Source organism: Pinus tabuliformis, chromosome J (genome assembly GCF_031772625.1).
Source record: "Pinus tabuliformis cultivar Carrire ecotype Pingquan chromosome J, CPIR1, whole genome shotgun sequence".
In the NCBI taxonomy this organism is placed as follows: Eukaryota; Viridiplantae; Streptophyta; class Pinopsida; order Pinales; family Pinaceae; genus Pinus; species Pinus tabuliformis.
Genome location: NC_142295.1, coordinates 437347502 through 437924217, shown reverse-complemented (window position 1 = coordinate 437924217; position 576716 = coordinate 437347502). Strand labels below are relative to the sequence as shown.

Below are 576716 nucleotides of genomic sequence, written 5' to 3'. Positions count from 1 at the left end.
TAATGGGTTGAAGGAGTTCATATATGTGGATGTCCCAAAACCTACTGTTGCTGCTCAAGTCGGGGATTGGCAAAAGACGACAACAAAGTGTCGAAGGATTCTATTGGAGGGCGTGAGGGATCACATTGTGTCCAGCCTCCATGGAAAAGATTCTGCATATTTGATGTGGAAAACGTTGACGGAATTATTCCAAAGCAAGAGCGACCAGAGGAAGTTGGCGCTCAAGGATAAACTCAGAAACATTAGGTGTGAGAATGGAGACAGTATGCCCCAGTATCTCACGAAGTTCACCCAATGTCGGGATGAGCTGGGAAGTGTGGGGGTAATTGTTGAGGATGAGGATATGGTGAGTCTAGCACTCCTTGGCCTTCCTAAGAGTTGGCATAGCTACCAGGACTCAGTGAATGGAAGGGAGAAATTGCCAGGATGGGAGAGACTTTGGTCGGATCTTGTGCAAGAGGAGATTAGACGGCGCACCAGAGACAGTTCTTCATCTATGCATGATGAGGAGAACTGTGCCTTAGCGAGTAAGGCGAAGAAGGGGAAGGGGAAGGTTTCTCTTTCCGAATCCATTTCTTCCAATGATGGGAAGAAGGTTGACAAGTCGAAGGTGCGATGCTTTCATTGTCATGAGTTGGGTCATTATGCTACTAATTGCCCAAAGAAGAAGTCCAATAAGGGATCCGGGGAAGGATCTGAAGGTGAGGCACTTGCTTCACAGGTTGAGTTGGATTTCACACTCTTCGCATGCATGGTTTCATCCATGGTGGGAAGTGGTTGGTTTCTTGACAGTGGAGCTTCTTTCCACATGATCGGTGACAAAATTTTGTTCAGTACTTTGGAGGAGAAAGATCTCCAGATACTCATAGGGATGGGTAATGATGAGAAGTATAGTGTCTCAGGTGTAGGCACGATTATTTTTCAGAGGGAGCATGGAGCTTTCCTTACCTTGACCAGTGTCAAGTATGTACCAGGACTGAAGAGAAACTTGGTGTTGATCACGGTGCTGGAAGATAGAGGCTATGATGTAGTCTTCAGTAAGGGAAAGGTTTTCCTTAGACACATCATCACTAGACAGGTGAAGCAGATTGTTTCACGGGTCAAGAACCTGTATGCTCTTGAGGTTCAAGATGCATGCAAAGCCTTGAGAAGTGAGGCAACTGATGGAGACTTGATGGTTGAGAGGGAGCGTATATTACCTCTCAACATGCAGAGCCAGAAGAAGTCTCAGACGATTGTGGAGGAGCCACGATTGGTGCAGCAGCTTCAGGAGGTTGTGGAGCAGCCACAATAAGGGAAGCTGAGAGGAGATCGAGTAGAGACATCTACTCATGCAGAGACCTCCAGTAGGGGGAAACTTCGAGCCAGGTGGGTTGAGGGATCGCATGCAGCCATACCTCCAGGTAGGAGGTGGGTGATGTGGATTGATTGTCCCAAGGAGGAGGGGCAAGATCCTTGAGGTACCCAACCTCTTGGATGAGACCTTGCTACGGGAGCCCCAATGTGGAGTAGCAGGAACTGATTGATTGGGTAGAGACAGATGCGGATGGAGCGGCAGAGAGAGCGACAGTGTAGGGAATCCCAGGACACATCATAGCATGCAGGCTGCAGCAATGTGAGAGGCACAAGTGTTTTGCATAGTGCTAGGTGGCACAGAGAAGTGTGCAATGGTGCGAGATGCATGGAGATGTTGCAGTAGCGCAGATGTAAGAGAGGGAGCACTTGTCAGTAGCAGGTAGAGCTTCAACATCAGAGTATGTTCCTAGCCCAACAGAGTGGTCAGTTGGGAGTGTTTTTGTTCCAAGTGTTGTTGGAGCAAAGTGGACCGGGCAGATGTGTTGCATGCAGAACATTCCAGAGTTACAGGATCGGGTTTGAGAGGAAGCCTTTCTTGTTGAGAGGGAGTGTTGAAAAGTGTGCAACAAGAAATGCTTGTTGAGAATGCAACAAGATGATGGAGCTTAGTGGAAAGGAGTCGCCTTCACTAAGTGGTCCCGCAAGCAAGTTTTGGCGCAAAGTCTATTTTTAGACTATGTCTATTTTTAGACATATGGATCATGGTCTATGAGTTGCAGTTTGTTGTTTATGGATGATTGGTCATGTTGGGAAAAATATATGGACTTCTATTTTTGGATCACAGCAGGAGTGATCAGAGTCTATTTTTAGACTACTAGTCAAAAAATAGAAAAGTCAAATATTATTGTCTCATAATAATATTTAGACTATAAACCTTATCTTATCCTCTTGGAGCACTTCAGTTTGAGCTACAGATGTGGCACATGTAGCTGTCAAAAGGAAATACGCTTTCTTTGTGGGTCAGTTGAGATATTGCATGCAGGACATCAGTTAGAACTCATGTGGTTGAGTTCTGTGGAGTTGGATGTGGAGTTGATGGAGTTGTGTTCAGTTTGACTTAGTTGAACTAGTTGTATTTAGTCTAACTGGCCAATAGACTAAGTGATGAGTTGTGTGAATTAGTTATTAATTAATTCACTAATTATTAACTCATAATGCAACTGAAGGATACATCAGTTAACTCAGTGCATGTACAGTTCAGTGGAGACAGGTGTTAGAGGTTGAGATTGCTATCAGTTGTGACTATAGTTGTGCATGAGATCTTGCACAATCAAAGGATTGAGTATGCCCATGAGGATTGCACAACATATGCACAATATTATAGCCTATGCTCACGTGATTTCCAATGTAAGTGATTTTCACAAGGTAAATGGGAGTTTGGATTAGCCATTCATCATTCATTCTCTTGCAGGATTGTGCAGTGGAGGCAGGAAAAGCAGCGGGGGAGATTTGGAGATCAGATCTGAGTTGTATTGTGTGTAACGGGTGGAGATAATGTTGGATACTTGTGAGGAGTATTGTACTATGTAATGTTACATGTTCTCAATAATTAATATACAGATAGTGTGGGGTTTTCATTTGTATGCTTTCCCCGGGTTACATAATGTGTTAATGTTTGCATGCGATTGATGTTTCATTGTTTTTTATGCTGCTAAATTGATGATCAACATAGAGGAGGTTATGTATTATGCATGTATTCCGCAATAGTGTATAATCGGGATAATCTCTGTTGAATATATGTTTATTATTCAAAATTTCTACATAATTGGTGTGCTGAGGGTAGTGAGGGCAGCTGCTGCCTCTCTTTCTAGAGTCTCATGGGACACTTCTATCTTTTCTGCCACTTTTTCTGTCTCTGTTTGCTCTGGTTCCTCTTGCTCTATTTCTTCTGCTTTCTCCTCCTCTATCTTGGTTTCTTCCTTCTTCCCTTCCTGTTCTTCTAACTCACCAGTTGCTTCACCTTTTCTCCCTTGTTGCTCTTCCTCTTCACTGCCAGTAGGAATGATATCATAGGTCAGGGTGTTTATGTCATCTTCAGCTGTCATGTTTTTGAAGATTTCCCATGCTATAGGGAGTGTAAATGTATGGAGGGCTTCTTCCACTAAAATTTTGATTAACCCATGGTGAGATAGCTGCTCTAGATTTCATGCTTTTACTTTAGTATTGGAGTCAATGAGGGACTGCAGGAGGAAGTAGGGGATGCTGAGCTTCTGAGGGGCTGGAGTGTCCATGCCATACCTTAATTCATGAAGGATTCTAAAGTGGTACCCATAGACAATGTTGTACCTCCCCTCATAGGAAATATACTTGATTATTTGGTAGCTAACCTCATCCCAATGATATGGTATGCTATCCCTTCTTATGCCATTTTTATCTTCTCTGGGGGTTTCATTATTTTGGAAGAAGTTTTTCTTAGCAGCTTGGCCAATTGGTTTCTCATCCTTGCTCCAAGGCAACCCAAGAGGAAGGGTAGTGACCCTACTGATAAATTCAGGGGTTATCTCCATGGAAAGACCTCTAAAGGTGACAGTGGCATGTGTTCTGGTGTGAGGGACCAAAGAGTGGGCAAATTCTTGAGCAATTTCCTCATCAAACCCTCGAAATTTCTCAAAAAAGTTCATCCAATTTGCTCTTGTGAATATGTCCACTACTTGGGGATGTGCATGGAGCCTAGAGGAGTTGGTGGGCTCCTTCCTCATAAAACCTCCTGTCATTTTGTTTATGCTTCTTTGGGAAACCAAATGAGGAGAAGGAGACAACAATTTTTGAAGAAAAACAGAGAAACAGAGAGACTGTGTTTTTTTCAAGAAATAAGCAGAAATTCTTTTATGTATTTCCTCCACCTAAAGGCTTTATTTCCTCCTCAAAATTTAACCATTGCTTGCATATTTTGATATCTAATGGGGTTGTGAATAGAACCCACCTTCTCAGCCCAATAATTGTGCTAAAACCTGTGTTTTCTCCCTTTAAAACAATTCACTGGCACTCCTGTAGAAGACTGTTGCCCCTCCTGTAGAATTCCTGTAGGTTCTCCTGTAGAACCTGTAAGTGCTCCTGTAGACAACACCGAGAGCAAGAATATGGGAGAGATCAATGGAGAACGATGGTTATGAGGCCGTGGGGGCACGAGGAGATTTCAGGAGTGGAGTTTTGAGGAGAGAATGAAGGAAAAGGTGGTGAGAGTGCTCGGGGAGTACTTATTTATTTTTATGGATATTTCCGGTGATGGAAGGTGAGCTATCCAAGTGTACGTTGGCCATATTCGGACCGTTGGTACGCACCTGCCTTGTCATCATGGCCCTTTCCTCGTAATCATCCCTCATGATTGCATCGGAGTTCACACTTCTTCCACTACTTGTCCTTGACATCTTTCTTGAGTTGACTGTGCGCACATGTGGGTGACATCTTCGGATGAGTGGAGTCAACTAGTTGAAGCTGGCCAAGTTAACTGGCCACCTTTCCCTCATTCAACCTCAACCATCTCATTGCTGTTGCATGCATTATAATTATACCAATGCAAATAGAGGAGCGGGTTAGTTACTTACCTGAGATCCGAATGTATTTGCTGTGAAGGCTGTGGCTCTTTCTCTTTGTTGCATGCCTTTGTTTCTTTTGATGCATGCTATCTGCTTGCTGATGTGTGGCTGTGCTTTGTATAGGTTCCTCTCTGGTTGGATTTGATCTGCAGGTGTCTTCTTCAACCTTCATATTTGCAACCTTTTGCTGCTGATGTTGGGTTTTAATGGGATCAGCTGCTACAGGAATTCCTACAAGAGCTCCTGTAGCTGCTTCTCCCTTTGCAACTTCAGCTTCTTTCTGTGCTTGGAATTGTGAAGATGATGCTAGAGATGTAGATGGATATGGAGACGTAATAGGTAGGCTTCAGGTGAGGTGGATGGTGTTGTTTCCTTTCTTATTTTGTTTTTTTCTTTTTCCTAAAAAAACTATTTTTCCTGTGTTTTTCTTGGGCGAGAAGAAGAATGATGCTTGGGATGTGATGCAGGTTTGGAGATGATAGCAAGGGGGTTTGAAGACTGTAGGAGGATCTATAGATCTATTATGGAGCTTCCCTGTCCCTTAAACTACCTTTTATATCCATTTCTGGCTCTCTATAATTCCTACAGGAGCCTCCTATAGAAAACTCAAAGCCTCCTGTAGAAAACACAGTTTTTGAAAAAGAAGCACAGTGACGTGAAAAGAATGCCAAGAATGATGGAGAAAGGTGTGGGAAGGTAGGATAGGTGCTGGTATTGGTTTCAGGGTTCCCTTGGCACCTTCTGCTGCTTCCTGTAGTCCTTCTGCAAACCTGCAATGCAACTGGAAATTCATTTTTCTTTTCCTCTTTTTTTTTTTGAAAACAACTAGGGTGCCTTAGGGAGGTTTTCACCCTAATTGTCTACCCTGGGCGCCTCCAAGGGAGGTTTTCACCCAGGGATCTTATTTTTCTCTTTTCTTTTTTGACATCACTGGGTCTCCCCGGAAGAGGTTTTCAACCTAATGATGGGAATCAAGCGCCTCATGGAGGTTTTCACCTGGGTCCTTATTTTTTATTTTTTCTTTTTCTTCAGTGAGTGGATGAAGTGGAGGGCAAGACATGCTCCACTACCATCACTGTTTTATTCAAATTTTCAATGAACTCTCGCTTGGAAAGGGATTTCTTGTAGACTTTCAACCGATGTCCATTGACAAGCATGGGGATGGCTTCGTCATCAATGGTTCTGATCAAAACTGAACCATTGTCATTGCATTTATCCACAGTGTAGGGTCCTAGCCATCTTGTCCTTAGCTTGCCCTTGAAATCTTTGCATCTTAAATCATAGAGTAGTTCTCAATCTCCCTCTTGAAATTGCTTCTCCTTGATGTTTTTTTCATGCCATATCTTTCTCTGAAGTTGAACTACCTCTGTATGGAGAAGGGCCTGCATTCTGTGTTCATCCAATCCATTGAGTTGGAGTAATCTTTTTTTTTTTGTGCATGGCTGAGGTCTAGGTCCAGCTCAACTACCATCCTAAAGGTATTGAATTCAAATTCTATTGACAGCAAAGCCTTCCTTCCATAGGCCAGCTCATAGGGTGTGAACCCTGTAGTGGTCTTCCATGTTGTATTGTAGGCCCAAGTGGCCTCGACTAATCTGTCCGCCCAATCTTTTCTGATGTTGTTCACTACCTTTGTCAGGATCCCTTCCAATTCTCTATTAGTGACCTCCACCTGCCCATTGGCTTGTGGATGGTAAGGGGTTGAAGTCCTATGCTTGATTCTATGATGTGTGAGTAGGTCTTCAATCAGATTGGAAGTAAACTGACTACCTTGATTTGTAACCAATTCTCTTGCATACCCAAAATTGTAGAATATGTTCTCTCTCAAAAATTCAGCTACTTTTTCCTCTGTCGTTGCTTTGATTGATTTTGTCTTTGCCCACTTTGTCAGGTAATCGGTGCACACAATGATGTATTGTTTCTGCTTTGAAGGAGGGTTGATAGGACCCACAAAGTCCATGCCCCACTTCTCGAATGGCTCAAAGGTCACTTGAGGTTGCATGGGAATCTCATCCTTTGGAGTAGGTTTCCCCATCCTCTGGCACCGATCACACTGGCTGGTATATCTCCTCACATCCTGATGAAGAGTGGGCCAATAGTAGCCTGCTTGCAGTATCTTGAAGGCGGTTCTTTTTGCTGCAAAATGACCTCCACAAGGCCCATCATGACAGGTCAGGAGGATGTCAAAGACTTCCTCCTCCTTGACACATCTTCTCAAGATCTGATCTGGGCCAAGTTTGAAGAGATTTCCTCCAATCCAGGTGAAAGGGGTGCTTTTACTCACTATCTTGTTCTTCTCTTTTGAGGACAGATGTGGTGGAAATTGTGCTGAAACCAAGTAGTTTTCTATATTAACAAACCATGGAGAGAGTACTGAGATAGCAAACAGGTGTTCATCTAGCATTTGGTCATCCACCATTCCTTCTTCACCTGTAGGCAAATTTACTCTAGACAAAAAGTCAGCAACAACATTTTCTTTCCTAGGCTTATGAATAATTGTCAAATCAAACAACTGCAGTAAAAGCAACCATCTAATAATGCGAGCATTCACATCTGGTTTGTTCATTAAATATATAATTGCAGCATGATTAATGTGCACAAAGGTTTGATAGCCTGTGATATAATGTCTGAATTTGTTTAAAAAATGCACGAAAGCTAGGAGCTCCTTCTCGATCACCGTATAGTTTAACTATGCCTTTGACAAGTTTTTTCTTATAAAGTATATTGCATAAGGTAACTTTTCATCAATTTGTCCCAAGGCTGCTCCTATTACTTTGTTCGAGGCATCTATGTGAATGTGGAAAGATAGGGCCCATTTTGGGCCTCTCGGAATTGGTGCAGTCATGAGCTTGCTTTTCAAGGTATCTAGGGCTTCTTAATAGTTTTCCAACCATATAAACTCGACATCTTTACCTAAAAGGTCAAATAAAGGAGAGGCTAGCTTGCTGAAATATTTAATGAATCTCCGGTAATACCTCGCTAAGCCTAGGAAACCTTTGACATCTCTCACCTTTTGAGGAGGTGGGACCCTTTGGATGACGACAATTTTTTTGGGGTCCACCTGCAGTCCTTGTTGAGATATTGCATGACCTAGCGTGGTCCCTTAAGTCATAAAAAATTCACATTTTTCCGGACTGAGGGATAGGTTCATCTCAATACATTTGTCTAGAACATTTCCTAGATTAGATAAGGCTTCCTGAAAGTTAGAGCCATAAGAAGTAAAGTCATCCTTGTATATCTCTACTGCATCATGAACTAATTCAGAGAATATACTCAATACCGCTCTTTGGAAAGTGGCGGGAGCATTACACAAACCAAAAGGAAGGACCTGGTATGCAAAGGTACCCCAAGGGCAAGTGAAAGTGGTCTTATCTTGGTCTTCTGGGCTGATCTGAATCTGATTGTACTCGCTAAACCCATCTAGGAAAGAGAAAAACTTATTCCCTGCCAGACCGTCTAACACTTGATCTACGAAAGGTAAAGGAAAATGGTCATTTTTAGTGGCTTTGTTCAATTCCCAATAGTCAACACAGATTCTCCACTTACCATTTTTCTTTGGTACTAGCACCAAAGGAGAGACCCATTCACTGTCAGAGATGGGATAGATGAATCCTACATCAAGCAATTTCTGTAGTTCTTCCTTAACAATATCTTTAAGTGTTGGATTCATCCTCCTTTGAGGCTGCCTGACTAGCTTGCAATCCTCCTTGATGTATATATGATGAGTACATATTGAAGGGTGCACTCCCTTCATCTCCTTATAACTTTAGGTGAAGGCATCTAGGTGTTTTCTCAGCAAGCTACACAGTTCCTTCTCCTTGGAAGTGGATAGGGATGGATTGATCTTCAAGGTTCTTTCTGGGCTGAACTCTATATTCTTAACATGAATAGAGGTGGAGTCAGTGGCACAGAGATCAGTTGAGGGGTTGGTTTGGGTTTATCTTACTATGTCCTCTAATGGTGATACACTGGGAGGTGGATTCTGAATCAACTTTTCAATCATATCATCCTCATCTTATTGTTTTCCCCCAATGGCGATTCCTAATGCACAAAGCAGTGCAGAATAGACTTCATCCTCATCTTCCTCCACCAAATAGAGAGGTAAATCATGTTCTAGCAAGGTTTGGGCAGGAGGATATAGGATTAACTTCTTGGACATATGTCCATTCTTCATGTTCCTAGCTCGACAGCTAATGTAGGCATCGACAATAGCCAACCAGGGTCTTCCCAGAATGAGAGGATACCCAGTGAACTTTGCCTTTGGCTGGAGAACTAAGAAATCAACAAGGTACTCCCAAGATCCAATGGAGACCATCACATCTTCCACAATCCCCTCAGGGGTCATGGTGGAGCGATCTGCAAGCTGTAGCACAATTTTGGTCTTCTTCAAGGAGCCCTAGAGGTTAAGTTTGAGCATTGTGTCCTTTTTCATCACATTAATGGCAGCTCCCAGATCAATCAAGGTGTGTGGGATCATGGTGCCATTGATGTGGACATCAACCATTGGGCTTCCAGGGTCCAGATATTTTGGACAAGTTACCTGCCCTAATATCAGGTCAGATAGTTGTCCTATGACTTTGATGGTTGGGGCATCTCTCTTGCACCTTCCTGGATGCCTAAAGCACTTCTCTTTGATCAACCTTTTGTAGATAGGAACATCTTTTATGGCTTGGAGAAGTGGTATCTTCACACATAAATGTTTCAATTCCCCCAAGAGTTCAGTTTCTTCTGGGGTAGGCTGGACTGGTGCGGATAGTCTCTCAGGAAAGGGTGGAATTGATTTAAGTCCACTTTCCTCTTTATCTTCCTCAACCTCTCTGGGTGGACGCTGGCTATCTGGGAGAACTTTCCCAGATAGTAAGTTAATTTCCTGAATCTCCACAGCATAAGTCGGGCATGATGTTTCCCCATTATATACTTTCTGAGCCTGTCTGTTGTTCGAGTTCGGATTTGGTTGGGCAGGCATCTGGGGTTGCTTTGGTGGAGCAGGAGGTAATGGTTGTGGTTGGATAGGTGGTGGAGGCAAAAGAGTGGGAGGAGAGTTGTATTGGGGCCTCTACCCCTGATGAGATGCATTCCACTGAGGCTGTTGCAGAGTATAGGATTGAAATGAATGGGTGGCTGGTTGGGCATGATATGGAGATGTGAAGGACCAAGGAGGAGGTGTGGACCAAGAAGGATGAGTAGGGGGCCCCCAAGAAGGTATGGAAGTGACTTGGTTGGGGTTGTAGTATGCCTGAGATGTCCCTTGCATCCCTTGCTAATATGGTATAGGTCCATGCGACCTCCTTTGGTTTATGTAATAAATTTGTTCAGTGACTCCCTCAACCCCCTAATATATAGATTTAAGTCTGGGTAAGGAAGGACACTTGTCTGTAGAATGATTTTCTTCACAGACTAAACAAACTTCTATAGAGTTCAATGGGCATTCATTCCGAGGATGCCTCCTAGTGCATCTAGGGAAAAAATGGCCAAAGCCCTCTTTGCTTCCTCTTGTTTCCTTTTGATATGTAAGGTATCCATTTGCATGGCAAGAGTCTGCAGCATCTCACTCTTGAAGTCTTCCAGCATGTTTCCAATTTATCCTTTAATGGATGAGCTAGAGGAAGAGGTACTGGCTATGGGTTGACTCCCCCTACCTTTCTTTCTAGCTGCTCTAGAATGGTTTCTAAAAATGGTCTTTATGTCCTCATAGGATAGTTGGTAGATGTCTCCCCCGACTAGTAGATGGAAGGTGTCTAAAAGGTCTTCACAAATTCCCCTGAGCAGGACCAGCGTCAGAGACTCAGGGTCAAGTGTACACCCAACCCTTTTGTAACTGAGTTGGAACCTCTCTTCATAGTCCTCCAAGGACTCGTCACTTCCTATGGTCGTTCGAAAGATTTCTTCTTTAGTATATTTTGACCTACAATAGTTTCAATACTTATTGTTAAAGGCTTGCTGCATCTGAGCCCAAGTTGTGAAGCTATTGCTAGGTAATCCCATGAACCAGCGTAAGGCTGCATCCTTGAGAGTAGAAGGTAACAGTTTCATCTTTTTCTCATCTTCCGCATATTCATAGGTTCGACAGATAACGACAAAATCAAACAAAAAGGCATCAGGATATTCTGTAGTTAGACCATGGAAATGAGGTAGGGAAGAAGGGCTTATATTCTTCATTTTGGTGTCCCCATTGGTCTCTCGAATGGGAAAGGTACCCTCTATTCTTTCTCCATTCCCCCTAGCATTTCTATGTTCAGCCATTGACTTCAAAGGAATGTTTTCCTCTTCTTCTTCCCTTATAGGTTCTTCAAATATGTCAGGTTGTTCGCCTAAGGGTTCTTCTTGATCGTAGCCACCTAAGAAGAGAGAAGGTTGGTTGTGTGAAGTAGTGGGGGTGTTGGGCAAACATTTTCCTAAATTATCTCTATTCCTACGAGGCATGCAAGGAAATCTTTTTGGTTGGTTCTTGTTTATTTTTTCCCCACATTGATAGTACCTGCAAAATTGAAATTGATTGAACAAAACAAATTGCAATTAATTGGAATGAACTTGCTGAAATGAAATTTGCAGAATTGAAAAGGAAAGAAAGGAAATGTAGAACTTAAAAGGAAAGGAAATGACTATTCTACTCTTGCTGAAATGAAATTTGCAGAATTGAAAAGGAAAGCAAGGAAATGCAGAAATGAAGGAAAAGAAAGGACTAGTCTACTTTTGTTGAAATAAACTATTAGCAGAATGTTGCAAGAAGAAAATATAAGAAAGCAATAATCACAGAAAACTCTGATGCTTCCCCAACAACGACGCCAAAAAGCATAGTGAGCACCAGTATTGTAGCAATAATGCTGCAACCCCTAGGCTGCCTTCTTTACTCTTATCAACCTGATAGTTCGTAATAAACTTGGAAACGACGATGTTGTATGCACAAGTGCTAGTTCTTATTGCAGGTTGTCACTTGGTCAGCCGGCGCAAGATCACTAGGAGCTCAAGCCAACTTCTATGGATTCTAGAAGAAGCTTTAAATGTGATGAAAGAAAAGAAAGATAGATGTTATTCTAATTGCAGAAAGGAGAAAGACTGAAATGTAAAGCAAACCAAGTAAATCCTACTTAACCAACTAATCCTACTTTTGCAGAAAGCATTATGAAAACCATGAAAAGCATGTTATCTATCTATTCAAAAGAGTAAACAACATCTAACTAAGCTATTTCTGGAAGTAAATGAGAAAAAACATCATTTTAGATTTTTATATATTTTTATGTGAATTTGACATGTATGTGATTTATTGTTTGTGAATGTGGCAGTGAATAGGTGGTGTTGAAAGGAGGCTTTGGGGTTTGAAAGGATGTAGGATGGTGTGGTTGGATCCTAGGAGGTCTTAGGTGGCCTTCTGGAGGCTTTTCCCACACTCAGCCTTCGAAAGAACGCCTACAGGAAAATCTATAGGAGGACACAGGAAATCTACAGGAGGAAAAACAACGTTCTACAAGAGGCCTACAGGAGGAGGCCGAGAGCAGTTTTGGCTATTTTGAAAGTGTGAGAGTGGGTGGAAAATGTGGATGAAGATTGGAATGAAGTGTTAGGGCACCTAGGGTCTAACAAGAATCATTATGAGAGAGAAAGATGATTGAATTTTCTCAAGGAGAGAGGAAGGAATTATATGGAAAATGCAGGAAACTAAGATAGAATTGAGGGGAGACTTGGTTGACCTATAGGGCATGGATCAGATGGAAGATGGGATTGCTGATAAGCTGATCTAATGTGGGAAGATATCTACTACATAGACAACTGACAGTCAACCAATGAGATGAAGCAAGTGATGAAATAAGTGCATCTAGAAAAATAGAGTTTTGCATCAAACTAATCTAAATTGTGATCTATAAAAGGAAATGCTGATAACTGCTGCAAGAAAGGAAAGAATGGAAGAAGACTATGGTAAATAACGAAGTGAACATGATGGAGAAATTCTGAAGCAAAGAAAACTAAACTATTAACCAACTAGAAAGCTGTAAACACTAGAAGTCCTATGAATGAGGAAAATCTGTGTTTTTGGGGTAGCAAGAGGGTCTTTGCCTCAAATCATGGTCCCAAAGGGAGGAAGAGAGGCCAAGGCACTGTTGCTAGCCTTTTGAATCTTTTCTTTACCACTGCTTAACCTGCTATAGAAAGCACAAATGGAAGCAAACTACTGAATCATCAAAAGCAACCTATTCTTAACCATGAAAGAAATACATCTAACAACAATCTAATCTACAACTGAAATAAAACATACAAATACAAGTAAAGAGGAGCTTGGCTGCTTGGATTGGGCCCTAACCCAAGAGCTTCAGCCCTTTGAGGTAACTCAGTGCTAACTCAAAAAGGATTCCATCTTTATTTCCAAAATAATAACAAGATTACATGAAACTGTCAAAATAATAAGCTCAAAGTTGAGCAGAGTTTACATAAGCAAAATTACAACAAAAATCCAACAAAAATCTGACCCTAGTGATGCCCTAGGCCTCTATACTTATACAAATGAAGCTAGCAACATCTTCCTTAAAATCAGAGAGGCTTGGCTCCCAAAACTCGAGATAGTCATCAGTCATCCTCCACTTGCTCGGCTGCCTGCTAATACATGACTTGGCTGCTTGTGCTCTGAGCTGAATGAAGGAGAATTTGAAGTGAGGAGTAATAAATGAGGGGAACTCCCCCTATAAGTCCTCTCCTTTGTCCACTTTGAGTTATTGCTGGCATTTGTGCACTGGATCCTTTACTTTGACCACAAAATTCATCAATAATCTGCGTTAAACACATATTAGACCACATGGCATCATAACTAACTCAACTCACTCTATAAGCATAAATATAATTAGAAAATAATACAATAAGCTAAAAGAACGGTTGATTTGACTAGGTTTGGAGGAAAAATGAATCCATATAATTACCCATTTATGAGGCTCATCACTTACCATATTTCCACAATCAATCTTTGTTTCAAAAAATAAGCCACACATATCATCAACATAATGTTCATCCACACTATGGTGGGATATATGAGCATGCATGTGCTCATTGTCAATTTCATTGACAATTTCAACTTCACCAAATCCATCAGTTGTGCTGGATTCACCAATTCACATATAACTTTGTATTCATCATCCACATGTGTCTCATCACAGTGGGATTCACAATCATCTGCATCATCCATATTACAGTGGATTCCTTGAGCATTAATATGCTCTTGCTTTGTTTCACACACAGAGGCTTCAACTTCTCTCTTTGCAATCTTTGTTGCATCTTCTTCATCCATATGCATGCTTGCATAATGGGTTTCAATTTTATGGTCTTGACAACCATCATCCACTTTTGAGTGGGATTCTCCAAGCTCTGTTGTCCTCTCAGAGTCTTTCTCATCTTCTCTAATATCTGCAGTTCACATCTTCGCTTGGGAAATAACATGTTGTTTCATGTCACTCCCCCTTGTACTAAACTATGTTTCCAGGAACTTCCATGCTTCCTTAGAAGCTGTAGCTTTTGCTACCTTACACAAACACTTCTCATTCAATGCCTGTTTTATAAAATTCAATGCTAAAGCATCACATACTTCATCATATGGGTTATTAGACTCGTGCTTAATTAATTCTTTAGCTCTAAGAACATGGAAAACTTCTCGATTGGCAGACACACTACAAAATCATAATGGAAATAGCTGGTGGTCTTCAATATCCCCACGAGGAATCAGAGCCTCGAATTATTCACAGATGTTAGAAAGGAAAAAGAGACAAAACATAAATTCACCTAAAACACACGAGCTTTGGCTCTCCTATTGATCGCACAAAACTTGATACTTACAATGAACCCGATGAAGGGTATTTAACCTTTTCCAACTAGCGACTTGCCTAAAATATCTTGACATGCACACACACTTAACTCAGTTAATTCATACTCTAAATATGGACTCCACTTAACTCTTTATCCATCGCTCAACTTGACTCAATGCTCAACACTCAATACTTAGTTAACTGACTCTCTAATTTTAGTCAACTCCACAAGCAGGAGTAATTATAATTTCTAACACTCCCCCTTAATTACGACCGTATGACTCAACATGACTTAACTATCACACAAACATGTATGTTGGTCTATGTCTCAGCTAGTCTTACAATGACCCAAGAATTTTAAAATTTTGCATTTTCTTTTTCTTTGCTTCTAGATTCTATATTCACGAAATTGTTTCATTCTCTGTTGAACATTTTTGCTGTAGGTTTTATTCACTTGTTGCTACTGCAATTTTATTTGATTTGTCTTGAACTTGTTCTGAAAAACAATTGGATCATGTGTTCTAGAACTTCCTCTTCAAATATTCGTTCAACTATGGACTACTGCCATAACATTGCGTCTTCAAAATGTCTTATTTTCTTTGCTTCTTGTGCTTTATATTCCTGAGTTTCTTTGTGCCATATTTCTTGATAGAAAAATCTTATCTCTTCTTGACTCCATTGCTGAAAAATGGTTTTAATGCATTCATCTTTGTCTTCAGAAACATCCATTTCATTCTTTTCACTTCCATCATTAGGTAATGATTCTTTTTTCCTGTAATTTGCACACTCAAGATCATCATTCACCATTTCATTAAATTCTATTATTCCAGTTGTTGTTTTAAGCCTCACATCAATTTGTTCTATTGGTTTCTGAATCCATTCTTCAATGAGCTTCAAATATGCATCAAATTTATTAATAACCTTGCTTTCAAATTCTTTTCCCATGCTATTTTGAACACCTACATATTGAAAAAGAATGTTAAAAACATCTTTAATATGACTGTCTCCAGTGAGAGCTTCCTGTTCTACCTCTTCCTTCTTTGCCTTCTTTTCATTTTCACTTAAACTATCTTCCACTATTATGTGGTCAGTGGATATTCTCATAAAAAAATCTTCAATCACTTTGTCTTGTTCTTGATCATCAACTGCTACTCAATCACATACTGCTTCATGAGCAGTTCCAAATGCTTCATATCTTGTTGCTACAGTGGCAAATTCAACCTTCAATGTTTCATCAAACATTGCGCTTACCATACTGCCACAATCAATCTTTGTTTCAAAAAATAAGCCACACATATCATCAACATAATGTTCATCCACACTATGGTGGGATATCTGAGCATGCATGTGCTCATTGTCAATTTCATTGACAATTTCAATTTCACCAAATCCATTAGTTGCTGCTGGATTCACCAATTCACATATAACTTTGCAGTCATCATCCACACGTGTCTCATCACAGTGGGATTCACAATCATCTGCATCATCCATGTTAAAGTGGATTCCTTGAGCATTAATATGTTTTTGCTCTGTTTCACACACAGAGGCTTTGACTTCTCTCTTTGCAATCTTTGTTGCATCTTCTTCATCCATATGCATGCTTGCATAATGGGTTTCAATTTTATGGTCTTGACAACCATTATCCACTTTTGAGTGGGATTTTGTAAGCTATGTTGTCCTCTCAGAGTCTTTCTCATCTTTTCTCATATTTGCAGTTGACTTCTTTGCTTGTGAAATAACCTGTTGTTGCATGTCACTCCCCCTTGCACTAAACTCTATTTCCAGGAACTTTGATGCTTCCTTGAAAGTTGTAACTTTTTGCTACCTTGCACAAACACTTCTCATCCAATGCCTGTTTTATAAAATTCAATGCTAAGGCATCACATACTTCTTGATATGTGTTATTAGACTCGTACTCAATTAACTCTTTAGCTCTAAGAACATGGGAAACTTCCACAGTAAGAGAAACATGCCGGCCAGGTCAAGTTGTAAGATGTATTCACGTTGCCCTCCTATGCACCCAAGCTGATGCAGGCATCCGCCCCACTATCTCTAGTGTTATACTGATGATCTCCAACTGTTATGAGACACTGCCAAATCCCGAAAAGCCCGCATTTTTGAAAACTAGTGAAAGTAACCTTGAAGGATCAAGAGAGCCACATGCATCCTCAGTGTCGACTGCCTCTCGAGATGGTCCTTTGGTTCCTTCTATAGATAATGTCACCATTACTGAATTGGAAGCTAGCTAAATTATCTTCTTGGTTGCTTATTTATGTGCAGGACTTAATTTAGTGGTCACCAATGCCTATCAACTTACTTTTCTATGATGGTTTAGCGGTCACCAATGCCTCTCCCATTAGAGAGGATAGAGTAACTGCGAATTTACGTCTGAACGGATGTGGATCTTGTTTTTCTTTAATGATTTTGTTTCAGTCAAACATTTATCAGGGCAAGATTTTAGTGGCGATCAATGGAACTACTGTCTGTGGGCCTTGTTTGAGCACAGGTCAAGATGTATGAGGTTGAATTCATAAACAAAGAAAATAGGAGTAAATTTGACAGCGACATAAAATCTTGGCAAAAAATTTGAGATCTCTCAGAAACATGCCATGGAATGTCAGGTTACATATATACGAAAACAGCCACAGAATATCGAATTAATTAGATTGAAATTTAATTTTAATGTTTCATTATTAAAATTTCTAAAGATGCAATTCATTAAAAGAGGCCAAACAATAAATATTCTATATTTGAAATCTTTCTATCAATAATGGAACGGGTCTAAATTTGAAAGCCCTTTATTAATAATAGGCCTGTAAGCAGAAGGAGATATAATAACTGGTAAGTACTTGTCAATGTTGCTTTAATGCATGGGGCAAAAGAAATATTTTAATGTAAAGAAAGGTATTTTGGTTTAATTTGTTTGTGGACACTTCAACCCAATATTTTTTTTTGCATCTAACGCAATTAGATAACGTTGGACAACTAGAAGTCATTAGACACCGTAACATAGTTGAACAAAACAAAATAATGCTGAGAATTAATAAAAATTGCTCCCAACTAATAAATCTTAGGATAATATTAAACATTTAATGTTTGCTGAGTAACGCTACTAAGTTCTAGCATGAGTCCATATATATATATATGAATAATAAAATATTGAATAATTTGAAATAATATATTATTTTAAAAACTTTGGTTAAATGATGAGTATAAAAAATAGTCAACTAATTAATATTCTGTGAAAGTAATATCAATGGTTATAGAACTTTTTATTTTGGAATGTGGTGCATTCAAAACATCGAAGAAAGTTATGGGAATATATGTTAGCATCTGTTTCTTTGCATTGTCTTTTTAGTGAAAGGATTGTTGGAAAGTTGGGTCAGCTCATCATCAATTTGAACAAGAAAAAGACTGGGAACTAATAGTCCCATAGACTATTATAATATAATTAATTTATAAATAATTCTTTCCTCATATTTAAAATAGAAATAATAATATAATTAATGTATAAATAATGTCATACTCAAACGATTATGCTTTTTTTGTCATGAAAGTTATGGAAATTCCGACCATATTTTGACAAAATCCTAAAGGATTTTTGTAAATCCAAATAAAAGTTGTCAAACTTCATAATTTTAGGTGCTCTAGAAGTTTTTGATGGTGCTGAATCCATTTCCACCATCAAAAACATGATTCAAATACTGCCTCTACAAGATTTTTTGAAACTTTTTTGCCCGATTCCGGGCACTTTTGGTCGTCCACTCAATTCCTCTGCCTCTATACACGACTCCATAAATAATTATGTTCTTTATACTTAAAATAAAGATGGTTTTTTATTTTGATATTTTAAGGAAAGAAAAATAGTCTATCTATTATATGAATTTGTAGGATTTTATAGTCTATTTTCTCTTATAATTTTAAGAAAATTTTATAACATTTTATTGAAATCACAAATTTAAATTGTGAATTCTTCCATAATTCAAATGCTTAAAATTGTTTCAAAATAATAAATCTCATATATTTAATAAAAACCTATAAAAATCAATTTTAAATAACAAAAATCAAAATTTCTGCCGACATTATTTTTACCTTTAAAAAACTAAAAAAATAAAATACAGCACCGAGCAATATTCACGGTTACACTTTTGTGATCCCCCAGCAAGAAAGATATATCGGGTTACTTTTAACTTTGATATCCCTAGGAAGGACGCAGCAATATTCACGCTTACTCTTGACTTGTGGATCCCAAAAGAAAGGAGTACAAATCAAATAAAGAGATAAACCTCACAGAATCAAATTATCTTTTTTTGACCAAAAATTTCGAAGGTATGTATGGCATTCTTTTATCATTTTAAAATTTGGAATACAGAGTTTGCCGCTTAAATGATGAATGTATGGATTAATTATTCAAATTAGTCATTTTTATCTTTTAATTGAATTTTGAATATGTTATGTTTTGCATAAATTTATAGAGAAATTAAATTTATTCCTGTGTAGATTTTATTTATGTAAATATTTTTTAGAGTCTAAAATATAATATATTTTTATTATTTAAATTGTATTTTTGAATGTTAAATAAAATATATATAAGATTAAATAAAAAAATTAATAATAATAATAATAATATTACTATTTTAAAAGATATATGAAGTTGATATAGATATAAATTAGTTAACATAGATATTTTTGAAAATGATAAGATTTAAACATTTAATAGACATTTTTTTGTTACTTCTAATTACTTTACAACATATCCATTTTTTTTAATTACAGCAAAACTAATTTTTTTTATTTAGAACATAATTTTTATTTTAAAAGGGCATAGACGTACAACTCCTCACACTGGCTATAAAACCAACATAGATCCATTTTAAGTGCAGATCTAACATGAACTAAGATGGATCAAATTTCTTCACATACAAACTTCTTTAAAGTGCAAAATTTCATTATTTAAATAGTATTTTTAAATATTAAATAGAGTATATATAGGACCAAATAAACGTTTTAACCATAAAATCTAGCTTTTTCATGATATATACAACAAAAAATTAAAATGATATATAATTGACATTAAAATATTTTACATAACATAACATGTACATCCAAATTAAAATATAATTTTATTAATAATGTATTTTAAGTATATGTTAATATTAATTAGTATTAAAATATTTTATTTTAACAATTATATATATATATATATATATATATATATATATATAAAGTTGATAGCAATATAAATTAGTTAACTTAGATCTTCAAATAGTTTATTTAAATATCTTGTTGAAATATTTTTGAAAAATATAAGATTTAAACATCTTACAAACACAATTTTTTATTACATTATTATAGCTAACATTATTTTTCTATTTAAAACATAATTTTTATTTTTATTTAAAAAAAGCGGATGGACAAACTTACACATCTCTCACAATTATAAAATTTTACAATTTATTTTTAAAATTTCAAACAAAAATATACAATTTGTACTTAAATAAATGATGATGATGTGGGTTAATTATTCCTGAAATTAATTTTTTTTATAAAATAATTCATATAATTTTAAACTAGGAAATTTTCAATTTTATTCACTTAAAACTATAATAATAATAATAATAATAATAAAATTTAAATATATGTAATTTATTTTAATAATAAAATTAAAATATATGTAATTTATTTTATTACAATATAATTATATATTAATTTTTACAATTTTCATTAATGGTAAAAAAAAAGTTATTGTAATTTAATTATTAATGCTTAATCTAATTGTTAATGGTTATATAAACATGTGTAGTGATTTTAGAAATGGTTGGTTTGCTACATCATTGATATGTTATTTTGTTCTCTTGTATACTAACATGAGATTTGATGGCTTAGCCAATTATTTATCATGCTTATTACAAGCATACTAAGGTGATGTGTAAATATGCTTATCTATGATAAGAAGATACAAAATTCCAACAAGAAAATTGAAGAATGATTAAAAAAATGGTATAGTATGGCACATAAATATCCCCTTATGATCAAGAAGAGGACTTAGTGTGAAAGAAATTTGAGGAAAACTCTCGTGAGTGGGTGGATACTCTTAAGAGCTTGAGAGCAAAATTGAGAAGTTTCAAGGAAGACAATGAAAAGATTGTCAAAGCACAAGAAAGACAAGCATAGGTGAATGTAGTGATTTTGTAGAGCTTATCATACCTACAAAGGCAAAAGAAACATGAGCTTAGTGCCAACTATCTAGGAAAGCACATATCCAAGAAAAGCCCATTAGGGATCCATAAATAGGGATTGAAGACCAATAGGGAAGAAGGAAATAAATCAAGGAAAAGACATAGGCAAGCAAGTGAAGACACAGTGAGAGGAGAAATCCCACTCAACACTTCAAAATGAGAGTCAAGTAGCCCTGACGGGTCATCAGATACTACAACCAAAATCCACCATCAATAAAGGAGAAGGGAAAATAGCTCAATGTCAGAAGATTTTAAGAAAGAAAAGCCCCCTACCTTCAAAAGACGAGTAAAGAAGGCTAAAGAGGAAAATGTTTGGTTGATGGGAATGAAGAAATACTTTAAGAGTGCATGACTACTCTAAGAAAATGAAGGCTAGAATAACCATTTTCAGCTTAAAGAGAAAAACTAATATATGGTGGGAAGAGTTCAAAAAAGTTAAGAACATCGGGGAGAAGGCATTGTCATGGAGTAAGTTTGAGAAACATTTTTGGGAGAAGTACTTGTCTATAAGGTATAATAATAACAAAGTTAAATGATTCCGCCATTATAATCTAGGGCAACTTACTACTGATGAGTACACTAACAAATTTTTGGAGCTGTTGAGAAATGTGCTATATATAAGAGATGATAAGGAGAAGATCCAAATGTACCTCAATGGGTTGCCACAAGCTTATCAAGAAAATATTAAGTTTGATGAGCTAAGAACATTAAAGGACATTGTCTAAAAGACGAAATATTTCTATGAGCTGTCCATTCACAAAGATGAGTTTTTGAAAAGACTAGAAAAAGAGAGATAATACTAGCTTCAAGGGAAAAGGGACGAAATACTCAGGATATAAGAAAGGAGGTAGGAATGTGTCAAGAATGATTTTTAGTAAAAATCCACTACTGCCAACAAAAATGAGCCCACTAAAACAACAAGGGAAGAGACTAAGGGGTTCAGGAAAGAGCCTATGCAATGTTGGACATGTGGAGAGAACCATCTATAGAGATATTGTCCTCAATGGCGCATTGTTGTACAATGTCCAAGAGGCAACAACAATGAAATATGTTAACCAAAATATACCATGATTTTACACTGCATTGGACAATAGGTAGGCAAATCATCATGCTTCGGTACTCGAGATGGTAGGTATAGTTGTTAACCACTTGTTTTAGTTTTAATTGATCTGGGTTCTAATTTCAGTTATATTAGCCTGAAGGTTGCAGAAAAATGCGCTTTGCAAAATAAAACCTATGAGAAATCGTGGCTAGTTCATCTTCCTACAGGAATCAAAAGACTAGTGACAAACATGGTGGAATATTGCCCCGTGACAATAAGTGACCTGTCTACTTTAGTTGCTCTCATCCTTTTGCTGTTGGGATCATATAAACTTATAATTGACATGGATTGGTTAACAACACATTAAACCAAAATTGACTACTATAGCAAGCCGTTGGAGTGCCTCAATGACAAAGGTAAGGAAGTGACATTGTAGGGGATAAAGAATCTTGTCATGATTAAGAAAATATTAGTGATGCAAGTGAAAATATGCATCAGAAAAGGGTGAGCCCTATATGCGGTTCAAGTGACCACTGAATATGAGGCCAAAGTAGAAACTCACCATGTTTTGAAGCAATTTAACGATTTATTTTCAAAAGAAATACCATGATTTCCACTAAGGGGGGACATTGAATTTTCCATTACATTGATTCCTAGAGGATTTCGAACCTCGAAATCCCCATGTCATATAGGTACATCCGAGCTAGTGGAATTGAATATGCAGTTGAAAGAAATTCTAGATAAGGGGTATATTAGACCTAGTAGTGTGTTAACTTGAGGAGCCCCATTGTTATTTGTAAAGAAGAAGGATGGCATGTTGCAGCTGTGAATTGATTAGCAGTAGCTTAATAAAGCTACAGTGAAGAACAAGTACCTTCTTCCCATAATTGATGACTTGTTTGATTAACCGGGAGGGGATGTTGTACTTTCCAAAATAGATTTAAGATATGGTTGTCAATAGGTTTGAATTAAGGACACATACATCCATAGAACAACCTTCATGATGAGATATGGACAATACCAATTTGTGGTGGTACCATTTGGACTCACAAACGCGCCAACCACATTTATGTGGCTGATGAACAATGTCCTTAGACTGTATTTGGACAAATTTTTATTGGATTTAGTGGATGGCATCCCGTTTTACTCAAAAACCAAAGAATAGCATGAATAGCATTTGAAATTAGTGTTGTAATTGCTAAGGGAGCATAAGTTGTATGGAAAACTCAGCAAATGTGAATTATTCCAAACATAACTTCAATACTTCGAATACATCATTTCAAAAGGAGTGGTTGTGGACCCCAAAAAAGTCAAATGGAGTGGCCCACTCCCTAAAATTTCATAGAGGCTAGATCCTTCATGGGATTGGATAGGTATTACTAACAGTTCATTCAAAAATTTTCTAGGATTGGGTATCCAATCACAACATTAGAAAGGAAAGGAGTCAAATTTCAATGAACATCTGAGTGTCTAGCCAACTTTTTGAATCTTAATAAATACTAACATGTGCACCTATTTCGAGAATAATAGATCTAGACAAGGACTTTCTGGTTTGTACAAACTCTTGTAAGGAAGGACTAGGTGGATTCTTGATGTAAGAGGGACATGTGATATATTATGAGTCGATGAAATTAAATGAACATGAGAAGAACTATGTCACTCGTGACTTAGAGCATGTAGCAATAATGCACACATTAAAAATGTGGAGGCACTATTTGCTTGGGAGAAATATTGTGTTGATGTCAAATCATGGAGGGTTGAGATACTTGTTTTTTCAACCCAAGTTAAATGCTAAACAGGTTAGATGATTGGTTTTGATCAATGAGTTCAACTTTGAGATAAAACACATTAAAGGTAAGGAAAATAAGATAGCATGTACTTAGTAGAAGTTTTCAAGTGGCTCCCTCGGTGGTCATGAGCACTTGTGAAGTTGATGTCAAAGAAAGGATCAAAGAGGCATTTCTACATGACGAGCATTACCTGCATGTGAAGGAATGTTTATGGAAGGATCTAGAGGGATCAATGAGAAATACCTATAAGCTAACGGATGAGGGTATGTTATTTTTCAAAGAAAAATGATATCTTCCTTGTGTGGATGACTTAAGGAAGCTTATCATGAATGAGTTTTATAAAATACCTTACTCACATTATCCTAGTTAACTAAAAATGATAAAAACCATAAAGATAAAATATTATTGAATATGAAAGAAGTTTCTAAATACATTTCCAAGGGCTTGGAATGCCAACAAGTCAAAGTAGAATGAATGCAACCAATAGAATTTCTAAAACTAATCCCAATTCATGAGTTGAAGTGGGAAGTCATATCCATTGACTTCATTATGGGATTACTAAAAACAACCAAACAACATGATGACATTATGGTGGTAGCAGAAAAGAGTAAATAATCCCACTTCATATCTATCAAGTCCGACCATAAGGCCATTGACATAACTAAGATATTCATGAAGGAAATATTCATATTGCATGGCATACCTAAGAAAATCATCTTAGGTTGGGATGCCAAGTTCACTTCCAATTTTTGGAAGGTATTTTTTGATGGTTTTAGAACCCATGTAGTTTTTAGTATGACATATCATCCTTAGAAAGATGGCCAAATGGATAAAGTGAATGGAATTCTAGAGGAGATTACGAGAATGTATGTCATGCATCAACCAAAGAAGTGGGAAGAATTCCTACCCTTAGTGGAGTTTACATACAACAATGGGTATCAAGAGTCAATGAAGATGAGTCATTTTGAAGCATTATAAGGTAAAAAATGTAACACTCTTATTAGTTGAGATGACCCAGTGACCGTAGTGGTTCTTAGACCCGATATGTTGTAATAAATGGAGAAAGAAGTAATCAAGGTCAAGCAGAAATTGAAAGAATCCCATGATAGGAAAAATATTTATGAAAACCAGTAGATAATGCATAAATAATTCCAAGTGGGATAACATGTATATCTCTGCATCAAACTAAGGAAGAGCTCACCAAAAGTAGGTTCTTGTCATAAGTTGACACCCAAATTTTGTGTATCATTTCATATTTTGGAAAACATGAGACGAGTACCACTATGATATGACCCTACCTCCAAGTTCTAGTTATGGAAGTGGGACTGTCAAACATACAACTTTACAGATATCCCTCAAGGACTACAAACCACTCAGGAGTCTGCAAGCAACCTGAGGTGAAAAATCCTTGAGTTGGATCTCTTTTCACCAAAGAAACTCCCCAACCATGAGCATAGCATAGCATCAATGAAATTATGAGGTCCCAATCGCATGCATAGGCTTGTCTCCATGTAGTTACGGCCGAAATTTCCCATTTTAGTGCTAGCGGTTCTGAGATCTGAGCCACCTTTTTAGGTTAGTCTCCAGACCACTACCTAGAAATGCCCATAACTTTCTAAAATCATAAATAACATGATAACAAGGCATACCATACAAAACTTGAACAATATCTTGACTAAGACATGACTAATACACAACAAAAATTTTGTGAAGCATATGGAAAACGTGAAAGCTACAGGTCATGAATGCATGCCTAATCATAAACTTGTGAAATTCATTTGAGATTCACCAAGAAGGCTCTATGACCTCTCTAGCTAGCTGCAATAACACTTGTTAGCCCATGCATTCATCAACCATTTGGTAACTTTCCAAAACATGTCAAGATCCATATATAAAATACACCATATAAGCATATATATAACCTACAGATAACCATAGTAGAAACCATGAAAAATTAATGATAATTCCTGTAACACCCTCCACCCACATTTAGCCAAGTTAATCGGTCCGTTGGGATAAACATGTGAAGAGAGGCTATTATGATGTGTTTCAACTCCCCATATACAATTAATGAAGTGGAACTGACAAAACCAAATCAATCTAACCTTCCACACATGCTACAAAACCTTTAGGAGCCAACCAACCCTTCTAGGTGACCAACACCTGAGACAACTTGAAATTTCACTAATTTGGACCCTCAGCCACTCCCATGACAAGCCATGCATGAGACTGAGGCCTTCCAGTCACTCCCATAGCAAGGAATGCCAACAATTGTGTAAATTTTCATCTAGTTATGAGCCAACGACCCCAAATTTTGTGCAACCTTTTCAGGGCTAGAACTTAGGCCACTGCCTAGATCTTGATGAAACTTCTAGAAATGATAAATGACATTGAAACAAATGTGCTAATGCAAACACTTGATTAATGAATTGATTGGACTCCTACTATCCATGACATGCATTTCGTCAAACATGTCACAAATATGTAGTCTATAGGTCATAACAACATATTTGACAATAGGGGTATCATACTTATCTGATATTCATAAAGAAGCATTGTTGCCATATTACAATAATTGCTTTATCATCTATTAGGCAATATATTCATTTGCAAACCAAAACATGATGAGAGCCATACATCAAGTATGTCATAAACATACTCATAACCATCATATAACCAATAGAAATAAAAAGGATATAACAACCATAAAATCCATATATAAGCCAATACATTTACACATGAAATACCAAGGAAAAGGAGATCTTATTAATGAATGAAAAAGACAACCAAGTTTGGGACTTCCATGAACCACCTAACTATAGATTGGATGAACCAAATCTTTATTTCATCCAATCACCCCCATGCCATATTCCAAGGATGAATGTAGGACTCAAAACCAAACCAAACCAGGTTTCCTCAATATTTACCACGATCCCCATCATATCACTAGGCCCTAAACAAGCATGGATACCACGGGATCTCTCCACCTACACCATGAGGAATTTTCATTTCTCCTAGTATCTAGGCTTTACCTTATATCCCACCATACAACGCTCAAGGATTCCTAGGCCTAATCAAGTCTCCACCCTCTAGGCTTTACCATATATCTCACCATTCACTGGTCGAGGATTCTTAGGCCTGATCGAGGACACACACATCTAGGATTTACCATATATCTCGCCATTCACCGATCGAGGATTCCTAGGCCCACTGAGGCACACAAAATCTGACTTTACCCCTATCTAGGGATTCCTAGGCCTTGTGTTCTTTCTTTCAGAGACCACCTCACTCAGTTTCAATACCATCTGACAATCCAACTCAACCAAATACAAGAGAATCCATCACACCATGGCTATCAGGAAATGGCAAGGAAAGACTAAAGAACATTGCCACACCTCATAAAATCCATGCCAGTGACAAAAAAAGAACCAAATGCACACATGCATGTACCATGCATGCCAAAACTAGCAAGGAAATCACACATGCAAATCGATACCTACAAGTAATCTCGATGTAGTTGCTTGATAATGATATTGCTTGCTTGATCTTTGTTTTCCTTGATCCAATTCTAGAGTGATCTAAGAAAGCTCTAAGTGTCCAAGAGTGTAAGAGAGAGAGAATAGATTGAGATCCAAAATTGAACTGGCAAAAAGCTATAAACTGGTCCTCATGAACCTTTTTATTAATGAGGTCTCTAATTTCTTCAATTTTCCATTATTTTCCTTCAAATTCCTCCTCACATCTAACCTATGACCTTTCACCTTCATTTTCTCCTAATTTTCCACTATTTTCATAAATAAATTTCAAATAATGCCTCTTTTCCTTTCCAAATCCTTTTCCATTACCTTTGCCAATTTCCCTTAGCCATAATAAGCCGAAGTGACACCCACTAGGATGTTTTTCCCACAATTCAGCTTGGAATACATGTCCCATGACCTTGATTATTATTTTTCCTTTATTAACTTTATTACATGGAAATTTCACTAGGGTTGTTACAAAACCCTCCCCCTTGGAGAAACACAGTCCTCAGCGTTCAATGACATCTATAAACTAGCAAACCACTGAAAAAAAAATACTTCCCATGGATATTTATAACAAAACATACTGAAAACAAAACATACTTCCCATGGATATTTATAACACAACTTGTTGTAGTATGTGCAATGGCCACTGCTGAAACATGACAAATAACAAACCGCTGAAAACAAAACATACTTCCCATGGATATTTATAACACAACTTGTTGTAGTATGTGCAATGGACACTGCTGAAACATGACAAATATATTGTTTATCGGAGCTTTATAACACATCTCGTTACAGTATTTACAATAACATCCACATATACTGATGCACATTTGCTTCAACCAACAAATAACCATACTATCTATGGAGCTTTATAAATCCAGCTCGATACAATATTTACAATGATATACACATATATACATATGCACATTTTCTCTAACCAGCAAATAAAGGGATCCAATGCTTGCATCTGCAACAAGGGAATCCAAAGGCTCACACCTCCACCCTCAAAGTAATACTAGGATTCACCTCCTTCCCAGGAATTCCATAATCCCCTGTCAAAATCAAATCTGCGTCCAATGTCCACCGCTACAATCTCATGCCACTTGTCCTCTTAGTGAGAAATCACTAGATCATTGTTCTAGGGCACACTCCCAATAAATCTAAGAAGGATAATCAATTATCACCCAAGTACTATGGTCCTTACAAGGTGTTGCAAAATATTGGTACTATGGCATACAAATTGGAGTTTCCTTCATCTTCCCAAGTACACATAGTTTTCCATGTTTCATGATTAAAGAATGTTATCAGTGATAAGCTTCTAGTTCAAACAGTGTTTCCAGAACTTGATGAAGAAGGAAAAATTATATTTGAGCCTGAATCAATCACGAAAACAATAACCCAACAACTATGAAATTGATAAATTTTAGAGCATCTCATTGAGTGGAAGAGCTTACCCGTTGAAGATTGCACATGGGAGGATGAGAATTTTATACGGAAACATCCAGAACTACTCAAGCATTGAAGACAACAAATTTTTGAAGGAGAGGGGCATGTTAGGTCCCTATAATACTAGTGTATTCCCCTTATTGTTATTGTTACTGTAGCCCCCTTATTGTTATTTTTATGCCCTTGTACCCCCCATATTGTTATTGTGGTGCCCCATATTGTTATTGTTGTGCCCTTACATTATTATTGCTATGTAGGCTCTGATTATATTGTGACCCCCTAGACTCCTATATATACAAAGGAGGTCTTGTCATTTGTATCATCCATAATTTTTCATCTATGTATTGTAAATGGGGTTTCCCCTCAAAGAGGATACTTTTTACGTCATTGATCTATCTTTTTGTGAGTTGGTTTCATAACACTAATCCACTAAGATAACTGTCGATCTGAGTGCACTATGCTCGGGGCACTTTTTTGATACCGTACAATTCTCTCTTGAGTCTGCACACATATGAATCTCAATCATATGTCTCAAATCCTTCTTGCTTCTCTATGTAAATTTCCTCCTTAATAACCTGGTTGAGAAATGTGGTCTTCACATTCATTTGGTGGATTTCCCATCCCATATGCATAGCCAATGCTAGAATGGATCTGATTGAGAAATATCTTGCAAATGGTATAAAAATTTCCTCATAGTCCGCTCACTCTGCCTAAGAGAATCCTTTGGACACAAATTTAGCCTTGTACTTCTTGATGCTCTCATCAGCTGCATGCTTCACTTTGTAGATACATCTGGAACCAACCACTGATTTCCCTTATAGACTCAACACCACCTGCCATACATTATTCTTCATGATGTATTTGTATTCTCCGACCATGGAATTGACCCAAATAGGTTGAGAAATTTCTTCCTCAAATGAAGAATTCTTTGTCTCCATGAGCTTTGTCATGAGATCTATGTAATGAGTGTACCTATCAGGTGACCTCCTCTGCCTGTGTTGTGATGTAGGGGCTTCCACATTCTCCCTAGAATCTCGCAACAATCTATCGTCTTCTATGGTTCTCTTTCTCCCCTCTGTGGAAGATTCTGGTCGAGTGGGTGCCTCCACTCCACCTCATGTCTTCTCCACTGAATGTCGCTGCTCCACAACCTCCTGAAGCTCATCCCGAGGCTCCTCCTTTTGAGCTAGAATCTCCCGATCTGGTGGGATACTCAACTCTCATTTGAGAGAGCATATCATAGCCTTCTCTTCATCTAACTTGACATATCTCCTCACAACTATCATCATCAATGAAGGAAAATACACCCAGTAATTGTGTGGAGTTTTAGTGTATCCTAAAAAAATCCCAACTCTACTATAGGCTCAAGTTTCTTCCTTGAGTCCTTGGAGACATGAAAATAAACTGAAGCTCCAAAAATTCTGCAATAAGACACATTAGGCTTTCTTTGAGATAAATCTTGCTCTGGTTTGATCATACCAAGTATTCTATGAGGACTCAAGTTCTGCAAGTAGACTACGATGTTGCATTCTTCCACCCATAGATGTAATGGAAACCCATAATCATGAAACATGGACCTTTCTACTCCCACTATTCTCTTGTTATTCCTCTCAGCTACTCCATTCTGCTATCCATTATGGGATGCTTTCAGTTCTCTTCAAATAACTTCTTTGTCATACAAATCCTTGAAGGCATGTGAAACAAATTAACCTCCATTATCGCTCCTGAGATCCTTCACCTTCTTCCTAGTTTCCTTCTCAACCAATGCTTTGAATTCAACAAATTTTGGGAAATAATAATCCTTCTTCCACATGAAGAAGACCCAACATTTTCTAGGGAAATCTTCAATAAAAATAACATAGCACTTATGGTTTGTTGTGGAGGTTATAGAAAAGGGTCCATAGACATCAGACTAGAATCACTCTAGGATTGCATCTTATTTTCTATCTGGACAATGGGAAGTGTATTTGACATATTTCCCCAATGTGCAGCCATTGCATAGAACCTGTTGGTCAAGGGAGCCTTTAGGGAGACCAATGGTAATTTTCTACATGATTTTTAAGACACCGTGGTGTGGATGACCCAATCTCTTGTGCCATAGTTATCCAAAATATTGAATTTGCACCTTTTAAGTCTTACTTCTCAATGCAGTGAAATATCCCACCTCAAGTTTGTGTAGGTTCTTCACTCAAACCCTGATTTGCTTCACTTGACTAGTAGTTATGTGTCTCAGAAAGGCTTTCCCTTTATTGAAAATAACGTCATAGCCTCTATCCTCCAACACTACTACAAAGATCATGTTCTTCTTTAGCCCAAGTACAAACATAACATCTTTGAGACAAAGAGGAGAAACTTTCTCCCTCTTAAAGGTGACATTACCAATTCCTAAAACATTGTACCTCCGATCATCCCCCATTTTGATATGCATCTATAGATCCTTCTCCTCCAGGCTACTAAAAAGCTCCTTGCACCCTATCTTATGGAATGATGCACCAAAATCTAGGTACCACACACTCCCCATAATAGTGCTGGCCATCCATGCTATTAGGGTGAAGTCTAATTTGAATTGTGAAGCTAGTGCTTCACCTCTTTCTACTCTTGAAGGCTTATTTTTAGACTTATTGTGCGGACATTTTGTTGCATAGTGCTTGTATTCGTGGCAGTGGAAGCATTTTATCTTGCTTAATTCTTTCTTCTTGCCATTATATTTACTGGATCCAGGTTTTCTTTGGGTCTTCTTTCCTTTTCCCTTCTTCCCCTTTCCAACCAAGGAAATATTCTCTTCATCCTTAGCTTTGGATGATGTTCCATCTCTGTTATTTCTCCTGACTCTTCTTGAACCAAATTAGACCACAAACTTTCCCAATTCAGTAATTTTTCCCTTCCATTCACAGGGACCTAGTAGTTATGCTAGGATTTTGGAAGGCCTAGAAGAGCTAGACTCACTAGGTCATCTTTTGCAACATTCACCCCAACCCTTCCAAACTCATCACGAAACCTATGTGAACCTGGAGACATATTGTGGAAAAGTATCATTCTTCTACATTCTTATGTTTCAAAGTTTGTCTTTCAGGGCCAATTTTATATGGTCACTACTATTTTCGAATAGCTCAGTTACTGTCTTCCACATAGCAAATGGTGTCTCTTTTCCATGGATATTTGAGACCACATGGTCTCTCACTCCTTATAGAAGAAGTATACTAGCCTTTGCAACATTATTCTTCCATTGGACTAATTATTGTGCATCAAACTGTTGGGGTTTTTCAATGTCAGTTTTAACATATTCTAACACACTATTAACATGAAGAAATGCTTCCATTTCATCCTTGTAGGATATGAAATTCAAGCTACCCTTCAGGGCATACTCCAATCTTATTCCATTGAAAAACATTCTCCCGATCTTGAAGAAAAATTGTTGCACTAAAGCTACAAATTCGAAATTCTTGATAGAGAAGTTAGAAATACTAGGTCTAATGTTATTTCAGGGTTTTGATACCATGTAGAAATTTGAGATAAATTGCAACTTCTCATTATTTCAAACCGAAAAACAAGAGACACAATTCTACTCTACTGATCTACGAAATGGAAACCACAATTTAGAACAACATGCATAGACATGCAACAAACAAAACCACAAATACATAGTGATTTCTAGGGGAACACAACTAGAAAAAACCCCTCAAGCCTCTTTGCATTAGTTAGTTGAATAGATAAACTATTACAATTTCTTTCTCCAACTCTGAGCAAAACTCGTAAAAGAATAACTCTTCCCTCTGCTGAATGAGAAAATCTGGCTAACATTTAGCCAATTATTTTCTCATCTAAACTCCTATTTCCTTGTGAAATTCCTGAGGAAATTAGCTCCTAAAAGATAGGAATTTCTTCCTAATTTCTTGCGCAATTCCCAAGGATTGATCTTCTAATTGCATGCAACAAATTTATACTCAAACTATTATACAACTCATATTACATTGCCTCATCGTATCCACTTTAGCTAAGGAAATCGAATTTCATGCATGCATTAGCTATTTTGGGTTGATTGATCAGTTAACTGACAAATATATGAGTTAGACCATTGTCCCACTACACAACTGACCTTCAATTGACTCTACCAATAGTTAGAGGTTAGTTAACGGAATACAACTGAAAATAATTGAAATAGATTGCTAAAATCTAGCAATCACACATGGATAACTAAACTCCAAATCCTCTAACTGAGCTAACTAAGTGACAAGAGCCATGTCACACTATTTAACTGCCTCCAAGTTGTCATGCTAGTGTGGAAATTCAATTTACTCAAGTTGACTAAGGCTAAAGTCAAATTGAGCCTTTCTTGCTAAATTTTTTAACAAATATGATGGGTCAATACCATGGGTTTTTAATAACATGGGTCAATACCATGGGCCATTTTTATTTTTTATTTATTTTTATAATGCTATTTTTATTTTATTGTGAATTAGTTAAAATGTTTACATTACATTAATATTTTTATTTAATTTATTAAATTAAATTAAATTAAATTTTTATTTTAATATAATTTGACTTAGTGAAAATGTTAAACATTATAGTACAACATCTCTACCATACTAGGCTAGAGAGTGTCTCTCAAAGCAATTATTATTATTATTAATTATAAAAGAAATAAAATAATATTTGAGTTAAATATACATACATTTAAAAAAACATGTACAAAGATTCTTAACCATTGAAATTTGCTCCACTTTTTTTTGGTAACCTTGAGAAATCAACAACTGGGTTAGTCTCGCATTTTCTTGTCATGAGGTCGATTCTAGTAGCTCTCATTATACCTCTAAGGGCCTATGACCTATTCTCCTCTTCGTAGATCAAGTCACAACTAGGGGATTGAACCTCATATTTCTTCGTTTGCACAATCTCACAATTTCACATCACTTCAAGTCACAATTGGGGTATTGAACCTCAGATTTTTTGGTTTGCACAATTTCACATCACTTTGATCATGAATTGAGTTGCCCCCCTCAAACGAAATTCACTCCATTTTATCATGGAGGTTCTTATTTTATTTTTTTGGGCCAACCCCAATGTTAGATGAAAGATTGATCTACCTACAAGTGGGATGATATCAACAAGATTATTCATTCCGCTTTGTCGTGGAGATTCTTAATATTTTTTTGGGGGGCTAGCCCCAACGTTAGATGAAATATTGATCTCAGTGGGATTATGTCACCAAGATTGTGACATGGGGTCAACTATAGAAGCTCTCATTATACCTCTAGGGACCTATGACCTATCCTCCTCTTCATAGATCAAGTCACAACTAAGGGATTGAACCTCAAATTTCTTGGCTCGCACAATTTCACATCACTTCGAGTCACCACTGGGGGATTGAACCTTAGATTTGTTGGTTTGAACAATTTCACATCACTTCGATCACGAATTGAGCTGTCCACCCAAACAAAATTCACTCCACTTTATCATGGAGATTCTTAATCTTCTTTTTTTGGGCCAACCCCAATGTTAGATGGAAGATTGATCTTCCCACCAGTGGGATGATGTCACCAGGATTATTTGCTCCACTTTATCATGGATATCCCTAATCATTTTTTTGGGGGGGCTAGCTCCAATGTTAGATGGAAGATAGATCTTAGTGGGTTGATATCACTAGGATTGTGTGAAGCTAGGTCAAGCTTGCACACCCCTTGGAATAGTTTAATTTCCCAAAACATGACTCCTATTCTCAACCCCTCCCCATGATATTTGAACTCGTGATCTGGTGGCTACTAAAGACGACACAAACTAATTGTTGTACACCTCATGGGTTCATGGAGATTCTTAATATATAAATAGGATTTGTTACAATAGCATGGCTTACTCATACTACATGCCCAAAAAAACATAACTCATGTTCATATCATATTTTTTTAATTAATCAATTTAAGTAAAGGGGAAAAAGGGCATAACTACTTTTGAAATAAATCTCAACTTTGATTTTTCATATATATTCGAACAATGTATTATAGAATAAAATATATTTACTTATTCATTTTCATAGTATATTATTTAAAATGTATAAGATAATAAAAATATAGTTTAATTTTTTTTTTAATGTTTTAGTTTTTAATCAAAATTAAATACTAATATTTTTGTTAAACTATAAGTTGTTTTTTTTTTTTTTTTTTTTTTTTTTTTTTTTTTAATTTTATTTTTTTATTATTATTATTATTTAAAATACATTTTTAAATATATAAATTCAACATTTTGAAATACCTTAAAAACATTTACACTTTCAACCATGAAAACATACCCAACTTTTAAGCGTTCTATTTACTACTAGCCAACATCTACAAAAAAATTACAATTCCAATTCCCCTACAACAACTTGTATAAAATGGTTTCTATTACAACAATTTGTAAACTTGGTTGATACAGGTCATTTAGATGTTGTGATGTGTGCAAGAAATTTGTCAGATGAAAGTTGCCTTGAACAATTTAAAACCATTGTTGCTCCAAGTCTTTATAGGGAATCAGTTAGGCGATAGAAAAAGGTTGGTTACGTATACTGCTATAACATTATCGCATTCCACGTTCCAGATATTATTCTCATAATTCCATTGTCCAAGCATTGTTTTCAAAATATTGCAAAAAAATCCTATAATGAATATGAAGGTGCATCCTACCTTGGAGCTCAAATTTTTGCATGAGTTTTCTGCTCAAATTATCCTCAAAATATTGCAAAATATAAGGGGTTTCCCTCCCCTAATCCTATATCTTATCTTAAAGGGAACATGTGGAAGCATATACGTACATCTACATATATAATTTATTATTTAAACCAAGATACAACAATATTTATTTCAACAATAATTGCTAGGGCCAGCTATAGTGGGTCTAAACTAGAGGGTGTATTAATGGAGGCCTTATTATGGCTTTCATAATTAATTAATTTTTTTGTAATATTTTCTTGGATGGTTGATGCTAATAGCACCAAGCTCCCATTAAACATTGGACTTCAAATTAATTTAATATAGTAAGTAAGAGTTCAATTCTTCTACGTGGAAGCCAATTTAAGTTTTGGTGAAAGACATGCATTTCATCGGTCATGTGAGACTCCATAACGGGCAATGCCCATTCACATGACGTTTTGTCTCCTGACATGAGGAAAAAAAAGTTGGAAAGGGGTAGGCAGAATCAACATTTTTGTGTGGAAATAAGCAGAGTTAGAAAGGTGAAAATGAACAGAGAAAAGATTTGTAAAAATTACATGAATATGGAGACATTTTCCAGAATATGAGACCACAAGTAAGGTTAATACATTTCCTATATATTTTATATTACTTCCAGAATCAATATCTTTGTGTGGAAGTAGGCAGAGCTAGAAAGGTGAAAATGATCAGAGAAAGAGGTAGAGCGAGAAAGGTGAAAGTGAACGGAGAAAGAAGGAAAGCCAGAAAGGTGAAAGTGAACAAAGAAATAATTAGAGAAAGTGAAAGCTAATAGGAGAAAAATTGGTGAGTATCAAGTGAATGGAAACTATATCAGGTGGAACCCGTTTGAGTGGATCACAACCTCATGTGATTGGAGTCAATCAACCTTATCCTAGTGGTATTCCCAACCTTGTTGGTCCATCCAGGTCAGGTAATATCCATTATCAATAGCCTTACATGGCCCAAATATCACTCCAACAAGCTTATGTCCCATATGGTTAGCAAGCATTGAAAAATCCACCCTATATTCGACAAGCAGGACCTCATGTGCAACCTAGTCAATCTGTTATTCCTGGTGCATATGGTCAAATCCCATTTAGAACTTACCAATACCCATAGGGTATCCCTCAAGGAACTATCCAACAACCGTTACAACAGCAAGGGCAACCTTTGCAGTAGTAGGGGAAACCTTTGCAGCAGTATCAACAGCCTTTGCAAAAACAAACGCAATTTTTTCAACAACCTACTCAACCCTTATATCCACAAGGCCAACCTTTTCAATAGTAAGGTCAACCTTTGTAGCAGTGAGGTCAACCCCTGCAGCAACAAGCTCAACTTGTATATCAACAAGGTCAAATCTTGCAGACACAAGGTCAACCCCTTCAGCAGTAGGGCCAATCACTTGACATCTAGGGTCAACATGTGCAACAACCTTACAATCCATATGCCGTGTATAATTCTTATCAACAGCCTACGACCGGTTAATATCAACCCTACCCTGGACAAAATCCACCTTATAGTCAAGGTACCCCTTAGTGGGGGCAGAATCAAATCCCTTATGGTCAAAATCCTTCGCTTTGGGGGCAGAATCCTTACCAACAAGGTTGGAACCCATAGGTTGGGCCTCCTCAAAGGCCTTACAAGCCCTTTAATTTGTAATTTCCATTTTTAGCTACAATGGAACTTCCTGATGTCTCAAGGCTTACTAATGTTCTCATTTTTAATTTGCCTTACTGGCATCCAGTTCCTACAAAAATTTCGAGAAATTGCAATAAGTTCGAAGGAAAATCTAAAGAGGACCCTCAAGCCCATGTGATGACATATCACTTATGGTGTTTTTCTAATTCTTATGTTGATGATTATATTCATCTCTGCCTCTTTCAGCGAACCTTGACAAGTGTTGCTACAAAATGGTATATCGAGTTGCCTAAAAGTACCTATGTCGACTTTAACTCTTTGATTATGGCCTTCCTCACCCACTTCCAATTATCTGTTCATTATGAAATTGGTACTCATTTGCTCACATATCTAAAGAAAGATATTGTGACCCATATTTCTGATCATATCCATGAATGGAGACGTCAGCGTCGCCTCATCAAATTTGAAATTCTTGATGAGTTGTTAACTGAATGGTTCACCAAATCATTTGTAAACAAAATTTCTGCAGATATAGAAATGGGTGGATGTGTTATTGAGGACCAAGCTATTGCACGTGCTCAATATATAGACTTAGTCTATTCCCAATCTGGCATGCTATATGAAATGTTGCCTGATGCTCCAAGATCATCTTCGGATTCAACATCTTCAAAGTCTCCTGATGCACCACCTATTGATCGTATAATTGGATTAGTGTCTCAGACTTCCACCAGAGCTTCTGCGAAGCAGAAATCTGTTTCATATACTAGTTCTACTCATCCTTTGAAAAGTCCATCCAATCTTGTAAAAACCACGAGGTCCATTCCGTCCAGTCTACAGTAGCAGATAAAGCCTCGAAAGGTAAGAAAAAGGGTAAAGGTAAAGCCAAATCCGATACCCATAAACAGGATCCTCCCAAATCATCTACTAATGATGCCTCCAAATAAAAGCCAAAATATCCTTTCCTCATTTTTGAGGAGGAGCATTATCCCAAGGATTGTCCCCGACGTGTTGAAATTAGTCGTTTATTGAAAGGGACTCCGACTATTTTGAAAGAACCATTTCCATCTCAACAGATTCAGTTGGTAGACCAACCACAATCCTCTACCTCCTCTGGTTCTCAAGTTTTCATGATGCAGGGTTCATTGCCCATCTCTATCACTATTTGATTGAAATATTATCAAACCCCTCCAAAGTAGATGGTGGAGAAGGAAGCCACTGATGTACCTTATACTTCTACTCCACCCAGTTCTGGTCCACTCCATATTGAGCGACCTAATAATGAATCTGTTCTTCGACCACCTCCCAAAGGTGTGCTTTGGAAATCATCCTATAATCTGAATGCTAGAGCTGCACAACATTACAATTGATCTGAAAATGGGGCTCTTAGGCTCCTTGTCTAACTTACAAAGACCTCTCCCACTTCCAAAGCTTAAATGTTCCCAAGTCACAGATGATTAGCCAATGCGGGATTAACTATGTGCTTGAAGTAAGGTGTATGCTTATGTTTATTTTAAATTGTTAATGTGTTGTAGGTTCACGAAGCATATCACAGTAAATAAGGCAACAAATTTAATACAACATTAAGCAACAATAATGCTTGTAAACAGGTGTACACTTATGGTTGTTTAAAATTGTTTATGTGCTATAATTCGCTTTGCTTAGACTGATATAAAACATATGACAATGAAAAAATGCAAAAAACAAGCATCACACATAAGACAATAATTTAATTAGGAGTTCACCCAAAATTCTTGGGCTATGTCTTTGTGAGCTCTAGTCAACTCGACTAGGCTCTCTGGGACTATGGCAGCAATCTTTTTACAATCTCTTTGGCTCAACTCCAAGGTTTAACACAGAAACAATGGGTTTAGAATGCCCTTCTATCCCCAACTCTGAAGCTCTCGGTTGTCTTGCTCTGGCTTGGTTCTTAGGCTCTCGCGCTGGCTCTTAACTTCTCGACTCTTTGGCTCTGGATTCTTGGCTCTCTCGGCCTCTGCACATTCACCATTTTAGCAGCAACTCCAACAACAACCCCCTAAACTCTGACATTCAAGGCTTTTAAGCTAGTCGAAGATTGTCTGTTCATTTTCCCTCTCGAGCTCTCTGGCTTCCAGCCTCTGTCCTTTCATCTTCCTTCTAGAGCATTTGAAAATCATTGCTAACGTCCCAGGGTATGGTGGCCACCTGTTCGTAATGGAATGAACCATCAGCGCTTGAAATATCCAGAAACAGTCGTTCCCTATTTACACAGAGAAACACTGCAAAACACAGGAAAATCCACCAAAACACTATTCATTGGACTTCAAATATTCATAAATCCGCCCTATACTTCCATCGAGTTTGCCTTTATGTCGCCTATCGCATCTCCACCGTTGATCTGAGGGGTCTTGATCCAACGGTTGAGATTCACTTTGGGCGGCTCTTTCATACGAAGGTTAACCACTCGATGAGGGTGGTTTCCTCTCTTCTTAGCTGGGACACGTGGCAGCCAGCGTACGGGATCGGGTGGAGCCTTGCCCAAACCACTTTCCGCCTTTGGCCTGCCTAAAATTATGCTTGTATCGTGATTTTCACTTTTATATTTGAGATACATTAAACATTGGAAAATCTTGTAAAAAGGGCTTTAGACGGACTTGAAAAATTGTTCATTTTCATTCACAAACCCCTTCAGGTCCAGTTTTCGTCGCATCGACGCTTCCCTTCGTCTTTCGTTTAATAAATGAAAATCACTATTTACATTGAAAAGGTCCTTTTATCGGACTTGAAATATTATATAATCAGTGATCCAAGTGGATATTGGTGGCCACCTACCAAGTCCACTTGGAACCCCACCCTTGTTTCTCTCAGCTTTTCAGTTTCCTTAATTGTAGCAAAATTTACTATTTTTAGCAGTTTTGCGGGTCCTGAACTTCTGGAGCCGTTTTGAGGCCCTAAATGATGTTTTTTGGGAAAAATTGGAGCAACATGGGTCTATGGACTATTGTTGCTCTTCCCAAAGTTGTATTTCTCGGATATATCTTTCTAATGAGATATTGTGCACGTCAAACGGAGATCATATGCCAGAGTTATGACCTCGGGAAGTTGATGTACCAATTTACCCAAACGGGGCCCACAGTTTGGCATTTCATCTTCTAGGGTTAGGTTTTTGGATGTTTAGGGTTTTCCATTGCTTCTCAACAATAAATAGGCCTTCGAGCCTCATTGTAACATATTTCAGAGGCATGTAGCGCCACATCTCTTCTCAGAGATAAGCTACCATTGCCCTAGCTGGTTTATTTCCATTTCTGTTTGTAAGCATATTTCAGTATTTCACATTAATGAAATGAAGTATTCTTTTTCCCACATCTCTGTATTTATGGTTATCTCTGTAATTTGTCGCGTTCCTGTTTAAATCCAAATTAGTGGTATCAGAGTGGTATGCTTTCTTTCTCTGTTTTTCTTTGCATGTCCCCAACGAGGTCGAGATATAAGGAGTTAGGGCTTGAACTGGTTGAACCTTTGCAAGACCAGCCTCGCAAATCCCGACGACCTCCCATGGTGGATGAAAATAAAGACGAGGGGGAAGGAGATCCTATCAAAATCTTGCTCGAAGAAGCCCTCGAGTGACAAACGAACGCGATGATGGACAACTTTGCCCAAATCCTTCAGCAACTACCTAAAGGCGATGCATCGGCTTCCAGTAGCTACTCTGGAAATGCCACGTCCTTTAAGGTACAAGTTAATTTGGAAATCCCCATCTTTGAGGGTCAAATAGATGCAGATGTTGTAGATAAATGGTTAAATATGCTAGAGGGTTATTTTTCTGTTAATGATTTTTCCAGTCGAGAAAAGATTATTTTCGATCTTCTCAAAGCAGCCCCCCATGTCAAGGACTGGTGGGAAACCTACTTCAAGCTGAAGGATGAAAGTACAAGCTCACTATTTTCAGTTGCACCCACTTGGTATTCATTCCAGGATGCCATAAAGGAGTAGTACTACCCTTTTGAAAGCAATGAGGATCAATACATAAAGTGGACCATGTTGTGGCAGGGAAGGGACCAAGACGTGATGGAGTTTACCAATATTTTCCATACCCTTCGCACAAAGTTGGGTATCAAAGATTCAGAGTAGCATTTGGTACTCAAATACCATGGTTGCCTGCACAAGTACATCCAGGAAGAAATAGAATTCTTGAACATCCCCTCGCTCAGCATGACATATCGATATGTCGTCAAGGTCGAGAAAAAATTTAAACAGAAGAAGCAAGGCTCTAGATCTGTGAATTCGAAGCAAGGGAAAGGTGCCCCCAAACCGCAGAACAAAGGACAAAGCCAAGGCGGGATGGCTCGAGACAACCCGCCAAAGTTGCAAGCAAGGAACAGTGTTGTGAAGCCGAAAAAGGACACGAGAAAGTGGCTTGAGTTCCATAAGAGCTCCACTCACAACACAAGTGAGTGTCGGGACAAGCAATCACTAGTGGCCGAGCGAAAGGATTCAGAAAAAGATACAAGTTCCGACTTAGAGTTAGAACCTGACAAGGGGAATGACAAAGGGAAGAAGATTATTGATGCAGAGCCCAATGCCACCGTTGCCACCACAAAGAGACAGAAGGAGGAACCCGAAGATCCAGAGGAGGAGGAGCGTCTCTTCCACTCCCAGATGTGGGTAAAGGACTTCCTGCTACAGTTCATTGTCGACAGTGGGAGCCAAAAGAACCTCATTTCGGTAGAGGTCGTGAAGTGGTTGGGCTTACCGACCACATCACATCCACACCGTACACCATCGGGTGGCTTCATCAAGGACAAGATCTTTGCGTGAGCCAGCAGTGTCGCCTTCCATACAACATCAAGCCCTTCATGGATGAGGTATTGTGTGACATTGCTCCCCTTCAACTTTGTGATGTATTATTAGGACAACCATACTTGTGGAAGCAACATGCTATGTATGAATCAAGGCCCCGTTCTGTTATTGTTACATTGGGAAATAAGTTGTATAGGATAGTGGAGGTAGCACTGCCTACCACCATCTCTTTGGTTACTACAAAACAATGCAGTAAGCTCATTTCCAAAACCAGGAAATTTTTTTTCCTGATGATATGCCCTTAAGGAAAGAAGAATATGGTGGCCACGACCTCTAGACAAGGCCCCTCCGCACGAAAACTACATATGGACAAGGTCATGGAGGAGTACAAGGACATCTTCACCTCCCCTGCAGGGGTTCCTCTGCACTGTTAGGTCAACCACTCCATCGATCTGACCCCAGGTGCACCGCTACCCAATGGACCAATCTATCGGCGCTCCATTCTAGAGAATGATGAAATCAAGAGGCAGATTCAGGAGCTACTGTAGAAAGGTCACATCCGTCCAAGTTCATCGCCCTATGGGAGCCCAATCGTGTTGGTACAGAAGAAGGATGCGACTTGGAGACTTTGTATTGACTATTTGGCGCTGAACAAGATCACTGTCCATAATAGGTACCCGATTTCGGGGATTGATGACCTCATGGACCAACTGAAGGGGGAAAAATATTTCAGCAAGATCGATTTGAAGTCAGGATATCACCAGGTACCAATTGAACCCTCCGATGTGTGGAAGACTGCCTTCAAAGCCAAGGAGGGCCCTTTCGAATGGTTGGTTATGCCTTTCGGATTGACGAATGCTCCTGCAACCTTCATAAGGCTAATGGATGACATCTTGCAGCCATTCGCCAACTCACTTGTAGTGGTATAATTGGATGACATCCTGATCTTTAGCCAAATTTGGGAAGAGCAACTCCACCACATCCGATAAGTTCTCCAAACAATGCGACAACACAAGCTATGTGCTAATTTGGAGAAATGCACTTTTGGCATGACCCAGCTTCAGTATCTGGGATACATTATTGATGAACAGGGGGTGCATATGGATCTAGCCAAGATCCAAGTCATTCGGGATTGGCCATCTCCAACCACTCTGATAGAGCTCCGCAGCGTTCTCGGTCTTGCCAACTTCTACCGCAGGTTCGTGTTGGGATTTTCTCATATCACTTGGCCCTTGAGTCAAGTCACCAAGGGAGGAGCGAAAGAAAAATTATTTTGGTTTGAATCTCAACAGAAAGCATTCATAGAGTTGAAAGATCGCCTCTGCAGAGTGCCATTGCTCGCGTTACCAAATTTACAACAACCATTTGAGGACGCAACAGATTCCTCTGACTATGCTATTGGGGCAGTCCTTACTCAACACGGGCATCTAGCGGCATATCACAGTGAGACACTTTAAGACATAGTCCAAAAGTATCCCACTTATGACAAAGAGATGTATTCCATTGTGCAGGCCTGCCGACAATGGAAGCATTACATTTTGGGGAAGGAAACGGTCATCCACATAGACCACTGACCCTTGCAGTTCATACAGACCCAAGGGAAATTGCAGAATGATCGCCATCAGAAGTGGTCCACATACCTGCAATAGTTCCATTTGAATATCAAGTATAAGAAGGGCAGCACCAATAATGTTGCATATTGCCTCAGTCGACCACCGATCATGGTGTTAACCACCGTACACAACTCTTGTGGGCACGAGACTTCTGATTGGCCACTTCTATACAAAAGCGACCCAAAATTTGGCCACACATACCAGACACTCTTGGAGGGTCAGCATGTTCTAGATTTTCACCTCCAAGATGCCCTATTATGCCACCTGGGTCACCTTTGTGTTCCTTCAAGCGAGCATGCCAAGATGATTTGGGAAGCACACTACAGTCAGTTTGTTGTACATTTTAGGGTTGAGAAAATGGTGGGAGTGCTGCAAAAGTATTTCTATTGGCCGAATCTTCGATAGGATGTCAGGAAGTACATCAGATCATGCACTGCCTGCGTCATTGCCAAACCGATGATCAAGAGGCAAGGCCTCTATACCCCGCTGCCTACCCCTAGTTGACCTTGGGAATCCATCTCCATGGATTACATGTCAGGCCTTCCTTCAACTAAGTATGGAAATGACTGTATTTTTGTGGTCGTCGATAGGTTCTCGAAGATGGCCATTATGGCAACCTGCAAGAATAATATCACAACAGAAGTCACTGCTAAACTCTTCTTTGAACGAGTGTGGGTGCACTTTGGGATCCCACAATATATCATCTCAGATCAGGACAGTTGGTTCCTCAGTACTTTTTGGTCCAGTCTCTGGTCGATGCTGGACACCAAACTCACTAAGTCCACAACCTTCCATCCTCAAACTAATGGCCAGACAGAGGTTGTCAACAGGATGATTGTACACATTCTGCGCATGTACAACTCAAAGCATCCACGCACATGGGACGAGAGACTTCCCTATGTTTAGCACAGCTACAACCAAGCTATTCACAGCTCGACTGGCCACAACCCTTTTCAGGTAGACTTGGGATTCCAGCCACTATGTCCCATTGATGTGGCCATGCCATTTGTAGATACTCACACAGATTCATCTCATGTCCAGTCTGAAACAGATAAGGCAACCAGCTTCATTGAGCACATCCAACATATTCGCCAGCAGGTCCATGAAATTTTGGAGAAATCAAATGCCAAGTACAAGCAGCGGCATGATCAACATCGGGTGCCACACAAGTTTCAAGTGGGCGACAAAGTCTGGCTACATTTGCAAAAGGAACGCCTTACCTGAGCCTATCGGAAACTGAGACCAATCCGATATGTTCCTTACACCATTACCAAGGCTATGGGAGAAAATGCATTTGAGCTCAGCATTACCCCGTTCCTTGGTCTACGCCCAGTGTTCAATGTGGACTGCCTTCGGTCATACTTTCCACCATTACTAGACATATCCGACATTGCAGAACAGCTCACACCCACATAATTAAATCCAGATTGCGTGGAACAAGCTGCAACTGATCAGATCATGGATACACATATCAAGAACACTCGCCAACAGAATATCCAACTGTATCGAGTTGTCAAAGCAGGCCAACTCCTTCACTAGGGCAAGTGGCTCACCAGGGACCAAGTTCAGCAGAAGTTTCCTCATCTCATGGAGGAACTCAATGCAATGGGGATCATTGCTTCCTAAGGGGGGAGGAATGATCTAGGTGGCTATTGGTGGCCACCTACTAAGTCCACTTGGACCCCCACCCTTGTTTCTCTCAGCTTTTCAGTTTCCTTAATTGTAGCACAATTTACTATTTTTAGCAGTTTTTCGGGTCTTGAACTTCCAGAGCCATTTTGAGGCCCTAAACGACGTTTTTTGGGAAGACTGGGAGCAACATGAGTCCATGCACTGATGTTTCTCTTCCCAAATTTGTATTTCTCAGATAGATCTTTCTAATGAGATATTGTGCGCATCAAACGGAGATCATATGCCAAAGTTACAACCCCCGGGAAGTTGATGTACCAATTTACCCAAACGTGGCCCACAGTTTGGCGTTTCATCTTCTAGGGTTAGGTTTTTGGATGTTTAGGGTTTTCCATTATTTCTCAACAATAAATAGGCATTCAAGCCTCATTGTAATACAGTTCAGAGGCATGTAGTAGCAACAAGCTCAACTTGTATATCAACAAGGTCAAATCTTGCAGACACAAGGTCAACCCCTTCAGCAGTAGGGCCAATCACTTGACATCTAGGGTCAACATGTGCAACAACCTTACAATCCATATGTCATGTATAATGCTTATCAATAGCCTACGACCAGTCAATATCAACCCTACCTAGGACAAAATCCACCTTATAGTCAAGGTACCCCTTAGTGGCGGCAGAATCAAATCCCTTATGGTCAAAATCCTCCGCTTTGGGGGCAGAATCCTTACCAACAAAGTTGGAAGCCACAGGTTGGGCCTCCTCAAAGGCCTTACAAGCCCTTTAATCCATAATTTCCATTTTTAGCTACAATGGAACTTCCTGATGTCTCGAGGCTTACTAATGTTCTCATTTTTAATTTGCCTTACTGGCCTCCAGTTCCTACAAAAATTTCGAGAAATTGCAATAAGTTCGAAGGAAAATCTAAAGAGGACCCTCAAGCCCATGTGATGACATATCACTTATGGTGTTTTTCTAATTCTTATGTTGATGATTATATTTATCTCTGCCTCTTTCAGTGAACCTTGACAAGTGTTGCTACAAAATTGTATATCGAGTTGCCTAAAAGTACCTATGCCGACTTTAACTCTTTGGTTATGGCCTTCCTCACCCACTTCCAGTTGTCAGCTCGTTATGAAACTGGTACTCATTTGCTCACATATCTAAAGAAAGATATTGTGACCCATATTTCCGATCATATCCATGAATGGAGACATCGGCGTCACCTCATCAAATTTGAAATTCCTGATGAGTCGTTAACTGAATGGTTCACCAAATCATGCATAAACAAAATTTCTGCAGATATAGAAATGGGTGGATGTGTTAAAGAGGACCAAGGTATTGCACGTGCTCAGTATATAGACTTAGTCTATTCCCAATCTGGCATGCTATATGAAATGTTGCTTGATGCTCCAAGATCATCTTCGGATTCAACATCTTCAAAGTCTCCCGATGCACCACCTATTGATCGTATAATTGGATCAGTGTCTCAGACTTCCACCAGAGCTTCTGCGAAACAGAAATCTGTTTCATATACTAATTCTAGTCATCCTTTGAAAAATCCGTCTAATCTTGTAAAACCCACGAGGTCCATTCCATCCAATCTACAACAGTAGATAAAGCCTCGAAAGGTAAGAAAAAGTGTAAAGGCAAAGCCAAATCAGATACCCTTAAACAGGATCCTCCCAAATCATCTACTAATGATGCCTCCAAATGGAAGCCAAAATATCCTTGCCTCATTTGTGAGGAGGAGCATTATCCCAAGGATTGTTCCCGACGTGTTGGAATTAGTCGTTTATTGAAAGGGACTCCAACTATTTTGAAAGAACCATTTCCATCTCAACAGACTTAGTTGGCAGACCAACCACAATCCTCTACAGCCTCTGGCTCTCAAGTTTTCATGATGCAGTGTTCATTGCCCATCTCTATCACTACTTGATTGAAATATTATCAAACCCCTCTAAAGTAGATGGTGGAGAAGGAGGCTACTGATGTACTTTATACTTCTACTCCACCCAGTTCTGGTCCACTCCATATTGAGCGACCTAATAATGAATCTTTTCTTTGACCACCTCCTAAAGGTGTGCTTCGGAAATCATCCTATAATCTTAATTCTAGAGCTGCAAAACATTACAATTGATCTGAAAATGGGGCTCTTAGGCTCCTTGTCTAACTTACAAGGACCTCTCCCACTTCCAAAGCTTAAATGTTCCCAAGTCACAGATGATTAGCCAATGCTGGATTAACTATGTGCTTGAAGTAAGGTGTATGCTTATGTTTATTTTAAATTGTTAATGTGTTGTAGGTTCACGAAGCATATCACAGTAAATAAGGCAACAAATTTAATACAACAATAAGCAGCAATAATGCTTGTAAACAGGTGTACGCTTATGGTTGTTTAAAATTGTTTATGTGCTATAATTCACTTTGCTTAGACTGATATAAAACATATGACATTGAAACAATGCAACAAACGAGCATCACACATAAGACAAAAATTTAATTAGGAGTTCACCCAAAATTCTTGGGCTATGTCTCTGTGAGCTCTAGTCAACTGGACTAGGCTCTCTGGGATTATGGTAGCAATATTTCTACAAGCTCTTTGGCTCAACTTACGGTTTAACACAGAAACAATGGGTTTAGAATGCCCTTCTATCCCTAGCTCTGAAGCTCTCGGCCTTCTTGCTCTGGCTTGGCTCTTAGGCTCTCGCGCTAGCTCTTAGCTTCTCGGCTCTTTGGCTCTGGCTTCTTGGCTCTTTCAACCTCTGCACATTCGCTGTTTTAGCAGCAACTCCAACAAAAACCCCTAAACTCTAACATTCAAGGCTTTTAAGCCAATCGATGATTATCTGTTCATTTTCCCTCTCGAGCACTCTGGCTTCCGGCCTCTATCCTTTCATCTTCCTTCTAGAGCGTTTAACAATCATTGCTAACGTCCCAGGGTATGGTGGCCACCTGTCCGTAACGGAATGAACCATTGATCCAGGTGGATGTTGGTGGCCACCCACCAACCCATTTGGATCCCCACAACTATCTCTTTCAGTCTTTTCAGTTTCCTTAATTGTAGCACAATTTACTATTTTTAGCAGTTTTTCGGGTCCTGAACTTCCGGAGCCGTTTTGAGGCCCTAAATGACGTTTTTTGGGAAATCTGGGGGCAACATGGGTCCATCAACCGATGTTGCCCTTCCCAAAGTGGTAGTGCTCGGATAGATCTTTCTAACGAGCTATCATACGCGTCAAACGGAGATCGTATGCCAAAGTTACGACCCCGGGAAATTGATGTACCAATTTACCCAAACGGGGCCCACAATTTGGCGTTTCATCTTCTAGGGTTAGGTTTCGGGATGTGAAGGGTTTTCCATTGTTTCTCAACAATAAATAGGCCTTCGAGCCTCATTGTAATACAGTTTGGAATAGTTCAGAGGCATGTAGCCGCACATCTCTTCCCAGAGATAGCTACCATCGCCCTAGCTGGTTTATTTCCATTTCTGGTTGTATTCAGTATTTTCCATTAATGAAATGAACCATTATTTCCGCTGCATCTATGTGTTTATGGTTATTGCATCTCTGTATTTATGGTTATCTCTGTAATCTATTGCGTTCCTGTTTAAATCCGGATCAGTGGTATCAGAGCGGTCTGCTTTTTCTCTGTTTTTCTTTGCATGTCCCCAACGAGGTCGGGATATAAGGAGTTAGGGCTTGAACTGATCAAACCTTTGCAAGACCAGCCTCGCAAATCCCGACGGCCTCCCATGGCGGATGAGAAGAAAGACGAGGGGGCAGGAGATCCTATCAAAATCTTGCTCGAAGAAGCGCTCGAGCGGCAAAGGAACGCGATGATGGATAGCTTTGCGCAGATCCTTCAGCGGCTACCCAGAGGCGACGCATCGGCTTCCAACAGCGACTCTGGAAACGCCACACCGTTTAAGGTACAAGTTAATTTTGAAATCCCCATATTCGAGGGTCAAATAGACGCAGACGCCGTAGATAAATGGTTAAATCTGCTAGATGGGTATTTTTCTGTTCATGAATTTTCAAGTCGGGAAAAGATTGTTTTCGCTCTTCTCAAAGCAGCCCCCCACGTCAAGGACTGGTGGGAAACCTACTGCGAGCAGAAGGATGAAAGTACAGGCTCACTATTTTCAACCGCACCCACTTGGAATGACTTCCGGGATGCCATCAAGGAGCAATACTACCCTGTCGGAAGCTATGAGGACAAATACATCAAATGGACCACACTGCGGCAGGGACGAGACCAAGATGTATCAGAGTTCACAAACATTTTTCATACCCTTCGCACACAGTTGGGTATCAAAGATTCTGAGCTGCATCTGGTACTCAAATACCGTGGCTGCCTACACAGATACATCCAGGAAGAGATGGTGTTCTTGAACATCCCCTCGCTCGGCACAGCATACCGATACGCTGTCAAAATCGAGCAAAAGTTCAAACAGAAGAAGCGAGACTTTGGATCTGCAAATCCGAAGCCCAAAGGACAAAGCCAAGGTGGGGTGACCCAAGATAACCCGTCGAAGCCACAAGAAAAGAACAACACCACAAAGCTGAAGAAGGACACAGGGAAGTGGTGTGAGTTCCACAAGAGTCCCACTCATAACACAAGTGAGTGTCGGACCAAGCAGTTGCTGGTGGGCGAGTTGAAGGCTTCCGAATCAGATGCATGTTCCGATCCTGAGCCAGAACCCGACAAGGGGAATGGAAAAGGGAAGCAGATCATTGATGCGGATCCCAGCGCCACTGTTGCCACTGCCAAGATCAAGAAAAATGAGCCCGAAGATCCAGAGGAGGGGGAGCGTCTTTTCCACTCACAGATGTGGGTGAAGGGTTCACCGCTGCGATTCATTGTCGACAGTGGTAGCCAAAAGAACCTGGTTTCAGCAGAGGTCGTGAAGCGGTTGGGCCTACCGACTACACCACACCCGCAACCGTACAGTATCGGGTGGCTTCACGAAGGACGAGATCTGAAAGTTCGCCAGCAGTGCCGCCTTCCCTACATCATCAAGCCCTTCACAGACGAGGTATTGTGTGATGTTACACCTCTGGATGTTTGTGATGTACTATTAGGCCAGCCATACTTATGGAGGCGACATGCTGTGTATGAGTCAAGGCCTCGTGCTGTCATTATTTCTTTGAATAATTCATTATACAGGATACCAGAGGTAGCCCCACCTACTGCCACATCCTTGATCACTACCAAGAAAGGCAGCAAGCTCATATCACAGACCAGGAAATTCATCTGTCTGGTCCACTCCAAAAGTAAGGGGAAGATTGTTGCTACATCCATGACCCCTGCAAAGGGTTCCTCTACGCAGCAGCAGCAGCAAAGGAATACGGTCATGACAGAACACATGAACAACTTCTCACGCACAGGGGTACCACACAAGTTTCAGGTGGGCAACAAAGTTTGGTTGCATCGACAGAAAGAACGCCTTACTAGAACCCATCAGAAGCTCAGATCGCTCCGACATGGTCCTTATAGCAATACCAAGGCTATGGGGAACAATGCTTTGGAGCACATCATTCCTCCATTCCTTCGCCTGCACCAAATGTTCAATGTGGACCATCGTCGACCATGCTTCCCACCATTACTGGACACATCAGAGGTTGCAAGACAAGTTCAGCAGATGGAGGAACTCAACGCAATGGGGACCATTGCTTCCTAAGGGGGGAGGAATGATCCAGGTGGATGTTGGTGGCCACCCACCAACCCATTTGGATCCCCACAACTATCTCTTTCAGTCTTTTCAGTTTCCTTAATTGTAGCACAATTTACTATTTTTAGCAGTTTTTCGGGTCCTGAACTTCCGGAGCCGTTTTGAGGCCCTAAACGACGTTTTTTGGGAAATCTGGGGGCAACATGGGTCCATCGACCAATGTTGCCCTTCCCAAAGTGGTAGTGCTCGGATAGATCTTTCTAACGAGCTATCATACGCGTCAAACGGAGATTGTATGCCAAAGTTACGACCCCGGGAAATTGATGTACCAATTTACCCAAACGGGGCCCACAATTTGGCGTTTCATCTTCTAGGGTTAGGTTTCGGGATGTGAAGGGTTTTCCATTGTTTCTCAACAATAAATAGGCCTTCGAGCCTCATTGTAATACAGTTCGGAACAGTTCAGAGGCATGTAGCCGCACATCTCTTCCCAGAGATAGCTACCATCGCCCTAGCTGGTTTATTTCCATTTCTGGTTGTATTCAGTATTTTCCATTAATGAAATGAACCATTATTTCCGCTGCATCTATGTGTTTATGGTTATTGCATCTCTGTATTTATGGTTATCTCTGTAATCTATTGCGTTCCTGTTTAAATCCGGATCAACCATCGGCGCTTGAAATCTCCAGAAACATCCGTTCCCTGTTTACACAGGGAAACACTACAAAACACAAGAAAATCCACCAAAACATTGTTCATTGGACTTCAAATATTCATAAATCTGCCCTATATTTCCATCGGGTCCGCCTTTATGTTGCCTATCGCATCTCCACCATTGATCTGAGGGGTCTTGATCCAACGGCTGAGATTCATTTCGGGTGGCTCTTTTGTACAGAGGTTAACCACCTGATGAGGGTGGTTTCCTCTCTTCTTAGCTGGGACACGTGGCAGCCAGCGTACGGGATCAGGTGGAGCCCTACCCAAACCACTTTCCACCTTTGGCCTGCCTGAAATTCCACTTGTATCGTGATATTCCCTTTTATATTTGAAATAAATTAAACATTGGAAAACCTTGTAAAAAGGGCTTTAGACGGACTTGAAATATTGCACATTTTCATTCACAAACCCCTTTGGGTCCGGTTTTCATCGCATCGCCGCTTCCTTTCATGTTTCGTTTAATAAACGAAAATTGCGATTTACATTGAAAAAGTCCTTTTACCGGAATTGAAATATTATATAATTAGTGATCCAGGTGGATATTGGTGGCCACCTGCCAAGTCCACTTGGACCCCCACCCTTGTTTCTCTCAGCTTTTCAGTTTCCTTAATTGTAGCACAATTTACTATTTTTAGTAGTTTTTCGGGTCCTAAACTTCCGGAGCGGTTTTGAGGACCTAAACGGTGTGTTTTGGGAAAACTTGGAGCAACATGGGTCTATGGACCAATGTTGCTCTTCCCAAAGTTGTAGTTCTTGGATATATCTTTCTAATGAGATATTGTGCGCGTCAAATAGAGATCATATGCCAAAGTTACGACCTCGGGAAGTTGATGTACCAATTTACCCAAACGGGGCCCATAGTTTGGCATTTCATCTTCTAGGGTTAGGTTTTTGGATGTTTAGGGTTTTCCATTGCTTCTCAACAATAAATAGGCCTTCGAGCCTCATTGTAACATAGTTCAGAGGCATGTAGCCGCCACATCTCTTCTCAGAGATAAGCTACCATCGCCCTAGCTGGTTTATTTCCATTTTTGTTTGTAAGCATATTTCAGTATTTCACATTAATGAAATGAAGTATTCTTTTTGCCACATCTCTATGTTTATGGTTATCTCTGTAATTTGTTGCATTCCTATTTAAATCCAGATCAGTGGTATCAGAGCGGTCTGCTTTCTTTCTTTGTTTTTCTTTGCATGTCTCCAATGAGGTCGGGATATAAGGAGTTATGGCTTGAACTGGTTGAACCTTTGCAAGACCAGCCTCGCAAATCCCGACGGCCTCCTATGGCAGATGAAAAGAAAGATGAGGGGGCAGGAGATCCTATCACAATCTTGCTCAAAGAAGCCCTCGAGCGACAAAGGAACGCGATGATGGACAAATTTGCCCACTTGGTATTCATTCCAAGATGCCATCAAGGAGAAGTACTACCCTGTCGAAAGCAATGAGGATCAATACATAAAGTGGACCATGCTGCGGAAGGGAAGGGACCAAGACGTGATGGAGTTTACCAATATTTTCCATACCCTTCGCACAAACTTGGGTATCAAAGATTCAGAGTAGCATTTGGTACTCAAATACCGTGGTTGCCTGCACAAGTACATCCATGAAGAAATAGAATTCCTGAACATCCCCCCGCTTAGCACGACATACCGATATGTCGTTAAGGTCGAGCAAAATTTTAAACAGAAGAAGCGAGACTCTGGATCTGTGAATTCGAAGCAAGGGAAAGGTGCCCCCAAACCGCAGAACAAAGGACAAAGCCAAGGCGGGATGGCCTGAGACAACCCGCCAAAGCTGCAAGCAAAGAACAGTGTTGTGAAGCCGAAAAAGGACACGAGAAAGTGGCGTGAATTCCATAAGAGCTCCACTCACAACACAAGTGAGTGTCGGACCAAGCAGTCACTGGTGGCTGAGCTAAAGGTTTCAGAAAAAGATACAAGTTCCGACTTAGAGTCAGAACCCGACAAGGGGAATGACAAAGGGGAGAAGATTATTGATGTAGAGCCCAATGCCACCGTCGCCACCACGAAGAGACAAAAGGAGGAACCCGAAGATCGAGAGTAGGAGGAGCGTCTCTTCCACTCCCAGATGTGGGTAAAGGACTTCCTGCTATAGTTCATTGTCGAGAGCGGGAGCCAAAAGAACCTCATTTCGGTAGAGGTCATGAAGCAGTTGGGCTTACCGACCACATCACATCCATAATCGTACACCATCGGGTGGCTTCATCAAGGACGAGATCTTTGCGTGAGCCAGCAGTGTCGCCTTCCATACATTATCAAGCCCTTCATGGATGAGGTATTGTGTGACATTGCTCCCCTTGAAGTTTGTGATGTATTATTAGGACAACCATACTTGTGGAAGCGACATGCTGTGTATGAATCAAGGCCCCGTGTTGTTATTGTTACATTGGGAAATAAATTGTATAGGATAGTGGAGGTAGCACCGCCTACCGCCATCTCTTTGGTTACTACAAAACAATGCCGTAAGCTCATTTCCAAAACTAGGAAATTTGTTTTCCTGATGATATGCCCTCAAGGAAAGAAGAAGATGGTGGCCACGACCTCTAGATAGGGGCCCTCCGCAGGAAAACTACAGATGGACAAGGTCATGGAGGAGTACGAGGACATCTTCACCTCCCCTGTAGGGGTTCCTCTACACTGTCAAGTCAACCACTCCATCGATCTGACCCTAGGTGCGCCGCTACCCAATGGACTAATCTATCAGCGCTCCATTCTGGAGAACGGTGAAATCAAGAGGCAAATTCAAGAGCTAGGGTTGAAAGGTCACATCTGTCCAAGTTCATCACCTTGTGGGAGCCCAATCGTGTTGGTACAGAAGAAGGATGGGACTTAGAGACTCTGTATTGACTATCGGGCGCTAAACAAGATCACTGTCCATAATAGGTACCCAATTTTGGGGATTGATGACCTCCTAAACCAACTGAAGGGGGAAAAATATCTTAGCAAGATCGATTTGAAGTAAGGATATCACCAGGTACCAATTGAACCCTCCGATGTGTGGAAGAATGCCTTCAAAGCCAAGGAGGGCCTTTTCGAATGGTTGGTTATGCCTTTCGGATTGACGAATGCTCCTGCAACTTTCATGAGGCTAATGGATGACATCTTGTGGCCATTCACCAACTAATTTTTAGTGGTATAATTGGATGACATCCTGAACTTCAGCCAAAGTTGGGAAGAGCACCTCTACCACATTCGATAGGTTCTCCAAACACTGCAACAACACAAGCTATCTGCTAATTCGGAGAAATGAACTTTTGGCATGCCCCAAGTTCAGTATTTGGGATACATTATTGATGAACAGGGGGTGCATGTGGATCCAGCCAAGATCCAAGTCATTCGGGATTGGCCATCTCCAACCACTCTGATAGAACTCCGCAGCTTTCTAGGTCTTGCCAACTTCTACCGCAGGTTCGTGTTGGGATTTTCTCATATCACTTGGCCTTTCAGTCAAGTCACTAAGGGAGGAGCGAAAGAAAAATTCTTTTGTTCTGAATCTCAATAGACAGCATTCACAGAATTGAAAGATCGCGTCTGCACGACGCCATTGCTCGCGTTACCAAATTTACAACAACCATTTGAGGTTGAGATAGATTCCTATGACTATGATATTGGGGCAGTCCTTACTCAACACGGGCATCCAGTGGCATATCACAATGAGACACTTTAAGACACAGTCCAGAAGTATCCCACTTATGACAAAGAGATGTATTCCATTATGCAGGCCTGCCGACAATGGAAGCATTACATTTTGGGGAAGGAAACGGTCATCCACACAGACCATCGACCCCTGCAGTTCATACAGACCCAAGGAAAATCGTAGAATGATCGCCATCAGAAGTGGTCCACATACCTGCAACAGTTCCATTTGAATATCAAGTATAAGAAGGGAAGCACTAATAATGTTGCAGATTGCCTCAGTCGACCACTGATCATGGCGTTAACCACCGTGATCAACTCTTGTGGGCACGAGATTTCTGATTGGCCACTTCTATACAAAAGCGACCCAAAATTCGGCCACACATACCAGACACTCTTGGAGGGTCAGCATGTTCTAGATTTTCACCTCCAGGATGCCCTGTTATGCCACCTGGGTCACCTTTGTGTTCCTTCAAGCGAGCGTGCCAAGATGATTTGGGAAGCACACTACAGTCGGGCTATTGGACATTTTGGGGTCGAGAAAATGGTGGCAGTGTTGCAAAAGTATTTTTATTGGCTTAATCTTCGACAGGATGTTGGGAAGTACATCAGATCATGCACTTCCTACGCCATTGCCAAACCGACGATCAAGACGCAAGGCCTCTATACCCTGCTGCCAACCCCTAGTTGACCTTGGGAATCCATCTCCATGGATTACATGTCAGGCCTTCCTTCAACTAAGCATGGAAATGACTGTGTTTTTGTGGTCATTGACAGGTTCTCGAAGATGGCCATTATGGCAGCCTACAAGAAGAATATCACAGCAGAAGCCATTGATAAACTCTTCTTTGAACAAGTGTGGGTGCACTTTGGGATCTCACAATCTATTATCTCAGATCGGGACAGTCAGTTCCTCAGTACATTTTGGTCCAGTCTTTGGTCGATGCTGGACACCAAACTCACTAAGTCCACAGCCTTCCATCCTCAAATTGATGGCCAGACAGAGGTTGTCAACAGGATGATTGTACACATTTTGCGCATGTACAACTCAAAGCATCCATGCACATGGGACAAGAGCCTCCCCTATGTTCAGCACAACTACAACCGAGCTATTCACAGCTCGACTGGCCACAACCCTTTTCAGGTGGGCTTAGAATTCCAGCCAATATGTCCCATTGATGTGGCCATGCCATTTGCAGCTACTCACACAGATTCATCTCATGTCGAGTCCGAAACAAATAAGGCAACTAGCTTCATTGAGCACATCCAACATATTCACTAGCAGGTCCATGACATTCTGGAGAAATCAAATGCCAAGTACAAGCATCGACATGATCAACATTGGGTGCCACACAAGTTTAAGGTGGGCAACAAAGTTTGGCTGCATTTGCAAAAAGAATGCCTTACCGGAGCTTATCGGAAACTGAGACCACTCTGATATGGTCCTTACACCATTACCAAGGCTATGGGAGACAATGCATTTGAGCTTAGCATTACCCCGTTCCTTGGCCTGCACCTAGTGTTCAATGTAGACCACCTTCGACCATACTTTCCACCATTACTAGACACATCTGATATTGTAGAACAGGTCACACCCACATAACTAAATCTAGATTGCATGGAACAAGCTGCAACTAATCAGATCATGGACACATAGATCAAGCACACTCACCAACAGAATATCCAACTGTATCGAGTTGTCAAAGCAGGCTAGTTCCTTCACTAGGGCAAGTGGTTCACCAGGGACCAAGTTCAGCAAAAGTTTCCTCATCTCATGGAGGAACTCAACGCAATGGGGATCATTGCTTCCTAAGGGGGAGGAATGATCCAGGTGGATATTGGTGGCCACCTGCCAAGTCCACTTGGACCCCCACCCTTGTTTCTCTCAGCTTTTCAGTTTCCTTAATTGTAGCACAATTTACTATTTTTAGCAGTTTTTCGGGTCCTGAACTTCCGGAGCCATTTTGAGGCCCTAAACGATGTTTTTTGGGAAAACTGGGAGCAACATGGGTCTATGGATTGATGTTGCTCTTCCCAAAGTTGTATTTCTCGGATAGATCTTTCTAACGAGATATTGTGTGCATCAAACAGAGATCATATGCCAAAGTTACGACCCTGGGAAGTTGATGTACCAATTTACCCAAACGGGGTCCACAGTTTGGCATTTCATCTTCTAGGGTTAGGTTTTTGGATGTTTAGGGTTTCCCATTGTTTCTCAACAATAAATAGGCCTTCGAGCCTCATTGTAACACAGTTCAGAGGCATATACTGCCACATATCTTCTCAGAGATAAGCTACCATCGCCGTAGCTGGTTTATTTCCATTTCTGTTTGTAAGCATATTTCAGTATTTCACATTAATGAAATGAAGTATTATTTCCGCCACATCTATGTGTTTATGGTTATCTCTGTAATTTGTTGTGTTCTTGTTTAAATCTGGATCAATCGGGTTCTAAATCCTTATCGGGTCCGATTTTTTTTTATCAGCGTTGGAGGTCGTTGATCGCTGATATCAGCGATTGCAATGTCGCTCGTCCTCGGGTTCTATGCATATGGCATCGCCGATGCCAATTCGCAGATCTGATCATCGGCAATCGACGATTGACAGATCTGGGTCTCAATATCGCATCTCTGTCAGTCTTCGATCTGATCGATTGGATCCACGAATTAGAGTTTCTTCTGCTTCCGCTTAAGTCCATCCCTTTGCCTTTTTCCAATGTGATTTCCCTTTTTAAGGGTTTTTTTTGCCATTTTTAGGGTTTTTGCCTCTTTTTTCAAAGAGACTAGGCATCTTCTACATGTGATAACTTTTGCATCCTAAGTCCATTTTAGCCCATTCAAGTTGCAATAGATTTAGGAGAAAAAGATCTCTGCAATGGGGCTATTTCCAGGAACTTCCTTGGACTTTCATTTTTCCTCTGTGAGGACCACTTAGACTTAGGAGTCTATCCAAAATCCATTTTGGATCACACCTTCCCACCAAAAGAACTTTTGGTCTCCAAAAGATTGATATACTGATCTGAACAGTACCTGAGAGTAACAATACCCTCTTCTTTCAGCCTCCACACACTTGCCTTGCATAGTGCCTCTGAACCCAAGTCTCTGACCACTTCCCTTCTTGGATGGGCTGGTCTCCCTGGGAAGGAATGTCTTCCTCCTTGCCTTCCTGTAGAACTTCTGCCAAAATGGTCATAGAAAGTGGTTTGAACTTCTTTGCCTTGATCATTGATCCAAGGTGGCTCAAACAAATGTGAAGTTCATATGCTCCACAAAACTTTCATTTGTACCTATTTGAAAAGCTGTCAGCAACAACTGCTAACGATCAACAGAAACATATACAACCACTGGATGGCCTAAACTCCTATTTCAACAAAAGAAACAGATTACATAGCTTGTGAACACCTCCATGTATTTACATCTGCATACAAATGATGGACTAGATAACAAGCCCACAAAACATGCCTTTAAACAAATGACTCTTCATGTCAAGCATGTAGAAAAATACCATTAGGACTCTCTTTCCAAAAGATGAAACACTTCATCATTATCTCCATTTGGAGACCAAGTTAACTTTTCCCAAGTCCACATTGCATCACATGCATGTCGAAGCAATCAATCCTACAAGTTAATCACATATACATGTTCAAATACAAGGAAAACATCAATATCCATATGCCCATGCACATCATGCTCATGCATGCATTTCATCCTTCAACTTTCACTTAAGTACACTATACTTTCAAAGCTGAAATGAAATATAATGTTGCAGCAACAAAGTGAGTCTCCTACTCAACTTTTCCATTCACCTTCTTGGTAAGAACCTGCAACTTGCATCTCATCAACAATAAATGCAAATAGATGCATCAATAGACATGCAACCTTAATTGGAAAAGAACTCTAACCATTTCTTACCAATCCATTTCAAAGGTCCTCCCTTTGTCTGCACATCAGCATCAACATGTGAATCATCCTGAGACACATCAGTCATGTAATCTCCCTTTCCATTTCTGCCATCTTCTCCTTCCACTTTCTTCAGATTTTGTGGAAGCATTGCTAGATTCAGAGTCCAACACCTTTCAGCAAGATGCCCTTGCTTATGGCAGTAAGTGCAACACATGTGCATCCTCTTGACATCATGCTTTGCCTTGTACAATGGACCTTTGGCTGCTTGCTTCTTTTCCTTCAAAATTTTCCTGTATGTAGCCATTCTCTTCCAGCATCTAGAAACATGATGGTTATCCAAACCACAAAAGGCACATGCAATTCTTTCCCATGCTTATGTGGAAATTTACCATGCTTTTCAAAATCAAAAGGAATATGTTTAGAACCAGATTTATACCTGCCTCTTTCACCTTTATTTCTTTCATGAGGAGGTGAAGCAAATGAAGAAGTAGCTCCATTTGGAACACCAACAATCTCTTCAAGGTTATTAGAGTTTCCACAACTCTTTGGTTCAAGTTTGTTCTTTTGAACACCTACATCCTACAAATGATGTTTCAAGCCATTGCATTCTTCCTGAACACAATCCTCACACTCTGCATTGCAACCCCTTCTTGGAGTTGTTCCAATGGCCTTCATGGTAGCTTTGGAACTCTCTCCATAAGACTGTCCATAGCCAAGGCCCAAATAATTAGGCCTTTCTTCAACCATTATTGGTTCAACAATACCTTGTGCATGCTTTCCCAAGCCCTTTCCTTCATATCCAATCTTGGACATTAGCTTGGAACCTATGCCTCTAGTATGTTTTTCAAGAGAACCAATATAAGCATTCTTAGAAGAATTTGAAGACAAACTGGAATGGCTTACCTCTTCTTCAAGATGATACTTGACCAAGGCTTCTTGGGCAACAAAGAGTTGCGACTCCAACTCATGCATCCTCTTTAGGTTCATATTTGCAATATGAATTTGCCTCTCCATTTCCTGCAATTTGTTAGAAAGCATCTGCTTCTCTTCCTTCATGGAGTTCAACTGCTCTCTAAGTATGTTGCTCTTTTTTCCATCCTCATACATTTCTCTCACCTTGTCCATCATGATGAACAAGTCCTGCTTCAAGTCTCCATCAAAGAGTCTTGTGATGAAGAAGGAAGAATTCGAGGATACACTTGAGGAAGTTTTCATTATGCCAATGAACAAAAAACTTCAAACAAGATTAATAAAGAGCTTATTTCAACAACCTTTTGCAACAAACCTCTTGTGCTTTAAGGATTATCTTGAGGTCCTTTGGGATAGAAGAATGCCTTCAGCCCTTCTTCCTATTTGTCCTTCCTAGACTGAACTATCAATAGCTTTCCCTTCACCTCTGCAAACTCAAAAAATAGTCAGTCTACAAAACAAGCATACAATCAACCTCTTACTGTTCAAACACCTTTCAGGCAAGCAATATTTTCTCTGTTAATCAAGCATTCTAATATAACCTTCTTTGAAGGTGAGGCCAATCAATCTTAGGCTCTGATACCACCTAATCTGAAAATGGGGCTTTTAGGCTCCTTATCTAACTTACAAGGACCTCTCCCACTTCCAAAGCTTAAATGTTCCCAAGTCACAGATGGTTAACCAATGTGGGATTAACTATGTGATTGAAGTAAGGTGTATGATTATGTTTATTTTAAACTGTTAATGTGTTGTAGGTTCATGAAGCATATCACATTAAATAAGGCAGCAAATTTAATACAACAATAAGCAACAATAATGCTTGTAAACAGGTGTACGCTTATGGTTGTTTAAAACTATTTATGTGCTATCATTCGCTTTGCTTAGATTTATATAAAACATATGACAATGAAACAATGCAGCAAACGAGCATCACACATAAGACAACAATTTGATTAGGAGTTCACCCAAAATTCTTGGGCTACGTCTCCGTGAGCTCTAGTCAATTCGACTAGGCTCTCTGGGATTATGGCAACAATATTTTTACAAGCTCTCTGGGTCAACTCCATGGTTTAACACATAAACAATGGGTTTAGAATGCCCTTCTGTACCCAGCTTTGAAGCTCTCGACCTTCTTACTCTGGCTTGGCTCTTAGGCTCTCATGCTGGCTCTTAGGTTCTCAGCTCTTTGGCTCTGGCTTCTTGGCTCTCTTGGCCTCTGCACATTTGCTATTTTAGTAGCAACTCCAACAACAACCCCCTAAACTCTAGAATTCAAGGATTTTAAGCTAATCAGTGATTGTCTGTTCATTTTCCCTCTCAGGCTCTCTGGCTTCCGGTCGTTGTCCTTTCATCTTCCTTCTATAGCATTTAACAATCATTGCTAACATCCCAGGGTATGGTGGCCACCTGTCTGTAACGGAATGAACCATCGGCGCTTGAAATATCGAGAAACAATCGTTCCTCATTTACACAGAGAAACACTGCAAAACACGGGAAAAGCCACCAAAAATTTGTTTATCAGACTTAAAATATTCATAAATCCGCCCTATACCTCCATCGCATCTGCCTTTATGTCACCTATCGCATCTCCACCGTTGATCTGAGGGGTCTTGATCCAACGTCTGAGATTCACTTCGGGTGGCTCTTTCGTATGGAGGTTAACCACCTGATGAGGGTGGTTTCCTCTCTCCTTAGTCGGGACACATGGCAGCCAGCATACGAGATTGGGAGGAGCCTTTCCCAAACCACTTTCTGCCTTTGGCATGCTCGAAATTCCGCTTGTATCGTGATTTTCCCTTTTATATTTGAAATCTATTAAACATTGGAAGATCCTGTAAAAAGGGCTTTAGACAGACTTGAAATATTGTACATTTTCATTCACAAACCCCTTCGGGTCTGATTTTCATCACATCGAGGCTTCCATTCATGTTTTGTTTAATAAATGAAAATCAAAATTTACATTGAAAAAGTCCTTTTACCAAACTTGAACTATTATATAATCAGGTTCTGAATTCTTATTGTGTCCAAATTTTTTTTATCAACATCGGAGGTCGTCAATCACTGATATCAGCGATCGCAATGTCTCCCAGCCCGGGGTTCTCTGCATATGGCATCATCGATGCTGATTCACCAATCAGATCATCGGCAATCGATGATCGCATGATCGGCAATCGACAGATCCGGGTCTCGATATTGCATCTTTGTTAGTCTTCAATCTGATCGATCAGATCGTCGGATCAGAGTTTCTTCTGCTTCCGGTTAAGTTCGTCCCTTTGCCTTTTTCCGATGTGATTTCCCTTACTAAGGGTTTTTTTTTTTACATTTTTAGTGTTTTTGCCTCTTTTTTCAAAGAGACTGGGCATGTTCTGCATCCCAAGTCCATTTTAGCCCATTCAAGTTGTAGTAGATTCAGGAGAAAAAGATCTCTACAATGGGGCTATTTCCAGGAACTTCCTTGGACTTTCATTTTTCCTCTGTGAGGACTACTTAGACTTAGGAGTCTATCCAAAATCCATTTTGGATCAACATTATAGTCAAAGATATATCTCAAGCGCCTTCAATGATGTCTTCTTTGGAAGTCCTCCAGACATGTCCAATGTAGAGAAAATCATTGTTATCTGCTATAGGAGCCATTGATGTTTCTAATTCTAGTTTGATTACTTTCGATATTGAAAACCATGTTCCTCTTCTTCCTCATTAGATTGCTTTTCTGATTCAAGTTATTATAAAAGTAAAGATGATCCATCAGATTGTCAATGATAAAGGTGCTTCCACCTGCATCATGTCTGTTTCATGTTGGAAATCCATTGGCTCTCCACCCCTTAACCAGTCCCCAAACACCTTGGAGGCCTTTGATGGCAGAGGCTCCTGTCCGTATGGTATTCTCACAAATTTTCCTATCACTTTGGAAGGAAATATTGTTGAGCTAGAAGTGGAAGTTGTAGACACAAATATTAATTACAACCTTCTTCTCGGGTGAAGTTGGACCCATGCCATGTTTTGTGTGGTTTCCTCTTTGTTCCAGGTGCTCTATTTTCCTCATGAAGGAAAAATAGTCACCGTCGACCAATTGTCTTTTTTCTCTTCTGGTGCTTCGAACAACAACGTTCCATATGTGGGAAATACTGACATTCCATATGAGAGCATGGGGGAAGGTATTTTTAAAGATTCTTCTTTAATGGGAACTTTTTTCCTCCCACCTCCAAATGTCTCCTCGATCAATATGATCTCTGTCTCTATAGATCCTTGGATTATTCCTTCTCCGGATCAGATTGATTTGTTTGGTGATTCCATGCCACTAAGTCCATTGGAACAGGCTTACCATGAAATTGTTTCAGCATCAATGGTTGCTTCAGAAAGTCATGTTGTTTTTAGTATGAACTTGGATACTTATGCGCAATCTCCTTGGCTTGGTTCTTGGGATTCCCCAGATCCTTTGAACGAGACATTCCCCACCGACGAGAGTATTTTTGAGGTTATGTCTCTTGACGAAACCCCTTGGAATGACATTCATCATCGTTATTTGTTTCTTCCAAGCTTAAGTGATATTCCATCGTGTCTTGAATCTTTCGTTTCTCATAACCCAACGCATCCACTTAAAACACCTGTTTTGGTGCCCGAAGTATTGTCTGAAGGTAATAAGGGAAATATTACTTCAACCATGCCTCTCGACATTTCCATTAAACCTAGGATTATTGAGAACGTTCATATTTGGGTTTCATGTTCTCATGATGAGATCATGGTTTACATCGATATTTTCAAATAATTTCATGATGTCTTTGCTTGGTCATATGAGGAAATGCTTAGTATTGATCCAGCTATTGTGGTGCATGAAATACCCATGTATCCTGATGCAAATCCTGTTCGTCAACAACTTCATCCCATGCATCCTAGGAAGGTTGTTTCTATTAAGGTAGAGGTTGAAATTTTTTTAAAAGTTGATTTAATCTATCTGATCCGATTGGCAGATTGGGTTTCTAACATTGTACATGTTACTAAAAGGAAGGGCATGATCCGAGTTTGTGTTGATTACCGTGACATCAATCACACATACCCGCAAGATAAGTATCCCACTCCGTTTATTGATCAAATCATTAATTAGTGTGCTGGGAGTGAAATTTTCTCTTTTATGGATGGTTTTTCTGGTTACAACCAGATTAACATCTCATTCGCTGATTAACACAAGACGACCTTTATCTGTCCATGGGGCACTTTTTCCTATAATAATCTACCTTTTGGCTTGAAAAATGTTGGTGCTACTTTTCAGCGAGCAATGTCATATGCTTTTCATGATATTCGACACATTGTTCAACCTTATCTAGATGACTTACCAGCTCATTTTGCTAAATGTTGTAACCATCCGGACCACCTTCGGGCCATATTTTTGTGCCATCGACACTATAATATTCGTCTTAATCTACATAAGTGTGTTTTCTCTGTGGAATTTAGTTGGATATTAGGTTTTATTGGGTCCCACAAAGGCATCTGAATAGATCCTCTAAAATTTTAGGCTATTGTAAACGTACCCCCTCCTACTTCATTGCATCAATTGCAAAGTTTGCATGGAAAGGCTAATTTTGTTTGTTTCTTTGTCCCTAACTACATTGAGCTCGTTAATGGATTTACTCGCTTGCTCAAAAAGGGGATCCCATTCAGTTGGGGTGAAATTTCCCAATAGTCCTTCGATTCCCTAAAGAACACATTCATCAGTGCTCCTTTATTACATCCCCCTGACTATCGTCGCGACTATTTCCTCTACTTGGCCATAACTGACAATACCATCGTTATGTTCTTAATGCAGGATGATGACAATGGTAATGAACACATGGTTTATTATTTAATCCAAAATCTCATTGACACTGAGACTCGAATGCTCATGTTGAGGAACTTGCCTTGGCAACAGTCCATGTCGTTCAAATATTTAGTCACTATATTCTTCTCCAGAAGACCACAATGATTTTTGACTGCAACCCCATGACTTACATTTTGACTCATCAATTACTTGGGGGAAAATAATCTAAATGGATCGTTATCCTATAAGATTTTGATTTGGAGTTTACTATCGCCAAATCAAAGAAATCACTTGTTTTTTCCAAATTGATTTGTGCCCTTCCTTCAATAAGCACTTCCACTGATTTTACTAAGAAGATTCCTGATGAAATTTTGTTTCTTATCAGCACTCTCGACCCATGGTATGGGGATATCATCATTTATCTTCAAACCCAAACCTTTTTATCCGAGTGGTCTCAATCTAACCGACGCTACATTTGGCATCAGTCTCAACCTTATCGAATTCTTGGTGATACATTATACCAAGTCAGTGTTGACATTTTTCTCTGTAACTGTCTGAAAATTGAAGAGGTTGAACGAGTCTTGAATGAATTCAACTTTGGGGCATGTGGTGGTCACATGTTAGGCTACGCAACTTCTTAGTAAATCCTCCGCGCCAGTTATTTTTGGCCTTCCATTTTCAAGGATTATATTCTGATCGTTCAGAAGTGCCATGAATGTCAGGATTTTAACCGCAAGCAGCGCGCCCCGCTAAAACCCTTACACCCTGTCATTACCATTGGCCCATTTGTTAAATGGGTCATATAATTCATGCCATGTAACCCTCGCTCGACCAAGGAGCATGGTTATGTCATCGTCCTCGTCAACTACTTCACTAAATGGGTGGAGGCAATGCCCATATATAATGTTGACGGTATCACTGCTACTCAGTTCCTCTTCAACCATGTCATAGCCTGTTTCAGCGTCCCTCAAGCCATTTTCAATGACCATGGATCAACTTTTCATCAGTACATGATGGTAGAGCTGACTTCTCAGTTGGGTATTCACCATGATAGCTCAACTCCTTACTATCCACAGGCCAATGGCCAAGTTGAAGCAATTAACAAAGTTTTGATTACTATGCTTCAACGAACCATTGGGAAGCACAAAAAGGATTGGCACCTTATGTTATTCTCGGCTCTTTGGGCTTACCAGACTTCGACTAAGACAACCACTAGATTTACTCTGTTCTAGTTGGTTTATGGTTTAGAGGCAACACTCCTGATTGAGTGTGAAATCCCTTCATTGAAATTATCTATCAAACTACTTCCTAATACCTCGCCTGAAGAGGAGCAGTTACTTTACCTTGAGAGGCTAGATGAGACCCATCATATTGCTGCGATGGTGATCAAAGCCCAAAAGAAACGTGTTAAAGCTCATTTTGATCAAACCATTTCTCCATGCACTTTTGTTGAAGGCGACTTGGTCCTCCTATATGATTAGGCCAACGATAAGTTGGGAGTTGGAAAGTTTGAACCTATGTGGCATGGGCCATATATTGTAAAATGTGTCTTACAAAAGGGCGCCTATGAGCTAGTTGATTACGAAGGAAATGCATTGTCACAACCCCGCAACGGGTTGTATCTGAACTAAGTTTCTCCTTCCTAAGACTCGTAAAACTTATTAGGATGGATTCATTCGAAGAATGAAATTATATTACAAGCATATGCTATCCCCTTCAATCTTGTGATTAAAAATTATTTGGGTACTTGCTAGAAATAATGGGGAAAAATGAAAGTGAAACATCCTTTGTATAGGAAGCATGTCGCTCTTGAACATGACACTCTTCTACTTCTCATGTCAGTTTTGGGATATTCTCACTCAGTCACTTGTCCTCCTGGGTTTGGGTGATCCATTTTTCCTCTCATTTGATTATTCCACTCCATCATCATGACCCTTAGTCCTATGTTGAGTCAAATTTTGCCACACTCCAGAGTCATGTCGCTGATGTTCAAGATAAGTCCTATATGCAGTTCATTACCTATACATTATCTGACCCTTTGCTACAATCATGGATCCTATTCATTTCATTCCATTGTATTCCTCATTTTGTGTCGATGATGGGGGAATCATCATGGCCCTCCTTCGATGAGTCACTTCCTGTCGACTTCAGCGCATTATCCAGGAAGACGACTTAGAGGCTCCCTTTCAGTACCTTGGAGCTTGCATGCCTTAATGGAAATTTCTTCACATTTGACAACAGGTTTTCATCATTGGCCTTCAATCGGATGATTCCATGAGTGTTCGACTTTAGCTTCTTTTTCACATTCACGGATTATACAGTCGTACCTAAGTGAGATCCATTGTCATTATTGGTAGTTTCTCTCATGCCTATTAACAATCCACATCATTGGCGGGTAATCAGGTGGTTTTCTAGCATGTTCAACTTCGACATATTCATTCACATGTTAGAATTCGTACTTTGATCGGGTTGGGATAGAGCGCAAGACCCTTAGTCTTGTCTAATATGACTTAGGCTTCGTAGAGTTATGTATTATTCATGATTGTACACATGTTTCTGCTATACGGATGGTTGTGACCATACCATGGAACTTGACATTTATGATGATACTTCTATCTTGGATGGATGCGTCCATACCTTGGATCTTACATTTACAAATGATCCTTTTTCATTTGGATGATTGCACCCGTACTATGGATCCTGTCACATAGTCCTTATTGTATGGATGTCTGTGTCCATACTGTGGATTCATGTTTTGATATCATATATGTATATGTATATGCATCCTTGATTTGCAGGTCTCCTGACAATTTTTGTTCTCGCCCTTGCAAAATAATGTAAAGCATCTCAGCCATCACTCCATGTTCTGCCTTCATGCTTTAGGGGGCATCTGTTACACATTATTTTGTCACACTTCCTGCACTTCCCTGTGACATACCTTGAAGTGTCTGCAACATGACCATCATGCAGTGTACTCATCCAGATATGCAACTCAAATCCTCCCTTAAAAAATGATTGAAAAATGCCTTGAGCCTGAACCGAGTTTCTCCTTCCTAAGACTCATAAAACTTATTAGGATGGATTCATTCAAATAATGAACTTATATTAGAAGCATATGTTATCCCCTTTAAGCTTGTGATTAAAAATTATTTGGGTACTTGCTAGAAATAATGGGAAAAAATGAAAGTGAAACATCCTTTGTATAGGAAGCATGTTGCTCTTGAACATGACACTCTTCTGCTTCTCATGTCAGTTTTGCGATATTCTCACTCAGTCACTTGTCCTCCTGGGTTTGGGTGATCCATTTTTCCTCTCATCTGATTATTCCACTCCGTCATCATGACTCTTAGTCCTATGTTGAGTCAAATGTTGTCACACTCCAAAGTCGTGTCGCCGATGTTCAAGATAAGTCCTATCTGCAGTTCATTACCTATACATTATCTGACCCTTTGCTATAGTCATGGATCTTATTCATTTCATTCCACTTTATTCCTCGTTTTGTTTCGATGATGGGGGAATCATCATGGTCCTCCTTCGATGAGTCACTTCCTGTCAACTTCAGCGCATTATCCAGGAAGATGACTTAGAGGCTCCCTTTCAGTACCTTGGAGCTTGCATGCCTTAATGGAAATTTCTTCGCATTTGATGACAGGTTTTCATCATTGGCCTTCGGTCGGATGATTCCACGAGTGTTCGACTTCAACTTCTTTTTCACATTCACGAATTATATAGTCGTACCTAAGTGAGATCCATTGTCATTATTGGTAGTTCTCTCATGCTTATTAACAGTCCACATCATTGGCCGGTAATCAGGTGGTTCTATAGCATGTTCAACTTCGACACATTCATTCACATGTTAGAATTCATACTTTGATCCAGTTGGGATAGAGCACAAGACCGTTAGTCTTGTCTGATATGACTTAGGCTTCGTAGAGTTATGTATTATTCATGATTGTACACATGTTTCTGCTATACGGATGGTTGTGACCATACCATGGAACTTGACATTTATGATGATACTTCTATCTTGGATGGATGCGTCCATACCTTGGATCTTACATTTACAAATGATCCTTTTTCATTTGGATGACTGCACCCATACTATGGATCCTGTAACATAGTCCTTATTGTATGGATGTCTGTGTCCATACTGTTGATTCATGTTTTGATATCATATATGTATATGTATATGTATCCTTGATTTGCAGGTCTCCTGACAATTTTTGTTCTCGTCCTTGCAAAATACTGTAAAGCATCTCAACCATCACTCCATGTTCTGCCTTCATGCTTTAGGGGGCATCTGTTACACATTATTTTGTCACACCTCCTACACTTCCCTGTGACATACCTTGAAGTGCCTGCAACATGACCATCATGCAGTGTACTCATCCAGATATGCAACTCAGATCCTCCCTTAAACAATGATTGAAAAATGCCTTGAGCTTCCCCTGAAGGAAATGGCTCTAAAACCCTAATTTTGGCATCATCGCCCCCTTTACACTGGAAATCGTGATGGTCGCTAGTTGCACCACACTAGCCCCACGATGCCATCACGCTTTTGGCTTGGATACCAATGATGATCCCTAAAAGACAATTTTCCCAAAGAGGACAAGAAGCTTCGTGATCTAAAGGCTTCCAGAACGACGAGTTGGAGGTTGTTCAGAGTGGATGAGGTCGAGTTCTCTCAACTAGGCCTTTTGGTATTATCCCTATGAGCTACCTCCTTTAGATAAGGGCCTTATCCTATATTTGGAGAGATCCAAACTCCCTTTATCCACCTATATATTCATCCTCTCCCATTCTCAAATGGTTGGTCTTTGGCTATTTGCACCCTTTTGTTGAGATTATGCCTACATACTACTCATTTGGCATTGAGAAGGAGTGCTTGGAGAGCTTGAGCTTGGAATTGGACATTCACTCAAGGAGAGCTTATTGACATGAAGGCTTGGGTGTATGCTTCCTCCTTTATTCTATTAATATATACAACTGTTGGTTCATTTTCTACAAATGTGTATGTTAATGCATCATTTATCTTAATGCTCCTTGATCGGTTAAGTAGGTTACTTTTGATTATGCTATTTGTACTTGCATGCTTTGTTGTGTCTTGATCTCTTGTGTAGGAATTAAAACACTGTGAGCAGTAGGACTGAGCCCGTGGTGTAAGCGATTCGAGGACTTCAACAAAGGAGGATATTATAGCATCAGAACGAGGTAGGCCATCTTCCTCTTCTTCTATTTCGATTGTAACTTAGGAAAGTGTGTAATAGATTGTCGCATAGGTTTTTAGTTCCACTCATTGGGCTAGAGGGATTGTCTCTTTCAGCAGAGAGGATTGCCTAGACAACAAGGAGCAAAAATTTCTTTGTAATCAAAACCTTATTTTTGTGAGAAGCCTCTTGCTACAAACCTTTCTTCGTATTATCAATTCTCCCACCTGCAACATGCTTTATTTTACATATCCATTTTGAAGTGACTATTGATTTGTTACTTGTACTAGGAATGATTTCCCATACATCATTTTTCATGTTTGACCATTATTCTTCCTGCACCTCATTTCTCCACCCTTGATGTTTAGCTTCATCTTCATAGGAGGAAAGTTCAACTTCAATAAGCTTCAACATATATGTTGCATATCTAGAAACCCTTTTTTGTATTTTAATTTCTCTAAAGGTCCCCATTTCTTTGTGTCCTTTTGCTTCTTGTAGAGCAGTTCTCAACTAAGCAATCTATTATGAAACTAGCTTACAAAAAGATACAAAAGATAGATGAACGCCTTAGAAATAAGCCTCTTCAAGGGGGAAACCTCCTTTACATTACACAAATGAACAATTCTTAGATGATACAAATGAAAATACCTCCTTTCTATATATAGGAGTCTAAGGGGTCATAATATAATCAGAGCCGACATAACAATAATAATGTAAGGGCACGATAATAACAATAGTGGGCTTCTATGGGGCACAATAATAAAAATATGGGGACTACATGGGCACAACAATATAATAAGGGGGTTGTACTAATAACAATAAGGGGTTACACTAGTAGTATAGGGACCTAACATGCCCCTCTCCTTCAAAAAGTGTTGTCCTCAACGCTTGAGTAGTTCTTGATGCTTCTGTATAAATTCTTGTCCTCCCATGTGGAATCTTCAGTGGGTAAGTTATTCCACTTGATGAGATACTTTGAAACTGATCTATATCGTAGCTTTCAATTTCTCGGTTCTGTGACTACTTTAGGTTCCAATATGATTTTTCCTTCCTTGTCAAGTTCTCGCAATACTATTTGAACTGGGATCTTATGCAACTTCTGAATGAGTTCCCACTCCTTTGGGCATATGGATATCTGTAAGGCTTGATGTTTGGAGGAACACTTCCTAGAATCAAATGAATAGCATGATCATGATCATGAATAGGTGGGAGGCCTTTGGGAGTCTCAAATACCTTGGAATGATTGTCCAAAACGTTTTGGAGATCTGGAGAAATACATGATTTCGATGTGGGATCCTCTAGTGAACATAATTGTGCAATTATGCCTCGTTGTTATTTATTTAGAAGCTTTGTCATGCTTTTAGAGTTGATTATCTTTCCATGTTTCCCTTCGGTACCCCTCAATTCAACTTCCTTTCCTTCCCAAAAAAATTTCAGGAAAAGTTCTTGAAAATTAAAAGCTATCATACCCAAAGATTGTAGCCATTGGACTCCTAATAAAACATCAACATCACCCATTGGAATGGAAAGCATTGGGATATTCAATACATATTCTCCCATGGATAGCTTGATATTATGGCACTTTCTAGAGCAATTTATGGTTCCTCCACTTGCAACCATCACTTGACACTCTGGTGCTAGATATAGGAAGCAATTCAATTCCTTGGATATCTTACAATGAATAAAATTATGGGTACTGCCTGAATCAATCAACACTATTACCTTTTTCTTCTTGATATGTCCTTCTATCTTGATAGTTTGAGGAGTGGTAATTTCTTCCAATGCATTACAAGATATGGTCAGATTCATTTCTTGATGCTCGATGTGATCTTTCAATTTTTGAACATTTTTCTTCTTGATATGTACTATATTGATAGTTTGAGGAGTGGTAATTGCAACCAATGCATTACAAGATATGGTCGGATTCATTTCTTCTTTCTTGATGTGATCTTTCACTTCTTGAACCTTTTTCTTCTTGATATGTCCTTCTATCTTAAGAGTTTGAGGAGTGGTAATTTTTTCCAATGCTTTACAAGACATGGTCAGATTCATTTCTTCTTTGTCTGGGGTGGGTTCCTGGTGTATATCCTTTTCTTTTGATGTTTCTTGATCCTTTTCTTTCTCCTCTTCATAATCTATGTAAAATAATTTATTCTCAGCACACTTATGACCTTTAGTGTATTTTCTATCACAATTGTAACAAAGCCCTTTTTCTCTTGTTTCTTCCAATTGTTGTGGTGTAAACCTTGTAGGTTGTGGAAGGCTAGGAGAAAAAACACTTCCAAAATTATATTCATGAGTGGTGGGATTCCTTGTTTCCATAATTGCACTTTCAATTTTTCTTGCCAACCTGAATTCCTTCTCCAATGAATCAGGTTCCCAAAGACGAACCTTGTGTTGAATGTTATCCTTTAAAGTCCCTATGAAGACATCAACCATTTTCTTCTCTAGAATATCATTTACCCTTATATTCAATTTTTGGAAGCCCTCAATGTGCTCTGCCATAGAACCCTTTTGTTTGAGATTTATCAATTGGCTAAATAAGGTATTTCTCTTTGTATCCTCATAATGTGCTATCATTTCCTCCATGAAAATTGACCACGTGACAAGTGGTTTACGAGAGAAAAGCCTTTTATACCATAAAAATCGATTCAGTTCTAAATAATTAGACGCAATACATACTTTCGTAATAGTGGTACACCATGTAGATCATAATATTTCTCCATCTGTAGTATCCAATTTACCAGATCCTTTCCATCAAACTTCCTCATCTTGCTTTTTTTATTTTATTTTAGGAACTCGATATTGAAATGAGTGTAACTTTGTATTTTCGAAACTTTAAGTTCTAAAATTGTGGTTTGTAGTAGCCCTCTAAGTCCTCTTTCTAACTCCACAAGTTTGAGCGCAATTGGATTCCTGAAGAAAGATCTATTCCCAATCTCCCGTGATGACCTAATTATAGACTAGTTCAGTAAAGTGAACTTGTATGACATGCCACGTGTCACTGTTTTCACTTTAGGTTCTGAAAATTATACCCAAACAAAATGAAGTCTATTGTATTTCTGTAACTTCTTACATAATTTCAATATGATGCTCAGAGATAACGTTATGACTATTTTCCCAAGGTCACCTATTTAGTATGTAATTCAGGAGTCTAAAAAAACCCTAAATTCCTCAGATCATATATTTGAAAATATAGTGAGAAAAGATTTGAAGTTCGGACCCAAGGTTCAAACCGCTTTCTTCTCAAATGGTTTTTTTTTTTTTTTACCTTCTGAAACTTTGTAGTGAACAAGTTATAGCGAAACTTCCACGATGACCTGTTTTAGATGAAATTCTAGATCTTACAAAAACCCTAACTTCCTCAGACCATATCTCCGAACATATAGCATATAGGATCTGAAATTCAGACCCGAGGTTCAACGACATTTCTTCAAAAATGAGTTTTTTTTTTAGCTTCTGAAATGCTGCAGAAAAAAAGTTATAGCGAAAATTCCACGATGACCTGTTTGGAGCAGCGAAACCCTAGAATCCAAAGCTCTGATACCAAATGTTATGAAACTAGCTCACAAAAAGATACAAAAGATAGATGAACGCCTTACAAATAAGCCTCTTCAAGGGGGAAACCTCCTTTACATTACACAAATGAACAATTCTTAGATGATACAAATGACAAGACCTCCTTTCTATATATAGGAGCCTAAGGGGTCATGATATAATTAGAGCCGACATAACAATAATAATGTAAGGGCACAATAATAACAATAGTGGGCTTCTATGGGGCACAATAATAACAATATGCGAACTACATGGGCACAAAAATATAATAAGGGGGTTGTACTAATAACAATAAGGGGTTGCACTAGTAGTATAGGACCTAACACAATCCTCTTTTGATTTTCAGGAACAGTTACTTGTTGTACAGGCTCACTAGAAATTCAACATCTTCTTGAGCTGATTTTAGATCTTGACCATCATTGTCCCTTGAGATATCCTTAAAGATAAGTATCTATTTTTCATCAGAATTGACTGGAACATTATTGATTTCTTGTAATATATACTTTCATCAAATATGACATGCATGTTTACTTCAATCTGATGATCTTCGTTAAAATCAATTGTGTATGCCTTTGATGAAGCACTGTACCCAACAAATATGCCCTTTATATTAGTAAGATCCAAATTCTTCCTTTTTTCCTTTAGTATATTTATATAAACCAGACATCTAAATATTTGGAGATGATCCACATTTGGCATATTTCCGGTAAATGCTTCTTCTGGATTCATGTTGTTGAGAATCTTGTGAGGACTTTGGTTCTACGAGTAGATAGTTGTTACACATGCTTATCCCCACAGGAATTGAGGGAGATCTTGATCATGAAGCATGAATCTGACACATTCTTCAATTTCTTTGTTTTTCCTTTCAGCCACACCATTCTGTTCAGGATTATAAGGAACAATTAGATCCCTCTTAATCCCTACTTCTCTGCAAACCACTATAAGTTCCTTGGGGTTACATTCTCCACCATTTTTAGACCTTAGAGTCTTGACATTTATTTTTGTCAGATTGTCCACTTGATAAATTTTTGAAACTTCTCAAATACCTCATCTTTGTTCTTGAGGAGGCATAACCAAGTTTTCCTTGAGAAATCATCTATGAAGGTCACATTATATTGATGCCCACTAAGGGATTTTAATTTCATAGGACCACATACATCCAAGCGTATGAGATCTAAAAATTCCTTAGATCTGGTATCACTTTTTACAAATGGATTCTTTACGTTCTTCCCTAGAGCACAACCCTTATAGGTCCCTTCATGTTCTTCCTTCAATTCAGGGATGCCACTGACCATTTGACTTAGACATGGAAAAATATTGTAATGAAGGTGTCCATACTATTAGTTTTTTGTATCATCATAGGTGTTCTAGTCTCGAAACTTTGTGGAGACAAGAGTTCTCCATAACCCAAAAATCATTTCTGGAAATTCCACCTAGAAGTGTCTCAATTAGATTATTAGCCTATTTTTAAATATTTCCTAAGTCTAAACTTAAGAAAAGGGGTTAATTAATCAATATTAATTGAGAAAGTTGTGAATCACCTAGAAACTCACATGGAACGATCCAAATATGATCTCAACCATCGATTATGTTTTAATCTTGTTTGTTGTAGTTCCAAGTGGAGATTATAAAATGAGGTTGATGGGTAGATGGAGAACACACTTGAGATCAATTTCCTTGGGTAGTTTGAATTTCTAGAGAGTTGCATCTAGAAGAGTTTTAGCTAGAGAAGGGAAGAAGACAAAGAGGGGCAGAGAAAGTGAGTCCAGAGGAAGTCTTCCAGCTCTAGAGAGTTAGAAAGAGGAAGTCGATATTTTCTCCAGGAGGTTGCATAGAGACCGTGCAGAGCCTCAAGAAGGAAATTCAATCCAGCTGAAGATGAAAGCGTTTTTTAGTTATAGAGTCCAGGAAAGTTTTCCAGAGGCCTGAAGAACCATTTTACCAGTCAACAATAGGCAAGAGAACTAGATTGGCAGTTGATTAAGGAAAACCATTTGAGGGAATGTGCTAAGGTTATGCAAGGCTAGTGGAGGGTTGGTTGGACGACTAGTCTTTCAGAGGGATTCAAGTGTCAAGATTTCTCAAAGTGAGGGAAAATTCCCTTAGATAATTTTTTCCAATATTCCTCTTAGATAGATTCACTAGCTTGGAGATATTTATTGTACTTAGAATTTTCTCACTGCTTCTTAATAATAAAAACCCTCAGTTGTTGCACCAATTTTCCCAAGTTGGGTTTTTTCGGGGACTTTTGTCCAAAAATAACGTGTAAAATTTATGTGTGTGTGTGTGCTAGTATTTTCTAAATTTCCAATTTATCTTCCATGGTATTTTTATTTGTGAAGATTGCAGTGTCGTTAATTCATTGTTTTCGTAGAATAAAATGAATAATTAATTTATCAGTTAGAAGAATTAATTCCAGTTGTTGCAATAATAATTTCAATGGTGAAATTTTCACATGGTATTAGAGTGATTTTGATCGAAAGGGGAAGCTTAGAAGAGAAGGAAGAAATTCGTTGTTTAGAGGGAGTAGCAAGATAAATTTTTAGGGGTAGCATAGAGCCTAAGCCAGGAAATATGAATTGCTGGGTAGTTTGATTTTTCAGTGCAGGTTGGTAGAACAACTTGGCTTGCTAGAAAGAGTGATTCCAACAGGAAGAGGAAATAATATTCCAATATTTTTGCTAAGCATATTTCATTTTTAGGTGCAGGAGGGTTTTGTAGTAATTTACAGCAGTAGAATCAGTGTCGATTGGAAGAGGAAGGGCACAAACAAAGGGAAATTTATCTCATAGGGTTTCTAGCTTAGAAATCTAATTTTTCCAATTGTAGTTGGCAATTACTGTAGGTATTTTTTCTCATTCTAGAAGGGAGTGTGAATAATAGGATTGGAAGCCAAACAGGGGGAAAGAGGGAGTTTGTGGTTCAGATTCGAGATGGCCACAACTAGGCTTAGAGATCAAGATAGGTTGGAGGGAGCCTCCAACTTTGTCATATGGAAGGCTAGGATTTCCTTCCTCGTGGATGAATATGGCTTGAAATCCTATGTAGATAATGTAGTGGAAGTTCCCCAGGATGAAAATCAATTGAAGGACTACAGGTAAGAGATGGTGAAGGCAAATAGAATGATCCTGGATGGAGTCTGAGACCATTGAGCCTCACATATATTTGGAAAGAATATCACAAAGGAGATGTGGGATGATCTCGATCAGCTATATTATAATTCTCTTTAGAAATGAAAGATATTCTTATAGGAGAAGCTATGAAGCATGAGGATGCATAAGGGTGAAGGCATAGATCCCTACCTCACCAATGTTCAGGAATTCTATGATCACCTTGCAACTATTGGAGAGGTACCTCAACCATTATATCTTGTACATTTGGAATTGAATAGTGTCTCAGAGGAGTGGAAATTGTTTTTCCAAAGTATCTTGGGTCAAGACACATTTCTTATACGGGATAAGATGTGTTCATACCTATAGAAAGAGGATATGATATGAGCTCTATTAAAGAGCACCATCAACGGAAGCAACAGTAAGTGCTCCAAGGGTGAGAAGGAGGAGGAGAATGTGGCCCTTGCATAAAAGGGTCCTAGTCATGGACAAGGGGAGAAGAAGGACATATTTAAAGTCAAGTGCTTCAGGTGTGGCGAGTTTGACCACTATAGTACTCAGTCTCTTCTCAAGAAGAAAGAAAAGCAGGAGAAGCAAGACTAGGAGACAACATGCACAGAGATAGATAAATTATCCTCTATACTAGAGAAATATTTTGTCATGTTTGAATCTATACCTCCAGGAATAAGGTGGGACGAGATGGAGTTATAGTCCTACAGAAGCACCGAGGATGTTAGAAAGTAAAAAAGGTAGAAATTTTTTCTCATGTTGATAATTACTTATGATTATTATTATAATTTTTCTTATGTTCTTCTTTTATCTTAGTTCATCAATAAATTACCAAAACCAAAACATGAATATCAAGGACACTAGATGTAGGCACACAACCAGGGAAAATCCCTTATATAGGGGAAAATGTAGTTAAGACATCTTCCTTCAGTAATTCAAAATGAGATAGACCAAGACCCTACACCAAAATACCTTACTTGAAATCCTATGTAGATAATGTAGTGGAAGTTCCCCAAGATGAAAATCAGTTGGAGGAATACAAGAAAGAGAAGGTGAAGGAAAATCGAATGATCTTAGATGGAGTCCAAGATCATATAGTCTCACATATATCTGGAAAGAATATCGCTAAGGATATGTGGGATGCTCTCGATTATCTATATTATAATTCTCTTTAGAAACGAAAAATGTTCTTGTAGGATAAGTTGTGAAGCATGAGGATGCATAAAGGTGAAGACATAGATCCCTTCCTCACCAAGATTTAGGAAGTCTATAATCACCTTGAAACCATTGGAGAGGCACCTCAACCAATATATCTTGTATGTTTGGAATTGAATAGTGTCTCAGAGGAGTGGAAAGTATTTTTCCAAAGTATCTTGGGTCAAGCCACATTGCCTAAATGAGATAAGATGTGTTCATACCTATAGCAAGAGGATATGATATGAGCTCTATTAAAGAGCACAATCAACGAAAGCAAAAATAAGTGCTCAAAGGGTGAGAAGGAATAGGAGAATGTGGCCCTTGCATCAAAGGGTCCCAGTCATGGACAAGGGGAGAAGAAGAAGAAGGACATATTTAAAGTCAAGTGCTTCAGATGTGGCGAGTTTGGCCACTACAGTACTCAGTGTCTTCTCAAGAAGAAGGACAAGCAGGAGAAGCAGGACCAGAAGACAACATCCATAGAGATAGACAAATTATCCTCTAGACTGGAGGAATATTTTTGTCATGTTTGAAGCTATACCTCTAGTAATAAGGTGGGACGAGATGGAGTTATAATCCTAGAGAAGTGTTGAGGATTTTAGAAAATCAGAAAGGCAGAAATTTTTTCTCATGTTGATAATTACTTGCGATTATTATTATAATTTTTCTTATTTTCTTCTTTTATCTTAGTTCATCAATAAATGACCAAAACCAAAACATGAATATCAAGGACACTAGATGTAGGCACACAACCAGGGAAAATCCCCTATATAGGGGAAAACCCAGTCAAGACATATTCCTTTAGTAATTCAAAATGAGATAGACCAAGACCCTAGACCAAAATACCTTGGCTTGAAATCCTATGTAGATAATGTAGTGGAAGTTCCCCAGGATGAAAATCAGTTGAAGGAATACAGGAAAGAGATGGTGAAGGCAAAGCGGATGATCCTGGATGGAGTTCGGGACCATATAGTCTCACATATATCTAGAAAGAATATCACTAAGGAGATGTGGGATGCTCTTGATCAACTATACTATAATTATCTTTAGAAACGAAAGATGTTCTTGTAGGAGAATGTTATGAAACCAGCTCAAGAAAAGATAGAAAATATAGATCAACGCCTTAGAATTCAGCCTCTTCGAGGGGGCAACCTCCTTTACATTACATAAATGAAAAATTCTTTGATGATACAAATGAAAAGACCTCCTTTCTATATATAGGAGTCTAAGGGGTCATAACATAATCAGAGCCGACATAACAATAATAATGTAAGGGTACAATAATAACAATAGTGGGCTTCTATGGGGCACAATAGTAACGATATGGGCACTACATGGGTACATCAATATAATAAGTGGGTTATACTAATAACAATAAGGGGCTACACTAGTAGTATAGGGGCCTAACATGCCCCTCTCCTTCAAAAAGCGTTGTCCTCAACGCTTGAGTAGTTCTTGATGCTTCTGTATAAAATTCTTGTCCTCCCATGTGGAATATTCAGCGGGTAAGTTCTTCCACTTGATGAGATACTCTGAAATTGATCGATTTCGTAGCTGTCGAGTTCTTGTTTCTGTGACTGCTCCAGGTTCCAATATGATTTTTCCTTCCTCTTTAATTTCTGGAAATATTGTTTGAATTGGGATCTTTTACAACTTTTGAATAAGTGGCCATACTTCTTCGTCCTTCTTCCATTCATCCCTTGCTTCGTTTATCCAATCTGGTTGGATAATATAAATAGCACAAAACAATGCTTCCACATCCTCATCCTTGAAGAGTCTTCCCATTCGGTAAGGTCGCCATTTTTTAAGTGCCTGTTGTTTCGTTTGATTTTGCACCGAAGTGGCATTATCCTTTAAAATTTGGAGAACTTGTTGTTGATGCTCGATGTGATCTTTCACTGTTTGAACCTTTTTCTTCTTGATATGTCCTTCTATCTCTAGAGTTTGAGGAGTGGTAATTTCTTCCAATCCTTTACAAGATATGGTCGGATTTATTTCTTGATGCTGGATGTGATCTTTCACTTCTTGAACATTTTTCTTCTATATAAGTCCTTCTATCTTGATAGTTTGAGGAGTGGTAATTTCAAACAATGAATTACAAGATATGGTTGGATTCATTTCTTCTTTCTCGATGTGATCTTTCACTTCTTGCACCTTTTTCTTCTTGATATGTCCTTCTATCTTGAGAGTTTGAGGAGTGGTAATTCTTTCCAATGCTTTACAAGATATGGTTTGATTCATTTCTTCTTTCTCTGGGGTGGGGTCCTGGCGTATATCTTCTTCTTTTGTTGTTTCTTGATCCTTTTCTTCCTCCTCTTCATATTCTATGTAAAATAATTTCTTCTCAGCACACTTATGACCTTTAGTGCATTTGCTATCACAATTGTAACAAAGCCCTTTTTCTCTTTTTTCTTCCAATTGTTGTGGTGTAACCCTTGTAGGTTGTGGAAGGCTAGGAAAAACAACACTTCCATCTTTATAGTTGTGAGGGTTACTCTTCCTGGTTTCCATAATTTTACTTTCCACTATGTCACAAAGCCCTTTTACTCTTTCCAATTGTTGTGGTGTTGCTCTAAAGAAGGTGTTGCTCTTTGTATCCTCATAATGTGCTATCATTTCCTCCATGAAAATTGACCACGTTACAAGTTGTTTACGAGAACAAAGCCCTTTGTACCATAAAAATTGATTTGGTTCTAAATATGAAGATGCAATACATACCTTTTGTAACAGTTTTACACCATGTATATCAAAATATTGCTCCATCTGAAGTATCCAATTTACCGGATCCTTGCCATCAAACTTCCTCATCTTGCTTTTTCTCGATTTTAGGAGCTCTACCTTGAAACGAATGTAACTCTGTACTTTCAGATCTTTAAGTTCTAAAATTGTGACCTGTAGTAGCCCTCTGTGTCCTCTTTCCAATGCCACCAGTCTGATCCAAATTGGATTCTCCAAGAAAGAGTTATGCACAATCTCCCAAGATGACCTGGTTATAGACTAGTTCAGTAGAGCGAACTTGTACGACATGCCACGAGTCACTGTTTCAACCTTTGGATCTGAAAAGTGCAAACAAGAAACTACAGTCCGTCCTCTTTCTGTACCTTCTTACAAAATTTCAATCCGATCTCCAGAGAGAAAGTTATGATGATTTTCCCCAGGTCACCTGTTTTGAATGTAATTCAGGAGTCTAAAAAAAGACCAACTTCCTCAGATCATATCTCCGAAAATATCGCGCGAAAAGATCTGAAATTTGGACCCAAGGTTTAGCACGATTTCTTCTCAAATGGGTTGTTTTTGCGACTTCTGAAACGTCACAGAAAAAAAGTTATAGATAAAATGCCACGATGACCTGTTTGGAGCAGCGAAACCCTAGAATCCAAAGCTCTGATACCAAATGTTATGAAACCAGCTCAAGAAAAGATAGAAAATATAGATCAACGCCTTAGAATTCAGCCTCTTCGAGGGGGCAACCTCCTTTACATTACATAAATGAACAATTCTTTGATGATACAAATGAAAAGACCTCCTTTCTATATATAGGAGTCTAAGGGGTCATAACATAATCAGAGCCGACATAACAATAATAATGTAAGGGCACAATAATAACAATAGTGGGCTTCTATGGGGCACAATAGTAACAATATGGGAACTACATGGGTACATCAATATAATAAGTGGGTTATACTAATAACAATAAGGGGTTACACTAGTAGTATAGGGGCCTAACAGAGAAGTTGTGAAGCATGAGGATGCATAAGGGTTAAGGCATAAATCCCTTCCTCACCAAGATTCAAGAAGTCTGTGATCACCTTGCAACCGTTGGGGAGGCACCTCAACCATTATATCTTGTACGTTTGGAATTGAATAGTGTCTCAGAGGAGTGGAAAGTATTTTCGCAAAGTATATTGGGTCAAGACACATTGCCTAGATGCGATAAGATGTGTTTATACCTATGTCAAGAAGATATTATATGTGCTCTATTAAATAGCACCATCAATGGAAGCAACAGTAAGTGCTCGAAGGGTGAGAAGGAGGAGGAGAATGTGGCCGTTTCATCAAAGGGTCTTAGTCATGGACAAGGGGAGAAGAAGAAGAAGAAGGACATATTTAAAGTCATGTTCTTCAAGTGTGGTGAGTTTGGCCACTACAGTACTCCATGTCTTCTCAAGAAGAAGGACAAGCAGGAGAAGCAGGACTAGGAGACAACATCCACGAAGATAGACAAATTATCCTCTAGACCGAAGGAATATTTTTTCATGTTTGAAGCTATACCTCCAGGAATAAGGTGGGATGATATGGAGTTATAGTCCTAGAGAATCGCTGAGGATGTTAGAAAATTAGAAAGGTAGAAATGTTTTTCTCATGTTGATAATTACTTGTGATTATTATTATAATTTTTCTTATGTTCTTCTTTTATCTTAGTTCATAAATAAATTACCAAAACCAAAACATGAATATCAAGGACACTAGATGTAGGCACACAACCAAGGAAAATTCCCTATATAGGGGAAAACCCAGTCAAGACATCTTCCTTCAATAACTCAAAATGAGATAAACCAAGACTCTAAACCAAAATACCTTCCTCCTCCACCAAGTCAACTCTTCCTTCTGATAGATGATCTCTTCCAAAGTTACCGAATGCCAGCTTCTCAAATGTAGCTTCAACCCATAATTTCAACCCCCAACTTCAGAACTTTGACCTAGCTTTAGGACTACAGTTTTGATATAGCAACCTCAGTAGCTCCAACTTAGCAGCTTCACAACTTTGATGCAACTTCACAACTTTGACCTTGATGTAGCTTCACAACTTCGATGCAACTTCATAGTTTTGATGCACTTTCCTAGCTTCGATGTATCTTCAGAATTTCGTTGCACATCAAAGAGAGAGAGAGACCCAAAAAAATTGATTCCAGATTCCTTCTTGAACTTCATACTTTTTCTTCTCCCATCTATTGCAATTCAAACTTTTGTGAGACGAGTGACAAATGAGGTCGAGTTTCTCTAATATATAGGTGTCTTTTGAGGTCGAATTCCCCTGTTGAGGATGACTTGTTCTTCCTTGAGGCCGACTTGGTGGAGGATGCTTAGAAGACCTAAAATACAATAAAATAAATTTTTTCTTTGACAATTAAATGCCAAGAAGGGTTCCTTACACTACGACATGGACAAGGACACTTGACATAAAGCCTAGAAGCATACAATGGAGGCTATGACCTAAAAAAAATTGACCCAAGCATGAAACCCATGCTTTAATAAGTCAATTTATTTTTCTTTCTTTTGATAAATATAATACATCATGGCTCAAATAAAATTATCAAGACTGACACTAGTTACATTCTTCAACACTCCCTCTTAACTAGGGAGGCATTCATAATTTCCTATATCTATAGATGTACATGGAAGATCTCCAAAATGAACTACGAAGAGTTCTAGCACACTTAGTTATGTGAACTAGATTCCTGGCCATGGTAATCTATATGGGTGAGACTAATATGGAATAAAGCTTTTAGCCATTCTAGATAGCATCAGGCTTAATAACTAAACATCAACCCAGGGATCTAGGTGCATATCCTAGGTCAGAACTCCAATACTAACGCCACCCTCCCTCTTTAGGATCTAGAAATATAACACACATAAGCCAACCATATGTCCTCCTAAACATCTACCATTATATGCTTCATCTCTCCCTAATAAACTAGATATTTCCATTTTTCCAAGCATGATTCCCAGGTTTTCATCCTTCTTCATGGAGAGATTTACCTGTACAAACACAAACCCCAATAAAAAATAAGCTTTCAAATATACAAACAAGTAAACACAAACCTTCAAGGTCCTCATTCATTCGGATGTTTCTTATATTATCATCAAGTTAACCATATAAAAATTGTTGGAATCTTTCTTCTACTTTCAATTATATTGCAGATCTATTCATTCTCTGATTCCTTTTATAAGGTATCCATCATAATATATGCTCCCTCTTAATTTGAGAGATGTACTCTTTTCTTTGAACCATGCTCCCTCTTAACTTAGGGAGATTAACTACTTTCTTCTTCCAGAACATCATAGAACCTTCTATGGCTTTCATTCTTTCTTTCGGTATCAAGGTCATATTCCTTCATCATGCTTATATGAACTTATTTATCATCTTGAAGATTGCGTACCTACAAATCCTTCAATAGAAAGTACAACCAAATACAAATATACATAAGTACAAAGCTAACCAAAAATCAAGTCATTATAATGGAAGTGTTAAAACATTTAAACTTTAGACATCTAATACTTAAATCTAGTTAGGTTCATAATTAGAAAGAGAAACTTACTTCAATATTCTGCTAAGAATATTACCACAAACCCTGATCATATCATTAATACTTAAAGAAACTTAACAAAGATAACAAACTTTTACTCTTGCAAACCCTAGATTCCACCTTTGTGACAAAAAGCCTTTAGATATTAGCAATAAATAACTATCCTATCCTGCATATAAGGTTTCACCAATGTTAGACACTACTAGGGTTTGTTTGCAAACCCTAGATTTTATCATCAAAACTAAATCATATTTGAAAACAATATTATCATGTCCTAGAATATCAATTACTAGGGCTTTGTTACAAACCCTAGAATTCACAATCTATGATCATCAATAATTAGGTCAGAATACTTGCAAATATATATCTAGGAATGCACACCAATTTCAATACATCATAGTCAGACATATAACAATTTTGATTAGGTTAGGGTTTCTATCAGACATGCGAACAAATACATAGGGATTCATTGATAGCACCTTGTTATAGATAGTATACATGATTAGTTCATAAACCATAATTTGCCAAACCCTAAAGATCTAGAGTTTCAATACATGACTTAGATATTAACATCAAGCCCTAAAGGACTAGGGTTTCTATAACAGTTCCAAAACATCAAAAGAATAGGAATTCTAGATTTCATCAGCAACCCTAAGTAGGGTTTCAATATTAGTATCGACATACCCTTAGTTAGGGTTTTAAAGTGAACCTTTTTAGGGTTCCACAAGAATTATAATATAATGGGGGTGGATTCAATCTAATGATTAATTACCCTAACAATAATCTTTGTGATTCAAAACCATAGACATAACAATGTCAATATTATAAAGAAAATTTAAAATAGAATGAACATACCTTTTATGAGGAGAACTTTATAATAAACTTTATAGTCCAAGGCATACCTTTGAGTTGTTCCTTCACAAACCTTGTAGAACATAAAATCTTGATGGCCTTGAATAGGACTTATTTCATGCTTCAAGTTTATCCTTTCAATTCTCCTCCATAACCCTTGAGAAATCAGTAAGCTTTCCTATCCAAGGAAAATATAAAGAGAAAGGTTATTAGTATACAATACAAACAAATATTGATGTAAGGAGGAAACCAAACATGAAAATATGAAACTAAGATTAGAATACTTATCATTTGGTATCCCTCTTAACCCAATCCTTTTGAGGGATGCCTACAACCTTGTAACAATGAAAAATGTTCTAACAAGCTATGTTAGACCCATAAATTCTAGAAATCAAAACATAAAGGAAAATGATTCAAAACAAAAATAAAAGACTGAGAGGGCTATGTGAGAGAGAGAGGAATTAGTAGTATAAGTCCTTGACTTTTGATTCTTCATTCTTGTTCTTCTTAGGTGGATCTTCATCAACAACATTTGCATGTTCCCTCCCCCTCTTCTTATTTCTTGGATTTTCTAGACAATGGATTTTGTAATGACCCATCTTGTGATAGTTGTAACATTCAATCTTGGATAGGTCCACTTTCTTGTTTGGTCCTTTGAACTTCTTGAAGGTTCCCTTCTTCTTGTGATGAGAAGAATATGCATTCGAGGTGTTTTATTCTTCCTCCTTCTTTTAGTTTACTAACGATATTTTGGCTCCTTCTTAACTACATGCATTCCACATTTATTCAAATGTTGGAGTATCCTTCCAACGGTTAAGCACTGATGCAAAAGGCACTCCTTCTAGGGTAACTTCGTCTATTTCTTGGAGTTCATATTTGATTCTGGATATCCTTATAAAATATGATGAAACAGTATCATCATTTGTCATCTTAACAGTTATTGATTGTGAATAACTTGGAGAGAGCCTCATACATTTCTTGAGTTGAATTTATGTTGGATATGTATGGAAATAGGTTATCCTTAACTCCATCCACTATTAGGTTCATAGACACGATTTTGATTTCTCTAAAATTTTCTTTCTTTGTATCACTTGATTCATCAGTAGGCTTCTTGACTTTTCCTTTAACAAGATCCAAAACTTTCTTCTTTTTAAGACTGAGGTCTATCCTCTTTTTCCAAACCCTATGGTTGGAGACTCCTTCTAGTTTGATTTCTCCCCTCATTGAGTTTTTCATGGTTCTCGTAGATAGTAGGCTTGTTTTTTTTATTTGATCCTTTTCTTAAATGACCTTTCTTTGATCTCCTTTTCCTTAATAGATCTTTGACCTTCCTTTTTACTTCTTCTTCACCTTACCTCGAATACCATGTTAGAAAATCAGAAAAGCAGAAAGATTTTCTCTTGTTGACAATTACTTGTGATTATTATTATAATCTTTCTCATTTTATTCTTTTATCTTAGCTCATCAAGAAATTACCAAAACCAAAACATGAAGATCAAGGACACCAGATGTAGAATCACAACCAGGGAAAAGACCCTATATAGGGGAAAACCCAGTCAATAAATCTTCCTTTAGTAATTCAAAATGAGATAGACCAAGACCCTAGACCAAAATACCTTCCTCCTCCACCAAGTCAGCTCTTCCTTTTTATAGATGATCTCTTCCAAAGTTACCAAGTGCCAACTTCTCAAATGCATCTTCAACCCGGAATTTCAGCCCCCAACTCCAAACATAACCCAAATTTAGGAGTGTGGTTTCAATCTAGCAACTTTAGTAGCTCTACTCTAGCAGCTTCACACCTTCAACCTTGATGCAGCTTCACAACTTCGACCTTGATGTAGCCTCACAGATTTGATGAAACTTCATAATTTTGTTGCACATGAGAGAGAGAAAGAGACCCAAAAAAATTGATTCCAACTTCCTTCTTGAACTTCTCAATTTTTTTTCTCCTAGCTATTGCAATTCGAACTTGTTTGAGATTAGTGAAAAATGAGGTCGAGTTGCTCCAATATATAGGCTTCTTGTGAGGTTGAATTCCCCTGTTGAGGCTGACTTGTCCTTCCTTGAGGCCAACTTGGTGGAGGAGGCCTAGAAGACCTAAAATACAATAAAATAAATTTCTTCTTTGACAAATAAATCCCAAGAAGGGTTCTTTACAATATGACATGGACAAGGACACTTGACATAAACCCTAGAAGCCTATAATGGAGGTTATGACCTAAAAACAATTGACCCAATCATGAAACCCATGCTTTAATAATTCAATTTATTTATTAATAAAATTTATTTTTCTTTCTTCTGATAAATATAATACATCATGACTCAAATACAATTATGAAGGCCGACACTAGTTATATTCTTCAACAGAGGATGGGAAAGTTCCATTGAGGTTTCATCCTCATGGATAATTACCTTGTTGTAGGGGCCCATAGGATTCAGTAGTAGGATGAATCAGTGTCAGTTGATGTAGTCAGATTCTAGAGTGGCAGTTGCAGAATAGTTGTATTTAGGTGCTGAGGAGTGCATAACGGTGTGACAACAAAGCAAGAGGCTCAATAGAAGAGTCAGTAACAGTGTAGATTCCCCAGTGGATAGTGCAAATTCTAGTAGTAGTCAAATGCTCAGGTGATAGATGCAACACAAAGACAATTGATTCATTATTTGAGATGCTTCTTTGTTGCAGTTGCAGCAACAATAGATGAGAGGGAGTTGTAGTGCAGATGCAGAGTTGGTAGCAGTATAGCAGTAACAACAACAACAAAAATGCAACATTATATTTGTGCAGTAGTTGGTGGGTAGTGGCAGGTAGTAATAGTGGCCATACATCAGTAGTGTGTGGGGGGCTGATGCAGAGACGAGGTGTTGTAGTAGTTGTGCAATACTAAAACACCTTCCTCACTAAGAGGGAGTGCTAAGTTTTAGTAGCATCGGAGGTGTTCTAGTCTCAAAACTTTGTGGAGAGGCTAAAATAAAGGATTTCTCCATAACCCAGAAATTGTTACTGGAAATTCCACCTAGAAGTGTGTCAATTATATTATTAGCATATTTTTAAATATTTCCTAAGTCTAAACTTAGGAAAAGGAGTTAATTAATCAACATTAATTGAGAAAGGTGTGAATCATCTAGAAAATCACACAGATCGATCCAGATATGATCTCAGTGATCGATTATGTTTTAATCTTGGTCATTGGAGTCCCAACTCGAGATTATAAGAGGAGTTCGATGGTAGATGGAGAACACACACTTGAGATCGATTTCCTTGAGTAGTTCAACTTTACAGAGAGAAACTACTGAAAGAGTTTGAGCTAGAGAATGGAAGAAAATACAGAGAGGTACAGAGACAGAGAATTCAGAGGAGGTATTCTAGTTCTGGAGAGTCAGAAAGAGGACGTTGACATTTTCTCCAGGAGGTTGCACAGAGATAACACAAATCCTTAAGAAGGAAATTTGATCCAACTGAAGAGGAAGGCTTTTTTAGTTTCATAGGCTGAGAATGTTTTCGAGGGGACTAAAGAATTATTTTCCTTGTTACAGTAGGCATGACAGATATATTAGCAGTTGATTTAGGAAGAGAGTTTGAGGGATTGCGCTAGGGTGATGTAGGGTCTGCGCAGAGCTAGTTTGACAACTAGATTTTCAGAGGCAGTCAAGTGTCGAGATTGCTCAGAGTGAGGGTAAATTCCCTCAGATAATTTATGCTAGTCTTCCTCTTGGATATATTAGCCAGTTTGGTGATATTTATTGTACTTATAATTTTCTCAATGTTTTTTAATAATAAAAACTCTCGGTTGTTGCATCGGTTTTCCCAAGTTGGGTTTTTACAAGGACTTTTGTCCAAAAATAAATGTCAAATTTATGTGTGTGTGCAAGTATTTTCTTAGTTTCCACTTCATATTCCGCAGTATTTTTATTTTTGAAGATTTCAGTGCGATTAATTCATTGTTGCCACAAAAATAAACTAAATATTTAATTTATTAGTTAGAAGAATTAATTCTAGTTGTTGTAATAAGAATGTAAGTGGTGAAATTTTCACACATACCTTCTCACTACATTCTATGCCATAATTCAGAATGGTCCACATCTAAGTGAACTGGGGCTTGAGATAGAGGTGTAAAACATATATATAATTTCCCTTCATGGATCCCAATTACCCTAGTATGATAAATACTAGTGTCCATACCCCAAACCAAAACCTTTCCATCAACAAAAGCAATTATATCTCCCTTATCTTCTAGACAAGAAATAGAAAGTAAGTTTTTCTTTAAACCTGGAACATATAGAATATTGTTGAGTTGAATACTTACACCAGAATCAAGCTCCAATGAACTAGATACAATTCCTTTCATTGGATAGATCTTCTTGTCTCCAAGTTTGATCGAATGAGATGAGGTTACTTTTGACAAAGTTTGGAGTTTAATGCATTATCCTTTCATATGTCTGGAAGCACCACTACTAATAACCCATACATTCTTGTCCTTAAAAGTGCCAGATAAAGCAGAGAACAAACTTCCATCAATTACTTATTTTTATATCTTGGAGATGATCTTCGATATGAAACCCTTGATGAATATAACAAGATTCCCAAGATACTTGAAACCCTTCATAGTTCCAACTAGGATGTGATCTACAATCTCCTTCTTGCGTCTTAGTTCTGATACCATGTTGGAAAATTAAGAGACTTGTAGATTATAGAAGATTTTTCTTAACTTGATAATCACATGTGATATTAGTTGGCCTTTTATTACATTATCATCTCTTGTTCATCAATTAATTACCAAAACAATGAAGATCACAATGAAGCAAAGCACATAAGATATAGGCCAACTTGCCAAGCCAGGGAAAAACCCCTCCAAGGGAAAAACCCAAAAATAAAGCTTCTCCTCTTACAGAATATTCCTACAATGAGACTTTCAAAACCCAAATACCAAATCCAAAAATCCTCCCAAGAGCCAAGTCATCCCAGCAACAAGATCTATTTCCAGTGAACTAGTTCTTCCAAGATCTATGAGAGTCACCTGACCTACAATTTAGAATTTCATCCATGCAACTTTGTACTGCAACTTTACAGTGCAGTTTTGTCCTACAATTTCAACCCTTGCAACTTGCACAAAAACTCTGGGATACCTCACACATGTGGAAAAAAAAAAGATAATTTCCCAAGAGACCTTACTTCTTTGACTTCTTTCTCTTTCTCCTTGTCTTCTCTCTCCGTTCTCCTTCATTATTGCAAATTGAACGTGCTTGAGACTGTATTGTAAATGAGTCGAAGTCTCTCTTAATTATAGCCTTCTTGAGGGGTCAAATAGCCCTCCCTTAGGATGAATTCACCTTGACTGGGCCGACTTGGTCTTGTAGGAACAAATGGATTTTCTTAACTTAAAATAAATTATTTCCTCAGTTACAAAGAGTCCAAATGTGACTATAATATATGAAATAAATTCTTCTTTGTCCTTAAAAGACCTAAAAAGACCTAGAAGCACGAAGAACATGATTTTAACCTAAAATTGAGCAAACCCATGTTCTAATAAAATAAAATTTATTTTCTTTCTTTCTCTTTCTCTATACAAAATATACAATGTCGTGTTTACAAAAGGTCATTATGAAGACTGAACTTAGTTACAATTTCCAACATGACTAACTATTTATTACTTCTTGCGTACATGCTTAAATCTAACTTTTCATTTTGGCTCTAAGTTTTTTTTTTTCCCATAGTTTTTGGCTTGGATTTCCTTACCAACATTTAAATGCTTCTAATGCATTTAACAAGACAATACTTGTTCTTTAGTCAAACCAGCGCAAGTATCATTTTGAATCTTTCCTTCAAACTCTTTGTAGGTTTTTCTTTCGCATAATTATTTTACCAAAAACTAAACCTTAACCATTCATTGTAGTGTCGTAAGGGTTTTTTTGGGATATTTTGCTATCTGGTGTTTGGATTTTCTCCTATGGTGAATTTTTTGGCAAAATTCTAGTACTAGGAAAATGTTTTTTTTTCCTGTACAAGTAGATTTTTTGTTCATTCCTCATATTCTTCCTTTCAATTTATTTTATTTACTTTCCTTCCATTAATATTATGGCTATGTTTTCATAAATGAAAACCCTAACCCTACATAGGTTGTAGTAAAAATTAAGAGAAAATTCACTCTAAACTGTCACCATGGCCATTAGCAGTTATGTTGAGCTTGGTTGTAAGAAATTTTGTTTGGTAATTTTCTTATATAGAGTTTGGTTAAACATCACTTAGGGTTTTAAACCTGTAGGAATATTTTATATACTCATAGCAGTTCATTCATCTTTCTTCAGTTCAAGCATAGGGTTTTGATAGGGTTTAAAGCCTAAGGGATTTTGGTTGATTGTTCAAAGGGTTTCCATATTTTCTAAAGTTATATAAAAGTGAATATCACTCATATTTATTTGTCTTACAAAGTTATGACAAAGAATTCTATTTATAAACATCTTTTTCAGGTGAATGTTCTTCAAGTCTCTCTCTTTGATTTTCTCTGTATTTTAGTTTACTATTCCTTTAATAAATATTAATGTATATTTTGTGTATGTTCGCATGTAATCACATCCTCAGGAAAATATTGAAAGTTTTTCCTACAAGATTATTCTTTGGAGCCTTTATTTTTCTCATGGAAAATTTGATTGCTTCTTTCTAGGTCGGATGATCCTGAAACCCACGGTTACTTCACTACTTGTTTGTGACTTTTTCGTCGAGGATTGAAAACTAGAGTTCCAATATTTTTATAATTTAATTAATAGTTTCTTCTTAGGAGATACTTCTAAGATGAAAGTTTATATCACATAGGCTTCTATGCCTAGTATGTAACTATTTAATAAAGGTTTACTATGACCCAAGAACACTAATATAGTATAGTTGTTTTGATGAATACCAAGGTCGGATTCGACCATTTACTGTGACTTTTGCAGTCTATATTTTTCATTATCAAACTTATTATATATAACCCTTATTTAATCGTATTCAGTATAATTTTACCCTATTAATTTTATACCTCAACAATTTTTATTTATTTATTTATTTATTTTTTATGTTTATCACTAGAACTTCAGGTTTTTTCAACCTCAATATAATTATGTTTTTTCTCTATTTCTTCTTTTAGAAAAATAGTATCTATGCATGTTGTCTTTTACTTTCAGATTATATATATAAGAAGTATTAATAAAGAAACTTCTATCCGCCCTTCTCATAGCTTACACTCTATTTACATATTTTGTTCCTTAGATTCTAAAACCTACTTTTTTTTGTGTTTCAAGTATATTTATATATCTTAGGAAAAAAATATAAACAATTGAAATTTCTTATTTCAATTCATCATCTACTTTATACTTCCACTATAATAAATGCATGGATTATCCGAAGTAAAATCAATTTTCACAATAAAATCTTTCATTTCTCTTTTTCCTTTCCTAGCATACCTTTTCAAATTTATTTACTTGCATAGCAAAAAAAAATGACAAGTTTATCTTCTAAAAATTTAGAGAGTTTGAGATATTAATTGAAATTATTACTCTAAAAATTAAGATCGGAGCTAACCTGCACCACCCAACATTTACTCCTTTCTCCAAAAGGGCCCCTTTGACCACTCAGGCCTACAAGTTATTTTTCCTGTACTTTTTTTGTCACATTTTTTCCTCTCACCTAGTTATTCCACTACATGAAATCTCAGCCAAAAAAAGACAAAGACCATACCCCACTACCAAAATAGTTGGTAGTTGGTAAATACCTCCACCTCATCCACCGAGTGGCGGGTAGATACTAGCTCATTTATGAGCTCCACTTCCCCACTCTCAAAGATAGTGTCCTGCCTTTAAGGGAAGTTATTGATCAATCATTTCCATTATCATTAATAAGCTAATAATTTAGAATAGATTCATATGACTTAATAAATAAGGGTAATCAATTTCCAACATTAACTCACAATCTTGTCTCTTTCAGCAAAGTGTAGCTTCGACATTAATTTCCATATTATTTTATTTTTATCAACATAATAGCATATATATACATTAAATACTTATGAGTGATACAATGCTAGTCAACTAATTTTCCAACAAGTCCCTCAAAGTTAGATAAAAAAACACAATTAACATATACATATTTACAATATAAAACTCCAAGTCAAGGGATATCACACTTGGCTTAATGATCTATAGTAAGCAAATGTACTAGTTATATATATATATATATATATATATATATTTGCAATAGAATATGTATATTAAACAATTGAATAATGAATTAATAACGACATTTCTCTGCTAATATTATACCTTCATAGGCATTGACAAACCATGAGAGTGAACAGGTGTGACATATGATTCTTCATGGAAGGTTGATTAATTACTAATTATTAGCTATTAATTATTGATTATTGATTATTATTATTGCATTTATTATGTTTTTAACCCTATGAATTGCTTAAAAATTGCTTTGTCTTGAAAGCAAGAGTAATGACAGGTATTGTTGGTAAATGTTTTGTATTTCCCATGATTTATCTTCTTCTGGAAATATTTTCCATTCGATGTGATATTCTTTAATGGTTTTGGAACATAAGACCTCTTCTTTAGCGGCAAGAATACCTTCTGGCTCTACAATAATTCTTCCGTTGTCATTGAATTCATGGACTTCAATTTGAACAAGTTGGGAATGTGTAGAGGTTGAAGTAATCCTAAAGTCATATCATTTTCATTTTTATCTTTGACATATGTCACATTCAAAAAAAGAAGTTTGAATATCCTTTTTCATCTCCTTCCAATAAAACAATTTCCATGCATTATATTAAATTTTGAAAAATCTTGCATGTCATGCTAATGGGGAACTATATGATTCCTTTAAGGCCTTCACTTTGAAGTCCGAAGATACAATTAGATAAATATTTTCCTTATACCAAAAAAAACCATTTCTCCATTCAAATTTTGGGTTTTTCTTCAAAATTTTAATTATTGAATATGATTCAAAATATTTGATATATTCAACTCAGATTTCATCTACCAATCAAGAATCACCAATTTTGTTGCATATGATATTACATTATCATATTTTCATGATAGTTTGTTAGGAACTATATTTCCCTTCCCCTTTTAGTGTAATATTTCCATATGAAAGTTGCAAAGTTTTTCTCTCTATTTTTATTGTTAAGTAGACAATGTTCTTTTTTGTAATAGGTCTTGAAGATTGCTATGATCCATATGTATCAATAACTTACTTCCTAAGAGATATTGTCACCACTTAGCTAATTCATTTATAATGGCAAGCATCTATTTATCATATGTAGATTTTCAAGATTTATGTTTGTTGAGCTTTTAACTCTCAAAAGCTATCATATGGTTGTTTTGCAATAACATCTTGCCTATTCCAAAACCTGAATAATCACACTCAATCATAAAGGGTTTTATAAAATTTGAAGTTTCTAACACAAGTGTGTATAACATAACCTTTTTCAATGTCTTAAAACACCCTCTCATCTTGTTATTCCATTGAAAATATTTTTTTGTTTAATAGGTTTGATATTGGTGTTGTCAAATGAACATAGTTCATGATGAACTTTGATAATAACCTATTTATCCTAGCAATCATCTTAGTTTTGATATTTTATTTTGTTTCGACCATTCCATGATTGTTTTGATTTTAATGAAATTCATCTGGACTCCTTCCTTGGATATGACATGGCCAAGTTATTCTCCTTCTTCCTTACTAATAGTACATTTAAATATTTTTGCATAAACTAATTTTTTTTCTAGGAGAAAAAATACCTACTCCAAACCTGATTTTTTTCACTTGTCACCTTAGGTTCAAGATTTGAAATTGTTTTATTCTTGTTATTGTAGCAAGGGATATCTTGGGCATGACCTCTTCAAGATCTACATTTTGAATAGTGTTTTCTTCTTTACATTCTTTACCTAAGTTACTAGTAGATGTGTCTAATTCCTCTCCACTTGTAGCTATATATATTTTGTTTATTGTTACATATGTGCCCTGACAACCATTCATCTCCAAAATATCTACATTTCTTTATTCATTTCTTATCTAGGTCTTGATGTCCAATTTCATATTTCATTAAAGAGGGTGGTGCATACTTGTTAGAATTGGTGATAAAGTATTTATTCGATCTTTTATTTGAAATTTGTTTGATATTATTAGACCTGTGAATAATGATATGTTGAACTTGGTTTTTTTTCAATTAAATTTCCCTCATTTTTAACATCTTCAACAACTTTAGGGTTCCATAGTTTTATTTCACTAAAGATGTAATCCTTAAACCCATAGATATACATATTTCACAAGTGCTCATCTATGAATTCATTGTCTTGTTACCAAAACTTCCCAATCACATGTATAACCAATTACATTTATTTTTTGTTGAAGATGCATGAATTTTTTATACAATTCATCGTCTTCTTCATCATAGAACTGTTTAAATAAGATAATTGTAAAAACTTGCAAATGAAAGGAACAAGTGTCACATTTTCTCAACCACCATAGAAACCAATCTTAAGCTTCCCCTTAGGTTGTTGGAGGCTATTATTATTTTTTCTCATTCATTGAATGAGGGATTTGATTCAAAGATTCCCTCCATTTTGTTGACCTAGATGACAACTCCTTTGTGTTCCTTATTGTCATATTTCGGTAAATATTCTTTAAACTTTTAATAATATCTATCTTGAAATATGTAGTTATGCATACTACCTTAAAAATAATTGTAGTGCTTCATGAAGTCACTAATCACTTACTTTTCATAGATTTGGTTTTTTTATTCAAAAATTCCTTGCATTTTATTCACCTAGATGACAACTTGTTTACATTCTTTGTTGCCATATTTAGTTAACTCCTTTAAAATTAAGATAATCTCTATCTTGAAATCTTGAGTTATGGGTACTACCTTAAATACTAATTGTAGTTATTTTTGAAGTCTTTGATCACTTTTTACTCCCTTTTTTTCCCTAGACTTCATGGCGATCTTTAGTAGGCTAAAGTTCTACAAATAATGCATCTACCCATTGGTAAATTGGTCAATTCTTTCACTTTGATCATTAATTATATTTGTTTTTTCATCCTTATCATCACCCTTGTTTTTTCCATTAATTATCGAATAATTCCTTTAATTTATCAATTTTACTTCCTCATTCTATCAACATATCAATTTTGTTATCATTTTCCAATAATTTATTGATTTTATCATTAACTCTTTTTTTCCAAAAATCAAATACTTAAACCATTGACTTCATCTCTATATCAAACTACACCTATAAATAATTCCTTATTATTTTCCTTACTTGATTCCATTCTTATTTTAGAATATTTTATGTCATCAAAGTAGTTTTTCTTCCCTTTAAAATATAAAATGGTACTTTTTATATATGCTATTGTGAAAAAGGAATTTGAAATACAAACTTATGTACAGATAGAACTTTGTGTGTGAATGTATATTAAATAATTAAAATAATAAAATAATAATGGAGTCTAATATTTACATGGATGACTAAGTACATGTACAGTGAGTCATATACTAAGCAATTGGTATTCATACGAACAATGAGGAATGATTTGCAGCGATGGTGCAAATATATGCATGTATAGATGATAGTATGAACACAAGGCGTGAATTGTAGTGACAACATGAATGTACATATGTACTAGGAGTGCCAATTCTTGGTTATATGAGTGTTTCTACTAATTGGCAATGATAGAAAGATATGAATTTATAATTGAATGGGACATGAGCATGAAATTGGATTATTACAAGTTGTACCATGGATGGTACAATAGATAACAATGAAAACCTATGAATTGGCTCTGATACCAATGTAGTAAGCATATTTATTGTTTATTTTTTATTTTGAGAGATATTCACAATAAAATATGTATATTGAATAATAAATTGATGATTACATTGCTTTTATGAGTATATATTTATATAAGCATGGATGGCCCATGAGAGTGAATAGGTTTTGTTAAAATATGTAATTAATTTAGATTGTCATAATTTTATGTAAAAGGTAAAAGGAAAAAAATATGCTCAAAAGATTTTTTTTATTATTAAATAAGCATGTTCTTCATGCTTCTAGGTTTTATTGAATCAAAAAGTCAATTTCTTATTTGGACCACTTGAAAAGAAAAAGGAAAAATAATTTTTAATATGTAATATTGGGTCAAAATCCCCACTATATGCCTACATGATAAGTAGACCCTGCCCCAATGACATGTTTGTTAGATAGTATAAATAGAAGCTGATATGAGCTTATTTGGGCACACACTTGGATGTGTTTTTGGCCTAAAATTTAGTAGAAGAGAGATGAAGTGAAAGGATGAAGTTTGAAATGGAAGAAGAGTTTCTTCTTGAGATGAAATATGTGAAAGTTATACCTTGATTTTTCTCTTGTTGTTGATATCTTGATCATGAATTTGTTGAGTAGAATAGAAGGTTTGACTTGGTATCTAGAGGTGGAAGTTCTTGTGTGATCATGGGCCTTGGATGTCTCACTTTGATCTAATTTATAAGAAAATATTTTGACTAGGTTTTGTCTTAGGAGAAGGGTTTTTTCCTAGCTAAAAGCTTATATTTTATGTTCTTTTGTTTATGTGATCTTCATGTTTATACTATAGTAATTATTTGATGAAACAAAATGAATAAATATTAATAAAAAGCCAACTACTTCAAAAACCGTGACTATGAAAAAGAAATATAATGTAAAATTAATAAGATTTCTCAATAGTATGAGAGCTAAGAGGTAAGGTTTGAAAGAGGCTGAAGATCACTCTATGTTGGATTAAATTGGACAAAATTTTGGGCATCGAAATTAGTGACACCATTGGCATCATGACTCAATTTATCACGTGGCTCATACAATGGTTCATATTACATTGTTGTGGAACTATGTATGCGGTACTTTGTATGGCTAGTTATAAATATTTGTATGGATCTCAACCTACTCACATCACTCTTTGTATAGTGGCATGAGATCGCTTTATATACCTTTGTGCATCATATTACTTCAACAATGATTTCATTATCTCGCCATGATCTTCAGTGGCTTAGATTTTTTTATCTCTATGGCACGTAGCAGTCATCTATGATTCACTACCATAGTTGTTCAGTGAAACATCGTTCATATATTCACAATGACATCATTACATTAAATTAAACGATGGCTCGTTCAATTAGTATCACATTTTTGTGGGTCACTGAATATTATAAGCTCTCATTGAAGGGTTCTCTATGGATCACATGTTTTTCAGGAAGTCCGTAATTCCTGTGTTTCGCATTCCAGAGATCTGCAAAACAAAGACTCACATTTTCCAGTGATTCAATTTATATATTTTGAATGGTTCATTTAATATTCATAGGCACGCTTTACAGTAATTGATGGCACAGGTCTTGTAGCTTGTGATGTGCAATTCCTATTATGGAACACACAAATTCTGTGTTATGTCTCACGTCATATAGCTTGTGATGGTTTTTTGGGCACACATTAATATGGATCGGTTCTGCTCTTGATGAATTTCTTGTGATAGATCGCAACTTGACTCAAAGCGTTGTGGCTCAGATCATTATGGCTCAATCTGTTTACGGTGGTTCACATACTTCCTTCTGGCTCGCTACTATGACTACAATCCTCTACACATCACTATGATATTATAGTGGCATCGAAATTGGTATTATTGTGGCATAACAATTATAATTATTGTGGCGTTGTTTGTGGTCGATCTTGATGTTTCATATATGGCTTGTTCAAAGATCAAACGTGCTCGTAACTCCATCCAGTAACAGATCATTGACTTATAAAAAGACTCACATCGTTTCAGTAGTTTAGGCTTACAGACTCAACTACACTACAAACGCATCATACACGATGATGAGAGATATATATTGTGAGAAGCACAAGTATGAGAATCTGCAATGTTATCTTCATTTAAAATACTTAAACAGAGGACATATCAATGAAGTCAACCTACCAATAAAGTTTGACAAAGCAATAAGAATTTCTATGATTCGCAACTATAACTTCTGAAGTTCACCCTATTCAATAAAGACGGATCTATATTAAAAAAAAAAAAAAAATTCTCTACAAGAAAGGTCGACTGACTTGCATACCTTGTTTTGTGGTTAAAATACTACAATAGCTCATGTCTCGACGTATGGCCCGCTCATATTTTTGGATTTGAAGAAATAATGGAGATATACATAACTATAATGGTAGTGATTATTAATGCATAACAATGACTCTGTTGACAACAGCATTACTGGCAGTAGAACAATGATCTATATAACAATAAAAAGTAACCATGATGATATGATTGTAATCGATGTGATAGTAACTTGAAGATTGTGACAACACCCTCATTGCAGAAAAAGGAAATTAAGGAGAAAAATTATGGCAAAGTAGCAAAGAATATCTGCACTAAGAAGTTGTCCCTTCAAACGATGTTGATACATGTACAGGCCAAAATGCTTTATATCTCCTTGTTGCAGCTCCGAGTAATCACAAAAGACATAGGTACGTAGTCCTTGTTGATGAGGTATGTATGTATAGATTATAAAGGGTTTGCATAATAAGGTTTAAAGATATTATATTTTGAATTTTTTTAGGGTACATAAATCAGTGATAGGACTTAGATTGGAAAACCCTAGAATAGTGAAAACCCTAATCTTTATTGTTTGTTCCCTCTTATGAAACTCTAGCTCTTGGGTAATGATGTCTAGGATTTGAAGAAAGAATCTAGGGTATGTAGTAAAAACTCTAGCAAGGGTTGAATTGAGAAAAACACAAGGCTTGAAATCAAAACCTAGGGCTAGATGTTCTTGCTAAAAGTAAAAACCTTAATAAGGGTTAGGTCATGAAATATTTAGGGTTTGTAACCAAAACCATAGAAACACTTTTAAAAAATCATGGAAACCCTAAATTGACAAAATTGATAGCATGCTCTTGCATTTATATATTTTGCTTGGTAGTACTTGTCGTTAAGGAATTACAAGTTATCAAAACTGTGAAAGCAAGATGAGAAAGATGAAATAACATAATAAAGCAAATCTTGTGCTTGATGATGACTTCATAATAAGCATGATGGAAAGAGGGAGCTATAGAAACCCTGAAGATATTGAAGTTTATGGCTAATAAGCATATTGATGATTGAAAGTTGAAGCCAAACTTTGTTTCCATATGAACGAAAATCCAAGGAATGATGATTTCAAAGGGAGCCTTGAATCTTGAAAGGGTCGTGGATTTTGAGGGAATAGTTTAACTCCCAAGTTTTTAAGGTATCTCTTTAAGTTTTAAGGTCCCCAGTGTTGGAGGATGGCTCCATGATGTTTAGGAAGGTAAAATTTCTTTGATGACACGATGATGCAAAAGGAAGATCTTATGTAGCTACTACTACTATGATCTCCGCTAGAAGAACAAAGTTGCTGATGTTGGACACATCTCCCTAGTTGAGAGGGAGCTTGGATATATTCCCTTTGTGTGTGGAGGAATGTGTATATCCTCCTTTGTTGAAAGAGAGTGATGATGGACATGATTATCTACTTCATGTGTCATGCGCTATGCCGGGACTAACAGTTGTAGGTCTAGTGAAGGTGTGAGGAGAGAATGGGGACCGAAGGATTAGGTAAGCATACAAGACTGACAGTCCTTAAGGATAAATTTTCCTGGAAGTTTGATGTTGGTTATGACAAATCTATACTAATATGTATACCATAAGGTTGAGGCGCCGACCAAATCATGATGATGAATTGTTGTATCTTAGTCTAATTAGCTCATATGATGGTACTTAGGGTTGGTATCTTGACAAGTAGACTAGACGATACCTAGATCCCTGTTAGGGTTGGTGTCTTAGCAGGTAGCCTAATGACACCTAGATAAAGTAGCCTAGATGATACTTGGATTCCTATTGAGTTGGTGTCTTGGAAGGTAGCCTAGATGACACATGGATCCCTATTGAGTTGGTGTCTTGGAAGGTAGCCTAGATGACACATGGATCCCTGTTGGGTTAATGTCTTGGTAAGCAGCCTAAATGATACTTAGATCCCTATTGGGTTAGTACATTAGCGAGTAGACTATATGGTACCAAGATCCATGTTGGGTTGGTACCTTGGCAGGTAGACTAGATGGTACCTAGATCCCTTGATGACTTGATACCTTGGCAGTTAGCCTAGATGGTATTGAGATCTCTAACATTGTATATGTTAATTGTGATACTCTTCTTAGTAAATTTCAACTTGAGGTCATCCTTGTACCATTTTTACATTATGAATACCTCCCTAGTTAAGAGGGAGTGTTGAAAGATGTAACTAATTTTGGTTTTCATAATTGTACCTCTATGTATTATATGTAAAAAAACCAAAAAGAAGAAAAAGAAAGAGAAAAAGAAAATTTATTTTAATGCATGGGTTTCATGCTCAAAATATTTTTTATTATTATTAAATAATCATGTTGTTGAAAATGTAGCAAGAAAATCTAGTTTTGACTTTGTGTTGGTCAAACTAGATTAAAAATTGGATTTTTATTTCAGCAGAATACTTGGAGGTAGTTAACTGAGGTGACTTGTCACTCAATTAACTTAGTAAATTTTAGTTGGAGACACTTGAGTTCAGTTCTACATGATTGATTGTTAATTTGTAGCAATCTATTTCAGTTAATTTGAGTTATTGCTAGTTTAACTAGTTCTAACTATCAAAAAAACAAGTGGAGGTCAAGTTGTGGATCTGTAACTTCATCCACACTCAGTGGTTAACCAGTTAACTGATCAATCAGCCAAAAATAACAGTTGCATGCAGAGAATTTAAGTTACCTAGTTGAGATGGAGATTCCAAGGTAGTGTACTATCGGTTGTAGCATATTCCCATGAGTACAGGTGGTGCATGCAATCAGAGATTGACCTAGGGCTATTGCACAATCCATTGGTGTGAAATTCCTAAAAAGTAGGGGCAATTTCCCAAGGGAACAACACAAGGAAATAGGAGCTTGGGAAGGCTTGAAATTGGCTAAGTGTTGGCCAAGGCTCAGTTAGACATGCAAAGGGATAAAATATACACTTGCAGGGTGTGCTTAGGTTTGATAAAGCATTTCATTTATTCTCTATTCTCTAATTAATGCAATATAGAAAATAAGGGGTTTTGAGAAATTGATATCCCCTAGAAAAATCTCTATGCATGTGTGATGTTTCCTTTTTATTATCAACGATTCTTGTTTTAGATGGTGAATTAACTTCCACATATTAGTAGAGTAGCTTCAAGTCTTGTGATTTAGTAAATTTCATGATTAGTATTGAATCTACATATTAATTTATACATGGTATCATAGCTGGAATCGCTGCAGAGAAGAAATTTCAAAGTTTTCATTGCAGGAGATTCGAATTTGAATATTAGTGTTGCAGGTTTTATTCAGGACTAAGAAGATGGCTTTCAATGGACTCAGGCTCGAAAATGACTTGGAAGGAAACTCAAACTTTGTTGCATGGAAGGACCAGATGGAGGTAATATTGGATGATAATGGGCTGCTAGAATACATCAAAACAAATGTAGTAAAACCCCAAGCATCTAATGCCCAAAATCTTTCTTAGTGGAAGAAGGATGTGGACAAATCGAGTAGAATCATATTGGAGGGAGTTCAAGATCATATTGTCTTGAATATCCATGGAAAAGAGACTTCGTTCGCTATGTGGAAAGCACTAACCGAATTTTTAGAGAACAATAGTGACCACAAGCTTCGAAGTATCAAAATGCAAAATAACGACACAATTCTACAGTACCTGAGCAGGGTTATACAATTTCATGATGAACTTGGCAGGGTCAGCATTAATGTATCTAAAGAATACATGGTAGCTCTAGCCCTTTTGGGCCTTCCCAAGAGCTGGCATAGCTATCAATATTTCATAAATGGTAGAGAGAAACTATCGAGTTGGGAGTGGTTATGGCATGATCTAGTGCAGGAAGAAATAACATGGAACACCAAAGAAAAGACCTCATCCAAGGGCAAGGATGAGGATAATTGTGCCTTGGAAAGAAAGGAAAAGAAAGGGAAGGGAAAGAAATCTCAATCCAAATCAGATTCGAGTCAAGGGGGCAAGAAGAAAAACTTATCTAGAGTAAAGTGCTTTCACTATCATGAATTCAGACACTATGCAACGAAGTGTCCACACAAGAAGGAAAGGAAGAAGATTGCAAAAGGAGTAGTGGATGAAGCTTTGGGTTCATAGTTTGAACTTGATTTTACCATCATTGCATGCAAGGAAATCATAGTGATGGGTAGTGTGTGGTATCTCGACAGTGGTGCATCATTCCACATGACGGCGAAAAAATAATTTTTCAGTGACTTGGAGGAGAAGGATCAGCAGATGCACATCAAGATGGGAGATGATGGAAGGTATAGCACGATCAGTATTGGTACAGCTACTTTTCAAAGGGAGTCTGGAAACCCTTTCAGGCTCAAGGATGTGATGTGTGTACCAAGTCTAAAGAAGAATCTCGTTTCTGTAGCTATGTTGGAAAACCATGGCTATGATGTGATATTCAACAAAGGGAAGGCCTTCCTAAGACACATCACCACGGGACAAGTAAAGAAGAATGAAATTTGAGTGAATAACCTTTGCAATTATATGTGGAATACTATGCAACATTGAGCACAAAATAAAAGGGTGTACATTGGGGAAGTACACAAAATCCACCTTCAATGATCAGGACAATAGGGCGCATGCAATCCTTGAAAGGATCCACTTTGATGTCTGTGGAACTTTCTCAACAACCTCCATTGCCAAGCATAGGTATTATGTTATATTTGTAGATGATTTCTCACAGAAGTGTTGGATCTACTTCATGCAGAAGAAAGACTAGACATTCTCTAAATTTTTTGACTTTAAAGCACTTATTGAGAAAGAAAATGGAAAGAAAGTGAAGGCTCTCAGGAGTGATAATGGTGGTGAGTACGTGTCGAATGTGTTTAAAAGTTTTTGTTCAAAGGAAAGCATTCGATGGGAGTTGAAAACACCCCATAACCCACAACATCATGGGGTGGCTAAGAGGAAGAGCAAAATTTTTGTGGGAGAAACAAGGGTGACGTTGCATGACCAAAGCCTACCTTAGCACTTATGGCTTGAAGCATGCAACACAATGGTCTATATGCAGAATAAGAGTCCTCACAGGATTCTTGGCATGGATACACCAAAGGAAGCTTTCTCAGGGAAGAAACCAATTGTGTCACACTTTAGGATATTTGGATTATCATTTTACTGTCATGTTTCTAAGGAAGAAAGGAAAAATATAGAGTCAACAACAGAGTTGGGCATATTTTTGGGGTACACAGACACACCTCACCACTATCATGTGTACTTGCAACCTCTCAAGATGACAATGGCTAGAAGAGATGTGAAATTTGATGAGGATAAGGCAATGAGGTGTTCTCTTGAGAGGGAGCTTTAGTTGTAGCTTGATCAAGAGCTTTTGGCTCCAAAGGAAGAACCTTAGGAAGTTGTGGAGCAGCCGCAAGCAAAGGAGAAGAGAGTGGAGACATCAAGAGAAGGAAGGAAGTGAACCAAGGAAGTTGACATATTATTGTAGGATGCTAAAGAGAATGTGGGAGCACCCACATCATAGCGCAGGCAAAGGAGGTAATTGGATCGATACATTGGCTACATGGCTCTAATGAGTGAGCTTGTAGAGACTGAACCATCCTTGCTCAAGGAAGTTGTAGAGAAAATAGTATGGGTTGATGTTATGGTATAGGAATATGATTCCATTGTCAGAAACAATGTTTGGGAAGTTGTCCCAAGACCAACATACAAATAAGTGGTTGGTTCAAGATGGATTTACAAGGTAAAGCATGTAGCATATGGAAGCATAGAGAAACACAAGGCTAGATTTGTGGCCAAGGGGTTCTCTCAGGTTGATGGAATTGACTATGAGGAGACATTTTCTCCAATAGCAAGGTGCTCATCCATAAGATCAATTCTAGAATTGTCAGCGCAGATGGGGTGGAAGATCCACCAAATGGATGTGAAGACAAAATTCCTCAATGGATTTATTGAGGAGGAAGTGTATATTGATCAACCAAGGGGTTTGAAAGCTTTGACAAAGAGTCGCATGTGTGCAGACTCAAGCAAGCATTGTATGGACTCAATAAAACACCCTGTGCTTGGTATACCAAGATTAATAGCTATCTCACGAGTTTGGGCTTCACCAAAAGTGAAGCAGATGCAAACCTTTATCACGTTGTGGTAGAAGGTAAATTATTGATTATCAGGTTATATGTTGATGACTTGATCCTTACTAGTGAGGAGGAGCTGATCAAATCTTGCAAGGAGGGCCTTGCAAGAGAATTTGGGATGAAGGACATGGGCCTCATGCACTACTTCCTTGGTTTGGAAGTATGGCAAGGAGATGGGGAACTCTTTGTCTCTCAGGGCAAGTATTCCAATGAGATACTTCATAGGTTTTGCATGGATAGGTGCAAACCCATGGAGACTCCTCTTGAGGGAAAATGGAGGAAAGAGGATGCTACTTCAGATGAAGTAGTGGAGGCTACCATTTACAAAAATCTTGTGGGTTCACTTATGTATTTTGTGAACAGACGACCAGACATGTGTTATGTAGTTAACCAACTTAGTTAAGCAATGGTTAATCCAACCAAATTGTATTGGAAGGCAGAAAAGCATGTGTTGAGATACCTCAGAGGCACTACTCAGTTTGGTCTTTGGTATAAACGGACAGAGGGAGTGAAGTTGCAAGACTCACAAATGTAGATTGGGCGAGAATTCCATTAGACAAGAAGAGCATATCACTAGGAATTTTCAGTGTTGGGTCAACAACGGTTTCTTGGTATAGTAGGAAGCAGAGATTTGTGGCACTCAACTCAACAGAAGCAGAGTACATGGCTACAAGTCAAGTAGCATGTGAGGTTATCTAGATGAGAAATATTCTTGTTGGGTTATTTGGTCAGAAGATGGATCCTACTGTGATTTACTGTGATAATCAAAGTTGTATCAAACTCTCTAAGAATCTATTATTTCATGATCGATCCAAGCATATTGACATCTGGTATCACCATCTACGAGATTGTGTGCAGAGGCAGATTATGTTGTTGTAGTACATTCTAATAAAGGAACAAGATGCAGATATTTTGACAAAGGCCTTGTCAAGAGGAAAATTCGAGTTCCATAGAAGTAGGATTGGGGTATCTGATAATCCCTTTCTTGCTGAGAGGGAGTGTTGAAAATGCAACAAAAAAATCTAGTTTTGACTTTGCCTTGGTCAAACTAGATTAAAATTCGAATTTCTATTTCAGCAGAATACTTGGAGGTAGTTAACTGAGGTGACATGGCTCTTGTCACTCAGTTAACTTAGTAAATTCGAGTTGGAGACACTTTAGTTCAATTCTACATCATTAATTGATAACTTGTAGCAAATTGTTTCAGTTAATTTCAGTTATTGTTAGTTTAACTAGTTCTAATTATCATAGGAACTAGTGGAGGTCAAGTTGTGGATGTGTAACTTCAATGACACTCAATGATCAACCAGTTAACTGATCAATCAACTCAAAATATTTTTTAGATGTAGAGAATTCGAGTTACCCAGTTGAGAGGGAGATTCCAAGGCAGTGTACTATCATTTGTAGCATATTCCCATGTGTAAATGTGGTGCATGCAGTGAAAGATTGACCTAAGGCTATTGTGCAATTCCTTGGTGTGAAATTCCTAAAAAATAGGGTCAATTTCCTAAGGTAACAACGCAAGGAAATAGGATCTTGGGAAGGCTTGAAATTGGCTAAGTGTTGGGCCAAGTTCAGTCAGTCAGGCAGAGGGATAGACTATAAAATTGTAGGGTGTGCTCAAGTTGAGAAAGCATTGTATTTCTTGTTTATTCTATGATTAATGCAATATAGATAGTAGGGGTTTTGAGAAGTTGCTTTCCCCTCGATAAATTTCTATGCATGTGTGATGTTTCCTTTTGCATGTCAATGATTCTTGTTTTACATAGTGAATTAACTTCCATGGGTCAATCGAGTAGCTTCAAGTCTTTTGATATGAGCAATATTGAATATACACATTAATTTCTACACATGTTCTTCATGCTTATAGGTTTTATTGAGTCAAAGTCATATTTACACCTCTTGAAAAGAAAAAGGACAAAGAATTTTTAATATGTAATTTTGGGTCAAATATCCCTCTAGATGCCAAGTTGGCCTACATGACAAGTCGAACTTGCTCCAGTGGACATGTTTGTTCACACCCCTCTGAACAGTATAAATAGAAGATGATATGAGCTCGTTTGGACACACACTTGGATGTGTTTTTGGTCTGAAATTTCGTAGAAGAGAGATGAAATGGAGGGACGAAGTTTGAAATGGAAGAAGAATTTCTTCTTGAGATGGAATATGTGAAAATTTTGCCTTGATACTTCTCTTACTGTTCATATCTTGATGATGAATTTGTTGAGAAGAATGGAAAGTTTGACTTGGCATCTAGAGGTGGAAGTTCTTATGTCATCATGGGTCTTGGATGTCTCACTTTGATATGATTTATAAGAAGAGATTTTGATTGGGTTTTCCCTTAAGAGAGTGGTTTTTCCCTAGCTGAGAGCCTATATTATGTGTCATTTTATTTCTATGATCTTCATGTTTATGCTATAGTAATTGTTTGATGAAATAAAGCATAATAAATATTAATAAGAAGTAAATTAATTCACAAACAGTTACTATGAAAGAGAAATCTAATGTAAAATTGATAAGCCTCCTAATTTCTCAACAGATCTGACCTAGGATTCTTCATTGAATGTTGATTAATTATTTATTACTAATTATCAATTATTATTATTATTATTATTGATTATATTTGTTATATTTGTAACGTGATTAAAAATATTATTTACAAATGAGGTGGAAGTTATAGATCTATACACAAATCAAGTAGGACATCCTCCAAAAAGTGATTATGGACCCACACAAGTATAAGGCACTTCTCAATAAGATTATTAAGTCCGCATATCAAACTTGGCTAGATTAAACTTAATCATAACATGGTAGTTGTTTGGTCAATTTAGTGTCCTAAATTTCTCTACATAAAATATCAATCCGGGTATCGTAAACTGATGAAGTGTAGTTGTTATGAAACCAGCTCAAGAAAAGATAGAAAAGAAAGATCAATGCCTTAGAATTCAGCCTCTTCTAGGGGGGCAACCTCCTTTACATTACATAAATGAACAATTCTTGGATGATACAAATGACAAAACCTCCTTTCTATATATAGGAGTCTAAGGAGTCACAATATAATCCAGCCAACCTAACAATAATAATATAAAGCCACAAAAATAACAATAGAGGGATTCTATGGGGCACAAAAATAACAATATGGGGGTAATAGGGGCACAACAATATAAATAAGGGGTATAACTACAATAGTAATGGGGTAATCACTAGTATTATAGGGACCCAACATGCCCCTCTCCTTCAAAAAAGTGTTGTCCTCAACGCTTGAGTAGTTCTGGATACTTCTGCATAAAATTCTCATCCTCCCATGTGGAATCTTCAGCGGATAAGTTCTTCCACTTGATAAGATACTCTGAAATTGATCGATTTCGTAGCTGTCGAGTTCTTGTTTCTGTGACTGCTTCCGGTTCCAATATAATTTTTCCTTCCTCGTCAAGTTCTGGCAATATTGTTTGAACTGGGAGCTTGTCGCCTATAACCTTCTTTAAACATGAAACATGGAAAACTGGGTGCAATCGAGAAGCTGCAGGAAGCTCCAATTTGTATGCCATAGTACCAATCTTTTCCAACACCTTGTACGGACCATAATACTTTGGTGATAATTTATTATCCTTCTTAGCTTGCTTTAGGGACATTTGCTTATATGGTTGTAGCCGTAGGAATACCCAATCACCTACATCAAAACTTCTTTCACTGCGATGTTGATCTGCCTGTTGTTTCATTCTATTTTGTGCCAACACGAGGTTATCCTTTAAGAGTTGGAGGACTTGTTGTTGATGTTCGATGTGATGTTCCACTGCCTGAACCTTAGAATTTTCTCTTAAATATGATGTGATGGATGGTGGTTGATACCCATAAAGTGCCATAAATGGGGTCATTTTTGTTGCTGTATGGAAGGAAGTGTTATACCACCATTCAGCCAGAGGCAACCATTTGACCCATTGTGTCTGTTTATCAGATACAAAGCAACGAAGATATCCTTCCAAACATTTGTTTACTATCTCAGTTTGCCCATCAGATTGAGGATGATAAGATGAGCTATGAGCTAACTGAGTACCAAGACAAGAAAATAATTCTGTCCAAAAATTTCCAGTGAAAATGGGATCTCTGTCACTTACAATAATCTTTGGGTTTCCATGTAGCTTTTGAACTGTTTCCATAAATGCAGTAGAAACTGTACTGGCTTTAAATGGATGTGATAATGCACAAAAGTGTGCATACTTGGTAAGTCTGTCAACTACCACCATGATGACACTCTTTCCCTCAGACTTGGGTAAACCTGTGATAAAATCCATTGAAACCTCCTCCCAACTTTGGCTTGGAATGGATAAAGGTTGTAATAGACCTGGTGTCTTAATTGTTTCAACTTTATTTTGTTGGCAAACCAAACATTCCGCCACAAACTTTTGAATATCTGATTTAAGGCCATCCCAAAAAAATTCCTTCTTAACCCTGTGGTAAGTTTTTAAAAATCCTGAGTGCCCTCCTAAGGGAGAAGTGTGCAATTCCATAAGAATCTTTTGTTTTAGCTGGGAATTCTTACAGAGGTATAAGCGATCTTTGTACCATAACGAATCATTTTTCCAGCTAAATGTATCAGAAGTACTGGAATCTTGTTGTATCTTTCGAATAAGTGCCCACACTTCTTCGTCATTCTTCCATTCCTCCTTTGCTTCGTTTATCCAATCTGGTTGGATAATAGAAATGGCACACAACAATGCTTCCACATCCTCATCCTTTCTTGAGAGTGCATCTGCCACCACATTTTGCTTCCCTTTTTTGTAGATGATTTCAAAGTCATAACCCAACATCTTTGTGACCCACTTTTGTTGCTCTTCAGAGGATAATCTTTGTTCTAAAAAGTATTTAAGGCTATCATGATCCATTTTTACCTTGAAGTGTCTTCCCATTAGGTAGGGTCGCCATTTCTTAAGTGCATGGAGTATTGCCAACATTTCCTTCTCATAAATAGCTTTTCTTAAAAACTTTCCCTTGATTGGACGACTTTCAAAAGCAATGGGTCTTTCATCTTGCATTAGAACAGCACCAATTCCATTTCCTGAAGCATCACATTCCACAATAAAGGTTTTTGTGAAGTCCGGTGTAGCTAAGACCGGTGCTTGGCACATTGCCTCTTTAAGATGTTTAAAGGCCTTTGTTGCTTCCGGAGTCCATGAAAATGAATCTTTCTTCAATAATGTTGTTAGAGGTGCTGCTATTCTCCCATAATTCTTAACGAACTTGCGATAATACCCTGTCAACCCAAGAAATCCTCGCAGATGCTTTATGGATGTGGGGATTTTCCATTCCTTAATGGCTTTAATTTTGCTAGGGTCTACCTTAACTCCTTCATGAGATACAATATGACCCAAATATTCCACCTCCTGGACTCCAAAGAAACATTTGGATCTTTTTGCATATAATTGTTTCTCCTCCAATAGTTGTAGCACCTTGTCAACATGTTCAACATGATCCTTCCAAGACTTGCTGTAGATTAGTATATCATCAAAAAATACTAACACAAATTTTCTAAGGAATGGTTTGAAAATTGAATTCATCAAACCTTGAAATGTTGAAGGTGCATTGGTAAGGCCAAAAGGCATGACCAAAAATTCATAATGACCCTCATGAGTTCTAAATGCCGTTTTCGGAATGTCTTCAATCTTCATTCTGATTTGATGATATCCCGAACGAAGATCCAACTTGGTGAAGTAAATTGATCCATGCAATTCATCCAGTAATTCATCAATGACAGGAATGGGGAACTTATCTTTAATAGTGAGCTTGTTGAGCTCCCTATAATCTATACACATGCGCCATGATCCATCCTTCTTGTGCACCAATACTACTGGAGCTGAGAAAGAACTTTGACTCGGTTGAATTATACCAGCCTCTAGCATTTCTGCAACCATACGTTCAATTTCACTTTTTTGGACATATGGATATCTGTACGGCCTGATGTTTGGAGGAACACTTCCTGGAATCAGATGAATAGCATGATCATGATCACGCATAGGTGGGAGACCTTTGGGAGTCTCAAATACCTTGGAATGATTGTCCAGGACTTTTTGGAGATCTGGAGAAATAGATGATTCCAATGTGGAAACATCTAGCGAACATAATTGTGCAATTACACCTCTTTGATCCTTTTTTAGAAGCTTTGTCATGCCATTAGAGCTGATTATCTTTCCTGGTTTCCCTGCAATACCCCTTAATTCAACTTCCTTTCCTTCCACAGAAAATTTCATGAAAAGTTCTTGAAAATTAAAAGCTATTGTACCCAAGGATTGTAGCCATTGGACTCCTAGTACAACATCAGCACCTCCCATTGGAATGGAAAGCATTGGCTAGTCAATACATATTCTCCCATGGATAGCTTGATATTATGGCACTTTCCAAAACAATTTATTGTTCCTCCATTTGCAATCATCACTTGACACTCTGGTGCTGGATATAGGAAGCAATTCAATTCTTTTGCTACCCTACAATGAATAAAATTGTGGGTGCTTCCTGAATCAATCAACACTATTACCTTTTTCTTCTTGATTTGTCCTTCTATCTTGATGGTTTGAGGAGTGGTAATTCCCGCCAATGCATTACAAGATATGGTCGGATTTATTTGTTCTTCATCTAGGCTTTGTTCCTGGAATATATCCTCTTCTTTTGACCTTTCTTGCTCCTTTTCTTCTTCCTCTTCACAATCTATGTAGAATAATTTCTTCTCAGCACACTTATGACCTTTTGTGTATTTTCTATCACAATTGTAACAAAGCCCTTTTGCTCTTTTTTCTTCCAATTGTTGTGGTGTCAACCTTGTAGGTTGTGGAAGACTATGGGCAACAACACTTCCGTCTTTATAGTTGTGAATGGTATGCTTCCTAGTTGCCATAATTTGCTTTCCATTTTTCTTGCTAACCTGAATGCCTTCTCTAATGAATCAGGTTCCCAAAGGCGCACATCATGTTGGATATTATCCTTTAAAGACCCTATGAACACATCAATCTTATGCTCCTCTGGAATATCTTTTACCCTTATGTTCAATTTTTGGAACTCATCAATGTGCTCCATTATTGAACCTTTTGTTTGAGACTTATCAATTGGCTAAAAAAAGTGTTGCTTTTTGTATCCTCATAATGTGCTATCAATTCTTCCGTAAAAATTGCCCAAGTGATAAATTGTTTACGAGAACAAAGCCATTGATACCATACAAACTGACTTGGTTCCAAATATAAAGTTGCCATACGTACCTTTTGTGTGTTTTGCACATTATTGAGATCGAAGAATTGCTCCATCTGTAATATCCATGTGGCGGGATCCTTGCCATCAAACTTCCTCATATCGATTTTTTGAATATGGTGGGTCTTCGATCCAACATTAGAGTCTATGGAATCATGATTAACATTTCTTTTGTTCACATCATGAGTTTCCTTTACAACCTTTTCACCATTAGTAATTATTTCTTGTAGAAAATTTGTCAAATCTGTCTTCAAATCTGCCATGTCTGTCTTCAAATCTGTCCTCAAATCTGTCTTCAGATCATCCATCTTAGCTTCCATGACCTTTATCTTAGATTCCACGCCATTTATCTTAGCATCTGTTAGCTTTTGTGAGCGTGACATTTGTTGCACTTGTTCTTGTAATTTTGATATATCATGTAGCATTTCTTCCTCTTCTTCGTGAGTCATGCTAGAGCTTTCAGGTTCCTTACTAGGTGTTTGCATTTTCTTTCCTCGAGGCATTATTTACCGATAATAATGCTTTACTATGCCCTTTCAATTCCTTCAAACCAAGCTTATGCAAAAATTAAAAAAAAAACTACACACCTTTTTTTACTTTGTAGAAGCCTGATATTGAATCTGATGTATCTCTGTAATTTCGAATCATCCAGTTCTAAAATTGTGACCTGTAGTAGCCTTGTATGTCCTCTTTCCAATGACACTAGTCTGATCCAAATTGGATTCTCCAAGAAAGAGTTATGCACAATCTTCCGCAGTGACCTGATTATAGACTATTTCAGTAGAGCGAACTTGTATGAAGTGCCACGTGTCACTGCTTCAACCTTTGACTCTGAAAAATATATAAAAGAAAACTAAAGTCCGTCCTCTTTCTTCACCTTCTTACAAAATTTCAATCCGATGCTCAGAAAGAAAGTTATGACGATTTTCCCCAAGTCACCTGTTTTGAGTGTAATTCAGGAGTCTGCAAAAATACCAACTTCCTCAGATCATATCTCCGAAAATATCGCGCGAAAAGCTCTGAAATTCGGACCCAAGGTTCAGCGCGATTTCGTCTCAAATGGGTTTTTTTTGCGACTTCTGAAACGTCACAGAAAAAAAAGTTATAGCGAAAATTCCACGATGACCTGTTTGGAGCAGCGAAACCCTAGAATCCAAAGCTATGATACCAAATGTTATGAAACCAGCTCAAGAAAAGATAGAAAAGAAAGATCAACGCCTTAGAATTCAGCCTCTTCGAGGGGGAAACCTCCTTTACATTACATAAATGAACAATTCTTAGATGATACAAATGACAAAACCTCCTTTCTATATATAGGAGTCTAAGGAGTCACAATATAATCCAGCCGACCTAACAATAATAATATAAAGCCACAAAAATAACAATAGAGGGATTCTATGGGGCACAAAAATAACAATATGGGGGTAATAGGGGCACAACAATATAAATAAGGGGTGTAACTACAATACTAATGGGGTAATCACTAGTATTATAGGGACCCAACAGTAGTGCACTATATGTGCTAGATGGCCCTTCCTACTTTAGTGTTTTTGAATTTTAAGTTGTTTTGGGGTTTTGATCTTTTAATTCCTAACCAAATCTTGAATCTACTGCTGCTAAGAGAATGAAATGAGAGCTAAAAGTTCTTTAAGCCAGATTTGGAAGTAAAGTTTTAACAAAGAAAATGAAAACAAAGTTTCTCTTCTTGCTATTATGATTGTTTCCAAAACATGGACTGAAAGGACTTAAGATTATTATCTAATCAAAAACCAAAGCTTAAATGAGATATTTAAAATTGAAAATGAGATTGCAACGATTTATGAAACACTGGAAATGAGATTACAACTAATGTCTAGTCTATTGCAGAATTGAAACTTAATGAACAACTGAAAATGAAATTGCAACTAAATGAAAAACTATGATTGAAAATGAAATTGCAATTAATCTATCATAAAAACTAAATGAAGTGTTTTGACACTCTGCTACACAATTTTGGGAGAACTACCTCCTTGTGATATCATTTGGAGGGATTCAATACTTCATTGTTCTAAAACTGAAAATGAAATTGCAAAAAACTTAAATGAAAGACTAAGACTGAAAGTGAAGTTGCAAATAATCTACTATAACATCTAAATGAAGTGTTTTATCACTCTGCTATACAATTTTGGGATAACTACCTTCTTGTGATAACAATTGGAGGGATCCAATACTTCATTATTCTAAGAAAAAGTAACCATAAAAATGCAGAGAAAGACTCATTCATAAATGAAATATTTCACCACATAGTTTTAAGATGTACCATCAACTGAAAGGGCTTTCGGAAATATTCACTTACAACATGAGTTATTAAACTAACAACAAAATGGCATTGATCAGTTGAATTCAAAATCTAAAGACTAATAAACTGTAAATGAAGGAAACTAGACTAATGATCAGCAAATCTAAATTACTCTATGCTACTAACATCAACTTCAAGCTGCTGATAAGAAACTAGAAAGCAGTAAAACAAAAGAGCTATTATGTGCTAATAAGAAGATGAAACAAGCTGCATTATAAACAGAGTTGGAAAATGGTTATGAACATCATGAAAAAAACACATTGAATTTATAGTTAATCATGAAATATAAACAAAAATAAAAAATAACCTTGATCAACGCAAGGGCCCTCTGCAAAGGTCTCAGATTATCAGCACTTAATCAACACTCCAACAACGCTTCAGGTATCCATTGAAATAGAGTCTTTATATTAAAACAGAGAACGAGTTCTTCAAACTACAGAGCAGAAATCTTAACTTAATACATAAGCAAAAATTGAACTTGTTCTGCGTTCTTCACACAGGTATTTATAGGAAATTATACAATTGTTTTAAAGAGAGAAATAAGCTACAACAAAACACGTAGACAGGAAAGTATGCGGAATTCTTGTCCTTGGTTGCTTGGAAACATAAATCTTATGGTAATGGCTATTGGATTCTATTTGTGCAGGTGGCAGATGAAGTTCGTGGCCTCAGGAAACTGCTTCGGATCCCTATCTCTAAGAAACGTGTGCAAAATAGAGTCCTGTTTGCCATAGGTTTCTATGTTTGACTTTCCTTTGACCGGAGTCTTCCTCATCGATCTAGGCCAGATGAATAGGATACGATCCATGCCCTGCTGTTTTCCAAGCTACCCATGTAGTCCTTTTCCTCTCTTGACATGTGGAACCTACAAAAGCGTGGAAGTAGCTACGGAACAGCCGATTAGCTGCAGAATGTGGCTATGTTCCGTAGCTAAAAGAAAAAAACTTATTCAAATAGAAAACATAAAAGTATAACCTGTAAATCACTGAAATATACTCCTTGAGGCAATGTGTAATGGTTTTTGATGATAAAGATGCATTTTTCATGGAAAAACAGAGAAGGAAGGATGAGAAAAGTAGCTAAGGGAAAGGCATTTTTGGAACTCAACATACCCCCACTGCTAGACTATTGCATGTCCCCATGCAATAAAAATTGTAAACTCCATCCTCCTACTGCATTTGTTTTGAGACTTCAGCCAAGACATCCAACCTCTTTTTGCTTTTCTTCACACCAACTATCATCCTAGGCTTCCTCATGAGAAATCTGTACTTGAGGTTAATGAGTGCCCTATTTAGCTTCTTATTCTTCCTTTTTAGTTTTTTGTTCTTCTTGTGCCATAAGCCCAAGTGAAGCATAGTGTTATCATGGATAATCTTATCCAACTTGTTCTGTTCTTTTAAGGCTTCATTTTCTCTTTGGATATGCCTATTTAGAACTTCTAGCTCATAGATTTCTTGTTTAAGTGAGCTAGTCAAAGTTTCTTGTGATGTGGCAGGCTGTTCAAGATTAGATGAAGTCCCTAGGTCCACTGATGTACTTTTCTTCTCCAATGACTCTATGTAGTTATAAATCTATTTTTGGACCGGATCGATTCCTGGAGAGGCTCTCCTTGGGCTGCTTTTAAAGTTTTGTTGAGGAGAGCTCTGGGGGCTTTGCTCATATGAAATATTTTCATGGGACTGTGTTGGAGTTTCTTCCCCCAAATCTATGAACTAGGTCTCTTTTGATTTTGCTTTCTTCACTTTACCCCCGAGTCTAGAACTTCTCCTCAAACTTTGACAGCCTATGATTTCTTCCTCTATAACTTGTTTCCTTTTTCCCTTTTCTTTCTTGAGCTGATCCTTGATTTTAACTAATCTCTAGGAAAGCAGTTGTTCATCCTCCTTAGATGATGAATGTTCAGGAATATTTTTGTGGGATTCCTCAACCTTTTCTTTCAAATTTCTTTTTTTCTTTGCCTACTTTCTGATCTTTGTTAATGTTTCAGAGATGGGCTCTTCTTCTTTGTTTTTCTATGATGAAGTTTCAGGAGTGTTTTGAATGGTGAGACTAGTCTTCCTTCTCCTACTTCTTTTTGCACGACTTCCCGTAGGCAATTGTGGGGCATCTTGGAAGAAGTTTCTAACCAAAACGTTATCCCATGTGTCCCCTACACTCTTTAAGTGATATTCAACGAAAAATTGTACTAGTCCATGGTGATAAAGAGTGGTTTCTATTGCTTCAATTTTCTTCTGAACATTAGTGGCCATTCTTATCAAGCTATTCAACAGGAAAAATGGGAGATTGAGGGTTTCATCTTCAAGAAAATTCATTAATAGTCTTATGTGATATACATACATGGAACCAAATCTTCCCTCGCATGTAATAAACTTTTTCAAAATTAATAACATGCTGCTCCATTTGCTCTTAAGTGCAAAGATTGGAATTCCTTTCCTAAAAACTGAAGTGTCCAAACCTGGATTTTTGAGAATGATCTTCCAGGTTTCATCATGAAATTATTTGTTCTTGAACCACCTCTCTCATATCCTTGGTAGCTCGGTTACTTCAGCAAGAAAATATTCGGTCACTGCAAATTTTATGTCGCCTATTTCCACATCCACTCCATCAAATGATCTGGCAAAAGTTTTGGTGATTTCTTTATGGTGCCCATTGAACTTTTCAATGAAACTCAACCAACCAGCCTTTTGCAACATTCCTTTCAAATGAGGATAACCTTCCATGTACTTCACTCTTATGGGTTCAGTTCTGACTATGAGCCCCGTCACCTCTGTTCTTCTGTTATTATTTAACATTCCCTTCACCGTTTGAGAAATGAGTGACTGCGTAAAGGGAACTGTGTATATGGCAGTGAAATAACTGGTGAAAAAAATGACTATGGATATGGGGACGGAATGTCAGAATAGATGGAAGTAAAAATGACTATGAGTATGGGAATATAGGGTATACAAAAATAGAATAGATGCTTGCATAAAATGTGTGGAAACAGAGTCTGCCCAAAGTATATGAAAACGAAGTGGTTGTACACGTGAACTGTGTGAAAAAAAGAGTGACTGTTATACATAGAGGATATGAAAACAAAGTGACTGTGTGTACAAGGTAACAAAGTGCTTGTATGCACGGAATATATGAGAAATGGAGTGATTGTATGCACAAAAAGGCTGCAGGAGTATAAGAGAAAAACTTGGTGAAATAAATGAGAAATCAAGGTTTTGAAGAGTCGTATTCAAATAGGTTATGTCATGAATCTAATCGTTTAACAGGTGTGCTAGAGAAGTCCGATTAAGTATGAGTCATTGAGTTTAAAATGGAGGTTGAATCATGAGGCCGTTAGCATTAAAGACGGAAGGTGTGGCGGAATCATCATGGCAGTCAAATATCATAATGACAAATCAAGGAGTCATGTGATTATACGAGTTATACCAACTTATGTTTTGTATTTCTTTTTGAAATAAGTTTTTGTTCTTACCTTAGAACCATACCTTTCCACTTTCTAATCTCTTGTTGTTTGCTTCCCCGGGTGATTAGATGCAATTGGCCTTCAAAAATTGTTCTCTCCTTAATTACCTGCATATGAAATTTTATTATGAACTAGCCTATTTATGCTTGGACTAATGATCAAATTGTTGCTGCAGAATCAGATTGGCTGTAGAACAGGATTAGCTACAGAATGGGAACAACTGCAAAACTTGGAAACAACTGCAGAATGTAAAACAGAGAACAAATTATGGCTTATGGATGAATGGAATGGAAATGGTTGCATGAGTGAAAATTTGATAAGATGATAAATGAAAAATGGAGATGGAAGAAATGCTGAAGAGGATAAGTTTATTGGTGGAATATGATAATGAAGTGAAGTGAAACTTTTTGCAAAAGTAAACAGAGTGAAAATGAAATAAAACAATGAATTTTACAGAATGCAAAGTGAGTCATCATTTTTTTTTTCCAGAAAAGGAAATAGAAAATATAGGGTGTAAGAAGCTTCTGATTTTCACCCTGTGTTTTCTGTATAAGCATGCCAATCAGTGATTGGTTTTCAACCTTATACAAGGTTTTTTTTTTTTTTAGATAGAAAATACAAAGACTAAGTTGGTGGAGAAGAAGAATTCTTCTTCACCAAATTCATATCAGAATTGTTCTAAAAGATATTGATGAAATCCTCCCTTGTGATTGGTTTTTGATAAATTTTCAATCTATGACCATTCACAAGGAGAGGAGTTTGACTTTCATCTATTGTTCTGATCCTTACTGCTCCATTACTGAAAACTTTTTCAATCTCATATGGCCCAAGCCAATGAGTTTGAAACTTCCCTTGAAAATCTTTAAACTTTGAATCAAATAACAGTGCCCAATCTCCCTCTTGAAACTTCTTGTCCTTGATGTATTTGTCATGCCACTTAGCCCTCTGTTGCTGAACTAGACCAGTTCTTTGAACAGCCTCTTGTCTGATTTCATCAAGTTCATTCAATTGCTCTAGTCTATGCTTTTGAGCTTCTGATAAATCCATCCCCAACCAGACTGCCATCTTGAAAGTTTTGACTTGGAACTCTATGGGGAACAGGACTTGTTTCCCATAAACAAGTTCATAGGGTGTATGTCCAGTTGTGTTCCTCCATGTAGTTCTATAGGCCCATAAGGCTTTAGGAAGCCTTTCTGCCCAATCTCTTCTATGTAGATGCACAACCTTGGTGAGGATTCTTTCAATCACTTTATTTGCAAACTGCACTTGACCATTTTCTTGTGGATGACAGGGGGTGGATTTCCTATGCTTGATTTTGTACTCCTCCATAAGCTTCTCTATCATGTTGGATGTGAATTGAAGTCCCTAATCTATCACAATTTCTCTTGGAACACCAAAGCGAGTAAAAATTTCCTCAAAAAGAAAACTAACTATAGAATTTTCGTTAGCAAAAAGTAATGCTTTGGCTTCTACCCATTTGGTGACATAATCAGTACATACCAATATATATTTTTTTCTGCTTGGATGGCGAATTAATAGGTCCAATAAATTCTAAAGCCCATTTTTCAAAGGGTTTGATAAGTACTTGAGGTTACAATGGCATTTCATTTGAGGGAGCAGGTTTCCCTACCCTTTGGCAATTGTCGCACCTTCTGATATATTCTTTAGCATCTTTGAAGATGGATGGCCAAAAATATCCTAAAGAAAGGATTTTATAGGTTGTCCTCTTGTCAGCAAAATGTCCACCACACGGATAATCATAACATGCTTTGAGAATATCAAGCATCTCATCTTCCCTGACACACCTTCTAATCATAAGATCTGGCCCTGTTTTATACAATTTGTTAGTGATCCATGAATATTTTGCACTATCTTGAATAATCTTTCTTTTCTCTCTAGGAAATAAATGTGAAGGTAACTTCCCTGTAACCAAGTAGTTAGCAACATCTGCAAACCAAGGAGTTCGAGTAGTTATTGCAAAGAGATATTCATCAGGGAACTTATCTTCAACTAGGGAGTCTTATTTGATATTCTGGATCTTGGACAAGAAATCGGCAACTATGTTTTGTTTTCCAGGTCTATCTAGCACATTAATGTTGAATTCTTTCAAAAGTAAAAGCCATCTTGTAACTCTGCCATTAGTAATAGTTTTATTCATCAAATATCTAATTGCAGAGTGATCTGTATGAACAAAAGTTTCATAGCCTGTTATATAGTGTCTAAAATTTTTAGTTGCATGAACAACAACTAAAAATTCTTTTTCAGTCACAATATAATTCAACTTAGTGGGAGTCAAATTTTTACTTGTATAGTAAATGGCATAAGGAATCAAACCTTTTTGTCCCAATACAGCTCCCAGAGCTGTATCTAAAGCATCTGTAGAAATATGGAAAGGAAGTTTCCAATTTTGTCCTCTTAAGATAGGTGCTTCAAATATTTTTTCTTTCAAGGTTTCAAATGCTAATTGGAAATTAGGATTCCACTTGAATTCACAATCTTTTGTAAGAAATTTGAAGAGTGGAGATGCTATTTTAGTGAAGTTTTCTATAAATCTTCTATAGTAACCTTTAAACCCTAGAAAACTTCTAACATCCCTTTGGCAATTTGGAATTGATAACTTAGAGATGACTTCAACTTTAGATTTGTCAACTTTAATCCCATCTCCTGAAATATGATGTCCTAAAACAATACCTTCTGTAAACATCATAAAGCATTTCTCATGGCTTAGTGAAAGGTTTGTTTCTTTACATCTTTTAAGGACTTCTTCCAGATTTTTCAAAGCTTCTTCAAATATGTTACCATAGACTGTAAAATCATCCATATATACCTCTACACAATCATGTATTAGATCAGAAAAAATTCCTAGTACTACTCTTTGGAATGTTGCAGGTGCATTACATAACCCAAAAGGAAGCACTCAGTAGGAAAAAGTTCCCCATGGACAAGTAAATTTGGTTTTATCCTGATCCTCAGGTGCTACCTGAATTTGATTATAACCACTAAAACCATCCAAAAATGAGAAATACTTTTTACCTGCTAATGTATCTAACACTTGATCTATGAAGGGCAAAGGAAAGTGATCTTTCAAGGTTGCTTTATTCAATTCTCGATAGTCAATGCACACCCTCCATTTACCGTTCTTTTTAGGCACAACTACCAAAGTAGAAACCCATTGGCTATCTGAAATTGGGTAAATGAAGTTTACATTGAATAATTTTTGGAGCTCTTCTTTCACAATTTTTCTAAGATTTGGATTCATTCTTCTTTGAGGTTGTCTGATTGGTCTACTATTTTCCTCAATATAGATATGATGGATACAAGTCTTAGGATCAATACCTTTCATGTCGGTGTACTCCCATGCAAATGCAGTAGAATGTTTTTGTAATATTTTGGTTAGCTTTTCTTGTTGTAGTTTCTCCAAGTTTTTGTTTATGTTCAATGTCTTACCTAGAAAAATTTCAATTGTAGAGCTACCAAACTCTTCCATAGAATAGAGAGACATCTGCCTAGATGACAAGTATTCAACATTAGATTTTTCTTGGAATTGTGCATGATCATATTTTGAAGATGTTTCAAAATTTTCTAATGTGTTCAAAATTTGACTATCTTCACTAATTTCTGACATAGTAAAGAGAGGTTGAATATCATCTTCTTCATCGATCCATTCCTTGTCATCTATTTCTGTGATTTATTTTGCTGGAGGATACAAAGTAAATTTCTTTGTTGAATTACCATCAGAAATATACATGTCACCAGATCTACAACTAATAAAAGCATCAGTTGTGGCTAACCAAGGTCTTCCTAATATGAGTGGGTTTCCTCCAAGATTATTCTTGGGAGTTAAAATCATGAAATCAACAGGATATTCCCATGAATCTAAGGAAACTGAAATGTCTTCTAGCACACCATCTGGTTTGATTACTGATCTATTTGTAAGTTGCAGCAAAGTAGGTGTGTGAAGAAGATTTGGAAGTTTAAGCTGCTCCATAGTTTGTCTACTCATAATGTTTATCGCTACCCCGAAGTCAATCAATGTGTTTGGAATTTCAATCCCATTTATATTTGTCTTGACAATTGGACTTCCTGGATCCACATATTTCTGTATGGCAATCTTTCCCATCATGATATCTGCTATCTTTCCTACCAGGTGAATTTTTTTTGTTTCTCTTGGTTTTCTTCCTGGTCTTTTGATGCTAAACTCCTTTATTGTTTTGGCTAGAATAGGAATTTCTCTAATGGCTTGTAATAAAGGAATTTTGATACAAACATTCTTCAATTCATCTAGAAAATCATAATTGGACAACAAGATCTGTTTTTCTACACTTCTATGAATTTGTAATCTCTTAGGAAAAGGAGGTGTAGAAGTAGATGTTGGTTGCTCAATGATAGGAGTTTTGTTTGTTGATTCTTTTTGTTTTTCTTTTTCAATGTTTTGGTTTGGGAGGGATGTTCCCTCAAAACTTTTATTGACTTTTAGAGAGTATTCCTCAGAGTTATCTTGTTCTTGAATGAGTATAGAAGGTTTTTCCTTTTCTAATATCCTACTGGATCTAAGTTGAACATCATTAAGATCTAGAGGAGTAATCATGTAAGTTGGAAATTTTTGTCCTTCTACCATGTAAGCATTCTGAGGGTTTTTATTATTGGGGTTTGGCAATGTTTGGGCAGGTAGCTGATTTGGTTTTTTTTGAAATGGAAGTAAGAGTTGAGGATTTTGATTTTGTTGTGGAAATGGTAATGAAAGTTGAGGGTTTTGATTTGGAAGTTGTGGTTGCTGATTTTTCTGTTGATTTTGTGGGGGAGGATAACTCCGATAAGATGGAGGATATTGATAATATTGAGTAAATCTCCCATAAGGATTTTGTACCCCTTGTGCCCACGGTTGAGATTGATACTGAGATTGAGGTTGAGGCCAAGGTTGTTGCCAAGAATTCCAGTTTGGTGGGGGCTAAAAATACATTGGATTGTTAAATCCTTGATTTTGTGGCCCTTGCCAAGGTCTTCTTGCAATAAAACAAAGGGGTTCTGCAGGATTTGGGATTGTTTCTTCTTGAAAGACAACCTTAAGACCTAGGATTGAAGGATAACCCTTGGTCTCATGACTTTTTGAACAAATCATACAAGTTTCTACAATTTTTGCATCTAAAGGACATTCCCTTAGAGCATGTTTCTTTCTGCATTTTGGATAAAAGATGGCTAAAGCATCAGCCTCTGTTTTCTGCTTGTTTTGAATTTTAAGGGTGTTTAGTTGCTCACTAAGGCTCCCTAAAATGTCAGTTTTAAACTCATCAAGCATATTGCCAATTTCTACCCTACTTACAGATCCGGTTGCAGATTTGTTTGCTACAACAAGAGAAGGGTCTTTTGGTCCTTTCTCGGTTTTAGATTTCTCTCTTGAGAGATGAACACATAGTTCTACTATGTCACTCAATGGAAGTTGAGAGATATCTCCCTTCCCCATCATGTTAAGGATATCTATCCATTCATCTCTAATGGCCTTTAACAAAAGAGCTTTCAAAGTTTCTTCATCTAGATTATTCATTTTTGCTTTTTTCAAATTATAGTTGAATCTCTCAAGCAAATCCTCTAAGTTTTCATCTTCCTTTTGTATCATTTTGAATACCTCATCTTTATGATTGGTAGGCATACAATAATCCAAATATTTATCCAAAAATGCCGGTTTCATGTCATTCCAAGTTCTAATGGATTGAGTGACTAACCCCATAAACCATTTCAAAGAAGCCCCTTTTAGTGTTGAGGGAAACAATTTGAGTTTTTGAGAGTCTTTTAGACAGTCATAGGTTCTGCATAAGACTTCAAACTCAAACAAAAATGTTTCAGGATCCTCACTTCTTAACCCATAAAAGTTTGGGAGGACAGATAGTGAAATGTTTTTCATTGTGGTATGTGTTTCCTCATCCACTATAGGGAATCCAAATGAGTTATCTACTTCCCTATTTCCACTACCTCCTCCATTATTACCTCTACCTCCTCCATTGTTTCCTCTACCCCCTCTTCCAAACAGTGAGAATTCTCCATCTTGCTCTTCTTTTGCCATTATAGTTTCCTCAAAGTCAGTATAGGGCTCAACCTGCAAGGTTATTCCCTCTTCCTCTGGTTCTTCTATCAATGGACTATGAGAGGGAGTTCCTACTTTTTATTCCTCACTGGGTATTCCTAATTCTTCAACTACAATAGGCTCCCCTATAGAGGTGAAAAAGGTCTTCTCTCCTAGGACTGTTTTGGTGGATGATGTAGGAGAATCTTCTGATTGAGTTTCTGCTCCTTGAATTCCAAGAATCCTATGGCTGGGAGTATGAGTCTGGGATGGAGGTGTGTCTTTTCTAATTCTTGGTGGAGTAGGTGGAGTTGTGGGAATTGAACTTCTGCCCCTAGCTATAAATCTACCCCTAGAATCTCTTTCTCTATGCATGTCATTGTTTTGTTTTGTTTTGGTTTTTTTTTTTTTTTATGAATGTAAGAGATAAGGCTACCTAGTTACACTTCCCCGGCAACGGCGCCAAAATGTTTGGTCAATTTAGTGTCCTAAATTTCTCTACATAAATTATCAATCCAGGTATCGTAAACTGATGAAGTGTAGTGCACTATATGTGCTGGTTGGCCCTTCCTACTTCAGTGTTTTTGAATTTTTAAGTTGTTTTGGGGTTTTTATCTTTTAATTCCTAACCAAATCTTGAATCTACTGCTACTAAGAGAATGAAATGAGAGCTAAAAGTGCTTTAAGCCAGATTTGGAAGTAAAGTTTTAACTAAGAAAATGAAAACAAAGTTTCTCTTCTTGCTATTATGATTGTTTCCAAAACATGGACTGAAAGGACTTAAGATTATTATCTAATCAAAAACCAAAGCTTAAATGAGATATTTAAAACTGAAAATGAGATTGCAGCGATTTATGAAATACTGGAAATGAGATTACAACTAATGTCTAGTCTATTGCAGAATTGAAACTTAATGAACAACTGAAAATGGAATTTCAACTAAATAAAAAAAACTATGACTGAAAATGAAATTGCAATTAATCTATCATAAAAACTAAATGAAGTGTTTTGACACTCTGCTACACAATTTTGGGAGAACTACCTCCTTGTGATAGCATTTGGAGGGATTCAATACTTCATTGTTCTAAAACTGAAAATGAAATTGCAACAAACTTAAATGAAAGACTAAGACTAAAAGTGAAATTGCAACTAATCTACTATAACAACTAAATGAAGTGTTTTATCACTCTGCTATACAATTTTGGGAGAACTACCTCCTTGTGATAGCATTTGGAGGGATCCAATACTTCATTATTCTAAGAAAAAGTAAACATAAAAATGCAGAGAAAGACTCATTCATAAATGAAATATTTCACCACTTAGTTTTAAGATGTACCATCAACTGAAAGGGCTTTCGGAAATATTCACTTACAACATGAGTTATTAAACTAACAACAAAATGGCATTGATCAGTTGAATTCAAAATCTAAAGACTAATGAACAGTAAATGAAGGAAACTAGACTAATGATCAGCAAATCTAAATTACTCTATGCTACTGATATCAACTTCAAGCTGCTGATAAGAAACTAGAAAGTAGTGAAACAAAAGAGCTATTCTGTGCTAATAAGAAGATGACACAAGCTGCATTATAAACAGAGTTAGAAAATGGTTATGAACATCATGAAAAGAACACAGTGAATTTATAGTTAATCATGAAAGACAAAACAGAAATAAAATATAACCTTGACCAACGCAGGGGCCCTCTGCAAAGGTCTCGGATTATCAACACTTAATCAACACTCCAACAACGCTTCAGGTATCCATTGAAACAGAGTCTTTATATTAAAACAGAGAACGAGTTCTTCAAACTACAGAGCGGAAATCTTAACTTAATACATAAGCAAAAACTGAACTTATTCCGCATTCTTCACACGGGTATTTACAGGAAATTATATAATTATTTTAAAGAGAGAAATAAGCTACAGCAAAACACATAGACAGGCAAGTATGCAAAAGTCTTGTCCTTGGTTGCTTGGAAACATAAATATTATGATAATGGCTGTTAGATTTTGTTTGTGCAGGTGGCAGATGAAGTCCATGGCCTCAGGAAACTGCTTCGAATCCCTATCCCTAAGAAACGTGTGCAAAACAAAGTCTTGTTTGCCATAGGTTTCTATGTTTGACTTTCCTTTGACCAGAGTCTTCCTCATTGATCTAGGCCAGATGAATAGGATACGATCCATGCCATGCTGTTTTCCAAGCTACCCATGTAGTCCTTTTCGTCTCTTGACACGTGGAACCTACAAAAGCATGGAAGTAGCTGCGGAACAGCCGATTAGCTGCAGAGTGTGGCTGCGTTCCATAACTAAAAGACAAAAACTTATTCAAATAGCAAACATAAAAGTATAACCTGTAAATCACTGAAATATACTCCTTGAGACAATGTGTAATGGTTTTTGATGATAAAGATGCATTTTTCATGAAAAAACAGAGAAGGAAGGATGAGAAAAGTAGCTAAGGGAAAGGCATTTTTGGAACTCAACAGTAGTACAATAAGTTATGGCCTTAGAAATGATTAATTCCTAATCAAATACAGTAATGAAACAAAACATGGTTACCAACCAAACGATAATTGTACCGAGTTCTTACATTTGTAGAAGTTGTCAAAAATCATTCGATTTTGAAAATTGTTGATTCAGAATACACCTTTTTTTGACAGTTTTTTTGTACTTTAAATTTTCTTATGTATTAAATATGCACATTTTTTTTAAATGTTAGTAATTTTCATGTCAATTTTGAAAAGTGTTGATGCAACATCAACCCCTTTTTTTAGGGCTTAGTTTTGACACTTTAAAATTTCTAATAATAATAATATTATTATTATCCATTTTTAAAGTCACGACCAAGACAAGCACCAAATTGGTGTATGAGACCCCCTTTTGTTTGTGGGACAAGGGGCGCATCTCCGCGCAACGATTTGACCGTTAAGTCTACGAAGGCATACATACTCTACCCCCTCTGGTTTTGAACCTGTGACCTCTTAGGAGGAAACACATGCTCTTAACCATTAGGCCCACTCAAGTTGTATATTGTATGGATAATTTTTATTTTAAATGTTGTTAATTTTCACTCGATTTTGAAAAGCATTGATGCAACATCAACTTTTTTCTTTCGGGGACATATTTTTGACACTTTAAACTTTTGTATGTCTCAAGTATGCCCTTTTTTTAATGATTGTTATTTAACCATTTTTCAAGTTGTTTTCTTCTTCTTCTTCTTTCTTCCTTAGGTGCTTGTTTTTGAAGGGTTTTTCAAGTTTGTGTTTTTTATTTTTGCTTTCAATGTTTTCTTTCTAATGAAATTATTTATTCTTTTGCAAAGTTTAAAAAAAAAAATAACTTTGAAGTTATAATTTTTTATATATATTTTAATGTCATTAATTAACTTCAATACATGTAAAATAATTGTCACTAAAAATATAATAATTTTAAACATTTGACCAAAAAATATACATTTTGCATTTTCATATATATATGTATAATGGACCTTTACACTAAAAATGACATGTCAAATAAATGCTTTTTATTCAAAAAATTATACTAAAAAAGTTGAAAAAATAACGATTCATAATAGAATTTTAAGTAAAAAAAAATGTTAAAAAATAAATAAATAAAAACTGAAAAAAAATAAATAAAAGTAACAAATTAAAAATTAATTATTTAAAATTAATAAATAAGTAAACATTTAAAAAAATACTTGAAGAAAAAAATATCAAAAACAAATTAAAACATTATAAATGAATAAAATCAAAATTTATTAAAAAAATAGAATAAGATAATTAAAACACAAACACACACACATATATAAGGTAGGTACTAAGCAACAAAACTGCACATTACACCAGCATTGTTGCTTAGTATTTTCCTCTTATGCAAAAAGTAGAGAACTCTTATGGGACGAATGTGATCATATAACTTAGTCATATTAAGTGCATGATTTAAGAACCACAACCTTGGTGGAGGGGGACCCAAATTGCTAATAATCTATTGGTACATGATAACATACTTTTATGAAAAAAGGGTCTAAAACAATTAAATAATTCAACTATCAAAAAAATATTATGATTAATCAATTATATTAATGGAAAAAGGTGAAAAAAGTTGTTATTAGAAAGAATACAACAATTAATAGAAAGCAAACAAAAAATGATTATAAGTTAATAAATATTTATTGTTAAAAATAAGTATGATAATGAACAGAGAGAAAATATTAATTATGGAAAAATCCATATATTTGAAAAAAATGGATAATTAATTTATCAAGACACTTCACGATTGGAGGTTTTTTTTTTTTTTTTTTTTTTTTTAATTTTTTAGAACTATTTTTAATTCTGAAATTTTTATTTTAAACCACATAAAATGAGTCATCAACCAATAAAAAAATTAGAAATTCAAAAAATAATTTTTAATTAAATTCTAAAAAAGTAAGTTTAATATTTAATTTTACCATAACTTTAATAAACTTTGGAAATAATTTTTAGAAATTTGCAAATTAATTCAGAGCCAAATAATTTTAACCCAAACTAATTATAATATACTATGTTCTGTAGGTAAAAAAAAAACTTAACATACCCGGATGCGGGTGTTAATACGATGCATTTATGAGGGATCTCGCATTGCAGGCAGCTGGCCCTGCACCTGGCTTGCGGACGAAGATCGTAGATCTCAATGACATGCGAATTTATTAGGATGCAGGACGGAATGATGGTCGCACAGACCGTCTTTAATGTGCGCCTAGCTCGAGAGTTCACGCTCAAGGTTTTATTCATGGACTGGTGTTTGGTTCACGCCATTGCTCTTGGTTCTTTTCACCTCCACCCGTTTTTCTTCCCGCACCCCTGTCTCGCTCAGGTAGTCTGGAAGCACGCCTGGGTTTTCTGTATCGCCTGGTTCCTCTGTGCTCAGTCCCTCCCCCGTCAGCTCTGCCATTTTCCCTTTCTTGGTTGTTCAGACAATTCGAGGATGCCTCGCCGTCGAGGGGTCTCTCGCCGAGGAGGCAATATTGGAAATAGAGGCAGAGCCTCTCATTCTGCTCCTCAGAACGTAGTCCCCATTGCTTCGGCCTCCCCGTCCTCTCAGCCCTCTGGCCATGCTGGGCCTCTCCCGCACAATTCCTTTCAAACAACCCGCTTCACCTTCCATAGCAGGCTCAACAGGCCAGTATTGTCTGCTAGTATCACTGTTATTCTTGCTGAGGAAGAGGACAATCCCAGCAGCTCAGCACACACCACCACCTCTCAATCTCAGGATGATAGTGTCCTTCAGGGGGAGATGGCTGGGGTTGTGTTTAATGAAGATAACATGCAGGAAGATAGCACTGTTCCTGAGGCGCCTCCGCATCCGGCAGATTCGACTCAGCGCGAGGTCCTTGCTTGTGGACCGGTTCATCATGCAGGCAGCATCCTCAACCTGGTAACTCCTCCAGAAGGTGGTATCGAAGGGAATGAAGACAATGGATTCGTCACTTGGATTGCCTCGTCCAGCCAGGTGGACAAGGATGCGCCCGACTCTCCGCAACATGCCGAATGATGCTGGTTCATTGCCGACGGGTGGCACTCTTGCCTTTGCTCTGTTTGATTTTATGCTATGTGTCTATGTTTTGGGTCTCTGGTTATGGGTCTGGTCTCATTTCTCGTTTGGTATCGGAGCGAGCCAACCTGTTCTTGATCTGCAGCAACAATTCTTGGTTTGGCGAGTTTTAGTTTTGCCTATTTTTGTCCATGGCGGGTATGACAAAATGCTTCTAAGTAAAGCCACTGCAGGCGATAGTAAAACTGTGTTAAACTCAGAACAGAATTATTTTTTTGTGTGTCTGTGTCTACCAAATCATGTTATGAAGTCTTTTAATCCTGAAAGGACAGATAGCAGCATATGTATGTCTCAGAATCTCTGGCTGAGGGCTGGCCTCTGCCCCCTCTGAGGTTTCGACCTCCATGTACATATTTTTCTCTTTTTTTATAGAATTAGTATTTACACACAAAAAAAAAAAACAAAAAAACCTTAACATAATAAACATAAAAAAATACATGCCATAAAAAATTTTAAAAATATATATTAAAAGAAATAAAAATAAAATAAAAAACATAATCTATATATATAGATATATATATATATATATATATATATATATATATATAATAAAAAATAATTAAAAATATTAAAAATAAATAAATTAAATTAAATATTGCCACCTAACCACCAAGGGGCCATGGGACAAGATTGCAAGAGCAGTTGCTAGGCGGGGATCGCAGGGCCTTGGCACTGAGCAAGGATGGCAGGTCGATTCCATGTAGTTATTGTCGCCCTGGCCTATGGCCCCTTGGTCATTGGGCAAGGGTGACAAGCCGATACTTGGAATCAACCTACCACCCCTGCCAAGCAACCAAAGGGTTGTGGGCTAGGGCAATATTTATTTTTTATTTTGATTTTTTTTCATATTTTAAATTGTATGTTTTTTGTTTTTTTAATTATTTTAATTTATGTCAGGGTTTTTTTAAAATGTACATGTATATTTTTTTTTTATGTTTTAATAGTTTTATATGTATAGTTTTTTTTTTTTTTTTTTAATACAATTTTATTTTGTTTATTTTTTTTGTGTTTGAATTTTAATCATTTTATGGTTTATTTTTTCTTTTATTTTTTATTTTGTATGTTTACCATTTTTTTAGTTTTTTTTTTGGTCATTTTTAATTTTAGATTTATCTTTTTTGAATGCTTTAGTTTAATTTATTATTATTATTATTATTATTGAATTTTTATTTTTTATCTTTTTATTTTTGTTTTGTTTTGCTTTAAAATTTTATTGATTTATTTTCCCCGATGGGGGTGGCTAAACCAAGGACATTGGAGGTTGTGTTGCGCCTCCTCCCAAACTTCCCATGTGCATCACAAGCAAAAGGAATACATGGAAAGGAATGACACAACTATGCCATGTGAACCCAACTGCCAATGCTCGTGTGCATTTAAGTGGAGGTAGACCAAAAATGGGTATTCTATGGAACTTGATGGGAATTGTAATGATACTCTTGTTAGGGTAGTTTGGGGCGTGTGACTCGGAGCGATGTTAAGCTAATGAGTATTGGAGGGGGGATAAGGAAACTCGTTTCTCTTTGGATTATGAAGGAGGTGACCTTTGGTTACAGATGGGAGACATTAGCCCTTTATTCTTATATACCTCCTGGTTTTCTCTGTGGCGGCCTCATGATCAGGTGAGTTTCTAAAGAACAACCCGTTGACGACCCTCCTATGATAACTTGACTAAATTTCGATCTCTTGCAGGTTTTATTGTTGAGTCCATTCTTGGATGTGTTAGAGGAGCTGAGTGGAATTCCAGAGGGGAATTGGGAAAGTATTTACCCCAATTGGATCTCGTTATTTCAGGTTTATGGTATTGGGTGCCTCCTTGGTTTAAGGGAGCAAAATTTTGCAGTCTTTAGTGGGCTATTACCCTCAAGCTCCTCAGTTAGGTGTGGTTTTCACTGTGGGGATCCAACTAGGGCAGGGTGAACAATATAAAGTGGGAAGGGTGTCCAGAGGAACAGGTCATCAAGCTTGGGGGAGAGGAGGGGGAGGTTTGGACAAGTGTCGATTTGGTGACCCTAGCAAGTGTCACGGTGGTTTTGGTGAAGTACTGTGTCGGAGGGATATTGTGTTGAGGTCAAGAAGCTGGAGGGGTACTGTGTTGTGGAGTGTGCATGGCATCGAGACAAAGTTACCGCTTGGGTGGAGGGTGAAGTGGCTCGGCTGTAGAGCCCAATCCTTGGCGCTAATATCCAAATCAGGTGGAGGGGGGTCGAGCTCATAGACACTTGGGAGCCTGCATGGACCCCAACATGGATGACGGTCACTATAGAGAAAGAGGAGCAAACCCTCTTGTGCCACCAAAGGCCAACCACGTTAGTTTGTGAAGATGCAGTTGGAAGCTTATGAGAAAATTCGTCAAAAGGAGCATGAGGCATTTATGGCAACCCTAATTCAACTCCAATATTTCCAATGTCGACTTTGTTAGCGAGTGGTGGTGGTATAGTGCAGGCATATGTGCATTATGGACAAGTTGTAGAAGTTGGAGGCTTGGTTGGCTCATCTGGAGCAACATGCTAGTTGCTCGTTTCACCCTTCTCCTCCATCTGGGATGGGTCCAGACAACCCAACTTCTATCAACTCTGATGATTGAGTATGTGTTTTGGTGTTTTGTTCATTTTGTCAGTCTTTTGGCATTATCTTTCCTTTACGGTTATGGTCAGTTAGCCTGTGTATTTTTTGGACTGTTTATTTTGGGCTAATGGAAATGATCAATAAACTCGGTCTAGGTGAGGCCAACAAAATTTTAAGAAATAGCCCTGTAAATATTTACTTCTACAGTTAATATATATATTGTTATAAGGGTTGTGTCGATGTTCGACTGGTAACCCAACCTCAATATGTGTCAATTTAATAGTTGATTTTCCATTTTTCTTTACAATGAATCAAGTTCGTCTCCACAATGTGTTAATTTAATGGTTTATTTTTATGTTTCAATTGAAATTGGTCAAGCGCACCTCCACTATGTGTCAATTTGATGGTTGAGTTTTAAATTTTCGTTACAATGTGCCTAGTTGTTTAATGCTAAGATTTTAAAAGAACTATATTTTTATCATATGATATAATGACTTTTTTATTTAAGTATTTATTTTTAAGCTTTAATTTGATATTTGGTCTCGAAATATGTTGAAAATCTAAGTTTGTTATAGTCGTGATATTTTTTTTTAATTCCATTGCTGAAAAATGTTGAACTTTTAAGGTTTCTTGGAGTCTTGATATTTATCTTTAAAGCCATGGTTGGAAAATGCCAAAATTTTAACATTTTTCAGAGTCATGATATTTATTTTTAACACCATGGTTAAAAATTATTGGAATTTTTAGGTTTTTTGGAGTCATGATATTTTATTCTCAATGTATTGTTGAAAACTATTGGAATTTTAGTCATTTTTGGAGTCATCGTATTTTATTTTTAATACCATTGCTAAAAAATGTTGGAATTTTAGCAAACAAAAAAAGTGTGTTGATGTCAGCATCAACACCTTTTGATTTCAGGGTGTTTTTTTCATGTTTATTGCACAAAGATTTTAGTTTTTAATGTTGTTGTTAGGAAAAAATGAAATTTTAACACCCCGCTAAAAAAAGGTGTTGATGCAGCAAGTTGCATGAACACTTTTCGTTTCAGGGAGTTTTTTCATGTTTTTTGAGCAAAAGAAAATGGTTTTTATAGCCATTTTTTAAAAAATTTGAAATTTTACCCCAAAATATCATTTTCCAACATATACACTTCTCATTTTTGGGCTGTTTTTTCATTTTTTTTGGGTGTTTTTTTTGCTAGATTTCTTGTTTTAAGGTCACGGTTCTCATTTGGTCGATGACTTTGTTACAATATGAGATGGTTGTGGCCACATATGAATATCACACTATTCTTAACACCACCCTTTAAATTTAACAAGTGGTCAAGGCGACAAAGAGAAATGGTGAACACTAATGTAAGTGGGTTTATATATACCTAACTCAATAGAGGGCCTATCATGGCTAAAATACAACTAAGAGTGGGTTTATGGATGCCTAACACAAATACAATTTTGAATTTGTCTTTGGGTACTAACTAAATAGGTTAGTCAATGACAAGGCATAATAATGAGTCAGTTTATGGAAAGCTAAAAATTGGGTTTTCCCTATTCATAACACCCCCTCCCCCCTAAAAGTTGAACAAGGGACCTTGGAGAGAAGTCATTCCACCACAACTCCCCCTACTAATGTTGAATATGGACCACATAGCAAAGATGTAACCCCTCCTAAGTGTTGTATCTCAAACATGAACATTGTTTCACAAATAGGAAAAGATGGCCTTTAAGACATGGCTTGAAAAGGGATCCATTAAAGCATGATAATCAATAATTAAAGGTGTAAAGGGTGGCACAACCTGTATTTTATTATGAATTTTTCAAGTGTAGTACATCCAAAAGGATCACCATCATAATGTGGAAGGAATAGATCCACTGAAATAGTTAAGAATCGTCAATAGAATCATCTATTCAAAATAGTGGGGCAATGTTATGAACACAACTACGAATAAATAATAATAAATTATTATTAAAAAATGTAGTCAATTATGAAAGGGCATGTCTTAGAAGGACATGACCGTTCAAGAAGGGGCACTTGCCTAGGTACATAAATGAGTCCTCATTTATAACCAATAATATCACTTGTGCATTCAACATTGTTATATATAAATATTATTTGTCCTGTAACAATAGATATTTACATATTCATATATTTTGAATATCCCATTGAGTATAAACTTTGTCGTTACATTGATATCAAAACCATGTTTTCTAATCACCAGACCTTTGGTCAGGTTTTAACCACACTTAAAAAAAAATGGAGTTTCTGTGATACCGACGTTTGTGACGAAGCAAAAAAAATGAAGCCTTAGGAAATAAAAAAAAGAATAAGTAGCACATTAATATAGAATACATTGCCCCTTATGGGCTCCTCCTTCCATTTTCCAATGTTTGAATGTTAAATACACTAGCTTGAGATTTAATTATTTGATGTTAAAATAGAATTAGAGATTGACCCCGAGCCTAATAATATTTTTAGTCTCATAAACTATTTTTAGTTTTATGGATGTTAAAATATCATTTCATTATATATAAAAAAAAAATAACAAAAAAATTAGATCAATCATACAGAGTGGCCATACATCTACAATAGCTACCGCTACACACCTTACTAATAGCTGAACGCTTCCACCACCACCACCACCACCACCACCACCACCACCACCACCACCACCACCACCACCACCACCACCACCACCACCACCACCACCACCACCACCACCACCACCACCACCACCACCACCACCACCACCACCACCACCATATAATCGTAGTCAGTACAACTACAATGCCCATGTCATTGGGCCTCCCACCACACGCAACCATAGCCACCACCGCTACGACATTGTCATTGGGCCTCCCACCACACGCAACCATAGCCACCACCGCTGTTGGGTTTCACACCGCATGCCACACGAGCCACCACCTGCTAGTCACACACAATCCCAATGCAACCACCTCTATATGCTTTCTTTTGCTCCCTCTCACCGCCCAATAGCAGTTGCTACTACTCCCACACCTTGGGGCATCCACTATGATTCCTTACAAATCCATAAAATGTCATACAGCCTCCATAAAACATTACCACCATTTGAATAAAACATTACCACCATGTCAATATTGAAAATCGTGACTTTTGTATTACGTCCATGCATAGTAAGTAAATTTGTTGGCTTATGTTAAATTATACAAAGTATATATTTTTTTTAAAGTAGCTTAAAATAAAATTCAATAAAAGGTTAAAATTCCATATATATATTAAAAGTTTAATTTCCCAAGGGTTAAAGTGAAAAGGTATTTTAGAGATAGAAGAAGATATTATTAGAAAAAAAGCATAAGTTAAAAGCAATAAATTCAAGATATACAAATTTTATTATATACATACATAAAAAACGTTGGAGTACAAAGTTCTGAAATAATAATAATATAAGTATTAAGATTAGATGAAATATTATGAATTCTAATGAACACGAAATAAAGTCAACCATGATGAGAAAGAGATGAAGTTTATAATTGAGAAGAAAATAATATTTTTATTAACTTCAAATTGTTATGCTTCAATGTTATTTAGAATTAGGGGACTCTTGCAAGAAATTATATTACTATTTCTATTGCTCTCACAAAAAATAATATTATATAAGCCCTAAATTCATAACTAATTGGTGATCACCAAGTCAAATATAATTGAAAAATTACACCATTGGGACACAAAACAATATGACATAACTGATCTATTTGGGATAAACAAGGTGATATTATTATCGGTTCACCATGGGTGGAATCGGTCCTTCATCTTAAAAATGAAGAAGTTTTTGACATTTTCCTATAAGACAAAATAGCACTACATGATATTACTTTAACACTAGACTTGGTAACACCAGAAGACATAAAAGATCTCAAAAGCAATTTTTCAAGAAAGTAAAAAAATAATGTAAATATGAAAAAGGAAGTTTGACAAAACTATCGTAGACAAAAATGAAGAAATTTTTCACCTCAAGGACCATAGTAAAAAAATAATTACACAAATTAAGAAGCTTAAAGAAGGACAAGAAGTCATTGGAAAACAAAGTACAAAAAATTATCGAAATGGAAGTATCAAAATCTTCAGAAGTGTAAATTAAAGCTGAAGAAAAGGGAATAGACACATATCTCATTAACCTCACAGCTCAGTTAAGTCCACATTCAATTGAAGTAATGAAGTACTCTAATGTTGTAGTTCAATCAATGGGAATTTCAAGTGAAGACCTAGAAATCAAACTAGCAACACTAATATGCAATGAAGATCATATGCTAAAAATAAGTCAGAAAAATGCTACCAGTATGTTAAAAGGAAAACAGGTCACAAGAACTCCTTATCAATGTCCTAATAACAACAGTCGGTATAGTAATCAATCAGTGCATTAGCCTCAATTAGAAGGAAAACAATTAACATATTTTCTAAATAATATTGATATAAGTATCATCAAGCATCATGACAATATTTCATCTTGGAAGGCCTATAAGCACAACATTCCACAATGATTGATTTAGGGTGGTTAAATCATTTCACAGTAAGAAAATTATGGACCACACTCAACATTTCATATCGTTGTGTATCATCTAAGATGACAATTTTGAGAATTGAGAAGATGACAAGACATTACAAGGTAGAAAAAGATATCAAGCATTTACATCCATAAGCTTTGAAAACAAAACTCTTCTAAAGGGGAAGAAAATGCTATTAACATAACTATGTGAAAATAATAATAATAATGATTAATTAGTGTAGTTAGTTAACGTTCTTAATATATATAGTCCTATGATAGATATTTACATATTTAAGATATCCTAAAGATTCTATTGTGTACAAACTTTTTTAATTACCAACAAATCATGCAAGCCTATGACTAGAGATTGCACTTAAGAGGGTGAAAAATACTTAGCACCCTCATGAGAATAAGTGGTCATAGGCCAAAAAAAAAAAGCACTATGAACAAATTCCAATAATGTATAAGTGGACCTCACATCATAATATAATAAAGCATCCACTCGAAAACCACCAACTCTTGGATCATAAAGAATCTCTCCAAATGTGGAAAGTTCAATAATGAGATCATCGCATCCTACAACAAAGCTTGATACATGAAATGCAGTACCATATGTGCATTGTAAGAATTATTATAACCCATAAGTCCAACAATAAAATAAAAGTCTCTATAGAAGGCACATATATAACACAAGGTACATTAAATTGTAATAGAGGAAGATCCAATATAATATGCTAAGAATCATCTATGGAAGAATTTAAAAAAAAGGAAACAATCCTAGTGAACTATGAATAGACTTCATCAAATATAACATATTTACCAAAAGGATCATAGACACAACAAATATGGTCCCATGTACTCCATTGAAAAAACCTAAATGCAACATTGATAAAGTCATTATTTGCACAATAGATCTAACCAATATGCAATGTGCACAACTAGTTGTACACTTTAAATTGCATTTAGAATATCATTTAGAAGTTCATTGTCACAAAATAGTTAGTCATACAAGCTCATTAATCCATTAGAGTCAAGTCAAACAAGACTTTTAAAAAACTCTCCATATGATAGTGATTACATATAATGTTCCTCTGTATCGATTTTTCCCAAAAGTTAGTATCCTTATTTGAAAAGGGCAAGGAGCCACAATGAGTTCAACATGTTCAACAAAGGAGAAGTCTTCGTAAAGTTTTCAAAGAACCCCCTATTTACACCCAAGAAAGAAAGAGTATTGGTGTTTCCAAGAAATCTCCAATGTATTGATTCTATAATGAAACACTATAGCCAAAAACACATAGCCCAATGTAAGATATTGCTACAAAAATGAACAAGAAATTGTGTTAATACTACTTAGGCATACTTTAACTTGTACTAATTGGCTGAGAAAGAACAAGACTGTAGGTTCAAGGAACTACTATGAAAAATTGGATGAGAACTAGACACTAGATTAATCGAACTACTTGGCTAGATAAGATAAGAGATAGACTAATTGGTTGGACTATAACTACTAGTTTGATTATACATAATTGATTAGATTTACACCATTTGTTATTGGACAAATGGTAGATGATATGAGAGAAGGCAGAAGGGAATGTCATATTGTTTCGTTCAATGGCTTGGTTTTGTTCAACCAATAAATAAAATATTGAAGAGAGGGGAAAACCTTAAAAACCATTAAATTATATTTGAAAATTGTGCTTCTATGGCTGTTTTGACAATGCCACCATAAAAGGTCTCCACAAAAAACTGTTGAAAGTACTAAAATAAATCAATGAGTAATACTAGTGATAAAATATATTGTAATGTAAAAGAAAAGCATAAACAACCCTAATAAAGCACCTTTCCAACCAATAAAACACAATGAACCAACCTCGATAGTCCTTCGATTAGGGTTTCTTTTGCATACCAAGTTTGATCACAAAAATAATAATTTCATCAAAATGAGTAGGTAAGGTTCACATTTTCTAGGATACCATGTTGACATCACAAATAGAAAGCAAGAGATCAAATGAAATAAAATAGAAAACTTAATGTGTAATAAAAGTGAAAAACAACACTAAAAAAACACATTGTAGTTGTCCATTAATATACTAGGAGAAAAGTCAATTGCATGAGTAAGAGAAAAACCAACCAAAGAACAAGAGTGTGTCAAGACTAAATATGGGTACCTATAAATGTAAACACTATAAATTTCCTTAGCTTAATGATAGGAAAGATGATTTACAAATCAGGGTTTCCTCCCAAAAGGTGGTATGAACCTAGTGGAATGCACTCTCAAAGACAATTATTAAGTTGACATACTAAAGTTGACTAGGTTGACCCTAGCCATAATTAATGCCTAACAAATGCATTAATGACACAGTATGAGATCGTCATGGTCACAAAAGGATTAAATTATTCTCAACATCTAATAACATCATTAGAATTAAATAACGCATCTTATACAATGTTGATGAGAGGAATCCTCAAAAAGAACAATAGATGAAGACTTGCATTATAAATATAAGCACCTCTTGTCTTTGAAAAATAAGAACAAAGGGCAACAAAATGTAGCATGGATTTCTCAATAATAGACACCTTTGCCCCAGCGATGTAACATAATGAACAATTATTTGTCACTACAATACTATGCAACACAAATTTTCTTATCTATCGTTTCACCATATCATAGTCACTAGATGTTATTTTTTTAGAATGAAAGTTCACCTTTAATAGTTTTTGTGGATTCAAATCCTAATGTTGTCAGATATACAACATTATTGATGATTTCACAAACAACAACATACATTGAAACCAAAGAATCTTCAGAAGTCCACATAAACCAAGGGTGTTGTAGATTCAAATTCTAATGAGATATTAATATTCCCAATGTCTTGCCAACCATTGCCACAATTTTAAATTCATATGACAAAACTTTTCGTAGTATATAGCTATTGATTTTTCGCTTTAGAAGGTCTTCTACATAGGTTGGTGTCTTGCATACAAGAGAGGTCCTCTTTACGTGGTTGTTTGAAAGGAAGAACTAATATGGTCTCCTTCTTAAGTTTTAACATAGGAAAAGTACATTGATTAATAATTTGATTAGTGTAGACATGGATTAATGTTCTTCTAATAATAAATAATAATTATTTAATAAAGAAAATTAGGATTTAATCATACCCCTCAATCACTTTGGCTATTAGGGATTCGGCCTATGGAGAACTATAAAAGCAACCTAAGGGAGAGGATGAAGACAAGAAATAAGCGAAAAAGAAATTCAAGAGGTTTTTTAAATTATTTGCAAGTGTAATATTGCATATCTTTGTAAAAAATATTTAGAAGGAGATTTTATGAATTATTTGCAAGTGTAATATTGCATTTTTTGTGAGAGATTCATAGGGAATAAACGAGAAGGAAAAAGATAGTTGGAGAATTTTATGTAGCTGAAGAAATAAGTAGGGACCAACATTTGTGAGACAACCAACGATGTTTTTTGTAACAAGTAGGCCATACGTGTAAGCTGAGAGGGCTTTCTGAGCAGGTTGAGCTAGCACGTGTGACACAACTACTGGTTAAAACCACACATTTGATCGTAGGAGAGGCCAAGCATTTGTGTGGGCCATACATGTGACGTGGAAGGGTTTTCCTAACTGCACGTGTGGATGCGCAAGGGCTTAGGAGGCCGAGTGGGTTATTGATTTTGATGGAATAATTTATCTCAGGTTTTTCTATAATTTCCTTGTAAATTATGAGGGAAATTTTCCCTAGTTTGGGAGCCCATGATTTCTTTGAGAAATTAAATGATTAGAAGTTGGAGGGTTAACCATTTTGTTATGTTGTTTGATTTTTCCTAAGTAACTTTCCATTTAAAATTTTGCTGCAAATTGCTAAGTTAAAGGTGCTAAAGTATTTTATATTTGTAGTTTTCAAAACTTAATTTACTACATAGAGAAAATTCATGAGGATAAAATAAATGCATGAGACAGTAAATCTGCAATTGGCACTTAACATTAACATGGTATCAAAGCAAGGGCAAGCTCTATGAGGGAAATATTAGTGGACAAGGGTTTCGAATAACAACATGTTTATTATAGCATTTGTTTTATTTGTGGTTGAAATCAATCTAGTAAAAATGGCATCATCAAGTGAGATTTAAAGACAAGTTGGAAGAGGCCACAAAATTCAGTACATGGAAGGAGATGGTCAAATTAATTTTGATGGGAAACAGCCTATGGAAATTTTTTGATAAAGAAGTCCAAGTTCCTTTGGATCCTACACGAACAATTGATCACAATTTGAAGGATGTGAAGGATAAAGGGATCATATTTGTTGTACCAAGCAATGGGGTACCTTTGTAACAAGTATCATTGTTAGAGATAAGTTTCCTCATTAGGCTAGGTTGTGAGATGGCTTCACCCAAAAGGAGATTTTTTATAGAGGCGGAAATGAAGAGAATCTTGCTCTTGTTAGGAAAGAAAAGAAGGGAAAGAATAAAGCCAAGCAAAACCAGGGTGGAGGAGCATCTTCACAAGGAAACAAAAAGAAGGACACGGTCAAAGTTAAGTGCTTTGCATGTCATAAGTATGGTCATTATGCAGGACAATGCCTAAACAAGAAGGAAAGGGGAAGACATCAACAACTATATCAACACAGATGGATGAGCTAAACAAGAAGTTCGAGAAGGAATTTGCATTGGTATCTTGTAGTTTAGACACCATGACACATGGTGTATGGATTGTGGATAGTGTAGTGTCTCGTCACATGACAACATCTTGTGAACTTTTAACCATTATGGCCAAAGAGCATCATGATCTTCATGTGGATATTGGGGATAATGTCGAGTATGCAGCGAAGGGTGTTGGCAGCACATAATTCCAGCTAGACTTGGGGAGTCCTATGGAAGTGAAGGAAGTTCTATATGTCCCTAGGTTGGAGAACTTATTCTCTATTTCTACTATGGGGGAAGAGGGACTTGAGGTCATTTTCACAGGAGGAGAGGTACTTATCAGGCTAAAAGAAGTTGATCCTAGTGTAAGGCAAGTTATAAGAAGTAGAGAGAGTAACTTATATATGTTGAGAGGACAACTAGTGAAATCCCTTGTGCATAGAATGATAGCCTAAACAAATTATGGTACAGAAGGATGGGGCATATATATTATATGGTTATACCATTGTTACAGGAGATGGTCATTGGTCTTCCAAAGTTCAGTGTAGAGTAGGATGGTGTTGAAAAAGATGTGCACTAGGAAAGCATGCCAAGGAAAAATTTCCTAAGAGTGAGACCAAGTCCAAGGGAGTTTTCGATTTGGTTCATTTCAATGTTTGTGGTCATATGCCAGTAGATTTTGTATATGGGTTTAGTTATTTTGTGACATTTATAGATGACTATTCTAGGAAAACATGGATTTACTTCTTGGAAGCCAAGGATGAGGTCTTTAGTCAGTTCCAAGAGTTTAAAGCTCTTATGGAGAACTAGACTGTGAAGAAGATCAAGGTCCTCAGATCAGACAATGGGGGCAAGTACACCTCTAATGAGTACAAGAGCTTTTGAAAGGAAGAAGAAATGGACAAAGAACTAGTAGTGCCATGCAATCTACAAAAAAATGGAGTGGAAGACAAGAAGAATAAGACTATAGTCAAAGCATCCAAGACCATGATTCATTATTAGGATCTGACTATGTTCTTATACGTGTGTTTGTTGAAATTCAAATATAAGAGAGAATTTTTTAACATGATAATTACTTGTGACTGAGATATATATATATATATATATATATATATATATATATATATATATATATGAAATTCATTTAGTTATGTCCTCAAGCTATTACACATTAATAATTTAGCCATATAAATAGAGATCAGTGCCCCAGAGGCAAGAGACACCAGAAGTTAGGCCAAAGGCTAGGGAAAAACGCACAGGGGAAAACCCACCAATCCTTTCCTTATAGAATCTTTGTCATCAAGAGAAATCCAAGTCAAACTATCTAGTGATCCAAATGCCAAGTCATCCGTTCAAACGCTGCCACAACTCTGTCAATAAGTCTAGTCACAAGATTCCATGTTTTTGTACTTAGGTGTCATGCCCCACAAAGAAAGAGTTCCTCAAAAAATCCCATTCCTAAGAAGTATATAGTCTTAGAGAATTCGGATTCCTTAGAAGTATATTGTCTTAGATAGTTCACACTCCACAGAGAGATATATTGCTTCCAATAATTTTCATTCCTCATAAAAACATTACAGAGATTCAGACTTCTCCTTCGTCCTTCTATTCTTACATGAGTGAGGGTATACAAACCACATCTTATCCTTTTGTACTTCGACCTTCATCCTTCTTGAATTCTTTGTAGATTGAAAAGATGGATAACTTGTTGGAAGTAGGATAAGTGTTCATGAGGGAGAGAAAATGTCTTTGTTATATAGTCATCAAAGAGGCCAAATAAGAGCCAAAAGGGGGCTAAGCTGACTTATTATTTGGAGGGTCAACTTGGAAAATTGGAGGGAAAAATGAAACTTGCAAAAATTTAATTTTACTTATTTTTACAAGGGTCACGAAGAACAAGCCTTTTTACATTTTTCTTTTGACCAAAACAAAGAATGAAAAACATGTTAGGAAATAATAATACTTTTCTTCTTCTTTTTTACATAAAATACATGTACAGTGACAATTATGAAGACCAAACCAAGTTACAATTTCAACACTTCCTCTTAACTAGGGAGGTATTCATAATGAATCATTGAGGCATTCTCAAGTTGAAGACTTCTATAAGCCTAAGGATCTAGATTGATAGGCATCATTATAAACATCATCATGACCAACATTGTCAAGCTACCAAGGCCTTGACAAGTAAACTTTATCTCTCCACTATATTAGAGCACAATGTTGGGAGGAATTTAATAGGACACTACAAATGCCTCTCCGAGGCACATATTCCACTTAGGTTCACCAAAGTATGTCCTCCATAAGACCATTTCCTAATCTATTGTCACAATACTTGACACAAGGAAGTGTCGGTTCTTTGAACCACTCTGATACCATATCAGTGTACTTGACTTACAGCTATTAGCCCTAGTCATGGTACATGTCTAAAGAATTTTGGTCCATGATGCTTATCCAATCTACCATTCCCTCTATCAGTGTTCATGTACTAGACTTACGACTTTTAATCCTAGCCATAGTACATGACACATGGAGAACAAAGGTGTCCATCCTCATTCCCTCTCAAACTAGGAGGAGATATCCACAAGCCCAAGTTTGTCTAAAAAATACTCATCCTTTCCCTTAGGAAGGGACTTCATAAATACATTGGTTGCCCATTCGTCAGTGGAGATATGTTGTAGCTTCATGGATCCATTCTGCATCAATTCACAAATCATAATGTGCTCCGACCTTCCTGGTTTTCTAACAATCTTTATATAACTTATATCAATACAAGGTATCATACTCGAATCCAACATGCCATCAAATAGTCCATCAAAACAAAGCCAAACTTGCTACATAGTTGTCATATGTTCATTTTTCTATATGTCTAATGCAACACAATTTTTTCTTCCTACTCACTCAAGGAACCATAGCCAATCTTAAGCATAAACTATTAGCACCTTCTCCTCATCAATCAACATTACCATCGCAATTAATATATTAGATAACCAAACAGTTACAAGTATAATGATGGATCAACAATATCATAACTTCCTCAACTTTTGTTAATAGATGTTGCCATAGGTCTACAATCCATCATCTCAAACTTCTGGAGGATCTTCATCACAAGCTTCTTTTTTTCCGCCAAACTTCAAATAGTAGTGTATTAAACCAAGATCCTTTTGTTTCCAACTACCTCAATATTTATTCCTTTGACTCATGAGTACTTTTCAAAATCCTGGAGTCTAACTGAGACAAATGTCTTATCATAAACCTCTTCCTCTTATTGGTAGAGCCTTCTCAAAGCTTTCTTTCATGCTCCCATCTTGGTGCATGCTAGATTTTTCTAATGTATACTTCAAATTGCTCATCTTCTATTGATTCAGGAAAATCTTCGTGCTTTGCTATGTTCTTTCAATTCTTGTCAAATCTTACTTAACTCTTATCATTGAACTACAAATTTCATTAAGAGACTAATAATGGAAGAACAGATATAACTATGCAAAGTGCATACACAAAAGACTATCCAAAGATAGCAAAAGTAGTAATTAAATAAAGGAGATGTAGAGTACTTATCTTTTTGAGAAAAGAAGAAGCCCCTTCTTAATCTTGTACTTTTTGTAATTATCACCACCCTTGTCTTCACATCAACATGATGTCATTTATGTCATTCTCAAGAGCTAGGGATTTTTCTCTCAGTGGAAACTATTATTCCTAGGGTTTTGTCCCAAGGGTTTTCTTAGTTCATACTTTTGCTAGGGTCTACAAACCCTAGATGCTTTAAGATCCAAAATCTTCAAAACTTGCCATATTCCAAATTTGCAAGTTCTACAAGCATACCAATGTGTTAGTTACAACCTTAGAATTGTCATTGGCATTCCTTTTATTCATGAGATGGAGCTCATTCATTTTTCAATCATTGAATGTCTAGCCTACAAAACTTAATCTTCATGTACAAGAAAAGAAGTATCTATTATATCGATTATGTCTTTGTCCACAAAAGAGAGAGGACACAATCTAGTAGACTCCTTTTGATGGAATTAGAAGTCATTGGTTCCAAGATATTTTTGAAATAACTTTATACTCCAGATTTTTGCTATCCTAGATAAAGAAAAAAAATTATACGTACCTCTTATATTACAAAGTGTGAGGGGTAATATTCTAACCTTACTTTTCCTCCTTATCTTCCCTCGAATATGGTGTCAAATCACAATTTCTTCCAGCTCCTCTAAAGAGATGTAGATTAGCTCATTGCAATGTACAATTTCGTACTATATTAATAGAGACTCAGTTTGGATCCTTTTTAGAGAAGAAGATGAATGCTATAGCTTTAGACCATCCTTCAAATTTTAGATAACAATCACAGGCCTTGAACTTATGCTCAGAACCTTCGGATGTTTCCTCAATCTTAGATACCACAAACTTCTGATTTAGTTTCATTGAGATGACTAATTCAACGTTAAACTTTGGACCTTTTTCCATAGGAATGATTGACTCAGACTTGTATCCATAGGAATAGTAGATTTTGGTCTTGTCATTCTTCCACTGCAATATATTATCTTGGACTTGTTTCAAACTTTTCATTGTTGTAAACCACTCAAATTAGTCTAATTAATCTGGCTTCACATTGAGGATATAATTCAAACTAGAAAGAGATCATGCTTAGGACTTTGGACTAGAATTCACATTGTGCTAATATCTTGAACAAGAAAACTCGGTTCTTTTCTTGCACATGAATCTCGGTCCCTTTGTATCATCATGTAGCTTCATTCTTTGGATAGGAGTCTCGGATTGTCTCGAATCTAGGGATTTATCATATGAATATCATTTAGGTCTCTGATAACTTTTATCACAGAGACTACTCACATGATGTATTAGTATTATGCCTTACAAAGGAGTTCAAACCATGGGAATACACACTAACATTATCATAGAGATATATATTTTGTATGCCACAGAGAGGCCCAAACTTGATCTCTAGATTTGTCACAGAGATACTCCAGACAACAAAGATGCCATGGAAATAGATCACCACCATAGGAGAAACTTTGCATAAGAGATATAAAGATCTGATTCAGAAAAATTACAGACTTCGAATGGAAATCACATAACTCATGTCTTAGGATTCAGACAACAAGCTTGGATCAATTTTAGATATAACTCAGACTTCTGGGTTTAAAACTTTGGTATCTTGAAGAGAGCACATATACTATCAATATTTTGTCTATTAAGGAGGTATCACATAAGGTCTCAACCCTTTTGATCTTCTCTTATCTTTGTAACTTTTATTCCTGCAATAACCTTTGATCTGATTATCTTAACACTTGAATTTTCCACGGAATTTGTGGCACATGGTGTTAATTTGGCTGCTCAGGGACAAATTCCCTCCTCTCGGCAACCTTCCTCATCAAGAAAGACCCCTTCTAGCCCTTGGAAGAATTTAATTTGGTCAACGAAAAACATTATTTTTAATGATGGAACCACATGTGCACAAAAGTACAAGTTGGCCTAGGCAAACTAATTCAACCTCCTAAGACTCATATAAGTAGACCTCATGTCACTTGGAGGACATCATCACACACATGTTTCTTCTAATGGATTGGTTTGTATAACTCTAAAATTGCAAGTCTCTCTTCACATGTACGAAGGAGAGAGAGGTTTTTTCTATTTTTGGGACTTTGACCAACATTCACTTCTTCATCTTGGAGCTTAGATTGACTTCATTTGACTTAGGAAAATATATGTTTTAGAAGGTCGAATTGATTGGTCAAGAGACCAAAGTTTTCTGGGCTTTTTGACCAACGTTGACTACAGACTTTGATTGAAGTTGATCGTAGAAATTTTGAGGTTTGACCACAAGTTTTATCTCTCCTTTGACCGAGCTATTGTTGATTGTTTTTTATTGGACTTTGACCAGCATAGAAGGCCGCATCCTTTGACTGTTGATCGAGCTTATATGGATGTGGTTTGATTATTGAACATTGACTAGTTAGGGCATCTTTGACTGTTGTTGACTGATGTTGACTTTGACCAAAATTGTAGACTTTGAATTTCCATCAGATTTGAATCCCGAGCTCATCTCTCATCAGATATTAGTTAGTTGAATTGGATAGTCAAAGTTGTCATTTGGAACATTGTATATCTCTACTGAACATTTGATGACAATTTAATAGAAGAACAATTTTGAAAGGCTTTTCCCCCTTGTGGGGTTTTACCCTGGTCTTTGACCAAATCTTGTGTCTCTTGTTATTTCTTTTGGTTGTGCTCTATTGCACATTGGATTTATCGTTCTATCTACAATTTCTTATTGTTAATGGAAGATTGAATTATATTGGATAAATTGATTGCTAATTGAAGAAGAATTGGAATAAGTGATTGTGTTAAGCATAGAATAGTGGAAAATTAACATGGTATCAGAGTTGAGGTGAAGACGAGCCCAGGAGACAAGAGACAAGAAATCACCTTTAGAAAGAGTTGAAGGAAGCTTATTGGTCTTGTCAAGATTTCTAACTCATACTACAAGGACGCGGAGAAGCTAAATGACTCATCCAATTTTGGTGCTTAGAAGATCAAGTTGGAAGTGACAATGGGTGCAAATGATGTTTTGGAATATGTGGAAGGAAAAGTACCTAAGCCTCCTGAAAAATCTCATGTTGTTTCCAAGGCCAAGTATAAGAAATGTGAGATCAAAGCTAACAAAATAATTATTGATTCTTTGAAAGATAAGAAATGTGAGATCAATGCCCACGGGGCTTTGGATTGACGGTGAATGGGTGCACTGTTAAGGCACTCCTTGCGATAGGTCACTGGTTCAAATTCCCCGTGGGTGCTTACCTACCAAAAAAAAAAATGTGAGGTCAAAGCCAACAAAATAATTATTGATTCTTTGAAAGATAAGAAATGTGAGATCAAAGCCAACAAAATAATTATTGATTCTTTGAAATATAATTTTCTTACTTACATTGGAAAGTTGAAAAGTCCAAAGATATCTATGATAAGTTGGTTGGGATGTACAAGGTCAAAAATTTGAACCATATTCTCTTCTTGAAAAATCAAATCAAGGACATCAAGATGAATAAGAGAGAGATTGTGCAATCAAACTTCATGAGACTATCCCAACTCAGGGATCAATTGTTGACTCTTGGAGAATCTATGTATGATAGAGAATTAGTTCTTGTTGCACTTCAAGGTCTTCCTCCAATATGGGATACATTCATTACAACTATTAGCAACAATGAAAAATTCCTGATATTTAATGATTTGGTTGGCAAATGTACTCAAGAAGAAACTAGGATCATGTCTAGAGGGAGGAATCAAAAGCATGAGGAAGGAGAACCTCTACATTTGTTTCTCGAGACAAGAAGCAAAAAGGAAGAGGAGTTCCATATAATTCAAGAAAGTTTGCTCTGACATCCAATGACTCTAATAGAAGATCATGAAGGGACAGGGATATGTAAAAAGTTGAATGTATAATTGTCACAAATATGATCACTATTCTCAAGAATGTTCGGAAAAGAGAAGAGCTCCAAGGTTCAACTACAACAAAAATTGTGGCTTCAACAACAACAGGTTCAATGATAGAAGAGGAAGAAGAGATGCTCCTAATGATCATGAAGAAGGGCACCGTCCTCAAAATATATCAAGGAATTCAAGGTATGGAAATAAGGCACTGCTACTCAATCTGAATATATTCTTATTTCTACTCTTTCTAGTTCCTCTCCTCTTGATTTGTTTGATAGTTGGTTGGTAGAAAGTGGGGCCTCTAGACATTTCTTTGGGTATTTTGAGTTCCGCTCAAACCTCGTTGAGAGGGAGACTAATTTGAATATCATTCTTGGGGAAAATTCTACTTATTCTATCAAGGGTTTTGGTTTTTTTTACAGTTCACTTGGATTATGGGGAAACTGTAATTCTTCATGATCTTATGTATGTTCTGGGGTTAAAGAAGAACCTTATATCTATATCTTCTTTGGAAGACAAAGGGATGAGACTTGCTTTCATAAGAGGAAAGGTCCTCACCTAACCTATGGAATATTGCATGAGATATGCATTCACTTTGGGATATAGAATTGAAGGACTCTATAGAGTCAATGGAAGACCGATGCAAGTAATGGTTCATGATAGCAATCATCAAAGTGAGATACGGAACCAAAGGTTTGCCCATCTACACTATGAAGCCCTACCTAAAGGAGGATGGTTTATGGGATGCCCGAGGTTCAAATTAATCATGATGGAGTACGTTTGGGATGTTCTAGTGGAAAGAAGTTGAGGGGACCATTCCCTTCTAGCAAAAGCAAGACCAACCATATTATATAACTCATACATTCTGATCTATGTGGATCCATGCCAATAAAATCTCTTGGTGGCTATTTATATTACATAATATTTTTGGATGACTTCTCCCAAAAGACATGGATATTCTACTTGAAGCACAATGATGAAGCATTTGATATCTTCAAAGATTTCAAGGCATTGATAGAGAATCAAACAAGGAAAAGAATCAAGGTCTTCAGGTCTGATAATGGTCGAGATTACACTTCTAATGAGTTCATTGACTTTTATAAGAAGGTTGGAATCAAGTAGGAGACCATTGTACCTTATAATCCCAAGTAGAATGGTGTGGTTGAAAAAAATAATAGGATCATCATGGAAGCTGCTTGAGCCATGTTGCATGATCAAAAACTATAGAAGTTCCTTTGGGTAGAAGCCACTAATACAACAATCTATGTTCAAAACAGGATTCCTCATCAAGCCCTGGGTGACAAGGCTCCCGAAGAAGTGTTCATAGGTGTGAAGCCTAATATTGTACATCTGAGAATCATTGGCTTCCTTGTGTACTTTCATATACCAAAGGACAAGAGGAACAAGCTAGAAGCCATTGGAAAGAAAGATAAGTTTGTTTTGTATTGCAATAATTATAAATATTTTATAATATATGTGCCTGGTCAAAGGAATATCAAGTTTAGCAAGGATGTGACTTTTGATGAAGATGTTTCCCTTGGAAAAGAAAGGGATATTCCTCCTCCTCTTGTTGAAAAGAAGGATAATGACATGGATCTACTTGAAGATCCTTTGTGCTTGAACCTGAGAAAGATGTTTTTGATGATCCCATGGAACCTATGGACCCCTTGAATCCTCCTCCATGTGATCCTCCTTCCAAGAAGAGACCACTTTGGCTTCATGATACACTACAAGATGTTGAAAGACATGTTGTTGTTAGAGGAAACTTCAAGGAAAGTAAGAAGCCATGTCGATACAAGGGATATGTTGTGGCTATGAGCTCCATCATACAGGCTAAACCACACACCTTTGAAGAAGCACTGAAAGAGAAGGTTTGGAAAGATTATATGGTTGACAAATATGAATCTATTATGAAGAATGGTGTGTGGGAAGTTGTTTTGAAACCCAAAGGGAATTCTGTTGTGACTTCTAAATGGTTGTACAAGATCAAGCATGGAGCTGATGGAAGTATTTAGAAATATAAGGTGAGGTTCGTGGCTAGAGGTTTCTTCTAGAAAGAGGGAGATGACTATGATGATATATTTGCGTTTGTTTCCCACTATACTACTATTCAATATATTGTTGCCTTTGCTGCTAGTGAAGGTTGGACTTTTCAGTAGATGGATGTGAAGATTATGTTTCTTCATGGCATACTACAAGAAGTATATGTTGAGCAACCACAGGGTTTTGAAGTACATGATAGAAGACTCGCATTTGAGGGTAAAGAAGGCACTTTATGGATTGAAGCAAGCCTCCAAAGCCTAGTATGTCTGTATTGATAGCTATCTGGTGAAGCTTGGATTCATAGGAAGCAATGTTGACCTGAATCTATACTTCAGGGTGGTCCAAGGTATGCCCCTTATGTTGGTTTTATATGTTGATGACTTATTCTTGACAGTTAGTGAGCCTTTGATGCTTGAATGCAAGAGGGGGATGGCCTTAGAGTTCAAAATGAAAGACTTTAGATTGATGCATTATTTCTTGGGCTTATATGTGTGACAAAGACAAGGTGATATTTTCCTTTTTTCAAGGAAAATATGTGGTGAAATTGTTGGAAAGATTTGGAATGGTAGAATCCAAGTCCATGGCCACTCCAATGGAGATGAACTTCAAGAAGCTATGTGGATATGGTGCAAGACCTGACTTGGAAAATCTTTCTGAGTATCAACAGTTGATTGGGGCATTGATGTTCTTGTGAGCACTCATCTGGACATATGTTTTGTAGTTAACACTTTGAGTCAATTCATGACTGCGCCTCTTCATGCACACTGGGTTGTTGCCAAGCATGTGCTGAGATATTTGCATGGGAGCATTCATCTTGGTTTGAGATATATTGTCGCAGATGTGAGACTTCATGGGTACACTAATGCTAACTGGGTCGGAAATGTCACTGATAGGAAGAGCACATCAGGGTGTTGCTTTAGTTTGGGTTTTGCCATTATATCTTGGCCGATGAGTAGGAAGCATAAATTTTTTGCCCTTAGTATTGTCAAGGCTGAGTATATTGCTGCTAGCATGGTGAGCTACGAGGTTGTATGGTTAAGGAAGCTCTTTGGAGAGTTGTTGAAGCAAGTTCTGATACGACAATGATATATTGGGACAACAAGAGTGGGATCTAATTGGCATAAAATCTCATGTTTCATGATAAGTCAAAGCATATTGAGATCAAGTATCACTATATTTGAGACATGGTATAGAGAGGAGTCATAAGACTCCATCACATTTCAACTAATGAATAGATAGAAAACATTTTTACTAAGGCTTTGCTAAAAGGGAAGTTCTTAGGCTTCAGAGAATAGCTTGGACTGATGAATGTCATTAGGGGAGCTTTGAGGTATAAAATGGGTCTCCTAGGGAAATTATAAAAAAAATAGTGGAAATAATAAAATAATATTAGATTACATCATCAAATTTTAGAGGGAAAAACGAAAAAAAAAAATAATTTTTCAACTTGTATTTTCAACTTATCGCTCTATGGGTTTGCTCAAATTTGAAGAGGAAACACTCATTGGATGTAGAATTTGATTCCACATCCAAGGAGTACCCATGTTGCATACTTTTGATGGACCCTGCTACACGAAAGATGAGAAATAAATGAAAAATGTTATGGCAATCACATTGTTTCATGTATTTCTCATTTTTCGTGTAGCAGGGTCCATCGAAAGTATGAAACATGGGTACTCCTTAGATGAGGAATTAAATTTTGCATCCAACGAATACTCCCGCTCGAAATTTGAGTAAAGCCTTAGGGAGATAAGTTGAAAATACGCGTTGAAAAAGTAGTTTTATTATTTAATTATTTTTTAATCTTTTTACTTTTTTACTCCAAAAATGGTGAATCGTCCCCCATGGTTGACATCATCATCTTGAATCCTATTGGTTCTTATAAATTTCCCCTAATGGACCCTCCCGAGAAATGGTCCTGGCTAATCAAGGACATTGAGCTATGATCTTCCTCCTTGTTTGAGCTCACAAGGAGAGGAATTGAGTCGAAGAACCCTAGGGTTGAGGGTCTCTAAACAATAGGATGGTTGTGATCCTTATCCCTTGTGGTAAGTAATATCTCACTTATTGTCACCATAGGGTGTGTGTGATCCTTGTCATTTATGACAAGTTGGGTATCTCCCCTATCTTGTTTGGACTAGATAGAGTACACCCTAGTATGCATCCTACCCACAAGTTGGGCTTATTGGTATTGCCACCCATCTGGCCAATGGGTGAGGATACTTGAGATGGTTGTGATCCTTGCCTCTCATGGCAAGTGGTATCTCGCTCAAGTGATGGGATGCAGGTGTTCTACCACTTGACTCTTGAGGGTCAAAGTGGGAAGATTGATAGATAATGGGATGGATGTTATCCTTACCTCTCACTGTAAGTTGTATCTCGCCCATTGTCATTGGACGATAGGATGGATGTGATCCTTACCTCTCATGACAAGTTGTATCTTGCTTATTGTCGTTAAACAATAGGATGGTTGTGATCCTTTCCTGGTAAGTTGTATCTCACCTATTGTCATTAGATATAGGGTGGTAGCTTGAGCTCCCCTATGATGATTCTTCTTCTTTAGATTTAAAAATGTTCAACTGATGAGCAGAGATGAGAAAAGATAAGATATGACTTGGTTCAATGATGATGATGGCGGTATTTTTGAGATGAGATTCATGATGCAGTAGGAAAATTCTCGCTAGCTAAGAGGGAGTGTTAATTTGGCAGCATAGGGACAAATTCCCTCCATTGGCCAGCCTTCCTCATCAAAAAAGACTCATTATATCCCTCGGAAGAATTTAATTTGGTCAACGAAAAATATTAATTTTAATGATGGAACCATGTGTGCACAAAAGTACAAGTCGACCTGGGTAAGTTAATTCGACCTCCTAAGACTCATATAAGCAGACCTCATGTCACATCACTTGGAGGACATCATCACACACATCTTTCTTCTCTTGGATTGGTTTGTATAGCTCTGAAATTGTAGGTCTATCTTCACACAAGCGAAGGAGAGGGAGAATTTTTCTATTGGCCAAATTCATCTTTTGATTTGGGACTTTGACCAGTGTTGACTTCTTGATCTTTGAGCTTGGTTTGACTTTGTTTGAGTTGTGAAAATCTTTGTTTTGGAAGGCCAAATTGATTGATCAAGAGGTTGAATTTTCTAGGAAGTTTGACTAAGGTTGACTGCAAACTTTTGCTGAAGTTGACCACAAGTTTCATCTCTCCTTTGATCAAGCTTTTGTTGATTGTTTTTTACTGGACTTTGACCAACAAAGAAGGTCGCATCCTTAATTGTTGATTGATTGTTGAACGTTGATTGGTTAGGGCATCTTTGACTACTATTGACTTTGACCAAAAAATGCAAACTTTGACTTTGGATCTGATGTGACTTTTGGGCTCATCTCTCATTGGATATTGGTTGGTTGAATTGGGTAGTCAAAGCTATTGAGATTTGACTCATTTGGAACATTGTAACTCTTTGCTAAACATTTGGTGACAATCTAATATAAGAAGAAGTTTGAAATAGTTTTCCCCCTTGTGGTGTTTTTCCCTTGCCTTTAAACAAATATTGTGTCTCTTGTTATTTCTCTTGGTTATCTTCTATTGTGCATTGGATTTAATTTTCTATCTACAATTGGTTATTGTCACTGGAAGATTGAATTACACTGGATAAATTGATTGCTAATTGAAAAAGAATTGGAATAAGCCATTGTGATAAGCACTGAATAATGGAAAATTAACACAGGGATACACTTCAGCTTTCATATCTCTTCTACTATAGACTTCGAACTTGAGAGGCAGATAAGGTCTTTTTTTGTCCATGAGTTTTTCCTTGCTATTTTTCTCTAGAGTCATTCTTCAATCGTCCTAGCTTTGATACCATGTTGAAATTCAAATGCAAAAGGGAATTTCATAACATATAATTAACTTGTGAGATATATATATATATATATATATATATATATATATATATATATATATATACTCTCTTAGTATTAACTTTATTTAGTTATTGTTGATGAAAGCTTCTGGAGACTTGTGTGAATTCATTGAAGAGCCCAATGTTCGTGTTCACCCATCTTCTCCTCCCATATTATATATTGTATCCCTATTTCATTCAATTTTAAAGTATTTATCTTTTATCTTTTAATTAACTATCTATGCCTATAATAAACTTAATAAATCTTATTCTTATCCCCATTTTTGAAATTTGAACCAACTAAAATAATATCTTTAATCTCTATTTATTTATTTTTAAATCCTTTTTAATTTTTTTATTCTTTCTTAATTTTTATTCTTTATTTCTAATTCCTCCAATCATAATTCAAATTAAAAAATTTAATAGAATTTAATTTTAATTTCTCTCCCTTTGGTAATCAAAATAATCACTTATTTAACGTTCATCTCTAATGGCTAATTCCCTTAATATCTATATATACTTTGGTCATGCACTCTTCCCATCATCAGTTGCTTCCTGACGCTGAAGATGGGTGAAGTGTTCACCCAAAACATTGGGCTCTTCAATGAATTCACACAGGTCTCTAGAAGCTCTCGTCAACAATATGTTAATGAACGTGGAAACATTCATGCCATTATTTTATTTAGTTATGTCATCAAGCAATTACACATTAACAATTTAGCCATACAAATAGAGATCGCAGTGCACAAGAGATAGGAGATGCCAGAAGCTAGGCCAAGGGAAAACCCACAAGGGGAAAATCCATCAATCCTTTTCTTATAAAATCTTTGTCTGATCCAAATGCCAAGTCAACCCTCCAAACTCTGTCACAACTCTATCAATAAGTCTAGCCACAAGATGTCATGTTTTTGTACTTGGATGTCACGTCCACAGAGAGAATTCCTCAGAAAATTCGCATTCCTCAAAAGTATATAGTCTCAGATAGTTCGCATTCCTTAGAAGTATATTGTACCAAACAATTTGCATTCCACATAGATATATTGCTTCAGATAATTCGCATTCCTTAGAAAACCATTACAGAGATTCAGACTTCTCCTTCAGCCTTCTATTCTTACTTGAGCAAGTGTACACAAACCACATCTTAACCTTCTATACTTCGACCTTCATTCTTGTATTCTTCTTGCGGAGATGAATAACTTGTTGGATGTGAGATCAAGTGTTCATGAGGGAGAATGAATGTCTCTATTATATAGTAATCAAATATGTCGAATGGGAGCCAAAAAGGGGTTGAGATGACTTGTTCTTTGGAGGGTCGACTTGGCAAATTGGAGGGACATGACACTTACAAAAATTCAATTTTATTTCTTTTTAAAAGGTTCACGAAGAAAGTGTCCTTTTACATTTTGCTTTTGACCAAGAAAAAGCACAAAAAACATGCTAGGAAATAATAATAATTTCCTTCTTTTGCTTTTACATAAAATAAAAGTACAATGACAATTATGAAGACCAAAACTAGTTACAATTTCAACAATATTAACCCCAATAACACTTCTTGCAACAAAAGGGTTAAGGTCTAATGACACTTAGTCACACTGGCCTATTTCCAAATGCTTCATGGCATAACCACTTATTAGAGGAACTTATATATTCAATTTCATTACGTTCCAATAAAACTTCAACTTTGGGAAATTCTACTTTTTTCATATTCAAACCATCAAGGGCCCAGAGATCAAATTTGACTACTTGACCTTGGTGAAAAGGTCAGTCCAATGGAACTATTTTCACTCAGATCTAGAATGACACTTTTTCCTTTGTTTTTGTGTTTTTTGTAATATGGCCCAATATGTCATTTGGCCATAACTAGTGCTTTGTGTTTTTTTCTTTTTCGAGGAAGGCTATCATTTTAGGGATGTATATAATTAGTGAATTTATATATTTGGCAAGTGTAGGTGTTGGTCGTGATTCCTAGCTAGCAATTGAGTGGTGGTCTAAGCTTCCTTTGCGTGGAAAGTAAGGAATTGAGTAGCATTTTTATCATTGGCTTCTGCCTTGAGTCAACATTTTGCATGGATCAAAATTATATCTTTGGTAAATTTTCAAGAATTATGATTTCAAAGTCATAAAATTGTGAAACAATTAAATAATTAAATTTTTATTTAATTATTTAATCACATGGAAAATGAGTCAAATAGTTTTAATGAGAGAATGGAAGCTTTTACTAAATGTCTTCATGGGTAAATCTAGAGAAAAATCGAGCTTTTTCCAATTCAATGAGATGTGAAAAGCAATCTTGTTGATGTTTCCACTCAATAAGTGAAGCAAGGAAAACAAATTGTGTTGATGTTTCTACTGAAGAAGTGGAGCAAAGAAAAAAATATTTTACGTTTTTGCCAAAATAATTGAAAGTGGAAAAGGAAAAAAGGATTGCATTACTTGCAAAGCTTTTGGCCTTTCCAATTTTTCCTTGCTTTGAGCCATTGGATCAACTAGTTTGAGGGAGGAAATGTTTCTTCCATATATGCATATTGGAGCACCAGTATAAGGGCTGGACATTTTTTCTTAAATGCTTTGGTAGCAGCGGAAATCTCACCTTTCTATGTTCTAGTTCTCAAACCACTACCTCCACCACAAGTGAAGGAACTCATGGTGGAGTGTCACTCAGTACTCATTATGGTGCAACCAACTTCTTGGGTAATTTGTGATTTCATTCAATTATGTTTGATTCTAACTCTTTGAATGTATTAGAGGTCATTGAATGAATATTTTGTAGTGTGATGGTATATTGAAGTGCACTTGTTTTGAATTATTTCACTAAAAATGCATATTTGTTTCTCACGTCACTTTCAATTCCGTTGCCACTATTACTCTCAAAAATCTAATTTTAACCATTATAAATTTCATTCTTGGTGGTATATTGAAGTGCACTTGTTTTGAATTATTTCACTCAAAATGCATATTTGTTTCTCACATCACTTTCAATTTCGTTGCCACTATTACTCTCAAAAATCTAATTTCAACCATTATAAATTTCATTCTCAAGAACTACTTCACTTTTGGTTGCTTATTGGCAAGTCAAAAGTGAAGTGTTCTTGTGTGCTAATCAAATCGAAGTTCTCCACCAGAATATTAAGTGGACACCCCAAGACTGGAAAACACCAACTCAAACAAGGAGACTTTCAACTATGACAAGGTTGAATCACTAAAATTTTCATGCAAGTTTGTTAATACATATTTGTGTGATAACAAGGCGAAGGCATGTAACATGGTTGTATATTTGCATAATAGGAGCCTCCAAAACACAATGGAGGAAAAGACTCCCGAGGAGGAGGGTTTTACAGAAGTGAGATCGAAGGTGAGCCATCTTTGTATCTTTAGTACTGTAGTGTATGTCCATATTCCTCTAAAGAAGAGGACTTAGTTGAAGCCCTCATCTAAGAAGGCCATTTTTGTTGGATACATTGAAACCTCAAAGGCCTACAAGGTCTACATTCTTGGGCAAAGGAAAATAGTGATCAGACGAGATGTTAGATTTCAGGAGGGTGGGACCTTTAGGAGGTCAAATGGGTCAGATCCAACAATGGCAGAGGTTTGGGAGCAAGAGGCTTCGAATGTTGAACATGTACCAACAACACCAACAATAAGGACACAACCTTCTGATCAAGAGGAGGAGCGAGATGTTCCTTCAAGCTCTACCAAGAGGAGGCCAAGATAGGTTGAGCAAACCATAAGGAATGTTGAGTATGTGGAGGCTCCTAGCAAGACATTCAAGGAAAGTAAACCACCTGCCATATTTTCCAGTTATATGGCCTTGATGAGCAACATCAGTGAGTTTGAACCTTCTACCTTTGAGGAGGCAGCAAACTAACATGTTTAGAGGGAATGCCATGATGGAAGAGTATAGTTCGATCATGAAAAACGATGTTTGGGAGATAATATCAATGCCTTAGGGGTAGTTAGTAGTCCCTTCTTGATGGATCTACAAGATCAAACATGAAATCAATGGTTGCGTCAAGAAGTACAAGATGAGCTTCATAGCAATAGGTTTCTCCTAGTAGGGAGTAAATTACAAGGAGACTTTTCCACCCATCGCAAGATATTCATCTATCAAGATGGTCATATCTATTACTTCAGAAATGGGGTGGAGGATACATCAGATGAATGTGAAGACTACCATCCTCAATGATGTAATTGAGGAGAGGCCTATATTAAGCAACCTCGAGAATTTGAGATGCATGGGAAGGAGTCTCGTGTATACAGATTGAATAAATCCTTGTACAGACTTAAGCAAACACCTCATGCATAATACTCTTGAATTGATGGGTAACTACTTGGGTTGGGCTTCACCAAGAGTGAGGCAAACTCCAACTTGTATTGTGTACCTATTGACGGTGAGCCACTCATCTTGGTACTCTATGTTGATGATCTCTTTCTGACGGGATTGGAGAGGGTCATAGGGATGTGTAAGGAAAATCAAGCTTCAGAGTTTGAGATGAAGGATAGTGAATTGATGTACTAGTTTTTGGGATTGGAGGTGTGGCAGCAGCTAGGAGAGATTTTCCTTAGGCAAGAAAAGTATGCAGTTGAGATCTTGAAGAGATTCGAGATGGAGGATTGCAAGCATATGTCTACACCTATGATCACTAACTTGAGGAATATTGATGCTTCTGGGAGTGAGTTGGTGGATCCCACTTTGTACAATGAGGATTGCAAGGATATGTCTACACCTATGATCACTAACTTGAAGAATATTGATGCTTCTGGGAGTGAGTTGGTGGATCCCACTTTGTACAATCAATTGATCACGTCATTGATATATCTGGTCAATACTAGACCAGCTATATGTTTCTTTGTAAACACACTTAACCAATTTATGGTGGAGCTAAAGAGGGTTCATTGGGTGGTAACAAAGCATGTGCTCATGTATCATTGTGGTACAGTGGAGTTTGGATTGAGGTATGTCAAAGATGGTGGAGTGCAGTTGTAGGGCTACATAGATTCGAATTGGGTTAGGAACTATGCCACAAGGTTCACCGAACTCTAACCTTGAGGTTCAAATTTTGGCGAACCTTACAATTTTTTTGAGGTTGAGCGAACCTCATCAAACCTCATAGCCATTGACCAAGTCCATAGATCAAAACTCATAACTTCATGTCACAACTCAAGCTTGTAATTTATCTTTGCAGTTTCTTTCCATGTCTGTGATAACATTTTTGATGTTTACTAATGTTGATTTCTTACTAGTTTATCCTATAATTCATTATATATATATATATATATATATATATATATATATATATATATATATATATATATATATATATATATATATATATATATATATAATGGTAAGCCTCATACAAAAATTCGAACTCAAACCGAACGTAATCGTTGTTGAATACAAACTCGAACCTGAACCATGTGACATTGATTAGGAATGCAGTGGAAAAGAAGAGTACTTTTGGATGCTGTTTTAGCTTGGCATCAGTAGTGATGTCTTGGTTTCACATAAAGCAACATTTAATGGCACTTAGCTCAGCCAAGGCCGAAAACATGGAAGCAAGTTTGGCAAGTTGTGAGGACATATGGCTTCGCAAGATGCTCATAGGATTGTTTGGTCTTGAGATGGGGCCTACAATGATCCACTACGATAACCAAAGTTGTATCAATCTTTTGGAAAACCCAATGTTTCATGACGGTCCAAGCATATAGAGATCAGATGCCACTTCATCATAGACAAGGTCCAAAGAGGTGTTTTGAGATTGCAATACATATCCACAGAAGAGAAAGTGATAGATATTCTCACAAAGTCCACATGGACAAACTAGGAGCAGTGGAGAATCCCTTCCTTGCTACAAGGGAATGTTGATTTTTGTAACTTCAAAAGGTCTTTTGCATAGGTTGGTGTCTTGCACGCAAAAGATGATGTCTTATTTAGGTGGTTATTTGAGAGGAGCAAATAATATGGTCTCATTCCTAAGTTTTAACTTGGTAAAAGTACTTTGATTAATGTAGACTTTGGGCTAATGCTTATCTAAGGATAAATAACTAATAATTTAAGTGACCTAGACCTTGATTAATTATTTGATTAATATAGACTTTGGGCTAATGTTTCTCTAAGGATAAATAACTAATAATTTAAGTGACTTAGACCTAATCTCCATCGTTGGTCAAAGAAACTTGGGATTTAATCATAGCCCTCAATCACTTTGGAGATTAGGAATTTAGCCTATGTAGAACTATAAAATCAACCTAAGGGAGAGGATGAAGACACAAGTTTGAGAGATTCAGAAAGAGATTTTTTGAATAATTTGCAAGAGTAATATTGCAGATTTTGTAAGAGATTAACAAAGGCTGAAGAAGAGAAAAACCATTAGGAATTTTTTTGTAATTGAAGAAATTAGCAGAGAAAAGACAGTAGGAGTTTTTTTTTTATTGAAGAAATTAGCAGAGACTAGCACATGTGTGACAACCTGTGATTCTTTTTGCAGCAAGGAAGCCACAAGTGTGAGCCAAGAGGCTTTTCTAAGAAGGTCGATCTCGCACGTGTCATGGCTATTGGAGAAAGCTACACACATGATCACAAGAGAGGTCAAGCAGTTGTACGAGCTGAGCCGCATGTGTGATGTGGCAGGGTTTTCCACATTGCATGTGTGCTTATGGAGGTCCAGTGGATTGCTGATTTTGCTAGAAGAATTTATCTCAAGTTTTGTTGTAATTTCCTTGTAAAGTTTGAGGATCAATTTCTCTAGTTAGAAAGTCCGTGAAGTTAAAGAGATAATATCTATTGTTGTTTGTCTGATTTTTTTCTGAGTAATTTTCTATTTTAAATTTCATTTCAAATTGCTGAGTTAAAGGTGCGAAAATATTTTCTGTTCGCAGTTTTCAGAAATTAATTTACCACAAATAAATTCAATGCATAAAGAAAATTTCTGAGGGTAAAATAGCTGCATAAAATAGTAAATCTGTAATTGCCACTTAAAAATTCTACAGAAAACAAATAGGTAGAAATGGGATTTCAAGCAATAATATATTTTGCCTCAATTAAAAATAATTGACTGGATTGAGTAACCAGCCACATCATGGAATCATGTTATTCTTTCTATACAAATTCAATTGGATAAGACAAGGAATTGTCTTACGTGATACCAATAGAGCATATTGGAACACGTAGATAAAGAAGCAGACATGACAACCTGCTTGGTTTTCAAATGAATGGCAGCTTGTGATAAATAAAATGTAATCACAAGCATTGCTTGTAATTTACAATGAAAGTGACCAGAATGAAAATTGAATGTTAATCACAAATAACGTGAAAATAGATCTCCAGGAGAAGATTTTAGTCTGCAACTTTGTCCAAGGTGAACATCTCCAAATACATACCTAAAAGAACGTTTGAAATAAATGAGATGGTGAGTTAGAGACCAAAAGAAGAAACATTTCCCTGCAAACTTATTTACCATGAAATACCATACAAATAGAGGCATAAAACATAAACTCACGCCAGCTTATCCAACCTGTATTCACAGTGATCTGGTATAGCACATCGTGCTTTTGGATAATCCCAGTAGCAGTCCTCATCCCTCAGTGGCGCTCGTTTAGCTGCCAATCTAGGAATATAACAATGTGAGAAAAAATTGTTGAATATCAATGCCAGAACACAATTAGAATAAATGAATTGGATTGCATAAAGCAACAGGAATACCATGAAGGATCTGAAATGACCTTTTGTTACAAATTTTGCTTTTGCATTAGGATGAGTACTATGCCACATCTCCAACCAAAGTTCTCTCAACAGCACTGGTGATTGAACAATGTTCCTGTGGTTCACTATCACAAAAGAAAAGTCCAGAAATTTCACCCCAGTGGAAACGATCTCCACTAATGAAGAGAGAAACCAACATAGACCTAATCACAGCATTGGTAAACACACAAATGTACAATTTTGAAAACATTACCTTTATCAAGCTCCCACACTGCTGTTCTCTTCCCTGGAATGCTTGCACCATCTTCAAAGAATGTGATGTATTTGATACGATTATCTCTTGTTATGTTTGAAGTAATCTCTCTACCAGGCTGATGCTCTACATTTAATTGTTCTTGTACATCAGATCCATCATGTGCTGCCTGCACACATTCCAGCAATGCAGAAGAAACCTGCTCAAAAACTAATTATAGGATGTTTCTCTGCATTAATTCTAGAACATGTATTTGGATTTTAATATATTGTACAGATAAATATTTTTGCAGTGAAACAAAATCGCAGGGTGTAAAAAGAGCCCTCAGTAGCAAGAAACATGACCTGTCTCATCTATAAAGAACAAGACGTAAGAAGAAGCAAATATAGGTAGCTCAGCCCATCTCAATAGAAATAGGATGCACAGTTGCATCATGCATTTGTTCTTTAAAATTAAGTCATCCAAGCTTAAATTTCCTTCCACACCACTGGGAGCAATGATAGACATGTTATAAATTTTATCGACCACTAATAAGTTAATAAGCTATGATATAATTGTATTGAACACTAATAGCCCATGGTAATTTTTGACAGGTTTTTATCAATGTTGAGCTTTAAGGCAGTGAAAATTGGTCATCTAGATGTCAAACTATATAAAAATGCTAGAATTGTACAAGAATATTTTTTCAAATCTTTGGAAAAAAAGGGAGAATGGATCAATATCATGTAAGGACCAAAAGTCGTATATGTAGCCAGTAGCGGAAATCCTTAAAATACTTCAAAGACGTAAATGTCCATTGTAAGACATGTCACTGTATAATGAATATCGTATATTGAATTGATGTAAGATATGAGATGATTACAAATGAGAATGAGGGTATGCTTATATACCATAGGCAAGTGCCCTTTCATGAATGGTCATGTCTCTAAGACATGCCTCTTCATTACTAACTAACTAACCATTAGTTAATTAATTATCATTTATTATTATTATGTTTATATTTACTTTTATTATTTTTATATGAATTATATTCATAACAATGCCTCTCTTCAAGAAGCTTTGTCCTCAACGCTTACTGAGAATATCTTCTCGTCTCTGAACTTTCATCTTCATTGATACAAGATGATATGATGCTTTGAGTGATAGACAAAATTGTCGTACTAAGAACGGATCGGACCATCCTAGATTAATCTTTTGTGGAATATTCTGATCTCTGGAAATTTGTGTTGATTGGATTCTGCAAACTTCAGTATTCTTGGGAACATAAATTTGTCGTTTATGTTCTGAGTGATACTAGTACGCAGATTGACTGGAAAGTTTGCTCTTGTGATTCAGATGTCAATAAGGAGTTCTTCTAGTTGGACTTTCCTTTATCATGTTAGTGGTAGTGCCCTGATTTCCTTCAGGGGTTGTTGTTGTTGAGTTGGCATCATCAATTAGAATGTTAGTTGTTTGAACTGCAATTTCTAAATATGTTTTAACTTCTTTTAGTTTCTCATCCTCTTGAGTTGTGATATTAACTAGATCGATATTTATTCCTTTATCTTCAACTTGGACTGACGACTTCGACACTTCTTTCATGATAAGTTCTTCTAACTTGTTTTCCAATGATTTCCTATCATCCTTAAGTTTCTTAATTTGAGTGAGTAGACTTCGATTATGGTTTCTGAGACGTAAAAGTTCCTCATTTTCTAAGTCAATTTTATTTTGGTATTCAAGCTTCTCATCTTTTAAACACTTGATTTGTTCTAATAACCTTTGGTTAAGGTTCTTTAAGCATAAACTTTCTTCTTCTTTTCCTGATAGACTTTCATTGAGTTTCTTTTCAAAAATTTCCTTTTCTTGTTCTAACTAGTGTTTCTTAGCTTTACATTTTCTTGTGTAAGTAGCTTCTGATTATGCTCCTTCAAACATGAATTTTCCTTATTTTTGTTGGATATGACTTCTTCAAGCTCTTTCTGCTTCTTTGATACTGTTTCTGGATTCTCTTGAAACATTAGTTTTGAAATATCCTTAAGGTCTTTTGCTGAAGGCATTATCAGTTTTGATTTCCTTGTCATGTCTTGGAACGTGACCATCTTCTTCTTGTAAAGGAACATCAAGAATTTGTTTTCTATGTTTAGAACAAATGTACCTAATTCCTTGAACCAAGGTCGACCGAGAATTATGTCAAACTCTTTGTCAAGCATAGTTACGACTCATAATTGAGATATGTACTCATAATGATCAATTGTTACTTGTAAATCATTAATTTCATATTATTTTCCACCAAAAAGATTTGTTCTTTCTCCTATGCTTGACTTTGGAATTAATAATTGATTTTCCAAATTAACATTGACATAATTTTCCTCGACACTTGTGCTGATAGCGATATAAATCTCCTTCCCTTGGGTATTCCCTTTAATATAAGTGATCTACAATCTGCAATTGAAAGACCGTTATAGGAAAACCTTCCTTTCTTTATTTCTGAATTAGACTCCATTTTTGAAGAAAAATGGACTTCTTTTGTGTTCGTCTATGAGCTTAGGATTTAATGATAATCCCCTTCTCTTCTTCTTCCCTTTTTTTATTTAATTTATTTTTCAAATAAAAACCCTTGTTTTTTTTTAATTGAATTAACTATTTTTTTATTATATATATAATATTTAAATATATAAAATTTATATAATTACATATTATAATTAATTTATATAACTATAATATATATTTATATAAATATATATATTAATTTATAACCTTTTATAATGAAATGGTGGCCAATTTAACTCAGCGGGCACAACGGTTCTTCGTGGCAGTTTGACTGGGCAAGGTGACGAGGTTAAGGTGGACAATTAGAATTGGTGGCAGTGGATTCGAAGGTCAACGAAAGACAACAAGATAGACTCAGAGGCAGCTTGTCAAGAGACTACAAAATGGTTAGGGAACATGCGTAGGGACTACAGGGTGGAATAGCGGGTGTTGAGGCACCAGCAGCACGTGAGTCGGACAGGGTTCAATAGAACGGAAGACAGAGTACCCGGAGTGAAACAATTGAATGCAACGAGGAGCCGAGATAGTAGCGTAGGACTTTGGTTCGTTGTGGCGGTTGAACAGAAAATGCAGTGGCAGTCGACAGTGATGTACGACGGCTCCAGTGATAGTAGTGTAGACTGTTATTTGACGGTGTTTTGTCGGATGGAGGCTATGTCTCTAAGACATGTCTTCTTCATTACTAACTAACTAACCATAAGTTAATTAATTATTATTATTTATTATTATATTATATTTAATTTTTTTTTTATATGAATTATATTCATAACATAACATGGAATAGACGCCCCCACAACACACGCACACACACAGGGGTGGGGTTGGGGGATGTTAGTATGGTAATGTTATTATGTGTTAGTGGTCATTATTTGTCCCACAAATTGTTAAGTTGTAGCTAGAGGTTTTAGTTTGTAGTTTTTGTTTGTGGTTCTATTGGCCCACACATAGTTTACATGATTAGATGATGGTTTTGATATACTTCCAACTTATATAAATAATGTGTCCATGCCCTAGCATTTCATTATGCTCCTAAATTGTGCATAACATGTGTGTGTGTTTCACTCCCAAAAGATATGTTTGATATCATCATTATCCTATCCACATATTAAGTACCAAGGCACTTCTCTACTAACCCACCTTTCTGCAACTTCTTGAAAATAGAAGACCTTTTGAGCAAACCTATGGGAAAGGATCAAGACACATTACATTGTTAATGTTGTGAGAGCAATTTTCTCAAAGAGTGAGAGACTATGGAACTGAAGAGAAGGGAGAAAGATTGCAACAAACAAGTTTTGAGAGAAAATTTCGGGGAGGTTGAGTTTAGTGTGAAAATTCCAAAACCAGAATCTTATTGCAGCAACTGGAAATTATCCTTCTAATTGTTAATTAATTTTAACAATTTATTTTCTACGACAAATATTGAATAAATCCCATTGCAACCTTCACAAATAAAATACTACTGAAATAATAGCACTGGAAACTGAGAAAATACTAGCACACACACAATAAAAATGACACTATTATTTTTGGACAATTATCCCCAGAAAAAATGAACTTGGGAAAACCAGTGTAGCAGTGAGGATTTTTATTATTAAGCAGCAGTGAGAATTTGTGTACAATAATCTGGATGCTGAAATCTGGCAATCCTAGAGAGAAAAATACTGACAAAATTCTAGTGAGGAATTTTCCTCACACCACAGGCAAATTCGGGCTCTGACTGCAGCTCCAAGCGAGCCGTCCAAACTGCCTCTACGCTGGCCTGCGTTACCCTAGGGCAGTATCTGCCATACTTAGCCTGAATCAACTGCTCCTGTAGTCGTCATGTCTGCCACTGGCTGAGAAACTGTCTCTCCTGCCTTCTAGAACCCTTTCCTGGCCTCTAGAACTGAAACTCGCTTCTCTCCAGCTAAATCGAACTACCCTCTAGAGGCTTCTGTGCAGCCCTTGCATCAGCCTCACTGTGGTACTTCTGCCTCTCTGCAAAGGCACTCGTTGATCTGGAAATCTTCCTCTAGCCTCACTGTCCCTACCCCTCACTCATTGCTTCGATCTCTGGCTCTCCGGCAACTGTTGTTGCTCTCTGGAAATCAATCTGCCAAGAAAATCGAACTTCTAGTGTTTCTTCTCCAAGTGCCCATTGACTTCCTCTTATAATCCATTGTTGGAGCACCAACGACCAAGATTAAATCTTAATCAATGGCTAGTATCATTTTGGAGTCTATCCATGTGAGTTTCTAGATAATTCACATCTTAACATAATTAATTCTGATTAATTAACCATATTCCCTAAGTTTAGACTTAGGAAATATTTAAAAGCTGGTTAATAATCTAATTAAGTCATCTCTAGGTGGAATTTCCAAAAACGATTTTTACAATTTCTGGGTTTTGGAGATCTCTTGTATTCTAGCCTCTCCACCAAATTTTGTGGCTAGAACACATCCGATGCTACAAAAACTAACACTCCCTCTTAGCGAGGACTATGTTCTCTCTAGTGCTGCATATCCTGCTACAACACCCTGTCTTTGTATCACCTCTGTCATGCTGCTGATGTCTAACTGCTGCTGCCCACCAACTACTGCGCAACTCTGATGTTGCATCTGTGCAACTGCTAACACTACCATACTGCTGCCAACTCTGCATCTGCACTACAACTCCCTCTCATCGATTGTTGTTGCAATTGCAACAACTACAACAGAGAAGCATCCAAAATACTGAATCATCTATGTTCAGTATGATGCATTTGTCTCCCTAGTCTCTGACTACTACTAACATCTACACTGTCACTGAAGAATTTGCGTTGCTACTAACTCTACACTGAGCCACTTGCTCTGTTGTCAACACTGCTCTACGCTCCTCAGCATCTGACTGCTACTAGTCTACAACTGTCACTTTGGTACACACTGTATCAACTACCACTAATCCATCCTTCTACTAAATATTGTGGGCCCCCGTAGCAAGGTAATGATCCATGAGGTGGACTCCTCAAGGACCCTGCCCAAACTCTGTAGCTCTCTGGGGCTACAACTCCAAGTCACCCCACCTCACTCTTGGAGGTATGGCTGCCAACATCGCGAAGTCTTCCTCCAACCTGGAGGACAACCTATCTATCTCAGCGTGTGTTGTTGCCTGGTCCTGCTTCTCCTGCTTGTCCTTTCTGAGAGGGCATTGGGTACTGTAGCAAGGTTACTTGGGAGCGGGAGCGAAAACAAGGAGCGGGAGCGGAAGCGACATTTTCAGAAGCTCCCGGTTTGGGAGCGAATCGAGGAGTGAATTTTTATATAATATATATATTTTTATATTTTGATGCATATATGTCAACAAAAGCATGTAGAATGATGAATTAGATATAAAAAGCATAAAAACATAGATTGAACCATATAACATCAATCATCTAGAAGTTATAATCTTCATCAACCATGTCCACAAGTTAGTAACATACAACATATTGAGTCTCATGATTCATCAATTTTAAAGTTTCAAGCTTTCAAAATTCAATATATAACATTTATCATCATCGATCACCAAAGTTGTACTTGTAATCTAAGTGTAACCATTACAACAAAGAATATCTAACATGAAATGAAATGTTATAAAATGAAATGAAATGAAACAACTTTCAACTTTCACGAAGCATCATATTCATAATTCATTACCAATGAGTTATAATTGCCATATATTGTTTACAAAAAATATCATAATAAATATGAAAGAGTCAACAGTTATAAAAACTACTAGAAACTAGAAAAGACAACTAAATCTATTATCTATTGCTAATGCTTGGGCCTCTTGCCGCTGTGAAAAATGTCTAATTTTTTAGTCTTGTTGGAAAATCAAGATCTTTGTCATTAATATCACCCTCATCAACATAAGATTGAAGAAACATAGCATGTCAAGTCAAGATTTTGTTCGAGTGATGGTTACATTTTTAGTAGGGTCATGATAGAGGAGTTCGAAAACCAATGTCACTAACATCAAGGTACACAGAGTGATTGGTGCTCTTCATTAAATATGAGTTCCATACCCTAATACATGACAAAATCCAATGGAAACATTGCAATCTCCCCAATCTTGAAATTCTGAAAAACTAATAAGTTTGTTGGATTTTGAATGAGATTTAAAATTCTAATTTCTCCATATGATTTCCAATGAGGTCGGAACCACTCTCAAACATCCTGAGTCATTTCATGGTAATGTTAAAAATTTAAGCAAAAGGATGAAAATGAAGATTAAGGAGAATGTCTTACTAGGGCCATAGGCTTGATAATTACCATGAATCACGTATCATTACCATGAATCGTGTATCAATAATAGGGCCATAGGCTTGATAATTAGGCTACCCCACTAAAAAATTATTTATTTCTTTGAAAAAAAATTGCATTTGGAATGTTACTACAAAACAAAATTGCAAAAAAGGCTAGGGAGCGAAAATTTCACTCCCGATTCGCTCCCGAGAGCGCGCTCCCCGGTCGCTTCTGAGTCGCTCCCAAAGGGAGCGCGATTTGGGAGTGGGTTCGCAGGGGGGGAGAGTCGCTCCCCACAACCCTGTACTGTAGTGGCCAAACTCGCCACACCTGAAGCACTTGACCTTAGATAGGTCCTTCTTCTTCTTCTTCTCTCCCTGCCTCTAACTAGAACCCTTTGATACGAGAGCCACATTCTCCTCCTCCTTCACCACCTTCGATCCGCTGCTACTGCTGCCACTGATGGAGCTCTTTAGCAAACCTCGCCTCAACTCCTACTGCTACAAGTCTAACTACATCCTGTCCTATTATGGTAGCTTGTCGCTGCCCAATATACTTTGGACAAAAACTTACCACTCAAAGACATTGTTCAGTGCCAATCTCACTAGCTCTGTTGGTTGAGGCGCTGCCCCAACAGCTACAAGCTGGTCTCGAACCTCCTAAATCTTGGTGAGGAAGGGATCTATGCCTTCCCCTTTCTGCATCCTAATGCATCTCAGCTTTTCTTCTAGGAACATCTTCCGCTGCTCGGAAGTGCCCTAATATAGCGTGGAGAGAGCATCCCACATCTCTTTGGCAGTATCCTTGCCAGCTATGTGTGAGACTATATGGTCCTGGACTCCATCTAGGATCAATCGCTTTGCCTTCACCATTTCCTTCCTGTATTCTTTTAGTTGATCTGCATCTTGGGGAACTACCACAACATTGTCTATGTAGAGCTTCAGGCCATATTCATCCAATAGGAAGGACATCCTAGCCTTCCAAATGACATAGTTGGAGGAACCCCCAACCTATCCTGATCTCTAAGTCCTGTTGTGGCCATCTCAAAAACTGTCGAAAACTCCCTCTTTCCCTGTGCTTGGATACTACTCGCACTCCCTTATGGAATGCATCAATCTACTAGCTGCTACTGCCAATCTGCCTGGAAAAATCGAACTTCTGAGACTTGAAGTTCCCTGAAATTTGTTTCCCTCTATTGTGTGTGCTTTTCTCTTCCACCTGACATTGATTCTGCTACTGCAAAACCCTCTGTGTCCAACCAACGAATCTGCTCAGCAAAAATATGAGCTGCAGTTGCTCCCTCTGATTGTTGGAATCACAATCCTGGGCAACTCGACTTTTCTGCAACCCTGCAACTGAAAATTGAATTTCCGCCTCGGCAATTTAGCCTTGCCTGTCTGAGCACTACGTAGCCTCTGAAAATTTCGGCCTGCCTGTCTGAGCACTGCAGAGCCTTTGAAAATTTCGACTTACTTCTCCTTCTAAGTAGCAAAATTTTCTCCTTCACTTTTGAGCTTCCCAGCTGATCACTCACGCTCTGATACCATGTGAAAATTCCAAAACTGGAATCCTATTGCAGCAACTAGAAATTATTCTTCTAATTGTTAATTAATTTTAACAATTTATTTGCTACGGAAAATACTGAATAAATCACACTGCAACCTTCACAAATAAAATACTGCAGAAATAATAGCGCTGGAAACTGAGAAAATACTAGCACACAGAATAAAAATGACACCGTTATTTTTGGACAATTATCCATTGAAAAAAGCAACTTGGGAAAATCGATGCAACAGTGAGGGTTTTTATTATTATGCAACCGTGAGAAAATATGAGTACAATAATCTCGATGCCAAAATATGGCAATCCTACAACGAAAAATACTGGCAAAATTTTAGTGAGGAATTTTCCTCACCCCACAGGCAAATCCGGGCTCTGACTACAGTTCCAAGTGAGTCGTCCAAACTGCCTTTGCGCTTGCCTGCGTTAGCGCAGTATCTGCCACACTCAGCCTGAATCAACTACTCATGCAGTCGTCATGTCTGCCATTGGCTGAGAAACTATCTCTCCTGCCTTCAGGAACCCTTTCCCGGCCTCTGGAACTGAAACTCGACTTCTCTCCAGCCAAATCGAACTACCCTCTAGAGGCTTCTGCGCAGCCCTTGCGTCAGCCTTGCTATGGTACTTTTGCCTCTCTGCAAATGCACTCGTTGGATCTAGAAATCTTCCTCCAGCCTCACTGTCCCTGCCCCTCACTCACTGCTTCGATCTCTGGCTCTCTGGCCACTGTTGTTGCTCTCTGGAAATCGATTTGCTAAGGAAATCAAACCCCTGGTGTTTCTTCTCCAAGTGTCCATCGACTTCCTCTTATAATCCACTGTTTGAGCACAAATGACCAAGATTAAATCTTAATCAATGGCTATGGTCATCTTGGAGTCGATCTGTGTGAGTTTCTAGATGATTTGCACCTTGACTTAATTAATTATGATTAACTAACCATATTCCCTAAGTTTAGACTTGGGAAATATTTAAAAACTGGTTAATAAACTAATTAAGTCATCTCTGGGTGGAATTTCTAGAAACAATTTATGAGTTTTGGAGATCTCATGTATTCTAGCCTCTCCACCAAATTATGTGACTAGAACACATTTGATGCTACAGAAACTAACATTTAGGAGAGAGAGAGATCAAATTGCTAAAGAGGAGGATCGAGTTTTGGAGGAGGGCCAAAATTTCCAGGGTTGATTTTCTTCAAGTGCATAGGGGTTGTACAAAGGAAGAGAGACGCGCTGAGTTAGCTGGCAAAGGATCACGATTTTCTAGGGCTGAAATTTTTAGGAGGACCAACTTCCAGGAGGGTTAGATTCCTTGAGGCCAATTTGCTAGAGGGACAAATTTCCAGGTTCCAAGCAGCAATAACTTTTCTATGTATTCTCTGTGGGTATAGGCCCTAAATTTCCTGAGTAATATAAAGTGAAGGAAGATCATTTTGGGGACAAAATTTTCTACTGTTGTGTGATTGGTTGCCCTATTTTATTTCCAATGCAAATTAAATTTCTGAAAATGAAAATACTAGCGAATTTATTTTCCAATAGTTTCTAGATTTTATTGAGTAAACAATTTATGGGTATAAAATAATTGTTGAGGTATAAAGAAATTAGTTTTGGCATTGGAGATTTAACAAGATATCAAAGCACTAGAAACTGTGTGGGGGAGATCATACTGTACAAGGGTTTTACAGTACCAAACTATTTTACGAGCAAAAGTTTTTATCTTGCAACAAGGGTTTTATGACTGAAATTGATTTGGTGTGATGGCATCATCAAGTCTGATATATGAAGACATGTTGGAGGGGGCTACAAACATTAGTCCATGTGAGGAGAGGATCACCATTGTTTTGATGGCAAATAGCTTATGGGAACTTGTTAAAAAATATATTCAAGTTCCTTCAAAACCTACACAAGTAGCCGAACACAATTTGAATAATGTGAAGGTTAGAGGGATCATATTGGATGATGTGAAGGATCACATAATCCCTCAACATGAGAGAAGCATAATGCTCACCAAATGTGGTAAGCATTGATGAACCTATACTAAAAAATCAACCAAAACATGAAGATGGTGCTGAGAGAGAAACTAGGAAACATAAGAATGAACAAATTTGAAACTATAGCCTCATACTTCACAAGAATCCAATAGGTTCATGATGAACTGTTAGCTGTTGGGAAGACTGTGGATGAGAGTGAACATGGAGCTGAAATTTTCATTCTCTTGCAGCCATCTTCTTGATCTTGGATTTGGATATATCTCTTGTTGTCTTGTAAGTAATCTTATGGAATATTTTTGCACGAAAAATGTCTAATGTGTGGAAATTTGGTAACTAGCTCTTTCTTTTGTGCCTTAATTATTAAATATCATTGTAAAGGATTGTTAGATTTCAAATTTGTGCATGTTACTCATTGATAACAAGTAGATGAATGTTCCTCGTGGAGTAGAAATTGTTTTCTTTCCACGAAAGTCCATAAATCTTGGGTAGGTAAATGTTAGAGAGTGCTTGCTAGTGCATCATTTTCTAGCCTCCTTGAAGACAATTTCGGCCAAATTTCGAATCACATAGACTCCATAGCCCAAGGACAAGACACTGATCTGAAAAATTTTGGTGATCACCCTCCCTTCTTTCTCTTTTTCTCCTTTCTAAATTTCAACTCTAACTCTAGATGGCTAACTAGGGCTTGATGTGAGTTGCATTGGAAGGGTGATTTTGGAAAAACACTTGGATAGGCTATTGTGTTGTTGTTTCCTCTAGTGATCCTCCAAATTTGATCTTGTTCCCATGGTCAGATTGGGAGAAAAGTCAAGCCCTAGTCATATCTCTGAAAATCACCTTGAACGTCTTGGTTAGTGGTCTCCTTGAGGGTTTTGCGCATAATATTCGGTGGAATAAATAAATCTAAACCCTTTCTCTAGCTACCTTGACCTAGTGAGCTCCTTGGAGGGCCTCTTCTCGTGATTATCCATAAACCCTAGGTCTTGTGTGGACCCAACCTAGGTCTCTCAATTTTAGTAACATGTTTCCCAAAGAAATTGCTTATTTCAAAGATCTTATTTAAGAGAATTTTTTGGAAATCTTGACTCTAGGTATACCTAACCTTATTGTAATGCCATAAATCCCTAGATCTTGATCCTTGCCTTTAGGTCTTTCTCGGAGAGCCATTTGAGCATCATTGAAGTAAGAGAGCCTTATATTGAGCCTCTCCTTTGAATGAGCCTTGGAAATCACTATAGACCTCACCAATGATCCATCATCCTAAGTGATTTGCTCCATGTTGGTACTCCTCTCGTCAGTGAAAATCCGAGAAGAGAATGGGACATAAGTTGTGGTGATAGTGGGCCTTTGTCCCAAATTATTGTTGTGCCCTCTAGATTTAGCCTATATACTAGGCCTACTAGTTTGTGCAACAGTAAGCCCTAAGTGGTTGTACCAAGCAATTGGCTATCTTAGTAATAAGTATCCTTGCTAGAGACACTAAGGTTATGGGGTGACTTGACCCAAAAGGAGATATGGGAGAGTTCAATATTTGGGGGATAGCATTGTTGATCAGTGGTTGTCATTGATGTCAAACCAAGCAGCACCAAGGGCTACCCCGATCTTGCATGGGCATTTTCACTAGACAACTTATTGTATTATGAGTCAAGGATCTTCTAGATGGATTCTACTCGTCGAGATGTTTCCGTTGATATATGACACGCCATTAATTCTTCATGGTTTCAGAGATATTCGTGTTTGAAGTTAGTAACCCCAGTTAGTGGGCTAAAACCCTATTGGGTTGTGGCATGGCACTCATAATTGGTTGTGGTCATTGAATAATCAATAATTAATAATGTTTTTTTTGCTCCTAAAATCCCTCCAACATTCACTTGTTGAGGACCCTCTCAACTCCAGACATTCATATAAATGGTGACCCTCATATCCTCCTCTAGTAGGGATTTTGTGGCTTCAAACACGTCATCGTGGCATTTTCGCTATCAACTTTTTTTCTGCAAAGCTTCAGAAGCTGAAATTTAAACCCCTTAGAGCCGAAATCTTGATGAACCTTGTGACTGAATTTCAGATCTTGGTTCGCTATATTTTCAGAGATATGATCTGAAAAAGTTAGGGTTTTTTGCAGACTCTCGAATTCCATGTCAAACAGGTGACGTTGGGAAAATCATCATAACTTTCTCTCTGACAATTGGATTCAAATTTTGTAAATAGTGGCAGAAAGAGGATGGACTGTAGTTTGTTGGGTATCATTTTCAGGGCTGAAGGTCGCAACAATGGCACGTGGCACTTCATACAAGTTCGCTCTACTGAACCAGTCTATAATCAAGTCATCGTGGGAGATTGGGCATAACTCTTTCTTGAGGAAAACAATCTTGATCAGACCTATGGGGTTGGAAAGAGGACTCAGAGGGCTACCACAGGACGAAATTTCAGACCCTGGGGATCCGAAATTACACAAATATAACAAATTCAATATCGAGCTCCTAGAAGGCAAGAAAAAGCATGCATTCAAGGATAACTGCAGTAAGGACCACACATCAACAGTCAAGGGTAAGTCTCCTACAGCAAGGTATGTATGATTAGTGCTTACATTTGAATTTTGAGTATCATCTCTAACATATGTTTTTGCAGGACAGCATAAGGATATACAGGGTCTCGGTTATATCTCTATGTCTCTATATGTCACAATTAGTTTTGATACCACATTTCGGATGTCCTATTCTTGATACTACACATTTGATGCTACACCAAGTCTACTAAATCTATATGATGTGTAAGTTCATGTTACTTGTCCTGTCATAGTTGATAGAATGGTCTCTGTTGTTGTACTTAGAACTTGGTCCATCACAAGACTAGGGTCTGTCATCAGTTTTTATTGTATATATCTTTAGGTCAGTTTTGGATATAGTCTTGCATAGAGTCCAATCCTATATCAAGAGTGCGAGCCTTTGTCTACTGCTACAACAAGTCAACAACAAAAGTGACAAGCACACTTCAGGTACGCATTGTACTTTTAATTTGTATTTATTCATTATTATGCACTTACATGTGTTTTGTAGGCAGACGTAAGTTGAAGGGCATTTTGTTTTGTTTTGGGATTTGGTTTCACCGAGCCTGCAACATACCTTTTCTTACTACACCAACAATTTGAGAGAACTTATGGGTATAGGTGCATCAGACTTAGATCTGTTTTGAATTTAAAACATCGAATACACAACCATGATGCCCTGTAACAAAATTTAAATAAAATGCTCAGAAGTGCCTTGCGGAGTGACCTTAAATTGGGCAAGTTCATTCATGCTGGACTTAAACTTTAGATTATAGATTTTGTTGCAGATTTACGGTGATCCTCCTGTCGCTGTGACAATCCTCTCGTTCTCAGATTATACTTTTATGCTACTAACTAAAATCGAAGAGCAAGGTGGTGAGCCTTAATTGATGATCCATTTTCCTAGATCTCCTTTTTGCATAGGAGACTCAACTTCTTTTTACTTTATGATAAAGGTTTGAAAGCTTCTATTTGTATGGTGAAGATTTTGAAGAGAAGTTTGAAAGATCAAAAGAGAGATAGAAATGACGACATACTGCCCATGGCCATGACTTGTTCACAACTTTGATTGTGATCAAGTCTCATCATCAGAACTTCCATACCGTACTATCATCACTAATTTGCCAAAATATCATAATTGCCTCGGACTGCAAGGATGCCATTCCAATACTTCTTCTAATGCTAATTGTATGGATGTATATACGATGATGCCATTATTGATCTACTCGATTAAGAAGATACACAAATTTGAAAGTAATTGCCATGTCTTATGTGGTTTAGTCATACCAAAACGTTGATTTTCCGTATACATATACTGCTTGCGACATTCCTTCATATCTCTGTGCCAATGTGTTGAGAACTCAAATTATATATGCAATGAGCCAAAAGATGTGATGGGTGCAAAACCATACATCTGTAATGTAAGCTATAGGGTTGTGCCAATTGAGTGAAGTCATATACAAAGAGATCGAGTCAACTGTAAAAGGTTATATACAAAAAAAAGACCGTGTTGTATGAGTTTGAGTGATACCAGTTACAGAGGGACTGAGCCAACTGTGTGATGCCATATAAAATATGGATACCATGCCGAAGCAGAGATACGAGGAGGAAGTGAGATCCTTGGCATATAAAAATCACACTATATGCCTGATCATCTGGTCCCCAAAAACAGGTACTTTAATTCTTAAACCAGGGCATCATAATGGTTCGGCCCTGTCTCCAAAGGCACAAAAGGTTTCGATCTTTAAAGCAAAATATCCTAGCACAAAAGTGTAATACTCGATCTCAATAAGCACAGAATTGCTGATGAGAAATATTTTATAGGGATCACGTCCAGAATTTAATTTAAGGCCTCAAGGAGCTTAGTGCTGTGAATGCTTCTGATTTTTATTTTTATTTACTTTTTATTTTTTATTGAAGAGATGAAGCCTTGAATGGAGACTTGTCAACAGTTTCTTAGTGATTGCATTCTTCTCTTGCTTGGGATAGTCCTCACCTGAGCTCTGATACCATGTTAATTTTAGGTTAACATGTTCTTTGCTTTGGACTGTTACTCCAAAGTTCAATATTAGCCCATTTACCAGTCCATTTATTTTCATTAGCAATCACATGAATCATTATCACATTGATAGTAACTGAAGAATGAACATAAATGATAGATGCAAAAGACAAGCCAAGACCAAAGAACAAAAGGATATGGCTCAAGCTACGGAAAAACCCCAAGATGGGGAAAACCCTTTATCAATTCTTCTTATCATTAATATCAAATGTTTGGCAGCGAAAGAGAGAGTACAATAATTCAAGGTTGAAATAACTTGCCAATTGAAGATCAAATATCACGACCCTTAAACAAGGGAAGGGCTTAATCAAAGTTGTGATACTGGCACCCTTTGCATGCTCCAAGGTATCTTCATCTCTACAATTCGGGTCACTGGTTAGAACTTAGGGCACAAACATGGTCTGCTACAACACCCTTATTCATACTCATCACACCTTGTATTGAATGCGGCTTCCCATTAGACAGTTCTCCCAACTACTTGTTGACCTTTAACCTTCTTCTAGTCTTCAAATATGAACCACACAGCGTTCTAATCAGACATTCCAGACAGTGACATCCCAGTTGTAGCTTCTCGACCTTCAGAATAGGATATTCAAGGCCTGCGACCTGCCTAAAGGTGACTCAAACTATTGTGGCCAACTTCTAGGAGAGATTCACCATGAGGATCATGCCCAAAACATCATTAGATCAGTCCTTATGCAGAGCGGTAGCCTCTGCTCCAAACTCAGACCTGTAAGGAACAAGAAAAACACTCAAAAACCCAAACATTTCCCACGCCTTATCTTCCTTCTTCTGCGGCTGCCTCAGAGATGAAGGAATGAAGCACTTCGATGATCTTATGAGGTTGGAGGACACCTCTATTTATATAAGATGGAGAGGGGTTCACCTTAACTAATTAACCCCAAGCTGACCTTGTTAATTTACACATGTGAGGGCTTGCTTTCAAAAATATACTTTTCCTTATCCAAATTTAGTGGTCTTTAGGTCAATTTTGGTACTCTTGAAAAGAGGAATTTAATGCAATAATTATCTTCATCAAATGAGTTTTCCAAAGTGGAATTTGGCCCTAGTTGCCAATTTTTAACACTCCCTCTCAACTAGGGAGAATTCCACCTGCCAATCTATCCATCATCATGCCATCCTGTCATCATATGACATATACCATCTTTGCATCTCGCCTCAACTCTGTTGAACATGGATACAGAGAATGAAGAAGAATTGATTGAGAGTGAGTCACAAGACATTGCCATTCTTCGCTGACAAAAGTCAGTCCACATAACCAGGGCTTGAACCCTAATCAAACTTGATCCCAAGGGATCAAGTTGTTGAACATCATGCATCCTAGACATAGGGAGTACAGTGGTACACGATGCGTCCATCGGTAGTGCTATGGTCCATATCCACTTTCCCAACTCATTGGCTAGATGAGAGGTATTTCCCATGTGTCCCGAACAACATGGATAGCATGATGTTGGGGCAATAGCAGGGAAAGAATAAATAACATCCTGCTCACAACCACATGCAGGGAAAGGATGAACCACATCCTATAGCCACATATCACAACCATCATAGGGAAAGGATAAACCACATCCTACGCGCATGCAAATCACCGAGAGTAGGGAAAGGATGAACCACGTCCTACAAGCATGCGAACCAACAATCATAGGAAGGATCCTACACGTGGGGAAAGAATGAACCACACCCCACCGACATGTCAACCACAGATCGTAGGGAATGAGCATCCTACACGTGGGTAAAGGATGAACCACATCCCAATGACGTGTCCATATGTGACAACAAGCAAATGCCTATATGCATCTCTCACTGGGGTACCCACAGGAGAAGGTGAACCACTCATCCTACTCATATGCCATATGAGAAGGTGAATCACTCATCCTATGCATATGTCATCAATAGCAGGGGAAGGTGAACCACTCACCCTACACATATTATCAATCGTAGGGGAAGGTGAACCAGTCACCCTACACATATGTCATCCATCACAAGGGAAGGTGAACCACTCACCTTGTACACCGCACACTAATAGGGGCAGGTGAACCACTCACCTTGTACACCGCACACCAATAGGGGAAGGTGAACCACTCACCCTATGGTTGCTCATAGCTCAAGAAGTACCTCAAGCCCCCCAGGAGCTCCCAGAGCTCAATGTTCAACCGGGACCCTCTTATTAGGGTCTATCCATGACTTCCAGCCTCTTTTTTGAAGAAAGATGTTACCAAGAGGCTATGTACGGATGACAGTAATATTGCTCATCTAATCAATAATAATAAAGCTTGATAGCTCTCCAATGTACTATATCAAAATGGCTCATGGATGAGTTTTCTGTCTTCATAAGTCAAACTTGCTGCTAAGAACTTTCAGCCTCAACAGTGCTTCCAGAGTAACCAAATCAAGAGATATCATACTGTCAACTGGGCTAGCATCAAAATATCCATGGAGTCTTAGATTCCAGCAGTGTACCTTAGATAATAAACTCAGACATATTTCAATAAGCACTTATCCACTATAAGAGATTCATTCATAAATTGATTCATAGCGAGGCATATGAACAACACGGATCCCATAAGATATACATATGTAGACCAGAAACTTCTCCATCTCATCTTTAAGTGAAGAATACAAGGTTGGGTCTTCTATCTTGACTTTAAAAGTCAAGTCCTTCTTATATTAATAAACGAGAGGGTCACATCATCAGTAACGGCATCTTTATAATCCAATCAACATGGCTTGTCCATAATTCACTCTAAATATAGAGACAGTGACCTTGTCAAAACATAATCATTTAGCCACCTGTAACCTGTCCTTTTTCTACTATAGACCCTTGGGCCCTTGTGCCGAGGTCATCAATCATGATTATGCAGCTTCCATGCAGCTTCGCAAATAATCAAAGGCATCATCAGAGTCATCATAATTAGTGGACAGGACTTGCCTTTATCAGGAAAGAAGAATCATCAAGTTACTCTGTCAAAGATTCTATAGCTCCCTCTGAAGTCTTACTTTAGTTGGTCATTTAGCCTTCATCAATCTTCTCCTCATCCTGCTGAAACTATATCAGCAAACTTGCCCTAACAGTCTTTCTCACATGCTCTGACCGTTCAACACTGATTCTGAACAATCAATGAAATCAACTTAGCAGAATCATACCTTGATATCACAAGTACTTCTAACTGAACGAAGACATCAAGAGACTTGCTCTGAATTTTCCCTTGGACTTATTTGCTCTCTCCCTTTTTAACTGTTTGCTTCAAGTCTGATTATGCCAAGGTGTTTGGCCCTTGTTAGCATTGTTCCAAACATCTCCTGCCATATTCTAGACGGACCAAAGAGAACTTAAACAATGCATATCATAGATCGAATCAAGTTATGTTAAGTTTCTTCTCAGCAACAGATTTTAAACTTCAGAACATGTTATCATAGGGTAGATTCATAAGAATATGTATAACTGCCGATGTACTAGATTCCTTCAAAAATTCAGTGTTGTAGCAGAAGAATGTGGCACGAAAACAATGTACTTAAAAAAAAAAAACTGACTTCTGCCCTTAAGGTGCTGATACTGTCATTGGTAAAGACCCTTGCAACTATCCTTATACCAGACTTGAATAAAATCATCCTTCCACCAGACTACTGCAACAATGGAGCAACCCTGAAAATGATGGGACTGTTGCTAGATAAAGCCCAGACTTGATGAAGATCTTCTTACTGTTGTACAAAACTTCTGCAGGGATATGATATTACAGTTTCAATACTGTAACCCTTCAAAACCTTAACTGCTGAAAGCCAGCTTCAACTGAAACCTTCACTGTAGAAGATTTGTTTGATTTTGTTGAAATGCTAATAGTATTGACTGTGGATGCCAACTGTAGTACTGACTGCCAGATCAATCTTGGTGACTGCCCATGTATCTGCTACACCTCTGGTTCGACCAAACCCTTCCTTGTTTATGGTATTAACGATAAGCGAGGGAAACAACACTACATTAACCTTTACTGAGTAAATTTTGCCAATGAAACAATGCTTTAGAGAACGATGATCGGTGGATGCTACTAGGTTTATCATTGAGATCGAAGACACTGCAAAAGTCAACTGAAGTCAGAGGACCTTTGGCATTCATGATTTCAAGATCATCATAGAACTACCTCAGGTCTGTTCCTTTACTCCATAAGATTTACACCTCTTCATAGGCACCTTATGGGTATCCATCTGACCTTTTCAGTACTGGCTAGTGCCAGTGAGTATCGCTGCAAGGATCACTGTGTTCTTTAACTCCTTAAGGAAGTATTTTTTTTGTAGCACCTGAGCCTGCAACATACCTATTCTTACTACACCAACGATTTGTGAGAACTTATGGCTATAGGTGCACCAGACTTAGATCTGTTTTGAATTTAAAACATCGAATACACAACCATGATGCCCTGTAACAAAATTTAAATAAAATGCTCAGAAGTGCCTTGCTGAGTGACCTTAAATTGGGCAAGTTCATTCATGCTGGACTTAAACTATAGATTATAGATTTTGTTGCAGATTTACAGTGATCCTCCTTTCGCTGTGACAATCCTCTCATTGTCAGATTATGCTTTTATGCTACTAACTAAAACCGAAGAGCAAGGTGATGAGCCTTAACTGATGATCCATCATCCTAGGTCTCCTTTTTGCATATGAGACTCGGCTTCTTTTTATTTTATGATAAAGGTTTGAAAGCTTCTATTTGTATGGTGAAGATTTGAAGAGAAGTTTGAAAGATCAAAAGAGAGACAGAAATGACGACATACTGCCCATGGCCATGACTTGTTCACAACTTTGATTGTGAACAAGTCTCATCATCAGAACTTCCATACTGTACTATCTTCACTAATTTTCCAAAATATCATAACTGCCTCGGACTGCAAGGATGCCATTCCAATACTCCTTCTAATGCTAACTGTATGAATGTGTATATAATGATGCCATTATTGATCTCGATTGAGACAATACACAAATTTGAAAGTAATTGCCATGTCTTATGTGGTTTAGTCATACCAAAACATTGATTTGCCATATACATATACTGTTTGCGACATTCCTTCATATCTCTGTGCCAATGTGCTGAGAACTCAAATTATATATGCAATGAGCCAAAAATGTGATGGTTGCAAAACTATACATCTATAATGTAAGCTATAGTGCTGTGCCAACTGAGCGAAGTTATATACAAAGAGATCGAGTCAACTGTATGAGGTTATATACAAAAAAAAGACTGTGCTGTATGAGTTTGAGTGATACCAGTTACAGAGGGACCAAGCCAACTGTGTGATGCCATATAAAATATGGATACCATGCCGAAGCAGAGATACAAGGAGGAAGAGAGATCCCTGGCATATAAAAATCACACTATATCCCTGATGATCTCGTCCTAAAATACAGGTACTTTAATTCTTAAACCAAGGCATCATAATGGTTTGGCCCTGTCTCCATAGGCACAAAAGGTTTTGATCTTTAAAGCAAAATATCCTAGCACAGAAGTGTAATACTCGATCTCAATAAGCACAGAAGTGCTGATGCGAAATCTTTGATAGGGATCACGCCCAGAATTTAATTTAAGACCTCAAGGAGCTCAGTCCTGTGAATGCTTCTGATTTTTATTTTTATTTTATTTTTTATTTTTTATTGAAGAGATGAAGCCTTGAATGGAGACTTGTCAAAAGTTTCTTAGTGATTGCATTCTTCTCTTGCTTGGGCTTGTCCTCACCTGAGCTCTGATACCATGTTAATTTAAGGTTAACATGTTCTTTGCTTAGGACAGTTACTCCAGAGTTCAATATTAGCCCATTTACCAGTCCATTTATTTTCATTAGCAATCACATGAATCATTATCACATTGATAGTAACTGAAGAAAGAACATAAATGATAGATGCAGAAGACAAGCCAAGACCAGAGAACACAAGGATATGGCTCAAGCCAGGGAAAACCCCCAAGATGGGGACAAGGCTTTATCAAGGCTTCTTATCATTAATACCAAATGTTCAGCAGAGAAAGAGAGAGTACAATAATTCAAAGTTGAAATGACTTGCCAATTGAAGATCAAATATCACGGCCCTTAGACAAGGGAAGGGCTTAATCAAAGCTGTGATTCTGGCACCCTTTGCATGCTCAAAGGTATCTTCATCTCTGCAATTCAGGTTACTGGTTAGGGCACAAACATGGTCTGCTACAGCACCCTTATTCATACTCATTACACCTTTTATTGAATATGGCTTCCCATTACAGTCCTTCCAACTACTTCCTGACGTTTAACCTTCTTCTAGTCTTCAAATATGAACCACACAACCTTCTAATCAGACATTCCAGACAGCAGCATCCCAGTTGTAGCTTCTTGACCTTCAGAACAGGGTATTCAAGGCCTGCGGCCTGACTGAAGGTGACTCAAACTATTGCGGCCAGCTTCTAGGAGAGATTCACCATGAGGATCATGCCCAAAACATCATTAGCAAAGCAGCAGCCTCTGCTCCAAACTCGGACCTGTAAGGAACAGGAAAAACACTCCAAAACCCAAAAATTGCCCACGCCTTATCTTCCTTCTTCTCTGGCAGCCTCAGAGATGAAGGAATCAAGCACTTCGATAATCTAATGAGGTTGGAGGAAACCTCTATTTACATATGTGTTGAAATTTCTACGTATTACCGTTAGAAATTTTATCTGTATTCTCTGGTTTATTTCGCCTACTTGTTTAATTACTAACAAATTGTTTAACCATATAAACAATGAAATAAACACAATACAGTCTCAACCATCTACAGATCAACAGCTGAAAGAAATAGACAAACACACAAGTGACACCATTATTTTTGGACAATCGTCCCCAGAAAAACCCAACTTGGGAAAACCGGTGCAACAATTTTGAGGGTTATATTATTATGCAGTCTTTCTGAGTACAACTGGGTGCCAAACTGGCTCACCCGACAAAGAAAATAATCTGGCAGTAATACCTCTCTATTCGGAAGCAGATATTCGGAAAATTTGCCCCACGAAACCCTCTCCAGCACAATCTGAAGCTCAGCATCAGCCCTCCTAGCCTCTGCGTCAGCCTTCTGAGGCTCTGTGCAGCCTCTCTGACCCTCTGCGTCACTCCTGCAGCCTCTACGTGGATGATGCAGGCCCTTCTGGCCTCTGCGCAGTCCCTGCTAGCCTCTGCGTGGCTCCCTCTGGCTCTGCGTCTGCCTCATACTCACTGCCCCTCGCTGCAACTTTGATCACTGATTCGATTTCTCTTAGCAAACCTTGCTCTAGAAAATCGAACGACTAATCACTCTAGTGTATTCTCCAACTGACCGTCAAGCCTCCTCTTATACTTTTTCTGTTGAGACTTCAACGACCGAGATTACATCTCTAATCAATGGCTAGGATTAGATTTGGCTTGATCCATATCATTTAGAACCTTCTAACCCAGTTTTATATTAATACCCATCAATATTTTACTTTTCCTAAGTTTAGACTTAGGAACCCTGTTAAAAATATTAATTATTTTAGTATCTCCCTAACCGGGTAGAATCTGCCCAAACCATTTCTGGATCTTGGAGATCTCATGTGCTTTAACCTCTCCACCAATTTTCATGGCTAGAGCACATTCGATGCTACCCCAAATCAACACTTCGTCTTAGCAAGGACTGTGCTCTAGTAATACTCCACACTGAGCATCACGCTGATTATACGACACTGGTACCTGTGTTGATGCTAGGCCTCCCCACCCAACATCCTCTGCACTGCTACATCCTGTACTGTTGCCCATGGCTCTATCACAGCCACTCCTACACCCGTAAGGCAGCTCCCTCTGCATCCGTGCTGCTCCTGGTCCTTTCTCCCAACACTGCATCTGCACTACAGTTCTCTCTCATCATGTTGCATCGTGCTACTGCTATTGCTATTGCACTACAACTCAGTTACTGAGTAGTAAGTAACTGATCCACCCAACCACTGAAATCCTTGCTAGGCTAGAAACCCTCCCGATGTTGAAGCTCTCTCTGCGGCTATATTGTGCTCCCTCTGCTGCCTATGTGTTGTTGCAACAATTTTGTGCCTCTCGCACCGCTGCAAACCTCTATGTGCCATCTTGCACTGCTACAACCCTCTCTGTGCTGCCTGGGACTACTGCACTTCTAGCACTCTCTGCCGCTTCATCTGCAGTCGTTTCTATCGACATCCGCCATCCTGCTACTCTTACTTTGGGGCTCCCGTAGCTAGGTATAATCCAAGAGTTTGGGTACCTCAAGGATCCTACCCCTCATCGCCTGTAGTCTTCCTGACTACAGCTCGATGTCTCCCCACCTCTTCTCTAGAGGTACATGAGCACTCATGGCACAATCGTCATCCTCCTCTACCTTCTTTTCCGCCTTTCGCTGACGCTGCCTTGGAGTCAGACGCCTCTCCCTTATTCTTCTTCCTCGAACACTGGTTCGCATAATGTCCCAGTTCCCCACAATTGAAGCACTTAATCTTATAGAGGTCCTTTTTCTTCCTCTTCTCCTGCTTCCCCGCAAATGCCAGAGCTGCATCCTCTTCCTCCTCTGTCTTGACCTGGGCACCTTTGCTACTACTTCCCGACTTGGTCAGCCGTCTAATCTCTTCTTGGCAAAGAGTCATCCACAATTCTTCCCAATCTGGAAGATTCGCTCTGCCCAGAATACTCTGGACGAATGTCTCCCACTCCTCGGAGACTGCATTTAGAGTGGTCCTCACCATCAACTCTTGATCCGGCATGGCCCCTATGGAAGTCAATTGGTCCCGGATCTCCTTCAACCTACCGAGGAAGTGATTTATCTGCTCCCCCTTCTGCATCTGGTATGACCGCAACTGATTCTCCAGTAACATCTTCCTCTGCACAGAAGTGTGCTGATACAATGTCTTCAAGGTGTCCCACATTTCCTTTGTCGTCTCCTTCTCGGCAATATGTTGGACCACATGATCCTTGACCCCATCAAGGATTATACATTTTGCCTTGGCCATTGCATCCTCATACCTCTCATTTTCAGCTGGGTCAACTAGGATAGCCACGCTTCTCAAGGCAAAGACCTTGATGCGATGTCTATCTAGAATGAATAGGATCCTGGCCTTCCAGATGACAAAGTTGGACGCCCCATCCAACCTGTCCTGATCCCTCAGTCCATTCATGCCCATCTCTCTGCGCTTCCCTTCGACTCCTCTGAGTCTCTACTTCCCTCCTGAAAGTTCTCCCTTCAACTCCTTCTGAGTTGCTACTTCCCTCCTGGAAGTTCTTGATTGCCCTCCTAAAAATCCTCCTGTCAACGGATGAATCGCACCTCTCTGATCTCCTACGCTTCTACAACACTGATTTGGATTCCTTGGCTGGAAATCCGCCTAGGTAGCGCGTCCCTCTACCTTGGTTTTGCCCCGTTAGGTACTGTTCTGTCTCGGGAGCAACAGTACCCCACCAGCGTCACTCCCTGCAATCTGCCCACAGCTTCCTATGCCCCAACAACTTAAGGGCTGAGCCTCTAGGCTCTGCGCAATCCCGACATTGGCTGAATTGCTCCACTAACCAACTGCATCAACCCTCTAGGTCTCTGCATGGCTCTTCGTGAGCCTCTTCTGCCCTCCTCAGCCTCTGCGCTAGCCTCTCTCTGGCTCGAATTGATGACGCAGGCCCTCTACATCAACCCTTCTCTATTGCTTTCTGCTAGGAATAGCTTCTGTCACTTGGGACAGTTGTTTCTTCTGCAAATGCTCTGATTCAGTTGGTGCCTTCAGCTCTCCTGTGATCTGCAATGCTCTGATACCATGTTGAAATTTCTAAGTATTACTCGTTAGAAATTTTATCTGTATTCTCTGGTTTATTTCGCCTACTTGTTTAATTACTAACAAGTTGTTTAACCATATAAACACTGAAATAAACACAATACAGTCTCAACCATCTACAAATCAACAGCTGAAAGAAAAAGACAAACACACAAGTGACACCGTTATTTTTGGACAATCGTCCCCAGAAAAACCCAACTTGGGAAAACCTGTGCAACAATTTTGAGGGTTATATTATTATGTAGTCTTTCTAAGTACAACTGGGTGCCAAACTGGCTCACCCGACAGAGAAAATAATTTGGCAGTAATACCTCTCTATTTGGAAGCAGATATTCGAAGTATATGCCCCATGAAACCCTCTCCAGCACAATCTAAAGCTCAGCATCAACCCTCCTGGCCTCTGCGTCAGCCTTCTGAGGCCCTGTGCAGCCTCTTTGACCCTCTGCGTCACTCCTATAGCCTCTGCGTGGATGACGCAAGCCCTTCTGGCCTCTACACAGTCCCTACTAGCCTCTGTGTGGCTTCCTCTGGCTCTACGTCTGCCTCTGGCTCTACGTCTGCCTCTGGCTCTACGTCTGCCTCTCTGCCTCTGCGCTGGTCTTCCGACACTATCTATCTTTGCCTCTCTGCGTCGTACTCACTACCCCTCGCTGCAACTCTGATCACTGATTCGATTTCTCTTAGCAAATCTTGCTCTAGAAAATCGAATGATTAATCACTCTCGTGTATTCTCCCACTGACCCTCAAGCCTCCTTTTATACTTTTTCTGTTGAGTCTTCAACGGCCGTGATTACATCTCTAATCACCGGCTAAGATTAGATTTGACTTGACCCGTGTCATTTAGAACCTTCTAACCCAGTTTTACATTAATACCCATTAATATTTTATTTTTCCTAAGTTTAGACTTAGGAACTCCATTAAAAATATTAATTATTTTAATATCTCCTTAATCAGGTAGAATCTGCCCAAACCATTTATGGATCTTGGAGATCTCATGTGCTTTAGCCTCTCCACCAATTTTCATGGCTAGAGCACATTCGATGCTACCCCAAATCAACAATAAGATGGAGAGTGGTTCACCTTAACTAATTAACCCCAAGCCAACCTTGTTAAATTACACATGTGAGGGCTTTTCTCAAAAATATACTTTTCCTTATCCAAATTTAATGGTCTTTAGGTCGATTTTGGTCCTCTTGAAAAGAGGAATTTAATGCAATAATTATCTTCATCAAATGAGTATTCCAAAGCGGAATTTGGCCCTAGTTGCCAATTTTTAACACTTCCTAGCACTTTGACTTGCCCAATAGCACTTTTACTTGTCCAGTAGCACTTCGACTTGCCCAACAACACTTTCACTTGTCCAGCAACACTTTGACATGCCCGGCAACACTTCAACTTGCCCAAGCAGCACTTTGACTTGCCTAGCAACTGTTGAAACCCTAACACAAGAGAGAGAGAGAGGCCCAAAACTTTGATCTTGCTCTTCTTGTCCTTTTTCATCGTTTTCCAACTTCTATGACGAGGAGATCGAACTTACTTGAGTGAGTGTGCTTTTGAGGTCAAGTTCCTTCTTATTTATAGGCTTTTGAGGGGTACGAAATGCTTTTTTTAGTTCGACTTGTCAATTTGTGAAGGCTGACTTGATGACAAGGTCTTAGAGGGTCTTTTGACTCTATTTTGACTAAAATAATTTTTTCTTTTCAATATGTAACATGCCCAAAAGGGTCTTTCATACATGACAATGACTCATTTGACTTGTAGACTCAATGACAAGCCCTAGAAGTGCTCAATGGGGTGCTTGACCTAAAAGTAAATTTTCGTTGAACATGAAACCCATGCCTCAGAAATAACAATAATAAATTTATTTTCTCATTACATCAAATACATAAAACCATGATTACATATGTCATTATGAAGACTGAACTTAGTTACATATTTCAACACTCCCTCTTAACTAGGGAGGTATTAAAAATCCATACCATGAACTTGGACATTCTAAATCTGAAGAATCCTCATAAGAAGAGTCAGATTGGTAAGCCATCTATTTAGCATCATACCAACTAGCGTTGTCACATAGCAAGGCCTTGACTAACAGCTCTATCTCTCCACAAGATCAGAGTACAATGTGGGCGAGACCAATGACTAACAAACACCATCATCATTGTCTCTCAAGGCACATACAACACCCGAGTATTCACAGGGTATGTCCTCACAGGACTATTCTTATCTTGGATTCCTAGTCCTCAAAGAATATTGGTCCTCTTCGACTACTCTCATCTTGGATGCCCTACCACATCCTCAAGGAGTATCGGATGTCAGATGCTGACCCAATCCTCCATTCTTTCTTCACAATATGAAGACAAGAATGATATGTTTATCTCTCCCTCTCAAGTAGGGAAGGTATACCCATTCCTATAAAAGTAATGTTCCCAAGCTCCCTCTTAACTTAGGGACTTGCTTCCAGCGGCTTTCTTCTCTTTGGTGGAGATCATGGGACTATCAATTGCTTGGGGGCTCCTTCTTTCGATGTCATGAATTTCATTTTCTTCACCATTATGGAGCCGTTATCTTTTCTTTGTAGGGCATCGGTCATTTATCACTTTCCTTCACGAACCATGTCAGTCATGTCATCCTTTTCTTCATCGAAAAGTGATCTTCTAGTCCACATCTGGCTTTTCTTCATATAGCTCCCTCTTCCAAGTCATGTTTCCTATAGGATTTTTCATCCAACCACATGAGTGCTAGTTGTAGGTCACATCTACAACTTTCTTTTTGGTAGCCCCATATCAACCCATCCAGATGTCGTTCAAAAATAAAAAATGAACATCAAATCAAAGTTACCTTTTGTGATGGCCTTTCATCATGACATCTGCTTGCTTGCAACATCAACATCCTACACATTCATAAACACATCTCCAAGACTTCAAATGTCAAGGGTCTCCTTTCTTTACAGACCTTATCATGGTCTTCTTCTCTATGGAGATGTCATGATCAATTCTTCTAGTCATTGGATGTTGACTTCCTTTTTCTTATGTGACTATAGTTGCATCTTTCACGATCTCTTCTTTCTTTTCTTCACATATTGCTTCCTAGGAACTTCCATCCATAGTTCCTTCATCTTTATCAACTACCTCATATTCCATATGAGGACATATTATGTTGATTTCATCTTGTCAATATGTGAACCATGCCTTCATGCATCTTTCTAAAGGAAGAGATCCCTTTTCTTTGACCATACTCATGAGGTAGAGTATTTACCCATGTTATCTGCAACTATATGATGACATGACTTAATCTATCAAATATATACATACCTCTTTTCTCCTTTTGGTCATCTAGACTTCCTTCGGTAGCTTCCTTTCCTTGATTGAGAGTACTTCAATCATCTTGACCTGCTGCACTCCTTTGTCACCATACCATCATCCTTCTAAACAATATATCCCACACAAGGTGGAATGATTAGCGAGACACTTGCTTCTTCCAAGTAGAGGTGGACCTTCTAATGAAGATTCCAACAGAGGATCTACATTATCCTCATTTGGCAAATGCTCCTTTCTCATGATGATGATGTATGATGAATTTATTCTATCATGCTAGATGGCTTTCTTTCAACCATATGTACTATATTTTCTTTTAATGAGATTACCAAGAGCTACTTCCTTTATATGATGATTGCTACATCCATGTAGTCTTCTACGTTAGCTATTCTTTCAAGCTTCTCTAATGATGTCATGAGCTCTTGCTTCAACGGTATGCTTCTAATATGATGCCATCTTCTACTAAGATGCATCTCATCATAATGCTTCTCATCTTGACTGCCATGGTGGAGGTCTTTTCAGCTCCTACTTCTCCTTGCTATGCATTGGAAAAACCCTAATAGTGAAGATCTATCCGTTTGGATTTCTTTTCATCAGGTTCTTCCACTTCTTCAGTGATATGAGCTTCATTTCTTTCTTTACTCTTATTGTCTTTCTTGAATTTCAGACAATATCTTTTGTACTGCCCATATTCCTGACAGCCATAGCATTGGATCTTTGACATATTCTTCTTCTGAGAACCAAACTTCCCTTTTCTTTTAGCCATGGCAACAAATGCTTGAACTTGTTCACTTGGTCCTACATCACTTTTTGTTTTTAACCTGGTTTCTTCAATTTTACATAATGGCCAGAGTTCATTGAATGGGGTGGCTTCCTTCTTTCCATAGATGCTTGATATGAAGTTGCCTCATTCATCAGGTAGTGCATTGAGCACCACAATGGTCATTTCTTTATCGGACATTATTTCCCCCAACTCTTGCAGTTGGTCTTGTATTTCTGACACCCTCATAAAGTATGAGGCTATTCCTTCTTCCTTGATATCTTCATTTTGGAAAGCTCGGTTCTCAATAATATCACTTCTCCTATAGTGCTTATGGAGAACAATTCTACCAGTTTGTCATAGATGTCTTTTGACTTTTCCAATTTCACTACATATGGGGTGAGAGAATCCTTGATTGATTCTATAAGGATTCTTTGAGCCCTTATTTCTCCCTTCATGTATTTTTCTCGAGCTTGAGCTTCTTCTTTTGGCGGTTCGACAATTAAACCCTTAACATGATCAATGACTTCATTTTCTATGAGGATCTAATATGTCATCTTTTTCCATGTAAGATAGTTTGTTGACCCAACAAATTTGTTGCTTTCCTTGCAAAATGAAGTCATTTTGATAGCAGATTCAGACATAAATATAGAGATACTTACTTGTGAAGGTACTCCTTGATGACAATATCTTCAACTTGATGCCTTCTTGATTTTGATGATGATGTTGATAATAGAAGATGTCTTCCTTCAAAAGTGATCCTTGGCTCAAGGAGAGGGAGATCACCTTGATTCTTTGATGATGACGACAATGCTTCCTCTTGTTTCTTCATATGATAGTGTAGAATGTGATGACCTTCCCAAGGTACTTCAAATGTAGGGTCTTTCTTTGGATGTTGGGTCCTTGAGGTCTTCTTCCCTTTGAGTTGAAGATTGTAAACATTCCAAGAATGCTTCAATTGAATAACCCTTATCTAAATGAGGTAGGGTTTTGAGGTGTTCATTGATGCCCTTAATTACTTTCTTCAAGATGATAAGAGGGCTAATCCTTGATGATTGATGCTCTTGATGTTTGCCAGATGAACTTCTAGTGCTTCGACCCTCGTGTATCCTTCCTTGAGCTGCCTTTCCTTGAGGTAGTCACCTTAGCTCTGGTAACATGTTGAGAAATCTAGGGGCAGCTAAATTAGGTGATTTCTCTTACTTTGATAATTGCTTGTGATGTACTTTTAGTTAACTTGATTAGCTTCTTATTTCACTTGATTATTATTGGTATTTTTTTCATCAAACAACTACCAAACCATAAAGAACAATAAGAAAAGAAGACACAAGGAGAGGAACACCCACAAGAATTCTTCTCTTCTTATAGAACTTCAATTGACGAATTCCAACACCTATGACACTTGACCAAGACCCCTCCAAGGCCAAGTCAAACCTTTCCTCTTTGATGAGAGTTCCTTCCAGCAACTTCTGCAATTTCGATCCCCAACAACTTCTTTTCCAACTTCAACCTCCTAGTAGATTCTTTTGCATCTTCAACCCAGCAGTCCCTTTTGGAACTTCGACCCAGTAGTTTCTTCTGAAACTTCGACCCAATAGTTTCTTCTAGAACTTCGACCTAGCAGTTTCTTCTGGAACTTCGACCCAACAGTTTCTTCCTAGCACTTCGACTTTCCCAACAACACTTTTACTTGTTCAACAACACTTCGACTTGCCCAGCAACACTTTTACTTGTCCAGCAACACTTCGACTTGCCCAGCATCACTTCGACTTGCCCAACATCATTTCGACTTGCCTAGCAACTGTAGAAACCCTAACACAAGAGAGAGAGGGAGAGGCCCAAAACTTCGATCTTGCTCTTCTTCTTTTTTGTACTTTTCCAGCTTCTATCTTGAGGAGATCGAACTATCTTGAGTGAGTGCGCTAATGAGGTCGAGTTCCTTCTTATTCATAGGTTTTTGAGGGGTACAAATTGCTTCTTTTACGCTGACTTGTCCACTTGTGTAGGCCGACTTGATGACAACATCTTGGAGGGTCTTTTGACTCTATATTGACTCACATAAATTTTTCTTTTCAATATGTAACATGCCCAAAAGGATCTTTCATACATGACAATGACTCATTTGACTTGTAGAATCAATGACAAGCCCTAGAAGCACTCAATGGGTGCTTGACCTAAAAATAAATTTCCCTTGAGCATGAAACCCATGCCTCACAAATAACAATATTAATTTATTTTTCTCATTACATCAAATACATAAAATCATGATTACATGTCATTATGAAGACCGAACCTAGTTACATATTTCAACAACTAGGATACAAGGTTAGCCATCAAATTGGCCAGAGGAGACAAGAATATAGACCAAGCGCACTGTAACAAACAAGATTTGTATACGCAGCAATAATCTTTAGAATACTTCGAAGACAAAGACATCCATTGTAGGACAAGTAATTTTACATTGATTAATATATAAAACAATTGATGAGATGATTACAAATGAGGGTGAGGCTTGCTTATATACCTATGCAGATACCTCTTCACCCACGGTCATGTCCTTAGGGATATACCTCTTCATTAACTAATTACTAGTTAATTATTTATTATTTATTATTATTATTGTTTACATTATTTGTATATATATATATATATATATATATATATATATATATATATATATATATATATATATATATATATATATATATATATATATTTTATTCATAACATTGTCTTCCTCTTCAAAAAGCTTTGTCCTCAAAGCTTATTGCTGACAAGGCGTATCATCTGTTTCTTTGTCTTTTGTATCTTTCGACATTCTTTGAATTGTCATCTTTGTTGATACATGATGATAGGATCCTTTAAGTGATAAACAAAATTGTCGCACTGAGAAGGGATCTGACCATCCTAAATCAATCTTCTATGGAATCTTTCAATTAGTAGAAACTTGAGATGGATTTTTATCACAAGACTGAATTATGGTGACATTGATGTTCTTGGGAACATAACTTAATTGTTTGTGGTTGAGATATTTGCTTTTGTAATTTGGATGGTGATAAGGAGTTCTTGTGATTTGATTTGCCCGTAATCTATTTGTGGTAATTTCTTGGTTTGTTGAAGGTATCTGATTTCTTTTAGGTATAGAGGTCGCTTAATTAATTGCAAAATCTTCACTTGAAATTTCCATTGCTTGAAATGCAACTTCTAAGTACGTCTTCACTTGAACTGGTTTATCCTCTTCTTGAGTTGTGATATTGACTGGATCGGTATTTGTTCCTTTATCTTCAACTTGGACTGTCACGACTGGAGACTTCGATACGTCTTCTTGAGTAAGTTTTTATAACTCGTTTTTTAGCGACTTCTTATCACTTTTAAGCTTCTTTATTTGCGTAAGAAGGTTTTGATTATGATTCCTTAGACATGAAAGTTCTTCGTTTTTTGAATTGTTGACTTTATCCTTAGTATCCTTCTCCTCATCTTTTAAACTTTTAAATTCTAATAGAACCCCTTTTTTCTTAAACTTTATAATTTTCTTTCGTCATTTTAACCTTCACCTATCTTTTTCCTAATTTTAATTTTTTATTTTTGTAATGATACTTTAACTTTCACTTCTTTTTTTCAGTTGACCTTTTTTTAAATTTCACCAACTTTTCAATTGAATTTGAAAACTATTCCCCACAATTAATTAGTATACAAATTCTAATATTTCCTTGGTATTTGTTATGAAAAGGTTCACCACTAGGGAATGACTTCAATGGTTGGTTACTCCTCCATTGCCCTTGAATTAATTTAATTGTATGAATTATAATATTTATTATTATCTGTTATGAAGGGCCATAGCAATAGCTCAAAGGTGTAATAAAGCACTAGCATATAATCTCTATGAAACGGAGCTACGGAATCATTGACTTAGTAGTGTGTTAACTTTTTAATTAATTAGAGAAGGCAAAATTTTAATAGTCAATGTAATATGGAATTTTAATGAATCCCTACATCATACGGATGCGACTTCACATGGTATCCAAGGATGAATATACAGAGTTGTCAGTGTAAATGGAAGTTGGGTGAAATGCGACAGTGGCAGCACAAGAGTGGTCGACCGAGTGGTAGCAAATGCAGTAGTGGAAATTGGGAATGGCAGCGATGGCAATTAGACAGCGAGTGGGATTTGACAGAGGCGTGGAAGGCGTTGACCGGTAGCGAGTACAACTATAGGTGAAGGAGTGAGTCGAATGGAGTGGTTTTGTGGTAGTGAAAAGGGTTGGCGGCAACGATAGAGCATGTAGCAGCGATCAGGATGACCTTTGCAAAACAAGGAACAACCTAGCGGTGGCCCTAGCTATGACGATGGGGTCAAGCAACTAAGCGAGTTGATGGCAGCAGTAGCAAAAGCGATTGACAAGTTTTACGTAGCAGTTTGACGTTTGTGGTGTCGAGGTTGCGACTCTTGCACTCTTTGTAGCAGGGCTATCGGCCCTTCAAAAAAAAATTATATAAACTTTTGTTTTTTGATTTTTATTTTTTTTAAATATAAATTTTATAATTTTTTTATATCTTTTTTTTCTATATTTATTTTTATATATAATTTTTCATATTCTTTCATAGATCCAATTGATTGTCGGAGCATATTCATTATCGTATAAGATGAGGCCAAACTCTTTGGTTGACCATTCATGAAATTTGCATGAGCCAAGTTCGTGGGTATGAATTAGCCAAAAGATCATTTGGCTGAAATTATTTATTCAAAGAGGTCGAGATTAGGAAATGGAGAGTTGAGTCTGTCCAGATTACAGAGGGCCAAAAATTACCATTGCTATGGACAAATTTATCCATTGATTGTTCTTACTAATGATCTAATGATATTTATTGTTTTACAGGGAGATTGGAAAGTCGAGAGGCCACAATTACACTACGGGATCATATAGTGGCAAAGGTTGCAGGGACAACCCTGTGTCTTGTGTGAGAGCCGAGATCCCTTCATCTATGGTATAGGAGTCAGGCTATGCAATTGGGAACTTTTCATAAGCCATATTATAAGGACAAAGGGCCACATTTTGTTGTGCAATTTTACAATCGCCATTAAGGAAGTACAAGAGCGCAGCTGTAGTTGTGAGAACCGAGAATAACCGCATCAGTACGTGGATTGGCGAAGGGCCATTGTGCTAAAGGTTGTAGATTCCAAGTTGATCATCATTATATACTATTAGCCGTGAAGAGTCAGAGCTGGTGGGTTGAGCAGTGAATTGTGAGGTCCAGACATCCGTGCGATAGTACCGTGAGATCAAGAGGAGGGTCGAGCGACAACATCTCTATTGAATTAAGCCTGTATGTAGAAAAGGGTAAGATGACCGCTAACACTAAGGCCGTGAGGCAAATTCATTAGAATTGGGCCAATCTTGTTTGCAGTAGGGCATGACACACAATTCTAGTTCCTGTTAAAGGCCACAGATCTGATAATAGGATGATTGCAAGAGGGTTGAGACGCCAAGGTCATGGACACAGTGATCGAACACACGTAGCTCACAAGGACCAGGCCATCAACTGGAGCTGTGAGCGTGGAAATTAGGTAAGCGGGGCTAGCAATCAACAATGGGCACGTGGACAAGCAAGCGCAGATTATAAACCTGCCACAGATCCGATCACAAGGATGTTGTAGGAAATTTGTCATACAACGCTCTAGGGTTGTAAGGGTTGAGAGGTTCTGGTCATCAACACCATAATCATTGGTTGAAGAACGCAGATTTTGCAATGACAACAGTGAATCGTTAGTCTGCAGGAGAGGGCATATAGGTCGAGGGAATGCTATTATTCTAATTGAAGGGCACTGATAGTGAACAAAATCAGACTAGTTATTCAACCGCCGAACATGGAAGTGTAAGGGACCATTGTCGTGAAGCATGTAGTGGAATTGCCATTTTGAACCACTAGCAGAAGTGGGTACAGGACCAGAGGAAGGGAAGCTCGATCCATTTAGCACCAGCAGAAGCAGGTGCAAAATGTTGACAACTTGAACATTTATTTAAGCAGGGTTGTCTTTGTTCTTAGACGAATTTGGTGTTTTCAAGCTATTGTTTACTAAAAATGCTTAAGGGAGGGCTTTGTAGTTATTTGCTTATTTAATATTCTTCGAAGCGTTTAAGGGAGGTATAAGAATATATTAATCAGGGTTTTTGTTTGTATATATAGTAGTAAAAATAAAAAAAAATAAAAAAAGAGAGAGGGGGTGAGTTTGGTTTGGGATGTATAAGGATATAAGATTTTATTGTAAAGGAAAAAGAATAATAATAATAATAATAATATAGTTGGAACCCCAAATCACTTGAGGGTCAAGGGCCAAGAAGTTTAACATTGGATTTAGAGAATTAGACTCCTAGCCAGTAGTGTCTACATTGTTTCGTAGTTTTGAAAAAAAAATATAATAATAATAATAATAAAAGAGAGTACAGGTGTTGAGAAATCTAAAGGGCAATGATTAGAGTGATTTCTCTTTCATTGATAACTACTTATGATGTCTTTTTACTTATCTTACTTGTTAGATTCACTTATTATTATTATGTTTGTGTGACATCTAACAACTACCAAAACCAAGAAGAACAAGAACATAGAATATAAGCTGCAAGACAGGGCCAAAACCTCTCCACTTGAGAGAAAAACCCGCAAATCTCTTCTCTTCTTTATAGATTCCTTAATTGATGAATTCCAAGACCTTTAGACCAAGACCAAATCCAACCTTTCTGGATGATGTGCTTTCCTTGTCCAAGTCAAACCCAATCAAATCTCTTCCAGTAGCACAAATTCGACCTCTAGTTGCAGAATTTCAACATCCACTGCAGACCTGAAATTTTCGGCCTTCCTGCAGTTGTTGTTGCCACACATGTGAGCTTCTTTTAGCCTCCCAAGACTTCCTTAGACTTTTGCTTGGCTTTCTCTGACTTCTGGAGCTTGAGGATGGCTTCTTGTGACCTTCACTTAACCTTCTTGCCTTCTCTTCTTCAAGATCGAACTTGTAGAGGAAAACCCTAGATTTGTTGCAGAAACCCTAGCCTTCCTTCACACGTGTGAGAGAGAAATAACCCAAAACCAAGTCTTCTTCGTCCTCTCCCTTATTCACTTCCTTCTTCCTCTTCTTCCTTCGGTTGAATGTGTGAGAGATAAATGTGCTCCAAGGAGGTCGAGTTTCCTCCTTTAAATAGGCTTCTCAAAGGTGGACGTGGCTCCTCAAATTAGGTCGACTTGCCTGCTGCTAGGCCAACTTGATCTTGTAGGGTATTTTGACACTTATAAGGACAAAAATAATTTTCTTTACAAGCTACAATATGCCCAAAGGGGTCTTCAACTTGTGACAATGACTTTTTTGACTTCTTGACCTAGGACAAACCCTAGAAGCACTCAATGGGTGCTTAACCTATAAAATAAAAGACCTTGAGCATGAAACCCATGCTCCAAAAATAATAATAATAATTTTATTTTATTTTACAATTTACAAGAATCAAAAGTACATTTCATATTTATGAAGACTGAACCTAGTTACACATTTTTCAATAACAAGTACAACTGTTAGTTTCATTTGTAAATAAAGTAGTGGTTTATTGGAAGGTTGTTGCCAAGCTTGCTGTAAAAATAAAAATAAAAATAAATAAAAAATGTGATGGGAAGTTTTATTTGTGATCCTTTCGAATTGTTGATTAGTGTAATTCATCTAAGGGATTGTCATGTCCCTTCCCAAATAAATTTGTAACAGGTTTTGGTCTCTCCACAATTTTGCATAAAATTTTGATAAGTAAAAGAACCCAAGCATTTTTGACTTAGGGACTTAGGAGAAAGGAAGGTTGGATTAAATTGCTAGTGGAAGGTGGGGGCCACCCACGTGGGAAAACGCACTTGGGCACTTGGGCAATTCGAATTGCCTTGGAGGGGAAATCGTATGGCTTGTGGAGGGGCCCACATGGGGGAAAAGGAGGCCCATGAAGTTATAAGGAGGAAGAGCTCCTCAATTGAGACATTCATTCATACTTGCACATCGAACTCACTTGTGGTTGCTCTAGCTACTTAGCCCAAGTGTTTGCTCGAGTTGCACTTGGGCAGATTTGGAGAGCTTTCCCACACATTTCAGACAGGCCGAGTTTACCAGCTTGAGGAGGAGGGCATGCTCCTTGGAGGTGGATTTTCAGAGGTCTGAACTAGGCCAAACCCTTCTTGGGTTTTGGTGGGTTTTTGTTGATGATCTGGGAGATGAAGTTTCATAATTTTCTGAGCAAGGGAAGCAGGGGTTTCAGCACATCTTTTCCAGCAGGCAACGCAGTTTATAGGTAGCGTGGATCACTTCTGGAGCAGTAGTTGGGCAGCCCTCAGATCATCATTTGCTCACCTAGGTTTTGTCACGCTTGTCCTTGGAGACAAGCCCAAGTGCACCATTCCATTCACTATTGTATTTGCTCCATGAGGATTTAATAAAATGGCTCAGAAGTTCTCTATTTCCAATGTTTTCATGGGTGTTTATTGATTGCATCTCATTTTTGGATATTGGTTTGTTTGTTTGCTTTGTTTATCACTGAATTTCCTAGTTAGGAACATTACAGTGGTATCAGAGCCCAGATCTTGGCTCAGTCATGGGGAGTGTTGTCGCACAGAGTGTCTAGGCACCGCGACAATGCTCAGACCGAGGGCCGTCACCCTGATCCCCGATCTCTCCGTTTAAGCCGTCTCCCTAGGCTAAGGGAGGTAGACCCTATGGGATAAAAGAAGACCAATTGGTAATCAGCGGGCTTGGGAGACACAGCAAGGGAAACAAGCACTTGATTAAAGCTTAGAGATAATTTGATTAGATTTTAAATACTTCAAACCAGTGCCTTCGCTAGATCAAGTAATTGGTTTGTTGCTTCTTGGAAAATAGAAATATGAACAAATCCTTTGACAATTGCTTGAAAATATTTATTGAAATGTCTAGCATATGATGAGCATTAAAACAATCAAGCAATAATTAATTTCACCAGATGTAAGATATTCAAAATATGCACAGAGCTCTAGCAATTAAATTTCAAAGGATCAAAATTCATTATTCAACCATGAAATTCAAATGCTAACCAGTTCATAAAATGATTCACCACTTTCAGATAGCTAATCTTCAGATAAAATTTAAGCGCATTTAACTATATAAAAATGACAAATATTAATCCCACATTAAAAAATTTTAGCCTTAGCGGAAAAGATACACCAAAATTGTAAATGTGACAAATCCTTGAGTGAATATGCCAAGACTAAATGTGACAAAATATTTCAATTTTTTTTTTAATATATATATATATATATATATATTTTATGAGATTTTTGATTTATTTTAAAATCAAAAAATAAAACAAAACTAAACCTAAATATACCTAATTCTAAGACCAAAAAGAAACCTAAGCTAAATGAAACTAAAAGTAAATAATAAATAAAAATCTTAACACCTAATAGCATCAAACATACAACAATAAAAATCGAAATTTTTTATTATTTTTATTTTATGTATTAACACACACTTCATAAAAATATATATGCTAACCAAAAAAACTATGAAATCTAACTACGCTGACTCTAACCCTAATCTAATCGAAATATATACAAAACAAACGAAGTGTATTGTTGTTGTTTTACTGCTGGTTTATGGCAACGGAAGGAAAGCATAAGGAGGGTTTGTTTGCAGGACGGATTCTTGAGGAGCTTGGAGGGATAGCAGAGGTGGAAACTCGGATGAGATGGGCAGCACGATGTATGGCAGCGTCACTGTAATAGTGTGAGAAAGGAGCAAGGCTGCGGACAGAACTGCACAGAGGTGGTTTGAAGACGCAGGAATGGCCGCATGGGATTGCTACAGATATGGAAATGCGCAGGTCCAAGAGGAGGCAGCGTGTAGATGGGTGAGGGACGCAGAGAGAAATGACAGACAAAAATGCATATAAAGGAGGGGCAAAGAAAGAATATAAGCAATGAGGAGATAGTGCGGGTTGAAGACTACGTGCTCTATATGGCAACAATACGTGGGCAGGCAGCGATGAGGATGGCAGAAAAACCCTAGACATTGCAGATCGAATGAGGGATTTAAGTGCAACAAGCAGGGGTTTCACTTCATAAAAAGATATTGATTTTGTTCTATGATGCCCAAATCCACTTGCAATGCAGATTCATTAAGAAAACCCTCGATTTTAATTGATTCTTCGAAATAGCGCAGAGAGCAAAGACTTGGGCGCTGAAGCTGAGGATGACTGCGTGAAGGAAAATAGTGAGATGTATGGCAGCAGCAAAACACTGCAGGCCCTAAAAAAAATTAGAAATTTTATAATGAAAATGAAAACCCCAGGCAGTAGCAGGCAGATGACAAAATTCTCCAGAAAGTTTAATAAAAGTTTTAAATCCTGTGAACCCTTACAAAAAATTTCAAAATTTTCAAACCCTTGAACAACAGAAACGTACACCTGCAAAAAACTGGTTCTGAAGCAAGTATTCCTGCTAGCGCTGATCTTGAGGCCAGATCTTACCCTCCAGGGCCTAGATCTAGTTTCAAGATTGAATCTCACCTTCAGATCTGCAACCTGCAATGACAAAAACAAACACCCAAAAACAAAATATGCAAAAAACAAAATTAAAAACCCTAAAACCAGCTAAATAATTACAATATTCACAGTTTAAAGGCTCTAAGCAGCCAGATCTGTCATTATGCCACACATATATTTTTTTAAATTTTAAAATTAAGATGAGGTGCTTCAGAAAACCCTTCATGCATCCGCAACAGAAATTCTAATGATAAGCCCGAGATCAAAACCAGCTGGGCTCTTCAGAAAATGCAATCCGGGAGTTGGTTGGTTCAGCCGAGAACTTCCCCGAATGCCTGGTAAACTCAAAATCAAGGATATCCTGCACAGCTTAATTCAACCATTAACAAAGAGGGAGAAAACGATACTAAAATCCAAATCTAATGGAGATACCTGCCATCATATTCAGAAATTTAACTACCATTCAAACCCTAGCGACTAAACAAGATACCTGTGTTTAAAATCACTCTTCATAAAGCTATCATCAATGGCTGAAATTAAAATCATGCATAGAAATAAAACATCTTACAGCATTTCCGGAAGAGTAACACCAGCGAGATTTCAACCCCAAAGTCTTTCTTTATTGCACATGAAAAATGACAACAAGAGAGCTTTCTTTAGCACAAAACTCCCAGGTCCAATGATCTCAAATGACCCCTGACCCCTATTTAAAGATAAATTTCCCAATGGCTAGTTTGAGTGATCCATGTCAAGGTGATCTCGACCGTTGATAAGGATCAAAATCTCTTTTAATCTCATCCATCGAAATTTTAAATGTTGAGAAAATTTCACATTTTTTAAATTAAATGCATTTTAATATATTAAAAAATTAAAATTTTGCATTTATTTCCTCAAAACTTTGACTTATTATTATTTTATTTTGTATTATTTCTATTGGACCCTCGAACTTAGCCTTTGGAAAAAATTACCTAGGACTTAGGACTTATAAGGGGTTTAATTATTTTTCTAACCCCCAAGACATTTTACATCATGATTTTTACATTTTTACATCTCAGGGGGGAAAACCCATTTGACAAAGACCCTCATAGACTACCCAGTTCTGCGACACAAACATAATCTAGCAGATCCAGCAATTTGTAATAACCTAACCAAATAGTTAGGATTATTCCCAAATCACTTTTACATAGACTCGATTTAGCACACTAGGACTCCCCTAAGATTCTAATGACAAAATCCATTCCGGCTTTGGGGTTAGGCTGAAGGAAAACTCTGCCGATCATGGATCGGTGAGACAAAAAACCTTCTGGAATGTAGATCATCACTAGAAAATTAGGTTTACCTAGGCAATTACATACATGATATAGATCTGCTAAGATTATTTACAATTTACACATGCAGACTGGGTTTACAACATAATATGATCGGGCTGATGATGATAGTCGAATGGCACAGACACGTTGATCAGGTGCTATCCCTTTTGCGAAAAAAAGGGGGTGTACTGCTATGGGTAGTTGACACGTAGTGGTCAACATCTAGCTCTACTTGGGGACACGTTGTTGCACTGTAGGAATGTGAGAATCCAGAATCTGCATCCACGCAACACACAACAAAACATAAGTAGCGTCCATCCAAAAAATCATCATATAACATTAAGCACAGGAAAGATATAAGCTCTTCATTTATTAACTATCTAGTAACATGAAAAAGTAAATCTAATCCTAAAACAGAAATGAAATGCTGAAAAGACAAGGAGTAGGGTTAAGAAAACAGAAAATGCCCCATGGCATCAGATGCGTTCAATATAGTGTATACTAAGCATTTGCCTGCTTTCAAGCAAATCTGTCGGTTGCTTCTCAGATGTGCCATGTCCAATCTTGCATACGGTAGGACTTTTTCCTATCCAAAAATCAAGTTGCTCGCGGCCATCTGATGCATCAAATCTTTTTCTCATTCTCTTTCTCTTGCACTTTTTCTTCATGGCAAGCTGTATCACTGATGATGTGGAACATTCTGCTTCGAAACTCTCAGATGAAGTATGTAAGATATGCATGACATGTCTTTCTTCATTCTGTATCTGCTCTGTCAAGGATGATGGATCAGTCTCACAGGTGTCATGAGTTATAACTTGATCTTCTATGACTGGTGGATTAACCGTGTGAGCATCAACCTGATTATTAATTTCCATTTTATCCAGGTCACCTTCAATTAGCCACTTTTCAATGGAACAAAGGACCTCATAATAAGATGGAGCTTGTTGCAGCAGATAATGAGGCTTCTGATCTATTGACATCTCCTTGTTTCTTTCATCCTCTGACTGATGCTGAAATTTCTGTACCTGTATCGTTATGGCATCCATCTGGCTAGAGTGTTCAACCTTCATAGTATTGATTTCCCTGGCATGGTCTTCCTCCATGGTCAATAACTTATTCTGAAGACATATCTGACTAGCTTCCATATCTTTTATTACTTTGTCGTCCTTTGCCTTTATGGTCATCAAGCAATGTTGCATAGAGTTTATCTCTTTCTTATGATTTGCTTGCATGGTAGCCAACTGATTATTATAATCGAATCTCATGATGGTCATTTCATCATCCATAGTTGACAACTTGTTCTGAATAGCACTTATTTCTTCCTGATAACTTGCTTCCATGGCAGTCACTTGATTTGAATGATTGAGTTCCATGATCGTCATATTTTCCTCTAAGCCTGATAACTTGCTTTGCATAAAATTAATTTCCCTGTCATGATTAGCTTTCATGGTCTCAATTTCCTTAGCATGCTGACTTTGCATGTCGGTTACGTGATCAGAGTGTTTAATTTTCATGATTTCCATCTCCTTATCACGTTTTTCTAGGTGGGTGCATAAAGTTCTCATATCATTGGCGTAATCAGTTACAATTTTTTCTTGATTGATCTCCATATTTTTTACTAGCCGCATTAGTTCTTCTATAATTTGCTTCTGATTTTCCCTTTCATTGTCGACACTGATTTTACAATTTGTCCCTGCTTTTCCACTATCATGGATTTGATCTGCAACGGTACAGGTGGATGGCACATTCTGATATGAAGAATTGTCTTGAAATCTTTCATTGACAGCTGGACCCTTCATAAGATTACTTTCATTCTATTGCACAATTTTAGGGGCACAAGGCAAGCTGTCTTGATAACCATATCTATCTTTAAAAGCATTGACAATGTCTTGTAAAGAAGTGAAAGAGTCTTCAGGACAATTATTAAACCAATTCAAAGCATCACCCTCTAAAGAAAAGACAAATAGACGCATTTTGACATCTTCATGATTATACTGAGGAGGTCTACAATATATGAACATTATACGAGAAAACCTGCCTAGATGCTTTCTAACAGCAACTGAATCACCACCTAAGAACAAAGACAATTTAGAAATGGCCACTTCCGGAATATCATGGAGAACATCAGTAAAATGACACGGGGTAAACGAATAATCCATGATGAATAATGAGGGACCAAATGGATGATAGAGAGAGATCTCTGCTCAAGAAAATCAAGAGATGAAAGAAGTGGAGTCGCCACTTGAACATGAATCTAACTCTAGGATCCAAAAAGCAACAAACAATCAGATATGAGGGAGGGCTTCTTGTCTGAGAATAAATGAATGAAAAGAAATGGAGTCGCCACCCAAACAAGAAACGAACCGAGATGTCCAGGTGCTAAAGGTACAGATGAAACGATTAATGAGATGACGAAAGATAGGGCGATGAAAAGATCAAATGACGCCAAGAAATGTTGGTCGTTTGACAGGCTAATGAATGGTGGAAAAGATGAGATGTGCCAAAAAATGTTGACTTTGCCGGCTCGAATGAGAGATGAGAAAGATGAAAGATGAATGATGAATGTCGAATAAACCAAGGACAGAAAAAACTCTATCCCCGGCAACGGCGCCAAAAAATGTTGTCGTTGCCGGTTCAAATGAAAAGATGAGAAATGAGAAGAAAGATGAGGAAATCTCGTTGAAACGCCGAGAATAAAATGTCCCTGGCAGCGGCGCCAAAAAATGTTGTCGCACAGAGTGTCTTGGCACCAAGACAACGCTCAGACCAGGGGTTGTCACCCTGATCCCCAATCTCTCCGTTTAAGCCGTCTCCCTAGGCTAAGGGGGGTAGACCCTATGGGATAAAAGAAGACCAACTGGTAATCAGCTAGCTTGGGAGACACAACGAGGGAAACAAGCACTTGATTAAAGCTTAGAGATAATTTGATTAGATTTTAAATACTTAAGACCAGTGCCTTCGCTAGATCAAGTAATTGGTTTGCTACTGCTTGGAAAATAGAAATATGAACAAATCCTTTGACAATTGCTTGAAAATATTTACTGAAATGTCTAGCATATGATGAGCATTAAAACAATCAAGCAATAATTAATTTCACCAGATGTAAGATATTCAAAAGATGCACAGAGCTCTAGCAATTAAATTTCAAAGGATCAAAATTCATTATTCAACCATGAAATTCAAATGCTAACTAGTTCATAAAATGATTCACCACTTTCAGATAGCTAATCTTCAGATAAAATTTAAGCGCATTTAACTATATAAAAATGACAAATATTAGTCCCACATTAAAAAAATTTAGCCTTAGTAGAAAAGATACACCAAAATTGTAAATGTGAAAAATCCTTGAGTGAATATGCCAAGACTAAATGTGACAAAATATTTCAATATGCCAAGACTAAATGTGACAAAATATTTCAATTTATTTTTATTTTTTATTTTTTATGAGATTTTTTATCTATTTTAAAATCAAAAAATAAAACAAAACTAAATCTTAATATACCTAATTCTAAGACCAAAAAGAAACCTAAGCTAAATGAAACTAACAGAAAATAATAAATAAAAATCTTAACACCTAATAGCATCAAACATACAACAATAAAAATCGAAATTTTTTATTATTTTTATTTTATGTATTAACACACACTTCATAAAAATATATACGCTAAGTTCTAACCAAAAAAAAAAACTATGAAATCTAACTACGCTAACTCTAACCCTAATCTAATCGAAATATATACAAAACAAAGTGTATTGTTGTTGTTTTACTGCAGGTTTATGGCGGCAGAAGGAAGGCGTGAGGAGGGTTTGTTTGTAGGACGGATTCTTGAGGAGCTTGGAGGGATAGCAGAGGTGGAAGCTCGGATGAGATGGGCAGCATGATGTATGGCAGCGTGACTGTAACAGCATGAGAAAGGAGCAAGGTTGCGGACAGAGCTGGACAGAGGTGGTTTGAAGACGCAAGAATGGCCGCAAGGGATTCCTGCAGATATGGAACTGCGCAGGTCCAAGAGGACACAGCGTGTAGATGGGTGAGGGACGCAGAGAGAAATGACAGGGAAAAATGCATAGAAAGGAGGGGCAAAGAAAGAATATAAGCAATGAGGAGATAGTGCGGGTTGAAGACTACGTGCTCTATATGGCAACAATACGTGGGCAGGCAGCGATGAGGATGGCAGAAAAACCCTAGACATTGCAGATCGAATGAGGGATTTAAGTGCAACAAGCAGGGGTTTCACTTCATAAAAAGATATTGATTTTGTTCTATGATGCCCAAATCCACTTGCAATGCAGATTCATTAAGAAAACCCTCGATTTTAATTGATTCTTCGAAATAGCGCAGAGAGCAAAGACTTGGGCGCTGAAGCTGAGGATGACTGCGTGAAGGAAAATAGTGAGATGTATGGCAGCAGCAAAACACTGCAGGCCCTAAAAAAAATTCGAAATTTTATAATGAAAATGAAAACCCCAGGCAGTAGCAGGCAGATGACAAAATTCTCCAGAAAACTTAATAAAAATTTTAAATCCTGTGAACCCTTATAAAAATTTTCCAAATTTTCAAACCCTTGAACAACAGAAACGTACACCTGCAAAAAATTGGTTCTGAAGCAAGTATTCCTGCTAGCGCTGATCTTGAGGCCAGATCTTACCCTCCAGGGCCTAGATCTAGTTTCAAGATTGAATCTCACCTTCAAATCTGCAACCTGCAATGACAAAAACAAACACCCAAAAACAAAATATGAAAAAAAACAAAATTAAAAACCCTAAAACCAGCTAAATAATTACAATATTCACAGTTTAAAGGCTCTAAGCAGCCAAATCTGTCATTATGCCACACATATTTTTTAAAACTTTAAAATTAAGATAGGTGCTTCAGAAAACCCTTCATGCATCCACAACAGAAATTTTAATGATAATCCCAGGGATCAAAACCAGCTGAGCTCTTCAGAAAATGCAATCCGGGAGTTGGCTGGTTCAGCCGAGAACTTCTCCGAACGCCCAGTAAACTCAAAATCAAGGATATCTTGCACAGCTTAATTCAACCATTAACAAAGAGGAAGAAAACGATACTAAAATCCAAATCTAATGGAGATACCTGCCATCATATTCAGAAATTTAACTACCATTCAAACCCTAACGACTAAACAAAATACCTGTGTTTAAAATCACTCTTCATAAAGCTATCATCAATGGCTGAAATTAAAATCATGCACAGAAATAAAACATCTTACAGCATTTCCAGAAGAATAACACTAGCAAGATTTCAACTCCAAAGTCTTTCTTTATTGCACATGAAAAATGACTACAAGAGAGCTTTCTTTAGCACAAGACTCCCAGATCCAATGATCTCAAATGACCACTGACCCCTATTTAAAGATAAATTTCCCAACGGCTAGTTCGAGTGATCCATGTCAAAGTGATCTCGACCGTCGATGAGGATCAAAATCTCTTTTAATCTCATCCGTCGAAATTTTAAATGTTGAGGAAATTTCACATTTTTTAAATTAAATGCATTTTAATATATTAAAAAATTAAAATTTTGCATTTATTTCCTCAAAGCTTTGACTTATTATTCTTTTATTCTTTTATTATTTTATTATTTTTATTGGACCCTCGAACTTAGCCTTTGGAAAAAATTACCTAGGACCTAGGACTTATGAGGGGTTTAATTATTTTTCTAACCCCCAAGACATTTTACATCATGATTTTTACATTTTTACATCTTAGGGGGAAAACCCATTTGACAAAGACCCTCATAGACTACCTAGTTCTGCGACACAAACATAATCTAGCAGATCCAGCGATTTGTAATATCCTAACCAAATAGTTAGGATTATTCCCAAATCACTTTTACATAGACTCGATTTAGCACACTAGGAATCCCCTAAGATTCTAATGACAAAATCCATTCCGGCTTTGGGGTTAGGCTGAAGGAAAACTCTATTGATCATGGATTAGTGAGACAAAAAGCCTTCCGGAATGTAGATCATCTCTAGAAAATTAGGTTTACCTAGGCAATTACATACATGATACAGATCTGCTAAGATTATTTACAATTTACACATGCAGACTAGGTTTACAACATAATATGATCGGACTGATGATGATAGTCGAATGGCACGGACACGTTGATCAGGTGCTATCCCTTTTGCGAAAAAAAGGGGGTGTACTGCTATGGGTAGTTAACACCTAGTGGTCAATAGGGAGTTTCTCCTATGAGAGAAGGGGCCCAGCAGAATATTACATACAGGAGGCAGAAGTACCGCAGTAGAGAAAGAGAGTTGGAGATCACTCCAGACACGGAGGATAGGGGAAAGGCAACAGTAGTAGAGGAAGACATGGGAGAGCCCAAGAGCAAGGAGGAGATGGCTTTTGATAGCCTCTTGAAGGCTCTGAATGATCTAGCAAAGGGTCAGAAGGAAATGTTAGAGGAGATCAAGATGCAGAACCAGGAGAGAAGCACTCCCAGGGGATTTCTATTTGGGGAGACTTCGGGGGCCTCTCAACAATTCAACCATCCTTCACCTGCAGCACAACCCCCATCAGCGAGTGGCCCAACTCGTGCTACACTGCCCTCTTTCGTGCCTTTGGCGTAGAATGAACCAACAAGGGCCGAAAATCCTTCACAGATGGGGGAGCACCTTAGAGAATGGCAGTCTATGGGAGCAGACTTCAGGGAAGCACTCTCTTTCAAAGATTTCTGCAAGCTCATGCAAAACGAGAAAAGAAAGGGCTATGGAGGACAGGGCACGCAGAGCTATGAGTTGCAAACGACAATAGGGAGGATGTATTTCCCCACATATGATGGCACTACCAAGTGCACTGCTTGGGCCTAGGCTAAGAAGATGGACACTTATTTCTAGCTCAATTGGATGATGGAGCTGGAAGCCATCAAGATGGCCATGCTTGAAGGGAAGCCCACGACTGGTGGTTTCATGGCTTGGCTACCTTGGGGCATACGAACGTGACTTCATATTAGGATTTCAACAGGACGGTGTTGGAGCACTTTGACCAGAGGGATCCGAAGACTCACTTTAGGGAGCTAACCCAACTCCGACAAACAGGCAACCTAGAATAGTACATATCAAAGTTCTTGAGAGTCTCAGTGATGGTGTCGGACCTATCAGATGCTCGAAGGGTATACACCTTCATAGAGGGCTTACTCAAGCCCCTGCGTGGACTGGTGAAGTCATGCAGACCTTCCACGCTGCAGGAAGCAGTTACATGTGCCAGAGATTTACAGGGGGCCATCCCCAAGACATGAGCACCCTTTCCTGCACGTACCCCCTACCCCCAGAAGGGGAGTGATACTAGACCCCCACCTCAGAGAACAGCCCAAGGACAGGGGCAGCTGGATGATGAGACACAGAAGGACCTCAGGAGGAAGTTGTGCTTTACTTGTTGGGAGCCCCAGGCACTAGGCCATCAGTGCACAGCTGGCAAATCCCACTACATCGAGGTCTTCTCAGATACTGACCAAGAGGACAAGGTGGAGTAGGAGTGTGGTGTGGGCGACAGTGAGAATCCGGCAAAGAGGGGACCACCACCACCACCTCCACAGGGGGGGCATCCTTTGCCCCATCCGAGGGAGTCCTTGCTTCTTTATGCAAGGTCCCCAAATTTCTGACATTGAGGATCAAAGGCACGATACAAGGACAGCGGGTGTCAGTCTTAGTTGACAGTGGGGCTACCCACAACTTCATAGATGCCCAGTTGGTTCAGAGGAGGGGCCTCACCACGACCGAGTTTGAGGGCTTCTCAGTCTTGGTGCCGGGTGACCGGACCATGCAGTGCACTCAGTATGTGCCCGCTTTGACGGTGACCATGGGGAACTACTCTATGACAGACCATTTCTTTGTGGTTGATGTGCCAGACACCAACGTGGTGATGGGTGTCTAGTGGTTGTACTCCCTTGGGCGAGTTACCATTGATTGGAAGAAGCTGGAGATGGAGTTCACCGGCCCAGATGGCAAAATGGTGGTCCTTAGAGGCATGCATTCGTACCCACCACGAACAGTCTCAGCATGGGCAGTAGAGTTGAAGGTTTCAGAGGTTGGGGGGCAAGCCCAGCCACCACCTCAAAACATACAGACCTTGCTAGACAGGTACCCAGTGGTATTTGGAGATATTCCGCCAGGGCATCCACCAAACAGGGGATTCGAGCACACCAACGAGCTGGAGCCTGGTGTGTAGGTAGTGATTACCACCCCTTATAGGCATACTAAGGCCTATAAGGACGAGATTGAGCGAGTCATGAAAGAATTGTTGGCATTGGGCCACATCAGGCCAAGTTCCAGTCCCTTTGCTTCTTCAGTGGTGCTAGTGAAGAAGAAGGATGGAACCTTGCGCATGTGCATTGACTACCGGGCCCTCAACAGGAAGACATTGAAGAACCGATACCCCATTCCTCACATCGATGAGTTGATGGATGAGCTTAGAGGAGCCAAGTACTTCTCTAAGATAGATCTACATTCGAGGTACCATCAGATCAGAGTGAGGGATCAGGATATCCCCAAGACAGCCTTTCGATGCCATTATGGGCACTTCGAGTTCCTGGTCATGCCCTTTGGGTTGACCAATGCCCCGACTACCTTTCAGTCATGTATGAACCATGTGTTCCGGAGGCAGTTGAGGAGGTTTGTATTGGTGTTTTTTGATGACATATTGATATACAACAGAACTTGGGAGGAGCATCTCCAGCACTTGGAGGAGGTGTTGCATATTTTGGAGGAACAGCAGTTCTATGCCAAGCTGTCCAAGTGTGAGTTTGGCCTGACCAAGATGCTCTACTTGGGGCATATCATTGGTGCAGATGGGGTGAAGGTCCATGAGGAGAAGATACGAGTTATCCATGATTGGCCGGTACCCAGAGATGTGACAGCGTTGAGGGGCTTCTTAAGCATCTGCACGTATTACCCGAAGTTTGTCAAGGGGTTTTCGCAGTTAGCAACTACCCTCAGGGATTTGACTAAGAGAGGGGCTTTCACATGGACAGATGAGGCACAATCAGCTTTTGAGCGCCTCAAGGAGGTGATGAGAAGTTGTCCAGTATTGGCACTTCCGGACTTCTCCCAGCCCTTCACCATGGAGTGTGATGCATCCAGGGAGGGAGTTGGGGTAGTATTATCTCAGGATGGGCACCCCATTGCTTTCGAGAGTCGGAAGCTTTTACTCCATAAGAGGTCATATTCTATATATGACAAGGAGATGTTGGCCAGCATGCATGCCTTGGCCAAATTTCAGTAGTATTTGGTGGGTAAGAAATTCCGGATGAAGACTAAACACAACAGTTTTTGTCACTTCATGGGGTAGCAGGGCCTCAACGATGCACCCCATTGCTTTAGAGAGTCGGAAGCTTTTACCCCATGAGAGGTCATATTCTATATATGACAAGGAGATGTTGGCCAACATGCATGCCTTGGCCAAATTTCAGCAGTATTTGGTGGGTAACAAATTGTGGATGAAGACTAATCACAACAGTCTTCGTCGCTTCATGGGGTAGCAGGGCCTCAACAACAAACAACATAGATGGTTCAAACTTCAGCAAGGTGCAGGCCTATGATTTTGACATAGAGTATGTGCAGGGGAAAAACAATGTGGTGGTTGATGCCCTATCCAGGACAGCTGTAGGCCTATCACTCATGAGCATTTGCCATGATTGTAAGGCCCAGTTTTTGGTTGAATATTCTAAGGACAGGAGAGCATGCCAGATTCAGGAGGGTACCCACACAAATGAGCACTACAGGTGATGGACGAGGTCATCTACTACAAGGGGCGCATATTTTTGGTTCCCAACTCGCAGTTGAGGGAGAGAGTGCTCCAGCCAGCACATGACTCGCCATTGTAAGGGTGTTGTCGCGCATATTGGCACGACAACGCTCGGACCGGGGGCTGTCACTCTGATCCCCGATCCCTCCGTTTAAGCCTGTTTCCCGCGGCTAAGGGGGGTAGTCCCTGTGAGATGATGAGGCCAACTGTCGACCAGTTGGTTGGGAAACACGAGATACGATATAAAAAAGGGCTCGATGGATTTGGTTAATTTAGCAGACCAGTGCCTTAAGAGATTGTTATCAAAATGATTACTTGTTGAATGATATAAAAAGATGGACCATGAACAACAATCATCTATCATCAGCTAAAAAACACAATGCTCTTAGAATGACAAAAACGATATCCAGCAGCTAAAAACTTCGAAAAAGATAAATGCTTGAAACCACCACGAAAATCATAAACCATCAACCAGATATCAATTTCGCATCTCGGCTTGAAAACTTAGCATCTCAGCATAAAACACATAACGCGAAAGCTCGTGAGACTTGCAAAAATAATTTTCCACAAAATTTTTATTTTATTTTTTTATTTTTATTTTTTAAATTTTTAAACCTTTTTTAATTTTTTTATTTTTTCAATTTTTTAAAAAAATCTAAAACTAAATTCATTAAAAAAAATAAAACTAAAAATATATTTTTTGAATTTTTTATTTTTTTTATGTTTTAAAAATCCTAAAATGTAAAACTAAACTCCAACTATATAAAAAAAAAAAAAAATATATATATATATATATATATATCTAAAAAAGAACTAACTTATGCCAATCGTATTTTTTATTTTTTATAGAAATTATTAAATCTAAACTAATAAAACTAAACTAAAATGAAACGCTAACCAAAATGAAACTATATAAAAATATACACATCCTAAAACTAAAATTAATCTAAATCGAAATTCTAAAACTAAATCTTAAACAAAACAAAGCCTCAACGCATTTCATTTACTTTTTGATTTTTTATAAAAAAACTCACATAAACCAAACCTACGCTAACCTACAAAATTATATAAAAAATAAAATAAAAAAATCAAAGAACCAAAAAATCAAAAAACGCTGAAGCTTATGACGTCTCAGCCACGGGAGGAAGAAGCTTAACCCTGGATTACGATACAGCCAGCCTTTGCATATTAAATCGAGAACAACCATGAAGTCGTGAAACAAATAAAAGGCGGGATATTACCTGTTCTGCGTAAGGGAAAGGCCTGATGCCCACGCGAATGATAGAGGGTTACCCGACGGCGTGTGCATGGAAAGGGACGCAGAAGAAATTGAGACGCATATACAGGAATATCGATCACATACACAATAGATTGAAACGATACCAAGACTGAACCCTCAGCAACAAAAAGCCAAGACTGAACAATCAGCTGGGCTCTGCACAAAAAGCCAGTGGGAGTCAGCTGGTTCAGCCTAGAACTTCCCCAAACGCCCACAATTTCCTTCAGAAAGGTTTTCCTGCACACCTCAAGCAACCATCAGCACAGAGAGAAAGAGTGCTGCTAGATCTCAGAAAATAATGGAGATACCTGCCATTATTTCAGAAACCCTAGCAGCCCTCAAACCCTAGCAGGTGAACAAGATACTTGTGCTCACACTACTCTTAAAAAAAAAAAAACAAGCTATGATTAACGGCTAAAAACTGAAATATGCAGAAAATTAAAGATCTCACAGCAATTCCAGAGAGTAACACCAGCCAGTTTGAACCCCAAAGTCTTTTTATTAAACAGAAAATCAGATTACAAGAGAGCTTTTCAGTACAGACTCACAGATCAGATGAATTGAAATGACCCCCTAAGACCCTATATAAAGGAAATGATCCTAACGGCTAGTTCGAGTGATCCATGTAGAAATGATCTCGACCGTTGATGAGGATCAACACATCTCTTGATCTCATCCGTCGATTTATTAACTTAAAATATTATTATTTTATTAGTTAGGGTTTTTGCTTGATTTTTTAATTTTTTATTATTTTTCATTATTTTATTATTTTTATTCATTTTTTAATTTTTTAATTCATTTTAAAATGGATCACTGAACTAAACCTTCGGAAACATCACCTAGGACCTAGGACTTAGGACTCATGAGGGGATTTAAAACATTTCTCGACCCTCAGGACACATTACATCATGACTTTTACAAAATTACATCTTAAGGGACAAACCCATTTAATACAGACCCTCACAAAACACCCAGCTCTGCGACACAACGATAATCTAGCAGATCAACACACTAGGGTTCTCCTAAAGTTCTAATGACAAAATCAATCCCGGCTTTGGGGTCAGGTTTGAAGGAAAACTCTGCCAATCCGTGGATCGGTGAGACAAAAAACCTTCCGGGACGTAGATTATCATCAGAAAGTTAGGTCCACCTAGGCAAATTACATACATGACTTCATGTCTGCTAAGATTATTTACAGTTAATACATGCAGACTGAGTTTACAATCAAAAAGATCAAACTGCTGATCATGGCAGGATGGCACGGACATGCTGCTCAGGAGCTACCCCTCTCTACCAACAGAAAGGAGGTGTACTGCATGGGCAGTTGACCAGTAGTGGTCAACATCTGGCTCTACTTGGGGACACGTTGCTGCACTGGTAGGAATGTGAGAATCCAGAATCTGCATCCATACAACACACAAATGAAAATAAGTAGCGTCCATTCCAAAGTCATCATATACATTAAGTACAGGAAAGATAAAAGCTCTTCATTTATTGACTATCTAATAACATGAAAAGTAAATCTAATCCCAAAAACAGAAATGAAATGCTGAAAAGACAAGGAGTAGGGACAGAAATACAATACAAAAGATGCCCCACGGCATCAGATGTGTTCAATATAGTGCATACTGAGCATTTGCCTGCTTTCAGGCAAATCTGTCGGCTGCTTGTCGGATGTGCCATGTCCAATTTTGCATATGGTAGGACTCTTTCCTATCCGAAAATCAAGCTGCTCGCGGCCGTCTGATGCGTCAAATCTTCTTCTCATTTTCTTCCTCTTGCGCTTTTTCTTTCTGGCAGGATGAATTACTGATGAGGTGGAACTTTCTGTCTCGAAACTATCAGATGAAGTACGCGTGATATGTCTCTCTTTAGCCCGCATCTGATCTTTATCATTCTTAAGTCCATCCTCAATCAACCATCTTTCAACTGAACTAATAACCTCCTCATAATAAGATGGATCTTGTTGCAACAAATGAGAAGGCTCCTGATCTATTGATGTTATCTGTTTTCTTTCATTTTCCAATTGCTGAAATTTTTGAACCTGTATTCTAATGGCATCCATTTGTCTAGAGTGTTCAATCTTTATAGCGCTAATTTGTCTGGCATGATGTTCCTCCATGTCTTTTATTACTTTAACATTTTCTTCCTTTATGTTCATCAAGCAATGCTGCATGGAATTCATTTCTTTTTCATGATTCGCTTGCATGTTTCCAATTTCCGTTTCATGTTTAGTTTTCATGGCCTCAATTTCCTTAGCATGCTGATTTTGCGTGTCCTCAATCTCCTTATTACGTTTTTCCAGATGGGTGCGTAAAGTTTTAACATCATTGATAAGATTAGTTTGGTTGCTTTCCAGATTTTTCACCAGCATCTTTAAATCTTGTATTATTTGCTTTTGCTCCTCCTTTTCATTGTCATTTATCCCTGATTTTTCACTATCCTGAACTTGATCTGCACTAGTTCCGGTTGATGACATATTCTGATCTTGAACTCTTTCTTCAACAGCTTGACCTTTAATATGATTACTTTCTTCTTTTTGCACAATTTTAGAGGTAGAAGGCAAGCTGTTTGGACTACCATATCTATCTTTAAAAGCATCGAGAATGTCTTGTAAAGAAGTGAAAAAATCATTAGGAAAATTATTAAACCAATTCAAGGCATCACCCTCTAAAGAATGGACAAACAGACGCATCTTGAAATCTTCATGATTATATTGAGGAAATCTACAATATAAGATCTTTACACAAGTAAACATGTTTAAATGATGTTTAACAGCGACCGGATCATCACCCGAGAACTTAAATAATTTAGAAATGGCCTCTTTCGGAAGATCATGGAGATTATTAGTAAAATGACATGGCTTACATGAATAATCCATGATGAACAGTAAGGGATCAGATGGATGATAGAACTGGCTCTTTGCTCAAGAAAATCAAGAGATGAAAACAGTGGAGAGAAAGAGTGCTGCTAGATCTCAGAAAATAATGGAGATACCTGCCATTATTTCAGAAACCCTAGCAGCCCTCAAACCCTAGCAGGTGAACAAGATACCTGTGCTCACACTACTCTTAAAAAAAAAAAAACAAGCTATGATTAACGGCTAAAAACTGAAATATGCAGAAAATTAAAGATCTCACAGCAATTCCAGAGAGTAACACCAGCCAGTTTGAACCCCAAAGTCTTTTTATTAACCAGAAAATCAGATTACAAGAGAGCTTTTCAGTACAGACTCACAGATCAGATGAATTGAAATGACCCCCTAAGACCCTATATAAAGGAAATGATCCTAACGGCTAGTTCGAGTGATCCATGTAGAAATGATCTCGACCGTTGATGAGGATCAAGACATCTCTTGATCTCATCCGTCGATTTATTAACTTAAAATATTATTATTTTATTAGTTAGGGTTTTTGCTTGATTTTTTAATTTTTTATTATTTTTCATTATTTTATTATTTTTATTCATTTTTTAATTTTTTAATTCATTTTAAAATGGATCACTGAACTAAACCTTCGGAAACATCACCTAGGACCTAGGACTTAGGACTCATGAGGGGATTTAAAACATTTCTCGACCCTCAGGACACATTACATCATGACTTTTACAAAATTACATCTTAAGGGACAAACCCATTTAATACAGACCCTCACAAAACACCCAGCTCTGTGACACAATGATAATCTAGCAGATCAACACACTAGGATTCTCCTAAAGTTCTAATGACAAAATCAATCCCGGCTTTGGGGTCAGGTTTGAAGGAAAACTCTGTCGATCCGTGGATCGGTGAGACAAAAAACCTTTCGGGACGTAGATTATCATCAGAAAGTTAGGTCCACCTAAGCAAATTACATACATGACTTCATGTCTGCTAAGATTATTTACAGTTAATACATGCAGACTGGGTTTACAATCAAAAAGATCAAACTGCTGATGATGGCAGGATGGCACGGACATGCTGCTCAGGAGCTACCCCTCTCTGCCAACAGAAAGGAGGTGTACTGCATGGGTAGTTGACCAGTAGTGGTCAACACAGGGCATCAGGGGCTCCAGAAAACATACATGGCAGTCAAGGAGCGTTTCACATGGAAGGGCCTCAAGGGGGACGTGTTGAGGCACGTACAGGAATGTGAGGCATGTCAGAGGAACAAAGGGGAGTTGATTCATCCCGCTGGGTTACTACAGTCGCTTCCCATCCCCAAGGGGAAATGGGAGAGTATTTCCATGGACTTCATCACCGGGCTCCCCATAGTATAGGGCAAGGATTGCATCTATGTAGTAGTTGATCGGTTGACCAAGTATGCCCACTTTTTCGCCATCCCGACCCGGTATTCGACTTCACAGGTTGCAGAGTTGTTCTTCAGGGAGGTCTTCCGGTTGCACTGGCTTCCTAAGAACATATTGAGTGATCGAGATAGCAGATTCATGGGAGGATTCTGGCAGGAGCTCTTCAGGTTGGTAGGTACTGACTCACCCCTAGCACGAGCTACCAACCCTAGACAGATTACTAGACCGATCGAGTTAATCAGTGGCTGGAGGGGTACCTAAGGAACTACGTGACTGGGAAGTAGAGGGCTTGGATTCGATAGCTGCACTTGGGCGATTATTACTAAGACACAACCCATCACATGTCCATCAATAGGACTTCGTTCCGTGCCTTGTATGGTTATGATGCATTATCTTTTGCTGACATTGTTTTTAGAGACAGTCAAGCCCCAAAGGCCAAAAAATGGATCCTAGAGAGCCAAGACATCCTCAAGGTTCTCAAGGACAACTTAGTGACAACACAAAATTAGTAGAAGATGTACGCAGATAAGCACCGAACAGAGAGGCACTTTGAGGAGGGGGATTTGGTGTACCTCCGATTACAGCCGTACAGACAGTCCACCTTGAAGCAGAAGGGGGCCGTACAGGGTGGTCAGACGAGTTGAGGAGGTGGCCTACGAGCTGGAGCTACCTCCGGGGAGCAAGATTCACAACATATTCCATGTCTCATGCCTCAAAAAGGTGTTGGGACAACAGGTGACAACAATAGTTGAGTTACCCCCACTGGATGATGAGGGCCATTTGGTTTTGGAGCCTGAGGCCATTTTGGAGACACGAGAGAGGAAGCTAAGGAGAAGGACTATTAGGGAGTTTTTGGTACGTTGGAAGAACCTACCGAATGAGGATGCCACATGGGAAGGTGAGCACATTCTGGAGCACCCAACGTTGAAGTTGCTTGAGGGCAAGCAACATTTGGGAGGGGAAGACTATCATGTCCCTTCCCTAATAAATTTGTAATAGGTTTTGGTCTCTCGACAATTTTGCATAAAATTTTGATAAGTAAAAGAATCGAAGCATTTTTGACTTAGGGACTTGGGAGAAAGGAAGGTTGGATTAAATTGCTAGTGGAAGGTGCGAACCACCCATGTGGGAAAACGCACTTGGGCACATGGGCAATTCGAATTGCCTTGGAGGGGAAATTGTATGGCTTGTGGAGGGGCCACCTGGGGGAAAAGGAGGCCCACTAAGTTATAAGGAGGGAGAGCTCCTCAATGGAGGCATTCATTCATACTTGCAAATCGAACTCACTTGTGTTTGCTCTAATTGCTTAGCCAAGTCAACTGGTTGTTTAGCCATGAGTCTCTCAGGCGGGAGATTCAACCTTACCTTCGGGGGACTACGAGTGCCACCCTAGGAAGGCATTTTCAAATTACCTTGAGGAGCATTGGGGAAGATTTGTGGCCATTCCACTCAGCCCACAGACCAGCAGAGCGTATTTCTGGATCACGCAGAGAGGGAAACACGCAGTTGTGATTGGGGGTTCATCTGGGCAACACTTGCCGGAGAAACTTGGAGAGTTGGAGTACATCAGTAGACCAGCCTTTGGGAGGAGTTTTGGAGCAAGAGGTTGCTACATTTGAGCAGTTTGAATTACAGCCTTGGAGGACTGCACAGAGGGCCAGACTGGGCTCACGTGGGAGTTGAGGGAGAGAGCTACAACGTTGGGATCAGTTGGGAGAAGGGTGGAAATCCATAGGGGACAACATCTCAGTGATTGGGGCAGATTTGGAGAGCTTTCCCAACACATTTCAGACAGGCCGAGTTTGCCAGCTTGAGGAGGAGGACGTGCTCCTTGGGGGTCGATTTTCAGGGGTCTGAACTAGGCCAAACCCTTCCTGGGTTTTGTTGGGTTTTGGTTGAGGATCCGGGAGCTGAAGTTTCATAATTTTCTGAGCAAGGGAAGCAGGGGTTTCAGCACATCCTTTCCAACAGGCAGCACAGTTTCTTGGTAGCGTGGATCACTTCTGGAGTAGCAATTGGGCAGCCCTCAAATCATCATTTGCTCACATGGGTTTTGTCACGCTTGTCCTTGGAGACAAGCCTAGGTGCACCATTCCATTCACTGTTGTATTTGCTCCATGAGGATTTAATAAAATGGCTCAGAAGTTCTCTATTTCCAGTGTTTTCATGGGTGTTTATTGATTGCATCTCATTTCTGGATATTGGTTTGTCTGTTTGCTTTGTTTATCACTGAATTTCCTAGTTAGGAACATTACAAGGATATCACAAAATTCTTTGTTTGAAGATGGGACATTCCCTAGAAAACGCCCATAAAATTTTGGACAAAATTCTAGACAAAATAGAAGAAACCTAGGGGCCTTTTTGCAGCAATACTACTTTAGACCAAAACAACAAAGGAGTCTATGCAATTCTACAGCAAAAGTGCCCATGGGAAGTGAAGGAAGGACAGGGAAGAGGGGTTAAGCTCTTCACACTTGGATCTGAGCTACAACGAACGAAGTCAGTCATATACCTTCATAAGTTGGAGGAATTAGACACATGTCTATCCAGGGTGGGGTAGCCAGAATGGAAGAAACTCAGTTGGGCTCTCAAGCTATGTTGCAGGAAACGTGGGGTAGGAGGGCGTTTCCGTACGGAAACGGGTACAAAACGCTGAAACGCGTTTGGTACGGCCCTGAAACGCGTTTCAGGTCGTATTGCCACATTTCATGAAACTGAAACGTGGCCAGTACGGCCTGAAACGCGTTTCAGGGCCGTACGACCCACGTTTCAGCATTTACTTGTGTTTTTTTTAATTTTTAATTTTTTTAATTGTTTTGTAATCTATTGTTACGTTAGCCTAGTGACTTCTAGTTGCTTCCAGATGCCTGTCTAAAGTTATAAAAGTGAACTTTTGCCCTAGTGTTGATATGCAGTTCATGGTAATGTTAAATTCTTAAAGTAAAAGTGATATTCTCCTTTATTTTTCATTTTCATCCTTTTACTTAAATTTTTAACATTACCATGAAATGACTCAGGATGTTTGAGAGTGGTTTCGCCCTCATTGGATTTCATATGGAGAAAGTAGAATTTTAGATCTCACTCAAAATCCAGCAGACTTATCTATTTTTCAGGATTTCAGGATTGGATTGGGGTGATTGCAATGTTTCCATTGGATTTTATCATGTACTAGGGTATGGAACTTGTATTTAATCGAGAGAACAAAGCCCTCTATGCAGGGGAGACTCCCAATAATCAAGAGAATGTAGGGTACTAAGGTATGAAACTTGTATTTAATCAAGAACACTAAGGTCATTCGACTATGTAGGAGGAGACTCCCAATCAAGCACGAGACAAAAAATTAGAAATTTCTCGTGGCTGATTTTGGATATTTCTATTTTCATTATGTGATTATTCATGAGTAAATGTGATGTAAATTTAGATACTTATAGTTTATGCATTGACAATTGACAATTTTATCATAATGTAATAAATTAAAATGTATCATATATGCTTTATGATTGCACATATTTCTTAAATGTCCTAATATATATATATATATATATATATATATATATATATATATATAGATATATTCGCGTTTCCCCGTTTCCAAAATTTGGGGAGGTCGCGTTTCGTATCGCTTCACGTTTCGGAAACTCGTACCCGTTTCCCCGTTTCGTGCAACTTTGCTCTCAAGCCATCCATGCTTGCATTAATACAACCCAAACTCTGGGAGCATCCTTGTGAAGAGGTCAGGCTCACAGTTGCTTCTTGTCTCAGCAAGATCATAGATTTAACATCACCACTACTGCCTTACAATAATGATATCATGAGAGAGATATTGCATCTGATAGTAGAAGCCCTTCAGGGGTTGAACAACATCATGCTTCCTACCTTTCAAAAGTGGCACATTCATGTTGAATTTGGAATGACGACTTAATCTTTCAAGTGTTCCAAAACTTCTACACCAACATTACACCAACTCATCCGGACCATGTCAAAACAAGCATGCAAAAGATTTTGTCCTTGTTCCTATAAGGAGATGCTGACATGTGCAAGATACTAAGATCCAAACTATTAACCATTTGGAGAAAGGAACTAATTGTTTCACCAGCCACCTATGATCTAGTTAAAAAATTGGTCATGCAAAACATAAAATTACTCAGAAGGGTGATGGCTAAGAAGGAGCTGAAGAGGATTGATGAAGGAAGCAAGAACAAAGGAAATAAAACCTGCAGCAAGAATGAACTAAGAAGGAGAGGACTATGCTTTATCTGCAAGGGGCCTTGGGCACTTAACCATTCATGTCCAGGTGATAGAAAGGAGTCAACAAGGACAAAACAAGAGGAGATTCCTTCAGATCATGGGGAGTCTTCTATAGTTGGGTCTATTGATTTTCAGGATGGTGAGCAGCAGCGTGATATTATTTAGGGAGACATGCAATATGACAAGCATTCGGAAGTGCATGAGGAAATTCTACCCAATGGTGTTGATGAGGTAGACGCCTATATAGCTGAATCCATAGGTCTCTAGGAGGATATCCATAAAGAATATGAATAGTCAAGTATGGATAGCATTCCACCAATGCCTCTATGTTCGACAACTAGAGAGGATGAACAAAAGATTGTCTACACAGATGGAGGAGGCCAAGGAGATTTGAGTCAGGAACCAGCAGTAGTGAACCAGCATGATGAGCATGATCATGAGGGGAAGCATGACAGACATGGTGTGCAAGATGAACCATTCCCAGAGAGACGGTCAAAGGCTCAAGCTGAAGTTGTGATAGTTGGGCATTTGGTGCAGACAAGTACAAAAACATTCAACAAGACACCCACATCGCCAGTAGAGGACTTTTGGGGAAAGGTCACACATTTCAAGACAGATCTTATGATGTTGAAGCAGAGAGCCTGGATAGCTCGAGAGTCGAGACACTGTCTTACAAGAGAACAGAAAAATTAAGGAGCTCATAGAGGTATGTGCCGAGTCAGTGGCTACGCTGTCTAGTGTAGACGAACATCTCAAGTCCCTCACAAGGCAACAAGAGCAGTACAATTGGTAGTTTCAGAGCAGCCCTCTACAGGAATACATAAATAAGGCTTGCAGCACCACCAACCCACCTTTATACATTAGGGAGAGCAGGGCAGCGTTCTCCAAATGGATCATGATGGGTGACCAGGTGGAGCAGCCTAAGTTGAGCATAAGGCAACATCAACATAGTAGACTTTTCTATGTGAAGGCATTCATGCATCAGATCATTCCCACGGGATGGATTGGCGAGAGATTATGAACTAGAACCCTATTGATGGGATGATTATGTTGGAAAATCAAAGTAATTATATTAGGGTTTGATTATCCTTTCTTGATAATTACTTGTGAGTGTGTTGGCTTCTTTCACTTCTTTATTATCTTATCTTTCATCAAGCAATTACCATATTAAGTGTGTATGAAGATCACAAAACAAGAGACACAAGATATAGGCACATGCCAAGGAAAAACCCCCCTCGAGGGGAAAACCCAGTCAAGATAATTCTTCGTTTCAATAGTATTCTTTGAGACTCTTCACCCTAGACCAAGACCAGACTTTCCCTCCACACCAAGTCAGCCTCCGAGATCTTCGACCCCTTGCAGCAACTTCGATCCGGCAACAGTGAAACTTAGGAGACTTCGATCTCCCAATCCAGAACACGAAACAGAGAGAGAGAGAGAGAGGCACCAAAATTTTGATTTTTCCTTTCTCCTTAGACTTTCCCAAACTCGCATTCACTTCGGCTTCTCGGCAACAGACATCGCACTCCTTTCCCGGCTACAAGAGAACTTCACACTTTTTCCAGCTACAATAGATTTCGAACTTGTGTGTGAGAAGGAGCAAATGAGTTCGATGAGCTTTCTTTTATAGGCTTTGTTGTCACTTACTGCAAAATGTGTTCCCAGTTGTCCAAAAAGTAAATGAGCAGAGAAGTTTGCAGTCATTTTCCAAGCAGCAGAAGGAATCAAAGTTTGAAAATTCTGTCACTGTAGCAACTGATTTACTTTTCCTACTTATTTCATCATAAGTTATTCATGAAATTACTTCAACAAACATTAAAATAAATATTGTTTTAGATATCACATTGTAATATAGAAACAAACATATGCACACATTGACACAATTATTTTGGACTAATGTCCCTAGAAAAACCCAATGTGGGAAAACCGGTGCAGCAAGGGAGGATTTTATTATTCAGCGATTTTCTAGTACAACAGGATGCCAAACTGGCTTACCCACAGATAGAAAAATTTCCAGCAGTTCTTCTGAATCCAACGTAGGCTCTACTGACCTCTGCGTCAGCCTGAAACCCTCTGCATCAGCCTACTAAGGCTGCGTGTAGCCTCTCTGGCCTTCTGTGTCACTCCTACAGCCTCTGCGTGGATGACGCAGGCCCTTCTAGTTCTGCGCAGTCTCTGCTGTCTCTGCATGGCTTCCTCTGGCTCTACGTCTGCCTCTTCTGCCTCTGCGCTGATCTCCCATCTACTCGCTGCCTCCTGACTGCTCTCCAGACCACTAGTTCAATTTCTCAGCAAACCTCGCTCCAGAAATTGAACTGATTGGTCTCCCTCAGTGTGTTCTCCAAGTGCCCCTCAAGCCTCCTCTTATACTTTTCCCGTTGACATCTCAACGGTCGAGATTAAGTCCCTAATCAACGGCTAAGATTAGATCTGGCTTGATCCATGTCTTTTGGACCATTCTAACACAGATTCATATTAATACACATTAATATTTTATTTTCCCTAAGTCTAGACTTAGGGACTCCATAAAAAGTATTAATTATTTTAATATCTCCTGATCTGTTTAGAATTTGCCCAAACCAATTCTGGGTATTGGAGATCTTATGTGCCCCAACCTCTCCACCAAATTTCGTGGCTAGAGCACATTTGATGCTGCTCCAAATCAACACTCCCTCTTAGCGAGGACTGTGCTCTAGCAATACTCCTCATTGAGTATTACTCTGATCATCTGGCATCGGTACCTGCGTCGATGCTAGGCCTTCCTGCCCAACATCCTCTACACTGTTGCCTCCTATACTGCTACCCATGACTCTGCTACTGCCACTGCTGCATCTGTACGACAGCTCCCTCTGCATCCGTGTTGCTGCTGGTCCTTTCTCCCAACACTGCATTCACACTACAACTCCCTTTGCATCTGTGCTGTTGTTGGTCCTTTCTCCCAACACTGCATCTGTGTTGTTGTTGGTCCTTTCTCCCAACACTGCATCTGCACTGCAACTCCCTCTTCATTCGTGTTGCTAACACACTACTTTTGAAAGGGATTGTTTACCATCCCCATCTTTTCCCTGAAGTAGTCAAATTTTGACTTTCCAAGGGCCTTGGTGAGGATATCTGCCACTTGTTCCCCTGTAGGAGTGTAGCTCAACTGTACAACTCCTCGTTGGACACAATCTCTGACAAAGTGACACTGGATATCAATATGCTTTGACCTATCATGGAATACTAGATTCTCAGAGAGTTTGATATACCTCTGATTATCACACATGATCCTGGTCGCCTCCATATTTCTTCTGAATAGGTTTACCAGCAGTTTTCTAAGCCATATGGCCTCACACGACGCTGTGCTTGCTGCCATATATTCTGCCTCAGACGAGCTCAAAGCCACAGACTTCTGTTTCCTACTGCACCAGGAGGTCATTCCTGATCCAATGTTGAAACAGTACCCAGAGGTACTTTTCCGATCCACTGAACTTCCTGCCCAATCTGCATCAGTATATCCATTCAACTTGATATCTTTCCCCTTGTTGTACAAGAGCCCATAATCAAATGTTCCCTATAAATACCTGAGAATGTACTTGGCTACTGCCCAGTGAGCCCTCTTTGGTTCCACCATGAACTGACTGAGGGTGTTGACAACGTAGCAAACATCTGGCCTGGTATTGACTAGATACATCAAGGACCCTATGAGATGTCGGTATAGGGTGGGATCGACATCCTTATCTTCTGATGCATCAATCTTCTTCCAGTTGGTGATCATTGGCGTAGCCATAGGTCTGCAGTCTCCCATCCCAAACCTTTTCAGAATTTCTATAGCATACCTTCCTTGCCCAAGGAAGATTTCTCCTTTCTGCTGCCAAACTTCCAACACTAGGAAATAGTGCATTCGTCCCAAATCCTTCATATTGAACATTGTGGCTAGATTCTTCTTCCAGTCTTCAATGAGTCTGGATGATCCTGTAAGGAAGAGATCATCCACATATATTACTAAGATAAGTGGCTCGCTCTCTACGACCAGATAGTAGAGATTCAGATCCGCGTCACTCTTGACAAACCCCATCTTCTGCAAATAGCCATCTATTCGACATACCACACTCTTGGTGCCTGCTTCAGCCCATACAACACTTTCTTCAGTCTGCATACATGAGACTTCTTCTCATGAGTTTCAAAGCCCTCTAGTTGTTCAATGTATACTTCTTCTATTACCCTGTTCAGAAATGTCGTCTTGACATCCATCTGATGGATCTCCCATCCCATTTGGGCTGCAAGAGATATCATGGTCCTAATAGATGTATACCTGGCTACCGGGGCGAAGGTTTCCTCATAGTCAATCCCTTCCTTTTGAGCATACCCCTTAGCCACAAACCTGGCCTTGTATTTTTCAACACTGCCGTCCGCAGCATATTTGATCTTGTAGATCCATCTTGAACCTACCACAGATCTGTCTTGAGGCCTTGACACCACCTCCCAGACATCGTTTACCATTATGGAGTTATACTCCTCCACCATCGCATCTAGCCAGACCTGATGCTGAGCTGCCTCCTTGAAGCTGGCAGGCTCTCCATCCTGAGCTACTAATGCCTGATACCTATCTGGCTGTTTTCGCTCCCTTTTACTGTTCCTTGGCTCTCTGATGAAGTTCTCTACATCACGCAGAATCTGACGAAGTTCCCTACTGGTTCTTCCTCTGCCAACAAGTGCTTCTGTTTGCTCCTCTTCCTCATCCTGAGAATCTTCCTGATCTGAGGAAGAATTCTTCACTTCCATTGGTTGAAGAGGCATGACCAACGGATCCTCTTTCGACTGCTCCTTGGAAGGCATTTCGCGAGATCTTCTGAAAGCTCTGTCCTCCATGAACTTTACATCTCGTCGTACTACTACCTTCCTACTCCCTGGAAGATAGATCTTGTATGCCTTAGCGTTCTCGCTATATCCTGCTAGATACCCCTTTTCTACAGTCTGATCCAACTTCTTCCTCTTTTCTTCGGGTATGCGACAATATGCCAAACTCCCAAATATCCTGAAATCACTGACTTCAAGTGTCTTCCCAGTGAAGACTTTCTCTGGAGTAATCTTGCCCAATGCCCAATGAGGAGTCCTGTTCTGAACGTAGACAGCTGTGTTGCATGCTTCCGCCCACAGGAATTTTGGCATATCCTGATCATACAGCATGGCCCTAGCTGCGTCTACAATATTCTTGTTTTTCCTTTTTGCCACCCCATTCTGCTCCGGATTGTAGGGAATTGTCCACTCTCTTCTAATGCCCTCCTTAGCGCAATAATCGGTGAAGTCCTTATCGACATACTCTCCACCATTATCTGAGCGCAAGACTTTTATTTTCTTACCTGTCAAATTCTCCACTAGAGCCTTGAACTCTTTGAATCGACAGAAAACCTCATCCTTGGTTTTCAGTAAATAGATCCAAGTTTCCTCGAGTGGTCATCAAGGAAGGTAAGGAAATACTTGGCACCGCTGAGAGCTTTGACGGACATAGGTCCACAGATATCTGAGTGTATCAATCCTAGTACACTCTTGGCCCTGTGGTTGCTCCTAGGAAATGCCGCCTTGGCATACTTTCCTACAGCACATCCCCTGCATACATCATCTCGTTCCGTACTCAGATCCGGAACTCCTGTTACAGTGCTCCTGAGAATTCTCAGAGCTCCATGGTGCAAGTGACCCATCCTTCTGGGCCATAGTTCGTTCAGGTCTTTGTCCCCATGACTACCTATTAGTGCCATTGGAGATTCTAGTTGTAGTCTATACAACTGATTACATTTGATCCCGATCTGCAATTTCTTTTTCCAGCTCGGGTGTTGACATATACCTTTTCCTTGATGAAGTAGACATCATAGCCTTTGCCTTATAGTTGTGATACAGAAAGTAAGTTCATCCCCAATCCTGGTACATGCAGTACATTTGTGGCACGGAACCGCTCTCCTGATTTTGTCTAAAAAACTATGGTACCCTTTCCTACTGGAATACACTTTGCTTTGTTCCCCATAGTGATTTGAAAGTTCATCTTCTCTTCTCGATATACTGAGAAACACTCCCTGATTCCCATCATGTGCCATGAGGCTCCATTGTCTATATACCATACTTCTGATGATGCAGCACTAGTCATGCACGCCACTTCTTCTTCCAACCTGGAAGCCAACATAGAGAAATCGAAATCTCTCTCCCTTGTGCAATCTTCTGAAAATCTGCGAGAGTCCCCTGAGGTGGATGCATCTGCATCGTGCTCTCGACTCATAACTGACTTTCCCTTTCTGTCTCTGATTACTTGCTCTGATACCATGTGAAAATTCTATCACTCCAGCAACTGATTTACTTTTCCTACTTACTTCATCATAAGTTATTCATGAAATTACTTCAACAAACATTAAAATAAATACTGCTACAAATATCACACTGTAATACAGAAACAAACATATGCACACATTGACACAGTTATTTTGGAGAATGTCCCCAGAAAAACCCAATGTGGGAAAACAAGTGCAGCAAGGGAGGATTTTAGTATTCAGCAATTTTCCAGTACAATAGGGTGCCAAACTGGCTTACCCACAGATAGACAAATTTCCAGCAGTTCTTCTGAATCCAGCGTAGGCCCTACTAACCTCTGCGTCAGCCTACTAAGGCTCTGCGTAGCCTCTCTGGCCTTCTGCGTCACTCCTGCAGCCTCTGCGTGGATGACGCAGGCCCTTCTGGTTCTGCACAGTATCTGTTGTCTCTGCGTGGCTTCCTCTGGCTCTACGTCTGCCTTTTCTGCCTCTGCGCTGACCTCCCGTCTCTCTGTTCCGTACTCGCTACCTCCTGACTGCTCTCCAGACCACTAGTTCAATTTCTCAGCAAACCCCGCTCCAAAAATCGAACTGACTGGTCTCCCTCAGTGTGTTCTCCAAGTGCCCCTCAAGCCTCCTCTTATACGTTTCCCTATTGACATCTCAACAGCTGAGATTAAGTCCCTAATCAACGGCTAAGATTAGATCTGGCTTGATCCATGTCTTTTGGACCATTCTAACATAGATTCATATTAATACACATTAATATTTTATTTTCCCTAACTTTAGACTTAGGGACTCCATTAAAAATATTAATTATTTTAATATCTCTTGATCTGTTTAGAATCTGCCCAAACCCTTTCTGGGTATTGGAGATCTTATATGCCCCAACCTCTCCACCAAATTTCGTGGCTAGAGCACATCCGATGCTACCCCAAATCAACACAAAGCCTAAATCGGACCCTCTCCATTGGAAAGTGCTTTCAACAAGCTTTCCAACGATATGTGAAGTCCAAAAATGGACTCCTGGATCAAAATATATGGTCTGTTGAAGATCAAGGACTGAAGCCTTAGGAAGGAATATCGGAGGTCCAAAGATATCGGCGATCGCAACATCAGAGCATTAGCCATATCGGTGATCGCAACATCAGAGCATCAGCCATATCGGCGATCGCAAAATCGAAGCATCAGGCATATCGTCACATCACATATCAAAGGTCCTGAATATCGAAGCATAGGCACATCAGAAGGTTGACAAATCAGAGAATCGGAACTTCTTAAGGTGACAACCTTTAAAAAAGTTGCGCTATGCATAGTATGTTGATAGTGTTAAAAACCGTCGGGAACGTCGACAAAGTATTAACAAAGGATTTCATTCAAAACCAAAGGTGGGTGGGCCCTTTTCTCTCTCCTCTAGCAGGACACGTGGTGGCATATGATTGATCCCGATAAGTTACAGTGGCATCTAACGTCAGTATGACGTGGTGGTACGAAAGGACGTGGCAAGCAGTTTTGGTGTTTTGAGGGGGCTTAAGGGGACAAATCTGAGTGACACGTGTCACCACTCATGAGGTGCCACGTGGAGCAATGATGTCATATCGGAGGTCGGCATATCGAAGGTTGAGGATGTCGACACTTTGTAACACTTGATACTTGAAAATTTTTCGATAAAGGGGCTCTAATATTGGCCTGGCACCACAGTCGCAAAGACTCAAAGAACCAAGGGCGTTGAACAATTAACGAAGGAAAAATAGCCCCCGACAGGAACAAAAACGCTCTAGCAACTCAAGGCTAAGCGGTAGGTCACGGCCCTCAGTCCTATGATAAGAAATGAAGGAAGGGCTAAGCGGAAGGAGCTCGTCATATTGGAGGTCGGCAAATCGAAAGATTAGAATACTGCACCACTGTGAAAATTGCGATATGGAATTTCTCTGATAAGCACAGTACAAAGAGTTAAAGGCGTATGGGTCGGCAACTGCAAGATTGAATGCGGGAATAGAGGAGTTGGTCTCAGGAGTAATGGTGACTGTCAAAGATCGTTGGGTCAAGGCAGCAAGGACCACGATCCGCAAGAAAGAGTGTTGGGTCTGCCTTGAGGTGATACAAGCCATCTCTGTGCTCCGACGCACGTCTTCAGTGAGTAAATGGAGGTATGGGACTCAGGAAGCAGTGTGCAAGTCACCTGAGAATTAATTTCTCAGCATGGAGCTCCACATAGTCAGGCAATGAAACACTGTCAAGTTAATCTCTGTTTCTGCATTGTGGCAAGCAACCGACAGTTGATCTCTCCTAGCTCTAGAGAGTGGGGAATTCAAGCATTCAAGGCAAAAGCGACAGGTGAACCAACTGAACAACTAAAGAGGAACATCATGGCAAAGATGTGGCCTGATCAGAGGCCATCACAGGAATGGCAGGGAGATATTTTCCTCAACCATCATTCAATTTTCTTTATGTCTATTATTCTGTAATTTTTTCATTTTCAAGAACGGAATCAAATCCGATTATAATCATTTTGGGCAGTAGAACCTTCACACGTCGAGACAGCTAGTCGATTAGACAGTTGGAGCTCGGTTGAGATATTTTGTAACTGTTGTTCAAAGCTCCCCCTCTCCTTATAAATAGAGGGAAGAAACACTTAAACGAGGTTCCCAATTTCTGCATTCTAGAGGCCCGAATTCTTCTTTTGCAAGTTCTGAGCTTTGTTTGCAGAGAGAGTGGTTCCACTTTGGTTCAATTTGCTTGTTCATAAGGTGCTCGGGCATATACAATTGTTAAATGTAATGGACTAGTGATTTGGACTCCATCTTCAAAGATTAATGAAGTAGTTTGGTTGATTCCAATCGGAGCAATGTGCAGTATGTTTTCCCCTTTGTATATCATTTCATGTATGTCTTTCCTCTTCTGAAATTGTGTTATGAAGCTGTCGGTTTCACTCTCTCATGGTTGTATGTATGTTGCTAAGTAGTGAGAAGTACCTGTGTAAACACAGATTTACTTGTGTTATTTGATAGCTTGCAGTACCTGTGTAATCACGAATTTACTTGTGTTATTTGATAGCCTACAGTACCTGTATGTAAGCACAGATTTACTTATGCTAATTGGTGACAAATGTATTCATGAGGCATAGAGCTTGAGACCTTAATTCGCGCTCCACTTTTTCTGCATTTTCACCTCCTCACTCTTCCATATTTCTGCTGGAGATTGTTGCTTAGGATTTTGTGTTATGTCCAGCCCTCTGCATCGATTTCCCTCCTTTCCTTCCTCTTGTTCATCTATACTACAATAACAATGTTAAACTGTGTATTGTTGTGTGTCGGCCACCAGAACCAATACATTTCTCTTTGAGATTAGACATATCTACTAGTGTTTATTTCGATCTATGTGTTTGCTTGAGTTTACCTTGGCGAAGGGCTATTAAACCAATTACGTGACATATGGAGCGCGCTGAACAGCAGAAAGCCCTAAGATAATCTTCAAAAGCACTCCTTTCAGATGCCCTAGGCACTGGTCTCTTATCAACCCAGAGGTTGTCTCTAGGAAGTTTCTATATCTTCAAAAGCACTTGTGTGACAAGGGATAGAAAAAGCTACAACATCTTTTTGGCGTTGTTTCCAAGGAACGAATCAAAATATTTTTCCCTGGGTACGAAAATTTTTACATTCCCTCTGTTGGGTGAGCAAGGGAAGTGTGGGTTGAAGATCTCTCACCTTGGCGACTCCACTATTTGAATCTTATTGTAAACATCTTTCTTTAGCCCGCAACAGTATATATCAATTCCAAGCCCAACTAGAAGGTTCATGGAAGAGATTAAAAGAGTTGAGCATCAAATATCAGTTTGGGGGCAGTGGTGCATGCCTGTTTTAGTTGTTGACTTCCAAGAGAACAATGGCATAAGGTCTAGTACTCAGATGCTGGGCTGGTATCATTGGAAGGTTGACCTCACTTGGGTGAATTGAGCCCTATGCCTAAGTAGGAGTTGTATATAAATAAGCTCACTATGTGAGTGTTTAATTTCTAGTTTTTAGAGTTTGTAGTTTTGCATTTCAGTTTTATGGGGAAAGGACTCCCAACAAATAAAGTTCCGTGGCAGTTTTTTGGTTTTATAGGTTCGATATATTTTTGACTCCATGCCCAATGGTGAAGGCTACTAGTTTGCAATTTCTCAGCACCTTGCCAGCAAGGCATTGCCGCCAAAGGGAGCCAAATGTTCTCACTTACTACAAAATGTGTTTCAAGTTGTCTAAAGGGTAATGAGCAGAGAAGTTTTCAGTCATTTTCCAAGCAGCAGAAGGACTCAAAGTGTTAAAATTGGCAACTAGGGCCAAACTCCATGTGGGTCATCTTATTAATGGCAACTGATATTTTTCTTGGATCCCTCTCATCGAGAGGTGTAGGATTGATCTAAAGATCATTCGATTCCGATAAGTATTCATGGAGATATGAATTTATTTGTGTTATGGGACAATTCGTCAAGGTCGGCCAACAACCAAATAAACCCCTCATGTGCTCCGCATTTTTGTATAAATAAAAGTGCCTTGAATCATTTGAGAACACAACTCTTATGATCTCCCTCTCTCCATTTGTTTTGGGTTTGTCTTCTCTTAAGGAAGACGCAGTGGAGAGGGTCATCTAAAAGAGCCCTAAACGCAGTCATCTAGGAGAGCCCTAGCCGCAGTCTTGGAGGAGATCTGGCCACATATTTAAAAAGCCCTAGCTGCAGTCCATAGTAGTACTAATGCGCAGTAAGGATGCCCTAATCCGCAGCAAAGGGAAGGCTCTAATCCACAGCAAAGGGAGCCCTAATCCGCAACAAAGGGAAGGCTCTAATCCACAACAAAGGGAGCCCTGATCCGCAGCAAAGGGAAGACTCTAATCCGCAGCAAAGGGAGCTTTAACCGCAGCAAGGGGAAGGCCCTTATCCGTAGCTAATGGGATCCCTAAACCATTGTTAAGAGGAAGCCCTAAACTGCTGTCAAGAGGAGCCCTGAGTCAAGGCCTTAGCCGCATCATAAGAAGGACTTCATCCGCAGCAGAAGGGACCTTATCATAGCATGAAGCAACGTGGGCATGGACAGCAGCAAGACAGGGAAGCCACAGTCACAAGGAGGAGAGATTCAGGGCTGTATATGTATGCGTTTGAGTGCAGGTAAGTGTTGTCAGCTTGCCCGAGTTCATGAGGAAAGAAACGTTGTTGTTTGGGTATCATTTGGGAAGGTGGAGTGCTACAACTAGCTGTTGTGCTACGCTGCAAGCCAGAGCACACAGCTGAGGTTGTGTCAAGGACTGTCAAGGGTGGACAACACCTTCAAAGGGCAGCATGGCATGAGGGAAAGCTCTTCAAGATAAACTGCAGTCCTAAAAGGACTTATCTCCTGACTGTGTGGTAGCCCTAACCTGAACACAATCATAACAGCAATGGGCAGCAATACATATGATCAGTATTGCTAGACATAGGTGCTGCAATGGGACAGCATGGCAATGATGAGGTATTATAGCATGCATGGTAAAACATGATGCAACATGGGACAGCTGCAAGCATGAAGAATCATGGACAGCAGCAGCATGGTAAAGCATGGACAGCTGCAAGTAGAGTGTTGTATGGGACAGCAGTATAGTACTTGATGCAGCTAGGACACAAAGCAGCAATGGTGCAGCAAGCACATGGGCATAGCATGGTGCAGCCGTGGCACTAGGTAAACACTGGGACAGCAGCAGCATGAGGTCCAGTATTGTGATGATGGGTGCAGCATGGTGCAGCACGGTGAGGTGCAGCATATGGACGAGATGCAGCACATGATAGGTGAATGAGTCACCTTGGAGAATCAGTTGAAGCAGCATGTCTTCAACTGATCTCATGTAGAGATAATATATTAGTCGAAGTATTGACTTCTGTTGTAAATGTACTATCTCTCTCTCTCTGCTGAACTATTGAAGAACATATAAGAAGAATTTATCAAGGGTTTCCCCACATTGGGGTTTGTCCCTGGCTAGCGCCACATCTTGTGTCCTCTTGTCTTGGCTTGTCTTCTGCGATTTATGTTTATGTTCTATCTGCAGTTTACTTTAATGCTGATGTGATTGCTAAAGATATTGAGCTAACTATGAAAATTGAAATAAATTGCTCTAAGCATAGAACATACCTAAACTTAACATGGTATCAGAGGTGAGGTGAAGACAATGCCCAAGCAAGAGTGAAAGAGCAATCACTGAAGACAATTAGGAAAGGACAAATGATCAATGGGTTCCTCATCCCTCTTCAAATTCACCGAGGGTGAAATCGAAGCAGAGAATATTATCAGAATGGCGCAGCGGAATATGGCCTACCTAAAGATCACTTCATTGGGAAGGCCGGATCTCAGGGTGGAAGGAAAGGCAACTAACTAGTTCAGCCATTATGCGAAGGAGTGTCTGAATGGCAAGGACACATCACTTGATGATGATAGCAATCATTCCAGGGACATCTTCAATGATCAGAGGAATGACAGTGCAGGTCATCAAGGTAACGACTAACTCTTCAAGAATGAAAGGAACCCCAGGTATGAAGAATCAAATGTTGTTTCTGATAAGATAAAGAAGTGTTATCTTGTATTGGCCCTCTCCTTCAAATTCTTTGGGAATCTGGCTTATTGATTGTAGTGGTTCAAGGCACTCCATCGGATAGAAGGGTGCTCTCTCTAATTTGGTAGAGATGGAAACAATCATGGCATTATACTTGGAGCCGATACCACCTATCCCAGAAAGGGTGTAGGGAATGTTACCTCTCAATTGAATGAGGGTAACTCGATTCACTTACAAAATCTCTTTTATGTACCCGATTGCAAGAAGAACCTAGTGTCCATTTCGGCAATGGAAGTCAAAGGTTTCAGGGTGGCATTCATCGATGGAAAGGTCCGTGTTTAAAAAATAAAACTTTCTAAGATGATTTTGAGTTCAGGGTTGGAAATTTGTATCAAGTTGCAAGATGGTCCATTGGGGTCAGTTGACACATCTGATCTATAGCACTGGAGGTCTACTTATGGGGACCTACTCGATATGAGTCAGATGATGACTCAGATGCCTGAATTCAAAGAAGAGCATGAAGGTACATGTCTGAGATGTACCAAAGGAAAATCTTACAAGGGGACCATTCCCCTCATGTAGCAGGTCCACAGGTTTGGAACCTGAGGAGTTTGAGATTCATGATCAGGAATCTCATGTATACAGGTGGAAGAAAGCCCTCTATGGCTTGAAGTATAACACCCCGGGCCCGGGCATAGTATGAGAGGATTGATAGTTGTCTGATGAAGCTGAGATTCACCAGGAGTGAAACCAATCCAAACCATTGCTCAAAGTTTGTGGATGATAGACCTCTCATACCGGCACCTTCTAAGGACGACCTATTTCTGACAGGTACAGACCCTCTCACTTGCATAAGTAAGAGGGAGTTGGATTCCAGATATGGAATGGTAAACTGCAAGCCCGTGAATACCTCGAGGATCTTAACTTTCAGAATTTATATGGTGGTGATGCCGGACCAAATTTGGGAAATGCCTCTGAGTTTCATAAACTCATCTGCATTGATGTTCTTGGTGAACTTTCGTCCGTATATATGTTTTGCAGTTAGCATGGTGAGCTCATATTTGGTTGAGCCTCACCAGATTGGTGCCCAGAATCTTCTGAGATATCTTCAGGGCACAATCTCTCATGGATTGAGATACATTACCAGAAATATGAAGCTGCATGATTATTCGAATGTTGATTGGGCAAGAAGTGTGGAGGATCGCTAGAGCACTTCTCAGTGTTGGTTCTCTCTAGATTCTGCTTCGATATCATGGATGAGCAGGAAGCAAAAGTCAGCTGCTATAAGCACCGTCGAGACCGAATACATAGCTACGAGTATGATCTCGTGCAAAGCTGCCTGGTTGTGGCAGCTCATCAGTGAGCCGTTTGTACACATGATGAATACCATTGTGATTCTTTGTGACAACTAGGGGGGGATTCAATTATTGAGGAATCCCGTATTCGATGATTGCTCCAGCAGATAGACATCAGATACTACCTTATCTAGGATATGGTAAGTCGATGAGCAAGGAGGCTCCATCGCATTGAGACTGATGTACAGGTCGCAGACACTTTGTCAAAGCCTCGGGGAAAGGTCAAATCTGTGATTTTCCCGAACGACTTGGAGTCGTTGAGAGACCTTCGTATAAGGGTCCTACATGTTGCATGCACTGAGCTCTAGGAGCTCTGGGGGGCTTGCGGTACTTACTGGAGAGACATATGACCACAAGGCGGCTCACCCTCCCCTGGTGGTGCGCTATGTATAGGGTGATAGGTTCAGCCTTTCCCTATGATACCTCATGGCGACTATGGAACAGGATCATTAGTTCTCCTGTGGGCCGGGATGATTAGTTCTTTCGTGGCAACTATGGAACAGGATGATTAGTTCTCCTGTGGGCCAGGATGATTAGTTCTCCCGTGGCCACTGTGAGCCAGGATGATTAGTTCTCCTGTGGTGACTGTGAGCCAAGATTATTAGTTCTCCAGTGGGCCAGGATGATTAGTTCTCCTGTGGAGACCAATGGACAAGATGATTCGTTCTCCTGTGGACAAGATGATTAGTTCTCCTGTCGAGGCATCCTACCCATGCAGTTTGGGACTCATGGGTAGTACCTCTCATCTGATCAATGAGCAGGGAAATGGGGTTAGGGACCATAGTAGTACTCATAGTTTTAAAAACCGTTCACAAAAACCGGTAACCGGTCAAACCGGCCAGTTAGCTAGCCTGCCGGTCGGAACCGGCCTAAAAACCCGGTCTGAACCACCATGTGCCCGTTTTTTTGACCTAACCGGTAAAAACCGGCCGGTTTAGGACGGAACCGGCCGGTTTGTAGCAAACCGGCCGGTTCCGTCCTAAACCGGCCGGTTTATGGCAAGCCCACCATAACTTGCAAAAAGCGGTTTTCTGATTGTGGTTTAGGGGTTTTGGGGGGGAACTAAGGGTGTTTTCCCTCCAAAAACACCCTCTCCAAGCTTATAAGAGGCCCCTCTCACTCTCATTTGTCTCACACAACTGATTTGGAGTGTTTGTGAGTTTGTTTGTGAGCTTGGAGAGTGTTGAGTTTTTGCTGAAGTAGTCATCTTGGAGTTGGAGTTGGAGCTATTTTGGAGATATGTAGCTGTCAGTGGAGTTGCTATCTTCAAGAGGAGGCTAAGGGAGCTAGTTTGCATTTCCAGGTAAGGATTTGCACTTGATAATTCCTCATTTGAGTCTGTTGTCCATTAATTTTTTTTTTATGTGTTATAAACTTCTCACTTCTATGATCTACCATCCAGGGAGTCATCATGCCTCCAAAAGCCAAAGACACTGCATGGGCTCATTGTGATATGATTGATGGCAAAATGATCTGCAAATATTGCCAAAAATCCATTCAAGGAGGGGGTATTAACAGGTTCAAGCAACACTTGGCTGGGATAGGAGGCCATGTAAAGCCATGTGGAGCACCAAATGAAATAATAGGGCATATTAGGGCACAATACCTTCAGAAGTTTGAGACTCAAGTCACTGAACCAATAGAGAAGTTTGTGACTGCAAAGTTTGGGAGTCGAGACTCAACCGAGTTTGATCATGATGACTGAGACTCACGAGAAGTTTCAACTTCAAGTGATAATGTTGATCACTATTATAGTATTACTATTATCATATATGTAGAGTCTACACTGAAGTCTTGTAGTAGGCCACTGGCCCCATAGTTTGTACTTGTAGGCTTTGTTTTTGCACTCTAGAGGCCATTTAGAGCCTCATTGCTTATGTATTTTGTCGACGATATGTATTGCACTCGATGCCATTTTGATATATTCACCTTTACGTGGTATATAAATGAGCAATCTTTGCATATTTTGTCTCTATTGGCTTGGAATCATGGTTTTAAATCTTAAAAATAGTTTTTTTCATTAAAAAATAATTATTTAATGTATTTTTCTAAAACCGGTTCGTTTAGACCAAACCAGTCCCGGTTAGACCGGTTCCGGTCGGTAAACCGGTTCATTAGGTGGACCGGTCCGATCACCGGTTCCGGTTTTAAAAACTATGGTAGTACTATCGATGGACACATCATTGTATCTACCGTACTCCCTATGCTAGGATGACCTCCATTGATTTGGGATCAATGAAACCGATCTAGGATCAGTATGAGTGGTTTGAGACACTCTCTTGTGATATTGATCTGGGATCAATAAAACTGACTTCGGGTCAATAAGAGTGATACGACACACTCTCTTCAGATGAAACTAACTTCAGGTTAGTAGAGAATGGTATGAGACATTCTCGATCAATTCTTCTTCTTCACAGTTCAGCAAAGCAGAACTAAGCAAAGCAGAGCAAAGCTTAGCAGAGCAGAGCTCAGCAGAGCAGAGCTCAGCAGAGCAGAGCAGAGCAGTGCAGGGCACTGATGGCAGAGATAGTACAGTCAGACATATAGATTAGCGGATGGAGTTCTCCCTAGTTGAAAGGGAGTGTTAAAATTGGAAACTAGGGCCAAACTCCATGTGGGTCATCTTATTAATGGCAGCTTATCTTTTTCTTGCATCCCTCTCATCGAGAGGTGTAGGAATGATCTAAATATCATCCAATTCCGATAAGTATTCATGGAGATATGAATTTATTTGTGTTATGGGACAATTCATCAAGGTCGGCCAGCAACCAAATAAACCCCTCATGTGCTCCATGTTTTTGTATAAATAAAACTTAAAAGTGCCTTGAATCATTTGAGAACACAACTCTTATGATCTCCCTCTCTCCACTTGTTTTGGGTTTGTCTTCTCTTAAGGAAGATGCGGTGGAGAGGGTCATCTAAAAGAGCCCTAGACGCAGTCATCTAGGAGAGCCCTAGCTGCAGTCTTGGAGGAGATCTGGCCGCAAATCTAAGAATCCCTAACTGCAGTCAATAGGAGTTCAAATGCGCAGTAAGGGAGCCCTAATCCGCAGCAAAGGGAAGGCTCTAATCCACAGCAAAGGGATCCCTAATCCGCAACAAAGGGAAGGCTCTAATCCAAAACAAAGGGAGCCCTAATCCACAGCAAAGGTAAGGCTCTAATCCGCAGCAAAGGGAAGGCCCTTATCCGTAGCTAATGGGAGCCCTAAACTGCTGTCAAGAGGAGCCCTGAGTCAAGGCCTTAGCCGCAGCATAAGGACTTCATCTGCAAAAGAAGGGACCTTGTCATAGCATGAAGTAATGTGGGCATGGACACCAGCAAGACAGGGAAGCCGGAGTCACAAGGAGGAGTTATTCAGGGCTGTATATGTATGTGTTTAAGTGCAGGTAAGTGTTGTCACCTTGCCCGAGTTCATGAGGAAAGAAACGTTGTTGTTTGGGTATCATTTGGGAAGGTGGAGTGCTATAGCTAGCTGTTGTGCTAGGCTGCAAGCCAGAGTACACAGTTGAGGTTGTGTCAAGGACTATCAAGGGTGGACAACACCTTCAAAGGGCAGTGTGGCATGAGGGAAAGATCTTCAAGATAAATTGCAGTCCTAAAAGGACTTACTGACTGTGTGGCAGCCCTAACCTGAACACAGTCATAACAGCAATGGGCAGCAATACATATGATCAGTATTGCTAGACATAGGTGCTGCAATGGGACAGCATGGCAATGATGAGGTATTATAGCATGCATGGTAAAACATGATGCAACATGGGACAGCTGCAAGCATGAAGAATCATGGACAGCAACAGCGTGGTAAAGCATGGACAGCTACAAGTAGAGTGTTGTATGGGACAGCAGTATAGTACTTGATGCAGCTAGGACACAAAGCAGCAATGGTGCAGCAAGCACATGGGCATAGCATGGTGCAGCCGTGGCACTAGGTAAACACTGGGACAGCAGCAACATGAGGTCCAGTATTGTGATGATGGGTGCAGCACGGTGAGGTGCAGCATATGGACGAGATGCAGCACATGATAGGTGAATGAGTCACTGTAATATCCCGTTTCAGAGATATTCCCCAAACCCCAGCAAAACTCCCACCAAATCCGTACAAATGATATAATAACCGGGAAGCTCAGAATGATAAAGATAATAGTGGTGCAACATATAATAATATAAACATGAAATATAAGCAGATACTCAAGAAATGGAGCGAGAAATGCTAAGCCATTTTATTATACCGAGTAATAGAATGAGTACAGGAGGTGATCAGAAAGATGGCACCTCGACTTGCACAAGGCAAGTGAAGAAATACACTCAGAATAGCAAAGGAATGGCCTCTCTCTGAACTGCGTCCAAGCTGCTGGAGAACTGTCGTGCTGCTGCTGCTACTGGAAATCAAATGAGGATTTGGGCCTGTTCCCCTCCTCGGAAAAAGCTGAAACTCTGGAATCGGACTCTACTCAAGAAACCCAGAAAAACCCAGGAAGCTTTTCTAAAATGGCCAACCCCCGAAAATCACCCCCTTGGGGTTCTACGCTGTCCCTCGAGGCTCTGCGCTGCCACTGAAATAATCCCACCAAAATACTGCCTGAAACTCAGCCGAAATCCTCCAATATGCAAGGGCTGATCCCCTACTCAATCTCCCAGCACAAATCCCTTTGCAAAACCTCAATCCAGAACTTCTGCCAGAAAGAACTGCGTCGTCCCTCTCAAGACTGCACAGTCATCCAAGATGCTCAATCCTCTTACCAAAACGCTGATGAAACTACTGCAAAAATACTGATGGAAATACCTTGCCCGAGCAGGCACTCGAAGTTCCCCGGGGCTAAGGGTGAGATCTCCGAATGGAGACCCTCAATGCACTAAACAGTGTTGTAGACTAGCTAAACAACCAGCATGCTCTAAGTCGAAGTGACTATCTCAAATGCACATAATCGAATGACAAAATGAGGGGGCTCCTCTCTCCTTTATAGCATTGGCCTCTCCTAATCCCAAGGCTCACCTCCTCCAACATAATCCCCTCTTGCCACGTGTTCCTTTTCCATCTATGCAGTCCCTCCAAGTGTATGCGTGGGCCCCATCTCTGCGTGGTCCTTTGGCCCCCTTGGCTCCCCTTTAAGTCACAACGTTGTGCTACTAGGAAGTGACTTTTTATTCTAAAGTGAGTTATGTCCCCTTTTCCTCACCTTTTTATTTGTAAATAACTATAGAAGGCAAAATTGAGCGAAATTGAATATTCCAATTAGCCATGGCTAATTAGGAATATTACAGTCTCCCCCGGCAAAATGTTGCTTGTCCTCAAGCAACTGAAGTGATGGATGCTGCAAAATTTTCTCGCTCTCCCAAGTGGCATCCTCATCCGGTAAATTCTTCCACCTCACCAAGAATTCCCGCACTGTTCTGCTCCGTAGCTGCCTCTCCCCAGTATCAATAATAGCCTTTGGCTGCAACACCAAATGCCCCTCATCATCTATGGGTGGTAGCTCATCTATCACTGTCACCTGCTGCCCCAGTGCCTTCTTCAGGCATGATACATGAAAAATGTTATGAATCATGTTGCCTTGGGGCAGCTCCAACTCATATGCAACCTGTCCAATCCTGCGTATCACCCTGTATGGTCCATAAAAGCGGGGCTTGAGCTTCTCAGCCCCTTTCTGCTTCAGTGACGACTGTCGATATGGCTGTAATCGTAGGTAGACCAAGTCCCCTATCTCAAACTGTCTCTCCACCCGACCCCTGTCAGCATATAGCTTTTGCTGGTTTGCATTGTAGCCATATTGTCCATGAGAGCTCGGAGAATATCCTAACTCACTTGGATCCAAATCTTGGCTCTCAGAGCCTTGCTATCACCAAACATCACGTCAACAAAAGACAAAGGATGATATCCATACAAAGCATAGAAGGGTGACATACCAATGGACATGTGATGTGTAGTGTTGTAGCAGTACTCCCCCAGATGCAGCCATCTTACCATGCTCGTTGCTGCCCACTGACATAGTTACGCAAGTAGCCCTCACTTGTTAACTATCTCTATCTGCCCGTCCGTCTGTGGGTGATAACTGGTACTCGGTGTCAACTCCGTCCCCACCAACCGGAAAAGCTCCTGCCAAAATCCGCCCGTGAAACCGTTGTCCCTGTCATTGACGATGGTCTTAGTAAGACCATGTAGCCTGAAGACCTCTCTGAAGAACAGCTCGGCCACCTGTGCTGCTATGTAGTGTGCGGATATGGCAAAGAAATGTGCATACTTTGTCAGTCGATCAACGACGATAAAGATACAATCCTTGCCCTGTACCATGGGCAACCCTGTGATGAAGTCCATCGAAATACACTCCCATTTCCCCTCCGGAATGGGAAGAGGCTGCAATAAACCTGCGGGATGGCTCATCTCCCCCTTGTTCCTCTGGCAAACATTGCATTCCGGATATGCTGGAGTACGTCCTCCTTGAGGCCCTTCCATGAGAACCTCTCTCTAATGGCCCTGTAGGTTTTGGTAAACCCCTGATGGCCAGCCAATGGTGAATCATGTGAAGCCCGAAGTATCTTCTTCTTGAGCTGAGATCCCTCAGTCAAGAAGATCCTGTCCCTGTAGTAGATGATCTCATCGACCACCCTGTACCTGTCATCCACCACCTGCCCATCCAGAACCTCACATGCAAACCTGTCCTTGGAGTACTCTACTAAAAGTCGAGCCCTCCAGTCTGTGTCCAAGCTCATAAGAGACAACGTGGCTGGTCTACGTGAAAGGGCATCTGCTACCATGTTGTTCTTACCCTTGACATACTCAATGTCAAAGTCATATGCTTGGATCTTACTGATCCACTTCTGCTGCCTCTCCTATAGCTGCTTCTACTCCAAAAAGAACCTGAGGCTGTTGTGATCAGTCCTCACCCTGAACCTGTTACCCACTAAATATTGTCGAAACTTGGCCAATGCATGCATGATGGCCAGCATCTCCTTGTCGTATATAGGATACAACCTCTCGTGCGGAAGGAGCTTTCGGCTCTCATAGGCTATAGGGTGACCTCCTTGCATCAATACTGTGCCGATCCCCTCTCCCGATGCATCACACTCCAAAACAAATGGATGCGAAAAATTTGGTAATACAAGCACTGGGCAGCTGCTCATCACCTCCTTGAGCCTATCAAAGGCTCGCTGCACTGTATCTGACCAACTGAATGCCCCCTTCCTCGTCAAATCTATCAGGGGTGCAGCAAGCTGTGAGAAACCCTTGACGAACTTCCGGTAGTAAGTACAAATACCAATGAATCCCCGAAGTTCCGTCACGTTCCTCGGCTCCGGCCAATCTCTGATGGCCCTAATCTTCTCCTCGTGGACTCTCACTCCGTCCACCCCTATGATGTGTCCCAAGTACAACATCTCCGTCAATCCAAACTCACACTTGGAGAGCTTGGCATAGAACTGCTGCTCCTCCAAGATGCGCAACACTGTCTCAATGTGCTGGAGATGCTCCTCCCAAGTCCTGCTGTAAATGAGTATATCATCAAAGAATACCAACACAAACTTCCTCAAGTGACTGCGGAAGATGTGATTCATGCAAGACTGGAATGTAGCTGGGGCGTTGGTTAGCCCAAAGGACATCACCAAAAACTCAGAGTGCCCATAGTGACACCTGAAGGCGGCCTTGGGAATGTCCTGCTCCCTCACGCAAATCTGATGGTACCCAGATCTCAAATCAATCTTTGAGAAGAACTGTGCTCCTCTCAACTCATCCATCAACTCATCGATCCTGGGTATGGGGTACCTGTTCTTCAGGGTCTTCTTGTTCAGGGCCCTGTAGTCAATGCACATCCTCAATGTGCCATCCTTCTTCTTCACCAACACCACGGAAGAAGCAAAAGGACTCGTGCTCGGCCGAATGTGCCCAAGAGCCAGCAACTCCTGAATGGCCCACTCAATCTCATCCCGATAGGCCTTGGGATGCCTATAGGGGTAGTAATCACTGCTTGTATGCCCTGCTCAAGCTCAATAGTGTGCTCAAACCCCCGGTCCGGTGGCTATCCTGGCGGAATCTCCCCAAATACTGTGGCATACTGGTCAAGGATGGACTGTATCTCTGGGTGCACTGTCTGCCCTGTAGTCTCTGTCTTTGATGCACGCAGCTCTACTGCCCACACTATGTCTCCCTTCCGGAAGACTGCCTCCATCCGATGAGCCGAAACAGTCTGAGGCGGATAGGTGTGCTATCCCCGTATCTTCTCATGCTTCCCCGTCTTCTCATCATCCCACTCCATCTCTAGGGTCTTCCAATCTGTCGTGACCTTCCCTAGAGTGATAAGCCACTGAACACCCAATATCATGTTGGTGTCCGGAATATCAACCACGAAAAAGTGGTCAGTCAGTGTGTAGGTGCCCATCGTCACTGATAACTTTGGAACATAGCAAGCACACACCATGGTCTGATCTCCTGGGACCAAAACTGAAAATCCATCGAAGCTCTCTGTCTGTATACCTCTCCACTCAACCATCTGTGCATCGATGAAGTTGTGGGTTGCCCCACTGTCAACCAAAACTGATACCCGCTGGCCACGTACTGTCCCCCGTACGCGCAGCGTCAAATACTTGGGAACTCCTCGCAATGCTGCAAGGGCCCCTCCGGTAGGTGCAAAAGCTGCACCACCTGCTGCTGGTGGTGGAGGTGGCAAACGATCCTGCGCGGCATGACTACCTCCTGCCTCCACATCATCCTCCTCATCCTCTTCCCCGCTGCTCTCGGAGAAGACCTCAATAAAATGTGCTTTGCCAGCAACACATCTATGTCTCGGTGCCCACGGCTCCTGACAGGTAAAGCACAATCGCTTCTTCTTCAACTCCCTCCTGGCATCATTGTCAATCTGCGCTCGTCCTGGATTCCCCTTTGGAGGCGAAATCCTCACATCCTTCCCCTTAGACTAGAAAGTCTGTCTCTGGGGGTAAGGTGTCCGGGTCCTGGGTAAGACATCCTGTAAATCCCGGGTCCTGCTGATAGCATCCTGGAGTGTGGCTGGTCTAGTGGATCGGACTAAACCCTGAAGTGGCTCTGCTAACCCCTCAACGTACATGTAGATCCTCCGTGTCGTGGATAGATCTGGCACCATCACTGAAACCCTCAAGAAATCTGCAATGTAGGTCTCTGGGCTCCCGGTCTGTTTGAGCCTCGTCAGCTCAACAAAGTGCTGCTCTGGATCCCTCCGGTCGAACCTCTCTATCAATCTCCTAGTGAACTCGGCATATGTCGTCACTGTGGAGTGTCCGAGTGTAACCATCCCATGGAACCACCAATCCTGGGCCTCACCATCCAAATGTAATGTCGCCACCTTGATGGCCTCTGTCTCCGACATCTGGTTAAGCTGGAAGTAAATGTCTAGCTTCTCCACCCAAGACTTTGCCGAACTATTTGATGAACCATCAAACGTAGGCAAGTGGAATCTACTAGCTGCACGGTGGGTGTCACCATCATGATAATGCCGGTATCCTCTGTGATGGTCGCGGGGTCTACTATCCCGTTGGAGCTGAACAAAGTCTCTAAATGAGAGAGCCTCCCTGAACTCCTGCCCATAGGCCTGGTACTCTGCAAAATAATCGCCCATATGACCGGGCCTCGTGCTGGGCTCCGGCCCCCGTGTCTGCTCCTAAGAAAGTGGGCATGGTAGAGTGTGTAGGGGCATGTGAGGCCACCTGCTGTGTAGTATCACGTTGCTCTGGCAAATGGTGGGATGCACCCGATCCCTCACCAACCTGGAAAACCCGTGGGCTCTCACGTTGTCTAGCTTCTATTGCTGTGAATCTCTGCCCCATCACCTCAATCTGCCTCGACAAATCCTGCACTGATTTGAGGAGCATATCCGCAAATCTCTTCCCGTCCACGTTTGCCATCTACTCTGCGTCCACCACAGGCTCCTTCTATTCTGCGTCCACCACAGGCTCCTCTTGTTCTGCGTCCACCACCGGAACACAGTCTCCCTCTCCGTAGGTGTTCTTCAACCTACGCCCAGTGTCTCTGTATCTCCTACCTCTATAACAGATGTAGGGTTTTTCCCCCGATGTCATAGATTGCTAGCTCCACAGGCTGAGCCAAATCTATGCTTTGATACCACTGTAATATCCCGTTTTAGAGATATTCCCCAAACCCCAGCAAAACTCCCACCAAATCCGTACAAATGATATAATAACCGGGAAGCTCAAAATGATAAAGATAACAGTGGTGCAACATATAATAATATAAACATGAAATATAAGCAAATACTCAAGAAATGCAGCGAGAAATGCTAAGCCATTTTATTATACTGAGTAATAGAATGAGTACAGGAGGTGATCAGAAAGATGGCACCTCGACTTGCACAAGGCAAGTGAAGAAATACACTCAGAATAGCAAAGGAATGGCCTCTCTCTGAACTGTGTCTGAGCTGCTGGAGAACTGTCGTGCTGCTGTTGCTGCTGGAAATCAAATGAGGATTTGGAGCTGTTCCCCTCCTCGAAAAAAGCTGAAACTTTGGAATCGGACTCTACTCAAGAAACCCAGAAAAACCCAGGAAGCTTTTCTGAAATGGCCAACCCCTGAAAATCACCCCCTTGGGGTTCTACGTTGTCCCTCAAGGCTCTGCGCTGCCACTGAAATAATCCCACCAAAATACTGCCTGAAACTCAGCCAAAATCCTCCAATATGCAAGGGCTGATCCCCTGCTCAATCTCCCAGCACAAATCCCTCTGCAAAACCTCAATCCAGAACTTCTGCTAGAAAGAACTGCGTCATCCCTCTCAAGACTGCGCAGTCATCCAAGATGCTCAATCCTCCTACGAAAACGCTAATGAAACTACTACAAAAATACTGATGGAAATACCTTGCCCGAGCAGGCACTCGAAGTCCCCCGGGGCTAAGGGTGAGATCTCCGAACAGAGACACTCAATGCACTAAATAGTGCTGCAGACTAGCTAAACAGCCAGCATGCTCTAAGTCGAAGTGACTATCTCAAATGCACATAATCGAATAACAAAATGAGGGGGCTCCTCTCTCCTTTATAGCATTGGCCTCTCCTAATCCCAAGGCTCACCTCCTCCAACGTAATCCCCTCTTGCCACGTGTTCCTTTTCCATCTGCGCAGTCCCTCCAAGTGTCTGCGTGGGCCCCATCTCTGCGTGGTCCTTTGGCCCCCTTGGTTCCCCTTTAAGTCACAACTTTGTGCTACTAGAAAGTGACTTTTTATTCTAAAGTGAGTTATGTCCCCTTTTCCTCACCTTTTTATTTGTAAATAACTATAGAAGGAAAAATTGAGCAAAATCGAATATTCCAATTAGCCATGGCTAATTAGGAATATTACAGTCGCCTTGGAGAATCAGTTGAAGCAGCATGTCTTCAACTGATCTCATGTAGAGATAATATATTAGTCGAAGTATTGACTTATGTTGTAAATGTACTATCTCTCTCTCTCTCTCTGCTGAACTATTGAAGAACATATAAGAAGAATTGATCAAGGGTTTCCCCACATTGGGGTTTGTCCCTGGCTAGCGCCACATCTTGTGTCCTCTTGTCTTGACTTGTCTTCTGCGATTTATGTTTATGTTCTATCTGCAGTTTACTTTAATGCTGATGTGATTGCTAAAGATATTGAGCTAACTGTGAAAATTGAAATAAATTGCTCTAAGCATAGAACATACCTAAACTTAACACGAAGCCTAAATCGGACCCTCTCCATTGGAAAGTGCTCTAAACAAGCTTTCCAACGATATGTGTAAGTCCAAAAATAGACTCCTGGATCAAAAGATATGGTTTGCTGAGGTTCAAGGATTGAAGCCTTAGGAAGGAATATCAGAGGTCCGATATATTGGAGGTCCAGAGATATCGGTGATCGCAACATCAGAGCATCAGCCATATCGGCAATCGCAACATGAGAGCATCAGTCATATCAGCAATCGCAACATCAGAGCATCAGGCATATCGGTGCATCGCGTATCGGAGGTCCTAAATATCGGAGCATTCGCACATCGGAAGGCTGACGAATCGAAGAATCAGAACTTCTTAAGGTGACAACCTTTAAAAAGTTGTGATATGCATAATGTGTCGATAGTGTTAAAAACCACCGGGAACACTGACAAAGTATTAATAAAGGATTTCATCGCAAAACCAAAGGTGGGTGGGCCCTTTTCTCTCTCCTCTAGAGGGACACATGTGGCATATGATTGGTCACGATAAGCTATAGTGGCATTTGACATCAGTATGACGTGGCGGTACGGAAGGACACGTGGCAGGCAGTTTTGGCGTTTTGAGGGGGCCTACGGGAACAAATATAGGTGACACGTGTCACCACTCATGAGGTACCACGTGGAGCGATGACGTCATATCGAAGGTCGGTGTATCGAAGGTTGAGGATGTCGACACTTTGTAACACTTGATACTTGAAAAAGTTCCAATAAGGGGGCTCCGATATTGGGTTGGCACCACAGTCGCAAAGACTCAAAGAACCAAGGGCGTTGAACACTTAATGAAGGAAAAATAGTCCCCGGCAGGAACAAAAACACTCTAGCAACTCAAGGCTAAGCGGCAAGTCACGACCCTCGGTCCTATGGTGAGAAATGCAAAACAAGCTAAGCGGAAGGAGCTCGTCATATCGGAGGTCGGAAAATCTAAAGATTAGAATACTGCACCACTTTGAAAATTGCGATATGGAATTTCTCCGATAAGCACGGTACAGAGAGTTAAAAGCGTATGGGTCAACTGCTACAAGATTGAATGTGGGAACAAAGGAGTTGGTCTCAAGAGTAATGGTGATTGTCAAAGATCACTGGGTCAAGGCAGCAAGGACCACGATCCGCAGGAAAGAGTGTTGGGTCTGCCTTGAGGTGATACAAGCCATCTTTGTGCTCCAACGCACGTCTTCAGTGAGTAAATGGAGGTATGGGACTCAGGAAGCAGTGTGCAGGTCACCTGAGAATTAATTTCTTAGCATGGAGCTCCACGCAGTCAGGTAATGAAAGACTGCCAAGTCAATCTCTGTTTCTGCACTGTGGCAAGCAACCGACAGTTGATCGCTCCTAGCTCCAGAGAGTGAGGAATTCAAGCAATCAAGATGAAAGCGACAAGTGAACCACCCAAACAGCTAAAGAGGAACATCATGGCAAAGATGTGGCCTGATCGGAGGCCATCACAGGAATGGCAGGAGATATTTTCCTCAACCATCATTCAATTTTCTTTGTCTATTATTCTGTAATTTTTGCATTTTCAAGAATGGAATCAAATCCGATTTTAATCATTTTGGGAAGCAGAACCTTCACACGTCGAGACAGCTAGTCGATTAGACAGCTGGAGCTCAGCTAAGATATTTTGTAACTGTTGTTCAAAGCTCCCCCTCTTCTTATAAATAGAGGGAAGAAACACTTAAAACGAGGTCCCCAATTTCTGCATTCTAGAATCTAGAGGCCCGAATTCTGCTTTTGCAAGTTCTGAGCTCTATTTGCTGAGAGAGTGGTTCCACTTTGGTTCAATTTGCTTGTTCATAAGGTGCTCGTGCATATACAATTGTTAAATGTAATGCACTGGTGATTTGGACTCCATCTTCAAATTAATGAAGCAGTTTGGTTGATTCCAATCGGAGCAATGCGTAGTATATTTTCCCTTTTGTATATCATTTCATGTATGTCTTTCCTCTTCTGAAATTGTGTTATGAAGCTGTCGGTTTCACTCTCTCGTGGTTGTATGTATGTTGCTAAGTAGTGAAAAGTACCTATGTAAACACAGATTTACTCCTGTGTAAACAAATATTTACTTGTGTTATTTGATAGCCCGCAGTACCTGTGTAATCACGGATTTACTTGTGTTATTTGATAGCCTACAATACCTGTATGTAAGCACAAATTGACTTATGCTAATTGGTGACAAATGTATTCATGAGGCATAGAGCTTGAGACCTTAATTCGTGCTCCACTTTTTTTGCATTTTCACCTCCTCACTCTTGCATATTTCTATTGGTGATTGTTTCTTAGGATTTTGTGTTATGTCCATCCCTCTGCATCGATTTCTCTCCTTTCCTTCCTCCTGTTCATCTATACTGTATTGTTGTGTGTCGGCCACCAAAACCAACGCATTTATCTTTGAGATTAGCCATATCTACCTATTTATTTCGATCTGTGTTTGCTTGAGTTTACCTCCGCAAAGGGCTATTGAACCAATTCTGTGACATATGGAGTGCAGCATAAAGCCTTTAGATAATCTTCAAAAGAACTCCTCTCGGATGCCCTAGGCACTGGTCTCCTATCAACCCAGAGGCGATCTCTAGGAGGCTTTTATATCTTTCAAAGCACTTGTGTGACAAGAGATAGAAAGAGCTACAACAGGCTTCATCCGGGCTCGAATAGAGTCCTTAGACCGACTTGATCTTCTTCTAGGCCGACATGGTGTGGAGGTTACATAATTCATATTTGACTCAATACTTAACCTTTTTACATGATTCAAAAGCCCAAGAAAGGTCTCTTTAAATGTACAATGACTTTATAGACTCAGAATAAATCCTAAAAGTCCTCAATGGGGACTTTGACCTAAAACATGGTGACCCAAGCATGAAACCCATGCTTTAATAAGTGACAATAATAATAATAATAAAATTATTTTCTTTATTCTTTTGACAAGTACATTACATGATGACTCATGTACATTATTGAAGACCAAATATAGTTACATTTTCCAACACTCCCTCTTAAGAAGCGATGTATTCATAATGTACATATATAATGGAAGATCTCAAACTATATGAACCATGAAGAACTTTAGGCACCGCAATGCCATGGACTAGATTCCTGACCAAGGAAATCTATCCAAACAATCACTCAACAATTTAGGCACTGCAATGCCATGGACTAGATTCCTGACCAAGGCAATCTATCCAGGTGCAACTAAGATGGACTCAATATTTTAGCCCCTTTAGGTACCATTAGGCTTACTTGTTAACCACCAACCCAAAACATGCAGGTGTGTATTCAAAACAGAGCTCTATGATCAACACCATCTTTCCAACTTCTAGACATCAACACAATGTGCCGACGAAATGTCCTCCCAGACAATGCTTCACTCACAAAGCCTCAACACCCCTCGATCCAACAAATCAAGGAACATAAATCTCTCTCAATCAAACTGATCGATTACTAGCATGCTATCAATACCTTCAAGAGATTCACCTGTACAAACACAACCCCAATCAATAATATTTTCACATGTACATATTGAAATACAAACCTCTGTGGTTTTCCAGACAACAGATGTTGCTTCTCAACTTTCCATAGTAGGACTATCAACCAAATCTTTGACAGAAGATTCCTCATTCATACATTATTCATCCTACTTCATATGCAACAACATATTCTTCAGTCGGATCCTGCTTTCCATCTTTCCGCAGCACCTCAAAATGAATTCTCTAATTTCCTTCTCCTGCCCTTCACTAAAACTTACAGTTGTTAGTCCCAGCCTAGTGCATGACACATGAAGCAGAGAATCATATTTGTCACTCGCTCTTAAACAGAGAGGATCTAATCATTCCTATACAAGGAATATTCTCAATCATCGTCTTATCCTAGGGAGATTCCTTCCATTCAAGCTCCCTCTTAACCTAGGGAGATTTCATCTAGACTCCTTCTTAACTTAGGCAGTTTTGCTTCTTCTTTTCGTCATCAGAGAATCTTTCATGGCTTCCAACGATTTCATCAGAGTTACTATCATCCTCATCATGCTTATCAACGAGAATCTTCACCAAATTGAAAATTGTGTACATGCACAACTTAGATAGCAAGTACAACCAAATCTATAGAAGCATGAAGTTCGTCATATTAAAAACACGGAAGCATTTCAACTATACAAATATCAGATACCCAGAGTTAATTACAAACAAGAGGCATATACTCTTCAACATCTTGCTAAGGACTTAGTCATGAACCCTAGACTACTTCATAACAACTTTCATTCCATATGTTGAAGGAAATGTAACTAGGTTCGGTCTTCATAAATGTACTTTTGACATTTGTCAGTAAGTTTCTTGCTCATTGAAGTAGGTCTAGCACATGTCAAAGTGCTATAGGTGAGTCAAAGAGTCAAAAGAATTATGTTGAAGACCTTAAGGGTATGTTACATTATGTATATTTATGTATAAAAGTCAAAGAAGACACCTCCAAGCAAAGTCAAGTATCCTCCAAGCAAAGACATCATCAAAAGAAGCAATGGCACCATTAAAAGCACCTATTGCAGCAAAGAAAATCAAGTCGGCCTCAAAGCAGCAAGTCGGCCTAAAGGAGGGACAAACCTCTATATATAGAGGTTGTCCACTCCCTCAAAAGACAATGCATTCCTCTCTGAAATCTGCAAAGGTACAAGGCAAGAAAAGGGTAACAAGAGGACAAGAAAAGGGTCTCCAAGGCAGCGAAGAAAGGAAGAAGAAAACCGAAGTGTTAAAGGGCTAGTTACAGCCACACGTGCGAGGAAAGGAGAGTTGTCTCTGCGGTTATGACAGTTGTAACTTACAGTTTACCATATCTCATTGTTTAGGGTTCAAACTAGGCCTACAAGGCCTCTCTCTCAAGCGTGGAAGAAGGGTATGCAAGCGAAGGGAGTAAGAGAAGTCTAACATAGTTCTTGTGAGGAGATTCCCTCACACGTGCGAAGAATTAGGGCTGCATTGCTGCTGCTCTAAGTCTACAATCTTTGTGAAAGAGAAGAAGGCTCGGTTGGGAGGCAACAAGGTCATCTTCTCAAGTTAGGAAGGCTCCATCTCAAGCGAAGGAAGAAAAGGTCAAGGTTCATCCTAGAGCATACAATCTAAGGTCTCTATAGTTGTCGGAAGAAGTGCTGAAGGGAGGAAGACAAAGTGCTGGAAGGAGAAGGACGAAGTGTTGCAAGAGGAAGTAATCTTGAAAGGACTTGACTTGTGCTTGGAGGATCTTCTTATCAAGGGTCTAGGGTTTGGCATTGATCAATAAAAGCTTCAATAAGAGAAATTCACGAAAGGGTTTTCCTCTCAAGAGAAGAGAGGTTTTGGCCCTGGCAGAGAGCCAACATCTTGTGTTCTTGTTCTTATGTTTTGGTAGCATTTTGATGAAGTATTCGATATTAACTAGATAGGTATTCGTTCCCTTATCTTCAACTTGGACTATTATTACTGGGGATTTCGATACTTCTTCTTGAGCAAGTTGTTCTAACTTGTCTTTTAGCGACTTTTTGTCATTTTTAAGCTTCTTTATTTGCGTAAGAAGGTTTTGATTATGATTCCTTAGACGTGAAAGTTCTTCGTTTTCTGAATTGTTGACTTTAGCCTTAATATCCTTCTCTTCATCTTTTAAACTTTTGATTTGTTCTAATAAATTTTTATTAAGGTTCTTTAAACATAAATTTTCCTCTTCTTGTTCGGATAGGTGCTTCTTGAGTTCCTTCTTTGTGACCTTAGTCTTCTTGACTTGTGCAATTAATTTTTCAACGTGGTCCTTGAGGCGAGAAATTTCTTTGTCCTTTTCCATTACTTCTTTGTAATGCATATCCGCAAGATCTTCATATTCCTGTTGTAACACTTTCTTGTTTTGCCAAAGTTTGGTTATTTTGTCTTTCTCTTGATCTTCCAACTGCACTTTCTTGGTACACTGGATTACATCGTTTTGTAGGAGTGATGATGGGCGTTCCACTTGCAATTTGGATTCCATTTTCTTTGTTTCCTTATTAAAATTTGCATGTTGTCGCTTAAATATTGCCATTAATTGTTCTATATCTCTTGCGATTGATTGTTTTTGTGCATCACTTAGAGATTCAACTAAGGTAAAAGTTTTGTAACATTTTTTGCAAACCACATTTTGATTTCGGAATGAATCCTGATAATTAGAATATTCCTCTGAACAAAACGGCCATTTTGAAAAAAAACCACTGCTTCTTGTGGATGTCATATTTTTGCTTTTTCTTCACTTTTGTCTTTTAGTAAGTATTTGGCCACATGAATTTTTAGTCACCCTAATAATAACTCTTAAAAACTTTAATAAAAAATCTGTAATAATTCCTTCTCCTTTAAAAAGCTTCAATTTACTTTTCACCTTTTATTTTTTATAATACTTGCCCTTTTACTTTTTATTTACTCTCCCTTTTTTTTTGGTTAATACTTTAATTGGTTCTTAAGACCTTTTAATAATAATATTCTTTTTAGCTTTAAGGCCTTGCTTAAATATATATCACCTTTCAAATTGAATGATTAACCCTTTGGATTTAACCATTAGATAACAACCTATAACTTTAAACTTTAATTTAGCTTCACTTTAACATAAGCTCTTAAACTGATTATTTTTTTCTGCTTATGTAACCTCAATTTGGTAACAATTGAAAGGGTGTGTTTTTATATTAGGTGATCAAAGGGACGCACAATTATGAACGCAATGCTCCTTAAACTCCTTAATTATTCTCTTGCCAAAATTATACGCATATTAACTATTAGTCACGACCCTTGTGTTTGACGGCGTACCTCGTATGGATGAGACAGGTGGCAGCATACAAATGTGTAATATGAATCAACAGAATTTAGTATGGAAACCACAGATTGGCAACAATTGGTTGAACAAACTGATTTTTTTTAAATTTTCGGAGTGTTGGCAGATGGTTCAGAGGTGGCAGACAACAAGAAGGCAATCGTAGCTAGAACAGACTGCAGCAATGGTTGGATTGTGTCCTTGTTCGACAAACGGTTTTCTGTCAGGCTGCACTACGGTAGGAAAGTGTCGTCAGTTGGTGGGGGTGCAGCTGTGTACAGCGCTGTGGATGTGGCGGTGGCTGGTTGTGGTGGCTGGCAACCAGAATAAATGGCGGTTGGCTGAGGTTGGTCAGCTTGCCTTTTGAGCGGTGGCTATTATATGCAGAGGTCGTGGCAGCAGGTAGGTTAAATTTTAATTTATTATTTTTAATATATTTTATTTTTAACGTTTTTTCTTTTCTTTTATATATATATATATATTATTTATAATAACTTTTTTTTAATGGCCAAGGGCCTCTGATGAATCAATGATAGAGAAACTCCAAGCTTGTGTAGCGAAGTGTTTCAATTGTGACGACAACAACGTTGATGCAAAGTTGATGGCCAAAGACCTGGATCAGACGTGGCTACGATACCAAATGTAACGAACAAAGTTCATATACGCAGCAGACTACTTCAGAAGATCTAAAATATATAAACATCCATAATAAGACAATAATACATTATAGAAGAATATTTGAATACAAGTGAGATCATTGAGTTACAAATGAGGGTCTGCTTTATATACCTAGGCAGGTACCATTTCTGAATCGTCATGTACTTTAGGGACATGCCTCTTGATTAACTAATTACTATTTAATTAACTATTCCTTATTATTATTATATTTATATTTTATTCATAACACTAAACCCACTGCTTTGGGTCCAAAACCCCACTATTGGGTAAATCACCCAAAAAATTACTTTCTGGTGGGTTTTTCCTCTATGAAATATCTTCCGAGCTACCCAAAATTCCAACACAGCTATCAAAGGTTGAAGAGAGGCCTCATAAGCCTCTATTTTGATCCTCCAGCCTCTCCAGCCCTCAACATAAAATCTGAAAATGCTTAGGCACTTCTAGGGTGGCTGCTTTGGGCTTAACAGAGTGACATCCCAACTTTTATGCAGACTTTACAATCTGATTTTACATGACAAGAAGTTATTTTGACCCATAAATCTCTAATCAGTGGTCCAAACAGAAATATAATCACATATTTGGTTAGAGTAAATTTTGTAGACCAAAATCAACTCGTTACACTCCATATTTTCTGTGCTTTGGTACTTTTAAAGCACCTATTTAGTTTTCTTCTGTAATGTGACATTAAAAACCAGGTAAACAGTTCCGGAAAATTAACACCTCCACTCCAAGTGACCCCATCTAAGGCACCGATCTTATTTGGGATTGTTTGAGGTTATATTTGGAACTCCTGCCTTCTCCATTTAGGAGGTTGTTGAGTCCAAATAGTGGGGGTTTGGGCCGAGGTGCTAGAGGGACCGTGCCCTGTGTATGTCCATCCAGTAGGTTGCCAGGACCTTAGCAACCCTGCTAATCAAATCAGTAACAAGCTACAACTCATTACTCAAGGTATTAGACAAATTCTTTATTCTTGGTGTAAAGCAACATATAGACCATATACATGGAATTGTGAGGTTCTCTCTTCTCAACCACAATAATTTATTGAAACTTCTTCTATGTTAAAAAACAGCACAGTGTAGTTAGACATAATTCTGCAATAGTCGCCTTCATGTAACCTAAACTATCCTGGTTATGACACTCACACAATTAGGACACCTTTGTTCAACCAGAAACCTTCACAACTCCACACCAAAATCCGATGTCCATTCTCAAAAGTGTACTCCCCTCAAAGCTAGCTCTCTTAACAACTAGATTAAAAGTATCTTATATTAAGGTTACCAATTGTTAGGCACTAATGCAACTGGGATCACAATTTTTTTGTTGCACATGCTGGCAAACGAAAATGATGGGAATGAGTGGTCTTAGAACGTTTTGCATATCATAGATTTGGAAAACCATGGTCTAGCAACTAAAGAGTCAAACACATGAGGATAACTGCACATTAAGTACATACCATCGACATAATGATCACCATTTTTAATGCCTCCCTTACCAAGTTACATGTTTAAACCACCCAAAAACTAAACATGTAGCAGAAGAACCAAATTTATGTAGTAATACGATAGTATCAGAAATAGAGAAGTATTTTGTAGAGATGAATGGCCACGAGGGCAATATGAGTAAAATGCAAGGCACCTGTGGTGTCCTGGTTATATTCACTTGAGGGCCCAGCCATGTCTTGCACCATGATAATGAATGATATGGAACCTGCATCAATCATAAAATCTGTAGGACATGAGGTAAAAATCATGTAGTTCTGGTAAGCAGTGTGAGAAGTGAAGAATCTATTGAGATTTATAATTACAAGAAAAAACTTGATTTCTCAGCTATCCCTTGCAATTATTACCCGGTATAATTATTTTCCTATATTTATAGTTAAATTCAACAATTCATTCAAAAGCACTTAATCATACAGAGGTGTCTCCACTTGCTTCTCCAGGATTTCCATTCACATGATTTCCTGATCTGTCAAATAACAACATATCAGGAAACAAAGAGGGAAAGAAAACCTCCATAGACATGAAAAGAAAAGTGCTGATAAAATCCATTTCTTCTTGAGACAAATGAAACATATGCAATAATTAGAAACAAAAGTTAAACTGAGCAAAATAAAGGATCCAGTCGTTTCTAATAGCATGAAATTATAACGTATTAGTCTAAGTTGCAGGAAATGCCCTACAGCCCCACCCCCATCCATTCTTCAAAACAATTTTGGGTTAACCTTTTGGGTTTGAATATGCACATGGAATGTGCCCAAAATATCCTCAAGTTTCGAGCCATATTTAACAATTTAGGAACATGGCCCAAAACAATTCAGGACATTTTGGGCATGTTTCGCACATGTACCTATGTGGGAATATTTTAGTTTGTTTCAAGCCTAAATAAGTTGTCATTTCCCTTCCCAAAAGCATTTGTAACAGGCCTGTCTCTACATAATTTTGCACAATTTTGCCAAGGAAAAGGACCCAAGCAGTTTCGACTTAGGGACTTAGGAGAAAATACGGGCAGATTAGTTTGCTAGTGGAAGGTGGGGACCACCCACATGGGAATGCATACTAGGCAATTCGAATTGCTTGGAGGGAATTAGCATAGCTGTTGGGGGGCCCCACATGAGGCAAAGGAAGGCCCACGAAGTCATAAGGAGGAGGAGCCTCTCACTTGGTGATTCATTCATCTTGCATATCAAATTTTACTTGATTGTTTTCTCGAGCTACTTAGCCGCGTCAACTAGTTGTTCAGCCACGAATCTCTCAAGCGGGAGATTCAACCTTACCTTCGAGGGACTATGAGTACCACCCTAGGAAGGCAGTTCCATAGCATCTTGAGGAGTTCCGGAAAGTATCTACAACACATCCACTTAGCTATCACCAGAAAGTGCGTATTTATGGGCCAACAATAGAGAATACGCAGTAGAGGAAAGAGCTACCTTGGGCCAACCATCAGCTAGAGAAACCAAGGAGTTCGAAGGTCATCATTGGGTCAGCATTTAGGAGGACTTTTGGAGCAGGAGAGGACAGAAAACAGACAGTTCGAATTCCAGCCTTGGAGGACAGCGCAGAGAGAAGGCAACATGTGGGTCTTGAGGGGAAGAGCTACAACCCGGAATCACAATTGGGAAGGAAGGAGATTCATAGGAGGGTTCATCTCAGTGATTTGGGGCAGTTTCCAGGAGGTTTTACAGCTTCATTCCAGCAGGTCGAGTTTTGCAGTTGCAGCTGAGGTTGGGCTCCTTGGGGGTCGAATTTCAGAAGTCTGAACCAAACCAAACCCTTCCTGGGTTTTGGTGGGTTTTGGCCAAGGAGCAAGGAGCTGAAATCTTATAATTTTCTAAGCACAGGAAGTAGTGATTCCAGCCCTTTGATTCTAGCAGACAATGCAGTTTCTGGGCAGCGCAGATCAGTTTTGGTGCAGCAGTTGGGCAGCCTTCAGATCAGCATTTGCTCACCTGGGTTTTGTCATGCTTGTCCTTAGAGACAAGCTCGGGAACATTACAGTGGTATCAGAGCCTAGGTCTTGGCTCAACTGTGGGGATTTTCTCCTATAAGAGAAGGGGACTAGCAGAACATTACATACAGGAGGCAGAGGTACCGGAGCAGAGAAAGAGAGTTGGAAATCACTCCAGACATGGAGGACAGGGGGAAGGCAGTGGTAGTAGAGGAAGATATGGTAGAGCCCAAGAGCAGGGAGGATATGGCTTTTGACAGCCTTTTGAAGGCTTTGAATGATTTAGCAAAGGGCAAAAAGAGATGCTAGAGGAGATAAAAAAGCAGAACTGAGGATTTTTATTTTGATAAACTTCTCGAGCCTCTCAGCAATTCAATCACCCTTCACCAGCAGCACAACCCCCATCAGCCAGTGGACCAACTCGAGCCACACTGCCCTCTTTCGTGCCTATGGCACAGATCGAACCGGTAGGGACTAAAGACCCCTCACAGATGGGAGAACACTTTAGAGAATGGAAGATGCTACTTTGGGTTGCAGCGCAGGAATCCACTCAAAGAAAAATGAGCAGAGAATGGTACCATAACCGAAGTTCTTTGTCTTCCCCTATTTGACTGATGTGAGTTGCTTCTTCATATTGACCAGGAGTGTTGTACACCAATCATACACTACTAGTTTCAAGCATTCCACTGCTAGAAACATAGTTGGTCGTGAGGCCTGGTGTAAAGAAGTTGAGCCTGATATCCTAGCAATAGTGAAAAGTATGATCTTGATAGGCAGGCTCGTGATTTCTTTGATCAGGACTTGTGACCCAACTTTGTTAGTGTTTGGTGCACAATACACAACAATATAATCATCAATGTTAAGGCCCCCGCTGGCCTTGCCTTTCAAATTGACTGCTTCTCCCCTTCGAGAGAGACCTGTAATGAAGTAGATGTATTCCACTTCAATTTGCAAAGGCATTGAGTCTATGAAGAATTGCTCCTACTCTGGGTCCCAATAATTGATCAACATTTCCAATAATCGAGTTTGAGCTCTCATATTGGGCATCATGAAGAATTTGAGCAAACCACAATTTTTCAATCCATCCAATGATTCTTGATCTTCCAAGACTTCATTATCCACATCATTGTGTTCTCTCTCTCTCCAAACGATCGACATCCTGGAAAAATTGAGTGATTTCACCGATTAGAAATTGAATTACGAACTTAGTTCTGCATGTACGCGACTTCTGTAAGATACAGTTGCGTATATACGTGAATTTCCCTTTGATAACTCGCATATAGGGCTTTCTATATGCGGCTCGGTAATTCGAGACCCGCTTATACATAGAACGGTTTTAAAATTTAAAATTTTCACTCAAAAAATTGATTCGACCTATGAAAATTTTTACTTAAATGGAAGAGATTAGGGTTATGAATTACCTAGAGTTCACGATTTCCGGATTCATTGGTGGAATTGGTTGGATTTGCTTGCTCAAATTTGCTCCAAAAGCTCTCTCCTCAACACTTGGATGGTAAGAATGAAATTGGGTGAGTTCAAAACTTCATTTTATAATTAAAACTTAAACCCACTTTCCTAAAGTTCATTTTTAACTTTATTATTTTAATTTTATGAACTTTTGACCTTTGCTTGAAATGTTGGGAAGGGCCTTTTTCAGGGTGATGAAAATTCTCTTATCACTTAGTGATGTTTTCCTATTGTTTCGATTCCACAATCGTTGACCTATCGTGGCAAGTATCATACTCTAAACTGGCATATAGGTTAAGACATATCACTTTTCCGTTGCATTTTGCATCTTGACCTCATACTGCGATATTTAGCCACAAGGTCGACCCCACTATGTTGCGATTTTTTAACCTCTCTCACTCGTTGTTTCGTAAAATCATAACATAGTGGTAGAGCCTTTCCTTCCATGGGCTTCCTAGTTAGAACCTCGCTAGCATATGTTGCCCATGCTGCAAATATTGTGTAGGCTCGGGAGTCCTCTTTAGTCCCGCCATGAATTTGTGTTGAAGCCTCATTCTTCTTCTTCTCCACTTTTATTCTGGCTTTATACCCTAGAGGCTCCCATGTGTTGAGTTGTACTATTGCATTGCATATTGACCACTTGCACCCCTTTTGGCCTTAAGCCGGCTTCATTGGACTCATGTATAAGCCACTTTTGACCATGACTTTTCTACAAGATCAAACCATGCATTCATTAGCCTTTGCGACTTGACACCTTTTCCGTGGAGGGAACATCCCCCGAGTGTCGATGACCAGTATCCGCCACCTTGCATTGAGCATAGGAATGTTCCAGACCCAGGAACTAGTGCACTTGCCCTTGACACTCATTCTCTCCACTGTACTATAGGCATTCTTTTATTTTTTTTTAGGCTTTATAATATGAAAAAGACAAAAAATATAATATTCCAAAAAAGAGTGGGAACGGAAAAAATTCTTCATCATTTGATGGCAGCAAGTGTCAGTCGTGTCACCTTTGAACAAAGCACTTAAAATGAGCCTTTCCTCCATCGGGATGGGATTGAGTTTGACTTTAAGAAAGCCAAAACGTTGTTCTTGAGTCAGTCCTCCACTGATTGCTTAACTCTTCCAATCATATGGAGAGTTTGTTGATGCCTCCTGCATCGCAAACTTATACAAAGTTATTTTCTACTACCGTAAAGTCACATCAAGTCGTGATTTTGTTAAAGGGAAGTTACCCTATTGTCGGCCTTTCTGCGATATCTCTTGACTCATTTCTATCGGCCATGCCCTGTCTGTCAAGTTACTCTCAGTATCACATTAGCGACTTGGTCCTTTACTCGTGCTAGTTAAGAAGGTCCTCATTGACTTCTTGCTGGCAAGTCTGCTCTTATCGGCTCTGATAAATTGCTCTGAGAGTAGAACTTGAGTTGCACCCTCGCCCTATTTACATCAATGATAGGTGACCTTGTGCTCAACATCGATTAGTATTATGGGTCTTTGACTGAGTGGTTTCCCTTATGTTCGACGTCAGCTTACATTATCACACATTGGGTATTCATGTTGAACCTTGCTTTCCATTTGACCCTATTAGTGGATTCCTCGTTTTTGTGTCAGCTTTCATTATTGGTTAATTCAGAGGCTTTCTTTCATGCACTAGCCACATTTTGTGCACGTTGAAAATGTACTTCGAAATGGTTACTTCATCTTTATTCGTTCGAGTTCTTCCAAATTATTGGCCTGCGGATTGCACTTGCGCTGGTTGATGTGGGATGCCTTAATGCCTTCCTTCCAAGAGATCTCGTCCCATCGACTCCAACTCATTGCTCTAGGAACAAGGTCTAGAATCCTTTTTCAATACCTTAGGGTTTGTAGTCATCAGTGGCAAACTCCTTCGCTATCGACAGTGAGAATACATCAATGTCTCCTGATTGGTAGATTCTTTCAAGTGTTCGACTTAAACACATCTATTCACACTTGTTAAATTGTATTGGGGTACCTTGACACTCATTATCATTATTGGTGAGTTGTATCGCGTTTGTTAACAGTATACATCAATGACCGGTAATCAAACGATTTCTCACATGGTTGACTTCAATTCATTTATTCCCATGGTGTAGAAATGTACCATTTGCGGTCGATGAAGACCTCGAGTTGTGTCAACATCTTGGTTCACTTGATAGCTCCTTCCATTTTCTGCCAGTGACACCTCTCAGCTCTATATGTTGTAGACTTTTTCAGCAGCATCTTATATGTTGGCACCCAAGTTTATGCAATACCACTATTCCACCTATATGACTTGGTACTTTTATGAGGATCAATTATGCAACATCATTGATCAGACATTCTTCTATGTGATATTGAGACATAGCTCTGTTGTGTTCTTTCGCGGCTATGATTTGATGATCCACTATGTATTCTTTAGCTCATTTTGTACACTTATGTATACATTTTGGATCCGCATTATACTTGATCAACGGACATGCTTTACTACTTTTGAGCATGGGTATGCCCGCCTCAGACATGATTTTTCTTTCTGACTCCTTCCACAGGTATTTGATGGGCTGGAATCTAGTGATCTCCTCCTGGGTTTCGAATGACTCCTCTCTCTATACTTAATATATTTCGGCCATCATGTTCCTCTTTGACTTTATATATTAGGGGGCATATGTTATAGCATCATTTAGCACTCCTGTAGACTTGATGCTCTTTTATGGCCCTAGGCAATCCCTTTACCCATGCAGACTTGACTTTATACTAAAAAATTGTATTTCAAATTCCATACACGACTCTGCCCACACAAAAACGCGTACATACATGGGTCCCATAACACTATACTTGCATATACATTTTTAAATATGAAAAAATAAAATAAAATGTTATTTTTCAGGCGAGGTTTACGGGTTTTACCAAGAGCCCACCTACAGGAGCCCATGGCCTAATTGAAATAACCAATTTGAGGTGGTATATATACACCCCTTGGGTAGGCCTAATTCATATGAGAAGAGAGATATCAACATTATACTTGATTTTCCCTAGATCAAGTCTACTTTTCCCATGCCTCCTGCACTCCCAGTCTCTAGGAAACCTTGGTTTCCTTTGCAGAGATGCTCAGCCTCCTTATCTAGCATCTTCTTGCACCTATTAGAGAGGTTGTCTTCGTGGCTCGGGCTGGACGGATCCGGAGGAAGGCTTCGTCGGTGCCTTTGGCCTGGATCAGGTTGTATTTATCCTGTACTTATTGTTGTTAATCAATAAAGAAGCTCATGTCTTGTTCCCAATATATGTTGTCATCTTATGAATGATAGTCTGAATTGTTATATATGATGATCTAACATATTCTTATGCATGCACGTTGAATTATATATTATGTATATGCTTTTATGATTGATTTGCAGGTCTGCACATCTTGGAGGAAGTAGAGGGTTTGGACCCTACGGGAACATCTTCAAACGTAGGACCCTTAGGTATGTCTCTAAGTCCAACTTTGATAATTCGAATGTTTGGCATGCTTGATTGAGTGTTCTTTGTTGATTGTTTTATCTTGCTCTGTTGAGGTTTTCAACCCTTGCCTTAGGGAACTTTTCCCGCCAACACATGCGGTATGACATAGGTGCACCCCAACGCATGGTAGACTAACACATGCACTAGTGACCACCCTACATAAGCAGACTCCTCCAAAACCATGAGTCCTCAAGTAAGCCCATCCAAGGCCCTCCAATCCTATATAGGAGCCAGTCATGGCCAACCAAACACAAGGTCGACACCTAATACAAGACCTCACATAGTTGTTACAAGGCCTTTGACTTGTGCCCTTGGGATTACTATGGTGTTAAATGCACTACAAAAATGTATGTGTGCCCCTGCTGATATTAAGGGTAACAAAACCCATCTAGAAAATAATAAATCTTATATCGATCAACTTCTAGGATTTAATCAGTCAAGGGATAGGGAGGGATTCTTCTTCGTTATGAGATTTTTACTTACCCTTCTAAAATCTCAAGAAATCTGCAATCTGCAATCAGTTTTAGGATTTATCACAGTAGGTGATGCTTGCTCACTTCTGTTGACTTGCAAAATTAACCCATCAGTTAATTATTTCTTGAATTTTTTAATGAACCTTGAATTATACCTAGGATAGATCTTCTATGGTCTCCTCCTGACAGGTTGTGCTCTAGGATTAAGTCAATTCTGGGAGTCACAAATTGTTTTTATTATCTGCACACCAAAACAATTTTCAGCAATCAAGAGCATCCTCTCACCATTTAAGGATGGAATAAATGAATATAATTTGATACAGATAGGTCTTTTTTGGAGGCAACGCAAACAACCTTATGAACACAATGTTAGCCTCTCAATGTAGTGGAATGCCTTTATTGCATGATCACACTCCATCTGAAATTCTCTAGTTCAGATTATAGGTATTATGTTTAGAGGACAAATGTAATCTATAATCGACTTGGTTGACTCGAAGGGTAAAATTTGAATCACAGGAATGCAGTTTTTCATCCACTGAGTAACTGGATGCTAAAATAACTATCAGACCAAATACCAGTGGACCTCAAGGATGATGTTTCTTGTATCTAGAGTTTGTGGCAAGTAGACATGTCAAATATTGTTACACATAAGTTGTAAGAATTTACTACAGCTTCTATCATAGCCAATAAAATACAGCAATCCATCTCTCTTCAAGTCTTGTATAGCTGGATGAGCATCCTCACTCTCACTTTCTCTGGTTCAAGTTACAGGCATGGGCAATACGACATATCCTTCAAGGAAATCTAGTATTAAAGAGTGTACAGCAAAAACAAGTTTCTATCATAACTGGAGAAAAGTCAGATGTGTCTGCCTACAATTCACCAATAAAATACATGTCCCGGAGCTGTTCATGTATGCACTTCTTATATAAAAGACAAAAGGGAAAAAGACTAAATAATGTTATTAATTTATTGAAATATACACCTGACAAAGATATGGATTAGTACAAATTTAACATCTATTTTTTCCATAAACATAATCGGTATTTGATTCTCATTGAACACTGATAAGAGATCCCTGACCTGGATTGCAAAGTGCCTCCCTCAATCTCATAGATAATATCTGTAATGATCCAATTATCCGGATATGGTTTCCCACTGGGTGCAAAGTGATAGCTTACCTGGCAATTGTTACATGAAAAATAGTCATTGCGTTGTTAAGTATATAATGCTTATTTTCAACAAAATAAGATGACCAGAATAAAATGATCCATTTAGCATTATCTATAATGTAGCACATCATAAGAATCTGCAGAATTGCAGAAAACAAAAACAATATATAAAGGACCAAAATTTCAGTCCAAAGACATTGTAATGTCCTCAATCACTTAGGAGACATAACGAAGGGGATCTGCTAGCCTACTAAGGTTCACATAGGCTAGAGAAGGAAAAATTAATCAAGGGAACATGATTCACTTAAGAGAAAATATTTAAAAAGCTAAAGTGGTGAAAAAGGGACAAGGGTCCTAGGCTAATGAAAAGTCACTCTAAACATATAAAGTGAGAAAACTCAATAAAATGACTTTATTAAAATAAAAAGGTAAAATGATGGCAAAAGTGACGAATTAGTTATAAAATAGGGAAAATGAGGGGTCTCTCCTCATTCTAGCATTTTTCCATTTGAGAAAAAGATATTTGGAGAAGAGACTAGGGTTTTTGGAAACCCTCATCCTAGTTCCTAGTTCGGTGTTGAAACCATACACCCTAGATAGTTTAGGGAGTGAGATCACTCAGATTTCGCCATTGTGCTTCATGGGCATAGTATTCAAAACCAGACCGGTCCACCTAATAAAACGGATTTCAAACCGAAACTGGTCAAATCGGGACTGGTTAGATCTCAATGAATTGGTTTAAAAAAAACACATGAAATAATTAATTTTTAATGAAAAAGATTGTTTTTAAGATTTAAAACCATGATTCCAAACCAATACACACAAAATATGCAAAGTTTGTTCATATATATACCATGTAAAGGTGAATATATCAAAATGGCACCAAGTGCATTATGCAATACATATCAACAACAAAATATATAATCAATGAGGCTCTAAATGGCCTCTATAGTCGAAAAACAAAGCCTACAAGCTATGGGGCCAATGGCCTACTACAAGTCTACATATATGATATTAGTGATCAACATTATCGCTTGAAACTTCTCATCATGATCAAACTCAGTTGGTTGAGTCTCGACCCCCAAACTTTGCAACGGCTTGAGTCACAATCTTCTTTGCTGGTTCAGTGACTTGAGTCTCAAACTTCTAAAGGTATTCTGCCCTAATATGCCCTATTAGTTCATTTGGTGATCTACATGGCTTTACATGGCCTCCTATCCCAGCCAAGTGTTGCTTGAACCTGTTAAGACCCCCTCCAATAGATTTTTGGCAATATTTGTAAATCATTTTGCCATCAATCATATCACAATGAGCCCATGCAGTATCCTTGGCTTTTGGAGGCATGGTGGCCACTACTTAGCTCAAAATATTTTTTTTTCCACTACTCCAGCAAAAACTCAACAATCTCCAAGCTCACAATGAAGGTCACAAAACTCCAAATGAGATGTGTGAGGCAAATGAGAGAGGAGACCTCCTTTTATTGGCTTGGAGGGGTTGTTTTTGGAGGGAAATAACCCTTAGTTTCCCTCAAAAGCACCTCAAAAGCCAAAAAAAGTTGTGTTTGGTGGGTCTGAGGTTGGCTTGGCAATGAATCGGTCAATTTATGCCCAGTTTGTCTAAAAAACTAGCGAGGAGAGCAGTTCAACCCAGATTTTCTACCCGTCTGCTGACTTTGGTTAATGAATTGACCGGTTTTGAATACTATGTTCATGGGAGAGGAAGATTTGAGGAAGATAAAGGAGGTAACAGTGTTATCAATTGATTTTATCTTCTAATATTGGGCTTTCTATATATTTATTGTAGGTTGAGTTTATTGGAGGTGGAGAGCCAAATTAAAGTCACATTCTTGAGGACCAAACACTGCCATAAATCCAAGGTCGAGATTCTTGTGGAAGAAAGCCAAGTTTAGGATTGTTGTAAGGGCCGAGTTCTGCTATTCTAAAGGGGTCCGATCTGTACCTTTGAAGGGTCGAATCTGACAGCCATTAAAGAAGCCGAGTATCTCTGCAAAATGGGGCAAGTGACTGTGTAGAAGAGGGCCAAATTTAATCTTTATTGTTGGTCATATTACCTTAACTGAGAGCCCGAGTTCTGCCCCATATAAGGTCGAGTTGTCTTCTGTACAAGATGGTCAAAGTCTTTGTCTTAACAGTGGGCCGAGTTCAGTAATTAAAGGCGGAGATAAACAATACTCCCTATTGGATGAGTTGTTAGGCATACATTGTGGGTGGGGACCAAGTTCATTCCTCATTGTCTGTATCACTTATTTGGAGTTGAGGTGTTGTGCTATGCATGGGTCACCTATTTAGTCAAAGAGGGAAGACTTGAGGGCCAAAATACCCATTGTTGTTACTACAAAGGGGAGTCATCAATACTCAAGATATCTCTTGATGAAATAGTCCTAGTTCCATTGTCATTTCTCATATTGTAATTTTTTTTGTTAGAAGATTAAATGACAATGTATTTCCAAAATTATTATTATCTTGTTCTGAGATATCTTCAATGGGATTAAAGTGTATACATTATTGTTTCCATTCATTTTCAGTAGTTTATTCATTTCTAAGTTGAATTTTATTACTACACCACTACTTGGAAGAGTTTTGGGTCACTTGTTATAATCGTGTGTCTTTATTTGAAATTAAATTCAAGAAACATCATCTACAACAATCAAGTTGCCAAATGTTTGACAAAATGTCCCAATGACAAGACCCTTGTAAAACTCAGAAAACTCAGTGAAATCCTAAGAATTTACAAGGGGGGATCTTACAGTGGTATCAAAGCATGGTCTTGGACAATTATGAGGTTTGACAGGCAGACTTTGGCAGAGGTTTTATGAGTCACGAAGAATAGCGCTTTAGTGGTATCACTTATAGAAGGAGTTATCAAGTTAGAGAGCCCACTCCTTTGTGGGAAGAAGAAGAAGAAACACCTAACAAGGGGAAAGGAGAAGAAGTACCCTCTAAAAAAGAGAAGACAGTCATGGGGGATAAGGAAAATCAAGAGTTTAATAGCTTGTTTAGTGTCCAAAATGACTTGGCTAGGGGCCAAAAGGAGATGGTGGAGTTGATGAAAAACTTAGGTAGCAAGGGGGGTTCCACCGAAACTCCAATGGGGGAGCAACATAATAAGGATCCCAATAATGGTAAAGGATCTAATAGTGGAGAAGCCAGCCATGCACGCACAACCGTACATAGCCACCCCACATATATAGCAGGTCATCTAGACCCACCATGCCACAATTTCTCAATGAGACAGCAACTGAACAAGTGGAGTAGAATGACTAGGAAATTCCCTTTGGGGATTATTTGGTGGAGTATAGGAGGTTGGGGCGAGACTTCCAAGTTGCCATGAGCTCCACAAATTTCTGCAACCTTCAAAGGAAAAATAAGCCTAAAGGATTGCAGAAGGAAATGCGGCAGAGCAATGAGCTCCAAAAGACACTAGGGAAAGTGTCTATTTCGTGTTTTGATGGGTCATCAAAATGATCAACTAGATCATGGGTCCAAAAGTTGGACACCTACTTTCATTTACATTAGATGACTGAGGTTGATGCCATTAAGTTGGCTACATTACATCTGGATGGGGAAGCCCATGAGTGGTGGTATCATGGGTTAGTGACCATGGGCCATGCCAGCATCACCTCATATCTCGAGTTTACTCAGAGACTCATAGAGCACTTTGACAAGAAGGATCCAGAGATTCATTTTAGGGACCTAGCTCAGCTCAAGCATACAGGCACTTCAAAGGCATACATCTCAAATTTTCAGAGATAGGCAATTATGGTTACAGACATATATGAGACACGGTTGGTGATGCTATTTGTGGAGGCGTTATTTGAGCCTCTACGTGGTTGGGTTAAAGGTTATCAACCTGCCACTCTACGTGATGCAGTTAATAGAGCTTGAGATATGCAAGATGCAATTCCCAAGAGTAGATTTCCTCCCAAGTCATCCTTCCCTCAAAAGGCTAAAGAGACTAAACCCTTTCAAATGGAGTACACCAAGAAGTCAAAGTTGGATGAGGAAACCCAAAAGGAGCTAAGAAAGAAGAAAGTTTGCTTTAGCTAAAAGGAACCTTGGGCACCAAGATACAGATGTGTAGGAAAGGGCAAGCCAGGAAAAGCACACTACATTGAGGTCTATCCAGATAGTGATAGTCATGAGGAGGATGGGGAGTCAGGGCAAGGGCAGGCACATGAGCAAGGACATCTGACTATAGGAAAGGAGTCATCTCAGGTCAAGACTAAAGGCCTAGTTATTTGCTTCTATGTCAGGACTCCACAGTCCCTAGGTATCAAGTATTGAGAATCAGCAAGGTCATGTTGGGGCAGAAGGTAACTGTGTTGATTGAAGGTGGAGCATCCCACAATTTTATCGATGTGACCTTGGTGGATCAGAGGGAGATTCTAATGGAGAAGTTTGATGGATTCACGATGGTCATATTGGGCGGGCATCAAATGGAGTGCACCAAATGGGTTCCCAAAATTCAGCCTGCAATAGATATATAAAAAGCTCAATAATAGAAGATAAAATCAACTGATAACACTGTTACCTCCTTCATCTTCCTCAAATCTTCCTCTCTCATGAAAGACAATGGCGAAATTTGAGTGATCTCACTCCCCAAACTAGCTAGAGTGTATGTTTTCAACACCAAAACTAGCAACCAAGATGAGGGTTTCCAAAAACCTTACTCTCTTCTCCAAGAGCTCTCCAAATTTCTTTTTCTCAAATGGTAAAATGTTAGAATAAGAAGAGACTCCTAATTTTCCCTCTTTTATAACTCATTCAACAAGGGGGTCATCAATACTCAAGATATCATATTGTAATTTATGTTGTTCGAAGATTAAATGACAATCTATTTCCAAAATTATTATTATCTTGTTCTAAGATATCTTCAGTGGGATTAAAGTGCATACATTATTGTTTCCATTCATTTTCAGTAGTTTATGCACTTCTGAGTTGAATTTATTTAATAAACCACTGCTTGGAAGAGTTTTGGGTCACTTGTTATCATTGTGTGTCTTTATTTGAAATTAAATTCAAGAAACATCATCTACAACAATCCAATTGCCAAATGTTTGACAAAATGCCCCAGTGACAAGACAATTGTAAAACTCAGACAACCCAGTGGAATCCTTAGAATTGCCAAGGGGGGAATCTTACAGACACCATCTACTTTGCTATTATTATTATTCTTTAAATGTCATTAAAAAGAGTATTAAATCAATGACATAACAACTAGAAGCAACAAATGAAATTATAACTAGATGATGAGACTTACTGCAATAAACGTGTGAACTTCTACTTTACCTATTATGTACTTTGATTTAATCTTTTGTCCTTTTCGTGACTTGATCGAATGGTCCACTCACCTACTTTATTGCATTTAATTGAAGACTTGGTCAACTTTGTTCACACTCTCACAGTGTCGTATGTTGATTTTGGGGTAGCATCGGATGTGCTCTAGCTCTGAAATTTTGTGGAGGTGCTAGAACACATGAGATCTCCAAGACCCATAAATCGTTTGGTGAAATTCCACCTGGATTGTATTTTATTAAAATAATTAATATTTTTAATGGGGTTCTTAAGTCTATACTTAGGAAAATTAAAATATTAATGGGTATTAATGAAAATATGGGTGAGAAGCTTCTAAGAGACGAGGATCAAGTCTAATTTAATCTTAGCCATTGATTAGAGATTAGATCACGGCTGTTGATTTCTCAACAGGAAAAGTATAAGGGAAGGATTAGGGTCAGTTGGAGAAGACACAAAGAAATTGAGGAAATCGACTTTCTAAGGTGAGAAGTTCTCAGGAGGGAAATCGAATGGGGAGATCTTGCAGCTGAGGGGCAGCGACAGTTCGGGAATACTGACAAAGAGGTGGAGAGAAGCTTGTGGAGGCAACGCGGTAGCCAGGAAGAGTTGACGTTGGGCAAGTCTGGGCCCACGCAGCCTTGACACAGAGCCAGAAGGGTCAACGCAGAGGGAGAAAGTTGCCTTCCACGCAGAGACCCGGAACTGCTGGGAACTCTCGGAACAGCCGAGAAAGCTAGCGCAGTGGGAAGAATAACTGACGCAGAGCCTCAGAGAGCTCCACGCAGGGCCACGCAGTTACTACAAAGGGGCAGTGCAGTGGTAGCCGTGGCCAACCAGTTTTGCATCGGATGTGCTCTAGCCATGCAAATTGGTGGAGAGGCTAAAGCACATGAGTTCTCCAAGACCCAAAAATGGTTTGGGCAGATTCTGCCCGATTAAAGAAATATTAAAATAATTAATATTTTTAATGGAGTTCCTAAGTTTAAACTTAGGAAAAGTAAAATATTAATGGATATTAACATAAAACTCAGTTAGAAGGTTCTAAAGGACATGGATCAAGCCAAATCTAATCTTAGTCATTGATTAGAGATGTAATCTCGGCCGTTGAAAGACCAATAGGAAAAGTATAAGAGGAGGCTTGAGGGTCAGTTGGAGAGTACACCAGAGTTATCAGTGATTCGATTTTTTAAAGCGGGGTTTGCAAAGAGAAATCGAATCAGTGATCAGTTTGCAGCGAGGGGTAGTGAGTACGAGACAAAGAGGCAGAGATAATGACAAGAGACCAGTGCAGAAGCAGAGAGGCAGACATAGAAGCCAGAGGGAGCCACGCAAAGGCTAGTAGAGACAGCGTAGAGGCCAGGAGGGCTTGCGTCATCCACACAGAGGTTGCAGGAGTGACGCAGAGAGCAAGAGAGGTTGCGCAGAGCCTCGAGAGCTGACGCAGGGGGTTTTCAAGCTGACGCAGTGCTTCAGTTGTGCTGGAGAGGATTTCGTGGGGCAGACTTTCCGAATATCTGCTTCTGAATAGAGAGGTATTACTGCCATATTATTTTCTCTATCAGGTTTTCCCAAGTTGGGTTTTTCCGGGGACGAGTTGTCCAAAAATAACAATGTCACTTGTGTGTTTGCTATTTCTTTCAGTTGTTGATCTGTAGATGGTTGAGACTGTATTGTGTTTATTTAGATATTTATATGTTTAAATAACTTGTTCGTAATTAACAAGTAGGAGAAATAGACTGAGAATATAGATAAAATTTGCAGCAGAAACAGTTGTCCCAAGTGACAAAAGTTGTTCCTAGCGGAAAGCGGCGGAGAAGGGTTGACACAGAGGGACTGTCTCATCAGTTCGGGCCAGAGAGAGGCCAGCACAGAGGCTGAGGAGGGCAGAAAAGGCTCACAAAGAGCCACGCATAGACCAGGAGGGTGGCGCAGTTGGCTAGTGGAGCATTCCATCCAGTGTCGGGATTGCGCAGAGCCTAGAGGCTCAGTCCTTCGATTGTTGGGGCTTAGGAAGCTGTGGGGAGTTTGCGGAGAGTGAAGCTGGTGGGGTGTTGTTGTTGCCGAGACAGAACAATACCTAACGGGGCAAAACCAAGGTAGAGGGAGTCGCTACCTAGGCGGATTTCTAGCCAAGAAATCCATATCAGTGTTGCAGGTGCATAGGAGATCAAAGAGCTGTGACTCTACGGTTGGTAAGCGGATTTCCAGGAGGGAAATTGAGACTCAGAGGGAGTCTAGCAGAGAACTTCCAGACGGGAAGTAGAGACTTAGAGGGAGTCGAAGAGAGAACTTCCAGAGGGAAGTAGAGACTCGGAGGAGTCAAAAGGAAGAGCAAAGAGATGGCCATGAATGGATTGAGGGATCAGGACAGGCTGGACGGGGCATCCAACTTTGTGGTCTGGAAGGCCAGGATCCTGTCCATTCTAGATAGACATCACATCAAGGCCTTCGCCTTGAGAAATGTGGCTATCCTAGTTGACCCAGCTGACAATGAAAAGTACGAGGAGGCAATGGCCAAGGCGAAATGCATCATCCTTGATGGGGTCAAGGATCATGTGGTCCAACATATTGCTGAGAAGGAGACGGCAAAGGAAATGTGGGACACCTTGAAGACGTTGTACCAGCATACTTCCGTGCAGAGGAAGATGTTACTTGAGAATCAACTGCAGTCATACCAGATGCAGAAGGGGGAGCAGATAGATCACTTCCTTGGTAGATTGAAGGAGATCCGGGACCAACTGACTTCCATAGGGGCCACGCCAGATCAGGAGTTGATGGTGAGGATCGCCCTAAACACAGTCTCCGAGGAGTGGGAGACATTTGTCCAGAGCATTCTCGGCAAGGCAAATCTTCCAAATTGGGAAGAATTGTGGGCAGCTCTCTGCCAAGAAGAGATCAGACGACTAACCAAGACGGGAAGTAGCAGCAAAGGAGTTCGGATCAAGAAAGAGGAGGAAGAGGATGCAGCTCTGGCATCTGCGAGGAAGCAGGAGAAGAGGAAGAAAAAGGACCTCTCCAAGATAAAGTGCTTCAACTGTGGGGAACTGGGGCATTATGCAAACCAGTGTCTGAGGAAAAAGACTAAGGGAGAGGCGTTTGACTCTAAGGCAGCGCCAGTGAAGGCGAAAAAGGATGTAGAGGAGGATGACAATTGTGCCATGAGTGCTCATGTACCTCTAGAGAAGAGGTGGGGAGACATCGAGCTGTAGTCAGGAAGACTACAGGCGATGAGGGGCAGGATCCTTGAGGTACCCAAACTCTTGGATCATACTTGGCTACGGGAGCCCCAAAGTGAGAGTAGCATGATGACGGATTTCAGTAGGAATGGATGCGGATGAAATGACAGAGAGTGCTACAGTGCAGTAGTCCCGGGCAGCACAGAGCTAGCAGGCTGCAGCAGTGCGAGAGGCACAGAGGAGGTTGCAACAGTGCAGGATGGCACAGAGAGGTTTGCAGCGATGCGAGAGGCAGGGAGTTGTTGCAGCAGCGCAGAGGCAATAGAGGGAGCACGTGATAGCGACAGAGAGAGCTTCAGCATCGAGAGTGTTTCTAGCCTAACAGGGATGTCAGTAGTTGGGTGGATCAGTTACTTACTTCTCAGTAACTGAGTTGCAGTGCAGTAGTAGTTAGCAGTAGCACGATGCAGCATGATGATAGGGGGTTGCAGTGCAGATGCAGTGTTGGGAGAAAGGACCAGCAACAGCACGGATGCAGAGGGAGATTTCATACGGATGTAGCAGTGGCAGTGGCAGGGCCATGTGCAGCAGTACAAGATGCAGCAGAGCAAAGGATGTTGGGCTGGGAGGCCTAGCATCAGCACAGGAACCGGTGTCATATAATCAGAGTGATTCTTAGTGTGGAGTAGTTTGGGGTAGCATCGGATGTGCTCTAGCCATGAAAATTGGTGGAGAGGCTAAAGCACATGAGATCTCCAAGACCCAGAAATGGTTTGGGCAGATTCTACCCGGTTAAGGAGATATTAAAATAATTAATACTTTTAATGGAGTTCCTAAGTCTAAACTTAGTAAAAATAAAATATTAATGGGTATTAATATAAAACTGGGTTAGAAGGTTCTAAAAGAGATGGATCAAGCCAAATCTAATCTTAACCGTTGATTAGAGATGTAATCTCGGCCATTGAAGGACCAACAAGAAAAGTATAAGAGGAGGCTTGAGGGTCAGTTAGAGAGTACACCAGAGTGATCAGTCATTCGATTTTCTAGAGCGGGGTTTGCTAAGAGAAATCGAATCAGTGATCAATTTGCAGCGAGGGGCAAGGAGTACGAGACAGAAAAGCGGAGATAGTGTCGAGAGACCAGTGCAGAGGCAGACGCAAAAGCCAGAGGTAGCCACGTAGAGGCTAGCAGAGACAGCGCAGAGGCCAGGAGGGCCTGGTTCATCCACGCAGACGCTGCAGGGGTGACACAAAGAGCCAAAGAGGTTGCACAAAGCCTCAAAGAGCTGACGCAGGGGTTTTCAGGCTGACAGAGAGGCCAGGAGGGCTGACACAGTGCTTCAGTTGTGCTAGAGAGGGTTTGGTGGGGCAGACTTTCCAAATATTTGCTTCCGAATAGAGAGGTATTACTGTCAGATTATTTTCTTTGTCGGGTGAGCCAGTTTGCCTCCCAGTTGTACTCAAGGAAATACTGCATAATAAAATAACCCTTAGAATAGCTATATCGGTTTTCCCAAGTTGGGTTTTTCCGGGGATGAGTTGTCGAAACATAACATTGTCACTTGTGTGTTTGTTATTTCTTTCAGCTGTTGATCTGTAGATGGTTGAGACTGTATTGTGTTTATTTCGATATTTATATGTTTAAATAACTTGTTCGTAATTAACAAGTAGGAGAAATAAACTGGAGAATACAGATAAAATTTCTAACCGGTAATACTTAGAAATTTCAACAGGGGCCAGCCAGTTTTGCTGCCGATCAGTCGGATTCTGCCAGGTGAAGTGAGGTAAAACTCACTCAGGTTCTTCGCCATTGTATTTCTCTGTCACTGGTTTGTCGGGAGGGCAACCAACATTTGTATTCAGAACTTTTGCTTAATAATAGAAAACCCTCAGAGCTGTTGCACCGGTTTTCCCGCATTGAGTTTTTCTGGGGATGTTTAGTCCAAAAATATGTGTCCCTTGTGTGTTTGTCTCATTTATTTTTCAGTACTTGATATGTATATTGGTGTAGGTTGTAATGTGTTTACATTAATATTTTCCGAGTATTTCTTAAAATAACTTGTTAAATGAAGAACACAAGTAGGTAATGCAAATCAGTTTACTGCAGTAGGGTTTCTAACTTGTTCGATTCAGAAATTTTCCCATGGTATCAGAGAAATGCAAATCAAGGAGGATTGAAGCCATCAACGAAAGGACAGAGGAAAATCTGTGCATGAAGACAGTTGTCCCGAGAGACAGCACAGTTTCAGGCCAAGAGAGCAGAGGAGGGGTGACGCAGTCACCAAGGGAGGCTCACGCAGAGCCTGCGTCAACCTGATTGGGTGACGTTGTTGCTACAGAGGGCAGCGCAGTGGTTGTTGGGCCAACGCGGAGACTGTTGAGTCTCGTTTTTCCGGTTGTCGTGGCTAGAGGTGCAATGCAAATTTCATCTAGAGTTGTTGGTGGGGTGTTGATTCTGTTGGTGCAGAACAGTACCTAGTGGGGCAGAAGCAAAGTAGAGGGAATCAGTTCCTCAAAAGATTTCTTACCAAGAAATCTAGATCCAGTGTTGAGCAGCAGCAAAGAGAGATCAGAGACAGGTGGTTCGACAATGGTTGGCAGAAGGATTTCCGTGAAGGAAATCAAATTTCAGAGGGAGCTTGTTCCTTAGAGGATTTCTAGCGCCAAAGAAATCCAAATCCGAGTTTTGCTGGGGCAGCAGAGAAAGAGGGAGAAGAGAACCTGTTCGACACTCATTTGAGCAGAGATGGCAGTTAATGGACTGAGGGATCAGGACAGGTTGGATGGAGCATCCAACTTTGTCATCTGGAAGGCCAGGATCTTGGCAGTTTTGGACAAAAATCGCATCAAGGATTATGCCTTGAAGACAGTTGCTGTTCCAATTGATGTTGATCCTCTCAAGAAGTACAAGGAGGCTCAGGCAAAAGCAAAGTGCATGATCTTGGACGGGGTCAAGGATCATGTGATCCCACATATTGTTGAGAAGGACACAGCAAGGGAAATGTGGGAGGCCTTGACCACCTTGTCAGATGTTGCTTGAGAGTCAGCTGAGACAGTATCAGATGCATAAGGGAGAAGAAATCGATCCCTTCCTTCTCAGGTTGCAAGGGATCCGAGACCAGCTAACTTCCGTAGGGTCTACACCAGATCCTGAATTCATGGTCAGGACTGCCCTGAATGCAGTCACTGAAGACTGGGAAACCTTTGTCCAGAGCATCTTGGGCAGGGCTTCTCTCCCCAGTTGGGAGGAGATGTGGGCAACTCTTCGACAGGAAGAGATCAAACGGTTGACCAAGGCAGGAAGCAGCAGCAAAGGGATCAAAGCCAAGAAGGAGGAAGAGGAGGATGCAGCTCTCGCATCAGTGGGACAGCAAGGGCAGCAGAAGAGGAAAAAGAAAGATATATCCAAAGTCAGATGCTTCAGATGTGGAGAACTGGGTCATTTCGCCACTCAGTGCCCTCAAAAGAAGGGCAAGGAAGAAAAGTCTGACTCAAAGATTGCTCCAACGCAAGCTGACAAGAGGGCGATGATGATGATTGCGCCATGTGTGGTCATGCACCTCTAGAGAAGAGGTGGGGTGATATTGAACTATAGTCAGGAGGACTATAGTGAGGGGCAGGATCCTTGAGGTGCCCAAACTCTTAGATCACATACGACTACGAGAGCCCTTAATGGCAATCGCAGAATGACAATAGTCAATTGGTGCGAGGGATGATGGAACAACAGTGGCAGAGCTAGTGTGTCAAAGTCTAAAGTAGCACAGTGGAGTGTTGCAACAAAAGCGGGAGGCATAGAGCAGATACAACAATAGCGCAGTAGCATCAGAGGGTCAGCATAAATTAGCAGCAGAGGTAGCTTCAGCGTCAAGGGGCATCCAGACTGACCAGCATGTCAGCTTTTGGGTGGCTTTTTAGTTGGTTACTTCTCAACAATTGAGTTGTAGTGCAGCATTTAGCAGTGGCAGTGCTATGGGCAGCATGATGCAGCATATTGAGAGGGAGCTGCATTACAAATGCAGCAGTGACAGTGGCAATATCATGGGCAGCAGTACAGATTGCAGCAGTGCAATGGATGAGGGGCAGCAGTCTGAGCATCAGCAGCGCAGAGGACCGATGTCGTGGTGTGATACTTCTACTGAGAAGTATTGCTAGATCACGTTCCTTACTAAGAGGGAGTGTTGATTTTGGGGTAGCATTGGATGTGCTCTAGCTCCGAAATTTTGTGGAGGGACTAGAACACATGAGATCTCCAAGACCCAGAAATGATTTGGTGAAATTCCACCCGGATTGTATTTTACAATGTTGAGAACGTCGGCATCGAGATAAAATCGACAAGGGTCCAAAAAACCAAAAAATTGTAAAAATCAAAAAAATATCGTTAAAATTTGGCAAACATCAGCAAAATCAAGATACCATCAAAATATCAGCAAAAATCAGCAAACGTCATCTAGGCCAAAAAATCGTGATTTTGAGATAAAATCGGGATGTTATCGAGATGTTTGCAAAATTCGTATTTTATTAAATAAATAATATTTTTAATGGGGTTCCTAAGTCTAAACTTAGGAAAATTAAAATATTAATGGGTATTAATGAAAATATGGGTGAGAAGCTTCTAAGAGACGAGGATCAAGTCTAATTTAATCTTAGCCATTGATTAGAGATTAGATCACGACCGTTGATTTATCAATAGGAAAAGTATAAAGAAAGGCTTGGGATCAGTTGGAGAAGACACACAGAGAGTTTGAAGAAATCGATTTTCTGAGGTGAGAAGTTCTCAGGAGGGAAATCGATTGGGGAGATCTTGCAGCTGAGGAGCAGTGATAGTTCGAGAACACTGACAGAGAGGCGAAGAGAAGCTTGTGGAGGCAGCACAGTAGCCAAGAAGAGTTGACGTTGGGCCAGTCTGGGCCCACGTAGCCTTGATGCAGAGCCAGAAGGGCCAATGCAGAGGGAGAAAGTTGCCTTCCACGCAGAGAGCCGAAATTGCCGGGAACTGTCAGGACTGCCGGGAAAGCTGACGCAAAGCCTCAGAGAGCTCCACGCAAGCCCACGCAGTTACTACGAAGAGGCAGCACAGTTGTAGCAGGGGCCAACCAGTTTTACTGTCGGATCAACCGGATTCTGTCGGGTGAAGTGAGGTAAAAACTTACTCAGGTTCTCCGCCATTGTATTTCTCTGTCACTGGTTTGTCGGGAGGGAAACCAACATTTGTATTCAGAACTTATGCTTAATAATAGAAAACCCTCAGAGTTGTTGCACCGGTTTTCCCGCATTGGGTTTTTCCAAGGACGTTTAGTCCAAAAATAAGTGTGTCCTTTGTGTGTTTGTCTCATTTATTTTTCAGTTTCTGATCTGTATATTAGTGTAGGCTGCAGTGTATTTACATTAATATTTTCCGAATATTTTTGAAAATAACTTGTTAAATGAAGAACACAAGTAGGTAATGCAAATCAATTTACTGCACTAGGATTTCTAACTTGTTCGATTCAGAAATTTTCACATTGTACTCATATTTTGTAATATAAATGAGTGTACAAATGTGTACATTTATGGCATTCTTCTCACATACTTGCATACTAACCCTCTTGTGTTTTTCTTTTGTGTATCTTTCCTTTTATTTGCTAAAAACAAGATCAACATCATTTGAAGTAATTATCAGTATTCAGAAATATTGTGTTTGTATCTACTGCACTCGAAAAATCAACATGGTATTAGAGCTTTGGTGAAGGGACCTTGAGATCACTCTTGAAGAAACCCTTCATTGAGAGTACTATTGTTGAGTTCTTGTTGAACTATATCCATGGATTCTTCTATGAAATCTGAGAACAAGTTAGAAGGGGCTTCAAATTTCAGAGCTTGGAAACTAGGATTGACCTTATTCTTGCAAAGAATGAGGTTTTCGATATTGTAACAGACAAGGTTGTAGAACCAACAGATAATGCAGGAAAGGAAAAGTTCAAGGAAGATGACATCACTTCCATGAGTCTTATTGTGGATTCCATTAGAGATTATCTGATTCCATATATTGCAAAGCTTGATACTTCCAAGAAGATGTATGATGCCCTAACCAAGCTATTTATAGTCAACAACATTGCGCAAGTCATGAGTTTGAAGAATGAGCTTCATGATGTAAGAATGACAAACAATGATATTGTGGCTTCATATTTCGTAAGAGTTTCACGGATAAGAAACCCAATTCAAGCAATTGAAGAAACCGTCTCAGAGAAGGAACTTGTGACTACAACACTTAACGAACTACCTAGATCATGGGATGCATTTGCGGCTAGTATAAGTAGCTAAAAGAAAGTTCCCTCTTTTGAAGAACTATGGAGTTTTTGTGCTCAAGAAGAATCAAGGCTTATATCAGGGGATAGGAAGAAGACTCTGAAGCATTCACAGCACGCTTCAAAAGGAATAATGGAGGAGAGAATTTTGGTTTCCAAAATAGAAAACCAAAAGGAAGGCCTACTCCACAAGGAAAGAAAGATATGTCTAAAATTCAATGTCATTATTGTTGCAGATTTGGTCACTATATGAACCAATGTCTTGAAGGAGAGAATGATAGAAAGAGGAAAGGGAAGCAACATCCTTCAATAGCAAACATTGATGATGAACATCCAAATAAATCCTAAGGTGACAAAGATTTCTTTTACTTTTCTACTTTAATAGTTTTTGTTGTCGCTCAAATTTTATAGGCACTGCGACAACGACTCAGAGCAGGGGTTGTCACTCTGATCACTACCCTCTCTATTCTACTTGTGTTAAATTTTGTTAACATGTTCTTTGCTTAAGACAATTACTTCAATGTTCCATATTATCCCATTTACAATTCCAATTTATTTCCATTAGCAATCACATAAACCATTATCACATTGACAGTAACTAAAGAAAGAACATAGACGATAAATGCAGAAGACAAGCCAAGACAAGAGAACACAGGAATTGGCTCAAGCCAGGGAAAAACCCCAAGATGGGGAAAACCCTTGATCAATTCTTCTTATTATTATTATCAAATGTTCAGCAGAGAAAGAGAGAGAGAGTACAATCAAAGTCAAAATTGACTTGCCAATATGAAGATCAATACCACTGTCCAAATGCCAAAGAAACTGCCCAATCAAGTCTACAATTCTGCCTTCAAACAAACTTTGCCCTAATCAGTGATCAACGATAGTCAAAGCATCAACAAAACGATTTCTCTTGAGCTCAGTTTCCTTTGAGAACAGTCTGAATCCTAGTTAGGTTTTATTCCACACTGCTACAACTCTTCTACTCACCTCCAAATCTCCTTTCAAGGAAACGGCTTCTCTTCACTAAGTTCTGTCCACATCTATCAGCTATTTTGAGCTAATGCCAACCCCAAATAAGTCTTGCGGTCCACCTGATCCAAGGAGACTTGGTCTGCGGCCTAACTGTGATACCAACCAGCCTCTCGGCTTCTGTTTCAAGGAATATTAGCATTGAGGCCTACCTGTACCAATCTGTCAGGAATGTGGCTTACAGTTGAGGAGAAGACCCACACAAAAGTATGCCCAAAACACCATCAAATAGCCCTTAACAAATGCAGCTTCCTCTCTGCTCAAACTTGGACCTGATCTAAGACAAAAACAAACCAAAACGCAGTCCCAAACACACTCGTCCTCCTATTGAACTCGGCTGCCTCAGATGAGATTCATTCACCTTTTCAGAGATGATACAAATAAGGTTGGAGGACACTTCCTTTTATAGGAGATGGAGAGGGGTTCCACTAGATTATTTTACCCCAAGCCGACCTTGACAATTTACAAACGTGAGGGCTTTAATTCAAAAACAAATTTCTCCTTGTCCAACTTTAGTGATCTTTATGTCGATTTTGGTCCTCTCGAAAATAGGAATTTAATGCAATAATCATCTCCATCAAATGAGATGTCCAAAGTGGAATTTTGGCCCTAGTTGCCAATTTCAACAAGTTGTCTCCCAATAGCAGGCTATGGGGGGTAGTCCCTGTGGAATATGAGAATGCAAGACTCGTTGACAACCAACACGTTCGGGACACACGATTGAATGGCCTAGCCACTTGGTTGATTTTAGCAAGTTTTAAAGATTAGATTAGATTATTATTATCTGAGACTAGTTCCTTATTGAGTCAAGCACTTGCTTTATATCAATTAAGGACCAAAATGACCGGATGAGCAATCACTGCTTAATGAACACTATCCTATATGCTATGCAAATCCTATGACCTAGGTGTAATGCAAGAATCTTGATTGATTTTAATTATATGTCGAGCTAAGTGTATCCCTTGATCCTTAGTTGTTTTGAGGCTAGTCTCAAAAGTAGGTGGTAGAGAAAAGTCAAGGTGAAGCAAGCAAAGGCTTGGTTAACGATACCTCTCCTTGAAATCTAACGTACCCAATGCCTCTGACACTGCTGAGACTGTGGCTCTGACAACTGCAAGGTCACTGTTTTAACCACTAGAGAGGGTCTATCCTTCTCAAGCTACAAGATGAAGAGTGGCCCTATCTTTCTATCAACCAAGCTTATGCTTGGAGGTAAGTTAATTAATGCACAACAAGGCCTAGAATGTGATGCAAGATAGTTGAGTGCTCTTGAGTTAAGATTGTTTATTGACTTTAAGTACTTAGCTATGATTTATCTTATGACAAAGAGTACTTGATAATGAATAAGAGACAATCTTAAACACAAGAAGGAGTGCTCGCTTTTACTAGTGCCCACAAGATGCAAAGATAACCAAGAGATAGTTGCTCAATTATTAGATAACCACAAGATATATGCTCTTAAAGGAAAAATCACCTATATGCCAAAGATCTACAATAGATATCAACCATAAAACAATAATGACAATAATAGCAAGAAAGAGAGATCAGAGCACTTGTTACCAAGAACAATTAACCAACGTTCTTATTAACATTTGTATGAAATGACACAAGTTTGAAAAAAATGTCAACAAGAACTTGCTCAAAATTTAGCAATCATCCAATTATTACAATGTCAATTAGATGCAAAACAATTAGATCTCCAATGTGACAATACTAACCATCCAAGATGATATTAGATCTTTGACATTAATGTGTCAAGTGAGTGAGCTTATTAAGTGTAGAATTATAACTTTGAAGCTTATGAAACTCACAAAAGACAACAATGAGTTAGTATTCTTATGAAATGACTTGAAGAATTTCTAGATTACTTCAATAACTCAATGTAAACAATATAGACCATGAAAACAACCTTTTCCATAGTGAGCTATGTTTATCAATAGGGCATTAACAAATGAAAACCTTTATGTTACTTATGTTCCAAAGGTATTCAATGAGCAATAAATTAAACTTTTAGGACAGCAGTAAACAAATTATGACAGCAGTGAGCTAACCAATGTCAAATGTGTCAAAACAGTCCCAAAATATCTCTCATTTGATTAGATAAAAGCACTTTAAATGAGGATGCAAATCATGAGAAAATGTGCCTATGAATGCATGCTTATGTCATTGTTATATTTCAGACCTTACGATGTTTCTCAAATCAGTATAACAGTCATCCTAAACTCATGAAACAAGATGAGTAATTTTTACCCAATTTATTCAATGATTAGTTAATGAACTTAGGCAACTTGTTAATGATTTTTAGGGCACTTGAATGAAGCTTCTACCACTGTTATGCAAACAATTAGATGACTGTATGTGAAATAGTGAGGAAGTAAAATGTTTATGGATCAAACCAATAGGCCTCTTAGCGTAGAAGATGACTAGAAAAATTTCTCAACAATTTTCCAATGAAATGTCCTCCTGCAATCACAACTTGTTAACTCAAAAAATCACCTGAAGACTGCTGCAACCATAATATGTTAGAGGCAACCATAATATGTTAGAGGCAAAAATCAAACAGTGACTGAATGAGGCAAGGAGGGCAGATGAGGGCTAGGAGAGGGGATGCTAAGCCTAGAAAGGCTAGCGGCTAAGGGAGAAAGGCCAAAAAGGCCTGTCGTCAAGGGTTGGAGGGCTGCCAAGGAGGGCCGAGAGGGAAGGGAGCCACGACAAGGGTGAAAGAGGTTGCGGCAGAGGAGGAGGAGGTTGGCCGAGGAGGACAAGAGGGCAGCGGAGGAGGGGTAAGTCCCTAAAGGCCTGCGACAGTGGTTTAGACTCTAGAGGGAGGTTGAGGGCCTTAAGGGCATCCCCAAGCCCACGGCAAGGGAAAGGAAGGCAAGCTGAGGCCTGCGGCTAGGCCAAGGAAGAGGGTCAAGGCCCTAAAATGGCATATGAGGCCTGCGGCTAGCCCTAAAAGGGCTAGCGGCTCAATTCCAAAGGGAAAAAGGGCAGCAGCTAGGGCTAGGAGGTAAAACGTTGGGCCTAGAAGGCCCTAAAAATTCTTCAAACCCCTGCAAAATTTGAATTTCACTTCAGATCTTCAGAATTACCCAAATCACTGCAAAATTGTTGAATGTTGATTCTGCAAATTAAATGGAGACTAGATCTTACCCTCAAGGGCTTAGATCTAGTTCAAAACCCCAGCAAAAATCTTTTTGAAGCTCACCTACACAAATGAAAATAAAAATTCCCCAAAACCCCAATATATACAAAATTCAAAATAAACCCCAAACCCCAATTGTTGCAAAACAAGGGCTAGAAAAATTTATTTTACAAAATATTTACACTTACCTACAAATATACAATGCTTGTAAAATAAAATATTTTTTAAGCAAATAATTTTTTAAAAAATGACATTGGCTCAATGTAATTTCAAAAGTTATAGTATTAAGTTTTAACCAAAGCCTTTAGAGAAGTAAGAAAATCATGTAAAATTCCCAGAGCCCAAACAAGGTCGGCTCTTCTCCAAAGTCTGTGAACTTGGAGCCCAAGGGTCAGTGTACCTGCAAATCTCTATATATTTCTTCAAGTAAACTTGTTAGACGTATAGTGAATCAGATCACCTAAGATAGACCCAAAATCTACCAATAGAATGCTCATATCACTGACAAAGGAAATAACAAGCTCATGTAAACATCTAGCACAATATAGGAAAGCACATAACCAGCACGTACCATAGATCAATGGACAAAAAACACCATGAATTGAACCCCAAAGTCTTTTTATTATGATATTCAAACGTTCCCAGCAGATCAATGGATCAATACCAACGTTACAGGTTTACATCAGCCCAGAACCAGTGTCATCATTGTGATTTCAGAAACAAAAATGGCTTTTGTTTATAGATAAATCCTCCAAGTGGAAAATAACGGCTAGTTGGCTTGATCCCCGTCAAAATAATCTCGACCATTTATAACTATTTGACCATCTTTTAATCTTTACCGTCAAAAATATTTACTTTTGAGGAAATTTCGAATTTCTCATAAAACCTATTTTTTATTAATCCAAAAATTAATTTTTTGGAGTAATTTCCTCAAAATTTTGACTTTGTCTTAACCACCAAGGTCCAAGGGTCTAATTTTTCTCAAAAAATCCATTTTGTCTTGGTGGGGGACCTCCAAAAATTAACTTCTTTGTTGACCCACGAAATTTTTGGCCATTTTCCACGAGAATTTAATTTCTCTAAAATTAATCGTGACTCTAAATTAATTAATTTTCTGGTTTAGGATTTTATTTTATTTTTGCCCGAAAAATTAATTAATTGACAGTAGAAGGGATTAATTATTTTTTCCACCCTTAAATATTTTAGCCATGGTGTCTAAGTATGAGGGACCATGGGCTAATATATTTTTTACATCAAATAGTTTAAATTATTCCCAAATCACTTTTACAAAGACTCGATATAACACTAGGACTCACCTAAGACCTTGTCAATGAATTCCACCTCATCTTTGGGGTTTAAAGTGGAGGAAAAACTTTGTCGATTATCCGTGTTTAGAAACACACATAATGCAGTGAGGTTAAAAAACCTCCTAGGATGAAATTCATCGCCAAAATCATAGGCCTACCTAGGTTGTTACATAATTAAACGGTCACACTAACATCATTTACATTACAACTTGCGGATTTTAGGTTTACAATGATACAATAATTTGTTGGCTGATGATTTTGTACTTTCAAAAATTTTGTACAACTGCTTCCTTGGACTTGTGACAAAATTGATGCAATAGGTTCTATTCCAGAGGATGATTATATGTCGTTGTTAGATAGTGGTGCTTCAAGACATGTGACAGGAGATCATAGCAATCTCACTACCATGATGGAGAGAAGATTTTCTCAATGGGTAGAGCTTGGAGACAACCACAGGTATGCAGTCAAAGGAATTGGGAAGGCACCCATTGAGTTGGAATCTAGTGACAATGTTCATCTCAGCGATGTGCTTTATGTCGCAAGTTTGAGAAAGAATTTAGTCTTTATTTCATGTTTGGAAGATAAGGGAGATAGAGTAGCTTTTGTTGATGGCAAAGTACTTGTATGGCCCAAGGGCTCTAGTATAGATGACGCTAGAGTTATTGGAATGCATGAAGAAAGATTGTATGGAATTTTGGGTCAACTAGCTTAAGCTTTGGTACATGATGAAATTAATCCATGTGAACTATGGCATAGGAGACATGGTCATCTTCATTATAGAGCATTGCCTGATTTAAATCAAATAGTTTCAAGAGTGCTTGAATTGCAGATTGAACATGAAGGTGCATGTAAAGGATGTGCACTTGGAAAGAATATTAAGAAGTCATTCCCAAGCAATAATAGTAGATCCAAAGAAATCTTGGATCTAATTCATTCTAATGTATGTGGTACCATGTCAGAAAGATCACTTGGGGGTTCATTATACTATGTGACGTTTATCGATGACTTCTCTTGTAAGACATGAATCTATCTCATGAAGACCAAAGATGAAGTCTTCACCAAGTTTCAAGAATTCAAGGCTGAAGTAGAGAACTTGATAGGAAAGAAGATCAATATTTTGAGATCTCCCAATGGAAGAGAATACAATTCAAAAAAACTTGTTGCCTTCTGTAAAGAAGCTGGGCTTAAGAGGGAGTTGATTGTCCCCTATAATCTATAGCAAAATGGAGTGGCAGAAAGAAGGAATAGGCCCATTGAAGAACCTGTCAAGGCTATGATGCATGATCAACAATTGCCTATGTTCTTATGGGGAGAACCATCCTTAACAACTGTATATATTCAAAATAGAAGACCTCATCGAATTCGAGAAGATATGACTCCTAAAGAAGCGTTCACTGGATAGAAGCCAAAGGTTCGCCATTTGAGGATCTTTGGCTGCCCTGTTTACATCCATGTTCCTAAGGACAAGAGCAAGAGGCTAGAACTTCAGGAAAGAAAGGAATATTTGTTGGTTAAAGTGAATCATCAAAGTCGTATAGAATCTACATTCGAAAGCAACGATGGATAGAAGTCAGTGTTTTACAAACCGGCCGTTTCGAAACCGAAACGGCTGAGTCGAACCGAGTCGATTGCTGGAGGAGTGACCCGGCCAAGTAACCGGTCCGGTTGACCGAGTCACACATGACTCGGCCGAGTCATTGAATGACTCGGCCGAGTCATGTGTGACTCGGTCAACCCGGCCGGATCCGATTTGACTCGGCCGAGTCACAAGGGGACGGCTGGGCAGGTCAGCGAAGTCCATTCTCAAGCTAATAAGGACTGTTCTTGCAGACTTGCACAACTGTATGAGGCTTAAAACTCTGAATCATTTAGCTCTGTGATTGGCTTAGTCAATGAGATCCGTTTCGCATTTATTACCTACTTATTGCACTGAAGTATTGATCCTTTATATACATCATCATCTACAAAGTTCAAACTTCAAACGTGGTCTTCTATTCACAATTGAATTTCCAAGGTGACTTGACAAGCAGATTGAGTAGGACTACATCATCAATCATTACTTCAGCAGTGCCAGTGCCTCCAATAGTAGCAGTTAGAAATTAATGGTAGGCACCTTCTGACAGTGTAAGGTTCAGTGGCTTATATTGCAGCAGTGAGAGGTTCATGTTTCATTGGTTTGCAGTAAGGGTATTCACATTGCAGTTGTGAGTCTTGATGATTCTAAGTGAAAAGACAGAGGCACTGTATGTAGTAGCATTCCTCTTATTGACTGAAGTTGAAGATTTGTAGAAGAATATGTCTTTGTCTATAGTAAGGTTATCATCATCGGAATTGGTCTCATGATCAGGAGTTCATTTACATATTCTGGCTTACTTCATCAACAATCCTTCATTCTAAGATAGGGGGCAGTAAAGGTTTATGTTTCATCATTGTTGTAGCACTCTGGAAGGTGCTTCATTGCTATATCTGAGCAGCTATAAGACGCATGCCAGTAAGCCTCCTTGGGCAGAGGTTGAGATATTTTCAAGGTCATAGAGCTGACCTAAGACATCTAGCTCTGAGCCTCACTGCTCGCAGCATATTTGTTGATACATCCTTTCGGCACCAGTGCAGCAGTGTAAGATTGAAAGCAGCTTGGCATAGTTGATTTAGCAACTGCGCCATGAGCTCCCTATTGCATATTCATTCGTGAGCATTGCAGTGTTTGTGTCGAGGGCAACAGTGGTTGTTGTATAGTGACAATGTCAAGATTGACAGTCAAGGTTTAATGTACAAATTGAACAAAAGCAAAGAGCCTACTTTGATCATATGTTGTCTTCCATCTATATTATAATGCTGTGTGTTTGGAAACATGAATGAAAATCTTTAAAATTATGTTTAAAATATTTAAAATTATGTTTTTTAATAAAATAAATAAATATTTAATGTATTTTTTACAACGACCGAGTCATTGAAATCGAGCCGGCCGAGTCATTACCATTTCGGAGTCGGAGTCGGAGTCGATCCTCGGCCGAGTCGGAGTCGGAGTCGGAGTTTTAAAACATTGATAGAAGTCAGTCAGGATGTTACCTTTGATGAAAAGTTTGCATATTTGAAGTCTAAGGAAGTTTCCATAGACTCTGATGAAGAAAGACATGAAGCTTCTGTAATGTTCCTAACTAGGAAATTTAGTGATAAACAAAGCAAACAGACAAACCAACATCCAAAAATAAGATGCAAATGCTAAACACCCATGAAAACACTAGACATATAGAACTTCTGAGCCATTTTATTAAATCATCATGGGCAAATACAACAGTGAATGGAAGGGTGCACCTGGGCTTGTCTCCAAGGACAAGCGTGACAAAACCCAGGTGAGCAAATGATGATCTGAGGGTTGCCCAACTGTTGGTCCAACAGTGATCCACGCTGCCCAGAAATTACGTTGTCTGTTGGAAAGGATGTGTTCAAACCCCTACTTCCCTTGCTCAGAAAATTGTGAAACTTCAGCTCTCGGATCCTCAACCAAAACCCACCAAAACCCGAGAAGGGTTTGGCGTAGTTCAAACCCCTGAAAATTGACTGCCAAGGAGCCTGTCCTCCTCCTCAAGCTGACAAACTCGGCCTGTCTAAAATGTGCTAGGAAAGCTCTCCAAATCTGCCCCAAATCATTGAGATACAATCCCTTGTGAATTTCCACCCTTCTCCAATCTAATCTCGGTGTTGTGGTTCTCTCCCTCAATACCCACGTGAGCCTACTCTGGCCCTCTGCACAGTCCTCCAAGGTTGAATTTCAAACTGCCCAAACGTTGCACCCACCTGCTCCAAAACTCCTCCCAAAGGCTGGTCTCCTAACGTACTCCAACTGTCCAAGTTTCTCGGCAAGTGCTGCCCAGATGAACCCCTGATCACAACTGCATGCTCCCCTCTCTGTGTGGTCCACGAATACACTCTACTGGTCTGTGGGTTGAGTGTAATGGCTACAAATCTCCCCTGGTGCTCCTCAAGGTAATCTGAAAATGCCTTCCTAAGGTGGCACTTGTAGTCCCCCAAAGGTAAGGTTGAATCTCCCGCTTGAGAGACTCGTGGCTAAACAGCCAATTGACTCGGCTAAGCAGCTCGAGCAAACATACAAGTGAGTTCGATGTGCAAGTATGAATGAATGCTCAATTGAGGAGCTCTTCCTCCTTATAACTTCGTGGGCCTCCTTTCCCCCCATGTGGGCCCCTCCACAAGCCATACAATTTCCCCTCCAAGGCAATTCAAATTTGCCCATGTGCCCAATGTGTTTTCCCACATGGGTGGCCCCCACCTTCCACTAGTAATTTAATCCAGCCTTCATTTCTCCTAAGTCCCTAAGTCAAAATTGCTTGGGTCCTTTACTTATCAAAATTTTATACAAAATTGTGGAGAGATCAAAACCTGTTACAAATTCATTTGGGAAGGGACATGACAGTCCTCCCCTCCCAAATGTTGCTTGCCCTCAAGCAACTTCAACGTTGGGTGCTCCAGAATGTGCTCACCCTCCCATGTGGCATCCTCATCTGGGAGGTTCTTCCAATGCACCAAAAATTCCCTAATGGTCCTGCTCCTCAGATTCCTCTCCTGTCTCTCCAAAATGGCCTCAAGCTCCAAAACCAAATGGCCCTCATCATCTAGTGGGGGTAACTCAACTGTTGCTATCACCTGTTGTCCCAACACCTTTTTGAGGCATGAGACATGGAATATGTTGTGAATCCTGCTCCTCGGAGGCAGCTCCAGCTCGTAGGCCACCTCCCCAACTCGTCTGACTACCCTGTACGGCCCATAAAAACGTGGTTGTAGCTTCTCAGCCCCCTTCTGCTTCAAGGTGGACTGTCTATATGGCTGTAACTGGAGGTACACCAAATCCCCCTCCTCAAAATGCCTCTTAGTTCAATGCCTATCTGCGTACATCTTCTATTGATTTTGTGTTGTCACTAAGTTATCCTTGAGAGCCTTGAGGATGTCTTGGCTCTCTAGGATCCAGTCTTTGGCCTTTGGGGCCCGACTGTCTCCAAAAACAACGTCAACAAAAGACAATGCATCATAACCATACAAGGCACGGAAAGGAGTCATACCGATGGACATGTGATGGGTGGTGTTGTAGCAATACTCGCCCAAGTGCAGCCATCGAATCCAAGCCCTCTCCTGCCCAATCACATAGTTCCTTGGGTAGCCCTCTAGCCACTGGTTAACTCGCTCCGTCTAGCCAACTGTCTGGGGTTGTAGCTCGTGCTAGGGGTGAGCTCAATACCAACCAAACTGAAGAGCTCCTGCCAGAATCCTCACATGAACCTGTTGTCTCGGTCACTCACTATGTTCTTAGGAAGCTCGTGTAACTGGAAGACCTCCCTAAAGAACAACTCTACAACCTGTGAAGCGGAATATTGGGTCGGGATGGCGAAAAAGTGGGCAGACTTGGTCAACCAATCAACTACTACATAGATGCAATCCTTGCCCTGTACTGTGGGGAGCCTAGTGATGAAATCCATGGAGATACTCTCTCATTTCCCCTCGGGGATGGGAAGCGGTTGTAATAACCCGACGGGATGAATCAACTCCCCTTTGTTCCTCTGACATGCCTCACATTCCTGTACGTGCCTCAACACGTCCCCCTTGAGGCCCTTCCATGTGAAACGCTCCCTGACTGCCATGTATGTTTTCCTGAACCCCTGATGCCCTGACAATGGCGAGTCATGTGTTGCCTGGAGCACTCTCTCCCTCAATTGCGAGTTGGGAACCAGAAATATGTGCCCCTTGTAGTAGATGACCTCGTCCATCACCCAGTAGTGCTCATCTGCGTGGGTCCCCTCCAGAATATCGCATGCCCTCCAATCATGGCAAATGCTCATGAGTGAGAGGCCTGCGGGTCTCCTGGATAAGGCATCAGCCACCACATTATGTTTTTGTCGCACATACTCTACGTCAAAATCATAGGCCTGCAACTTGCTGACCCATCTCTGTTGTCTGTCGTTGAGGCCCTGTTGCCCCATGAAGTGACGAAGATTGTTGTGATCAATCTTCACCCGGAACCTGTTACCCACTAAATACTGTTGAAATTTGGCCAAGGCATGCATGATGGCCAGCATCTCCTTGTCATATATAGAATATGACCTCTCATGGCATAAAAGCTTCCGACTCTTGAAAGCAATGGTGTGCCCATCCTGCGATGGTACTACCCCAACTCCCTCCCCAGATGCATCACACTCCACGGTGAAGGACTGGGAGAAGTTTGGAAGTGCCAAGATTGGACAACTACTCATCACCTCCTTGAGGTGGTCAAAAGCTGATTGTGCTCCATCTGTCCATGCAAAAGCCCATTTCTTAGTCAAATTTGTGAGGGGAGCTGCTAACTGCGAAAACCCCTTGACGAACTTCCGGTAATACGTGCAGATGCCCAAGAAGCCCCTGAGCGTTGTCACATCTCTGGTTACCGACCAATCACTGATAGCTCGTATCTTCTCCTCGTGGACCTTCACTCCATCTATGCCAATGATATGCCCCAAGTAGAGCATCTCAGTCATGCCAAACTCACACTTGGACAGCTTGGCATAGAACTGTTGTTCTTCCAAAATACGCAGTACCTCCTCCAAGTGTTGGAGATGCTCCTCCCATGTTCTGCTATATATCAATATGTCATTGAAGAAAACCAATACAAACCTCCTCAACTGCCTTCGGAACACATGGTTCATACATGACTGAAAGGTAGTCGGGGTGTTGGTCAACCTAAAGGGCATGACCAAGAATTCTAAGTGCCCATAATGGCATCAAAAAATTGTCTTAGGGATATCCTGATCCCTCATTCTGATCTGATGGTACCCCGAACGTAGATCTATATTAGAGAAGTTCTTGGCTCCTCTAAGCTCATCCATCAACTCATCGATGTGTGGTATGGGGTATCAATTCTTCAAGGTCTTCCTGTTGAGAGCCTGGTAGTCAATGCACATGCGCAAGGTTCCATCCTTCTTCTTCACTAGCACCACTGAAGAAGCAAAGGGACTGGAACTTGGCCTGATGTGGCCCAATGCCAACAGCTCCTTGATGGCGCTCTCAATCTCGTCCTTATAGGCCTTAGGATGCCTATAAGGGGTGGTAATCACTGCCTGCACACCAGGCTCCAGCTTGATGGTGTGCTCGAATCCCCTGTCTAGTGGCTGCCCTGGCGGGATATCTCCAAATACCACTAAGTACCTATCTAGCAAGGCTTGTATGTCTGGAGGTGGTGGCTGGGCTTGCCCTCCAACCTCTGAAACCCTCAGCTCTACTGCCCATGCTATGTCTCCATGTCGCAGATCTGCCTCCATCCTATGCGCTGAGATTGTTTGTGGTGGGTACGAATGCATGCCTCTAAGGACCACCGATTTGCCATCTGGGTCGGTGAACTCCATCTCCAATTTCTTCCAATCAGTGGTAACTCGCCCAAGGGAGTACAGCCACTGGACACCCATCGCCACATTGGTGTCTAGCACATCGAGCACAAAGAAATGGTCTCACATAGAGTAGTTGTGAAATATTTTGAATCTAACACATCAGAAACCCCTACTGCAATTACGGGTTTACTATCTCCTACTTGTTTCTTCACATTAACAAGTTATTTAATTGCATAAACATCGAAGTAAACACAAATGCAGCCTTCACAGATATACAAATCATGCACTGAAGTAAACTGAGACAATCACACAAGGGGCACCATTATTTTTGGACAATCATCCCCGAAAAAACCCAATTTGGGAAAAACGGTGCAGCATATAGAGGGTTTGTATTATTAAGCAGAATCGTGAATACAACTAGGGTGCCAGAAATGGCTCACCCAACAGAGAATGTCCTCAGCAATAGCACCTCTATCTGGAGACAGCTATTCCGGCAAATCAGCAACCGGATGATCAACCCCACAGTGACTCTGACTATTCCTTGTGCTGGACAACGAAAGTTGCTCCAAGCACTGCTCTGGAACTACGTCACCCTCTCCGACTTAGGATTTGTTGATCAGCTCCCAGTCTACCCCACAAAAACTCCCAGCGTTGCCTCTGAGGCCCTCTACGTCCTTTGCGTCAACCTCTACGGCTTTTGCATCCTTTGTGCTGGCTCCTTCAGCCTCTGTGTCAGCCCTTCTAGGGCCTGCATTGTCTCTACAACACTTCACTACCTCTCTGCTATGTATTCTTCAACCTAGCCTTGGGTGGAAATCCCTTGTTGAACTACCTCTCACTGCAACTAATCACTAACTCGATTTGCTCAGCAAACCCAGCCCCAGAAAATTGAATTCTTGATCTCTCCTAGTGTATCTCCAACTAACCCTCAAGCCTCCTCTTATACTTTTCTTGTTGACAATTCAACGGCCGAGATTAAGTCCCTAATCAACGGCTAAGATTAGAACTGGCTTGATCCTCGTCACTTAGAACTTTCTCACCCATATTTTATTAATACACATCAATATTTTTATTTTCCTAAGTTTAGACTTAGGAACTCATTAAAAATATTAATTATTTTAATATCTCTTCATCCGGGTGGAATTTCTCCAAACGATTTCTAGATCTTGGAGATTTCATGTGCCTTAGCCTCTCCACCAAATTTCATGGCTAGAGCACATCCGATGCTACCTAAAATAAACAGTAGTTTCCCATGGCCACTGTCAAAGCAAGCACATACCGAGTGCACTGCATGGTACGGTCACCCGGCACCAAGACTGAAAAGCCCTCAAACTCGGTCATGGTGAGGCCCCTCCTCTGAACCAACTGGGCATCTATGAAGTTGTGGGTAACCCCACTGTAAACTAAGATTGACACCCGCTGCCCCTGTATCGTGCCTCTGATCCTCAATGTTAGAAATTTGGGGACCCCACATAACGAAGCAAGGACTCCCCCGAATGGGGCAAAGGATGTGCCCCCCCTGGCCCCCGCGATGGAGGTGGTGGTGGTGGTCCCCTCTTTGCTGGACTCTCACCGTCTCCCATACCACACTCCTACTCCACCTTGTCCTCCTGGTCACTTTCTCAGAAGACCTCAATGTAGTGTGCTTTTCCAACTGTGCATCGATTGCTTGGTGCCCAAGGCTCCCGACAGGTAAAGCACAGCTCCTTCTCCTGAGGTCCTTTCATGTCTCATCACGTAGTTGCCCCCGTCCCTGGGTGGTTCTCTGAGGTGGGGGTCTAGTATCATTCCCCTTCTAGGGGTAGGGGGTACGTGCAGGAAAGGGTGCTTGTGTCTTGGGGATGGCCCCCTATAAATCTCTGGCACACATAACTGCTTCCTGCAGCGTGGAGGGTCTGCGTGACTTCACCAGTCCATGCAGGGGCTCGAGTAAGCCCTCTATGAAGGTGTATACCCTCCGAGCATCTGATAGGTCCGACACCATCATTGAGACTCTCAAGAACTCCGATATGTATTGTTTTGGGTTGCCTGTTTGTCGGAGTTGGGTTAGCTCCCTGAAGTGAGCCTCCGGATCCCTCTGGTCAAAGTGCTCCACCACCCTCCTGGTGAAATCCTCATATGAAGTCACATTGGCATGCCCCAAGGTAGCCAAGCCATGAAACCACCAGTCGTGGGCTTCCCCCTCCATGTGCAGTGTGGCCATCTTGATGGCTTCCAGCTCTGTCATCCAGTTAAGCTGGAAATAAGTGTCCATCTTCTCAACCCAGGCCCGAGCAGTGCACTTGGCAGTGCCATTGTACGTGGGGAAGTACATCCTCCCTATCGTCCTCTACAACTCATAGCTCTACGCACCCTGTCCTCCATAACCCTTGCTCTTCTCATTCTGCTTGAGCTTGCAGAAATCTCTGAAAGAGAGTGCTTCCCTGAAGTCTGCTCCCATGGACTGCCATTCTTTGAAGTGTTCTCCCATCTGTGAAGGGTCTTCGACCCCTGCTAGTTCAGCCTTTGTAAAAGGCACGAAAAAGGGCAGTGTAGCTCGAGCTGGCCCACTCACTGATGGAGGTTGTGTTGTGGGTGAAGGATGATGGAATTGTTGAGAGGCCCCGAAGTATCCCCAAATAGGAATCCCATAGGAGTGGTTCTCTCCCGGTTCTGAATTTTGATCTCCTCTAACATTTCCTTCTGCCCCTTTGCTAGATCATTCAGAGCCTTCAAGAGGCTATCAAAGGCCATCTCCTCCCTACTCTTGGGCTCTCCCATGTCTTTCTCTACTACTGCTACCTTTCCCCTATCCTCAGTGTCTGGAGTGATCTCCAGCTCTCTTTCTCTGCTTCGGTACCTCTGCCTCCTGTATGTAATATTTTGTTGGTTCCCTTCTCTCATAGGAGAAACTCCCCAAGGCTGAGCCAAGATCTGGGCTCTGATACCACTATAATTTTCCTAACTAGGAAATTCAGTGATAAACAAAGAAAACAGACAAACCAACATGCAGAAATGAGATGCAAAGGCTAAACACCCATGAAAACGCTTGGCATAGAGAACTTCTGAGCCATTTTATTAAATCATCATGGGGCAAATACAACAGTGAATGGAATGGTGCATCTGGGCTTGTCTCCAAGGACAAGCGTGACAAAACCCAAGTGAGCAAATGATGATCTGAGGGCTGCCCAACTGCTGCTCCAAAAGTGATCCACGCTGCCCAAAAATTGCATTGTCTGTTGGAAAGGATGTGTTGGAACCCCTACTTCCCTTGCTCAGAAAATTGTGAAACTTCAGCTCCTGGATCCTCAACCAAAACCCACCAAAACCCAGGAAGGGTTTGGCCTAGTTCAGACCCCTGAAAATCGACCCCCAAGGAGCCCATCCTCCTCCTCAAGCTGGCAAACTCGGCCTGTCTGAAATGTGCTGGGAAAGCTCTCCAAATCTGCCCCAAATCACTGAGATGCTATCCCTTATGAATTTCCACCCTTCTCCAATCTAGTCCCAGTGTTGTGGCTCTCTCCCTCAATACCCACGTGAGCCCAGTCTGGCCCTCTGCGCAGTCCTCCAAGGCTGAATTTTGAACTGCCCAAATGTTGCACCCACCTGCTCCAAAACTCCTCCCAAAGGCTGGTCTCCTGATGTACTCCAACTCTCCAAGTTTCTTCGGCAAGTGCTGCCCAGATGAACCCCTGATCACAACTGCGTGTTCCCCTCTCTGCGTGGTCCAGAAATACGCTCTACTGGTCTGTGGGCTGAGTGTAATGGCTACAAATCTTCCTCAGTGCTCCTCAAGGTAATTTGAAAATGCCTTCCTAGGGTGGCACTCGTAGTCCCCCGAAGGTAAGGTTGAATCTCTTGCCTGAGAGACTCGTGGCTAAACAGCCAGTTGACTCAGCTAAGCAGCTCGAGCAAACATACAAGTGAGTTCGATGTGCAAGTATGAATGAATGCTCAATTGAGGAGTTCTTCCTCCTTATAACTTCGTGGGCCTCCTTTTCCCCCCATGTGCCCCAACACAAGCCATACGATTTCCCCTCCAAGGCAATTCGAATTGCCCAAGTGCCTAATGTGTTTTCCCATGTGGGTGGCCCCCACCTTCCACTAGTAATTTAATCCAGCCTTCATTCCTCCTAAGTCCCTAAGTCAAAATTGCTTGGGTCCTTTACTTATCAAAATTTTATACAAAATGTGGAGAGACCAAAACCTATTACAAATTCATTTGGGAAGGGGCATGACAGCTTCCAAGGAAGAAGGTTCAAGTTCTACAGAGTATCCTAAAGAGCTAGAAGGGCCTTGTGAATCTATTGAACCAATTATTGTTCCTGAGATCAGGAAGAGACCAACATCTTCTACCTTGGAAGAAGCAGAAGGACATACAGCGCCACATGGCACATCCACAGAAAGTAAGAACCCTAAGAGGGTCTCCAGTTATGCAACTCTTATGACTAATCTTATTGATGCAGAACCTTCTTGTGAAGCTATTGAACCAATTATTGTTCCTGAGATCATGAAGAGACCAACATCTTCTACCTTGGAAGAAGTAGAAGGACATACAGCTCCACATGGCACATTCAAAGAAAATAAGAAACCTAAGAGGTTCTCCAGTTATGCAACTCTTATGACTAATCTTATTGATGTAGAACCTTCCACTTACGAAGAAGCAGCTAGCTAGAAAGTGTGGAAGGAGGCTATGAATGAAGAATACCAATCCATCATGAAGAATGATGTCTAGGAGATTGTGCCAAGACCTGAAGGGCAGTCAGTGGTGACTTCCAAGTGGATATACAAGATCAAGCATGCTACAGATGGGAGCATTAACAAATACAAGGCGTTATTCGTGGCTAGAGGGTTCTCCCAAAAAGAGGGAGAAGATCATGATGAGACCTTTGCTCCAGTTGTCAAGTACATCTCTATTAGATCTATTATTTCTCTTGTTGCTTCGTTGGGTTGGAGTTTACATCAGAGAGATGTAGAGATTGTTTTCCTCAATGGTATAACTAAGGAAGAGGTGTACATAGAGTTGCCTCAAGGTTTTAATGTGCATGGGAAGGAAACTCAAGTTTGCAAGTTGAAGAAGACCTTGTATGGACTCAAGCAAGCTCCAAGAGCTTGGTATGCTTGAATTGATGGCTACCTAATGAGACTTGGATTTTCCAAAAGTGATGTTGATCCAAACCTCTATTTCAAGGTTGTGAAGAATGCACCTATGATTTTATTACTATATGTTGATGACGTATTCTTGAAAGGTGTTGAGTCTCTCATTATTCAGTGTAAGAGGCAGTTGGCCTCTGAGTTTGATATGAAGGATCTTAGCATGATGCATTACTATTTGGGACTGGAAGTATGGGAAAAGCCTGGTGAAATCTTCCTTGTTCAACGAAAGTATGTTATTGAGATCTTTCAAAAGTTTGGCATGATGGACTATAAATCCATACCAACTCCCATAGTGACTAATTTGAAGAAGTTGAGAGGCTCTAAGTCCAGTTTGGTAGATCCATCCATGTACCAGCAGTTTATTGGTTCGTTGATGTATTTGGTTAACACCAGGCTGGACATTTTTTTTGAAGTGAACATGTTGAGCCAGCTCTAGGTGGAACTGAGACATGAGCATTAGATTGCAGCAAAGCACATATTCAGATATCTACATGCTAGTATGAACTATGGTTTGAGATATGTGTCACATAGAGATGTGCAACTACAGGGATATACAGATTTTGATTGGGCAGGTAGTGCAGATGATAGGAAGAGTACCTCAGGGGTATGCTTCAGTTTGGGGCTCAGTTGTGATATTCTGGATGAGCAGGAAGCAAAAATTTCTCACACTCAGCACTACAAAAGCAGAGTATATTACAACTAGTGAAGCTTATACTGAAGCAATGTGGCTTCGAAAGTTGTTTGCAGGATTGTTCAAGTAGGAGCTAGAACCGACAGTGATATATTGTGACAATCAAAGTCGTGTGAAGCTTTCAAAGAATCTTGTGTTCAATGACAGGTCTAAGCACATCAAGATCAAGTACCACTACATCCATGACATGGTGCAGAAGAGAGCAGTAAGCCTCGAGTACACATCCATTGAAGAGCAAAGAGTTGATATTTTGACAAAGCCTCTATCCAGAGAGAAGTTCGTATACTTCAGGGACAAGCTAGAGCTTGTGGAGATTGCCCCTCTCTAATATGATAGCATCATGGACAATTATTCTCCTCGTGTCAAAGACGTTGGCCAATTGAGGAAAATAGTCCTAGAAGCCCAAGATCACTCAGTTGAGTGTGTGGCTTTCAACATCAACCTGAGTCTCTCAAGATTCGTTGAGGGGGTCATTTAGCATCAAGCCTAGTTTCTCAATTGAGTGTGGCCTTTGGAGTTTTCACCACGAGTCAAATTGATCAGGATGGTGAACCAAGACTAGTTCGGGTCAAGAGTACTGACCAGTTGGGTCAGTGGTACCAACCAGAGTTATGATGACTAGTTGATGCTAAATGTTGTGCCAGGTGTCAAGAGTACCGACGAGTTGGGTCAGTGGTATTGACCATTTGTGGCTACTAGTTGATGTTGACAATGCCAATGTTAAATTTTATGGTATGTTCTATGCTTGCAACAATTACTTCAATGTCTTATTAGCTCAATAACAACTTTACTTCAGGTTCCAATAGCAATCACATTATAACTTCTGTATCATTCACTTTAGATCATCATTGACAATAATTATAGATAGAACATCAACAAAAAGTACAAGAAGATATGAGATGATAAGTGAATTGTGTAAAATGAAAAGTTTCAAGTGAATTTTATACTCAAGATACCCAAGAGACATGTCGTAAATTGGATCACATAGCTTTGTAAATAAAATTCTAGTAAGTTTGCACATTTACATTTTTACCCATTTTTGTTTAGGTGTTGAAGAACCCATAAATAATGGTGGGCAGTAACTCCTGGTAAGTATAATTATTTACATCTTTTTCTTTATCCCATCTTTTATGGTGGATAGTAACTTATGGTAAATATTTTATTTACGTGAGCATGAGCTATATATATATATTATTCATAAAAGGCTTCTAGGAAGGGCAATTAGCCCCTAGTTGCACTCTTTAACACTCCCTCTCAACTAAGGGGGAATTCCACCTGTCAACATTCATCCATTCCTATTCCATCGTGTCCATCATGTGCCATTTTTGCAACTTGTCTTGTCTTAGATGAAGATTGATATCATAGTCCAATAATAAAGGATTGAAAGAGGGTGGGTCACAAGACCCTGCCACTCTTGCCAAAATGACAGAGACAAGTCCTCATGTGCAGGGATAAAACCCCTATCGGGCTTGATCCTTGGTGATCAAGTTGTTAAACATCATGCATCCTAGTCATAGGGAATACAGTAGTACCTAACGCGTTTGTCGATTAGTACTAATTAACCCTAACCACTTTTCCCAACTCATTGGCCAAATAAGAGGTACTTCCCACGAGTCCCAAACTATAAGGGTAGGATGTATGTTGGGGTTTCCACAAGGGAAGGTGAAGTTGTGGACCACTCACCCCGTTTTCATATAGTGTACTCCATAGGGGAAGGTGAACCAATCACACTATGCTCACATGTTTGGGTATATACTCCACAGGGGAAGGTGAACCACTCACCCTATGCTCACATAGCTCCAAGAAATACCCCAAGCCCCCAGGAGCTCCCAGAGCTCAATGTCCAACTCAATCGGGAGCCTCATCGGAGGGTCTTTCCACGACTCCAAGTCTCTCTTTGAAAGCTAGGAACTTGGCCTTTCCTAAAGGCTTTGTGAGGATGTCGGCAACTTGTTCATCCGTCCTGATGTGTTGGAGCCTTATTGCTCCCCGTTGTACCATATGTTTGGATAAAATGGTGCCTAATATCAATATGCTTGGATTGGTCATGGAACACGAGATTCACTTAAAGGCAAATCCCACTTTGATTATCACAAGAAATAATGTTGGTATCTGGCACGTGCTCAAATAGCTCACTAAAGAGCTTCCTCAACCAAATGGCTTCAGAACAAGCCATACTAGTTGCAATATATTCAGCCTCAGCGGTGCTTAGTGCAACAGAGTTTTGTTTTTGGCTCATCCATGAGATGGAAGCAGATCCCAAAGAGAAAAAACATCCAAATGTGCTTTTTCTACCCACCACACTGTCAGCCCAATCGGCATCAGTATATCCATGTAATCTCAGATCCCCGGCAGTGTACCTTAGACCATGGTTGATGGTACCATGAAGATATCTTAGAAGATTCTTTGCAGCAACCCAGTGTATATGATGAGGCTCGACCATAAATTGACTCAATATATTAACAGCAAAGCATATGTTCGGTCATGTGTTCACCAAGAACATCAACGCTCCCACAAGTTGTCTATATTCGGTAAGATTTTCCAAAACCAAACTAGCAAAAATTCCACATAGCTTCTTGAAATTTAGTTTCATCGCTTAGTCACATACTCGCAGTCCACCATGCGACATCTATCTAATAGCTTCACAATCTATTTTCCTTGAGAAAGGAAAATCTCACCTAGCTTATGCCAAACCTCCAAGACTAGGAAGTAATGCATCAGTCCTAGGTCCTTCATCTCGAATTCAGAAGTCAACTCCCTCTTACATTGATAAATGAGAGGGTTTGTACTAGTCAAAAATAGATCATCAACATATAAGACCAAAATAAGTGCCATGTCCTTTTCAACCTTGAAGTATAAGTTCAGATCAGCATAGCTCCTGGTAAATCCCAACTTCATGAGATAGTTATCAATCCTCTCATACCAAGCCCTAAGGGCTTGCTTTAACCCATAGAGGGCTTTCTTCAACCTGCATACATGAGTTGTTTTATCCTACTCTTCAAACCCCTGAATTTGTTCCAAGTAGACTTCTCTAAGTGAGCCATGTTAAGAATGTGGTCTTGACATCCATTTAATGTAGGCTCCATCCTTGATTTGCAGCAAGAGCAACTATGGATCGTATAGTGATGTATCAGTCAACTGGAGCAAAAATCACATCATAGTCGATTCCTTCCTTTTGTGAGAAGCCACCAGCGATGAACCTTGCTTTGTATTTCTTAGTACTTCCATCAACTCCATGTTTAATCTTATAGATCCATTTCGAAATGACTACGGACTTGTCCTTGGGTCTTCCAAGACATTGTTCTTCACAATTGACTCATATTCCTTAGCCCTTCACAGCTTCTTGGAAAGTGCAAGGTTCGATTTGAATAATATTACTCATGGTAGCCAAGTATACTTGATACTTGGTAGGCTTCCTACTTTCTTGAAATGTTCCTCTTGGGGCAGCATGATTTTCTGCATCTTGAAGTGTATCGCAAAGCCATGGTCGTCTTTTCTTTGAGATAGAGAGATAGAGGGATCACAAGGAGGTGGATCAAGTGGATCCATCAGGCCATCAACATCGAACATAGGTTCACCCATCATAGGTTCTTCTTAACTTTTAGCAGTGTCATCATCCTTCCTTGTGATGGGGAGATCCCTTGCTTTTCCGAGGGCAGAGTCTTCATCAAAGGTAACATCTCTACTTACTATTACATTTCTCTGATTGAGTACATAAATTCGATATGCCTTTCAATCTTCAATATATCCAACAAATACGCCTTTCTTCCCAGAGGCTTTCAACTTGTTCCTTTTCTCCTTTGGTACATTAAAATATACAGGACAATCAAAGTTTCTAAATACATCAAGTTTCTTACCAGTTAAGATTTCTTCAGGTGTCTTGAAATCCAAGCTTTGATGAGGACTCCTATTTTGAACATACACAACAGTGTTTGCAACTTTGCCCCATAAAAACATCGGTAGGCCTTGATCATGAATCATGGCACTGGTGGCTTCCATAATTGTACTATTATTTCTCTCAGCAACTCCATTTTGTTGTGGATTGTATGGAATGCTGAGCTCCCTCTTAATACCTGCCTCTTGGCAGAATTCATTAAATTCATTAGATTCACATTCGATTCCATTATCAATTCTCAACGTTTTGATCTTCTAGTCTGTATGATTCTCCACTAATGCTTTGAAAGAGCGAAACCATCTAAATACTTCATCCTTCTTCTTCAAGAAATAAATCCAAGTTTTGCGGGAAAAGTCATCCACAAATATCACATAGTATAAGTATCCTCACAATGAAGTCACAGGGAAAGGACAAGCCATGTTAGAATGGATCAACTAAAGAATATCAGTTGTCTTGCTCTATCTAGAAGGGAATGGTCTTATTGACCACACTTTGTCAACAGTCTGACAAGCGACGTACAAACAAGTGGATAAAAATTTTCGAAGATCAAACTCATCAGTCATCATAAATTTTATCATTGTAAACCCAATCTCTGCAAAGATTATTGTAAATGATGCTAATATGACCACTAAGCTATGTAACAACACCTATGTAAGCCTATGATTTTTGTCAAAGGGTTTCATCCTAGGGAATTTTTTTAACCTCCCCGAATTATGTGTGTTTGTAAACACGCATAATCGGCAGAGTTTTTCTCCCAGATAATACCCCAAATCTAGGGTGGAATTTGTTGACAAGGTCTTAGGTGAGTCCTAGTGTTTATCAAGTCTATGTAAAAGTGTGTTTAGGAATAGTTTTAGTGCATGGTTACTCACAGTTAGACACCATGGCTAAATTATTTTATTATAGACACACGTGGTTTCATACTAGATCATATTGTGTTGCAGAATTGGAAAGTGTCTTGAGGGCCTGTATTTAAAGGTGTTTTCCCCTTCTAATTGTTGATATTGTGAGAATTTGATGTAAAAAAAATATTTTAGTGCATGGTTACTCATAGTTAGACACCATGGATAAAATATTTGAGGGTGGAAAAATAATTAATCCCATGTAGAGTCAATCAATTAATTTTTTTCGCAAAATTAAATGAAAATCCTAAGCCAGAAAATTAATTAATTTTGAGTCAAAAAATAATTATAGAGAAATTAAATACTCTCCAAGTGGAAAATAATAAAAAATTCGTTGGTCAAAAAATATTAAATTTTTGGATGTCCACCATGGGAAAAGTGGATTTTTTAAGAAAATTTGACCCTTGGACCTTGTTGGTTAACCCAAAGTCAATTTTTTTAGGAAATTAATCCAAAATATTAATTTTTGGATTAATAAAAAATTATTTTCAAGAGATTCGAATTATTCCTAAAAAATAAAAAACCGGCGATGAAGATTAAAAGAAGATCAAGTTATTTTCAACTGATGAGATTATTTTCACGAGGATCAAGCCAACTAGCCATTATTTTCCACTTGGAGGGTTTTCTCTTAAGAAAGCTATCAGGATCCTATTTTCCATCTGACCTTTGGTTGAAGTAATTATCTGATGTACTAAGCTTTGCTCTACTAGAATTATTTTTCGCATAATAGAAAGACTTTGGGGTTTCAGTTCATGGTGTTCTTCTATCTATTGATTTGTGGTATGTGCTAGTATTTTATTTTTCATGCTCTATATTGTGCAAAAATTGATGATTGTTATTTCATTTGTTGGTGATAAGAACATTCTATTGTAGACTATCTGTAAGGGCTAGGATGATGATATAAGTCCTCCCTCTGCAACGACGGCCATCCTCTAGAACATGGAACATCTGCCAAGTGTATGGTGCAAGTGTGGAGCCGACTAGGCATGGTGAACCAAGTGCATCATCCTCATCCCAAAAAGTGGAACACGAGCAATCAATGAATGGTTTTGGGGATCCATGAAGTACGCTCTACTATGGTGGAGGCCCATGGCGCTCAACGCTCACCCTACAAGTGCCAATGTGGTCCTCTATAGGGCTAGGACCCTGTATAGGGAAACCAAATCCCAAATGGAGACCCGCCTGCAATTCTGCAAAAGATCCAATGTTTCCCCTTGCCCTCCAATACAACAAATCATTAGAGTAATCAAGCAAAAGAGCTTACAAGTCATGGGATCAATGGGGCACTTTATGGTTGGGGCACTTTACGGTGGCATGCCCTTCCATAGTGGCCTTTGGTATGTGCAAGTGTCTCCAACCTCAATAGGGGGGTAACCAAGGACCCTATTAGGTGGTTTCAACCTCTAAAGGGGGTGACATGTCCCTGGTACATCACTCAAATCGCGCGTGGTAGATGATATAATAATGGAATGGAGTGGGGATCAGGGGAAACATCTAGACGACATGTCATGATACAAGGGTAGTTGTAATAGGGGAAACCAACACGTGGGTATATGAGTGAAGGAGGGAGAAAATCGTGGTAATGAGTTAACGCAGCCTTTGTTTTTCCACCCTTCTTCATATGCCTTTTGCCTTTGACTGATTTTTCTTCATAACTGCTCGGGGCTCCAGGGGATGAGAGCATGATGTGTAATATGTAGCAGTGGATACCCCCTTAAGGTGGGGCAGTTCATTGCCCACCAGGGGTTGGGACAATCATGGGTTCCTTAATGATGGAGGGGGCTCATTTAGGGCCCATAGGAACCAGGGTGATGGCCATGGGTAAGGGGTAGAGCTCATGTCTAGCTTTTGCACACGTGCTAAATTTGTATGTCCCGGCCATCTTTTGCATTTTGTGGTATATTTCCTATTGAGAGTGGCCAAATTATGCTTTTTTTCTTTTTTCGCTACATCAATCTTTGGGGCATCGTTTTAGGCCCAAACCAAGGTGTGGACAAGGGGAAGGGGAGGCTAACCCTATGTGGACCCAGTGGAGACATGTGGACCCGAATGGGAAAATAAATAAACGGGGCTAAAATGAGTGGAAGGGGAGTGACGTAGGTGGTATCAGGAAGCGGGACCACGCAACCAAAATTGAGACTTCCTATGTAGTGTCAACCTTGAAGCTAATGGCTAGTAAGGGAGATCCCACGAGACTAAGATACAAGACGGAACCAAGAAGTAGAGACAAGAATACAGACCTAACCCACTCTTTCTGCTGAACACCCCCACCAATCCATGCCCAAAAGTGCCCATGAAAAGTAAACAAAATTACTCAACCAAACAAATGAAAAGTCATACCTTTGGGGTCAGGAGGCCCACCTTCAAACATACGATCATGACAAGTGGTCGAGGGTCCACACGGTTGGCTCAGGTGGCAGAGACAATGGCATATTGAACTATCTGGTGGTTGCAAGGCGTTGCTGGTTGTTGGCTAAGGACCATCCAGGAGGAAAAATTTCCCCTATATACACTACCCACAGTGGTGGGTAACAGGCCTGACTAGGCGTTGAAACCCTCATCGTTGCCCTTCCTTGGACCTAGCCTACCCCTCTTTGCCTCACACTATCATCACTTGATTTTTTTGCAATGGTATTTGGCACTATCACATTTTTTTGTTGAAAAGTGTAACTAGGTTCGGTCTTCATAATGACATGTAATTATGATTTTATGTAATGAGATGTAAAGAAGAAAAATCAAATTATTGTATTGCTTGCTTCATGGGTTTCATGAGCAAGAGATTTTATTTTTGAGTCAAGACTCCCATTCAGAGTCTTTAGGAATTATTTGTCATCTAGTCATAAAATATTAGTCATTGTCATGTAATGAAGTCATGTTACACTTTATAAGAGGTCAAACTTGTTTATGTAAAGTATCCTCCAAGACCTTGTCACTTAGCCTCTTCAAGTCGGCCTACAATGATGGAAGAACTTGCTAGAAGTTGGCCTAACCACTAGTGATCACGTCGGCCTAAAAGACATGTGTTGAGGTGTATATATAGCCACACTCAGCCTCACTTAGAGGTAAGCAACTCGACAAGCATTCGGTCAAGCAGAAGTACAAAGAAGAGGTCAAATAAAAGTGTGAAGAGGAGGCTCCAAGCAGAAGTGCAAAGAAGAGATAACAAAGAAAGGATTCTTCTGGGCATAGCAAAGGAGAGATTCTTCTGGGTTAGCGAAGGAGAGTTTCTTCTGGGGACAGCGAAGAAGAGTTTCTTTTGGGGATAGTGAAGGAAGGGTTCTTCTAGGGTACTTGTTCTGGGTGACCGAGCTAGAGACTAGAGACTGAGATTCTCTAGGGGAAGCTGAGAAGAAGCAGTGTGAAGGATAGAGACCGAGTTTCTCTAGAGAAAGCCAAGGAGAGAAGTTCAAGATCAAGAAGAAAGTCGAGGAAGGGAAGAGGCAGAGCATCAAGGTTAGTGACAAGGTTCTTGGGAGGATACTAGAGTCAAGGGTCTTTGTCATGGTCTTGGTACTCATCAATTGAAGATCTAGAAGAAGAATTTTGATCGGGTTTTTCTCTCAAGAGGTGAGAGGTTTTCACCCTAGCTGACAAGCCTACATACTGTACCACGAGTCTTTTATTGTGAATATTGGTAATTGTCTTGATGAAAAGAACACAATAATAGCATAACGAAGAAAAGACTATAAGCCGAGAAGTAAAAGTATATCACAAGCAATTATCAAGTAGAGAAACCTTTTAACTATTCATACCCTATATTTCTCAACATGGAATCAGAGCTAAGGTGTTGAAGTCAAGAAGGGGCATTCAAGCATGTAGACACACGAGAATCGAACTTCAAAGAAGGATCAAAGCAAGTCAAAGAACACCAAGCAAGATCTTCATCATACCAAAACCCTAGATCAAAGAAATATACTCTAACAAGAGTCCTGAAATTATCTTCAAGAAGGAAGCAGGAAGAAAGGCTGAAACTCGAGAAGCGCTTCTAAGATCATCACTCATACATCATCAAAGGAGTGGAAGCTCTTCAAAACTAAGGAAGGCTAGATCGAAAGGCAATCTTCTCTTTATTGAAGAAAGGATCTCATTTGGAAGAAGATCATCCTAAAGAAGGTAGTCTTCCCTCGTCGAAGTAAGAACCTTCTTAAAAGGATCATCTGAAGCAACAAGTTCGTCATCATTATCAAGTTGAAGATTCTATCTTCACAAGTAAGTACCTTTTTCTTATAATCTAATATAGTAAAAATGACTTCATGTTTCAAGGAGAACCATAAGCTGGTTGGGATATCAAACTTCCTTGTATGGAAAAGAAGGATAGACATAGTCCTCGAAGTAAATGAAGTCATTGATCATGTCCATGGAAAGGTCTCCAAACCATCCGAAGAACCAGCATTATTTGAATACATGGAAATGGATCTAAAGGCTCAAAAGATTCTTAAGGAATCTATCAAAAATCCTCTCATTTCCTATGTAGCCGAGCTAGAGACATCTAAAGAGATATATGATGAGTTGGTAGAACTTTTCTCTGAAAGCACGATAGAAAAGACCATATCACTTAGATCTGATCTATATAAATTGAAGGTGTCAAAGGATGAAGGGATATTGTAATGCCCATATTTCGAAATACAGCAAACATGTAAATACTCATAAACTGGAGAACAACAATGCATAAAAATGGAATCTGTACATACCTGAACTGCTAGCTGATTGTTGATTCTGCTATTGAACTGGCGATCCCGCTGCTGGTGATGCCGTGGCTGTTTTGACCCAATTTTCGAGAGGCCAATACCACCCAACCAGACTGAGCAAACCTAGCTGCTCAATCCAGAAAGCTCTCCACAGAGGCTCTCTGTCCCTCCGTGCCCAGAACCCCAGACCACTTAAAGCTCTTCAATTGATAATCCCTTCTCCCGGCTTCCTGCTGATGAATTTATGCTTCTCGTTCTCTGCTGCCCCTCTCTGGTTTTTCCCCCCTTCTCTCGGTTCAGGCCTCTGCTATTTATTTACCGGCCTGGCGGTGGCCGCCCTCCCACTTGCAGCCACCGCCTTCCACGCATTGATGGCTCTCAGATATTTTCTTACTGTCCTCTGCGCTCTGTAATAAGTATTCAGTTGGTTGGACGCGTCTTTATTAATGGACTGTGGTATATATATAGATTCTTTAGGACAGCTTATATTTACGTTTATAAATTCCCTTTATGTTTTATAACATTTCCTGTATACGTTATAAAGTTCACTGATATCTTTTATAATTTACATTATAAATGTTATAAAGTTTAAATGACATATTTTATAACGTTTACATTATATATGCTATAAAGTTTAACTGACATATTTTATAACATTTAAATTATATATGTTATAAAGTTAAGTGATATATTTTATAACATTTCTTTATATATGTTATAAAGTTTAATGATATGTTTTATAAATTCATATTATAAGGTCTAATTATATACTTTATAAAATTTTATATATATATATATATATATATATATATATATATATATATTTATAAAGTTAAAAGTTTAAAATTTTATTAATGGGTTGTTACATACATTCCCCTTCTGAAAACTTCGTCCCGAAGTTAGAGCTTTAGGTTCAAGGTTTTAATGGACATGACCTTTTCTATCCAGGTCCCCAAGCTATTCAAACTCGTCCTATCCTCCTTAATCTCTTCTGCTCCCATCCTATCCGTCCTCTACTAGAGTATGCCATGGCGTCAATTTTACTGACCTAACCATTCATAACACGAAGGTAACAGCGTCGGCTATACCGACCTGATTCCCAGTAGGCATCCGGCAGTCATCATCACACGTCTAGGGGAGCGTGACTCGCACAGTCCTCCCATGACTCCAGGGTTCGGAGGATAAACGGTGGGTAACACCTCCACCCCTCCCAGTAAAAATTTGGCTGATACCTTATCATAGAATCACTTTGAGCTTTAACTGATCTGAGGTTCTATCATCACGTGGCCATCTCGAAAATTGGATCAATTATCTGCAATCATAGTTTATCTGCCAGTTTATCTGCAATCTTACACTTACCCATGTATTTGTAAAATGTGCATCAGCATATTCGAAATAACTTATGTATTATTTACATATGATACTACAACATAACATAATTTTGTCATTTTCTATGCATGTATTCTGACTTTTCTTTAGGATGTATTCACTTCCTGTCTTCCATTTCAGTTGCTCATCTGAACTGCTTAAATAAAACAGATTTATATTGTTTCAATTTCTACCAGAAGTAAAATCATTTAACGGCCTTAACTTTACTTCAACATTTATAATTTAGTAAAATAATCACATATATTGTTTTGGTATCCATGTACCAGCAGGAATTAAACACATATTATTTTGGTATCCATGTACCAGCAGGAATTTAAACATATATTATGCCACAAAGTTTCATGTTTATCACTAATCATTCAAATGTTTTTGGGTCTCTGACAGTGGGGAAGTAAATATATACTAAACATAGTGTAAAGTTCTTCAAAATGGACATAAACTAGGGTATCTCTGACATATGTCTTCTGTATTCTCCCAAGTTGTTGATCCAGGACTATACTTGTCCCATTGGACCTTAACTTGGTCCACCAGGCGGTTCCTCAGCTGTCGAACTCTACGTTCCAGTATACGTAATGGTTCGACCGTTATGACTCCCTCGTCCGATACCTGCAATTCTTTCCACTGGATGTTATGAGATAGATCAGCTACATAATGTCTTAATACAGAAACATGAAATACATTATGAATTCTATGCAGGTGAGGTGGCAGGGCAAGACGATAGGCAACAGGTCCAACTCTTTCCACGACTTTAAACGGTCCTATAAATCGGGGTGACAACTTTGTCCCTTTTCCGAATCGAATAGTACTTTTATTTGGTTTGATGCAGACGAAGACCTAGTCCCCTACCTCATAATTCCTATCAGATCGGTGAGCATCAGCATAACTCTTTTGTCTATCCTGTGCTTCCTTTAATCGTTGTCTAATCTGGCTAACCTGCGATTCCATTTCATGGATTAATTCTGGTCCTATTATCACTCGATCTTCTAACCTGTCCCAACTTAACGGTGTTCTGCACGGTCTGCCATATAAAGCTTCAAATGGAGGCATCCCAATCGAACTGTGGTAACTGTTGTTGTATGCGAACTCGACTAAGGATAAATACTTTTCCCAGTGTGATTGTTGATCCATTACATACATTCGCAACATGTCTTCAAGTACTTGATTTACTCTTTCAGTTTTCCCGTCAGTCTCAGGATGGTAAGCAGTGCTTAAATTTAGCTGAGTACCTAAGGCTGTCTGCATGCACGTCCAGAATCTGGAAGTGAATCGCGAATCTCTATCGGATATAATCTTCTTAGGTACTCCATGAAATCTGATAATTTCATTTATGAATACTCGAGCCACGTCAGCAACATCATAAGTATCTCTTACCGGAATAAAATGGGCGCTTTTTGTTAATTTATCCACCACTACCAGAATGGCATTGTGTCTTTGAGAAGTAAGAGGTAGTCCAGTGATGAAATCCATAGAAATGGTCTCCCATTTAGACATAGGAATGTCGTGGGGTTGTAAGAGACCCGCTGGGTGACAATGATCTGCCTTTACTTGCTGACATTCCAAACATTTTGCAACAAATTGAGTGATATCACGCTTCATGCCTGCCCAAAAGAAGAGTTTCTTGGTATCCGCATACATTTTCCCTACTCCAGGATGAGCACAATATACTGCTTTGTGAGCTTCCCTAAGGATGGTATCTCGAAGATCTTTATCATCAGGGATGTACATCCTTCCATGGAATCGCAGGATCCCATCGTTTTCTAATTCATAACCTGCAAATTTTGAGTCTTTTGCCTTAATTCCTTCAAGACTCGCCTTCACTTTTAAATACCAGCTGTCTTTTATAAGACGATCCAGTACTCGCTGTCTTAAGTCCACTTTAATGGGTATGAGAGAAAATATCCGGGGTCTCCTGCTTAAGGCATCGGCTACCACATTTTCCTTTCCCTTAATATATGATATTCCGAAGTCATATTCACTTAGGAATTCACTCCATCGCCTTTGCCTGGCATTTAAATCTCTTTGGGTGAACAAATATTGTAGACTTTGATGGTCGCTTTTAAGTGTAAAATTTCGTCCCACCAGATAGTGTCTCCAGATCTTTAAAGCTAGCATTACAGCGGCCAATTCTAAATCGTGAGTAGCATAGAGTTCTTCATGAGGTTTTAGTTTTCTGGAAGCATAAGCTATCACTCCCTTATCCTGCATCAACACTGCACCCAGTCCTTGCTTGGATGCATCAGTACATACCGTAAAGTCTTTGCCCATATCAGGGACCCTTAGGATTGGTGCACTGGTGAGTAGTCTTTTGAGTTCAGAGAATGCTTTATTACATTCCTCGGTCCACTCATACTTAACACCTTTACGCTGAAGGGTTGTGATTGGCTTTGCGATTTTGGAGAATCCCTCCACAAATCTCCGGTAATAACCTGCTAAACCCATAAAGCTTCGTATCTCATGTGCATTTTTCGGTATTGGCCATTCCATGATCGCCTTTACCTTCTCAGGATCTACTGAAATCCCTTCACCTGATATGATGTGACCCAAATGATGAATCTTTTCCTGAAAAAAGGAACACTTGGATAGTTTTCCATATAACTGACGTTCTCTAAGGCAGGACAATACTAGACGCAAATGTTCTTCATGTTCTTCTTCATTCTTGGAATAGATGAGAATATCATCTAAAAAGACTTGCACAAATTTATCAAGATACTGACGGAAAACACTGTTCATAAGATTCATGAATACGGCTGGCGCATTTGTTAATCCAAATGGCACCACAGTAAATTCATAGTGCCCAAAACGTGTCCGGAATGCTGTCTTAGAGATATCGTTTTCAGAAATCCTTAGCAGATGATACCCTGATCGAAGATCAATTTTTGAAAAGATAGAAGCCCCTTTCATTTGATCGAAAAGATCATCGATCCGCGGCATAGGGTATTGATTCTTTACTGTAGCTCGATTCAAGTCTCGATAGTCTATGCATAATCTTAAGGACCCATCTTTCTTCTTCACAAAAATTACAGGAGCGCCCCAAGGTGAGGTACTGGGCCAGATAAGCCCTATATCGAGTAGTTCCTTCAACTGGATTTGCAATTCCTGAAGTTCTGGAGCTGTCATTCTATAAGGCGTTTTTGAGATCGGTTGGGTACCTGGCTTTAATTCAATAGTGAGATCCAATTCTCTTACCGGGGGTAATCCAGGCAGTTCCTTTGGGAATACATCCGGGAACTCGGCTAACACCGGATATTGTTCTAAGGATGGCCCCTTTTCCTGGCTTACTTCGTGAATTGCATAAGCCTGACAACCCTTTCTTAAACAACGCTTCACCTGCATTGCCGAAATGTAGCGTAAGGAAACTTCCCTCTTGATTCCTTGAATTTGGATTACTTCTCCTTCATCATTTACGCCTAAAATCCTTTTTCCATAACAATCCACCCAAGCTTGGTGAGCTTCCAGCGAATCCATACCGATGATAAGGTCATACGTCCCTAAGGCTGTGACATAGACTTTTAGTTTAGTCGCACAGACCCCTAGGTCAATTTTGCATTGATCCACACTCAAGCCCACGGTTTGGAGTTCTCCTGAGGCCATTTCCACTTGGTGGAAATCATTTTGTCTACGAGCTGCCAACCCACATTTGATTAATGCATATGATGAAATGAAACTATCTGTGGCACCAGTATCAAATAAGATTTTGAGTTTTACGCCATTGATAATACCTGAAGATTCCACTACAGTGGATTGATGGGCTGCTTGGTCGTGGTTGACTACTGCATGAATTCTATGATTACCTCGATTGGCTGATATCGGCTCCTTCCCAGTCCTTTGCAATATATTTGATGAAGCTTCTGGGCAGTTACGCTGGAAATGCGGTCCCCCGCATCCCCAGCAATTGAGCTGCGCTGATCCTCCTGAGTCAAGGTGTGAATTTCTAGAGAACGAGCCGCGTCCTCCCATGTTGATTCCTCTCGCACTCCTTCCTCTGCCGGTAGTCCCTCGCGATGCCCAAGGTCTGGTGTTGGACGATTCCGCGGCTATAGTGTTTACTGCCATGGGAGCTCTTGTCCCCACACTTGGGGTAAACCTGCTACCGTAAGGTGGCCTCGAGCTACCTCCTCTGAAAACGTTCCGGGGAGCCTTCCCTGGAAACCCTGATTGAAAAGGCCCTGCTGGCCCCATATCCTTTTTGATCCCAAGGTGCTCTTCTGCATAACGGCTACATTTGACTGCCTCGGCTACAGATGATGGTTTCCACATACTTACCAAGGCTCTGATGCGAGGGTTTAACCCAAATATGAAGCGTTCAGCTTGTCGTTCATCAGAGTCTAAGTAGGGAATGTATTTTACCAGCTCCATAAACCTTATTTCGTACTCTTCCACCGTTTTACTTCCCTGAATCAGTGTATGAAATGCTCTGGCTTGCTGTTGTTGAAAGTATGGAGGTAAATACTTAGCGCGGAATTTTTCCTCAAATAGTTCCCAAGGAACATTATCCGATGTAAGGTGCAGCTGCTTTTCCAGATTTCCCTGCCAAATCAAGGCACTTTCCTTTAGTTGAAACACGGCAATTTTTGTTTTTGCTGAAGGTGAATATTCTCTTAACTTGAAGCACCGGTTCATTCCTTCCAACCATGCCTCAGCGCGTTCACCAGCTCGACCTCCCGAAAATTCTGGGAGTCTAATTTTCTGAAGCTCTCTAGAGATGTCTTCTCTCGATCTTCTGGGCTCCAAATTATTTGGTTCCGCTGAACTGGTGGCTACATGCTGAAATTCCTCTTTGTTTTTAGCCTTAGTTGATTCCTTTAATGTCTCCAATAAGGCTTCCAAAGAGTTCATTATCACAGTCAACTCTGGCGCTGGAGCGTTTGATGTTGACGGTTGCCTTGGTGGTGACGAAGGTGATGGGGTTGATGATGGCGACGGTGGCGGCATTAATGGTGATGATGCCGCCTGGTCACGTCGTCGTCGCTCATACGTCCTTACCATAGTAATGGTCCCTGAACACGAAATAAAATTTATATACAATATATAAAATGAGGCGGATAACCGAATTTTAACACACAATTTTCTTTGCAACATCACATTTATAAACGGGTATAGTTTTGCTATTTTTACCCGCTAGGCGGATCTTACTGGTACCGAGGTCAAGGAGGGTGGTCTCGCGACCTCCTTGTCCTAATGCAGGGTATTCTATCCTAGTATGAATAATGCAGAAGTATGGTTATAGACTCCTAACAATTGGGACTATTTCTCTGTCTGGGATGTGATTTGCTTCAGTGGAGGAATCACATGAATAATACTGTAATGAATTCATTTAAAGATTTTTCAATTTCAAACACCCAGATTCCTCAACTTGGATATGGTGACAAGGCAAGGAGCATTAACAAGCGTGCTCGTTGGCCTGTAAGCAAGGTCTTTATGATGTGTCACTGTGCTGAACAAAGTGCTAGCTATTTCACACGGGAGTTCAAGCACGAAAGATTTGTAAAAATAAGAGGACAAGCAAAACTGATTTAGAAATGAGAGGGAAATTAAGAACTGGGATCAATTTAATTAATAGTACCAATCTGGAAAATTGTCCTAGTCAGTACCGGACGGAGATTTTCTGCCTTAAGGGAGAATATTTCCAGAAAATGAATAACGGTACCTATGCTAATGAAATTTAGATGTCTGATCTTGTTTCATGATGAAATATTTCTGGTTTCAACAATAATTTCTGTTATCACAAGATTTTTGTTTAGTTTTAGAATTGACAGTTTTAACTAACAATTCATTTTTACTTTATAGGATTGATGTTTTGACAGGCAATTGTGTCCCCCATGATACTACGAGGTAAAAATAAAATCACAGGTGCTATGAAGAGCTAGTAGATTATGCTGACTCCATAATTTATAGAACTATTGATGGGGGGTTGATGGAATTTCATTGTTATAATGCAAATTTTGAACAGGAAGAAAAGTTATAACGATGGAAGGAAAGGCCCGTGAAAGCAGAAAAGGTCTAGATGTAGAATATAATAGAAATGTTGGATCTTTTCCATCAGTGCACTTTCCCATTCATTATTAAATTCTATTTAAAGTTTCATTCACTTCCCTTATCAAGGTGCCATTTTAGCACTAAAATGACCAACCGTCAAACTGTTTTTAAATTTTTAGAATAAACTATGCAAAAGAGACATTATATCTTGCATGATATAGAATTTCCTGCTAGGAGGAACAGATGGATTTCTCATCTATTTCTAACACCTTGGTGCATCGTTTCCTGTACAAAAGAAGAATGCAGACAAATGTAATAACCTGCATACATTCATGACAGTTTGAGAGGATGAAAAGCCTGAATTGTATCATGGTTAACAGATTGTAAAAAGCAAACTTGCGCATAAGCACATGAACTGCTAATCAAGGGAACCCTTGAACAAACAACTGACATCAACCAAGAATTCATTTGAATTTATTAAATTTGAAAAGGAAATTCAGTGGTCCTGGCATGTTCAATTTCTAAAAGAAACTAAAGTACAAGAAGCCATAAACAGGGTGATATCCAAACTTCTGTTAGCGCCAAGGGTCCAGCTCCTCAGTCCCTTAGCCAATAATAGTACCACTAAAAACATTTTCACTGCTTGCATAGCCAAAAAAATTCACAGCTTACGCTTGACTAGATTAAGTTGGTCATTACATGCTGTCACTTATATACCAATCTCATATTTTGTAATGCTTTATTATTTTTATATTTTTATTATATATATATTTTTTTTGGCTGGCATACGCGGGGCCGTAATGCGCAACTGCACTGAGCACTATTGTCAAATGTTTGTGAGCTATTTACGAAATGTACAATTTCAAGACTCCTGAATTCTCTTTCCTCCTTTTGTAAAGTGACCACTTCTGTTATATTTTACGAATGAATTTATGAACATTTTCAAATATTTTTACTCATGTAGAATTTCTTAGGAAAATAAATGCGAGGAAGAAATTATATAAACAAGCATTCAAAATTCATGGCAAAGAGTTCTTTAAGCGTTATTTAAGGGATGACTGTCATCGTGGAAGCCGAGCCCTCCTGGCTAAAATCCGGATCCACCGTGACAATGTTCCGAAGGACAGCTAACTACGGCATCGATGATTTCAATAACGAAAACTTTGATAAAAATGAATCCAAAAGCGAGCCTTTCGGAACAGATGCCGTATTGGAACCGTAAGAATCGTTCCCGCAATTCTCTGTGCAGAAATAACAGACTAAACAGTGAAACACCGATTTTGCCTTAAAGGTTTGGTTTCTGGTACGATTATCTGCTTCAGGGCATGATCTAACATCTGGTAAAAAAAAAAAAACGAAATACGACAGCTACTCGGACGGTGACCTAAGATGTGACGGAACGAACCGGCAGCAGAAATACGGAATTTCTGAGTCAGCCGAGGTCTCCTGAAGCCCGCAGAATGAACCTGAGGTAGAAAAATGGAATTTCTGAGGCAGACAAGGCCTCCTGGAACAGAACAGTACCATTTTCCAAAGCAGTCTGATGGTTCTGAGCATATCTCCCTCAAAAAAAATTTTTTTTTTTTTTATTTAATTTGGGTGGGTTTATAGAGATTGTGGTAGACCGAACCTCCTGAGATAGTCGCAGGCCCTGAGACAAATTTAGAAGGAGATTCCTGAGGCGACTAGAAGGCGGAATCAGCAGATCCTGGACAGAATTAAATTACAGCGTACAGGAGCGTAGGCCTGGGAGGTCCCGAAGGTTTGAACACGGGCTCTGATACCATGTGTAATGCCCATATTTCGAAATACAGCAAACATGTAAATACTCATAAATTGGAGAACAACAATGCATAAAAATGGAATTTGTACATACCTGAACTGCTAGCTGATTGTTGATTCTGCTATTGAACTGGCGATCCCGCTACTGGTGATGCCGTGGCTGTTTTGACCCAATTTTCGAGAGGCCAATACCACCCAACCAAACTGAGCAAACCTAGTTGCTCAATCCAGAAAGCTCTCCACAGAGGCTCTCTGTCCCTCCGTGCCCAGAACCCCAGACCACTTAAAGCTCTTCAATTGATAATCCCTTCTCCCGGCTTCCTGCTGATGAATTTATGCTTCTCGTTCTCTGCTGCCCCTCTCTGGTTTTTCCCCCTTCTCTCGGTTCAGGCCTCTGCTATTTATTTACCGGCCTGGCGGTGGCCGCCCTCCCACTTGCAGCCACCGCCTTCCACGCATTGATGGCTCTCAGATATTTTCTTACTGTCCTCTGCGCTCTGTAATAAGTATTCAGTTGGTTGGACGCGTCTTTATTAATGGACTGTGGTATATATATAGATTCTTTAGGACAGCTTATATTTACGTTTATAAATTCCCTTTATGTTTTATAACATTTCCTGTATATGTTATAAAGTTCACTGATATCTTTTATAATTTACATTATAAATGTTATAAAGTTTAAATGACATATTTTATAACGTTTACATTATATATGCTATAAAGTTTAACTGACATATTTTATAACATTTAAATTATATATGTTATAAAGTTAAGTGATATATTTTATAACATTTCTTTATATATGTTATAAAGTTTAATGATATGTTTTATAAATTCATATTATAAGGTCTAATTATATACTTTATAAAATTTAATATATATATATATATATATATATATATAAAGTTAAAAGTTTAAAATTTTATTAATGGGTTGTTACAGATATCTTCATGCCTTTCAAAAGCATCTCAAATAAAAGGTCAATTGCGAGATCTAGGAGAGACGGTATCTAATAAAGAAACGATCTTCGTTATTCTAAATGCGTTGACTGATGAACAAGGTAACCTCATATCTACTAAAGAAGAGGAAGTTATCCCATTCATCAAATTATGGTCTCTATGCAAGGCAGAAGAAGACAGGTTGAAGAAAGAAAGTGACAAAAGATCAGATAAAAGGGATCAATTAGTGACAAAAAGAAAAGGGAAATTTGGAAAGTTTGGTCCTCAAAAGAAAAGGAAGAACATGGATAAGGTAAGATGCTATGGATGCCAGGAACTTGGGCACTATAGAAGATATTGTCCTAAACGTAATAAGGACAAAAGGGATAGGGAAGAAGCCCATATTACTGAGGAAGTGAAAGAACCTAAGACAAAGAAGCTTAAGAAGGAAGAAGTAAAAGATCTCTACTATGACTGAGATGATCTTCTTCACTAGAAGGTACTTTCCACTTGTAATTTATAGATAGGAAGCAATGTAAATAAGATAGGATGCATCAGATTATAGCATCATGGTAGAAGCATTAGAAGTAAGAGCTCTTGACATGAGAAGCAGAAAGAATTTCTAGAATAAATACTATTGATTACAAAGAATAAGGGCTCTTGGAAACCTCATAGAAATCTCAATTGATACTTCTAGATCGACTAGGATCATCATATAATAGTCAATAAGGAAACATATGATGGGTGAGGATATGAAAGATACTCAAGTTTCTCTAATGGAATCCTTATTAGAGGATTCATCGATCTAGAAAGGAAGCAAATGTTTCATCAAGAATTCCAACTCATGGGATTCAAGGGATGATGGTATGATGGCATAACAGTGAAGCAGGATAAAACTCGTTCGTTCAAAGGAAGCTGCTACAGGAAGTTTGGATGACCCAAAGGAAAGATGAGGTATGTATGCCTACATAGATTATTATGAAAGTCATGTCATATGGTTGCAGATAATATGGATCACTAGTTCCATCTTGGGAAACATGATCAAAGAAAAAGGGGATCTCCTCCTCCGAAAGATTGCAGAAAAGCATAAGTCACACTAGATGAAATCAACATAATATGTTCTCATATGAATCATGAGGAAGCTGACTACAATTGAGAAACTTTGATTGGAAGCTCCTGGGAATGAAGTGTGTGAAAAGAAAGGAAGAGATCGTAAAATATGCAACAAAGGTAGAAGGCATTCAACATCTGAGACCAAGAAGAGTTGACTGGAATATCTCCCAGAAAGATATGAAGACTCTGATGAGAGTCGGAAAAAGATGGAGACCCTTGACAATGGATATCTTTGGGAGATGTGTCAACATGCATGCAGGATGCTGATACCTACAGGAAGATGTCATGATAAGAGACCATCACAAAGGTAATTTTGATTTAAGTGTTCATTTTGTATTTTTGAACTAATATCTGGATGGGCTTATGTAGGACTGCCAAAGGGAAGATTTGTGGATGACTTCCAAGAAGACCATATAGAAGGATGTAAGATCCTTCCAAAAATATGGCATGAAGAAAGCAGCATGACATGAAGCAAAGCCAGATGGAAAAACTGATGAATCACTTTCTGATGAAAGGAATGAGGACATGACTAACTCATGAACGAAAGTGATGGATGGTCTGTGCCCTATGAAGAAGTCCCAAAAAAATGAAGACTCCATAACGAAGAATAAATTCATGGATCTCTTCAAGCAGCTGGTTGTTCCATGATCTCCACATGAGGAGTTGTTGTAGGTCCCTAGTTAAGAGGGAGCCTAAAAATAAGTTTCTTTCTTCGAAGAAACTTGAAAATTCCTAAGCCAAGAGGAAGCTTAGGTACATTCCTTTTGTAGGAATGAGTACATTCTTTTATTGGAATGTGTCCTCCCTATTTGAGAGGGAGAGATAGACACATCATTATGGTCTTCACCTGGGAAGACAGAATGGTGGATTAGGTAATTATTTCGCATTCGATACTCTTTGAGAATGAGATAGGGCATCCAATAGAAGAGTAGTCGTCGAAGACCGATATTCTTTGAGGGTTGGGGAGTCCAAGATAAGAATAGTCTTCATGGAACACACCCTGAGTACCCGGATAGGGGATGTTCCAAGAGAGACAATGATGAGAGTGTCTATAAATCATTGGTCTCGCCAGCATTGAGCTCAGATCTTGTGGAGAGATCGAGTTGTTAGTCAAGGCTTTTCTATGTAACAATGTTGGTTGATATGATGCTATACAAATGAGTTACCAATCTGAATTCTTCTTAGGAGAAATTCTTCAGATTGAGAATGACCAAGTACCATTATGAATACCTCCCTCATTAAGAGGGAGTGTTGAAAAGTGTAACTAGTTTCAGTCTTCATAATGACATGTAATTATGATTTTATGTAATGAGATGTAAAGAAGAAAAATAAATTTATTGTATTGCTTGCTTCATGGGTTTCATGGCCAAGAGATTTTAGTTTTGAGTCAAGACTCCCATTGAGAGTCTTTACGAATTATTTGTCTTTTTTTTTTCTTTTTCTTTTTTTTTCTTTTTTTGTGGAAAAACCTGTGAACAGTTTATGAAACCAACGTTTCGAACTAGCTTAGTGAGTCCATAATCAGGGCAATGTGATTTGTTTTTGGAGAAGAGAGAGAGTGAAATTATGGAGCTATTAATAGTTATCTGAAAAAATATTTTATGTCTTTTTTAATATCGACCTAACTAATCATAATTATTAATTCATTTATTTATTTATTTATTTATTTATTTTTATTTATTTATTATTATTATTATTATTATTTTAAGTGACTGGTTTAATTAATGATTGATTATATTTAAATGTATTTATTTGATTTATATTTATTTATTTTATTTTATTTATTTATTTTTTATTTTATTATTAGTATTATTATTTTTTTTGAATTGATTATGAATATATTTAAATTTATTTATTTATTTATTTATTTATTATTATTATTTTATTTTTTTTCAATTTTAAGATTCTATGTTATATATATAAGTTCCTTGCTATATATTAAATGCTTTTGAAGTAATAGTTTGAATTTATTTTCTTTTTTCTTTTTTCTTTTTTTTTCTTTTTTTTTACGTTGACTTATTAAATTATATTTAAAAGGGAGTTAGATAGATTTATTTATTTATTATTCTATTAATTTGTATTTACTGCTTTTTTATTTTATTTAATAAGGGTTTCCAGGTGCTACTTAATTTTAGTCCGTCATCTCTATTCATGTTGTTGGAGGATTTCTCAATTTCAATTGCCTCTTTCACCCTTCTTTTTAAATAATGGTCTTCCTTGTGAATTAATTTTGCTTGTTCCATACAGATATAGTGTGAGGAAGAACATGCGTGCTCTGCCAGACCTGATTTTTCTGACCTGTTTCTTGTAATATCATTAATGTGTTCTTTTAATCTTATGCCAAAGGATCTCCCTGTTTCACCTATATATACTTTTCCGCATGAGCAGGGAATCGAGTATACTCCTTTGTGATTTTTTGGGTCTATTAAGTCCTTAGCAGAATCAAGCATGTTTTTTATGGTGTTAGGGGGCGTAAAGGCAACCATGATGTTATGCTTGGCGAGAATCCTGGCAATTTTGTCTGTGGTTCCTTTTATATAGGGTAAGGAGATTCTAGGGTTTTCAAGAGTTTTTCTTTTTTGGTTATTGGTTATGGATTCTTTAATTATTTTTTGGATAATGTGTTTCTGATAGCCATTGTTTATAAAGACCTTGTGGAGATGGTTAAGTTCTTCCTCTAGATGTTCAGGGTCAGAGATTCTGGAAGCTCTGGTAGCTAGGGTTTTGATGACACCAACTTTTTGTTTCGGATGGTGGTGGGAATTTGAATGAAGATATTTGTCAGTGTGAGTCTGTTTCCTGAAGACCTGGTGGCTTAGTTTGCCATTTTTCTTGGTAAGGAGGACATCTAGGAAGGGGAGTTGGTTGTCTTTTTCAATTTCAATAGTGAATTTTATGTGTTTAGAGAGGCTGTTTATGTGTGATAAGAATTCATTAAGCTTATCAAAAGAATTATTTGTCATCTAGTCATAAAATATTAGAGTCATTGTCATGTAATGAAGTCATGTTACACTTTGTAAAAGGTCAGACTTGTCTATGTAAAGTATCCTCCAAGACCTTGTCACTTATCCTCTTCCAGTCGACCTACAACAATAGAAGAACTTGCTAGAAGAAGTCGGACTAACCACTAGTTATCATGTCGACCTAAAAGACATGTGTTGAGATGTATATATAGCCACTCTCGGCCTCACTTAGAGGTAAGAAAATCAACAAGCATTCGGTCAAGCAGAAGTACGAAGAAGAGGTAAAGTAAAAGTGCGATGAAGAGGCTCCAAGTAGAAGTGCGAAGAAGAGGCTCCAAGCAGAAGTGTGCAGAAGGGATAACAAAGGAAGGATTCTTCTGGACATAGAGAAGGAGAGTTTCTTCTGGGTCAGCGAAGGAGAGTTTCTTCTGGGTCAACGAATGAGAGATTCTTCTAGGTTAGCGAAGGAGAGTTCCTTCTGGGGACAACGAAGGAGAAGTTTCTTCTGGAGATAACGAAGGAAGGGTTCTTCTAGGGTACTTGTTCTGGGTGACCGAGCTAGAGACTAGAGATCGAGATTCTCTAGGGGAAGATGAGAAGAAGCAGTGTGAAGGATAGAGACCGAGTTTCTCTAGAGGAAGCCAAGGAGAGCAGTTCAAGATCAAGAAGAAAGTCGAGGAAGGAAAGAGGCAGAGCATCAAGGTTAGTGACAAGGTTCTTGGGAGGATATTAGAGTCAAGGGTCTTTGTCATGGTCTTGGTACTCATCAATTGAAGATCTAGAAGAAGAATTTTGATCGGGTTTTCCTCTCAAAAGGTGAGAGGTTTTGGCTCTGGCTGACAAGCCTACACACTGTGTCACTTGTCTTTAATTGTGCATATTGGTAATTGTCTTGATGAAAAGAACACAATAATAACATAACGAAGAAAAGACTATAAGTTGAGAAGTAAAAGTATATCACAAGCAATTATCAAGTAGAGAAATCATTTAACTATTCATACCCTAGATTTCTCAACATGTTTTGCAGGTGTTTCAAAGGGTTTTGGAGCTAACATTTGTGGTTGCAAGTGGATGGACTCATTGGAAGACTTCTAGAAGACAACTAGCCATCAACAAGGCCATTCGGCCTAGTGGTTTCCCTCCTCAACCCTCTTTTCCCATCATTATTTCATTGCAGACTCAAGATATATTCTTGCAGTGGCATAAAATACATAACAGTGGCATAAAAAATTAGTTGACAGTCATCTCATACCATTGGAAAAACATTTGCATTATTGGGCTTACACATTGCTTGGTATCTCACTAATTTTGGAGGATTGTTGTGATAATTGGTTTCTAGACTTCTTTGCTACCTCATATCACTCTTGCATGGATCCATTGCACCCTTGCATTCATAAGTAGTTCACTATTAGCAATCTCATTCACCATATGTGTGTGCTCTCAATAAGAAGATACGTGCTCTAAAAGATAACTCATACACTTGGATTAAATTGGCATTCTTTACATAAGATAGGCTTGCTGCTCATCGGAAGCTTGCTCTTGCTCTTTTAAAGTTATTATCAACTAAAGACTAATATTTGAGTATTTCTAATTGCAAGCATTTCTACATACCATTGGTTATCAAGTTAATGAATGTTTTGTAGCTTGCTCTCCTCCTTTCATTGACATTGAAAATCATTAGTACATTGTGTTGTCTAGAGGATTGTTAGCATTTTTATGACATTGGTTTTAAAAGGAATACTTGTGATTTTCATTGCTATCATTTCCTAAAGAAATTGGCTATTGGATAAGTGGTTACATTGCTATTGTCATAATTAGTATTTCTTGTGAGTTCATTTTTGGAAGTGCACTAACATATTGTTTTCCACAAGTGGACTTCACATCTAAAAATCATAATCTTGCAATATTGTAACTCACTCTTAAAGCACTCGATATATCTCTTCATATTGTGATAAGAGTAATCTTGAAGTCATCCAAGTAATCTCAAGAATTGCTAATTATTGATATCTTGTTGAAGGATTGGCATTATCTAGTTGGCACATTAATATTGTTAAGAAAACATTAGACTTGGCATTTATTGTTATTTGACCAGTTAACTGTCCATTGTGAGGTTTCTAATCTTGAATTGCTTTACAAAACATTTTTTGGCGCCATCTAATTGGTTCATTGAGCACTTCTTTTGGTGAGGATTATCCTTATCATTGTTAAGTACTTTCCTTTATTGTTCTAAATCGAATATTATTTGGATAATTTGCCTCAAAGTACTTAAAACATTTTAATGGTCTCACCTAAAGATAATCACTCATTTTACACTTGCATTCTAGTAGTAGTGCATTAATCAATTTACCTCCAAGCATAAGCTTTGGTTGAAAGAGGATAGGACCACCTTTCTCACCCAGTTCGAAGTTTAGACCCTCACTTGTGGTTAACATGGTGACCTTGCAGTCATTAGGGCCACAGTCCCTGCATTGCCGAAGGCATTCGGGTGGTTAGAACTCCAGGGGAGGTATCATTAATAAAGTCATAGCTTTCTTCCCCTAGGTTTCTCTCCACAACCTACACTTGAGACTAACCTCAAAACAATTGAGAGAGGGGATTCACTTAGAATAGGCATTTAATCTAAAATTAACCAAGAGTTTGCATTTCACTTAGTTCTAGGTGTCGCATCTCATATAGGATATTCTTCATCCTAGCAGCAATTGTTCATTTGGTAACTTGGAAATTAATATCTTGTGTGCAAGTAATTTGACTCCTAAGGCACTGGTCTCTGATTGATAATTTCAATAAATCTAATCATGTTGTGCTAATATAATTAAACTTGCCAATCATCTCCAAACAAGTTGCTAGGCCATTTAGTTGTGTCTCCCGAAATAGTTGTTTCATCCATACAGAGTACCCCCCTTATCCTATTGTAGGGAGAGAGCTTATAAAGAAGAGGGTCGGAATCAGAGTGACAGCCCCTGCCCTGAGCGATGTCACATTCACATGTACAATTTGAGCGACAACATTTTTTGGCGCCATTATCGGGGACCAATTTTTTTGTCCTCGGCTTTCATGACATCTTTTATCTTATCTTCATCCGCTCATTAATCTCGTCAAACGCCACATTTAATGGCGCTTTGACATCTTGTCAATCTTATCATCACCCTGTCCACCATCTTTGTTTCTATCTGCACCTTTGGCACCTGGACATCTGGTTTAGTTTCCTGTTTGGGTGGCAACTCCACTTATTCATCCATTTACAAGAGATTATACTAGAAGAAATCTTGGTAGCCTAGTTAACCCCTCTCTTGATCCCGAAAAGGCTCTTAGAGCTTGGCTAAACAAATTATATTCTAGTAATCATTTAATCTTTCTCGGACAGGAAGCCCTCCTCAATATCCACTTGCTTTTCCTAACTTGGGAATAGAGTTTTTTTATTCCTGGTTCTCGACTAACTTTCCGGTTTTTGCCTTTTGGATTTTAGAGTTAGATTCATGTTCAAGTGGCGACTCCACTCCTTTCATTTTTTGCAAGAATTTCTACTATAAGCTCCCTTCTTGTAGACTTCTTGTTTTTCTTGAACAAGGATCTCTCTTTGACGTACATTAACCTTTGAGCAGGTCATCATGAATGACTTCTTCGTCCATTGTTGTTTTATTAACATTCAAGGCTTTCCTCATGATATTTTGGAAATTTCCATTAATAATTTGCCTTCTTTCACGGGTAATAATGCAATCACTGCTAGAGATCATCTCATAAAGTTTACTTATTGTATGGAAAGATTCTATGACCATATACGTTATAAGCATGAAGACATCAAGATGCGACTCTTTTTCCTTTCTTTGGAAGGTGATGCTATGAATTGTTTTTGTGGTTTTCTTGACAATTGCTTTGATTCTCTACAAGCCATCGTCAATGCTTTCAAAAATAGATATGGAGATCTAAGGGATTCACCTTGTGCCAATTACAATGTAAATAAAGATGAAAGTGATCAGGGAAAAGACCTAATTATCGTAGAGACGTTTCAAGAGAATATGTCGCATCAATCTTTGCCATATTGCAGAACTTGAGTTTTCATGATGAATGCACTTGTCTTGTTGCAAGAAGAATCCTCGGTAGTGGAAAGGCAGGGACAAATGATCAAAAGGAGAATGATAAGCAATTTATCAATGAATTGACTCAAATGATTAGAGACATGCAATTTAGTCAAGCATAGTTCATGAAAACCATGGAACTTAATCAAGAAAGATTAATGGCAGATCATGCCAAGGAAATGAGATCCATGCATACCAAATTATTAGCCATAAAAGAAAAACATGTTGAGGAATTGGAAACCATGGAAGCAACTCATGAGAAAGAGATGAGTTCCATTCAAGGAAATCATAGCAAAGTACTAAAGGGCTTGGAAGTCGATCAGATCTCTCTTCAGAACAAGTTGTTGGCTATAGAACAAAACCAAACATGATTAATAAAGACCATGGAATTAGATCATGCTAAGGAAATGAGTGTCGTGGAGATTAGGTTACAAAACATAATATGGACCATGGAGGCTAATCACATATAGCAAATGAAAATTATGGAATCCTTCAGAGTAAAATACAAAAGATGGAAAGATCACAAGATCAGGAACTCCATCTCAAACCAGAGGATCCAGGGGGCAAGTATAAAGAGCTTTCGAAAAATTACAATCCTCCTGGTTCTTTTAAGTAATTCCCAGCTCATTGTGAGGAGGCCACCTATCCCATTAAAAAGAGGTTAACCAAGAATGGCATAATTGGAAAAGAGATTGAGAAAGATCAAGCTGCTGAGATCAATCACAATACTTGTGGGACTTATGTGTCACCTTTGAAAAAATATATTCAGAATAAAATTGGGCATGCCTCAGATACTTCAAATTTTTCATCCGAGCATCAAGGCAGAAAATCTACATTGCCCGCATTATTAGAATCTCAGCCCACCGGGAAGAAAAGTAAAAAAAAGAAAAGAAGAAAGAAATATGATGCATCTAATGGTTGGGAGCAGCATGAGAATTCGGATAATTCAAAGTCCTAGCATCTTCAGAATCCAGCATGGCACATTAGAAAGGCAACCCATGGACATACCTGAAAGTCGGCAGATGCTCAGTATGCACTTCGTTGAAGACATCTGATGCCATAGGGAATCTTTGTATAGTATCTCTAACCCTGCTCCATTAGATTTAAGTTTCATTTCTATCATTAGTTAGTTTTCTTTTCATGTATTTATATTTTAAGTCTTTATGTTTCATTGTTAGAATCAGTGTTGAAAATATCGGTATCGGCAAAATATCGGCGAGGGTCCAAAAAACATCTTATCGGCAATATCGGCAAAAATATCAGCAAAAAAACATCTTATCGGCAATATCGGCAAAAATATCAGCAAAATATCGGCAAATATCGCAAGCATAAAAAACAATTTTTTCAAATTTTTAAACATAGCCAATATTTTCAAAATATCACGATATTTTGCCGATATTTGACGATATTTTGAAAAAATCGCGATATTTTCTCGGCGATATATCGTTTTTCCGAATATCGTCAATATATCGCTGATATTATCAACATTGGTTAGAATAGGATTTCTAATCCAACAGATGATCTATATTTGATGATGTATACATGATGATTTTGATTTTGAGTGGCTATCTACCTTATGTATCTTTGTTTTCTTGGATACAAGATTCTAGATTCTCACATTACTTCAGTGAAGTAATGTGTCCCCAAGTAGAGCCAGATGTTGACCGCACTTTGTCAACAATCCGAGAAGCAAAGTACAAGGAAGTGGATAAAAATTTTCGAAGATCAAACTCATCAGTCAACATAAATTTTATCATTGTAAACCCAATCTCTGCAAAGATTATTGTAAATGATGTTAGTATACTATATGACCAGTAACTTATGTAACAACACCAAGGGAAGCTTATGATTCTTGTCAAAGGGTTTCATCCTAGGGAGTTTTTTAACCTCCCTGAATTATGTGTGCTTGTAAACACACATAATCAGCAGAGTTTTTATCCCAGACAATACCCCAAAGCTAGGGTGGAACTCGTTGACAAGGTCTTAGGTGAGTCCTAGTGTTTATCGAGTCTATGAAAAGTTTGTTTAGGAATAATTTTAGTGCATGGTTATTCATAGTTCGACACCATGGCTAAATTATTTTATTATAGACACTTGGTTTCATACTAGATCATATTGTGTTGCAGAATTGGGAAGTGTCTTGAGAGTCTGTATTTAAAGGTGTTTTCCCCTTTTATGGGTTGATATTGTAATAATTTGATGTAAAAAATATTTCAGAGCATGGTTACTCATAGTTAGACACCATGGATAAAATATTTGAGGGTGGAAAAATAATTAATCCCCTATAGAGTCAATTAATTAATTTTTTTGGCAAAATTAAATAAAAATCCTAAGCCAAAAATTAATTAATTTTGAGTCAAAAAATAATTATAGAGAAATTAAATTCTCTCCAAGTGGAAAATAATCAAAAATTCGTCGGTCAAAAAAGAATAAATTTGTGGAGGTCCTCCACCAAGGGAAAAATGGATTTTTTTAAGAAAATTCGACCCTTGGACCTTGTTGGTTAAATCAAAGTCAAATTTTTGAGAAAATTAATCCAAAATATTAATTTTTGGATTAATAAAAATATGTTTTCAAGAGAAATTCGAATTTTTCCTCTAAAATAAAAAATCAACAGTGAAGATTAAAAGAAGATCAAGTTATTTTCAACGGATGAGATTATTTTGACGAGGATCAAGCTAACTAGTCATTATTTTCCACTTGGAGGGGTTTTCTCTATATAAGGAAGCTATCAAACTCCTATTTTCCATCTGATCTTTGGATGAAGTAATTTTCTGATGTACTGAGCTTTGCTCTACTAGAATTATTTTTCGCATAATAGAAAGACTTTGGGGTTTCAGTTCATGGTGTTCTTTTATCTGTTAATCTGTGGTATGTGCGAGTGTTCTATTTTTCATGCTCTATATTGTGTCAAAATTGATGATTGTTATTTCATTTTTCGGTAATAAGAACATTCTATTGGTATAGTTATTCTTTCCTTAGGTGATCTGATTCACCATATGATCTCACAATTATTTTCAAGATTAAATATAGATCTACAGGTACACTAGCCCTTGGACTCTAAGCTCACAAACTGTGGGGAAGGATCAACCTTGTTTGAGTTCTTGGCTTTCATTTTGACGATTGATTTTGCAAGAGGGTTTTGGCCAGTGATTTTTTCGAAATTATTTATCCATAGTATCCATTCTAAAATCTCAAAAAAAAAAATTCTAACTTCGCACTAAAAGCATTTAATTGGCTAATAAGGGAAAATATTTTAATCGCATAAATATTGTGAATATTTGTAAATAAATCTAACCCTTATTTTCTGAAGTTTTATAAATAATTGGGGTTTTGGGATTTTTCCTATTTTTTGTATATATTGGGGTTTTGGGAAATTTTCTCTTCATTTATGCAGGTGAATTCTAAAGCTCTCAAAGGAAATTTGAATTGGTTGAAGAGGCTAGCCTAAGGCTATGGCTTCAAGGGTTTCTCACCTCCAAGAGGAGTCGTCCAGCCTATTTGTCAAAATGGTTCACAAGGGAAGGGTTGATCCAAGCCCTAGAGGCATTGATCTAGCCTTCTAAGACCCTAGAGCCTCAATGCATAGCCAGGAAGGAGGGTCGTAGGCCCTACAAGGTAATTTTTAAGGGTTTGTGGCAAATATTTCGTGTTTTCTAACTCCTTGTGTTTTTTGCAGATGTCCAAATCTTTTTTGAGGCCTCTAAGGCCTAGCCAAGGGCTATTCTTCCCTTGCTGCAGCCCTATCCTCCTCGTCTTTGTGAGCTGCATCCCTCAAACCCTTGACGGCAGCCCTAAATTGGCCTTCTCCTAGAAGTCACAGACCTATTGGCCTCCTCACTTGCCATCACAGGCCTTGCCGTGGCCTTTTCTCCCCTAACGTGAGCCCTAAAGTGCCTCCCTTCCTTGAGGCAGCCTCTAGGAGGCTTTATCCCTGATTTTTGTGGCCATACTAGGCCTTCAAACCCTCACCGTTGCCCTTTCTTAGCCCTAGCCTACCCCTCTTTGCCTCACACTGTCATCACTTGGTTTTTTTGCAGTGGTATTTGGCACTAACACTTTGTTTTGCAAGTGTTTCAAAGGGTTTTGGAGCTAACATTTGTGGTTGCAGGTGGATAGACTCATTGGAAGACTTCTAGAAGTCAACTAGCCATCAACAAAGCCATTAGGCCTACTGGTTTGCCTCCTCAACCCTCTTTTCTCATCACTGTTCCATTTCAGCCTCAGAATATATTTTTGCAGTGGCATAAAAAATAAAAGTGGCAGTAGTTGGCAGTCATCTCATCCTATTGGAAAAACATTTGCATTATTGGGCTTACACATTGCTTGGTATCTCACTGATTTTGGAGGACTGTTGTGATCATTGGTTTCTAGACTTCTTTGCTGCCTCATATCCCTCTTGCATGCATCCATTGCACTCTTGCATTCATAAGTAGTTCACTGTTAGAAATCTCATTAACAATATATGTATGCTCTCAATAATAACATAAGTGCTCTAAAAGATAACTGATGCACTTGGATTAAATTGGCATTCTTTACATACGATAGGCTTGCTGCTCTCAGAAGTTTGCTCTTGCACTTTTAAAGTCATTAACATCAACTAAAGACTAATATTTGAGTATTTCTAATTGCAAACATTTCTACATGCCATTGGTTATCAAGTTAATGAATGTTTAGTAGCTTGCACTCTTCCTTTCATTGACATTGAAAAGCATTAGTACATTGTGCTGTCTAGAGGATTGTTAGCATTTTTATGACATTGGTTTTAAAAGGAATACTTGGCTTGTCATTGCTACCATTTCCTAAAGAAATTGGCTATGGGATAAGTGGTTACATTGCTATGGTCATAATTACTATTTCTTGTGAGTTTATTTTTGGAAGTGCGTGCAGTAACATATTTTTTTTGCAAGTGAGCTTCACATCTAAAAATCATAATCTTGCAATATTGTAACTCACTCTTAAAGCACTTGATTTATCGCTTCATATTGTGATAAGAGTAATCTTGAAGTCATCTAAGTAATTTCAAGAATTTCTAATTGTGTTGATATCTTGTTGAAGGATTAGCATTATCTAGATGGCACATTAATATTGTTAAAAAAGCATTAGACTTGGCATTTATTGTTATTTGATCAAGTAATTGTTCATTGTGAGGTTTCTAATCTTGATTGCTTTACACAACATTTTTTGGCACCATCTAATTGGTTCATTAAGCACTGCTTTGGGTGAGGATTGTCCTTGTCATTGTTAAGTACTTTCCTTTATTGTTCTAAATTGAATATTATTTGGATATTTTGCCTCAAAATACTTAAAACATTTTTACGGTCTCACCTAAAATTAATCACTCATTTTGCACTTGCATTCTAGGAGTAGTAGTGCATTAATTAATTTACCTCCAAGCATAAGCTTGGTTGAAAGAAGACAGGACCACCTTTCTCACCCAGCTTGTGAAATTTAGACCCTCACTTGTGGTTATCACAGTGACCTTGTAGCCGTCAGCGCCACAGTCCCTACAGCGCCAGAGGCATTCGGGTGGTTAGAACTCCATGGCAGTTATCGTTAATAAAGCTATAGCTTTCTTCCCCTAGGTTTCTCTCCACAACCTACACTTGAGACTAACTTCAAAACAGTTGAGAGAGAGGATTCACTTAGAATAGGCATTTAATCTGAAATTAACCAAGAGTTTGCATTTCACTTAGTTCTAGGTGTCGCATCTCATATAGGATAGTCTTCATCCTAGCAGCAATTGTTCATTTGGTAACTTGGAAATTAATCTCTATTGTGCAAGTAATTTGACTCCTAAGGCATTGGTCTCTACTTGATAATTTCAATAAACCTAATCACATTGTGCTAATATAATTAAACTTGCCAATCATCTCCAAACAATTTGCTAGGCCATTCAGTTTTCTCCCGAAATCATTGTTTCATCCGTAGGGACTACCCCCTTATCCTGTTGTAGGGAGACAGCTTAAATGAAGAGGATTGGGACCAGACTGACAGCCCCTGCCCTGAGCTTTGTCACATTCACGAGTACAATTTGAGCGCCAATAGGTCCCTTTGTATGTTTTCCTGCCGCACAACCTTGACAAACCCTTCATGATTCATATGAAATTCAGGCATCCCTGTGACCATCTTCCTTACACTCAGTAAGGCTTTGTAATGTAAATGAGCAAATCTTCAATGCCATAGCTCACATTGAATAGAGGTGTCATTTGCCAAAGCTCCCAAAGGACTTCCAACAACTTGATAAAGACCATCAACCCTAAACCCAAGAGTAAAAACATCTCTAAAGTTCTTATTCCATGCACATACCTTTCCATCAATGAAAGCTACCTTGAAGCCTTTGTCCTCCATTGTAGAAATAGATACCAAATTCTTCTTCAAATCGGGCACATACAAAACATCTTGAAGATGTATGGTTTGACCATAGTTCAAGTGAAGAGTAACAATTCCTATTCCTTTCACAAGGTAGGTGGCATTATCTCCAAGAATAATATTTAGATTAGTCTTCCTCTCAACTAAATTTGAGAGAACCTCCTTATATCCAGTGAAATGCCTTGAGGCTCCACTATCAATTAACCATTGATCCAAGGTGTTCGGAGGAGAGGCAGTAGATAAAGCAAAAATGAGATAATACTCATCTTGTTTTTCAACAACATTATTTTCATCATACCTGGCATTTCTTGTCCTCTTGGGAGGTCGATTATTTCCTTCTCAAGCAGCAAGAGCATTTCATTTTCCTTTGTTGTTAGACATGTTGTTTCTTTGATTGTTGTTGTTGTCCCTTGTAGGATTCTTCTTGTGAGGGAATTCTCTAGCATAGTGGCCAAACTTGTTACAATTGAAGCAACTTCCTTTGCCTTGTCCTTTGAATCCCTTCGTAGATTCTTGACCTTGCCTTCTTCAATTAGATGGACCGGCATCATTCCTCCTTTTAGCATGAGCAGAGAAAACAATTGGTTCACTTCCATTGACAAACTTATCTCTCATCCTTATTTCCTCTTGAGTGCATCTGGCCAATAGTACATCAAAACCAGATATCCTGTCATTGTGGAGAATGGTGGTGACAAATGTTTCCCATGGCCTTGTAAGACCTCCAAGTGCAATAAGGGTGAGTTCCCTGTTAGCAGTAACTTTTCCAATAGATAGCAAATCATTCTTTACTTGAGTTATTCTCATGAAATGTGCTTGTATAGACTCCCCTTTGTACATTTGATATCCTTCAATTTGTTTTTGAGAAAGACAATTTGATTTGCATTGTGCACTTTGAACATCCCTATCAACTTATCATACATTTCCTTGGAAGTTCCCATATCAGAAATATAAGAGATTAAATGCTTTTGAATGGAGTCAACTAAGATTTTCTTAACTTTGACCTCTCCTTTTCTATACTTCGTTCTAGCAGCGGCAGGTGCATTTGAAGGAGGCTCCACCACTTTCCCTTGCACATAATCCAACACTTCATGTTCCTCCAAGGTCAAATCAAGAGTCATCTTCTAGGCATGATAATATGATTTGTCATTGAGCTTATCCTCTGTCTTGAAATAAGAGTGAGTAGCCATGGAGACTTGTTCCAACAGACCTTGTTCAACAACAGCAATTATTCAACAATAATTGCTTCTCTTGTTCATTGGGCTTGTCTTCACCTGGGCTCTGATACCATGTTAAATTTTATGGTATCTTCTATCCTTGCAGCAATTACTTCAATGTTTTATTAGCCCAATAACAACTTTACTTCGAATTCCAATAGAAATCAAATTAGAACTTCAGTAGCATTCACTTTAGACCATCATTGGCAGTAATTGTAGATAGATCATCAACAATAAGTACAAGAAGATATGAGATGATAAGTGAATTGTCTAAAATGAAAGTTTCAAATGAATTTCATATTCAAGATACCCAAGAGACATGTCTCTTTGTAAATTGGATCACGTATCTTTGTAATTTAAATTCTAGTAAGTTTTCACATTTACATTTTTACCCATATTTGTTGAAATGTTGAAGAACCCATAAATAATGGTGGGCAGTAACACCCAGTAAGTATATTTATTTACATTCTTTTCGTTATCCCATCTTTTACGCAAATACTTGCTTAAATTATGGTGGGTAGTAACTTATGGTAAATAAGTTATCAAGTCAGCCTCCCTCCATGTCAAGTCATCCCAAGCAAAGTCAAACTCATCAACCTAGCCAGTTCACTATATAAAGGTCGTTTGACCTCCTCCTCAAGGCATCAATTCGAACTCTCTCAAGCATCTTCTAGGCAAGCAAGCGAAGGACAAGAAGGACAAATTCAACTCCTCTCTCTCTTTCTAGCTCACACGTCTCTCCCCCTCTCTCTCTCTCTCTCTCGTTCGCATATTTTTTGGGCAATTGCAGTTGTTAGGGGCCAAAACTTTTTGGGCAAGCTATAGGGTCGAAATTCTAGGTTTCTAGGCATTTACTAGGAGGCCGAAATTCAGCCTAGGGAAGAACAAAAGGACGAGTTGTTGGATCAAGTTGGAGGTTTGATTTGGAGGGAGAAAACTAGGTTTGACCATAGATTTGTTGAAGGTTAATTTGACCTAGTTGTTGACTAGAAATCTTGGTGTGTCTCTTGTTGAAGAGAAGAATTTCTCTATAGAAAAGGTTGCTGGGTTTTTCACCTAAGAGGGTCTTCCTAGCATAAATCTTATGCTCTCATTGTGCATTGTGATCTCTATTGTTCTACTATTTTTATATGGTTAAATTTCTAAAATATAATTGCTTAATGATATACTGGAAAAATTAAAAGAAGATCAGCATCAATAGAAGTAATTATCAGTATTCAGAAATATTTTGCTTATCTATTGCACTTGAAAAATCAACAGTAAGCCGGTGCATTTTTTGTTGAAGCCAACACCCTTAATTTTCTAAACTTGATTTATTGTAAAAATGACTCAAATTACTAATGTATTAGAGTTACTAAACACTCTAATACTCTCTATTGTTCATAACACAGTAAAAATCAGCAAGGACACTCTCTGACATTCGAATACCACTGTTGGAAACTTTCATTAAGAACGCTATAGATATAAGTACAACATGGAGACCATTCGATTCAACTTCCAAAGTTTCTTGGAATTATACTAAGTGTTCACAATAACCCTAACAGATTAGGTGTCCAACAAGAACCAAAGGGTAACTTAGCCTATGCTTCTACTGTCACCTAAGTAGCTAAGCCTTTCTCTCTTAAGACTAAGGGTTTCCTATTCTAGGGGGCCTTCCCTATTAACTAAGCCTAATCAATGTATTAGAGATGAAAGTGAGGCTTTAGTTAATTCAATTTTACCAAATGCAAATCACTTAAGTGAAATGAACAGGTTTAAATGTGATTTGCTTAAGTGATTCAACTCTACATTGCACAATAAAATCAAGATACATTAAAGCAATCATGTCCATAATATAGTGAAATAATTGAGTATCAATTTGCATCTATGGTAATCTACGGCTGGGATCTAATGTCTAATTAGAGTTAAAACAAATCTGAAATCTGATTGTAAAGAAAGTTCATGACATGAAAACATTTCACACTATTAAGGGTTAATATTGAGTATATTGATGACATACATCTCAAGGTGAAATTCACACTTTGTGCAACTTTTCTTAAACTGAATTTCAGCACTTTATGAAGAATTAACCCACTACATTAACCACATTTCTATTTTGGGACATGTTTTTCTTTAAAGTGGTTAATCAAAGTCAAACACAGTGTTGATAAAGTTGGCATTAGCAAAAAATCAGCAAGGGTCCTGAAAACGTGTTTCGGAAAAATCATCGAAAAAATCAGAAAAAATTTGGAAAACAACGGCAAACATTGAAAATGCAAAATATATTCATTTTTTTCAGATTTTTAAACATATATAAAAACAATAACATCAAATAAACACATTGGCACATAAATATGAAGAAAGCGCTAATATATACTATGTAGTGGATGTCAAATAAAAATGACACATCAAAGGCAATATTAAATACTGCCGATCCCTGATAATTGTCCAATAAAGAACTCAAATGTGGAAAACCAATACAAAATAATATCACATATATAAATGTATATTATCATGAGTTATATGTGCAAAGGCAAAAGAAACAAAACTAGCAACTAGCTATCTGAGATCAGTGCCCTCTCCCCCTTTACAGGAAAAGATGATGGGCTGTGCCCCAAACAGTAGAAGGCCTTGGCCCTGCACCAAGCCATCAATGTCACAAAAGCCATCAAAAAATCCACTAGAATGCTAATCCACCAATGAAAAGCATGTACCATGATTGAACCAGCATAAGAGCTACCATATATGATAATCTGTTGAAATATTAATAGCTATGGTCGGCATTTTTCATCAAACTATGGAGGAAATTTATTTATTTATCATCACAAGTCGGCTCATATTATGCTCTACAAGTCGGCTCATTATATGGACATCAAGTCGGCCCTACTAGGGATAATTAGCCCTTATACGACCACTATAAATATGCCATCATCATTCATCATTTCGGTTATAAAAAAAAAGCACAATTCAGTCTCTCCCCTCTCCATCTAGTGCAAGCAATGCATCTAGTGAAATCAATGCATCTAACACCGGATCCAAGGAGAGCGAAGATGAATTCAAGGATACTTTGACTGCGGTTTGGTTTGTTTTTCAAAGGGCTTGTGCTACAGTGACAAGTGATCATCGTTTACCTCTGTTTTGACTTATTTAATGGGCCGAAAATCACAGTGACAAGCTAACTCTTTGGTGACACTTTTCTAAGGGTGACCGAGGCCTTCTTTTGGTTATCTTCTTCACAGTTTGTTGGCTATCTCTGTGGAAAACTTCGGGCTCTTTATTACAGTGACTTCAGGCCCAGTCTCGCCACTTGAGCAGTACGAGCTATTGGACAGAAGTGGCATCTCTCTCAACTTTGATCAAGACTTTGATAGATACTTTGTTACTTTGGATTTGTTGATGTACTATAGATGGACATAATCTCTCTCTCATAAAGAAAGAATTTTGGGTTTTCCCCGGAGTGGGTTTTTCCCTGGCTGTGAGCCTAATCTTGGTGTCTCTTGTCTCTTGATTTTATCAACTGTTCATTGTCTACTGTGATTTTTATCTACTGCTCTTATTGAAGAAATCACTGGTTGAAGTTTTTCATGTGTATCTACTTATTGATGAAAGAATAAAGAAATAATTATCAATAGAAGTAGCTATCAGTTTGTGAAAAACTATTATAGTCTTTGCTCTACTAGAAATTTCAACATAATCAACCCAAAGATGAGTTAGATGAATAACCAACATGCTCAATCAAAATCAATCAACTGATAGCACAATACTCCAGAGTCCATGCTAAGCATGCGTAACACTAGTCCATCAATGTCACCCTGCAAGCCTATGACATGTTGTGATGAAAATCACAAGTGTAAGGCTCCATACAATCTGAAGGGTAACAATTCCTATTGTACATGCCTAGAAATATGCAAAGCGACCTAACAAACCACTATTATAAAATCCATGGTTGGCTCTAAAAAATTAGACTAATAACCATAAACTTGGTCAAAAAGGCTTATCCACAAAATATATAAAAAATATTTGACACTAAGGAATAGTTGGGTAGATGGCCCTAATTAGGTGGGGCTATAAATTCTAAAAATATTATCTTATTCAAAGGCTAAATCATCCTTAATCTACAGCTAGCCCATCTAACACGAAATTGGGACTTAATTCTTCATTAAAGAGTATGATAATGTCATTTCTTCTAGTTTGGGAAGAATGCACATTTAGACCATAACTGTGCCTCCTCTAATTTGATTCCCCAAAAGTAATTGTAGTGCTGGCTGCTGAAGTATTTCAGGGACCATGTACCTTTGGAGCATTTTCATCCATCCACATGTTTAACCACATACTGCTTGCGTTGCCATATAATATGAAAAACAAAATAAGAACTACCAATTATCCCCCTACTGCATTATGTATCTCCAAAAGACATCCGTTCTAACAATTCTCTTTTCACTCTACGTTTTACAACTGACTTTGCATTGTTGCTTGTTTTCTTGAACACTTTTTCAGTGTCATCTTTGCCTTGTGATTGTCAGCTATGGGATGTTGCAAGTTGTTCTGGCAGATTCTTGGTAAAAGGCTCTTAATCTTTGTAGGACCACAACTATCTCTTGAATCCAAAACAGCATTTTATCTTGTGTCCTTTCTACGCCTTAACCTAGGCAATCTAGATTTTTACCACATGCTAGTGTTGATGTGAATTCCTATGACTGATAGAAAAGCCTGTTTTGAACATATGATAAACGTGTTGTATTCCTTGTCTGCAAATGCCAAGTAAAATGGACTTCAGGCCGTAATAGTGATTGAAAAAATTTCTAAAACGGATGTCTTCAGTGTCAAACTTATTGCAGAAGCCTTCTTATTGGTTTCTTCAGTGACAGGTATTAATTTTCATTCAATATCCCACCAAATTGGGTTGTTTTTGGAGGCAGGGGGTGGGGTTGGGAAGGTGTTGGGAGAGATCCGGGAATGGGGAAAAGTGTTCAGAAAATGCACAGAGACAACACCTGGAATATAGAAAATGCCACAGGAAATATCATGGTCCCCTGTCCAAAATCCTAAAAAAATAAAAAATTAATAATAATAATAAAAAATTAAAAATTAAAAATTAAAAAATAAATAAATAAATAAAATATATATATATGAAAAACAATGATCCCAACGTGTGTGTCTTTTTCATCTTATGGATTCAATTTGGACATAAATCACCTTTACAATGTGAATTTCGATGCTCTAGATTCTTCTGTAGAGAAAGTTATGACCAATGGTGATAATATCGCCGATATATTGGCGATATTTGAAAATATCGCGATATTTTCGGCAAAATGATATATCGTCGAGTTAATATTGCGATATTTTCAAAATATCGGCAAAATATCGCGATATTTTCAAAATATCGCCTTACTTTGAAAATATTGGCTATGTTTTAAAATATGAAAAAATTGGTTTTTTATGTTTGCTGATATTTTGCCGATATTTTCACCGATATTGCCGATAAGATGTTTTCAGGACCCTGCCAATACCGATATTTTCAACACTGGTTATGACTCTACTTGGAGTACATACATGGCCACCTATATATGTTAAATATTAGGTCAATAATAAATATCACCATCCTCTTTTCCCTTCCTTTCTTTTCCACTTTTTTCCTTTTTCATGGAGAGAAGGGCACCCCATTGGGAAGAAAGGTTGGAAACAAATTAAATGAAAAAGAGTGCCATCCGAAGTGATGATATAGTGAACAGTCTAGGGTGTTTTTATATGACAATCACATCCCTTCCACAAATTGTCCTAAACTCTTTATTGGTTACTAATACAATATTTTAATGACTGTATTTATTGTTATACTAAGTATACACTTATTAGGAACAAAACAAGGTCAGAATTCAAAGGTTCATAATGATCTCCAAGATACATTGCATCTTTTGAATGCCTACAATGCATGTTCAAGGGATACATGCAGCAAATAATTGAAATATATATTAAGATTATAACTATCACGAGATTCAAGAATGGAACCTCTGTTTTAAGATCAATCCCGTAAATGCAAAATATATTTTTTATTGGAGGCCTATCCCAAGCAGTTAGTGGATTCAACACAGGATCATTGTGATAAAACCTGCAAAGCAATTGTCAAAAATATGCATTAAAATCAGCACGTATCCAAAACTATTCAACCATTGAACTAAACAAATAAATTATTTATTTATAAAGTGAGCACGAACCACCTCTTGAATTTCTAGAAAAGACCTTGAGCTTAATTCAACAGAAAACCACTAATAAAGTTCTCTTAACTACAACACCTGCTAATGTCATTAATCAAAACCAAAATGCTTATGATGTCAATCCTAAGTGCCTATTTCACCAAAATAAATTAAATAGCCAATCCATGACAAAACCTAAGGTTTTGGAAGTTTCTCATGCACCTATTAACCATCTTGCCTCCAATATTTATCTTCTACTTTTTCAATTTTTTAGGTTCCTATTCCATGTTGAGAAATCTAGGGAAATATATAGTAGAGTTTTTGTTATGATTTCTCTTAAACTTGATAACTGCTTGTGATAATCTTTTACTTTTCTTTATAATTAGCTTCTTCTTCTCTCATTATTATGTTGTTCTCATCACCAAGACATGAAGATCAATAGTACACAAGAACACAAGATGTAGGATTCTAGCCAGGCCCAAAACCTCTCCTAGAGAGGAAAACCCACAAAAATATCTTCTTATATATCAACGTTCTAATACCAATACTTGTACGCATCAAAAACCTCAAGTTCGTCAAGGGGAATGTGTAAACAAGGGACAAATTCTGGTGGATGGTGCAACTACAGTAGGGTGAGAACTCCCTTTGGGAACAAACATTTTAGTAGCTTATATGCCATCGGAAGGATATGATTTTGAAGACGCAACAGTATATGAAGACATTTATACCTCTTTGAAAAATAACAACAAACATTTATAGATATTTATACCTCTTTGAAGAATAACAACAAACATTTGAAGAATACCAAACCTTTCATTTTATTGAAAGGCTTGGCATGCTTCAATTAAGCAATACACAATAACAATCCATCAAAGTATTATCCACCTATTGAAATAGATTCAATAGCGGCTAGATCCAGAGGAAAGTCGTGAGCATTACTTCCGTGCATAACTTCCATACCTAACCTATGATATATTTGCATAATTAAAGTGGTATATGATCCGATATAATAATAGCTATAGGCTTTACGGGAAAAAAGAGAAAAGGAAGAAAAAAATAGAAAAAAACTAAAGTAGGGAGAAAAATTTATGGATGAAATGAAATATCCAATACTTATGGAGAAAAGTGTTCGTCTATTGGAAAGGAACCAATATACTTGTAACGTCCATTCACAATCGAACAAAACAAGGATGAAAAATTGGATTGAACATTTCTTCAATGTTAAAATAATAGCTATGAATAGTTATCGCCTCCCTGAAAAAGGAGGAAAGAGAGGGTCAATGATAAGACATCCAATATGTCGTAAACATATGATTATTACACTTAGAACCAGTGATTCTATTCCACTCTTTTTCAAAACAATAAGATTCCAAAATTGAAACTAAATGGCCATCCATTCATATAAAATTTAACTCTGGATACACACAATAGATTTGTATCAAGTTTCAATGGAAGAGTACAGTTGGACCCGTAGAAGAAATTGACCTCTGGACAACATCATTGTAGGAAAGGTCGTAATGGAAGAGGAATTATTACCACAAGACACAAGGGAGGGGATCATCGATGATTCATAAAAAATTGTATTCAATTCCATCCTACTGAAGTTGAGGGAATAGCCAACTTTTTTATTCTTTGGTTCCCAAACTCTTATGAACTAGCTATCTATTTACATAGCTAACATTTCAATTAGGTTAGCCAAGTTTGTCCTCTTGTCCATTCTTACCATCCATTTCAAATTGGTCCGTCCTTAGTTTCTCAATTTTAGAAACTCCATTGATCAGTGGAGTATAAATATCTCCTGGAATAGATATGTATACCGTATGAAAAAAGAAAACCGACCATATTAACATATTGACCAATAATTATTTATTGACACATGTGTATATCCTATATGTATATGTATATGGATATGAATAGATATCCATTTTCAATGAAGACTTCCAAGACCAAGACACTAGACCATCCATCAAGAAACCAGGTCAGCCACCCAAACAGAGAAACAAACTTGCTCCTTTTTTGCACAATTTCCGACCTATGTAGTTTCTATTCTTCCACAAAAAATTCAGCGACCAAAGACAGAGTAGATTTGCCAAGATCCAAGATCAAATGATGTCTTCACTCTTCGTTGTCCTTCTGCTCTTCTTCGAACTCCTTTCTATGCCTAGGACTTGCTTAAGAAAATAAACTTCTCATGTCTAAAATGGAGGACGAATTCTCCTTAATATATAGCTTTTAGGGTGGATCCTCAAGCCTCTTCTAGGCCAACCTTTGGGGCTAGCCGACCTGATTTCTTTGGTGGATTCTAGACTTTTTTATGACATAAAAATATTTCCTTTACAATGATACAAGAGACCTCTAAGGGACTTTATGTAACTGTCTCTCCCACATTTACCCAATTTCACTGGTCTACCAGGGTAAACATGAGACGAAGAGTTACTATGACATGATTTGACCTCCAAGCTTCAATTATGAAAGTGGGTCTGACAACTGGAACTTACTAACCACAAACTGACATCCTACAGGGCTTACAGGACACTCAGGGGCCAAAGGACCACCCCAAGTGACCAAACCCTGAGCTAAACTGCTTTTTTAGTGACCTAACACTCCAACAGCATGCACAAGCCTACATGAGTGCGGTTGTGACCCTCAAACCGCATGCACAACACTTCCTCCATGCAATTGCAGCCAAAATCCTCTAGTTCAAAGGGTGCGGTCCTGAGATCTGAGCCACAATTCCAGGCCAGCCTCCAGACCACTGCCCAAAACTTCCTGAGACTTTCTAGAATGATAAGTAACTTAATGACAATGCTAATCATACAAAACTTGAACAAGGACTTGACCTAACCAAGCCTAACCATGACAGTCATTTCATCAAACATATGGTGAACATGTAAACTACAGGTCATGAAGGCATATCTGATCATAAGAGTTTGAAACTTATCTAAGGTTCACCAAGAAGGTCTAATGCCCTCTCAAAATAGCTGCAATAACAACTGTTAACCCATGCATTCATCAACCATTAATAAATTGATCAAAACATAACAAGAGCCATAGCTAGAACATGTTATGGAACCATGTTTATAACCAACATATAACCAGAATATTCACCATGATAGAATAGCCATCAAAGCGACATAATAACAAGTACAAGTACTCATGAATCACAATAAGGAAATAGCTATTATTAACTTATGCAAAAGCCAACCAAGTCGGGGACTTCCACATACCACCCAATTATAGATTGGGTTGAACCAAATCTTTCTTTCAGCCAATCACCTCCATGCCATATTCCAAGCATGAATGTGGGATCTCAAGACATAAACAACCAGGGCTTCCCGGAGATTAAACCACCTCCACCCTCATGCTCCCACAATCTTTGCCAAAATCGTTCAAGAGACCACATAAGAAAACCAAGACATAAACAACCAGGGATTCCTAGAGATTAAACCACCTCCACCCTCAAGCTATCGTAATCTCGCCAAAACCGGTCAAGAGATCACTAAGCCCAAAACAAGCTTGGATGCCTCAGAGTTTCTTCACCAATACCTTGAGGAATTTGCCTGTCTCCACCCACCTGTCGAGGGCTTCCCAGAGATTAAACCACCTCCAACCCCAACCCTTGGGAATTTTCTTGAGACCACCTCACCCGGTTCCAAAACCTTTCAGCAATCCAAAGCTCCACCAAACAAAAGAACCCCATCACACCATCGTTATCTGGAAATGGTAAGGCAAGGTTGAAGCCACTGTCAAAACCAAGCAAAACCCATGCCACTGACAACAAATGAACCAAATACACAAATGCATGTACCATGCATTCACAAATCAGCTAGGAAATCACACATGCAACCTGTTACTTGCAAATCCTCCTACTGAAGCTACTTAATCCAACCTTTCTTGCTTGTCCTTTGTTTTCCTTGTCCTTCCTTTGCCTTCCTTTGCTTGTGTTGATGGTGCTGGACCCGCCAACATTCAGGGGATCTCCCCGATATGAAGTCCCAACTAGACCTCACATCATTTGGAGTAGGAGTCCCAGCAATGGGTGGTAGTGTAATGCCTTGACATGGTAGCGCGCAGAGGTAAGTATGATAACTTTGGGTAAGAGCAAGTGTGTGACCCTGCGGAGAGTCAAGTGCGATGCATGAAGGTTCTAACACACGGAGGGGAAAAGGAAGTGTGCCCCTTAGAAGCCTGTAATAGTACGTAGCTTGAAAGGAACACACGAGTGGAATGACATCACAAGCTAAAATGCAGAATAGTCCACAAGTTAAAGTGATGAGTTAATCCAACAACACGCATTCAACAGGATTCGTACAAATGCATACAAAGTAGTTCATAAGCATATGTGTAAGTTAAATAGCATACATTGGCAACGCAACCAGAATAGTCCAACTAAATTAACAACATATGCATGAAAGTGTGCTAGTTGTGATATTATTATTATAAGTGAAAGTTCCATCCATACATACACCATTGACGACCACTAGCCCCAATAGTGGAACATTACAGTCAAGAACACCTGCTCGCTCTACGTTATCGAGAAGCCAAGGCTCTTCACAATACTCCCAAGCCTTTTCTAAGCCTAAGCCTAGCCAAACGTTTGGCTCCCAAAAGCATGTTCTATGAGTTATGAGGTTCTATTTATAACAAAGGGTGGGGTGACCCTTGACATTCCCCTTTGGGGTGACTCCTTTATCACTATGTTTGGAGCTCATTCATGCATCTTGGTACACATTGGACTCCACTTGGCCTCTTCAATGGCCCTTCGACCTATTGTACCTATCATATTGCCCTATTGAGAGTCTTATTTTTGTATTATGGAGCTATCTTGGTGGACTTGTCACCAAGTAATGTTATTTTGCACATTATTTTATTAATTGGGGCATTATGAGGCCTAATTAGGCAAATCGAACCCTTTAGGGGAGGATATATATTGACGTGATGATCATTTCATTTGACTATCACTTGATTTGGATCATTATCTTTTCTTGATAATTTCGCTATAGCTATTGGAGGACGAATTGGAGATCTTTGATGCATTTTGATGTTTGGAAATCTTATCTTGGTCTTGGAGCTTCGATTTTTGTCTCTCTTGATGATTGGATGATTTCGCTATACTTGTAAGTGCCTTTTTCATGATCTATCTCTTTATTATGCAACATGTATAATGTATGAAATTTTCGCTCATGAAGCTAGAGTTGTTGCCCTAATGGAATTACAAATTTGTTGAATCTTGACTTTGTGAGGGTTTTTACTATGTTTCGTGTTTGGTATAGTGAATAAAGTCCTAGGGATATATGATTTTCATAATTGCCTCAGTAAATCATCAATTGCAGCATCAAAGAAGTATAAATTTTCCTAGTAATCTAGTTGTTGCCTTTAGGGCTATGCGAAGCCGCTGGGGAACTCTTTGATTGGATATAAGAAACTCTAAACATTGAAATCTCATTGACTTCATTCTCCCAATAGGCTAGGCACTGGTCTAGTCCTAGGTGATCACGAAAACGAAAATCTTTTTCACCTCCCTTTCTCCCTTTTCTAAGCTCCAACCCTAGTGTCTCCTAGGGCATCACACAAAATCAATTGTAGCCATCCAAAATTGGTGAAACTTGGTCTAGAACTTTGCTCGTGTGTCCTTGAGAAGTCCTCCAATTGTGAAGCCATTTCGACGGTAGAATCTCAAGTTTTTCCAAGCACTTACTCCAGAACCATTCTCCCTAGTTTTCCTTTGGTTAGTGGTTTCATTAAGGATCATTGCATTAAAGTTTCAAGTCAAATCCAATCTTATTGATCCTTTTCTTCTCCCTCGCTTGGTCAAGACCCTTTGTTTGAAGTTTCACCCCAAACCCTTGACCTTGTTTGGGTCCACTAGGGTTTCTTTGTGGTCCCGCAACCTTGTCATTTCAATTTCACAAGGATTACCTAGAAAACCCCGTTCTCCTAGGATTCTTAGGTTTAGGGCGTGTTACCCACCATTTTGTGGGTAATATCCCTAGGAGAAATTTTTTTCTCCAAGATGGTCCTCAGCCAGCAGCCAGTAGACCCTTGCAACCACCAGCTAGCTCATTGTGCCATTTCTCTGCCACCTGAGCCAGCCATGTGGTCCCTCACCCATCTTCCATGATCATATGCTTGAAGGTGCCTGTCGAACCTAAAGGTATGCCTTGTCATTTGGAAATTGAGTATTGTAGTTTGATTATCATGGTCACTTCTGGGCATGGATTAATGGGGGGATTCGGCGAAAAGAATGGGCTAGGTTTGTGCTCTTGTCCCCTAGACCCCTTTTAGGCATTAACCTTGGATTCTAGTCTCGTGGGATCTCTTTTACTGACCATTTGGCTCTAGGGATGGTATTTCATGGGAAACTCCGATTTTGGTTGTGTGGTCCTACTCCCTTATCTGCTTATATTACCCTCTTTCCATTCATTATTACCCCATTCATCATTTCTCCCACCGAGGTCCACATTCCTCCACTAGGTCCACATAGGGTTAGCATGCCCCTTTCCCTTGCCCACACCTTAGGTCATGGCTTGGAATGAAGCCCGGAGGTTGATGCAGCTAAAAAGAAAGATAAAAGCATATATGGCCACATTCAACAGGAAAATGCACCACAAAATGTAGAAGATGATCGGGCCAAACACATTAGCATGTGGGCAAAAGCCAATACATGAGCTCTACCCCATCATCATGGCCATCACCCTGGTTCCTACAAGTTCTATGAACCTCCTTCATCATATAGGAACCCATGATTGTCCCAACCCCTAGTGGGCAATGAACCGCCCCACCTTAAAAGGGGGTATTCACTACTATATCTTATACATCATGCTCTTACCCCTTGAGCCCCGAGCAGTTAATCAAAGAAAATCATAAAAAGGCAAAAGGCATATAAAGAAGGGTGGAAAAATCAAGGTCGAGGCACCTCATGTACCACGATTGCTCCCTCCTATACATTATAAACCCAAGTGTGGGCTCCCTCTTATTAGCTACCCTTGTACCCTAACATGTGACCCAGGGCTACCCCTTCTCATCCCCTACTTCATTCACCTATCTGTCACATGCCACCACCTTTTGAAGGATGTACCTTGACTATATTATCCCCTTTAGAAGTAGAAACCACCTAATAGGATTATTGGTTAACCCCATTTGGAGTTTAGGAGACACTGGCACATCCCGAAGCCCATTATGGAAGGGTAGACCATTATGAAGTCCCCCCCTGTGGCCTATGATTTGGCAAGCTCATTTACTCGATTTCTCTAATGACTTGTTGTATTGGAAGGCTAGGGGACGCATTGGATCTTATGCAGGATTGCAAATGGTCTCCATTTTGGGTTTGGTCTCCCTATACAAGGTCCTAATCCTTCAGAGGGCTACATTGGCACATGTAGGGTGTGCGTTGAGAGCCATGGGCCTCCACAGCAGCAGACAACACTCCATGGATCCCCACAGCCATTCAGAGATTGCTCGTGGTTCACTTATTGGACGAGGAAGATGCACCTGATCCATCATGCCCAGTTGGCCCCAGATTTGCACCATACACTTGGCAGATGATCCAGGACTTGCACGATGATGTGGCATCACCTACACCATCATCCTAGCCCTTACAAGCGATCTACAGGCATCTTCGATTTGTTTGGAGACCCATGAGGACACTTGTGTGCCCCCACATGTCATTTGGAGCACCACAGGTTATTACAAGGGGCCAACCCCTTGTCCACTGCTTTTGAGGGTCCTACTCTTCATTGTGGCACCCATGGACCTCATTAGGCCTCTTAGAGGGCCCTACGACATGCATAGATTATTATTCAACCTCTTAAGAGGCTTATTCTTTCATTTATGAGCTAGTTTGGTGGGCTTGTCACCAAAAGTTGAATTATTAGAACATTATTTTATTTTTGGGGCTTATGTAGGCCAAGGAGGCTAATTCGAACTCCTAATTTGTGTATAAATACAAGTGAGATGAGCTCATTTGCTCATCATCACTTTGAATTGGATCTCCTCTCTCTTGAGAATTTCACACTTTTTCTACAGGATGAATTGGAGATTTATGGATGAATTTTGATGTGTGGATATTGGTCTATCTTATCTTGGAGCTTCTCTTTTGTCAATTGTGGATGGTTGGATATACTCTGTTACATGTAAGTACATGCTTTTAATGTTATTCGTGTTTTACTTTGTCATAAACATTGGACTAGGATTTTCGCTATTTCTAGGGCTAATTGTTGCATGTATTTACTGATTAAAATTGTGGAATTTTGTCTCTATTATAGCATCTCTCAATGTATTGGCCATGTAATGTGAAAGAAATATCCTGGGGGTAATTCTATCAAAGAATTTGACCTTGATAAGCCATCTCCTTTGCACATCGAAGTATAAAAACTGCAAGATTGCTTCACTTTGACCTAGAAGGCTAGCGAAGTGGTCTTGAGGCCTCCTTGACTAAGAATCAAGAATCCTACTCATATTTCTTCATAGACTCCATTCTCCCGGGACTAAGGCACTGATCTACCAAGTGGTGGTCACCAAAAATCATACCCTTTCACCTTCATTCAGGTCTAGCCAAGTTGGGGCACCTAGAGCATCAATTTCCCGACAAGCTAGCCCTCCAAAAAGTTCGATCTCTTAGGGTCTCCTACGCTGGTGCGGTGGAGTTGGGAGAAAATCCAAGCCCTAGCTCCGAGATCAAACTTTTCCTTAGCATCCCCAAGGCTAATGCCTCATAGGGTCAAATCAGCACCTTCAAGTGAAAATTCTTTCTTTGATCCTTTCCCCACCTTGTCTAGGGTAAGAACATCATTGGTTGCCATACTCATTCCTCCTATCCTAGACCGGGTCCACTTGGTCCTGTGTGGTCTCGTTCCTTTGAAAAGACAATTCTTCAAGAACCATCCAGGATACTAATTACAATAAGGATTTTAGGGATTGAGAAGTTCCTTCATAAGTCATATCCCATAAACCTAACCCTTAAATCCTCTCTTCCTTTCCCTAGAAGACATTGTACCTTGCTTAGAAAGCAAGCAAGCCTTATCTTTCTAACTCTTCCAGGAAAGGGATTATTAGGGTCACTCCACATCATTTCACTAACTTATCCTTCATCGGTGACTCCATAATATACTGGGTCTCCTCTGATCAGTGAAAGTCCATAAATATAAGGGAGCTTTAGCGGGGGTGACAGTGGGCTAAGTCTCCATTTGTTGCCCTTGGCCTAGCATTCGCCCTTTAGGGATCCCCTTTAGGTCCCCTGCTAGTTTGACCGGCAATAGGGCATTTCATATCAAGAAATACTTCTCAACCCTAGGTCTAGGTCTCCCTCTAGCCCTTCTTGGAGAGCCATTCATCTTGCTTCTTAAGTAAGCAAACCCCATCAATAGAGTCTCTCCCTTGAATAGTCTATTGAAATCACTACCTCTACTCATTGACACATTATTCCTAGTAATTTCCCTAATACCAAGACTCCTCCCAGCAATGAAACTGCGTAAAGAGCAGGGAGCTTTAGCTGAGGTGACAGTAGGTTATTTGCCACTTGACCTAGTAGTTGCTCTATAGGAACCCCTCCTAGGGCCCCTGCTAGATTGAGTGGTAACAAGATGTACAGAAGAAAAATGTCCAACAAAATTTTGTAAACAACACTAAAATGTTGGATGAAATTATCAGCAATCAAAGGTCAAGTGACGACAAATCTAGGTTAGCATATAAGCCAACCTCTATTGAAAAGGGTTCAAGCTCCAAGACAACAGGTAAAGAAGCCGAACAAAAGAGCTATGCAGGAGTCATCAAGGACCCTACCAAAAAAGAAGAATGCATGCCCTCAAAAGAGAAGGTTTAAGATCGGGCAAGTACGAGAACGCAAAATCAACAACTAGTAATGGAGAAAACTCAAGAAGAAGGTTTCTAGAGAACTGCACCACCTAGAAGATTCCCAACTCTCAGGTATCAAACTATCTTTCTGGGTGTGTGTTACTCTTGCAACAATTTTGGGCACAAAGCTATAAAGTCTAATGCTTACATTAGAAATAGAAGCAACTATGGAAGTTATTCTAATAGTGACTATCCTATGTAATATTCTAAATAGAAATTTTACAAAGATAATCAAAGACATACACAGAAATAACAACACAATAAATTTCAGCAAACACCCATGAACAAAAAAATGTCCGGAACACAAAAAAGGCCAATTTTATTATAAGTAAATTGTTGGAGTACAATAAATTGGAAGTAGTGCACTTTGGCTTGCTCAAGGCAAGGTACAAGCCCCAGGTGATCAATCTCTCAATACCAAATTGTTGCAATAGTTTGTTCCTCCAGAAATCTACACTGACCCAATTTTTCTACACTGTTCAAGGACTTGGCCCCTCAAAACTACCCAAAAAAATCTATAAATTTAAGGTTGTGATCCTTGTCAAAAACCCAGAAAGGGTTTGCTCTGGTTTTGAACCTCCAAATTCGACCTCGAATAGCTTGGCCCTCCTGAAATACCAGAACACTCCACCTGTAGCAGAAAATGATGAGTTGTTGCTCCAAAATGCTAGCAATCTCCCCAAAATCTCCCTTCAAATGAAATCCTAGCAGCTCAACCCCTAAATCCTCCAACCGACACCCCACACAACAATCACGCAGGCCTATGAGGGATGACGCAGTAACAAGCTTCAACAATTCATACAGCAGTGAGGGACTTCGTTTTATCTCCCAAAATCTCCCTCCTTTGGCTGGAATCTGACCAAGAACACCCTTGCAGTAATAGAGACTCCAATTTCCGGCACCAATTCTCCTAATGACTGTGTGGCCTCTCTTTCTGCGTCCCAGTTGAACCAGAATAGCGCGTACCTATGTGATGTCCCTCTCCCAACCTCCAAAGCAAGAGAAAATCCTTCCTAGGGTGGCACTCGAAGTCCCCCATAGAAAGTTTGAGCTTCACTCCTTGCGAAGCTCTTGTGCTAAGGAGCACTTGTAACTCAGCTAAATAGCTAGAGTGACAATCAATTATCAAAATGTCAAAAGCCCCCAAAATGATGTCTCTTCCTTCTATTTATCTTTGCTGCCCCCTTTCTCTCCTTGTGGGCCCCACCAATTCGACCTCCTTCTCCCTAGCTCGATTTTCCTAAGGGGTTCGAATTCCCCTTTTTGGGTGGCCCCCACATCCCACTACCAATTTAATTTTTCCTTTTCTCTAATGTCGATGGCCTCCATCTCTCCAAAAATTAAGTGGAGACTCCCTCCACCCACTTTTCCTAAGTTTACCTGCCAAAATATTTCCCAACACCCAATGGAAAAAATGGAAATTCTTCTTAGAAAAATTAATTTAATTGGGGACATTACATTCTAAAAGGAAATGTGAAGATTATAACCAAAACTATAATAGCTTTGGATCGTTAAGTAATCAAGTAGAATGTTACAAGTGCAATAATTTTGGGCATATAGCAAAGGATTGCAGGTTGATCATTCCTCCAAAGGAGCCAAAACAAGGCTTCAGCAACCCTCTAAAAGAACCCTCAAGAATCTAGAACAAGAAGGTTGAAAATTATGCAATTGTTTTATGAGCCCAAAGCAAGAAAGGTGAACAGTATGTCGATAATTGATGTTCAACACACATGACAGGGATAGAGATAAATTTGTAATCTTGCAAAAAAAAAGGGATGGAACAGTTTTGTTTGGAAATGATGGCTCAACCAAGATTTTAGGAAAGGGTACAGTCAAGCTCAAAAGGAAGAATGCCATGGTAGAAAATGTTTTACTCATTGAAAATATGAACCATAACCTACTAAGTGTGAGTCAAATGTGTGACCAAGGGCACACGCTTCTGTTTGACTCAAAGAAATGTGAAATAAGAAAGAAGAAACCAGGTAGATTAGTGGGAACAACATCAAGGACTCTAAATAATATATACATCTTGGATGAAATTGGAAAGGAAAGTTGTTGTTTGGTGAAGGAAGATGAAAGTTGGCTTTGGCATAGGAGAATGGGTCACATGCACTTCAACAATCTGGTCAAAATCAGCAAAAAGCAGTGAGGGATATGCCAAAAATATCAAAACCCACAAGCATCATGTGCAAGCATCGTCAGCATGGAAAGCAAACAAGGGTTGAATTCAAAACCAAGGAACCTCCACTTCAAGGCCATTGGAATTAGTACACGTTGATCTATGTGAACCAATGAGAACTAAGTGATTCGATGGTGAAGGGTACTTCATGTTGCTCATCGATGATTACACCAGGATGACAGTGATATGTTTTCTAAGAAGAAGTTAGAAGCATTTGAATGCTTCAAGATTTACAAAGAGATGGTTGAAAATGAGACTGATTTGAAAATCAAGTGCTTAAGATCAAATAATGGAGGATAATTCATGTCTAAAGAATTCCAACACTTTTGTGAAGAACATGGAATAAAAAGACAATTCTTGGCAGCCAGGACACCTCAGCAAAATGGAGTCGATGAAAGAAAGAACAGAACAGTAAAGGAAATGGCTAGAACTATGTTGCATGACTCAAACTAAGTAATATCACCTCGGTACAAGTAGAAACAATTGTCCATAATCTCAATAGAGAATTGCTCAGAAGTAACAGTGACACGACTCCATATGAACTATGGAAAGGGAGACCAGAAAATGTCAACAAATTAAGAGTCTTTGGAATCAAATGCTATATAAAAAGGGAAGATAAAAAGATTGGAAAACTTGACACTTGGGTAGATGAAGGTATACTTGTTCGATACTCAAGCAAAAGCAAGGTGTACAAATGCTATAATCTAAGACTCAACAAGATAGTGGAAAGAATAAATGTAACAGTTGATGAAATGCATGGGAAAAAGACGAAGCAAGGAAGCACATCATCAAAGGAGCAAGAAATAGAAGAACCAGAGCAAGACGAAAGAATAAAAGAAGAAGAACTAGAAGAAGAGTCAGCAGTCAAGCAAGAGGAAACGGAAGATAATCAACAGGCACTTTATAAAGCACCTAAACGATGGTATCAGAATAATCACCCATCAGAGAAAATCATTGGAGATATGAAAGCATGAATCAAAACCAGAAGAAGTCGACAAGTTGAGCCTAGCAGTTTTGAAGAAGCTAGCCACGATGAACATTGGATCAAAGCCATGGAAGAAGAACTGAACTAGATTGAGAAGAATGAGACCTGGGAATTGGTTCCAAGACCTAAAGACAAAAATGTCATTGGAACAAAATGGGTTTTTAAAAACAAGTTCAACGAGGATGGACAGGTAACCAGAAACATGGCATGATTGGTATGTAAAGGTTATGGATAAGTTGAAAGGATAAATTTCGAAGAAACATTTGAACCTATTGCCAGAATGGAAGCTCTAAGGATGTTCATAGCTTACGCTTGCTCAAGAAGGATTAAATTGTACTAGATGGATGTAAAATTAACCTTCGTAAATGGAGAGTTAGAAAAAGAAGTCTGCATAGAACAGAGAGAAGGGTTTCTGCTAAGGAAGATTATGTCTACAAATTGAAGAAATCCCTATATGGTCTCAAGCAAGCACCTAAAGCCTAGTACACAAGATTAGACAGGTATTTACAGCAACAAGGATTCAAGAGAGGAAGTGCAGATAGCAAACTATATATAAAGGTTAAACGAGAAAGCCTGACTATTATTGAAGTGTGTGTGGGTGACATCATCTTTGGAAGTGACGATGACAAGTTGAGTCAGAAGTTTGCCAAGGATATGCAGAATGAGTTTGAGATGTCTCTACTTGGAGAGTTGACCTTTTTCTTGGGACTCCAAATATCTCAAGAAGATGATGGCATATTCATTTCCCAAACTAAGTACATCAAGGAAATGTTGAAAGGGTTCCAAGATATCTCAAGAAGATAATGACATATTCTTTTCCCAAACTAAGTACATCAAGGAAATGTTGAAAAGAATCCAAATGGAAGATTGCAAACTTGTAAGCACTCCCATGGTGGTCGGTTGCAAGTTAAGAAAAGACGATGAATCCAAGGAAGTAGACCAGTGACTCTTTAGATCAATGATTAGCAGCGTATTGTATGTAAGAGCCTCAGGACCCAATGTGATGTAGGAAGTTGGACAGGTGGCAAGATTCCAAGCAGCACCAAAAGCATCCAATGTTGTAGCAGTGAAAAGGATCTCTAAATATCTCAAAGGAACAATATAATTTGGATTATGGTATCTAAAAGGGAATAAGTTAACTATGATAGCTTATACAAATGCAGATTGGGTAGGTAGTGTTGATGACCGAAAAAGCACCAGTGGAGCAGCCTTCCACTTGGGTGATTGTCTCATGTCATGGCTGAGTAAGAAGTAGTCTTCAGTATCCTTGTCTACGCAGAAGCAGAAAATATAGCAGTAGCAGCATGTTGTACTCAGGTCCTTTGGATGAAGCAAACTCAGCAGGATCTCCAAGTGAAGTACGATGTGCCCATTCCAATATTCTATGACAACACCAGTGCCATAAGTCTCTCTAAGAATCTTGTGATGCACTCCAAGACTAAACATATTCCCATCAAATATCACTTTCTTCAGGAACAAGTTGCAGAAAAGAATATCAAGGTTGAGTATGTTGGGACAAAGGAACAGATAGCTAACATCTTCACCAAGCCTCTTCCACAAGAGACATTTGGGCATCTTCGGCAAAAGCTCAGAGCACTTCCAGGATCACATTGATTAGCATGCAATCAAACCAAGAAGATAGGGGAAGAAAGGCATATTGCAGGAAGACAGGTAGATATTTCGTCAGCAAGAGCTACCCTTTGCCATTGATGTCAAAGGGGGAGAGAAATCAAGAAAGTAAGATCATAAGCATGGAGTCAGGGGGAGCAACAATCGTAGGGGGAGTAAGTGTGTTGCCATCAATGCCAAAGGGGGAGATTGTTGGCATCTGGTTGTCATTGATGTCAACTCAAGAAGCAGCGAGAAGAAGCCCTGCATTTGACGGAGAAAGTATTTGGGAATATCAATGTTTTTTCTCACAAGACCATCATCATTTGATTGTCCTCATCATGCCATTTCCAATAGTAAGTGGCACGCCACACAACTCCTCATGGTTGAGGAGATATGCCTTCTCAAAGATGAAGCCCCGAAAGTGTGGTCAGGATGCCCAAAATGAATGATAAAAGGTAGCCTTACAATTGAAAAACTTGAAAGATTTATGTGGGTTTTGAGTTGACAAAATTTGCCTTAAAAAAGAGAAAATATTCATTAAGAATTTGACCTCAAAGGCAGGTTTAAGGTCGGCTAAGGGTGAGTTTATTTTTGCTTGAAGGTCAAGTCGGCCTACAAAAATTGAATTTATTGACGTTAACTCCATGGCTTAAGGGATAGTCAGCCTCCCTTTTAGACCCCTCCATTAACTATAAATAGATAGCTCAATTGCCCTCCTAAAGGCATACACGCTAATCTGAAGCAATTTTTCTTGTTCTATCTCTGAGGCCAAGGCAGAACGGAAATCAGGAGGCCAAATTCTTAAAGGGTTTTTGGGTTTATTTGTTTATCTTTTGTTGGGTTTTTCGTTGGGTCTAAGACGCTGTCTGTAGCAATTTCTCTAAGGCATTCTCGGCACTCTAAGGCAGAGCTTCTGAAGCCTATTTCAGCCCCCATTTGAGGTACATTTTTTCGGCCCCACTATGGCAATACAGAGCAAGTTTCCTTAGGTTGTTTCATGGACAAAGTTTGGGCAGTTTTGAGGCTGAGTTACAGGGAGTATTAAGGAAAAATTTTAAGCAGCCCTGAGGTCCCTTTCCAAGCGGATTTTAGGCTAGGTCTGAGGCTCCTTTTTTGGCCCGCTTGAGTTCATTTTCTAAGGCACTTCCATGGCTTGATCAGAGGCATATCCAAGCTTGGTTGAAGGTGTATCTGAGGTAGCATTAGAAGCTTGCATTCGCTGGTTCTAAGGTCAATTTTTAAAGTTTATTTTTGTTGAATTTGTAACTATGGTTGGTCTTCATAATGTACTTTTGGTCACTTGATGTAACTATATTTATCATTGTAAAGCATATTTATAAATGCTTGAGTCAAAGAAAAAATTATCTGGAGTCAAAGTCACATTGAGACTTTTAAAGATGTAAATTTGAACTTTTGAAATGTATTTTTTGGCTCCAATAAAAAGTAACATGCAGGCTTCCCTCAAAGTCAAGTTGACCTTGGCCAAGAGACACATCTATTCACCCTAGATAGATTACTGTATAAAGGCAGCTCGAGCTCCTCAATTGGGCAATTTGAATTCCTCACTCAAGACAGCTTTTGGGCAAGCAAAGGAGGTCAAAAAGGACAAAGATGTAGGTTTTAACCCTGTACAGAAATTACCTGCAAACAAATTCTTAAAACAGAAAATTATACAATGGCGAGAACATAAAATATACACAGATTTTCTCCTAAAACCCAAACCGGGAAAACCATATTGATTTTTCATTATATTCCTTTCAATGTTACAATACATTATATACATGTCGAAGCATTCATAAACCCCAATCCATTAACCCTGGATTAGAACATAATCGTAGTTCCCTTGACCGGATCTACAAAATACCATGGGAAAAAACCATCATGCCCAAAACCACACACAAAAACTATGTGCAAAACCATGGGTAGGTCCACCCACCATCCTTGGGTCTACCCCCCATCCTTGGGTCCACCCAACTATTATTGGGTCTACATAAAAAAAAATCTTGGGTTGCTGTTAGTTGGGTCTGCATAAAAAAAAAAAAAATATCTTGGGTTGTTGCTCAAAACCCTGTGCAGGGGTGCCACTGCCCCCCTGCAAACCCCCCAGCAGGGGGGTTGCCGCCCCCGCTACTCCTGACGCAACGTAATAGCAAGTGAAGCTAGTCATAGAAAAAATATAACACATACCCAACAAAAGAAAGAAGGTCAAGTTTCTCTCTCTCTCCTCTCTCATCAACTCGCGTGTATTGATAGAAGTCTCTGTGATTTGTACTGTTTATGGGCATTCTGTTGCAAGGGGGGCGAAATTTTTTGGGTTACTGGGCAGTTTCTAGGGACTGAAATTCTGGGCTACTGGACAATTGTTGGGAGGCCAAAATTTCTGGATCGGGTACAACAAAGTGCAGTATCAGTTTGGGTGACTTGACTTGGAGCAAAAGACCAGGTTTGACCATAGGTCTAGGTGTGTCTCTTATTAAACAAAAAGAATTTCTCTATTGAAAAGGTCGTTAGGTTTTTCCCCATAGTGGGTTTTCCCAAGGTAAATCTTATCTATCTTTTGAGCATTATGATCTCTATTGTTCTACTATTGAATTTCTGAAGTATAATTGTTGAATGACATATAGAAATAAGATAAAAGAATATCTACATCAAAAGTAATTATCAGAATTTCAGAAATAGTGTTAACCCTAATTGCACTAGAAAATCAACAATTTTGATGATTTTCAGACCTTTAAAGTGTGGTTGGAGCCTATTTTGGGTCCTGAGGAAAGGCCACATTAGGCCGCAGTATTTGAGGCCAAGTGTTGTCCACGGAAGGGTTACAAAAGCTGTTGCAGTAGGAGGCCAAGTAGGCATGAGATAGCCACAGACTAGGGTTTGTTTGAGCCCTGTTTCCTAGACTGCAAAAGGGACAAATTAGGCCAATTTTAAGGGTTGTTCAAGGATTGTTTAAAGGGTTGATCTAGAACCAAGGTTGGCATCAGAAAAAGAGAGTGTTAATAACTATGTAAAGGCTACTTTGAATTGAAGTTGAAGGGTTGATTTATTCACAAATTGAATAGTCGATCAAAGGGCAAGTCTAAAGCAAATAGTGGGAGCAGAAGGAAAATCAATGGCAACTTGATGCCCATCTTCCTCTTTGGTATAATCTCTTAAATTATTGAGGTGTGAGTAGATTCTTGTGTTTGTTTAACATTTATATGTTGCAAATTGAAGTCTGATCTACAAAAACATTTATAAGGAATCCTGAAGGTCGTGAGCAGTTTGTTGACAAAACATTATTGCATACAAATCAGCAAAGGCAGAAGTAAAAGTTTATTTGTATATCCTTGTAGGTGGGTCATTATCCTTGGTACAGGAGCCCACATTTATTTTTCTATCTTTAATAATTAGGGTAGCAGGATGGTGCAAGGTGGAGAGTGAAGTCTCCTTCAAGCTGGAACTTGAAAACACTTCAGGGTCACATGGTGGTGCTAGGGCAAGTTGGAGCTTGCAGGGTATTGGAGCATCCTTTCAGGAGTTGGAGCTTCCTGATAAAACAGATTGTTTTTCTAATAGAGTACTAGGAAGTTGGAGCTTCTCTTTAGTTGAATTTGATAAATTATTTGGTGGTTTTTCTCCTGGAAAGGTTTCCAACTAAAAACTTCTTGTGTACTATTCATGTGATGTGATGTTGGTTTATGTTTTAATTTGATGCTAATGATATTTAATGCTATGTAAGTTTAAAATCAGCTAACTGACGTGAAATATTGATTCACCCCCTCTCAGTATTTCCAACAATTAGTATCAGAACCAGAGGTCTCAAGTTTGAAACACCCTCGGCTCTAGTTAGGGAGGGAATTGTTGGGCATTGGACAATCCAGCGCTCCCCATGTGTTTCGCAACATGTGCTTAACTACCTATCAAGGATCCGTCAACTCAGGCGATGCATCCGTTTACTAACACCTATGGATTTTGGTGTAATGGCAATCATGATTCCAACAATGATCACTCCCTTATTCTTCATTAATAGTATTCCGACTGGGAAAATTCAACCATTGAGGAAGATTAACCCACAACAAAACCTAGCTCTTGTATAACCTGATTTGTACAACCTCCTCTATAAAATTGTATGGTTGATTTGTGGGCCAAATTGTTGCATGATTCAAACCCTCTACAACTCCTACTGTTGTGTCCAATCATACGACCTCCATCAACAAGTGTGTACAGCCTCCATTGATTGGTTGAGGTAAATTCTCTTGCTACTACTTTCCTTCTTTCCTTGCTTGCACACTAAACGAACTCATTGTCTCTCTATGCAACTAGGTAACTATCACAGTGACTTCTTTGTGTCTCTTCCTTATACCTCGCACTTCCTTTATAATTTTGAGTTGATGACCAAGTCTCCACAAGACTAATCTCTCAATGAGATCAACGATTGAGATTGACATTGGAGATTACATCTAAATCACTAATGTAATTAAATTACATTTTATCATACTTTAATCAACTCCAGAAAATTAAAAGGCTTTTCACTTTAATAATTAACTTTAATTGAAGTGAATTACAAGGATAAAGGGACTTTCGACGACTTCCCGCAATTTGACACAAAACCTAAGCAGAAGTACTTGTCTGAGCTACAAACATCAACAACCTCACTATTCTCAACTACATTTCTTAAATATATCAATCAAATAAAATAGCAAAATAATCATTAGGTATCAAAGATGAATTTGGGAATTTTAGACCATGGATTAGACAATATTGTTTGTCATTTAAGGCATCCTAACATATGTTGTTCAGTTAAGACCACTAATCATTCAAAAACCATAAGTTAACACACTACGCACATAAGTATTAAGAATCAATTATATGACCTACTTCCAACTTCATATGGAAACGTTGTGCAATTCAAAGTTGCAAGTGAAATGAAGAAAAAAGAGAGAATTCATGTGAACTTATATTCAAAGGCTCACTTCTCAAGTGTTTTTAATAGTAATATCCTTTTTAGTCAACATAGCACTAAGATTGTGATAAGTAAGTGGAATTACATTGTATTAAGGTAAAGCATATCCAATACTCTCATGTCATTATTTTTCCCTTAAATCAACCAACTTGTCCTACATAAATGCCCTTCCTTTTCCATCTACAACAATACTTCCTTTAGATTTTAGATGGCCTTACTATTCATCCAGACTATCACTAACGACACAAGTTGCATGGTATTAGATTCTAGCTTGGACAACTTAGGGTGCACCCACACCAATGGAAATAAAGATAGACCACTATATCTCTCAAGATAATAGGATTTGTAGATTGTCGACAATGAAAAGAATTTCATTTTCATGTACCCAATTGACTATGAGATTTGCGTGAGGTATTAGCATCTTTTCAGAGATTTTGGCACGACTTATATGATTTCTTCCATTATTCTAATGAGAGACACTTGCCTCTATCTTTTAGTGAGATTGCATCCTTAAAGCATCAGGTGCTAGGAAGCTCCACTAGACCTACCAAGTTTATTATATCATTCTTCTAGACAATTTTGGTTGATGGGCCATCAATCCCCTACAACTACAATTGACATTGTCTTAGATGGTGATAGATTAATTTGATAGTATCCCAACACGCACATAGTTCCTCAGTGTTAGATTTTGTGGTCGGCATAATGTGATAACAACTATTCCCCGCATCTAGTCCAGAGCTTGTGACTATGACAAAGCCACTAACTTTTGCATTTCTCCTACAAGAACATTATTGTGGATGCTAGGGGATCATCCTCCACTTCTCTTCCCATTAGTAGTCTTATGCCTTTGAGGCTAGCTCCCTTAACTACCTTTAAATTATGCTACTCTATAGAGTCTAGATGACATCCCCATAATCAAGATTAGTGATTATACAGTGGTTGACAACAAATGCAAATTCCACTTTGATGATGATGAAAATGAAGGTTTCCCCTATCTCTCCTTTTCTTTGTTTATTTTGTAGTCCCTTTTGCTAGATTAGTTCATCTCACTCTATTGTATCTCACAAAAATTATACTTTTATATTTGGTGTCATGTATCTTATAGAGATTACCTTTAATCAAGGGTTTATATTATTTTTTTTGGTAAACTTTTTTTTCGAGGTATTCTAGGGGGTAGATGCTTTAGGCACTCCTTTTACTAGTATTCTTATGAGTTGTAATTTTGATTTCTATTGACCTATCACGGTCATTCATGGATATCAATATAGTTTTTTTCCTTTCTAAATTCCCTTTCTAAGAATGAAGGTTTTTCATAAGCATATTAAATTGTATTATGCTAATTATGTCTTCACAGTAGATGCATTAATTAGGGTCATAATTACAAGTTTATATCAACAATGTACAATGAGTCATGTGGAGAATGTACTTCACTCCTTTTTTCCTAATGTCAATGTCAATCCCTTGGGTGCTCCATCATACTCTTCTTTTCAAACTTGATAAGTTCCTTCATGTTCCCACACAAACTAGCACCTTTAACTTAAGTCCCAAAGATAGAGTACTAGCCTTATGAACTAGGAGGTTGGCCATTGTGAACTCACCAACTCTCCTTTGAACTTTAGGCTAGGGTAAACGGATTCACGGAATCCTAACCAAGCAGGGTTTCCCTGTAGGTTACTAAGCTTAATGTATATGTAGTGTGTAGTGGGAGCATGAGAAAGCTTGGCATCACAAACAAAATGGAAAAATGAATAGTTGGAGAGTGGTAGATAAAAGGAAGACTAGTGCCTTCAAGTGCTTTGGCAATGAAGTCATGTGAATAATCTCATAGAGTAGTTCTAAAGGAATATTAAGAGGTAACAAGCAATGCTTGATATGCACAACTACGCACCTAACTTGGTTGTTTAATCTACGCACCTAACTTGGTTGTTTAATCTACAAGTGTGATGGTGGAGAAGGTTCTATAAAAGATCAACTATTGAAAGAAAATTGCAAAGGTGGCCACTACCAAATACTATCTACAAACATACATAATCTAGTGATATTGAATGTGTAATGTTTTCATCTTGAAGGTAAGGGAAAGAAAAGGGAGATAAGAGACATGAAACCATTACCTTAACCCTTTCCATTGCAACAAACGTGCTTCTCTCTAGCCCTTGATTTTCCTTTGTCATCCATAGACTCTACAATGAAATTCCCAATTGTAGCACATGGAAATAAAAGCCATCACATAAGAAATTAACTATACATCACTCTACTACTTAGGGAAAACAAAGAGAAAAAAACTCCAATAGCCTCGAGCTTCTTTTATTTACATTAGAGATTCCCAAGTGAAAAATGGAGAGAGCAAACCTTAATATAAGTTTTAGCGTAATTCTCCCTTACAATAAAATATTATTTTCTTCGTGAGACGCACCAAGGAAAATATTAAAAATATTTACGACCACCTAAGTGGCCAGATTAGGTCAAAAGCCCATAGAAAATTGCTTAGATACAATGTTATAGATGATTGTAGTGCCACATCTCCTTCTTCCATCCTTGTCTTCATACAAAGTTAAAATTTGGGTGCCATTGATCCTCATGTGCAAAACTAATATCAAAAGGCTTGGTCTCAAATACGTAGGGCAGATTTCCAATAGATGTGCATGAATGCCCAAGTGTAAAACTCCATGGCAAAGATGTTTTCTTAGAAAAAACCACCTCCAGACAATAATATTATTTAAGAGGGAGAAATTCGAAGAAAAATGAGTGAGTTTCCATGTGTAAGTTTCATTTATGAGGGTGTTCTTCTAGAGATGTATGTCGATGCCAAGTGTAATGCTTGAGTGTTGTTTCTAGAAGCCCCTTGACCAAGAATTATGCATTGAGTTCACATTTAAACCTTCGTCGTGCATGAATTTGACCTAGAATAATATGAATTTGTACCCACTTTGACCAAGTCAAACCTGAAATTCTCACCCTACAAACGGCATCCTTGACACTTGTGCAAATGGGTTTTCATCAAATCCATGAAATCTCCTCAAAATGTGTGAATATAGACACCCTTACACCAGGTCAAACCATCACTAGTCATTTCACATGTGCGCAAGATGTGACCAAGTTTATGTAGGAAGTGGATATATCCTCTTAGTGGAGTGCACCTCCTAGGATATGTGCATGACTAGATGAGGTTGATAGATGAGATGGAACGTTAAAACCCTACGACACATGGGGATTTGTCTTTTCTATACAACATAAGACTCAACTAACTCATCAAACCTCATGTGAATTGATAAAGATAGAGCATGAAAGAGTTTTAGCACAGGTGAACAAGGCTAGCAATAAAATTAAGGCTAGGGCAAATTGGCCTTTTCTTACTGTTTTTGCCTCAACATATGCATTGAAAGGGAAAGTACTAACTTAAGTTCTGTTAAAATTTGGCAGCTTAGGGATGAATTTCTCCTAGAAGAAACCATATCTTTCAGTTATGTTTGAACTTCCTATAATAAAATTTCATTTCTAATAATTCTAATATGACTTTCCAAAAATAAAAAGTCACATCTCAATTTGGAAGTGACTTTCCAAAAATAAAAAGTCATGTCTAAATGATCAAGGATAATTTGAATATATGGAATCCACTTTAAAATAAAATCAATCATGATTATACAAGTCAAGAATTAATATTTTATCCTTACTAGTATTATTATTATTATGATACTATTATTTATAAAATATTCTAAAGTCATTCACCTTTAATGGATTAATAAAAACAAATTCTCTCATGAAATAAGTAAATTAAATTGAGAATCTCTTACTTGGAAAATTGAACATCTCTCTTGGAATAAAATAGTAACTCCACACTTAAGAGAATATAACTCTCTCTCACTAATTCAATGTATGGCAAAAGTGTAACTCCTCCTCATTAAATGCACTTGTAACTCCCTCATTCAATTCGATTTGTAACTCTCACCAAATATTCTCTCATGTCTAAGTGTAACTTTCTCTCTCTCCTTAATTCGAATTGTAACTCCTCAAGACATGTGTACCTCTCTTCTCTATTCTTGGGATGAGTTACACTTCTCCTCAAGTAACTCCTCCCTCATGGAATTCAATTCTCCTATTATTGGATAAAGGCATGAATTCATTTTGAAACTCCTCTCCTTTTTCATCTATTTAAGCAAGAGCAAGTGAGAGTTGACTGTAGCATGTTCATTGTGAAGAAGGAGAGCTAGTGTTGAGTGTGTGCAACAGAAATGTGAGAGCAAGTGAAGAATAAGAGCAGGGGAAGAGCTGAAGCAAGTGTGAAGAACAAGATCTGATCAAGAGAAGGAGAACTTCAAGCAAAGAGCAAGAGCACTTCAGTTGCAAGTTGATCAAACATTGGTGACTTTATTCATTATCATTATCTCTCTCTTTGTACTCTGCTGAACAATTGAAGAAATCTAATAAAAAAAGAATCATTTGGGTTTTCCCCTTGTGGGTTTTGCCCTGGTCATTGGACCTAACTCTCAGTGTCTCATATTTGTGTTTGGTTGTCTTCATATGATCCTTAAGTTTATGTTATATCTACAATTGTTGATCTGAAAAAGTTGTGAAGAAGAAATATGCATTCTAAGTAATTGTAACAATATGGAACATTCAATTTTCTACAAAGTACATTCATTTTTCTACAAAGTACATTCAGTTTTCTACAAACTACATTCAACTCTCTGCAAAGTACATTCAGTTTTCTACAAAGTACATTCAGCTTTCTGCTAAGTACATTCAGTTTTCTACAAAATACATTCAATTTTCTGCAAGTACATTCAATTTTCTGCATAGAACTTTCACTTTTCTACAAAGAATTTTTAAATTTTTGCATAGAACTTCAAATTTTAACATGGTATTAGAGCATTGGTGAAGACAAGTCCAAGGAGATCAGAGATCACCTAAAGAGAACCCACTTGTTGCCAAAGTTTTCTTATTAAGATGACTTCATCCTACTTCAAAATAGAGGAGAAGTTGAATGATACTTCAAACTTTGGTCCATGGAAAGCAAGGGTAGATATCACTCTTGAAGAAAACAAAGTTTTGGAGTATGTTGAAGACACAATAGTTGATCCACCAGAGAATGCAAGTGTTGCTGTCAAATCCAAATATCAAAAGGGTGAAATCAAAGCTAGAAAAATTATCCTTGATTCTCTTAGTGATCATCTCATTACTTATGTTTCTGGTTTGAAAAAAGCTAAAGAAATGTATGACAAACTAATTGGCGTGTTTGCAATTAGTAACTTGAACCAGATTATTGCCTTGAAGAATCAGCTGAAGGACATCAAGATGAATGTAAGAGCCGTGAACAGATGTAAAAAACAGTAAGGGATTTAAAGCATGAACCTGTAACATTTTTAACTGAAAGCTGACAAAATCAATTAACGGGACTGTTGAGGTACCTACCTGTACTCCTGCAGTTGAAGATGCCTCTGGCTGCGCCGCTACAGTTATCGAGAGACCAAATCCACCCAGCCTGACTGAGCAGAGCATGGCTGCTCAATCCAGTAAGCTTCTTAATAGAAGCTGACTGTCCCCCGTGCCCAGAACCTCAGAACTCTCAAGCTCTTCCAATGGCTGATTCCCTTCTCCTTCCGAATTCTTCCTTCTGGTTTTTGTCCCCCCCCGAATTCCATGTCCTGTGGTTTTTATGCTCTGGCTTGGCAGTGGCCGCCCTTCCATCTGCAGCCACCGCTCACCCTGCTAAGGACATGCCCGTGCATACGTATCCCTTCCTAGTCTTCTTTCCAATCGTGAAGGAATGCCCCTTTATGTTTTTTAAACCCATAGTTGCAGGGGAGCGCCCCCCCCCTCGAACCCGCTCCCGAATCGCGCTCAGGGCGGGAGCGGCTCGGGAGCGCGCTCCCAAAATCGCTCCCGGACGCTCCCGAAAAAAAATTTGTGCTCCCTGCCATTTTCGGGAGCGTTGCAGGGAGCGATCGCTCCGTCGCTCCCAGAGCGATTTTTAACGCCCGGGAGCGATCGGGGAGCAATCGCTCCCGATCACTCCCGGGCATTAAAAAATCGCTCCGGGAGCGTTTCGAGCAAGGAGCAAGTGCTGAGGAGCGAGGAGCAAGTGCCGAGGAGCGAGGAGCAAGCCTGCAGAGCTAAGTAACTTAGTAATTTAGTTAGTTTAGTTAGTTAGGTAGTAATTTAGTTAATTTAATTTAGTTTATTGAGTTTAAAAATCATGAATTTAAATTAAATTAATTAATCCCAATAAATTAAATTAATTTGCAGATTCAAGAATCAAAACCCTACAAACATCAAACACCATGGACCTGGCTATATTTCTTGGCATTTTCCTCTTCCTGGTCCCTTTTATGGTTATTATGGTGCTGGAGAGTAGGAAACGGAGGGGCCAAACTGAAGAGGAGGATGAAGAAGTTGGAGAAAGTCAAATTGGTGAAAACTCCGGTGAGGAGGAGCTGGAGGAGGGTGAACATGACCCTCAAAAAACTAAACAAGACCAACTCCATTGTGGAAATATGTTAACAGGGCTGAAACAGGGAGAGGGGGTGGAACCACTAAATTTCATTGCCCTCATTGCAACACTGATTACACAGGTTCATACACCCGTGCTAGAAGACACCTCTGCGGGAAAAGGCCATGGGATGGAGACAAACAAATAGGAATCAAAACTTGTACAGCGGTGTCAGCAGCGAATAGAGCCAAATACATAGGGGAAGAGGAGGAAGCCCAATACAGATCAAAAAAATCAAAGGGTTTCTTTGAACCAAGCTCACAATCACAAAGAACTCCTTCAGCATCCTCCCAAGGCAGTGGATATGGAGGCACAGGGTCATCATCTTTAAGGCGTAGAACCATATCAGATTTCCTTGATGAGGGGTGTAGGAATGATGTGGATTCAAAGGTTTACAGGTTTCTCTATGCATGTGGGATACCATTCAATGTTCTTCGCTCACCTTATTGGCACGAAATGGTTTCTGCCATAAATGATGCCCCTAAAGGATACAAGAGCCCTGGGTATGACAAAGCAAGAACCGTTGGCCTTGATCATGAAAAAGCAAAAATATCACATTCTTTGAATAGATTGACAAGTTCTTGGACTGACCATGGGGTGTCCATTGTATCTGATGGATGGACAAATGTAAAAGGCAAGCCATTGATAAGTGTTCTTGTTGTGTCTGTTAGTGGTCCCATCTTTCTAACTGCACATGATTACTCAGACAAGTTCAAGACCGCCATCAACATTGCAGAAGCATTACTTGAAACAATTGAGCGTATTGGCCCATACAATGTCATCCAAGTCATCACTGATAATGCTCCTAATTGTAAGGCAGCGGGAGCAATTATTGAGGATAAATACCCCAACATATTTTGGTCTGGATGTTTGGTTCACACATTGAACCTTCTGTTGCATGATATTGTCAAGAACAAAAATGAACAATACCAATGGATTGGTGATTTGTACAAGAAAGGCAAACAAATGATAAAATTTATTACAAATCATAGCAATACCCATGGCCTTTTCTGCAATCACTCAAGATTGGAGTTGTTGAAGATTGCGAAGACCAGATTTGGTAGCTATTACCTCACCTTCAGACGCCTTTTGAAGGTAAGAGAGGCATTAGCTAGCATGCTATCAAGTCCACATTGGCAGGTACTAAAGGAAAGGGCTACAAATGCAGCAGGCATGGGAGGTTTTGAAATGGTGGAGGAGGCTGCTCTTGATGGGCAGTTTTGGACAAGTGTGAGGCAAGTATTGGATTTCACCAAGCCAATTTATCACATGATTCGGTTTGCAGATACAGACAAACCAGTGATTGGCGAGGTGTATGAGCAAATGGATACCATGTTGGGGGAAATAAAAGATATTGTTCATAATAGAGATCCCAACTTGTATAAACTGATTCATGATTGTGTGTGTGAATGGTGGAATAGGCTTAATCTTCCACTACATTGCTTGGCGTATATCCTTATGCCAAAATACTACTCTACATCTTGGTTGGGCCAACCTGCAGCAGGGGGTGGGGTTAGGACCAAACCCCATTTAGATCCAAAGGTAACTAAAGGATATTTGGAAGCATTAGAAAAGTTGGTACCTGACAGGGAGGAATGTGCAGCTGTGCGCCTTGAAATAGGCAGATACTTCAGTGGCATTGGTTTGTATGGTAACTTCCATGCAATGGACGACAGAGATAGATTTGATACTCTCACATGGTGGGAAACATATGGCGACCAGGGACTTTTGCCAAAATTGGCAAAAAAAGTTCTTTCACAGGTTGTAAATACTTCTTCTGCAGAGAGGTGTTGGAGCACCTACAGCTACATACATAATGTGAAAAGAAACAGACTCAATGAAAACCGAACAGAAAGCTTGGTTTATGTGCACTACAACTTGAGGTTGTTGAGTCATTACTGTGATCGGGCTTATGAGGATCCCACATATAAAATTTGGGACAATCACGCAGAGAATGACAATTTGGAGGATGGCATTGTACATATTGAAGAACTGGAAGAGGAACTTGTAAGGGATGAAGATGAAGCAGCCATGCGACCTCCACCTCCACCTCCACCATCCAGTAGCAGTGCTCGAGGTCCGAGTCTTGTTCCTTTGTTGTCGCCACCTCCATCTACACCCTCACATGGAGGTTCTAGTTCTAGTCGTCGGTCTGTGCGGGAGACTCCTAGAAGACCACCACAACATGCTTATACTCCTGGAGACTCTCGTGGCAAGGGCCACATGTAGATTTACAGTTTACTTGTCTTTTTTAGTTTCTATTAGACTTTAGTTTTCATAACTGTTGAGTTTTGAGTCCTTGACTCTTGACTCTTGACTCTTTCATATCATAATGATATTTTTTGTAAACAATATATCACTGTGACAATGAAAATTTGAAGTTTGAAGTTGGGCCTTGGCAATTATAACTCATTGGTAATGATTGTGAATTATGAATATGATGCTTCATGAAAGACTAAAGTTGTTTCATTTCATTTCATTATTCATGTTTCATTTTATAAATTTATAACATTTCATATCATGTTAACAGTTAGAAGTTAGGACTTAGAAATATCTTAGATATTACTTCTTGTAATGGTTAAACTTAGCTTACAAGTACAACTTTGGTGATCAATGATGATAAATGTTATTGAATTTTCAATTTTGAAAGCTTGAAGTTGAAACTTTAAGATTGAATTTGATGAATCATGATTCATGAGACTCAATATGTTGCAGTTGTAATATGTATTTTACTAACTTGTGGACATGGTTGATGACGATTATAATTTCTAGATGATTGATGTGATATGGTTCAATGATCAATCTATGTTTTTTTATGTTTTTTATGTCTAATTCATCATTCTACATGTTTTTGTTGACATATATGTATCAAAAATTAAAAAATATAAAAAATATATATATTTTTAAAAAATCGCTCCCGGATTCGCTCCCAAACCGGGAGCTTCTGAAAATGGTCGCTCCCGCTCCCGTTTTCGCTCCCGCTCCCGCTCCCAAGCAACATGGTTTAAACCATATGGTGTTTATTAATCATTCCTTTAATATAACCAATACATGGTGCATACATGTATCATTTAAAACATTATACATGTATCATTATAACATTATAACGTATCTTTATAGCTTTATAACGTATCATTATAACTTTATAACATTAAAACAGATCACATTTGTTTTATATATATTTGTTTTAAATATAACATTATAAACTTTATACTTGGATCCCCTTTTTAATTAATTACTTATATTAATATTTAACATTTATTTTATTAATTTATTAATATAATTTTATCAATAATCTGGAACATATAATATGTATAGTCCTCTTTTAAGATCTAACCATGCATTACGCAATATTGATGAATGAGTAGAACTTCTATTCCAAGAAGTGTCATGGTATTTAGCACTTATAATCAATTTAGTATAAAATACTAGTGCGGTGTATGCGACACATGCATATGTAGCTATCATATGCATGTACCATATACCTGCTATTATGCTTGCATTCTTTGTATTTATAGATGGGTCGTTACATACACTCCCCCTTCAGAAAACTTCGTCCCGAAGTTAGAGTTTTTATCTTATCTGATTACTTATGATAGTAATTAGTACACCCTTCTTAGGTTTATAAATTTTTATTTTAATATAAAGAGACTATAATTTAGAGTTTTAGGTTTATGATTTTAATGGTCATGCCTTGCCCTATCCAGGTTCCCAAGCTATTCTAAAATCATCCTATCCTCCCTAATCTCTTCCACTCCCATCATATCCGTCCTCTACTGGAGTATGCCATGGCGACAGTTTTACTGACCTAACCATTCATAAACTCTAAGGTGACAGCGTCGGTTATACTGACCTGATTCCCAGTAGGCATCCGGCAGTCATCATCGCATGTCTAGGGGAGCGTGATTCGCACAATCCTCCCATGACTCCAGGGTTCGGAGGATAAACGGTGGGCAACACCTCCACCCCTCCCAGTAGAATTAGGGCTAATACCCTATCATAGAATCACTTTGAGCTTTAATTGTTCTGAGGTTCTGTCATCACGTGGTCATCCCGGTAACTGTTTATTATCTGCAATCATACACTTATCCATGCATTCGTAAAATGTGCATCAGCATATTCAAAATAACTCATGTATTATTCACACATGTCACTTCAGTATAACATATTTTGCCATATTCTATGCATGTCGTTTGACTTTCATTTAAAATGTAATTATTCCCTAATTTCTATTCCATTGATCATATTGACATGTATAAATAAAACAGATTTATAATATCTTAATTCCTATCAGAAGTAACATCTTTTAACTGTCTTAAACTTTACTTTGATAACTATAATTTAGTAAGATCAACAACATATATCGTTTTGGTATCCATGTACCAGCAGAAGTTAAACATATATTATGTCACAAAATTTCACGTTTATATATAATCATTCAAAATGGTTCTGAGTCTCTGATTGCAGTGAAGTAAATATATACTAAACATAGTTTAAAGTTCTTCAAAATTGACATAGATTAGGGTATCTTTGACATATGTCCTCTGTATTTTCCCAAGTAGCTGATCCAGGACTATATTTGTCCCATTGGACCTTAACTTGGTCCACCAGGCGATTCCTGAGCTGTCGAACCCTACGTTCCAGTATACGTAATGGTTCGACCGATACGACTCCCTCGTCCGATACCTGCAATTCCTTCCATTGAAGGTTATGAGATTGATCAGCTATATAATGTCTTAATACAGAAACATGAAATACATTATGAATTCTATGCAGGTGAGGTGGCAGGGCAAGACGATAGGCAACAGGTCCAACTCTTTCCATGACTTTAAATGGTCCAATAAATCGGGTGACAACTTTGTCCCTTTTCCGAATTGAATAGTACTTTTATTCGGTTTGATGCGGATGAAAACCTGATCCCCTACTTCATACCTCCTATCAGTTCTGTGAGCATCAGCATAACTCTTTTGTCTATCCTGTGCTTCCTTTAATCGTTGTCTAATTTGTCTTACCTGTTCTTCCATTTCATGGATTAATTCTAGTCCTATTATCACTCGATCTTCTAACCTGTCCCAACTTAACGATGTTCTGCAAGGTCTGCCGTATAATGCTTCAAATGGAGGCATTCCAATCGAACTGTGGTAATTGTTATTGTATGCGAATTCGACTAAGGGTAAATACTTTTCCCAGTGTGATTGCTGATCCATAACATACATTCGCAACATGTCTTCAAGTACTTGATTTACTCTTTTGGTTTTCCCATCAGTCTCAGGATGGTAAGCAGTACTTAAATTTAGTTGAATTCCTAACGCTGTCTGCATACAAGTCCAAAATCTAAAAGTGAATTGTGAATCTCTATCGGATATAATCTTCTTAAGTACTCCATGAAATTTGATAACTTCATTTATGAATACTCGAGCTACGTCAGCAACATCGTAAGTATTTCTTACGGGAATGAAATGGGCGCTTTTTGTTAATTTATCCACTAGTACCAAAATGACATTGTGTCTTTGAGAAGTAAGAGGTAGCCCAGTGATAAAATCCATAGAAATGATCTCCCATTTAGACATAGGAATGTCGTGAGGTTGTAAGAGACCCGCTGGGTGACAATGATCTGCTTTTACTTGCTGACATTCCAAACATTTTGCAACAAATTGAGCGATATCACGTTTCATGCCTGACCAGAAGAAGAGTTTTTTGGTATCCGCATACATTTTCCCTACTCCAGGATGTGCACAATATACTGATCTGTGGGCTTCCCTAAGGATAGTGTCTCGAAGATCCTTATTATCAGGAATATACATCCTTCCATGGAATCGTAAGATTCCATCGTTTTCTAATTCATATCCCTCAAATTTAGATTCTTTTGCCTTTTTACCCTCAAGACTCGATCTCACCTTTAAATACCAGCTATCTTTTATAAGATGTTCCAGTACTCGTTGTCTTAAGTCTACTTTAATGGGTATGAGAGAAAATATCCGAGGTCTTCTGCTTAAAGCATCTACTACTACATTTTCTTTTCCCTTAATGTATAATATTCCGAAGTCATATTCACTTAGGAATTCACTCCATTGCCTTTGTCTGGCATTTAAGTCTCTTTGGGTGAACAAATATTGTAGACTTTGATGGTCGCTTTTAAGTGTAAAACTTCGTCCCACTAGATAGTGTCTCCAAATCTTTAAAGCTAGCACTACAGCGGCTAATTCTAAATCGTGAGTAGCATAGAATTCTTCATGAGGTTTTAACTTTTTGGAAGCATATGCTATCACTCCTCTATCATGCATCAACACTGCACCCAACCCTTGTTTGGATGCATCAGTACATATCGTAAAATCTTTGTCCATATCTGGGACTCTTAGGATTGGTGCACTAGTGAGTAATCTTTTGAGTTCAGAGAATGCTTTATTACATTCCTCAGTCCATTCATACTTAACACCTTTACGCTGAAGGGTTGTAATCGGCTTTGCGATTTTGGAGAATCCCTCCACAAAACTTCGGTAATAACCGGCTAAACCCATAAAGCTTCGTATCTCATGTGCATTTTTCGATATTGGCCATTCCATGATCGCTTTTACCTTTTCAGGATCTACTGAAATCCCTTCACCTTATATGATATGACCTAAATAATGAATCCTTTCCTGAAAGAATGAACACTTGGATAGTTTTCCATACAACTGACGTTCTCTAAGGCAGGACAATACTATCCGTAAATGATCTTCATGCTCTTTCTTATTCTTAGAATAGATGAAAATATCATCTAAAAATACTTGTACAAATTGATCAAGATATTCGCGGAAAACACTGTTCATAAGATTCATGAATACTGCTGGTGCATTTGTTAATCCAAATGGTACCACAGTAAATTCATAATGTCCAAAACGTGTCCGGAATGCAGTCTTAGAAATATCGTTTTCAGAAATCCTTAGCTGATGATAGCCTGATCGAAGATCAATTTTTGAAAAGACAGCAACTCCTTTCATTTGATCGAAAAGATCATCGATTCGAGGCATAGGGTATTGATTCTTTACTGTAGCTCGATTCAAGTCTCGATAATCTATGCATAATCTTAAAGATCCATCTTTCTTCTTCACAAAAATTACAGGAGCGCCCCAAGGTGATATACTGGGCCGAATATGCCCTATATCCAGTAGTTCCTTCAATTGAATTTGCAATTCTTGAAGTTCTGGAGCTGTCATTCTATAAGGCGTTTTAGAGATCGGTTGGGTACCTGGTTTTAATTCAATAGTGAGATCCAGCTCTCTTACCGGGGGTAATCCTGGTAGTTCTTTTGGAAATACATCCGGGAATTCGGCTAACACCGGATATTGTCCTAAGGATGGTCCTTTTTCTTCACTTACTTCTTGAATTACATAAGCCTGACAACCTTTCCTTAAACAACGCTTCATTTTCATTGCTGATATGTAGCGTAAAGATACCTTCCTCTTGATTCCTTGAATTTGGATTACTTCTCCTTCATCATTTATACCTAGAATTCTTTTCCCATAACAGTCTACCCAAGCTTGATGAGCTTCTAGCCAATCCATACCTATGATAAGATCATAAGTTCCCAAGGCTGTGACATAAACTTTTAGTTTAGTTGTACAGACCCCTAGGTCAATTTTGCATTGATCCACACTTAAGCCCACGGATTGGAGTTCTCCTAAGGCCATTTCCACCTGATTGAAATCATTTTGTCTGCGAGCTGCCAACCCACATTTGTTTAATGCATATGACGAAATAAAACTATCTGTAGCACCGGTATCAAATAAGATTGAGTTTTATACCATTGATAATACCTGAAGATTCCACTACAGTGGATTGATGCGCTGCTTGGTCGTTGCTGACTACTGCATGAATTCTATGATTACCTCGATTGTTTGATATTGGTTCCTTTCCAGTCCTATGCAATATATTCGACGAAGCTTCTGGACAATCACGTTGAAAATGCGGTCCCCCACATCCCCAACAATTAAGCTGCGTTGATCCTCTTGAATCAGGATGTGAATTTCTAGAGAACGAGCTTCGTCCTCTCATGTTGATTCCTCTCGAATTTCTTCCTCTACTGGCAGTCCCTCGAGATGTCCATGGACTGGTGTTTGATGATTCCGCGGCTATAGTGTTTACTGCCATGGGAGCTCTTGTTCCTATATTTCTTGGGGTAAACCTGTTACCGTAAGGTGGCCTCGAGCTACCTCCTCTGAAGAAGTTTCGGGGAGTCTTTCCTGGAAATCCTGATTGTAAAGGTTCTGCTGGCCCTATATTTTTTTTAATTCCAAGGTGCTCTTTTGCATAACGACCACATTCAACCGCCTCAGCTATTGATGATGGTTTCCACATGCTTACCAAGGCTCTGATGCGAGGATTTAACCCAAATATGAAGCATTCAGCTTGACGTTCATCAGAATCTAAGTAGTGAATGTATTTTACAAGCTCCATAAACCTTATCTCGTACTCTTCCACTGTTTTATTTCCTTGAATTAATGTATGAAAGGCTCTGGCTTGCTGTTGTTGAAAGTATGGAGGTAAATACTTTGCGCGGAACCTTTCCTCAAATAGTTCCCAAGGGACATTATCCGATGTAAGGTGCAGCTGCTTTTCCAGATTTCCCCACCAAATCAAGGCACTTTCCTTTAATTGAAATACAGCAATTTTTGTTTTTGCCGAAGAAGAATATTCTCTTAATCTAAAGCATCTGTTCATTCCTTCTAACCATGCTTCAGCGCGTTCACCTGCTCGACCTCCTGAGAATTCTGGGAGTCTAATTTTCTGAAGCTCCCTAGAAATGTCTTCTTTTGATCTTTTGGGCTCAAAATTCTTTGGTTCCGCTGAACTGGTAGCTAAAGGTTGAAATTCCTCTTTGGTCTTAGCCTTAGTTGATTCTTTTAATGTCTCCAATAAGGCTTCCAATGAGTTCATTATCATGGTCAACTCTGGTGCTGGGGCGATTGATGTTGATAATGGTCTTGGTGGTGACGATGGTGATGGTGGTGGCGATGGGGATGATGATGGCGACGGTGGCGGCATTAATGACGGTGATGCTGCCCGATCACATCGTCGTCACTCATATGTCTTTACCATTGTAATGGTTCCTGTATACATAATAAAATTCTATAAAAATTTTGAGGTAGACAATCGAATTTAACATATAATTTTCTTTTGCAACTTCACATTCATAAACGGGTATAGTTTTTGCTATTTTTATCTGCTAGGCAGATCTTACTGGTACCGAGGTCAAGGAGGGTGGTCTCGCGACCTCCTTGTCCTAATGCAGGGTATTCTATCCTAATATGAAATAATGCAGAAGTGTATGGTCATTAGCTCCTAAGGTAGATCATCTAAAATTTATTACTAAATAACATTCACAAAATGAAAATGTTAAATGCCTCGTTACAATGAACATCAGCAACATACCCATCACACCTCTATCTAGCTATTCCCTTTAAAGAAGGGCATACATATTTATATTTTTGAATATATTACTTAGATATGGATTAAACCTATAATATATATAAATGAAGGATTGTTCTGGTTCTATATCAGTTTGACCTTTAGCCAGGAAATTTACCATAGACACGTCATGATTAAAATCTAGAAGAGATACAGTTCAGCAGTCTACCATACCATAAATGTAGGTTGGGGTCAAACTGAAGGGTAAATTCAGATCAATAGTCAAATTGTACATAAAATGTAGGTCAGTGGCCTATATATTGCAATTGATCAGGGAAGGTAGAAAAATGGTTCTTTTAATGTTTCTACAGTATCCTACTTTGAAATTCGAGTGACCGAGGACCAAAGGCACTATTACCAAGTATATAGATCCTAAACATTCTTGTCAATATGCAGAGGAGGATGCAGTGTTGAGAGGGTTTCACATAATGAAAATTTGCAATCAGGCTTTACTTCAGACAGCTCTAGGACTTGCACATTGTATATGCTTCACAGAATGATCCTAAAATTTTATAAGAGTGGTCAGACCTCAACCAATACAGCAGAAGAGAGACATGGAACAACTATAATGTAACCAAATCACGTTAAGTTTTGGAATATTCTAAATGTAAAACAGAAGATCAATTTATTTATGATGAATATGGCAAATGGCTAGTACATAACAAGATATTTTAACAGTAAAGACAGTTTTCAGACCAAACTAAAAATGCGGATGGCTACTAATATATCTGATCTCCAATAAATCAGTCTGCAGTGCCACATTTCGATCATTGAATAAGCATGGAACAGGGAAATAGGTGTTCAACTGTATGGGGGTGGATTATGGCACACCTGGTTTGATCGAGATTTGACTGTTGCGGGCCGTGTGATGGTAAAGCGAAACGTTGATGGTGTTGTTTCATACACACATGAACTTGTTAGAATCCAAGAACCTATTCTTAGAATACCAACTCTTGCTATTCATTTGGACAGGGCAGTGAATGACGGATTTAAGATTGATAAACAGGCCCATCCTATACCTGTTCTGGCAACAGTTGTCAAGTAAATTCATATCACAGAAGAATGGAATTTTTGTATCAGATTGAGAGGTGCTATGATGTCAGTGGTTTGCAAAGAGTACTTAACTCATTGATAAATCTGGCATTTTGAATGGTCTTGTTTTGAACCAAATGATCAGGAATTTGATCAGATTGGCATTCATGGCTGAAGTTAATAGGCTAGCTATATCAAATGATAAATGCACAGAAAGCAATGAAGATGTTCATGTAGATGCTAACCAAAAGGCAGGGCAAGAAACGAATATAGTAGAAGGTGAAGATTCTGAGAGCATGCAGCATTATTTGCTTTTACTACAGTTGATTGTGAGTAGGATTGGCTGCAAACCAGAAGAAATATGCGATTTTGAATTACAACTATGTGATACACTACCAAGTGTAATTGCTGGCATTGCAGAGGAATTCAATACTATCAACAGCTACCAGGAGAGCGAAGACACTAAAAGAACACAACTGGGGTAACTTAAGACACTAATTGGTGCATCACTCGTCCAAGGTGGAGCTGGAAATTGAAGAGTGTGTTCATTCTTTTAGAAAAGCATCTAAACTAGAACTAGATGTTCCCCTTCTAATGACAATGGAAGACTGCTATATTTAGAAAGTTGTTGAACTTGATAGGTTTACGTATGAGAAATTTTACAGGATGAATGATACTATTATCAATCAAATATCTCGTTTAGATATGTAGCTATTAATAACAATGAAGCATACTGAATCTGTTGAAATACTTCGCAAAATTCGTATTTTTCATTCCTTAGTTGTTTCAGAGAAGGAACCAGAGAGGAATATGTAGCATTTATATCATACAAGCAACTGAATTTTTATCATTTCTCCTGCCCAGATGAAATAGACTACCAGTAAGGCATCCCAGATGCCGATAAACTAAATGAATATTTGAAAAATTGAAAATCATCTGGCTGTAACTCTTGAATCTTCGACATAAAAGGAATTCAAGATTTTAATGAGTCACTCGTTTTTCTTCTCTTAGAGCACTTGCCCTTGTACTCGTAGATAATAATTATATTTATTTCATTACTAGAGGACTCAATTAAAAAAAAAATTCAAGGAGAGAAAATTTGAGTTTAAAATTCAGGCATGCATCATATTTCCATTAAATCTGAATATTTTCCGCAAGTTCAGAAATTTGGCACGCATCAGAATACCTGATATGCCACAAATGGGTCTCCAAATAAATTGAATTCAGCAAATGGATTTCATAACTGGCATTGGGCGGAGAAAGATTGCCTAGAATGGTCCAGGGGACGCCTTTCCGATCTCCTCCAAGATCTCACAGTCCTCGATGGCCATGCCCAGGGAAGTAATTTGTTCTTCTTCATCAAAACTCGCACAGTGGACAAGGTGGAGGGCGAGGCCTACATTAATATCCACAAGGGGAAGGTTATTCCTGGCTACGAGCTCACTGTCACGATCTCGTGGAGCGGCGAGGCCAAGGATGAGAGCGGCAACACCCTCGCCACCGTGGACGGCAATCTTCACCTGCCTTACCTAGCCGATGAGAATGCCGACCAGGACCCCGAGATCAAAATCTCTGTTAATACAGACACACCCTACGCAGAGGAGCTCCACCAGGCCTTTCTTGCCCATGGGAAGCCTCTCATATTAGAGAGGGTGAAACAATACGTTCAGCATATGACAGCCGGAGGGCCCGCTAAAGACGAACTGGAATCCAAAGTCCTTGTATCCAAAGACAAACCCTTGAAGCCCACGCTCCCTAAGAAAGGCGTGGAAGGCAACAGATTCCTTCTGCCCCCCCTCTGGTTGTCAAGGAGGGTTTCAAGACTATTCGTCTAACGGAGAAGTTTTATTGCAGGCCTCGCGATATATTCGACATTCTCATGGATGAGAATAGATGGAAGGGTTTCACTTAGAGTAATGCCAAAATTAGCCAAGAGGTTGGTGGTTCTTTCTCTCTATTTGATGGTGCCATCACGGGTGTCATTCAAAATCTGCAGCAAGACCAGCTTCTCGTCCAGAAGTGGAGATTCGGGAATTGGGACGATGGGGTTTTCTCTACTGTTACGATGACATTTGAGGAACCAGAAGTAGGGGTTACCATAGTGAAGCTTACACAGTCCACAATGCAGGGCCTATGAGGTCGAAAGGGTTTGAACAACCCTCTGATACCATATGTAAGAGCCGTGAACAAATGTAAAAAACAATAAGGGATTTAAAGCATGAACCAGTAACATTTTTAACTGAAAGCTGACAAAATCAATTAACGGGACTGTTGAGGTACCTACCTGTACTCCTGCAGTTGAAGATGCCTCTCGCTGCGCCGCTACAGTTACCGAGAGACCAAATCCACCCAGCCTGACTGAGCAGAGCCTGGCTGCTCAATCCAGTAAGCTTCTTAACAGAAGCTGACTGTCCCCCGTGCCCAAAACCTCAGAACTCTCAAGCTCTTCCAATGGCTGATTCCCTTCTCCTTCCGAATTCTTACTTCTGGTTTTTGTCCCCCCCGAATTCCATGTCCCGTGGTTTTTATGCTCTGGCTTGGCGGTGGCCACCCTTCCATCTGCAGCCACCGCGCACCCTGCTGAGGACACGCCCGTGCATACGTATCCCTTCCTGGTCTTCTTTCCAGTCGTGAAGGAATGCCCCTTTATGTTTTTTAAACCATATGGTGTTTATTAATCATTCCTTTAATATAACCAATACATGGTGTATACATGTATCATTTAAAACATTATACATGTATCATTATAACATTATAACGTATCTTTATAACTTTATAACGTATCATTATAACTTTATAACATTAAAACAGATCACATTTGTTTTATATATATTTGTTTTAAATATAACATTATAAACTTTATACTTGGGTCCCCTTTTTAATTAATTACTTATATTAGTATTTAGCATTTATTTTATTAATTTATTAATATAATTTTATCAATAATCTGGAACATATAATATGTATAGTCCTCTTTTAAGATCTAACCATGCATTACGCAATATTGATGAATGAGTAGAACTTCTATTCCAAAAAGTGTCATGGTATTTAGCACTTATCATCAATTTAGTATAAAATACTAGTGCGGTGTATGCGACACATGCATATGTAGCTATCATATGCATGTACCGTATACCTGCTATTATGTTTGCGTTCATTGTATTTATAGATGGGTCATTACAATGAACAAAGGAGAGACGGTTCAAGCATACTTCTTAAGAATGACCAAAATCAGGAATCAATTGTCAACAGTTTGTGAAGTTGTACCCGACAAAAAAATGGTGTTGATTGCACTTGGAGGCTTTTCTCTTGTTTGGGAGACTTTTATCACCACCATCAGCAATATCAACATTATTCCCACATTTGATGAGCTCCTAGGAAAGTGTATCCAAGAGGAGGCTAGAATGATCTCCAGAGGGAGAATTTCACATCATGAAGAAGGAGAACCTACTGCATTTTCAGCCTATGACAAGAGAAAGAAAGGTAATAAAAAGAAATCTGCTTTCAAATCAAATAAAGGGAATCTAGACATGTCAAAAGTTAGATGCTTTAACTGTCAAAAGCATGGTCACTTTGCTCGTGACTGTAAAGAAAGAAGAAGAGCACCTAGATTCAAAAACAAATTTGATTATAGAAAAGACACTTTTGAAAATCAAAGAAAAGACCATCCTAAGAAAACAAGAAATCCAAGGTATAGAAATAATGCAGCAGAAACTCAATCAGAATATTTTTTTGTTTCTGCTATTTCCAGTTCTTCTTCTGCAAATTCATTTGATAGTTGGTTAGTTGATAGTGGTGCTTCCAAATATTTTACTGGTTACAAAAAAACACTCTCAAATATAGTTGAGAGGGAGACTAATTTAAATGTTATCCTTGGAGATAATTCTACTCATCAAGTTAAAGGTTATAGTTCAGTTTCATTTCAATTAAATGATGGCAAATCGATTTTTCTGCAAGAAGTTTTGTATGTACCTAGTTTGAAAAAGAATCTTGTATCTATATCTGCTCTAGAAGATAAAGGAATGAAAGTTGCTTTTGTTAATGGAAAAGTTCTAACTTACCCTTTGAACTCAAGTAGGAAAGAAGCCTTTACTCCTGGATCAATATGTTAAGGGCTTTACAAAGTCAATGGTAAACCCATTCACACACTAGTCCATGATACCAATCTTCAGTGTGAGCTATGGCACAAAAGATTTGCTCACCTACACTACAAAGCCTTACCCTCATGTAAGGAAGATAGTTTGAATGCTTGAGATTAGAATGGATCATGAACGAGTTTGCCAAGGATGTGCAAGTTGAAAGCATATAAAGGGACTATTCCCTTCAAGCAAAACAAAAACTAGTCAGGTAATTCAGCTCATACATTCTGATTTATGTGGACCTATGCCTGTTACTTCTCTTGGTGGCTACTTGTATTTCATGATTTTTGTTGATGATTTTTCTCGCAAGACATGGATATTCTTTTTGAAAAAAAAAGGGAAAGCATTTGACATGTTCAAAGATTTCAAGGCTCTAATTGAAAATCAAACTGGAAAGTTAATCAAAGCTTTCAGATCTAATAATGGGGGAGAGTTCACCTCCAATGATTTTAATGATCTTTGCAAAGATGCCGGAATAAAGAAAGAAACCACTGTGTCGTACAATCCACAACAAAATGGTGTGGCTGAGAGGAAGAATAGAACCATTATGGAAGTAGTCAGAGCCATGCTACATGATCAAAAGCTACCAAAGTTTCTGTGGGGAGAAGCTGCAAATATTGTTGTTTATGTGCAAAACAAAACTCCTCATCAGGCCTTAAACAATAAGACTCCTGAAGAAGTCTTCACTGGTAAAAGGCCTGAGGTGAGTCATTTGAGAATCTTTGGTTGTCCTATATACTTCCATGTGCCAAAAGAGAAAATGAACAAATTGGAAGCTTCAGGTAAGAAAGGTACGTTTGTTGGTTATTGTGATAATTCAAAAGCTTATAGAATTTATGTACATAGTCAAAGAACTATAGAGTTTAGTAGAGACATAACATTTGATGAAGATGCAGCTCTTAGAAAAGCAAGAGACTCTCCTCCTCCTACCATTGTTGAAAGACAAGTTGTTAATGAAAAAGAGGTTGTATCTAAGTCTGAACCGAAACCTGAGAATGAGCTTGTTGATAATCCAATGGGTTCCATGGATCCTCTAGATCCTCCACCACATGATCCTCCTACCAGAAAGAGACCACTATGGCTATGAGATACCTTGCAAGATGTTGAACAACATGTTGCCCCAAGAGGAACGTTCAGAGAAAGTAAGAAGCCAAGTCAGTTTCAAGGGTATGTTGCTGCCATGAACAACATCATTCAAGCAGAACCATGCACCCTGAAGAAGTTGCAAAAGAACAAGTCTGGAAAGATACCATGACTGAAAAATACGAGTCCATCATCCAAAATGATGTCTGGGAAGTGGTTCCTAGACCACAAGGTAAATTTGTTGTCACTTCCAAATGATCATTTAAGATTAAACATGGTGCAAATGGTAGTATTAAAAATATAAGGCTAGATTTGTAGCTAGGGGTTTCTCTCAGAAAAAAAAAGGAATAGATTATGATGAGATTTTTGCACATGTAGCTCGATATACTACTATTCGATTTGTTGTTGCCTTAGATTCTAGTTAGGGATGGACTCTTCACCAAATGGACGTGAAAACTTCTTTCTTGCATGGCTTCCTCAAGGAAGAGGTATTTGTGGAACAACCACAAGGCCTTGAAGAGCATGACAGGGAAACTCATGTATGTAGACTAAAGAAAGCCTTATATGGGCTGAAGAAAACTCCAAGGGCTTAGTTTGTTCACATTGATAGCTACCTGATAAAGCTTGGTTTCACAAGAAGCAGTGCAAACCCAAACCTCTACTTCAAGACAATCCAAGGTATACCTTTGATTTTGTTATTGTATGTTGGTGATTTATTCTTGACAAGAGGAGAACCTTTTATCCTCTAATGTAAGAGGGAGTTAGCTTCTAAATTTGAAATGAAAGACCTTGGTTTGATGCATTACTTTCTGGGTCTAGAGGTCTGACAAAGACCTGGTGAAATTCATCTTTCTCAAGGAAAATACATTGTTAAGCTTCTTGAAATATTTGCTATGGTAGAATGTAAGTCCATGCATACTCATATGGAAATGAACTTTAAGAAATTATGTGGCAAAGTTGCAGGACCTAATCTAGCAAATCCCACAAAGTATAGACAACTCATTGGTGCTTTGATGTTTTTGGTAAACATTAGGCCTAACATATGCTTTGTTGTAAACACTTTAAGTCAATATATGATTGATCCCTTTCATGCCCACTGGATTGTTGCAAAACATGTACTCAGATACTTGCATGGAACTATCAATCTAAGATTGAAATACACTACTAAAAATGTAAGACTTCATGGATATACTGATGTTGATTGGGTTGGTAACTCTACTGATAGAAAAAACACTTCTGTGTGTTGCTTTAGCTCGGGATCTGCCATAATCTCTTGGATGAGCAAAAAGCGGAAGTCTGTTTCACTGAGTACAGCTGAAGTTGAGTACATTGTTGCTAGCATGGCTAGTTGTGAGGCAGTTTGGTTGAGAAAGCTTTTTGGGGAACTATTTGAGCAAGTTCCAGACACAACAGTTATATATTGTGACAATAAGAGTGGAATTCGTCTTGCAAAAAATCTTGTGTTTCATGACAAGTCCAAGCATATTGAGATCAAGTATCATTATATTCGGGATATGGTGCAAAGAGGAGCAGTGAGGCTCCATCACATCTCCACTGATGATCAGATAGCTGACATTCTTACCAAGCCTTTACCGGAAGGAAAGTTCTTGGTTTTTAGAGAGCAACTTGGACTTATGGACATGACCCTTCTAGGAAGCGATCACAGCTGATTGAGAACACTGAGTTTCCTTTCCCCCTTGTCAGAGCTCACAAGATTAGGGAATGATGTCGGAAAGCTCCTGAGGATGAGGGACCTCTTGTGTAGTGTGTGCCACAAGAGCAGACCTCAGTATACATCCGATCCACAGTCTGGGACATGGGAAGAGCCACCTATCTGGCCAATAGGTGTAGTGAGACTTGTATGTGTGATTTGTCTAGGATGCAGGTATTCCACCACAGGACACTTGGTTGTGTTTGATTCTTGTCTGTGTGACTTGTTTGAATCGTGTCTATGTGATGTTTGTGTTCTATCACCTAATTTTTGAGATGAAAATTGATTGAGTGTAATCCTTGTCTATGTCATATGTGATGATCATTTCCTTTCAAAATTTGTGTCAAGTGGATCATTCTTCTTTATATTGCGACTTCATTGTTATAGATATTACAGAGCAGAGTTGAGCTGAGATGAATGAAAGAGATCAAAGGAAGCAAAGATCTTTGATGCAAAAAGAAATTCCTCCCCAGCTGAGAGGGAGTGTTAAAGTTTAGCAACTAGGGGATGAATTTCTCCTAGAAGAAATCATATATTTCATTTCTGTTTGAATCTCCTATGATAAAATTCCATTTATAATAATTCTAATATGACTTTCCAAAAATAGTAAGTCACATCTCAATTTGGAAGTGTCTTTCCAAAAATAAAAAGTCATGTCTAAATGATCAAAGATGATCTCGACATATGGAATCCACTTTAAAATCAAATCAATCATGATTATACAAGTCAAGAATTAATATTTTTATCCTTACTAGTATTATTATTATTATGATACTATTATTTATAAAATAGTCTAAAGTCATTCACCTTTAATGGATTAATAAAAACGAATTCTCTCATGAAATAAGTAAATTAAATTGAGAATCTCTTACTTGGCAAATTGAACCTCTCTCTTGGAATAAAATAGTAACTCCACACTTAAGAGAATGTAACTCTCCCTCACTAATTCAATGTATGGCAAAAGTGTAACTCCTCCTCATTAAATGCACTTGTAACTCCCTCATTCAATTCGATTTGTAACTCTCACCAAATATTCTCTCATGTCTAAGTGTAACTCTCTCTCTCCCTAATTCGAATTGTAACTCCTCAAGACATGTGTACCTCTCTCTCTATTCTTGGGATGAGTTACATTTCTCCTCAAGTAACTCCTCCCTCATGGAATTCAATTCTCCTATTATTGGCTCAAGGCATGAATTCATTTTGTAACTCCACTCCTTTTTCATCTATTTAAGCAAGAGCGAAGGTTGAGTGTAGCATGTTCATTGTGAAGAAGGGGAGCTAGTGTTGAGTGTGTGCAAGAGAAGTGTGAGAGCAAGTGAAGAGTAAGAGCAAGTGTGAAGAACAATATTTGATCAAGAGGAGGAGGATATCTTCAAGCAAAGAGCAAGAGTACTTCAGCTGCAAGTTGATCAGACATTGATGACTTTATTCATTCTCATTCTCTCTCTCTCTGTACTTTGTTGAACAATTGAAGAAATCTAATAAAAGAAGAATCATTTGGGTTTCCCCTTGTGGGTTTTTCCCTGGCCATTGGGCGTAACTCTCAGTGTCTCATATTTGTACTTGGTTGTCTTCATATGATCCTTAAGTTTATGTTCTATCTAGAATTTGCTTGGTTGTCTTCATATGATCCTTAAGTTTATGTTCTATCTAGAATTGCTGATCTGAAAAGTTGTGAAGAAGAAATTTGCATTCTCAGTAATTGCAATAGTATAGAACATTCAATTTTTTACAAAGTAAATTCAGTTTTCTGCAAAGTACATTCATCTTTTTGCTAAGTACATTTAGTTCCATTCAGTTTTCTGCAAAGTACATTCAATTTTCTGCGAATACATTCAATTTTTTGCATAGAACTTTCAAGTTTCTGCAAAGGATTTTTAAATTTCTACATAGAACTTTCAGATTTTAACAAGTTTTATACCCCATGGATATAAAGTTAAGTTCCCTGGTGAATAATTAGGAATTAGTGTATCACTTGAATATGTGTCAAAAGGGGGAGTGCCTAGTCTCATGTACCACATGAACTTTATGTCACAACTCCTAGTGACCAATTAAAACGTGGAACTTAGGGAAAAAGGCTTCAACGGTTTAGAACAATGAAGTACTAGCAAGCTAAAATTAGGCACTCAACCTAAGGTTAATGATTTTAAATCTCAATTAAAATATCCTAAACCAGTTAGGTGTGTGATCACACTAGAAAAAGTGCAAATATGAGATTTTAAGGGTTAATATGATTTAAAACTCGGGGAATTATAGACAAAAGGTACAATGCACCTTCTAGGAGATGGAGTGGAGTGGTGTGTGGGTATGAAAGTGAGCTTTATTTAGGTGAAATGTTAAGATGAGTTGTGCTACACAAATCACCTAGGCAAATTGGTGGAAAGTGATGATAATGTATATGTGAAATGGATTTCAACTAGGCAAAAGTGATGGCATGCTCACAATAGACAATCTGGCTAGGTAAAACTACGGAAATTACGTGAATATGAAAGGAACTAGATAAATGCATCACCATGTTATATGACAAACATGCAACACTATGACTACAATGTGACCAGATGACCACCATAATGAAGATATGTGAAGAAAAAGATACACCCCTGAAACAAGCTTCACTAACATTCCAACCTTTTGAAGGCTAAAATGATCCCTGTTATTCTGCACAAGAACATATACCACTCATGTCAACATGAGGGGTAACACTTCCTGTCTCTCCAAATCCACTAGAGTATTCTCATCCAACACTTTCCTCTTATTAAGAGTCCATGGTTATCACTTCCCTAATCTCTCCCCCTATGTTCATTGTTGTACATATCCTATGTAGATACATTCTGCATAGAAGTCTGCAACCAACAGCTCATTTAGTTGCATTAAAGCTCCTATGGCTATGGCCTAAATAATAAACTTCCATAAGTCTAAAATTTAACATTTGAAATCTTTATGTCAACCATTCGAAATCTTTTTCAAATGAGGACTATATCCAACCTCATCATTTGCACATAATCGATTGTGTTTACATCATGATTTCTGTCACTATGAAACACATTATTCTTCAGGTGATAGAACTAATGCTTACTACAATTGGTTCAAAAGAAGAATAAAATCATAGGCAGATTGCAGTCACAAAAAGTTCACACCATAAGTCGAATCAATTAACTTTTCCCATTACATAGAGGCCCGTTTCCTGACAAAGATTCATGCAGTCATTTGAAATTAATCCAGTTTCATGGACTAATACATAAATCTTTATCTATTTAATGGTAATCCATTAATACTACCTAATAATCGAACTACTTAATGCATAATTGTTAACTAATTTCAGTTGGTTACTAACCTTCATTTTGTTGTTGTATCATATGCTTTAGTTTACAAAAGTCCATTTACTACTTATCATGTCTTCCTACAAGTAACCAGTAGTTCAATTTCTTATGCCAAAAAAGGGTTCCTTCTGTATTTTCTTTCTTTGTTTTACCATTATCACTTTCAATCTCCATCCTGTCTTTTGAGTTTGCTATTAACAAAACTTTGCCCTAAATAAGATGAATAAACGTGAGCCGATGAAAGAGCAAGAAAATTTTACAAGGTACATGATGAACACATGTCAACAAAAAACGATACTTGACAATTTCCTTTTATGTAGGAATAAAGAAAAAATAATAGAGTACAAGAAAAGGAGAAGTACATCTGAGATTTGCACCATTTTACTTTTAAGTGCAGTAATAATCATTACTAGAATAGAGCAGGAAGATTGTTCCAGCCTAACTTACTTAGAAAAACTAATCCATGCAATTGATAGGATCATCTTTCAGTTAATACTGTCTCTGTGAATTAAAATTGAACAACATTTTAAGACTGTACTCACTTGTGAAGTTGATGAATCAAAGTTTTGGTGTCAGGATCAAAATCCCCAATCTCTTCAAAAAGTGTACCATCTCCCACCTGATGAGCAGAAAAGGACCGTTGAACAGGAGCGCCACACTCTACAGTTGAAGTTGCATCCTCAGCTTCTTTTGAAACCCCTGGGTATGCAGTGTCTACACCCGAAATACATTTCCAGAAAGACATGAATCAACAACAGCCCAAATAATCAAAAAGCAATGTGATGTTTCCTTAGTTAATATATAGCAAAATAACAAGCTACCTGGCACAACTGGAATTTCAATGTTTACAAGGTCAACTGGCCATCCAGAAAAATTGGAAGTATATTCCTTCTCGTCACAATATATCTTATAGCTTTCCTTTTCTTTTCCATCGAAAAAACTGTTCCAGTATATGTGATCTCTACGACAGTGCTCTGAGAACGGTAACATCCATAGAGAAGATCCAAATGAGTTGCACATTAGACGTGATGTTCCCTATTTCATCACATGGTGAAAGAATTAGTTACCATGTGAAGCACAAATAAATATCAAGAATTAATATGATTAAAAGGTATTGTCCTAGCTACAACTCAAGCTTGCACTTTTAGCTTTTCAACATTTTCTCAGGAGAAAATATGTAAGCAAGGAATGATAAAACAAGGTGGCCAAAAATAATCTAATTGCGAAGTCTGATTTTTGTAGGACTGTGTAAGACAGAAATCCCAAAAAGAAAATATACATTCCATTTCATTCACACTTTTATTACACATGATTTGTCATTTTCAAATTTGATTTCTCCCTGGTCATAATTGAACGAGATAATTCTGAATTCAAAGTGGTAAAACACTTGTAATATTCATTATGCTTTGTTTAGTGCTATCAAGGCTGTGAAACAAAATTATATGAAAATCCTCCATGATATGATATACCAATCAATGTTATCGGAACCAAACCGGCAGACCCCCCAAACAAAGAACCAGTCAAAACTGGACTGGAACCAGTAAAATAACTGGACCAAAAAACCAGTCAACCAAAAACAAATAAAATATTCAAATTTTAAAGAAAAACATATATATTCATGTGCATCCACATGAATCAAAACCATTTAAACACAAATAAGCAAAAGTTTTCATTTATATAGAATGTAAGGGTGCACATAACTAGAATAGCACCTAGAGTGCAATCCATCGCTGAACCGAAAATACATCAACAAACAGGCCCTCGATGGCCTCTGGCATCCAAAAAAAATCATGCTACAACAAACACCTACATATCATCAAAATAATTGCAAATATTGGGATCTTCATCATCAATATCACCCTCTAAGCATTAAGAATAAGACAGAAAAGCCTTAGCATATCAAGTCAAGATTTTGTTCGAGTGATGGGTACATTTATAGTAGGGTCATGATAGAGGAGTTCAACAATCAATGCCTCTAACATCAAGATGCATAGAGGGCTTGGTGCTCTTGATTAAATGCTAGTTCATACCCTCATACATGACAAGATCCAATGGAAAGGTTGCAATTGCCCCAACCCCGAATCCAAAGTCCGTTGGATTTTGAGTGGAATCTAAAATTTTAGTTTCTCCATATGAAATCCAATGAGGTCAAAACCACTCTCAAACATCTTGAGTCAATCAATGGTAATCTTAACATAAGTAAAAGGATGCTTTGAATTTAACATCACTATCAATTGCATAGCAGCTAAGTTACCAGAATACGGATACGGATCCGGATACAGATACGGATACGGATACGGATCCCTTGGATTTTTGAAAAGCCAGGATCCGGATACGGCGAGTACAAAAATATATAATAATATTTTAAAAAAAATTTAAAAATACATTTGATGTTTAAAATCAAAACCATTCATGAATCTTGGATCTTTATTGACATTTATTCCTTCACTAGATTCATGTTGTAATGGTTCCATGTTTATCATTGATAACCAAATATAAATTAATAAAAATGTCATTCTCAAAACAAAATTCTAAAGTGGTACAGGACAAATAAAATTAAAAAAAATATATAAAATTCTAAATTATTATTTTATAATAAATAATTTTAAAATTTAAATTTAAATAAATAACTAATTAAATTATTAATATTATATATATACATAATTTAAAATTTTAAAAACTAATAAACATATAAAATTTAAATATCAATAAAAAAAACAATACACATATTAAATAATTGATATAAATTGTAATTATTAAAATAAAATTATAAACCTAAAGTTATAAACATAAAATATTTTTTAATTAAAAAAAATATAAAATTCTAAATTATTATTTTATAATAAATAATTTTAAAATTTAAATTTAAATAAATAACTAATTAAATTATTAATATTATATATATATACATAATTTAAAATTTTAAAACTAATAAACATGTAAAATTTATATATTAATAAAAAAAACAATACACGTATTAAATAATTGATATAAATTGTAATTATTAAAATAAAAATATAAACATAAAGTTATAAACATAAAATATTTTTTAACTTTTATTTATAACTTACAAATTATACAAATTATATTAATATACTGTATGGTTTACGGCCCACGGGCCTACCATATTTAATTTTTATTTATAATTTTTTTTTTTAATATTTAACCCACACTTTAGTGATTATGTTTTTTGAGCACCCGTGGAAATGGTATTAATACATATCATAAATTAATAAATTAATACATATCATAAATTAATAAATTAATACATAGACGTATTCTCCTGCGTAATGATTAATTAGTGATTTAAAGTTCAATTAATTTAATAAATTTATATTTTGCATGGAGCTAGCAATTACCACGATAAAATCATTAAAGACAGGTAATCCGGGATAACGTAAATTCATATAAAGTATTAATTAAAAAGTATAAATTCGAGGAAGGGAATAGAGATTGTGAAACGCATGGCCGTGGATTCCGTTTTGAAAGCCGAAATAAACAATAACGATAGCGATACCTACACACAGATTTATACAGAAACCAAACTGAGAATTGAAACCCAACTGAACTGCGTGATGAACATTTTGTTAAGTGACCGTACGGATCCCACCGTATCCGTACCCGTACCCGTTTCGGATTCGGAGATCCGAGGTATCACCGCATGCCCCCAGCGGATCCGGTAACGTAGCATAGCAGTAATAGCGCAATATGATCAAATACTACACTTCCCCACTCATAAATTATAGCTTCCTTTTTTCTAATTGAGTTCAAAGGGTCCTTGGTAGCAATGTACAATATCAGCCGGTACAATACCAAACTGACTAGTTCCGTACAAAAACCGACCAATTTGGTACCAAACTGCCCTTTCCAGTCTGTGACACAATTTCAAACCAACTTTCTCTCAAAAATGGTTGGACCGACTGCTTCAGTCTTGTCTGGTCTAGTTCTAATAACACTAATAATGATATTCGAATTTAAGCTTCTATGATCCATAATTTGTTAATTCATGAAAATTTTCGGAGAAAATCACATCAGTTGTTTTATAATATTATATTTATAATTTTCCCTCCCGAGTCAAATATAGCCGTTTTCCTCTAACAGTTAGGTTGACCTATTTTCTTATTTAACCTTCATCTAAGATCTGTCTCTTCATCTTGTCCTGAAGATGAACCACACTGGCTGGTTCGAAACGCGTGGACCAAATATTCTCTATGTGATTTTCTCCGAAAATTTTCATGAATTAACTAATAATGATGTCATTGCTATATTGAAAATGTAAATATTTCATAGATTACATAACAAGAAGGATACATGCAAGCAATGGGTTTGTCCACGCGCATATAAACATGTGCGCACACACACTATTCAATGACAAAAAGAGAAATAAAAGTAGAGCTTTTTTGTTACAATTTCATTTCTACTTGATGCTTGTTAAATTTCGAATACTAGGCCAGATTTATTTATACTTCAACTTTTCAAAAATATTTGCCGCAGAAAATTAAAATTAGAGAGATCAGTCATATCACAATAGTAAGTATACACCCATAACAATTTTCCTTCATTTAAATTCTCGGGAAAATTTGGGCCTAGACCAACAGAAAAAATGCACTACTAGAACCTATAACTTGGCCCCACTGGGAAAATCAGCCCAAGGAATTCAATCCACCAGAAAATAAAATCACTAGTATTCAACTTCTCAAAAATATTTGCAGTGGAAAAATAAGATTAGAGAGATCAATCATATCACAACAATAAGTATACACCCATAACAATTTTCCTTCATTAAAATGTAATATCCCCATTTTTGGTTTCCCTTGTGATGCGGTTAGGATGGATTTCCAGGGCTTGTGACAGCCAAGTAACAGGAGAAAGATTACATCATCAGTGGGCTCAGAGGGTTTTGGAGGAGTTTTATGGGATCCAATGGGGCCTGCCTACTATATTTCATCTTGGATTTGAGCATCTTTTCTCTTGGAGAATTTTGGTGAACTTGGCTTTCAGGTTCAGAGAGCCCTAGGATGAAAACCATTGGGTTTCTTGGTGTGTTAGACGAAACCCCAACTCACTATTGTGGAGGATTCATTCAAAAATCTCATTGGGCTTCCTCGACATCAATTGGTGAGCAAATCTGGAGTAGATATGTGGACTGGAAGTGAGGATCACATAGATCTCCAATTTGGGCTTCATCTCAGCTATTTTCCAGCTATTTTGTATTGGCATGTAATCTGGTTCAGTTAATAAAATAAAGTTGAGTTTGTTGGTTATGTATCGTGCTTATTCTAAGTTGCAGCATTTCTAGTTTCTTTTACATCTGTGATTTAAATTATGCTGGTAAATTGTGCAATTTTATTATGGTGTATTGTTCTGAAAAATTGTTGGGAATTTTAGCCAAATATTCCAAAAGGAATATAACAAAAAATTTGCGCCTTGACCCAAAGAGAAAATACACAAAAAAATGCACTACTAAAACCTGTAACTCAGCCCCACTAGAAAAATCGGCCCAAGGAATTTGATCCATTGGAAAATCGACCTCTTGAAGAATTCAGCCCTATAGAAACTCAGCACCCCAGCACTAGTAAATCGGCCCTCACTCTTCCTCCTCATATGACCCCTTCATACTCAAGGAAATTGGCCCACTAAATAAATCCGCCTCTCCACAAATCGGCCTCCTTTGCACTTCAACTACTCATCTTCTCTCAATTTCCTAAACTCAGCCTCCTAAAATTACTCCCAAAATTTCCCTACACCCTTCCTCCCTTTTCTCCAGTCTAGCTAAGCCTCTCGCCCTAGAGAAAATCACTTCCTCCCCTTGAGAAAATTGCTCTCTCAATGTTGTGTAGTTGTATTATGTCTTCACTTCTCCATTAGGCTTCCTTTATAACTTCATTAAGCCAAATCCCTAACCCTAATCTCCTAAGTGATTGACAGTCAAAATTAGACCTTGCCTAACTTGAGATCATATCTAAGTCACTTAGATTATTTTATTATTTATCCTTAGTACTTTGGCTTAATAGCCCAGAATAATTAATTGACTTTAATAATTGTACTTTTCCTAAGTTAGACTTAGGAGAGAAGTCATAAATTACTTACTCCACCAAGCAAGCACCTAAAAGGGCAATCAACCATCTTCTACATGCTAAGACACCAAGCTCATGCAAAAGACCTTCTAAAGCTACCAAGAACTTCAACAATGCTCTCCTTATTTTAATATGTTTCTATTTAATAAACCCTATATTTTACTAGACAGATTCTGAGGCAAATATTGAAATTAGAATCCTTATTGTGTTAAGGAATTGCAATAGTCAATAACTATATCACCTCAATGCTTGGGTCCAATAGGCTAGCGAAGTTCCACATCATATGGAAAAATTCCATTCCCACGGGATTTTTAATAACCTTGAAGTAGCAATGGTGAAACATAGAGAAAGGGTTTGAAACTTATGGCAATGTGCGAAAGTGAGACCCATCAAGATGGTGTAGCCATAGGCTCATCTTGTAGGTGTGGTTAGGGTCCATGTCTTCATACTAAACCAAAACACACCCCCATTTTCTCTTCAAGGCCTACCATTTATAGGGGTAACTAAAGGTATCTCGTGTTGGAAATGTAACTAGTTTCAGTCTTCATAATTGTATGTACTCATTTCAATATGTATATATTATGTAACAAACAAAAGAAGAAAGAAAAGTTATTATTTTAAAGCATGGGTTTCATGCTTCATATTGATGGTCTTCTACGTAAAATCATGTTCTTCATGCTTCTAGGGTTTGTTAGGTCATAGGATTTATTGTTATGAGTCAAGAGAGTCAACATCATGTTTATAAGACCCTTCTGGGCAAAATGTATCTTGTAAAAGAATTTATTTTGAGTCTACAAGGTCCTGGAAACCTCCAAAGTACAAGTCAGCCCTGGCAGCTTCAAGTCAGCCTAAAGGAGGGAATTCGACCCCTTGGAAAGGCTATATAAAGAAGCAAATTCGACCTCATTTGGCACTCACTCACTCACAAGTTCGATCTCTTAAGAACAAGTTCGATCTGAAGCTGGAAGTAGCAGAAAAGAAACAGCGAAGGTCAAGGCAAGAAGAAATAAGAAAATCTCTTTTTGAGCTCTATCTCTCTCACACGTGATAATTCTAGGGTTTCTGCAGCGTCAAGGAAGGTCGAAATTGCAAGTCTAAATTGTAGTACATAGAGTACAAATCAACAGATGATTTTTTTCCAAAATCATCATCATCATGCGGCTTCCAATACTATCATTGTAATCCCAAATTCTGCAACCCTGTGGGCCTTTATTGTAAAAATGATTCTAGTATGACTATGAAGCCATGTAAAAACATCTAGGTAAGCCTTTGATTCTTAGCAAAGAGTTTCACTCTAAGGAGTTTTTTACCCTCCGCCAATTGTTAGCATTTCCGAACCCTTATAATTGGCAGAGTTTTTCTCCCACACATACCCCAAAGCTAGAGTGGGGCTTGATGGTAAGGTCTTAGGTGAGTCCTAGTGTTATCGAGTCTATGTATTTATCATACTAGATCATCTGTCTTGTGTCACAGAATTTGGTTGAGTCTAGAGGTCATGTTATTTGTAATTTTCCCCTTTTGTATGGGATGTCTACGAAATATTTTTGATGTAAAAAGTGTCATCTAGGAATATTTTAGGTGTATGATTACTCATAATTAAACATCATCGCCTAAATATTTTTTAGACCCACTTTGAGGGTGGAAAAATGTGTAATCCCCTCTTGAGTCATTTATTTTATTTTCTAGTGAAAAAATGCCAAAATAATTGAAGTGGAAAATTGTCAAAGATTCAAATGAGAGAAAATTAAATTCTCTCCAAGTGGAAAATTTATCAAAAAATTAATTAGGTCCTTTTTCAAAGTCAAAAAATAAGGAAGGACTCATTTCCAAGGAAAAAAATTCCTCAGGAAATTCGTTGGGCCATAAAGGAATATTTTTTCAAGGAAATCAAAATTTTGGTCCGGGCGGTTATTTTGAATGAGAAAATTTTGAGAATTCTATTTTTTGAAGATTCTCTAGTGGTCCAAAACCACCCAAAAGTCAAATATTGGCCCATTTAGCTCAGCAATCAAGGAATTCAATTTTTTTCTGGAGATTTGTGCAGCAATTATCAAGGGTTCAAATTATTTTGACAAGGATCAAGCCATGGATCAAGGGAACTAACCATTATTTCCACTTGGAGGGGTTTGATGCTCTCATTTTTCTATATAAGGAAGCTGTTTTCTCCTCATTTAATCATGAAAAATTTTGAAATCGAACTCTAAGTCAAGCTCTGCTAGTTGTAATATCTTTTTCTGGAATAATAAAGCAAAAGCCTTTGGGGTTTATTCATGGTGGTGTTCCTCTTCTGCTTCTTGTGGTAATGTTTTTTAGATCATGTTCTTAATGCTCTACTGAATAATATTTCATAAGTTATTATTTCATTAGCCAGTGGTTGGATTAACTATTTGCACATGTATCTTGCATTAATTATTGGGTTTAGAAAAGCATTCTAACTTAATTAATCTAGCAAGTATCTCTAGATCTTGAGGGTTTTATGTGTATCTAGCCTCCATTGATCTAATAACTTCATCTTAAGTGTGTGGAGACTTTATGATATTCAGATCTTGTGTGTGAGGGGAAGTTTTTGGTTGGACCAGCCAACTCCCAAGACAAGAAGTTTAAGAGCCCACTTTGTTAAATTTCAAGGCTTATCTAACGATTGGGTTTTGCAGAGACCGTGGCTATTGCTCTTCTATAAAATTATTTCTTGCATCTATTTTTTTATTTATGCATTAATTGAATAGATCTGCTAATAGGATCATTCTCTCTAGATTTTCTAGATCTAGCTTTGTACATTTTGTAAATATATTTTGTATATATTTTACACTAACCCTTGGGGTTTGCAGGTCCATATTCATATATTTGAAAGGGTTTTATCACTGGTTACTAGTTTGTGACCAGCCATCTTTGGATCTGAATATAGGAAACTATTTTTGAGGGCTAGCCGCAAGGCCTTTAAGGCCTGATTCCTTGCTCATATGATTTAAGGACTAATGTTTCTATTTGCAGGGATTTCATCTCATCCCTAGAAGGGTTACTCATTCATTTTGTGGCTACGATTTTTGCCCCTTAAGGTTTTTCTTGACACATTATCTTTTCAAGGGTTTGTCGTAGACATATTCAGGCCTAGTCCCTTAGCTGCAGGCCTATTGAGGGAATTTTCTTGTTGCATATGGTTGAAGGACTGACCCCTGGTGTATTGCAAGCCTAAATATGTCAATTTTTTTCTTGTAATCAGCCATCTCTGATCTGATCGTTGAAGGATTCCATCTAGGGCTAGCCGCAAGGCTTTAAAGGGTTTGTTCATATCTCATTATTTCAAGGACTAATACATTGGATTGCAGGGGTATTGCTCCATTGATTGAAGGATTTTTCTCACTGATTTGTGGTTAGGGCTTCGCCCTTAGGGTTTGTCTTGACATATCATTGTTTGCAGGAGTAGTCGCAGACCTAGGAGGCTTTTGCCATGAGCCTTATAAAGGGTTGAATACCCTGATCTGAAGCATATATGAATTGAGGGTTGTAACATTAAAATCTGAAGATGAAGAAGCTTGAAATAATTAAGATTCACCACACATAACTTGTAAAATTTTCAATAAGTTTTCTAACCTTCCTCTCTGGCTTGGCCGTGGGCTATAGTTGACTAATCTGTCTAGGCCATGGACTTTCCTTAAGGTCTGGTGCAGGTAGTTTAACACTGAAGTATACTGATACCTTCTTATGCTTTCATCTTTGCTTGAATAGTCATTGGTTATAGAATTGATAGTCATTTGTTTGGATTAGAATTACATTACATCAGTTAGATTCAGTCTTTGATTGTATCTGCTCTGTTAATCACCCTTAGCAACCCCATCTGTCCTTAGTTATTTGAGTTTGTATCATGTAAATTTCACTTGTTTCTAATTGATATATATCATAAGTGAAGAACATCCGCATAAGCACAATAACTAGAGCATTTGATTTTGTTGTCAAAGTTCTTCATTGGTTACTATTGGAATCTTGTAGTCTTGTGATAATCTTGAAGCATCTTGACAGCTTGCATCTCACATAGTATATGTTGCATTCCATCTAACATCGTGTCATCCCTCATTGGTTTGTGAGCATTCCTAATCTACTTGCAGGTTGCATTTATCTTGTATTTATCACTTGTTCCTATCTTATAATATTGATATCCCTTAAAAGTGGAAGTACTTGTTTCATTTATATTGCAAGTCATCTTTTGCTCATATATCAATCTTGTATCTTATGCTAACCTTTCCTTGCAGCATTGTTGTTATTGTAACTTGCAATCCTTAAATTGAGGAAAAATCTAAATTCCGCGCAGTGTATTTAAGGCACTGGTCTCTAATCACTTTATCTCTTTGAGTGTCATTATAGTCTAATCTAGTCCATCTTAGTATGTACACTGCCCGCTAATAATATCACTTGCAAATCTAAATTAAGTTGCATTAACAATAATTGTCTTGCACTTAGTCTCCTAGAACGTGTTGTTTCAACAAGTTTCCCATTTCCATCTACCCTTAGTGACTACCCCACGTAGCTTGTCTAGGAGAGAGCTTAAACGGAGTGAATAGGGATCAAAGAGACAACCCCTACTCTGAGCATTGCGCCACAAAATTTATAACTTGCATGGGGGTTGGAAACTTTTCCCGCACCTAAGTGTACAACTTGGGCAACAACAGGCAACATTGGAGATCATCAAGATCAAACATCGAGTTGAGTTGAGTTGGGTGAGTTTTCAAAGAGACGCCAAGAGGGTTTCAATAGCAGTGATTGAGGAAGAGTTTTGCAGGGTTTACTCTTCATCTGAGAAGACTTCCAGCTTCTGAGTTTCAAAGGGAGTTTTTTTGGCCAGGTTATTGTCTGTAGAGAGGGTCAAGTTAATTTTCAGGACGCAATTGTTGGAGACAGTGCGAGTTGCCATTGCAAGTTTTCTAGAGGGAATGCAAGTTTTCCAGGAGGAGGTGCAAATTGTCGGGAAGGTCGTGCAAGTGTCAAGGACATTGTGCAATTTGAAGAAGGGAAGCCATGGATTTTCCTAGTTCGATTTAATCAACAGTGGTGAAGATAAATTGGTTGGAGCTTTGGTACTGAGAGGCAAGCAGTTTATGTAATTTCTTAATAGCAGATTTGTTGAAGATTAATAATAAAACCCTCGATCCGAAAACTAGTTTTCTCCACACTGGGGTTTTTTCAAGGACATATATCCAAAAATATTTGTGTTATTTGTGTGATTGGTTTTTTGTATATTCCACTGCAAATATTATTTGGTGAATGGTGTTATTCATGTTTTTATTCATTACTTTCAACTGATAAATTAATTTTGTTGTGTATAAGTAATCGGAATAATTAACAGAGTTAATAACACCTTTAAGGTAACGGAAATTTCACTAATATAATCATTAATGTACTATGGATGGCATTTCTAACTTCATAATAATGTATCATTCATCTACAAGTAGCACAATATGCATGTTTTCATATATTTTGCAACTAATTTAGCAGTTTGCCTATTTTTTGTTAATATTAATGCAATATATATGTGTGTGTGTGTGTGTTGGGCCATGGAATTGCTACCTTTTTGCACTCATTTTCCTATTCTTTTTTCTCCCTTATTGAACAACAAGACCATATTTCACCACTGTAACAGCGATTATTCCCCTAAGTATGTCCTTTTCTATATGTCACTTTCTTAGTATATTTATGCTTATAATTTGACATAAGAACTACTATCTTAGGTGATTTTTATTATAAAACTGACATATGGGTTGTTTCGGGTTTAAGTGGTCTGTTGAAGTTGTTGTTACAGGATTGCACTTGCAGTTTTCTTTATCAATTTGGACAATGGCTCTGACAAATGTTGTTGATACATGAACGGTTTGCCTTGGGCATGTTGTTCTTCTCTAATTTGTCACATAGACTGACTCTAGGAGCACATCAATTCAAAGCTAGCTCAACCACTGAGAGATATTCATGGAGTATACAGCTCGAGTAGTTGAGATTTTCTACAAAGATCATTGTAATTAAAGGAAGTTGTTACAGCTTTACCCTTACCATGGAAATTGTTATGAATTACCAAGACGTATACTCATTTTAAGATCACAAGAGAATCGAAAGATTCTCATGATAATCTTCATGTTGTATTCGAAAACTATAAAGAAGAGAGTTCTCTACCCGCAGGGGCAGCAAAAGGAATTAGACAGATAGTATTGGAAAGGAAGGGGAAAGCACTAAGCTTTGTAATCCTTATATTTTATTAGTGCAAATCTCAACCTTGTGGCATTATATCTTTCTCTGAGTAGTTTGTGTGCTATTTAATGCACCAGTCCCTACTGAGGAGGAAGGGTCGTCCTTCTTAGCAGGGATCACCGGTTAAGTAGAATACAATAAGTAGTTGCATTAATTCTTTTCAGTTATGTGATTATTGTTACTGTCAAATTTAATTATAAGTTAATGATTGCAGAGAGCCTTTGAATGGTGTGACAGCATAGTCCTGGACCGTCCCTCTTATTAGTGTAGCAATGAGTTATTTACCTTTCTGTTACAGATTGGATTGCACTTTTATTGAATGTGTGTTCAGCATTGATTGAGTGATCTAAGGGTTTGCAGGAGTGTTGCTTATGAATGAGAACAGTAGTGTAACAAAGTGGTTTATTCTGCAATTGTATGACTCTTTCCTGGTGGTGTTAAAGAGTGTAACAACTTAAATGTTTGCTGAGAGTGAGTTTGCAATGACCTTGGTTTGAGATTCGTTTTGCTAGTTATCATTTCCCTTGCATAGACTTTGTGTGATAGCCTTAAATCTAGCCTACCCGGATTGATAATTAATGTGAGAGTGGACCTGTTGCTCTAGTTTAAAGGAACAATTGTTTCACCCAACATTTTGGCGTCATTGTTGTCAAGGAGATTATTAGAGGTGCTTATGTGTGAGTCGTGACTAGCATATTTGCATGCATTGATTGGAAGTGTGATAGATGTGCTCCTAATTTTGAGGTCTCCGAGCGGTAAGACAAGAGGAAAGAACCTGCACATCGCTTCAACATACTGAGGTGGGCTCGGCCTCACTTGGATCATGGCACATAGGATTGCATTGCATGAGTAGTGAAGAAGAAAAACAGGGTGACCCCAAGCAAGTTAACCATGCAAGTGGAAGAGGACGCGAAAGATAGAAAAAGAATTGAGATTTGTGGAAAAAAGAATCGAGATTTGGGAAGGACAACTTACATACAAGAAATTATTCTAAAGGCTAAAGCGTTTTCCTCGACTCAGGGGAAGGTGATAAAAAGGAAAGAACCTATTAAAATTGTCCCACAAAAACCAATATCTCTTCATACATCTCTACTAGGCAAGGAGATAGAGTTTGAGGAATCTTCAAAAACAAGCCCTAATCGAAAGAGGAGAGGACCAAATTTTGAAGGAAGGCTATGGGGATACAAACTTAATTGATCAAGGATTGACTCCAGAAGAACAATTGTTTGGTCATCATACTCTGGACTTTGTGCAGTGAACCAACTTGCTGACACAAAGAATTACAAGGATTTATTAGGATCATCAAAGCCATCTGAACAGCCTCAACGGGTTGAACAACCTAAACAGCTTGAGCATCCTCCATCACCGAAGGAAGGATAATCTCCTTCATCAGGAAAACTATTTTTAACAACTGCTTTGAATTTTCAACAAAATCCCATGGCAGGTGTTGAGAAATCAAAAGGGCGGTGATTATATAGGTTTCTCTTAACTTGATAATTGCTTGTGATGTCCTTTTACTTATTAGCTTTGTAACTTATTATTATATGTTTGAACCATCAAACAGCTACCAAAATAAGAACAACAAGAACACAGAATATAGGCTGCAAGCCAGGGCCAAAATCTCTCCACTTGAGAGTAAAACCCGCAAATCTCTTCTCTTCCTTATAGATTCTTCAATTGACGAATTCCAAGACCTTAAGACTGACTTCAAAACCCTCCAAGACCAAGACCAACCTCTTTGGATGATGTGCTAACCCTGATCTTGTCAAACCCAGTCAAATCTCTTCCAGTAGCACTTCTTCGACCTCCAGCTGCAGAAATTTCGGCCTCCACTACAGATCTGAAATTTCGGCCCCCCAGCAATTGTTGTTGCCACACGTGTGAGCTTCGATCTGCCTTCTGAGCCCTCCTTTGACCTTCGCTTGACTTTCCCTCACTTCAGGAGCATGAGGATTACCCTTGGTGACCTTCGCTTGGCCTACTTGTCTCTTTTTCTCCAAGATCAAACCCGAAGATAGGAACCTTAGGTCTTGCTGCAGCAACCCTGATTCTCCTTAGCACGTGTGAGAAAAAATTAGCCCAAACACAAATCTCCTTCATCATCCTTCTTGTTCGTTGCCTTCTTCTTCCTCTTCCTTAGCTAGAATGAGTGGTGAGTGAATGTGCTTCAAGTAGGACGAGTTCTCTTCTATTTATAGGCTCTTCAAGGGTGGACGTGGCTCTTGCTTTAGGCTGACTTGCCAACTTGGTCTTGGAGGGTATCTACACACTTTTTAAGACAAAAATATTTTTTTTACGAGTTACAATGTGTCCGATGGGGTCTTCAACTTATGACAATGACTCTTTTGACTTTTTGACCTAGCACAAACCCTAGAAGTACTCAATGGGTTCTTGACCTATAAAATAAAAGACCTTGACCATGAAACCCATGCTCCAAAAATAATAATAATGATAATAATAAAATATTTCATTTTACACTTTACAAGAATCAAAAGTAAATTTCATTTATATGAAGACCGAACTTAGTTACACATTTTTCAACACTCCCTCTTAGCTAGGGAGGTATTCATACATGATACATGTACATTCTCAATCTGAAGATATCTCATAAGAAGAGTCGGATTGGTAACCCATCTGTCTAGCATCATATCGACCAACATTGTCACATAGCAAGGCCTTGACTAACAGCTCTATCTCTCCACAAGATCAGAGCACAATGTTGGCGAGACTAATGATTTATAGACACCATCATCATTGTCTCTCAAGGTGCATACTCCACCTAGGTGTTCACCGAGTATGACCTTCTTTGGACTATTATTGTCTTGGATAGCTAGTCCTCAAAGAATATCGGTCCACGACTACTCTTATCTTGGATGCCCTACCTCATACTCAAAGAGTATCGAATCCCAGATGATTACCCAATCCTCCATTTTGTCTTCCCAAGTGAAGACAAGAATGATGTGCCTATCTCTCCCTCTCAACAAGGGAGGATATATCAACCAAGCCAAGCTTGTCTCTCAAGTATACAAGCTTCTTGTTAGGAAGAGATTTCGTTAATATGTCAACTATCTGCTCATCGGTGGAGATATATTGTAGTTGCAACACATCATTTTGTAATAGCTCCCGAATATAGTGATACTTGTTTATATGCTTTGTCTTTCCATGACATATTGGGTCTTCAGACAATCGTATACAATTGGTGTTGTCACAATGTATCACTGTAGGGTCCATTGGTCCTTCGAATATGTCGGATAGCAGCGTCGTTAACTCGAATGCTTCTCTGTTGCAACATACTCAGCGTCAACACTACTCAAAGCAACTGTGTCTTGCTTTCTGCTCATCCATGAGATCATAGAGGATCCCAAATAGAAACATCCTCCAGTAGTGCTTCTTTCATCCTGCTCGCTACCTCCCCAGACGGAATTTGTATATCCAATCAGGTGGACATCATTCCACCTATCATATTTCAGGTAGTAATGGATAGTTCCTCGTAGATATATCTATATATGTTTTGTTGCTATCTAATGATCATGCTTTGGCTCCACTTGAGATTGACTGAGAATGTTTACTGCAAAACACATGTCTGGTCAAGTATTCACCAAGTACATCAGCGAGCCAATCAATTGTCTATACTTGGAAGGATCCACAAGGCTCGATTCGGAACTCCTTAGTCTCTTCAAGTTTGTGATCATCGGAGTGGTCATAGGTTTGCAGTCCATCATGTCAAACCTCAACATCTTGATCACATACTTTCCATGACCCACATAGATTTCATCAGGACCTTGCCAGACTTCTAGTCCCAAATAGTAGTGCATCAACCCTAGATCCTTCATGTCAAATTATGTTGCTAGTTGCTTCTTACATTCTTCAATTCGACCTTCTACACCTGTCAAGAGAAGATCATCTACATACAGAAGAATGATTACAGGTTGCCCATCTACAACCTTGATATAAAGGTTCAGATCAGTAGAACTTTTTGTGAAGCCTGTTCTTTGTAGATATGCATCCATTCTAGCATACCATGCCCTTGGTACTTGCTTGAGGCCATATAATGCTTTCTTCAATCTGCAAACATATGCCTTCCTATCTTTAACTTCAAATCCCAAGGGTTTCTCTATATAGACATCCTCATCTACTGTGCCATTCAGAAATGCAGTTTTGACATCCATTTGGTGGATGTTCCATCCCACCAATGCTAGCAGAGAGACCAATGAACGAATTGTTGTATATCTTGTTGTTGGAGCAAATGTCTCTTCATAGTCGATGCCTTCTTGTTGAGAGAAGCCCCTAGCCACAAATCTTGCCTTATCTATACTTCCATTTGCCGCATGTTTGATCTTATAGATCCATTTGGAAGTTAACACCAGTGTTGATAATATCTCTATCAGCAAAATATCGGCGAGGGTCCAGAAAACATCTTATTGGCAATATCAGCAAATATCGGCAAGCATAAAAAATGCATAATATATTCATTTTTTTTCAGATTTTTAAACATATAAAGCAATAACAACATGAACTAAACACATTGGCACATAAATATGAAGAAAGCACTAACATATATGATGTCAAATAGAAATGATACATCAAAGGCGATACCAAATCCTATTGATCCCTGATAATTGTCCAATCAAGGACTCAAATGTGGAGAACCAATACAAAATAACATCACATATATAAAAGTATCTCATCATCATGAGTTATAAACTTATATGTAGCAAAACAAATAAAACTAGCAGCTATCTATCTGAGACCAGTGCCCTCTCCCTCGTAGCTATCTTTCTGTCTTGTTCAGCAATTGCTTCAGGAGCATTTTGTATAACCTTTGCACTAGAAACCATACAAGGCATTCCATCTGTATCATGTGCAGGGAGTCTAGCCAGATGGTATTTCAATCGCGTAACCCCTCCTAACATCTTGGTCCCACACAATTTGCATGATAGATATGCCCGATTTGCCCCACCAACAGGCTCCCCATACTCCCAAAATGGGTCCAAGGCTTTTGGCATATTTGACATTTGTAGTGAACTAATTCAAACCTAGGGCACAAAAAAAAAAACAAAAAATTGGCATTAAACCCCCCAACACAAAAAATAATAAGTAATAACCACCTCATTTAAAAAAAATTACTACATTATTTGCAATGTGAATGAAAAATGGCAATAAGAGGGTGCATAAGAAAGTTGAAAAAAAATGAAGCTTGCTGTCCAAATATGGAGAAAACCCTTGCATTGGCTCATGGGCATGAAAATCATAGCAAATGGAGAAAAAAACAAAGAAACAAAATGTTGGTAGGCAAAGAGGCAAGCAAGCTTAACCCTAAAGGCTAAATCTTTGAAAAAATCATTAACATAGGGGTTTTTAAGAACATACCTGTTAATGGAAGAAATGAAGTTTGTCTCATTGTTCTTCAATCTTTGATCCACAAAAAAATCTTAGTTGGTGGTGATAATCGTTGTTTGATCCTCAATCCCTCCTTGACAACCACCAAAAAACTCTTCCCCTTCCTTCTCCAACACTCAGAAATAGAAATGAGGAAAAAAAAGGCAAATTTCCCTTTTTCTAGTCGCGGCCTACCCTGCCCGGCGATATTTTATATCGTCACGCAATATTTTGCCGAGATATCAGCGATATCTCGAAAATATCGCGATATATTCGACAGCCAAAATATCGCGATATTTTCTTGGCAATATTTCGGCTCGCTGAAAATATCGCGATATTTTCGGTATTCGGCGATATCTCGCCGCTATTATCATCACTGGTTACCACAGATGATGATTGACAGCCTCTTCAAAAGCGGAGGGCTTCGCTTCTAATAGTTTTTTCATGTATGCAGTATACCCAGAATATATCTTGGGTTTCTTGCTTTCTCTAAATGAGCCTTTCGTTGCCCCATGACCTTCTACATAAAGTAGTGTAGATTTAAACCAGTTTGGTCTCTTCTTGATTCAGTGACGACCACAAGTTGAATGGGTTCACTGGGACCCTCATCTTCATGATGAGATTCTTCTTCTTCCCTGTTAACTTCTTCTTCAAATACTGGAAGTTCTTCATCATCAAAGTCCATGGGAAGTTCCTTAGGTTTCTTGAATGCAATACTCTCGTCAAATATGACATCTCGACTTACTTTTATATGGTGTCCTTCCTTTATGTAGATCCTATAAGCCTTAGAGGAGTTGTTGTAGCCAACAAATGTTCCTCTCATGCCTAATGGATCTAGCTTCTTTCTTTTGTCCTTTGGTATATGAATATATACAGGACACCCAAAGATATGGAGATGTTCTACAGTTGGTTTCTTCCCAATGAATACTTCTTCGAGAGTCTGGTTGTCTAGCGACCTGTGGGGACTTCGATATTGAATATATACAATTGTGTTCGTGGCTTCACCCCACAGGAATTTTGGTAGATCTTAATCATGTAACATTGCCTTTACACATTCTTTAATGGATCAATTCTTTCGTTCTGCAACTCCATTTTGTTCGGGATTATATGGGACTATCAACTCCCTCTTAATCCCAGATTCCTTACAAAAGGCTATAATTTCCTTGGATGTATACTCTCCTCCATTATCGGATCTTAGTATCTTGATTCTTCTTTTTGTAAGGTTCTCTACTTCAGCTTTGAATTCTTGAAATTTTGTAAATACTTTGTCCTTGGTTTTCATTGAGTAAACCCAGGTCTTTCTTGAATGATCATCTATAAATGTGACATAATATAGATGACCTCCAAGTGATTTAGGAGTCATAGGGCCACATACATTGGAGTGAATGAGATCCAAGATTTCTTTTGACCGTGAAGCACTACTTCCAAATGGTCTCTTGGTATTCTTACCCAATGCACATCCCTTACATACTCCTTCATGATCTTCTTTCAATTCAGGGATTCCATCTACTATGGAGCTTAGAGTTGGAAGGATTTTGAAATGAAGATGACCAAATCTTCTATGCCATAATTCACACGGGTTGATTTCAATGTGAACCAAAGCTTGTGCTAGAGGAGATATCAACCTGTAGAGTCTTCCTTCTTGGATACCAATTACTCTAGCATTCTCTATGCTTGAGTTTTTACTCCATACTACAACCTTTCCATCAATGAAAGTTATTCTATCACCCTTATCTTCTAGACTTGAAATGGAAAGTAAGTTCTTATGCAAACCTAGAACAAATAGGATGTTGTTGAGGTGAATGTTGCTTCCATTTTCCAGCTCTATGGAGGTTGATCCAATTCCTCTTACGGGATAGCTCTTATTATCTCCAAGTTCCAATGAGTAAGAATATTTTCCCTTTGATAATGTCTTCAATTGTTTATGATGACCAATCATGTGCCTAGATGCATCGTTATCAATTACCCAAATGCTCTCGTCTTGGAATGTGAGAAGAGACCTTCATCTTTTGCCTTGATTGCTTCCTCCTTTGTAGTGAATAGGAGATTCCATGCTTCCTTGAAGCTTTTCTTGATATAGCTTGCTACCTTTGAACACTTTTTGATGAGCTTCTTCAATGTAGTGGAGATCTTCATAATGCCCTTAGTCAACCTTAGCTCTGATACCATGTTGAGAAATCAAAAGGGCAGTGATTATATAGATTTCTCTTTACTTGATAATTGCTTGTGATGTCCTTTTACTTATTAGCTTTGTTACTTATTATTATATGTGTGAATCATCAAACAGCTACCAAAACAAGAAGAACAAGAACACAGAATATAGGCTACAAGCCAGGGCCAAAACCTCTCCACTTGAGAGGAAAACCCACAAATCTCTTCTCTTCCTTATAGATTCTTCAATTGACGAATTCCAAGACCTTAAGACTGACTTCAGAACCCTCCAAGACCAAGACCAACCTCTCTGGATGATGTGCTAACCCTGATCCTGTCAAACCCAGTCAAATCTCTTCCAGTACCACTTCTTTGACCTCCAGCTGCAAAAATTTCGGCCTCTACTGTAGATCTGAAATTTCGGCCCCCCAACAGTTGTTGTTGCCACACGTGTGAGCTTTGATCTTCCTTTTGGACCCTCTTTTGACCTTAGCTTGACTTTCCCTCACTTCAGGAGCATGAGGATTACCCTTGGTGACCTTTACTTGACCTACTTGTCTCTTTTTCTCCAAGATTGAACCTGAAGATAGAAACCCTAGGTCTTGCTGCAAAAACCCTAGTTCTCATTAGCACGTGTGAGAGAAAATTAGCCCAAACACAAATCTCCTTCGTCCTCCTCCTTATTCGTTGCCTTCTTCTTCCTCTTCCTTCGCTAGAATGAGTGGTGAGTGAATGTGCTTCAAGTAGGACGAGTTCTCTTCTATTTATAGGCTCTTCAAGGGTGGACGTGGCTCTTCCTTTAGGCCAACTTTCCAGTTGCCAAGCCAACTTGGTCTTGGAGGGTATCTGTACACTTTTTAAGACAAAAATAATTTTCTTTACAAGTTACAATGTGCCCAATGGGGTCTTCAACTTATGACAATGACTCTTTTGACTTCTTGACCTAGGACAAACCCTAGAAGCACTCAATGGGTGCTTGACCTATAAAATAAAATACCTTGAGCATGAAACCCATGCTCCAAAAATAATAATAATAATTTTTCTTTCATTTTACACTTTACAAGAATCAAAAGTACATTTCATCTATATGAAGACCAAACCTAGTTACACATTTTTCAACAACAAGATGTTTGGTTACTATTACCGCTCAAACTAGCAAGGTCCTAGGAGGGCATCCTATAGAGAAACTACTAGGTCAAGGGCAACAATGGAGCGATAGCCCACTGTCACCTCAACTAAGGCTCCCTACTCTTTACAAACTTTCACCGATGGGAGGAGACCCTGGTGTAGGAGGAATCACTAGGAAGAATGGATCTATGAATGGATAGAGAGTGATTCCTAAGGCCTATTCACAAGAGAGACTCAATTGTATGGCTTTCTTGCTTGGAAAGCAAGGTGGTAGGCTCTCTAGGAAGGGCTAAAAGGATTCTTGAGGCTAGGGTTTGGGAATGTATCTTGAAGAGATGTTTCCTAAGCCTAGAAATCCTTATGGAGACTTGGTCTTTATGTGATCTTTGTGGAATTGGAGTTATAAAGTTGCAGGACCACACGGGACCAAGTGGACCCAAAATTAGGTCAAGTAAGTGGAATTGGTCACTCAAGGAAGGGCTTGACCTAATTGTGGAAGAGAAGAGGATCAATGGACAAATCTTCTTGGAATAGAATGCAATGATCCAAATGAGGTCACTAGCCAAGGGAAACCTAGGGCAAGAAATGATCCTCGAGCTAGGGCTTGCAATATCTCGAGATCCCACCGTCGGAATTTCGTGAAATTTGGAGGGCCTCTAGAGGAAACCCCAGCGCAATAGTGGACAAGAGATCGAAGTATTTTGATGGCTAGAACATGAGATAAATGATGCCCTAGGTGATTTGTTGAGGCTAGGACTAGAAAGAAAAGGAGAGGTGAGAAAAATATGCTTTTTAAAGTGAACACCTATGGAAGGATTAGTGCCTTTTCCTTTGGGAGAAATGGAGTCAGGAGAATTTATGGTTTGGAAGAGGTTTTACCCAATCAAGGAGGTCATCAAGCAAACTTCGCATGGCATTAGGGCATGAGAGCAGCTACTTGAGATCTTTATACTTCGATATGCAATAATTAATGACTTAGCAAGATGTATTTTGACAAAATAATCTCTAGGAACAGTCACACATGGCCCATGCAATAATGATGCAACGTTATAAAAGATCGAAATTCCCACAACTTCGTACCAAAAAGCAATAAATTTCAGACTTGTATAGCGAAAATCCCAGCAACATTCATGTGACAAAGTAAATAACAAGAATTAACATGAAAAGATTACTTACATGTGCAAAAGAGTATATCCAATCATCATATTATGCCAATAATGAAGCTCCAAGATAAGAGAAAGATATCCAAACATCAAAATTCATCCATAACATCCAAACTCCTCCAAAAGGGATAGCGAAAATCTCACAAGAGAAAATAATCCAATCCAAGTGATGATGAATGAGAGAGAATGCCTCTCTTCTATTTATACAATCCTCTAAGGGATTCGAATGGCCTAATTTGGACTAATAATGCCCCTAAAATAAAATAATGTGCATAATAACAATATTTTTGGTGACAAGCCCACCAAAATAGCTCAATAACATAAGAATAAGCCTCTCAAGAGGGTAGAATGATCAATATAGTGAGCCATTGGGCCTTTGAGGAGGCCTAATGAAGTCCAAGGGGTGCCATGATGTAGAACTAGACTCCAAACATAGTGGACAAGGGGTGGCCACTTGCTTTCCAAGCAAAAACCTGTGGTGCTCCTATTGATTTGGGGTAGCATCGGATGTGCTCTAGGCCTCAAATTTTGCAGGGAGGCTTGGGCACATGTATTCCAAAGAACCTAGAAAGCGTTTTGGAAAATTCCACCCAAAAACCATTTTATTTAAATAATTAATATTTTTTAATGCGACCCCTAAGTCTAAACTTAGGAAATTAAAAATATTAATGGGCATTAATCTAATTGTGGATGTAACTTCTAGAAGAAGACGAGGATCAAGCTAAAATGATCTTAACCATTGATTAGATTTTAATCTGGGCCATTGAATGTCAACGACAAGATTATTTAAGGAAGCTTGAGGGTCATTTGTAAAAACACACCGAGAGATCAAGAGATCGAATTTCTGAAGTGAGAAGTTCTCAGGAAGAAATTCTGGTCGAGTAGATTTCTTGCAGTTGAGGGGCAGGGATAGTTGGGTTGAAGTATCTTCTCTAGAGCCCAAGTTACGTAGTAGAGAGAGGCAGAGAGACACCAGAGGGGTTGACACCAGAAGGGCACAAGCAAAGGCAGCTCAGTCACCCACGCAAAAGTTCGAGTTTTGCAGAGGAGCTAACATTTCTGAGCCGGGAGGGCTAGAAACTACTCCAGAAGGCAAGACGTTTCCCAATTGAGCTGACGCAGAGCCTCAAAGAGCTCCACGCAGGCCCACGCAGTTACTGCGTAGGGGCAGCGTAGTTGTAGCCGGGGATAGTTGATTCAACTACTGGAACAGTCGGGATTTGCTGTTAGAGTGAGGTAATCTCACAATTCTTCTCTGTCAGTTGTATTTCTCTGTAACTGGATTGTCGGGAGGGCATCCAGAGTTGTATTTACAAACTACTGCTTAATAATAATAAACCCTCAGAACTGTTGCATTGGTTTTCCCGCATTGGGTTTTTCCGAGGACATTTGTCCAAAAACAACGGTGTCATTTGTGTTGTATTTTGTTTCTTACTCAGTCTCTTGTTTCTGCATAACATTTAATTAAGTGAAGGTTGGAGTGTATGTATTACGATATTTGTCGTAGGAAACTGCAAGTAATTTGTTTAAAGGAAATTAACAAATAGGAGTAATATCATCAATTGTTGCAGTAGGGTTCCTGTTGAGGAATTTTCACATGGTATCAGAGCTGCAGGTGGAACAAGAAGAGCAGTGCCAGAGAACCCAGCGCTGAGCAGAAGAGGGAAATCGAAAAGTTGCAAGAGGCAGCAGTTCAAAACCCCAAAGGGTTTGCACAATTCTTAGCCGGAGGGCTAAAATTTCGAGGCAGTCTCTCTCTAAGTGAGTCGACGAAGAGAAGGGCTTCCAGATCGAATTTTTGTCGGGGCAGAGGGAGCAACGCTGAAGCCTCAGCGTGAGGAGAAGCTGGTGGGACGCAGATTTTTCTACAGGCAGTTTGTTGGGCAGAAAATCGTCAGAAGAGAGAGGAGAAGCACGGTTGAGGGAATTTCTTCCTCAGAGAATTCCTAGCCAAGGAATTCGAATTCTCTAGAGCTGAGCAACAACAAGGGGCAACAGTTTTACTAGCTCCAGCAGGGAGTGCATAGGCTAGCCCAACAGCAGCACAGAGGAGAGAGGAGGTCATTTGACTTTCTATTTGTGGCAAAAATGGCAACCAGTGGCTTGAGGGATCAAGACAGGTTGGACGGAGCATCCAACTATGTCATCTGGAAGGCTAGAATGTCATTCCTTCTAGATGAGCATGCCCTCAAGACATACGTCGACAGTGTGGTGGCTATCCCTACAGATCCAAATCTGCTGCAGAAATACCGAGCTGAGATGGTGAAGGCCAAGAGGATGATCCTGGATGGAGTCAAGGATCACGTGGTGTGTCACGTTGCTAGCAGAGGGGCTGCTAAGGAGATGTGGGATGCCTTGGCCACATTATATCAGGGATCTTCCAAGCAGTGGAAGATGTACTTGGAGCAAAAGTTGAGATCTGCTCAAATGCAGAAGGGAAAGCGTGTGGATCCATTCCTCACGAAGCTAAAGGAAACCCGTGATGAATTGTCTGTTGCGGGGCATACACCTCAAGATTGAGAGTTGGTTAGACTAGCCCTCCATTCTGTCTCAGATGAGTGGCAAGTCTTTGTCTAGAGTATCCTAGGCAAGCAACCTCGCCGAATTGGGATGAGATGTAGGCATCTCTAAAACAAGAGGAGCTAAGGAGAGACTTAGTCAAGGTTAAATTTGATGGAAGCAGCAGCAATGGGTCGACGCCCAAGGAGGAGGAGGATAATGCATCCCTTGCATCGAAAGGATAGCAGGAGCAGCGGAGACGTAAGAAGGATGTCTCGAAGATCAAGTGTTACAGGTGTGGTGAGATGGGTCACTATGCTGCACAGTGTCCTCTCAAGAAGAAGGGCAAGGATGAGAAACACAATCTGAAGGTTGCGCCCGCAGAGATCAAAGAGGAGGAGTTCACCATGACAACCGAGATACCTTCAGGAGGGAGGTGGGTTGATTTGGAGTTGTAGTTCAAACGAGATACAGATGGGCAGGATCCTTGAGGAGTCCACCTCTTGGATCAATACCTTGCTACGAGAGCTCAGTATCGCAGTAGCAAGATGGACTAGTGTCGAATGGTGCCGAGGAGTGCCAGAGAGACAGTTGTAGTGGCTAGGAGCGCCAAACTCTGAGCAACGCAAAGCAAAGTTGATAGTAGGGCAGATGGCACAGACCAAAGATCAGCAACAACGAAGTATAATCAAAAGGTCGGTGCAGAGACTAGCAACAATCAGGCTTCAGCATTCACGTGGTATCATACTGAACACAGTTAGTTCAGTAATTTTGGATGTTTTTCTGTTGCTATCAGCAATAGTTTGTAGTGTAGTGGCAGTTGGCAGTGGCAATGCTAGTAGCAACACAGATGCAGCACTTTAGAGGGAGTTGTAGTAATGATGCAGTGTTGACAGTGGCAGTGTCAGCAGCAGCGAAGTAGTTGGTGGACAGCATGTCAGATATCAGCAACGCAGAGGACGATGCTTCAGAGTCAAGCAGTATGCAGTAGCGTATATTGCTAGAGCACATTCCTCGCTAAGAGGGAGTGTTGATTTGGGGTAGTATCGGATGTGCTCTAGGCCTCAAATTTTACAGGGAGGCTTGGGCACATGTATTCCAAAGAACCCAGAAAGCATTTTGGGAAATTCCACCCAGAAACAATTTTATTAAAATAATTAATATTTTTTGATGGGACCCTAACTCTAAACTTACGAAATTAAAAATATTAATGGGTGTTAATCTAATTGTGGGTGTAACTTCTAGAAGAAGACGAGGATCAAGCTAAAATGATCTTAGCCATTGATTAGCTTTTAATCTGGGCCATTGAATGTCAACGACAAGATTATTTAAAGAAGCTTGAGGGTCATTTGGAAAACACACCGAAAGATCAAGAGATCGAATTTCTGAAGTGAGAAGTTCTCAGGAGGAAATTCTGATCGAGTATATTTCTTGCAGTTGAGGGGCAAGGATAGTTGGGTTGGAGTATCTTCTCCAGAGCCCAGGATACGCAGTAGAGAGAGGCAGAGAGACACCAGAGGGGTTGACGCTGAGCCAGAAGAGCCCACGCAAAGCTTGACGTTGAGCCAGAAGGGGTCACGAAGAGGCAGCTCAGTCACCCACATAGAAGTTCGAGTTTTGCAGAGCTGACATTTCTGAGCCAGGAGGGCTGGAAACTACTCCAGAAGGCAAGACGTTTCCTAGTTGAGCTAACACAGAGCCTCAGAGAGCTCCACGCAGTTACTGCACAGGGGCAACGTAGTTGTAGCCAAGGATAGTTGATTCAGCGACCGGAACAGCCGGGATTTGCCAGGTAGAGTGAGGTAATCTCATAATTCTTCTCTGCCAGTTGTATTTCTCTATAACTGGATTGTCGAGAGGGCATCCAGAGTTGTATTTAGAAACTACTGCTTAATAATAATAAACCCTAAGAACTGTTGCACCAGTTTTCCCACATTGGGTTTTTCCTGGGACATTTGTCCAAAAACAACGGTGTCATCTGTGTTGTATTTTCTTTCTTGCTCAGTCTCTTGTTTCCACATAACATTTAATTAAGTGAAGGTTGTAGTGTATGTATTACGATATTTGCCATAGGAAACTGCAAGTAATTTGTTTAAAGGAAATTAGCAAATAAGAGTAATATCATTAGTTGCTGCAGTAGGGTTCCTGTTGAGGAATTTTCATAGCTCCCAAGTGGGTTTGGGGGCAGAAGGACATCCTCATGGGCCTTCAAGTGGATCGAAAATGCCTGTAGACCATCTGTAAGGGCTAGGATGATGACATAAGCCCTCCCTCTGCAGAGGGAGACATCCTCTGGACCCTGGAACATCTGCCAAGTGTATGGTGCATGTGTGGAGCCGGTTGGGCATGGTGAACCAAGTGCATCATCCTCATCCAAAAGGTGGAACACAAGCAATCAACGAGTGGTGTTGGGGATCCACGAAGTACTCTTTGCTATGGTGGAGGCCCATGGCTCTCAATGCTCACGCTACAAGCGCCAATGTGGCCCTTTGGAGGGCTAGGACGTTGTATAGGGAGACCAAGCCCCAAATGGAGATCATCCTGCAATCCTGCGTAAGATCCAATGCGTCTCCTTGCCCTCCAATACAACAAACCATTAGAATAATCAAGTAAAAGAGCTTACAAGTCATGGAATCAATGGGGCACTTCATGGTGGCATGCCTTTCCATAGTGGGCTTTGGAATGTACAAGTGTTTCTTTCAACCTTTAAAGGGGGCGATATGTCCATGGTACATCCCTCAAGTGGCAGGGGCAAATGATATAGTAATGGAACGAAGTGGGGATTAGGGGAATCATCTAGACCACATGTCATGGTACAAGGGTAGCTATAATAAGGGAAGTCCTCACTTGGGTATATGAGTGTAGGAGGGAGCAAATCGTGGTACATGTGTTACCCCAACCTTTGTTTTTCCACCCTTTTTCATATGCCTTTTGCCTTTGATTGATTTTTCCTCATAACTTTTCGGGGCTCCAAGGGATGAGAGCATGATGTCTAGTATATAGCACTGGATACCCCCTTAAGGTGGGGCGGTGTTAAGTTTAGGTGTGTTCTATGCTTAGAGCAATTTATTTCAATTTTCATAGTTAGCTCAATATCTTTTCCAGATTAGCAATCACATCAGCATTAAAATAAACTGCAGATAGAACATAAACATAAATCACAGAAGACATGCCAAGACAAGAGGACACAAGATGTGGCGCTAGCCAGGGACAAACCCCAATGTGGGGAAACCCTTGATCAATTCTTCTTATATGTTCTTCAATAGTTCAGCGGAGAGAGAGAGAGAGATAGTACATTTACAATAGTAGTCAACACTTCGACTTTCTAGATAAGAGAATCGATCATCTCTACATGAGATCAGTTGAAGACATGCTGCTTCAATTGATTCTCCAAGGTGACTCCACCTATCATTGTGTTGTATCTCGTCCATGTGTTGCACCTCACTGTGTTGCACCATGCTACAACATCATACCATGTTCCTGAGCTGCACCATGCTGCTCCACTGCCAAGTTGTACCTCATCACGTTGTACACAACTTGCTGCTCTTAATCATCATGCTGCACACATCATGTTGCTGCACTAGCTGTCACTGCTTATGATGCTCTTCCTTCATACAGTCAGCAATGCAAATCTTCAAGGTGAGGCTCTACCACTTGAGCGATCCTTAGATCAAACTGCGCTGCTGGCTATGGCCTACGGCCTAGCCCAGCAGCAGGTTAAGCCTATGATTATTGAGTCCAACAAGATTGACTCAATTTGAATATACACAAGGACAATTTTCTTCATTGTAATGACAACCTTATAAATTGTCCTCATGAACAGCCTCATCACTGCACTGTCACCACACTTCTATGACACAGTCTTAGATGTTGTCATGATGACTGGTTAGGGCACTTCTAGGTTGTAGCTTAGGGATCCAAACAACCCTAAAATAGCAACCTCTAGTTCCTCCTTATTGCGGATTCTACTTCCCCTCAAGAATAACATTAACTTGCCCAAACAGTCCTTAAATGGGCCACATTGTCACCTACAGCAATGTGGCATTATGACAGCTGCTTAGATGATTGTAACAGGTCTCTTAGAGCTGCGTATAAGGTCTTCTTGCTACGGAATAAGGGATGCACATAACGGTGGCTAGGGCATCATCCTAAATTGTGTATAAGACCTTTCCTTGACAGCGTTTAGGAGGAGCTTCTTCAGGCAACATATAGGTCCTCCCTTGACTGCGTATAATTCTCCTTCAGGATTGCGGATTAGGGCTCCTCAACAGCAAATAGATTAGGTCTCTTTTGACAGCGTTTAGTCCTCCTTTGTGTAGCGTATAGAAGCCTCCTTCAACTGCGGATATAGGGTTGTATTTAGACCTTCTTTTGTTGCGTAATAGGACCTGTGGTAGGGCTCCTTCCAACTGCGGCTATGCCTCTTTTATGACTGCGGCTAGGGCTTATTAAGGCCTCCTTTATACAGCGTATAAGGATCCTCCTTGACTGCGTCTAGATGTCCAGCGTATAGATCTCTCCATGGTTGAAGCTTGATCTTCATTAGGGCAGCGTAGAGGTCTCCTAAATGACAGTGTATAGGATAGGGCATCCTCTAGGGAAGCGTATCCTCTTTAGGTCTCTCCTCCCACCAAAACCCAAAGACAAGTGGAGAGGAAGAGATCACCAAGAGAATGAGTGTCTAAATGACTTGAAGTCCTCCTTTATTTATACTAAAACGTTGAGCACAAGAGGGGTTTATTAGGTTGCTGGCCGACCTTGACAAATTGTCCCATAACACAAATAAATTCATATCTCCATGAATACTTATCAAAATCAGATGATCTTTAGATCAATCCTACACCTCTCGATGAGAGGGATCCAAGAAAAATATCAGTTGCCATAAATAAGATGACCCACATGGAGTTTGGCCCTAGTTGCCAATTGTAACAGGGGGTTCATCACCCACCAGGGGTTGGGACAGTCATGGGTTCCTTAATGATGGAGGGGGCTCATCTAGGGCCCATAGGAACCAGGGTGATGGCCATGGACAAAGGGTAGAGCTCATGTTTGGCTTTTGCGCACATGCTAAATTTGTATGTCCCAACCATCTTTTGCATTTTGTGGTACGTTTCATGTTGAGAGTGGCCAAATTATCCTTTTTCTTTTCTTTTTAACTGCATCAACCTTCGGGGAATTGTTCCAAGCCCAACCGAAGGTGTGAACAAGGGGAGAGGAAGGCTAACCGTATGTGGACCCTGTTGTAACATGATTAGTTTTGATAATTTAAATTTGCTGATATAATAGGTTATAGTAGTTTAGAAATAACAAATGGGTCTACAAGAGTAAATGCGCCTTCAAAATGTAAAATTAAGTTTCATTAGCTGGTTGATTTAGTTAATCATGCATTTAAACAAGATTAAATGATGTAATAAAGTAAATTCAAACATGGTTTACAAACAGCCGAGAACGATTTTTCAGAAACCGAAAGAGGTTTTCATTGCCAACATCCTCCTGTACAAATACTTCTCTCAGTTTTCTTACAGCTATTATGGCTTGGGAGATGCTAATGATTCTTTAAAGGCATATTTTCCAGAAATTTCCTGTTTCAGTCACCTTTTTGTAGAGCATATTGTGGATAATCAGAAATGAATTGTGGTAAACTGGAGGAGGTTTTTGTTCCTAATATTCTAATATACAAAAACCTCTCTCAGTTTTGTAACATAGGTTATGGTTTGGGATATTTGGATGAATCTTTGCAGGCATGTTTTCCCGAATTTTCCTGTTTTTAGCCAGTGTTTTCAAATGCGGTTTCCGAGCAGGTGGAAATGAATTTTGAAAAACTGAAAGAGGTTTTTGTTGCCAACATCATCATTTACAAAAACCTCTCTCAGTTTTCTAACAGCTGTTATGGTTTGGGAGAAACGAAGGTATTACAGGACCCTATTTTTCAGAATTTCGGGAGGAAAAAGCTCAAAGACAGTTAGTGACTTGGAGGCCACCTCATCAAATATGAGTTTCAATCAAATTCGAATTGCTCTTCTTTATCAACATAAATCCTCAAGGATAGTACCAGAACTCTTGAAATAGTTTTAGTTACCTTTATTTGTGTTCTATTTTTGCAATACAATTTTCAGATATTTGTAATAGCTCTTGATATTTTTATCAAGATATTTTGTGAGGAAATTGTATAAATACTTCATCAATTGAAGTAATATGGGTTGGCTTTTGATGCCAAGGCTCTTAAACTATGTAATAGCTTCTCTTGTAGAATTCTAATGAAAGCCTTCCGACTCCAGTTATGACAGAATTTTGTGTTTCTCGTATGTCTTTTTGGTGTTTTCATAACTTGTTTCTACATATGTTCAAAGCAATTGTAGGAAGGTTTGGGTAAAGTAGATTAAGTATTAATCTCTCTGTAATTCCCTGCAAAATCATAACCTTTAAAAAGATATTAGCTTATTGGACTGTTTGTCCAAGATAACTCCTCTTTGACTGGTTTTTGCTTTATGTTTTCTGATAGCCATTAAAAGAGATTAGCTTATTAGACTATCTGTCTGAAATAGCTCCTCTTGGAATCGGTTTCACTTTGGCCTTTTGTTACCTTTGAATATGTTTTTGTTGGGCTGTAGAAATCTTCTACACGCATCTAAATTTCCCTAGTTGTTAAGTAGTCAATCTGACTGCTCAATTATTAGGAATCCCCTTACATTCTTCTACCATAATTCTTGAAAAAGCTAAGTCATTTTGTCAGGCTGGAAGCTGACACTTTCAGAAGGGACCCTGTGAGAGAGGCCTTTAATCATGATTAGGGATTATCATTGATCGCCAACCATCCCCATTAAAACCATAAATCTGGCCATTGTGCTTCAAAGGCTGTTGTTCAGTGACAGGTGAACAGCGTTAAACAAAGCCTCGTAACAACTGAGGGAGCCCCCTCTGGTTCAAGGGCCAGCTTGAACCTAAAGGCTGGTTGAGTTGGTTTCCTAGCGTAGTTTTTGCAGCCAAGGACTGCCTACGGGAAACAGGTACAACATTTGGCATCGTTGCCGAGGAGCGAAGTAATGAATATATCTTTCTTCGGGGAACGATAAAGATTAGATCTATTCCTTGTGGTGAAAAGGGAGTAGGCATTTATTATTGGTTGCATTTCTTTCACCTGGCGACTACACTTTGTCATATGGCGATTCCACTGGGTAACCGATACCACTGTTTCGAAATTTCAATTGCCTTTACTGCTATGCAAGATTCATTAATACTTGTAATCAGCAGTATATGTCTCTCCCTCTCAGCCATGGTCAGAAATCTAAAATGTCTACAGAGGATACAGCTTTTAAAGTACACCTGTGAGTATAATTTTCCCATGGGATTTCATGTTCATATTGTATATATTCTTCATATTTTTAGCTGTTGGCAACGTGGTTTATCAATAAATCCACTCCGCACTTGGTTACATTGGAGAGCAGATTACACCTAACAGTGTGAATTTTTCCATTTCAGTTAGATAGAGGTGTGGGGATTGAATAGATATTTTGAGTTTCAGTATGCAGTAGATCAACGTGTTCGTTGTTTATGAGTGGTGTGATTTGAAGAGTATACGATAGATCAGCTTATATTTTCAGTCTTTAGAAATTTTCAGTTTTCAGATTTCAGTATGAAAGAGTATCCAAATTACTGCAAGCATATGGTTGCATTTCACAGTTATAGGTTGCAGTGTGCAGTAGCAGAGTATTCAAATGACAACATTGATCCATGGAGATTGGTTATATTTCTACACAAGATGGCAAATTAGTGGTTGATGGTTTCATCTTATGACTCCATTCCCAACACTAAAGGCAACTGGTCTACTAGTTCTCTGCATCCCACAAGAGGAAGCATTCCCCATTGGAGCCGATGTTGTAACATGATTAGTTTTGATCATTTAAATTTGTTGATATAATAGGTTTTAGTAGTTTAGAAATAATAAATGGGTCTGCAAGAGTAAATGCGCCCTCAAAATTTAAATTTAAGTTTCATTAGCTAGTTGATTTAGTTAATCATGCATTTAAACATGATTAAATGATGTAATAAAGTAAATTCAAACATGGTTTAAAAACAGCTGAGAACGAATTTTCAAAAACTGAAAGAGGTTTTTGTTGATAACATCCTCATGTACAAAAACCTCTCTCAGTTTTCTAACAGCTATTATGGTTTGGGAGATGCAAATGCATCTTTGAAGGCATGTTTTCCAGAAATTTCTTGTTTTAGTCACCTTTTTGCAGAGGATATTTTGACTAAACAAAGATGAATATTTGGAAACTGGAAGAGGTTTTGGTTCATAAGATTCCAAAATACAAAAGCCTATCTCACTTTTCACACAGGTGTCAGGGGTTGGGAGATACACTCTCATCATGTTTAGCCTATTTTTCCGACTGTGCAATGTCTTGTTTAAGCCACCTTTTTGCAGAAACTATTGTGGATAATCAGAGATGAATCTTAGGAAATTGGAGGAGGTTTTTGTTCCTAAGATACTAGACTACAAAAACCTCTCTCAGTTTTCACACAGCTAGCTTGGATTGAGATATTCGAAGGGATGACTGGACCCTATTTTTCAGAAATTCGGGAGGAAAAAGCTCAAGACAATTAGTGACTTGGAGGCCACCTCATCAAATATGAGTTGCAATCAAATTCGAATTTCTCTTCTTTATCAACAAAAATCCTCAAGGATAGTACAAGAACTCTTCAAATAGTTTTAGTTACCTTTATTTGTGTTCTATTTTTGTAATACAGTTTTCAGATATTTGTAATAGCTCTTGATATTTTTATCAAGATATTTTGTGAGGAAATTGTATAAATACTTCATCAATTGAAGTAATATGTGTGGGCTTTTGATGCCAAGGCTCTTCACTTTGTAATAGCTTCTATTATAGGATTTCTAATGAAAGCCTTCCAGCTCTAGTTTGACAGAATTTTGTGTTTTCTAGTATGTCTTTCTAGTGTTTCATATCTTATTTCTACACATGTTCAAAGCATTTATAGGAAGGTCTAGGTAAGTGTAGATTGAGTATCAATTTATTCTTAAATCCCCTGCAAAATCATAACCTTTAGAAAGAGATTAGCTTATTGGACTGTTTGTCCAAGATAACTCCTCTTTGATTGGTTTTTGCTTTATGCCTTCTGATAGCCATTAAAAGAGATTAACTTATTGGACTATCTGTCCGAAATAGCTCCTCTTAGAATTGGTTTCAGTTTGGCCTTCTTAAATACTCTGAATATGTTTTGTTGAGCTGTAGCAGTATTCTACACGCATCCAAATTTCCCTACTTGTTAAGTAGTCTGTCTGACTCCTCAATTATTAGGAATCTCCTTATATTCTTCTATCATAATCCTTGAAAGGCTGAGTCATTATGTCAAGCTGAAAGCTGACACTTCCAGAAGGGACCATGTGAGAGAGGCCTTTAATCATGATTAGGGATTGTCATTGATCGCCAACCACCCCCAATTAAAACCATAAATCTGGCCATTGTGCTTCAAAGGTTGTTGTTCAGTGATAGGTGAACAGCGTTAAACAAAGCCTCGTAACCACTGAGGGAGCCCCCTCTGGTTCAAGGGCCAGCTTGAACCTAAAGGTTGGTTGAGTTGGTTTCCTGGCGTAGTTTTTGCAGCCAAGGACTACCTACGGGAAACAAGTACAACATCTGGCGCCATTGCCGGGGAGCGAAGTAACGAATATATCTTTCTTCAGGGAACGATAAAGATTAGATCTATTCCTTGCGGTGAACAAGGAGTAGGCATTTATTATTGGTTGCATTTCTTTCACCTGGCGACTCCACTTTGTCATATGGCGATTCCATTGGGTAACCAATCCCACTATTTCGAAATTTCAGCTGCCTTTACTGCTATGCAAGGTTCATTGATACTTGTAATCAACAGTATATGTCTCTCCCTCTCAGCCATGGTCAGAAATCTAAAATGTCTACAGAGGATGCAGCTTTTAAAGTACACCTGTGAGTATAAGTTTCCCATGGGATTTCATGTTCATATTGTATATATTCTTCATATTTTTAGCTGTTGGCAACGTGGTTTATCAATAAATCCACTCCGCACTTGGTTACATTGGAAAGCAGATTACACCTAACAGTGTAAATTTTTTCAGTTCAATTAGATAGAGGTGTGGGGATTGAATAGATATTTTGAGTTTCAATATGCAGTAGATCAACGTGTTCATTGTTTATGAGTGGTGTGATTTGAAGAGTATATGATAGATCAGCTTATATTTTCAGTCTTTAGAAATTTTTAGTTTTCAGATTTCAATATGAAAGAGTATCCGAATTCAAAGTGAAAGCACACATGCCTCAAAGAGCTCTGCGAGGAAAACCCTGCACCTAGGGTTTAGCACTGTTCTGAACAGGTTCACCAACAGTTCTGGCAGTGCACAAAGACCGATTAGTTGATCTTCTCCTCAGAGGCCGTGTTCTGGCCCGACAAATGGCAGACGGGGGGTCCACTGGGACCCCAACTTACAGGCAAATAGTCATGCAGAAACACAAAGCACATGAAGGTTTCAATATCTCTGAGTATGAAGCCCGAAAAGACAGCTCTGGGACAAGCAGCGGAAGAACAACCCAGGGGCAGAAAGATCCAAATCACGGATCAGAGATGCCAGGAAAAGTCAGTGACAGACAGGAGAAGCACGGGAACAAACCGGAAGCAGGCCAAAACAGCTCGGATCCAATAATCGCTCCGTCAGATGAAGAAAAGGAACACAGGGAAGGAAAACGTCCTACAGAAAATGAGGATAAAACGGAAGCTTCCAACCTCAGCCCCAAAAATACCCTGCAAGGAGTCTGCAAACCCAAAAAGAAGGAAGCCCTCCGTGTGGTCTTCTCAGATCCAGACATTCAGGCCTACAGAGACCACATGATGGAACATGCCATCATATGTAAGTTTATGGGACTGTGGCCAACAGAAAGAGCCCTCTGCCAATGGATCAAGCAGCACTGGAGACCAAAAGGTGATGTCAAACTACATCTTGGAGCTAAAGGTTTTTTTACTGTTGTCTTTTCTAACCTAGAAGATAAAGATAGGGTCTTCGATGGAGGGCCATACTTCCTTTCATCAGCAGGCCTCTACATGAGGCCATGGAAGGCGAACTTCGTGCCTGAAAAGGAAACCTTCACCCAAGTCCCTGTGTGGATTCGCCTCTTCTCATTACCTATCGATTACTGGGGCCTAGCAACCCTAAAGCGCATAGGAGACCGACTTGGCACCTTCATTAAAGCCTCGGAGGCAACGATGCAAAGGAAGTACACTTCCTGTGCCAGGATCTGCGTTGAAATGGATGTCTCAGGTGCCTTACATGAAGGACTGTGGCTAGAGTTCAGAGACGAAGATTACTTTCAAGCCATCGACTATGAACAGATCCCCTTCCGGTGTAGGAAATGCCATGAACATAGTCACCTTGTCAGGGAATGCCCATTAAATAAACCAGTGGAAGATGCCAAGCTTGAGCAGCCAGCCAAGAATCAGGAGGTTTTCAAAAAGCCAAAATCACGACAAAGGGCATACAGGAAAAGAATAAACAAAGCAGTGATAGATCCCAGCAAAACCCTTAATCCCTTCAGCATTCTGGACTCAGAAGCAGACTCGGAAGGTAACAACAAAGAGACAAAGCTACCAGAAGCTCCTCAAAAAAATAAGACAGACCACAGATCAACGGATGCAGAGGAAACCACTGAAAACACAGAAATACAAACGCATGAAGTAGCAGATGAACGAGATGAAGACACAGACATGCTAACAAGCGATGGGGGAAGCGAAGACCTGGAACTCAATGAAGTTCTAGAAAAAGAAGGGGTAAACCTGCCAGATATGGAAAAGCACTGGAGAACACAAGGGCTGGAAAATATCCCGGAGGAAGAATTAAAGAAGATCAGTGACCTCTTCATAGCAAGACAACAAGCGGCGCTAGATAAGCAAAAGAAAAGATTAGGAATCATGAAAGGCACAGGTAACCAGTCCAAAAGTCTTTTTCTTCATTCATTAGGACGGAAGCAAAACAAGAGAAGAGGCCGAAGGACGAATGGAGAGGTTCTTCATGATTTGGGTATCCTAATGATCAATTCAGGCAAAATGAAGGATTTACACGCCTTCCTGTCCTACCAATAACCTCATCATTATTAATGAAAATCATCTCCTGGAATACAAGAGGGCTCAATAGCCAAGTCAAACAACGACTTCTCAAGAGGAAGTTACAACAGGAAAAGCCAGATATTATGCTCATTCAGGAAACAAAATGTGCCACTGATCAGCTGGAGAACATCACCAAAAAGCTAGGAAAAACTATCAAATATATAGACATAGCCAGTCAAGGATGGGAAGGAGGCATTGCAACCCTCTGGGACTCCAGAGTCATCGAAATCACCTCTATGGAAGCTACCAGATCATACATTGCCACAGAATTTCAACTAACAGGTAATTCTGAAACCTACCTCTGTATAAATGTCTATGGGCCTCAGCGTTTAGAAGATAAAATTTCTTTCCTGAACTCGTTAATGAAGTTAAAGCTAAGATACCAACATTCAAAGATCATAATGGGAGGGGATTTCAACATGATTACCACCCTCCTGGAAAAAAAAGGAGGCCTTAGGCGACTAAATAGAGACTCAGAACTCTTTGTTGACTTCATGGAATCCGCCCAACTGGTCGACATCCCCCCAAAAAATGGGCTCTACACTTGGAACAACCGAAGAGGAGGAGAAAACAGGATAGCCTCTCGCCTTGACCGTTTTTTGATCTCAGAAAACATCTTACTGGAAGGAACAACAGTTGACTCTGATATCCTCCCCAGTGGGGGATCAGACCACTGGCCCATCGCCCTGGAAGCTGCCTTTCTTGAGACCCCCAAAAACAGGCCTTTCAGATTTGAGAAATTCTGGCTAACACACCCAAATTTTCCTGAACTATTGAAAAAATGGTGGGAAGAGCCCAGGAATATAAGGGGGACCAAAATGTTTAAACTCCAGTCCAAACTAAAGCACATCAAACACAAAATCAAGGAATGGAATGCAACCGAGTTTGGTAATATTTTCCAGGAAAAGCACAATATAGAAGACCGACTAAGTCAAATTCATAAGGACTGGGCTTCAGGGATTAACAGGGAGGACTCAAATGAACAGGAAAAGATACTAATGCAGAAATGGCAGCGCAACAGGAAGAAATCCTTTGGAAGCAAAAATCTCGCATCCAATGGTTGAAGGAGGGAGAGCAAAATACAAAGTTCTTCCATAGATCGACGATGGATTACAGGGGGGCTAACAAAATCCTTAAGCTTACCAATGCATCTGGAGAAGTTATTCAAAACCACAATGAGATCTCAACTTTGCTTACTAGTCACTTTAAGCAAATTGCCCAGGAATCTCAAGAAGATCGATCGGAAGCCAGAGAGGAAATAATTCAGGCCATACCCCAAATCATTACTCCAGCACAAAATGCCTCTTTGTTAAGAAAGATCTCAATGGAGGAGGTGGAGGAGGCTGTTAAAGACATGCCAAATGATAAAGCTCCGGGACCAGACGGTTTTACTATAAACTTCTACAAAGCTTGTTGGCAAACAGTCAAAACAGAGGTCTGGGAAGTAGTTGAAGATTCAAGACGATCTGGCTCAATTCTTAAAGCCCTAAACTCTACTTTCCTAGCCCTAATCCCCAAAGAAGAGGAAGTCGAACTCCGGAAAAGTTCCGCCCCATAGCTCTGTGCAACGTGATTTATAAAATCATCTCTAAGGTCATCGCTAACAGACTTAAACCTATCCTCCCTGACATCATCTCGGAGGAGCAGTCAGGCTTCGTGGAAGGCAGACAAATACTGGACAACATCCTCTTGGCTCAGGAGATGATACATACTTTGCAGTCCAGAAAAATCCTTGGTATGATGATTCACCTCGACCTTTCAAAAGCTTTCGACAAAGTGAATTGGAATTACCTGGAGGCCACATTAAGTGCTTTTGGTTTTGACATTCGGTGGACCAAATGGATTCTCGCTCTTATCAAGTCAACAAATTTCTCTATTTTGGTTAATGGATCCCCCTCGGCCACCTTCTCTCCTTCCCGAGGCATAAGGCAAGGAGACCCGCTGTCCCCCTTCCTTTTTATGATCCTCATGGAAGGGCTTAGCAGATATATTCGCAGAGCCAAAGCGGAAGGGAAAATTAATGGATTGCGCCCTCTCCCCTCCACCCCTGGAACTACTCATCAGCAGTTTGCCGATGATACCATGCTGCATGGCTCTCCAACTGTCAAAGAGGCCAAGGCTTTCAAATCTATCTTATCTCTTTTCAGCATGGCATCAGGTATGGACATAAACCATTCCAAATCGACGATTTTTTTCTTTAACACTCATGTTTCAATTCAGAACAATCTTACCAGCATCCTAGGCTTTCGAAAAGGTTCTCTACCCTCGAAGTATCTGGGAGCCCCGCTCACCACCAAGCCTTGGCAAAACGTTCATTGGGAAAGGCTCATAGCAAACATGGAAAAAAGATGCAAACATTGGACCCACAGGGCACTCAATTTTGCGGGACGTCTAGTTTTAACTAAAGCCATTCTGCAGGCCATCCCTCAGTACATGCTTTCTATCCTCCCGGCGCCCAAGGCCATCCTGCAGAAAATCCGATCCATTCAAAGATCTTTCTTATGGAGTGGCAGCGCAGAGAAGAGGAAATGGGCTCTTGTGGCCTGGGATAAGGTCTGTAAATCGAAACTTGCTGGAGGTTTAAACCTAATAGACCCCGACATTAGCAACAAAACTGGTGGAGCTAAACTGTGGTGGCGCTGGCTGAAAGAGACAAACCTCCCCTGGGCCAGACATTGGAAGGAGAAATACGCTCCTAACTGCAGAGACCAAGACCTCATAAGACTTCAAGAGTTGCCGGAAGGTTCTCCAATCTGGAATCTAGCAAAAAGAAACTGAAACCTTATTCAAGACCACAGCTTCTGGGAGATCCGAAATGGGGAATCAGCGTTCTTCTGGGAAGACGCCTGGCAACAGCTTCCAAAGCTTGAAAACCCAGACCTTGAAGATTACAAAATAAACTGTCATAACAGGGGAAAATATACCGTTCATCAGTACTGGATCCCCAATGGCATTGACCAGGATTGGAGAGAATGGACCCTTCCAGATACCGAAAACCCTAATGAGGAAAATAATAACATTCAAGACCTACTCCAAGTCCTACACAAACGAAAAATTAGGACAACCTCGGAGGCGGACAAGCTGAGGTGGGGTATGAAGGGAAATGGCAACTTCACTCTTAAAGAAGCCAGAGAGCAGTTGGAACTCACAGAGCAGGGGGAGACAGCACCATGGTTCACCAAGGTTTGGGATCCCTTATTCTGACCGAAAATTCAAACCTTTCTATGGCTCCTTATGAGGCGTAAGACGCTCACCTGGGAGAACCTGCGAAAAAAAGGCTTCGAAGGCCCTTCCTTTTGCCCTATGTGCAATCAAGCAGAAGAAACTATGAATCACTTATTCAATACATGCGAATGGGCTAACCACATTTGGCAAGGGATAGAAACTATCATGCAGCAAAACAGAAGAGATATGGACTCCATCCAAAACACCATTACCAATTGGCCAAGCAATTACTCTGAAAACCCTCAAATCAATAGCATATGGAAAATTCTGCCAGGTTTTATCACATGGACAATATGGAAAGAAAGGAACAGAAGAATTTTTCAAAACGAGCACAGGAATATAGAGCACCTGAGAATTACCTTAATTGAGAACATTCGCCAATTGATTCTGGTAAAAAGTAAAGTAGACCCATCCAACCAAATCTCCGCGGAAGACCAGAGAATCCTGAATGCTTTCAACATTCGCTACGATCAAAGCCAAAAACCCCAAGCTAAACAGCAGAACATCATCAACACGCCAAAGGGATGGACTCGGCCTCCTGAAGGCTTCCTGAAACTAAATTTCGATGGGGCCTCGAGAGGTAACCCGGGACCAGCTGGCATAGGAGGCCTCATTCGAAACCAGAGAGGTGAAATAATCCATATTTACAGTCAAGCTTTGGGCGAGGGCACTAATAATGAAATGGAATTCGCAGCAATGGAAAAAGGTTTAACAATTCTTCAAAGAAACCAGGCAGAAAACGCAGTAATTGAGGGCGACTCTGAGATTGCCATTCTGGTGGCAAGGAAAATCTATGGGGGAACGCCGGCCAGCAAGGTTACCAAGCACTGGCGCCTGGCTATGGTCACAGAGAACATAGGGAAATTGCTCGGAAAAATGAAAGGCCTCATCTTCCAGGCGGTAAGAAGGCAGGCAAATTCGGTTGCCGACCACTTGGCAAACCATGGGATCGAGAACCCAAACGGAATGGTGGACAGCTGTTGGCATCAGGTCGAGAGTAATCAATTAAAGGAACGGTGCTCTCACCTCGCACGAATAGATTTGGTGGCAGCTGACAAGGTAGAATGGCAGGCCGCCTAATTCACTACCATAAGTGTATGGATAGGCCGACGGGATGAGAGCCATCAATTCACAGCAAGCATCGAAGGACAACCTGGTTGAGGGAAATAATGTGCACCGCAGGCCACAGAAATTTGTACTGTATCATGATCCGGAGTGACATAAGCCGCCGCAGAACCGCAGGACAGAGGGACACTTGGCACGTCCAGAACCGTGCAGGAGGAGGTGATCGAAAACATTCCCAATCATCGCAATTGCCCTCCACAACTCCGAATTGCAGCATTTATGTCGATCGGACATGCAAAATGCATGTCGCGATCCGCCCCACCGCCCAAAATCTTCTCGCCATATTCTATATATCCTTCCTTGCTCTCCATTGGAGCATCACTGCTCCGATGCTCAACAATCAGAGATCATCGATTTGCATTATCATTCAGGCAAGCAACAATCAAGAGAGGGCTCCCATGGCGGGGGAAGGTAGCCGAAATCAATCTGCAAATAGAGACCTGCAGCGGGCTAGAGATATGTTCGAGCGGAGAACTTCCCAGCGGAACAAACGGAAAATCATTGACCTGGAGGCCTCGGCACAGGAGGAAGAGAGCAAGTTATCCGATCATCAGTTAAGCCAGGAAGTAGACTGGCTACAAGATCCGGGGACGACTAGCGCTCGGGCGACTCAGTTCGTCCGCACTCAAGCAGAAGCGTGGCGCATGAAGACCATCCTGGCTAAGGCCATGGATGTCCAAGCTGAACAGGCTGAGCAACTGCGAACTCTCCAGCAGTTTGCTGCCACAATGACTAAGGAGCACATGGCTGTGGTTCAAAGCAGTGAATTCAAACTCTGCGCTCTGCATGAGGAGGTTGATTCTATAAGCAAAAAGCTCACTGTCCTGATCAAGCTGCTCAGGAAAAGCATAGAGCAAGACAGCAAGCCTTCAGAGCTGCAACGGGGTGGTCCGTCGAAGGTCAACCAGGAAAATGCACTCAACTGCAAAGAGGTGCACTAAGTGCCAGACCCCCCAAAAAAATTCTGATCAGTCTTCCCTGTCCCTCTGTCGGACTTTGTCATGTATGTTTTGTTTTCATTTTCTCAGTTATGTGCTAGCCAGTTTTTGGCCTAAGTCACCCTGCGTGGTGCACTTTTTGGCAACACTCTGTCTCTTATGTTTGCTACTCTTCCAGTCCTATGTTTCAAACTGTTTTTAGCTGGTAAGGCCTACCTAAAAGCGGCCAGTCATCTGCTTCGGCAGAATTTTTGTACTTTATGTTACTCTTGTTAATATCAAAGCTTATTTACACAAAAAAAAAAGAAAGAGTATCCGAATTACTGCAAGCATATGGTTGCATTTCACAGTTGTAGGTTGCAGTGTGCAGTAGCAGAATATTCAAAATTTCAAATGACAACACTGATCCATGGAGATTGGTTATATTTCTACATAAGATGGCAAATCAAGGGTTGATGGTTTTATGGTATGACTCCATGCCCAACACTAAAGGCAACTGCTCTACTAGTTCTTTGCATCCCACGGGGGGAAGCATTCCCCATTGGAGCCGATGTTGTAACATGATTAGTTTTGATAATTTAAATTTGTTGATATAATAGGTTATAGTAGTTTAGAAATAATAAATGGTTCTCCAAGAGTAAATGCACCCTCAAAACGTAAATTTAAGTTTCATTCGCTGGTTGATTTAGTTAATCATGCATTTAAACATGATTAAATGATGTAATAAAGTAAATTCAAACATGGTTTACAAACAGCCGAGAACGATTTTTCAGAAACTGAAAGAGGTTTCATTGCCAACATCCTCGTGTACAAAAACCTCTCTCAGTTTTCTTACAGCTATTATGGTTTGGGAGATGCTAATGATTCTTTAAAGGCATATTTTCCAGAAATTTCTTGTTTCAGTCACCTATTTGCAGAGCCTATTGTGGATAATCAGAAATGAATTGTCCCCGGATGCGGGTGTCATTAAAGAGGCTAATGGTGAGCCACATGCCCAGCACGGGCTGCCACGTGAAGCGCTGGCGCCTTCAATGCCCCTCGCCGCCGAGACTGCAAGTCGAGGGAGGCATAAGAGACGCCTTAATGGGGAAGCTGGTGGCGATGGCAATTCAGCCGAGCGCATTCAATGAGGGCAAGTTACGAGGGAATGGCAGTGAGGTTAAGTATGCTGGAATGTTGGGAAGCGGAATTCAGTATGTCGAGGAAGAAACTCAGAACGCTGAGTATAGATGCTGTGACTTGGTGGATGAGAGCTCGGACGCGGTCCGCTCCTCGCTTGATTTTCCTGGTTTTTGTCTTGGCTCAATTGAGCTCAAGTTTGATTCAATTGGGGGTCGACAAGTTCCAGGGAGGGAGCGCAACATTGGCACGCCCACCTTTACTTTGGAACAGAGTAAGAAATTTGAGGATCCCATGGCGCGGCTGCGAGAACGAGAGACAGCCTTGCAGAAGAGGTTCAGGGCGTAGAAATTCCTCTCGTCCTCCTGCAGCGGATGTCCATCATCACTGCTGCTGCTGCTACTGTTACAGGAGGGCAGGAGCCACCCCAATTCCCTCTAGTCAGTTTCTGGAAGCTGGTGGCTCTAATGATGGAGCACCCATGCTCCCAGCGTTTGGTTCAGTTATTTTCACACTGGGTAGCTCCAGGGACAATGCAGGAATCAATGCACATGTTTCTGTGCTTTTCACCAAAATTCCTGAGGAAAATGAGGACGGACCGCCTCAGGCACCTGCTGGGATTCGCTCCGAGAACGACAAGGGGAAGCACCCAATGGGGGAGCCATCGAATTCAGAGAACATTTCAGAAAGGGCGCCTCAGCCAGCCCCCTCCCGCGCTGGTGAAGATGAGAAGCCAAACCCCTCACAGGACCCCATGGCGATGTGGGAGGGAATCCCAGAGGGACAAGGATGGTGTAGAATTCTGGAAGAAGAACCAGAGGATTAGCGCACAGTGGCTCCCTTTCGCATTGGACTCCTTCGCGCAGACTGGGTACGAGGCCTTGATGGACTTCCGGCTTTCGGCTTATATTTTGGTTTGTTTCCTACATGTTCTGGGTCGTGGTATTGGCCACTACAGTCTTGCTGGGTTGGCGTCATATGTCTGGTATCCGTCTGAAGATTATGTATGTTTTTTGTCTGTTCTGTGTAATGCTCTTGGAGTCTAAAGTCTTTCTGGGCAGTATGTCTTTTGTGGCACGCCCCTGCGTGGGCAATTTTGTTGCATCTCTGAATCATCACCGAGTTTTGAAAGCTGATCTAGTCTGGATATGTCGCCCTGCGAGGCAAACGTTTGAAAAGGATAGAGTCACCCATGGAGCCACAGTTGGCCCTGGGCAGATAGTCTTTTTGGATGTAAAGTTTACCTGTACATATTAATATAAATTAGTTAGTATTGCTGAGAAAAAAATCAGAAATGAATTGTGGTAAACTGGAGGAGGTTTTTGTTCCTAAGATTCTAATATACAAAAACCTCTCTCAGTTTTGTAACAGAGGTTATGGTTTGGGATATTCGGATGAATCTTTGCAGGCATGTTTTCCCGAATTTTCCTGTTTTTAGCCAGTGTTTTCAAATGAGGTTTCCGAGCAGGTGGAAATGAATTTTGAAAAACTGAAAGAGGTTTTTGTTGTCAACATCATCATTTACAAAATCCTCTCTCAGTTTTCTAACAGTTGTTATCGTTTGGGAGAAACGAAGGTATTACAGGACCCTATTTTCAGAATTTCAGGAGGAGAACGCTCAAAGACAGTTAGTGACTTGGAGGTCACCTCATCAAATATGAGTTTCAATCAAATTTGAATTGCTCTTCTTTATCAACATAAATTCTCAAGGATAGTACCAGAACTCTTGAAATAGTTTTAGTTACCTTTATTTGCGTTCTATTTTTGCAATACAGTTTTCAGATATCTGTAATAGCTCTTGATATTTTTATCAAGATATTTTGTGAGGAAATTGTATAAATACTTCATCAATTGAAGTAATATGAGTGGGCTTTTGATGCCAAGGCTCTTAAACTATGTAATAGCTTCTCTTGTAGAATTTTAATGAAAGCCTTTCGGCATCAGTTATGACAGAATTTTGTGTTTCTCATATGTCTTTTTGGTGTTTTCATAACTTGTTTCTACATATGTTCAAAGCAATTGTAGGAAGGTCTGGGTAAGGTATATTATGTATTAATATCTCTGTAATTCCCTGCAAAATCATAACCTTTAGAAAGAGATTAGCTTATTGGACTGTTTTTCCAAGATAACTCCTCTTTGACTAGTTTTTGCTTTATGTTTTTTGATAGCCATTAAAAGAGATTAGCTTATTAGATTATCTGTTTGAAATAGATCCTCTTGGAATCGGTTTCACTTTGGCCTTTTGTTACCTTTGAATATGTTTTTGTTGGGCTATAGAAATCTTCTACACGCATCTAAATTTCCCTAGTTGTTAAGTAGTCAGTCTGATTGCTCAATTATTAGGAATCCCCTTACATTCTTCTACCATAATTCTTGAAAAAGCTAAGTCATTCTGTCAGGCTGGAAGCTGACACTTTCAGAAGGGACCCTGTGAGAGAGGCCTTTAATCATGATTAGGGATTATCATTGATCGCCAACCATCCCCATTAAAACCATAAATCTGGCCATTGTGCTTCAAAGGATGTTGTTCAGTGACAGGTGAACAGCGTTAAACAAAGCCTCGTAACAACTGAGGGAGCCCCCTCTGGTTCAAGGGCCAGCTTGAACCTAAAGGCTGGTTGAGTTTGTTTCCTGGCGTAGTTTTTGCCTACGAGAAACAGGTACAATAGACCCATTGGACACATGTGGACCCGGATGGGAAAAGAGATGAATTGGGCTAAAATGAGTGGAAGGGGGTGATGTATGTGGTGTCGGGAAGCGGGACCATGCAACCAAAGTCGGAATTTTCCAGGTAGTGCCAGCCCTAAAGCTAATGGCCAATAAAGGAGATCCCACGAGACTAGGATACAAGGGTAACCACGAAATCGGGGAATGGAGACAAGAATACAGACCTAACCCACTCTTTCCGTTGAATCCCCCCACCAATCCATGCCCAAAAGTGCCCATGACAAGTAAGGAAAATTACTCAACTACACCAATGAAAGCCATACCTTTGGGGTCAGGAGGCCCACCTTCAAACATACAATCATAACAAGTGGGCGAGGGATCACATGGATGGCTCCGGTGGCATAGATAATGGTATTGGAAAATGTAACTATGTTCGGTCTTCAATAATGTACTTGAGTCATCATGTAATGTACTTGGCAAAAGAATAAAGAAAAGAATTATTATTATTATTATTGTGATTTATTAAAGCGTGGGTTTCATGCTTGGGTCATCATGTTTTAGGTCAAATTCCCCATTGAGGACTTTAGGATTTATTTTGAGTATATAGAGTCATTGTACATTTAAAGGGACCCTTCTTGGGCTTTTGAAGCATGTAAAAAGGTTAAGTATTGAGTCAAATATGAATTATGTAACCTTCACACCACGTTGGCCTAGAAGAAGATCAAGTCCGCCTAAGGACCCTATTCGACCCCACATGAAGCCTATAAAAGGAAGCTCATCGAATTCATTTGGAGCATCAATCTCTCACACAAGTTCAAAATCTCTTGTAGCTGGAAAAAGTGCAAAGTTCTCTTGTAGCTAGGAAAGAGTGCGAAGTCTATTGTCGAGAAGCCGAAGTGAATGCGAGTTTGGGGAAGTCTAAGGAAAAAAGAAAAATCGAAATTTTGGTGCCTCTCCCTCTCTATTTCGTGGTCTGGATTGGGAGATCGAAGTCTCCTAAGTTTCGCAGTTGCCGAAAGCTGCCTATTGCCGGAAGCTGCTGCCTAGTCGAAGTTGTTGGAAGCAGTGTTTTAAAAAACGGCCGAGCCAACTCCGACTCGGCCGAACCAGACTGAGCCAATGCCTGGTCGGGTCGGCTCTATGGCCAAAAAGGAATGGTTGGCCGGGTTGTTACCGAGCCGGCCGAGCCAGTCATCAAATTGGCGACTCGGTAACAACTCGGCCGGCTCGGTAACAACCCGACCGGCTCAGCTCTTTGAAAAAAATCCTGAAGAACATTTGTCAAAAGTTGTTCGCCTCCTACATATCAACGGTTGGGTTGTTGTTTATTGCATATTTATAGCCCTAAATTAGTCTATCACTGTGAGAATGTTTTGAAAATTACAAGGCCGAAGTATGGTTATCCTAGTGGCATGAATTAGAAAACTGAAACAATGCATTGAGCCATACAATGTTTTTAAAAAGGCAAACGTTCTGGCAATGGACTAATAGATACATATTTACCTCTGATTGTTTTGGAGCTTGACCAGAATTAAATCAAGGGTTTTGAGACTTCATTAGGGGCAGATTTCTTGAAATCATCTCCAGCAGTCTAGGTAGAAGCATGAGACAGGTCGTCCTGTAGCAAAGGCACAAATTTGAAGACATTTGTTGATCAATTCATTGGCTTATCATTTGGGAAGCTATGATTGGTTGCAGAGAATTGGTATTATTGTTGTTGTAGTCTAGTGATTGTCCTTGGGCTGAGGCAGAAAAGAATCCTGGCATTGGTGGCTAAGTATGAACTTTGTATTGGACAGTGCACTGGGTGCCATTTTGATATAATGGATATATTCATGAGCCTACTTTGATCATATGTTGTCTTCTCTCTATATTCTAAAGCTTTGTGTTTGGAAACATGAATAAAAATCTTTAAAATTATGTTTTTTAATAATAAAAAATAAATATTTAATGTATTTTTTACAACGATCGAGTCATTGAAATCAAATCAGCTGAGTCGATACCGAGTTGGAGTCGGAGTCAAAGCCGACCCTCGGCCGTTTCCAAACCGGAGTCAGTGTTTTAAAACATTGATCTTGGCATGTATGGATATGTCTTTTTGGTCGAAACCCTAGCTTGGTCTAGGTCAAATGTATCAATGTCATTGGACATATGATATGCTTATGAATGATTAAGAATTCCTAGATATATGTGTTGACCTCGTTATTGATGGTTATAAGTCTTAGGATTTAATGGAAATCCTTGTTTGAGATTCTAGGATGATGATATTTGGAAATCTAGGGTTTTGTAGCTAAACCCTAGTGAAGTTAAAATGTCTAGTATGTGTGATATAACAATCTAAAATCTATTAAATGATTGTTGAAAATTAAAATCTAGGGTTTTGCAGTTAAATCCTAGTAGTAACATTGTCTAGTATGAAATGTAACAATCTGAGATCTATGTATTTAATGATTGTTGAGATTGTGAAAATGGAATTCTAGGGTTTTGGAGTTAAACCTTAGTCAAAGTAAAATCTTTGAAATATGATGATTTGAGATTTGTGTAAGATTGTTGAAATTGTGAAAATAGAATTCTAGGGTTTTGGAGTTGAACCTTAGTCGAAGTAGAAATCTCTGATGAATGTTGACAATATGATAATTTGAGATTTGTGAAAGATTGTTGAAATTTGAGTTTTGGATGGATTTGATGATTGATCGGAAATCTAGGGTTTGCAACTAACCCTAGTGGAAGTTGGTCAGGTTAATGACTAAGTTGTGATTGACTTTGATTGATTCTTTTGTATGAAATCTAGGATTTGTATGAATCCCTAGTGAGAAGTCTAACATATGAATTTTGAAAGGTTGTTAGATACCTTGTAGATCTATGTTTGTGTGAACTGTTTCTAGGGTTTGCTATATGTTGTAGTAAGGTATGTCATACCTTTGGAAGTAACATTGAAACCCTAGATGGAATGAAAGTTGTTATGAAGAAGTCTAGGGTTTGTGACTAAGTCCCTAGAAAGATGATGAAGAGTATATGTCTCTTGTTTGTAAATTAAGTTTGGGTATCTGATATGTATAAATTTGAAATGCTTCCGTGATTTTAATATGGCTAACATCATGCTTCTATAGATTTGGTTGTACTTGCTATCTAAGTTGTGCAGGTACACAATCTTCAATTTGGTGAAGATGCTCGTTGATAAGCATGATGAGGATGATAGTAACTCTGATGAAATGGTTGGAAGCCACGAAAGTTTCTCCGATGACAAAAAGAATAAACATAACTCCCTAAGTTAAGGAGGAGTCTGGATGAAATCTCCCTAGGTTAAGAGGGAGCCTGAATGGAAACGATCTCCCTAGGATAAGAGGATGATTGAGAATATTATTTGTATAGGAATGATTAGATCCTCTTTGTTTAAGAGGGACAGATATGATTCTCTACTTCATGTGTCATGCACTAGACCAGGACTAGAAGTGGTAAGTTTTAGTGAAGGCCGTGAGTAGGTTAAAGAAATTGGAGAATGCATTTTGAGGTGTTGTTGAAAGAAGGAAAGTTCGATTCGATTGAAGAATATGTTGTTGCATATGATGTAGGAAGAATAATGTATGATTGAGGAATCTTCTGTCAAAGATTCGGTTGATAGTCCTACTATGGAAAGTTGAGAAGCAACATCTGTTGTTTGGAAAACCCTGAAGGTTTGTATTTGAATATGTACATGTGAAAATATTATTGATTGGGGTTGTGTTTGTACAGGTGAATCTCTCGAAGGTTTTGATAGCATGTTGGTTACCGATCAGTTTGATCAGGAGAGATTTGTGGTCCTTGATCTGTTGGATCAAGGGGTGTTGAGGCTTTGTGAGTGAAGCATTGCCTGGGAAGACATCTCGCCAACACTTTGTGTTGATGTCTGGGTCCTGATGTTGGAAGGGTGGTGTTGGTTATTAAGCTCTGTTTTGAAAACACACCTGGATTTTTTGGGTTGATGGTTAGCAAGTAAGCCTGAGGGTACCTAAAGGGGCTGAAAGCTTGAGTCCATCTTAGTCCCACCTGGATAGATTTCCTTGGTCAGGAATCTAGTCCATGGCATTGCAGTGCCTAAATTGTTGAGTGATTGTTTGGATAGATTTCCCTGGTCAAGAATCTAGTCCATGGCATTGCGGTGCCTAAAGTTCTTCATGGTTCATATAGTTTGAGATCTTCCATTGTATTTGTACATTATGAATACCTCCCTAGTTAAGAGGGAGTGTTGGAAAATGTAACTATGTTCGGTCTTCAATAATGTACTTGAGTCATCATGTAATGTACTTGTCAAAAGAATTTTTATTATTATTATTGTGACTTATTAAAGCATGGGTTTCATGCTTGGGTCACCATGTTTTAGGTCAAAGTCCCCATTGAGGACTTCTAGGATTTATTTTGAGTCTATAGAGTCATTGTACATTTAAAGAGACCCTTCTTGGGCTTTTGAATCATGTAAAAAGGTTAAGTATTGAGTCAAATATGAATTATGTAACCTCTACACCACGTCAGCCTAGAAGAAGATCAAGTCGGCCTAAGGACCCTATTCGACCCCACATCAAGCCTATAAAAGGAAGCTCATCGAATTCATTTGGAGCATCAAATTCTCACACAAGTTCAAAATCTCTTGTAGCTGGAAAAAGTGCGAAGTTCTCTAGTAGCTGGGAAAGATTGCGAAGTCTGTTGTCAGGAAGCCAAAGTGAATGCGAGTTTGGGGAAGTTTAAGGAGAAAATGTAACTAGCATCGTTCTTCATAATTGTATTTGAGTCATGATGTATTGTATTTGCCAAAAGAAAGAAAAGAAAATTCATTTATAAGCATGGGTTTCATGCTTTATTTATTTTATTTCTAGGTCAAAAGCACCCATTGAGTGATTCTAGGGTTTATGTCATGAGTCATAGTCCTTGTCATTCTGATCTAGACCCTTCTTGGGCTTTGTATGTCAAGAAAGAGATTTATTTTTGAGTCTAATGTGTATTTTATTCCTCTCCACCAAGTCGGCCTACCATCCAGTCAAGTCGGCCTCAAGAAGGGATTCGACCACCTTGAAACCATTATAAATAGAAGTGCAATTCGACCTATTTGGACATCCAATCAAGCAAGTTTCGATCTACAGTTACAAAAAGAAGAAAGGAGTGTGAAATTCCAAGAAAGGAAGGAGAAACCCTAAAACGAAGAAGGAGGAACCCTAGCGAAGAAACTAGAGACCATTTTTCTCTATTTTCTGACATGCAAATTTCTGGGTTGCTACAGGAGGGTCGAAGTTGCAAGTCTATAGTAGGGCCGAAATTTTGTTGCAGGAGGGCAATGTCTATGTTTGTGGTAGTGTTGAAGAAGGCTAACACTTGTTGACTAAAAGTTGATCTTGATCATCTTGGAAGGACTATTTTGGGAGGCTGACTAGGTGGATTGGAGGAAGTCTTTGTCTTGGTCAAAAGGTCTTGGTTGTCTCATGATTTGGTTCTAAAGGAAAAAAAGAATTTTGGGTTTTCCCCTAGAATCAGGGTTTTAGCCCTTGCTGAAAGCCTACATCTTGTGTCTTTGTTGTGTTGATCTTCATATACTTATGTTTTTGGTAGTTGCTCAATGATAAGAAGATAAAAGAAGATATAAGAGATAATAACAATTCAAAGATAATAACAAGTAACTATCAAGATAAGAAAAATTTTATGGCATATGCCTTTTGATTTTCTAACATGGTACCAGAGCTAAGGTGAAAAAGAAGGAAAAAGGCAGCTAGAAGATGAATAGCTCTCATCAACTTAAGGAAGGATTCTAAAGAAGTTTTCAAGAAAGATCATAAGGAGAAGAGAAGTCCATTCAATATAAGGAAGGAAGTCTTGAAAGGTAATTAAAGGCTACAGAGCAAGTACATCTATGGCCTCATCAATGAAATCTAAGAACATGCTTCAAGGAGCCTCTAACTTGAGTGAGGACTAGTGACTTGGTCTTGGAGGGTGAATTACAAAAACAAATTCAACTTCTTACAATGTGTAACATGCCTTCAATACATGACGATGACTCTTTAGACTTTTATGACTAGATCACAATATCCCTAAGGGCTCACAATTGAAGCCTTAACTAAAAATAAAATCTCTTGCTCATGAAACCCATGATGCAAGCATTACAATAACTTTATTTTTCTTCTTTACATCTTTTACATAAAATCACAATTACATGTCATTATGAAGACCGAACCTAGGGAGGTATTCATAATGGTACTTGGTCATTCTCAATCTGAAGAATTTCTCATAAGAAGAATCGAATTGGTAACCCATCTGTATAGCATCATATCAACTAGCATTGTCACATAGCAAGGCCTTGACTAACAGCTCTATCTCTCCACAAGATCTGAGCTCAATGCTAGCGAGACCAATGATTTATTGACACCCTTATCATTGTCTCTCCTAGAACATACCCCACCCGAGTTCTCAGGGTGTGTTCCATCAGGACTATTCTTATCTTGGATTCCCAGTCCTCAAAGAATATCGGTCCTCTATGATTACTCGTATCTTATATACCCTATCTCATCCTCAAAGAGCATCGGATGCCATATGTTTACCCAATCCTCCATTATGTCTTACCAAGTGAAGACAAGAATGATGTGTCTATCCCTCCCTCTTAATTAGGGAGGACATATCTATTCCACTAAAGGAATGTACTCATTCCTACGGAAGGAATGTACCTAACCTCCCTCTTGGCTTAGGAATTTTTATTTTTTATTTTTTTGCTTCCAAGTTTCTTCCATGTAAGAAAACTTGTTTCCAGACTCCCTCTTAATTAGGGACCTACAACAACTCCTCAGGTGGAGATGATGGGAAAATTAGCTGCTTGAAGAACTCTTTCCTTCAATATCATGAATTTCTTCTTTGTCGTGGAGTCTTCATCTTTTGGGACTTCTTCATAGGGCACAGACCATCCATCACTTTCATCCATGAATTAGTCATGTCATCATTCGTTTCATCAGAAAGTGATCCATCAGTCTACATTTGGCCTTGCTTCATGTCATGCTGCCTTCTTCATGATGTCTTCTTCGGAAGGATCTTACATCCTTCTACATGATCATCTTGGAAGACATCCATAGTTCTTCCCTTGGCGGTCCTGCATAAGCCCATCCAAATATTTGTTCAAAAAAAGGAAATGAACACTTAAATCAAAATTACCTTTGTGATGGTCTTTCATCATGACAACTTCCTGTAGGCATCAGCATCCTACATATATGTTGACACATCTCCCAAATATATATATTTTTTCAAGGGTGTCCATCTTTTCCAGACTTTCATCAAAGTCTTCATATCTTTCTGGGAGATATCAAGGGTGTCCTTCTTCCATGGTTTCATATTCCACGATTTCTTCCTTCCTTTCTTCACACATTTCATTCCCAGGAGCTTCCAATCAAAGTTCCTCAATTGTAGTCAACCACCGCATACTTCATATGAGGACATATTATGTTGATTTCATCTAGTGAATATGTGACCCATGCATTATTGTATCCTTTTGAGGGAAGAGATCCTTTCTTTTGACCATGCTCTTAAGTTAGAGCATTGGTTCATGATATCTGCAACCATATGACATGACTACCACAATATCAAATGTAAGCATACATACCTCATTTTTCCTTTGGGTCATCCAGACTTCCTGCAACAGTCTCCTTTGAATGAAGGAGCTTCAATCCCTTGATCTGCTTCATTGTTATGTCATCATACCATCATCCCATGAATTTCACAAGTTTGGAATTATTGATGAAACACTTTCTTCTCCTCATGATCGGTGAACCTTACAATGAAGATTCTATCAAAGAATCTTGAGGATCTTGCATATCCTATCTTGCAGATGTTACCTTTTGACTGATGTATGATGAGCCTTGTCCTAGATGACTTCTTCCTTTTTCCATAAGTATCACTTGAGCTTTCAATGAGGTTTTCAAGAGCTATATCCTACATAGTTGACTACCATAATTTTTTGTTCAAACATCCTTCAGTTACCTATGTCACGAGCTCTTACTTCTAATGCTTCTACCATGATGCCATTTTCTAATATGATGCATCCTATCTTATTTACAATGCTTCCTATCTAGATAGCTATAATTTACACAACTGAAGAGTACTTTTAGTGAAGGAGATTATCTCAATCATAGTAGAGATCTCTCACTTCCTCCTTCTTAGGCTTCTTCGTCTCAGGTTCTTCCACTTCTTTGGTAATATGGGCTTCTTCCTTATTTCTCTTGTTATTGTCCCTTTTAAGTTTAGGACAATCTCTTCTATAGTGCCCATATTCTTGACATCCATAGCACTGAACCTTAGCCATGTTCTTCTTTTTCTTCTGAGGACCAAATTTACCAAACTTTCCTTTTCTTTTTGTCATAGCAGCATATGCATTACCATTATTTATGGAAAATTTTGCTAAGATTGCATTACCATTATTTGCCTTATTAACAAAAGACAAGGATTTTGAATGAACTAATAAGTGTAACGGCGCTTTTGTAGAACTGAAGAAACGTGTAATTGCAACTCTTGTTTTAAGAGGACCAGATTGGAATTTGTCGTTCCATATCTCTACTAATGCTTCTGATACAGCCATTGGAGATGTGCTTGGTCAACAAGAGGGAAATAAGCCATACGCTATCTACTATATCAGTAAGAATTTGGCTCCTGCATAGGTAAACCGTAAACTATACTGTTATAGAGAAGGAATTTCTTGTTGTTGTTCATATTATTAACAAGCTTAGGCACTATGTCACTAGTTATCAAACTTTTGTGCATACAGGTCATTCTACTATCAGATTTTTAATGAACAAACCTATTACAAATGCTAGGGTTACTAGGTGGTTGTTGTTACTCCAAGAATTTGATATTACTATTATAGATAAATCTGGAAAAGACAATGTTGTTGCAGATTTTCTTTCTAGGTTAACTCATGTTACTGATGATTGTCTGTTGAAGATTCTTTTCCAGATGAGTATCTATTTGCAGTATCCACTTATTCACCCTGATATGCAAATATTGCTAATTACTTTGTTGTAGGAACGTAGCTCATCACCTTTCTCCAAGAGAAAAGAGAAGGACTATACAGCAGAGTGCCAGATATTTTTGGGTGGATGGAAACCTTTTTCACACAGGTTTTGATTAGCAAATTAGAAGATGTGTGAGGGTGGATGAAACCCATCACATCCTCAAGGCTTGTCATGATGGACCTTGTGGGGAGCATTTTGCAGATAGGAAGACTGACCATAAGGTATTGCAAATGGGCTACTTTTGGCCTACTATATTCTGAGATGAAAAGACGTATGTTCAGGGTTGTGGCAGCTGTCAAAGAATGGGTTAGCCTACCCAATCGGATGAGATGTTGTTACAGCCTCAGCTAGTGGTGGAACCTTTTGAGAGATGGGCATTAGATTTTGTGGGACCGATTAATCCCCCATCTCAGCAGAAAGTTTATATTCTAGTTTGCACAGACTATGTTACCAAATGGGTAGAGGCCAAAGCACTTACTAGAGCAATTGGTTGTGTTGTTTCATACTTTTTGTTTGAGGAAATTTTTGCACGTTATGGAGTGCCCAAGGAAATAGTAACAAATGGAGGAGCATATTTTAGCTATCGGCTGATACAAGATCTTGTCAAGAAATATGGAGTTCATCATAGAATTACCTCACCCTATCATCCTCAGGCAAATGGGCAGGTGGAAAGTACTAATAAAGTACTTGAAGCTATTCTTACAAAGACTGTGGCGAGACATACAAGATATTGGGTGGAGAGACTTCTTGAAGTATTGTGGGCCTATAGGACAACTTGGAGAGATACTACAGGATTTTCCACTTATGAATTGGTTTTTGGTAGGAATCCCATCTTCCAATTGAATTTGAGATCAAAACATTAAGCACTGCCTTGGAAGTGGATTTAAATCTGACTGTAGCTCAAGAACATAGGATGAAACAGCTAAATGAGTTGGATGAAAAGCATCTGGCAGTTATGCAACGAACAGATATCATTCAACAGCAGTGTGCCAAATGGCATGATAAGTTTATTAAGACAAAGTTGTTTCAGAAGGGTGACTGGGCCTTACTTTATGATTCCAGATTTAAGGATTTTAAAGGAAAGTTGTGTACCAGATGGTTAGGTCCTTATGAGGTAGAAGCAACCTTTGACAATGGGACTGTAAAATTGACAACTATTGATAATTCTTAGATTTACTTTCATGTTAATGGACATCGTCTTAGGTTGTATCATAAACCTACCTCTAAGGATTCATTTGTGAACATTGTCTCAATTGCAAGTTCAAACCTTGAAGTTGTTGCATCAAAGGAGGTTCCTCCTGTGCTACCAGCCATTTAATTATTAATAAATTAAACAATATAATAATAATTAAAAAAGAAGAGAAAATTAATGTTCGATGGTGAAACCCCCTTTAGGGCACTATTGGATGACTATGATAACTGAAAACCAGCTTGTTGGCAGTCAGCACTTTTTATTTCTCTGTAACAACACTGTGATAATTCTTTCTAATCATTGATTTATTGTTTCAAGTTTTGTTGTTACAAATTCAACGTGGGACTCATCATCACTTGGTTCATATAGTTCAACTCTGATTAATATTTTGCTGACACAGCTGAATATATGACCAAATGTTAGCATTGTTTATGTTTGTATCTTCATACTGACATTGCTACTACAGTTGAAGACTCCTTTGGAGACCTATTGTTGCTACTACATTTGAATATCCCTTTGGAGACCTATTGTTGTTGCTTCAGTTGAAGACCTTCTTGACACCTTTATGATTAATAGTGTGGTCTTAAGGTTGATGCGTTGAATCTGTTGTCACAAGAGTGGTTCTTTCATCTCCATGCCATTAGAATTTCACCTATGCCACAGAGACTTTCACAGCATCATTTGACCTGTACAACCCTATGTCATCATAACAATAAGCCAAGGACAGGTTTGTTCTTTTGTCTTTTATTTGTAAGATTTAGACTTAAGAAGTGACATTATTACCCTAATGCACATATGTCGAGGACGGTTGTTACAATAAGTGGGGGGAGGAGTGTATCGTATCATTAAACGATACACTATGATTTCACCCAATCTATTATTAATCATTTGAACAATCACTTCACTTTATTATAATGCATGATTAGAATTTGTAATCGTCATTACCTTTTACCATCATGCATGATTAGACCGTGGTAACCATCGATATTTTTACCATCATTACCCTTACCATCATTGTCTTCACTGGCATTTTTAGAAATTGATGTGATTGTGCGAAGTCCTCATAAGTACAAAAGACCCAATTTGGTAAAAAAGGAGTAATTGTTGTGTCTCGACATTCTCTCCTTAGCAAGAGTTTGTGCGTACCAAGGCAACTCTATAACAGGTCTTTAGCAGCGCTGATCAGTTACAGTCTTGGGCAACCATGGGAGGAGCAGCGGTAATGCATGAGCTAGAATCTGTTAATATGTTGTTACAATACCCAAAAGCCTTGGAAATTTTTTGAAATGCAGGGTGGTTGAGTTATTTTGAGAAGTTGCGAGGTTTTAGCGAATTGGTTGCTCTCGAGTTTGCACAAGCCCTAACTGAACAACATTCTGAAGTCAGAGGTTTCAGAATTGTTGTTACAGAGGAGGTAATTGCAAGAGTAATAGGGTTGCCACAGACAGGGGCTCGGTGGTTTTCAAGGAAGGTGGTTATTCCATCAGCTAAGGCTATGTTTTTGCAGGAAGGAGAGGAATTGGTGACTAAGGGTAGGGGCTTTGACAGAACATCTCTTCCCCACCCTTGGGATGATGTGGCTCTCTTCATTCAAAAATTTATCACCTGTGAAGGGTGCTTTGGGATTATATAATATATTTAATTACCATTCTCAACTACTAGCACACCTTAGGATAGGGCAACTGATAAGTCTGCCTTACTATGTTGAAATCTTGATTCTTTACATCATATGGCAAAGGTTGTGCGAGGAGCAAAACACCCAGAAACTTGTGTGACCAATCATGCACTTATCAAATTGGTCATAATTCATTCATTATAAGAGCAGGGGAGTTCATGGGCTAATTTGTTAGCAAGGCCATGTGCAGATGCAGAGGATGATGAAAGTGAGGAGCATGAGGAGAGTATTGAAACAACACCTGAAAGTAAAGCAGCCACACCCCTAGAAGCAGGGTTGTTACACCTCGCAGGAGCAGAACAGTTGCAGCCCCTAGGTAAAGTAGGGTGGATACAGTTCTTAGACCTGGCCGTCGAAACCCTAAGAGATGAAGCTCTATAAAAACTTCTTCTAGTACATCCTCAAAAGGAAAAAGGGCACGAACATAGGAGCCTGTGGAGGTGTCTAGTGGCTCATCAAAAAAGAGATATCATGGGTGTAGAGAGGAAAATCCAAAAGAAGCAATTGTTGAAACAACAGCGATACCTGAAATAGCAGCAACAGCTAAAGAAACAAGAATTTCTGAAGAAACCAAGGATGCCTCAGGATAGGTAAAAGTGAAAAAGAGAAGATTGGAGAAGCCGATTAGTGGAAGAAACCCTAAGAGAAGGGTGTGAGTGGTTGTTGCATAAAAGACTACTCCAGCACCTAAAGAATGCATTGTTACAGCTGAACCAGGGGAGCTTGAGGAACAATGGGATAAGAGTAAGCAGGAAGAGCCTATAGAGGAAGGTGCCTCCATGTCTGAAGCCCCTACTGTTACACCAGAATTCAAGCATGGGGAAGAAGAACCAGTAGCAGAAGAATCTATAAAAGAGCAAGAGGATGCCCCTTTACCAGGTAAGACTGAAATTGACCCTCTTGTCCATAAAATTGAAGAATTAAAAAAGGAAAATGAAGAGTTAAGGAAACAACTTGCCTGGTTAAGAAACAGCTCCAATTTAAGAAGGGAAATGGGTTAGATGTGTTAGCAGAAGCAACATAAATGACATCACCCAATGAAACAACCTCAAATTTGTGTATGAGATGTAAGCAAGTTCTTAAGGAAGTTGGGCTTGCAGAACTAATTACTGTCTCTATATGAGTTCAAGTGGCAAAACAAGATGAAGAATTTTGACCTGCTACTCCACAAGACCTGTTGACGACACTATTGTCACATAAGAACCAACAGTCGAAGTAGAGCAGGAGAAGAAAAATAGTTTGCTCCTACACAAGAACCTGTTTATGATGTTGTTGTTACACAAGAACCAGCAGCTAAAACAGAGCAGACTGAAATTAATTTGACTGTTGCCCCACAAGAACCTATCAATAACGCTATTGTTACACAAGAACCAGCAACTGAGATAGTGCAGCAGGAGGAGAAAGGGGATGAAGAAAAGATTGATGAGTCTGAGGTTGTAACAACATCAAGAATAGCCCAGTTATTGGGAACAACATCTTTGATTGGGGAATTAGAAAAATGGAAGAAGTTAGTAGTCTTCCCCAAGGATGAAGTTATTTTTCTGAAACAACATGAGGAGATGGTCAGTAGTCTTAAGAAGGAATGGGCTGAAAAGTTAAGGGTTCAAGATTTTGTAAGAATTCAAAGGGAAAGGAAGCAAGCAATGGTGCAAGTAGAGGAATTGCAAGAGGAGGTGCAGTTGTTACAGCGAGAGAAGGAATCTATGTATGAGCTTATTGATGGTTTACTAAGTTGCAAACTCCCCCATCTTATCCTTTGTATCTACAAGAGAAATGCTTTCTCTTTCAACTGACAACCCTTAAGGAAAAACGACCACATAATACAAGGAAAATTCAAGATTTCTTGGAAACTTTTCAAAGTGTTAATTTCTCATAGCAACATTTCTTATGCAAGTTGTACCTGCATGATCTTGCTTGTTTTGGGAAGAATCTTTTAATTTGAAAAATTATGTGGGAGATGTTCAATTGAGATCTTTTGTGTCTTTTGCTCAAAACCTAGTAAGTTGGAAAGTTGCATATGACATTGTAACAGCCAATGAGGGACAAGTAAAGTTGTGCATCATAAATGAGTTTGGCTCTGTTGATGTTGTTGCTAGAGCATAACCGAATATGGCAATCTTCATCCACCACAGCATTAGTAATGGAGCATCAGAACCTAGTTTTACAGAGATACCTCAGGAATATTCAGGGGATAGAAGCGAGTGCATTAGAAGGGAGTAAGTTGAGATGGAATGTTTGTCGACAAGAGTTGAGGGAAGAGGACCCCTATTGTTATCAAAATTTTATGCAAACTCTTTCTAGGGTTCCTCGATATGTGGATTGTATTAAGAGAAGTGGCCCAGGATGGATTGGACTTAGGTTTAAATTTCCTCTTGTTTGGCTTCTAACTTATCAGTATCAGCACCCATATCATTAACCTGACAAACTCTAGGAAATGGAGTTGGTATTTTCCCAAGGTTGCAGGGGCAAAACAAAGGATGTTGCAAGATCCTACAATCTCTCAGAACTACACTCTCAACATATTAGGAACCAATCACAAGGGTCTGCATGAGGACATGCAAATGCTTAATTTGGAGGGAGATGTTGGGCCATGGAATTGCTACCTTTTTGCACTCATTTTCCTATTCCGTTTTCTTCCTTTTTGACCAACAAGACCACCTTTCACCATTGTAACAACCATTATTCGCCTAAATATGTTTGTTTCTATATGTCACTTCGTTAGTCTAATTCTACTTATAATATGGCATAAGAACTACTTTCTTAGGCGATTTTTATTATAAAACTGACATATGGGTTGTTTCAAGTTTAAGTGGTATGTTGAAGTTGTTGTTACAGGATTGCACTTGCAGTTTCCTTTATCAATTTGGATAAAGACTCCGAAAAATGTTGTTGATACACGAACGGTTTGCCTTAAGCATTCTATTCTTCTCTAATTTGTCACACAAACCAAATCTAGGAGTGCATCAAGTCAAAGTCAGCTCAACCATCGAGAGATATTCATGGAGTATACAGCTCAAGCAGTTGAGATTTTCTACAAAGATCATTATAGTTAAAGGAAGTTGTTACAACTTTACCTTTACCATGGAAACTGTTATGAATTACCAAAATGTATTCTTACTTTAAAATCAAATGGGAATCGAACGATTCTCGTGATGATCTTCATGTTGTATTCGAACACTATAAAGAAGAGAGTTCTTTGCTCACGGTGGCAGCAAAAGGAATTAAGCAGATAAGATTGGAAAGGAGGGGAAAGCACCAAGCTCTGTAATCTTGATATTTTATTAATGCAAATCTCAACCTTATGGCATTATATCTTTCTCTAAGTAGTCTGTGTGCTATTTAGTGCACCAGCCCCTGCTGAGGAGGAAGAGCCCTCCTTAGAAGGGATCACTGGTTAAGTAGAATACAATAACTAGTTGCATTAATTATTTTCAGTTATGAGATTGTTGTTACTATCAATTTTATTTATAAGTTAATGATTGCAAAGAGCCTTTGAATGATGTGACAACATAGTCTTGGACTGGTCCCTCTTATTAGTGTAGCAGTTAGTTACCTTTCTCTTACAGATTGGATTGCACTTTCTTTGAATGTGTGTGTTCAGCATTGATTGAGTGATCTAAGGGTTTGCAGGAGTGTTGTTTATGAATGAGAATGGTCGTGTAATAGAGTGGTTTATTTTGCAATTGTGTGACTCTTTTCTGATTGTGTTGAAGAGTGTAACATCTTCAATGTTTGTTGAGAATGAGTTTGCAACGACCTTGGTTTGATATTGATTTTGCTAGTTATCATTGCCCTTGCATAGACTTTGCGTGATAGCCTTAAATCTAGCCGCTCTGGATTAATAATTAATGTGACAGTGGACCTGCTGCTCTAGTTTAACGGAACAATTCTTTCACCCAACAATATGCTCCCATGAAACTCTACACAAGGTTTTTCCAAAAATGGTGCTCCCAACAGTCCAGCTCCCTTTTTCATTATCACTCCACTCCACACTCTAGCAACATTTACCTAGATAATCCCACCTTTTGACCACATGTTTATGAACATGATCATGCATGATTGCATCTCTTAGCCCAATCGTGTCTTTAATTTTTCCTAGCAAGTTATTCATCTTCTCAAACACCTCCCCATTCATCAGCTAATCTAAACCTACAAACCGAATCATACTATAAATGAGCTTGGTCAACAACAAAAACATACCTACCCTATGCCCAAAATTGACCATCAAAAATGGTGTCCCCCACCTCCTGAAATTCATGTATATCAAATGCAAACACAACCCTATCTTTTGAACCCTACCATGAATCACTTGAGACCATACTAGCCAATGTCTCTCTTACCTTCCAATGTCACCTAAAGGTGAGGCAATAGCTAGCAAATCTTCAAAATCTCCAACTTAGAATGACTGTGAAAAATGGGTGGGCCATGCTATGATTGCTAATAAATTTTATCATTTTCTTCCCTCTCCTAAACAACACACCAATCCATCTATAATCACAGTCCATCATCTTAATAATATCATGCATCAAGAGGTTCAATGAGTGAACCAAACACCCTGAACAAAAAATATGGTAGGGTACATATCCTCAATTATTGCTCCTATTGTGTTCAAATTATGGGCATTATCAATGATGACCTGAATGACATTGTACAACCCAATCTCTTGAATGGTTTTAACTAAAGTTTTTACAATATTAATACCCATCTTGTCATGATTTGAATAGTCATGAGATGAAAGGAAGATAACAATACTAGCAGACACACCAAGAATATTTATCAATGGCTTATCTTTAGCATTTGTCCAACCTTCAGATACAATGGCTACCCGATATTCAATCCAATCATTTCTAAATTTCCCAAAGCACCATGTATTTTGGCTCTTTCCTTATCAAGTCTCGTGGTTTTATATTTGCCATACCCAAGGCTCTTGTATCCATTAGGGACACCATTGATGGATTGTACCATTTCATGCCAATAAAGTGACTAAAGAACATTCAATGGTATGCCACATGCATAGAGAAATCTAAAAAAATTGCACCAACGTCATTCTTACAACCTTGATCAAAGAAATTTGAGATTGTTCTACACCCCAAGTGCACAAGCAAGAATCCACTAGCATGGAGGGACAGGGATCAACCACCAAATATTCTATGTGAGCCTGAGATCTCATATTCAGCCCTTGAATTTTTGGATTTGTTGCATGTGGCCTCCTCTTCCTTCTTGTATTTGTTTCTATATTTCACTAGCACACCACACAGGTTTTGACTCATCTAGTCTTACCTTCATCCAATGGCAACATCTCACATAGATACTTTCCCACACAAGCATGTGAAGAAATGCAGGTTTTATGATAGTGTGGTTCCGCCCTCTTTCCCTCTCTCAAGCTTTGTCACAAATTTCCACAAGGATGTTGAAGTATCTTTGGATTTCTATCCATGACCACTATTACTTTCATGATCATCATCCCCTTCCATTTCTTCCAGTTCCAACTATCCAAAGTATGTGTTGCCTACTTCTAGCTCTTCCTCATCATCATTAGCATTTCGATTTGCTAACACCACCATCATAACCAAAAATGAAACCAAAAGGGTAAACCGCGTTGACATGCCCATCACGCATGTTGAATCTTGAGAATAGTTTGTTGCCTACAATGGAAGGAGAAATGGGAAAGAGTAGGAGAAGAGAACATTCAAGTATTCAACATAGCACATACACTTGTTTGCAACACATGGCAAAAGAAAAAAATAAAAACAAACAAGAATGGGCTTTAGAGCCTACCTCTTTAGCTCTCCAATGGTGGTTGAATGTAACTATGGCAACCTTCAATCTCACTTCCAAGCAAGAAGCCCACTCAAAACCCTAGAAAAGATAAGTGAAATGAGACATAGAATGAGGGCAAAATGGAGTAAGTATTTTAATCCATCCAAAAATTCTAGCCATGCCTTTTGGAACCTTGCCTTGGTTCCCACAAGCAACAAGAAAAGTCAAATCACCTAACCAAGTGGTATTGCTCTGGGAGCAGTCAATGAGTAGTTTTTTTCTCCCGGCAGCATCTCAAGAGTGCCCTTACACCACCCCAAGAGCATTATAGGAGCACCGCTCCCTAAATGGCCCCATGAAGGTAGGAAGCACTAGTTTTTAGAAGGGAACACATTCCCAAAAATCACTCCCTCTCAAAGAGTGCTTCGGGAGCAAAGCATGGGAGCTGGGGGTACTCCCCCACAACATAGGTACAAACTATTATATCAATAGTTAATGGAAGCTTTAATTCAAAAATATCGATAAAGGGAAGAGTAAATGTTAAAAGGAGACAACCTTCAAGTTCCAAAGCATACCTCAGTTTGTGACATGTGACGAGCCTGAGATTGATAGAAAAGAAAGCTAAGTAGCATGTATATTATTCTAACATCTACCTTGCTTAATTATAGGAAGGGGCCTGCCAAGTTGTGGCCATTGAACCAAAGATAGATGACTTGGGCATGTCCTTCCACAGTATGACTCACCTCAATTTAAGCAATGATAATCATCAATAGTAGCCTCTTAAATTGGAACATCTTCGTTCGGACCCAATTATGCCATATCTTCCAACAATCCTAGCCCCACTAAAGAATATTAATGGTGTAGATCTTCCACATCAAGATGATGGTGAGATTCTTAAAGATATGTATAACTTTGATTGATTGTATTTATTGTTAATGATATGTAGACTCTAGATAGCAGAGTGATGAGACACTCATTTTGTATGTAATTTTTAAATATTGTGTTCTAATACAAATGCAAACTCCTTTATTAGTATTTCAAATATCTGAATGCTATTTTGAGTAGTTTACATGTCATGGGGTTTTTAACATATAAATACGTAGACCCAGACATATGTAGTATCCCAGACAAATCCTATCCAAACATATCTAAAAATTTCCCATATGCATACTGGTATCCATGCAACATATGGCACAGGTGAGGCAAAGTGTTATGAAACCAGCTAACAAAAAGATAGAAAAGATAGATCAACGCCTTAGAAATAAGCCTCTTCGAGGGGGCAACCTCCTTTACATTACACAAATGAACAATTCTTGGATGATAGAAATGACAAGACCTCCTTTCTATATATAGGAGTCTAAGGGGTCATAATATAATCAGAGCCGACATAACAATAATAATGTAAGGGCACAATAATAACAATAGTGGGCTTCTATGGGGCACAATAGTAACAATATGGGGACTATATGGGTACAACAATATAATAAGGGGGTTGTACTAATAACAATAAGGGGTTACACTAGTAGTATAGGGGCCTAACATGCCCCTCTCCTTCAAAAAGTGTTGTCCTCAACGCTTGAGTAGTTTTTGATGCTTCTGTATAAAATTCTTGTCCTCCCATGTGGAATCTTCAACAGGTAAGTTCTTCCACTTGATGAGATACTCTGAAATTGATCGATTTCGTAGTTGTCGGGTTCTTGTTTCTGTGACTGCTCCAGGTTCCAATATGATTTTTTCCTTCCTCTTCAAGTTCTGGCAATATTGTTTGAATTGGGATCTTCTGCAACTTTTGAATGAGTTCCCACTCCTTTGGGCATATGGATATATGTAAGGCCTGATGTTTGGAGGAACACTTTGTGGAATCAAATGAATAGCATGATCATGATCACGAATAGGTGGGAGGCCTTTGGCAGTCTCAAATGCCTTGGAATGATTGTCCAAAACGTTTTGGAGATCTGGAGAAACACATGATTTCGATGTGGGATCCTCTAGTGAACATAATTGTGCAATTACACCCCGTTGTTCTTTATTTAGAAGCTTTGTCATGCTGTTAGAGTTGATTATCTTTCCAGGTTTTCCTTCGATACCCCTCAATTCAACTTCCTTTCCTTCCCAAAAAAATTTCAAGAAAATTTTTTGAAAATTAAAAGCTATCGTACCCAAAGATTGTAGCAATTGGACTCCTAGTAAAACATCAGCACCACCCATTGGAATGGAAAGCATTGGGCTATTCAATACATATTCTCCCATGGATAGCTTGATATTATGGCACTTTCCAAAGAAATTTGTGGTTTCTCCACTTGCAACCATCACTTGACACTCTAGTGCTGGATATAGGAAGCAATTCAATTCCTTGGCTATCTTACAATCAATAAAATGATGGGTACTTCCCGAATCAATCAACACTCTTACCTTTTTCTTTTTGATATGTCCTTCTATCTTGATAGTTTGAGGAGTGGTAATTTCTTCCAATGCATTACAAGATATGGTCGGATTGATTTCTTGAAACTCGATGTAATCTTTTAATTCTTGAACATTTTTCTTCTCGATATGTCCTTCTATATTGATAATATGAGGAGTGGTAATTTTGTCCAATGCATTACAAGATATGGTCGGATTCATCTCTTCTTTTTCGATGTGATCTTTCACTTCTTGAACCTTTTTCTTCTCGATATGTCCTTCTATCTTGAGAGTTTTAGGAGTGGTAATTATTTTCAATGCTTTACAATATATGGTCGGATTCATTTCTTCTTTCTCTGGGGTTGGTTCCTAGTGTATATACTCTTCTTTTGACGTTTCTTGATCTTTTTCTTCCTCCTCTCCACAATCAATGTAAAATAATTTCTTCTCAGCACACTTATGACCTTTAATGTATTTGTTATCACAATTGTAACAAAGCCCTTCTTCTCTTTTTTCTTCCAATTGTTGTGGTGTAACCCATGTAGGTTGTGGAAGGCTAGGAGAAACAACACTTCCATCTTTATAGTTGTGAGGGGTAGACTTCTTTGTTGCCATAATTTTGCTTTCCACTTTGTAACAAAGCCATTTTTCTCTTTTTTCTTCCAATTGTTGTGGTGTTGCTCTAAAGAAGGTGTTGCTCTAAAGAAGGTGTTGCTCTTTGTATCCTCATAATGTGCTATCATTTCCTCGGTGAAAATTGACCACGTAACAAGTTGTTTACGAGAACAAATCCCTTTATACTATAAAAATTGATCTAGTTCTAAATATGAAGATGCAATACATACCTTTTGTAACAGTGGTACACCATGTAGATCAAAATATTGCTCCATCTGTAGTATCCAATTTACTGGATCCTTTCCATCAAACTTCCTCATATCGCCTTTTCTTTATTTCAGGAGCTCGATCTTGAAATGACTGTAACTCTGTACTTTCAGATCTCAAAGTTCTGAAATTATCTCCTGCAGTAGCCCTCTGAGTCCTCTTTCTAACCCCGCAAGTCTGATCAGAATTTGATTCTCCAAGAAAGAGTTATGCCCAATCTCCTAAGATGACCTGATTATATAATGTTTCAGTAGAGCGAACTTGTACGACGTGCCACGTGTCACTGTTTCAACCTTCGGATCTGAAAACTATGCATAGAAAACTACAATCCATCCTCTTTCTGTAACTTCTTACGAAATTTCAATTTGTTGCTCAGAGAGAAAGTTATGATGATTTTCCCAAGGTCACCTGTTTAGGATGTAATTCGGGAGTCTGCAAAAACCCTAACTTCCTCAGATCATATATCTGAAAATATAGCGAGACAAGATCTGAAATTCAGACCCGAGATTCAGAACGATTTCTTCTCAAATGGGTTTTTTCTTTAGCTTCTGAAACGTTGTAGAGAGCAAGTTATAGAAAAACTTCCACGATGACCAGTTTTAGATAAAATTATGGAGCTTGCAAAAACCCTAAATTCCTCAGATCATATCTCCCAAAATATAGCGAGACAAGATCTGAAATTCAAACCCGAAGTTCAGAACGATTTCAGCTCAAATGGGTTTTTTTGTAGCTTCTGAAACATCGCAAAAAAAAGGTATAGCAAAAATACCACGATGACCTATTTGGAACAGCGAAACCCTAGAATCCAAAGCTCCGATACCAAATGTTATGAAACCAGCTCACAAAAAGATAGAAAAGATAGATCAACGCCTTAGAAATAAGCCTCTTCGAGGGGGCAACCTCCTTTACATTACACAAATGAACAATTCTTGGATGATACCAATGAAAAGACGACCTTTCTATATATAGGAGTCTAAGGGGTCATAACATAATCAGAGCTGACATAACAATAATAATGTAAGGGCACAATAATAACAATAGTGGGCTTCTATGGGGCACAATAGTAACAATATGGGGACTACATGGGTACAACAATATAATAAGGGGGTTGTACTAATAACAATAAGGGGTTACACTAGTAGTATAGGGGCCTAACACAAAGTACTATGAATTATGAAATTCAAGACTTACACAAGAAAAAACAACACACATATAATGCTATATATTAAGGGCCCTATACAAAATTTTGTGCCATTTCACTTTTAAGCTTAAGAGAAATTTAGCCCATTTTGCAATTATTTCTAGAATCCAACATAAACAATAATCGGCAGCACGCCGCTAATGAAATTCTGTTAAATCAATGTAGTGCACTTGATTCAGATGTTTACCTCTGGTATAGGAAGCCCAAAAGTAAGTCCAGACAAAGCTGCTTTTATGGTCTCTACTGCTCCAAGAAAAGGTGCCCCTTTAAAACAAAATACAGAAACAAAATTAGCTTTAGATTTAGGAACTAAGTACATATGCGCAAATGTTTATTTTTGCCACAGCAAATCTTAAAATAGGCATGATACAATGTGCAATCAAAAACAGTCATACCAACAGCGATATAAGCATAGATGTGATCATCCAGCCACTGATTATAGAGCTTGGGAGCAATTTCAAACTTCAACCACTCCAGAAAATATCGAAAGACATTGTTCCCCATTGAATGTGCAAACACCAATGATGGACCACCACGAAGCTTAAGTGCAGTTTCAAAAGTCAACCTGAAAAATGTAACAATGGCAAGAATATTATAACAAACACGATATGAAACCAACAAGCTTAAGGTACTGATTATGAAAATTCAACCCCAACTTCATCTCATCTCTGAATCATTAGAATTTCTAGAAGTTATATTTAATGTAATTTTTATATCAGTCATCAGAAAATGCATTTCAACTCCATAAAATATATGCTTGGAGAAGCAAAGGCAACCCACTAACAAAGTATTCTACGTATATTCAACTCCAGTCTTCATTCTTTGTCAAACAGTTGAATAGCTCAATGAGATGTAACTGGTTTTCTAAGGTTTAATGACTACTTGTATTGTGGACTGAACAAATTCAACAGGAAATTCCAAATTATTTGATGTCGTATTGAAAATAAGATCTCTAATCATGTTTCAATAAATAATTGCTCTGAGAGAAGTGAGGTGCTTTCTACAGCCCAATATGTATGAGATGTGTAACGATGTATACAGCACTTCGAAATCAAAATGGAAGAAAAGTCAGAATGTTTAAAAAAAAAATCCAAAGCTTACTAAGCATTAAAATCAGCCATATATATATAAGCGGATGGTTTGGCTGATTTTTGGTTTGAACCGGCCGTTTTTTAAAACTACATATATATATATATATATATACCGAACCGGCCAGTTTGTGACGGAATCAGCCAGTCAGAACTGGTTTGGCCAATTTTCGGTTTGAACCAGCTGGTTTGGCCGATTTTCGATGGGCAACTCATGGGGCAACATACTCTCCTCTACAACAGTTAGCCATGAGGCTCCTCTCTCTAGTTACTTCATCCTCTTGTTGCAAGAGAAATTGGAACACACATGGGGATTTGTATAGTTTGAAGAAGAGCAGGCTTGAGCAGTCCAAGGCAGAGACAATGGTGTATGTGCACACCAACCTTCGTCTTATTTACAAGCAGAGGAAGGAATGGTCAATGGAAAGACAAAGATGTGGGATGTGTTTCCTAATGATATGGATTTTGTAGTATTCCTATTGGAAATTTACAATGATAAACAAAGCAAACATAGCAAAAACACACATAAAATTACTCAAACCATTAGAACACCATTTTAAAGCCAAAAACTGTGCCACTGAGCCATTTTATTAATAAATCATGAAGTACAATAGGTGCCTGGAAAGTATGCACATGGGCTTGCCCTAGGCAAGCTAGCTAAGCCCAAGTGATGAATATGAGATCTCCTCCAAGAGTGCTAGTTGGTTCTCCTTGGCTCTACGCTGAAATGCCCAGAAAGTGTGTTGCTGGCTGTGTAGAATGGTTGCTAGGGCCTCCTCTGGTGCTCAGAAAATTCCAGGAATTTAACCCCAGGCTCTCCACCAATAACCCACAAAGGAATTGGCCAAATGTTGACCTCAAAATTTCGGCCCAAATTTCCCCTAGCTCCTCTAGCTGCTGATTGAATTGGGACCCTTGTTTGACCCCTCAAATCTGCCCAGAAAATTATGCCAAATTATTTTTGAGGTCCTTGTCAAAAACCCAGAAAGGGTTTGTCCTAGTTTTGACGCTCCAAAATTGACCCCAAATGCTTGGCCCCTCCTCCACACGCAGAATATGTAACCTACAATAGATTTTGCATTTGTTGCTCCTCCAAAGTGTCGGAAAATTCCCCAAAAAGTTGCAAACTCCAAGCAAGGGCTCTCCCGGACTCCTCCTCAAGTCTCAAGCCCAAAATCCCTTCACTCCTCAACTCCCAAGTGTGCCTCCTCCAAGCAATGCGCAGTCCAAGCGCTACTGCTAGTGTCTCCTATCCACAAAATCGCACTCCCACTGCTGGAAAAATCGGAACTGGATGGAACTCTCTCCTTGGTTGGCACTCGAAGTCCACCGAAGCAAGGGTTGAGATCTTCGCTCGGAGACACTCGTGTGCTAAATAGCACTGGCAGACATGGCTTCAGCTCAAGCATGCTATGTCAAAGACAAGATTTCTGAATAGATGAATGAATGACCAAAATGAGTGTCTCTTGCTCTATTTATCAAAGATCCTCCAAGATGCCCATGTGGCCCAACTCGACTTTCCCCCACCAACTTCACTCCAATGAGAGCGTACTCCACATGTGGGTCGTAATTCTCCATGGGGTGGCCCCCACGCTCCACTAGAGCCGTAATATTTCCCTTCCTTCCTAATGTTTGGGCCCCCACTTAATCCCAAAATTCATGTGGGACCTCTAAACTCACATCTCCTAAGTGAAAACATGAAATAAGACAAAATTGGGCAAGATTGATATTTCCCTTAGCAATATTGCTAAGCGTGAATATCACATATTTAGACAGCAATGTTGAGTTGGCATAGGCCAACTTGGTTCTTAATCAACCAGTGCTAGAGCCTGTCACTTTTGATGATGGTGATGCACTTGAGGGGTCATCCTCCACACCAACAGATGCAAAGATTACATTGGATACAAAGGAGGATGCAGAAGAGAGCAGTGCTAGTATTGATGTTGATTTTGATGTTGATGAGCTATAGCCTATAACCTATTGCCAGTTGCCTATGAGATTCTTCCTTCTTGATCTAGGTTTCCAGGTTCTAGTGCCTATCTTGTTTTGTATTGGCTATTTTCCGTTAGCATTCCCAGTCAGAAGTCCTTGAGACTCGGTATCTATGTAATACATTTTAATTTTGATGACTTAATGAGAAAACTGCATTTTATGGTTAGTTTCTTGTGTTTGTCCAATGTCAATTTATCGTATTCGTCATTGATGTAGTAGTAAGTAGTAGTATGCATAATGTTACAAATAACAATGCACATGTATGATTTAATTTGTATCATCATGAGATTTTGCGTAATATAATAATATGTATATATATATATATATATATATATATCTTACGTGTCTTGTTCCAGGAAGTCACCATGTCTCGTGTCGAACACTCGTATTTGCATGTCTTGTGTGTCTCGTGTCCCCTATCGAGCACTCATATTTGCATGTCCTGCATGTATTGTGTCCGGTGTCAGACACTTGTATTTGCATGTCCCGTGTCCCCATGTCAAGGGACTTAGACAGGCATTAATTGCCTGTTATTTCAGGCACAAAAATCGAGAATGTTTGGGCGTGAATCCTAAGGAGATCCTGTCCATTTATTGCACTGTCAATGCACAAGATTCAAGGTTGTCAGACCACAGATCTTGGGGTTGTCAAAGCACAAATTTTGAGGCTTTTAGTGGCTTGAAATTCAAGGCAAGTTGTTAAACTTTGAGGCAGCTAGCTTGAATTTCTAAGGACCGACAAAGCATTTATTAGCACAATTTTTTTAGCGTAAAGGGCATAGAAATTGAGGCTATCAAGCAACAAATTGAAGGCGCTGCTACAACAAATTCTCCAAGGAAATTTTGGGCACGAATTTTTAGGGATATAAGTTTAATTAATTGTTGTTATTAACTACTGTAAAATTTCTCTAATAAAAATAAAAATCTCTCTCTCACTCACTAGTTTTCCCTCCAAGGTTTTTCCAAGGTCATTTAACCAAAATTCCTTGTGTAAAATTTGTGGGTTTCTTGTCTTTTTCTCAACAAAAGAAAAAGTGAAAAAGTAAAGTAGGCTCATGTGTTTCAATGTTATGAAATATTCATGTTTATCACAGCAACTAACAAACATGTGGGTTGGGCATTAAACATGATGAGAACTCAATAGACTTGAAATAGGGTTGGGTCTAAACCAAACTTTCTACCATAGATAGTGGAGCATCTCGTCACATGAAGGGATCTCATGATATCTTCACTAGTATGGCCAAGGAGCACAGAGATGTGCATTTGGAAAGTAGGCCAAGGCAACATTTCCTAGTAGTGAGACCACGTCCAAGGGTGTGTTGGATATGGTGCATTTTGACATTTGTGATCCTGTGTCAGTAGAGTGTATCTCAAGGTGTAGTTATTTTGTGACATTCATAGATGATTATTCCACGAGGACATGGATTTACTTCCCGAAGACCAAGGATGAGGTCTTCTATCAAATTTCAAGAGTTTAAGCACTTGTGGAGAACCAGATTGGGAAGAAGATCAAGGTCCTGAGATCAAACAATGGAGCTGAGTACACACCCAACGATTTTAGGGATTTGTGCAAGGAAGCAGGAATCAAGAAAGAGCTAACAATGCCCTACAATCCATAGTAGAATGGAGTAGCAAAGAAGATGAATAGGAGTATAGACAAAGCAGCCAAGACCATGACCCATGATCATGATCTGCCTATGTTCTTGTGGGCGAAGGCATGTAATACAGTTTCATACTTGCACAACAAAAGCATGCATAGGATAGTGGAGGACATCACTCCTGAGGAAGCATTTACAGTAGTGAGAACAAAGGTGAGCCACCTTTGTATATTTGGCAGTCCACTGTATGTCCACATTCCTTCAAAGAAATTGACTAAACTGAAGCCCTCATTAAAGAGGGGCATTTTTGTTGGAAACGGTGAGACTTCAAAGGCCTACAAGGTCTACATTCCAGGATTGAGGAAGATAGTGGTCAAGAGGGATGTCAGATTTGAGGAGTGTAGGACCTTTAGGGGTGTTGAAATATGTAACTAGGTTTGGTCTTCATAATGACACATGTAATCATGATTTTATGTATTTGACGAAAAGAGAAAAATAAATTATTATTGTTATTCTTGAGGCATGGGTTTCATGCTCAAGGGAAATTTATTTTTAGGTCAAGCACCCATTGAATGCTTCTAGGGCTTGTCATTGAGTCTACAAGTCAAATGAGTCATTGTCATGTATGAAAGACCCTTTTGGGCATGTTACATATTGAAAAGAAAATTTTATTTGAGTCAAAATAGAGTCAAAAGACCCTCCAAGTCCTTGTCTTCAATTCGGCCTACACAAGTGGACAAGTCGGCCAAAAGGAAGCAATCCTTGCCCATCAAAAGCCTATACATAAGAAGGAACTCGACCAATTAATACACTCACTCAAGCAAGTTCGATCTCCTCAAGATAGAAGCTGGAAAAGGACGAAAAAGGAGAAGAATAATAAGATCAAAGTTTTAGGCCTCTCTCTCTTTCTCTCTCTCTCTCTCTTGTGTTAGGGTTTCCACTGTTGTTGGGTGATTCGAAGTTTTGTTGGGGAAGTCAAAGTACTACTAGGAAAGTCGAAGTGTTGCTGGGAAGTCGAAATGTTGTTGGGCAAGTCGAAGTGCTAGGAAGAAACTGCTAGATCAAAGTTCCAGAAGAATTTGCTAGGCAGGTCGAAGTTCCAAAAGAATTTGTTGGGCAGGTCGAAGTTCCAAAAGAATTTACTGGGCAGGTCGAAGTTCCAAAAGAATTTGTTGCACAGGTCGAAGTTCCAGAAGAATTTGCTGCACATGTCGAAGTTCCAAAAGAATTTGTTGGGCAGGTCGGAATTCCAAAAGAATTTGTTGGGTAGGTCGGAGTTGCAGAAGAATTTGTTGGGCAAGTCGGAGTTGCAGAAGAATCTACTTGGCAGGTCAAAGTTGCAAAAGAATCTACTGGGTAGGTCGAAGTTGCAAAAGAATCTGCTGGGAGGTCAAAATTGCAAAAGTTGTTGGAAGGAAAGCTCGTTAAGAAAGAAAGGTTTGACTTGATCTTGGAGGGTCTTGGTCAAGGGTCTTAGGTCTTGAAATTCGTCAATTGAAGATTCTATAAGAAGAGAAGAATTCTTGCGGGTTTTCCTCTCAGTTGGAGAGGTTTTGGCCCTGGCTAATTGCTTATATCTTGTGTCCTTTGTTTCATTGTTCTTTATGGTTTGGTAGTTGTTTGATGAAGAGAATACTAATAATAATCAAGTGAAAGAAGAAGATAATCAAGTTAAGTAAAAATACATCACAAGTAGTTATCAAAGAAAGAGAAATCTCATATACTTGTTGCCCCTAGATTTCTCAACACAAAGGTCACGTGGGACAGATCCAGCAGTGGCAAAGGATTGCACGCGAAACACTTCGAAGGCTAAGTAGGGACTAGCAACACCAGCAGTAGGGACACAATCTTTTGATCAAGAAGAGCAAGAGGTTCCTTTGGTCTTTGTCAAGAGATGACCGAGATGGGCTGAACAAATATTGAGAGATATTAAGGAGCATGTGGAAGCTCCTAGCAACACTTTCGGGGAGAGTAGACAACCAGCCAAATTTCCAGTTATTTAGCTTTGACAAGTAGCATCAGTGAGTCTAAGCCTTCTATCTTTGAGGAGGCAACAAACTAGTAGGTTTGGAGGGATGCCATGGTGGAAGAGTATAGGTCCATCATGAGGAACTATTAGATTTCCTTAAAACCCAGTAAACTGATTCACAGCTTTCTGTGTAAAAACCTAGAAACACAAATAATTGATATTCTAGAAACTTAAATCACAAATACACCAAGTTTTCTAACTTAATATGCACAGTGGAAAATAAATCAGAAGACAAACACATCAACACATAGAACACAAGATATACCTAGGAAACCCCAACTCCAGGGAAAACCTGCAACATTGTGTCTTTATTATTTTCTTCAGCAAAGAATTTTCTTCTGAGAATTACAACAAGGGAGAAACTTCCCTTTTATCACAAGAACAATTGATCAATCCTCCAAGATGAATCGAACCCCCTTCTTGCGCATTAGATCTACAAAATCCCTGTGCAAATCAACTCAATTGCACATACATGTGAGCGCAAATCCTCTCCCCTGTGCACATGTGTGAATGGTATCACTACGTTGGGGCTATAAGAGATTGGCCCTCACTTGATTTCTTCTTTGATCTTGTATCATTGTGGTCTATTGAAATTTGAAACCCTCAGCTCTTCCTTCACTGATCTGACACACATTGCTTGTGCTCAACTGAGTTGCCACTAACTCGCTCCATCTCCTCTTATAATTTCGATCTCAACCCTAATCTCCCTCTCAATGGCTGAGATTAAATCATGATCAATGGCTGAGATTAAATCATAAGTTAACTTGGGAATTTTTAAATTTTGCTAAGTCTAACTTTAGGAAATAGTTAAATAAATTAATATCTTGCTAAAGTGGCAATCTTCTAGGTTCTTCTGCTAGTCTTAGCACTTAGACAAGCAAAAACTTCAATTCTCTACTCCAATCAACACTCCCTCTTCGAGAGGAAGGTGTTCTACACTACACCCAACTTCTCTTTGAGGTATACAAATCTAGTTCCTAGCAACGCCTTGCTTAGAATGTCTATTGTTTACTCCTCTGTTGGTACATACTGGAGCAAAACTACCTCACTGAACAATATCTCTGATGTGGTGATAACGTATGTAAATGTGCTTAGAGTGATCATGAAACACTGAATTTTCAGAGAGCTTGATGTAGCTTTGATTGTCATAGTGTATCACGGTAGACTCCAACTTTGTCCTGAACAAACCCACAAGAAGCTTCCTCAACCAAATAGCTTTGCACCCTACCAAACTCACAATCATGTACTTGGCCTCGACCGAGCTCAATGAGACTAATCTCCTCTTCCTACTAACCCAAGAAATAGTTGTTGACCCAACATTGAATTTGCGACCCGATGTGCTCTTTCGATCTGTGGAGCTCCCTGCCCAATTTGCATCAATGAAGCCCTCAAGCTTCAATTCATCAACCCTGTCTATTCCACAATCCATGCTCTACAATCCCACTAAGATATCTCAACATGTGCTTGGCAGCAAACCAATGCGCTCTGATAAGCTCGACCAAAAATTGGCTCAAAGAGTTGGCTACAAAACATATGTTTGGTTGTGTTCACCAAATACATTAGTGACCCAATCATCTACCGGTAAAGTGTAGGATCTACTCACTTCAGAATCCAAACTGGATGTATCCACCTTTCTCCAGTTTGTGACTAGAGGCGTGGTCATGAGCTTGCAATCCTCCATGTGAAACCTCCTCGGAATCTACAGAGCGTATGTCCCCTATCCCATGAAGATCTCCCCATCACCCTGCCAAACCTCCAGTCCAAGGAAATAGTGCATCAACTCCATATCCTTCATCTCAAACTTATCTGCAAGATATCTCTTGCACTCATGGATGAGCTTGTCTGAACTTATTAAACTTAGACCGTCCACATATAGCACCAGAATAAGTGGCTCACCTCCAACAACAATGTAGTAGAGGTTGGGGTCTACTTCACTCTTGGTGAAGCCCAATCCCTGAAGGTAACTGTTTATCTGAGCATACCATGCCTGCAGAGCCTACTTGAGCCCATATAAGGCTCTCTTGAGTCTGTAAACGTGTCTCTCTGTTGCATGTTTCAAATTCCTCTGGTTGCTCAGTTTAAATCCCCTCCTCAACAACCCCATTGAGGAAGGTTGTCTTCACATCCATCTGGTGGATATTCCACCCCATCTGTGCTGCAATAGTTGCAACTGCCTTGATAGACAAGTACCTAGCAATTGGGGCAAAGGTCTCGTCATAGTCAACTCCCTCTATCTGCGAGAACTCCTTGGCCACAAATCTTGCCTTTTACTTCTCGATACTCCCATCAGCTCCATGCTTGATCTTGTAGACCCAGCGAGAGCCTACCACATATTTTCCCTCTAGCCTCAACACCACTTCCCAAAGATCATTCTTCATGATGAAGGCATATTCCTCCACCATGGCATCTCTCCACACCTACTGAGTGGCTACCTCCTGATAGTTGGAACGTTCAGCATCCAGCAACTCAGTCATAAGCGCCATATATCTTGTGTAACTCTATGGTTGTTTGTTCTATCGAATTGATGTACTAGGAGCACCAACTTGCACCTATGCCTCCTAGATCAACTAATCTACCCATCTCACTCTCCTCCCAATGTTGGGAGTCCCTGCCTGAGTGGGCTTCACTCTCTCCAACTATGTGTCCCTCTTGTCCTTATCCCACCCCCATGCACGGTTGTGGTCCAAGGTATTGGCCGAGCCTCCTACTCCTCCTTCACTAAAGTTTTCTCACGCTCTAAGGACTTTTTCAAGGCCCTATCCTCCTCAAACTTCACGTCTCTTCTAATGACTCTCTTCCTATGTGTTGAAATGTACACCATGTACGCCTTAGATGTCTCGTTGTAGCCCACAAAGATGCCCTTCTCTGCTATGGACTCCAGCTTCTTCCCCTTCTCCTTTAGTACATGTCAGGTACACAAGGCTACCAAATATGCAGAAATGAGACACATTTGGTTTCTTCCCTGTAAACGCCTCCTTTGTTGTAACTCACCCCAGCATTCTGTGTGGGCTTCAGTTCTACAAGAAAATTGTTGTATTGTATGCCTCGACCCAAAGAAATTTGGGCAACCCCTAGTCATGCAACATGGCTTTGGCCGCTCCAACTATGGCCTTGTTCTTGCACTCTGTCAGCATGTTCTACTAAGGATGATATGGTGTGGCCAACTCCCTCCTGATGCCCTCCTTAGCACACAACTCCTTGAATGTGTTTGAGGTATACTCCCCACCATTGTCAGACCTCAACACCTTGATCTTCCTGCTAGTCTGGTTCTCAACCAAGGCCTTAAACTCCAGAAACTTCAAGAAGACCTCATCCTTGTTCATGAAAAATATCCAGGTCTTCCTCAAGTGATCATCTATGAAAGTGACATGGTACTTTTACCCACTAATGGATATTGTAGAGAAAGGACCACACACATCTAAATGAGCAAGGTCCAAGATGCCCTTGGTCATATTATATGTGCTAGGAAAAGATGACAACACATTTTCCAAGTGTGCAACCCTTGCACACCTCATGTTGATCCACATTGTACTGAGGCAGCCCTATCGTTATCTCCTTAAGAATCTTCAGCACTCCATGGTGTAAATGTCCCATGCGCTTATGCCACAAATCTCCAAGCTCGTTGTCTGAGTCATGGCTTCCTCTGCTAATCAATGTTGTGGTTGTCTCAAACTATAAGTTGTATAGGCTCTTCTCCCTAATTCTAATCTACTTTGCCACCTTGGAGTCTGAGGGTTTTATAAAAACCCTACCCTATCTGAAGGTCATCTCATACCCCTTTTCCTCCAATGTTGAAACTAAAACGAGAGGGTTTCCAGACCCTCTCAAAACGAATTGTACCAATACCCTTGACCCGATGCTTCCCATGGTCTCCCATCTCAATATCAAACTCCATGTCCTTCTCTGACAGTTTGTTGAAATACTTCTTCTTTCCCATCATATGACATGACACATTGCTATCCACATACCATAAACTAGTAGCCATTGAACTTGTCAAACAGGTAATGAGTGTTCACTCCTCAAAATCAAAAGAGAACTCATCTATCTCTGCAGAAGCTGCCACTTGGTCCTTCTTGGACCCTTTCTTCCTATTAACACATTTAGTAGCGTCATGCCCAAACTAGTGGCATGAAAACACTTGACCTTGTTGAGATCCATTTTCTTCTCCTCTCTCTTAGAACTCAGCTCACCACTACCACTGATCTTTTTACCCTTAGACTTGGTCCCTTTGTTGGCTAGTGTGATTTTTTCTTCATCTTCCTCATCTTTAACACGAGATCCAACTTGAGCTTGTCTATGAATCTCCTCCTGCAAGCAATCACCCTACAAACGATCCCAATCTAGAAAGTGTTCTCAGGCATATATCCCATCCGTGAAGGCTTACCAAGACTTGGTGAAAACCAATAGAGCAAAATTCACCATGTCTCTATCTGAAACTGTCTCACCCACACCAGCCAACTCTTTCTTTACCTTGGAAAACTTGGTGAGGTAAGAAACCACAGAATCTAACTTGGACATTTTAATGCTCCTAAGCTTGTCATTCAGTACAAGCTTCCTAGCCTTGCTCGAACCCTAATAGAGACCAATGATGGCAGCCCACATTTTTGTGGCTTTCTTCTCCCTAATCAGGGGAGGGATAATGTTGTCTTTGACTCCTTCCAGGATAATCCTTTTTTCCTTGGCATCCATTTTATTATGTTGAGCCAACTGCTAAGGATTTGTTTGTGCGACTGGGACGTTATCAACAAAATCCCAAACCCCTAGTTCCTCTAGCACCACTGCTATCCTTTCATGCCATGAAGAGAAGATGGACCCACTGTCCAATCTGTCTTCAAATATGAGACATTGATATGCCATACTTCCAAATCAAATTGTTGAATACAAATCGCACTGGTAAAATCAATGCACATTGCTCAGTGCAGATCAGCTAAACTGGGCACATATGCGAGCGCAAATACTCTCCTGCGGACACATGTGAATGATATGACTACATTGGGGCTGTAAGAGCTCGACCCTCACTCGATTTCTTCTTTGATATTGTATCTCTGTGATATGCTAAAACCCTCATCTCTTCCTTCGTTGATCTGACACACACTGCTTGTGATCAACTAACTTGCCACTAACTCACTCCATCTCCTCTTATAATTTCAATCTCAACCCTAATCTCCCTCTCAATGGCTGAGATTAAATCGTGATCAATGGCTAAGATTAAATCATAAGTTAACTTAGGAATTTTTAATTTTTCCTATCCTTAGGAAATAGTTAAATAAATTAATATAATGCTAAAGTGGTAGTCTTCTGGGTTCTTCTAGTCCTAGCACTTAGACAAACAAAATCATTACTTCTCTACTCCAATCAATAGGAACGATGTGTGGGAGATAGTACCGAGGCTTGACGGGAAGTCAATGGTCACTTGTCAATGGATCTTCAAGATCAAGCATGCAGCAAATGCCAGTGTCAAGAGGTACAAAGTGAGGCTCATGGCAAGACGGTTCTCCTAGGAGGGAGTAGACTATGAGGAGAAATTTGCTCCTGTCGCCAGATATCCATCCATCAAGGCAGTCATTTCTATTGCTTCAAATATGGAGTGGAGGATACATTAGATGGATGTGAAGATTTCCTTCCTCAATGGGGTGATTGAGAAAAGAGGTTTATATTGAGCAACCTCAGGGCTTTCAGGTGCATGGGAGGGAGTCCCATGTATGTAGATTGAAGAAGAGCTTATACGAACTTAAGCAAGCATCTCGTGCATGGTACTATAGGATTGATGAGTACCTACTTGCATTAGGCGTCACCAAGAGTGAAACAAACTCAAACTTGTACTATGTACTTGTTGAGGATGAGCCGCTCATATCGATCCTCTATGTTGACGATCTCTTCTTGATGAGATCGGAGAGGTTCATTGGGATGTGCAAGAAGGACCTTGGTTCAAAGTTTGAGATGAAGGATATTGATTTGATACATTACTTCTTGGGATTGGAGGTGTGGCAGCAGCCAAGAGAGATTTTCCTAGGGCAGGGCAAGTATGCAATTGAAATTTTGAGGAGATTCAAGATGGGAGATTGCAAGCTAATGTCTAAACCTATGATCACCAACTTGAGGAAGCTAAGTTCTTCTGAGGGTGAGATGCTGGATCCCACCTTGTACAGATAATTGATCGGGTCCTTGATGTATCTGGTCAACACTAGTCCGAATATTTATTTTGTTGTGAACACACTCAGCCAATTCATGGTGGAGCCAAGGAGGGTTCATTGGGTGGCAATAAAGCATGTGCTCAGATATCTTCGTGGTACAATGCAGTATGGACTAACATATGTCAGAGTTGGTGGAGCGAATTTGCAGGGCTACACAAATTCAAACTAGGCAAGGAATGGAGTACTTCGAGATTTTTCAGCTTGTGATCAACTATGATCTCGTGCTATAGTTGGAAGCAACACTTAGTGACACTTAACTCAGCAAATGTCAAGTACATGGCAACGAGTCTAGCGAGTTGTGAGGCAATATGGCTTCACAAGATGCTCACGGGATTACTTAGTCTTGAGATGGGATCCACTAATATTCATTGCTACAATAAGAGTTGCATTAAGCTCTCTAACAATCCAGTGTTTCATGATAAGTCCAAGCACATAGAGATCAAATACCATTTCATCAAGGACAGGGTCTAGAGGTGTTGTGAGATTGCAGTACATCTCCACAAAGGAGTAAGTAGCAAATATTCTAACCAAGCCTCTAGTGAAGGGGAAGTTTGTTTTTTACAGAGACAAGTTGGGGGTGGTGGAGAATCCCTTCCTTGCTAGGAGGGAGTGTTGATTTTGTAGCCTCGAAAGGTATTTTACATTAGTTTGGTGTCTTACTATGTAGAAGATATTTGATTGCCTCTTTAGGTACTTGCTTAGTGGAGAAAGTGATTTTATGATTTCTTTCCTAAGGTTAACTTAGGAAAAGTACAATAATTAATTTAAATAATCACTGTGGACAATTAGGAAAATTTTCTAAGAATAATAACATTAAAGTGACTTAAATATAATCTCAACCTTTGATCTCAATTCTCAAGTGAGGCTTAGGATCTAATCCTAGCCGTTGATCACTTAGGAGATTAGGGTTTGGGATTTTGGTTTAAAATGAAATTATAAAATAAACCTAAGGGAGAGGTGAAGACACACAGTTGTGGAGGAATTGATTTTCTCTAGAGCGAGAGGCTTGACTATACTGAAGAGAAGTGAGGAGAAGTGCAGCAAGGAATTTTGTTGAGTTTTGTAGCTCGAAAGGTACTTCTAGTCTTGTGTCTTGACTAGAAGTACTTTGATTTTCCTCTTTAGGAGCTTGCATGTGACATGCAGTGGGTGCAAGTGAGTTGCACAGGTGCGAATCTGTTGCATGAGATGTGCATGTAAAGCAAGCTAATTTATGACTTGTACTTGAGTTAAAGTAGAGAAAGCTAAAGATAGGAAAGTTAACTAAAGTAAAGTCACTTATCATCAATTAACTTGAAGCTAATTTTGGTTGTCAATCTTAGCTTATAAAAGTTATAAATTGAGCCTAAGTGTTGAAGCTACGACACAACAGCAACGCAAGATTGAGAGGCTTTCAGTGAGCGTGTGTTGGGTCTAAGAGAGTGCAGAAAGGCTAGTGATCAATTTTGTAATTTGTATTTTCTCAGTTGGGCCATTATCACAGAATGGGAACCCAAGTTTTTTGATAGATTTATTAATGAAAAACTGTCGATTGGGCAAAAATTTGTTTATGTATATGTGATTCAAATCGAGTAATTATTATTTCCGCTAAATATTTTTTGGGTAGGAAGTTAGCCACGTATGCATTCAGTGATAAATTGTTGGGAACCGAATATCGGGTGTTGGGTTCAGAAAATTCTAACTTGGTATCAAAGCCCCAACTCTGAATCGATCTCGGAATTACAGGTGTGGGGTTTGTATCGGATTGTTGGAGCCAAGTTGGCTAGGAGCATACAAACAGAAAAATTTTAAGGCGGCAAGATTTGTTTTTGGGGGTCGAGGAATTTTTTAGGGGCATTTTTTTACAATCGAAAGAAAAAAAAATAAAAAGAAAAGGGGTTGTTTTTTAAAAGGAAAAATAAAAATAAAAATAAAAAGGCATGGCTAACCGTGGTGGTGGCCAACAAGCCGGGCCACCAGCGACCGATAGCCAACCAACCAGTCGTGGCTGCAACACCACCACGCAGAGGGCCGAAAACGACCAGACCAAAACAACGAACAGGTTGGGGGCCGAACCAAATTGGGACTGCATAACCACCACAGACAAGGATCAACCGCGAGAAGACAAAGGACTGAGTTCACGCACGCAAAGACCAATGGCAAGTGGATAGAATACGTAGTGGAAGCAACAGCTGAGAACAGTTGCCAGGCTGGGTCAATGCAATGTAGAAGCTCCAGATCAACAGTGAGACATAGAACGTCACTCGAGTCAGCAACCAATAGCAGATGCGAGCGTAGCTTAGGAGACGGAGATCAAGGCAGCAAAAAATTACCAAGCCCAGTGTGGTCGACTAAGCCAACATGAGTTCGTCGACTGCATGTAGAGGAAGTTGCCACACCAGCCATCACAGGCGAAGAAGCAGAGGTCGAACTAAGCCAACAATTTATTTTGGTTGGGGGCAGCAGAGATTGATTCACAGTGACCGGCATCGCACAAGAACAACAGAAGGATTGAGAAATTGATCAGAAGATGCAGTGCATAAGGGGGGCCGAAAAGCAATTGTCACCATTTACAGTGATCAACGGGCAGAGGTACAGGATCAACAGGGGACTGTCGGAACAACAACACAGAACCGTCCTCAACCACCAGGAAAGATAAGCCAACAGCCATGAGAAAAGGACAGCTACCAGTCGCGGAAAGCTCTGTGTCAGCCTCAGATCAGCACATCTAAGGCAATGAAGCAGAGTGGTGTTCGAGACACAATGTGAAAGCTGAGTGGAGGAGGACAAGCCACGTCAGGATTTTATTTTTTATGGTGGCCTACCAATCACCACAAGCAGCCTGGACGCATGCAAAACTGTGTAGACGACAGGGAATAGACTGATAGGAGTGGTCGATTGTGTCGACAAAGACGTGAGAAGTCGCAGGCCATCAGGTCTAAGCACGCAGGTGCTCAAGGAGACTGGTTGTGAGGCGGGTTGTGTAGACAACATGAGGTGTGATGCAAGTTGATAGAGAAGAGGCAACAGAATTGTCGTCAAACGATAGCTAAGGATGGTTGCAGGCGATCGTGCTACAAGCAGGATGCCACAATAGGCATGATCAAAGAAACTGAAAGATGCAGTGGCCAGCGAGAGTCGTTGGGCAAGGGATCTGTCGTGATAGGCATGGGCCAACAGTTGTTGGCAGAGCTAGTCGTAGTCAGCAGTAGGTACGAAGGACAGTACCAGCAACCAACATGATTGGCAGAGGTCAACCCTCAAAGGGAGAGAGGGAGACCGTACTAATCGGGGGATTGGCAGTAGAATTCGTGGGTGTCTCAAAGGACCAAGACAGACCCACAGCCATGCTAGAAGGACTTAGCACAGGGTTACGGCTAGTGGATAGTAGAGCGTCCAGTCACATGATGAGGATGAGGTCAGTGTTCTACAGTATTTCAGAGACAAGCTCAAACTGCAATGTGTTTAGTGGGACTAGTACCATGCATGCAATGAAGCGGGTTGGATGTGTCAGATTCCAACTAGATTCAGGAGGATTTCTAGAGATGACAAGGATGTTATTTGTTCTAGGGTTGATGGTACACATGCTCTCAATATCAACCTTGGAGGATGTTGGATATAGAGTTTTGTTCCAAGATGGACAGGTGCTTCTATATTCAGAGGGAGTGACCTTGGATGCAACTGTAGTGCTTGGCATTAGACAGGGGAAGTCATACAAGTTGTTGGGATAGCCTATGGGTATATCCAAGGGGATTTGGGATACAAGATTAGTGTCAATTGCTGAGAGGAAGCATGTAGTGAGGAAGAGTGATTCTTCAGGTACTACCAAGAGCCTCAGCAGGTATCATATGACATTGTTAGATGCTCAAGAGCACGATTCTAGGAGCATGGTTGGAAGGAACATGCCTTCAGATCAAATTCCGCAACAGGTACCAGAGAAGTCTTCTAGTTTAGAGGGAGAAGCTATAGCAACAGATGACGTGGTGGTGTTGGAGACAGATCCAAGTGGAGGAGGTTCTTCCAGAAGTACCTCCCTCGCTGGAGTGTTGAGTTTTGCATCCCAGAAGGCAACTTCTAGTCTTGTGTCTTGACTAGAAGGACCTTGAATTGCCTTTTTAGGAGCTTGCATGCGTCATGCAGTGTGTTCAAGTGAGTTGCACGCACGCGAATATGCTGCATGAGATGTGCATGTAAAGCAAGCTAGATTTATGACTTGTACTTGATTTAAGGTAGAGAAAGCTAAAGATAGGAAAGTTAACTAAAGTAAAGTCACTTATCTTCTCTTGACAGTCTAATTTTGGTCGTCAATCTTACCTTAGGAAAGTTATAAATTGAGCCTAAGACAGAACAGCAGCACAAGATTGAGAGAGGCTTCTCAGTAAGCGTGTGTTGGGACCAAGAGAGTGCAGAGAGGCTGGTGATTAGTTTTGTAATTTGTATTCTCTTAGTTGAGCCATTATCCCAGAACAAGAGCCCAAGTAAGTTCCATGATTAATTTATTAATGAAGAACTGTTGATTGGGCAGAAATCTGTTTATGTGTGTGATTCAGATCGAGTAATTTTTGCTTCCGCTAAATATTTTTTGGTTAGGAACTTAGCCGTGTATTCGTTCAGTTATAAATCATTGGGAACCGAATACCGGGTGTTGGGTTCAATAAATTCTGACAAATTTCAGGAGAAATACAGGGAAGCCGAGTTGCTGAAGAGGAGGGCTGAATTGTGGAAGACGTCGAAATATCCAGAGATGCCAATTTCTCAAGTGTGCAGAGGCCGTACAAGGCGAGAAGAAAGGGGGCCGATGTGTTGGTGAGATAGATCTAATTCTGCAAGGGCAACATTCTTTAGGAGGGTCAATTTCCAAGGGCCAATTTTCCCAGTGGAGCTGAGTTTCCAAGTTGAATTTTTTCTATGGGTCTAACCCAGAATTTTCAGAGTTTAATAATATGAAGGAAGATAGTGTTGGGTACAAATTTGCGGTTGTAGTGTGACTGATCTCTCCATTTCATTTCCATTGCATTTTATTTTTGAGTTAATATACCAGTGTGTTTATTTTATCAACAATTTCAGAAATATTTGAAATAAATATTTTATGGGTTTTAATAAATTGTTGAAGTAAATCAGAAATGGTATAAAAGAATTTAACAATTGAATATTGAACCTCAAGATGAACTAGTTTGGCAAATAAGTTTGTTGAAATTCATCCAAATTTTCTAAATTTCATTCAAATTTGGCTTGAATTCATGGGCTCATTTTCCAAAAATAATAAAAATGGGAATAAGATAACATAATTTTCTTCTAGCTCCACTTCCCACTCATGTTGGTCCCCATCTCTTGGAGCCCAATGCTCTCATACCTCTAGACTCCGACTCCATTCCTCGTTTGGTGAACTCTCATACCAGTTCATGATTTACTCCACAATTGAGTTTTATGCCAATCCATGATTTACAGCCTACAGGCAGCAACCTCGTATATGAACTTGAAAGGCTCTAACTGCAGTCTCAACCCTTCACTTGACAACACTTCATAGTTCACAATCATATTTATCATATATCTATATATATATCATATAATGACACTAAATTATAATAATTTAACTTTAAGGTCACAGCCAAACCAGACACCAAATTGGTGTATGAGATGCCTTTGTTTGTGGGGTGAAGGACCCCCTATGGAGTGGAACTGTGGAGGTGTACATACTCTATGCCCCTCTAGATTTGAACCCGTGACCTCCTAAGATTTGAACCATTAGGCCCACTCAATATTTATTCATATATTTTTTAATCATATTTATTGTATGCATATATCTTTATTTTTCATATTTATTATATAACATATCTTTATTTACCATATTCATATATTTTGAATGTTCATTAATCGTGTATATCATATTTATTTCATTTTAACCATTTATTTTATGAATTTTTATCATATTTAATTGCATTTTATCATATATCTTTAAATGTTGAAAATTTTAAATTTATAGTTTCTCAAACTCTGTCAAATTTTATGCCATCAAGCTTGTCGAACAGAAACCAGGTGACTTTACTGTAGGTAGCAACCATAGTGAATTTATAGCATATACATGAAGCACCCTATAAAACTAAGCAAAAGATTACCAACATACAAATCAACTGAAATATACATTCTTAAGATTTATAAAAGCCAATAAAATAAATACAAGCAGCTCAAGATTTACAGACTTTAGCTTATGGAAGTAAAGATCCCGTTCCTCAAGCCTCGAAGCTGGTAGCCTCCAGTCATAAGGAACAGCCAAAATTGCATTTGCTTCAACTCCAAATTCAACACACCATTGAACCCATTCTCTCCAAACAGAAGTCAGTGGACCTGCATCAAAATACCGATATTCTGAGACAATTGTCACAATGCTATATGACTGACAATACTGTAATAGTGTAAACCTTTTGGAATGAAAAATGAGAAACCAATAAAATTCTCAAAAGGACCACAATCAGATGAAAGAATGAACATTTGAAACCATATCCGAAGAAAAAAATGCTACTGCAGTGAACATAAGGAGTCCCTATCAGACTCAGTCCAGGTTGCAGCCCTTCCGTATTGTAACATTTCTTGATCAAGGTGTGTCTCCTAAGAGTTCTCTTACTTCCTTCTACATGTCATGACTAAGATGAAAATAACATATCATTTGTATGCATCAGCTATCACTATCCTTACCAGCCTCAAAGAATTAAATGAATTTGTGACAGTCATTATTGTATTTTATATCAACTAACAGTATTGTTTGATTTAACTCTTACTAATACCAAGTACCAATGAAGGGTTGATCATAGCTTCTGCAAAACATTTCACTAAAACTTCTTCAGCTTACATCTCAATATACAGAGAGGACTATCTTCCTCCACATGTTATTCCATCAATGCAACTTTCACTATCCATTTCTACATAAAACTGTGTTCAGAAATAAAATATTGATATTTTGCAAAGCTAGTTCATCTGAGAGTTAAATAATGTACTGGACTGTGAGACCAGAAGCTATGAAGAGGACAACACCAACAATGAGGAAAAATTTATGGGTAACAGAAATAGAATAGCAAAAAACTATTCTAAGCTATGTTACATGAGTTTCCATAAAACAGGAGGATTAGGAGCAGAGATATGAATATCCACTACAGTTAGAAGTTTGGCCCAAATTTAAAGGAAGCAACGACTTGAAAGTGACACTAATATATTTGAAAAATATAACATAAAAATGATTTAAGAGCATTTATCTATATCAATGTTTTAAAACTCCGACTCGGCCGAGGGTCGACTCCGACTCCGACTCCAACTTGGTATCAACTCGGTCGGCTCGATTTCAATGACTCGGTCGTTGTAAAAAATACATTAAATATTTAATTTTTTTATAAAAAAACATAATTTTAAAGATTTTCATTCATGTTTCCAAACATGGAGGTAGCTATAGCCTATAACATCTATTGGCATGAGGTAATGAGTCTATCAAGGAACATACTGAAGCTCCATATGCAGAAGATTCTGGTCATATATTCACTCAAGAGAACAAGAGTCAAAGTCTGGTTGAAGATTGAATTATGAACTAATAGCACATTAAGTTGGGACTTGGAGAAGTAATGAAATGCAAAAAGCAAAGACGACAACCTGAAGGACCTGCTGTCTTTACTACAATCATTGACATAAGTCATATAAATTCATAAATCTCAGAAATAAGACCATATTTAGGAAGATAATTCCTCTATTGATCAGAACATACATAATCTCGTTTGAGAACATACATAATCCGAGGGTGGTACAGTGATTTGACATGTGATCTCAAGAGTCAAGATATGACCTTAGAGTACATAGATGCGGTCTGTGCTAAAACTTAAGAATGGTATGACGATTGTTCTTCATTTATACATTACAACAATTGTTGTCTTCCATCAGAAATGCTGGCCTCTTTGAAACACTTGATGTTAACGGGCCGCAGTTTCCAATCCAGCCGATTAGGCTCGGGCTCAGCCGGGTTAATACCGAGCCGGCCGAGTTGTTAGACAACCCGGCTGGCTCGGTATTAACCCGGCCGGCCGAACCGTTTCATAGGTCGGGTTGCTCGGGGAGGCTCTGGCTCGGACCAACTCGGCCGAGTCGGTTCCGAACCGGCCGTTTCTGAAAACACTGATCTATATAATATAATTATAATAGCTAATCAAATATACTATTTATTATAAAATGAATTTATAATATCAGTTCTACTCATATATATGTGTATGTGTGCGCGCACGCGCACAGTCTGACTATTCAATGCTTTCTCCCTTTTATGGGCAGAATTTCTAGTCAATTTTGCCCAAAATCCGGCAGGGATTTTCAAGAATCGTAGCATTCATCTGTGTAATCTGCAAAATTCAAGTGCCCCAGGGATTTTCCAGGGTGCTGAATTCATTTCTGCATTAAAAAAACGCATTTTAAACAACAAAAAATCACTCTCTTACTAAAAATTATATTGCTGAATTCCAATTAAAAAAACAAAAACATTGAATAATTAAATTGTGCATATACATATAATGTTTGTATCAATGTTACTAATATATAATAATAATAATAATGTACCAGATTGATTTTACTAACCTAATAATGTACATTATTATTATAGAATAGTGAGTTTATTAATATACAAATATAACTTTATTAACTTAAAAAGCAATATTAATATCAGCTTTATATATGTTATTATTTTCGCTGCCGCCATGCTGGAATAACGCAATAGGTAAATGGCTGACTTTGTGTTGATTCAGTAATATATTTTTCAGTTTCCCATAGTGTAACTTTAACAAATCATTTTACTATTTTCTGCCAATTATTTTATTCAGATTTATCTCTCATGCGATTGGCTATCAATTTGCACATCTTATTAGCCAATGCCTCTATTAACAAAGCCTTTGCCTTTCCGAAATCCATGTTATGTACCAATGAATAATGAATGCATTTATTGGTTTAACTTACCAACGCTATGTTGGCAAAAGTACAAAGCCTTACAGTCTGTAGATTTTGATATTCGACTTGGATTTTCGGTCGCAATTCAAAATAGCAAGGCCCGTTTCTCACTATCAAGCACTTCTACCTTTAATTAATACAGGCAAATTAGAACAAAGATTGAAATTCATGTCAAAGGTTGTCAAATCTTCATTAAAGCAAAAGCTTCAATCATGTTCCTCCCTGGAGAACCTTGAAATACATGCGCGCAAAATCATTCTCTCCTTTTACAAGAATTACATGCTTTAATGATCTGTCAATATCAAATTTGAAATCTTGCATGACGAGCATGGCGCACGAATATGGACCTCAAGGAGTACCGGACATGAATCTAATGCAAGATTTCCTATGTCCATATTCGTTTGGAATCGTAGATAAATTTGCTAGCAAGTACTAACTAGTGCATGTCTTTGTTGACCCTCACTACCAAAGTGGGTTCAGACTCCAGAGTTCCTCTCTCCAACGAACCAAATTTGAAAAAACCCTACCCAAAAGTGTACAATACCTACAAACAGTGTCGAACTTGGTTAACATTTCACATTTTTCAATGTGACAGTGAACTAAAAGAATTGACCAGGTCGCATTGATTTAGGTATCAATGAAAATAGTACTCAGGACATAAATTCATCATGTAAACACGAATCTAAAATTAGTAATACTTTCAAAGAATCATTGTGAAATTCTCCATTAATAGGATAGCATATTCAGATTCAAGTCACAAAGTCACATAAATGGCAAACGTGGCTTTCCGTTGAAGCCTATATATGCACTCAACAACAATCTGCGCTGCAATACACAAGAATTCCATAGTTTAAAATTAAAGTGAACACAATAAACTAAGATGAAGCGCCCAATTCACAAAAGTGAATACTTTCAAATTGGGGGTGAATATAAATGTGGGTAAGAACAAGGCCCATTTCAAAGGGTTGGTGACAAGTGTAAGACCCATTTCAAATGGCAAGCTATATCTCTCAAGTGGAGTTTATGTTTGCAATTTTGATGTGACAATGAAGATATGTAGAACTTTTTATATTTATGGAGATTGGGGTTGGGAATTTTTCATGTTAACATCAACATCATATTATTACATAGGGTATACACATAATTTTAGCTATATTTATCATCATATTATTACATAAAGCATACACATAATTTTAGCTATATTTAAACTAAGCAGCAAAGACTAGCTACTATGTAGCACTTGTTCTATATAAAGTCATGATGAAATCTCATTTGTAAAGCTACATCCATTAAGCTATAAAACATGAGTATAAAAGCTTAACATATACGTGAGGAAGCCATAGACAAGCTGCACATTCCAATTTGCCATTGCACTGTCTGACTTTTGGTCGGTGATTTCAACAGTCTTCCATTCCAACCAGCCATTGTTTCATGGAATTTTTATCGACCCATGTTGAGAGAGGATTTCCAACAAGGGAATTGACTCCATTATCCATTTCCAAGACTTTCCAACAATTCAACAAATTCATGTTGAATTTCAGTGTACCCATTTCAATATCCAGTGAATTGATTTATCCAATTTGGCAATTCAACCCTAATGACATTTCAATAGTGAATTGTGATATATGCTAGAGGAATGCACAGCAAGTAATGTCCTAAAGCTCCCGAAATAGATAGATATGCCACCTCATAAAGGCCAATTTGGTCCTAAAACGTGTCCTAAACGTTGCCACTTACCAAATGACATTCGCAGCAATTTTGAAGTGCTTCCTTCCTTCTCCCAAGCTCTCAGGAATGCAAAAACATTGGGTACGGATTCTCCAACCCTTGGGAGTGCTACCCATGAAACGTTGATTGCAAGTATCCAAAAACAAGTTGACCAAAGCTCTTATGTGTTGTTGGTATGTTGCCCAATATATTTATTGTTGAATTGTGTTGCTTGCAATTTTTGAGTCATGATTAATCTAAAATGAGCTTCTGCAAGCAAATTAGGGATCCTAGAAGCCAGTTAGAGGAGGATTCTGGATGCCTGCAGGAGGAGGATAAATCCATGCCTTACTCCCATAATTGTGTTGCTCAACTTCACTGGAATTACATAAATTTTCCACCCGACACCAAACAAAAGCTCAAGAATATACTAAGCATTTCTTCAATGACACATTTTGGAAAAGAAAAGAAAAAATGTATTAACGTCCATGGATGACAAAAACTGGTCAATGGGACTAAATGGGATGTGGAGTCGAAGAAGCAAGTGCACAGACATCCTCAATCTTCATTTTGAGTGCATAAGCAAATACAAGATCCATTTTGTGGTTAATGTGTCCTACATTGGATATTTAGGGATTGATGTGTCCTATATTATGTCCTAGTATGTGTGAAAATTTAGACAAACATTAAATTTTTTGGAGCATTTCTAACATTTTGATACAGGTGCAACTAATTACTAAATCAATAATGACTAAACATACAAATTCGATACACCTAAGTCACATCACATTGGAAAAGAGGACGAATAGGACGCATAAATATGAGTATTTGACATGGGGCATGTTGACCTTCAAAATCAAGCGTGAGAGAATATATATATAGAGAGAGAGAAATCGAAATATTTTAGAGATTATAACACCTAGAAAATATTGATATATTAAGTTATTACATCAATGTCAATGTCAAATAATGATCAAATACAAGAAATTAGAATATTCAATACACATAAATAGAAGTTTAAAACTTAGAACCATAAACTGCAATTTTTTCATTGAATAATTTGATGTCATTAAAATCAAAATGTATTAAAAAACATTAAATCATTGAAACTGTAAATGGGAATGTGTTAAAATTGGCAACTAGGGCCAAATTCCACCTTGGGACAGCTCATTTGATGGAGATGAGATTGCATTAAATTCCTCTTTTCAAGAGAACCAAAATTGATATAAAGATCATCTAATTTGGACAAGCAGAAGTGTGTTTATGAATTTATGCCCACACGTGTCATGTAGGCTCATGAAGCCCGATGGACGTGTCACTTCACCTTCATTGACTTGTATAAATACAAGTGACTTCTCACCTCATTTGGCATCATCATCACTCAGATTCTTCTCTCTCCTTCTCTCATTGGTTCGTACAGCTATTGGGCATTCTCTCTCTCTCTCTCTCATACGTGTGGCAAAAGGAGGTCGAATTTCTGGACATAATTACAGGGCTGAAAATTTCAAGAGTTGACCAAGTTTGACCAATGTTGATCAGGGACTCTTTAACAAGTTTTGACTGCAATTTTTGGAGGATTATTTTTGTTTCTCTAGGACGCAATACTGGGCACTTTGACCAGTGTTGACTTTAGGGTTGACTGCAACTTTGACCACAGAAAATTACAGCAGACTTTCTCTCTCCTTTGACCGCAGAAAATTACAGCAGACTTTCTCTCCTTTGACCACAGAAAATTACAGCAGGCTTTCTCTCCTTTGACCAAATTTGACTAGACTTTGAAAGACTGTTTTGGGCTGACTTTGACCAACAAGGAAGGTTGAGTTTGACTGAGGTTGACCAAGCTCAAGGAGGCAAGTTTGACAGCTGCGTTGACCATATTTGACTTTCTGGTTAGGGCTGAGTTTGACTACAGTTGACTGCAGATTTGACAAGGTTGTTTTGACTTTGATTTGGCAAGTCAATTTTGACTTTTGTACTCTCTCTCTATTGAACATTTGATATAATAATAAGAAGAATTGATCAAAGGGTTTTCCCCACATTGGGGTTTTTCCCTGGCATCCGCCAAATCTGGTGTCCTCTTGTCTTGGCTTGTCTTCTGCATTTTATTTTATGTTCTATCTACAGTTACTGTCAATGTGATTTATGGTTAATGTGATTGCTATTGGAAACTAATTTGGAAAATTGTCATTGGGCTGCTTAAAGTACATTGAAGTAATTGTGTTAAGCATAGAACATACCATTGTTATCTAAATTTAACAGAATGCCAATGCCAAATAAAAAATAAAGTAAATATTAGAACTATGGATGCAGAAATCGCATTGCCTGTCAATCATCCTTCATGTCAAAGTCATCAAGATCACCACCACTACCATTGCTCTCTACTACTTTCTTCTCCTCCTCTAGGTCCAATCAAAGATCTACATCCATTGGTGTGGTGGATGATCCCTCAAGAGGATCACCATCATCAAAAGTGACCAAATCTAACACTAGCTCATTAAGATCCAAGTTCGCCAATGCCAACTCAACAACAAAACCCATATCTTCTTGAAATACATCCCACACCTTTGTCTTTCCCTTCAACCACTCACCCTCTTCTCGTAAATAAGACAGAGGTTGGAGTGCACATACACCATTGTCTTTGCTTTGGATTGCTTAAGCATGCTCTTCTTCAAAGTGTACAAATTCCCATATATGCCCCATGCCTTGGTGTCCAACATAATGGAACACTACTAGGGCAAGTGTTGGACACACATTTTTCATGTGCCATGTTTTAGGACACATGTCAAACATGTGTCCAACATGTATCCTAGCAAGTCACGTGTCCATCATGCAATATGTAGACATGTAGGCTCTAGGAAGTGTGTCTTGGTCTCCTACCAATAAACATAAAATAGAGGTTTAAAAGTTAAAACCATAAACTGTAGCTTTTTAATCGAGTCATTTGATGTCATCAAAATCAAAATGTATTACATAGATATAGAATCACTAATTACTATAGGTGGGAATGCCAATAGCAAATACAAAATAGGATAAAAGCTAAAGAAATAAATTGAAGAATCTCAACCCTGTGAAGGTAGAATGCCTTCAAATCACCCAAAATCCCATCAAAACTGATTTTTCTCATTCACCTATACAATGTTAGGCAATTAGAGCATTTCTTTTATTATTGAGAGTGAAAAGGAGAAGTGCAAATCATTTTTTCATTGAGCCCACATGAATTCCTTTTTCATTTGTTGGTGTCTGACACATCGAGACATTGCTAGGGCACAAGTTTGACATGTCCTAGTGTGTCGCACACCTGACACACAAGCCCTAGGGGATGTGTCTTGTTTCCTAGAGTACAACTAGATAGCAATAGAGTTCTTATTTTCTAGAGTACAACTAGATAACAATAACGTTATTGTTTCCCACAGTTCAACTAGATAGCAATACAATTGTAGATCATAAAATATTTATTCATACCAATTACCTACTCAGAATCTTCCAATACCTATTTTTCATTATGTGTTTATGAGAATCAAGGCTCAAACTGAGTGATGGATAACATTACAAGTATATTATGGGACCACGAAGCCCTCAAGGCTTGTACTAAATCTTGTTTGGTGAATGGATATGGCATCTCAAGAAATCCAAAGTAGAAATTAACTTTGGATACCCTTAGCTCTTTAGCCTTTTTAGACTCATTTTTTTCTACATTGGCTCTAAAACCTAGGGGGTTATGTTTCTGAATATGACAGATATCCCTATCTCTCCCATTTGTTCCTCCAAGAGGGTTGCCTCCCTAGACATTTTTAGGTGCAACAAGGTTATTTCTCTAAGGCCAACCCTCTCCTCCAGTCTATTGGCATATCTATAGAGTCTCTCCCCTTTCAATTACTCTTTGCATGTCCCCCAATCTTCTCCTTTCAACAAAAGGAAAGATTAAAAGGCAATCAAGGATGACAACTATCGAAGGTATATTAAGAGCACTTGATTCTCGATTAAACCCCCCGACCCCCCCAAGGATCTTAGCCCCGGGATGACCATTGAATCTGAGCACTTCACAAAGTTGGAGGGCGATCTCATTGTTCATCCCAACTAAATCCAACATCATTTGGCTCACGACCTCAACATTCCCCACTCAACTAGTTTCAGGTTTGCTTGATAAAGTTGACTAAATGAAATAAATATATGGCTTGAAGATTATTTTCTTATCATTGGGTATGTGGAGAAAAATCAAGGTTCAATGGGAGGTTGTCCTAATGAGGAACAATAACTATTGATGCTGAAGTGCACAAGCTACAACAATCCACTTCCTTGTTGTGCCAAATTGCAGAAATGTAACTAGAGAGATTACTAATGCAAACAAACTCTAATATGTTGATTTTTGGTAGCATCGGATGTGATCTAGCCTTGAAATTTGGAGGAGAGGCTAAGGCACATGAAATCTCCAAGACCCAAAAAACGTTTTGAGAAATTCCATCCGGATGAGGAGGTATTAAAATAGTTAATATTTTTAATGGGTTCTTAAGTCTAAACTTAGGAAAATAAAAATATTAATGGGTATTAATAAAGGTAAGGATGAGAAGCTTCTAAGAGACGAGGATCAAGTCTGGTTTAATCTTAGTTGTTGATTAGGGACTTAATCTCGATCGTTGATTCATCAACGAGAAAAGTATAAGAGAAGACTTGAGGGTCATTTGGAGACACACCGGCAGATACTCAGTATCTCAAGGAAATTCGATTCTCAAGGAAGAGGAGATCAAATTTCAGAGGGAGTTGCAGGGTGGAGGAAGAGGAGCACTTCAGCCACAGGCAGTGATCGAGGAGGAGGTGACGCAGGGGCAGTGGAAGACAGCGCAGAAAGAGAGATGCAGTCCAAAGGAGAGACGCAGAGCCTACGCAAGCTGACGCAGAGGGACGCAGAGCCACTCAGAGCCACGCTGGGTCAATCAGAGTGACGCAGGGGTGATGCAGAAGTGGGAGCAAGGTCTCCAAAGTGTCAAATGGTCTCAGAGGGAAAGTCTCAGGTGTTTTCTTTCAGTTTCTCTATAAAATCATTCCTTGTAAAAGCAATTGTTGTTGAAGATTAATAAAGCCCTCATCTGCTGCACCGGTTTTCCCGCATTGGGTTTTTCCAGGGACAATTGTCCAAAAATAACTGTGTCGATGTGATTGATTCTTGTGCATGTATTTTTCTCTAGGTAATTGTGTGATAACTGCAGTAGAATTTATTTTAATATTTGCTGAAGGAATTTCGTAAATAACTTATTGAGAATAATAAGTAGGTGAAATAAATCAGTTGTTGCAGTGATAGAATTTCAGTTTAGAAATTTTCACATGGTATCAGAGCAGAGATCCGACAACAGGAAAGGAAAATCGATTATGGGTCAAGAGCATGATGCAGAGGCATCCACTCAAGGGGACTCGCGTAGATTTCCAGAAGAATGCACAAGGGACGAATATTCGATGTTAGCTTCCAGATTGGAAGAAGAAGTTGCTTGCCTTGCAAGCTTTGCCTCCTCGAAGGTTTGGTACATAGACAGTGGAGCTTCCTGGCATATGACAGGAATCCGGGAATGTTTTTCAGATTATCAGGAAGAAAGAATGAATTTTCAAATCACCATGGGGAATAAGGCAAAGTGTACTCCAATAGGAAAAGGTACCATAGTTTTTCAAACCGAAGCAGGAGAGAGACTTCGGGCAACCAATGTGTTGCATGTGTCGGGATTGGGGATGAACTTAATTTCCGTATCTCAACTTCAAAACAAGGGCTATGACGTTTTCTTCATTAAGGAGAAAACTATATGTCAAGCACCCAAGTTGGAAAAAAAAGGCTCAGATTGGAATTAGAAGTAAAAAGTTGTACAAGTTACAACTAGAATCACCAATGGCACTAATAGGCAGTAATGGAGACAAAGACTTGAATGAGCTATGGCACAGGAGGATGGGACACTTACACCATGGGGCTCTGAGAATTCTCAGGAAAACAGTATCAAGAGTTCCAGAACTAAGTACTGAACGGGATGATGTATGCAGAGGGTGCGCTCTGGGCAAGTATGCCAAAGCTGTGTTTTCCAGAAGTAACAATAGGGCAAAGAGTGTGCTAGGATTGATACACTCAGACATCTGCGGACCGATGTCCACAAAAGATCTTAGCGGTGCCAAATACTTCGTCACCTTCATCGATGACCATTCCAGGAAGACTTGGATCTACTTTCTGAAAACCAAGGATGAGGTTTTCGGTCGATTCAAAGAGTTCAAGGCTCTAGTGGAGAATCTGACAGGAAAGAAGATAAAAGTGTTGTGCTCGGACAATGGTGGAGAGTATGTTGACAAGGACTTCACCGATTTTTGTGCTAAGGAAGGCATCAGAAGAGAGTGGACAGCTCCCTACAATCCGGAGCAGAATGGAGTAGCAGAAAGGAAAAACAGGACTATTGTGGAAGCAGCTAGGGCAATGTTGTATGATCAGGATATGCCTAAATTCCTGTGGGCAGAAGCATGCAGCACGGCAATTTATGTCTAGAACAGGACTCCTCACAGGGCATTGGGCAAAATCACTCCAGAGAAGGTCTTCACTGGGAAGACACTTGAAGTCAGTCATTTCAGGATATTTGGGAGTTTAGCATATTGTCGTATACCCGAAGAAAAAGAAAGAAATTAGATCAAACTACTGAGAAAGGATATCTTGTGGGATATAGCGAGAATGCTAAGGCATATAGAGTCTATCTTCCAAGGAGTAGGAAGGTAGTAGTTCGGCAGGATGTAAAGTTCATGGAGGATAGAGCTTTCAGAAAATCCCGAGAAATGCCTTCCGAGGAGCAATCGAAAGACGAGCCGTTGGTCAGACCACTTCAACCAGCGGAAACTGGTACCAGAAATCCTCCTGAAGACAAGGCTTTAGAACAGGAGGAATCTCAGGAAGAAGAGGAGTTGATAGATGTGCCTACTACTAGTGGAAGAACGAGCCGAGAACTCCGACAGATTCTACAAAATGCAGAAGACTTCATTGGTGCACCCAGAAATAGTAAAAGGGAGTGAAGACAACCAGACAGATACCAGGCCTTAGTAGCTCAGGTTGGGGAACCTTCTAGTTTTCAGGAGATCGTTCAGCATCAAGTATGGGTGGATGCTATGGTGGAAGAATACAGCTCTATAATGGTCAATGATGTCTGGGAAGTGGTACCTAAGCCTCAGGACAAATCGACGGTAGGTTCGAGATGGATCTACAAGGTCAAATATGCTGCAGACGATAGTGTGGAGAAATACAAAGCCAAGTTCGTGGCTAAGGGGTATGCTCAGAAGGAAGGGATAGACTACGAAGAAACCTTCGCCCCAGTAGCCAGGTATACTTCTATTAGGACCGTGATATCTCTTGCAGCACAGATGGGGTGGGAGATCATCAGATGGATGTCAAGACAACATTCTTGAACGGGGTAATAGAAGAGGAAGTATACATCGAACAACCAGAAGGTTTTGAGACACATGAGAAGAAATCTCATGTATGCAGATTAAAGAAAGCCTTGTATGGGCTAAAACAGGCACCTAGGGCATGGTAGAGTCGAATTGATGGCTACTTGCAGAAGATGGGGTTCGTCAAGAGTGACGTAGACCCTAATCTCTACTATCTAGTTGTAGAGAATGAGCCTCTAATCCTAGTGTTATATGTGGATGATCTCTTCCTGACAGGATCATCCAGGCTCATCAAAGACTGCAAGAAGAACCTAGCCACAAAATTCGACATGAAGGATTTGGGACAGATGCATTATTTTCTGGGGTTGGAAGTTTGGCAGCAGAAGGGTGAGATCTTCCTGGGACAAGGGAGATATGCTACAGAAATCTTGAAGAGATTCAGGATGCAGGATTGTAGACCTATGGCTACTCCAATGATCACCAGCTGAAAGAAAATTGATGCATCAGAAGATAAAGATGTTGATCCCACCTTGTACAGATAGCTTATAGGGTCCCTGATGTATCTAGTCAATACCAAGCCAGACATTTGTTATGTTGTCAACACCCTCAATCAGTTCATGGTAGAACCTAAGAGGGCACACTAGGCAGCAGCCAAACATGTTCTCAGGTATATACAAGGAACAGTCGAGCATGGACTATTGTACACCAGAGGCAATGACATCAGGCTAAGTGGGTTCACTGACGCTGAATAGGCTGGAAGTTCAGTAGATCGGAAAAGTACAATTAGGTATTGTTTCAACATTGGATCAGGAATGACCTCCTCGTGCAATAGGAAATAGAAATTCGTGGCTCTGAGCTCAGCTGAAGCAGAATATATGGAAGTTAACACAGCCTCGTGCGAAGCCATATGGCTTAGGAAATTGCTTGTGAATATATTCAGGAGAAGGATGGAAGCGACGAGGATCATGTGTGATAATCAGAGTTGCATCAAGCTCTCTGAGAATCCAGTATTTCATGATCTATTGAAGCACATTGATAATAGGTGTCACTTTTGTCAGAGACTATGTCCAGCGAGGGGCAGTACAGTTGAGATACACTCCTACAGGAGAACAGGTGGCAGACATCCTCACCAAGGCTCTAGGAAGAACAAAGTTTGTTCATTTCAGGGAGAATATGGGGATGTTAAAGAATCAATTCCAATAATGGATAAGTATCAGAAGTTGCAGTGCAGCAGTTAGCAGTGGCAGTGCTATGGGCAGCATGATGCAGTAGGTTGAGAGGGAGCTACAGTACAGGAGCAGCAGTGGCAGTGGCAATGGCGGTATCATGGGCAGCAATACAAGAAGCAGCAGTGCAGGGGATGTGAGGCAGCAAGCCAAGCATCATCACAGGTACCGATGTGGAAGATCAGTGTGATGTTTCTATAGTGAAACATTGCTAGAGCACATTCCTCGCTAAGAGGGAGTGTTGATTTTTGGTAGCATCAAATGTTATCTAGCCTTGAAATTTGAAGGAGAGGCTAAGGCACATGAGATCTCCAAGACCCAGAAATCGTTTTAAGAAATTCCATCCGGATGAGGAGTTATTAAAATAATTAATATTTTTAATGGGTTCCCAAGTCTAAATTTGGGAAAATAAAAATATTAATGAGTATTGATAAAGATAAGGATGAGAAGCTTCTAAGAGACGAGGATCAAGTCTGTTTTAATCTTAGCCGTTGATTAGGGACTTAATCTCGGTCGTTGATTCATCAACAGGAAAAGTATAAGAGAAGACTTAAGGGTCATTTGGAGACACACCAGCAGATACTCAATATCTCAAGGAAGAGGAAATTGAATTTTAGAGGGAGTTGCAGGGTGGAGGAAGAGGAGGGCTTCAGCAGCAGGCAGTGATCGAGGAGGAGGTGACGCAGGGGCAGTGGAAGACAGCGCAGAAAGAGAGATGCAGTCCAAAGGAGAGACGCAAAGCCTACGCAGGCTGACGCAGAGCCACTCAGAGCCACGCTGGGTCAATCAGAGTGATGCAGGGGTGATGCAGAAGTGGGAGCAGGGTCTCCAAAGTGTCAAGATGGTCTCAAAGGGAAAGATTAATAAAGCCCTCATCTGCTGCACCGGTTTTCCCGCATTGGGTTTTTCTGGGGACAATTGTCCAAAAATAACTGTGTTGATGTGATTGATTCTTGTGCATGTATTTTTCTCTGGGTAATTGTGTGATAACTGCAGTAGAATTTATTTTAATATTTGCTGAAGGAATTTCGTAAATAACTTATTGAGAATAATAAGTAGGTGAAATAAATTAGTTGCTGCAGTGATAGAATTTCAGTTTAGAAATTTTCACATAATGGTTAAGAATATTATGATTATTCAGGATGAAATGCTTGTGCATTTAACCAAGCATGGAGAAAGAATGCATCAATAAACAACATTCCATGGATAACATAAAGGAAAGAAGAACAAGGTTACCAAATTCACACTCCAAAAGCACATGTCAAGGTTATTCTAGCAATATGAGAAAGCATTATGCTCTACAAAACATTTTCATCAATTAATTCATCTCTAAATACATCCAATAGGTATTCAACTAAGCTCATAGGGATTTCTCCCAAATCCAACCATACTCAAATTGAGAGTAACTAGATCCATGATTTCAATTTTCTTCTAAGGAAAACAATACACTAATGCATAAGTGGGCTATCCAAAACTAAAATGCCCCTCCAATATACTAAAAAGTTGATGTTCAATAAATGTGATGCCATAGAGTTGTGAAAAGCTTCATTTCCACATATTTTTCGCCGTATATTTATGTTGCAGATCCGCACATTTTCCTTCTTGTAACATTACAGATCTCCTAGGATTTCAGAATTCCAAACACCTTGCAAGTAAATACTTTTCTTTGAGACTTTGTAATAAGGCTCTATGATTAATATACTTGCTTATATTTCATTTTAGAGTTTAAAACTCATATTACAGCCATTACATAATTAAATACTTTGCTGGAAGTTTTTTCAGCATAGCACCTAGTGGGATTTGATCCCAAGACTTCACAAATTCAATTTCCAACTTGCTAGAAATTGCAATTTGCTGCTAATTAAAGGCTTTGGAGTGATCCTAAAGGCTCAATGTAACACCTCCAAGCCTCCCCACCCATAGATCTTGAATCTAAAGTGCTTTGGCACTACTAGGGTAGTCATTTCAAAAGGAATCGGTTGTTGTCCCTGCTTTTTTCTGTAAATTTTTACAGTTTGCAATCACAAAACAGCAAGCAAATTAACACTAGAACCCCTCTAATCATTGAAATAACTTCATACTTGGTTAGTATATCATTTTGACTGGTAATACTAATATATTTCTTGAGTTTAAGTGTTATATATTGCTGGTCATAAGTAGTTTCTACAAATTATTTTACACTATAATTCAGCAGGACAGCAAAAATTTCTCTCCTCCACCTCATCTTTTGACCCCATTTAAGGCACTAGTCATACTTGGTTGGGTGAGAGTCAAGACACCCAATAGAAATCCTCCCATAGCCATTTAGGAGGAAGTAGGGCTTAAAGAGTGGGGATTTTAGCCGAGGTGATAGTGGGCCCATTATGTGTGCCAATCATTGCAGGTTGCCAAGACCTTAGCAACCCTAATAGCTTGATCAGTAACAAGTCCCTTCATAGTTATTAAATGGATGACAATCCTAATGCCAAGCTATGCAATTCGAATTTCCCAAGAGGGAGCACGCAATCCTTGAGGCAGTGAACTCGTTGGGTGGTAGGAGACTACTCTCCATTCATCTCTCATGGAACTCCAAGGCAAAGCCCACCAATTGGTGAGTCATCTCCCTAACTCGAGCTATCATCCTCAAAAATTGCGATTTGCCTTGTGGAACTCGTGGTCCCCTCCAAGAGAGTTCGATTTCCTTAATTTGCGGCTTAGGTGGAGTCCACATCACTTTCTAACTTGGCTTTGACTTTTAGATGAATTTTCACCTCATTTCCACATCGTTTTGGCATGTGTGGATATTTATTTTTTTCCATTTACTTAATTGTTGGACTAATTTATTGCCACAATTTCCACAAAACTTAGGAAAAGTGGGTTTTGAGGGCCTAGAACTTAATTTTTACCCCGCAAAGTATTGTATTAGTAGAAAGTTGATGAAGAGAGGTGTAATTTTAAGCACACACACCCCATACAAATTCTGTAGACTATACTTATTACAATTTACATACAAATTTTATTAAAAATCTTGTCCTGCGGGAAATTTTTTAAAATTAAAAAACTGACCCCAAGACCTAATCAAATTCCGCAAAACTTTACGAGTTGTCTAGTATGGTAATATACATTGACTTTAGACACTAGGACTCACTCAAAGCCTTGCCATCAAGCCGCACTTCAGCTTTGGGGTTATTGCTTGGAGGAAAAAACTTAATTAATTATTAAGTGCTAGAAAGTACCAATAATTAACCAAGTAAAAAAATCTCCCAGAGTAAACTCACTTGATGACAATGTCTCAAGTTACCTAGGCCTGTTACATGACTCAATTCATCACACTAGCATCACTTTACAACATTCTCGTAGGGCTTGCAGAATCTGAGTACAATATAGAAGAAGAAGAGAAGAAGGTAGAGTTAAAAAACTCTAATGATATACGAACTCTGATGGTACATAAACCCTCTAACATATCCTCGGGCATGGAGTCTTCAAAAAATTTCAGGTGCAACTTCAGTGGTCAACAACGTTGATTTATACAAATCACCAAGATATTAGCAAATAACAAATTATAATAGCTCAAGCTAGTGTGTTTTAAAAAAATCCCTTGAATATGTGTAAATACTTCTACATACCTGGTTGTCGCTACTAAAGTCAGGTCCACGAATATCAGAGGCAGGGGGACTGGTGACTGCCTGAGAACACCTTAAAAGGCCATTTCACATCAATGTATGAAAGGAGAATTTTGAGGGTGGATTCTGAAGGCTTCTAGATCTGGGAACCGGATAGATTGATCCCAAATATGCATGGTGGATTCAGTCAGTTTGGTAGCAGGAGTATATTCGGAGCAATGTCAGCCTGGGATCGACTTCAAACAGGATATCCAGGTATGTATCTGCAATTAAATTGGTAATTCTACATTTAATTTGATTGTCTGGTTGTTTGTGAAAATTTAGGCATTATAGCATCTCATCTCACAATCTATTGACCACACTTGGGTCTGGAATTAAAATATGCACATGTCCAACCGAACGAAAATCTAAAATCCTCCAGTTTTATAAAGCTCTTAACATTAGAATCTAATAGTAATTAATAAATTTCCAGTTTGAACTATGTTATTGTTTACATGTATCATTTTTAACTTTGTTACTTGTAAGTTATTTTGGACATTGGGCATATCAATATTCCAAATTTCAATTTGGTACTTGGTCTCGGCTTGTTCAAAATGTAGCGAGTAAAGGTCTTCTGACTTGTGCCTTAGCCAGTGAAGACCTTGATTTGTCTTTCTCTCAGTATGAATATGAGCTCATGAGTTAGACTTCAGTTAGGATGAGTTATTTCCAAATTACTGGAATAATCACCAAGTTAGCATGTGTAGAGTTGGAGTTTCAGTTAAGTGGAGTCTTCATCAGTTTGACTACAGAACAAGTTGGCAGTTAGCAATTCAATTAGAGCATGTTAGATCTCCAATGTTGATTAGAGAGAACACAAGTTAACAACTCCAGTGATGATTGGAAGGAGAGCGAGTAACTCTCTCAGTGAACTCGCTATCAAAGCTTGAGTTCTAAATTAAGTTAGGCCTCCTTGCATGGATCGAAGTTCGCCTATAAAGAGAGGATGAAGGTGTTGAAGAATGTAACTAGGTTCGGTCTTCATATTTGTAAAATGTAATTTATTTGTCAAAAGAAATTTTATAATGGCTTATTAAAGCATGGGTTTCATGCTTGGGTCATCATGTTTATAGGTCAAAGCCTCCATTGTAGGCTTCTAGGTTTTATACTGAGTAAATAGAGTCATTATAAATTTTATTGGACCCTTCTTGGGCTTTTGTATCTGTTGACGGTGCTGGACCCGCCAACATGTCAAGGGGGTCTCCCCGGTAAGAAGTCCCAATTAGACCTCAGGCCGTTTGGTGTAGGAGTCCCAACAGTGGGTCGTAAGGTAATGTGTTAAAATGGAAACTAGGGCCAAACTCCATGTGGGTCATCTTATTTATGGCAGCTGATATTTTTCTTGGATCCCTCTCATCGAGAGGTGTAGGATTGATCTAAAGATCATCCGATTCTGATAAGTATTCATGGAGTTATGAGTTTATTTGCGTTAAAAGACAATTCGTCAAGGTCGGCCAGCACCCAAATAAACCCCACATGTGCTCAACGTTTTAGTATAAATAGAGGTGGCCTTCAAGTCATTTCAACACACTTGGGATCTCTTCCTCTGTCTACTTGTCTTTGGGTTTTAGTAGGAGGAGAGATCCTAAGGAATAACGTTGGCCTGATCCAGAGGGCGGAAAGCCGGAAAAGCCGGAAAAGCCAAAACTGCGGGAAAAGGCAGAAATGCCGAAAATGCCGGAAAAGCCAGAAATGCCGGAAAAGCCAGAATTGCTGGAAAAGCCGAAACTGCCGGAACTGCCAAAAAAGTTGGAAAAGCCGGAACTGTCGGAACTGCTGGAAAAGACGGAACTACTAGAAAATCCGGAAAAGTCGGAACTGCCGGAAAATCCGAAAATACCAGAAAAGCCGAAAAAGCCAAAAAAAGTTGGAAAAGCCGAAAATGTCGGAACTGTCGGAACTACCGGAAAAGCCGAAACTGCCAGGACTGTCAGAACTGCGGGGAACAACCGGAACTGCCAGAACTACCGGGAACTGCCGAAACAACCGGAGCATCTGTCTCCGAAGGAGAGCAACATGCAAGGGACAGCTAACTAACATTGGGACAGTTGTATGGTACTTAGCAGCAAATACACCAAGCATGCAATGTTACAGCTAGCATGCAAGGGACAACTAGCATGCAACAACAAGCATGCTAAGGACAACAAGCATGCTAGGGACAACAAGCAAGCAAGGGACAACAAGCAAGCAAGGTGCAGCCAACACATAGGTCAGGATGGCAACATGGTGCAACAATGGCACATAATGCAGTATAGTGATGGGTACAGTCATGATTAATGAAGCGTGATGAGATGCAGCATAGTGATGATGGGTGCAGCATGGTGCAGCGTAGTGAGGTGCAGTATGATGACGAAATGCAGCACAACGATAGGTGAAGGAGTCACCTTGGAGAATTAGTTGAAGCAGCATGTCTTCAACTGATCTCATGTATCATCTTCTTAGAGATGATCTATGCTCTTATCTACATAAGTCAAAGTGTTGACTTCTGTTGTAAACGTACTATCTCTCTCTCTCTCTGTGCTAAACTATTGAAGAACATATAAGAAGAATTGATCAAGGGTTTCCCCACATTGGGGTTCGTCCCTGGCTAGCGCCACATCTTGTGTCCTCTTGTCTTGGTTTGTCTTCTGCGATTTATGTTTATGTTCTATCTGCAGTTTACTTTAATGCTGATGTGATTGTTAATCTGGAAAAGATATGAAGCTAACTGTGAAAATTGTAATAAATTGCTCTAAGCATAGAACATACCTAAAATTAACATGGTATTGAAGCTGAGGTGAAGACAATACCCAAGCAAGAGTGAAAGAGCAATCACCAAAGACAGTTGGGAAAGGACAAAAATATTAGTGGATTCCTCATCCCTCTTCAAATTCACCAAGGGTGAAGTCGAAGCAGAGAATATTATCAGAATGGCGTAGCGGAATATGGCCTACCTAAAGATCACTTCATTGGAAGACCGGATCTCAGGGTGGAAGGAAAGGCAAATAACTAGTTCGGCCATTATGCGAAGGAGTCTCTGAATGGCAGGGACACATCACTTGATGATGATAACAATCATTCCAGGGACATCTTCAATGATCAAAGGAATGACAGGTAATGTAGATCATCAAGGAAATGGCTGACTCTTCATAGAAAGCAAGGAACCCTGGGTATGAAGAATCAAATGTTGTTTCTGATAAGATAAAGAAGCGTTATCTTGTATTGGCCCTCTCCTTTAGATTCTTTGGGAATCTGGCTTATAGATTGTAGTGCTTCAAGGCACCTCATCGGATAGATGGGTGCACTCTCTAATTTGGTAGAGATGGAAACAATCATGGGATTATACTTGGAGCCGATGCCAACTATCCCGGAAAGGGTGTAGGGAATGTTAACTCTCAACTGAATAAGGGTAACTCGATTCATTTACAAAATCTCTTTTATGTACCTGATCGCAAGAAGAACCTGGTGTCAATCTCGGAAATGGAAGTCAAAGGTTTCAGGGTGGCATTCATCGATGGAAAGGTATGTGTTAAAAATATAATTTTCAAAGATGCTTTTTCTCATGGGTTCAAGGTTGGCAATTTGTATCAAATTGCAGGATGGTCCATTGGGGATCATGTCAATTGACATATCGCATCTATATCACCGGAGGTCTACCTATGGGGCCCTACCTGATGTGAGTCAAATGGTGATAGGGATGTCTAAATTCAAGTAAAGCATGAAGGTACATGTTTGAGATGTACCGAAGGAAAATCTTATAAGGGGACCATTCCCCTCATGCAGCAGGTCCACAGGTTTGGAACAACCCGAGGAGTTTGAGATTCATGATCGGGAATCTCATGTATACAGGTGGAAGAAAGCCCTTTATGGCTTGAAGCAAAACACCCCGGGCGTAGTATGAGAGAATTGACAGCTGTCTGATGAAGCTGAGATTCACTAGGAGTGAAATCGATCCAAACCATTACCCAAAGGTTGTGGATGATAGACCTCTCATACCGGCACCTTATGAGGACGACCTATTTCTGACAGGTGCAGACCCTCTCATTTACAGAAGTAAGAGGGAGTTGGATTCTAGATGTGGAATGATAAACTGCAAGCCTGTGACTACCTCGAGGATCTTAACTTTCAGAAGTTATATGGTAGTGATGTCGGACTAGATTTGGGAAATGCCTCTAAGTTTCATAAACTCATTCGCGTTGATGTTCTTGGTGAACTTCCGTCCGGACATATGTTTTGCAGTTAGCATGGTGAGCTCATATTTGGTTGAGCCTCACTGGATTGGTGCCAAGAATCTTCTGAGATATCTTCGGGGCACAATCTCTCATGGATTGAGATACACTGCCGGAAATATGAAACTGCATGATTATTCGAATGCTGACTGGGCAAGCAGTGTGGAGGATCACTAGAGCACTTCTCAGTGTTGGTTCTCTTTGGATTCTGCTTCGATATCATGGATGAGCAGGAAGCAGAAGTCGATTGCTATAAGCACCGCCAAGACCAAATACATAGCTACGAGTATGATCTCGTGTGAAGCTGCATGGTTGCAGAAGCTCTTAAGTGAGTTGTTTGTACACATGATGAATACCACTGTGATTCTCTGTGACAACCAGAGGGGGGATTCGATTATTGAGGAATCCCGTATTCGATGATTGCTCCAGCAGATAGACATCAGATACTGCCTTATCTACGATATGGTAAGTCGATGAGCGAGGAGGCTCCATCGCATTAAGACTGATGTACAGGTCGCAGACATTTTGTCAAAGCCCCGGGGAAAGGTCAAATCTGTGACTTTCCCGAACGACTTGAAGTCGTTGAGAGACCTTATTATAAGGGTCTTGCACGTTGCATGCATTGAGCTCTGGGAGCTCTAGGGGGCTTGGGGTACTTACTGGAGCAACATACGACCACAGGGCGACTCACCCTCCCCTGGTGGTGCGCTATGAACAAGATGATTAGTTCTTCTGTGGGCCGGGATGATTAGTTCTCCCGTGGCAACTGTGGAACAGGATGATTAGTTCTCCTGTGGGCCGGGATGATTAGTTCTCTTGTGGCAACTGTGGAACAGGATGATTAGTTCTCCTGTGGGCCGGGATGATTAGTTCTCTCGTGGCAACTGTGGAACAGGATGATTAGTTCTCCTGTGGGCCAGGATGATTTGTTCTCCGTGGCGACTATGGAACAAGATGATTAGTTCTCCTGTGGGCCAGGATGATTTGTTCTCCGTGGCGACTGTGGAACAGGATGATTAGTTCTCCTGTGGGCCAGGATGATTAGTTCTTCATGGCATCCACTGACAGGATGATTCGTTCTCCTGTGGACAGGATGATTAGTTCTCCTGTCGAGGCATCCTACCCATGCAGTCTGGGACTCATGGGAAGTACCTCTCATTTGATCAATGAGCAGGGAAATGAGGATAGGGACCATAGTAGTACTATCGATGGACACATCGTTGTATCTACCGTACTCCCTATGCTAGGATGACCTCCATTGATCTGGGATCAGTATGAGTGGTTTGAGACACTCTCTTGTGACATTGATCTGGGATCAATGAAACTGATCTGGGATCAGTATGAGTGGTTTGAGACACTCTCTTGTGACATTGATCTGGGATCAGTATGAGTGGTTTGAGACACTCTCTTGTGATATTGATCTGGGATCAATAAAACTGACTTCGGGTCAGTAAGAGTGATGTGACACACTCTCTTCAGATGAAACTGACTTCGGGTCAGTAGAGAATGGTATGAGACATTCTCGATCAATTCTTCTTCTTCATGGTTCAGCAGAGCAGAGCTCAGCAGATCAGAGCAGAGCAGAGCAGTGCAGGGCACTGATGGCAGAGATAGTACAGTCGGACATATGGATCAACAGATGGAGTTCTCCCTAGTTGAGAGGGAGTGTTAAAATTGGAAACTAGGGCCAAACTCCATGTGGGTCATCTTATTTATGGCAACTGATATTTTTCTTGGATCCCTCTCATCGAGAGGTGTAGGATTGATCTAAATATCATCCGATTTCGATAAGTATTCATGGAGTTATGAATTTATTTGCGTTATAAGACAATTCGTCAAGGTCGGCCAGTAACCAAATAAACCCAACATGTGCTCAACGTTTTAGTATAAATAAAGGTGGCCTTCAAGTCATTTCAACACACTTGGGATCTCTTCCTCTCTCTACTTGTCTTTGGGTTTTAGTAGGAGGAGAGATCCTAAGGAATAACGTTGCCCTGATCTAGAGGGCAGAAAGCTGGAACTGCCGGAAACGCTGGAACTGTCGGAAAAGCCGGAACTGTCGGAAAAGCCGGAAAATGCCGGAAAAGCAGGAACTGCCGGAAAAACTGGAACTGCCGAAAAAGGCAGAACTGCCGGTAATGCCGGAAATGCCAGAAAAGCTGGAAAAGTCGGAACTGTCGTAAAAGCTGGAACTACCAGAAAAGACAGAACCACTGGAAAAGACGGAACTGCCGGAAAAGCCGGAAATGCCAGAAAAGCCGAAAAAGCCGAAAAAGTCGAAAATGTTGGAACTGCCGGAAAAGCCGGAACTACCGGAAAAGCCGGAACTGCCGGGAACAACTAGAACTGTTGGGAACAGCCGGAACTACCAGAACTGCCGGGAACTGCCGAAACGGCCGGAGCATCTATCTCCGAAGGAGAGCATCATGCAAGGGACAGCTAACTAACATTGGGACAGTTGTATGGTACTTAGCAACAAATACACCAAGCATGCAATGTTACAGCTAGCATGCAAGGGACAACTAGCATGGGACAACAAGCATGCTAAGGACAACAAGCATGCTAGGGACAACAAGCATGCAAGGGGCAACAAGCAAGCAAGGTGCAGCCAACACATAGGTCAGGATGGCAACATGGTGCAGCAATGGCACATAATGCAGTACAGAGATGGGTACAGTCATGATTAATGAAGCGTGATGAGATGCAGCATAGTGATGATGGGTGCAGCACGGTGAGGTGCAGCGTGATGACGAAATGCAGCACAACGATAGGTGAAGGAGTCACCTTGGAGAATTAGTTGAAGCAGCATGTCTTCAATTGATCTCATGTATCATCTTCTTAGAGATGATCTACGCTCTTATCTAGTTAAGTCAAAGTGTTGACTTCTGTTGTAAACGTACTATCTCTCTCTCCTCTCTCTACTGAACTATTGAAGAACATATAAGAAGAATTGATCAAGGGTTTCCCCACATTGGGGTTCGTCCCTGGCTAGCACCACATCTTGTGTCCTCTTGTCTTGGCTTGTCTTCTGCGATTTATGTTTATGTTCTATCTACAGTTTACTTTAATGCTGATGTGATTGCTAATCTGGAAAAGATATGGAGCTAACTGTGAAAATTGAAATAAATTGCTCTAAGCATAGAACATACCTAAAATTAACATAATGCCTTGACCGCAATGTCACACAGAGGCAAGTAAGATAACTCTGTCAGTAGCAAGGGTGTGACTGATGCAGAGAGTCAAGGAATGTGTACGAGAGGTTCCAACACTTCAAAGGGAGAGGAAGGTGAAGGTGAGTTCCAGGTTGAAAGGGATCAGTCCCAACTCGGCTAGGAACACACCACACAAAGGACATGCACAGCTTCCGGCGGAGCAATCCACTCGGATGCGGAAGTCACAACAACAAGGTAAGATAACACAAACAACACTCACGAATCAGTCTGAGACGAGTGTGACGGTTGATATAGCAAGGTTCATGGGAAAGGTCTGTCTGATGTCCGGCAGAGCAGTCGACACGGACGGTGACAGCATTAACAACATATGCAACACATTAACAACAAGATTCATATAATTGCATACAAATCAGTTCATATACAAGTATGTAAGTTAAACAACATATATCATTAAGGCAACCGGAACAGTCCAACTACAATAACAACATATGCATGAAAATGTGTTGGCTCTTATTATTAAAGAAGTGTAAGTCACAATCATACAATACACCATGTAAACTTGCTAGCCCCAACAGTGGAACGTTACAGCCACATCCGCCTGCTCCTCCAAAGAGATGTACTAGCTCCGTGCAGTGGAGAAGCCAAGGCGCGTTACAATACTGTCCAAGTCTTCTTCAAGATAGTCTTAGTAGAAGCTTGGCTGACCAAAAGCCCATACAATGAGTTATGAGGGACTATTTATAGCAAAGGGTGGGGTGACCCTTGACATTCCCCTTTGTTACCGTTCAACTATCCTCGTGACTCTTCACCTACTCTATGACTGTTACATCCAACTGTTGACACTCGACTTACACTTGACATGACTCAACATTACAATGCACATGTACTCATGTGAGACAACATGGCTTGAGCAAGCCTTGCAAGACATCACTGACACTCGGTCCGCTGTGGTGAGACCAACTCTTTGACATGCTTGTGATGGTGAAGCTGGTGAGCTGATGCCAAGCTTGGTCGTCCGTGATGGTGTGCATGTACCTCATGGTGACATCTTGCTGAAGCGAACTCTTGCCTCCGTTGCAACCAGTGCATTAGTTCGGCCCCTTCATCCAACTCGTCTGCTAACATGTGCATGGTCTTCTTGGGTACGGTTGAACTGGCAACACATTGATGCATAGTGTTTGTGCTGATCTTCAAGTGTGTACTGGTGGTCATGCGCATCAACTTGCCGAAGTGCATGTTCAACCCTAGTTAGACTTGCTTCTTGTCTTCGCCTTGGTGAGTGTGTTGAATGGGTTGGATTGCATGCGTGCGCTCAACGACATGCATGTTGTTGGATCCTTTGCATGCGATCAACAACACTGCTCACCATGTTTGCTCTGTGTCAGCTGCTAGGATGGATCCTTAACTTGTACTGGCGCAGTTTCATCCGTGAGTGCATGTTGCGCCCACTACTGTTCCTATTCCTGCTGCAACTCATTGGACTATCTGTGCAGCTTCATGTTCTTCCTGAGTTGTTGCTTCAGCACATGCAACTCCTTCTTTGTTCCATCTTCTACCTTCACACGATCTTCATGTCGCGTCGTCACTTCATAGCCTGAGTCTCCAAAGTTGCTTTCATTATCAATGGATCTGCTTGATCTTGCAACTTTGCTCTGCCTCTATGTTGTCAACAACCTTCCTCTTGCATTCACTGCATTCGCTTCATTTGCTGCGTTCGCTGCATTCGATATGCTGCCTTCAGCTGTTGTTCATGATGCTGCTCGTTGTGATGCTGTTGCTTGATGTCCTTGTCCACGAACAACTTGATGTCTTCGTGAGTAGGCAAGCTCATAGACACTTGATCAACTGCATCCCCAAGCGTGCTCTGAACGATGTCTTCGTCTCTGCTCTCTTGGAAGCCATTGTACCTATACTGCTGAGAGGCAGATGAACACCTGTGATACTTGGAGACATGGCAACACTCATAGCAAGCAATCTGTCAGTCGAAAACCAGAATGAACATGAGAACTGACTTGCAACATACCTGGGTGAATGATCATGAAGGTTGCGCAATTTCAGTCGGGAGGTCGGGAGACCGACTGCCAAGACTGCACAAGGCACAGTCTGGGCTGCTGAGAGACTGACTGACTGCTAGAACTGCACAATGCACAGTCTAGTCTGGCTATTGACTGCTGGGATTGCGCATTGCACAATTCCAACTGGGAAGGACTGCTGGCCTAGGGACAGATTTGCGCAATTTCTTGAGCCAAGCAGCCACTGTCCTCCAGAAATGCGCAAAACAATCTTGGAGGCCAGTGTTGGGCAAGAATGCACAAATCTGGAGAGGAAGGTGAGCCTTCCTTCCCCAGATTGAGCAATGCAGCCTTGGTGAAGGCAAAGTCCAAGCCAAGGTTGGCCCGACTTGCCGACGGGCAACTGAAAGCAACTAAGACAGTAAATGCATGGTGACACTAAGTGATAGCAGAAGTGATTGGCAATGCATGCAAAACATGAATGAACCTTGATCCTTAATGAGGCCCCTTTCCTTACGTCTTGATGGGGCCCCAAGCCTTAAGCCTTCCCAGAGCCTCTCAACAAATAGATCAACATACATGTGGGTGAGGCAGTTCGCCGGTTGGGCAAACATTCGTGCAAAACAGTTTCATGCATGCGACAGCAGTGAGATAGCAACGAAAATTGAAACAGAGCTAGGACAAGCTAGAATACATGTAAACGACAACAGGCGTTCAAAGAAATCAAACAAATAGCACTCACACAAGCGAATACACAAAAAGCGACAAAAATGCAGCACAATGCATGGGAAGCAAGCTTACCCCAAAATAGCTAAGCTGAATGTGCCGACTGCTCCTAGATGTGATGTGGGATGTCAGAGCTACAAGGTTGATGTCAGGAATGAGCTCTGCAGCGTATGGTTGATGAGTTTTGATAACATCAAGGTTGTGACGCGCATGCCACAAATCTAGGGAAAGTGACACTTGGAGGGAGATTTCTGAATTGTTCCTTGCAAGTAACCTCCAACTGCTAAACATAGATCCCTGAAACAAGGGATGCCTTTGCATACTGCCTTGGGAGAAACAGCGCATGCATGCAAGTTTGTTTTGCTCAGTCCCGGAGGGTGTTCGAAATAATAAAGGGGGAGTGAATCAGTATTTTCTTTCAATTGTTATTACTACCATTTTAATTCTTCACAATTTAAATAGAGAAATGTATAAGTATAATTTTATTGAGTAAAATAATAAATACAATATAAATGTGTTCCAAGCTCCAACTTGGTTTTGATGAGACTTCGACCCTATCTTGTCAAGGCACAAACTTGGATTTAGGAGCACCAACTCCAAAGACACCAATCCTTCCAATTCTGAGGCACCAACCCCAAGGGCTCTGACCCTATCTTTCAAGATGAATCAAGTCAAAAGATTGTCCTCCCGCTCTGTCTTCAGCTTCCTTCTTCGCTCGACCTTCGGCTTCTACTGCACCTTCTGCGTCTGCCAGACCTTCGGCTTCCTCTGTTTCTTCCAGTTCACGAGTTGTGAACTTTTCTTGTTCTCTGTGATAGATGCCTGATACGCCTGACTCAAGTGAAGTGTTTCAACTTGTATATATATATATATATATATATATAGATATGTATATATGTATGTATGTATGAGTTTTGCCAATGAATCGAAACGACTCGTTCAAAGGTGGAGGGGCCGACTTGTGCATGAGGTGGTATATTAAAATATATCAGAGGGCCTACCACGTCATCACCTTACCCCCGCAATCGCAACCTTCATGAAAATCCACATTAATAGAGGTCCCCACATGCCACGTCATATTTTTAATCACAATCGCAACTTTCATGAAAATCGGAGGTTTTACAAGTGTGCACATGCTCTGTCCTCCGATATCAACATCATCGATATTCACATATCAACATAGTTAAAACCATATAATGGGTGGTCCCACCTGCCACATCATCACCTTAATTGCAATTGCAACTTCCGGAGGTCTTCTCATAACATAGTCGATCCCCTACAGTTGACGAAGCGGATGCGGTATACAATAAATTGTTTTTGATAAGCTCATTGGGTACACAACTCTATCGCAATCGGCGGTCCGTTGTGTCCACACCCTTATCGCAATCAACGTTTTGACATTTCTTTGAAACGTGCGATTCAATGGGCATGATATCATATTGAGTCATATTATAGTGGTGCAGTCAGGTCCGCAATAATATCGCAATCGATGTTTTTTAACGTGACATCCTTTAAGACTTGCGGTACATAACTTCCGACGTGGTGGATGCGATATAACATAACGGTGTATTCTAATAGAGCGGTCGGGTCCGCATATATATCACAATCGGTGATTTGAACAAAACATCCCTTTATGGCTTGTGATTATGCGACAAATGCGATATTATATGGGGTTGTTACCATAACCTATTTCGGGTTCGTAGTACATATCGCATCGGGGGTTTGAGCAGTGTTTACATAACTTAACATAATAGAACCGTTGATAACGTGACAATATAATTTCTCTGATAAAGCATCGATATCTTAACTCCTCCCTATAAACTGCTTCCGATAAATTGCTTCTCTTCTCTTACTAGCTTTCAATGACTTCTTCCTCTTACTCTTTAGCTTTCCTCGGTTTCCAATAGCTTTCCTCCTTGGTTCCACTATTTCTATTACGTCTGTATTCAATCCTTGGATCCTCCATGAGCAATATTAAGATCAATGGGCATCAATAGGCAACATCATGTATTAAAGAATTTGCCATCACAAACACTGCTATATTGACATCAATGACAACCTAGATTAACAAAGGGAACCGGTCAACTCAGCTGCACATGCAAGAGACTGCTTGACTGCTGGAGAAAAATGCGCATTTCTGGTTGGGAGCTGGGCTGGATACCCAGGAGATTTGCGCAATTTCTGGGCTGAGCAGCTGACTGCTGCCCAGATTTGCACAAATCCTAGGCTGAATAGCCTGCTGCTAGGAAAATTTGCACAAATCCTGCTGGGAGGGTTGGCTGGCAGGATTGCGCAATCCTGGAGCCCAGCAAGTTGTTAGAGAGGATTGCGCAATCCTGGAGCCCAGCAGGCTGTCAGAGAGGATTGCGCAATTTCTGGAGGGAAGGCTGGTTTCCCTCTAGAATGCGCAATTTTCAAGGGGAAGTTGCTCAGCCTACAACTGGACCAAGTCCGGGTGAGCAGCCTGTGAAGGGAAAAGATCAAACTGTGATCGACAGGCTGCCTTTGAGCAAGAAAGACACTGAAGCTTGAGGACTTGACAAAGCAAGGCAAGCTGCTGTTAAGGTTGGTAGGGAAGCTCCAAAATAGGCTAAGGCAAAATCTTGGAGGGTGGTTGTAGTCGCTACAACAGTATCATGTAAAAAGAATTATTTTTTAGTCAAATAGGTCATTTGACCAAGTTGTCCCTATGATGATGAAGTCAACCTCCATTAAGGCTATTCGACCCTTAGAAGAGGTTATATATAGACAAGCAGTTCAATCCATTTGCTCACTCACTCAACAAGTTCGATACACAAGAAAGAGAGACAGAAAAAGGTGTGAAATTCCAAGAGAAGGAAGAAGATTGAAGGAGAAGACAAAGTCAAAGTTTTGGGCCATCTTTCTCTCACACGTGCGAAGTTGTTGGGCTATTGTTGGGGCCAAAATTCTGAATTCCACTACAGGTCGAATTTTTGTTGCTAGGGTCGAAGTTCGGCTGTTGGCGAGGTCAAAATTCTGTTGCTACCAGGTCAAAGTTCTAGGTCGAAGTCGCTGTTGGGAGTGCGAAAATTCTGAAAACCAAAATCCTATTGCAGCAACTTGCAACTGGTATTATTTCTTCTAACTGATAAATTAATTATTCAGTTTATTGCTATGGCAACTTCGAAATAAATACACTGCAAGCTTCACAAATAAAACAACGGAAAATAAATAGCATTGGAACTGAGAAAATACTAACACACAAACATAAAAATTAACACCGTTATTTTTGGACAAAAGTCCCCGGAAAAACCCAATGCGGGAAAATCGGTGCAGCAGATGAGGGTTTTATTTTATTATGCAGCAGTGAAAATTTGAGTACAATCTGGATGCCTGAAACTGGCAATCCACAGCAAGAAAATCTGGGCAAAATTATTGAAGGGAATTACCCTTCCTCCACAAGCAATCCCAGCACAACCTACCTTTAGAAAACTCGGCCTCCTGGACCCTCTGCGCAGTCTCTATGATGTCAAGCCTCCAACCAATCTCTGATAAATTCGTTCTGCCTGCCTCAGCTGAGGAAATCGTCTCTCCGACACTCTCGAACTGAGAACAAATTTTTGCTGAACTAAATCAAACTGCCAATTTGAAGCAATTGAGCAGTCCTCTGCACTGCCTCACTGGGAATAACTCAACCCTCTTGTTGTTGCCTCTCCAGATCTGGAAAACTTCCTCCGAACTCACTGTCCCTACCCCTCACTCATTGCTTCAATCTCTGGCTCTCCGACAGTTGACTGTTGCTACTCTGGAAATCAATCTGCCAAGGAAATCGAATTTCTGGTGTTCTCAAGTGTATTCTCCAAGTGCCATCGACTTCCTCTTATAATCCACTGTTGGAGCACCAACGGCCAAGATTAAAACTTAATCGATGGCTAGGATCATCTTGGAATCAATCCGTGTGAGTTTCTAGATGATTCTCACCTTGACTTAATTAATACTGATTAATTAACCAGTTTTCCTAAGTTTAGACTTAGGAAACATTAAAAAATTGGTTAATAATCTAATTAAGTCACTTCTAGGTGGAATTTCCAGAAACGATTTTTGGGTCATGGAGATCTCATGTATTCTAGTCTCTCCACCAAATTTCCTGGCTAGAACACATCCGATCCTAAAAAAACTAACACTCCCTCTTAGCGAGGAATGTGTTCTAGTGTTGCACACCCTGCCACAACACTTTGTCTCTATATCATCTTTGTTACACTACTAATGTCTGGTTGCTGTTGCCCACCAACTACTGCGCAACTTTGATGTTGCAACTGTGTTGTTGCTGACACTGCCAACTCTACATCTGCACTACAACTCCCTCTCATCTGTTGCTGCTACAACTGCAACATTGCAACTGAAAAGTATCCAAAATACTAAATCAACTTTGTTCAAAATGATGCATCTGTCTCCCAAGTCTCTGACTGCTAGTAGAATCTGCATTGTCACTGAAGAATTTGCATTGTCGTTGACTCTGCACTATGCTCCTCAGTATCTGACTGCTACTAATCTCTACAACTGTCACTCTGGCACTGACTGCATCAACTGCCATTGATCCATCCTACTACTGAATACTATGGGCCCCGTACCCAGGTAATGATCCATGAGGTGGACTCTTCAAGGACCCTGCGCAATCTCTGTAGTTATCTGCGACTACAGTACCAAATCTCCCCACCTCACTGCTGGAGGTATATCTGTGAACATCGCGAAGTCTTCCTCCAACCTGGAGGACACTCTGTCGATCTCTGCAGAAGCTGCTTGTTGGTCCTGCTTCTCTGAATTGTCCTTCTTTCTGAGAGGACATTACATACTATAGAGAGCAATCTCACCACACCTGAAGCATTTGACATTTGTCAGATCCTTCTTCTTTCTTCTTTGTTCCCCGTGTCCCTAACTGGGACCCTTTGATGCGAGGGCAACATTTTCAGCCTCCTTCACCACCTTCGATCCGCTGCTACTACTGCCCCTGATGGAGCTCTTTAACAGTGTTCGCCTCAACTCCTCCTGCCGCAAGTCCGACCACATCTTGTCCTATTCTGGTAGCTTGTCTATGCCCAATATGCTTTGGACAAATACTTGCCACTCCTCAGAGACACTATTCAGTGCCAACCTCACTAGCTCTGTTGGTTGAGGCACTGCCCCAATAGCTGCAAGTTGGTCTCGGACCTCCTGAATCCTAGTGAGGAAGGGATCTATGCCTTCCCCCTTCTACATCCTGATACATCTCAGCTTCTCCTCCAGGAACATCTTTCGTTGCTCAAAAGTGCCCTGATATAGCGTGGCAAGAGCATCCCACATCTCTTTGGCAGTATCCTTGCCAGCTATGTGTGAGACTATATGGTCTCAGACTCCATCCAGGATCAACCGCTTTGCCTTTTCCATCTCCTTCCTGTATTCCTTTAGCTGATCTGCATCCTGGGGAACTGCCACAACACTGTCTATGTAGAGCTTCAAGCCATATTCATCCAACAAGAAGGACATCTTGGCCTTCCAGATGACATAGTTGGAGGAACCCTCCAACCTATCCTGATCTCTCAGCCCAGCTGTGGCCATCTCTAATCAAGTTGAAAACTCCCTCTTTCCCTGTGCTCAGCTGCTACTCTGCTATTCACACTCCCTTCTGGAATGCGTGGCTCTACTAGCTGCTACTGCCAATCTGCAACTGGAAATTCAAACTTTCAAGACTTGAAGTTTCTTGAGGAAAATTTTCCTCTGTTGTGTGTGCTTTTCTCTTCCACCCGATGCAGATTCTGCTTCTGCAACCTGCAGCAAAACCCTCTGTGTCCAACCAAGAATCTACTCAACGAAAAAAAATTGAGTTGTTGTTGCTCCCTCTACTTGCTGGAATCACTGATCTAGGAAATTCGAACTTTTTTTGCCTCCTGCATTGAAAAAAATCAAACTTCCCCAAGCAACTCGGCCTGCCTGGCAATGAACTGCGCTGCCTCAAGAATTTTGGCTTGCTGCTCCCTCTGAGCAGTGAAATTCTTTCCTTCACTTCTGAGCTTCCCGGTTGATCACTCAAGCTTTGATACCATGTGAAAATTCCGAAAACTGGAATCCTATTGCAACAACTAGTATTATTTCTTCTAACTGATAAATTAATTATTCAGTTTATTGCTACGGCAACATCGAAATAAACACACTGCAACCTTCACAAATAAAACTGCAGAAAAATAAATAGCGTTGGAACTGAGAAAATACTAGCAAACACACATAAAAATTAACACCATTATTTTTGGACAAAAGTCCCCAGAAAAAACCCAATACGAGAAAACCAGTGCAGCAAATGAGGGTTTTATTTTATTATGCAGCAATGAAAATCTAAGTACAATCTGGATGCCTGAAACTGGCAATCCACGGTAAGAAAATCTAGGCAAAATTATTGAATGGAATTACCCTTCCTCCACAAGCAATCCCGGCACAACCTGCCTTCAGAAAACTCGGCCCCCTGGACCCTCTACGTCAGCCTTTGCACTGTCTCTATGACGTCAAGCCTCCAACCAGTGTTTGATGAAGTCGTTCTTCCTGCCTTAGCTGATGAAATCGTCTCTCCGGCACTCTGGAACTAAGAACGAATTTTTCCTCAGCTAAATCGAACTGCCAATCTGAAGCAACTACGCAGTCCTCTGCGCTGCCTCACTGGGAATAACTCAGCCCTCTTGTTGTTGCCTCTCTAGATCTGGAAAACTTCCTCCAAACTCACTATCCCTACCCCTCACCCACTGCTTCAATCTCTTGCTCTTCGGCAGCTGACTGCTGCTACTCTGGAAATCGATCTGCCAAGGAATTAAATTTCTGGTGTTCTCAAGTGTTTTCTCCAAGTGCCCATCGACTTCCTCTTATAATCCACTGTTGGAGCACCAATGGCCAAGATTAAAACTTAATCGATGGCTAAGATCATCTTGGAATCGATCTGTGTGAGTTTCTAGATGATTCTCACCTTGACTTAATTAATATTGATTAATTAACCAGTTTTCCTAAGTTTAGACTTACGAAACATTAAAAAATTGGTTAATAATCTAATTAAGTCACTTATGGGTGGAATTTCCATAAACGATTTCTGGATCTTGGAGATCTCATGTATTCTAGCCTCTCCAACAAATTTCATGGCTAGAACACATCCGATGCTACAAAACCTAATGGGGAGAACATCACTTGAAGAAGAAGGAAGGGTTGACTTGGTGATTAGGGAAAGTCTGTATCTAGGTCAAAAGCGTCCTGGACTATCTCATCTTGTCTTTAAATCTACTGAAGGAAGAGTTCTGACAGGGTTTTCCCCTTTAAGGGGTTTTGCCCTAGCTGTCCACCTACATCTTGTGTCTCTTGTTCTTGTGATCTTCATATACTCGTATATTGGTAATTTCTTGATGAAACATAATATAATAAAGAAGTAAAAGAAGCCAACATAATTCACAAGTAATTATCAAAGAAGAGGAATCAAACCCTAATTACTACTAGCATTGATTTCTCAACATGGTATCAGAGCTAAGGTCAAAGAAGGTTGGAGATCACTTTGTTGGCTTAAGAAGAAAGGATACTCCCTCTATGGCAAGTTACTTGAAGATGGGATTCAATATCATAAGAATTGCAGGAAGTTGGATTGGAAGGATCTTCTACAACCTATCTAAGAAGGTCAAAAGCGAAGGATTCTTGGTTGTACTTATAGGTACTCTTGATGATGACAATGCATGGATCACTGATAGTGGAGCATCAAGACATATGACAAGAGAAAGTGGACAACATACTCTATCAAAGAAACAATCATCTCATGAAGTGGAGCTAGGAGACAATAACAGTTATGCAGTCAAGGGCCTTGGATCTACATCTCTGAAGCTGGAGAATGGAGCAAAGCTACACCTCAACAATATACTCTATGTTTAGAAGATAAAGGAGATAGGGTTGCTTTTGTAGATGGTAAAGTCTTGGTTTGGGGAAAGAATTCAAGCATTGAAAAGGCAAAAGTTATTGGAGTTTGTCAAGGAAGACTATATAGAGTTATAGCACCATCTCCTCAAGCTCTAGTTCACATGGAAATCAATCCCATCGAACTATGGCATAGAAGATATGGGCATATACACTACGAGATCATTCCCTCTCTCAATCAAATGGTAAAAGGTGTCCCTAACATCAAAGAAAATCGTGAAGGAGTATGTAAGGGATGTGCTTTGGGAAAGAATACAAGGAAGCCTTTCACAAGCAGTGATACAAGGTCTGAATAAATATTAGACCTCATTCATTCCAATGTGTGTGGGCCTATGTCTAACAAATCACTTGGAGGTCATCTTTATTATGTGACCTTCATTGATGATCACTCTAGAAAGACATGGCTCTACCTTCTCAAGTCAAAGGATGAAGTATTTGAAAAATTCAAGGAGTTTAGATCTGAAGTAGAGACCTTAACCGAAAGAAAGATAAAAACCTTGAGATCCGACAATGGTGGGGAATACACTTCAAAAGAATTGGTTGCATATTGTAAAGAAGCAAGGATTAAGAGGGAGCTCATTGTTCCCTACAATCCCGAACAAAATGGAGTTGCAGAAAGGAAAAATAGAACAATTGAAGAATGCATACGAACTATGATATTTGATCAAGATCTTCCAAAGTTTCTATGGGGTGAAGCAACTATGACAACAGTATATATACAAAATAGAAGTCCTCATAGAATTCTTGAGAATATGACACCTGAAGAAGCATTTACAGGGAAGAAGCCATGTGTGGACCATCTTCGAATCTTTGGGTGTCCCGCATACATCCATGTTCCAAAGGACAAGCGAAAGAAACTAGATTCTACAAGCATCAAAGGGATCTTCGTTGGCTATAGTCTTTCTTCAAAGGCATATAGAATCTACATAAAGGAAGGAAGACAAATTGAAGTTAGCAGGGATGTTATATTCGATGAGAATCATGCATACAAGAGATCCAAGGATATTCCAATTGTTTCTGATGACGAAGAGAAGATACACCACTATTTGAAGAAGAAAAACATCATGATGAGACAACTCCTAACTAAGAAGTAGAAGACGAAGGACCAAGTGAACCAATTCAACCTGTGATCATACCCGAAACAAGAAAGAGGCCAAATTGGTTGAAAGCTACTCTTGAAGATGTCGAAGGACATGGAGTTGCTAAAGGAACTTTTAGAGAAAGCAAAAGACCAAAAAGATATTCAGGATATGCAGCATACATAACAAAATTGATAGAAGTTGAACCAACTACTTTTGAAGAAGTTGCTCATCAAGAAGAATGGAAGAAGGCAATGCAAGAAGAATATCAATCCATCATGAAGAATGGAGTCTAGGAAATCGTTCCTAGGCCAAAGGACAAATCAGTTGTCACTTCAAAATGGATTTACAAAATCAAACATGCGATTGATGGAAGTATAGATAAATACAAAGCTAGATTTGTTGCAAGGGGTTTCTCTCAAAAGGAAGGTATAGACTATGAAGAAACCTTTGCACCTACTGCTAGGTATACTACTATAAGATCTTTGGTTTCACTAGTTGCTACAATGGGATGGAATATTCATCAAATGGACGTAAAAACAGTTTTTCTGAATGGGACCATCAATGAAGAAGTATACATTGAACAATCGGAAGGCTTTGAAATAAATAGCAAGGACACACATGTTTGTAGACTCAAGAAAGCCCTATATGGTCTAAAGCAAGCTCCTAGGGCATGGTATGCAAGGATGGATGCATATCTCTTAAGAATTGGGTTTGTCAAAAGTTCTGCAAATCCAAATCTCTACATTAAGGTAGTAAACAATGAACCAGTCATTATACTACTTTATGTAGATGATTTGCTTATTACAGGTGTGGAGCATAGAATACAAGAATGCAAGAAGATGCTGGCAGCTGAATTCAAAATGAAAGATCTAGGACTTATGCACTATTACTTGGGTTTGGAAGTTTGGCAGAAACCTGGAGAAATATATCTGGGTCAAGGTAAATACATAATCAAGATTTTACAAAAATTTGGTATGATGGATTCCAAGCCTATGACTACTCCCATGATCACTAATCTCAAGAGGTTGAGAAGCTCTGACTCTAGTCTCGTCGATCCTACTAGCTATCGTAAGTTGGTGGGCTCTCTAATGTATCTGGTAAATACAAGACTTGATATATGTTTTGTTGTAAATATTCTTAGTCAATTTCAGTTGGAGCCTCGTCATGACCATTGGATAGTTGCTAAGCATATTCTTAGATATCTCTGTGGCACTATACATCACTACCTAAAATATGATGGAAAGGAAGTTAAGTTGACAAGTTTCACAGATTCAGATTGGGGTGGCAGTGAGACTGATGGCAGAAGCACTACCGGTGGATGTTTTAGTTTGGGAGCTGCAATGATCTCATGGATGAGTAGAAAACAAGATCCTGTTGCATTAAGTAGTGTCGAAGCTGAATATATTGTTGCATGTGAAGTAGGAAAAGAAGTTGTTTGGTTAAGAAAACTCTTGTCAGATTTGTTTGGAAAGCCTTTGGATCCTACTATAATAAATTGTGATAATCAAAGCAGCATCAAGATGTCTAAAGACCCTGTATTCCATGCAAGGACAAAGCATATCAACAACAAGTACCACTATATTAGAAGTTTGGTACAAGATGGGGTCGTAAAGCTACAGTATATTCCAACAGATGAATAGGTAGTTGATGTGCTGACAAAGTCTCTTCTGAATCAAAAGTTTGAGTATTTTAGAAGCATGCTTGGTTTGGTTGACATTGTTGGCTTGGTTGAGAGATGAAGCATCTAATGGGGGATGCTTGGGAGGACATTTTCGCTGGCTTATGTGTGTTTGATGTCCTGATCCCGAAAAGGGAGGGTGGTGTTGGTCTTGGAGCTTTGACCTTGGATACGCACCTAGATCCCTAGGTTTATGGTTAGTTAGTAAGCCTGATGGTACCTAGAGTGGCTGAAAACTTTAGTCCATCTTAGTCCCACTAAATAGATAACCCTGGTCAGGTATCTAGTCTGTGGCACTGAGTGTGCTTGAACTCTTCGTAGTTCATGTGTTTTTGAGATCTTCCATGTACTTATATATGTATATATGAATACCTCCCTAGTTAAGAGGGAGTGTTGAAGAATGTAACTAGGTTCAGTCTTCATATTTGTATAATGTAATTTATTTGTCAAAAGAAATTTTATAATGACTTATTAAAGCATGGGTTTCATGCTTGGGTCATCATGTTTATAGGTCAAAGCCTCCATTGTAGGCTTCTAGGTTTTATACTGAGTCAATAGAGTCATTGTAAATTTTATTGGACCCTTCTTGGGCTTTTGTATCATGTAAAAAGAATTATTTTTGAGTCAAATAGGTCATTTGACTCCTCCACACCAAGTTGGCCCTATGATGATGAAGTCGACCTACATTAAAGCTATTTGACTGCCATAAGAGGCTATATATAGACAAGCAGTTCGATCCATTCACTCAACAAGTTCGATACACAAGAAAGAGAGACAGAAAAAAGTGTGAAATTCCAAGAGAAGGAAGAAGATTGAAGGAGAAAACAAAGCCGAAGTTTTGGGCCATCTTTCTCTCACACGTGCGTAGTTGTTGGGCTATTGTTGGGGCCGAAATTCTAAATTCCACTGCAGGTCGAAGTTCTGTTGCTGGGGTCGAAGTTCTACTGTTGGGGAGGTTGAAATTCTGTTGCTGCCAGGTCGAAGTTGTTGTCGGGAAAACATCACTTGAAGAAGAAGGAAGGGTTGACTTGGTGATTGGAGAAAGTTTATATCTAGGTCAAAAAAGTCTTCGACTTTCTTATCTTGTCTTTGAATCTATTGAAGGAAGAGATTTGACTGAGTTTTCCCCTTTTAGGGGTTTTGCCCTAGTTGTCCGCCTACATCTTGTGTCTCTTGTACTTGTGATCTTCGTATACTCATATATTGGTAATTGCTTGATGAAACATAATATAATAAAGAAGTAAAAGAAGCCAACATAATTCACAAGTAATTATCAAAGAAGAGGAATCTAACGCTAATTACTACTAGCATTAATTTCTCAACAGAAGGCACAAGTAAATCACAATTGCTTTGAGCACAAAGGTTTGTGTGACAACATAGAGCTCACGAGTTTGTGAGAGAGCCTTGATTATTGAGAGCGCAAGAATTGTTTCCTAAGAAATAGGAGGAATAAGTGCACTAAGATTTAGGAGTTGGTTGTACGCAGAGAAAAGGAGTTGGGTCCTAAGAAATAGGATTGCCAAGTGCGCAACGAAATAGGGATTTTCCCTATAAAATAGTAGTTGATCTGCGCTAGAGAATAGAGGCTCATGTGCGCTAGGAAATAGGGACCTAGTGAGCAAGGATTAAGGAGCCTCTAATGCGCAAAGATAAAGCAGAAGACAACAACTTTTGCAGAGCAATTCTTTGGATAGAAATATGGCGTTCCAAGGACTAAGGTCAGATCACAGTTTAGAGGGAGCCTCGAATTTTTGCGCATGGAAGGAGCAGATATCAATGGTGTTGGAAGATAATGGGGTGCTAGAGTTTGTGAAGCAGCAAATAGTGCCACCTACAGATGCCCAACAATTGGCCCAACATAACAAGAATGACACCAAGGCGAGGAGGATCATTCTTGAGGGGATCAAAGACCATATTATCCCTCATCTCCATGAGAAGAAGATAACATATGAGATGTTTAAAGCTATCTTAGATTTGTATTAGGGTTCCAATGATGCCAGGAAGCTTGCTCTCAAGGAGAAGCTAAGAAGTATCCGGATGAGCAAAGGAGAGCCCATCATCACATATCTTTCAAAGTTCACTCAGGTTTGGGATGAGCTAGGTGGTGTGGGAAAGACAATAGCAGAAAAGACCTTGTGAGTCTTGCGCTTTTGGGACTCCATAAGTCTTGGTATAGTTTCCAGGATGCAGTAAGTGGCAAAGAGAATATTCCTAGTTGGGAAAGGTTATGGAGTGATTGTGTTCAAGAAGAAATTTGGAGAGGAACGAGTGATGGTAGAGAAGCTAGACGAGGAGAACATTGCCCTGGCAGGCAGGGTAGCAGAACCAAGGGCAAGAGGAGCCAACGAGAGGTTGAGTCCAGTCAGAAGAACGAGAAGAAGAAGAATGACCTAAGCAAGATCAAGTGCTTTCATTGCCATGAGTTTGAACACTATGCCACTAAGTGTCCTAATCGGACGAAGGAGTCCAATAAGGATCATGTAGCTGCATTAGCGGAGGTAGATGTGTTTTCTGCCTAGTTCGAGAAAGACTTCTCATTGATATCTTGCATGGCAAGCTCAGTAGATAGCAGTGTTTGGTATATTGATTCAGGAGTATCCTTCCACGTGACCGGGAACAAGAAGTATTTCAGCCACCTGAAGGAGAAGGATATGCAGTTTCAGATTGAGCTACGAGATGATGCCATGTATGCGACTAGAGAAGTTAGTACTATCAAGTTTTAGAGGGAGTCTAGTAATCCTCTCCATCTCAGAGATGTCCTCTATGTTCTAGGCCTGAAGCATAATCTTGTTTCAGTAGCTACCCTTGAGGACAAGGGTTATGACGTCGCCTTCAACAAAGGTAAGGCTTACCTCCAACACTTAGCTTATGGATGTAAGAAGCAGATAGGTGTGAGGATGAAGAATCTCTACAAGTTCTAGGTAGAGACAAGAACAACCTTGATGTTAAAATTGGCAACTAGAGCCAAACTCCATATGGGTCACCTTATTTATGACAGCTGATATTTTTCTTGGATTCTTCTCTCCGAGAGGTGTAGGATTGATCTAAAGATCATCCGATTCCGACATGTAAAAATGGAGATATGAATTTATTTGTATTATAGACAAATTGTCAAGGTTGGCCAGCAAGCAAAACAGGCATTTTCACCCCCAGCTCATCCTCAATGTTGCATATAAAAGGAGGAGACCTCAAGTCATTATTCCATCATCTCATCCTCACATCTCTCTCTCTCCTCACTTGATTGGGTACACTAATCTGGGCAGCATCTCTCACACATGCGAAGGAAGAAGGAAGATTTATGTTTGGGGAGCATTGACCAGGTTTGACCGAAGTTCAAAAGTGTTGTTTTGGGCTGCATTGACCAGCGTTGACCTCTCCTTGACTGTGTTGTAGGTGTGGCTGCTTCTCCTTGGCAGGCCACAGATTTTGGCACAGAAACCGAGGTGATTTGACCTCTGGTTTGACCAGCGTTGACTGCCCTAGTTGCTAGCTGCAATCTGACTTTCGTTGACCAACATTTGACTGGATTTTTTGGGGCTGTTTTGGACTGTTTGGATCTACTGTTGGAGGCCGATGTTGACTGGGTTTGACCTAGTTGCTTCAAGGGAGAATTATGCCATGTTTGACTAGCGTTGACTTTTCTGGTTAGGGCTTTGTTGCTGCTATCATAAATTATCAGATTTGTAAATTTTGTACTATCTCTCTCTGTTGAACTTATGAAGAATATAAGAAGAATTGATCAAGGGTTTCCCCACATTGGATTTGTCCCTGGCTAGTGCCACATCTTGTGTTGTCTTGGCTTGTCTTCTACTGTTTATGTTTATGTTCTATCTACATTTTACTATCATTCTGATGTGATTGCTAAATTGGATATTGATATTGGGCTAATTAAGAAATTGAAGTAAATTGCTCTAAAGCATAGAACATACCAAAAATTAACATGGTATCAGAGCTGAGGTGAAGACAAAGCCCAAGCAAGAGTGAAAGAGCAATCACCAAAGACAGTTGGACAAGGTCAAAGGCTCAATGGGTTCCTCATCCCACTTCTCGGCTGAAGACAAGCTCCGTGAAAAGTCTGACTATCATGGATGGAAAATGTCTCTTGATCTGACATTGGAAGAACAAGAAGTGTTGGACTATGTGAGGGGTAAAATCCCTAAGCCTCCTTCAAATGCACCAGCTGCTACAAAGAACAAGTACAACAAGGTTGAAGTCAAAGCGAAGAAGATTATCAAAGATTCCATTGACAAGCGTCTGGTGGCCTACATCTCCAATCTAAACACCTCCAAGGAAATCTATGACAAGTTGGTCAGCATGTTCAAGTTTAGTGATGCAAATCAAATTTTATTTCTCAAAAATAAATTGAAGGATATTAAGAAGGGCAAGGACAAGGATATTCAATCCTACTTCTTTAGGATCACTGAGATCAAGAATGATCTACTTTCGATTGGAGAGGTCATTTCTGACCGGGAACTTACTATCACTACCCTTGGAGGACTCCCACCCGAGTGGTATATATTTAGAACCACTATTCTCAATAATGATTGAATTCTGGGATTTGAAGAATTGATGTCGAGATGCATTCAAGAAGAGACAAGAATGGTGGAGCAAGAAATGCCTTCTAATAGAGGCAACCCCACTACTTTCTCCGCTCATGCCAAAAGGAGAAATAATGCAGGGTCTAAAGGTCATTTCAATGGAAAGCCCGGATCTAAGGGTGGAAGGAAGGGCAGGTGCTTTGTTTGCAATAAGTTTGGCCACTATGTGAGGGAGTGTCCAAATAGAAGGGACACATCACATGATGATGATCACAATCACTCCAGGGGCAACTTCAACAACCACAATCAAAGGAATGGCAGGTTCAATGGCAAAGGAAAAAGGAATGTGGGACATCAAGGAAATGGTCAACCCTCCAAGAAAGCAAGGAACTCCAGGTATGAAGAATCAAATGTTGTTAACAATAAACAAAAGGAATACTATCTTATATCGGCCCTCTCCACTACCTCTCCTCCGGACACTTTGGGGAATTGGCTAATTGATAGTGGTGCCTCAAGGAACTTCACTAGGTACAAGGAAGCTCTCTCTAATCTGATAGAAAAGGAGACAAACTTGGAGATTATTCTTAGAAACAATGCCACCTATCCTGTGAAGGAAGTAGGGAATGTTACCCTTCAATTGAATCAAGGTAACACAATTCATTTACAAGAAGTTCTATATGTACCTGATCTCAAGAAGAACCTGGTGTCCATTTCGGCAATGGAAGACAAAGGATACAAGGTGGCATTCATTGATGGAAAGGTACGTGTTTGGAAAAGAAATTTTAAAGATGCTTTTACTCTTGGGTTTCGGGTTGACACTTTGTATCAAGTTGGAGGAAGTCCATTGGGAGCCATGTCTTGCGACACATCTCTACAATCCGAACTATGGCACCGGAGGTTTGCCCATCTTCATTATAAGGCTCTTCCCGATGTGAGACAGATGGTGACAAGTATGCCCGAGTTCAAAGTAGAGCATGAAGGTATATGTCTGGGATGTGCTGAGGGAAAACTTACAAGGGGACCATTCCCCTCAAGTAATAGCAAGACCACCGATATATTGCAGTTGATCCACTCCGACATATCTGGTATGATGCCCGTAAACTCTTTGGGAGGATACTTATATTATCTCACTTTTACGGATGACTATTCTCGCAAGACTTGGATCTACTTCTTGAAAAGGAAGGATGAAGTGTTCACCTGGTTCCATCACTTCAAAGCCATGATCGAAAACCAATCCGAGAAGAGAATCAAGATATTGAGAACTGATAATGGGACTGAGTACGAATCAAATGAATTCCATGACTATTGCAGAGAAGCTGGCATTAAGAGGGAGACCACAACACCATACACTCCCGAGCAGAATGGTGTGGCTGAAAGGAAGAATCGTACTATTATGGAAGCTGTTCGTGCCATGCTTCATGATCAAAGGCTTCCGAAGTTTCTATGGGCCGAAGCTGTGAATACCGCCGTGTATGTTCAAAACCGATGCCCTCATCAAGCATTGGACTCCAAGACTCCCGAAGAAATGTTCACTGGTAAGAAACCCGATGTCTCTCATTTTAGAATTTTTGGAAGTCCCGTATACTTTCATGTGCCGAAAGAGAAAAGAAGCAAATTGGGTGCATCTGGAAAGAAAGGAATCTTTGTGGGCTATAGCAAAAATTCTAAGGGCTATAGAATTTATGTGGCTGGTCAAAGGGAAGTTGAGATAAGTCATGATGTCACCTTTGACGAAGATATGGCTCTTAGCAAGATCAACAACCTTCCTATCCCAAGGAAGGACAAAGAAGCAGACACCGGAAGACAGGGTGAAAAAGAGGACAAAACGATGTTGGATGTTGATGAACCTATGGATCCTATTGATCCTCCTCCCCAAGATCCCTCCTCCTCCAAGAGGAGGCCCTCATGGCTTAGGGAGACTCTCGAAGATGCCAAGAGACATATTGCACCAAGGGGGACTTTCCGTGAGAGCAAGAAGCCGAACAGGTATCAAGGATACTTGACCGCCATGAGCACTATCATTCAAAATGAACCTTCATCATTTGAAGAAGTCGTGAAGCAACAAGTTTGGAAGGATGCTATGAATGAAGAGTATGAGTCTATTATGAAGAATGATGTCTGGGATGTGGTCCCTAGACCCCAGGACAAATCGGTTGTCACCTCTAAGTGGCTCTTCAAAATCAAGCATGGAGTTGATGAAAGTGCTGAAAAGTTCAAAGCTCGCTTTGTTGCCCGAGGCCTCTTTCAAAAGGAAGGTGCAGATTACGATGAGATATTTGCACCTGTTGCTTGATACACCACCATCCGCTCGCTCTATCATAGCTCTTGCTGCCTCACAAGGATGGAACCTACATCACATGGATGTCAAGACCGCTTTCTTGCATGGTTCGATCAAAGAGGAAGTCTATGTGGAACAACCCGAGGGGTTTGAGGTTCATGACTGGGAATCTCATGTATGCAGGTTGAAGAAGGCTCTCTATGGCTTGAAGCAAGCACCCCGGGCTTGGTATGAGAGGATTGATAGCTATCTGATGAAGTTGAGATTCACTAGGAGTGAAGTCGATCCGAACCTTTACTTTAAGGTTGAAGATGATAAACCTCTCATACTGGTACTTTATGTGGACGACCTCTTTCTGACAGGTGCAGACCCTCTCATTCACAAATGTAAGAGATAGTTGGCTTCTGAATTTGAGATGGAGGACCTAGGACTGATGCATTACTTCCTAGGGTTGGAGGTCTGGCAAAAGCCAGGAGAAATTTTCCTATCTCAAGGAAAATATGTTGTGAAGATATTGGAGAGATTTGAGATGGTGGACTGCAAGCCTGTGACTACCCCGATGGAACTAAACTTCAAGAAGTTATGTGGTAGTGTTGTCGGACCCGTATTGGGAAATACCTCTGAGTATCGTCAACTCATAGGAGCGCTCATGTTCTTCATGAACTCCCGTCCGGATATATGTTTTGCAGTTAATACGTTGAGCCAATATATGTTTGAGCCTCATCACACACATTGGATTGGTGCCAAGAAGCTTCTAAGATATCTTCAGGGCACAATCACTCATGCACTGAGATACACTGCCGGAGATGTGAGGCTGCATGGTTATTCTGACGCTGATTGGGCTAACAGTGTGGTGGATCGCAAGAGCACTTATGGGTGTTGTTTCTCTTTGGGTTCTGCTTCGATATCTTGGATGAGCAAGAAGCAGAAGTCGGTTGCTTTAAGCACCGTTGAGGCCGAATACATAGCTGCGAGTATGGCCTCCTGTGAAGTTGTCTGGTTGAGGAAGCTCTTCAGTGAGTTGTTTGGACATGTGCTGGATACCATCGTGATCCTCTGCGACAACCAAAGTGGGATCCGATTAGCATAGAATCTCGTATTTCATGATCGCTCCAAGCACATCGATATCATGTACCACTTTATCCGGGATATGGTACAACGAGGAGCAATAAGGCTCCATCACATTGGGACTGATGAGCAGGTCGCCGACATTCTGACAAAGCCCCTCAGAAAAGTCAAATTCTCGACTTTCCGAGAACGACTAGGAGTCGTGGAGAGACCCTCTTATGAGGGTCTTGTATGATATAGACATTGAACTCTAGGAGCTCTGGGGGGCTTGGGGTACTTCTTGGAGCAATGAGTAACCATAGGGTGAGTGGTTCAGCCTTCCCCTAGTGGTTTGCTATGTACAGGGTGAGTGGTTCAGCCTTCCCCTAGTGGTTTGCTATGTACAGGGTGAGTGGTTCAGCCTTCCACTGTGATACCCCGTGGCAACATGTAGGCAGGATGAGTGGTTCATCCTTCTCCTACTGAGACATCCTACCCATGCAGTTTTGGACTCATGGGAAGTACCTCTCCTCTGGCCAATGAGTAGGGAAATGAGAATAGGGACCATAGTACTACCGATGGACGCATCGTGTGCTACTGTACTCCCTATGCTAGGATGATATTGATCTGGGATCAACTGCAACTGACTTCGGGTCAGTGAGAGTGGTATGACACTCTCTTTATTGGAACTGATTTCGGGTCAGTAAGAGTGGTATGACACACTCTCTTTATTGGAACTGACTCTGGGTTAGTAAGAGTGGTATGAGACACTCTCTTTTATCTGGGACTGACTTCGGGTCAGTACAGAATGGTATGATACATTCTCAATCACTTATTCTTCTTCATAGTTCAGCAGAGCAGAGCAAAACGGTGCAGAGCAAAGTAGAAGAGTGCAGAGCAGTGCATTGATGGCAGAGATAGTACCGACTGGCAGATGGATTAGCAGATGGAGTTCTCCCAGTTGAGAGGGAGTGTTAAAATTGGCAACTAGGGCCAAACTCCATATGGGTCACCTTATTTATGACAGATGATATTTTTCTTGGATTCCTCTCTTCGAGAGGTGTAGGATTGATTTAAAAATCATCTGATTCCGACATGTAAAAATTGAGATATGAATTTATTTGTATTATAGACAAATTTTCAAGGTCGGCCAGCAAGCAAAACAGGCATTTTCACCCCCAGCTCATCCTCAATGTTGCATATAAAAGGAGGAGACCTCAAGTCATTATTCCATCATCTCATCCTCACATCTCTCTCTCTCCTCACTTGATTGGGTATGTTAAACTAGGCAGCATCTCTCACCCGTGCAAAGGAAGAAGGAAGATTTCTATTTGGGCAGCGTTGACCAGGTTTGACCGAAGTGCAGAAGTGTTGTTTTGGGCTGCGTTGACCAGCATTGACCTCTCCTTGACTGCGTTGTAGGTGTGGTTGCTTCTCCTTGGTAGGCTACAGATTTTGGCACAGATCCCGAGGTGATCTGACCTCTGGTTTGACCAGCGTTGACTGCCCTAATTGCTAGCTGCACTCTGACTTTCGTCGACCAGCATTTGACTAGATTTTGCAGGGTTGTTTTGGAATGTTTGGGTCTGCTGTTCGAGGCCAAACTTGACTGGGTTTGACCGAGTTGCTTGAAGGAAGAATTCTAACCTATTTGACCAGTGTTGACTTTTCTCGTTAAAGCTTTGTTGCTGCTGTCATAAATTATCAGATTTGTAAATTTTGTACTATCTCTCTCTGTTGAACTATTGAAGAATATAAGAAGAATTGATCAAAGGTTTCCCCACATTGGGGCTTGTCCCTGGCTGGTGCCACATCTTGTGTCCTCTTGGCTTGTCTTCTACTATTTATGTTTATGCTCTATCTGCATTTTACTCTCATGCCGATGTGATTGCTAAACTGGGTATTGATATTGGGCTAATTAAGAAATTGAAGTAAATTGCTCTTAAGCATAGAACATACCAAAAATTAACACTTGAGCAGCAAGGCAGGAAGTGCTCAAAGTAGACAAGTAATGGTTGAAGAGAGCAGGGCTCTAAGAGAGTCCCTAGAGCAAGAGCAGGTTAGAGTACCTGAGAAGAAGCCACTCAAGATGGAGCCTCAGCCAGTATCTCAGTTTGAGTCTCAGATAGTTGGCAGTTGGGCCGACCAGCGAGATGATGAGTAGAGCCCAAGGCGAGTGGAGGCAACCACTCAATCAGTGACTCCTAGTATACGGAGAGTTCGAGCCAAGTGGGTAGAAGAGTTGTTTAGAGAGAATCAGAAGAGAGCTGGACCTCCCAGTACCACCTTCAACGAAAGTAAGCAACCACTGAGATACACGTACATGGAACTTATGACTAAGGTGATAGACTTATAGAGCATGGATGGAAAGAACAGGTCTTCAGATTAGATTCCCTAGGAGAAAGCAAGGAAGTCGTCTAGTTCAGAGGGATCAATTGCAGCACCGGAGAATGTGCTAGTGTTGAAGACAAATCCAGGTGGACAAGGTTCTTCCATAAGTAAATTCCTTGCTAAGAAGGAGTGTTGAAAATGTAGCAAGTAAAGGTCTTTTGGCTTGTGTTTTAGCCATTGAAGACCTCGATTTGTCTTCCTCTCAGTATAAGTGTGAGCTCATGAGTTAGACTTTAGTTAGGATGAGTTATTTCCAGTTTATTGGAATAATCATCAAGTCAGCATGTGTAAAGTTGGAGCTTCAATTAAGTGGAGTCTTCATCAGTTTGACTATAGAATGAGGTGGCAGTTAGCAGTTTAGTTAGAGCAAGTTAGTCTTCAGTCTTGATTGAAGGAAGAGCGAGTTAGATCTCCAGTGTTGATTGGAGAGAGCACGAGTTAACAACTCCAGTGATGATTGGAAGGAGAGCAAGTAACACTCTTAGTTAACTTGCTATCAAAGCTCGAGTTCTAAATTAAGTTGGGCCTCCTTGCATGGATCAAAGTTCACCTATAAAGAGAGGACGAAGGCACAAGTAAATCACAATTGTTTTGTGCACAAAGGTTTGTGTGACAAGACAAAGCTCACGAGTTTGTGAGAGAGCCTTGATTGTGGAGAGTGCAGGAATTGTTTCCTAAGAAATAGGAGGAACAAGTGCGCTAGGATTTAGGAGTTGGTTGTGCGCAGAGAAAAAGAGTTGGGTCCTAAGAAATAGGGCTGCCAAGTACGCAAGGAAATAGGGATTTTCCCTATTAAATAGGAGCTGATCTGTGCTAGTGAATAGGGGCTCTTGCACTAGGAAATAGGGACCTAGTGCACAAAGATTAAGGAGCCTCTAGTGCGCAAAGATCAAACAGAAGAGAGCAGATTTTGCAGAGCAAGTCAAGGTGGCAGCAGAGGATCAATTGTGTGCAGAAACCGAGATAAAGTAGTGATCAAGGTAAGCCAAGATCAATTTGTATCAGCTGAGATTTGTGTGAGAAGCAGAATGTTTTCTCAAGAGAGATAGATTGCTTTGTAATATATTCAATTGCTCCAACAACAATCAGTAAAATAGCCACATCAAGCAAGCAGGTTTTCCCTATTGGGTTCCTGAGAATACAAGTGTGCCAATATCTGTGTGATGTGTTTTTATCTGTGTTTTTATTCCACTGCATATGAATTGTTAAGAGACAATGTATCTTGGTGAAAGTAAACTAGGTTTCAATTTTCAGATATTCATCTAAGTAGTTGCAGAGTCTCATCGAAATTTAACACGGTGCCTTGGACAACTATGTACTTGGTGCTTGCACATTTCTAAAAGTTGATATTTAATATTTATACAGCAAATTGTTTCTATGACATCATTCATGTCTTTGGGAATTCTACATATTTATCATTTTTTAGCTTTTTTGAATTAATATAAATATTAAGATTGCTATACCCAATCCACCATTCCCTGAGAAATTTGGGGGTGAACTCTACCCATCCCAGACACCTCTACCCCCATCTCACAAGTCCGCACTCCAGAAACTTGTGCAACATAGAATATAAATACAGAAAATGGGATGCCTCAACTCGTACACTTTAATCCAGCATGTATGAGAGTTTCAGCTTGGAATCTAATAGGCTGTCAAAGTTTGGTTTCCTCAGAAGGTGCTCACTCAAATTCAGCATAGTTGTTTGTTCAACCCTTCTTTTGGTTCAGAAGTGCCACTGAGTTTAATGTTCCTTAATTCCAGCAGCTGCTAAGTTCAGTTCAAATTTCATGTAGGAGAAGAGCATGAGTCCATTTTAAAATCATGCTCATGAACTTCAGTTCAACTTAGAATACCAGAGTTTTCACAGGCCTTTCACTCTTTCACAGATTTTGGCCAGTGTATAACAGTTTTCTCTGCAAGATCAATACAGGCTTGGACCATATAGCTGATGCCTCTGCTGTGATTTCCCTAACCAGATCTTTGAGATTTTGGACCAGCACTATAGTGGATGCCCCATATTTATTTTAATCATTCATAATTGCAGCAAGTAGGCTATTTGACGGAATTCATCTGCATTTTAGATGTAGACAAAACTGCATTATTTGAATATTTCTATGGCTTTTCAGTTTCTCTTGGACACTTCTATCCAATAAAAGATATTCTTGAGTGTCATCAGCCTCTATTGACAAAACTGACACATTTTCTGTGCGGTCATATTTTTCAGAAGTCCAGAGTTTCTCAAATTTCTTAAGAAATTGTCAAATTTCAGAAACAATGTTTCCATAATATCTACAAGAGATTCTGGAATTTTCAAATATATCTTATATCATAAAATAGAAAAAAATAATGCTCAATTTTCCAACCCTGGAGACAAAGTTTAAATGGCAACTATAAGAAATATCATTTTCCCCTGATATACAGAACGAATACAAGTAAACCGTCAATCAGAATCCTTTGGCATGGTAATGGAAGCATGTCAACAGGGAAGCGCTTAATTAAAATGCAACTTATGCATTGTCTTTTATATACTCTAAGAGAGCATGAATTGACCTCTTTTCCCGTACTACTAACCATGGGGAAGGTGTTAAACATCCATAGAATCTGAATTCTAGAGAAGCAAAAGGAAAATAATGCTGCAGAAAAACCCACTAAAAAGAGACAAATGAGCATGATGTTAAAGAATGTAGGATGGTTCATCACTTCTCTACCTGCTCACAGCTACCTTAGCTAACTCACTCACACACACACACACATAGCCCACAACCACCTTAGCTGTCTCTTGCTTTCTCTCTCTCTCTCTCTCTCTCTCTCTCTCACACACATATAGAGAGAGAGAGGGGTTAGCTCAACCAATTGCCACCCATCTTACTGGGCATTTGGCTAGTTCCATGCCGACAAGTGCCCAGTTCAAATCTCACTAGATGAGACGCACTAGCCTACACTGACAGGTTTGCTGCAGATACCATCCACCAATATGGGGAAGCATCCCTTGGGTTCCCCATGAGATGTTCGCTGTATATATATATTTCTGAAGAATTGAATGATTGTGCAATTTCAATTAATATATGTGGAATGCATGGGCAAAAACACTGGTCATGACTATGTATTGAAGACAATGAAGAAAATAATCAAGAATAACAGTTTAAAAGAAACATGTGCTGTTTTCTTTCATTTTCCTTGCAAAGGAAACTGATCATTCAAATTTCAAAATACACCAAAGTTACCTGTTATAAAACCAGGGTCGAGCTCTGTAATAGCAGACAGACCTGTGTCAGGTCGCGACCTGCATTCAGGATGGTCTGTTTGATTGTATGGGTCAAGCATCATGCACTTTAGCCAACAATTCACAACAGAAATTACCTGCCAAAAAATAAAAATAAAAAAGAAAAGTGAATGAGTTGCATTGAATTTACTTATGACAGAAAATTAAAGGCTTTACATAACTCGATTGCAATTACAAAACAATTGGCCATTTTAGCAAGACTGTTAAACAAGGGACATGCTATAAACTATTTAGTAAACTCATAATACTAACAATAGAACCCAATACCCACCGTTTCTTTAGTCACATTGAAGTTAGATAATAAGATATGATAAGATAAGTGTATTAATGTCCGACAAATGACCACTAAAGTAGGTCAATGGGACTGTTAGGTACAATGATGTCCATGCAAAAAGGAGTGCTAAAGTGGCTCCTATATAAAAGCCAGACGCAGAAAGTAAAATAAAAGTCTAATATAAAACCTAGAAAGCCGACTCCAAAGACAAAGAGACAATTCAGGAGATATATGTACAAGGTGAATGGATCTAGAGTCTATAGTGCAAGTGGTATAAGCCTACCCTAGTCCATTGGAACATCTCTCGTAACATCCAAGGCTGAATAGAGAAAACACAAAATAGATGTATGTCTGGAAGAAGAATCGAAAGAGGAGCTGCAATGAGTGTTGTTTTGCTGCCTAGAAGGAGGAACCCATCACTATGATCCGGAAGATATCATCTAGCTACTGGTCTGGCTGTTGATATGAGAGCTAGTCTGGTGATGCCTCTAGGCTGCCATTGGAGTAGAAATAGTGCCCCATGTCCTTATTGATCTATGGTTATCTCTATTCATCTATCGTTTGGTATCAGAAGGGGGCAAGTACCTTAAAAAAGGAAGTAATCCATTGGGTGGAAGCTAGTCCAGGATGTGGCTGTGGATGTGACCAGAGGATAGAAAAGTGGAGACAATGAACCTCTTACATTTAAAAGGCCAAGCATCTTTAGTCTAGGTATTTAAAGGAATTTCCAAGTGTCTATAGTTCTCTAAAAAGATAGTGGAACCACCCTCGGATCTCATAGGTAAACCAAGCATCTAAATATGAAGTGCTCCTTTGTCTCAACCTCTCAAAAATGGCACAAGTAGCAGATGTTATTTGATCTATCAATCTGATGGTCACTCTTAATTTGTAGTTTATGAGAGCTGATGTTGAACAAGCCCATATGGATCCAAAGAGATTGCACCCAATGGCAAAGTGTGTAATGGGGTTGAACAATGAATCCATCCTTCATAACCTTGAAGTGTTTAGCATAGAAGGCCATCTTTGGATGTAACCCTCCCTTAGGGTTCATCCAAGTGACCCATACAAATTGTTTGTAAGTATCCTCTCTGATGATCGTGTTCATCCCCTATTTGGTAGGTAAGAGGTGGTCAAGTGCGTCAAGGGAATATCTAAATGGAGGAACCTGATCCATTGTAAAACCAACAGATGCTAGGAAATCTGAGACCAATGCATATCAATAATGAGTGAAAACAGGAGAACAAGTATGCTATGGACTCTAAAGAGCAACATGCCAAGTATGGATATTGATCCCGCCCCCTTGGCAAAACTTTGAAGTTTGAATGCAATGTAGGAGTGACAAAAAACTAAAAATTGTTTCAAGCTAAGTTGTAGGAAACGCTGGCAGGGGAGGAGTTTCCATACGGAAACGGAAACGAAACGCGTACGGTACGGCCCAAAAACGCATTTCTGGCCGTACTGGCACGTTTCTCGAGGTGGAAATGTGGCCAGTACGGCCGGAAACATGTTTCTAGGCCGTACGACGCCGTTTCCACATGCAACTTGACTTTTTTTTATTTTTTTTATTAATTTGTCTTCTAATTTTTAATTAGGTTTTTCTAATGCCTTCTAGTTGCTTCTAGATGCCTGTCTAAAGTTATAAAAGTGAACTTTTTCCCTAGTGTTGATATGCAGTTCATCAGGAAGTTTGAGGCATATGCAGTTCATGGTAATGTTAAATTCTTAAAGTAAAAGGATGAAAATGAAAAATAAAGGAGAATATCACTTTTACTTAAATGAAAAGTGATATTCTCCTTTATTTTTCATTTTCATCCTTTTACTTAAATTTTTAACATTACCATGAAATGACTCAGGATGTTTGAGAGTGGTTTCGCCCTCATTGGATTTCATATGGAGAAAGTAGAATTTTAGATCTCACTCAAAATCCAGCAGACTTATCTGTTTTTCAGGATTTCAGGATTGTGGGGATTGCAATGTTTCCATTGGATTTTATCATGTACTAGGGTATGGAACTTGTATTTAATCAAGAGAACCAAGCCCTCTATGCAGGGGAGACTCCCAATAATCAAGAGCATGTAGGGTACTAGGGTATGAAACTTGTATTTAATCAAGAGCACTAAGGTCGTTCAACTATGTAGGAGGAGACTCCCAATCAAGCACGAGACAAGAAATTAGAAATTTCTCGTGGCTGATTTTGGATATTTCTATTTTCATTATGTGATCATTCATGAGTAAATGTGATGTAAATTTAGAGACTTATAGTTTATGCATTGACAATTGACAATTTTATCATAATGTAATAAATTAGAATGTATCATATATGCTTTATGATTGCACATATTTCTTAAATGTCCTAATATATATATATAAATATATATATATATATATATATATATATATATATATATATATATATATATATATATAAATATATATATATATATATATATATTCGCATTTCCCCGTTTCCAAAATTTGGGGGGTTCACGTTTCGTACCCGTGCCCGTTTCGGAAACTCGTACCCGTGCCCGTTTCGGAAACTCGTACCCGTTTCCCTGTTTCGTGCAACCTTGGTTTCAAGCCAAAAGGGCCTAGCACCAAACTTTGCGAGGACAATGGACTGACAGACTATCTCTTTGCATTTGTTGATTGGACAAAGTAGGATGGTCTATACTCTCTCCATTGAAGACCAATCAAACTCTAGTAAACTAGCAATCTATCTTAACAAAGAATCCATCAAGCAACGAGAGGAATCAAATCTCTCACGATGCAAACCTCTTTTGAGTGCAAAACTTGAGGAAAGGTTTGCACCTCAAGAGATTTGGTCCCTCTCAACACTTGATAGATTCGGAGTTAAGATGGATCTATGTTGGTTCTTTATAGTACTATTTATATTATATATAAATTCCACATTTCTATATATAGAAATATTCTTATTTTTTATTCTATTAAAACCCTCATAATACATATAGCTACATATATATGCATATGGCATTTTCCTTTGACGTGTTTTATAATTTCTTTATTTAATATTTTAATGTGATATGCATAGCATAGATTATATATATATAGCTGAGAAAAAGAGTTTATTGTAATAATTAAGTCATTACATGATTATTAACTAAATTTAAACATGATGTTTTGAAATATCATGATTACAAGTATGAGCCATCATTATTTAAATTTCTTTTAATATGAAATGCATGACATGAATTTTCCGAAGAAAAAAAATTGTCTGTAATTTTTAATAAAAACAAAAATACAATATAACAAATTGAATTAAGCGGACTTATTATTTTTTATGACTTTTATGACTTTTTTCTTTTTATTACTTTTTTAATTTGCGAACATTATGTTTTTCATTCTTATTTTTTGATCTAACACCACACTACAACATCTCTCCCATATTGAGCCATAAAGCGCCTCTCAACACAACTAAGTCCCCAAACATCAAAGTTATATAAAAGTGTGGGTCAAACAAGAGTGTCCATGAGCGACATCTTGGACGATATGTATGTCCTAAGAATGGTTCTGGAAACATTGCCTCTCAATTAGGACCAAGGATCCATAGCCCTTCCTAATTTGGGGCTGAAGTGGAAGCCCAAACTAAAACAAAGTTCTGCGAACAGTACCCCAAATAAGTATATATGCTAATGATCGCAATATCTTCTCTAAAAAAGAAATGGTGATCAAAGAGGATCTTCTTCGACCCATTGAAGATCATGACCTTGGTTTTACATAGGTTGACCTTCAATTAACGAAGGTCACAAAATAGGGACAAGGCATCCAATTGTCTCTCCAACCCTTCAAGGTATGAGGCTAAAAGGATCACATCAACTGCAAAAAAAAAGATAGAAATCAAGGCCTAGTGGAGAAGGCACCCTTTACCATCCTAGATATGCCCATGCAAGGACTCCAACTCATCAATGTGGATCCCAAATAATGTGGGGAAAAGGGGGCAACCTTGTTTGACCCCAATGGTACTCTTGATAAAATCTAATATCCTATGTGCTATGATTAGACGACTAAGGACTGACTCATATAGGTACATAATGGCAATCAATAAGGTCTATGAGATACAAATGTCTCTATGTATTTGGAACAAAGCCTCCCAAGGAGCGAAGTCAAAAGCTTCCAAAAGTCCAAAAAGCAGCAATAGACTTTCGAAGAGCAATGTTATGCCTCCTCAATGACAGCCCCGAGTGTAAGGATGTGAACAATGGTTTTTTTGCTCAAGTTGGAATCTAACCTATCCTCTATCTCTAGATTTTTTCCTCTCAAGCTCCCTAGACAACTTCAAATGGAGGACCGTAGCATAAAGTTTAGAAAACATGTGACCTACCATGATCGCCCTATAGTTGTTGGGATCAATAATAGAGACAAATTTGTGAATCGGGTGCACTGATACAGATCTGAGAAATTTTTTTTGTATGCAAGTCTATTGTTAAGATTTGCTACAGTCATCTTGAAAGAAGATTTTTAAGCAGGCAGCATTGTCGGCTTACTATCAGTGGCTTTTGAAAAATTCAGTAGTTCATTTTGAAACTGCGCTCAGGGAGTGTTCTTGATCAGCTAGCTTCTTTGCATCCTAATCTCTTGAGTTCTTTCATTCCTTTCTAAGGTCGAGCCCTCTGTAAGCCAGGTAGCCTTCACTGAGTCTTAGCCCCGGCTTTGCTCACTGTGATAAAAGCTTACAGTCGTCTATCTCGATACAGAAATAAACCCTTCTCTCTCTATCTAGTGTTTGTTTGTGCTTCTTACAGTAAATCAATCTTCTTTGGGAATCTTTTCATACTTATATCAGCATCTGTCAATTTCTGTCTGGATCAGCCTGCATCCTCGTTTGAAATCCGTGCCGGATTTTTTGTATTTTTTCATATCTTGGGAAACGTACAGATGGCTTTGCTAACCAATCTCATGTTGGAAGGCAATCAGGAATATTCCGAGCAGACAGAATCTGTTTTTTATGCCTTTATGGCTAAAAGGTCGTCAGATCATGTACCGTCTTCTGCTTGGTATATTGACTCTGGTGCATCACGCCATTTCTCTCACAGGCATGACTGGTTTATTGACTTCTCACTTTTCAGTGATTCCGTGGTATTTGGCGGAGGTGAAAAGTACACAGTAGCTGGCAGAGGTGCAGTTCAAATTCAGTCTGGTGGGCGCACACTCATATTTCTGAATGTATACTATGTTCCCGGTATGGAAATTAATCTGCTGTCTGTCAGCCAGATTATGAGGAATTCTCCTCAGCTTGATGTTGTGTTCAGTGCACACAAGTGCTCTATTATTGACAGGGAGACTAGTATAACAGTCGTTGTTGGCCTAGAGGACCATGGTCTATATAGGCTACTTGACACCGGTGACTATCCAGAAGTGGCTCTAGCAGCACGTGTCTCTCCCATCAGTACTCTTTGGCATCAGCGATATGGGCATCTAAATATGCAGTATCTCTCTCAGCTCTCCCGGGAGGGACTTGTGTCAGGATTACCTGATATTCAGACTCAGCAGTTGGGGGTATGCGGCGCCTGTCAAGCGGGAAAGCAACATCGGTCTTCATTCAAGAATGGAGAATCTTGGCGTGCATCTAAGGTACTCCAGTTACTTCACGCTGATATTTGTGGTCCTATGAATACAGCTTCTATCACTGCTTGCAAATATTTTTTACTTATTGTCGATGATTTCAGTAGAAAGATGTGGGTGTATTTTCTAAAAAATAAATCTGATGCACTTAGTACCTTTCAGAAATTTAAAACCTTAGTTGAAAAAGAGTCTGGCTGTAACATCATGACTCTTAGGACCGACAATGGGGGGGAATTTTGTTCTTCAGCTTTTGCCAATTTCTGTGATATTCATGGCATCAAACATCAGTTAACCACACCCTACACTCCTCAGCAGAACAGTGTTGGCGAGCGCCGCAACCGCACGGTTGTTGAAATGGCTCGTTCCATGTTACAACACAGGAGTGTTCCAAACAGATTCTGGGCTGAAGCAGTATTTACTGCTGTTTACCTTCTTAACAGATCACCCACTCAGGCTGTTACAGGGAAGACTCCTGAAGAGGTTTGGTCTGGCCGTAAGCCTAAGATCAGTCATCTCAAAGTATTTGGCTCAGTTGCATATGTTTGGATTCCAGCTGCTAAGCGCTCTAAGTTGGATTCCAAAAGCCAGAAACTCATGATGACAGGGTACAGTGATCATCACAAAGCCTATAGGCTGATAGATATAGCCACTGGTCGTCTTAGCTTCAGTCGGGATGTTGTCTTTGATGAGGAAAGAGGATTCTTTCAGCAATGTTCTGAGGATCAGCCTCACAGTGTTCTTCTTCCAGTCGGTCCACCTGATGGGAGGGATGATGTAGCATCAGTATTTGATAATACTCTATCTGAGCTTCCTCCAGAAGCCAACCCTCCTCTTGCCGTCCCTATTGCTCTTGAGCCTTCTCCACCTCCTTCTGATATTGGTTCCTCTGCTCCTGATATTGGTTCTTCTTCTCTTCGGCCTAAATGGTGGGCTAAAACCATAGGTGATCTCCGGGATGATGAGCTCCTTGAAGGTAGAACTTCTAGGCATAAGAACAGACAACAGTCTACAGTCAATTTTGCTCTTATGGCTAACCTTCACAGTATTTTTGAGCCTCAAACATATTCAGAGGCTAAGGGTACATCTGAGTGGGAACAGGCTATGGAAGCAGAATTTCAGAGTCTTCAGAAGAATCACACATGGACACTTTCTGATCTTCCTGCAGACAAAAACCCCATAGGCTGCAAATGGGTGTATAAAGTAAAATACAAAGCTGATGGAACCTTAGACAAGTATAAAGCTCGGCTTGTGGCTCGAGGATTTTCACAGAAGGAAGGCATCGACTATGAGGAGACTTTTGCTCCTACAGCCAAGATGAGTACCATAAGGCTTGTTCTTGCCCTAGCAGCTCAGTTCAATTGGAAAGTTCATCAGATGGATGTAAAAAGTGCTTTCCTAAATGGTGATCTCCAAGAAGAAGTCTACATGACGCAGCCTCCAGGATTCAAGGTTGCTGGTCAAGAACAGAAAGTGTGTCGGTTAGTTAAAGCAATCTATGGATTGAAACAAGCTCCTCGGGCTTGGTACATGAAAATTGATCAGTACCTGACAGATCAGGGTTTTCAGCGGAGTCCATCTGATGCAAACCTGTATATCAAGCATACTGGTGATGATATCTTGTTTGTAGTTGTCTATGTGGATGATCTTATCATTACTGGCAGCTCTGCACATTTGATCCATGGGATCAAACAAGATCTATGCAAAACTTTTGAGATGACAGACTTGGGACTTCTTCATTACTGTCTGGGGGTTGAAGTGTGGCAGACTGAAAATCAGATCTTTCTTTCTCAGTCCAAGTATGCCAAAAATCTTGTGGAAAGGTTCAGAATGCAAGATTGCAAACCGGCCAAGACTCCTATGGAACCAGGGCTCAAACTTTCAGCACAGTCATCCTCTCCTCTTGTGGATGAAACTTTATTCAGGCAATTAGTGGGCAGTCTCATCTATCTTACTGCTACCAGACCTGACATCAGTTTTGCAGTAAGCTACATTTCTCGCTTTATGTCAGCTCCTAAAGCTGATCATTGGATAGCAGCAAAGCGGGTGCTACGATATGTGCGTGGTACTTCTGATTATGGCCTCTTATATACTCGCAGCTCCAATCCTATTCTCAGTGGCTACACTGACTCTGACTGGGCCGGTTCGGTTGATGACCGTAAATCTACAGCTGGGTATGTGTTTAGTCTAGGATCTGGTGCTGTTACTTGGACTAGTAAGAAGCAACAGGCAGTGGCTCTCTCCTCAACAGAAGCAGAGTATCGGGGAGCTGTTAAGGCAGCCTGTGAGGCAGTTTGGCTTCGTCGTATGCTTGCAGATATGCATGTTTTTCAGACAGGGCCTACTTCTTTGTTTTGTGATAATCAGGGAGTGCTCAAACTTGCCAAGAATCCAGTCTTTCATGAACGAACAAAGCATGTGGAAACTCACTGCCACTACATTCGACAGCTGGTTGAAGACAGCTCAGTTCAGTTGCACTATGTTCCCACAACAGAGCAGCCCGCCGATATTTTCACCAAGCCTCTTGGTCCTGATAAATTTGTAAAATTTCGCGGGTCTATTGGTGTTGTAAATAGATTGAGCATTAAGGGAGGGTATTAGAATTTATCTCTATTTAGTAATGCTCAGTCTTTTAGCTGTTTCTATTTTTATTCTTTTAGCAGTTTCTTAGATGAAACTGTTTGTTCTATATTCTACATAGAAACCTGATGTTTCTATTATTGTAAATATCTTTGTATTATCATTGAGCTGTTTGCTCCAGGTTAATGTATTTCATTCAATATTCTTTTACATGCGTGTTTCGCACTGTTTTACATATACCACAGAACTTCAGCCCTCTTCCACACATACGAACCACAGAATTTCAGCCCTCTTCAACAGGATCAGTCCACGGGAGTTTCTGTCTTCTTGCACAGAGATAATCACAGAGATTCGGCCTCTAGCACAGAGATAAACCACAGAGAAAACTTAGCCTTTCCAAGAGATATGCCACAGAGAAATTCAGCCCCTCCAAGAGATATGACTTGTCTTCTATATCTTTGTTCTGCTCCTTGACTTGCTTCGTATGGCTAGAGATGCTATTTCTTGATGCTCAGACAGAATGATGGTTGGAGAGGAGGACGAATGACTTTAATATATACTTGTAGTGAACCATGGATCAAATGGGTGCCAAGAATAGCTGGGCCGACTTGAAGGGTAGAGGGCCGACTTGGACTACTTGTGGTGCTGAAACAAAATTTAAATTTGTCTTTTTGATAAATACAAAAAAATTTAATATTCTTATGAGCATGAAGAACATGCTTCACATGAACAAGTACATCAATAAAAATATATCAATATGAAGACCGACCATAGCTACAAAATTCAGCAGAAGCCTACTGTGGCTTTGCAAGAGTTGGCTTAAAGAGTAAGGACTTGTGCTGAGGTGACAATGGGCACTTATCATGTGTAGTGCCACCCTAGCATCTTGTTAAACCTTGACAAGACTGCTAATTTGGTCAGTAACAGGACTAATTTACTTACCTTCTCAAGGGTGGATTTAATATATCAACATTGTTTCGAGAAAACTTTTGCCAGTATTTCATGCTTATTTTCCCCTTCAGGACATTGCCTTCCTTGCTGGTCTTATTTGGAACTTTAGGGAAAAAATCATCAAGTTTAGGCTTAGTTTTGGTTCAAAGAGCACTTTTTTTGTTGGGTTTCACATTGCAGATAGTATGTACTATGGATCAGTTTGCCCATGGTATGTGCATGATCTGATGATGTTTCCAGATAGCACAAGAATGCAGGATAGTACCTAATTGCAGCAAGCATCGTGACTTCATGGGAACAACAGTAAGGCGCTTTCTTGCGGATTAGCTCAGCCTGCTTCAGAGGTTACTTGGGAGTGCAGGTAAAGTATATCTGGCCACTGATTTTGAAGAGAATTTAATTGCAGATGTCATGATTAGTTTATCTCCTGTATTGACAATGTTTGCAACAGAGATCAATGCTCTTTGCCATTGAGGCAGTGCTTTATGTTCGTGAGTACCAATGCTACCTTTGAAGACAATCATAGCACCTTTATTTTAAAAATACCTTATTGTTCTAAAGGGATTTTTACAGTAATCCATGACTGTTTTGCCCTTGATGACACCAATTTTATTTGCTGGTATTTTGTGTTATCAACAACAGGACAAGCATAGCACACCTGGGCCTTACTTTGGCTCAGTTCATAAATCAACAGGTCATCAAACTTGTTTGTAAGTTTGTAACAGATGTATGCTGGGTCGAGAAGGTGCACATTTTAATTGTCATTTTTGGCATGAGTCTCAATGCTACTTGTCACCTTCCTATGCAAAACACCTCCATGAAAGATTATTCTTTGATCATGCACTAGGGCTTCTTGTGCCATGCGTCTTCCTTATCCTTGGAACGCTCATCAAGACGACCACATATAAACCACCTCCAATAAAATAATGATAAAGACCATGTAAAGGAGAGCTCTGCAAGGAAGGAAGTTATTCCTCATTGGGATGCTAAAATAATGCCAAATATAATAGGAAGAGCTAGAGCACTCCTTAAATGAAGCCAACGACCTCCTCAAAAAGTGAATCTCATTGGTCAAGGTTGCAAGAAACAGTCAACTGGTTGTTATAGCAACACCTGAAGAGAGGATAACCTCAATCCACATGCCTCAATTGTAGGTGCACATAGAAGTATGTACTTGCATATGGAAATGATTTTTATATGCCAAGTGTAAACGGCTCATGCAAGGCACTTCTCCAAACTATCCAATATCTCTCTATGTGACATGCCTCCAAATATGCGAATGGGCCTCAAGGGATGTGAGATGCCCCTCCAAAATAGTTAGCAAAGAAACATGCATCAAAATATGCATAGATGCCTCAAAAGGCGATCCTCAATGAGAGAATACACATTATAAACTACAAACAAGGCCTCCAAACGGACCAAACCAAATCATCCATGAACCACTTGCTGAAAAAGGCCTTCAATACTAGTACAAATCTCCATGCATCATCATGAGTGGTAACAAGAGTAATTCACCTCCCAGCCTTAAGCACAGAGGAAGGATACTAACCTCAAGTTGAACCATAAGGCCACCAAGACGAAGGATCACCTACAGGTTGTCTTTCACTCAAGTTTCAACCCCTCCCATTGTTCTCATGGCTCGGCTAAATATAGACATCTACCAATCCTCCAGGGTCCTCAACTGCATGTAATCAATCCATTGATCTTTATCTCTTACTCTCAACCATTCACAAGACAAACTCAGGTGTTCCCCTTCTGTGCATTCACTCGTGGAGGGAGTCCATCGCAGCAAGAGATCTGGAATGGCATCCCATGGCTCAAATGCAGTGATTATTCAGCACAAACACATGGGATTGCAGGTTTTCGTCTTCTCCCCCACCTCTCCACTCTGTACAGCCATAAATTTTGCATCCAAAACCAGTCACCAAAAGAACCTACAGCAAGGTGGTCGTGAGTTTCCTTAATGACACTATGGCAAATGGTAGGGAGTTCTTCAGTCAACTCATGGCAAGGGAATCTTTTCCTATGGACCCACTTTCTGATTCCCCTCTTGTGGACTCTATAGCAACCTTGTGCTCCTGGCAGGCATCTTGGACATTTAATTATATTTCATATTCATTTTATATATACTATGCACAATGGGGACATCACCACATGGTGTCCCAAAAAAATAAGCAAATTTTTTAAATAAAGTCTATGTCCATCATGTCCTATGTCTCATTATATCCAGTATTCTCTAGCTGGGCCTTCGCTTTGGGCTCCCTTCTAGGCATTTGTACAAGACATTTACAATTTTTATAATATTTACAACACAGAGATTATAACTCACTAATCAAACCACATGGCCTGAAACCTGTCAAATTATCCATACAATTACAATTGTACATAATCTGATCAAATATGTTCTAAAGGTCCAAAATTAGGATACTACAGTTCTACTTCCTTTTTCTCTTTATGATATGGTTTCTTGAGTTGACTGATATTATGTACCAATTGCTAAATGAGAGAAGAGTTAGAAATCGATACTATTAGACTCCTCCTACTATGGTCAATGTAATGTTTAGGATTAGCCCACAAGGGCAGCTCAATCAGCAATTGACATGTAATGAAGTATTATGTAAATTGTGAAATTGTGAGAATCAAGGTTCAAACTTCAAATCACTCCGTGGGTGTTTACCACACCAAAAAAAATGTAATGTTTAGTATTTAGTCTTTGAAGAAACATTTAAAATTTTAAAAAAAAGCACAAATATTTGATGATTTCACTATTATGTTTTATAAGAATTTCTTTTAGATTCTAATAACTTTTGACCTTTGTTTCAGGATTGATGTTTTGGGTGGGAATTTCCTAGTCAAATTAATGCTTTAGGATCCATGAGGAGGTTATAAAACAAGATCAGGAAAAAATTACTGTCCGTAGCTTCTATGCATTTCGTTGGTGTGTTAAAGGTTCAAAGCATGGATTCTGCTTTTATGACTGTTTTTATGATAGGTTAATCCGCCATGTCAAATGCTCTGCTGAAGTTTGATGTAAATCTATAAATTTTAGCCATTTTTAAGAAAAAAATGATGCTTCCCATAATACAAATGAATGAGTGGATCTTGCATGAAGTTAAATGTAGCAAAGCTGTGCCTCAGGTATCTCTAATATAAAGTTGACTCAACAAAAAGCAACACAAAATTTGAGGCACAACATCTATTAATGGTCAACAAAGTTGATTCAATAAAAAGAAATACAAATATTGTTGCATACATCTATTAATAGTCAACAAACATGTCCATGTGCACTAAAAATTACACATCTCTTGATTGACGCTCCCAGTTGTTGTAGAAGCATCTACTCTAGAATAAGGAAAATGCATAAATTTGGATAAAGATTGGATTAGCGAAGCAAACATTTGCAGTTTGAAAACAATTATCGTTCGTTTGCATTAGTTGTATGTGTGGCAGTTAGAATCTAAATTGGCCAAGAATCCCAGAGTATATACAAGTATCGATAACACTGGATAATACTATAGTTTGGAGAGAAACTTTTGGTAGCATGGATGGGCATTGTGAGTTGGGTTTTACAAAGAGAGATGTAGGGTGACAACTTTAACTTTAAAAGCAATTTGGTTTTTAGGGATTAATTATCGATATATTTCTTTCTTTTATTCTTTTATATCTTTGTCTATCATCCCTCATTTGTTCCCAATTATGTTGTTGTAAAATGCAGTCTAAACATTTATGTAAAGTGAAATAGTTATCAGAATATCAACTCCACGGTTGTAATGAAGCATGGTTTTAGTTATAGTCATTTTACAAAGATTCTCCAGTGAGTTAGTGTGAACATATTGATAAGTGTGGAGGAACATATAGAGAATATTTGCGTTATAGGCAGTGTTACACAGGCAATTGTATTGAATCATGGTTTTAGTTTCCATGGGTTTGAAAAGATTTTCTCCTGAGATAATGTGAACATATTGCCAAGTGTAGAGGAGTCGATAACATAGAGAATATTTGTGTATAGGCAATGTTACATAGGAAAGTGCCCCCCCGGGGTTGGGGACATGCCCCCTGTCCTCTTGGGAAGGCAAAACTTGATGAAAAACATTTCACAGTATCCCGCAAAAAGCAAAACTTTGGCGAGACACAATGTAGCACACAAAAATCAGGGACATTTCCCACATGGTGGGGATGCCTGGCACCCCCCATGTCCCCCCCTGTTCTGTCTCCCACATCAAAATCTATGAAACCTGGGTGTTCCCCTCACAAAATCCGATACTCTTGAGCTCTCGCTCAAAAAAATTGAGACTCTTGGTCTCTCCCCCTAAAAATTAGAGACTACCAGGCTGAGTAGATCGTGAGTTGGGCTTTAGAAAAAGAGTTGTAGGGTGACAACTTTAGTTTTAAAAGACCATGGTTCAGGCTCCTGGGCAGGAGTAAATCTTCAAGCATTCTTAGTAATCCAGCTTTTAGTGATCAATTCTCAATATCTTTCTTTTTTCTCCTTTTTTTTCTTCATCAATCATCCTTCATTTGTTCTCAACTCTGTTGTTGTAAAATACAGTCTAAACATTCATGTAAAGCGGGATAGTTATGAGAATTTTCACTCCACAATTGTATTAAAGAATCATTTAAGTTACCATGGTTTTGAAAACATTCTCTAATGAGTTAGCGTGAACATATTGACAAGTGCAAAGGAATATATGACACCAGAATATTTGTGTTATCTGCAGTGCCACACAGGCAGTTGTATTGAAGAAAAGTTTTAGTTACCATGACTTTGAAAAACCATGAAAAGATTCTCTCATGAGCTAGATTAAACATATTTACAAGTGTCAAGGAATATAAAACATAGAGAACATTTGTGTTGTAGATAGTGTTACACAGGAATGTGCTCTCCAATCTCTCGTAATGGCAAAACGTGATGTAAAATGTTAAAATGTTTCACACCATCCCGCAGAAAACATAATGCAACACACAAAATGAGATGATATTTCCACCAACATTATTTGTCCCTGAGGATGGCTGGAGTGTCCACTTGAAATGTCAGACGTTTTATGAATTCACACACAGTTTACCTCATTCAAGCACACAAGTATCAAGGATGCCGGGTGCTTCAATCTAGTACTCTTAGGTGCTCCCCTCCGAAAATTCAAAAAGCATAGGCTTTCCTCCACCCTGAGATATCCAAACAGGAAGCCTAGACTCTCCACTCCCACATCCCCATACACTAGGAATTTGGTTGAACATTAGCTATAGGGACTATTTACATGAAGATTAGTAGTTGTGAGGTCAATGTGCCACTAATACTATGATCCACAATATTCCTTGGTGTGCTCCCCTCCCAGAATTCAAAAAGCATAGGCTTTCCTCCACCCTTAGATATCCAAACAGGAAGCCTAGACTCTCCACTCCCACATCCCCATACACTAGGAATTTGGTTGAACATTAGTAATAGGGAATATTTACATGAATATTAGTTGTTGTAACTTGTGAGGTCAATGTGCCACTAATACTATGATCCACAATATTCCTTGGTGGTTACAATTGATAATAGGCATTGCAATGTGTCACGAGGACCAATTTATAAACATGACACTAAGACCAGACCCATGGGCATATCAATTTCTCTACATTATATTATATATTATTTCTGGTTATATGAGATCGACTATTTCCTTCGTTTTTCCTTTTAACATCTCTCACGCTAATTGCTAACTTAACTGGTGTGTAAAATCAATCTTGTAAACTACAACTTGTAGATCAAACCTTGCTATACACATGATGACGATCATTGATGTGGCAACACCCTGTCTCAACCACTACACTAAGACCAGACCCATGGGCATATCGATTTCTCTACATTATATTATATATTATTTCTGGTTATATGAGATCGACTATTTCCTTCGTTTTTCCTTTTAACATCTCCCACGCTAATTGCTAACTTAACTGGTGTGTAAAATCAATCTTGTAAACTACAACTTGTAGATCAAACCTTGCTATTAATAAATCCTTGAAGAGTTTTATAACAGTATCAAGTAAAGACTTCGAATGATTCGGGTGATTTCAATTGTTAGAAGGGAATTAAAACCAAAAACAACTACACCATAATTTCACTCCGTTTTCAACTGCCACTGCAAAGTCTTCTTTGTATCAATAATTTCAGACAATTGATGAAGTCAGAAGATGAGTAACTTCATGGCAAACAAAAAGAGAAAACAACTTACACACCTTTCTGCTGTCGAGCCAAACAGAATCCAGCGGTTGGAAATCAAGAGGAGAAAAGGGGCAATCGAGCATGGCCCATGCTCTGAGTTGCGTTGAAGCAAATCCCGGAATTATAACTCCAGAAAGCTTGGAACTGTACTCCGACCATCGTTCCCCTTCACCACTGGCCTCTTGCGCCTCTAATGCGATCGCCAGAAGAGTATACAACATAAGGATCTTTGTGAACAGAGTTGATGATGATGCTGCCATGACTGCCGGCCCTTTCTTCCTTTTTTCTCTGGCCTTTGGCAATGACTGCCCCATGTCTATGCCTTATATCTCATTTCATCACATGGCTTTTATAAAGCCTTCAAATGGCGCTGTTTTCGGCACTTAAATTTTAAAGAAATTATTCAATATTTTTCCCAAATATTGCGGTCTGACAATTTTAGTTACAGACCACTTGGTTTTCTGTTGGACCTGTGGACATACCTACTTCTCACGAAACTGCTGGGGTTAAATATAAAAAATATTAAAAGTATAGTGATGTGTGGTTTGACGGTAATTTACATGGGTGAATTAGGGGAGACCCAAGTTTAAATCTCATTGAGTATAATGATCTGCTGTGGTAGCGGCTAGAGGGGTGGATTCGCCTTTCCCGTGAGTCTGCTCTTGCTAAAATCATAGGAACTTTGTATACCCGACTCGCAGGTGGTTGGTTATGCTCTTGGTGTTATAGTCGCAGCTATGAGGTTTGATCTGGGTTTCGGTCTCTCATATAAATTGATCTGGGTTTGGGTCTCTCATATAAATTAAGCTTGGCAGTTATCGATATATATAAAATACTAATAATAATAAACCTTAAAATATATTTAAAATTAATTAATGATAATAAATTCATACCATTTTACCAGTAAATGACGTCACAAAATACAAAATTGTACATTATTATGAACCAATTCATTGCAAAAAATTTTATGTAAGCGGATTGTCAAAGTCAAAGTGTTTACACAAGTAAAACTTTATAAAAATAAAAATAAAAATTAAACCTTTATAAAATGGAGGTTGTAAGTTCTCCAAAAACTTATTAAAAGGCTCCTATGAAAACCTTTTGAGAGTTAACAAAGTTGACGAGTAACCATGGAATCTTGGACCTGCATAGGCTAATTTGTTCCATGTGTAAGTGCAGCATAATGACGTATCACTAGAGAAAAATGACAACTTTTCTTAACCTTTTGCTAGTTCCTTATAAACTTTTTCTTCCTAACTTTTGAGATACTTTGAGATGCGTGTTATCTCGATTATAATTTTTCACACTTTATTTGAGAGATTGTATTCTTTTCCCACTTTATTTGAGAGATTGTATTTCCACAAAAAAGCATTAAAATTAAAATGGGAAAAGGAATGATAAACTTTTTTTTAATGTTTTTTAATATAGTTTGAGTGGGTATAATATTTAAGAGTATAGGTTTTTTTCCTAAAAGGTCATATTTTCAAAATTAGAAGGGGACAGAGTATGTATGCCTTCGTAGATTTAGCAATCAAATTGTTGCGCAGAGGTGGGTCCCTTGTCCCACAAACAAGGGGGTCTCATACACCAATTGATAAAATGGGAGAGACCAAACTGGAAACTAGCAACTCACAGGTGAGCAAGCTACACCTAGAGACTGCCCAAGTAGTATGCTCTATCTCATTAATCATTAAATCATAAATATATAAATTTACATTCAATTTAGGGAGATAAAAACCATATCCTAAAAATAGGAACTAACTCTAATCTAGGACACACACACAACCGTGAAACAAACTTTCTACATTAATTTTCAACTCTCCCCCTTAATGGAGAAAGGATTCACTTGCACACCTAACATCTCCCTAAACAATTCAAATTTAGTCTTCCCAAGAGGCTTGGTGAAGATATCAGTTGCATTTTCACAGGTGTTACAATATTCAATAAAAATCTCTTTGGACTGAACCTTTTCTCTAACAAAATGAAATTGAGTATCAATATGTTTTGTGTTTTTATGAAAAACAAGATTATTTGCCAGCTTGATTGAACTTTGGTTGTCACATTTAATCATTGTAGCATCCTTTTGTTCTTCTCCTGCATCATGAAGAAGTCTTCTCAACCAAATTGCTTCATAAGTGGTTGCACATACAACTTGATACTCTACTTCTACTAATGATAAAGATACAATACTTTGCTTTTTACTGCTCCAAGAAATGATCTTGGACCCAATATTGAAAATATACCCTGTTATAGATATTTTATCGTTCAGATCTCCAGCCCAATCTGAATCTGAATAGCTTGTCAGTTTAACATCAAAAGAATCAGTGTATTTAATGTCAAAATTTATGGTTCCTTGAAGATACCTTAAGACACCTTTTGCTACCACCCAATGATTTTCAAGAGGTTTTGTCATGAACTGACTCAACACACTGACTAAATATGCTAAGTCAAGTCTGCTTGTAGTCAAATAAATCAAACTTCCAACTAGTTGCCTGTACAATGTAGCATCTGCCTCTTTAGAACCATCATCATTCTAAAATTTAACATTCTGTTGTATAGGTACTGAAGCAGCTTTACACTGATCCATTCTGAATTTCTTCAACAATTCCCTGACATACTTTCCTTGAGTAACAAAAGTCTGGCCAGAATCCCTCCAGACTTCAAGACCCAAACAATAATGTAGTTCTCCAAGGTCTTTCATTTCGAATACTTATGACATCTGCACTTTAATTTCTTCAACCAATTCATTAGAATTTCCAGTAACAATCAAATCATCAACATATAAGGAAATCAACACAATCTTCCCCTTTGAATCAAATCTGGTATACATATTTGGATCATTTTTACTTCTCTTATAACCATGTTGTAAGAAGAAAGAGTCTATCTTTTCATACCAAGATCTGGGAGCCTGTTTCAATCCATACAATGCCTTCTTTAATTTACAGACAAAGTGTTCCTACCCCTTTTTAATAAACCCTTTTGGTTGAGTTAAATATACCTCTTCTTTCAACTCTCCATTTAGAAAAGCAGATTTCACATCTAGTTGGTGTAGGCTCCAATGGTACTTAGTAGCTAGAGCTATTAACATTCTAATGGTATTTAACTTAGCTACAGGAGCAAAAGTCTCCTCATAATCAATCCCTTCTTTCTGTGAGTACCCTTTGGCCACTAGCCTAGCTTTATACTTGTCTACACTACCATCTGCTTTGAACTTAGGTTTAAATAACCATTTACAACCTATGGGTTCTTTTCCTTTTGGCAGTTCAACTAATTCCCAAGTTTCATTTTTAATTATGGACTCATACTCTTCTTTCATAGTTGACCTCCATTCATCATATTGATTTGCTTCATTATAATTCATGGGCTCAACAACATTTAAAATACTAGTCATAAGAGCATAATCTTTGTACCTTGCAGGTAAGTGAGTCTGCCTACCTGATCTCCTTGGTAGCAAACTTGCCTCAATTATGTCCTGTGTGATTTCTTGCTCACCTCTGAATGGACTTCGACTGCTGAATGTATCCACATTGCTAGGTTCCTCTTTTTGTTGTTGCTACTGCTGCTATAAATGACTATCTTTGGCTTCATCATTACTGTCATCAATCAGTAAAGGCATGTGCCACTCCTCATAACTTCTGTCCTTATTCCCTTCATCAACCTGTTCATGAAAGATAACATCTCTACTCACAAACACCTTGTGAGTAGATGGATTAAACATCTTATATGCTTTGAAATCAAAACAATACCCTACAAATATGCACTTTATAGCTTTAGCATCCAATTTCTTCCTATCTTCCTTAGGAATGTGTGCAAAAGCTTTAGAGCCAAATACTCTCAAGTGATGGACTACAGGTTTGAAACCATACAAAGCCTCAAATGGAGTCTTGAGATCAAGACACCTAGTTGGACTTCTGTTCTTTAAGTAAACTGCAGTACTAATTGCTTCTGCCCAAAAACCATTGGATAGGTTCTTACCTTTTATCATGTTGCGTGCACACTCCACCAGAGTTTTGTTCTTCCTCTCTGCAACCCCATTTTGTTGTGGAGTGTGGGGTACTGTAAATTGTTGTGCTATCCCATGATCTCTACAATATTTGATGAATTTTCCAAGCTTGTATTCTCCCCCTTGATCTGAGCAAAGAATTTTGATGACTTTCCATGTCTGCTTTTCAACCATATTTCTGAATTCTTTAAAATATTCAAAAGCATGACTTTTCCTTCTAAGAAAGTATACCCAAGAATATCTTGTGCAGTCATCAACAAATAGCAAAAAATAATAAGCTCCACCTAAGGACCTTGTCTGCATGGGTCCACATATATCAGTATGCACAAGTTCGAGTATATCTTTCTTTCTCCTATTTAAACTAGAGGGAAATTCATCCCTGTGCATTTTCCCAAGTGCACAACCTTCACAATCAATATGTTCATTCTTTAAAACAGGAAGTCCATCAACCATACCTTGTTTTTGTAGCAGCAATAAGTCATGAAGGTTGATGTGACCAAACCTTTGATGCCAAAGATTCTCTGTAGTCATAGTCGTTGAAGTTAAAGCTTGATGTGGCACGCTTGTAACATTCAACTTATAAAGGCCTCCAACTCGTACTCTTGATGTGACCGACTTTTGATGATCCAACAAATCCTTTATAACACAGTAAGTTTTGAAAAATTCTACCTTTAAATTTTGATCTGCAATCATGGAGACAGAGATCAAATTCTTTTTAATACCAAGTACATACATTACATTCTGGATGTGCCTAATATTACCATTAGGCAATATCACATGAATATCTCCATACCCTCTAATTTGATATGCTCTGTCATCTACATTTTCATACCAATGTTTATTACCTGTCATATGAGTGGATGCTCTAGAATCCACAAACCAAGTTTCAACCTCATCGGTCTCAATAGAAAGAGAAGCATCAAACACAAATAATTTAAGATCATGATTCTGATCTTCGCCAGCAAAATGCCATATATGTGTAGAAACTTCTCTATAGATCAGCCAGCTCTGATACCATGTAGAAATTCTGCAAATTCTCTACAAATCTACCTCTGAGATCTATGTAGAAAATCTTATTGTAAATTAACTCGATAATGCAATATACTAAATCAAAATACTATAATGTACTTCTACTATCAAACTTGCGGAAGCTTAAAGATAGAGCAAGAATCGAGCTTAACACATATAACCAGAAGAAGAAGAATCAATGCACATGAAACACATAAAATACTCAGGGGAAAGGCTCAACTAAAAACCCCACTATCTGTATTATCATACAAGGTGGAAATATCTCATAATTACACAAAGCCTTAGCTCTCATAGCTAGTCAGCTCTCGGTACAATCCTCCAGGATGCTCACAAACAAACAAGGCTTCTCACAAACCTTCTCCTCTACCCTCCAAGCCTCGTGTTTCATTGCGTAGTTTCTCTGCGTGATCCTCCTGTTACCAAGTGGAAGACTGATCACTCACACTGATCCTACACCCTGTCAGAACTGCGCAATCCTCAAGGAAACTTGTTCCTTCTGCATGGATGAGTTTCCTTTATAGGAAAACTCATGCAACTGATAGTGCAATGTCTCTGTCTTTAATCTCAACTGGGTCTTTCTCAGAATAGACATGCATGAGTTATTTATGAGAGAATCTTTAGTGATCTGGAGTACACTAGTTTGATGCATGCATGCATTAACTAATTGAACTCACAATTAGTTCCTCAAACAGTTTGGAACTAATTTAACTAGACTTAACTCAGTAAACTGAGCTAACTAATTACAACTCAAATACAACTCAATCTTATCTCGTTAATTAAGGGAAAATCTCCTTAATTTAAGGGATAACTGTTGCATGACTTCAGAAATACTTCTAACTTGAATTTCTCCAACTAATTAACTCAAGATGAATTAATTAATTATTTTTCAAGCAGCTGGTGAGACTAAATTCGAATTTAATTCACAATTTTAATTCAAGGACAAATTAAAATTGGAATATTCTGGATTCTATTTTTATCATTTCTTGTTGCTATTTTCAACAGTATGCCTCTTATGTCTATTTCTGGTTTCATTGGTCTTCTTTTTATAAAAATCTATAGCAATATGACCAGTTCTGTCACAGTAAAAACACTTAATTCCTAAATCATTTCTCGCAGATGACATACCCTGAAATGGCGCTTTTCTGGGACGAACCACCGCTTTTCTGTCCTCTTGGTTTCCCTTTGAAGAACTTTTTGTTCACCACCAATGCCAGATCTGATTTCTGAGGCTTCAGATTCATATGTCTCTCTTCTTCCTGCATCAAGATCCCTGTCAACTCTTCAAAGGTGGGAGCTTTCTCCCTCGCCGTAAGCCTTGTAATGAACATTTGATAATCCTTTGTCATACCATTTAAGGTAATTGTGACGAGATTTGTATTGGACACTTTCTCCCCTATGTTGCTCAACTTGTCTCTCAGTTCTTTGATCCCTGCGATGAATGCAGCAACGGGTTCATTCTCCTCCATTGTGATGGAGAGAATCTTGCTCTTCATACACAACAAACAATTTGTATTTTTGGTTTCATACAAATCCTTGAGCGTCACCTAAATGTCATTAGCAGTTTTACATTCTTGGATGTGAGGGATTATGTTGTCTTTTACCGACATCTTCAACAACACCTTCACTTTATTTTCCCTCTTCTCCCAATCCTGAACCGATGCGGTTGTGGCACCACCGACTATAGTTGGCTTTACTTCATCTTCGTTTGTAATTTTCCTAGCACTCGAACCAAACCTGACTTAGCAATGTGGTTATTCATTGTGATAAAACCATGACTCCACTAATAGATCCACTGGTCCAATCTACAGATCTAGTAATCTGGCACCTGATCTACCGATCCAACACCAGATCCTCCAACAGTCGATTTATGGATCTAACTCCAGATCCTCCAATAGTCAATCTACAGATCTAACTCTGGATCCTCCAACAGTTGATCTGCGGATTGAACTCTCAATCCTCCAATAGCTGATCTGCAGATCGAACTCTCAATCCTCCAATAGTCGACCTGCGAATCGAACTCTAAATCCTTCAATAATCGACCTACGGATCGAACTCCAGATCCTTCAACAATTCCAGATCCAAGTGCTACAGATCCAACTCCAAACAGATGGCCTTCAAAAAAATGTTGGACAGGACCACCAACTCAGGCACTTCTGGACTCGAGCCACCTCCAACAGGCAAAAAACACCAACACCCTTTCACCATACTACAGGTCACGCTCACAAAAAATTATGTAAGTTTTATGTATCAATGCGGGTTTGACCCCTAAAACGAGTGTTGATCAATACTCTTTCACAATGAAAAGTTAGCGTTGATCAGCACTCGCAGAGTCAGTGTTGATCAGCACAGGTTTGACCCCTAAAACCAACGTTGATCAAGCTTCCTCATAATTTCAGCACTCTGTCACAAAGGCAATTAAACCAGCTACCAAGGCTTACACGCTCTCAACCACCAAGGCTCTCTCACCACAGACCCAACTCATTGAGCTTAGATACCATGTTAAAAATGGAAAGACCAAACTGGAATGAAACTTACACACTGAAAACTAGTAGCTCACAGGTGAGCAAGCTACACCTGGAGATTGCCCAAGCAGTATGCTTTATCTCATTAATCATTAAATCATAAATATATAAGTTTACATTCAATTTAGGGAGATAAAAACCATCTCCTAGAAAATAGGAACTAACTCTAATCTAGGACACACACACCTGTGAAACAAACTTTCTACATTAATTTTCAACTCCAATTTGGTGTTTGGCTTGGTCGTGACCTTAAAATTGGATAATAATAATAATACTTCATGAATGGACACCCTTTTTTATTAATTTGATAAATTTATAATTTATCCAATTTTGCCAAAGGGCAATGTTTGGTGTGACATGAGGTTTTAACTTTTTGAAAAGGTTTTCTAAAGCCCAAAGAAGGATGCATATGTATGAGAGAGGATAAATGCTGTAGTGAAATGTCACATTGTTTGATTTTGTGTATTTGTTTATAATAATGATCCAATAAAGTTGGTTTTTGTAATTTGTTTATTTATTATGTGATGGAGTTTATTCTGCAAAAATGTATTGTTGAAGTTTACATATGTGTCACATTTTTATATATGTGATGTATTTGAAGTAATATCATGCATGGATGTTTAGGGGTATGTTAGACTATAAGTCTCTTATTTTTTATAATCGATAGTTGATATCATTAATTAAGAGGATAAATATTGTTAATCCATGGCTAAAGGTTTATATATTTTAAGCATGGTGTTGGCATCCTAATGTGTCATTCATACAACATCCATGTGGCAAAAAAATAATGTTGAAAATATAATAGAAATAGGGTTCATGTTGTGTGTTAGAATTATTCTACAAGGCATTCGGACTTGATTGTGTATATGGCATATGAAACACTAGTAGAATTTGTGCAACTCTAAGAGCATGTTGCATTATATTTAACCTTAACTTTCACCCACTATGTATGGTTCATCCTTTACACAACATTAAGTGTCGTATTTCACAATTAGTTAAGCATGATTATAATGGACTTGAACTATAGTATATATTGGTTTGTCAAATATGTAAAACTCCTTTTAATAGGTTGTGTGTGTGTGTGTGTGTTGGCACAAAACCCAAGAAGCCACTAATTCCAACAACATCTAAGGAGACATGTGCCACAACTAAGATGATCAAATCACAAGCCAAAATTGACAAACCCCACACAAGGAAGGAGTATTCCTACAAAGATTTGAGCATAGGTCATCTTTGTAGTGACCACCCTAAGTTATCAGTCGACCATAGCTCATGAACACAAGAATTTATGTGTGTACATGTGTGTGTGGGGGGTGGGGGCGACCTATTGAACTAATTGAAGGAGAAAACAACACACAAAAAACATGTAAGTGAGCAAATTATGGAAATAAAGTTAACACAATATAGGAGATAGAAAAGTCAAATGGATCCATAATTGAGGATTTCAAAGAAATTGCAAAAGTTGGTAAATTGTGCTTCAAAAATCTCTTCAAAGATCTTGAGATTGCAAACATTAGGGAAATAGTGAGAATTGTAAGACTCTTTCCCAAGTTGGGCGTGATTGATGAGAATATGAATTCAAAGTTAGAAACAAAAAGTCACTAAGTAAAAGATGAAAATAGTCTTAGCATGATTAAAAAAAGGCAAAGAGCCTTAGTTTTGATGTCTAAATAGTTGAACTTGTCCTTAGTTATTATGATCTATTGGAAAATGATATACTAAAAGTAATTAAGGAATTTAGACAACCAGGAAAATGTTGGGGACCCTAGAATAATTTGTCATTAACTCATCTTTAACAAATAAATTATGAATGCAACTATGCACACATATAATTTCAAATCCTAGACATGGACATTTACTTGTAATATTGTCTCAATAAAGATATGTTGGACACCTAATCCTCTAAGGATTGGTGTGGAAGCTGAACAACCAAAGGGAGTCCAAGGGACCACTTGGAATATGAAACCAAGGGTCACTACTATGTATTATAAATATGTATCACTGTGAATAAGAAAATGAATCTAATGTTTATCTTTCATATTGCTTCAACCATGTATGTGTTTAACATGGTATCAGAGCGGGCGATATCCTGCCCTGCTCGTATTTGAGCCACTTGTTTTATGTCCTTTCTGTGAAGGTTAGTTCTGCCATTAATTCTATATTACATGAATGTTTTCTCAGCTAAATTCTAACTGCAATCTATGCTCACATGAATGTTTTCTCAGCTAAATTCTAGCTGCAATCTCTACTCACATTTGCACGTAGTAATGCTCTTCTTTCAGTGTTAGTCCTTCCTGCATTGCATTTATTTACCTCTAAGTTTTTGTGCCTACTCGAATAGTATGTCGGTGGTTGCTTCTTTGTTAGTGTGTCAGTCCCGAAACCTCCTCAGTGTTGTCCTCGGTAGTTTCTCTGTTGATGGAATGAGCGTGGTAGTTTCATATGTGTTTTATACCACAGGTTCACTATTTATGTGTTCACAACTCATTTAATATCACCGTGCTCCGGTTTTGTCAATATATATCACTCCTCTTCCCAAGCTAAGAACCATTCCAGTCTCTCTACACAGTGTGTTCCAATTCCCTTGAATTCCCTTGCATATCCCAGTGTTTGATTAATGAGTTGCAATGACGAAATATCTTTACTTGGAGCAGACTCCTTCGCATACCATTCAATGGAGCCACAATTAATGGACAACGTGGAGGTGAGAGGTATGTGCCACACCACTGGTCCAGTCATCCATTGACTCCACCACAACGACTCCTCCAGCTCTGGCAGCATGCAAAGTCCGATGTTGCTGCTCTTCAAACCCATTTGCAGTGTGACTCATTATGCACAAAACCAATGAAATAAGATTTGAGGTTGTATTTATGCTCACTCAACGACTAACATAGATGCAAAAGTAAAAATCGAGAGCTCTTCACACCAAGAAGTAGACTTAGAATTAAATTTTGGTATATGATTGGATGGATATGTCCTTGAATCTAGAAAACCTCTATGACCCAGGGTAGAGAAGAGAACCACTGTATCAATTTGTGTGAAGAACTAGGTCTCTGTGTAGCATCCTAGCTCCAAGTCTTAGCCCAAGGAAAAGCAATTTGTCAGCTCGAAGACACAGTGAAAAAAAAAAATTATGTCTGGGTAGACACTTCATGAACTGTTGCAGTGCATGAGACGATGAATTGGTTGATGTCTGCAGACGGGAAATGGAGAGGGAAATACCGATACCAGTTCAGGCATGAGTGCGGTCTGTATGAAGTTCTCTTCTTCGAGACTACAATTTCTTGTCGAATCAGGCCACGAATTCTGTGACAAGGATAATGACGGTTCGAAATCGTCGAGTAAATCCAAAACACTCATTTCTATGTACTCGACTTCTGGGTGTATAATGTTCAATCCGATTTAGTGGAAGCAATTAAAACTAGGCACCTCGTGGTGATATGGTACCTTCTCCATGAAAGATTCAAGTGCCTCATAGTCTCATTTTTTAGTAAGTTCAAATCTAATTTATATGCATGGCCTTGTGATGGATTAGAATGAAATCATGATCATTTCTATTTAGAGGTTTGATGTAATGCAATGTGAAGCAATGGGAAGGATACCCTAAATTTGGCTTTCATTATATGTACGGTTAAATTATCGCTCAATGGTATTTGCAGGCGAGAAAAGTTAGGTTATATTAATATTTATATTTGGAATAGCCTTGTTTTGCTTCGCTGCCAACTAGGGGAGCCTGTAAACATGCATGAGGTTATGATTTGAGAACATTTTCATACTAAAAAAAAATGTTGGAGCAGTGTTTCTCTTGCCCTCTCACACTTGCTTCTATCCATTTAAGAATCCCCGACATTAGAGGAAGATCTAGATCGAGACCCAATAGCTGTTTATATGGAGATAGTTGCAGATTATAAATCGTGCTTTGTGAAGTATATTGATTTTTTAGGGTCAAGTTTTATTAACATGAAATGTTGACTGTTGAATATTTAAAGCGAAGGAAAATCAAATTAGGAGAGAGGAACGCTTCAACAAGCAGTTTTGTTAAAGCATACACTTTTTGTTTTTTGGCTAAGAAAATGGCTAAAGTTTATGAAGTATTAGAGTTCCTGGAAACCCTGATACAATCTACAACTGGTGACACAGCCAAAATAAAAAAAATAAAAAAAACCACCCTTATTTACATTCAAATATCTCTGCAAAATGCACAAGAACAGATTGATTTTTTGCGGCTTGAATCTCAACTGCTGTAGGAAGAATTACAGCAATTGAGTCATCATTCTGAACCCGTTCTTGTTCAGAACATTGAAACAAACTCCCATAAGCAGCAAGTTGATTCAGATCCAGTGCCCAATGAAGAAGCAAAGTCACATGCAGATGCAGAAGTTCAGTCTGCACTTCCCAGGCCCATCATCAGAACTTGAGAAGAGTTTGTCCATAACAGGCACATAACAGGTCTTGGATATGATAAGGAGGTTCCCTTTCATATTCCAAATTACTCAAAGCCCATTCAGTTTCAGAGTGTTGGATTCCTTCATGACAGTTCACCTTCAGTTGTTTCAGATTCTGGTCCTCTTCCACAGCAGCCATAATAAGTTGTTAAATGCCAACACTGTGACTGAGTTGGCCATATGAAAGATCACTATTTTGATCTTCATCCGTGCAAGCATTGTGGTCAACATACTCATTCTTCACACAGATGCTTCAAAAACAAACCTCCTACAAGAACAAAGATTCATCTTGGATGGATCGCTTCTTGCAATGGGCTTCAACAACCAAGAAGATATTTTGTTCATACAAGAGGATTTGTTCTCAAATATTGAAAAGTCTTGCAGTTGAGATCACTTCATCTTTTCACCTTGTATCTGATAGGGGGGAAATGATGGTCATCTACAAGCTTCAAAGCCACATCAAGAGAGTCTGAGCCACAACCTGCCATACCAGATTTAGAGTTGTAGCCAGAGACAAAGATGCCCTTGAGAATGCCTTCAATTGGTGATGCCTCTTCAAAGAATTGGCGACACTTCCTCTAGTAGAAGACTTCGGCTTCGCCAGTTTTGGAAGAGTTCCAGGAATTGCATTAAGAATTCCAGAGTTGGTGGTAATCCTTAAACCATCATAGGTTGAGACCTCCCTTTTCAGGTTGAGATTCTCCCTTTTACGTGGGGTGAGACCTCCATTTCATGGTTGAAGGTTTCCCTCTTCAAAACATCAGGAGCACTTCCTCTAGCATAATACCTCAGCTTCTTGCCAGACCTGGAAGAGTTCTGGGAACTGCACTAAGCATTCCAGTGTTGTTGGTCATCCTTAAACCACCTCCCTTTATATGAACATTTCAGAGAGCACATTCAACCTAGTATTGTCATGCATTTTGCACGTTTTGTATTACAATTCTCTTCTTGGACTCATACATAACCCTTTGGATTAAGGGGGGGAATGTTGAACACCTAATCCTCTAAGGGTTGGTGTGGAAGTTGAACAGCCAAAGGGAGTCCAAGGGACCACTTGGAATATGAAACCAAGGGTCACTCCTATGTATTATAAATATGTATCATTGTGAATAAGAAAATGAATCTAATGTTTATCTTTCATATTGCTTTAGTCATGTATGTGTTTAACAAGATACAACTTGCATTTCTACATTGTTTTTTTGAGTTGTTAATGTTGAAAATTGTGAATAGGTTCAATCTTCAATATGATGTAATTATGACATTGTATATTCTTTATAAAGAAAGAAAAAGAAATAAAAAGAAAATTATATTTTATTTTTGGAGTATGGGTTTCATACTCAAGTTCGAGTCAAAAGCATGTTCTTCGTGCTTTTAGGTATTTTAGGTCTTTCCACGATAAATAATAATATTGGTCATGTGTCATAGTCCCAAGTGGACTCATTGTAATGAAGAAAAATATTTATTTTATCAAGATAAAGCCATGGATAAGCCCAAGACTAAGTTGGCCCAAGAGCAAGATCAAGTTGGACTAAAGGACGGTTATTCGACCCTCAATAAAGGCTATAAATACAAGGGAACTCGACCTCATTTGGACACACATCTCAAGCAAATTCGATTTGCAATAGCGAAGGAGAAGAATAGTAGATGGGAGGACAAAGAAGAAGAGAAAAAGTTTAAATCTTGTCAAGGAAGTTTTTCTCTTGTCTCATTAGGGTTTGTGAAGCTGCTAGTTGTAGGAGGATGAAGTTCTGTAGCAGTTACAAGGGGGGCGAAATTGCAGGGCCAAAATTTTGTTGCATGAGTCAAAGTTGCAGTAGCAGTGTAGCAATATCGAAGATCTTGTTGGGGATTGGCTTGGGGCTTGGAGGCTTTATTGGCTTGGGTATTTGGGTCTTGGAAGTCTCTTTTGTAAGCATATTCTAAAGAAGAAGAGAAGCATTTTTTTTGGGTTTTCCCCTTGGAGGGGTTTTTCCCTATCTTGGAGCCTATATTTTGTGTACTCCATCTCTCTATGATCTTCATTGTTTTGGTAGTTGCTTGATGAACAGATCTAAAGAAGTAATAAAGAACCAAATAACATCACAAGTAATTATCAGGATAAGGAAAATAAGTTCTAATCTACAGGTCTCCATATTTTCCAACATGTTATCAGAGCTAAGGTGCAAGAAGGAGACTGGAGATCACATATGTGTTGGCACTATGACAAGGATTTTGTTATCACTCAAGGAAAACCTTGGTTGCAGGGAAAAAACCTAAGGTAACCTTAGAACCTCTTTTAGGTTGAAGCTGGCCCTTCACCTGGAGAGGGATCTCTCCATAAAAACTCAACTACCCTATGGTCACTGTAGTAGAAGGTTTTGTGCAATTGAGTTTAGGTGGCTAGATTTAGGTCTAGGGGTAAATTGGTTGGGTGATATTCAAAACCATTGGGCATGGAGTCCAATTATTAAACAAATGAGATCACAACTCCAATGAGTAGGTTGTACAAAGCATGAAAGTCACAATTCCTTTGTATGTTTGGGAGATTTGGAAGAAAGATGACTGAAGGAAAACAAAGTTTACAGATGACTAGAATAACAAATATTAATGATTGATAATTTAATAGAGGAGAATCAATGAAATCCAATCTCATAAACTAACATTCTCAGACATTGAAGAAAACAATTATATAATAGAGAAATACTGACAGGGAGAAGTAACACATGAATTTCCTACTAATTGCTCATTAAACACTGTGAATACATTCAAGATTTGCTCAAATATATTTGGACTACAAGTGTTTTTCCAATAAAAGCCAAACTCATTTCAATATTCATAAACTATTTATATAGTGCTTACATAACAATTTGCAAAATAATAGTCATCACATAATTACAAAAACTGAGATATTTTAAATATCTTTCAAGTTCATGTATGCAAAAGATAAACTTAAAAATATTATGTCTTTCCTAGAATAACTATAGGAAAATATGCTTGTATTTAGGAAAAAAGAAATATATGGTCAATTGCCTCCCTTGAAAGTAGAACATGTCCCTAAATTGTAGTTTAGCATCTCTGCTATCATAACAGGTCCCTCTGCAACAATCCATCAAAACTGCTCCTTTGTTTTTCTCGTTCTTCTTCAATTCTACTAGAAAATCTTTAGCCTTCAAATCTAGAAATTGGTTCATTAATGTTGATCCTCTGCCTTGGAATCTGGAGTGGTTGAAGTTATTTTCATAAAACCTGTTAGCTACCCTTTCAAACTACCAACTCCTCTGTACCTGCACTCAATCTCGCAGTTGCCGACCCATCCATCTCTTACCTCTCTATGTCACACTATTGGAGCCCAATATGTGGCATAATACTACCATAGTGATATATTAGAGCTTTGCCTTATCGAAACTTTATTCTTAAAAGACATTACGAAAACAACGAGTTCTGATGCCCTTGGCCCTTTTCCATTGCTCCTTGAAAAGTGTATCCCATAAGATCGAGGGTCGTGACCTGCCGCTTAGCCTTAAGGTGTTAAGCCTTCAGACTCCTGTCAGGGGCCCTTCTCCCTTTGTTAACTGCTCTGCGCCCTTGGTTCGTTGAGCTCTTACAACCATGTGCTAGCCCCAATATCGGAGCCCCCTTATCGAAACTTTTTCAAGTGCCAACTGTTATAAAGTGTTGACATCCTCAACCTCTGAAATGAAGTCATCACTCCACGTGGCACCTCATGAGTGGTGACACATGTCACCCAAATTTGTCCCCTTAGGCCCCCTCAAAACTACTTGCCACATGTCCTTCCATACTGCTATGTCATGTTGACATCAGATGGCATTGTAGCTTTATTAAAACCAATCGTATGCTGCCATGTGTCCCGCTAGAGGATAGAGAAAAGGGCCCGTCCACCTTTGGTTTTGCGATGAAATCCTTTGTTATCCTTTATCGGTGTTACCCGAAGGTTTTTAACACTATCAACACCTTATGAATATTGCAACATTTTAAAGGTTGTCACCTTAAGAAGTTTTGATTCTCTAATTTGCTAATGTGTCGATCACCGATATACTCTTGACCTCCGATATGTGATCGCATATATGCTAGTCCTCTGACATGCGATCGTCGATATGCTCTGGACCTCTGACATGCGATCGTTGATATGCTCTGGACCTCTGATATGCGATCGTCGATATGCTGGTCCTTCGACATGCGATCATCGATATGCTCTGGACCTCTAATATGTAATCGTCGATATCTCTTTCCTTCCTAAGGCTTCAATCCTTGAAACTTCAATAGACCATATCTTTTGATCCAGGAGTCCATTTTCTTGAAGAATCTAGTGTAATGAGGTGTATTGTGATTCTTCTTGAATTGATAACAAGTTGTGGAATCTTTTTAATTTTTCATATTAGCTTAATCTTCTTTTTATTATTATTAATGCATGTGTGTGTACTTCATCAAACTTCTACCAAAAACATAAGAACAAGAACACAAGATGTTGGCTCTCTTCCAGGGCCAAAACCTCTCTTCTATTGAGAGGAAAACCCTTTAGTAAGTTTCTCTTATTGAAGCTTCTTATTGATCAATAAAAAACCCTAGACCCTTGACTAGAATGTCCTCCAAGCATAAGTCAAGCCCTTCCTCCTTTCTGCACTTTGTTCCCCGACACTTCCTTCTTCTGGCACTTTGTTTCCTAGCATTTAGTCCTCCTTCCAACTGTTGTTAGATCTTGTTACACTTGCTCTAGAAGAGATACCTTGATGAGACCCTTTCCCTATGATGATCCCTTCCTTCTCTTCACCAACTAATGAGATTGTATCACTGTAATAGGAGGGTTGTTATGACAACAGAGACAACCTCCTTACCTTCGCACGTGTGAATGTTTTCCTTATGATGTTGAACTCTTCCTTATTTTCTTGACAGAGTTCCTTCTTTGCTTAAGTGAGGGGCCTTATAGGCCTACTTAGATTGCCAACCAATGAAGTTATGTGACTGTGATCTTACTACTGATATGACCACAGACTATCCTTCATCTTCTCGCACGTGTAGTTGTATTTACCCTAGAAAACAACCTCCAACCTTCACTTATACTTTCCCTTGCTTCACTATGTTAGAGGCTTCTCTTCTTCACTTTTTCTTCACCTTAGATTCATCTTCCTTACTCATTGATTTCAGAGGTAAGTTGGTGTGTTATAGTGGAGTGGATAACCTCTATATATAGAGGATTGTCCCTCCCTTTAGGCCGACTTGAGGACTGTTTGGAGGCCGACTTGTTGTCTTACTTTGGATGGCTTCTTTGGTGGTGTTACATGCTTGAAGGAGCTTCTTTGATGGTGCCTTTACATAGGAGGAGACTTGACTTTGCTTGGAGGTGACTTCCTTAACACTTATACAATGTAACATACCCTTAAGGTCATTAACATAATTATTTTGACCTTTTGATTTATCTATAGCACTTTAACATGTGCTAGACCTACTTCAATAAGCAAGAAACTCATTGACATATATTATAAAAATAATATTTCTTTTTCTTGAATAAATACAAATATCAAAAGTACATTTATGAAGACTGAACGTAGTTACATTTCCTTCAACAATCCCTCTTAACTAGGGAGGTATTCATACAACATTACAAGTTGTTTGGCTATGTTTCAATCTTGAAGAATTCACATAAGAGAAACCGGATTTGCAATCCATCTGTTATAGCATCATATCAATCAACATTGTCATAGTGCAAGTCCTTGACTAACAAATCAATCTCTTCATGGAATCATGAGCTACAATGCTGGCGAGACCAATGATTTATAGACACCTTCATCATTGTCTCTCAAGGTACATACCCACCCGGGTGTTCTATGAGTATGACCTTCTAGGACTATTCTTATCTTGGGTTCCCAGCCCTCAAAGAATATCGGTCCTCTTGCCTACTCTTGTCTTGGATTCCCTACACATTCTCAAAGAGTATTGGATGCAAGATTATTACCTAATCCTCCCATTCTTTCTTCCCAAGTGAAGACAAGAATGTTGTGTCTATCTTGTGTCTACATTTCCATTCATGGCCTTCATCTAGACTTACGGTTGTTAGTCCTGGTCTAGTGCATGACCCATGAAATGGAAAAACACAATTGTCACTCCTTTGTAATCAGGGGTGATCCAAAACTCCCTCTTGATCAGGGACTTGTCAGAGCTCCCTCTTAACTAGGGACTCTTTCATTCATCAACAAATTCTTCTTCATGGGTCCTTCAACTACTTGATCTCCTTCCTTTCTTTGATGTTGTGAAGTCTTTGTTCGAAATTCTTCTAGGTAGGGCACCATCCATCGATCGCTTTCCTTCCTGGTTTTTCATGTCATTGCTTCCTTCATGGAAATTGTCTTTCTTGTTATACATCAGGTTTTCTTGTCATCTGGCTACTCCTTTGTCATTTGTCCATGCTTCGGAATACTCTTCTCATGGATGCTTCGTTGTACTTGCTTGTTTACATGCTTCAACCTAGTAGCCCATCATGACTTCATCCTGATATTGCTTCAACATTGCTTTTTCTTTTGTTGGATGGCTTCTTCATCACAAAATCTTTGTAGAGTAGAATCCTGTATTTTTCATATCTCCAAGGCCTTTATAGGTGTCAAGGATCCTTCCTTTCTTTGTCAGAGTTGTCCTGCCTTCTTTCGGGAGATATCTTTAGAGTATCTTGTCAGATAGTGATTCTTGATGATCATGGTGTTCTTCACATGCTTGATCTCTTTCTTCATTCACTTATTCTTAGATAGATAGGTAAACCATATTATGCTTCTTGTGAGAGCATTTCTTCATTGCTTGCTTCCTAGACTAGTCAACATTTCTTCTTGCTTCGTAGTTAGCAATCTTATATTCCTTATGTGAAAATATTCTTTTGTTGACCTTTATTGCATTGTAGTACATGCCTTCGAGCATGTTCTTGGTGAAAGAGATTCTTTCATACTTGATCATGTTATAGAACTATTCCCATGACTCAATAATATACAAATGATAACATGACTAAACTTTGATGCATACACACCTAATCTTGATTCTCCTTTGATCATCTTAGCTTCATTTGGTTGTCCTTGGTGTGGCCCTTCTTGCTTCATCTTAGCTTGCCTGCATATCATCCTTTTCTTGAATCCCAATGAGACATCATCTTTGGTTTATGAACCTTCTTTTGAAGATTCCATCATAGGATCTTAAAGACCCTTGGCTTGCAAAAGTTTCTTTTCTTTTGATGATGGAGGTCTTCTAAGATTATTTTTCATGATCAATTTTCTTTCATAGTGGATGAGGTCCTATTCTAGGTATGCTCCTTCTATATGAATATCTTGAGCTATATCTACCATGCTCCTATATTCTAGTAGATATTTCTAACCATGCATTTTGTTCTTATTATAAATGATTTTTCTACATGAGTATCTAGAACTCTATGTACTACATGCTTCTAGATTCTAGAGGATGTTTCTAGCCATGTAATTTCCACGTGCTCCTATTCTACTCAAAATCTTGAAAGAAGACTTGAAGTAAAGAGTTTGACTTAGTCATAGTAGAGATCCTAAGGATCTTCCTTCTTTTGCTTCTTTTCTTCTTCTTTCACCTCTTGAGTCATGTGAGCTTCTTCCCTCTTTCTTTTGTTGTTGTTGTCCTTCTTAAGCTTAGGACAATTCCTTTTGTAGTGTCCATATTCTTGGCATCCAAAACATTGGATTTTGGACATGTCTTTGTTGTTTGTTCTTCGTGGACCAAATTTTCCCTTTCTTTTGGCCATGGTAGCAAATGCTTTCTCCTTTGATCCCACATCTTCCTTTGCTTTAAGTCTAGTTTCCTCTGTCCTGCATAGAGACCACATTTCACTGAGTGTGGTTGCTTCCTTCTTGGCATATATGATTGATGTGAAGTTTCCCCAATCCTCAGGTAGAGCATTGAGTACTACAATTGTCATCTCTCTGTCAGACATGACTTCCCCAAGCTCTTGAAGTTGATCTCTCATTTCAGATATTTTCATGAAGTAGGGAGCTATTCCTTCCTTTGTTATCTTCATCTTATACAATTCATTCCTTAGAGATATTACTTCTCCGGTTGTGGATACCGAGAATAGCTCTACTAGCTTATCATAAATTTATTTTGATGTTTTAAATTTGGAGACATAAGGAATGAGAGAGTCTTTGATTGATTCTATTAGAATCTTTATGCTCTTGTCTCATCCTTATGGTACTTAGCTAAGACTTGAGTTTGTTCCTTAGCAGGGATAGTGATATTCCCTTTGATGTGTTCTAGAAGTTAATTCTCCTTGAGAAGTAGATCAATCCTTTTCTTCCATGCAAGAAAGTTATTGGTACCTACCAATTTGTTGCTTTCCTTGCAAAAAAAACATTGATGTATGTTTAGAAGGGGATATCTACTTACTTGATAGATTTTTGAGATGTAATGGATTTGCTTTCTCCTTGAAGACTTAATGGATTGTCTTCCTAGGATCTTGATGTTCTTCAAGTTGCCTTCTCCAAGTGGACTTGCTTGATGATGAGATTTTTTGATGACTTGTAGCTTGATGTAGGTCCTGCTTCAATCTTCTCTTCTTTGTGGGTGCCTTTATGTAAGGATCTTCTTCTTTCTATATAGACTTCCTTGATGAATGATGGATTGGAGACCTTCTTGTCCTTGAAGTGATTGAGACTTCTAGGCTTGATGCTTCAACCTTGTAGATGTCCTTCCTTGATAAGTGTTCTTGAGTTTCCCTTTCCTTGATGTGTCACCTTAGCTCTGATACCATGTTGAAGAATCTAGGGCAATGAGGTGTATAATGTTTCTTCTTGACTTGATAACAATTTGCGGAGTCTTTTTACTTTTTATTATTAGTTTAATCTTATTCTTCTTCTTATTAATGCATGTGTGTTTACTTCATCAAACTTCTACCAAAAACATAAGAACAAGAACACAAGATGTTGGCTCTCTACCAGGGCCAAAACCTCTCTTCTCTTGAGAGGAAAACCCTTTAGTAAGTTTCTCTTATTGAAGCTTCTTATTGATCAATTCCAAACCCTAGACCCTTGACTAGAATTTCCTCCAAGCACAAATCAAGCCCTTCCTCCTTTTTGCACTTTGTTCCCCGACACTTCCTTCTTCCGGCACTTTGTTTCCTGACATTTAGTCCTCCTTCCAACTGTTGTTAGATCTTGTTGCACTTGCTCTAGAAGAGATACCTTGATGAGACCCTTTCCTTATGATGATCCCTTCCTTCTCTTCACCAACCAATGAACTTGTATGACTGTAATGGGAGGGTTGTTATGACAGCAGAGACAACCTCCTTACCTTCGCACGTGTGACTGTTTTTGTTATGAATATAATTCATAACAAGTAAATAACTAAAATAAATGTAAATATTAAATCAAATATTGATTATTTTAAATCATCATTAAGTTAAGTGAAAAGGCGTGTCTAAAAGACATGCCTAGTCATGAAAGGACACCTGCTTAGGTATATATATGCGGGTCCTCATTGTAACAATCATCACTTATACATTTTTATATATAATAAGTTATTATTACAAGTACTCTTGTGTATTTTTACATTCAAGCCTACAACCTATCAATTTTTATGCTTTAGTGGTATCAGAGTCATGGCACATAATATAATCATGCGATTCTTTGAACGTAGTTCATCGCACAATGTGCCATTACATTCATGTCCTGATTGCATTGAGCAGTTTAGTAAAATTCAAGAAGCATTTCAATGTTTAGAAAAATCAATTGCAGAAGTTAAAGCATGTCGAAAGCAAATTGATAATAAGGAAGATAATAACAACAATGAAGAAATGAAACCAGGTGAAGCAGGAAAAGAAGATTTTGATCAGAATGATAATAATGTTGAAAATGAAGGTGTTGCAGAAAATAATCAAGATGATGATCCAAATGGAAATGATAGAGATGACATTCCAAGCTTAGGAGCAACTGTTAAAGAACATGTTGCAGACACTTCGATAGAGGTTAATATGCTAGACAAAATCCAAGACACGCCGGGAAGCATCTTAAAGAGTTATGATACAAGTAGTGATAAGAAGGTACCCAGAGACAAGCTAAATACTATGGTTAAGAAGGATATGGTTGATAACAATAAAGGACATACGAGTCAATGTCAGAATCCAAAAGATTCTATAGAATATCAACATACACCGTTGAAGCCTTCTTTTCTGATTATGCACAGAGGAAACACAACCAGGAAACCTGTTACAACTTTAAGACATAAATTGTATCTTAAGGAGAGCATTGGTGGTATAACCACAATAGTAGAACCTAAAGACATGACTGAGGCAGTGACTTCAATGCAACTTTCATTAGAAAGACATAGTCTATCTAGAGAAAATGTAAACAACAATCATTTGCCAACAGTCTTGTTCCACATAGAAGACAACGCCCCTCTTGTTCCTTCCCTGAGAATTGAACTCTATCAGCATCAATCTTCTCAGGAAAGAACCCCTGCCCCCATTTCTAGCCATGACCAGAGAGATCGAGTATGGGAAATATTCAGAGATGAATTGATGAAGCCAGGCCATCCATCCATATTTACACTTCAGGCATTGCAGGAAGCTGTGCATCCTAAGAACCAAACTGTGCTCGTCCAAGATGAAAATCAATTGCTAGAAAATGGCTTGAGGGCTTTTTTGCAAGAGCTAGTGACCTCTGCAGTTGAGGCTGGAGAACCCACAATGCACCATGGGGAATCAATTGTAGAGCATGATGCAAAAAACAATTGTGGGCTTATCCGCAAGCTTCTTGATATTATGCTTTATATTTTCCAAATGGGTCATGTAGAAGGAGGCCTCATATTCCAGTTACTTCAAGATTTGACTGATATAGTTACCAATAAAGTTACCAGTGAATTATACAACCAGAGCTACCACTAATAGTGTTACATATGTCGAGATGACAAACATAAGATGAAGAAATTGTTAGCAATACAACTTTGAGGACAAAGCTTCTGAAGGAAGGGGCTATGTTATGAATATAATTCATAACAAGTAAATAACTAAAATAAATGTAAATATTAAATAATCAAATAATGATTATGTTAAATAGTCATTAAGTTAAGTGAAAAGGCATGTCTAAAAGACATGCCTAGTCACGAAAGGACACCTGCTTAAGTATATATATGCGGGTCCTCATTATAACATTCATCACTTGTACAATTTTTATATGTTAATAAATTATTAATTCAAATACCTTTATGTATTTTTACTTTTAAGTCAACAAGCTATCATTTTTTATGCTTCAGTTTTCCTTGTGATGTTGACCTCTTCCTTCTTCGCTTGAGTGAGGGGCCTTATAAGCCTATTTAGATTGCCCAACCAACGAAGTTATGTGACTGTGATCTTACTTCTGATATGACTGCAGAATGTCCTTCATCTTCTCACACGTGTGACTGTATTTACCTTAGAAAACAACCTTGAAGCTTCGCGTATACTTTCCCTTGCTTCGTTGCACTAGAGGCTTCTCTTCTTCGCTTTCTCTTCACCTTAGATTCGTCTTCCTTGCTCGTTTATTTCAGAGGTAAGTTGGTGTGTTATAGTGGAGTGGACAACCTCTATATATAGAGGATTGTCCCCCCCTTTAGGCTGACTGGAAGGCCGACTTGAGGATTGTTTGGAGGCCGACTTGCTGTCTTACTTTGGATGGCTTCTTAGGTGGTGTTACATGCTTGAAGGAGCTTCTTTGATGGTGCCTTTTCATAGGAGGAGACTTGACTTTGTTTGGAGGTGACTTCGTTGACACTTATACAATGTAACATACCCTTAAGGTCTTTAACATAATTCTTTTGACCTTTTGATTTACCTATAACACTTTAACATGTGCTAGACCTACTTCAATGAGAAAGAAATTCATTGACATATACTATAAAAATAATATTTCTTTTTCTTTCTTAAACACAAATATCAAAAGTACATTTATGAAGACCAAACCTATTTACATTTCCTTCAACACATTTATGGACTTCCACATACCATTGGAAAGCTTATTCAGAGCACTTTCCAATGGAGAGGGTTTGATGTAGGCTTTGAGTCCTTCTACTACTTGGAAGATGACTGAAAAAATCTCTACTTATTTACTCGGATCTCCAAAAAATGTTGACAACCCTGCTATCAAGAATTTTTCCCTATTTATTACAATTTTAAATATTGACACTACAACTATCAGCATTTTCCAAAAAAGATTTAAAAATGTGAAATGTTTATTGTGATAACAGGTTCTAAGGAAGGGTTTAAAGGTTCTTGGAAATCTTGCTATATCTATCAAGAAGTATCTATCGAAGAACGTCCCCAAGCTCACAAAGGAAGTAGAAAATGGAAGCTTGTTCTCCGCTTTATCTGGCACTTTCAAAGAAGAGAATGTATGGGTTATTGACAATAGTGCCTCCAAACATATGATGGGAGAATGGAATCAACTCAAAACGCTATCTAAGGGAATCTCATCTCACTCCATCGAACTTGGAGACAACAAGAGCTATCCAGTGACAGGTATTGGATGTACACCATTGAAGCTCGAGTCAGGTGGAAGCATTCACCTCAACAACATTTTGTATGTTCAAGGTTTGAAGAAAAACTTACTCTCTATTTCTTGTCTAGAGGATAAGGGTGATAAAATTGATTTTTTCGATGGCAAGGTTTTGGTTTGGGGTAAGGGCTCTAGTTTTAATGAAGCAAGGGTGATTGGGATCCATGAAGGGGCATTGTGTAGACTCTATAACTCCCTAGATCAAACCCCAGTTCACCTAGAAGTGAGTCCTTTTGAACTATGGCATAGAAGGTATGGACACCTTCATTATAAGATATTTCCATCTCTAAGTCAAATGGTCAATGCCATCCTTGAAATAAAAGAATATCATGAAGGGATCTATAAGGGATGTGCTATAGGCAAGAATGTAAAGAAACCATTTTCAAGTAGTGACACTAGATCTAAGGAAATTTTGGATTTGCTACACTCGGATGTATGTGGACCCATGGCAGTAAAGTCTCTTGGCGGGCATCAATATTATCTAACCTTCATTGATGATTACTCAAGGAAGACTTGGTTATGCCTTCTCATGAACAAGGATGTGGTATTTGAAAAGTTTCAGGAGTTCAAGAATGAAGTGAAAAATATAACCAAGAGAAAGATCAAAATTCAAAGGTCAGACAATGGTGGAGAATACACATCCAAAGAGTTAATAGATTTCTGCAAGGGAGTAGGAATCAACAGGAAGCTCATTGTTCCCTATAATCCTGAATAGAATGGCATGGTAGAAAGGAAGAATGACACTATTGAAGAATGTGTCATGGTTATGCTACATGATCGAGATCTTCCTCAATTCCTATGGGGAGAGGCATACATGACAACTATCTACTTATAGAATCAAAGTCCTCAAAGGATTCTTAACAACATGACTATGGAAGAAGCATTTATAGGAAATAAGCCAAGTGTGCATCATCTTAAGATATTTGGGTGTCTTGTGTATATTCATATACCCAAGGAAAAGAGGAAGAAGCTAGATCCAATGAGTCTAAAGGGCATCTTTATGGGATATAGGGCTTCATCAAAAGCATATAAAATTTATATCAAGGAGGATCATCGAATTGAAGTAAGCAGGGATGTCATCTTTGATGAGAGCATAGCTTACAAGAAATCAAGGGATGTTCTGGTTGACTTTGATGAAGAAGAGATACCTATCTTTGAGGATATCTCTAGGGAGAATGATGGTCAAGAACCAAGACTTGCTCAAGAATATGTTGAAGGTCCTTATGAGCCTATACAAAAAGTAATTGTTCCAGAAAATCGGAAGAGACATGTTTGGCTAAAAACTACTCTTCAAGAGGCAGAAGGACATAAAGCATCAGAGACATCCAGGGAAAGTAAGAGACCGAAGAGGTATTCTAGGTATGCTGCATACATGACAAAGCTTATTGAAGTGGAACCTTCCTCCTATGAAGATGCATCTAAACATCAAGAATGGAGGAATGTTATGCAAGAAGAATGCCAATCCATAATGAAGAATGATGTCTGGGAAATTTTCCATAGGCCAAGTGACAAGTCTACAACCACTTCAAAATGGATTTACAAGATAAAGCACATTGCAGATGGGAGCATAGAAAAATACAAATCAAGGTTTGTAGCAAGAGGCTTCTCACAAAAGAAAGGAATTGATTATGAAGAAACATTTGCTCCCACAACTAGCTATACAACAATAAGATCACTTGTTTCATTGGTTGCTACTATGGGATGGAACATCCATCAAATGGATGTCAAGACAACTTGCTTGAATGGGGCCATTGATGAGTTTTACATTGAGCAACCTCAAGGATTTGAAATAAATCAGAGCGATACTCATGTTTGCAGATTGAAGAAGCTCTATATGGCTTAAAGCAAGCACTTAGGGCTTGGTATGAAAGGATGGATGCATATCTATTAAGACTTTATTTTACCAAGAGTATTGCAGATCCTAACCTATATACCAAGTTGGTTCAAGATGAGCCAATTATCATACTCTTGTATGTGGATGATGTACTAGTTACAGGTGTAGAGCATCGAATTCTAGAATGTAAGGAGTAGTTAGCAGTAGAATTTGATATGAAGGATCTTGGGATTATGCACTATTATTTGGGACTAGAGGTGTCTCAAATAAAGGAGAGATATATCTTGGTCAAGGTAGGTATATGATCAAGATACTTCAAAACTATGGCATGATTACCAATTTAAAGGCGACTCCTATGATTACTAATTTAAAGAAGTTGAGGAGTTCAAAATATAGTCTGTTGGATCCTACTTACTACAAGCCATTGATTGGGTCCTTGATGTATCTAATAAATACTAGATCGAACATTTATTTTGTAGTAAATGTTCTAAGTCAGTTTCAAATGGAGCCAAAACATGATCATTGGATTGCAGCCAAGCATATCCTAATATATTTACGTGGAACTATATATCAATGCCTCTGGTACACTGGTAATGAAGTCAAAATCATGAGATATACAAATTCAGATTGGGGTGGCAGTGAGACAGACAGAAAAATCACAATGGGTGGATGCTTCAACCTAGGATATTCTATGGTGTCATGGATGAGCAGAAAGCAAGATACGATTACTTTGAATAGTGTTGAAGTTGAATATGTTATTATAAGCGAGGTCTGTCGAGAAGCATTTTGGCTTAGGCAGTGACTAACAGAAAAATTAGAATGGGTGGATGCTTTAGCCTAGGATCTTCTATGGTCTCATGGATGAGAAAAAAGCAGGATACGATTGCTTTGAGTAGTGTTGAAGCTGAATATGTTGTTGTAAGCGAGGTTTGTCGATAAGCATTTTGGCTCAAGAAGATGACTCCTATGATTACCAATTTAAAGAAGTTGAGGAGTTCAAAATCTATTCTGGTGGATCCTACTTTCTACAAGCCATTGGTTGGGTCCTTGATGTATCTAGTAAATACTAGACCGAACATTTATTTTGTAGTAAATGTTCCAAGTTAGTTTCAAATGGAGCTAAAACATGATCATTGGATTGCAGCCAAGCATATCCTATTACATATATGTGGAACTACATATCAATGACTCTGGTACACTGGTAATGAAGTCAAACTCACGGGATATACATATTCAGATTGGCATGGCAGTGAGACTGACACAAAAATCAAAATGGGTGGATGCTTCAGCCTAGGATCTTCTATGGTCTCGTGGATGAGCAAAAAGCAGGATATGATTGCTTTGAGTAGTGTTGAAGTTGAATATGTTGTTGTAAGCAAGGTCTATCGAGAAGCATTTTGGCTCAGGAAGATGACTCCTATGATTACCAATTTAAAGAAGTTGAGGAGTTCAAAATCTAGTCTGGTGGATCCTACTTGCTACAAGCCATTGATTGGGTCCTTGATGTATCTAGTAAATACTAGACCGAACATTTATTTTGTAGTAAATGTTCTAAGTCAGTTTCAAATGTAGCCAAAACATGATCATTGGATTGCCACCAAGCATATCCTAATATATTTACGTGGAACTATATATCAATGCCTTCGGTACATTGGTAATGAAGTCAAACTCATGGGATATACAAATTCAGATTGGGGTGGCAGTGAGACAAACGGAAAAATCACAATGGGTGGATGCTTCAACCTGGGATCTTCTATGGTCTCATGGATGAGCAGAAAGTAGGATACAATTGCTTCGAGTAGTGTTGAAGCTAAATATTTTGTTGTAAGCGAGGTCGGTCGAGAAGCATTTTGGCTTAGGAAGTGACTACCAGACTTGTTTGGAGGACATCTTAGCCCTACATGGATACAATGTGACAATCAAAGTTGCATAAGATTGTTGGAAGACATAGTGTTTCACGTAAAGATGAAACATATAAACAACAAGTACCACTACATCAAAATCTTGGTGCGAGATGGGGTCATGGAGCTGCACTATCTACCTATAGATGAACAGGTAGCAGGCATACTAGCTAAAGCATTACCAAACAAGAAGCTTGAATACCTTAGAGACAAGCTTGGTTTAGTGGATATCTTCGCCTTGATTGAGAGGGAGTGATATCAGATAGTTCCTATCTTTATGGGTCAGGCACTAGACTAGGAGTAACAGTCATAAGTCTTAGTGAAGGCATAAAAAAAGAATGGAGTCTAGAGGATCATATAAGCATATATATTAGAACTTATTATGGGTGATAGAATCCAGGGAAAGAAGTTGTTAACCGATGCTCTTCGAGGATGAGGTAGGGCATCCAAGATAAGAGTAGTGAAAGAGGACCGATATTCTTTGAGGATCCAGGTTTGGGAATCCAAGATAAGAATAGTCCTAAAAGGAAATACCTTATAGACATCAAGATGGGGTATGTGACTTGAGATGTGGTGTGGCAGCTCACGTAAATCCTCCCAGCATAATGCTCATAATTAAAGATGATTTTGTTCAATTAAGGCCTTCAGGGATAGTGTTGGTTATGATAAAAATATGCTTGACAAAAAAATGGCTTTTCAATCCGACTCTTCTTATGAGAATGCTTGAAGATTGAGATTCTTTGTACCATGAATACCTCCCTAGTTAAGAGGGAGTGTTGAAAATTGTAATTAGGGTCGGTCTTTATTATGATGTATGTAACACCCTCCTCCCACATTTACCCAAGTTAACCGGTCCATTAGGGTAAACATGTGACGAGAGGCTACTACAATTTGATTCAACTCCCCATGTACAGTTAAGGAAGTTGAACTGACACAACACAACCAATCTTACCTTTTTCATATACCATAAAACCTACAGGAGAAAACCAACCCTTCCAAGTGATCAACCTGTGTGACAACTTTACACTTCACTTCCCTAGAGCCTCAATTTCTCCCATGACATGGGCATGCATGCGACTGGGGCCCTCCAGTCGCTCTGAGCTTGCGAACCAGGATTCTATGTGACTTTTTCAGGGCCAAGACTCAGGCCACTGCCCATAACTCCATGAAACGTTTAGGAATGAAAATTAACATCAAAAAAATGATACAAATGCAAATACTTGCCTCGACCCCTACTAGCCATGATAGGAATTTCGTCAAACATGTCATAAATTGCATTTTACAGGTCATAACAACATATCTGATTATAGGACTCTCATACTTATTTGAGAATCGCTAAGAAGCATTGATGCCTTATCACATTAGTTGCATTATCATCTATTAGGTCATATATTGATTGTACATTCATTTACAAATTAAAACATGATTAGAGCCATACATCATCACTATCATAAAACATGCTCATAACGAACATATAACCAACAAAAATAACAAGGATACATAAGCCATAAATGCCTCATATGAACCAATACATTTTCTCATGAAACACCAAGGAGAAATATTTCTTATTAATGAATGATTAGGCCAACCAGGTTAGGAACTTCTGCGTACCACCCGACCATAGATTGGTTGAAACAAATCTTTGTTTAAATCAATCACCCCCATGCCATATTCCAAGCATGAATGTGGGATTTATAACCAAAATCAACCAAGGCTTCCAAAGGCTAAACCACCTCACCCTCAATAATAGAACCAGGCTTTACCACAATCCCCACTAGATCACTATGCCATATACAATAAACATACAATACCAGGCTTTAACGCAATCCTTGCTAGATCACTAGGCCAAAAACAAGCATGGATGCCACCATATCTCTCCACCTACATGGTGAGGGATTTGTCCGTCCCAACCTCTCGGCTTTACCGTGTATCTTGCCATTATCAGTCAAGGGATTCCAAGGCCTACGAGGTCTCCACCCTCTTGGCTTTACCGTGTATCCCATCCCGGGATTCCTAGGCCCAATTAAGGGTACTCACCATTGAGATTTACCGTATATCCCTCCATTCATCGGTCAAGGGATTCCTAGGCTCAATCGAGGTGTTCACATTCAGACTTTACTGTGTATCCCATCCCGAGATTCCTAGGCCTTGTGAATAATCCTGGGACCACCCCACTCAGCTTTGAGTCCATTTGACAATCCAACTCAACCACATACAAAATAACCCACCACACCATGACTATCCAGAAATGGCAAGGCTAGTGTGAAAAACATTGTCACACTTGGAAAAACCCATTCCCATTACAACAAGAGAACCAAGAACACACATGCATAACCATGCATGCTAAATCTAACAAGGAACTCACACATGCAAATTGATACCTGCAAACAATCTTGCTGTAGCTGCTAGATCTTGCTCTTCCTTTCTTGATCTTTGCTTCCTCTTGCATTCTTTGATTTTCTTGATCCAGCACTAAAGTGCTCTAAGAAAACTCTAAGTGTCAAAGAGTGAGAGAGAGAGGGAATAAAGAGAGAGCTCCAAAATTTAACTGATAAAAGTCTGTGAACTGATCCTCAGAAGCCTTTTTTTAATGAGGCCTCTAATTTCTTCATTTTCCATTATTTTCCTTCATTTTTTTTCACATGCAACCTTTCACCTTTCACCTTCCTTTTCTCCTAATTTCCTTTATTTTCATACATAAAATGCCAATTAATGCCATTTTGTCTTTTCAAAGCCTTTTCCAATTTCCTTAGCCATAATAAACCAAATGGACACCCACACTAGGATGTTTTTTCAAACATTAAGCTTGGAATAAGTGTCCCATAACCGTGGTTATTATTTTCCTTTATTAACTTTTATTACATGGAATTTAACTAGGGCTGTTACAGAACCCTCCCCCTTGGGGGAACACCATCCTTGGTGTTCAATGACACCTACAACCAACAAGACTGCTGAAAGAAAAAAAATTTCCCATGGAGCTTTATAACTTAGCTCTATGCAGTATTTACAATGATCAGCCTGTTGAGAAGCAAACCAACATGACAACATAACTACATGACAACCATGATGATATGACACCCATACTGCTTATTGGAGATTTATAACACAAGTCATGGCGGTATTTACATTCATATACATATACATACACATACCAAAAACATCATAACAAACATATACCAAAAAGCTTCGCTCAACCAGTGAATAGAGAAGGATACATAGCCCACATCTAATCGACCATCACCCATGTAGCTTCACCAGGCCCAAAGTGCTTCCACTACACTTTAACCTGCTCAATTTCTCAGTTCCATAGAATGGGCGTCTTTTTCTACAATATACATTGCGGGCTCCTTCTGGCTCCACCTACAATACATACCAGTCAATCACATGATCAACATATTTAACATACTTCTTAAGAAATGACACATGGAAAACATCATGGAATTTCACTTTCGGAGGCAGTGCAAGTCAATAGGCTACTATTCCAATCCTTTCAAGTATCTTGAAAGGTCCACAAAATCGAGTTTCCAACTTGGCACATGATTCAATCCTCAAGGAACTATTCTTGGGCTTGATGCGCAAGTACACCTATTCCCCAACTTGAAACTCCTTAAACATCTTGTTTCGAGCTGCATAAATTTTATGTTTGTCTTGTGTTGTCTTCAAATTCTTCTTGATTACATGCATTTCATGTTCCATCTCTGCCAACATATTTGGTCCAATCAACACCCTTTTCACTAGATCACTCCAACTGATGGGAGTATTGAAACTCCGCCCATAGAGTGCCTCAAACAGACTCATCCTCAAAGACTCTTGGTAACCATTATTATAAGCGAACTCGACCAACGAAAGATACTCCTCCCATCTCCTTTGTTGGTGCATCACATACATCCTCAACATGTCCTCCAATATCTAGTTGACCCTATCTGTCTGTCCATCTGTCTGCTGATGATAAGTTGTGCTAAAGGCCAACTCTATACCTAAACCTGCAAACAACTCTTTCCAGAATCTAGAAGTGAACTTAACATCCCTATCTGACATAATCTTCTTCAGAACACCATGCAACCTGACCACATCTATGATGAAGACATGTGCGACATCACTGGCTGAATAAGTGGATTTCATTGGAATGAAGTGCGCTACCTTTATCAACCTGTCCACCACAACTATGATGGAATCATGTTTTCTAGATGTCACTGACAAACCTGTAATGAAATCCATGGAAATGACCTCCCATTTATACTCTGGAATCAACATGGGCTATAGTAATCCACCTGGGTGCTTACACTCTTCCTCCACCTGGTTATAATCAAATCACCTAGCCACAAACTCTGTCACATCCTTCTTCAGATTTGGCCAATAATAGAACTTCTTCACTACGGTCAATGTCTTATGATATCCTGGGTGTCCTGAATACGGTTTCACATGAAACTCCCTCAAGATAATATTCTTGAGCTCACTACTATCTGGCACATATATCTTATCCCTAAATCTGATCAAGTCATCTGTTAAGAGATGATAGTCCACATCCTGTGCACCTGTACCACTACCTATACTTGTACTTGAGCTCCATGTACCTGTTATCCTGCTGACCTTCCTATAAGATCTGGTCTTGTAGATATGTCCCATAAGAACTCATAGCTGCAATGTGATTCACCTCTACCCGCCTGCTAAGAGAATCTGCAACCTTGTTCTATTTACCCTTGATATACCTGATCTCAAAGTCAAACTCGCTAATCGTGGCCAACCATCTAGCTTCCCTGGAATTCAAATTCGGTTGGTCAAATAGGTAGCTCAACGCACTGCGATTACTCATCAATAGAAACCTCCTGCCAAGAAGATAATGACTCCACATGTTCAACGCATGAATGATCGCTGCTAACTCAAGATCATGAGTCAGATAGTTCTGCTCATTCTCATTCAGTTTCTGTGACTCATATCACACTACATGCCCCTCCTGCATAAGGACTCCACCAAGTCCTCTCTTGTAAGAATTTGTACAAATTACAAACTCTTTGTCTGGATCTACAATCTTTAACACTGGAGCATTTGTTAATAAATGCTTTAAATTCTCAAAACTTGCTGCACATTCGTCTATCCATTCAAATTTCTTACCTTGCCTCTACAGTGACGTAATAGGATATGCAATTTGGGAGAAGTTCCTAATGAACCTCCTATAATAACCTGCTAACCCCATAAATGATCTTACCTCTTCCACATTTCTAGGAGTTGCCCACTCCATGATAGACCTTATCTTCTCTGGATCCACTATTATGCCTTCCTTGGAAATAGCATGTCCCAAGTAATGCACCTCTATTTGAAAGAAATTGCATTTACTGAGCTTAGCATACAACTGATTCTCTCTCAACAATCTAAATATTGTTGCTAAATGCTCGACATGCTCTTCCTCATTCTTAAAATATATCAAGGTGCCATTAATGAATACAATAACAATCTTGTCCAGATAAGGACACAACACACTATTCATCAAGCACATAAAGGTAGCTAAAGCATTAATGAAACCAAATGGAACTACAACGAGCTCATAATGCCCATACTTGTTTCAAAAAGTTGTCTTGTAGATGTCCTCTTCTTTAATGCGTACCTGATGATATCCAAATCTCGGATCAATATTTGAGAATACTACTACTCCCTTCAACTGATTGAACAAGTCATCAATCCTCGACAATGGATACTTGTTCTTGATGGTCACCTTATTCAACTGCTTGTAATAAATGCATAACCCGAGACTACTGTAGTGTCCTATCTAGGGTGCTAGATTAGGCTATATTTATTATCGACCAGGGTTAGTAAACTTCGAGGCATGCGTCTACAATCTATAGACATAAAGGATTCCTAACTAAGTGTTTGTGATGGTAGGTTACAGAACTTCCTTACGGAAGGTTGAGGTATGCTCCCTATCGCCTGGACACTCAGGTCACTCAATTCATCTACCTGTTTTAAAAACACTGTGTATTACTTAAACCAAGATTTCAATCCCCTTACGAGGATGTTGTGCATAAAACCCCTGTTCAGTGAACACTCAACATTCAATGTTTATCATTCATGAAAGATTGAAACATACTAAAATCATAAGCACACTTAAAATTCAAATATATGAGAAACAGGGTTCATGAAGATGCTTTTAAAAATAACGAAAAGATCAGATCCCTTACAGGATACAATTCAACGATCTCAGCGATGAATCCTTCAAGCTACCATCATAAACATTACTCATACAAATTTCTAATTAAATCAATGAAAGCATAAACCAAACTCTAATCACTGTGCATACTATTAAATATTCAGAAGTTGCAAATGAAATGAAATGGTAGTATACCCGTTCCACGCAGGGCCCGTCCGCGTTTCAAAGGTATACTGGACTGTGCTCAAGCAACTATAGAATCAACGCAACAATGAAATCGT

At 39.1% G+C, this 576716-nt stretch overlaps 1 protein-coding gene across 4 annotated transcripts; it reads right to left on the bottom strand.

Annotated features, from left to right (window-relative positions):
* Positions 1 to 162025: 162025 nt before the first annotated feature.
* On the bottom strand, positions 162026 to 542497 carry PSAT1 (phospholipid sterol acyl transferase 1). Of its 4 annotated transcripts, none has more exons than XR_016247812.1 (15): positions 542056 to 542497; positions 526393 to 526528; positions 475371 to 475515; positions 456687 to 456856; positions 456479 to 456555; positions 389140 to 389353; positions 388861 to 389032; positions 341343 to 341442; positions 266506 to 266603; positions 258451 to 258502; positions 258173 to 258244; positions 162973 to 163141; positions 162720 to 162844; positions 162532 to 162616; positions 162026 to 162397 (listed from the first exon to the last, which is right to left on the bottom strand). XR_016247812.1 is itself a non-coding variant. In XM_089377881.1 (15 exons), the coding sequence occupies exons 1-15, from the start codon at positions 542353 to 542355 to the stop codon at positions 162316 to 162318; spliced, it is 1977 nt and encodes a 658-aa protein (XP_089234007.1). In that variant the 5' UTR covers positions 542356 to 542496; the 3' UTR covers positions 162026 to 162315. The 4 variants fall into 4 exon arrangements, 2 of the variants coding, with proteins under 2 accessions (XP_089234007.1, XP_089234008.1); XR_016247813.1 differs by having other exon boundaries at positions 162532 to 162624; positions 162740 to 162844; positions 542056 to 542496; XM_089377881.1 differs by having other exon boundaries at positions 162740 to 162844; positions 542056 to 542496.
* Between the last annotated feature and the right edge of the window lie 34219 nt (positions 542498 to 576716).

Excerpts from the sequence above, each read along its gene's own strand:
- PSAT1 (XM_089377881.1), bottom strand. The coding sequence starts at position 542,355 with ATGGGGCAGTCATTGCCAAAGGCCAGAGAAAAAAGGAAGAAAGGGCCG. Across the intron at positions 456,556-456,686 it reads CTATGCTTATATCGCTGTTG|GGGCACCTTTTCTTGGAGCA; the intron begins GTATGACTGTTT and ends TTTGTTTTAAAG. Across the intron at positions 163,142-258,172 it reads ATATAACCAGGACACCACAG|GCAGCACATGATGGATCTGA; the intron begins GTGCCTTGCATT and ends GAATGTGTGCAG.